This window comes from the organism of the source record quoted next, unplaced genomic scaffold, assembly GCF_019419815.1.
Source record: "Pyrus x bretschneideri cultivar Hongxiangsu unplaced genomic scaffold, Pyrus_bretschneideri_v1 Contig3, whole genome shotgun sequence".
Lineage (NCBI taxonomy): Eukaryota > Viridiplantae > Streptophyta > Magnoliopsida > Rosales > Rosaceae > Pyrus > Pyrus x bretschneideri.
In genome coordinates this window covers 11,268,049-11,824,358 of record NW_025999612.1, presented here as the reverse complement: position 1 = coordinate 11,824,358, position 556,310 = coordinate 11,268,049, and the positions used below count along the sequence as shown (strand labels likewise).

The 556,310-nt window shown below is 36.7% G+C and overlaps 69 protein-coding genes, 4 long non-coding RNA genes, 3 other non-coding genes and 7 pseudogenes across 137 annotated transcripts in view; 48 read left to right on the top strand and 35 right to left on the bottom strand.

Annotated features, from left to right (window-relative positions):
* LOC103937962 (dof zinc finger protein DOF5.4) overlaps window positions 1–468 on the top strand; it is a 1,538-nt gene extending 1,070 nt beyond the window's left edge. Inside the window, exon 1 of the mRNA XM_009347952.3 lies at window positions 1–468. This exon is cut by the window's left edge and continues 1,070 nt beyond it. Within this exon, the coding sequence (XP_009346227.2) occupies window positions 1–134 (134 nt within the window). The 3' untranslated portion in view covers window positions 135–468.
* Window positions 469–4,808: 4,340 nt separating this feature from the next.
* On the bottom strand, window positions 4,809–9,014 carry LOC108866617. Of its 2 annotated transcripts, XM_048589314.1 has the most exons (7): window positions 8,898–9,013; window positions 8,730–8,783; window positions 7,521–7,659; window positions 7,200–7,294; window positions 6,210–6,803; window positions 5,263–5,648; window positions 4,809–5,139 (listed from the first exon to the last, which is right to left on the bottom strand). In XM_048589314.1, the coding sequence occupies exons 4-7, from the start codon at window positions 7,215–7,217 to the stop codon at window positions 5,025–5,027; spliced, it is 1,113 nt and encodes a 370-aa protein (XP_048445271.1). In that variant the 5' UTR covers window positions 7,218–7,294; window positions 7,521–7,659; window positions 8,730–8,783; window positions 8,898–9,013; the 3' UTR covers window positions 4,809–5,024. The 2 variants fall into 2 exon arrangements, with proteins under 2 accessions (XP_048445271.1, XP_018501108.2); XM_018645592.2 differs by having other exon boundaries at window positions 6,210–6,800; window positions 8,730–9,014.
* A 1,183-nt stretch (window positions 9,015–10,197) lies between these two features.
* Window positions 10,198–13,142, top strand: LOC103937980 (protein MICROTUBULE BINDING PROTEIN 2C). 2 transcript variants are annotated; one of them, XM_009347966.3, is made up of 6 exons: window positions 10,198–10,315; window positions 10,385–10,629; window positions 10,881–10,964; window positions 11,599–11,943; window positions 12,349–12,567; window positions 12,862–13,142. In XM_009347966.3, the coding sequence occupies exons 2-6, from the start codon at window positions 10,495–10,497 to the stop codon at window positions 13,015–13,017; spliced, it is 939 nt and encodes a 312-aa protein (XP_009346241.2). In that variant the 5' UTR covers window positions 10,198–10,315; window positions 10,385–10,494; the 3' UTR covers window positions 13,018–13,142. The 2 variants fall into 2 exon arrangements, with proteins under 2 accessions (XP_009346241.2, XP_048445072.1); XM_048589115.1 differs by lacking the exon at window positions 10,198–10,315 and having other exon boundaries at window positions 10,416–10,621; window positions 10,874–10,964.
* A 141-nt stretch (window positions 13,143–13,283) lies between these two features.
* LOC103939644 (protein BREAKING OF ASYMMETRY IN THE STOMATAL LINEAGE) lies at window positions 13,284–14,620 on the bottom strand. The gene is made up of 5 exons (XM_018645586.2): window positions 14,525–14,620; window positions 14,073–14,398; window positions 13,866–13,985; window positions 13,538–13,674; window positions 13,284–13,442 (listed from the first exon to the last, which is right to left on the bottom strand). Exons 1-5 carry the CDS (start codon window positions 14,613–14,615, stop codon window positions 13,328–13,330), a joined length of 789 nt encoding a protein of 262 aa, XP_018501102.2. The 5' UTR covers window positions 14,616–14,620; the 3' UTR covers window positions 13,284–13,327.
* Window positions 14,621–20,599: 5,979 nt separating this feature from the next.
* Window positions 20,600–25,384, top strand: LOC103937989 (isoaspartyl peptidase/L-asparaginase 1). Of its 5 annotated transcripts, XM_048589484.1 has the most exons (5): window positions 22,778–22,965; window positions 23,183–23,226; window positions 23,778–24,008; window positions 24,110–24,196; window positions 24,617–25,384. In XM_048589484.1, the coding sequence occupies exons 3-5, from the start codon at window positions 23,853–23,855 to the stop codon at window positions 25,115–25,117; spliced, it is 744 nt and encodes a 247-aa protein (XP_048445441.1). In that variant the 5' UTR covers window positions 22,778–22,965; window positions 23,183–23,226; window positions 23,778–23,852; the 3' UTR covers window positions 25,118–25,384. The 5 variants fall into 5 exon arrangements, with proteins under 5 accessions (XP_009346253.2, XP_018500654.2, XP_048445441.1 ...); XM_009347978.3 differs by lacking the exons at window positions 22,778–22,965; window positions 23,183–23,226 and adding an exon at window positions 20,600–20,838; XM_018645138.2 differs by lacking the exon at window positions 23,183–23,226 and having other exon boundaries at window positions 22,756–22,896.
* Window positions 20,652–29,763, top strand: LOC103937997 (isoaspartyl peptidase/L-asparaginase 1-like). Of its 3 annotated transcripts, XM_048589487.1 has the most exons (5): window positions 20,652–20,676; window positions 27,287–27,468; window positions 28,304–28,534; window positions 28,633–28,719; window positions 29,094–29,763. In XM_048589487.1, the coding sequence occupies exons 2-5, from the start codon at window positions 27,307–27,309 to the stop codon at window positions 29,577–29,579; spliced, it is 966 nt and encodes a 321-aa protein (XP_048445444.1). In that variant the 5' UTR covers window positions 20,652–20,676; window positions 27,287–27,306; the 3' UTR covers window positions 29,580–29,763. The 3 variants fall into 3 exon arrangements, with proteins under 3 accessions (XP_048445444.1, XP_009346265.2, XP_048445446.1); XM_009347990.2 differs by lacking the exon at window positions 20,652–20,676 and having other exon boundaries at window positions 27,250–27,468; XM_048589489.1 differs by lacking the exon at window positions 20,652–20,676 and having other exon boundaries at window positions 27,336–27,473.
* Window positions 27,012–27,085, bottom strand: TRNAI-AAU. Its single transcript has one exon. It is a non-coding gene; the product is annotated as a tRNA-Ile (tRNA).
* Window positions 29,764–29,783: 20 nt separating the features above from the next.
* On the top strand, window positions 29,784–35,961 carry LOC125479722 (annotated as a pseudogene).
* A 405-nt stretch (window positions 35,962–36,366) lies between these two features.
* Window positions 36,367–37,419, top strand: LOC103939630 (flavonol 4'-sulfotransferase-like). The gene has a single exon (XM_009349735.3). The coding sequence runs from the start codon at window positions 36,367–36,369 to the stop codon at window positions 37,417–37,419; it is 1,053 nt and encodes a 350-aa protein (XP_009348010.3).
* A 565-nt stretch (window positions 37,420–37,984) lies between these two features.
* On the bottom strand, window positions 37,985–38,758 carry LOC125479721 (annotated as a pseudogene).
* Window positions 38,759–39,265: 507 nt separating this feature from the next.
* Window positions 39,266–44,327, bottom strand: LOC103938003 (hexosyltransferase GAUT11). Its single transcript, XM_009347997.3, has 2 exons — window positions 43,634–44,327; window positions 39,266–41,095 (listed from the first exon to the last, which is right to left on the bottom strand). Exons 1-2 carry the CDS (start codon window positions 43,784–43,786, stop codon window positions 39,641–39,643), a joined length of 1,608 nt encoding a protein of 535 aa, XP_009346272.2. The 5' UTR covers window positions 43,787–44,327; the 3' UTR covers window positions 39,266–39,640.
* Window positions 44,328–46,850: 2,523 nt separating this feature from the next.
* Window positions 46,851–49,912, top strand: LOC103938011 (ADP,ATP carrier protein ER-ANT1). 4 transcript variants are annotated; one of them, XM_048589164.1, is made up of 6 exons: window positions 46,851–47,025; window positions 47,273–47,302; window positions 47,348–47,612; window positions 48,167–48,538; window positions 48,685–49,124; window positions 49,201–49,912. In XM_048589164.1, the coding sequence occupies exons 3-5, from the start codon at window positions 47,355–47,357 to the stop codon at window positions 48,994–48,996; spliced, it is 942 nt and encodes a 313-aa protein (XP_048445121.1). In that variant the 5' UTR covers window positions 46,851–47,025; window positions 47,273–47,302; window positions 47,348–47,354; the 3' UTR covers window positions 48,997–49,124; window positions 49,201–49,912. The 4 variants fall into 4 exon arrangements, with proteins under 4 accessions (XP_048445121.1, XP_048445120.1, XP_048445119.1 ...); XM_048589163.1 differs by lacking the exons at window positions 46,851–47,025; window positions 47,273–47,302 and having other exon boundaries at window positions 47,309–47,612; window positions 49,201–49,249; window positions 49,439–49,912; XM_048589162.1 differs by lacking the exons at window positions 46,851–47,025; window positions 47,273–47,302 and having other exon boundaries at window positions 47,309–47,612; window positions 49,201–49,313; window positions 49,439–49,912.
* Window positions 49,913–50,138: 226 nt separating this feature from the next.
* LOC103938025 (universal stress protein PHOS32) lies at window positions 50,139–52,013 on the bottom strand. Of its 2 annotated transcripts, none has more exons than XM_009348024.3 (3): window positions 51,260–52,013; window positions 51,059–51,144; window positions 50,139–50,620 (listed from the first exon to the last, which is right to left on the bottom strand). In XM_009348024.3, the coding sequence occupies exons 1-3, from the start codon at window positions 51,597–51,599 to the stop codon at window positions 50,330–50,332; spliced, it is 717 nt and encodes a 238-aa protein (XP_009346299.2). In that variant the 5' UTR covers window positions 51,600–52,013; the 3' UTR covers window positions 50,139–50,329. The 2 variants fall into 2 exon arrangements, with proteins under 2 accessions (XP_009346299.2, XP_048445125.1); XM_048589168.1 differs by having other exon boundaries at window positions 51,059–51,138.
* A 376-nt stretch (window positions 52,014–52,389) lies between these two features.
* LOC103938035 (agamous-like MADS-box protein AP1) lies at window positions 52,390–58,239 on the bottom strand. 5 transcript variants are annotated; one of them, XM_048589167.1, is made up of 9 exons: window positions 57,849–57,968; window positions 56,841–56,894; window positions 56,506–56,584; window positions 55,908–55,972; window positions 55,693–55,792; window positions 55,494–55,535; window positions 55,199–55,240; window positions 54,987–55,102; window positions 53,832–54,280 (listed from the first exon to the last, which is right to left on the bottom strand). In XM_048589167.1, exons 2-9 carry the CDS (start codon window positions 56,852–56,854, stop codon window positions 54,142–54,144), a joined length of 597 nt encoding a protein of 198 aa, XP_048445124.1. In that variant the 5' UTR covers window positions 56,855–56,894; window positions 57,849–57,968; the 3' UTR covers window positions 53,832–54,141. The 5 variants fall into 5 exon arrangements, with proteins under 5 accessions (XP_048445122.1, XP_048445124.1, XP_009346308.1 ...); XM_048589165.1 differs by lacking the exons at window positions 53,832–54,280; window positions 56,841–56,894 and adding an exon at window positions 52,390–52,757 and having other exon boundaries at window positions 57,849–58,239; XM_009348033.3 differs by lacking the exon at window positions 56,841–56,894 and having other exon boundaries at window positions 57,849–58,238.
* A 16,298-nt stretch (window positions 58,240–74,537) lies between these two features.
* LOC125479887 lies at window positions 74,538–74,652 on the top strand (annotated as a pseudogene).
* Window positions 74,653–74,909: 257 nt separating this feature from the next.
* Window positions 74,910–97,437, bottom strand: LOC103938043 (agamous-like MADS-box protein MADS2). Of its 5 annotated transcripts, XM_048589715.1 has the most exons (9): window positions 97,325–97,343; window positions 97,070–97,288; window positions 93,874–93,952; window positions 93,641–93,702; window positions 93,357–93,456; window positions 93,034–93,075; window positions 92,860–92,901; window positions 92,553–92,701; window positions 91,998–92,297 (listed from the first exon to the last, which is right to left on the bottom strand). In XM_048589715.1, exons 2-9 carry the CDS (start codon window positions 97,252–97,254, stop codon window positions 92,210–92,212), a joined length of 747 nt encoding a protein of 248 aa, XP_048445672.1. In that variant the 5' UTR covers window positions 97,255–97,288; window positions 97,325–97,343; the 3' UTR covers window positions 91,998–92,209. The 5 variants fall into 5 exon arrangements, with proteins under 5 accessions (XP_048445673.1, XP_048445676.1, XP_048445672.1 ...); XM_048589716.1 differs by lacking the exons at window positions 91,998–92,297; window positions 92,553–92,701 and adding exons at window positions 74,910–75,152; window positions 75,406–75,554 and having other exon boundaries at window positions 97,070–97,435; XM_048589714.1 differs by having other exon boundaries at window positions 97,070–97,430.
* Window positions 75,558–80,203, bottom strand: LOC125479777 (MADS-box protein EJ2-like). The gene is made up of 5 exons (XM_048589720.1): window positions 79,861–80,203; window positions 76,451–76,529; window positions 76,218–76,279; window positions 75,932–76,031; window positions 75,558–75,654 (listed from the first exon to the last, which is right to left on the bottom strand). Exons 1-5 carry the CDS (start codon window positions 80,043–80,045, stop codon window positions 75,586–75,588), a joined length of 495 nt encoding a protein of 164 aa, XP_048445677.1. The 5' UTR covers window positions 80,046–80,203; the 3' UTR covers window positions 75,558–75,585.
* LOC125479886 lies at window positions 91,683–91,785 on the top strand. Its single transcript, XR_007260345.1, has one exon. It is a non-coding gene; the product is annotated as a U6 spliceosomal RNA (small nuclear RNA).
* Window positions 97,438–116,231: 18,794 nt separating the features above from the next.
* On the top strand, window positions 116,232–119,675 carry LOC103937943 (squamosa promoter-binding-like protein 6). Of its 3 annotated transcripts, none has more exons than XM_009347931.3 (4): window positions 116,232–116,444; window positions 116,679–117,564; window positions 117,746–117,882; window positions 118,605–119,675. In XM_009347931.3, exons 2-4 carry the CDS (start codon window positions 116,951–116,953, stop codon window positions 119,423–119,425), a joined length of 1,572 nt encoding a protein of 523 aa, XP_009346206.2. In that variant the 5' UTR covers window positions 116,232–116,444; window positions 116,679–116,950; the 3' UTR covers window positions 119,426–119,675. The 3 variants fall into 3 exon arrangements, with proteins under 3 accessions (XP_009346206.2, XP_048445678.1, XP_018500621.2); XM_048589721.1 differs by having other exon boundaries at window positions 116,232–117,564; window positions 118,605–119,473; window positions 119,536–119,675; XM_018645105.2 differs by having other exon boundaries at window positions 116,232–117,564.
* A 2,844-nt stretch (window positions 119,676–122,519) lies between these two features.
* Window positions 122,520–124,916, bottom strand: LOC103937933 (probable UDP-arabinopyranose mutase 1). The gene is made up of 4 exons (XM_009347922.3): window positions 124,558–124,916; window positions 123,509–123,759; window positions 123,251–123,419; window positions 122,520–123,109 (listed from the first exon to the last, which is right to left on the bottom strand). The coding sequence occupies exons 1-4, from the start codon at window positions 124,882–124,884 to the stop codon at window positions 122,711–122,713; spliced, it is 1,146 nt and encodes a 381-aa protein (XP_009346197.2). The 5' UTR covers window positions 124,885–124,916; the 3' UTR covers window positions 122,520–122,710.
* Window positions 124,917–129,579: 4,663 nt separating this feature from the next.
* Window positions 129,580–135,616, top strand: LOC103939608 (annotated as a pseudogene).
* A 1,590-nt stretch (window positions 135,617–137,206) lies between these two features.
* LOC103937916 (COBRA-like protein 4) lies at window positions 137,207–139,337 on the top strand. The gene is made up of 6 exons (XM_009347898.3): window positions 137,207–137,384; window positions 137,487–137,566; window positions 137,766–138,222; window positions 138,314–138,461; window positions 138,546–138,823; window positions 138,919–139,337. Exons 1-6 carry the CDS (start codon window positions 137,267–137,269, stop codon window positions 139,209–139,211), a joined length of 1,374 nt encoding a protein of 457 aa, XP_009346173.2. The 5' UTR covers window positions 137,207–137,266; the 3' UTR covers window positions 139,212–139,337.
* A 93-nt stretch (window positions 139,338–139,430) lies between these two features.
* Window positions 139,431–143,183, bottom strand: LOC103937925 (protein COBRA). Its single transcript, XM_009347911.3, has 6 exons — window positions 142,917–143,183; window positions 141,868–141,947; window positions 141,018–141,474; window positions 140,601–140,760; window positions 140,173–140,450; window positions 139,431–140,076 (listed from the first exon to the last, which is right to left on the bottom strand). The coding sequence occupies exons 1-6, from the start codon at window positions 143,017–143,019 to the stop codon at window positions 139,784–139,786; spliced, it is 1,371 nt and encodes a 456-aa protein (XP_009346186.2). The 5' UTR covers window positions 143,020–143,183; the 3' UTR covers window positions 139,431–139,783.
* Window positions 143,184–146,286: 3,103 nt separating this feature from the next.
* Window positions 146,287–150,925, top strand: LOC103937896 (cleavage stimulation factor subunit 50). Its single transcript, XM_009347876.3, is given in 15 exon segments — window positions 146,287–146,435; window positions 147,095–147,178; window positions 147,279–147,403; window positions 147,582–147,654; window positions 147,788–147,871; window positions 147,953–148,039; window positions 148,349–148,419; window positions 148,647–148,698; window positions 148,780–148,837; window positions 149,243–149,343; window positions 149,453–149,500; window positions 149,502–149,605; window positions 149,924–150,032; window positions 150,295–150,351; window positions 150,460–150,925. Coding segments are annotated over 15 exon segments (1,311 nt in total). The 5' UTR covers window positions 146,287–146,333; the 3' UTR covers window positions 150,616–150,925.
* Window positions 150,926–151,163: 238 nt separating this feature from the next.
* On the bottom strand, window positions 151,164–152,997 carry LOC103937886 (annotated as a pseudogene).
* A 6,133-nt stretch (window positions 152,998–159,130) lies between these two features.
* On the bottom strand, window positions 159,131–161,553 carry LOC103937878 (cytochrome P450 78A5-like). The gene is made up of 2 exons (XM_009347853.3): window positions 160,396–161,553; window positions 159,131–159,873 (listed from the first exon to the last, which is right to left on the bottom strand). The coding sequence occupies exons 1-2, from the start codon at window positions 161,551–161,553 to the stop codon at window positions 159,259–159,261; spliced, it is 1,773 nt and encodes a 590-aa protein (XP_009346128.2). The 3' UTR covers window positions 159,131–159,258.
* Window positions 161,554–173,846: 12,293 nt separating this feature from the next.
* On the top strand, window positions 173,847–175,884 carry LOC103939600. The gene is made up of 2 exons (XM_009349699.2): window positions 173,847–173,976; window positions 175,286–175,884. The coding sequence occupies exons 1-2, from the start codon at window positions 173,847–173,849 to the stop codon at window positions 175,882–175,884; spliced, it is 729 nt and encodes a 242-aa protein (XP_009347974.2).
* A 745-nt stretch (window positions 175,885–176,629) lies between these two features.
* LOC103937863 (tip elongation aberrant protein 1) lies at window positions 176,630–181,875 on the top strand. The gene is given in 12 exon segments (XM_009347843.3): window positions 176,630–176,973; window positions 177,636–177,785; window positions 178,227–178,394; window positions 178,968–179,120; window positions 179,265–179,369; window positions 179,372–179,416; window positions 179,598–179,762; window positions 179,878–180,033; window positions 180,424–180,607; window positions 180,736–180,943; window positions 181,072–181,285; window positions 181,448–181,875. Coding segments are annotated over 12 exon segments (1,803 nt in total). The 5' UTR covers window positions 176,630–176,768; the 3' UTR covers window positions 181,498–181,875.
* A 182-nt stretch (window positions 181,876–182,057) lies between these two features.
* On the bottom strand, window positions 182,058–185,042 carry LOC103937853. The gene is made up of 4 exons (XM_009347828.3): window positions 184,759–185,042; window positions 183,537–183,689; window positions 182,582–182,873; window positions 182,058–182,323 (listed from the first exon to the last, which is right to left on the bottom strand). Exons 1-4 carry the CDS (start codon window positions 185,040–185,042, stop codon window positions 182,237–182,239), a joined length of 816 nt encoding a protein of 271 aa, XP_009346103.3. The 3' UTR covers window positions 182,058–182,236.
* On the top strand, window positions 184,800–190,184 carry LOC103937834. The gene is made up of 7 exons (XM_009347810.3): window positions 184,800–185,010; window positions 185,972–188,421; window positions 188,506–188,587; window positions 188,676–188,742; window positions 188,897–189,082; window positions 189,189–189,249; window positions 189,632–190,184. Exons 2-7 carry the CDS (start codon window positions 186,054–186,056, stop codon window positions 189,799–189,801), a joined length of 2,934 nt encoding a protein of 977 aa, XP_009346085.2. The 5' UTR covers window positions 184,800–185,010; window positions 185,972–186,053; the 3' UTR covers window positions 189,802–190,184.
* A 4,387-nt stretch (window positions 190,185–194,571) lies between these two features.
* Window positions 194,572–194,643, top strand: TRNAT-CGU. Its single transcript has one exon. It is a non-coding gene; the product is annotated as a tRNA-Thr (tRNA).
* A 4,217-nt stretch (window positions 194,644–198,860) lies between these two features.
* On the bottom strand, window positions 198,861–201,348 carry LOC103937808 (transcription factor TCP5-like). Its single transcript, XM_048589834.1, has 3 exons — window positions 201,075–201,348; window positions 199,198–200,450; window positions 198,861–199,114 (listed from the first exon to the last, which is right to left on the bottom strand). Exon 2 carries the CDS (start codon window positions 200,348–200,350, stop codon window positions 199,217–199,219), a length of 1,134 nt encoding a protein of 377 aa, XP_048445791.1. The 5' UTR covers window positions 200,351–200,450; window positions 201,075–201,348; the 3' UTR covers window positions 198,861–199,114; window positions 199,198–199,216.
* An 8,275-nt stretch (window positions 201,349–209,623) lies between these two features.
* Window positions 209,624–212,694, bottom strand: LOC103937798. 2 transcript variants are annotated; one of them, XM_048589081.1, is made up of 2 exons: window positions 212,243–212,694; window positions 209,624–209,912 (listed from the first exon to the last, which is right to left on the bottom strand). In XM_048589081.1, the coding sequence occupies exon 1, from the start codon at window positions 212,641–212,643 to the stop codon at window positions 212,248–212,250; it is 396 nt and encodes a 131-aa protein (XP_048445038.1). In that variant the 5' UTR covers window positions 212,644–212,694; the 3' UTR covers window positions 209,624–209,912; window positions 212,243–212,247. The 2 variants fall into 2 exon arrangements, with proteins under 2 accessions (XP_048445038.1, XP_048445037.1); XM_048589080.1 differs by having other exon boundaries at window positions 209,624–209,902; window positions 212,243–212,693.
* A 5,717-nt stretch (window positions 212,695–218,411) lies between these two features.
* Window positions 218,412–223,142, top strand: LOC103937787 (nuclear transport factor 2). Of its 3 annotated transcripts, none has more exons than XM_048589460.1 (9): window positions 218,412–218,583; window positions 219,706–219,887; window positions 220,588–220,891; window positions 220,975–221,225; window positions 221,313–221,484; window positions 221,720–221,844; window positions 221,930–221,995; window positions 222,427–222,490; window positions 222,576–223,142. In XM_048589460.1, the coding sequence occupies exons 2-9, from the start codon at window positions 219,708–219,710 to the stop codon at window positions 222,824–222,826; spliced, it is 1,413 nt and encodes a 470-aa protein (XP_048445417.1). In that variant the 5' UTR covers window positions 218,412–218,583; window positions 219,706–219,707; the 3' UTR covers window positions 222,827–223,142. The 3 variants fall into 3 exon arrangements, with proteins under 3 accessions (XP_048445417.1, XP_009346023.2, XP_009346030.2); XM_009347748.3 differs by having other exon boundaries at window positions 218,413–218,583; window positions 219,702–219,887; XM_009347755.3 differs by having other exon boundaries at window positions 218,414–218,583; window positions 219,702–219,887; window positions 221,933–221,995.
* Window positions 223,121–224,069, bottom strand: LOC103937779. The gene is made up of 2 exons (XM_009347737.3): window positions 223,845–224,069; window positions 223,121–223,692 (listed from the first exon to the last, which is right to left on the bottom strand). The coding sequence occupies exons 1-2, from the start codon at window positions 224,010–224,012 to the stop codon at window positions 223,324–223,326; spliced, it is 537 nt and encodes a 178-aa protein (XP_009346012.2). The 5' UTR covers window positions 224,013–224,069; the 3' UTR covers window positions 223,121–223,323.
* A 925-nt stretch (window positions 224,070–224,994) lies between these two features.
* On the top strand, window positions 224,995–226,507 carry LOC103937770 (mitochondrial import receptor subunit TOM5 homolog). Its single transcript, XM_009347725.2, has 2 exons — window positions 224,995–225,183; window positions 226,215–226,507. The coding sequence occupies exons 1-2, from the start codon at window positions 225,097–225,099 to the stop codon at window positions 226,290–226,292; spliced, it is 165 nt and encodes a 54-aa protein (XP_009346000.2). The 5' UTR covers window positions 224,995–225,096; the 3' UTR covers window positions 226,293–226,507.
* Window positions 226,508–231,291: 4,784 nt separating this feature from the next.
* LOC103939591 (ninja-family protein AFP3-like) lies at window positions 231,292–234,392 on the top strand. The gene is made up of 2 exons (XM_009349691.2): window positions 231,292–231,814; window positions 234,028–234,392. Exons 1-2 carry the CDS (start codon window positions 231,292–231,294, stop codon window positions 234,390–234,392), a joined length of 888 nt encoding a protein of 295 aa, XP_009347966.2.
* A 2,480-nt stretch (window positions 234,393–236,872) lies between these two features.
* On the top strand, window positions 236,873–239,829 carry LOC103939581 (ninja-family protein AFP3-like). The gene is made up of 2 exons (XM_009349683.2): window positions 236,873–237,389; window positions 239,477–239,829. Exons 1-2 carry the CDS (start codon window positions 236,873–236,875, stop codon window positions 239,827–239,829), a joined length of 870 nt encoding a protein of 289 aa, XP_009347958.2.
* A 1,825-nt stretch (window positions 239,830–241,654) lies between these two features.
* LOC103937763 (glycerophosphodiester phosphodiesterase GDPD6) lies at window positions 241,655–245,712 on the top strand. The gene is given in 9 exon segments (XM_009347718.3): window positions 241,655–241,812; window positions 242,790–242,971; window positions 243,087–243,270; window positions 243,509–243,583; window positions 244,010–244,119; window positions 244,373–244,591; window positions 244,708–244,750; window positions 244,753–244,862; window positions 245,295–245,712. Coding segments are annotated over 9 exon segments (1,170 nt in total). The 5' UTR covers window positions 241,655–241,796; the 3' UTR covers window positions 245,526–245,712.
* Window positions 245,713–246,007: 295 nt separating this feature from the next.
* On the bottom strand, window positions 246,008–249,397 carry LOC103937748 (replication protein A 70 kDa DNA-binding subunit B-like). The gene is made up of 12 exons (XM_009347700.2): window positions 249,171–249,397; window positions 248,814–248,960; window positions 248,466–248,714; window positions 248,191–248,368; window positions 247,805–248,075; window positions 247,624–247,726; window positions 247,410–247,534; window positions 247,226–247,304; window positions 246,971–247,112; window positions 246,718–246,878; window positions 246,505–246,625; window positions 246,008–246,397 (listed from the first exon to the last, which is right to left on the bottom strand). Exons 1-12 carry the CDS (start codon window positions 249,299–249,301, stop codon window positions 246,200–246,202), a joined length of 1,905 nt encoding a protein of 634 aa, XP_009345975.2. The 5' UTR covers window positions 249,302–249,397; the 3' UTR covers window positions 246,008–246,199.
* A 1,984-nt stretch (window positions 249,398–251,381) lies between these two features.
* LOC103939572 lies at window positions 251,382–253,188 on the bottom strand. The gene is made up of 2 exons (XM_018645576.2): window positions 252,087–253,188; window positions 251,382–251,601 (listed from the first exon to the last, which is right to left on the bottom strand). Exons 1-2 carry the CDS (start codon window positions 253,178–253,180, stop codon window positions 251,382–251,384), a joined length of 1,314 nt encoding a protein of 437 aa, XP_018501092.2. The 5' UTR covers window positions 253,181–253,188.
* Window positions 253,189–254,570: 1,382 nt separating this feature from the next.
* LOC103937705 (presenilin-like protein At2g29900) lies at window positions 254,571–256,402 on the bottom strand. Its single transcript, XM_009347660.3, has one exon. It carries the CDS (start codon window positions 256,284–256,286, stop codon window positions 254,964–254,966), a length of 1,323 nt encoding a protein of 440 aa, XP_009345935.2. The 5' UTR covers window positions 256,287–256,402; the 3' UTR covers window positions 254,571–254,963.
* A 916-nt stretch (window positions 256,403–257,318) lies between these two features.
* Window positions 257,319–259,982, top strand: LOC103937722 (glycine-rich RNA-binding protein 4, mitochondrial). The gene is made up of 5 exons (XM_009347671.2): window positions 257,319–257,474; window positions 258,269–258,422; window positions 258,516–258,584; window positions 258,964–259,070; window positions 259,363–259,982. Exons 2-5 carry the CDS (start codon window positions 258,278–258,280, stop codon window positions 259,780–259,782), a joined length of 741 nt encoding a protein of 246 aa, XP_009345946.2. The 5' UTR covers window positions 257,319–257,474; window positions 258,269–258,277; the 3' UTR covers window positions 259,783–259,982.
* Window positions 259,983–260,371: 389 nt separating this feature from the next.
* LOC103937731 lies at window positions 260,372–264,565 on the bottom strand. Its single transcript, XM_009347688.3, is given in 5 exon segments — window positions 260,372–261,473; window positions 261,797–262,218; window positions 262,652–262,931; window positions 262,933–263,818; window positions 264,297–264,565. Coding segments are annotated over 4 exon segments (2,226 nt in total). The 5' UTR covers window positions 263,542–263,818; window positions 264,297–264,565; the 3' UTR covers window positions 260,372–260,558.
* Window positions 264,566–267,359: 2,794 nt separating this feature from the next.
* LOC103937629 (serine/threonine-protein phosphatase 7-like) lies at window positions 267,360–273,613 on the bottom strand. 4 transcript variants are annotated; one of them, XR_007260149.1, is made up of 5 exons: window positions 273,139–273,454; window positions 272,950–273,045; window positions 272,530–272,665; window positions 268,636–268,743; window positions 267,360–267,999 (listed from the first exon to the last, which is right to left on the bottom strand). XR_007260149.1 is itself a non-coding variant. In XM_048589221.1 (5 exons), the coding sequence occupies exons 3-5, from the start codon at window positions 272,644–272,646 to the stop codon at window positions 268,437–268,439; spliced, it is 306 nt and encodes a 101-aa protein (XP_048445178.1). In that variant the 5' UTR covers window positions 272,647–272,665; window positions 272,950–273,040; window positions 273,139–273,613; the 3' UTR covers window positions 268,388–268,436. The 4 variants fall into 4 exon arrangements, 2 of the variants coding, with proteins under 2 accessions (XP_048445178.1, XP_048445177.1); XR_007260148.1 differs by having other exon boundaries at window positions 267,365–267,939; window positions 273,139–273,450; XM_048589221.1 differs by lacking the exon at window positions 267,360–267,999 and adding an exon at window positions 268,388–268,517 and having other exon boundaries at window positions 272,950–273,040; window positions 273,139–273,613.
* Window positions 273,614–275,985: 2,372 nt separating this feature from the next.
* On the top strand, window positions 275,986–276,610 carry LOC125479680. The gene is made up of 2 exons (XR_007260187.1): window positions 275,986–276,113; window positions 276,309–276,610. It is a non-coding gene; the product is annotated as an uncharacterized LOC125479680 (long non-coding RNA).
* Window positions 276,611–278,094: 1,484 nt separating this feature from the next.
* On the top strand, window positions 278,095–314,339 carry LOC103939563 (serine/threonine-protein phosphatase 7 long form homolog). Its single transcript, XM_048589372.1, has 9 exons — window positions 278,095–278,483; window positions 293,922–294,243; window positions 308,649–308,785; window positions 308,868–310,148; window positions 310,230–310,335; window positions 310,941–312,145; window positions 313,022–313,168; window positions 313,782–313,889; window positions 313,980–314,339. Exons 1-9 carry the CDS (start codon window positions 278,280–278,282, stop codon window positions 314,064–314,066), a joined length of 3,597 nt encoding a protein of 1,198 aa, XP_048445329.1. The 5' UTR covers window positions 278,095–278,279; the 3' UTR covers window positions 314,067–314,339.
* LOC125479677 (serine/threonine-protein phosphatase 7 long form homolog) lies at window positions 279,414–280,112 on the top strand. The gene is made up of 2 exons (XM_048589373.1): window positions 279,414–279,845; window positions 279,926–280,112. The coding sequence occupies exons 1-2, from the start codon at window positions 279,483–279,485 to the stop codon at window positions 280,055–280,057; spliced, it is 495 nt and encodes a 164-aa protein (XP_048445330.1). The 5' UTR covers window positions 279,414–279,482; the 3' UTR covers window positions 280,058–280,112.
* LOC103937644 lies at window positions 290,215–291,260 on the top strand. Its single transcript, XR_007260184.1, has 3 exons — window positions 290,215–290,448; window positions 290,818–290,863; window positions 291,206–291,260. It is a non-coding gene; the product is annotated as an uncharacterized LOC103937644 (long non-coding RNA).
* On the top strand, window positions 291,256–292,043 carry LOC103937683. The gene is made up of 3 exons (XR_007260185.1): window positions 291,256–291,285; window positions 291,447–291,518; window positions 291,714–292,043. It is a non-coding gene; the product is annotated as an uncharacterized LOC103937683 (long non-coding RNA).
* On the bottom strand, window positions 292,051–307,504 carry LOC125479679. Its single transcript, XR_007260186.1, has 3 exons — window positions 307,089–307,504; window positions 293,120–293,125; window positions 292,051–292,185 (listed from the first exon to the last, which is right to left on the bottom strand). It is a non-coding gene; the product is annotated as an uncharacterized LOC125479679 (long non-coding RNA).
* Window positions 294,243–295,475, top strand: LOC125479678. The gene is made up of 2 exons (XM_048589374.1): window positions 294,243–295,201; window positions 295,282–295,475. Exons 1-2 carry the CDS (start codon window positions 294,941–294,943, stop codon window positions 295,411–295,413), a joined length of 393 nt encoding a protein of 130 aa, XP_048445331.1. The 5' UTR covers window positions 294,243–294,940; the 3' UTR covers window positions 295,414–295,475.
* Window positions 304,050–307,109, top strand: LOC103937665 (probable S-adenosylmethionine carrier 2, chloroplastic). Of its 16 annotated transcripts, XR_007260177.1 has the most exons (9): window positions 304,066–304,226; window positions 304,460–304,575; window positions 304,756–304,813; window positions 304,959–305,827; window positions 306,055–306,156; window positions 306,252–306,323; window positions 306,519–306,608; window positions 306,813–306,869; window positions 306,968–307,106. XR_007260177.1 is itself a non-coding variant. In XM_048589375.1 (7 exons), the coding sequence occupies exons 1-5, from the start codon at window positions 304,157–304,159 to the stop codon at window positions 306,132–306,134; spliced, it is 354 nt and encodes a 117-aa protein (XP_048445332.1). In that variant the 5' UTR covers window positions 304,050–304,156; the 3' UTR covers window positions 306,135–306,156; window positions 306,252–306,323; window positions 306,519–306,806. The 16 variants fall into 16 exon arrangements, 4 of the variants coding, with proteins under 4 accessions (XP_048445332.1, XP_048445335.1, XP_048445333.1 ...); XR_007260182.1 differs by lacking the exons at window positions 306,813–306,869; window positions 306,968–307,106 and having other exon boundaries at window positions 304,050–304,226; window positions 304,959–305,033; window positions 305,669–305,736; window positions 306,519–306,805; XR_007260181.1 differs by lacking the exons at window positions 306,813–306,869; window positions 306,968–307,106 and having other exon boundaries at window positions 304,050–304,226; window positions 304,959–305,033; window positions 305,669–305,827; window positions 306,519–306,805.
* Window positions 314,340–322,237: 7,898 nt separating the features above from the next.
* On the top strand, window positions 322,238–326,197 carry LOC103937693 (ATP synthase subunit gamma, mitochondrial). Its single transcript, XM_009347638.3, has 9 exons — window positions 322,238–322,425; window positions 323,028–323,071; window positions 323,180–323,332; window positions 323,765–323,878; window positions 323,968–324,095; window positions 325,069–325,191; window positions 325,283–325,402; window positions 325,604–325,725; window positions 325,867–326,197. Exons 1-9 carry the CDS (start codon window positions 322,328–322,330, stop codon window positions 325,934–325,936), a joined length of 972 nt encoding a protein of 323 aa, XP_009345913.1. The 5' UTR covers window positions 322,238–322,327; the 3' UTR covers window positions 325,937–326,197.
* Window positions 326,198–330,415: 4,218 nt separating this feature from the next.
* LOC125479598 (phosphoserine phosphatase, chloroplastic-like) lies at window positions 330,416–333,606 on the top strand. Its single transcript, XM_048589117.1, has 8 exons — window positions 330,416–330,563; window positions 330,671–330,908; window positions 331,247–331,379; window positions 331,460–331,567; window positions 332,408–332,501; window positions 332,648–332,797; window positions 332,872–332,925; window positions 333,201–333,606. Exons 2-8 carry the CDS (start codon window positions 330,677–330,679, stop codon window positions 333,324–333,326), a joined length of 897 nt encoding a protein of 298 aa, XP_048445074.1. The 5' UTR covers window positions 330,416–330,563; window positions 330,671–330,676; the 3' UTR covers window positions 333,327–333,606.
* A 775-nt stretch (window positions 333,607–334,381) lies between these two features.
* On the top strand, window positions 334,382–337,811 carry LOC125479749 (DNAJ protein JJJ1 homolog). 3 transcript variants are annotated; one of them, XR_007260227.1, is made up of 4 exons: window positions 334,382–336,109; window positions 336,467–336,525; window positions 336,664–336,909; window positions 337,594–337,811. XR_007260227.1 is itself a non-coding variant. In XM_048589569.1 (3 exons), the coding sequence occupies exons 1-3, from the start codon at window positions 334,397–334,399 to the stop codon at window positions 336,719–336,721; spliced, it is 1,830 nt and encodes a 609-aa protein (XP_048445526.1). In that variant the 5' UTR covers window positions 334,382–334,396; the 3' UTR covers window positions 336,722–337,080. The 3 variants fall into 3 exon arrangements, 1 of the variants encoding a protein (XP_048445526.1); XR_007260226.1 differs by having other exon boundaries at window positions 337,588–337,811; XM_048589569.1 differs by lacking the exon at window positions 337,594–337,811 and having other exon boundaries at window positions 336,664–337,080.
* A 530-nt stretch (window positions 337,812–338,341) lies between these two features.
* On the bottom strand, window positions 338,342–343,145 carry LOC125479764 (histone deacetylase 5-like). Its single transcript, XM_048589631.1, is given in 15 exon segments — window positions 338,342–338,733; window positions 338,884–338,948; window positions 339,037–339,060; window positions 339,062–339,170; window positions 339,323–339,516; window positions 339,738–339,859; window positions 339,937–340,072; window positions 340,237–340,323; window positions 340,473–340,643; window positions 340,721–340,785; window positions 340,930–341,141; window positions 341,474–341,586; window positions 341,768–341,914; window positions 342,191–342,392; window positions 342,814–343,145. Coding segments are annotated over 15 exon segments (2,004 nt in total). The 5' UTR covers window positions 343,002–343,145; the 3' UTR covers window positions 338,342–338,564.
* A 774-nt stretch (window positions 343,146–343,919) lies between these two features.
* LOC103930711 lies at window positions 343,920–350,262 on the bottom strand. Of its 3 annotated transcripts, none has more exons than XM_048589632.1 (10): window positions 349,910–350,262; window positions 347,870–347,955; window positions 346,627–347,127; window positions 346,341–346,469; window positions 345,835–346,089; window positions 345,528–345,627; window positions 345,075–345,305; window positions 344,851–344,984; window positions 344,498–344,677; window positions 343,920–344,394 (listed from the first exon to the last, which is right to left on the bottom strand). In XM_048589632.1, the coding sequence occupies exons 3-10, from the start codon at window positions 346,682–346,684 to the stop codon at window positions 344,213–344,215; spliced, it is 1,269 nt and encodes a 422-aa protein (XP_048445589.1). In that variant the 5' UTR covers window positions 346,685–347,127; window positions 347,870–347,955; window positions 349,910–350,262; the 3' UTR covers window positions 343,920–344,212. The 3 variants fall into 3 exon arrangements, with proteins under 3 accessions (XP_048445589.1, XP_048445591.1, XP_048445590.1); XM_048589634.1 differs by having other exon boundaries at window positions 344,851–344,981; XM_048589633.1 differs by lacking the exon at window positions 347,870–347,955.
* A 2,032-nt stretch (window positions 350,263–352,294) lies between these two features.
* On the bottom strand, window positions 352,295–356,826 carry LOC125479861. The gene is made up of 8 exons (XM_048589964.1): window positions 356,720–356,826; window positions 354,774–354,859; window positions 354,004–354,539; window positions 353,670–353,750; window positions 353,461–353,584; window positions 353,123–353,353; window positions 352,905–353,030; window positions 352,295–352,766 (listed from the first exon to the last, which is right to left on the bottom strand). Exons 1-7 carry the CDS (start codon window positions 356,720–356,722, stop codon window positions 352,928–352,930), a joined length of 1,164 nt encoding a protein of 387 aa, XP_048445921.1. The 5' UTR covers window positions 356,723–356,826; the 3' UTR covers window positions 352,295–352,766; window positions 352,905–352,927.
* Window positions 356,827–362,390: 5,564 nt separating this feature from the next.
* On the bottom strand, window positions 362,391–366,492 carry LOC125479761 (PLASMODESMATA CALLOSE-BINDING PROTEIN 3-like). Its single transcript, XM_048589616.1, has 4 exons — window positions 366,328–366,492; window positions 365,725–365,961; window positions 365,563–365,596; window positions 362,391–363,117 (listed from the first exon to the last, which is right to left on the bottom strand). Exons 1-4 carry the CDS (start codon window positions 366,380–366,382, stop codon window positions 362,703–362,705), a joined length of 741 nt encoding a protein of 246 aa, XP_048445573.1. The 5' UTR covers window positions 366,383–366,492; the 3' UTR covers window positions 362,391–362,702.
* A 1,733-nt stretch (window positions 366,493–368,225) lies between these two features.
* LOC103960276 (DExH-box ATP-dependent RNA helicase DExH14) lies at window positions 368,226–385,404 on the top strand. Its single transcript, XM_048589026.1, has 49 exons — window positions 368,226–368,414; window positions 368,830–368,891; window positions 368,979–369,147; window positions 369,580–370,027; window positions 370,132–370,197; window positions 370,580–370,684; window positions 370,773–371,072; window positions 371,953–372,069; window positions 372,163–372,222; window positions 372,614–372,685; window positions 372,797–372,913; window positions 373,001–373,162; window positions 374,003–374,068; window positions 374,195–374,347; window positions 374,428–374,511; window positions 375,002–375,076; window positions 375,169–375,300; window positions 375,386–375,451; window positions 375,685–375,750; window positions 375,843–375,965; window positions 376,533–376,682; window positions 376,850–377,062; window positions 377,351–377,506; window positions 377,603–377,827; window positions 377,906–378,007; window positions 378,119–378,199; window positions 378,325–378,405; window positions 378,538–378,741; window positions 378,864–378,980; window positions 379,085–379,207; window positions 379,403–379,492; window positions 379,567–379,692; window positions 379,847–379,909; window positions 380,127–380,215; window positions 380,600–380,690; window positions 381,378–381,527; window positions 381,615–381,806; window positions 381,928–381,993; window positions 382,122–382,277; window positions 382,365–382,508; window positions 382,644–382,711; window positions 382,803–382,968; window positions 383,058–383,120; window positions 383,473–383,568; window positions 383,670–383,837; window positions 384,065–384,235; window positions 384,423–384,566; window positions 384,643–384,774; window positions 384,953–385,404. Exons 1-49 carry the CDS (start codon window positions 368,305–368,307, stop codon window positions 385,034–385,036), a joined length of 6,264 nt encoding a protein of 2,087 aa, XP_048444983.1. The 5' UTR covers window positions 368,226–368,304; the 3' UTR covers window positions 385,037–385,404.
* Window positions 385,405–395,913: 10,509 nt separating this feature from the next.
* Window positions 395,914–400,235, bottom strand: LOC125479682 (flavonoid 3'-monooxygenase-like). The gene is made up of 3 exons (XM_048589381.1): window positions 399,787–400,235; window positions 397,517–397,960; window positions 395,914–396,564 (listed from the first exon to the last, which is right to left on the bottom strand). The coding sequence occupies exons 1-3, from the start codon at window positions 400,225–400,227 to the stop codon at window positions 395,914–395,916; spliced, it is 1,536 nt and encodes a 511-aa protein (XP_048445338.1). The 5' UTR covers window positions 400,228–400,235.
* A 5,809-nt stretch (window positions 400,236–406,044) lies between these two features.
* Window positions 406,045–408,367, bottom strand: LOC125479683 (protein CANDIDATE G-PROTEIN COUPLED RECEPTOR 2-like). Its single transcript, XM_048589382.1, has 6 exons — window positions 407,884–408,367; window positions 407,598–407,789; window positions 406,798–406,960; window positions 406,610–406,712; window positions 406,435–406,516; window positions 406,045–406,330 (listed from the first exon to the last, which is right to left on the bottom strand). Exons 1-6 carry the CDS (start codon window positions 408,178–408,180, stop codon window positions 406,253–406,255), a joined length of 915 nt encoding a protein of 304 aa, XP_048445339.1. The 5' UTR covers window positions 408,181–408,367; the 3' UTR covers window positions 406,045–406,252.
* Window positions 408,368–409,033: 666 nt separating this feature from the next.
* Window positions 409,034–411,843, bottom strand: LOC125479681 (flavonoid 3'-monooxygenase-like). Its single transcript, XM_048589380.1, has 3 exons — window positions 411,388–411,843; window positions 410,075–410,518; window positions 409,034–409,848 (listed from the first exon to the last, which is right to left on the bottom strand). Exons 1-3 carry the CDS (start codon window positions 411,826–411,828, stop codon window positions 409,198–409,200), a joined length of 1,536 nt encoding a protein of 511 aa, XP_048445337.1. The 5' UTR covers window positions 411,829–411,843; the 3' UTR covers window positions 409,034–409,197.
* Window positions 411,844–412,956: 1,113 nt separating this feature from the next.
* LOC125479684 lies at window positions 412,957–414,838 on the top strand. Its single transcript, XM_048589383.1, has 2 exons — window positions 412,957–413,118; window positions 413,621–414,838. Exons 1-2 carry the CDS (start codon window positions 413,106–413,108, stop codon window positions 414,193–414,195), a joined length of 588 nt encoding a protein of 195 aa, XP_048445340.1. The 5' UTR covers window positions 412,957–413,105; the 3' UTR covers window positions 414,196–414,838.
* A 7,965-nt stretch (window positions 414,839–422,803) lies between these two features.
* LOC125479827 (chaperone protein ClpB1-like) lies at window positions 422,804–427,039 on the bottom strand. The gene is made up of 7 exons (XM_048589872.1): window positions 426,864–427,039; window positions 425,200–426,386; window positions 424,885–425,066; window positions 424,136–424,758; window positions 423,769–424,048; window positions 423,488–423,685; window positions 422,804–423,397 (listed from the first exon to the last, which is right to left on the bottom strand). Exons 2-7 carry the CDS (start codon window positions 426,350–426,352, stop codon window positions 423,095–423,097), a joined length of 2,739 nt encoding a protein of 912 aa, XP_048445829.1. The 5' UTR covers window positions 426,353–426,386; window positions 426,864–427,039; the 3' UTR covers window positions 422,804–423,094.
* Window positions 427,040–430,034: 2,995 nt separating this feature from the next.
* LOC103931353 (protein LEO1 homolog) lies at window positions 430,035–435,611 on the bottom strand. 2 transcript variants are annotated; one of them, XM_048589738.1, is made up of 12 exons: window positions 435,454–435,611; window positions 434,440–434,756; window positions 434,032–434,167; window positions 433,744–433,929; window positions 432,909–433,085; window positions 432,258–432,389; window positions 431,892–432,071; window positions 431,672–431,803; window positions 431,300–431,404; window positions 430,985–431,218; window positions 430,403–430,553; window positions 430,035–430,331 (listed from the first exon to the last, which is right to left on the bottom strand). In XM_048589738.1, the coding sequence occupies exons 1-11, from the start codon at window positions 435,562–435,564 to the stop codon at window positions 430,425–430,427; spliced, it is 1,839 nt and encodes a 612-aa protein (XP_048445695.1). In that variant the 5' UTR covers window positions 435,565–435,611; the 3' UTR covers window positions 430,035–430,331; window positions 430,403–430,424. The 2 variants fall into 2 exon arrangements, with proteins under 2 accessions (XP_048445695.1, XP_048445696.1); XM_048589739.1 differs by having other exon boundaries at window positions 430,985–431,212.
* Window positions 435,612–441,973: 6,362 nt separating this feature from the next.
* LOC103931354 lies at window positions 441,974–450,307 on the top strand. Its single transcript, XM_009340820.3, has 10 exons — window positions 441,974–442,236; window positions 443,281–443,341; window positions 443,448–443,695; window positions 443,800–446,420; window positions 446,615–446,739; window positions 446,868–448,760; window positions 448,903–448,951; window positions 449,053–449,306; window positions 449,424–449,531; window positions 449,695–450,307. Exons 3-10 carry the CDS (start codon window positions 443,503–443,505, stop codon window positions 449,915–449,917), a joined length of 5,466 nt encoding a protein of 1,821 aa, XP_009339095.2. The 5' UTR covers window positions 441,974–442,236; window positions 443,281–443,341; window positions 443,448–443,502; the 3' UTR covers window positions 449,918–450,307.
* Window positions 450,308–452,417: 2,110 nt separating this feature from the next.
* LOC103931356 (protein Asterix) lies at window positions 452,418–453,537 on the top strand. Its single transcript, XM_009340821.3, has 3 exons — window positions 452,418–452,578; window positions 452,680–452,780; window positions 453,313–453,537. The coding sequence occupies exons 1-3, from the start codon at window positions 452,438–452,440 to the stop codon at window positions 453,377–453,379; spliced, it is 309 nt and encodes a 102-aa protein (XP_009339096.1). The 5' UTR covers window positions 452,418–452,437; the 3' UTR covers window positions 453,380–453,537.
* A 153-nt stretch (window positions 453,538–453,690) lies between these two features.
* On the top strand, window positions 453,691–456,205 carry LOC103931355 (UDP-glycosyltransferase 83A1-like). Its single transcript, XM_018643540.2, has 2 exons — window positions 453,691–454,992; window positions 455,101–456,205. The coding sequence occupies exons 1-2, from the start codon at window positions 454,464–454,466 to the stop codon at window positions 455,985–455,987; spliced, it is 1,416 nt and encodes a 471-aa protein (XP_018499056.2). The 5' UTR covers window positions 453,691–454,463; the 3' UTR covers window positions 455,988–456,205.
* Window positions 456,206–461,375: 5,170 nt separating this feature from the next.
* Window positions 461,376–464,499, top strand: LOC103931357. Of its 5 annotated transcripts, none has more exons than XM_048589287.1 (6): window positions 461,376–461,529; window positions 461,602–461,660; window positions 462,753–462,848; window positions 463,236–463,286; window positions 463,374–463,495; window positions 464,269–464,499. In XM_048589287.1, exons 1-5 carry the CDS (start codon window positions 461,521–461,523, stop codon window positions 463,471–463,473), a joined length of 315 nt encoding a protein of 104 aa, XP_048445244.1. In that variant the 5' UTR covers window positions 461,376–461,520; the 3' UTR covers window positions 463,474–463,495; window positions 464,269–464,499. The 5 variants fall into 5 exon arrangements, with proteins under 5 accessions (XP_048445244.1, XP_048445243.1, XP_048445242.1 ...); XM_048589286.1 differs by having other exon boundaries at window positions 462,735–462,848; window positions 463,374–463,480; window positions 464,291–464,499; XM_048589285.1 differs by having other exon boundaries at window positions 462,735–462,848; window positions 463,374–463,480.
* Window positions 464,500–466,436: 1,937 nt separating this feature from the next.
* LOC108865873 lies at window positions 466,437–469,383 on the top strand (annotated as a pseudogene).
* Window positions 469,384–475,295: 5,912 nt separating this feature from the next.
* LOC103931358 lies at window positions 475,296–477,351 on the top strand (annotated as a pseudogene).
* A 1,377-nt stretch (window positions 477,352–478,728) lies between these two features.
* LOC103931359 (diacylglycerol kinase 1) lies at window positions 478,729–483,500 on the top strand. 3 transcript variants are annotated; one of them, XM_048589312.1, is made up of 8 exons: window positions 478,729–478,897; window positions 479,499–480,691; window positions 481,114–481,480; window positions 482,009–482,085; window positions 482,379–482,498; window positions 482,650–482,814; window positions 482,977–483,114; window positions 483,224–483,500. In XM_048589312.1, the coding sequence occupies exons 2-8, from the start codon at window positions 479,522–479,524 to the stop codon at window positions 483,371–483,373; spliced, it is 2,187 nt and encodes a 728-aa protein (XP_048445269.1). In that variant the 5' UTR covers window positions 478,729–478,897; window positions 479,499–479,521; the 3' UTR covers window positions 483,374–483,500. The 3 variants fall into 3 exon arrangements, with proteins under 3 accessions (XP_048445269.1, XP_018499052.2, XP_009339100.2); XM_018643536.2 differs by having other exon boundaries at window positions 479,477–480,691; XM_009340825.3 differs by having other exon boundaries at window positions 479,473–480,691.
* A 5,645-nt stretch (window positions 483,501–489,145) lies between these two features.
* LOC103931361 (UDP-glucose 6-dehydrogenase 5) lies at window positions 489,146–491,451 on the top strand. The gene is made up of 2 exons (XM_009340828.3): window positions 489,146–489,302; window positions 489,835–491,451. Exon 2 carries the CDS (start codon window positions 489,843–489,845, stop codon window positions 491,283–491,285), a length of 1,443 nt encoding a protein of 480 aa, XP_009339103.2. The 5' UTR covers window positions 489,146–489,302; window positions 489,835–489,842; the 3' UTR covers window positions 491,286–491,451.
* A 641-nt stretch (window positions 491,452–492,092) lies between these two features.
* On the bottom strand, window positions 492,093–501,630 carry LOC103931362 (pre-mRNA-splicing factor ATP-dependent RNA helicase DEAH1). The gene is made up of 28 exons (XM_009340829.3): window positions 501,245–501,630; window positions 500,919–501,023; window positions 500,663–500,793; window positions 500,348–500,545; window positions 500,195–500,266; window positions 499,699–499,785; window positions 499,518–499,551; window positions 499,330–499,384; window positions 498,550–498,609; window positions 498,374–498,445; window positions 498,133–498,196; window positions 497,821–497,900; window positions 497,643–497,710; window positions 497,490–497,547; window positions 497,263–497,320; window positions 497,108–497,176; window positions 496,727–496,795; window positions 496,423–496,512; window positions 496,038–496,124; window positions 495,656–495,771; window positions 495,511–495,577; window positions 494,108–495,148; window positions 493,746–493,808; window positions 493,446–493,569; window positions 493,236–493,336; window positions 492,883–492,945; window positions 492,719–492,791; window positions 492,093–492,535 (listed from the first exon to the last, which is right to left on the bottom strand). Exons 2-28 carry the CDS (start codon window positions 501,016–501,018, stop codon window positions 492,486–492,488), a joined length of 3,150 nt encoding a protein of 1,049 aa, XP_009339104.2. The 5' UTR covers window positions 501,019–501,023; window positions 501,245–501,630; the 3' UTR covers window positions 492,093–492,485.
* A 1,332-nt stretch (window positions 501,631–502,962) lies between these two features.
* LOC103931363 (plant intracellular Ras-group-related LRR protein 7) lies at window positions 502,963–506,932 on the top strand. Of its 2 annotated transcripts, none has more exons than XM_009340832.3 (10): window positions 502,963–503,296; window positions 503,928–503,997; window positions 504,216–504,262; window positions 504,870–504,978; window positions 505,119–505,204; window positions 505,403–505,493; window positions 505,656–505,741; window positions 505,826–505,912; window positions 506,001–506,138; window positions 506,604–506,932. In XM_009340832.3, the coding sequence occupies exons 1-9, from the start codon at window positions 503,198–503,200 to the stop codon at window positions 506,109–506,111; spliced, it is 786 nt and encodes a 261-aa protein (XP_009339107.2). In that variant the 5' UTR covers window positions 502,963–503,197; the 3' UTR covers window positions 506,112–506,138; window positions 506,604–506,932. The 2 variants fall into 2 exon arrangements, with proteins under 2 accessions (XP_009339107.2, XP_009339106.2); XM_009340831.3 differs by having other exon boundaries at window positions 502,964–503,296; window positions 506,597–506,932.
* Window positions 506,933–515,792: 8,860 nt separating this feature from the next.
* Window positions 515,793–518,239, top strand: LOC103931393 (zinc finger protein ZAT4-like). Its single transcript, XM_009340872.3, has one exon. It carries the CDS (start codon window positions 516,291–516,293, stop codon window positions 517,809–517,811), a length of 1,521 nt encoding a protein of 506 aa, XP_009339147.2. The 5' UTR covers window positions 515,793–516,290; the 3' UTR covers window positions 517,812–518,239.
* Window positions 518,240–525,343: 7,104 nt separating this feature from the next.
* Window positions 525,344–528,296, top strand: LOC103931365 (SNAP25 homologous protein SNAP33). Of its 3 annotated transcripts, XR_007260269.1 has the most exons (7): window positions 525,344–525,571; window positions 526,281–526,790; window positions 527,245–527,338; window positions 527,466–527,590; window positions 527,735–527,832; window positions 527,962–528,136; window positions 528,180–528,296. XR_007260269.1 is itself a non-coding variant. In XM_009340836.3 (6 exons), the coding sequence occupies exons 2-6, from the start codon at window positions 526,386–526,388 to the stop codon at window positions 528,059–528,061; spliced, it is 822 nt and encodes a 273-aa protein (XP_009339111.2). In that variant the 5' UTR covers window positions 525,345–525,571; window positions 526,281–526,385; the 3' UTR covers window positions 528,062–528,296. The 3 variants fall into 3 exon arrangements, 2 of the variants coding, with proteins under 2 accessions (XP_009339111.2, XP_018499049.2); XM_009340836.3 differs by having other exon boundaries at window positions 525,345–525,571; window positions 527,962–528,296; XM_018643533.2 differs by lacking the exon at window positions 525,344–525,571 and adding an exon at window positions 525,713–525,868 and having other exon boundaries at window positions 527,962–528,296.
* A 1,210-nt stretch (window positions 528,297–529,506) lies between these two features.
* On the bottom strand, window positions 529,507–533,561 carry LOC103931364 (heparanase-like protein 1). 2 transcript variants are annotated; one of them, XM_048589566.1, is made up of 10 exons: window positions 533,270–533,561; window positions 532,211–532,511; window positions 532,057–532,093; window positions 531,720–531,903; window positions 531,452–531,600; window positions 531,135–531,368; window positions 530,860–531,049; window positions 530,590–530,715; window positions 530,389–530,488; window positions 529,507–530,287 (listed from the first exon to the last, which is right to left on the bottom strand). In XM_048589566.1, the coding sequence occupies exons 2-10, from the start codon at window positions 532,436–532,438 to the stop codon at window positions 529,895–529,897; spliced, it is 1,641 nt and encodes a 546-aa protein (XP_048445523.1). In that variant the 5' UTR covers window positions 532,439–532,511; window positions 533,270–533,561; the 3' UTR covers window positions 529,507–529,894. The 2 variants fall into 2 exon arrangements, with proteins under 2 accessions (XP_048445523.1, XP_048445522.1); XM_048589565.1 differs by having other exon boundaries at window positions 532,211–532,489; window positions 533,270–533,560.
* A 4,110-nt stretch (window positions 533,562–537,671) lies between these two features.
* On the top strand, window positions 537,672–539,612 carry LOC103931366 (remorin 1.4). 2 transcript variants are annotated; one of them, XM_009340837.3, is made up of 5 exons: window positions 537,672–538,178; window positions 538,377–538,606; window positions 538,680–538,875; window positions 539,076–539,157; window positions 539,246–539,612. In XM_009340837.3, exons 2-5 carry the CDS (start codon window positions 538,414–538,416, stop codon window positions 539,444–539,446), a joined length of 672 nt encoding a protein of 223 aa, XP_009339112.2. In that variant the 5' UTR covers window positions 537,672–538,178; window positions 538,377–538,413; the 3' UTR covers window positions 539,447–539,612. The 2 variants fall into 2 exon arrangements, with proteins under 2 accessions (XP_009339112.2, XP_009339113.2); XM_009340838.3 differs by having other exon boundaries at window positions 537,676–538,178; window positions 538,683–538,875.
* A 2,305-nt stretch (window positions 539,613–541,917) lies between these two features.
* On the top strand, window positions 541,918–544,611 carry LOC103931367 (transcription factor PIF7-like). Of its 2 annotated transcripts, none has more exons than XM_009340841.2 (6): window positions 541,918–542,106; window positions 542,708–543,194; window positions 543,291–543,395; window positions 543,497–543,562; window positions 543,659–544,033; window positions 544,340–544,611. In XM_009340841.2, the coding sequence occupies exons 1-6, from the start codon at window positions 542,063–542,065 to the stop codon at window positions 544,454–544,456; spliced, it is 1,194 nt and encodes a 397-aa protein (XP_009339116.2). In that variant the 5' UTR covers window positions 541,918–542,062; the 3' UTR covers window positions 544,457–544,611. The 2 variants fall into 2 exon arrangements, with proteins under 2 accessions (XP_009339116.2, XP_009339115.2); XM_009340840.2 differs by having other exon boundaries at window positions 543,288–543,395.
* Window positions 544,612–544,944: 333 nt separating this feature from the next.
* Window positions 544,945–550,547, bottom strand: LOC103931368 (serine/arginine repetitive matrix protein 2). 2 transcript variants are annotated; one of them, XM_048589781.1, is made up of 4 exons: window positions 550,251–550,547; window positions 549,362–549,417; window positions 548,686–548,751; window positions 544,945–548,544 (listed from the first exon to the last, which is right to left on the bottom strand). In XM_048589781.1, exon 4 carries the CDS (start codon window positions 548,510–548,512, stop codon window positions 545,273–545,275), a length of 3,240 nt encoding a protein of 1,079 aa, XP_048445738.1. In that variant the 5' UTR covers window positions 548,513–548,544; window positions 548,686–548,751; window positions 549,362–549,417; window positions 550,251–550,547; the 3' UTR covers window positions 544,945–545,272. The 2 variants fall into 2 exon arrangements, with proteins under 2 accessions (XP_048445738.1, XP_048445739.1); XM_048589782.1 differs by having other exon boundaries at window positions 548,686–548,748.
* Between the last annotated feature and the right edge of the window lie 5,763 nt (window positions 550,548–556,310).

The window sequence follows — 556,310 nt, the reverse complement described above, 5'->3', positions numbered from 1 at the left end:
GATTTGGATCGTTGGATTGGCAACCGGGATCAGGTGATCAAGGTTTGTTTGATCTTCCTAACACCGTTGATCAAGCATACTGGAGTCATAGTCAATGGACTGATCAAGACCACCCTACTCTCTACCTCCCGTAAAATCTCTCTCTCTAATTAACCATCCATTAAAAAAAAAAAATTAATCTCAAATTTGGTTAATAGAAATTTAAATTTGAGAGGGTCTTTTTATGAAAATTATGAATATATAATGTAAATTTTTTATATAATTATAATTTTTTTTCTTTGGTGGTTTTTTTGAGGTTTTATTTGATGATTTTGGAATGTTTTTTGGGTTTGCTCTTGCCCCTTGAGGTTCATCTGCAACTAACTTGGTGTTAGTGTTTAATTTTAATTTTGTTTTTTTGGGTTTTGTCTCTCATGTATTTCGATTTGAATTAATCAAATATATAGAGAGAAATATTATAATTGCTTACTGTGATCTTTGTGTTTGGGATCGCTTTCTTCCTTAATTTCAGCTTTTTTGATGAAATGTTGTTTTGAATGTACGAGGAAGAAATTCGAACTTAGGTATGACCAGACGCTTCGATCTTGGTTAAGATGGCGTAATCTAATTCGCGTCCTGCGTCGAGGACCTCAGTTAAGTTATTCATATCTGCAGTATTTATCTAGTTACCGACTACCACTGTTCTAAAAATTCTCACTAGCATTGTTTAGGCGTTACGCGGTTAGCCGGCGTTTGAAAACTAAGAAAGGACGGCTGAACCTGCTGAGACGTCCGCTTAGTCCGTCTAACACCCCGTTTAGACCGTCTAGCTTGTGCAGACTTATCTAGTGTTTCAATAATTCATAATATATATGTTATTTTATTTTATGGTTTATATATATTTTAAGTATAAATTGATATTTATTTACATAAAATATAATAAATTTAGTTAAATTCGCGTACTAAGCATTAGGTTCTAACCTGTCACCGCGCTTAGCTTACTGCAAACTCAAGTACGAGAAGATGAACGGTCCAATTTAATCAGCTTGCTTAACTTCAGTCATGCTTCGTTAATTTCAGTTAATTTACTCATATATGCATAGTCTATTTAGTCACTTCCTAATTATAATTAGTAGCTCTTTATTCAAACAGGCACTTAAGGATTTGCTACGTCATCAAGGATTAACAGTGAAATGGCGGTAACTAGGTTGCATTTAGGTTAATTATTTTTTATTCATTATCATTAAATAAGTTTGAATTTTAAAATTTATGAATATCATCGTATAATTTTGAATAAATTTGTCAAAACTGTTAGGACAAAATAATTTTAATGAGATATTTATTTTTATTTTTAATTTTGGCGGGTGTTGATATTAGTGTACGGAGGAGTGGTGCGGGGGGCAGTGCGCGGGCACTGAGGAGAGTCAGTTGGCAAATTGGTTAGGGGAGTGGGGGCCCACTTGGTTCGGGAACTGGAAGTAGTCCCATGCGCGATTATGACTCCACGTGGCGGAGGGGATGGGGAAGAGGGGAGGTTTGGAAGATAGTGGAAGTGGCCACGTGGGCCTGCGCTATGGGCCAGGGACTGAGGAGGGTCGGTTTGTCCTGGCTCTCTTCTGCTCTCTGTTGTAGAGTCGTATTCACGTATAGTCACTGGCAACTGAGTGCTCAATCGGGAAAAATCTTGAATGCAATCGGAGTATATTATCTATCGTGTGACGTGAGTGATACTGAGAGTTACGACAGCACGAAAATGTAAGAGTGTACTCTTATACTCTAGTTATGTATTAAAACCTATCCATATGTAAACTTGATTTGAAAGAAACTTATCATAACTACTAACTAGAACGTCACAACAGTCATATATTTTACGTTTGATCGAGTACTATCACGTGTGAAAGTTACTTATGGTAGCATTACTAGTGTATTGCTATATAGAAATCTAATTGTAGATAAGTTGTTCCCCCCAAAACTACCTAATTACTCTCTTTAACTAAAGGAACAACTCACATGCTCCTCGTGAAACGCTAGGAAGTCAAACCTGGCGTCTTTAGTCAATAATATACTATTATGCGTAAATGTTTTAATATGTGACATTGTATTACTGATCTATTGCACCACGAAGATATTGGTGTTTTTGTTACATAGAGACAATGTTTGAAACTTCTTCGATACAGTCGATATTTCTGTGGAATATTAGAAAAATTAGAGAAAGATTTGAGAAACTAAATTTCACCTCATATATGAGAAACTCTAAATTTTCTGCTAACCGACAAATTTCGTTGATATTTTCGAATCTTTTAAATATCGAAGAAACTCTTATATTTTGTTTAAACTAGTGTTTGACATTCTTTAAAGTTTTATTTCAAATCTCAACGTTTTTTTTAGCAAATTATCATCATGTTCATTGAAGACAACCAATTCAATATCTATATAATATATCGATATTTTTACAAATTTACACCTCAATATTCTACTAATACTGATATTTTAAACAAAGCTACTTCTCATCAACAAGAAGAGATTCTCTCCGGATCTCTTCCACCAAGGCCACCAGATCAAGTGATCCGGACCTTTGAAATTTCATCCAACGGTCCACCTGTTTTGATTTCTTAAAAATTATAATAATCTTTGAACGTTGGATGAAATTTCGAAAATCTGGATTATTTGATCCGATGACTTTGATCTCTTCTCCTCGTCAACTCTACTTCAACTAACGGATGTGGATTAGCAGGACATACGAACATGTGAATGTTGGAGTGAGCTGTGGAAGATGGTGGAGATGATGACGTGGATACTATGTGGTGATGGACCCATAGTAGGTTAGTTAGGTGGGTTGGTGGGGACTGGTAAGAACGGGTACTACTGAGTGGGAAGGGAGTGGGGTCCAGATGGGCAAGTTCAGAACCGGAAGTGGCCTCTGACTCAGTGACTGACTGACTAGAGCTCTTCTCTCCATGAGTCACGCATTCGGTGTCCGTGTGCCTCATCAGGTTCCTCACAACTTGCAATATACATGCATAAACTATGGACTTCAAATTTTTATGTTTTGATTAGGCTAACCATGCCAATGATATTGATATAAGGGGAAGGTTATGGATGATTTAGGACTCAAGGAATATAATACTTATGTATTCTTGTAAACGAGTGGCAGAGTCAGAATTATATGTGAAGGTACGTTGAGTTTTGAAGTGAGAAGATTTTTGTTTAAAGTTTGATCTTATATCGGATAATTAAAAGATTTTTGCATATATTTATAAACATTTGAGTTACTCATTCAAGCGAGAAATCTTAACTTTCTTCATAGCACAAATAGGTTAAATCACATTTTGAGGCCAACCAACTCCCGTGCTCCCACCTCACGAGCTGTGATGTGATGTGAAAATGCGTGTTAAGAGTGTTAATTCCACTTCATGTTTGGATAATATCATGGTTTGGTGACTCTGCTCTTGTTATCATCAATTATTGGTCATGTTTCAGTTTCCACATCTCCTTAGTGGTTGCACATTCAAATCCTTGACCTTTTCATCGCATCACAATTTCTACATCTTCTTAATAGCAACTCAAAATTAAACTAAACAATCAATGGTATGCTGAAACTTTGCACTTTGGAAGGAAATTAAAACTCTAGTATAAGGAGCAGACACGTTGCTTTGATCATGATTGACTGTCCTAATTCAATCTGCAACGTCCTCGATAAGATATCAATCGACATTGTTTGCGACGCATGTGCAAGCTGCACTGGTCCAAGCAAGCAATGGTCGATGAGCGGGGCACAACAGTACGCTACCATAACTGTAGCCCAGATGATCATGATGTGACCTTTTTGCCCTTTCTTCTTGCCCAAGAGCTGCCATTAATGACGAATAAATAGGCCATGGACCCTGTTGCGGCCAAGCAACAATGTGGCATGGATTGTGACTTCACATTGCAAGTAATTAAAACTTAGAAGAACCTCACACAGTTGGGCAGATAGGCTGTCGTCGGCTTTTCGTTTTCGTGACGTTTATCGATTGACATTCACAGTTTGGGATGTTTGCTATAGGGATGTCTACTTTCAACCAAACATTTGAGCCTTCTGAAAATGGAGCTTGGCTATATAAGAATTTTAAGGTCATCAACTTGAGGAGGAAGTTGGGGGCAAAATTTATGGTTTTGACCCACTGCGGTAAGTATTGCATTTACTTAAAACGGGTTTGTAGCTCGTGTTGTTCCGACTGCTTATCTTTTGCACCTGAAGTTTTGTGTTTGAATTTTCTTCTATTAATATTGCTTGTATCATGTATGGATTAATTTTATTCAGTTATTAATTTCCAACTTCTAAGCTTCTTTTAGTATTGATCTAGCTATGTTAATAAATCAGTTTGGTGACGGTTTTGAAAGTGGGACTATATATATCCCACTCTGATGTGTATTACCAATCAACTTATGTTATAACACATTACGTAGGTTCATGACATATCAACCATGAATTAGTAACACTACGTATATTGTGACCATCACAAGCACTTAAAAGCTTTTCATAAGTCCAAAGATTTACAGAAGCATGCTCATCAATAATCTTAGGTTTCATTTGATGTCTATGACTAAATTAAAATGAATGATTTTTCATTTTAAGGGAATGGGACATGAAAAAAATTTATCCGTCGTAAACTTACCATTTTGTGGGGGACTTTCATGGATAACTTTAATTAACGAGTAATCCATTCTCTATCTTCAAGTTGGATGCAATTTTTCACTCTCCTTCAACATACCGTCAATATAGTGATTGATTTATTCACTCAAATCCAATCCTAGATACCGAACGAGGCCATAAAATTCACTTCATGTAAACAATAGGACATGAAATTAATAAAACTGCATTCAGCAAACCTTGATGTATGCAGAAATCCAAACATTTTCAAATGGACTTATATTATGATGTTATTGTTTACATCAGAGTATGTGTGTATGATCTATAAGGCAAGGCTGCACAAGGCTTAACATCCCGGACGAAAAATTAAAGCAAAGAAAATTAAGTGTGTGTGTGTGTGTGTGTGTGACATTCAGAATTTGCAGCAGAGAAATCGCATCCCCCAGTGCCGGTGTCGGTGCCGGTGTAATTGTCGATGGTCAGCGCTCCCCATTCTCGCCGGGCTGCCATTCCATTCCGAGGATAATCTGCTCGTCATGTCAAAATTCAAATAGAAAAACTACATGAGATTATCCACATATTACAATAACTGAGAAAATATTTAAGAGCAAGCAGTAAAAATTAGGGTTAGTGAAGTTAAGAGAATTTACATGGGAAAAGAGAAAGACCGAGAGCTCGTTGTGCTGCTGCTCGACCGAAAAGAGATGCTGCCCGACCGAAAAGAGACGCTTCCAAAACCCGGTATTCCTCCCGAGTACGAAATCGAGCCCGAAGGAAGTTCGTATGCAGAGGAACTGGATTCTCCGCTGCAATGCTGGTGCCGTTGACTCGATTCTGCTAGGCCATGTGACATCCCATCTTGGGACGAATCATGCCTCAACATGTCTTCCATTTCTGAGGCATGAAACTCTGCGCTTCCGCTTGTATTTTCTAGGTCAACTTTTACAGAAGCATTGCTTGTCCTTCTGTTGTCACCCATTGCCTTAGTTATAGATAATCCCATTGAGTTTGCGCCCAAGACTGCGTTACTTGGACCCTAAACAACGCGAAATCAGAAACGGAATCAATTAAGTATGTATGAGTAGTGTATGGCTAAGATAGTTCCAATATGTATGTGTTCGTATTGCTCGATTTATGCAGTGTTGATCGAGCATTAATTCGTGCTGGAAGTTTGCGAGTCCAGAGAATGACACAAACGTGACAGTGAAGAAACTAAAACCAATCTCTTGACTCTCCATCTTTTATAATGTTCGTATTACCAATTATCACATAAAATTTTTCAGAAAATGACACAAACTTTAATGGTCTCTAAACGCGTAAAATAAAATCCAACTGGTTGGTAGGATTTGCCATCCGATACTGACCCTTAAACCTAATAAATTGTAATGTCGTCGGTGGCATTAATCTCCTCCGGCTGTTTTAAGACATGACAGATGAGCATATTATCCTTCAATACTTGCAACCTAATTTGTAAGCATTTTCATCCTACGTACTCACTCGAAGTGAAGCGTTAGTTGACAGTTTTCCGAAGATGCAACAAATAAGATTTTATGTTCAAGGGGATTCAGTTCGAGCAATGAAATATTTAGCGACTTACCTGTCTAACCAAAAACACTTTTTCAGATATGATCTTCTTGATTGAATGATCATTTGATAGATCATCCTTTTTACAGTCATTCTCATCGGTTGAAGTGGACGACTCCGAGTCCAGAGATTCTCTAATTGACTCGCTCTCGCTGTCCGGATCAGAATCAAGTATCCAAGCAATGCTACTATGATAGAATTCACAGTTTTCTGCGGAACACTTATCTTCGTATCGAACTTCCTTGTCAATGCAGATGTCCTTGAACAACTGGTAGTTGCTGCTCCCTTGAAGGAATGCAACCAACTCTGGCAAGTCATAGTCCATAGCAGCCTTTCTAGCAGAATCCTTCCAAGCTGCGCAATCACTAGCTGTCACGGCGTCCCTTATAGCGCACATATTCTGACTATCATCTGGATGTGGATTCAGAACCACCTCACTGTCTTGACTTTGCAAATCAGAAATGAACAGATTATCATCATCGTTTGAACTAGTACTTTTTTCCACTTTCCATCCCTTCATGGCTTCGGAACTTTTGAACTTGAAGGACTTGTAAACAGGCTGGAAGACCATGGTTGAATGGCCATCCATGGACACCCTATTGAACTGCTAATCAATACGAAAGAAAAGCTAAAACTTATTTTGCTATTAGTAACGAAAAACAACGAGACTGGTATTATGCAACTGATCAAATTAATAGGTCAAATAATTTTCCATGTCAAGAAACAATTAGTGCACACATAGGTTTTTTCGGGCAGTGATATAGAAGGTTTGGAACTACTTTGACACATCCTGCTCAGTAATGCCAACACATATTTTGCAGAAACTTGCATTTGTTTAAACTAACGTTAAAGAAACAAAATTCAGACACAAAATTTTGAGGTATATTTACTTCGGTTAGTATGAAATCGAACCTTTATCCTTCGTAATTTCATTCTGATTTCCCTTTTGTTCGTGAAGATTAAATCTTAAAACTTTTGTAGTGTTGCAACTATTGCTACTCACCTGGCAGGTGCAAAACATTATGAAACAGAAGGCTCCGCCATTTCATCAGAACCTTCTTCAAACAATAATCCAGATTTTAACAATCCTTCCGCGACCTGCATTAGCGAAAATCGTACTTCAGAGGCAGGGTTTTGTTTCAACAGATTAAAACTTATGTTGTTTAATTTAATCCACGTAAATAGAAGTCAAGAATGCAGGTGAAATTGGAAAAAAAAAAGAAATCCCGAGACAGAATTACCACAGGGAAATTAGGAGGAAGCAACATAAGAACTTGCAAAAAAGCACTTTTATATTCAAATAAAAAAGCAGAATCTGGCTTACGAGGTTAGAAGATGTCCAATTCTTCTTGTCTTCTAAAAGCAAACAGATTTTACTGAAAACTCTTCATGATTAAATGAGCAAAGTGTAACCAAATTGGCTGAAGCAGTGTAACTCTCTTCTCGAGAGTTCGATTTTCCTCCTGTAATTTAGATTAGATCAGAATAATACTTCAATACAAAGAATGAATTTAAGAGATAAGCATCCTGAATTTGGACAGTTTTTTACCAGAAGCAAATGCAGAAATTTATAAAACTTCCAAGCTTGTGTAACAAATCCAATGAAAAATTCCCACATAAGCATTGCTTACCTGGTAAAGGGAATTTGTGTATTTGTGCTAACACACATGGTTGGGGTTTTAATCACTTGTATTAGGTGAATTGAACATCACATGTAACACAGATTAAAATTTCTTCTCCCAATTAATTTTCTGGTTTATGTTGCCCTCTTTTTTAGGTTAATACATTAAATAAATTGCCAAAAAGAGAAAACCCATGATTCAACGTTTCTTCTTTCAAAATTTTCTGGTTATTTGATGTACAACATCTGAAAGATGACAAAAGGACACCGCAGGAATTTACACATTCAGCATCCGAGCTCTGTTTTGAGCCCATAATACCTTTTTGCAAAGAGCGCGACGTCCTGGTTCAAAAACACAGTTTTACTATTATTTACGATGGATTTTAGCTATCCAAGGTTGTTTAGACTTCCAAAACCGCATTTTAAAGTTTGTAATAAAACTCAGACTTTTTGTTTAACGTTTGATTAATTTCTTTACATTTCCTAAGACTTCTTTGTACATTTCCTTAGACTCCCCCGAGCTTCCGAATGGTCGGTCTAAGTCTATTTAAGCCTTGTGGCTGCTATTGTAATCATCAATTCAATATTAATCAAATAACCTTTTGGGTGGATTCTATAAAACTTGATTCTTCGATGGTATATGTTTGTATCCCTCTACACTTGCCTCTGTCATTATTATATAGATGAGATGTGGAAGTAAAACCTTTGAGGAGGAGAGAATGAAAATGACACTCTATAATCTCATTGTATATACGTGAATTAGGTCAATTAGTTTGAAAGAAAAACCACCGAAATACGAAAACAACACATATTTGGAAAATAGAATTCTCAATTACTAAATCTTTTCACAACCTGAATTACTCAATAAAAAATCATTTAATTAGATTATAATTGATAAACAAAACTACCTACCTCTCTTATCACTCCAGAACAATCCGAAGCAGATTCTTCAGTGCTGCTCTGCATCTACATATATACTCAATCATAATGCAAGTATTTAGAATCGAGAGAAGAGCTTGCAACTAAAGCCGTTACAATTATTTACATCTGTGCTTGAGGTTTTGTGTTTGATTTTCTCACCCCAAGTATCGCTCGTATAAACGAAAAATGTATCCAAAAGCCAAGATATTGAGGCTGTTGAGTCATATATAAAGCATTTTTAGAGGAAGCTAACCGTTGCAGAAGGAACATGACAATTAAAAGGACAGTTAAAACATTGAATACTTATGAAGGAATGAATAAAGGTATTTATAGTAACTGAACTGTCACTTTAGCCAACACGAAATCTTGTAGATTATGTTTCCTTGGTGACATCTCCCTTTTCTTTTTCTTTTCCTTTTCCTTTTGTTTTTTGGGGATAGTCCCACCTGTCCTGCTAAAGAAGTACAATTATCTGCCGTTTAGTACCATTACAAGCGCAAGTCCTTCAAGAGCAAGTTTTGGAGTTGACCAGAATTTGAGAGAAGAGAAATCTAGCTAGATTAAATTTGTAAAATAAATGACAGGTTATCAATAAGAAATAAGTATTTTAATTGATATTTAAGTAATAATTTAATCATCAATTTTCATGGTATTTAGTTAACAAAATTTAGTTTAGTCTCTCTAGCATTGGGAGCCAACATTACAAAAACATAAACTCAGTCTTGGAAAACAAGAATCTTTGGAATAAACAACAACAATAACCGAACGTTGAACAAAAAGTCTAATTTTTATGACAAAATTTAAAAAGCGTTTTTGAAAGTTTAAACGGTCTCAAATGGTTAAAATTAAAAGAAAATTAATGAAAATGGCTTAAAAACTTTGAATTTTAACGATAAGGACAAAATAAAGGGTAAAGTGAATAGTATCAAGATTGACTTTTTAGTGTAAAAATATGATTTTTCGTTAAAGTGAACAGTACCGGAAGCTTTTCGTTAAAGTTTCCTAAAATCAATTAAGTATCAACAACATAATTATAAAAAAGAGAACTTTAACGAAAAACTCTCGATATTGTTCACTTTAACAAAAAAAATACTGTTTACTTTAACAAAAAAAACCATATTTTTACGCTAAAAAATTAGGAGGCAGATTCTCTGCCCTCCCACTTCCGTGCCCTCCTGTTTTGCGTGGTCACGGTTAAGCCACGTCAACATTTTGTAATATTTTTTTTAGAGATAATAAAACAAAAATGAATAGTAATATAAAATGTTGACATGACTTAACCGTGATCACACAAACAAGAGGGCACGGGAAGTGAGAGGGCAGAGAATCTGCCTTCAAAAAATTAATTCTAATACTATTCGCTTAACTATTTATTTTATCATTTTCGTTAAAATTCAAAATTTTTAAACTAATTTTATTAGTGTTCCTTATAAAAAAAAATTGACGAAACCGAAACAAAATCGACCGCATAGCAAAAAATCTCCAATTCAGAGATTTGAAAAATTGTTATTTTGGCCAAGTTTCCAATTTCATTGAGAAATCGATTGTCCGAAAAGGAAACAGTTTTTGAAAACACGGTCCGCGTCTGTGCCACTCACTCTCTCTCTCTCTCTCTGCAACTTTTGATTTTTGAATTTTATTTTCAGAAAGAAAACAAATTGGGGAAGAAGGAGGAGGATGTACGACCCGCAGCACTTCCTGGAATCGCAAGAGAATTCCAGTAATTTCGGGGACCCAAAATCCTGGCTTTCCGGGGATGCCAACTCGTCCCCGACCCACCGGTCGACTCAGTCCTCACTCGCTCACTCCTCCACCGCCACCAACAGCAATCTCGATCGCGTCCTCTTCAAAGACCTCGTCGAGATCGTCCCTCTCGTCCAGTCCTCTCATCGTAATTCCTCTCTTTCTCTCTCTTGGAATGTGAATTTCAGGGCTTTCTGGGATTTTCTTTCCAGTGTGTTTGGTTGCCGGCCGAGAAATTTGGGAAAGTAGCCGTTACTGGCTGGGTTGGGATGAATTGGGTAGTTTAAAGATTGCTGCTTTACTTGCTTCTGATTGGGTTTTGAAAAAAATGAATGGGGATTTTGAAATTAGTGATTTTTTTGCTTTTTTACTCACAATTTCATTGAAAAAATCTTTCAGGATCGGAAGGCTAGCAGTTCGTTTACGCGGCGGGGTTCGGTGGCCTACACCAAGACACCTTCAAGAGAATCCTTATCCAAAAAAGTATGATGTTTCGGTTTTCTGAAGTTGTGATTGTTAATCTCTATGATGAACAATGGCATTCTTTAATTTGTTACATTTACTATGCACACAAGTAATACTTGCTACTCAGATTGTTTTGATAGCTTTATTAATTTAGGAACAATCAACTGTGATCTATCATGGAAAGTTGTGTGTTTTTTATTAGTGTTCTAGTTGCAGTAAATCCAAATGTAGTAAAAACTATCTCCATTTTACTTTTAGATTGATGGCATGTCCAACTGGTGATGTTGAACTACTGTTTGTTGTCGTTCGAAGAGTTTGATATCTGAGAGTGTTTCAAGGCCTCAAATAATTTGTTTTCCTTTATGGTTTGTTTGTTAAGCATATTCCTTTTATGAGGAAACAAGTAATGCAATAAATATTTGAGTTAATGCAAAATCTAAGAAGTTCGTTCAATTCGGTGGATTATTGATGCCAAATTTCCGTTACCAATCATCCTTGGGATTTCATTTTGATTCTCAAGCTCTTGCTTCATATGTCAATTCTGTTTTTAAGGGTTTTAAAGTCTTCTGTATATCTAACTTCGATCAATTTAATTTCTTTGCATGATTCATCAAATGGGTTCCTAATGTTCCTCTCTTCTTATCTTCTAAAGGTTGAACAAAAAGGGAGGAATGCGGCTCAATCCATTCCTGCAAGACAGAAGAGGGATCATGGAGACAAGGACTCAAGCAAAAATGCTGGCTGCCTTGATGCTGACAGCTTTTCAAGTTTTTCCTCAAGGGCTTCGGCAGCGGAAAAAGAAGAGTTGGATACATTAAGGGTACAAGTTGATGATTTGCAAAAGAAAGTATCAGAGAAGGAGGAACTTTTAAAGTCATCAGAGATCTCAAAGGACCAAATGAACACTGCTCAAACAAAACTGAATGAATATAAGCACCAAGTTGCAGAAAAAGACTCGGTAATAAAGGCTGCTAAGCAACAACTCTCTGATGCAAAGGTATGTATGCATCACTTGGTGCCTTGGCAGTGATTAGAGATTTCTGATCATATTTTATTTCCTTGTGATACCTAATGACATTATTCATTCTGGAATTTTGGACTAGTGAATGTGGTTGTAATGTTAGTTGTGACATTGTTTTTGATCTTTTCCAAATTGGCACTGTTGTTTGAAAAATTACCCTTGGTAATGCAGAAACAGATATCTGTGTTCTTTATTATTTTATTTAATGTTCGGATCTTCTTTTTTACTTTTGGTTTAATCTAGACCACAACATAGCCGCTTGCCTAAAATGGAATATCATCAAGGACTCTCTCTCTCTCTCTCTCTCTCTCTCTCTCTCTGATGCACACAGCAACTCTATTTTGCAAATTTAACGTTATTAACATCTGTCGTTTTTCACAGATTAAGCTTGCAGACAAGCAAGCTGCTTTGGAAAAGTTACATTGGGAAGTGATGACATCCAACAGGAAAGTGGAGAAGCTCCAAGGAGAGCAAGACTCCTTGCAAGGACAGATTTCGTCATTTATGCTACTATTTGAAAGCTTGATGAAAGCTGATCCCATTGTATACGGTGAAGATTATGATATTTCAACGCGTACTACGGATCATCTTCCTCACATTGTAAGTTCACAACCCCATCCCCTGGATATGGTGGTTAATTTCCTTTATATATATTTTTTTGGTTCGTCCTCCTGTCATTTGTTTTATTGTATGCTAACTAATTGCTGAGACACCTCTATTGTTGCAATCAGATTCCTGTATCATTACCGTTAAAATTTCAGAGATCTGTTGTTCATTGCTTGCTTATTATGTGTGGTTAACCAATCGCGTGTGTTGAGAATTGTTTGTTCATGGGTATCTGCTTGTTGGCTGCTGCATTCCTTGCAACTTAAAGATCCTTGCTTTAATGAACAGGATGATTTGGATGAGGCACAGATGAGGAAAATGGAAGAAGCTAGAAGAGCATATATCACTGCTGTTGCTGCCGCAAAAGAAAAGCAAGACGAAGAATCTATTGCCGCTGCAGCCAGTGCCAGGTTACATCTTCAGTCATTAGTTCTCATGATTTAGGTTTAGTGCCACTAGGTATTGACCGGCTTTGCGTTGCGGTAGTTCGCATAATTATTGTATATTTTTACTGTATTTCTTCCCTTTTACTGGGTTATGTGAAATGCGAGTCTTTCTTTTCTTGTTTATCTAGTTTTCGGCATGATAGAGTACGGGATTTTTGTTGATAATCGTACGTGATTTCTCCAAAGTTACAAGCACGAACATATGAACCGTTAATCGCGATTGTTTTATTACTTACACTAGACACAACAATTTGCTTATGCTTAATCTAACCTCATGGGGAAAATATTTGAGAAAAACACATCGAATTTCAGAATCGACGGCACTGAAACCGAAAGCCGATGCAGCGAGCCTTGTGCTTTCTCAAGTCCATAGCTTCTGATATCGGCATTTGCACAGGACTGCCATTCCATTCCCTGCCCAACCTGCAGTCATGATTTTACCAAACATTATCAGGAATTAATCATGTGTTTGTTAATTGTCTAACAATACCATAAAACCAATGTATATTGTAACGTACACCGGAAACGCGAAAGAGCCTGTGCTGCCATCCGATTGACTTGAATCGCTTGATTCAACTGACACGGTCGAACGATCCTTGACATCTCTACTCGGAGGTGGTTCTTGACCCGAGCGGTTTTCCTCTTCTTCCTCGTGCTTTGTAAAATAATTATATTTCAAGAAAAGAAGATATAAGGTAGATTTTTTTTTTTTATGAATACACTTACTTTTACATGAAAATCATCATTCTTTCGTACAGATAAATCGTGGTTTATAAAGAAAATTTAAAGTGCGTATTCTTTTGAAATAAAAAATATAAACTTAGAAACATAAAGAAGGTTCTCTACCTTTTGGTCAAAGATGATACATTTTCCATCATTTGTAGGGTAAATATCATAAGCCTTTTCAGTCAACCTCTTCTCATTGCTACGCCTTTCAACTGCTCTTGTATCCTGCCCATGGCTAAGCTGTTTTGATCAAACAAAAGCAAAAGAAATTAACCAAATAAATTTTTCCCTTTCTCTAAGTAATCAACATCGTCGCAATTCACTAACCTTCCGATTGGCAGGCCTCGGTGAGTTTCTTGACGCGCAATCTATGGTGTTCGATGCTTCCAGTTTGCCGTTTTTCACAACTTCAAATGCTCCATCTTCTTTAAAGCAGAACACTATATACTCCTCATCTGAAAAACGTGGCCTGCAGCTTGTGTCTTTAGCTTGTTTAGTACTGTGTCTTAGTCGTCGCTCTCTGTCACAGTTTTTTTGCCTAGACATCTTTTTCCCCGTCTCATTGCTTCTGCTTTCGCCCAGCATATCGAAAGCCATGTTTCGTATTGGCAATTGCGGCGTTGCTGGGCAACATTTATCAGCTGGTTCATCATCTATATAAACAAAAAAGAAGAAGAAAAACAAAAAAGATTACCCGATCCGAAATAAACTACGATAATTAAGAACAAATATATACTATGGTGTTTTATTTGAATGTTTTATCGATTTGTTGCGCTTACCCAAAAGAAACCTGCAAGCCAAGAAACACGAAGCCCAGTCCTTCACGCGCCATCTCACTAGCCTTGTCATTGTCCATGGTGTGCTGCACATTTTGATTGTCTTAATTTGAGAGAGAGAGAGAGAGAGAGAGAGAGAGGCAAAAAAAAAATGAACTGTTTGAATTTGAAAAAAGGGGATGAATGACCAAGGGAGTTACAGTGTTAATCCATAATTAGTACTTAGTCAGTTATGTTCCCAAACATTGTAAGACGAAAAAGAAAAGAAAATTATTTAATAATTATGGTTGACAAACCATCCCCTAATTAATGCCAAAAACAAATCGTTGTACATTAATACCGGTGTAATCGTCACACCGAAAATTATTACTTTATGATCTAATGTCGGTGACATTGTATCCAATAATCGCGTCCATTTGGTTAGTGGAATGAGTTCTTGCAATGCAAAATCCTCAAGCAACCCTAAACATGCCGGTGCCTCCTGTGACCGGCAACACTAACTGGTGCCTGCATCCAGTTAGTACCTAAGGGGGAAGGAGATTGCATTTGGTCCAATTATAATACAGAGATTGATTTCATATTGGATAACATTAGGTTTGTAGCCATTGATGAGGCCGGCACATGTGTATAAGGGAGCATTGGGGTTGGTTGTCATACTGCTCTAATATAAAGGAGACTTCGCCGGCTTTGCTCAATTGGTAAATCTTTCCCTTGAAGTTGGAAAGCTAAATAGCTGTTTGTTTCTTTACAGTTTATGGAAGTGATCCTTCTTCTGTGTTTTCTACTGCAACTTGAGCAAATCCTTGCGATCATTGCAGGGTAAAGATTTTCAATTAGAATTATAAATTATCATTTATCTCGTTATACAAAGTTCGACGTTCGTGGTTCTTTTCTATTTGGTGACTTGCATCTCGTGCCTCTACCAGTTTGTTCTCAGCAGCACGCAATTAACTTGATTCAATGAGTGAAAGAAACAAGACCGCCGTGGGCGTGGGGTTTAGAAGATAAATCTGGTTTTTCGTTATATAATTTTGTGTCAGCACACCCTAGTTTGTGCGGAAGCTCAACCAGTTTAATTTTGGGGCGTTCAGAAGACGACATTTAAACCAACCACTTGTTTGCATTGCATTGTTAGGTTGCTGATTCTTCAGGAACTTGCAAGCCCATAGCGAATCTACAAAGACAAAACTGTTGGTGTTGTATACGCTGTATCGTTGTGATCAACTCCGATATTAGTTAATTTGTTAAACCCTGATGTTGTTTCTTTACAGACGTCGATGACAACCAATGCTATTACGGATAATGTGTTGAAATTTTTTAAACCGACGAACCCGGGAGCCCCACTTCAACGACACCGATACTGATCCCAACATTACCACCTGTCAATCTATCAGGTGTTGAGTTTTACTACAAAATGCCTTAGTATTAGTTAGAGTGGGGTAATCCTATTTAAAGTCATTGCTTTTCTTTACCCCCACCAATTTAGGACTACTAACACGCACCCTCACGTATAATCCCATTTAGTGGTTCACACATGGAGATCCACACATCGCCTTGGCAATTGAAACTCAGAGGTCGGCTCGATTGGAGTCCAAACTTGTTTTCAATCTTTTTTCAAGAAGTGATTCTTAAGAACTTAGGGGCTAGCTCTATGTTAAGAGTCCAAACTTGTTTCCAAGCCTACACTACCTGGTGACAAGTCTTTGGCTTGCACAGGCCCGTAACCGTGGACTCTGATACCATGTTGAAATTTTTAGAATAATGGGCCCATGGGGCCCCCACTTTAACGACACCGATATTGTCTTCAACTTTACCACTTGCCAAATCCGTCAAGTATGAGGTTTTACCACAAAATGTCTCAGTATTAGTTAGAATGAGGTAATTCTATTTTGAAGTCATTACTTTTCTTTACCACCACCGATGTGGGATTCCAACATAATGTAAATCTGCTGATGAAAATGCTAATTCTTGTACTTGAAGGTAAAAGCAATGAGAGTAACTTGAAAAGTTTTATGCTATGTGGTTTTCTTTCTCTGATAATTTAAGAGGCATGTAATGGTCCCTTAGAAGGTTGATTTGATATCTCCGTACGATAGCTTGAGTGGCCTCAATACCTGATGCAACAATAACAACCAAATCTTATATTCTACTAAGTGGTGTTGGCCTCCCCTCACTGGAAAACATGACTAGAGCGCTGGTTCAACCCCTCCTTGTCTGTCGGGTGATCTGGTTTTGCTGCGCACAGCAGCATATTGCCTTTTTTTTTTTTTTTTTTTTTTTAACGTCTAGACCAAAATGACATTGTTTTGGTCCTGGTATAGGGTGACCGACCCATTCCCTCTCAGTCCCGCTTGTCCCCCTTTCTTTTTCAACCTTTCTCATTTGCCAATCAGAGACAGAGAGCAAAGCTACCCCTCAAAATCCCAGCAGCAATGGAACATAATTTTTTTTTAATCCTGTTTGGCTAATTCCCGTTGGCTTTTTGCTGCCACCACCAGCCACTCTCCAGTTGCTGAGCCGCCGACTTCCAGCCTTCAAAGATAAATTTTTTAATTCCTAAATTTATAATCCCTAACCCTAATTAATTATTTAATAAGAATTTTGTTTAATTGGTATAGAATCATATGGTAATGCACTAACATGGTTATTGGTTATTGATTATTGATATGAAATTATTATTATTTAGGGTGAAAATTAAAATTTGAATTCTTGATTATGGATTAATTAATTGAATTATCACATAATGTATACAATTATTCATATGATTAGTTGAATTTGGTTTTTATTTATTGAATAATTTGTATGCTTATGGTATTGATTAAATGAATTGTTGGTTGGTATTATGCATATTAGTGTAGTCTATTCTAGGATTAATAGTCTAAGAATTTTATTTTCTTTCCATTTTACAGTTATGTAATGGAATGATATTATAAGAAAAAATGCTTAAATCTTCTTTCAAACATTTCAGGTAGTCCTTCTCCTTCAGATATTCCAAGTAGTCTTCCTCCTCCTTCAAATATTCCAAGAAGTCCTCCTTCAAATATTTCGAGTAGTTCAAAACAAAGTGAGGCCATTGAGTTGGATGAAATATTGGCTAATCTTCCTGCAGACTTTGGACATAGACGTCGAATGCTTGATTATTCACCTAATTATCATGAAGCAATTTGTATACACTATCTCCAAAATGATCCTTGTCAACCTAGAGACCACATCATGCCAAGAAAATTAGCAACAAACGATGTTTTTATCACCAATTGGTTTGATAAGTTTAAGTGGTTGGAGTATAGTATATCCAAAGATGCTGCATTTTGCCGTTATTGCTATCTTTTCAAATGTAATTTCGATCAAATGGGTAGCATTGGAAGTGATGTCTTCACTGAGAAAGGGTTTACGAATTGGAAGAAAGGACACAAAAATCTTCGAGTCTATGAGGGAGGTGTTGGAAACCTTCATAATAAAGATGTACAACAAGCTAGAGATTTGATGACACAAAAACAACACATTCAAACATTTGTGATTCAGCAAACCGATGAATTATCATACTTTATTGAGTGCCTCACTTGAGTGCACAAGATGGTTGTTGGGACAATGTTTGCCTTTTCGTGGTCACGATGAATCCTTGAAATCAAGTAATATGGGTCATTATTTGGAGCTTATGCAACTTATTTCCAAGCATAATGAGCAAATTAGGAAACAAAAACTTCCATTACTATCGTGTGGACCTTTATTTTCAAGTTCTTGATATGCAATTAAAGGAATTGAATGATTGCTTCAATGGGGTAAACACCGAGTTGCTTCTTTGTATAACATGTTTGAGTCTGGTGAATAATTTTGCATCTTTTGACAAAGCAAAAATAGTTTGTCTAGCCTAACTTTTTCCTCCAGATTTTGATCGTATGAACCTCATGAATCTTCCAATTCAACTTGACAATTACATTCACGATATGAAGATGCATAGTGAGTTTTCATCATTGAGAGGAATTGGTGATCTTGCAAAGGAGTTGGTGAAGATTGAAAGGTGTGCAAGCTATACGTTAGTGTATAAGCTTCTTATATTGGCTTTGGTGTTACCAGTTGTAACTGCTTCGGTGGAGAGAACTTTTTTTGCTATGAAGATTGTTAAAACACCATTTCATAACATAATGGGAAATCAATGGTTGAGAGAGATGTATTTGCTTTTATTGATAATGATGCTATTTTGCAACGTTTTCGTGATATGAAATCTCGCCGGCAACAATTGTAATTTGTTTGTATTGATAAATTATGGAAGACATTACTATATAAAAGGATTTGGTTGTTGCTATTCTTTTGAACCTTGCAATCTTTTAACTTCGCCCCTCCCCCCATCAATTCTTGGCTTCGCCACTGGTGTTGGCTGTATATATTCTAAAATGTCATTGTGCTTGGTTTTGAACAATGTCTTCTGTTAGCTCCAAGTACTCCATATCTTTTCTTAAAATCTCTTTCCAAGTGTTCCTAGGTCTTCCAGTACCCTTTTTGCCTTAAGCCTCCGTCTCAAAGTCGCATCTTCTGGCCTCAACCATGATGCTTTAATTAATCTTTGTAGCCCAATGATGGATCTTTCATGACAATAGTTTGAATATTCTCTACTTTGGTTAGAAACATGTAGAAACCATTGTAGAAACCATATAAGTGTCTGGCATTAAAGCAAAAAATTATTCTAAAAAAGAAAAGAAAATGTCCATATCATTTTTTAAAATATATTTTCAAGTCTACCTGGTTTTCCAGTATCCCTTTTGCCTTAAGCTTCCGTCTCATAGTTGTATCTTCTAGCCTCAACACCTAATGCTTTAATTAATCTTTGTAGCCTAATGATGGATCTTTCATGACAATAAAAGTGCCCGACATTAAAGTAAAAAATTATTGTAAAAAAAAAATGCTCATATATTTTTAAGTCTTCTAGTAACCCTTTTACCTTAAGTTTCCTTCTCATAGTCGCATCTTCCAGCTTCAACACCTGATGCTTTAATTAATCTATGTAGCCCAATGATGGATCTTTCATGACAACATTGGGTCTTTCATGACAAAAGTTTGATTCTCCACATTGGTTAGAAACACGTAGAAATCATAAAATTGTCCGACATTAAAGCAAAAAATTATTCTAAAAAAAAAAAAATGTCCATATCTTTTAAAAAAAATATATCTTTTCAAGTCTTCTTGGGTCCTCTAGTATCCCTTTTGCCTTAAGCTTTCGTCTTATAGTTGTATCTTCTGGCCTCAACATCTAATGCTTTAATAAATCTTTGTAGCCTAATGATGGATCTTTCATGACAATAGTTTGATTCTCCACTTTGGTTAGAAACATGTAGAAACCATAAAAGTGCCAGACATTAAAGCAAAAAATTATTCTAAAAAAAAAGAAAATGCTCCTATATTTTCAAATCTTTCTAAGTCTTTCAGTACCCCTTTTGCTCTAAGTATCCGTCTCATAATCACATCTTTCAACCTCAACACCTGATGCTTTAATTAATCTTTGTCGCCCAATGTTGGATGTTTCATGACAACATTGGGTCTTTCATGACAATAGCTTGATTCTCCACTTTGGTTAGAAACACGTAGAGATCATAAAGGTGTCCGGCATTAAAGCAAAAAATTATTTAAAAAAAAAAAACCTTATGGCCCATGCAGGTCTCGAACTTGCAAACTTCAAGTTATTAGCACGACGCTCTAGCCAGCTAAGCTAATAGGGCAGTTTTGGATTTTCATTTATCTCTACCGAATATAATACTATCATAATGAACGAGACGTTAGAGTCAAATATTGGAAAAGCTGAGGTCATTGGGAAAGAGATCCTCTTCGGATCTCTTTCATTAAGGTTATCGGATCAAGTGATCTGGGCCCTTAAAATTTGATCAAACGGTTAAAGTTATTATAACTTTTAAAAGGAGCTCCTGTTTTTTAACTGTTGGATTAAAATTCAAGAGCTCCGATTACTTGATCCGATAGTCTTGGTGGAAGAGATCCGGAGAGAATCTCTTTCTAGATCATTGGACCCACAGGAGAAATTTTGAGTATTATATATCACCCTCATGCACCATACAACTGAAGTGCTCCAACTATCTAGGCACAGGACAAAACACACTGACTCACTTCACTTGAGTAACTCAAATCTGAAGAGAGAGAGAGAGAGAGAGATGGGGTGGGCAATAGCACTTCACGGTGGCGCGGGTGGCATCCCGCTCTCTCTTTCACCTGAGCGCCGCCTGCCTTGCGAGGCCGGCATCCGCCACTGCCTCCACATCGGCGTCGAAGCTCTCAAAGCCAACACCTCACCTTTGGACGTCGTTGAGCTTGTGGTAAATTAATGATACTCCCAACTCCTCTTCAAATTATCAAACTTTTTCATTTATTCGGCATAAAGTAAATCACTTTCACTTATAACCCTCTTCCCTTTTATTATTACTGGATCATCTCATTTAATCTTGGACCAAATTATGTTTGGATGATGTTCCACTTTGATCAATTTAACTCGTGTAGTTTACTATTTGCGATTCGAAGTTCTTCTTTGATCTCCGTAGTTTCAATTTTCGTGATTTAACTCGTGTAGTTAACTTGTTGCAATTTGAATTCTACTTTGATTTCTGTAGTTTCAGTTTTCATGATTTAACTCGTGTAGTTAACTAGTTGGATTTCGAAGTTCTACTTTGATCTCCGTAGTTTCAGTTTTCACGATTTAACTCGTTTAGTTAACTAGTTGCAATTCGAAGTTCTTCCTAGAAATCCATGGTTTCAGTTTTCGCGATTTAACTCGTGTAGTAAACTAGTTGCAATTCAAAATTGTACTTCTATTTTTCGCGATTTAACTCTTGTAGTTAACTAATTGCATTTCAAAGTTCTACTTTGATCCTTGTAGTTTCAGTTTTTCGTTTTTTAACTTTGTAGTTAGATACTTGTTGCACAGAAAACAACTAAATTAATTAAGTCATTTTTTTCGTTGATGAAATCACCACCAAATAGCTCAACTTATCCTCACATATATCTCTCTTGTGCTAATTTTGGTGGAAAAAAAAAAAGTTGGAATTAAGGTTATTATCCTTGAATTGCAACAACTAGTAAACTAAGGCTTTGTTTGGTACATCGGATAGGACTATTAATATGGAGTCGAGTGTTTGGCGTTCTCTCGTATTAAATTGGATCAGACTAATTTAATCTGATCCGCTTATTTTACACTGCATACACCTTCTTACCAAAACCGTCCAAAATGGGCGTATTATTAGTCGGGTCCCTTTCCTTCTCTCTCGCATGAACTGGGCTCTGTCTCGAATTCCCTCGCCGTCGCCCTTCTCTTCGTCTCCTTCTCTCACCATATCTTCGTCTTCTTTAGCCGACTCTGTTCTCCCCGTCTCCACATCAGGCTCAAATTCAAGAAGTAGCTGGACAAGGTCAGGCCTACCTTAAGCAACCGCCAAGTGAACGGTGTTCTAAAAATCGGCCTAGGCAGGGCCTAGGTGCTGGGTGGCAGAGCTCCAACCCGATTTAGACCAAAACGTTCAGTTAGGCGGGGATGACTTAGGCGGCCACCTAGGCGTACCTAGGCGTTCATTAGGCGCCTGAGGTGGCAGTCTAGGCGGTTTGAATCTCGCTGCAAATCCCAAACTTCCTGCAATTTTCGCAATGGATCTACAACTTCTAATCGTAGCAGCAGAGCTCCGGCGAATTTCTACAGCACGTCTTTGTGAAGATGAGGGAAAAGAGAGTGCTACCAGTGAATTTTTGCAGCTCGTCTGTGAATATGAGGGAATAGAGAGTGTGAAGAGAGAGAGAGAGAGACTTGAACATTTCAATTATGAAAACCACCCAAGGTGGACGGGTGATGTGAAACCCACCCAAGGTGGACAGGAGACTTAAACATTTCAATTATGAAAGTCATGGACTCTGATGATTTTAATTATGAAAACCACCCAAGGTGGATGAGTGATGTGAAAGAGGTGAGGTGGACAGCTCATGGTTTTAACTTTTAATAAGGAAAACCACTCACTATGTGGGTTTTATATTTTTAAAAGTTTGGAATATATTTTATATATATATATATATAAATGTTATATAAATTATAAATTATTTAGATAATATTTTGTATTTTTTCCCAGGCAAGCATATTATATATGTACATAAAAAATTTACTATGTTCTTCTATAAGAAATAACATATTAGTCAATAATTATTTACATTTGATATAATAAATTTAATTAATTCATAAAATATATAAAAAATTTATCTAAATTCAAGTAGGCCGACAGCGTTTAGACGCTAAGCGCCAGCCCCCATCCTAATAGTGCATATTCATTTTTTAGAACCTTGCAAGTGAATCAAAGATCGGCCCTCAGAATCCACATAATCGGCGGCTCTCCATGAAGGTTCGCTCTTCTCAAGCACTTCTCGAATATCATCCATCAAACCATCGGACACAAGTTGTGCCAAAATAGGTGAACCAACAAACATATTTTCATCGCACCACCACCGCACAATTTTGGAAAGATTCATCTGGGTTTTAGAACCTTGACTGTGAAACGATGATAAGATTTGAAAATTCGAATGGATTTCATCTGGGTTTTACGATTTTGCCTGTTTCCCCTTTTTTGTTTTCTGATAGTAATTTAGTTCCTTCAATTTCTGGTTTTTGAATTAGTTTCCGATGTATAGGGGGAAGCTACGGTGCATTTCAAGCCTCTTTGGGCCAAGAACTGGTAAGGGAGTGAGGGTGTTTGGAGGGGGCGGTGCGGCAGAGAGATCTGGGGAAGAGATGATTTTAATTTTTTATTATTTTTCTTTAAATAATTTGATTTAAATTGAGGACAAATAGGAAATGCAATGTCGAAGTTCAAAATGACAAAAGACTTCGTTTTTTTTTTAATTTTTAATTTGTACCATTTTGTGGTTGTGAATATTAATAACTGTAAAAACAATTTTTTTTTTCCATTAATCAGGAATTTTTACTTAAAATAATAATATTTGAATTCTTTTTATCCGGTATTGTACTAAATACAGTCTAAATAATACGGTCATTAGTTCGATATTACACCAAACACCTAGTCAGTACTATCCGACGACTATTTATCCTATTCGACTGAAATAATCAATACAATCCAAGCTGCCAAACAAGATCTGAAGGGGTTAAATCACGACAATTGAAACTACAGAGCCGAAGTGGAACCTCACTCAAACTACACTGACTACAATAATCGTTTTGCCGTAATTTTATGGATGAGGATTGTGTGTGATCATTGTGTTGGTGTAGGTTAGGGAGCTAGAGAACAATCCACACTTCAATGCTGGAAAGGGGTCAGTGCTAACCACAGATGGCACAGTTGAAATGGAAGCTTGCATCATGGATGACAAAAAGAGATGTGGAGCTGTTTCTGGACTCACCACTGTCGTCAATCCCATCTCTTTAGCAAGATTGGTCATGGAGAAAACTCCTCACATTTATCTTGCTTTTGATGGAGCAGAAGCCTTTGCTAGGGAACAGGTCTCTCTCTCTCTCTCTCTCTCTAACAATTTCACCATTTGATTGCTCTCCTTTGATGCTATATTTTCCTGTAAATTAATGGGGTTTTGTTGAATTCTCAGGGTGTTGAGACTCTAGATTCGAGTCATTTCATTACCCCGGATAACGTAGAAAGGCTCAATAAAGCAAAAGAAGCCAAGAGAGTTCAGGTATTTGTCTCTTGGCCCCTTACCTAGGAGATTCTTGTGTGTAAACGTGTCACGTGATAAGAGAGATACTGATACGGGAATATAACCATGGTTGCAACTTCAAATTTCTCTTTATCTAGGAGTAGGAGAGTAATGTAATTGGAATTGAATTACCCAATAACCAATAGAGTTGCAAAAGGCTTGTAGCTCAAGTATTTAAGATCGTTAACCCCTCGGATAGTAGCAAGGGCCTTGTAGTGTTTACCCTTGCATCCGAGCACCTGTGATTGCTTTCCCCCCACCCCACCAATAGCACTTGTATTTTTTTTGTATAAATCTTAGGTTTGTGACTTGGGAAGTTGAATTACCTCACACATTAGAGTTACAATAACCTATGGCTATTCTTGTTTATAACGTCTTGTAACTTTTTGATGTATATAGATTGATTATACACAACCCCTTCACAAAGATAAGAAGGAAGAAACACCAGACGCTGATGGTGATAGTAAACTTGGGACTGTTGGATGCGTGGCCGTTGATAGTTTCGGAAATTTAGCTTCTGCAACTTCTACTGGCGGATTTGTCAACAAGATGGTTGGCCGGATTGGGGACACGCCCATCATTGGTGCAGGGACATATGCCAACAATCTCTGCGCAGTTTCTGCTACGGGCAAAGGTGAAGCAATTATTCGTGGCACGGTTGCAAGGGATGTGGCAGCTCTTATGGAGTTCAAAGGTGTTTCTCTCAAAGAAGCAGCAGCTTATGTCGTGGAGGAGAGTACTCCAAAAGGCAATGTAGGGCTGATTGCTGTGTCTGCTGCAGGGGAAGTCACGATGCCTTTCAATACCACCGGTATGTTTCGAGCTTGCGCTACTGAGGATGGGTATTCGGAGATTGGAATATGGCCTAATTCTGTGGAAAATGGAGGGGATAATCATTGATTATGTTGGAGCATAAGCATGGCAGCTAGATCAAGCATTCAAGGTTGTTGCAATATGAAAGAAGAAGAAGCTTGAAATGTCTAAGTGTTGTTCTTAGCTAAGTTTATATATTTGTAATAAAGGGTCAAGATTATAACATCTCAATGGTGTATAACTTGATATGTGTCCAGTTTGTTATATGTTAAATGAAACCATGTGAGTTGTACGTGATCATAGTCACGATGCTTTGATGGGTTGGCAATAGATATATAGCTGGTTTGTAGTCAAGTTTTATGGATTGAGTCCAACGTAGATTTGAAGAGCAACGTACTCCTTCTCTCTCAAAAGATCATCTCTGACATTCAATCTTTGAATCCATTTCAATTAATTGTTGAATTGATTACAAATACGTAGAGAAATTTAGCTCAAAAGTAACTCAAACACTAACAGATTATGTGGTTTCATTGCTTGAATTGCAGAATTATTATTTTCCACAACATGATGACTTACTTAAATTGCAACATTGTCTACTTCATGAGGCATAACTAGCAAATTCACCTAATAAAATGTTGTGATTCTTGTGAATAAGGTTAATTAATTACACGATTTTGTGCTGATAAAGAACAAGATCGGGAAAAAAACTTTCGAAGAAATTATCTTAACCCTCCCTAAAGACAAAGGCTGGGAGCTGAGTATTACTACCAATACGAAAACTAGAAAGACTACGATTATTCGTCACATCCATAGCTCACAAAAAGCCCTCACGATATTGTGCCCTACATAGAGTTGCTTGTTCACCATTACAAACCAATTGAGTATCTCGACTCTGGCCTCACCTAGATTGCTTGCAACCCACATCCCACACACATCGTTGCTGAAAGTGTGACCGGTACATGAGATGGTACATCACGTGTCACTAAACAAATAGTGTGATATGTGTGCTAAAAATTTAATAACTTAAAAAATAAAAATTTTCATTATTTCTATTAAAACACGTGGTGTACCACTTGTGTTCTTGTCACAATTAAAAATTTCTCCACATACACGGATTGCACGCGTTGCAAGGAACCCGAAAGATGTTCTCATTTATTTTTGGGGCATTTTCCGAAAAAGTAAGGTCGAATATAAATGGACTACCTCATCTCTCTCTCTCTCTCTCTGTAGAAGGATTTGAGTTGTTTTGCAAAGGAGTTGCACTTGCAGGCCCGTTTTGGGATCATGTACTAGGGGTGCTGGGAAGCGAGCTTGGAAAACCCTAATAAGGTGCTACGTTTAAAGTTTGAGGATTTGAAAGCTCACACAGAAGGCCATTTAAAGAGGTTGGCGGAGGGATCAAGATCCTCTCCTGATCTTTGTATGGGATCCTCATGATCAACAAGTGTGGACCGTTGATTTTTCATCCAACGGTTATAATTATTATAACTTTAAAGAGATCCGCCTATTTGTAACCGTTGGATTTTCATTCGACGGCCCACACTTATTGGTCATGAGGATCCCCATACAAAGATCAGGAGAGGATCCTGATCCTTGGCGGAGTTCATAGGATATCCATTTTCTTCTGAAGAAGAGAAAGAAGGGGGCTTTGCAAGAAATAACAAAGTTTTGCAGTTTTGAGAACTTGAGTAGTTTGGAGGTAAACAAAAGTGGGGTGTATCATATGGAGCCGAAACCGATACAAAATTCGGCAATGATTTCTTCAGGCGGAGGAAGACCATATAAAACTATTCATTGGTAGTCGCATCTTCTAACCTTAATACTTAATACTTTAATTAATCTGTGTAGCCCAATGATGGATCCTTCATGACAACATTGGGTATTTCATAACAATAATTTGATTCTCCACTTTGGTTAAAAACACGTAGAAACTATGAAAGTGCTCAGCATTACAGCAAAAAATTATTCTAAAACAAGAAAATGGCCCATGCAGGTCTCGAACCTGCGACCTTCGCGTTATTAGCACGACGCTCTAACCAGCTGAGCTAATAGGCCGGTTTTGGTTGTGCTTTGGTCGCTACCCAAAATAATACTATCATAATGAACGAGACGTTTCATTGGAGAAGCTGAGGTCATTGGACCCACAAGAGAAATAATGTCGCTCTCAGCCACCAAACAACTGAGGTGCTCCAACTACCTAGGCACAGGACAAAACACGACTCACTTCACTTGAGTATCTCAAATCTGAAGAGAGAGAGAGAGAGAGAGAGAGAGAGATGGGGTGGGCAATAGCACTTCACGGCGGCGCAGGTGACATCCCGCTCTCTCTTCCACCTGAGCGCCGCCTGCCTCGCGAGGCCGGCCTCCGCCACAGCCTCCACATCGGCGTCGTAGCTCTCAAAGCCAACACCCCACCTTTGGACGTCGTTGAGCTTGTGGTAAAGTAATGATACTCCCAACTCCTCTTCAAATCATCAAACTTTTTCATTTGTTCGGCATAAAGTAAATCACTTTCACTTATAACCATCTTCCCTTTTATTATTACTGGATCATCTCATTTAATCTTGGACCAAATTATGTTTGGATGATGTTCCACTTTGGTCGATTTAACTCGTGTAGTTTACCTATTTGCGATTCCAAGTTGTACTTTGATCTCCGTAGTTTCAGTTTTCGCGATTTAAATCGTGTAGTAAACTAGTTGCAATTCAAAGTTTTTCTTTGAAATCCGTAGTTTCAGTTTTCGCGATTTAACTCGTGTAGTTAGCTAGTTGCAATTTGAAGTTCTACTTTGATCTCCGTAGTTTCAGTTTTTCCGATTTAACTCGTGTAGTTGACTAGTTGCAATTCGAACTTCTGCTTTGATCTCCGTAGTTTCAGTTTTCGCGATTTAACTCTTTCAGTTAACTAATTGTCAAAGTTCTACTTTGATCCTTGTATTTTCAGTTTTTCGTGATTTAACTTTGTAGTTAGATACTTGTTGCACAGAAGACAACTAAATTAATTACGTCCTTTTTCTGTTGACGAAATCACCACCAATAGCTCAACGTATCCTCACACATCTCTCTTGTGCTAATATTGGTGGAGAAAAAAATGTTGGAATTAAGGTTATTGTCCTTGAATTGCAACATCTAGTAAACTGAAAGGGTTAAATCATGACAATTGAAACTACAGAGGCCGAAGTGGAACTTCACTCAAACTACACCGACTACAATAATTGTTTGGCCGTAATTTTATGGATGAGGATTGTGTGTGATCATTGTGTTGGTGGTGTAGGTTAGGGAGCTAGAGAACATTCCACACTTCAATGCTGGAAAGGGGTCAGTGCTAACCACAGATGGCACAGTTGAAATGGAAGCTTGCATCATGGATGACAAAAAGAGATGTGGAGCTGTTTCTGGACTCACCACTGTTGTCAATCCCATCTCTTTAGCACGATTGGTCATGGAGAAAACTCCTCACATTTATCTTGCTTTTGATGGAGCAGAAGCCTTTGCTAGGGAACAGGTTACTCTCTCTCTCTCACCAACAATTTCACCATTTGATTGCTTTCCCTTGATGCTATGTATTCCTGTAAATTAATGGGGTTTTGTTGAATTTCTCAGGGTGTTGAGACACTAGATTCGAGTCATTTCATTACCCCGGAGAACGTAGAAAGGCTCAGTCAGGCAAAAGAAGCCAAGAGAGTTCAGGTATTTGTCTCTTGGCCCCTTATCTAGGAGATTCTTGTGTGTAAACGTGTCACGTGATAAGAGAGATACTAATACAGGGATTAACCCCAATTGCAACTTCGAATTTATGTAGGAGTAGGAGAGTAATGTAATTGAAGTTGAAATACCCAATAACCAATAAAGTTGCAAAAGGCTTGTAGCTCAAGTAGTTAAGATCGTTGAACCCTCAGATAGTAGCAAGGGCCTAGTAGTGTCTACCCCCACCCCACCAGTATCACTTGTATTTTTTGTCTAAATCCTAGGCTCGTGAGTTGGGAAGTTGAATTACCTCACACGTTAACCTATAGCTATTCTTGTTTGTAACATCTGGTAATTTTTGTCACAAATGTGTACAGATTGATTATACACAACCCCTTCACAAAGATGAGAAGAAAGAAACACCAGACGCTGATGGTGATAGTAAACTTGGGACTGTTGGATGTGTGGCTGTTGATAGTTTCGGAAATTTAGCTTCTGCAACTTCCACTGGCGGATTAGTCAACAAGATGGTTGGCCGGATTGGGGACACACCCATCATTGGTGCAGGGACATATGCCAACAATCTCTGCGCAGTTTCTGCTACTGGCAAAGGCGAAGCAATTATTCGTGGCACAGTTGCAAGGGATGTGGCAGCTCTTATGGAGTTTAAAGGTGTTTCTCTCAAAGAAGCAGCAGCTTATGTCGTGGAGGAGGGTACTCCAAAAGGCAATGTAGGGCTGGTTGCTGTGTCTGCCGCAGGGGAAGTCACGATGCCTTTCAATACCACCGGTATGTTTCGAGCTTGCGCTACTGAGGATGGGTATTCGGAGATTGCAATATGGCCTAATTCTGTGGAAAATTGAGCGGATAAGCATTGACTATGTGGTCTCATTGCTTGATTTACTGAAATTGTAGAATTGTCGTTTTCCACACCATGATGACTTACTTAAATTGCGACATTGTCTACTTTCATGAGGTATGACTAGCAAATTCACCCTATAAAATGTTGTGATTCTTGTGAATTAGATTAATTAGTTACACGATTAATTGTTTCGTCTCTTTTTATTACATTATGGCTTCTGTCGCTCTTTATGCTGATCAAGAACAAGATCGGGAAAAAAGTTTCCAAGAAATTTTCTCAGCCCTCCCTAAAGATAAAGGCTGGGGAGCTGAGCACTACTACCAATACGAAAACTTCTGGTACGTCCAGGTTTTTCTTGAAGGTGTGACTTGGACACAACCGAATTTTAGGCTAGGGACACTGACATTTTCCTTGCCACCTTTCCGAAGTCTGGTACAACATGGGTGAAGGCCCTCATGATTGCCATAAAAACCGGAAAGACTACGATTATCGTCACATCCATTGCTCACAGAGAACCCTCATGATAGTGTGCCCTACATGGATTTGCTTGTTCACCGAGACAATCCAATTGAGTATCTCGACTCTATGGCCTCACCTAGATTGCTTGCAACCCACATTCCCACACATTGTTGCCAAACTCTACTTTGGATTCACATACACGGATTGTGTGCGTTGCAAGGAACCCGAAAGATGTTCTCATTTCTTTTTGGGCATTTTCCGAAAAAGTAAGGTCGAATAGAAATGGACTACTTCCTCTCTCTCTCTCTCTGGAAGAAGGATGTGAGTTGTTTTGCAAAGGGTTTGCACTTGCAGGCCTGTTTTGGGATCATGTGTTGGGGTACTGGGAAGCAAGGATGGTAAAGAAGTTGTGCAAGAATTGTTAGACAAATAAGGAATATGGTTGGAGTCATTGTGTAATTGTATATAATATTATTCACTATTGGAACTACTAGCCGTCCTACAGCCGTCCTACCTTGTCCTACCTACACACTAGCCGTCCTACAGCCGTCAAGCCGTCCTACAGCCGTCCTACCTTGTCCTACCTATACACTAGCCGTCCTACAGCCGTCAAGTCGTCCTACAGCCGTCCTACATTGTCCTACCTACACACTAGGACGGCTACCTTGTCCTACCTACACACTTGTATCATGTATATATATCCTTGTAATCTTGTAGAGAAAGATAATGAGAAAAAAAGCATTATATTCCATTTTTCCCACATTCACGTATCAATAACAAATATATTTTTTAACCTACATACCTTTTTCTACATGGTATACAGAGCAGGTTTATAACCCTAGCCCTAATTTTTTTTTTTCGGCAGCTTTCTCTGCCGTTCCCATGGCTGACTCTTCTTCTTCCGATGGTGTTTTTTCCCTTCATCATTCCGACGACCCTGATGCTCACGCGGCTTGGTGTCGTTGCAATGACATGATTCTCTCTTGGCTTCTGCATTCCTTGGAACCTGACCTTCAAGAATCTGTGCTTTTTTCCACCTCTGTCCAAGCTGTATGGGATGATCTTCGCGAACGCTTCTCTCAGAGTAATGCTCCACGCATCTTCCAACTCAACTGGGAACTTGCTACAATTTCTCAAGGTTCTTCTTCTATCTCCGCCTATTTTACTCGCCTGAAAGCTTTCTGGGATGAGCTTGCTTCTTATAATGATGGCTGCACGTGCTCTTGCAACGCCAAGCATGACCGTCAACAACTCATGCAATTTTTAATGGGCCTCAACGAATCCTTTGCTGTTGTTCGTGACCAGATTCTTTTAATGAATCCCCTTCCCACTGTTCGTCAGGCCTGTTCCTCGGTGTCTCAAGCTGAAAAACAACGCTCCTTGGGCGTCCTCCGCTCTGTCGATCAACCTGCTGCCATGGCTGTTCGTGGCCTGTCCCGTCCCTCCTCTGCTCGTCCTCCCCTCCAATGCACCTACTGCAATTTTGATTATCATACCCGAGACACCTGCCATAAACTTCATGGCTATCCCGTTGGCCATCCCCTCCATGGCCAACCGTGGCGACCACCGCGCCGTGCCACTGCTTCCAGTTCTTCCCGCAGCCATGCACCTTCCAGTCCTCCCCGGCAGCCACGGTTTTCTGCTTCCCGGCCCCATAATTTCACCCAGGCCCATCACGTGCAAGGCACCCAAGCCCCCGCCTCCTTTTCTACTCCAGCGACCCACCAAGTGCACGGGGCCCAGCCCACTTTGCATGACTTGCAGCTTGCCATGCCTGACTTCTCTGCCGAGCAGCACTCCCGTGTTCTAGCTGCTCTACGTGACACCACCACCCTTCCTTAGGCCAATGCCGTGCTCACTACTGATTTTGCCCAAGGTTTGTTACCTGTCACCTCTCGTCATGGTCAATGGATTCTTGACAGTGGTGCTACGGATCATATTACTTCTTCCGCCTCATGTTTGGTTAATCGTTCTCCTTCACATTTGCCGCCTGTTTCTTTGCCTAGTGGTGCTTCCGCTCCCATTACTTTTACCGGCACTCTTCCTTTAAATTCATCAGTTACTTTGAAGGATGTTTTATGTGTCCCTAATTTCCGAGTGGACCTTTTATCGGTTGGTAAACTTACAGATGGATTATCGTGTTCCATAACCTTCTTTCCTTCTTGGTGTGTTTTGCAGGACTTGGTTTCGAAGGCGATGATTGGTGTGGGTAAACGACGTGGCGATCTGTATTACCTTGTGGCCCTTACCTCTTCTCTCCCCACCCGTCAACCTCTCTGCAACATCATTACCATCCCCTCCTCCCTCTGGCATAGGCGTCTTGGTCACCCCTCCTCCACTCGTTTGCAAGCTTTAGCATCTAGCTCTCTTAATTGTACTTTTGACTCTAGTCATATTTGTGATGTTTGTCCGTTGGCAAAACAAACTCGTCAACCTTTTCTTTTGAGTTCAATTTCATCAACTTTCCCTTTTGCTTTAATTCATTGTGATATTTGGGGCCCGAATCGTCAATCTTCTCTTTCTGGTGCTCATTATTTCTTAACCATTGTGGATGATTTTTCTCGCTTTACGTGGGTCTTCCTCATGAAACATAAATCCGACACTCAACAATTAATTAAGGATTTTTTTGCTTATGTCACTACCCATTTCCGCACTACCATCCAATGCATTCGTACTAACAATGGTGGTGAATTTTTATCTCTTCGTAGTTTTTTCTCTGATCATGGGGTGCTTTTACAAACTTCTTGTGTTTATACCCCCCAACAAAATGGCGTTGTTGAAAGAAAACATCGTCATCTTCTTGAAACCGCTCGCGCCCTTCGTTTTCAATCCCATCTTCCTATCAAGTTTTGGGGGGAATGTGTTCTTACCGCTACTTATCTCATCAATCGTCTCCCTACCCGTCTTCTCCATCATAAATCCCCATTTGAGGTTCTCTTTTCGAAAACCCCATCTTATGACCACTTCCGCGTCTTTGGTTGTCTGGCATATGCCACCTCTGTCACTCCCACCACCAAATTTTCCCCTCAGGCTCATCGTTGCATTTTTCTCGGTTATCCTCATGGACAAAAGGCCTATACCCTTTACGATCTTGACAATCACCGCATTTTCACTAGTCGAGACGTCATTTTTCACGAAACTACTTTCCCTTATGCCGTTTCTCACCCTCCTATCCCATCCTCTTCGCCTACCCTACCCATCCCACCCCCTCTGGACTTTACATATAACCCACCCCTTCCTGCCCCGACGCCTCACCCTCCTCCACCTTCCTCCCCTTCCACGCCTCCCACAGATTCCCTTGCTGCCCCATTACCCGTTCCTCCCCATGCCCCTTTACCCACGGACATCCCTACCCCCCCCCCCCCCACTACCTACCAATCCTCCCCATCCCCGCACCTCTTCCCGTGGCCATAAACCTCCATCCTATTTAAAAGACTACGTTTGCTCACAGGTGATTCTGCCATCCCACCCATCTTCGACTTCGCAACCCGGTTCTACATAAGGTACGCGATATCCACTTTGTAATTTTCTCTCTTATCACCGTTACTCTCCCAGGCATTTTTCTTACATTAACTCTGTCAGTCGGACTGTGGAGCCTTCCTCCTTTGCCGAGACTGCCACTGACCCCAATTGGCAACGTGCTATGACTGAGGAGCTTCAAGCTTTACATGCTAATGGTACTTGGACTTTAACTTCCTTGCCCCCTGGCAAAATTCCCATTGGTTGTAAGTGGGTGTACAAACTCAAGCACAATTCCGACGGCTCTATTGACCGCTACAAAGCTCGTTTGGTTGCTAAAGGCTTCACTCAGGCTGAAGATATTGATTATCATGACATTTTTTCTCCTACTGCTAAGATGATTACGGTGCGTTGTCTTCTTGCTCTTGCTGCTAGTCAGTCTTGGTCTCTTCATCAGCTTGATGTTAATAATGCTTTCTTACATGGTGACTTACATGAAGAAATCTATATGTCTCCTCCTCCTGGTCTTCGGCGACAGGGGGAGAATCTTGTGTGTCGCCTTCATAAGTCACTTTATGGTCTTAAGCAGGCTTCTCGCCAATGGTTTGCCAAATTCACTAGTGCCATCATTTCTGCCGGTTTTCAACAATCCAAAGCTGACTATTCATTGTTCACTAAAAAGTCTGGTATTTCTTTCACAGCTTTGCTCATTTATGTGGATGATATTGTGATTACAGGCAATGATGCTAGTGCCATTAATTCTCTGAAGTCTTTTCTCCGTGATCATTTTCGGATAAAAGACCTTGGTGATTTAAAATATTTTTTGGGTATTGAGGTTTCTCGTTCCAAACAAGGGATTTATATTTCTCAACGCAAGTATGCATTAGAGATTCTCAAGGACTATGGTTTTTTGGGAGCACGACCCATTGCTTTTCCTATGGATGACACAAAATTATCTGATAAAGGAGAACTTCTCAAGGATCCTGAAAAGTATTGACGATTAGTAGGTCGGTTAATATATCTCACTATCACTCGGCCGGATATCACCTATTCTGTGCATGTTCTAAGCCGTTTTATGCACGAGCCAAGGATATCTCATATGAATGCTGCGCTTCGTATTGTTCGTTATTTGAAGGCTACTCCAGGTCAAGGTTTATTATTTCGTTTTGACAACCAGACCAAGTTAACTGCATTTTGTGATTCTGATTGGGCAGGTTGCCCTATCACTCGCCGTTCAACTACTGGGTATTGTGTATTCTTGGGCGGTTCTTTGATTTCTTGGCGGACGAAACGACAGAAAACCGTTTCGCTCTCTTCAGCAGAGGCGGAATATAAGGCCATGGCAGGTGCTTGTTGCGAGATAGTTTGGCTTCGTTTTTTGTTGAAGGATTTGAACATTCCTTTGGATGGTCCTTCCATTTTATTTTGTGATAATCAACCAGCGTTACATATAGCTGCCAATCCTGTTTTTCATGAACGAACTCGTCACATTGAGATGGATTGTCACTTTATACGAGATAAGATTGTAGATGGCACAATAGAGACCAAGCATGTGGGTACGGCACAACAGTTGGCAGACTTGTTTACCAAACCTCTTGGGAAAGAAAAGTTTTCGGGTATGTTACGCAAGTTGGGAGTTCTTGACATCCACTCTCCAACTTGAGGGGGAGTGTTAGACAAATAAGGAATATGGTTGGAGTCCTTGTGTAATTGTATATAATATTATTCACTATTGGAACTACTAGCCGTCCTATAGCGGTCAAGCCGTCCTACAGCCGTCCTACCTTGTCCTACCTACACACTAGCCGTCCTACAGCCGTCAAGCCGTCCTACAGCCGTCCTACTTTGTCCTACCTACACACTAGCCGTCCTACAGCCGTCAAGTCGTCCTACAGCCGTCCTACCTTGTCCTACCTACACACTAGGACGGCTACCTTGTCCTACCTACACACTTGTATCATGTATATATATCCTTGTAATCTTGTAGAGAAAGATAATGAGAAAAAAAGCATTCTCTTCCATTTTTTCCACATTCACGTATCAATAACAAATATATTTTTTAGCCTACATACCTTTTTCTACAAGAATTAATAAAGTTTTGCAGTTTTGAGAACTGGAGCAGTTTGGAGGTGAACAAAAGTGGGACGTATCAGTGGGGCGGAAAACCGATAAAAAATTCGGCCACGATGTCTTCTTTAGAGGAGGGAAGACTGGAGATTCACAGAATCACCTAACGTCTGAGATGCTCGAGCATCTTGACAAAATTACTGAGCAAAAGTTTGGGGCATCCTGTTTGAAGTTTTACAAACTTGACGAGTAAGGGTAACATGTTTTGCCCCTAAATTTTCACCCGATTGAGATTTATTTGTTTATTTTTCTTTTTCCAGCCAATTTGAGCTACAAAACTTATTGAGTAATGGTTGTTGAGCTAATGCGTCTTTTTATCAATTGATATTCAAAATATCCGAAACCGAGCTTATAACTTAAAGTGATTAAATCATTCATACTTGCATTCGAAGTTATGTGCGAAGAAATAAATTCGCACTAATTATACCTCAATCACAGTTCAGACTGTTCAGTTCAAAATCAATTGTTAAGAAACTGACTCAAGGAAATGTTAATTAATGACTATATTGAAACGTTTGCAAATCAATATATTACAACATAAACTCAAATCAAAATTAAAATACCAATTGAAGACACAAACAAACGACTGTGATAGCTATCAATACATGTCTGTTGCAGTTGAAAACGGTACATTAGAAATTATAGCCATGCAGTTACTACGCACCCTACCTTAATTATATATAGCCACGTAGTTCTTACCAGTTCTTCACCTCTTCTTCTCCTTTCCTCGGAATATAGTACAAATGGCTCCAGGTGATCGAGAAGTAGAGGAAAACAAGATGATTGTCCCCGAAAATTTAGAAGAAATGCTATCAACTCTCCCGAAAGAAAAAAGCTGGGGAGCTGGTGGGTGTTTCTACAAATACCAAGGGTTTTGGTATTCCAGCGTTTGGCTTTTAGGTACCATTTGGGCACAACAATGCTTCAAGGCTAGAGAGACTGACTTTCTCTTGGCATCGTCTCCAAAGTCGGGCACAACCTGGATGAAGGCCCTCATGATTGCTATCGTAAACCGAAAGCACCATGGATCACTGTCATCATCATCTCATCCGCTGCTCATCAAAAATCCACATAACTGCGTACCCTTCTTAGAAGTACGCGACCAAGAGCACATGATTGGATCCAATCCGATCACGTACCTAGACTCTCTTCCTGCAGCATCACCTAGGTTGCTTTCAACCCACATTCCATACTCATCGTTACCAAAATCCGTTTTGGCCGGTCGGATTGTGTACATTGCTAGGAACCCTAAAGATGTTTTTGTTTCCTTCTGGAAATTTTCGGAGCAGTTTGCGTCAAAAAATAACCAAAAACTTCAAGAGTCACCAAGTATTTCTATGGAAGAGGCATTTGAGTTGTTTTGCAATGGGGTTTCAACTAATGGCCCCTTCTGGGATCATGTTTTAGGGTACTGGAAAGCGAGCACGGAACGCCCTGATGAGGTGCTGTTTGTGAAGTACGAGGACATGAAGAGGGACACAATGCACCATGTGAAGAAGCTGGCTGAGTTCATGGGGCATCCTTTTTCGTCGGAGGAAGAGAGGGAAGGTGTGCTGCAAGAAGTGATAGAGTTGTGCAGTTTTGAGAATTTGAGTAACTTGGAGGTGAACAAAAGTGGGACATTCCAAGTCCATGTGGCGTCCCAAACCGGGCAAAATCAGTTACAGGTGGACAACAGTGCCTTCTTCCGGCGAGGTGAGGTCGGAGACTCCAAGAACCATCTGACACCTGAGATGCTCGAGCGTCTTGACAAAATCACACAAGAAAAGTTGGGCACTTTTGGTTTGGAACTTTAGAATCAATCTGCTTATCTACCTTTATAACCAGCAAATAACTCAAGCCGTTAGAAAGATTAGCCATTCAGGTAGCTGCTATTGGTATTAATAACGTTGTAGTGGTTCTTCCCTGTTTAATGTATCGTTTTTTTTAAGGTCTAGTATTTTTAGTAATAAGTAATATTTTGCCTAATTCTCTTGATATGTAATTTTTAATCATATCATGCAGTGGTACGAAAAATGAATGACTGAAATTAAAAATAAAGATTTAACAACTATAGAAATCAAATTGAGGCTTAAAATATCCGTAACACTTCGAATTTTGAAGCCACACAATTTTATCATACATGTATTGTAAATCCAGATAGACAATTTGAAATTACTCCATGTGCATGAGCTTGAAATTATACATAATTATTGCATATCGAAAGTAAATTAATAAATGCTCCAACACAAAGTTAATAATATAATGCATTGTTGAGAGGCACATGTAAGACTGTGACTAGGTGATTTTTTATGAGTATGCACTCAGTGTCGACATATATTTGATTGTATGATTTGTTCAATAGCTTAAACTAAGTGATGATTAAGAACTGTTGAATCAAACCCAACGATTAAATATTGTTGACACTAAGTGCTTGTACGTAGGCACAATTGAAACACATACATTTATTAATTAATTGCTATTTGATGCCAAATAATTAGAAATTAGCTTAGCTAAGCAGTGCCGAATGTCAAACGAGAACCATTCAACTTGTCACTTATGATCTGATGTAGACGCTTTCCCATCTCATCTGTGAAATAGTTCTTCCAATCGCCAACCTCTCCCTTATTAAAACTATGCTTGGATAGCTGAACTCTCCTTCTCTTAGTATAAAGTCTATCATTGTACTAAAAAAAAAGAAACATGCTGAGGAAGCTGTTGCTTAGGCCTGCTGGTTTTATTAACTTCCAAACTGCTCAAATTTCAAAGCTTTACAATTTGGTGCACCACCCCTTTGCTCTCTTCCTCCGCCGCGTAAGGTTGGCCGAGGAACTCAGCCAATCTCGTCACATTAACAATGGGATCCTTTATCATTTCCTCATATTTCAAGAACAATATTTTGTCGGGAAATTCCGATCTTGCTTTCCAGTAGCCTAACACATGATCCCAAAAGGGTCCAACGTCGGAAACTCCTCGACAGAAAAGCTCAAACGCTTCTTCTAGCGAGAGGGGTTCAAGTTCCTGAGGCCTCAATTTGTTCATGTACCTCCACTTGGAAATAAGAACATCTTTCCGGTTGCGGCAAGTGTACATCAGGATGCAGCACATAAAGTTTACAGGTTTTGGAAGCCTTCTATATGGTGGAGGAATATCCATGGCACTATATAAACTTCCTTATTGGATTGAGAGATACCATTTTAATGCCTGAAATTAAATATACTTGCAATGACCCCATAGGCTACACTGCCTTATCCACCAATTGTGAAAATATATTTTCATCATGCGAATTGAAACTGTTCCTCTTCTTAATCATCATTGAAAGATTATCTCTACAACAGCTTATTTGAACTGAAGATTGTTTAGTCATATATACGTACTAAATAAATAGAATTCATCATGATATATGTTACTTGGTTCCAACTCTCAATTTTTTCGAATCTCCCATTCTGTAAGGCTGGAAATGAGAGATTTGGAATAAGCTAGACGATGAGCAAACTATAACTAATTAGAATCAAACTCATCAAACCTAACAACTTCAACTTACGAGTGGCGGCAAATGATTAGTTAATTAACAATATTTAACAGAATTCATTTCTTCCTTTCTCAAGTCATTGTAGAAGGAAAAGAATAATAAAAATAATAATAATAATAATCAACTCCACAAAGACAACCAGATGTTGCAGTTTATGTCAATAAACGAACTGCTAAAAAATTGGTTCAGTTGCATAATATAACTTAAATGAGGCTGAAAGATTATTACAAACACCTGCTAAGGAACAAATAATTCTACAGCTTGCAGAGAGGGGGAAAAAGAAAACCCCATCTCAGGCAAAAGTCAATTTAGCTCTCACAACTCTTCAGCTGGTACATGTAAACTTTCTAAATGTATAAGAAACAATGCTCTTTTCCTTTCAGGGAACTATGATGCAGAAAAGAAAAGAAAAAATTATAACTGTCTGGTAAACTTTACTTCAAAATTTTGTACTCCTGACTACAATAACGGGAACCATATTTTCCGGCATTGAGAAGCAGCACATTCTAGCTTGTGACACAATCTTGGAGGTATGGGTGGCTTTGATTTACATACCGCTCCCAGAGAGGCTTATACCTGCCAATGGCCAACTTCAGCCACGGCTTCATGAACCCATTAAAGTGAACCACTGCCGCACTCTCAATCAATCGGTTGTCAATGTTCAGATCATACCCCAGTCCTAATACATGCCATCTCCTATCAAGCGGCTCTGTCAGACCGTAAAACGTTAGAAGGCCAGGCGGAAGAGTGCCCAGCCTCCAAAGTGTCCCATTGGCATTCTGCTCCTGCCAGTAATGATACCGTGCAGTTACATTTGCTTTCTTCCAAGCAATTAAATCAAAGACATTCATACCGAAGGCCCACCCACATGCCTGTGGATCAAACTTGGCGCTGATGATTGGGTTTGAGAAATTCAGATACTTGTAATAACGATGAAATGCTTCAAGACAAGTTTCCACTGCTCCATTCACATTGCCATGCAAATCCAACGAGAAAAGTGGGGTCAGATCCTTCTGGACAACAACATCATCATCAAGAAAAACTACCTTCTCCAGCTGCGGATAGATCTCTGGAATGTAGAATCGAAGGTGATTGAGCAAAGATAGATACTTAGGGCTCCGCAGCTTTGGCACAACATTCATATCTTGATATCCACCAAAATAAAAGTCTCGCGAATCTGCATCAAGGAGCTGTTTCATGATAGGAGAATAAGAAGCATTAAACCAAGAAAATTCCTCAACATTCTGCACTTCTATTGTGGACCCTTTGAAATCATTACTTTGGAACCACGCCTGCATTGTCCCATAGTTGATCCCATTTGTGACAATGTGGAAGACCAGCTGTTTTGGATGGTCAGCATTGGAGACAGTGGAGTTGACAACCACAGAGGTGGCAACCACATTGTCTGAAAATATGCAGAAATGGTAGGTATTGTTGTCCACCAGTATGGGAGAATTCCTCTTCTCATCTGCAAGTCGTTGCAGAGATGGCTTTTTAAGCCAATCAGCTGTCAGCTTAACATTTAGGCAATGGAGGCTTTTGGGTAATGCTTCAGCAGCTAGTTGCCCGAATACTGTGCTTTGAACTGTTGCGGCATTTGCACGCTCTTCAAGGGCTTGGATATGGGATTTCATTGTCATTATTGTGGTTGCAATGTCATAATGTGCATCTTCGGCTCTGAATATCAGGTATGATAGGCTTTTAATTATTGGCTCTGCTTCCTCTAGTGTCACAGGCTCCCCCCTCATGGCAGCTGTTGACAGCAAAAGCTGGCAACTTCGGATCTTTGAACTAAGCTCCCAAGCAAGATGAAGGTTATTGTGTTCTTTGGCAATAATAACATAAGCTTTGGCAAGTGTCATTTGCTCAGCTAGCTGCCTGGAAAACGATCTAGCACTCAATATTTCTTCAGTAAAATTTAAACTCTCATGAGCAACCTGCTCAAGTCTCGTATTTCTCTCCTGCAGAAGGGCAGTCTCATTCAAGTAAGGCACTGAACAAAATGACAAGCCACATCACAAAGTAACAAAAGTCAATTCACATCGACCTAAGAGGAAATACACTTTTTTAAAGATCCAATTACATACTAAGAGAAGGGAGATCTAAGAAAAGCAAAAATGTCTACTTTGCCAACCAGGATAATAAAATTCACAACCTCATTTCCAATTCCAACACTAAAGCAAAAACGTCTACTTTTCTAACCAGGATAACAATATTCAGAACCTCGCTTCCAATTCCTACAGTACAAATCAAACAAAAGATAGTGCATAAATATGACCTACAAAGCATGAAAATATTGCTAACCATAATTGCTGGCTCAATGTGAAAAATGATGAACAGATTATTCATCATATGTTATCAAAAACACACAAATTCCGACAATTTCCTCTTGAGACCATCCAAATTTTGACATTATCTGTCAAATTACTTCTATGAGTACAGGGTCAAGGTTCAGCTGCATATAACACACAGTGTTATATTGTTAATTCAAGTTAGCTTATGACTAGAACTTTCTCAAATTTAAGAAGATGTGAAAAAAGATGGAGGGAATGAAGTATTGTTTAATGACCAACTAAATTTTGTTATCACGAAGGGGAGAATAGCATGGAATGTTTCTGATTCTCATGCCTCACCACAGGCTCAAACACATCAGAGTAATTGAGAGCTAATTGTACAGTATTTTATGATTTAGGACTTGCATTAATTAGAACACAAACACATAATGAATTAGGAATATCAGACCATTGTCTTACGAAAATTCCAAATGCATTGGAAACAGTCAATACGTTCATTAGAAGGGGAACTGAAAGTATATGAATTATGAAGTGCAGAACTTTATAAATGAGGGGCAAAAGTTTCATGTATACTTATAACAATAGGATAACGCATTTCGATGCATATAGCTGTATTTCCACAAATTTGGCTTAGATAAATCATGTGTTTAGAGAGGAAATAAAAAACTTCACATAGCAAAACTAATCATTCGAGAACTCATGAAAAAATTACCGACACATAGATTTCAGGACAAAAAAGTCCAAGAACAATTCGCCTAAGGTGTTTAAGAGCAACACATTGCACAATTCCAATAAGTTCATCTATGGCCTAGTCAAAAGGATCTCCTAGGACAGGACACACAACCATGTGTGATTGTTGAGAAGACAGTATTGTGGAATCATGAAAATCCAGTGACATTCACTTCTTATTGTGCTCTCTCTGTTGCACGTTACAATTGTACAAATAGATTAAACCAATGTCAAATGGTCAATTAGAAGTTCTATCCTCCGAAGGATATAATTTGGCAGGAATTTAAATGTGGGAAACAGTTCGATCTCTAAGTGAAGTAGCACATGGAAGACTTTTCCAATGAGATTCATAAGGTCCTACAAAAGCAACGATAACTACAAACAAACAAATAACAATTCAGTTGACAAAATAAAAACGATAAAAAAAGATGTTTATCAAATAATCCCAAGCCAAATAACGACAATATACATCTGGGTTTGGGTGAACAAAGTGTGTGCTTACCAATCTACTTTATCCACCCCATCGTAAGATTTAAATTGTGTAATGTATTAAGGCCTCAGCCCAAACGAACCACCAGAAAAGGCACACAGGCCAAACTCCAAAATGAAAGCAAGGACTGATCATAGAGGAACAGTCAAGAGATGCAAAAGGAAAAAACAGAAAAATGAGAAGGGAGAACCAGTACAAAAATTCCCCAATGATCAAAATCACACTGTTCGGGGCATGGAAGGCCATCCTGTGGTAAGATATGAACAAGGGATGTTGGGGGTCTATCAATCCATGCCCCGGCACACAACTTCCGTCTAGCAATCGGCGCCAAGCAACTGGCAGCCTGTTTTACTCCTCGTAGAAACCACAACCACTTAGATAATCTACCACCCAACAACAGGAACGGTAAATTAACCCCAACATTGAACTAGTGAGAACGGAAACTCTATTGAACTAGTGAGAATGGAAACTCTATTGAACTCCTAGCATGGACGTTTGTTGTCTGCAATCCGTATATAATCTCTAGCTTGAGAATGGAACTGCTAACTATAAAAATAATCCAGACTTGAAATCAGAAACATAATATTAACAGTAACAGCCAGAAATCAAAAGATCATATCATAACAAAGCGACAATTGATTCAGCCGGAATTGCTACCGCTACAGGACTGTTGAGTTCCTTCCTAAATGCCAGCAACTAGAGATCCACTCACAAAAGGATTATATACACCCTGACTGCATATATCAACACTCCAACCCAACAGAATGTCTAACCAAACAAGAAAAAAACCCAATTTTTGCATTTCGATACTTCATCCGAAATTTCGCCATCGAACAACCTCAAATAGATTTAAACAACAGAGTTCAAGCATACCAAATTTCCATCCACCAACACCAAATTAAAATGTTACTTAAACACGCAGTTTATCTAATCAAGATCAAAGACACACACGCAGAAGCAGCAATGGGAGAGCTGAGCAATCATACCAGCAGGGGTTGTTCGACCCGATGTTCATGCTGGTTATGGTTCACAACTAACAAAACCAGGCCTGCAACGGAGAAGATCCCAAAAAGCGCCCAGATCCAATTCGAAAACCTCCGTCGAACCGGGCGCCGATACTCGGCCGCCCGCCTCCGCATCTTTGACTAATTTCCTCCACAATTCACCACCAAATCACGAATCCGCACCGACACATGTCCCAGATTCGATCAACGAACCACCGCAAACCGCCCTCCAGGCATATCAGCTCGGTTTTTGCTCACTTGGGCATCCGCCAAATGCCGTCTTCAACCCAAAAAATGGATCAAAACGCAACCTTTACGCAGAAATCACACCTTCGAATCAGTTTTTTCCTCCCACTCTTTGGCGGGCAGCTTCGAATCAATCGAAAATTTGAAGAGATGGGCAAGAACAATCAGAGTGTTTAGCTCTTGGGTGAGGGAGCAAAGAGTGATCGAGTTTATGATCTGTCGTCGGCACTGTGTGTGTGGGGGTTTCGGCAAATGCGGAGGATATTAACCAGACAAGAGATTGCAGATGTTGTGTCAAGTTTTTGGGGAGGGAAAATAAAACAGTCACAAAGTCCGCCGCATCAGACCATGTGATTTTTTCCTATAAATTCCCAAATAAGAAGGTTGCTATCATATTAATCTACCATTTTTGCTGATATTAATTTCCATAAATTTTGCCATGCAATTATGCAAATCTACCAATGGTTATGAATTAATGAACAATATATATGATTTGATAGCGGTTTAATTTGTTAACTTCATTTGGTGTTCTGAGATCTATACAGTGATTAAGTGATACAATCAACTCAAAGGCATTATACTCTCTGTCTCAATATATGATTTGAAAATTTGTTCTCATATAATCTCTGTGTAATTTTGCGCTTCTCGATGAATTCGAACGAATGCTTGAAGTTTTCACATTGGTTTGCAATTAATGACGTTTTATTGTAATATTTTTATATTTAATTTGCAATGACCTTTTATAGGCCAAGTGAGAGTACGGTGGTATTGATCTTTGTCCTTGTAATACAGAAAAAAGTTACGAGTTCGAACTTTTTATTCACATTGATTGTTCACATTGTTAAGAAACTAATAGGTTGATACAAATATGTTACGGGTTTCTTTAAAAGTGTTTTTGCAATGATTTTAAGCACTTTTTAGACAATCTTTTTGGCTGGTTAATGCTTTCATAATATTTAAGATCCAATTTTACTGATTTAGAAGTCACTATAAGAAAAGTAGCAAAACTATCCTAATTAGTAATTATTTTGGTAATTGTTGCCAGGTGATAATGACGTTGAAAATGAGAAAATTGTGCCAAAAAGTAGATAATAGGTACACATCAATGGTGACTAATACACTCTCAAGCCAACAAGGTTTTCTACTACTTGTGATGGTCAGGAGGGGAACGTTTACTGTACATAGTAGCGGATCTAGGATTTCAACCTTAGTGGGTCCCAATGTTAAATACAAATTTTTTAGATACAAACAGAGCATGAAGAGCGCAAAAAAAAAAAAAAAAAAATCAATTTATTCATTGAGACATTTCATTGAACATTTGGTGAGCTTGTTGCACACATGTCAACATATATTAGCATATGCCGAGACAATCTAATGAGTGATAGAGAGAGAATTTTGTGAGTGCTGTCAATGCATCTGTCGAGATATGCCTAGTATGCATTACATGAAACATTTAGTATGCAAAAAAAAAAAAAAAGACTCGAACCAACATTAGGAAGCTCCTTGGAAGACCTTCATATGTATATTTTATGGACTAGGGTGGTCCTGGTACCATTTTGGTCCCTATTTCCATCCGTCCTAATCGTACAAAACTTTACCCTTGTTTTAAAAAGATGTTTCCACAACTCAAACTTGTGATTTGATTACAAAGGAGCAAATAGGATAGTTGAATATATATTTGAATTTTTTGTTACAATTTTCTCATTGGCAACATTACTGTTACCCCAGCAACAACTACCAAAATATTTATTAATTATGATAGTTGTTGCTCACTTTTCTTGTAGTGGGTGCTTATGGGTTATAAAAGCACTTGAAAAATTTATGCATAAAAGTGATTGATCAATGTATCTCGAACTTTCAAAAAGTGTTCCAATATAATGATGACGAGTATTTACTCATGTACTCGAATTTTGGGTTCGATTTCCTGCTCCCCTTCTACAATTATGGTTTTCATCTACCCAAAATCTGAAGTAGCGTTTGCATACACAATTGGCATTGTCGGGTAGCTAGGGTGTCTCTAACAACCAGTTATTGCACCTCAAGTGTTAGCTATGGAGTCTCTACCGACAAGCAAAACCTTAAATTTAACTATTAACAAACTAGATAGCAGATTCGAGCAAAGTCACTAGATTTGGACTACCTCGTCACTTTTAGGAGATCCGATGTGCTTCTCTTCGTTGCATGCACTATAAAAAATAAAAAATCTGAGCTACAGTTTGTTTATCCCCTTCAACAATGCAGGTTCCACACGATGAGGATCCGGGGTTACGGTACGGGTTACGCCACTGAAGCAGGTTGGCCGGAGACGAACAGGCAGAGCGCGCGAAGAAGTGTGTTCTTATTAGTGTCCGGCCTCCACTACTCGCAGTCGTAGCACGTAATGTCCTGAGCTGCACAAGGAGTGTAAGTACGGTTGCGGGTTCCGCCACTGAAGCGAGTTGGCCGGAGACGAACAGGGGGAGAAAGAAGTGTGTTCTTAGTGTCCGGCCTGCACTAGTCACAGTCGTAACATGTCATGTCCTGAGCTGCACAAGGAGTGCCAGTGCGGTTGAGGGTTTCGCCATAGTAGAGAGTTGGCCTGTGAAGAACAGAAGACGCGGTTAAATTGTTAAGTGAACGATTACGTGATCATTTTTTAATAGTATTTTTCGACAAATCAATCATTTCACTTAACGAATATATTAATATAGACTAAAGTAATGAGTTATAACAACTCAAAAGGCAATTTAAACTAAAAAGTAGTTCATTTATGAATTCTAATCTTGATAGCTCGATCTTGGTTGTACCACTTCCAGATGTTGCCAATTTTAGTTAAGGCCGTGTTTGACTAAACTGCCCTTTTTCTTATGTTTGAATCTAAAAGAAGTAACAGGGCTACCAAACGCAACTTATTTCTATTTTTTTGGTCTTTCAGTTTTGTTTTTTTCCTACAGAATCCAACGACCCAAAAGTCGTCTCCCAAGCCAGAAGCCGGTTAACCGAGTCATCGACGGCGAATTGCGGTTTCACCAAATTTCCAAACTTTACTTCTGAAAAAAGCCGCTTTTGTAATTCGGGTGGTGGGAGAGCAGCCCATTATCCGTCCCCACCATCTCTCTCCCTTCAATTTCTCTCTATAAATTTTCAAGGTATGTAAAAACCCATCTCTAATTTTTGGTTTATATTCTTCACAGCGGCTTTTGGGATAGAAAGTTTCATGCTTTTTCTTGACTGAAGGGGAGAATTGATTGGAAAGTGTTGGTCTTTGGAAATTTATATGACATTATATGTTTTTTTTTTCTTCATGGGGTGGTGGTTTGATTTCTAAAAGATTTATTTTTATCACCTATTTGATTGGGTTGTTGGTTCATTTCTGCTTTTGCTTGAACTGTTCAGGTCTAGAGAGAGAGAGAGAGAGAGAGAGAGTTTGGCAATGGCGACAAAGTCTGAGAGAGAGAGAGAGAGAGAGAGTTTGGCAATGGCGACAAAGTCTGAGAAGTTTTCTGTGGATTTTGTGATGGGGGGAATGGCAGCGTTGGTGTCAAAGAGTGCAGCAGCACCCATTGAGAGAGTGAAGCTTCTGCTGCAGAATCAGGGAGAGATGATAAAAAGAGGGCAGATTAAGAGACCTTATAAGGGTGTTGGTGATTGCTTTACAAGGGTGTTCAGAGAGGAAGGTGTGTTGTCGTTTTGGCGAGGCAACCAGGCCATTGTCATTCGATATTTTCCTACTCAGGTACTTCATCTGCGTCACTCTCCCACATTGAAATTATTGAATGATCAATTTTTAGTGATTAAATAGTGTTTTTGTATTTGTGTAGTGAAACTTTTGAGTGCTTGCGTATTAGTTTGTATTTGTTTAGTTTTCTATTAAAGCAAGCAAATTTTAGAATGTGTCTTAACTTTTCAAGACGTTTTTCCCTTGGTCGAATTGCTGATTCTTGCACCGAAATGGTTTATTCAGAAATCAGTTCAGTTTAGGAGATGTGACTATCAGAAATGTTTGCTGAATTTCGGATTGTATTCGTGTGTTGTATGAAAAAATAGGATGCTTTACGCATTTGTCTTAGCTATTTGTGTTTTGGATAAAAAGTCTACGAATACCTTACCATCTTTGTTATAGAAAACCACTTATTTTCTTAATAACATCAGTCGGCATTGCATAAGATTGTGGAGAGTTTGCACATTCTACATTTTTCTTGAGACCTGGAAACTTTGGTATGCTGTGTTAAATCAAATGAATGTCATGTTTTGACAGTCCTCGCCGAACATAATTTGGAATGCTTGTAGGCTTTCAACTTTGCATTTAGAGGTTACTTCAAAAGCATCTTTGGCTACTCAAAAGAGAAAGATGGGTACATAATGTGGTTTGCTGGAAATGTGGCTTCAGGAAGTGCTGCTGGAGCAACTACTTCATTATTTCTATATCATCTAGACTATGCCCGTACACGGCTAGGCACCGATGGGAGGGGGTCTGCAGTTAATGGTCAACACCAGTTCAGAGGGATTCTAGATGTTTACTGTAAAACCTTATCAAGTGATGGAATAGTGGGGATCTATCGAGGTTTTGGGGCTTCAATTATTGGAATTACGATGTATCGAGGAATGTACTTTGGGATTTATGACACCATGAAGCCTATTGTTTTGGTTGGTCCTTTGGAGGTGAGCATCTCAATATTACCTGAACAATTCAAAAAGGAATGTATTCGCATTTGTCTAAATCATTGGTTCTTACTACCAATGTGCTTTCCTTGAAAACCCTCAAATGATCCCGTGCCTCAAAGTTTATATCGTTTGAATTTTTACAGGGGAATTTTTTGGCTAGTTTTTTGCATGGCTGGAGTGTTACAACAGTCTCTGGGGTCTGCGCCTATCCATTTGATACCATTCGGCGGAGAATGATGCTAACGTCAGGACAACCGTCAAAGTATCGCAATGCCTTGCATGCATCTCGGGAGATTGTTTACCTTGAGGGTTTCAAAGCACTGTTCCGAGGAGTAACTGCAAATATGCTTCTAGGAGTTGCCGGAGCTGGGGTACTTGCAGGATATGACCAGCTCCAGAGAGTTGCGTATAGAAAGGGTTATTTTATTGAGCCACATCAAAGAGTTCTGAAGTAAGGGCCGGGACGTGGCACATAGATTGACCAGGTTATTCTTTTGAGCTACATCAAAGAGTATTGAAGTGAAAGGCCAGACATGGTGCATAGACATGGGCATTCGTTTGATCCACGACAAACAGTTTTCAAGTAAATGTCACGACATTGGATTTGTATACTAGTGTTACCTCTTCATTTGATTCATTCTTACACAGATTTTAAACAGATTTAAGAAGAAAGAGGCAAAGAGGCAAAGAGGAAAAGGGCATGACAAGGTGAGGAAGGTTGTTGATGAAATTGACACTGCTGCTTCTTGGAATGCCTAAGGAAAATCCTAAGGTGAAGTTGAATAATTATACTCAATTATTTGCATTGCCAGTGGTCGGATTGCGATTTTAACCTACACATACCACATTTTCCATGGAAATCTTTCTGTTTCAATTTCCATGGAGTTTCTTTTTCAGATGGGAATTAGATTTTCACTGCCGAGACGTAATGCTGAGTGAAGATGGAATACAGAGAAGCTGTTCTTGTCTTCCAATTTACGTCTTCGTTCAACTCTCAAAGCATTGTTCTTTTTCTGCTATTCAAAATGTACAGAGAATATGATTTCGCTCCTCCTTCGTATTTGAAGTAACTTGCTTGTGAAGAAAAACTCTTCATCTCAAAATTGCCATGAGATTTGGTTTTGATGATTTGATTGGGAATTACAAGAAGGAAGGAGATTGACTTAAAATTACAATGTGTGGTACAAGAACTTTCAGAGATGGAACTTAGAAGCTGCTATGCAGTTGGTGTCAATCACTTAGGGTTGAGTCCACAACTACAATGCAAAGTCAACCAAATCCCTGTAACTTCTTGTCTTTGATCTTTTTATATGATTTTTAAAATCTCCAACCAGGGCAACTTAAATTCAAACACGTTTCCTTGACATCCAATTTTTACCAGCATTTTTGTAGTCACCACAACCATGTCTTGTATGGGGAGACAGCAGAGGAGTGCTACATTTTTGTCGGCACCGCACCCTATACGCACCACAATATTAAAACCCATTATTCTACATTGCTACTTTGAAAATACTTCCCTTTTTACTTGTGATAGTCATTTCTCATTGAAAATGAACAAGGATTGGAAAATTTTCTTGTTGCACATCCTTGTCTATTCTTGTCTCTCAATTCTCGTTTGACTTATTACATCAAAATGCGAGAAAAAAACAAGAGTGTGCATGGACAAGCAAATAAGTGTGTGGAAATCATTTCCAATCAGAATTTGACATGTATGCAAAAATATTTTCTTGAATTTCAGTATAAAAAAAATTTGTGCACACGTCAAACTGTGATTTGCACACATTTCAATCAAGCTAGAAGCCAGAAATTCTTGTGAAGCTTAGTGGTGATCAAGTAACCTCCCAATTTCTTGCTCTTTCTCCTCACAGCAATCGTCATGCATGCAGAATTTTGAATGCAGTATTCCACAAAAACCTCCCCTGATGATCTGCTCCTTGTCCACCTCTTGATTAGCTGCCACCACGTCGACCTCTTTCTTTTTTGGCCAAGAACAAGTAGGGACACCCTTTGTCTCTTTGCTTCTTCCACTATTATTGGGCCCTTTTCTTTCCCTTCAAGCAATGCTACCTCCACTTCCACCTATTTCAATTTTCAATAGTCAATACAAACGCAATATCAAGGATAATGGTACACCCTTTCACATTTGTTTAATAAAGATCTTTATTTGTGTGTGTGTGTGTGTTTAGTTGGCATCTCTATGATTGATCTACATTGACAAAATTATTGATATGAGTTAAAAAGTATACTATTTTCCACTGCGAAATTTGAACTCAGGACCTTTATAATGGAGATTGGGTGCTATTAGATTAAATGGTTATGCACATAAGAGTAAAATCCAACCACGTCGGGAAAATAAAAGTCCTGTATAAATGTTCAAATAATCATAGAGTTTCTCGTTCACTGCTAACTGATCAGGGTCAGATACTCACATTTTATCACTAAATATATTCATTACTAGTTTTGCTATTATACAAAAACAAAATTGGGGAAAACACAGAATTTGTGAATTAAACTTACCCCAGGCCTTTTCCTTTGGCACACATTTTTCATCGAGCGAAGCAGTTCAAAGTCCCTTAAATTAGTGCTCCCATTTGAGTCTGCACCTGCAAATTAATCAATATTAGTTTAGCACATTAGGCTTATATGTTAATTAACATCAATGCAACAAGATAATTTAAAAAAAAAAAAAAAGAAGAAGATTAATCTCAGTTTTCTGACCTTCTTGTTTGGAGGGTTTAGCTACATGAAGAAGAACAATGGTGTCCTGGGGTTGCACAGTGTGGGATAGTGCCCATTCGAGAGCTCCCTTAGCTTCAAGGCTTGAATCCACAACAACCATTATCTTGTTCCCATTTTTCACATCTTCTGCAGTACTACCCAAGTCGTCATCCCCCCTGCTGCTAATATTCTTCAAGAACTTTGTGCTGTTATAATCAGTAGTAGCTTCGACGGAACCGGAACGCCGTCTAGACTTGCGTTTCGACCTGAGAGACAGTGAAAGGATTGGAAGACAAACAGTCGGCCGGGCACCACACAGTCTTGCATATTTCCTGCTCATTTGTTGATAATATTGGTTTTGCCGGTGGGAAAAATGGCTGGCTATGCATGTATATTATATACAAATAATTAGGCCTAGACTTGGAATTAACCTTTTGTTTTTTCAAGGGCATTTGTTCCTTGTTTTGTTTATTTGTTTTGTTTTTCTATGTGGTAGGCCACTTCTTGAACGTGCTTTCCATGAATTAATTTGTAGGCTTCCTTTCATATATAGTTATTTGGTCCCATACATCCCACGCTAGAAGAAAACCAGTAGCTGGGAGTTTGACTAATTTCCCAAAAAAAAAGGAATGGTACGATATTTATACTTTTTCATACAGGGTGCCCATCACCTAAATTACTAGATACGTATAACATGCATAGATATATAAATCCGAATTTAGTAGAGTACGCTTGTATGACGAGAGAACAAGTCAAGGAGTTTAGAGATGCATCATTTCCCAATATTAAAATCAAATTAAGCATGTCATAATCTCTCAGATTAATAGGGCACACTCCTAGGCCAATCGCGATAGCAAAACACAAATTTTCAACTAGAAAGAAATAAAAACATACAATCCGAACATTTTGTAGACAAAAGGTGTAACATTAATTATGAAGTTTAATGTTACATTAGAAAAATTGAACAATAGCAACCACATAAACTCTCTCACACCTTTTGCGTTATCAAACTAAAATAAATCAAATTAAATTACAATAGCTTTTCGTATATAATTAAGTAAGCTTTCTATACGAAACACTTCAAGTTCAATAATTTAGAAGAAAAATAAATAAATTAGAGATTATTAGAGCATGGTAATTGAATAGACAAATAGTTTCTACTTCAATTGAGTTTTTTTTTTCTTTTGTTTTTTTTTTTTTTTGTAGGGAGGACAACTGGTGGCAAGCCACAATTATCCATCCCTTATGGGGGCCGGAAAAACTCATAGAGACATTTCAGCTTCCTCCTAGCCACAAGTCTGGCTCCCAAACCATCAACTGGTTTTGAATAAATACTTATTTTGATCACTTTTGACCTTGATTGAGTAATGATTGTTTACTGCTCGTACGTAAGAGTTCCAATATGCCTGAGGATAATCTTGTCGTTTTTACCCAAAAATCCACATGTCGCCTCCATATTTTTCTTGATTATTTTTGGCTCCACGTTAGCAATACATCACTAGCCAACAGAAAACACAGATCATTAGGAGATAAAGATCAAACGCATGATTAATTTGTAATATATTCTTGAAGATAATGATACTGCTATATATGGCTAAGTGCAAGGCAGAAGTGGCAGACTGCATGATGATTTTGTTTGTATTAGGAAGTACATATTATCTCTGCTGTCTATGATCAGCCACTCCCTGGTTCACACTACTAGTTTAGTCTTTGGGCAAAGTTTCCATGTGTATATGGTAAAGGAATTCTACCCTCTCTACTCACGTACATATTAGTCTGGAGTCCGATTTCACTCTCCTTTACTAAATAAGAAAGAGAAAGAAAAAAGATAAATGAAAGTCATGAGGGTTGAAACATATAGTTCTACAGTTGCACTTGGGTTCCTGATATATATATATATATATATATATATATATATGTGTGTGTGTGTGTGTGTGTGTGTATGTATGTATGTATGTACACTTCCTCTCTGTACTCTAGAGTGAAGGATTTTACCACATAGAAGATCACGGTAATAGTGTATGTGTACTATGAAAGTTGCTCTGTTCTATTGAGAACTGATAACGTAGGAACGCACACATTGCATTTATTGTACCACTAAAATGATGAGGACCAACTACCCTACAATGTTATATATTTACATTTTGTTTTTAAAATGTGGGGGTCCATAGTACTTTTAAATACTGGGTGTGATATCCACACATCCTATTTTACTTCTCACACACCTTTTTAATTTTCAGCCGTCGGATTAGATGAATTGAAGAAGATCAACGGACAGAAATTATCAATGGGTGTGTGAGAAGTAAAATGAAGTGTGGATAGTACACCCCCAAACATTTAGCTAGCTAGCTCATAGCTAATCTACAGTCACAGGTTCAACTTGTGGCACTAGAACTTCAAGATTGATGTAATCTATGCATAGAGTTTATAGAGTTACTAGATCTATACTTAACTCCTTAAAATACGGTAATATATATAGCTAACTGATATAACCCACATCTATGACGTTAATACTATAAACATTGATATCGCAAGATTCACCTCAATCACACGTGCTGCCAGAAACCAGAAGGAACAGAAAAATTAAGCAGCATATCAAATCCATATTGGACAAAGTGTACATGTACGTTTCCCAAGTTAATTTGAAAAATAGTACCTTAATTACGAGAGGTAGACAACCCCTAACACAGTTTTTGGGCTATTAATTCCAGTAATTGAATTCCAACATACGATACACATTTGGAGCTAGATCGAGGCTAGGGTTTTGATCAAGCACATACCAATTAATTTCTAGGTATACATACATAAGTGTAATATGTTTGCTTGATTAATTGGTGTTTTAATATTATTTGGATATATTATTTCATGGTGATGAAATGCTTCTATTCATTAAGGTGGCGGAGCATCCAAGGGGGCAGCAGCGTGTGAGGTCTATGTGGAGTCGCGGTTTCATCTCCATCCTGCTGATTAACTCCTGATATTCCATCACTTGATCTAATGGCCTGGTGGTAATTGGACCTGCTGCAACAATATAATATGTATATATATATACACACACACATTCATAAACCAATTAATTTAACTTGTATTATAACTATTTTGTCTTTAATTTTGATTTCCATAACACAAGTGTTACAGATGGAGAAAAAGTAGTGGGAGAAAGAAACAATGAAAATCAAGAGTACTGGAGGTTGGACCATGGAAGAAATGTGAAAGGAATGACATACAAAGTGGAAAGTAAAAATAAAAATTTGAGAATCTATTTGATAACCATTTGGTTTTTGGTTTTAAGTTTTAAGTTTTTATGTTTGAGATACGGAGAAAGCATAAAGAAGAAATGACGGAAGAAGAAGGGTGGTGATTGAGAGCCAGCGAGAGAAACAGAATAAAGAAGATTGAATGAAACATCTTGAAGTGAAAACAACTTGAAATAATTTTTTTATTTTTAGTGTTCATTTTGTGTACCATTCCTTATACATTCTCTCTTCCTCTCACCCCTCCTTTCAACCATACTTTCCACATATCTCACAAATACAAAACTAAAAGCTAAAACCAAATGGTTATCAGACGGATCTTGACATGTTTGTTTTCATATAATCTACATTTTTTTTCTCCTCCCTCTCACCACCTTCCAATCATCCTTCATTCCTCGTTTTTCCCATATATTTTCTCTCCATCTCTATTTAAAAATAAAAATAAGCCAAACTAAACACAGGGAAAGGCTAACCTGAAATTCAGGGACTGCAATGCCTGTGGTAGAAGGGTGGAGGAGAAGTCCAAGCTCTGCTTCTGCGCATGATCCAATTGTGCCTGTGGAGCTACTGCTTTCTCCTTCTCCTTTACCTTGTTCAATTAAATACACAATATACACAATGCCAGTACGATGAGAATTACGAAATTAAACATTTTTAAACACACTACATATATATTGTTACGTACATTCTTTGCCAGCAAGTTGTTTTGCTCCTGCAATGCCTTATCCTGTCATGCAAGACACACACAGACAATGTTCTACCATTACTGTTACAGAAGTATGGATTTATATATGCATGTATTTGCATGCATATATAGAATGAAATGAAAATCGCACACTATTCTTCTCCTCTTACACAGTCCAGTTTGGCTTTGGTCATCGAATAAATCAAACGAAAACAGCAAACAAGAATGTGTAGCACTAGGGAAAGGATGTGTTGTTCTCATTCTCCATATAAAATGCCTTCTAGCTCAGGCTTACCTTCTTCTGGAGCTCAGAAATTGATTCGTACATGACTTGGTTCTGTATATGATGAAAAATTCATCATATTCCAATCAGTTAACCTTTTTCGGAAAAATAAAAATGAAAAAGCTTTAAAATAAAAGTAAAAACCCAATATTAATTTAGTCTATGTAACAAAAAACTTTCTGAGGGTTAATTTGTTCATCATTGGTTTTACCTTTCTTGACCTTATGCGCTTTAGTGCAGAATCAAGCTGTTGCTCTAAATTCTGTAGCTCTTGGAGACTTAAGATTTGGAGATCTTCTCCCATATAATGACTGCAAACCAACCAAGATCAGTGAAAAGTGGTATGCTTAGTACTGATTACTTGACCTTTATATCATCAATTATAACGGAATTAAAGAGGGATACTTATACTTGAACTTGGTATACCTTTGATTTCTTTGTAAAACCTCCACCCTAGCCTTGAGCTTTGCATGTTCCAGAGTCCAGCTACCCTATAAAACAAGAATAAATATATGGCATGAAAGATCTGTTTCAAATAAAAAGAACACGAGAAAAGTAACGCTAGCTAAGGACACGTTTGATGACTATTTCTTTTTAGTTTTAATTTTCACTTTTGTTAGGAATAGAGAGGGGGGGGGGGGTTGGAATACAAGGGAGAAAAGAGGGATGCATTCTCCTTCATTTCTCCCTTCTCCTTCCCTCCACCATCCTTTCATTACACATTCCTCCATTACATGCCTTCTCTCCATATCAAGAAAAGGTGAAAATTAAAAGGTACAAACGAAATGATTATCATACAGCCCCTAAGCTAGGAAACTAACACCAACTAAGTAATGGATGCCAAATTTATGGTGTTCCTTTTGGGTTTCAGATAAAACGGAAAGCCAGGCCGGAAGCCACGTTTGGTCAGAACTCAAGTTAGCTTTGTATAGCTTCAAACATGAAAAGAAGATAAAAAACAAAAATCTTCAAAAATTTAGTTTGCCTTTCAATAAATGATAGAGGAGGGTGTGGCGGCATATACAGTGGATTCATTATCATTTGCAAGAAGCTGCCTCTCTGCATGTGAGTATCTTTCGTACCTTTCCAGGATCCTTTCCATGCTGTTAATGTGAAAAATGAAACGAAATTATGTACCGGTAAGTAGTCATAGTATTTAAGACAGACCTTATGCATATAAAAACTATGAAACTAATAAAAATCTCGTGTTTCTTATGTTAAATAACAAGCATGAAAATGCTGAAAAATAAATTTTAGAAGGAAACAGGTAACACGATATTGTCGATGGTGTGATGGCGTAGAAACTTCTTATGGTATAGCTTTCTGAAATAGTTTTAAGTATGGGGTCTTAAAACTTACATGAGCTTCGTCATGCTGATTTGATGCACTATTTGCTCACGGGATATCTTCTAGCTAAGGTAGAAACAAGTGGTTAAGAAAATAATGCCACTCACAAAACAAGTATAACACACAAACCCTTGCGCGAGAGTGTAATCTAAACTCTACTCTCAGACAACAATTAATTAATTACTATTTATATAAAGTCTGAACACAGATAAATGCATATATGTTAACAAACACACATACAAACCTCTACACACACACACACACGTGTGTGTGTGAAAACAAGAAAGAAAAATAGGATACCCTTAAGCGGAAGTCCGTCGTATTTTATTGTTAATTAACATGACTGGTTGGGAGATCCTAATAATTGAATTAGGGATTCCAAACCAGATTAATTTGGGTTAAATAATCTATTCACTCAGTCTGTTTTACAGTAACCTGTCTAGCTAGCCACTTTCTCCCCAAGTAGATCAGCGAAAAGACACCACATGTTATCATTACGAAAAGTATTTTTATTTCCGTTTTTGTTTTATATGGATGAACAGGTTTATCCGACCTTCACATAGATACGGAGGATTATATATTCTCTCTCCCTCTCCATCTCCCACACTATATCCAGTCTCTCTCTCTCCCCCTTTCCAGTGGTACACTGGTACTCAACGAACAGCTGGTCTTTGCATGAAATCAAACAGAGAGAAAATCCCCACAAAAGAAACTCAAGAAAATTTAATATATTTTTTAAAAATCAATTTAATGGAAACACAATTGTGAAGCAAGAAAATTCAACAGCATAAACCAGAAGAAGGGTATCCCATATCAAAAGCACCGCATGTGAAAAAAAATGTAACGTACGGGTAGAAAAATTGCCAAATAATTTAACTCAAGCATATAGCACGCCCTAAAAAACCAGAGTAAAAAAGATAATCGAGAAGAACAATGAACTTCAATCGTACCGCCGAGGTTTCTTTGGGAAAAAATGTATAGTAGCTGAAAGAAAGGGTAGTTGAGAGGGTATATATATACCAGGAATCAGTGGAGTACTCAAAAAGCTTGCCTTTGGTAGAGAAGATAATCAAAGCAACCTCAGCATCACAAAGCACAGAAATCTCATGAGCTTTCTTCAGCAGCCCTGACCTTCTCTTTGAGAAGGTCACCTGCCTGTTGACCTTGTTCTCAATCCTCTTCAGCTGCACCCTTCCCCTCCCCATAATCTCTTGTACAATTATTTATTATTATAAATATATATATATATTAATAACTAATAATGTCCTGGTTATATATAAGGTCCTTCCTGGTGAACTGATCTCTTAATTTAGAGAAACCAGAAGGGCCACCAAGAAACCCTCAAAATGAGAGAGAAAGAACCAGATGGCTTCTTTTCTCTCTCTCTCTCTCTCTCTCTCTCTCTCTCTCTCTCCTCTTTCTTTCTTTTCTTTGTATATATAAAAATAAACTTTATCGAAAAGCTTCCGGTACAATTTATTTTAACGAAAAATCATATTTTTAAATTAAAAAATCAATTTTGGTACTTTCACTTTACTCTTTATTTTATCCTTATCGTTAAAACTCAAAGTTTTTAAATATTTTTATTAATTTTCCTTATATAAAATGAGCTAATAGATAGCAAGGTTGGTGGTTTGGTGTCTCTCTTTCTCTGTCTATATACGAGGACAGATTCCTTCTTGTATTTATATGATATATTTATAGGATATTTTAAAACCGCTGTAAGATGAGATGGGTGGGATTGGAAACCAGAGTGGTTTCGTCAAAAACGTTGTCGATTTGGGATTGGGCAGAGGTACTGTGATTACACGAATGGCTTGAAACCACATATATTTTTCCAATTTCATACCCATAATTAGGTAAAAAAAAGGTTATTTAGCCCAATTTTGGTAGTGTATGTTAGTAAAATTTCAAAAATTGTATATCTTCTTTTTTTTTTTTTTTTTTGGACAATTAAACTTTCCTTATTATCCTAAAGAGAGGAGTTAGACAAAAATTTGAGTGAATGTTTCATTCCTGTTTTACCCCCAATCGGCAGTAGCTAGGCACACAATTTGCTCATTAGTTATTATATGTAACACATTCTGGCGTGTTACCATATTGTTTTTTTTATTTTTTGCCTTTAAAAAATAGATCAGATGGTGAATTTATCCTTTCACAAATGAAGAAGACTCACAAAAGCATTTATGTCTCTCTATGAGCACCATCGTGCTTGTTACCATATTGTTAATGTCAAAAACTATTAACTGGTAACATATACCTGCTTTTTTAAGGAATTAATTTTCAGAGGTGAAGATTCAGTATCATGTAGGAGGTAATTTACCGAAAAGATTAAAAGAATTCTTTTACCTGTGTTGGAGGTATGAATTGAGTTTCTTTCTCTTGCTTTTTATTTTTTAATTTCATTTTCGTTGTCTACGGGTGAGGTAATGAATTAGAGATCGGGCTTAACTGTTGATCGATAGCGTCTCGTATGCGATCGTACACTTAACATTTTTTGTAATTGGTATAATATATTGGTGATTTCCGTTTGTGCCACTTTTGTCGTGATTTCCCCTTTCAAAGTAAAAAATTTATTATAAAAAAACAAAAAAAAAAAAAGGTGAACAGTGCCGTGCTACATTGTTGTGAATAGTAACTTGCTACAGTCCGTGAACAGTGCATTTCTGCTACCATTGCGTACCTTTTGTGCCTTTATTGTTTGTAGTTTAGTTAAATGGATCAATATAATCAAAGTGTTGTTATGCATCTTGGTAGAACAAATATATGAATAATTGATACTGGGGTCACTAATTATAGGGGTGGTTTTGGTACATTACCGTACCAAAACCTCTGTACCAATTACCATACCAAATATTTGGTACGGCAAAATCTATTACCATTACCGTACCAAACTTTCGGTATACCGAATATCAGTATACCAAATAGTTTGGTTGGTATGGTATGCCAATGGTAATTGCCACTTTGTTTTATGCCACTTAGTTTGCCCAAAATCTAATATTTTTTAATTAATGTAGAAGTGTAAAAAATATATAAACGCTCGTAATGACAGGCTTTACAACTTTCGTGAAGAACTTAATTTTGAAATTCGCCATTATAATCATATAAATCATAGATCAAAATTTAACCGTTGATTGTTGTTTACGTTTACGCTTCATTTTTCTCATCAAATTTTGTTTTTTTCAGATTTCCTTTTTTGAAAACATGATCTATTAGAGGATGCAGGAAAAGGAACAGTTTGGATCGTTGATATTATGTTCAGAGTTTTACAATTAGTAAAAATATTGCTTGATGTTTATAAAGTTTCTACAAACTATATGACATTGACTCATATTTCAGTTAACCATAAATATTGAAACGTAATATCAAAGATCTGAACCGTTCATCTTCTTACATCCGCCAGATGATCATGTTTTCAAAAAAGAAAATTTAAAAAATGAAATTCAGTAAGATGAATAAAGTGTAAATGACAATCGATGGTTAAATATAAATTTAAGGTTTATGGATTATAGCGTTGGATTTTGAAGCTGACCTCTTCATGAAAGTTGTAAAGCTTGTCACTATGAGTGATTGTATATTTTTTTCACATTTTTCATATTTCTACAATAATTATTATTAATTTTGCCCTCAAATAATTATATGAATAAATACATAATATAATATTAATAATATTGGTAGGTATGCTATACCACCAGTACTGATTTTGGATACCAGTACTGTACTGAAACAGTATAGTACAGTACAAATACCGTACCATTACCAATTGGTACAAATTTTTGTAATAATTTGGTATGATATGGTTAGTAAGGCGGTTGGTACGATAATTTGGTAAAAATTTCCACCCCTAACTGATTATGTGACTGGTGACCCCAGAGTGTTTGATGAGTTACATGACTATATTTGTGATCCGTATATTACTAGTGCAAATGGAGCACATTCCCCTGTGAAAGGTGAAGGCACTATCTCTCTTACTTTCACCTTGTCACTAGTCCATGCTTTACTTGTTCTTGATGTTAAGTGCAATCTTTTGTCGGTATGAAAACTACTTGATATCTTATATTGTTCCACTCACTTTTACCCACGTATTGTTATTTTTAAGACATTCAAACTCAGAAGATAATTAGTCGTGTTAAAAGACTTGAGGGTTTGCACATTTTGACTATGGAGGGTACTGTTGTTTCAGGTTTAAATAATCATCAAGTTATAAGTACTAAAGTGAATGACAGACATCAAATTTGGCTGTGGCATCAACGTTTGGGGCATCCATCATTCAGTTATATGAAGTAAGTGTGGGCACAGGCCAGGCCTGGCCCAAAATTGAAGAAACCAGACCGATCTATTTATAAATAACATGGGGTAGGGCAGGGCAGGTTTTGGATTTTTCAAAATAAGATCCGGACCTAACCCGGCCCTTTTGAAATTGGCCAGTTCTTACGAGTCCCCACAGGTCCTCACCTTCGGGTCATTCCCTCATTTCTACAACTCTCCCTCATTCATCGCCTACCTCATCAACTCCATCCCTACCCAGATCGCCTTTGTCAACAACGTGTCCGAAGTCCAGCCCATCCTGACTGCTACAACCACTACAACACCACCAACGGCTATGTCTACAACGGCGTTGCTTCCTCATGCCTCTCATACCTCACCTTTCACTCCCTCCCCTCCTTCATCACCTACCTCCTTAACTCCCTCCCCACCCAGATCGCGTCCGCCAAAAATATGTCTGATGTCAACCATATCCCCACCAGCATTCCAATCATCGTCCTCGTCAACTACTCCCGCTTTTCCAACAATAATTACAAAGGCGAGTGCCGGTACCTTCACCCAAAATTATAGAAGCCACATTTTTTGGCTCAGCTGGACGACTCAAACGGGGAGATCCGGTAGAACCCCAACCTGTCATTCAAGCACCTGTACCTGCCAACCAAGACCATTTTCATCCCAGACAATGAGTGCCAAAAGCTAGATATGCGATTGAATATTTCACAACTTTTCACAATTTTGTAAATCAAAATTAAAAAATTGACGAAAATGGAAGAAATGAGGGAAACGAGTTACCTCGGTGTCGAGATCGGATGAGAAGATAGATGAGTTAGTGGGGGAGGAGGGTGGCGACAACATATCATTTCTCGGTGGGGTGTGGGTCTGTGCTCCAGGAAGGAAAGTTGCAGAGATGGGGGGAGAAGAAACAAAGAAGAAGAATGAGGGAGAAGGTTCGAGAGATTTGGGAAGGGGGAAACACGGGGAAGTGGGGTGTGTGTGTGTGTGTGTGTGTGAAGTGTTCTCGAGAATGAGACTCGGAAATGTCATAGGGAAGAACAAAAGGAAGTGGGCCTAGGAAACAATACCCAACACGGGGGTATTTTTGCAAACGGGCCGGTTCGGGTACCCGTTTTTCTATACTTTTGGAACTGGTCCGAACCTGAAATTTCAAAGCCTCGCCCTGCCCCGTTTCTCTTTTTTAAAATTAGGAATCGGCCCGTACCGACCTCGAACCTTGATTACCCGTCCCGACCTGCAGTTCCTATACCCGTTTGCCCACCCCTAATATGAAGCATTTGTTTCCTTTTTTGTTTTGCATTTGTAGTGATTCAAAGTTCAAGTGTGAAACATGTGTCATGGCTAAAAGTCATCGTGCTTCATTTCCCATAAGTGATTCTAAAGCTACTTAGCCATTTGATTTGATACATTTTGATGTGTGGGGTCGTGCGAATGTTACTTCTAATGAATTTCGTTGGTTTGTTACTTTTATTGATGATTGTACTCGATTAACTTAGGTGTTCTTAATGAAGAATAAGAGTGATGTCCCTTTGTTTCTTCAAGAATTTTGTGCAATAGTATCTACTCATTTTCGGACCAAGGTTAAGGTCTTCGGGTCTGGTAACAGAGGAGAATATGTGAATCACACTTTGGTATGTTTTTTTCGTGATTAGGGTATTATTCACCAGATGACTACTCTATTTACACCCCAACAAAATGGTGTGTCCAAACGAAAGAATCATCAAATAATAGAGGTTGCTTGCTCCTTGATGTTGGATAAATATGTTCCTAATCATTTGTGGGGTCATGATGTTTTGACTACTGTGTATTTGACAAATCGTGTTCCAAGTAGGGTTCTTGATTTTTAGACACCGCTTGATATGCTACAAAAACATGTTTATCATGTTTCTGTATCCAAACTTCCTTCAAAGGTGTTTGGGTGTATGACGTGTGTGCATGTCTACTCTGATTAGCGGAGTAAACTTGATACATGTGCTCTCCAATGTGTATTTATTGGGTATGCTAACAATCAGAAATGTTATAAGTGTTATCATTCTCCAACTTAGAAAACTTATATTACCATAAATATCACCTTCCACGAGGAAGTTCTATATTTTGCGAAGCCCCCTTCCAACTCTCCACTTCAGGGGGATAAGGGGAGTAAGTGAAAATTCGAAGATATGGTATGGATGATGTGTTATAGGCAGAGTTGGGGACAAAACCTGTTATGCTGTGTGACACTGGCTAGTCAGCTATAGATAATGATCGGTCAACTGTCATTCCCGAGACTATTTCTACTGACAACCGACCGGATGTGTCCAATGAGTTGCTTGTTGTTTGTATGTTTGACGAATTGCCTTCTGATGACCAGTTGCATACTACTGGTATGTTTAACGAGTTGCCTGATGATGGTTCGTCTAGTGATGATTCTTCTAACGATTTAGTACAAGATGGTGACACACATGATGTAAATTCTAATGATTCTTCTACTTATCAGTTGCCCTCACAAGCTAATTGTAGAAAACTTAAAGTACAATATACGCCTGATATGCATGCCAAAGCCAAGTATCCTATCAATAATTACGTGTCCACTCATTGTTTGTCCAAACCATATGTTTCTTACATATGTCAGCTATCTAGTGTATCAGTTCCAACAAAATTGCAAGATGCTTTATCTGACCCTAAGTGGGTTAATGCCAAGAATGTTGAGATAGAAGGTTTGGAAAATAATTCCACTTGGGATTTGGTTCCTTTGCTAAACGGGAAAAAAGTTGTTGGATGTAGATGGGTGTTCACTATTAAGCATAAAGCAGATGGTTCTATTGACCGGTACAAAGCCAGATTAGTTGCTAAGGGTTATACTTAAACCTATGGGGTAGACTATCAGTAGACTTTTGCTCTTGTTGCCAAACTTAATATTGTGCGTGTTCTTTTGTCCTTAACAACTAACCAGGATTGGCCCTTATTGCAGTTTCATGTTAAGAATGCTTTCCTTCAAGGTGATCTTAAGGAGGAAGAAGTTTATATGGATCTCCCACCTAGTATCAAAATATCTCCTAATAAATGTGTTGTGTGTAGATTGCAAAAGGTTTTGTATGGTTTGAAACAATCTCCTAGAGCGTGGTTTGAGAGGTTTACAAGTTCAATGAAGACGTTTGGATATTTCTAGAGTCATTCAGATCATACTTTGTTTCTAAAGCGACAAAATGGTAACTGCATTGATTAATTATGTTAATGACATAATAGTGACTGGTGATGAGCAAAATGAAATACAACACCTTCAAAAGTTTCTTGCTACTGAATTTGAGATGAAAGAATTGGGTGAATTGAAGTATTTGTTAGCAGAAACACGTATGTTAGATTATAAACCTGTTGATACTCCGATTGAGCAGAATCATCGTGTGTGCTTATTTCCAGATCAAGTTCTTACTCACAAGAACGATATCAGAGGCTTGTGGAGAGATTAATTTATTTGTCTCACATTCGCCCTGACATTGCTTATGCAATTAGTGTGGTTAGTCAGTTTATGCACTCACTTAGTGAAGCTCATATGGATGTAGTAATCCGTATTTTGAGGTACTTGAAGATGGCTCCTGGCAGAGGCTTGGTTTTCTCCAATAATGGTCACTTGAATGTCGAATGGTATATAGATGCAGATTGGCCAGGTTCTATCACTGGCCGGCGATCTACATTTGGATACTTTACTTTTGTGGGTGGTAATCTAGTTACTTGGAGAAGCAAGAAACAAAAAGTGGTGGCTAGGTCAAGTGCTGAAGTTGAGTTTCATGGTATGTCTCATGATGTATGTGAGTTGTTGTGGTTGAAAAAATTGTTAAGAGATCTTGGATTTAAACCGAATGGTGCTATGAAACTCCATTGTGATAACAAGGCTGCTATTGAGATTGTTCATAATCCAGTGCAACATGATAAAACAAAATATATGGAGATTGATCGACATTTCATCAAGAAAAAATTGGATGCGGGAATTATTATGTTTCCGATTGTGGGATCTGAAGATCAACTCTCTAATGTGCTTACTAAGGTTGTGTCTAATAATGTGTTTTCCAACTCGCTTGACAAGTTGGGCATGCGTGACATCTTTGCTCCAATTTGAGAGGGATTGTTGGGAGTTATATATTAGTTAAATTGTAAATAGTAGTATGTTGTCCCACATTGACGAAGTGCATATGTAATACCAATTGTAACTCTTATATATACTCCACTTTGGAGATTAATGAAATACAAGAAATTCGCAAATATTGTCATATATATTTAATTTTACATGGTATCAGAGCCAGGAAGTAGGTCCGTATTGTATTGCCACGTGATGGATGGGTCCCCATGACCTCGCGCGATGATGGTGGGTCCCTTGGCCCCGCGTGTAGGGTGAGTCCCCTTGGATCCACATGGTTGCTGATGTGTGGATCTCCCACATGTGACCCACTAATTGGGTCCCATGTGAGGGGATGTGTTGAATCCCACATCGGCCGTAGTAAAATATAAGTAATGGTTTAAATATCCTCACTCTACTCTAACTAATATTGAGGCCGTTTGTGATAAAACCCCACACCTGACGGATTGTGAATGTGGTAATTACTAAGTTGGGGACAATATCGGTGTTGTTTGAAGTGACCCTTCGGCCCGTCTCTCTGATAATTCTACATATTATATCATGGATTATATTTCCTAGTGTAAGTTGTGTAATTAGGTGGGGTTTTTTTTTCTTTCCACATTTTGTATGACCTCATATTTTTAAATAATATACCTATAGCTCATCCTCTTACTCGAGCACATTTTATCCTTATTTGAAACGCAGTCACGTTATTATTTCATCAAGATATAATAAGAAGAATTTTGTTAATTACTAGTATAGATATATAAATTTATTTGTTACTTAGTGATCTGGTACCTTTTTTTTTTTTTTTGAACAAACGATATTTCTACACTTAAGGATGTCGGTGGGCTAAGCCTCACATGCGTTAGCAATAATGTAGTTCAAATTCCCCTTTGGCGAAAATCAAACCTAAGACCTCTCACTTACAAGTGAAGAGGAATACCACTAGACCTGCAGTACTAAATGACATCTCTGATTCTTTTTAGCATATTCATTTTAGCTCTTAGCTGGAGACGGGCTTTACACGAATTCAGGATGAAAGTAGCATATAGTCCTTTGCCGGAGATAGTCTTAATGTAAAAATAACATTGTATGATATTTTATATAATTATTTATATTAATATATTTTAGAAGATTTTTGTTTTGGTAAAAAATATAGTTTAGAAGATTTTTTTTTTTTTTTTTGTTCAAAAATACACCACTTTCCTCTTGAAACAAACACGTGGCTAGCTAGGCGTGCAATATGAGAAAAGAGAGATAGAGTGTGAGTGATAAGAAGTTTTTATGGTTTTCATAACGTAATGTTTTATTTCACATGTTATAATAAAATAAAAAAATATAATTTTTTAATTTGAAAACAACATTATTAATATGTTCATCTTCCAAGTAAACATATTAATAATTTCGCTTTTAGATGAAAAAAATTATGTTCTTTATTTTTATTACAACACGTGAAACAATACATTAATGTCTCGTTTTGCAGCTCAGATTGTACTAACTATTTCAGTCGAATTTGATAAATAGTACTCGGATGGTACTGACTAAATTAGTCAGACGTTCAGTGCAGTGTCGAATTAATCTGTGCATATAATAGTACCTCGGACTATAATAATTTTTTTTTAATTTTTAACAAAATAATTGGTGTTAAAATGACAAAAAAGGAGAATACTAAACAAGAATTTAAAAAAAAAAAAAAAAAAAAAAAAGGAATAATGTGTGCACCAACAAAATTAAAAAAAAAAAAAAATGAAGGAAGATAAAACAAAACCCAGGTTGTCTTCCTTTCTTCGTCGTCTTTCCCACCTGCAGTAAACCCTGTTGATGAACCTTCCAATGCTGTAAACCCAACCTCTTAATTTCTCATACCACTACAAAAACTAGATTAAAAGCTCGACAATGGTAAAACAAAAGAAAATTAAGATCAAAACTGATGAAGATTTACACTTTGATTAAAACCCTCAACTCAGAAGAACAAAAGGCTCAGATGCACATGAAAAAAAAAAGAGTAAAAGCTTCGCAATGTAATTGGTGTCTGTAGTAAAAAGACCCTAGTTCTTGGTGATGGAGAAAACCCAGAAAACCCAAATGGCAAACAGAATAGAAATTAATCCAAGAAGAAAAGGAAGAAGACGACCACACGACGACTAAGCATTAGCAGCAACAAGATGTGCTCGCAATTTGTAGGTTTCGCAAAAGCAGATTCGCCAACAGATTCACCATATAGGGAACAGAGAAAGAACAAGCGTAAGTTCATGAAGCGGACTAATTATACCGACGTTTTGGGGCGGACAGTTAGTGGGTGTCCACCGTATTATTTAGGTGGGGCTAGATTATAAGTACGGTGAGTATTTATCCGGTAAGATCACCAAACAACCGGCTTCGTATTATTAGTCTATCTGATGTCCTATACAATGTGCCAAACGAGGCCTAAGTTACATTCCAAGACTATAAAAACTTCTTATCCCACATATGGATACATGGATGTGGTTGTGTTTCAGTGATCAGTCAAGGTCTTCAATTAATAAGGAGTTTTAAGGTAAAGAAAAAGGTAATATTGGTGTTACAACCATCTTTATATTTCATCACCATTTAAATTTTCGATAGTCAAGTCGAATGAATTGGAGAAGATAAAAAGATAAAAATTAATAAGAGTGTGTGAGAGATAAAAACAGAATGTGTAATTAGTACTACCCAATAGTTATATATGCCAATCAGTTTTGCTCGAAAGGTTACACGAGTAGTTGTTTGGTGTAGAGGTATACGATTCTCACTTGGAGGTCTTGAGTTCAAATAAAATTGAAGGCATTTTTTAAATCATTTTATTGACCGAAAAACAAAAAATATATATGCCAATGAAATTTATGTTGGCTTAATACAACCATGGATCAATTTTAAAATTGTCAATTACATTAATCTTATTACTTCTTAATTAGTTGAGTTATATGAAGAAAAAAAAATAGTGTGAGTTATTGGAATACAATCGGGCGATTGTTTATGTGTAATAATATTGCAAGATGATGTATTTATACTTAATATTGTATATTATAATATCAACAAATATTCCCATTGTAACACTTATATACTAATTATATAACAAGCCTGGATGATAATTTTATTCGCCATATTCGTTTACTAAGGATATTTGCTTTTTTTTTTTTAATTAAAACAACGACGTCACTTTAATTCTAACATTACTATTATGAGAACTGAAAGATATTTATCCGTTTGAAGACTACTTTGGATATGAGAAAATTTTGAAGAACTTAAAACTTTTTTGCATATATCTGCCACGTTCTATATTTTCTAGTATATGATAAGCTTTTATCCCAAAAAATAACCACCACAAGGTCATCAGGATAATCATTTGTGGTACCACAAGGTCACCATAATGATTTTCTTCTCATCTTTTTTGGAATAGAAATTTCTTCAGATTCTTTTGTGGAGATTCAAAGAATCAATCAATTGTATTTGTTCATTTTATATCGTACGATTATAAATTATTTTTAATTAAATATAAATAATACTTAATAAAAATTGATCTCATGATATACGATAAATGGACACGATTAATTGATCATCGGATTCTCACAAACAGGACCCTTGTCCATCATTTTTAACCACCAGATAACTTAGCTGTCCTAATATGAGTGACCCTATATGTGCTTTAATCTTTAGTACAAGTCATATGCCAGAGTCCTATCATCTCTGCTTAAGCTTTTTCGTACTGATGTTGTATTCAACTATTCACAGTCAATATATCACATCATTTTCATTTTTTAAACAAAAACTAATAAAAAAGATTTGAAAATTTTGAATTTTAATCAAAATGACAAAAATGTGTTGTAATATATCATATCATTTTCATTTTTCTAAACGAAAACTAATAAAAAGGGGTTTGAAAACTTTAAGTTTTAATCAAAATGATAAAAATGTGTTGTAAGTGAATAATACTAGAAGTGACTTTTTTTAGTACAAATGTATTTTTCGTTAAAAGTAAATAGTACCGATAATGTTTCGTTAAAACTTTTTTTTTTTAATACAACCATCTTTGCAAAAATTCAAATTTTAAACCTAGTCTTATTTTGAGTCCTAAAAATGAGGTGGATTTAATCTTTTGGGTTTTTTTTTTTTTTTTATTAATGCAAAAACTCAAATCTTTAAATACTTACACCCTGAAGGAGACAATAATATTGGACTCAAGCTCAAATTTGAGTTTTAGCAATTTGGTTATGCCAATGAAGATGATTAGGCTCAAAACTCAAATCTCATAACTTTGTTGAATAACTTTTTTTCTAATTGGCATGGACTCCACATTTGACTCGAATCTCATATTGAAACCCATATTTGAGTCTCAACTTTCCCGGATACTTATATATAGATTTTAAGTCTCCGATGCATTGGATAATCTTAAACTCATATTTAAACTCAAATATAAAATTTAAATCTAAATTTTCCAATGCATTGAAGATGCACTTAAATATTTATTTTAATTGTGATGAATAGATTTATTTACGATAACAATCACCAAAAGAGTGCACAGAGAGGTCATGTATATGTATTGTAATAGGTTAATCTTGTTCGAATAAAACCAAGTGGAAATAAAAGAAAAGAGCCACTCAAGCCGCAAAACTATTGGAAGTGTTAGGAATCTTTGTATTTAGAACTTTTCACTTATTCAAGTGACGCGCGTTATTTTATTACACAAATAACAATATTTTGGCTATAAATTAATAATGAAAAATAGAAAATATATTTCAAACATTAAATGTCTTGTTTTTGTGTAAAAAAATGACACGTGTTATTTGAAGAAGTGAAAATGTCCAAATGAAAGGATAAGTGTAAGGGTTGCAAAAATTTCTCATCACATTATCAGCGGTCATATTGATAGTGGGTTTAACTCAAAAAATGGATTCTATTTACTAAAATATATGCTATTCTAGCTAGAGTTTTGCACATATTCCAAAATTCAAATGAAATCAAGGGCAGGTAAAATATCTTAAGGCATTAATACTTCTTTTTTGAGGGAAAAATTCGTAACTAGAAAAATTTATAAATCTATTTACCATATTTCTGTCAAGAAAAATATTTTATTTACTATACTTGGTAAACAAGGCGAAGTTAGTTAACAATAATGTTAATTCCTTTTTTTTATATCAAATAATGTTTAACCTATGCGCTTAAAATTTGGACTATGGACTTGCCAATTTTACAACCCATGAATTGACTGGAAAAACAACTCTTTATCCATGACTTGAAAGATGCATGCACGGCTACTTACCATCGTTATCTAAATTACATATTAATAAAATTTTCTTTATCAATAAAAAAATAGTGAAAAGATAATTTAGTCTTCTACTACAAAATAAACATAGGCAGTTAAGTAAAATTCACATAAACTAAATTTTACAATTTTTTTTTTTAAACACAGCCACATATGATCCTAATATCCTCTAATTTGAAAAATAAACTATAAAAATACAAACTTCTCTCTCGCATTCCACATTACTCTTTTTTCTCCCTCTCTCCTTCTGATTTAAAAAATAGATATTATCACACACAAAGTGGGGAATTATGCTAGTAAATTTGATTAGAACTCACCATGTGATATGAAGATATAATTTAAAATTAATAAAATGGTCAAAAATTTGAAAGTGAGAGATTCTCTTGCATAGAAATAAAAAGGAAAAAGTGATAACTGACTGAGAGCTTCTATTCTCTGTACCAACATGCTAACAAAATTTGATAATGAGCTCGTTTAGAAGTACTTTTAAAATAGCTAAAAACGCATTTAGAGAAAATATTTTTGGGTTTCAAAAACACTTGAAGTGCTTTCTGTAAGAAGCACCAGTTATGCTTCTTGCCAAAAGCACTTCAAATGCTTTTCCATAATTCATTTTTTTATTAAGAATTTATTCTAAAAACATTTTTGTTGAAAATATTTTTAATCATTTTAAAAAACACTTCCAAATTAGCCTCATTTCTTTAGCAAAGGTTCAAAATGGATCTGATGACCCATTTGCATACGTTATTGGAGATGCTATTACTACGACATATATTTAAGATGATTGGAAACTAGCTAGCAAGCTTTTACCTTTTGTATTTGTTGCATGTGAGTTTTTAGCAAAGCCTAAACCACATAAATAAAAGAAGAAATTTTTTTGACGCATTTTTTTTGTTTCATTATGCACACTCATATTTATTTTTGTCTATTGATTTTCATTTGATTTGCTTAGTTTAATGATTAAAATAATCAAGGGTGTGTCGATGGGAGAAATGGGGTGTGAAAAGTATTTACCCAAATGGAAGTTCTCAAACTTCATTACTTTCCAAAATAAAAATGAAATATCATGAGGGGGAAGAGACTTCTATTAAACAAAAACGTTAATGTGACAATTTTTCAAACAAACTATGCAATGTGATTTGAGAAACTTAAAATGCATAATGACACATGTTAGATTAACCGTCATTTTTATGTTAGATCAACTGTCATTTTAATGTTAGATTAACTTCTTCATGAGGGGCTTGCAAGAAGGGAAAAAAGGGGTTTGAATCATTTTTTCTATATTATAATCATCAATGTATTTATTTATTGATTTTACATTTTTGGGGATTAAAGTAATAACTAACCTCTCCGAAAGAGGAATCTGTGATACAGTGGTGATTGTTCTGGTGCAATCCTTTTTTCACTGTAAAACACAAACAGAGAGACACACATGCACCACAATGTTACTCTTTTGGTGAACCATTTTCTGCCATGGCAAAAATCGACAACATTTGTATATAAATACGCACATCATCGATATATGTAGTACCTGTTGGCAGTCCCACATCGGTGGAGAAAATCAACAAGGGTGGCTTTAAATATGATTACTTTATTCTAACTAATACCGAGGTATTTTATGGTAAAACCTCACAACGGATTAGACAAGTGATAAAGTTAGGGACAATGTTGGGGTTGTTAGAGTGGGGTGAAAAGAAAATAATGGGGTTTAAATATGATTACCCTCACTCTAACTAATATCGAGGCATTTTGTGATAAAACTTCACACATGACGGATTGGGTAGGTGATAAAGTTGGAGAGCTAGCTTTTGAGTTTCATTGAAAACAAGTTTGGACTCTTAAAATAGAGCCGACCTCTGAGTTTTAATTGCCGATGTGTGGATCTCCACGTGTGAACCACTAAATGAGGTTACACGTGAGGGGGAGTGTTGGAATCCCACATTGGTGGGTGAAAAGAAAAACAATGGGATTTAAATATGATTACCTCGCTCTAACTAATATCGAGAACATTTGTGATAAAACTCTACACCTAACAGATAGAGCATGTGATAAAGTTGAAGATAGTATCGATATTATCAAAATGAGGCCCTGCAGGCCCGTTGTACGTGTGTTTTTATGTGTGTTTCTAGCTTTGTTTTTCTCTCTCTCTCTCTCTCTCTCTCTCTCTCTCTCTGCGCCAACAGTTGATTAATTAAATTAGCTACGGTTTCTTTTTCACGTGGGCTGTAGCCCAACCCATTTTGCACCGCAAGAGTTCGGTATCTTGTGTTTTAGTTTCCATGCTTGACCCTTCTTGATTGACCGAATCAGGTAAGGAGAAGACTCTGACTGAAAAGGAAAGGAAATAAAAAGCAGTCCAACTCCAAAACCTAAAACCTGGTAGCAGCTGCATGTTGCTGCCTTCCAACCACAGTATATCAAAAACTTGTGAAAACCCCTAGAAAAAAACACCACAAGAAAAACTATTTGAAGGCGATGAAATACGATGATCAGGCATAATTTGTTAACTACATTAAAATACCATGTTAACCTATGAATCTATGAAAGCTTGAAAAAAGAAACAATGGCAGAAAGATGAACAAGGAAAGAAGTTGAAGGAAATGCTCTCTGTATTTATCACAATAGTCGAATACAACTCAACAGAAAATGATCTCTACAACTTCCTTTTTTATAGTCATTAGGCCTATTGCAAAAGATCCAAATACCCTCACTAACAACATCTAACTAACTCAATCATATGGTTATTGGATTGATAATATAAGTGAATTGGTTATATTCAAAGTAACAAATAATAGATTTTTCAAATTACATATTCTATTTTAAACGATATTTGCAAATTAATGTGATTGGTGAAGGGAGATTATATTCACACACCCCAAATTACTTCTCCCACACCCTTTCAATTTTTGAATATTTTTCTATCAATGTGTTAGTGGTGTGTAGAAAATATTAAAAAATTAAAAAGGTGTGAGAGAAGTAATTTGGGGTGTGTGAATATAATCTCTCTTGGTGAATCGCATGTGTGGAGAACTGTAAGGAGCCAACCCTAGTGTAAGAGAATTGAATTGAACCCACCTACACTACTATAACGACAGTTATGTGTATGCCAATAGCAAAATCATTTAGACAAGAATAATGATTTTCTACACATATTTATTGTCCTCATGCACACTCATTTATTTACGACTTTTAGATCGAAAAAACAAAGAATATTCAAACGACATAAATAAATACGGGTGTACAAAGGATAAAAATAGTACTATAAAATAATTTCACTTGAGAACATGAAAATTCTTTAAGTTATGGGGGAGATAAATTACCAAAGGAAAAAAGGTATTAGGATAAGAGAGGTGAGAGACAGGGTCAGATCATTATAAGATGATGGATTGATAAATGTCCATTTTTTGATAGGAAGACAAATGCCCGGCCGTTTGATCAACTTTTTGGTTATCATTAGTATGACTAAAGAGACATGCACTTCTGTAAATGAAGGGATCCATGTTAATTTATGTCGATATCGACGGTTGAAGGTTATCGGAATTTTCGAAAAAGAAAATGTCTTGTAATTAAGTAAGACGCTGGACAAATAAGTTGTCTTCTCCTAATTAAGCATGTAACCAAATCGTTACGGTTCCCACCACATGAAAAATAAATAAAAAACTGTGGTTCCCATGCAACATTACAAGTTGGGACTTTGAAATTGGAAAGAAAATATGAGGTTGACTCGTGGATGTTCTTGATATTTTAAGTTATTGATTAGAGCTTATGCAAATGCATGATTAGATCAGTAGCTAGAGCCGTGTACTCCATTGCACACAAAGTCAAATCATTTCTCATTTTTTGTAGGAAACAATCATCTCCATGTTTTTTTTTGTCAATTTAAAATACTTTCACGACAGTTTAGTTTGACCATTGGGTAAAGCTTTCTCAAGGCTTTGGGTTCAGAAGTAAGGCTGGGAGCCCATCATCAAGGTTTCTCATTATTTAGTTTTCTATGTCATTATTTTTTCCTAATATGTCATTGTTTTGATCATCGTGAAACAAAGATTAAGCTGTCCTTTCGGGAACATCCGACAAAATTGAAACGATACAAAGAAGATTAGTATGGCCGTTGCACAAAAATGATACGCATAAATCGAGAAAGAAGGATTTAAAGTTGAGAACTTTTTCATTGTTCTGAAAAATGTACAACTAGACTAATAACTAATTGGTTTATAAATGTGATTACGATATTACGCAAAGTTTCATAAGGAAATTTGGGTACTCAAGGGTTTGTTTTGTGTCAGTAAAATGTAAAAGTAAAAATTTTAAATTCTAGCAATTGACAAATTTAAGATACAAACTGTAATCAAAAGGATATTTGTAAGACTTTATGCAAATAAGTTTCATATATTTCATAGAAGTTTTTCACTGACGTCAATTCAACTTGCAAAACATGTATATATTCTTATTGTTTCAAGTTGCAGAGAAATAACAGATCACAACAAAAAATAAAATAAAAGCTTGATCAACATGATCCCTTGCAAATTTCATTCTCCACATATATATCTCGATGGATATTATTATTAGGCAGAATCAAAGTCAAAGCATCCACCCAGGAATGTATCCATTATCATGCTGGCCCGGATTTCCAACATTCATTCCATTATGTGAACCCAAATGGGTGCATCTGCATACCCAGTGAATTTATGCAAAGTAGTAAGAAAAGGAAAAAGATTAGTGAATTTATTCACTTGTTTTTTCGGAAGCTCAAATTGTGTCTCTTAACTTTTTAAATAACACAATTTGAATTTCAAAAGGTTAGGTGAGACAACGCTTGAGTTGTAAGGACTTTGTCATAATTAATTCTCAAAAGAAAGTGATGTTAATTAATACAAAAATAATTAATGGAGTTTATTTTTTAAAAGGGTGGAATTAGTTACCCAATTTGGTAAGTGGAGTTGTTTCCTCCCAAGGGATGGAAGAAGGCTTCTGAGTTGGAAGGAAGCCAAGTTTGCTGAATATTGTTGTGGCCATGGCCTGCAGCTTCCCATGCCATAAATTGTGGAGCTTGCTCAATTGTTTCTTCCAGCTGTATTGTGAAAATGTATCGATCAATGATGTTAAAAAGAGATTAATTCATGACTTACCCTGTTTTGAAGATCAGAAAGCTGATCAAGCATAAATTGAGTCTGATCAATAACAAGTGGCGACAAAAATTATCAGAAAATCATTTATCTCTTGAAGATGCATCACCATGAACTGTAAGTTGGAATGAACAATTCTAGCTAGTATTCTAAAATCATAGGAAGATACCTATATAATTTATATGCCTCAGGCCCTCAGTCTATCCGCATAAAAGCATATAGCTCAAGGAGTGAAGGCCCAGGTTTGTTAGGGTTAAGCCACCAGTTTTCAAAACGCTTCAGTAGGTGAAACCAACACTCTTTGAGTTAATTAACTAATTACCTTTGTTGACCTAATTTTGTTCAAGGAGGTCTCCAGTTGATGCTCAAGCTCCTCAAGCTCCTTTTTGTTCAGGGTGGCCAAATCTTCCCCAAGAAGGTTTCTGCAATATTAGTTAATTCAGGACGATCATCAATCTACTTAATTTTTTTTTATATAAAACAGAGGATTAGGTAATATTAGCTCGTTGGAGTAGAACGATGTAGGACGCAGAGCGTTCACTCTCAAACCGACGAGTTGGAAGCTGAGAAAGGTTATTAATGAAAATTATGCATGCAAACAGTACTACCTTTGAGATTGTTGGAGGACCTCAACTCTTGTCTCCAGCTGCAAATACTCCTGATAGCCGTTCTGCTTGGGGACAAATTAAAAACAATTTTGTCATTAGGTCACAATTTCTAGCTAGGATTCTCGATCATCAATAAACTCTAATATTATACACGCAAACAAATACTGATTGAATGGATCGGTAAAGTTGGATTGTTTTGGTCCTCATAATAGTACTCCAGCTTAATTAGCTACCTGAGTCTCGTTGGCAGGTCGGTTGGCGTCCAGGGACCTATAACTGCATCTTTGGTACTTTTCAAGCGTTTTCATCATGCTAAAGATGAACGATTGAAAAATACGGTAAGATCACTACATTTTTAATCACAAAAAAAAAAAAAAAAAGGGATTGGAAACTTGTAGAATAATTAATAGATCATTGGATGATCCACGATTAAAACAATGTAGATTCAGAGGAAGAAAACAAAAAAGATTAAATATTAAGCCTTTAGATATGTAAACAACAAACATTATCTTAGAGGAACAATATATTATTAATGCAAAGTCCAAACGGGAAAGGTGATGAAGGATTAGGTGAGCTAAACAATACATAAATTACTCTCTTCCGGCTTATTGTGGTTAGAGAGAACCAAAATTCTTGAGGCTTGGTCTCTTTGACATACCATTGTAGCGTACTTTCTTCTCATAATAATTAGAAGAATCCTAAACGAAATTCCTCAAACAAATCTTCTCAATTTCAAAAAACATACATTTGTTAAATTGAATTAACCAATAATAAACAAAGTTCAACAGCATTTAACACTTCAGATAACATGAATGAGCTACCATCCAGTGCTATGTTGTATGTCAACTAGATATATACCTCGTATATATATTGGCTTAAAGCAACTTGCATTTGTATACTACATAAAAAACGAGAAATTCTAAGTTTTCAGTTTCATGTATGTATATAGTTAGTTGCTTGCTTGGAACCCTAAAATAAGGGTGGCAACTCTTATTACTTGAAAAAGTTTGGAACCCGAAGTTAGCTTGGCATTTTTCTAGTAAAATCTTGCCTTCATTTCCATTTCAAAACAGATACAATAACAAAAAAAAGCTAATACCTATCACTATGAATAGACGATTTAACAAAAGAAGGAATAGACGATTTAACAAAAGAAGGAAATATATGCAATACTTGAGTACTGATGAGAGAAACTACAAGCATCATACAGTGATCATGTAATTTAGAATGTGATCGCAATTAGCTGAATTATGACAATCGAATGCATTAATATTAATTAAGTTATACCTCAATAAAAAAGAAGTAAATTCATCAACCTAATAATTGTAACTGCATTAACATTGAAGAAAATCTGAAGACCGGGTCTTACACTACTAAATTCATTTTTTTTTTACTTTAACAAACTGTGAGAGAATTATATTACATTTGTCTAAACTATAGTCAAGTTTAATAAACATACATTTAGGACTATTAAATTTTAATAACTAATGATGTTAAAAATACATAATCATCGTATTCTTTATAGAACAAGTAGCAATCAGTATAATAAGATTGCTAAAAACAAGACTGCTCAAAGTATCACTAAATTGTAATAAAAACTGTTATTCACACTTTAAAAGAATTATCATCATACTCCAAATTTATTAAAATCTTTCTACAAAGTTTTTGCATAACCTTCCGCAGCTTTGAAACAAAGAGGCAGACCTTTGTCTTTCTTTTACTGAAAATAATATTTTAATTGCAGCACAAAGTACCGCATGCAGAAAAATTAAACATCAAATCAACCTGGCACCGAATCATAACAGTGACCGGTATTATTACTGGTCTCTCCCATTAGCAGAATATTTTTGCTTACTACAAGTGGTATTAATGTTCACTATTTTAAATATTATTCATCGTTATATTAGTTTAAATTTTAAGATTTCTGTAGTTGATAAATACAAATATTAAAATTTAAACTTATCAAATAATAATTAATAAGTTGGTGAGTACTACCACCACTCAATAATGGTGAGAAAAAATGTTAAGAAAATTGAGGTTCCAACATAAAACCAATTGGCAATATGGAGAATTGCTCAGCTTACTTATAACCCCACGCCCCTCACAAGCCTAACACGTGAGATAACCTACTCTGAAACCATGAAGAAAGTTGAGATTCCACCATAAAACCAATTGGCAATATGCGTAGTACTCCAACTTACCTATAAGCACATGCAAGGTTCTTTATCCCATTAATGTGAGACTCATTCTCAACAAAATGCGTCCTAAAATAAAAGTGCTGCTGACGACAATAAAAAAAAAAAAAGAAGAGAAATGCTAAGGGGATCTCTCAAAGAGGGACTCTCCATGGACTTCCTGCCAGTACCTCACAGTTTAATGTTAATTCCTATACAAATATTGTAAAACATATGCCAAAAATATGACATAACAGAAAATCTATGTAGAATCGCACTTCTAAGAGTCTCCTTGGCATTCCTCGTAAAAAAAATGATCAAAGACTCAGTAATTTTCTTGTTAGTTATTTCTGGAAAACACCATCAATCAAAATGTTCATCTTGTTGGTTTTAAAAGAGAAAAAAGAAAACACACACATAAAAATAGTATAAAAAACAATAAATGTGACATCCTACATCGCCTAGGGGAGTGATCCTTATATGTATTGTATATTCTCATCTCTACCTTGCACGAGGCCTTTTGGGAGCTCACTGGCTTCGGGTTCCGTAGGAACTCCGAAGTTAAGCGAGAAGGGGGCTAGAGCAATCCCATGATGAGTGACCCACTGGGAAGTTGCTCGTGAGTTCCCAAAAACAAAACCGTAAGGGAATGGTAAGCCCAAAGCAGGACAATATCGTGCTATGGTGGTGGAACGGGCTCGGGAAGTGATCCGTCCCGGGCCGGGATGTGACAATAAACCAAATATGTCTAAAAAAGTACAAAATGGTTCACAATTCAGCAAAGTTGTTCAGATTAGCTGAAACCTATGTTTTGTAAGTAGCAAATACAAAAAACGAAATCAAAATTTTGCAAAACCTAAAAATTACTTGGGAAACTTTAAGCGTGTCTAATATATCGATAGGTTAACAATTTCACAGCTTAAAAAAAAAAAAAAATTACAGACCAGTAACAAAGATCAATTTAATTAAATATAAAAGATCAAAGATCAATTTAATTAAACTAGTTAGGAAAAGATTGGGAAACACCACTAACAAACCAGTAAATTTGATTCAATTGTTTCAAAACCTAGTAAATTATCTTTTACTATATATAACCTGCATAATCCAAGAGAAAAAAGTGTTCTAAAAAGAAATAAAATTAAGAAAGAAGAGAAATAAAAGAGTTTAGATCTTTAATTATGAGAAAAGCGATAACTAAGAAAGCATCTTCTTGCTTAAAGTGATAACTTGGAACGGATCAACATATCTGAGCTGAATGAATCAAGAAAAAGAAAGAAAATGAGTGAAAAATTAATGCAGCCACTGTTACACAACAGAAAGGCCACTGACATTCATCAAATACGTAAATCCAAAGTAAAATTAATGCATCCTTGATATTAAAAAATGTAAATATTATACATATATACCTAGAGGGGAGAGAGAGGGAATATTATATATATATATATATATAGATAAATAGATAGATATACCTTAAACTGCTAGAGAATTCATAGAGCTTGCCACGGCCAGAGAAAATAATGAGGGCAACCTCAGCATCGCAGAGAACTGAGAGCTCAAAAGCTTTCTTGAGCAGCCCATTTCTTCTCTTGGAAAAAGTCACTTGCCTGTTACTTTTATTTTCTATCCTCTTCATCTCAACTTTACCTCTGCCCATCTCTCTCTCTCTCTCTCTCTCTCTCTCTCTCTCTCTCTCTCTGTAGACTCGGTTAAGATCAGAGGTAGACAATCTTTCTTTCAGGAGACTGTTTATTTAGGGTATATACCAAAAGGGATAAAAAGATTAGTGCAATATGAAGAAAATGGAAACCCCTGAAAAAGGTCTTTGTATTGGTGTTTGGTTTTATCTTTCCTGGTAGCTATTAGCTAGAACTGTTCATTACACAGACATGTATTAAATATTCTTGGGTTGTTTTGTATATCGAATATCCATCTATACATACAAACAAGTGTTTTGCGTGGTTTCACTCTATGGTCCAGCTTTTCCACTGCATCACCCATTTTTTCTTAATTATATTTTCTTTATTTTTAGGGTATGTTTACTTAACAAAATTGAGGAATGAAGGGAAAGAAAACTTAAAGATAGGTAAATGTGGGAACGAGAATTAGATCGACTAGCTCTTTACTTGATTTGATTATTGATTTTTAAGTATTTGATTATGAATTTTTAGAAGAAACTCATCATTTTCTGAATGTAGCTAATCCGATTTTTTGACGTTCAATGTATTTAATTACGACTTTAAGAAAAACTCTTACTTTTCATATTTCATATATGAGTAAACATGAATAAAAATTAAGAAATAAAATACATCTTATACTTATATTTTGTAAACATGCTATTAACAAATAGCAAATACTGTGCAATGTCTAGAGCCTCTAGGTTACCTTGTATTGCCTATCGGACGTCCAACAACAACCTTAACAGTTGCATACTTTTGGAAGCACTTAAATTATGTCAGATATATACATACTGGTATCAGGGTTTCCTTTTTTATATTGTTTTAGGGAGTTCCATTTTCTTTTTTAATGAAGCAATGTTTTCTGCAACCCCTCTAACAGTATAAATATTATTGAATTTACATTAACAGTAGATTCAGTACAACCATGAAACTTAATTTTGACAATTTATTACTAAGGTGGTTAGGCTTTTATTATTTTTTTCAAAGACCAGCAGGTGTGATATATATTTATATGGGTGTTCCTCAAAATTTAGTCCCTTTTTGTGTGTTTGTATGCTAAAAGTTTAGGAGAGGGGATGCTACCCATGTCAAGCCATAACATATTACAAGTCTCTTTGAGGACTTACAGAGGAGATTTTAGAACATTTTTTGGTTTTTACAGTATGCCTACTAAGAATAATTGCCAGCAACGGAATTCGACCTAGGCCTTGACTAACAAAAAGAACAATCATTACCCACTTAATTAACACTCCCTCGTTGGCCTTTCTGTATGTACTTCACAACAATTATGGATTGCAGATGGAGCTAGCTATTAACGTTCTTCTTGCATGTCCTTGGAATTCCTATTGTTGGGTTAATTAGATGAGTCTGAATTTGTCAGTTCTTATATTTCTTAAACCTAGCATTTGAAACAATTTTTTAGCCATTTTCAGTTCATCATCATCATTTTATTATTTACTATGCAACTATGCACCTTTGGCAAGGCCACCAGTTTCCTCAGTTATCTATAAGTGCATCTTCGGTAGACTAGCTAAAAAAACTTTTTAAGTTTTTTTTTAATTTTAAAATTCTTCCATGCTATGTAGCACGAGTTTTGGATGACTTGAATTGAGTTGGATTATTGCTTTTATTGTGGTCCTATGAATTCAGACCATCCAACACTCCTAACATTTAATATTACATAGCACCGAAGTGAAATCCTCCTTTTTCATCCCAAATCCTTTCACATGTGCAACTTTTGAAGTAAAAGTACGTTTTAGTTTTAAAGAAACAACTAAATACTCGAGGTTAATCTAAATTTGAGTAGAATAGCTTAATCGACAAACTTGCATATCTTTATTTCATACCTGTTTTCTTTTCTATCTCATTAAATATGATGAAAGAAAATTAAGAAATAAAAGAGAAACATGGTTTATAAGAGTTTTCCTCTAGTTAGATGATACATTAATTACCGGTTTGATAACTATTTTAGCTTTTAATTTTTAGTGTTTATCCTTTTTAAAATTAAAAATTAAAAATAATTACCAAACGAGTTTTCAGTTAAAAAAAAAATGAAAAAACAAAAATATTATTAAGCAACTCCTAAAAGTACCATATGTGCCATTTGAAGTCAACTTAGCTGGCATCTTTATAAGAGCAACTCCACCCCACTAAGATAATTATTGTCCAGGTTATTGAGCTAAGGAAATTACTACCTTAGTGAATAAAAAAAAAAAAAACATTTTATTTTCTATTTTTTGTGTCTATTGAACCCTCGTTTCATTTGTCCTTCTTCCTCCACATTTTTCCCTCCACATTTTTCAAAATTCTCAACCAATTTCATTTCCCAAATCCAAAATTCCTAGCTGCTGCTTCAAAGCCCAAATTCAAAACACAAGACTCAATTGTCGACAACGTCGGCGCTATGCTCAAAGCCCTTCAATTTAAGTACGACTCTCCTTCCTCCTCCTCCTTCCTCCTCCTCTTCTGCTGCCCCCGTCGCACAAGGTTGGAACACCATCAAGCTCTACCTCCACGTCGGTGGCAACACTCCTAAGGCCAAGTGAATCGTCTCCGAGAAGACCGCCTCCTCCCTCGACCACCGTCTCCTGGTGCTACACCCTGACCTGCAAACGTCTTTTTTCATGTGATGTTGTGATGAGGTCAGCATAACGTCATATCGCCTCAAGCACAGAGGCATGTGGGAATAGCCCAACTACTTAATCTGCGAGAGTTGGGCCCACCGAATAGCCCTACTGATTTTGGTGGGCTGGAGCTATTTTTGTTAGGGAAGGGGATTGAATCAGCCAATTGCAAGGGCAAATGGCAAAGGTGGAGTTGCTCTAACGTTAGTGAGATCCACACATCTATTTTTACTTCTCACACATCAATATTAATTTTTGGCCGTCGGATTGAATGAATTGAAGAAAATCAATGACTAAAAAATAATAAGAATGCGTGAAAGATAAAAATAAGTGTGTGAATAATATTATTCTACTATAATCCTTATGTATCACAACGAATAGCTAGCTAGGTTTTCGTCAATTTTTTTTTTTTTTTTAGAACAAACTATATTATCTACACTAAAGGAGAGATGATGGGCTTATCCTCACAATGGATTATAAATAATGTGGTTCAAAATTTACCTTTGACGAGAATTAAACCTAAGACCTCTCACTTACAAGAAAAACGAATACCACTAGACCGTAATACTAAGTAGCAGCTGGATTTTAGTCTTCAACACAAATAAGGAACCACAATATTACACGTGAGATGATTACACTTTCAACCAAATGTAATTTTTTTAATAGAAAAAATTATTATTATAAAGAGGGGGGAAGTTTGACACTATTACAACAACTTAGAGGAGAGGGAGTTTCGAAGACAAAATGCATGGATAGAAACCAACATCCTACTTACTAAGATATTTGATCACATGCAAATTGCAACCAAGCAAGTGTACTTAATTAAAGATTAACTTTCATCAACATATAATAGAACTTTATTTCTTGATGGAATTATTCACTCTCAATAAAAAGAGCTAATCACTTGTCAAGCAGTTAGATGTCACAGTGCCAAGTGACATGTCAACTTGCTAGTCGTTGTTGTTCAATTTTTGTGCAACTCGCAGGTGACTCTGATATTTGAGAAGAATGACAAGGATCCTCTCCGGATCCTCTTTATGGGGATTCGGGGATTAATCAATCATGTATGTTCATTGTACATCGTGCAGTCAGTTTTCATCAGGTACTATTTATATTTAATTTAAAATTTAAAATAATTTCTGACCGCATGATGTACGATAAACGGATACGATTGATCAATCCTCCAAATGCCCACAAAGAGGATACAGAGAGGATCCTATTCCTGAGAAGAAAGGTATTTTACCAACGCCGTCCTCTATATACGCCTCCAAAACTTGGGTAATATTCGAACAAAGGACAAAACTACCTTATTAACCAACGGTAAAACCATCATCGTACAAATGACCATCACCTGTTTGGGAGAAATTTTTCACTGTTACTGAAACACAGAGTGGAACACTGCTTGTCATTATACAATTGGAGGGATACTGAAAAATAAAATAAAAAAACTTTTCTCGAATTGTATAATGATGTTCTGTCTCGTATTCTGAGTATACTGAAAAATATCTCATTGTATAGGGTACAACATGTTGCCACTTATAACATCTTTAATGGTGTAGACAAATAAAAAAAGGCAAAATTGTACTCTAATGGTTGATTGGGTAAGTTCCCTACTCAATTAACTCATAAAAAGTGTAATGCCAATAAAATAGGCAAATCAAGTAGGCAAAAGTATTAAGGGAGTCTTTTGTGGTGGAGGATGAGAAAGCAACGAAGGAATAGGCAAGTGAGTCCCATTTGTGCCAAATAAGATGGTTTGGCAGATTTTTGGCAGACTTGTACATAAATGGGGCATATTGACAGAGGTAATATTCTTCTGGGGGATTAAGTAAGAAAAAATGAGTTTCAAGGGGCAAAGTAAGAGTGGATATGAGGTTTAGGCAGCGTTGTTGTAAATAAGCCTATTGTATACTAGTAATTAGGGCTGTAAATTGACTTGAAACATGTTGAGCTTGCACCAAGTTTTGCCCGTGTTTGGCTTGTCAAAGCTTGGTTGGTGAAAGAACCAAGTCAAGCCTAGTTTGGCTCGATTAGTAAAGAAGTCAAGCTTGAGCATTGGTATATTTGGCTCGTAGAGCTTGTGAGCAGCTCAAAATTTTTATGAGACAACTTGAGGTAGATCTCTCCTCCTATCAATATAAGGAGTAACATAACTTACTTATAAGTCTATACTAGGTCTCTCATTCTATCAATATGAGATTCATTATTAACATTCATAAGGTTTTGAAAGAATCTTTTTCAATAGAATGGATATTTTGAAGACGATTTTGGCCTCGGACTTGGTCTTATATAGTATGTGTATTGTATCTGACTCAAGTATATAACTTGACACACATAAGACTAATATGACCTAAACAACAAATTCAACAAAAATGCTTTGGGGCGAAAAAGAAGGTTGACGTTTGAACTCTTAGCCAAAGTATTAAGGGGGTTGTAGAGTAACGAGATAGTAGCATACGGAGTCTAGGATTTGATTGACTCTTATGATGTAACAAAAAGAAGGAGATTTTTTTATTATCTGCTTAAATAAGAAAAATATCCTGAATTCCTACCCAACTTCACTAGTTCACTTTCCATTTGAGAGCAGCCAAAATGTAAGCTAGTGAAGGGGCACATCAAATGTGATTGAGATCTCTTTGAATATCAATGTCTGGAACCTAAAAACTCTGAAACTTAGGCCGTTTAAGAGAGATAAAGAGATCTTGACCGTTCAAGTTTTTAGAATTTTATGAGATGAGCTAGTAAAATGAGTTAATGAAGATTGTAAGATTGAAATTGAGTGGTCTAGATTTCGAGATCTTTGAGCTCCGCTTACAAGGATCTGGGGTGAATATCAATCCAATCAAATGAAATGAAAAATTTCCTACCCCAACTTCACTGTATTATGTCGGGCGCAGCATGTCCCCACATAAACTATTCATGGTGTGATTAATGGCTTTGGATGATTGGATCCCTTGAGTGTGTGTTATTCTTTTTTCATATCATTTGTAGATGTTTTTATTTTTCTCTTTTAAAAGTTGTGCTTTACTTACTTCAGCCAAAAGGCCCAATAGAGGTTTGGGTTCCTTTTCAGATGAAGGTTGAAACAAAACTTCCGGTTCTAGGGTATTACAGCCTTTAGAAATTGGGTAGGAGCAACAATGGGAGGTAATTTGAAAGAAAGGGATGTTGGGCCAGTTTTGACCCTACTACATGAGTTTGGGATGTGCCAAGCAATTGCTATATCCACCATCTTAATCCTCTTCTAAGTCTTCCAAGTCTTGATTTGAGTAATAATTTAATTCAATCTAAATTACGGAGAGAATGATTCAAACTTAACGCTAGGCCTACACCTTTAAAACAATGTGCTCCATTCTTTGCAACAATCTCATGCTTGACTGCTCCACGTACGACATCGGCGGCCGGGGGGGGGGGGGGTGGGGGAGGGTTGCTAGAGCAGGATAGGGTATTGAGATTGTGACAAATTGTCAAGTATTTTTATGTACAAGATTCGCTGCTCCAACCGTGACATCAAGGGGGATGCCAGAGTAAAGAATGGATTGCTGAGATTGTGAAAAATTGTTAGTGTTGTTATGTACGAGAGTTATACTCTCTCTCTCTCTCTCTCTCTCTCTCTCTAATTCATTGAATGTTCCCATCAATGAAAAACTTCTTCATCATAGTTTCATTTGATATCTTTACACTAGCCAACTTGGCTACATTCATGTCTTCCAGTATTCATATAGTTCGTTATCCAAAAGATCTAGTAATGGCAGTACTACTACTAGTTTGTCCACTACTTGGCCATGCATGTATTTTTCAGTGTGTTTTGGAAAGAAAAAAGTTGAAACTAATCTACCTGCTGGGTTTGCTTCTATCTGTAAATTTTGAAATATTACTTCCATGAAAAAGTCAAGAGATGATACAAGAAAATAGGTATGAATATATATGATCTTAGCCGTGGCCATTCCATCAATTTTTTTTGGAGGATTATGACTGAGTTGTCTTCTCTTTCAGTCAGTCCGATCTTTTCCCATCAATAATAGAGGGACCATAATTGCCTGAAAGATAGAACAACACAATGCCAAAGTGTATCGGCTCTCCTCTCTTTGACAAGAGAGAAGGGTTGGACACAAAAAATGTGGGGTGGTGGGTTCCTTTCTCCAATGTATATGATCGAATGGCTCCTTTTCTATCGAATGAGGATCATTTTCGGATTCTCTTTGTAAGAATTCTATAAATTTTTCAATCGTGTTCGTTCATCGTTTATCGTGCAATAAGCTTTCGTCAGGTACTATTTATGTTCAATTTTAAATAAAAAAATTAAAATAATTTTTGATTACACGATATACGATGAATAGATATAATTAAATGATGAAGATCCGGAGAGAATCCTCATTCTTTTCTATACCTAGCCACCCACAAATTGACAGCTTTATCGTTTTTCTTAATTTCCTTCATGCAAAGTTGTGTTTGAATTCTTTTGAGAGGACACGTGGAAGAAGAAGGGTGTGTGGTCATTTTCACTTGATAAAAGGTGTAGTGGAATTCTCATTTGTCTTATAGCAAAAGTGTGAATGTGTAGAATTGTATGTATAGCTTCATGATTGGTGGCAACCACCTCGAATATCACATTGAAACCCACATTTGAGTCTCTACTTTGCCAGAGACTTATATATAGATTTTAAGTCTCCAATGAATTGGATAATCTTAAACTCGTATTTAGACTTAAATATAAGATTTAAATTTAAATTTTCCGATGCATTAAAGACGCATTTAAATATTTATTTTAACTGTGATGAATAGATTTATTTACGATAGCAATCACCAAAAGAGTGTATAGAGAGGTCATGTATATGTATTGTAATAGGTTAATCTTGTCCGAGTAAAACCAAGTGGAAATAAAAGAAAAGAGCAACTCAAGCCGCAAAACTATTGGAAGTGCTAGGAACTTTGCACTAATCTTTGTATTTGGAACTTTTCACTTATTCAAGTGACACACGTTATTTTATTACACAAATAACAATATTTTGGCTAGAAATTAACAATGAAAAATACAAAATATATTTTGAACATTAAATGTCTTGTTTTTGTGTTAAAAATGACACGTGTTATTTGAAGAAGTGACAATGTCCAAATGAAAGGTAAATGTAAGGGTTGCTAAAATTTCTCATCACGTTATCAACGGTAATATTGATAATGGGTTTAACTCAAAAAATGGATTTTATTTACTAAAATATATGCTATTCTAGCTAGAGTTTTGCACATTTTCCAAAATTCAAATGAAATCAAGGGCAGGTAAAATATCTTAAGGCATTAATACTTCTTTTTTGAGGAAAATAATTCGTAACTAGAAAAACTTATAAATCTATTTACCATATTTCTGTCAAGAAAATATTTTATTTACTATACTTGGTAAAACAAGGCGAAGTTAGTCAACAATAATGTTAATTCCCTTTTTATGTCAAATAATGTTTAAGCTATGCGCTTAAAATTTGGACTATGGACTTGCCATTTTTACAACCCATGAATTGACCGGAAAAACAACTCTTTATCCATGACTTGGAAGATGCATGCGCGTCTACGTACTATTGTTGTCTAAATTACATATTAATAAAATTCTCTTTATTAACCAAAAATAGTGAAAAGATAATTTAGAATTCTATCATAAAATAAAATCATGGGCAGTTAAGTAAATTCACACAAACTAAATTTTATAGGCTTTTTTTTAAACCTCACCCACAACTAATCTTAATATCCTTTAATTTAAAAAATAAAATATAAAAATACAAACTTCTCTCTCCCATTCCACATTCCCTCATTTTTCTCCCTCTCATTTTAAAAACATATGTTATCACACACAAAGTGTGGGGCATTATGCTGGAAAATTTGATTATAACTCACCATGTGATGTGAATATATTAATTTAAAATTAATAAAATGGTCAAAAATTTGAAAGTGAGAGATTCTCTTACCTAGAAACAAAAAGGTAAAAGTGATAACTGACTGAGAGATTCTATTCTTTGTACCAACATGTTAACGAAATTTGATAATGAGCTTGTTCACACATTTTTTTGTTTTATTATGCACACTCATATTTATTTTTGTCTATTTAGTTTTTATTTGATTTATTTAGTTTAATGATTAAAATAATCAAGGGTGTGTAGATGGGAGAAATGGGGGTGTGAAAACTATTTACCCAAATGGCAGTACTCAAACTTCATTACTTTCCAAAATAAAAATGAAATATCATGAGGGGGGAGAGACTTCTATAAAACAAAAACGACAACGTGGCAATATTTCAAACAAACTATGCAATGTCATTTGAGAAACTTAAAATGCATAATGACATACGTTAGATTCACCGTCATCTTTATGTTGGATTAACTGTCATTTTAATGTTAGATTAACTTCTTCATGAGGGGCTTGCAAGGAGGGAAAAAAGGGTTTGAATCATTTTTTCTATATTATAATCATCAATGTATTTATTTACTAATTTTACTTTTTTGGGGATTAAAGTTATAACTAACCTCTCCGAAAGAGGAATCTGTAATTACAGTGGTGATTGTTCTGGTGCAATCCTTTTTTTCACTGTAAAATACAAACAGAGAGACACACATGCCCCGCAATTTTACTATTTTGGTAAACCATTTTCTGCCATGGCAAAAATCGACAACATTTGTGTATAAATACGCACATACTCGATATATATAGTACCCACGTACTTAAACAATAACCCGAAGAAAAAAGTGAAAATATGATCAGTAGGAAGGTGTTGTACGTGTGTTTTTATGTGTGTGTTTCTAGCTTTGTTTTCGTCTCTGGCCCCTGTGGCCCTCCCTCCCTCCCTCCCTCTCTCTCTCTCTCTCTCTCTCTCTCTCTCTCTCTCTGCGCCGACAGTCGATTAATTAAATTAGCTAGGGTTTCTTTTTCACGTGGGCTGTGCCCAACCCAATTTGCACCGCAAGAGTTAGGTATCTTGTGTTTTCTTTTCCATGCTTGAACCTCCTTGATTGGCCGAATCAGGTAAGGAGAAGACTCTGACTGAAAAGGAAAGGAAATAAACAGCAGTTCAACTCCAAAAACTAAAACCTGATAGCAGCTGCATGTTGCTGCCTTCCAACCACAATATATCAAAAACTAGTGAAAACCCCTAGAAAAAAACACCACAAGAAAAACTATTTGAAGGCGGTGAAACACGATGATCAGGCATAATTGGATTGCTAATATAAGTGAATTGGTTATACTCAAAGTAACAAACAATAGTTTTTCAAATTACGTATTTTTTTAAATGATATTTGCAAATTAATGTGATTGGTGAATCGCATGTGTGGAGAACTGTAAGGAGCCAACCCTAGTGTAAGAGAATTGAATTGAAGCCACCTACAGTACTGTAATGACTATTATGTGTATGCCAATAGCAAAATCATTTAGACAAGGAAAATGATTTTCTACACATATTTATTGTCCTCATGCACACTCATTTATTTACAACTTTTAGATCGAAAAAACAAAGAATATTCAAACGACATAAATAAATATGGGTGTTGTTTGGGCCCAAAATGTTATTGGGCCGAGCGTCGGTTCGGCCCAAAGCTTTTCCAAGTGTACTATGTGGGCTACCTGGTGGCCCCGGGCTATTCAGCAAAGGTGGTCGAGTTCTATTGCAAGAAGGAGTAGTTTGGATGAGTAGAAGGGTCGAAGAAGTCCTAATACGATAAGGGGTCCTAGTGCAATAAGGATTCTCGACCAGCAATGAATATGACCTCAAAAAGGGGTGAGATCAAAGTCCTAATAGGAGTAGGATTGGTCGAGATAGAGTTGGAACAGAATAAGAAGTCCTAATCCAGATGTGGTTTCAGCTCGATCTTAAGGAGGATTTGTTGCTATAAATACAAGGCACCATGCAACAATCGAGGACCCTCCACTTCAACACACAATTGCACTGCCCAAACCTCTCAAACATCTTGAGAATTTTTATTTTCTTTTTCTGCCAACACACCTTCAGTTTAGATAAACAGCACTGTGAAGGCAACCGACGAACATCTTCAGTTTGGATAAACAGCACTGTTGCCGTAAATCAGCCGATCGAGGAGCACCTTCAGTTTGGATAAACAGCATTGCGTCGAGGCCAACTGGTTATCTATCCAAGTCTCGGTCGAGAAGGGTTTCTGAATCCTTATTGACAGAGGTCATCTTATTAGCCTTCTCGGCGAAGTAAGGTGTTACGAATTATGACATTTGGCACATTGAACGCTGAGTGATTTTAACAAAGGAAAAAAGGTATTAGGATGCGAAAGGTGAGAGACAAGGTTAGATCATTATAAGATGATGGATTGATAAATGTCCATTTTTTGATAGGAAGACAAATGCCCGGCCATTTGATCAACTTTTTGGTTAACATTAGTTTCACTAAAGAGACATGCACTTCTGTAAATGAAGGGATCCAAGTTAATTTATGTCGATATCGACGGTTGAAGGTTATCGGAATTTCCGAAAAACGAAAATGTCTTGTAATTAAATAAGACGCTGGACAAATCAGTTGTCTTCTCCTAATTAAGCATGTAACCAAATAGTTATTGTTCCCACCACATGAAAAAAAAAAAAAAAAAAAAAACTGTGGTTCCCATGCACCATTACAAGTTGGGACTTTGAAATTGGAAAGAAAATATGAGGTTGACTCGTGGATGTTCTTGATATTTTAAGTTATTGATTACAGCTTATGCAAATGCATGATTAATCAGTAGCTAGAGCCGTGTACTCTATTGCACACAAAGTCAAATCATTTCTCATTTTTTTGTAGGAAACAATTATCTCCCTGTTTTTTCTTGTCAATTTAAAATACTTTCACGACAGTTTAGTTTGACCATTGGGTAAAGCTTTCTCAAAGGCTTTGGGTTCAGAAGTAAGGCTGGGAGCCCATCATCAAGGTTTCTCATTATTTAGTTTTCTATGTCATTATTTTTTCCTAGTAGGTCATTGTTTTGATCATCGTGAAACAAAGATTAAACTGTCCTTTTGGGAACATCCGACAAAATTGAAACGATACAGAGAAGATTAGTATGGCCGTTGCACAAGAATGATACGCATAAATCAAGAAAGAAAGATTTAAACTTGAGAACTTTTTCATTGTTTTGAAAAATGTACAACTAGACTAATAACTAATTGGTTTATAAATGTGATTACGATATTACGCAAAGTTTCATAAGGAAATTTGGGTACTCAAGGGTTTGTTTTGTGTCACTAAAATGTAAAAGTAAAAATTTTAAATTCTAGCAATTGACAAATTTAAGATACAAACTGTAATCAAAAGGATATTTGTAAGACTTTATGCAAATAAGTTTCATATATTTCATAGAAGTTTTTCAGTGACGTCAATTCAACTTACAAAACATGTATATATTCTTATTGTTTCAAGTTGCAGAGAAATAACAGATCACAACAAAAAATAAAATAAAAGCTTGATCAACATGATCCCTTGCAAATTTCATTCTCCACGTATATATCTCGATGGATATTATTATTAGGCAGAATCAAAGTCAAAGCATCCACCCAGGAATGTATCCATTATCATGCTGGCCCGGATTTCCAACATTCATTCCATTATGTGAACCCAAATGGGTGCATCTGCATACCCAGTGAATTTATGCAAAGTAGTAAGAAAAAGAAAAAGATTAGTGAATTTATTCACTTGTTTTTTGGGAAGCTCAAATTGTGTCTCTTAACTTTTTAAATAACACAATTTGAATTTCAAAAGATTAAGTGAGACAACACTTGAGTTGCAAGGACTTTGTCGTAATTAATTCTCAAAAGAAAGTGATGTTGATTAATACAAAAATAATTAATGGAGTTTATTTTTTTTAAAAGGGTGGGATTAGTTACCCAATTTGGTAAGTGGAGTTGTTTCCTCCCAAGGGATGGAAGAAGGCTTCTGAGTTGGAAGGAAGCCAAGTTTGCTGAATATTGTTGTGGCCATGGCCAGCAGCTTCCCATGCCATAAATTGTGGAGCTTGCTCACTTGTTTCTTCCAGCTGTATGTTCAATTATACATACATTTAAATAATATACTTGGAAGAAAAAAGCTGAATGGTTTCAACCCTAAACAAATTTGATGAATAATTCCTTTAAGTAATGATCAGATATAAACAAATTTAATTTTGTAAAGCATAATCATTAATTTGTTTATTACCTTCCTCCTCAAGGCTTTGTTAGCTTCAACTAGCATTTGTTCCTGCTCAAGAACAATAGGCAAGGCCAGACATTATGTATATACACACACACGTAGAAAGACGAAAACATGCATGCGTATATTGTTAAAGTGTATCGATCAATGATGTTAAAACGAGATTCATTCATGACTTACCCTGTTTTGAAGATCAGAAAGCTGATCAAGCATAAATTGAGTCTGATCAATAACAAGTGACGACAAAAATTATCAGAAAATCATTCATCTCTTGAAGATGCATCACCATGAACTGTAAGTTGGAATGAACAATTCTCGCTAGTATTCTAATATCATAGGAAGATATATACCTATATAATTTATATGCCTCAGGCCCTCAGTCTATCTACATAAAAGCATATAGCTCAAGGAGTGAAGGCCCAGGTTTGTTAGGGTTAAGCCACCAATTTTCAAAACGCTTCAGTAGGTGAAACCAAAACTCTTTGAGTTAATTAACTAATTACCTTTGTTGACCTAATTTTGTTCAAGGAGGTCTCCAGTTGATGCTCAAGCTCCTCAAGCTCCTTTTTGTTCAGGGTGGCCAAATCTTCCCCAAGAAGGTTTCTGCGATATTAGTTAATTCAGGACCGTCATCAATCTACTTGATTTTGTTATACAAAATAGAGGATTAGGTAATATTAGCTCGTTGGAGTAGAACGATGTAGGACGCAGAGCGTTCACTCTCAAACCGACGAGTTGGAAGCTGAGAAAGGTTATTAAGGAAAATTATGCATGTAAACAGTACTACCTTTGAGATTGTTGGAGGACCTCAACTCTTGTCTCCAGCTGCAAATACTCCTGATAGCTGTTCTGCTTGGGGACAAATTAAAAACAACTTTGTCATTAGGTCACAATTTCTAGCTAGGATTCTCGATCATCAATAAACTCTAATATTATACACGCAAACAAATACTGATTGAATGTATCGGTAAGGTTGGATTGTTTTGGTTCTCATAATAGTACTCCAGCTTAATTAATTACCTGACTCCCGTTGGCTGGTCGGTTGGCGTCCACGGAACTATAACTGCATCTTTGGTACTTTTCAAGCGTTTTCATCATGCTAAAGATGAACAATTGAAAAATACAGTAAGATCACTACATTTTTAATCACAAAAAAAAAAAAAAAAAAAAAAATGATTGGAAACTTCTAGAATAATTAATAGATCATTGGATGATCCACAATTAAAAAAATGTAGATTCAGAGGAAGAAAACAAAAAAGATTAAATATTAAGCTTTTAGATATGTAAACAAACACACATTATCTTATAGGAACAATATATTATTAATGCAAAGTCCAAACGAGAAAGGTGATGAAGGATTAGGTGAGCTAAACAATATATAAATTACTCTCTTCTGGCTTATAGTGGTTAGAGAGAACCAAAATTCTTGAGGCTTGGTCTTTGACATACCATTATAGCGTACTTTCTTCTCATAACAATTAGAAGAATCCTAAACGAAATCGGGAGATTCCTCGAACAAATCTTCTCAATTTCAAGAAACAAACATTTGTTAAATTTAATTAACCAATAATAAACAAAGTTCAACAACATTTAACAGTTCAAATAACATGAATGAGCCACCATCCAGTGCTATGTTGTCTGTCAGCTAGATATATACCTCGTATATATATTGGCTTAAAGCGACATGCATTTGTATACTACATAAAAAAAGGAGAAATTCTGAGTTTTCAGTTTCATGTTTGTACATAGTTGGTTGCTTGCTTGGAACCCTAAAATAAGGGTGGCAACTCTTATTACTTGAAAAAGTTTGAAACCCGAAGTTAGCTTGGCATTTTTCTAGTAAAATCTTGCCATCATTTCCATTTCAAAACAGACATAATAACAAAAACTATATATATAAACTTAATGTCTGCAATACACTTTTCAGTATGTTGTTGTAAACAATTAGCCAATACCTATCACTATGAATAGACGATTAAACAAAAGAAGGAAATATATGCAGTACTTGAGTACTGATGAGAGAACCTACAAGCATCATACAGTGATCATGTAATTTAGAATGTGATCGGAATTCGCTGAATTATGACAATCAAATGCATTAATATTAATTAAGTTATACCTCAATAAAAAAAGAAGTAAATTCATCCATCTAATAATTGTAACCGCATTAACATTGTAGAAAATCTGAAGACCAAGTCTTACACTACTAAGTTCTTTTTTTTTCTTTAACAAACAATGAGATAATTACACTACATTTGTCTAAACCACAAAAAAGATTCGAATTTAGATTCAGAAAATGAAGCACACTGCTATAATCAACTTTAATAAACATACATTTGCGACTATTAAATTTTAATAACTAATGATGTTAAAAATACAAAGTCATCGTATTATTTTATAGAACAAGTAGCAATCAGTATAATAAGGGTGCTAAAACAAGACTGCTCAAAGTATCACTAAATTGTAATAAAAACTGTTATTCACACTTTAAAAGAATTATCATCATAGTCCAAATTTATTAAAATCTTTCTCCAAGGTTTTTGCATGACCTTTCGCAGTTTTGAAACAAAGAGGCAGACCTTTGTCCTTCTCTTACTGAAAATAATATTTTAATTGCAGCACAAAGTACTGGATGTATAAAAATTAAACATCAAATCAATCTGGCACCGAATCATAACAGTGACCGGTATTATTACTGGTCTCTCCCATTAGCAGAATATTTTTGCTTACTACAAGTGGTACTGATGCTCGTTAGTCTAATTATTATCGTAATATTAATTTAAATTTTTAAGATTTATGTAGTGAATAAATACAAATATCAAAATTTAAACTCATCAAATAGTAATTAATAAAGTGGTGAGTACTACCTCCACTCAAGAGTGGTGGGTAAAAATGTGAAGAAAGTTGAGATTTTACCATAAAACCAATTGGCAAAATGGGGAATAGCTCAATTTATTTATAAGCCCACGCCCTCTCATGAGCCTAACATGTGGACAACCTACTCTGATATTATGAAAAAAGTTGAGATTTCACCATAAAACCAATCGGCAATATGGGTAGTACTTCAGCTTACTTATAAGCACATGCAAGGTTCTTCCTCCTATCATTGTGGGACTCATTCTCAACAAAATGCATCTGAAAATAAAAGTGCCGCTGGTGACAATAAAAATAGAGAAATGCTAAGGGGATCTCTCAAAGAGGGACTCTCCATGGACTCCATGCCACCTCACAGTTTAATGTTGATTCCTGTACAAATATTGTAAAACATATGCCAAAAATATGAGGTAGCAGAAAGTCTATATAGAATCGCTTTGAGAGTCTCCTTGGCATTCCTCATAAAAAAAATGATCAAAGACTCAGTAATTATCTTGTTAGTTATTTCTGGATCAAATTGTTATTTTTAAAAGATTAAAAGAAAACACACACAGACGCACACATAAAAATAGTATTAAAAACAATAAACCACATGTGTCTAAAAAAAGTACAAAATGGTTCCCAATTCAGCAAAGTTGTTCAAATTAGCAGAATCCTATGTTTAATAAGTAGCAATTACAAAAAGCGAAATCAAAATTTTGCAAAACCTAAAAATTACTTGGGAAACTTTAAGCGTGTCTAATACATCGATAGGTTAACAATTTCAGAGCTTAAAAAAAAAAAAATTAAATTTACAAATTCCATTTCTTTAAATTTGGGTAAATTAGTCTTTAAAACTAATTAAATATAAAAGATCAAAGATCAATTTAATTAAACTATATAGGAAAAGATTGGGAAACACCACTAACAAACCAGTAAATTTGATTCCATTGTTTCAAAACCTAGTAAATTATCTTTTACCATATATAACCTGCATAATCCAAGAGAAAAAAGTGTTCTAAAAAGAAATAAAATTAAGAAAGATGAGAAATAAAAGAGTTTAGATCTTTAATTATAAGAAAAGCGATAACTTCGAAAGCATCTTCTTGCTTAAAGTGATAACTTGGAACGGATCAACATATATCTGAGCTGAATGAATCAAGAAGAAGAAAGAAAATGACGGAAAAATTAATGCAGCCACTGGTACATAACAGAAGGGCCACTGACATTCATCAAATACGTAAATCCAAAGTAAAATTAATGCATCCTTGATATTAAAAAATGTAAATATTATACATATATACCTAGAGGGGAGAGAGAGGGAATATTATATATATATATATAGATAAATAGATAGATATACCTTAAACTGCTTGAGAATTCATAGAGCTTGCCACGGCCAGAGAAAATAATGAGGGCAACCTCAGCATCGCAGAGAACTGAGAGCTCAAAAGCTTTCTTGAGCAGCCCATTTCTTCTCTTGGAAAAAGTCACTTGCCTGTTACTTTTATTCTCTATCCTCTTCAACTCAACTTTACCTCTGCCCATCTCTCTCTCTCTCTCTCTCTCTCTCTCTCTCTCTCTCTCTCTCTCTCTCTCTCTCTCTCTCTCTCTCTCTATAGACTCGGTTAAGATCAGAGGTAGACAAACTTTCTTTCAGGAGGCTGTTTATTTAGGGTATATACGAAAAGGGATAAAAAGATGAGTGCAATATGAAGAAAATGGAAACCCCTGAAAAAGGTCTTTGTATTGGTGTTTGGTTTTATATTTGGAAAATTCTATTCTAGTCCGTGTCTAAGATTACTTTTCGAATAAAACCTTGTCTAAGATTAAAAATTAATTCTAATCCTTGGCATTTAATTGTAATTTAATATTGAATAGGTTGGAATAATTATTGAGTGTTTTGTTTGTAGGCTATATATTGATTCCCATAAATAATAAAAATGTTATTTATCATTGATAGTTATTACTAAGTTCCCGTAACAAGAAAATTCATATATTATGCATATATTTTTCAGTGTGCATGAATTTGTCCTTATATATGTATATGCATATTACGTACATACGTATGTTTAGATACTATAATTACGTACCAATAAATTTGTACCAAAAACAATGTACTGATACATTCGTACCGAAACTTACGAATTGATACTTCTGTACCTATGAGTAAAATAAGGTACTTAAAGTTATTAGTAATGTACTGATATATTCATACCGATACTTCCGTACCTATGAATAAAATACGGTACCGAAAGTTATGTATAAATTGTTTTTGTTGTTGAATTTGTTTTAATAATAAGAATTTGAATTTTGAATAAATTTTTATATATTAATGTGATTGGAGCACCCAAAAAAAAAAACATTAATTATGGATGGGCAAAGAGTTTCAAATGGTAAGTTTAAAAATAAGAAATGTGTTATAATTACTTAAATATGGTAAATTTTAAAAATAGGAACTAATATTGGATTTTAAAAATCATTCAGGTTAAAATCTAAAAACAATCGTATTGAAGCCCTAAAATCTAAAAGCCCCTTTTATCTTTCCTGGTAGCTATTACCTAGAACTGTTCATTACACAAACATGTATTAAATATTCTTGGGTTGTTGTGTGTATCGAATATCCATCCATACATACAAACAAGTGATTTGCCTGGTTTCACCCCATGGTCCAGCTTTTCCACTGCATCACCCATTTTTTCTGACTTATATTTTCTTTATTTTTAGGGTATGTTTACTTAACAAAATTGAAGAATGAAGGGAAAGAAAACTTAAAAATAGGTAAATGTGGGAACGAGAATTAGATCGAGTAGCTCTTTACTTGATTTGATTATTAATTTTGAAGTATTTGATTATGAATTTTTAGAAGAAACTCATCATTTTCAGATTCAACGTAGCTAATCTGATTTTTTGACTTCAACGTATTTAATTACAAATTTAAGATAAACTCTTACTTTTCATATTTCATATGTTAGTAAACAATAAAATACTTCTTTACTCATATTTTGTAAACATGCTATTAACAAATAGCAAACACTGTGCAATGTCTAGAGCCTCTAGGTTACCATGTATTGCCTATCGGATGTCCAACAACAACCGTAACAGTTGCATACTTTTGGATGAACGCTCGTCGACTCCTAACTGGGAAGCACTTAAATTATGTCAGATATATTCGGTATATTGGTAACAAAGTTTCCTTTTTTATATTGTTTTAGGGAGTTTCATTTTCTTTTTTAATGAAGCCATGTTTTCTGCAAAACCCCTAACAGTAAATAATATTGAATTTACATTAACAGTAGTTTCAGTACAACCATGAAACTTAATTTTCACAATTTATTACTAAGGTGCTTAGGCCTTTATTTTTTCTTAAAGACCAGCAGGTGTGATATATATATTTATATGGGTGCTCCTCAAAATTTAGTCCTTTTTTGTTGTTTGCTAAAAGTTTAGGGAAGAGGATGCTGCCCCCATCTCAGGCCATAACATATTACAAGTTTTTTTTAGGACTTACAGAGGGGATTTTAGAATTTTTTTTGGTTTTTACAATATGCCCACCAAAGGGGATTGCCAGTAACGGAATTCGAATCAATGCCTTATCTAACGAAGAGAACGATCTTTATCAACTAGATTAATGCTCCCTCATTGGCCCTTTTTGTATGTATTTCAGAACAATTATGGATTGCAGATGGAGCTAGCTATTAACGTTCTTCTTGCATGTCCTTGGGATTCCTATTGTTGGGTTAATTAGATGAGTCTGAATTTTTTTAGTTCTTATATATCTTAAACCTAGCATTTGAAACAAATTTTTAGCCATTTTCAGTTCATCATCATCATTTTATTATTTACTATGCAACTATGTACCTTTGGCAAGGCCACCAGTTTCTTCAGTTATCTATAAGTGCATCTTCAGTCGACTAGCTAAAACAACTTTTTAAGTTCTTTTTTTTTGAAAATTCTTCCATGTTGTATAGCACGAGTATTAAATGACCTGAATTGAGTTGGATTATTGCTTTTTATTGTGGTCATGTGAATTAAGACCATCCAACACTCCTAACATTTAATGTTACATAGCACCGAAGTGAAACCCTCCTTTTTCACCCCAAATCCTTTCATATATATATATATGTGTGTGTGTGTGTGTGTGTGCACGCGCGCACAACTTTTGAAGTAAAAGTATGTTTTAGTTTTAAAGAAACAACTAAATACTCGAGGTTAATCAAACTTTGAGTAGAATAGTTTAAAAGAGAAACATATATGAAACATGGATTATAAGAGTTTTCCTCTAGTTGGTGTGATGACCTGTCCTAAATTATTATATATATTTTCTCTCCTAGTGTGTAAAGTGACGATATTGCCCTTGTTGGCTTAGTGACATGGATGTACATATGTAGTTTTAAATTATTTCCTCGCCGTCGTAATTAAATCGTATTCGACGTCACGAACGCGTTGACGTGAGTTAGGACCGAATCGGATTCGTAACGAAAATGTTACGATTATTTGAATACATAAATGGGTAAAAATATTTTAGGGTTGAGTACACCATTCACAATAGTTCCAATGTTCTTGAGCCCAATCAGATTTTTGGGTTTCTTTCCTTAGGCCAATTGAGAATCCTATCTCTTTCCCTTTTTCTCACGGCAGCCCAATCAGAAAATGATATTTTTTTATGTTGCCTAATCAGACACACTCACACACACGTGTACTCTCACCCTCTTCTATCTCTCTCTCTATATCAATCCTTCTCCCTTTGCACCGTGACACCCATACACCCAACTATCATCAAATTCACATGGATCGAGTTTTTAGAACCCACCATCACCTTTCTTGTGACTCCTAACCATACATGTAGGTCGTCGAATGGACGTCAGGAACCCGAGAACGCAGAAGCTCTGACGAAGAGCTAGGTTGCTCTGGCATGATCGTGGACATTTCACAAGTTTTAAGCCTCCGAGGGGGGGCCTTCCAAGCAACTTATCTAGGACGCTAGAGTAGCTTTAGAGTGAAGTTGACGTCATAATAGGCGCATTTGAGGGATTCCAGTTTTGGCAGAAACTTTTGAGAGTTTGTCCGACCATTTTCCATTGGTTTTAGGACTTCTAATAGGTACAAATGTGTTTTACTCTTCAAGACCTTCAAATCCATATAAATTTCATGGATTTTGGTTGAGAAATGAAGTAGATATTAAGCTTTGAAATTTTTCCAGAAATCGACGAACCAGACGATGGCCGGCAGCGACGAACGGTGAGGACAGACGAGGTCCACCAGAGAAGAAGAAGAATTTTCCGTCAAAGTTGACGGAATATTCTAACGGTGTCAGGTAACACCATTATATTTTAACAGAATATTCTGCTATTTTGATGGAATATTCCTAACACCGTTAGGGTTTTCTGTCCCGTGTGCTAGGCATTTGCTTATGCGTGGCCGGTGCATGTAGCATTGCCTCAGCCGGCGTGTGAGGGCGCGTCCGACATCCAAAAATATTTCTAAAAACATGAGGGTGTTCGTGTTGTTGAGTAGATCACATTAGTGTATTCAAACATCCCATTTGAGCAAGCTTTGAGAAGTTATTCCTAGGTTTTGTTGTATGTGCTATTGAATTAACATTAAATTAGTTATATCGCATATAGGTGAGATGTACCCTGAGGACAAGCGTGGACAAGCGAAACAAGGGGGCTACGATCCTGCTACTTATCAGTGAGTGGGCATTTGTTTTATATATATATATGCTTTACGATTTTCAGAAGGGAATTGTTATTGGCACTCCAAAAATCTCATTTTGCACTCCAAACTTTCTATAATTAGAAAGAAAAATACACTCGTGAAGAGTGTAGAATGAGATTTTTGGAGTGCTAATAACAATTCCCTTTTCAGAAAACGTTTTTAATTGAATTTATGCCTAGTATGCCATGTCTATACCGCTTATTACTATATTGTTGCATTAATATGAATTGTGAATTATACTATTTGATGTTGCCGAGGCTCAGGTAAGCTTCAGGTGAGTTAGCATGTGATTGGTCTTGTTGCATTGCATATTGCTATGCATTTATGCATTTAGAGCTTATTATGCTGCATCCCGGTGTAAGTGCTCCTGCCCGAGGTCAGGGCACAGCTTTCACGTGATCGTAGAACTTAAGCGTACTTATTTACACCCAGCTTGTCGTACATGTCACATTAGGTGGCTCAGACTTGTGTGCAAACATATGTTGATAAGTTATAGATCTAGTTGTACAGGTCACGTTAGGTGACTCCGACTGGCATGCTACTTTATATTGGTTTCACACCAAGCTTACATCTTTTAGTGCTGAAATATTATGACATGGCATAGTTTAGTTTTCGCTAGCCTTGTGCATTGGTTTTTCGTACCTACGTAGTAGTATTTAAGCGTACTTATTTACACCCAGCTTGTCGTACATGTCACATTAGGTGGCTCAGACTTGTGTGCAAACATATGTTGATAAGTTATAGATCTAGTTGTACAGGTCACGTTAGGTGACTCCGACTGGCATGCTACTTTATATTGGTTTCACACCAAGCTTACATCTTTTAGTGCTGAAATATTATGACATGGCATACTTTAGTTTTCGCTAGCCTTGTGCATTGGTTTTTCGTACCTACGTAGTAGTATTTTCTAGAACTATACGAGGTTTTACGGAGAGGGGTTATTATGTTCATAAAGCTAAATATGTTTTCAAACACTTTGCTTTTGCCCACTCACCCTTCTGTTTTGCGCCCCTCCAGGTTCTAGATAGCTGATCATCTTTAGTGGTCACGAGGACTACACAACAGTTCTGACGTTTCCATAAATAAAAGTAGGGATCTTCTCCCTATTTGTATAATTAGTACTTTGTTAGTTAATTTGACTTCACTTTCGTTTTACCTATGCTTTAATATGTGTGTATCTTATATTTGATCACTTTCACACACTTACATAGTATCTCTAGTTAAATAAGTTTAGTTTTGGTTTTTATTTATTCACATTTTTCTTATCATTATCACTTATGTTGCTTGGCTATGTCACCCTCACGTGACAGCCAGCATGCCTTGACTTCGGTCAGGGTGTGTTAGTTGGATGATAATTAATTACCGGTTTGATAACTATTTTAGCTATCTTTTTAAAAAAAAATTAAAATTAATTACCAAACTAGCTTTCAGTTTAAAAAAATGAAAAAATAAAAATATTATTAGACAACTCCTAAAGTCAACTCCATTCTTATAAGAGCAAATCCATTCCACTAAGACAATTACTGCCTTGGCTATATTGAGCTAAGACAATTACTACCTTAGTGAACAGTAATTGTATGTGTGCATCTCCACCTCAAAAAATAAATAGTACAGCCAATTGGTATTAATTTTTTTTAAATAAAATAAAAGGTAAATAAAAACAAAAACATTTTATTTTTAATTTTCTATTTTTTGTGTCTATAGAACCGTCGTTTCCTTTGTCCTTCTTCCAACAAAATTTTCAAAATTCTCATCCGATTTCTTTTCCCAAATCCAATATTCTCAACTGTTACTTTGAAGCCTAGATTCAAAACCCAAGACTCAACTGTCGACGACGTCGCCACTATGCTCAAAGCCCTTCAACTTAAGTACGACTCTCCTTCCTCTTCCTCTTCTGTTGCCCCTACCACGCAAGGCTGGAACGCCGTCAAGCTCTACCTCCACGTCTGTGGCAACACTCCCAAGGCCAAGTGAATCGTCTCCGAGAAGACCGTTTCCTCCCTCGACCATTGTCTCTTGGTACTGCAACCTGACCTGCAAAATTCTTTTTCTGAAAATTTGATATTACCCCTTGAAACTATATTTTCCTCTACTAAAACCCATCTCCTTTTGTTTTCTTGAATAAAGCCCATTGACTAGCCTCCAACTAAACAAATTCTTTCATTAAGTTTGACTTTTCAAATTGTGTATTTTTCGAATGCCTAAACTACCCCAATTAATACTTGGATGGGGTTTTTGGATCAGTTACTTGTTATATCTATTTAATTAATTTTATATATTTTACAAAATAATTCATGCCATTCATTGTATATTCAATGTATTAACTTTCAAATTGTTATAACGTGCCAATTGAAAAATAATAATACTAATTTCATAATTTTGTGCATTACATATATAAGTTAATTTACCTACCAACAAAACAATAAACCTAAAACAGCTTCAGCTAATATTCCAATCCTTAATACACAAAACAAAAGCCATATGTTCCGCACAATTCTTACCTACAAAATAGTCTAATTTACCTATTACATCAAACCAAAATTTAAAGGGTCTAATTTACTTTCAAAATGGTCTAATTTACCTACATGATTTATGTGCATTAGATTAAAAGTTTATTTAATTGCCCACAAGCACAAACCCACAACATTCGAACATTATCTAATATCACTAATTTTTTTTTTTTTTTTGGGAATAGGTAAATTAATTTAAATGTAGGTAAATTAGTATAATATTAATAAGTAGGTAAATTAATTTAAATGTAGGTAAATTGGTATAATATTTTATAAGTAGGTAAATTAATTTAAATGTAGGTAAATTAGTATAATATTTGTATGTAGGTAATTACATGATTCAAAATGCAGGTTTATTAGTATAATATTTTATAAGTAGGTAAATTAATTTGTATGTAGGTAATTACATAATTCAAACAATATTATTTTTTCCGTACAAGATTGTCTTTCTCTTTTAAATTTGGTAAATTAATTTATATATGTTGCTAATATTTATGATACAAGAAAGGTAAAATATCCATATGGATTTAATTGCTCATCATAATTAGGTTGAGTAATAACATTTATTGACCAAATTAGGATTCTATGGCATAAGTTGTAATTGTATTGTAATAGTTGGTCATATATTTGTCTACATGGTAGGCTATTTGAAATTTGGGTTTTATTTGAATGTTTAAATTTAGATGAGTTTTTATTTGGAAAATAGGAGTTTCAACGGTCTATATCCAAAGAACCCATTGTTTTTTATATGATGTTTTGATGATGTCAGCATGACGTCATAAAGCCTCAGGCATAAAGGCAAGTGAGAGTAGCCTGATTGCTGAGTCTGGGGGAGTTGGGCCCACCAAGTAGCCCCACTGATTTGGTGGGCTGGAGCTGTTTTTGTTAGGGTAGGGCATTGAATTAGCCAATTGCAAGCGCAAGCGGTAGGGGTGGAGTTGCTCTAAGATTAGTGATATCCACGTACCTATTTTTACTTCTCATATATTAATCTCAATTTTTTGCCGTTAGATCAAATGAATTGAAGAATATCAATGACTAAAAATTAACAAGAATGTGTAAAAGATAAAAATAAGTGTGTGAATAGCATTATCCTGCTATAATACTTCATGTACCACAACAAATAGCTAGCTAGGTTTTAGTCTTCAACACAAATAAGGAACCACAATGTTAAACGTAAGATGATTATACTTTCAACCAAATGTATTTTTTTAATAGAAAATGTTATTATTATAAAGAAAGGGAGAAAATTCAACACTATTACAACAAGTTAGGAGAGGAGGAGTTTCGAAGTTTGAATGCATAGATGGAAATCCAACACCCTACTTGCTAGGATGTTTGACCACATGCAAATTGCAACCAATCAAGTGTACTAAATTAACGATTAACTTATTAACCAAAAAAAAAATAAAAAAAATTAACGATTAACTTACATCAACATATAATGGAACTTTATTTGTTGATGGAACTATTCACTCTCAATAAAAAGAGCTAATCACTTGTCAAGCAGTTAGATGCCACAGTGCCAAGTGACTTGTCGACCTGCTGCATTTTACCAGCGCCGTACTCTATCTACGCCTCCAAAACTTTGGGTAATATTCGAACAGAGGACAACACAACCTTATTAACCAACGGTAAAACCATCATCGTACAAGTGCCCATCATCTGTTTGGAAGAAATTTTTCACTATGACCGGAACACAGAGTGGAACACTGTTTATTATTATACAATTGGAGAGATACTAAAAAAAAAAAAAAAAATTCTCTAATTGTATAAAAGGTGTTCTGCCCTGTGTTTTGAGTACACTAAAAAATCTCTCATTGTCTGGGGTACAAGAAGTTGCCACTTATAGCATCTCTAATGGTGTAGACAAATAAAATAGGCAAAATTTTACTCTAATAATTGATTCGACAAGTTCTCTACTCAATTGACTCATAAAAAATGTCACCCCAATAAGATGGGCAAATCAAGTAGGCAAAAGTATTAAGGGAGTCTTTTGTGGTGGAGGAAGAAAAAGCAACGAAAGGAATTTGCAAGTGAGTCCCATTTATGCCAAATAAGATGGTTTGGCAAACTTGGACGAAAAGGGGCATAGTGACAGAGGTAGTATTCTTCTGGGGGGGATTAAGTAAGAAAAAATGAGTTTCAGGGGGCAAAGTGAGAGTTAGTATGAAGTAAGTTTAGGCGGCTCTGTTATAAATAAGCCTATTATATACTAGTAATTAGGGTTGTAAATTGACTTGGAACAGTTTGAGCTTGCAACAAGTTTCGCTCATGTTTGGCTCGTCAAAGCTCAGCTGGTGAAAGAACCGAGTCAAGCCTAGTTTGGCTCGATTAGAAAAGAAGCCAGGCTTGAGCATTGGTATATTCGGCTCGTAAAGATCGTGAGCAGCTTGAAGTTTTTATGAGACAACTCGAGGTAGGTTTGAGGTTTCATCATAAAACAAATTGACAATATAAGGAGTAACATAACTTACTTATAAATCCATGCTAGATCTCTCCTCCTACCAATATGAGATTCATTCTCAACATTCACAAGGTTTCGAAAGAGTCTTTTTCAATAAGATGGATATTTTGAAGGCGATTTTGGCCTTAGACTTGGTCCTATATAGTATGTGTATTGTATCTGACTCAAATATATAACTTGACACACATAAGACTAATATGACCTAAACCATAAATTCAAGACACAAAAATGCTTTGGGGCTAAAAAGAAGGTTGACGTTTGAACTCTTAGCCAAATTATTAAGGGGGTTGTAGACTAACGAGTTAGTAGCATACGGAGTATAGGATTTGATTGACTCTGATGATGAAACAAAACAAAGATATTTTTTTTATTATCTGCCAAAATAAGAAAAATATCCTGAATTCCTACCCAACTTCACTAGTTCACTTTCCATTTGACAGCAGCCAAAATGTAAACTAGTGAAGGGGCACATCAAATGTGATTGAGATCTCTTTGAATCTCAATGTCCGTAGTCTAAAAATTCTGAAACTTGGATCGTTCAAGAGAGATAAAGAGATCCTGACCGTTCAAGATTTTAGAAATTTGTGAGATGAGCTAATAAAATGAGCTAATGAAAACCGTAGAATTGAAATTGAGTGGTCTAGATTTCGAGATCTTTAGCTCTGATTACAAAGATCCAGAATGAATCTCAATCCCAATCAAATGAAATGAAAATTTTCCAACCCCAACTTTACTGTATTATGTCGGGCGCAGCATGTCCCCACATAAACTATTCATGGTATGATTAATGGCTTTGGATGATTGATTCCCTTGATTGTGGTTTTTCTTTTTTCATATCATTTGTAGATGTTTTTTCTTTTTCTCTTTTAAAAGTTGTGCTTTACTTACTTCAGCCAAAAAGCCCAAGAGAGGTTTGGGTTCCTTTTCAGATGAAAGTTGAAACAAAACTTCCGATTTCTAGGGTATTACAGCCTTTAGAAATTGGGTAGGAGCAACAACGGAGTTAATTTGAAAGAAAGGGATGTTGGGCCAATTTTGACCCCACTACATTGAGTTTGGGATGTGCCCAGCAATTGCTATATCCGCCCTCTTCACGTTGTACTTTTTCTGATTGATCCTCTTCTAAGTCTTCCAAGTTTTGATTTGAGTAATAATTTAATTCAATCTAAATTACGAAGAGAATGATTCAAACTTAACGCTAGGCGTACACCTTTAAAACAATGTGCTCCGTTCTTTACAACAATCTCATGCTTGACTACTCCAAGTATGACGTCGAGGGGTGTGCTAGAGTAGGATAGGGTATTGAGATTGTGACAAATTGTCAAGTATTTTTATGTAAGAGATTCGCTGCTCCAACCGTGACATCAAGGGGGATGCTAGTGTATAGAATGGATTGCTGAGATTGTGAAAAATTGTTAGTGTTGTTGTGTACGAGAGTTATACTCCCTCTCTCTAATTCATTGAATGTTCCCATCTCTCTCTCTCTCTCTCTAATTCATTGAATGTTCCCATCAATGAAAAACTTCTTCATCATAGTTTTATTTGATATTTTTACACTAGTCAACTTGGCTACGTTCATGTCTTCCGATATTCATATAGTTCGTTATCCAAAAGATCTAGTAATGGCAGTACTACAAGTTCGTCCACTACTTGGCCATGCATGTATTTTGTAGTGTGTTTTGGAAAGTAAAAAGTTGAAACTAATCTACCTACTGGGTTTGCTTCTATCTGTAAATTTTGAAATATTACTTCCATGAAAAAGTCAAGAGATGATACAAGAAAACAGGCATGAATATATATGATATATATGATCTTAGCCGTGGCCCTTCCATCAAATTTTTTTTGGAGGATTATGACCGAGTTGTCTTCTCTTTCAGTCAGTCCGATCTTTTCCCATCAATAATAGAGGGACCATAATTGCCTGAAAGATAGAACAACACAGTGCCAAAGTGCATCGGCTCTCCTCTCTTTGACAAGAGAGAAGAAGTGGACACAAAAAATGTGGGGTGGTGGGTCCTTTTCTCCAATGTATATGATCGAATGGATCATCTTTGTGAGAATTCTAGATATCTTTTAATCGTGTTCGTTCAACGTACATTGTGCGGCCAATTTTCGTCAGGTACTACTTATGCTCAATTTTAAATAAAAAATAATTAAAATAATTTATAACTGCACGATATACGATAAACATACATGATTGAAGGATTTTTGAGATCCTCACAAAGAGGATCTAGAGAGAATTCTCATTCTTTTCTATCCCTGGCCACCCACAAATTGACAGCTTTATCCTTTTTCTTAATTTCCTTCATGCAAAGTTGTGTTTGAATTATTTTGAGAGGACACATGGAAGAAGAGGGGGGTGTGGTCATTTTCACTTGATAAAAGGTGTAGTGGAATTCTCATTTTTCTTATAGCAAAGCGTGAATGTGTAGAATTGTAGGTATAGCTTCATGAATGGTGGCAACTACCTTGATTGTTCCCTCACAACCCATCCAAACCCAAAAACCAACCTTATTAGATATTCCTTTTACAACAACAAAGTGAGTATGACATTTTGCATTGCTACAACTTTTCCAATTTTCCCACATCAACTATCAAACAACAAAATAAATATTTAAAGACAATTGGTACAGAGTTTTGAAGAAAGTTGAGATGGTTTAATTTTATAATTATTAATTGACGAAAAGTGATTCAACTCATTATAAAGTAATAAGTCCTAACAAGATTTTTAATTTTATGTTTTACTTTGTAAAGTTGATCAATTGTTCGCATCCTCACAAATTTGAAAGGAGTTGAAAGGAAATTGGTACTAATTTGGTGGGAGTCCTTAACTTTTTTTAAGGGTAAATTATCATTTGACCATTTGAGCTATTACTCTAGTTAAAATTGATCCCTGAACTATTTTTTTGGTAAATTAACCCCCTTAACTATTTGAAATCAACCAATTAACCCTTTGTCAGTAGATTTCATCCACAACTTCATCAAATTCAAAGAAAAATTAGTCTTTCCTTCATCAATTCTTACTTGTCAACTATAACCACTAATGAACTTATGGCATTTGAAAACAAATAATGTGTAATGATAATGTGAGATGGTCCGTTATGTAAACATTTGGGTTTTTTTTTTTTTTTAATGTTTTTGAATTATTCTGTGTTTGTGTTAAATTTTTATTGGTGGTTATAGCTGTCAAGTAACAATTGATGATGAAATGATTAATTTGCCCTTGAATTTGACGGAATTGATTACGCAATCTAATGTCAATGGGTTAATTGACTGATTTTAAATAGTTCATGAGATTAATTTACCAAAAAAATAATTTAAGAGGTCAATTTCAACGGTTCAAAGAACCAAACCGTAATTTGCCCTATTTCTAAATGGCGATCCTACCTTTTCTTTCTGCACATCGTCTTTCTTTCTCCTCACCGTCTCCTCTAAACTCCAGCTTGCTATCTCGTGAGGTCGAATCCTTCCCTTGGATGATCAGACAAAATTATCAATGGGAGAAAAGAGTCTACTTCTTCAATTTGTGAGAGAGTACACACAGATGGATCGAGATAGGGTTGGGAACGACAGATCGAGATGGGCATGCCAATGTGGTGGATGCGAGTTGTGAAAGTGAGTTAGGGCCGTTAGGCGAGGGGAGAAGTTGGGCTTGGTGGTGGTTGGGTGGTCTGGTTGCGATGGCGATTTGGATGAGTGGTCCGGCAGTTTGGATGGATGGTCTAGTTGTTGTGGTGGTTCGTGGTTTGGTTGTTTAGATGGGTGATATGGTCGTAGTGGTGGTTTGAATGGGTGGGATGGAGTGCGGTGGGTCTACTTGGAGTTAATTTTAATTTTAATTTCATGTTATAGTTTTTTCTTCTTCATAAAACTAGAAAAGTTAAAAAAAAAATGTTAGTTTTAATGAAAAAAAGACAAATAAAGATGTAATGAATAATACCATAAAAATATGAAAATGAATAATACCGAAAATATTTTATTAAAACTCTTTTTTTTAATACATTTTCAAATTTTATATTAGTTTGACATAACCTATAGTACAATTTATTTGAGCAAAGGGGTCCCAATTTTTCTAAAATAATGGGGATCGCACTTTCAACCGTTGGATCACTTTAAGTAAAATCGTGCGGCTGTAAATTAACCCTGCTGTATTCTTTTTGCGTTCTTTTTCCTTTGTCTTTTACTTCTTGGGTTCTGCCCTTTCTCTGCCTCCCGTCACTTCTTCTTCCCCTTTTCTTTGTTTTTACGTTTTGATTTCTCTTTTGGTCTGTAACAAAATGAGATATCTTTCAAAAAAAAAAAAAAAATTTGAGATATTAATGACTGAGTAATAGGCTAATAGCATAGTTGTTAACATCGGAAAATATGTATTTGCTTTTATTGATAATGAGCCTATTATGCAATATTTTCAAACATGAAATCTCGTCGGTAATAATTATAATTTATTTGTATTAATATATAATGGAAGATCTTAATATCATTTACTATCTAAATAAATTTGGCTATTGACATTTTTTTATTTTATTTTGCATTCTTTTAAATCCACCTCTCATCCGTTAATTCCTAACTTCGTCGCTACTTATGAATAAGTATTTACGTAGATGTAATACCGTCAGCGCTCCAAAGGATGGGGAGCTGCAGGCCACGTTCAAAGGCATCACCTTTGTCGCTTTGTAAGAGGACGACGCCAGCTGCGATTGATTTAACCTACGACATTGATGGTATTTGTTAGTTTATAGTTGGAAATAATTAAACTGTCCCAGCTGCACGCAGCCGGTATACCCATCCTTCATCTGCATAATATTGGGTCGATGCATAATTTTGAGGCCATGCAGCATCCTACCTAGTTATGTTTGACTACATGAGTAAATAGAACTAAATGTCGATCTATCTTGTCATAGGTTGGTCACGACTCTCTCTCTCTCTCTCTCTCTTGGCTGCGTAGGCTTCGCACGGCAGTATGTTAGCAAGAGCACTAACTACCCCTAGCGTTGGTTGCATTCGATTTTGTGAGATAGGGTTACCAACATATATTTTTAGGGGTGAACTGCATTTTACACCACAAGTTTGGGATCATTTATAAAATGAGTTACGAAGTTTTTAATTTTTGCATTTACACCTCGTGGTTCCTGAATTGCACTAACTTCTTCGTCAATTTCATCGGATGATTAGACGTTAGGTGCTAATGTGAAATATATTAGGCCCATATTTTAAGCACATGTGGGGTGCTAATTTCATGAAAGAATTAAAAGAGTAAAGAGTAAAGTACTAAACGTTGAAATTGACAGTCAACTAGTGCTTAAAATGTGAGCCAAATCGATATCACATCAGCACATAACGTCTAATTAGATGATGAAATGTAGAGGTTAAGTTGGTGCAATTCAGAAACCACATGGTTTAAAATGCAAAAATTGAAAACTTGTGGCTCATTCTACAAATAACCCCTAAATCTTGTGGTGTAAAATATAGTTAACCCTAATTTTAATCTCCTAATATAAATCTAAAAGACATTAATGTTTCCTTAATCTTTAGACTATGCTAGCTATTACAGATGGATTTTGCTAAAAGATGTCATCCTTATTGAATTGAATTGTATAAAACATACATCTAACAAGATAACATTGCCTCATGTTCATTCTTTGTAGTTCATGTTTGTGGGTGTAAAATGTCCGTATAATATCACCTTTGCATGTAATTAGTGAGCCAAAGTTATATATATGAACATCTTAAATCCCAATTATCTCCATTTTAGCCAAGAATTTCAGAACTTTCCTATAGTAAATTCGTGTGACGTACAATCTCTTGAAGCTTTCATAAACCTGCAGCAACCAAAGATGAATAACAGGTTGGTGCATGAAGTTGGATGTAGGGTTTTGTCTCTGCCCTAACTCTGAAGGGCTCAATCTACAATCTCTCGAAGACCTTTCATTATAAGCACGTGAACACACAGTGACAACATATACTTTGCATTCACTCTGTTGCCTAAGTTTTGTCAAGATTTTACGCGTGGCATTTTAATGTCGTTATCATATAATAATTTGCCAATCAAATTTGACTTCACACCATAAAATTAATTAGCAATATAAGAAGTAGTCTAATTTACTTATAAACAAATATATTGCCTTTTTTTCCGATATGAGATTAATATTCTCAACACAAACCCTCATGTGTAGCATACGTATACTTTCAAGTCTAATACATAGATCGACAACACAAATTTAGTAACGTAGAGTTGTGTGGTTGTTGGGCTTCCACATGGGACAATCTGCAATAATAACATGAAGCAATTTGAAGTTCTATCATAAAGCTAATTGGCAATATAAAAAATAACTTAATTTCTTTTAAGCACGTACAAATTTTTTTCTAAGATTAATATTTTCAACCGTTACGCTAACTAATATCTAAATCGAATAGACTTCTAAAAACTCAATTTCATAGGAGAATAATACTCACGTCCCTCACTCTGAGAGGAGTCATTCTCCCATTTGACATGGATCAACCCTCCTTTGGTCAAGACTTTCGTCTTCTTAGTTGGAGAAAAACTTGCAAGTCTTCTTTGCCAAAAAAAAAAAAAAAAAAAGGAATTGCAAGTCTTTGTGATTAGTTTTTTGGTCTTTCCTGTATCGTCGGCACAAATAAAATAAAAACAAAACATAATATTTGTGGTCGATATTATATCATACTTTTCTGCGGCTAATTGACTGGAAGGGCTTTTTGTTTCAGAGATGAATTGTCTGTCTTTTCTTTCCATACTTTTTTCATGTCTTCTTGTTTTGTGCGGTCACAGTTAAGTTATTTATATTAATTTTTTTATAAAAATAATAAGATAAGAAATAAATATTAACGTGACTTAATCGTGATCATACAAAACAGGAGGGCATAAGAAGAGAAAGATAGACAAATTCTTCTCTTTTATTTTCAGGTTCTTTCATTAAATGTGATTTATAACAAATGAACTTGCACATGATGGACTAGTACAAGTCACCGATGTCAGTCAACTAATTTAATTGGTTGGACTAAAAAATGTTTGATTGATTGGTTGGAATATTTTTTGCTTTCAAGTGAGTTATGCCAAATTCAAGACATCATATATTACCATTCTTTTTTTTTTAAATGTTATTATTAATTAAAAGGAGAAGGTTCTAAACTTTTACCAAAGGTTAAGAGATAAGTTTCAAACTTAGAACGCATGAGTAAAAATTCAACAATTACTATATTTGGATTGAACAACTTTTTTATTTTGATTTCTAATAGTTAAAGCGTATTTGTTTGAATGAAACTTCTATGCCACAAAGTGAAATTTTATTAAATAAAAACAGAAAAATCAAAGCGTACTTGATCTCTCACATTTATATACAAATTTAACATAAATGACTGCACCAACTAGCTTAATTCAACTACTTGTTATCATCTTTATTTTTTGAACTTCATAGAGATTATGTTAGGTACTGAGAAATTGAGAAAAACATATGCCGATTGCCGTCATTTTTTAAGAATCGTGTCCTTCCTCTTTTTAAATAGTAATTTCGGTTTCCTAAATCATGTTTATGATTCATAGAATCACAATCAACATAATTTTGGTTTTCTAACAAAAAAATACACGATGAATATATATTTAAGCGGTACTAGTATGTGCTATTAAAGAATATTTCATTTTGCAAATTAGCGTAATGAAATTGACGAAAATGATATAATTCTCTTTAGCACTCAAGTCCTGATCACCTTTTTCATAATTTAATTTAAAAGTGATTAAAATATTGCCTGAATAAAAAATAAAAAAAAATTCCTGAGTTCAAATGCAATCACAAATAATAATCATAAAAAAAAAAAAAAATGTGTTTCACGCCGCTTCGAGACACCGAAAAATGGACAAGAATCAAACTAGAACATGTAAATTATGATTTTATAGTGTGTACTTAATCGTTTGAGTGGATGATGTTAGAGCTTGCTTGTCAGATCTTCCTTTTTCAAAAGCCAAAGGACAAAGTCGACTGTTGGGTGGAGGCAGATTGTCTGCCCTCTTCTTTGGATGTTCTTCTCATCTTTTCTTATTTTGTGTGGTCACGATTAAATCATATCAACATTTTATATTGATTTTTTTATAAAAATAATAAGATAAAAAACAATTGAAATATAAAATATTGATATGACTCAATCATGATTACACAAATAAAAAGGAATGAGAATGACATCCAAGAGGGCGGACAACCCGCCTCCCTGTTGGGTTTGGGGCAAACTTCCCACCACCACTATCTACTAGCCACTGGGCACCACCCCAATCAAAGAAAGATCTGCACCCAATATCTCAAAGTTTAAACCCAGCAGATTGAGAGAGATGATCCTGTGAAAGCACCCCATCTCCGTAAGTGAATTGTTCCATCCCCACTCTCCTTCCAGAGCGTTTGCATGTACGCTCCAGCCAGTCGGGGCAGGAGTGATACTGTGATAGAGACTGTTTGGTAAATAAACAACAATTGGAAAGGTGTGGAATTTGCACAAATGACACATTACTTTCTCAGTTTTATCAAATTAGCACATGAACTAGGCATTAAAAAATCCCTCTATTTTCTGTAAAAACTCTCTTCAAATTTATGACGGAGAAGTAGCCACAAGTAGAAGAACAGACTCTATTTGAGTGACACGACTATAATAACGTTAAAAAAATGGTAGGTGTTCTTGTTACACGCTATCATTTGACGGAAGGATGAATGGAACATGGGAATAACCGCATAGTTAAAATTGTATCACAGTTTGATGGTGGTTAATTGTAGATTCATTAACTCTACATGGTAATTGCACAAAACTAGACAAATTTGAGGCCATTTGTGCAAATTTGCTAAATAGATTGACTTGTTGGACATAAAGTATCACAATACAAGTGGTTAAATCCTTAAAAAAAAAAAAAAAAAAAAAAAAAAACTTATAACCACTTGTATTATGACATTTGATTAACCGACAGGTTTACGACACACTGAAAATTTCTCCATTTGCATGGCTTTGGATTGGCTATTAGTGGTGGTGATGGAGAGACTTTTCAGTGTACCCGTCACACGGGTCATTACATAAATAGTGAGATATGTGTGTCAAAATGTTATTAACTTAAAAAATATAAAAATATAATTTTCTACTACTTACATAAAAACACATGAATATCACCCGTGTTCCAATCACAATTAAAAATTTCTCGTGGTGATGCGGCATGCTTTAATTCAAGCCATGTTTTCCTCCCTTCCAAGTATTATTCTTAAACTAATCAAACTCTCTGGTTTTGGTTTCTAATTAAATAAATTTGACTACCTCAGTTCATTCCTTTTGGTTCATTTTAATACTCACGGGTGTATACGAGCTTTCTGTTTTTTTTTATACCCACTTCATTTTATTTTTTTTTTTGGAAAACTACCCACTTCAATTTATATAGTTTAAATTTGTGTTTTCAATCAAACTTTTGTCTGTAAGTTTCACTTCTACCAACAATTTTTTTTCCCTCACTCACACCATATAACACTATAGGCTCAAAGATTTAAAATTTATAGGGTCTTCATCACCTTTTTTATAGGAGAAAAAATTGTAAGTTGATTGTAGGTCAGTGATCGGGAATAATCTTTTTGACTTTCTTTTTTTTACCTCTAAAGAAATAAATTAACATGCTTCTCATTATTGATTAGAATAGTTTAAAATATTACGTCGTAAAGAATAAAGAAATATCTCTATTATTGTAACGAAAAGAAAAAAAATAGGGTAGTTAATTGGAATTGTGGAAATAGCAATGCCTTTGGTCTTCTTCCTACGAAACAAAGTAAAAAGTGGGCAAGCTTCTTTTGCTTTCTAACTTTAGTCTACCAAATTAAATAAAAGTTGCAGTTCTGTTCAATGGTTTCAGTCTCTCTCTCTCTCTCTCTCTCTCTCTCTCTCAAAATAGCAGGTTAGCTACTGCATACTCTTCCATGGAGTTTAAAATTTACTAAATTCTCTTCCAAATTTGGGTGTGTCTGCCTCAACCCCATAATACCACACTATACCTACTCTCCACCTTTACATAGGTAAAGTGAACTCTCTCTTTCTCTCTCTCTCTCTTTTGGGCAACTTTTGGTTATCCTTTCTATCAGGTGCTGATTAGTTTTTCCATTCAGTACCTGAATACTCTGCTGTTTTGTTGGCTTTTGGTTGCTTTTGTTTTCCCACTTTTTCAGTCCTTTGCTTTCCATTGAGCGTGAATAGTTTTTTTTTTACCTCTTCCTTCAATGCTTCTTGATTGAATTCAGTTTGTTTTGCAGTTTGGTTATATTTATCTTAATATAATCCTGATGGGGTTTCCTTTACAATATGTTTGGCTTCCCAGAAAATGATATTCCCGTGAATTTGGATTCCAAGTAGAAAACTTGGTGCAGTTCCCTTTTTTTTTTTTTTGGTATGAAGTTGAGATTTTTTTTTTTGTTTTAAATAATCAGTTGATCGGGTTAAAGGTGTGATAATTTTCTGGCATAATTTGAAGTGGGATTTAGTTAGATCTTTGTAAATTGTGATTTTTTATTTATTTTTACATTCAATGGAATCTTGGAGCTGTATTTCTGAAGGGAAAGGGTTTGTTGTATCCGATGAAACAATTTCACATACTGATTCACTTTCTAGAAGTAGAAATGGTTTGATGGGTTGGGAACTGAAAATCCCATGTACTTTCATGGAAAGTCAAGGTTTTGGGGAGTTGGGTAACTTGGGTTTGCCAGAAATGGTGGGCAAACATTTGCAGAATGATTCAATTAGAGATGTAGTGAGCACAAGTATTTCTACCCCGAATTTGTTTTCGGGTGAAGCCGAATCCTCTTCGAGGATTTCGAGCTCCATTGTGGACTCCAGCAGTAGGGATTCTTCACTCATTGATTTAAAACTAGGGAGATTGGCTGATCACAAAGGTGTTCATAGCTCTAAATTGTCTAAAGGAACTCCCATGTTGTCCTCATCTGAATCATCCACACCTACAAAGAGAATGCGTGTTTCGGGTGTGTATTCTCAGCCTGCCTACTGCCAGGTTTATGGTTGCAACAAGGATCTTAGCTCCTGTAAGGACTACCACAAGAGGCATAAAGTCTGCGAGGTTCACTCGAAGACTGCGAAAGTTATTATCAATGGCATAGAACAAAGGTTTTGTCAACAATGTAGCAGGTTGGTCATGTTTATAACATCTTGATTGAATTCACGTTCTTTGGTTTGCCACAAGCATTTTGCATTCTGATTTTTTGTACACTTTAGTTAAACCCAACAGGCTTTTGAATCGAACTGCTTTTCTAATGATATGGTTCTTATTGCTTGCTGATATAATATGTGCTAGCTTTTGACCGTACAGGTTTCATTTGTTGGGTGAATTTGATGATGGTAAGCGTAGCTGTCGTAAGCGCCTTGCAGGACACAACGAGCGGCGGAGAAAGCCTCAGATTGGGAGTCATTCTGGAAGAGCTGAGAGGTTCCCTCAGTCATTTGATGGTATTAATGAAAATTAATAGTTCATTTCTGATCCTTGATTGTCCTTACATTCGTGGTCCCCCCCCTTCCTTTGTCCTCAACTGCAATAGAAACGTACTGTCAACTCTTGTGCATCCCTGTCCTCTACATATTGTCGACCCTTATCGATGAAAATTTGTTTTCTGATCCAATTTGCTCCCTTGTGATTGAGGCTTTGAGCCACTACCGTGTCGAAAATCAAGCCTTAGTAATGGAGGAATGTGTCTACTGGCTGCATATTGCAGCTGCAACATTGAGCTGAAACCTTTTGCCTCGGCCTAATATACAATTGAAATTTATGCCGGAATACGTAAGAGATAGTTTCTTTAGGGAAGTCAAGCTCGTTGAACACCACTATGGATGAAAAAGCCTTAATAAGAGTCATCTTTTCTGTATGAAGTATGGTCATATGTTTTTGTTACGATTTCTCTAAAATTCAACTCAAAACCTTCTAAAGGACCCAACACACACCCAAATTGACGAAACTTGTGTTTAAGACAAATAATTCTAACTAGTTGGCAACAATTAAATGTTACGTGTTATTCTCACGACTCATGTTTCTTAAGACTCCAATCAAATTGAGGATGAGGATTCTCCTGTACAACTTAATGTTCTTGCAGTGTTTGATGAGAGAATCATTACTCCATCTACTGTTTTAAAGCATTCAGTTTCATTGCTTATTTTAAAGTATGCACATTTTGCAGGTGGCAGATTTGAAGGGAATATGTTAACTACTGCATCTTTTATCTGCCAGGAGATACTGCCTAGTGGCAATTTGAATCCTGAGAAATATGGAACGAGTGACTGGTGCAGGCGCCTAAAAGCTGAAGGCGGGACTCATTATAGGCCTTTTTTGGGGATGCCTGTTGCAAACAGGCATCTGCATTCGAAACCTGTCCTCCCTTCTTACGATATTGGCAAACAGTATCCCCCACTTCATGAAAACAGAACTAATCCTCAAAATGCAAGCATATTTGGTCAGAATGGTAGTCAATATCCACAAGATGCGAGAGGCCTAAGTTCCGGTTCACATTCTATTTTTCATGAGACCGCATTAGGAAGTCAAAACTTAAATGTTTTCGACACAGCTTCAGCAGTTCAAGGATTATTGGGAATCTCAGACTCTGGCTGTGCTCTCTCTCTTCTGTCATCTCAATCACAGAACTCTTCAAGCTATTTCTCAGGAATTCCTATTGCGCGTCCCTTAGTCATACCAGCCAGCCATAACTTCCCTTCTTCAGGAATAAATTCTGGAGCTGGCAATCACCTGAGTCCCATACCGCTATCTAATGGTTGTGATGATACTGACGATTTTGGAATCTCAGATGGGATTTTCCAAGGATCAGGTTTTGTGAACACAAAAGATCGTCTACCCTCTCAAGATGGAGCCACTATCAACTTGCTTCAACTGTCATCGCATCTCCAACGAGTAGAGGATCAACGGCAATCCATGCTGGTGAAGCAGGAAAATGATGCTTTCTGCTTTACTGAGAATCACTTAAAAAGTGATCTGCAAATAAGGTAAGTTGATGTGTACCACAGTAACTTTGAATTCTATCACGGTGGTTAAAAAGCCAAATGGCTGCCTTGCATCATCGATTATATGCCACATTGAACAATGAATATGTCGGAAAAATATATTTGGACTCGACTTGAGAAATATGTGTCATTAGTTTGCACGAACCTGTCACGTTGTAATTTACAATAATCTCTGCTGTATTCTCAGTCCAATTTCTATTTGAATTCATCATATTACTATTTTGGACTTCCTTTGATATCAGAGAGTAAATTATCCCGTCTGTAATTAGACAGGACGCGAAGTGTGAATGCATGTCGCAGTTGGGAACAAATCTACCATGGATCTCCTTGAGAGACATTGATAGTAGCACTTGGAGTGTACAAGAAAAACTACAAACTTTAAGTACACCATTTAGCCTGCCGCGAACTACGTTTGAGTTCTTGTATACGTTCTTGAATGATCGTCTTAATCTCCTCGGTTCTCTTTATTCTCTGCATTCTCAAGAAGTTTTATCGATAATAGACTAGAATACATTGTGAAGAAAGTTGAGGTTTCATCATAAAATCTCATATAAATTCTTGGATGGTTTGGTCCCTCATCAATGTGCTCACATGCTTCCTCACATGTGGCGAATTTTCAAATCTAACACATGAATGACATAAAATGGGTGACGTAGAGCACGTTGGTTGTTGTGCTTCACACGTGGGCCAACCAACTTTGATAACATGAAGAAAGCTGAAGTTTAACCATAAAACCAATTAGCAATAAGGGGAGTAGACCAACCTCTTATAAGCTTTTGCACAATTTCTCCCTTCACCGATATGGAACTTTTTTATCTTCACATCCTTACGCATTGTCTTGTAAATCACATATATATTTGGCTAAAGTTTCAAAGAAATTAACATAGGAACTAATCGCTGGCTCGGTTTACACTACAAGAATTTACTTTTATATTAACTTTGTATTTCTTTGGCAATGAAAGGTGGTGGCGGTTTTATAAACCTATCACGCACCGTCGTTATTTTTTTTAAACTTGATCACATAGTAACACGTGATTGATTTCAAATATCGTATGTTAACATCTTATTTGCATGCAAGTTATTCTCAGCGGTTCAACTGTTTGTGTTGACAAGACTCTTCTCACTGCATGGGTGGATGCCGCGCATATAGGAATATACTTTTCTGATTGTATAGTTATGTATCATTCAGAATCCAGATCTGCTTTTACCTCTGGCAATCCATAATGATTGAGTTCAAATTCAGCACACAAAGCCTGCAGGCAGAAGCAATGAGCAATAATATGGTATTAAACTTCTAATTTTGTCAGAGTTACATGCATTCAACTATAGTTGGTCTCATTTATTTATTAAAATAACTAGAGTCGCTCTACCTTAATTTTCAATCTCCTTTGTGTGGGAGAGAATCGTGGGCAAGATCGCTAAATTGGGCAACTCTCTTAGCAAGATTAGAGTGGGGTTAAATAAGATCAATGAGCCATTCCAAACTAATAAGGCTCTGCGAGGGTTTTTTTTTTTTTTTTTTTTTTTTGGGGTGGTGGGTGGTGGTATCTACCATTTGCTTACCCTTGCTTTCCAAATAAGTTTTCATGACTCGAACCTTTAATCTTGTGATTACAAAATAACATTTCTGTTGCACCAAGGCTCGCCCTCTGGTTAAATGAGACCAAAATATTAAAATTCTGTTTTTTGTGGGGTAGATGAGAGTGATGTTAGTCCTTCCAAGGCAATATTAAAAGTTTTTCTCATTTTATATAGTGTCATTGGCCTTTCTTTGGTCTTTTGCTTGGATCTATTCTGATAAGAAAAAGGATGTCATTTGCTTCTCAGTCAATTTGGTTAGACCCATCATCACAAATTCAAATTAGAGAAACAAATAGCGTTTGTGGTTGAGAAAGCACTTTTGGAGAAGGACTTGCTAGAAAAATGCATTTTTTCCACATTGAGCAAAAGGAATGGAACATAATGCACGTCAAACACAAGAAAGAAAGTGCTTAGTTACTAAGTAGAAAAATGCTTCAAAACTCAACTTTTTCCACAAGTTATCACACACCAAGTTTTGGATCAAATATTTAGGGGTTGGGGCGGGCAACAAGTCATGTGAAAGAGGTCTCATTCTTATGAAGAGAGAAGGGCAGCTCTGATACCAAATGAGACCCACGTGGAGTTTAGTGGGGTCAAAAAAAAAAAAAAAATAGTGCTTATATAATTACAATCCTACAAACATAGACGGAGCCACTATAGGCTCACTGGAGGTAAATGTCCTTTTATTTGAAAAAAATCTACATGTAGTTCTACACAGCTAAGTAATACACCCCAATTAAAATCCTTCAATGAAATAACATAATCTTGTTAATATTGACAATACCCCACCTAGGATTAATGACTGCCCCACATACAATGACCCGAAAGAAATTATAGAAGCGTTGTGAAATCAAATGGGAAGTTAAATATAAATGATAATGGGTTACCTTCAACAATTGAGTAGTCTAATTTTTAACCATATTTATTAATTTAATGTTACTTTATTGCTTGGAGAAGCTCCATTCAACATAATTTTTAACTTCGTTTCTCCCTACGAATAATGTGATCATAATATTCTACTCGTTTTTCTCTTTTGTGAGTGAGCTGTCGCATTGGACAACTTTACTCGAAAACTTTCTCGCACTCAAGGGCATCATGTCCGACATCAATGAAAGTCACACGTATGATGCCCTTAAAACCTTGAAAACCGCCGGTGAAATATTGCAATTTCTACCTCGACACCTTTCAAAGTTCAAACTTTGAAAACAGCTCCACTCGCTTACGAAATTCCGTACTTGATGTTGACTAATGTTCCAAAGATTCAAAACTTCGTTGTGCCAACTCATTCTTTGGCATCCCCACCAAGCTTCCATTATTTTAGATGCCGGGAAAGATGCTCGAAAAGTTGGCAAACGAAAGAAACAAACTTATCTACTTTACGAGAAGGAAGATTCAAATTTGATTGTGCAATAAGACGGACATACTGTCCCGACCAATTACCCTAGATTGAATCGAATATAACGAGAGAGAGAGAAAACAAACAGTATAACAAACAAAACTGTCACTAAGTCATCGTTGAATCGAATAAATAAGCTAACACTTTAAATTGTAATAGAAATACATATTCGTCATCATATTATTGTTCTAAGCTCATAGAACTGAGATAAATAAGAAAACATCTTCTCCGATCCGCCAAATAAATACTCCCGCAGCTCGAAACCAAGAGCTCGGGGAAAAAATGACGATCAGATTACAAACAAGCCCTATGACTGACTATCGAAAGCAATGATAATGTCAACAGAAATAAACCTATTTCGCAAACTTTGTTAGCCTCAACAGCCTTTCCTTCGATTGGGTTCAACTCATCCCATGCTTCGACCCATGTGACCATGGCATCTGCAAGCTTGACGAAGTACTCATCGACCTTGCCGAGTTTGGCCTTGACTTGCTTGGAGAGTTCAAGGTAGCAGCCCTGAACGGTGGTGCAATCCTTTGGGAGGGTCGCGGACTGGAAAAACGGGATCAACTCCTCTTGCCAGTAGATTCCTTTGTATTCCTTCTTAAGGTTCACAAATGGGTTGCTTGCCTTGCTATGCCAGATGTAGGGCAATCCTGTCTTCACTCCCAACCCCAAGTGGTCACAAATAACCTATAAATCCAACAATGACAACTCATGTGAGCCACTAAAATTCGAAAACACAAGGCGTGGTGTTTTGATTACAAAATCATTGCAATGTAATAACAAAGGACAATACAGACGAACAGGCTTTAAAGATATTTTGAGAGATACCTTCATGCACCAGCCAGCCCACATGTCGTCGTAGCGCCCGATTGGTTGACCATCACCCATGAGTCCGAAGTACATAGCAGGTCCAATCAACTCACGGTTGAATGCCAGATTCATGCCGCACATGGGGAAAAGAGTTCCCTTGGGAATGGTCAGGACTGCATCCACAAACCTGAAAACACAGAGACATTATAGTCAGCAAGTACTTTATAAACTCATATACACAATTTCCGATGGATGGAAAAAGGCGGAACAATGTACCTGGTGTTTCTCTCTAGGGGCTTAACAAGCTGGGTGGGAGCATCATAATCCGGAATGTTGAGCCAAAGGCCGTGAGAAACAGCGGTTGGGATACCTTCACGTAGACTGAAGGGGTATCCACGAACGAAATCTGCACCTTCACGGTATGGGTCGTACAGGGTGTTGAAGAAAAATGGAGTTGACGGAGACAGAAGGTTCTTGATATGCTGCTCAAGTGCGTTGATATCTTTGCCAGAAGGATCTTTGGCAACCTGCATTCTCACAAAGAGTACCATACTTAAGTTATAACACCTCAATTTCACAATAAATGAAGGGATATCGATCAAATCATAAACACATTAGCAGCACCATAACATTGCTAATTCCAGCAACAGTTCCAAATACACAACACCAGCTACTCAAACTACGAATACACGAAACCGAAATTAAACGTTTTAATCTTAATCAATATTTACGGGCTGAAACTTTTAAGCGTAAATCTAACAATAATTCGAACAGACTCGAGTGCAAGGTGGAGATCTGTGAATGTAGTAAACAGTATATCAATTAGCTCAGTGCTGAACCTAAGATTTACGCAAACAATACGAATCTTTCAAAAATTTCGCTAACGTAGAATCGCAATTATATAATTCATGCTATCAAACCGGATCAGAAGACAATGACTAACAAACAACATCTCTACACAAGACTTTAAGTACACTAACGGAAAGAGCTCATGGTAAGAAACGGATCAAACCAAAGGCAACTAAGATATTAAAATATGACTCGAAAGAAACACAGATCAAAGCAAGTAAAGTCCATTAACAAAAGTAAACGATGAGGATAAGTCAAACATTAGCAGCAGAAACAGATCTAAACAACAAACGCAACAGAATTTCATCACAAACTAATCAATTCGAGTCGAATCGAAATTCAATTGAACAACAAGATTTCGAAAACCCCAACAAAACCCACCAAGATCCAACCTTTTCAACTCAAAAATCAAATCCCACATCCAAAACCGCCCCAATTAAGATCCCAAGTTTTCGAAACCCGAAAGCGATACTTACAAAGCAATCGTCGTCGATGGTGAAGATGTACTTCTTCTTGGAGACCATGTAGCCGAAGCATCTGCAAGCAGAGTCCTTGAAGGAGATGCAGGACGCCTTGGGACCCAGAATCCGGTTGATGTCGTTGCGGTTGTAGAGCTCGTAGTCGAAGCCCTCCGGGACCTTGATCACCTTCGACGGGTCGCCGTCCTGGACGATGATGAGGTGGTACTGCTGGAAGAAGGGCCTCCACATCTCGAGAAAATCGAGGTTTCGGATGGTGGGGATGACGATGTCGAGCTCGTCTTTCAGCAGAGGGGTCGGGGCGACCTTGCTGTACTGCGCCATGGCTGCAGCTGCTTCTCACCGACGGAGAGCAAGAGAGAGGGAGAGAGAGAGAGATGGGTTGGAGTTTAGAGAGTGTTGGGTTGGAAACGTGGGAGATGTCCCTGTATTTGAAGAGGAATTTGAAGGCTGGTTGGCACGTGCGAAGAGAGGGCGGCACGTGCGAAGAGGGAGGGAGAGATATATTTGAATTTACAATTTGTAATGTGAATTGTTATTAGTATTTCAAAATTTTCATTTTACACTTTTTACAAGTAAATATTTCTAATTATAAAAAGTTTGGAATGCCAAATAAAATTTTTGAAGTGCTAATAACAATTTACTTTGTAATTACAAATTATAATTTTGTAAGGATTTTGATTTGGTTACCATAATTTGAGATTATGTGGGATTTAAAAGTGAACGAAGTACTTGTTTTGCTCTTGTGAAAATTGGAAGGGAATTCAGGTGGGATTTGAAATGTTGTAGAGAAGTAGATTTGGTCAAAGTCTATGAGAAAGCTAAAAAGGTCAAAAGGCAAAAATAATTATCATAGTGCGATTTATTAATGTTTTTAAAAGCTTAATTGGATAAATAGGCTCGTGGTAAGGTATTTAGAAAATAACTTCGTGATCAAAAGTTATAATTTAAATTCATAGTGTAGTTTAGTAGCAAATTTAGCCTAAAAGTGATCTCACTCTTTCTTTCACTTTTTTCTTTAGTCTCTGTTACTCATGTTTGTGATTTGTATCTTCACCTTCTTCATGCCTTTCTCTCTAGGTCCAACCATTTTTGCGGGTTTTCTATCAAAACCAAATTAGTAGGACCACAAAAACAAAAATTGAGTATAGCTAATTCCCCCACCCTCTCCCTCGCCCGGGGAACACCCCCTACCCCTAGCCAAGAACACCCCCCCCCCCCCTCTCTCTCAACCCCCAGTTTTTAATAGAGAACGAAATAGTACAAATCACCACATCCATTTGGGCTCTTTTCGTTTTACAGTGAACCATGAAAATACACACATTTATGTCTGTACAAATCAGAATCACTTTTTACATTTTTAGTATTGCTAGGTAGATTAATTTTGTAGATTAAATTTACAAACTAATTGTTGTGTCACAAGTAAAAAATAAATACATTAATCAACTCTTAAAGTAATATTGTAACTATCTAATCATCAATTTCTACGTCGTTTAGTTTATAAAATTTTGTCTATAAATTTAACCTCTCTAACGCCATTACTCTTACTTTTTCTATCAAACGTTACGAAAACGCTTTCAATCACATTCTATTCTTAAAACACTTTGACGTGCTATAACATCAAAGTAGCTCAAATCACGGCAACATTGGCGAGAAAAGCAAAAAATCTTGCCCAAACCCCAAGCATGGGTTAAATTAGGGGAAAACCCACCGAGCCCTGGTGGCATTCGGCAGGCGACTCCTTCAAAGTCGCCGGTGGCTCTCAGATCTCTGCACTTTTCTGCCCTCTTTTCAAATGTCAAATTCTCATTTGTCCTTGTGGAATCCAACCAAATATCCCACAAAACCGATCAGAAGCCGCCACCTCGCCAGCCCCACGCGTTCGCGACCGACACTTTTACAACCGTGAGTGAGAGGCCCACCGGATCCGAGCCTTTTGCCGTAGATCTCGAATTGGTAACAGTCTTTGAGGCTTGACTGTTGACCCAGTTGTCACTTTCACAAGCTTCTTTCACGTGAATTTGGATCCTCTCCGGATCCCCTTCCTGGGGATCCCGAGGATCAAGACACAAAGACCGTTCATCAAAGATCGTACGATCACAATTAAATATTTTTTATATTTTTTAAATTAAAGCAATCTCGTTTTGCGTAAAAAGTATTTAATTATGACCGTACGATATTTGATGAACGGTCCTTATGTCTTGATTCTCGGAATCCCCAAGAAGGGGATCCGGGGAGGATCCAAATCCCTTTCACGTTTACCCTCTTTGAAGGGGTAGATCCAAAATTTGAAATGTGGAATTTATTTACTAGAGTTTGGTCGTTAGTTGGTCCACTCCTAATTAAGGGTTTAGCAGTTGAATTGGTCTAGTGGTATTTAGTCTCTGTTTAGTCAACGGAGGTTAGGTTTCATGTTTGATTTACGTGCAAAGATGATGTTAATATAGTAGGTTTTGAGACTAGGCGGTATATTCAATTGGAATTTAGAGGAAATTTTATTTTTTTAATAAATTTAGGAATATTCACTTAGGATTTTGCCACTTAGTACTACGATTTTGTAGTATTCATCTTTACTTGGAAGTGAGAGGTCTTAGGTTCGAATCTCGTGGATGCGGATTCGATACTAAATTAGATTGCCCATTGTGTGATTTAGCCAAACTCCCCTCAGTGTAAAAATATCGATGTACTAAAAAAATTTTGAGTGATTCTTTGAAATTCAAAGTGTAGTTAATCTGGATTTTAAGATAGTTTATTAAAATCCTTAAAATTCTAGTATATTCAATTAAGATTTTAAAGAAGGTTATACCAGGTATATTCAATTAGGAATTGATTTTAAAGAATTTCATATAGTTGAGGAATTCGAGAAAATTAGAGAGATTTTATAGTGTATTTTAAGCAATCACAAATCTCACATCTCTTCCTGAGATTTCAAGAAAATTAAATCTAAATTTTATATGAAATCTTTGCAAATCAATTAAACTTCATCAAAATTCATGTATTGAATACACTCTCAAGTTGTGATTCCAGATAAACAAGTTTTATGGCTGTGTTTAGCAGTCTATACATTCATCAAAACTACGCCACTACAATTAAGCTAAGCACAACTAATTAAGCATCAAACTTATAACAATATTGTCATCACCACTTCTGTGAGTTGAACTTAAGACATTTTTCAATTGAGGAAAGACAAGTTAGACAATTGTCTTTAGATTAAGTGCAAGTTCATATTGTCACGTGATATTAACATTTTGCATGCTCTTATATGAACACATGAAGAATTTATACTCTATAGTATTAACATTATACTTGTTATAAACGTTTGTTGATTTTATCGCGTGATAGCATTCAAATATACAAACCTAATAATTTCTCTTGGTTAAGGCCTTGATTTGACTTCCGTTTTAACAGGTAAATAGGTATCGGCGGTACTGGTACGTAGCAAATGCACCATACCAAATTTTACCAAAAAAGCAACACCCCCATGATGACACACGGCGTTTCTAAGTTACAGTCAGATTAAATTGGAACATGATATATACTATCAGGATTTTAAGATAGTTTATTAAAATTGTTAGAAGGTATGTTGTATTCAATTAAAATGTTAAAGAAGTTTATCTAGGTGCACTTAATTAAGCATTGATTTTAAAGAATTTAAAAAGTTAAGGAATTCGAAGGTAATGGAGATTTTGTAGTGTATTTTAAGTAATCAGAAATCTCACATTTCCTCTTGAGATTTAAAGAAAATTGAATCAAAATTTTACATGAAATCTCTATAAATCAATTAAATTCTATCAAAATTCATGGATTTATAAATTCAGTGAAAATCTCTTAAAATCTTAATTGAATACACTGCCCTAAATTGTGACTCATGATGACTTGTTACAAGCTTTGTGGCTGTGTTTAATAGTCTATACATACATCAAGACTACGCCACTACAATTAAGCTAAGCACAACTAATTAAGTATCAAACATATCACAATATTATTATCGAACTTCTGTGAGTTGAACTTGAGCCATTTTCCAATTAGGAAAAGACATGTTAGACAACTGCCCTCGGACCAAATATACAGTCACGCAATATTAACCTTTTGCATGCTCTTATACGAACATGTGGAGAATTTATACTCTAAAGTATAGTATTAACAAATAATGCATGTTATAACACGTATGTTGATCATATCACGTTACAATATTTAGATAAAGAACCCTAAGAACTTCTCTTAGTTATGGCCTTGATTTGACTTCCCTTTAATGGTAAATAGGTATAGGTGGTACGCATGTAGGAAATGCACCATACCAAATTTTACCAAAAAAGCAAGCAAACACCCACATGACGAGGAACCAAAAACCATACCCCGCGATGGCTACACACATCCTTTTCAAATTTCAGATTAAATTGGAGCTTGAGATCTAGAAAGTGATATTCTTTAATAATACAAGCGGTAGTTAACGAGAGGAGTCGAACTTAGTATTTCGAGTATAAAATCACGTTAAATTAAACTCTTGTGATAAAGAGAAGAAAGACTTTTCATGCAACGTGTTTTGAAAAATACGCAACATTGTATTATTGGTACATAACGTTCGTGTCATGCAGACCAAGCCAACTTGGGGGTTGGGGCGAGGGCGCGGATCCCTACTTAGTTTTTTCTGAAACAAATATACATGTTTGTGACATTAGTAAGGTGTATCACTAATTTACTTGTTTGTGACATCAATATTAACTCTTCCAGTTGCTACTATCCACGTTGAAAGAGCCTTTTCAACTATGAAATTTCTGAAGAATGAAATGAGAAATTGGATAGGAGATCAATAGATGAATAATAACATGATTGTTTTTATCGAGAGGTATTTAATGATATTAGTAATAAAATTGTCATACAACGCTTTAATTTTTTAATTTATTATTGTTGTTTAAGGATGTTCTTGTTCATACAGATGTCTGGCTTCATCCTCGTCTCTGGACAAAGTGAGCAGTGTTACAAAACCTAGAAACTATAGACTAAGTTGAAGTGCACGACATGTCGCCAGGAAGGAAGATACTAGAGAAGCAGAAGAATCTTGGGATTGGCGACGTGAGGTGAGCTGGGGTTTGGGCCGTTTGGCTATATGGGAAAGGAAAAGAGCGAGAAACTTTTAATTGTGACGGAAATACAAGTGGTATATTACGTATTTTTATGTAAATTTATGAGAATATTTATTTTTTAAGTTATTAATTTTTTAATACACATATCTTATTATTTATATAGCAATACGTGATGTACCATCCCGTATAACGATAACATTGAAAAATCTTTCGGAAGGAGCAAATGGGGGAGTTTTTAACTTGCTACAACGTGAAAGAACGCGTTGAAAAGGAAGGAGATTTGCCAAAACACCACCGACAGGCCAACTGGCGCCCACTGCCTTCCAACCAAACACAACCCTCTGTCCATTTTTATTAATTTTTTTTTTTAGTTTTGTTTCCAAATAGTATTGATACTACTAAGTTGGGATTAAATAATTTAATACAAATATGAGATTAATTAATGCTATATTATATTGTTACATTGTATACCATGGCATGCATGATTGTTTTTGCTTTTAAACAAATGGGAATATGAGATACTTCCACTAATCTACTTTTGATTCATCATTAGTCTCTCTAACTATACTTGTATATCCCATCGAAAATCGATTTATCAATTTATTCTTTTCATTTGCGATTACTAATAAGTATTGCTGAATCGTAAGTTAGTAGCGACGTGAAATTTGGACTTGTAAACATAAAAAAAAAAATTCTCATTCATTCAATCGTAAAAAAAAAATGTGCGGAAGAGAATAATATCATATCCCTCCTATAAACATCATAAACAATCAAATAGGACTTTATCGTAGGCCTTTCCCACATGTTGAGAAGAGCATATATCCAATCATGAGGCCCATATTAGTCATGATCTTGCAACCCAACCAAGTTACCAAATCATTTTTCCTTGTGTTCTTGAATTTTACCTGTAAATATGGTGTTTGTCGACATTTTCAGACAAGTGCTACAGAACTATATACGCAGACAGAGATGGGAATTATTGGGATATGGCAAAATATGACTACTTAAGAGGGTCCTAGCTGAAGGTAAAATTTTATACTACGACATTTCTATGGTTTGGAAAAAAAACTTAGGTAGGAACGTCTGACCACTTCATCTGTAAACACCTCTTACAAAAGTACATACTTTTAGTACACGGTGTGAGAATTGCCCTTATAAAGCAGGAGACTCTCCTATTTGGTATTTATTGTGGACATAGTTCCTTCCAGTTGGTAATCGTTTATGCCAACTTACCCTACCATTCTAATCACCAAATATTTAGGAAAAGTATAAATTTCATCAACTTAATTCACGATTCATATCTAACTTCAGCTCAGCTGTCATGAATTTTTTTGCGTTTTTTGTTCTAGAGCAGGACGTACACATCCACATTCAAACCCCAAGGCCCACCGCCCGTCCCTCCATTTCAATTCCAAACACTGTTCAAATCTCAAACTATCTGCAGATTTGATGCTATACAAATGTCTTTTAGGCAAAGGACATCATGTTACATGCCACTTAACATGGTTTAGAAACACATGGACAGATGAAAAGAGATGAAAAGCGACCCAAAAAATAGTATGAAAAAGCTGAAGTTAATTAGTTATGCAAGTCACAGTCAGTATAGGCAAGAAGCTTGTGCAATCTATTGCTTTGTCCCCGGAAGTGCTTTTCCAAATGGTCCACTGCAGGTAGGTTGGGAATTAACTGCAATTTTGTGCTTCTGGAAAACTCCTGAATATTATTTAATCCTGGGTCCTAAGGATCTCAGCTGCAGAAACTCATACTTTAGATCCTAAAATGTAAAGAAAATAATGGGACAAAAGGAGAAGTTAAATTATTTGACCAATATTTTTGTGATTTAAGCAATACTCTCAAGTCTCAACAGATGCAGGAAGTTTACTTTTCATGCTTCAAAAACAAAGGAGCTTGGCTGAACTAGTTACACTTGGCATAAATTATGAGCAACTTTCTATCTAATTATAAAATTAATCAGTAGCTTGTCATCTTAAACCTGATTAGATGTCTTAAGTGATTGGTTATAAACTCTGAAAAAATGGGGAGATCACCTCATCGTCTGCGTCCACCTAAGCCGGCCGGCAGGATCAACATTGCTGCAACAAGGAACCTTCCATGCCTTTTCAGTTATTATATATTGCATACGTAGATACATTACTCATCTACATATAATTGTGTCGTAATCAAGTACATGAGAACTTGACATCTGTGAAAACCCTAGTACAAGATATACTATTTGGTTTGAGCTTGGTTGCTTATAAATACTGACATTTCAACAGTCGTATCGTACCAAATACATTGTACAAAAAACCCTAGGCAGCATACGGGAACTTAATCCATGGAGATTAGGAAATGTAAAAGGACAATGTTTGCATCTGTCATGTGTTAATATTTTCTTATTCAGGTGAAATTTTTATCTGTAGTTAGAACTCTAATTAGGAATATGATCCCTTGATTAAGCCTAATTGATTATTCCAACTCCCCTATTTTTTCGTTCTGATCGTATTTTTAGTGGCTTATATCCGTTTGATCCAAAAGGAAGCATAAAATATCAGATGGGATGTTGTTTCTTGGACTCCTCCAAAATTGTCAAAACAAAAAGTATATAGAAATGATTCAAATGAATGCCTTTTTTTATAAGGTAAATCATGCCCTTTTTTTTTTTTTTTGTAAGGGCAACTTTTTATTCTTTTTATTTATTTATTTATTTTGTTACATTTTTTTTTTTTGAACAGAGGATATTATCTATCCTAAGGAGAAGATGGTGGGTTAAGCCTTACAATGAGTTAGTAATAATGTGGTTCAAATTCGCTTTTAGCGAGAATCGAACCTAAAATCTTTCACTTACAAGTGAAAAGGAATATCACTATATTGTAGTACTAAGTAACTATTTTGTTACATATTAATTTGTTTATTTTATCAAAGTTGGTTTTTCAAGTGAGGAGCCTTGTTAGCTTAAGATCGCCTGAAAGATTCATGCATTTAGAATCTCTTCCAAAAGTTCATTAAAACAAATGCTTAATTATTAATAATACCAACTCAGGCTGCAGTGACAATAAGTAACAACCAAATGTACCACCCGGTCGCGAGGCCTGGGTGGGCATGGGCTAAGAAGGAGGTGATCTGATCAATAGCGGGAGCTCAAGCCACAGATCAAGGAGACTGCTCCAAGTTCAAAGGAAATTTTCCACACAGCTGCTCAAAAACTCCTTCAGTTATTGACTTGCTTCCGAAGGCTACATACAACCAAAGATTTTCTGATTGCTGCAAGGGTGGTGTGTTGGAAACTTGGAATCACTTGGACAAAACCACTCAGCTGCTGCCTCAGCGTTTCAACTTACCGTCGGGCGTTCAGGTACCTCGAATAAAATTGTAAGACCACCCAAGAATTTTTTTCTGCTTGGTCCTGGGCCGGGGTACACCTGCAGTGCTGCAACCATTGTGCCACCCTCAGTCTCCTACTCCGCTGATGGTCGTCGTAAAACCCGAGGACTGAGTAAGTCTATAAGCACTAAAATTGGATAATTTCTAGGATGCTTTAGATTTTAGCCCTTACAATTCATTATTTGTAGATAAAAACTCATCTATCTTTAAAAATCCAGTTTAAGCTCAAATTTAAAATTTGCAAATATATAGGAACACTATTGACCTATTAATGCAACTTATTTACACAATTACACTCATGCCACTCATACTTTATGGTCTCTTTTCCAAATTCCTAAATTTATGCCAAATTCAAAGTAGTAGAAAAAGTGAAATAAAATGAAAAAAGTGTTTGCATTAACCGTATCTATTGCAAACTAGAAAAGTAGTTTTTTTTTTTTTTGATATATTTTGTAGCAATTTTATCCATATTAATTGGTAGGTAAATTAGTTTGTTCCAATTATTTAAAAAAAAAATACTACACCTATATTATATATTTTGAATCAAATAACATTCCTCTAACTTGAAGGTAAATTATTTTCTATGTATTTTTATATGTGTTAGACACATTTTGTTGTTGTATAAACATGAGTGGAACATAATATTGTTGATTTTATACATCAAACTGCATTTCTTTTGTTACAGGTAAATTATTTTCCATGTACAAGTACTTATGTTAGGCAAGTTTTGTTGTTGGTACATACAATATTTTGTATCATTGTAAAGAAAGATATTACATTACACCCATGGTATAATTATTGTAGGTAAATTATTGGAAATTAATTTGTAGTTAGGTAATGAACATTTTGCATCATTGGAAATGAACATTTCAAAGAGTAGGTAGGTAAATTAATTTGTTCTAATTATATAAAAAAAAATTACACTACACCTCGTTATATTTAATTTTTCCAATTATTAAAAAAATTTATACTACACCCAACCAAATAACATTTCTCTAACTTGTAGGTAAATTATTTTTCATGTATTGTTAGAAATGTTAGGCACGGTTTATTGTTGTATAAACATGGGTGTAACATAGTATTTTTAATACTATGCATCGAACTACATTTCTTCTTAATATAGGTAAATTATTTTCCATGTATTAGTAAATATGTTAGACAAGTTTTGTTGTTGGTATAAACATTATTTTGCATCATTGTAAAAAAGAGATATTATATTATACCCATGGTATAATTGTTCGTAGGTAAATAAATGTACATGTAGATAATGAAATACAATGTTCTAATATTTTAATAAAAGAAGGATAAATTCAAAAGTATTCAAGAGTAGGGTGAAAAAACTAAATTGAATAGTTTTATGAAAATTCAAAACCTTTCTAAAAGAGTAATATGCAATAAATTTTTAACATTAATGTCTTTTTTTTTTCCTTGTTGCAAAATCATTTACTATTTCCTTACAATTAATTGTCTACATCAAGTATGTAATAGGGGTATTTTAGGCATGTGAAAAATGTAAAATGTGTGAATTAATATGAAGTTAATGAATTTGCTTATGTGGATCCTAGTTATTGGGTTTTCTTTGAGTAAAAAGGTTATGTAGGGTTTTATATGAAGAAAATTGAGTTTGAAGAGTTTCAAGTAGTGCACTTTGATTTCATACGTTTCAGTCTGTGGTATATAAATTACTTCAACAGAAAAATAAGAAACGGTCTCTCTAACAAGTAAACATTATATTTCCTTTTTTGGCAGTGACATGGAGTTTGACATGTAGTTACTCACAAATGCTAGCTTCCCAGAACCCTACTTCTTGTGTCCCTCTGCCATCGTTTTACAACCCGATGATCGCTCCTTCTCCATCTTGTGCTTGCGGTTGTAAGCATAAGGAAAATTGCGCGTAAGTAGTACCCATACAAGCATAATTTTCTTAGCCTGTTCAAATTTTTACACATACAAGTTTATATATATTATCTGCCTCTCTAACATTAGAACATATGCAGATATAATGACCCTAATGATTTAAGTGCGGTAAGCTCAAATACCTCAGTTGAGAAATGCATCAATCTTACTATGCACACATCACATGTGCCCGATATGAGTTCATTGGTATATGAAGGCTAACTACCGGGCGTGTTGACGCATGGGAATTGCAGTCACGAACTTCAACTACCGGATGAATTATACACAGTGGACTCTAGATGCTCAGCATCCAAATCTCGATAAACTTGCCAATGTCTCGAGCTTTCTCTATAAGCCACTCATTCATTACAACTCAAGTAAGTCTACAACAGAACTATAAAGAACAATTTTCGTACATTAGTACTATTTATTTTTCTCAACCCGTTACACTTTGAATATGCAGACGACAGTGACATGTTTTTTGGCATAAAAGATCATAACCACCTACTAACGGAAGCTGGACATGTCGAATCAGAGCTGACTCTCCGAAAGGACACGAAGGTATTCACATTAGAAGTTGGGCATTTCCATTCAAAATTTACTTCAGTGAGAGATGCCCCTTCCTGATATATCCATCCCTACCCAGCTCTGCTGATTCAAACCCAATGTCATCGTCTACACTAGCTACCCTTTAGCTTTCGGCACTACTACTAGTCTATTTCTGCTTCAGCCACTAAGGACGACATGACTCCGAAATCCAAAAGATGGTTTTGAAGATGTTCCGTCTTCATCAATACTAGTGTAAGGATCGGACGAGAAAAGATGGGAAATGTGTGAACTCTGTCACTATGTCTATAGAGTTGTGTAACGATGACTCAGCCTAAAATCAAGGGTAAACATGAAATAACGGTGCAAACTGCAATCAAAAGCGTATAACTGGTACTTGGAATAGTTGTAAACATACACCCTTAAAAATGGGCTGAGTTATCATTATAAATTAGGAATATTACTTAGTTGGATCATAAGTCAATGAATATAAAATGATAAGCAAAATCTCAAAGATTAAATCTAATAATTGACTACATAATTGGTTTTATATTTAATTATCTTTATAAACTACGATTACGGTTTAATGATTATATATTGACTAGTGTCCTTCAAAATTATACTTTAATTAAAAGGTTATGTGACTTCACCAAAGTGAATAGCACAGAGACCACCACACCTTACTTGGCTAGAGAGGATTTTTCTCAAACAACCAATCCTTAATGATCGAATCTTGTAGATGACGAATTCGATACTAAATTAGGCTGTTCATTGTGTGGCTTTGCTGAACTCTCTCTCCCCTTAGTGTAAAAATATCGATGTACTCAAAAAAAAAAAAAAAACCCAACCCTTTAATGTACTGCTTAGTTACAATGCTACTCAACTCAATTAAAATCTTATGATTGCTTATATTTATCTTTGCATGTTTCCATACTATATAAGTAAATTTGAGAGTAATTAGCAATGCATATAAATTATTGAATGAGAGCTGAGGACGAGGGTTGTTTCAGTTGGTAAGGACATGCTTATGGTTAACCTTCAATCCAAGTTCGATTCTGCCTACCAGTAGTTCTTGTTGGTGTGCGAGTTATAAATTCCAATGTAAATTCATATCAGGATCAGCTGGTAGTTAGGTGCCACATGTAAGTTCAGCTTAAAGTTATGGGTATGCTGTAGCACTGGTAGTGAAAGCAGCCATCTCTCCCTAAACTTGTTTCAACAGAAAACAAAAAAGTGCAGGCACGGTGGAAGTGGTTTTGACTGTACAAGTTAGTGAAAAGAAAAAAAGAAAACAGAAAACTTGCAATTGAAGCAATCCAATTGTAAGATGTTTTCTTGGCTAAAATGGGAGGCTTTTGAGCTCATATATATGATATATCACATCACATGCTTTACAAATATAATCTACGAAAAATGGTCTCCCTAGCATTTTTCATGACGTAAAGAAGCAACAGTGTTTGAAAAGAAAGTGACCTTTGGGCTGTTTTCTTCAAAGCATCTCAAAATCTCCCGCCAGCTTTTCACATCATTAGTCTTCACCAAAACTTGCTTCAAGATGCAGGAAACACAACAAAGATAGATAATTTAAATAAGGTAATATATATGTGTATGGAAATATCAAATAAGATGAAATATCACTTGTACCTAACAACCATTAGGTGAGACGTCTGCAGGCATTCACTTTCATTGATACAGTCTCTCCTCTTTTTCTTTTTAACACCCTACACATCTTTGTCTCCTCTTCATTCATCCCGTCCTCGCTGCCTGCCGGAGAGCGTGTGATCCGGTGAATCGAGGCCATGGAATTCAAAAACCAGGCCAACCAAACTCACAACATCCGCCTCACATGTTGTTCTTGGTCTTGGATGAAGTTCACGTTCTTGGCCGTGCTCTATTGCTTGGTATTATCGCCTGCTTGTAAGTTCTTGATGACAAATCCAACTTGAAAAATAGACCTTTTCTGTCGCTGGTTTTATTTGATCATTTGATGACTTTTGGTTTCGATTTGTGTATCTTTAGCGGCATATGATCCGTTGGATCCAACCGGAAACATAACGATCAAATGGGATGTTATGTCTTGGACACCAGATGGTTATGTTGTAAGATATCGTTTTTGAATTACTTTGTTTTTGTCTGTTGATCAAGAGTAATGATTTTCACTCTCCAATTTTACTACTGACGAGTGTAAAAATTACAATACACAAGTTGGAGTGCCAGAAGCTAAACTGAGAGTCTCAAAATCGCGACTCGTTGATTAAACTACAAATCAGATTCTTATCCTTTATTGAATTATGTTAGGCTGCAGTGACGATGAACAACTTCCAAATGTACCGGCAAATCTCAAACCCGGGGTGGACTCTAACATGGTCGTGGGCGAAAAAGGAAGTGATTTGGACAATGGTGGGAGCTCAAACCACAGAGCAAGGAGACTGTTCCAAATTCAAAGCAACCATCCCACATTGCTGCAAGAAAACTCCAACAGTTGTCGACTTGCTTCCCGGAGTTCCCTACAACCAGCAGTTCACTAATTGTTGCAAAGGTGGTGTCCTAGCGTCTTGGGGACAGGATCCCTTAGCTGCAGTCTCCGGCTTCCAGGTCAGTGTCGGGCAAGCCGGCACTTCAAACAAGACAGTGAAACTGCCCAAAAACTTCACCTTGCTTGGTCCCGGACCAGGGTACACTTGCGGCCCTGCAAAGGTTGTGCCGTCCACAGTCTTCCTCACGACTGATCGCCGGCGAAAGACTCAAGCACTCAGTAAGATTCTCACTCTCATGTCTCTGAGATCTTCCTACCTCACATTTTTCAACTATCTTCACAATTTGATTGAATTTACCTTGTAATGCAGTGACATGGAATGTGACGTGCACCTATTCGCAGTTTCTTGCCTCCAAGCATCCGAGCTGTTGTGTTTCCTTTTCGTCCTTCTACAATGAAACCATTGTTCCATGCAAGTCTTGCGCTTGTGGTTGTCACAATAAAAATACTTGTCTCAAGTAAGCCTCCACAACCCTATCCACACTATACAGATTCATCACTTGACCTAATTTTCGGATGCCATTCTTCTGCAATGCATACAGGAGTGACTCAGTGTTAGCACACAAAACAGGAATAAACACACCCAAAAAGGATAATTCGCCATTGCTTCAGTGCACACATCATATGTGCCCTATCCGAGTACACTGGCACGTCAAGCAAAACTATAAGGACTACTGGCGCGTCAAGATGTCTGTCACCAACTTCAACTATCGGATGAACTACACAGAGTGGACGCTCGTTGCACAACATCCTAATCTCAACAACGTCACTCAAGTCTTTAGCTTTGATTACAAGCCCCTCATCCCCTACCAATCTGTCAGTAAGTGTCTTACGATCACAAGCTTCTAAAGCTTCATTCCCTTAGAATTTTGCGTTTTGTACTAATGTTCGAGTGTGATTGACTGTAATCTGCAGATGACACTGGTATGTTCTATGGCATGAAGTTTTACAATGACCTATTAATGGAAGCTGGGCCATTAGGAAATATTCAGTCTGAGGTGCTTATGCGCAAGGACCAGAATACCTTCACGTTCAAACAAGGATGGGCGTTTCCTCGAAGAGTTTACTTCAATGGCGATGAATGCATGCTGCCCCCGCCGGATGCATACCCATCTCTACCTAACTCCGGCCACGTAAATTCTATCTCAATCATGCAAAAGGCAGCCTCTGTGCTTCTAATAATGTTTTCTATATGTTTTTCACTTTGATAAATTTTTAAAGATTGGAGTGATAAATGTGGCCGTGTGTGTGAAAATTCGGTACAGATAGTAACTAGTAAGCTTGTGAAACTGTAAACTATATCTGAGTTCGTATATTGTCACACGATTTTTCCAGTTCTGTTCGTGACACAATTTTATTCTTGTTTTCGATCTGTAGTTTCTGAATTCAACAGGAAAACAAAAATAAATCAAACGCTCATACGAATCTATGACAAAGCTCATTCATCAACTTTTGATTTCTTATGAAATATCATATAGTACTAACAGCATATTCACTTTGGATTGTTCTAAATAATCGTACAACAGTTAAATTTAAACAAAAACAGCGGTGACAAAGAATAAAATGTTAATGCGTGTAACAGATATCGAAACAGAATTTTGTAGTGACAGTCAAGGCGGAGTGCACCTGAACTGCTTGTATAGCTAGAAGTCGCCGCACTAAAACATTTGACCCCATCACTTGGATTTCCATAAGCCACGGGGTAACCAGAACTTGATGCAAAATTCTACCGTGTATTGAAAAAACAGATAGCTTTTGTTGCCTCACCCGAACATGCTCACTATGCATAAGCCAATAAGAATACCAGAGATGCGAGGACGGTCATGACTGGACTAAGTATGCTAATGATTCGTTTGGGACTGGCGTTAGGCAGCCATGGGTAGGAATCTGGAGGTGGCATGACACAGTTGTCTCCGTTGAAATAAATCCTTCGAGGGAAAGCCCAACCCTTTTCAAAAGTAAAAGTTGATGTATCCTTTCGAAATAGGAGCTCTGACTGCACGTTTCCAAGGGGACCAGCTTGCGAGAGGAAATCGTTATAAAACTTTACTCCCCACAACATGGCTGTATCATCTGTGCGCAGAATTTGTATTTCCAAATTTTATGTCAACAAAAGTCGAGAACTGCAGATATATTTCAAAAAATTGATAAGGGGCAAAGAAAACTTACTTAAGCCAACATAAGGAGTTAATGATTTGTAATTGAAACTGAAAATCTTGGTCAAATTATCAAAGTTCGGATGTTGCACGACAAGATTCCACAGTGTGTAGTTCATTCTGTAATTGAAATTTGTAATTGTCACCTTCACCCTCCAGTACTCCTTGTAATTGAGCTTAACATGCCAATGGACTCGGATGGGACACATATGACTGGTACACTGGACAAGAGGTGTATTAGCAGATTTCCCGGAACCAGATACAGCTGAAGCCAAGTATGGATTGTTTGGCCTGAAAATATTTGAGAAGAGAAAAGATTTATGATTTACTGTTACCGCAAACTCTGGCTTTTAGACATGAATAAAGTTCTGAAAAACTCGAGAAATCTTTTAGGAGGCATAACAACAGTATTCAGAAATGTATATGAATTAGAGAACTTACTCTACGCAGCTTCCTGGATCTGTAGCGTTGTTCTGACAGCCACACGCACAAGTGGGACAACTCACGATGGTTTGATTATAGAAGGAAGACAGCGACACACAACACGTGGGTGTCTTTTGAGCTAGGAATTGCGAGTACGTGCAAGTAACGTTCCAGGTCACTGCCACAAGAGGATATAAACGTTAGATAAACCACAAATACTCTTTCCCATGTTTTAAACTATTAAGACCATACTCATCAGTCGAAATGCACCTTTCAACCCTAGGAACATTCTAAACGAAGCTTGAAACTACAAAGTTATATTCTGTCCCTACGCTGAAACTACTCTAAATGACTTGGCATTCAACTCATTCATAAGCCCTAATCGAAAATATTCTTCTTGGTGGTGCCAAGGAAAGAGGGTGATTTTGAACTTACTCATGGCTTGGGTCCATCTCCTTTTGTCCGACGTTAGAAATCTCGTTGGTTTAACGATCTTTGCTATCCCACAAGAATATCCAGGCCCCGGTGCTTTCAATGTGAAGTTTTTCGGCAGTCTGACTGTTTTGTTAGTTGTTCCAGCAGCACCCACACTGATCTGAAACGAACTTATTGCATTGTCTGGGTCCTGGATCCATGATTGCATGACTCCGCCCTTGCAGCAGTTTGCAATCTGCTGATTGTAGGGGGTTCCTGGCAACAAATCCACAATAGTGGGATCCTTCTTACAGCAATGTGGGACGTTCCCCTTGTATTTCGAGCAATCCCCTTGCTCTGTTGCCTGTGCTCCCACCATGCTCCAGATTACTTCCTTTTTTGCCCATGTCCATCCCAATGTCCAACCTGGCACTTGTATATGCCGATACTGCTGGAAATTAAACATTGTAACTACAGCCTGCCATTCAGAAATACATATCGTATCAGAAAATTCACTAGAAAAAGGCAAGTAAAGGATTATATCTCTGGAAAATCAAGCTTCTAGGTGATGGAAATGATCAGTTTGGGAGTACTAAATCAGGTCCTCCATAGTATCGAGCAATGTCAATGAGTTAAACAGATATCTTTTTCTTGATTCGGTTTCAAGCAAACAATAAAAATCCAGGGCAGAATTTAAACAGATTATCCACTGCATCTCTTTAAAACTCAAAAATCTAACTTAAAAACTTCAGATGTATAACCGAAACAACATGTTGAGCCGAATCAAACTCAACGATATCCCGCTTCCAAAGTACCTAGTAAAGATAAAGCATGATCACATAAAAGGAATCCTCTGGCCAGTAATACTTACAACATAACCATCCGGAGTCCAACTGATGACATCCCATTTAATTGTAATATTCCCATTTGGATCAAGAGCATCATAGGCTTCTGCAAAAACATCCAACAAGAGACAGTCCAATTCATCAATAATCTCCAAATCGTTGACTTTAGTCTAAGTACATGATTTATTAGTCAAAATCTTGGTTCTATTCGATTTCTTTCCATGATACGAAAAAAAAAAAAAACAAATAAAATGATCAAGATATTTACGGTTGTTTCACTAAATACCAACAATCCAATTAAATAGGAAATATCAATCACTCAATGCTTCACCACTTCAAATTTAGAAACTAAATGCACAAGACCCTCAAACGTCACTAAGGGCTTGTTTGATACTCTACTAAAATCCAACTTTCTATACTCAAAAACAATTTTCAAGTTTTAGAACTTAAAAACTTGATTGGTATGACTATTTACAAAAACTGAACTCAAAAATATACTCTATTATCTAAAAATGTTTTTAGAGTTTTTAAACTCAAACTCACTCATTTCTTTTATCTCCCTTCTTCCCTGTCACTCCAAATCTCTCTCTTTTTCCCTTTTTCTCTTCTCCTTTTCTTTTACCCCTTTCGTCTCTCCTTCAATCCGCTTTCTTCATTCTCTCGGTTCTTTCTCTCACTCATTCCTCTCTATCTCCTTCGATCCTATATCTTCTTTCTCTTCCCTTCAATCATTTTTTACTTTCTTTCCTCATCTCTTCTCTTTCCTCCTCTCCTGCGACTCCTCTTTATAGATATTATTTAAAAATTTTAAATTGCAAACCAATCAAGTTTTTGAATCTTAAAGAAAATTATTTTCATGAAATGTTCATAAAAAATGTTTTGAGAAATGATAAAAATTTTCAAATACATACCAAACAGGCTCTAAAAGATTCACCTACCCTCCAACGATTTCTTCGAAAGTTCGATTCTTTCGAATCGAAAACAAGTTTTCGGGTAAATTAACCAAACCCCAAAAGCAAAAAACAAGAAAAACACTAAACAGAAGCTAAATTTGGAAACTTGAGCAAGTACTGACCTGTAGAAGTAAAAGTGAAGCAGGAAAGCAAGAAGACGAGCAGAATGGTGAAGCTGGTCAACTTTGCCATGGATCCAACGGCTGAGAAGCACTGAGGCTCCATTTTTTGATGCAGATTTAGTTTGTAACAGTGATGTTTTTGTTCTGATTTAACTCTCAAGATCTGCACATAAAGTTTAGAGAGAGAGAGACGGAGGAGAGAGGGAGAGATGTGGAGGCGGACAACTGGAGGTGGCTTTCTTTTCACATGCTAGTTGGTTTTTAAAGCTCTCACTCTAATCACAGTTTTGAGGAACAAATCGATGCAGTTAATGTTACTCAAAGTTTGGTCGTCTGTGTCACAACACGCATCATTAAATTCCATTTATGCCCTTTTCAGCTACGTCAAAATATGTTCGACACTTGTCCTCAAATTCAAATCTCTTCCCGTTACTCAACTTTTTCTCAATTATTTTGCATGAAAAAAGACTTGCATTAAACTAACATACACATTTCTCTCTATATCTATCTGTTACTCAATGATAAATGGAAGTTCTCCTTCTATCTACAAGAAAAAATTATTGCGTGTCTATGATAATATTAGCGTTCTGTCTCTCTCTTTCTCTCTCGTATCATGTGTTTTAATCATATAATGTGGGAAATAAAAAGAGAAGAACGTGTCATGATCATATGATAGAATATCTGTGTTAGAGTTGTATGACTTTATCTTTGTGTGGAAAAAGACATTACAATCTATCTCGAGAAAAATAAGCATATACCACGTCATATGAATTTCTCCTTTTGTTTGTTAGAGAAAATTGTTCGATTTCATATCCTGGTGTACCACATTATGGTGATTAGGAAATGCTGAAATGCCTCTGAGTTTTCTTAGCCCCCAACAATGTAGATTACCATAACGAAACTACCAGCTAATTCTTTTTTTAAAAGAAACAAATTTGGGCGATGAGAGAGATGATTTTTCAGGGAAATATATATATATCAAGCCTAATATATATTTACCCACACAAAATGGTAAATTGCGTTACTTCCTTTGTAAAATGAGGGGCATTTCGGGAACAATATAAAAACACAGAATACATGTCACTGAAAAACATAAAAAACGACTGTTAAGGCAGACAGCAAGGGGTGTGGGCCCACAAGGCATCCTTTAAGCGTCGGTGGAGAGCAAATTCAATTACTTGTGCATTTTGTCCAAATCATTTTATTTATTTGCTCTAACCACCGGATTACAACATAAATTGGTATTCAATTATTATTGGCAATTATTTAGTCACACTTGCATACTCCACCACATATAGGCCATCATTTCCTATATTTAATTAGTGTGTGATTCAAATGTTTAGTTATTTTTTCCTTTAAACTAGGCCTACAATTATATGGTTGGTTAATTAGTCTACTGTCTGCAAGTCTACCCACATCACGATGTTGAGTGAAGCTGCCAACTGGTTCTGTTTTTAGAAAAAAAAAATAGTCTAGTTTCTCTCCATTTGAATGTTTGAGAACTCTCAATTTTATATTCACTATCTACCCACATTTACTATTAATTACTTTTCAATTTTCAGTCACTTTCGTGTAATTCTTTGAAAATTGTTGTTTTTCTCTTCTTATATCAAGAATCAAACGATTAAAACTTGAGTTTTTGAAGAATCAAATTATTGAAAAAAAATCTTTACTTTATCAACTGTAAATGTTGGAAATAAGAAAAGTATGTGCAATATTAGGGCTGGGTTCGGTTTGAAACGGTTCGATTTTTTGCCAAAATCGAAACCGAACCGAAATTTTTGTTCATTTCAGTTTGATTCTTTTTTTTTTTTTGGTTTTTTTCAATTCGGTTTTTTTTTTCGGTTTGGTTTTGGCCCAGTTCGATTTTTTTTATTTATAAAAGGTAAACTTACATACATAACAAAAGCCCACAACTAAACACAAACAAAAAAATGGGCTAGCACAACAACCCAACCCAAGGGTTGAGCCCGAAAAAGAAAGAACAAAACTAAAAACTCTAGCAGCCGTCAAAGCAAGCTCCAGCAACCATGAACCAGCAACCCAACAAACACTAGAGGTGAAAACCAACCAAGGCCCAACAACAAAAAGAGAAGCAGATGTCTGAAAATTGATAAACAAGTAAATCTGGAAATTGGTAAAGAAATGAATCTGGAAATAAACAAATCTGCAAGTATGCAACACCAAGAGCAACACAAGCACATAATCCATCAAAATACTATCTTAATCCACAACTCACAGCAATAATTACATTCATTCATTTGAAATTCAAATAACTAACAAACCCACAACACAAAAATCGAACAAATATGCAATACGAAGCTACAATACAAATCTGCAATTGAACAAATAATTATTGTCATGGAAATAGATGGTCGTGGAAGTTTGTTCCAGGAAAGGCAAGAAGTTGCTTCTCACAAATATGAAGCTTGGAATAGAAAGGAGGATGCGGGTTATGGAGAAGAATGGAGAAATTGGAAGCATGGACATGGACGGAGTCTTAGAGGCAGGGAACAAGAGAGAGAAGAAGGGAATGAAAAATAGAAAAGGTGCGGCTTCTACTAGGGTTAAAGGGTTTTATTGATATCTCATAAAAATTAGAAAAACATTCTCTGAAATCCTGAAACCAATTTGGCAACACATTATGTTTTGATTGTATGACTAAACTATTTATAAATATTGAAAAAAAAATAATTATATATATATCAGTTCGGTTTTTTTCGTCCTCGGTCCGGTTCGGTTTTCGATTTTTTGAACCTACCCGTATGCAGTATCAATCAGTGATTTGAGTCCTTTTAGTGTCTCTGACTAAAATAAGTTTGAAGGGGATCCTAAAACAAATTCATAAGCAATAGAATAAGTAATGATAGGTAGATTAATATTTTAGACTAAATTTGCAATGGAAATTTTTTTAGTATGTCGGAAACACAGCTCAGTACATCAAGAGTCATAATACAAATGATTGGATATTTGAAAAAAAAATATTCCAACAAGTTATATTATAGCACTTACTGTATTGATATGCATTCCTATCTCATTGAACATCTCTCAAATTATGTGATGCGTCACTAATAGAAAATAAATACGTTAATCAATATTTAAGTAATAATCCAACCATCAACAACCACATCATATAATTTACAAAATTTAGCCTAAGTAATTGGTCTCTTTAGCATTACTCTTATATAAAGCGCTTACTAATTGAGGGTAGTGTGAGTTTGATTTCATGGTTGCAAATAAGAACTTAGTAAAATCGTTTTAAAAGCTGTAATTTAGATTAATTTAACGTGGACGGCTGCTAATATATAACGGACCCAAACGAAAATCAAAATTATGGTTGTACGACACGTCGTTTATTTTGGTGAAAATAAAGGCATAAACTATGGGGACGAAAGGGTTTTAGGAGAGCCAAAAAAAATGGAGAAGAGCAGCTTGGAGCAAATTCTGCAAGATGCCAAGCTCCACAGGCAGCTCAATTCCCTCATCGTCGCTCATCTTCGTGACAGCAATCTTTATCAGGTAAGCAAACCACTTCTTCTTCATTACATATATGTACATGTATATATGTATATGTATGTATGTATGTTCATGTGTGTTTTTTGGTTGCTGAACAGTGTAGGAAAACTAAAGGAATTGAATTTTCAACCTAAAGTTTCAATTTTTTTGGTTTTTGGGGAGAAACGAGTAGTAAAGCTCACTTGGGCATGAAGAACATGCTACAATCTCAATCTGGAAGTGAATTTTTTTGGCTCGCAGATTGATTGGTTTCTGGGAAAATATGGGAAAATCTTCAACTCTGAATTTCAAATTTGTAAACTTGACTCAATTGGGAACTTCATGAGCATTTGGTTCTGCTGAAGTTTCAGTTTTTCTTGGGTTTTGGGGAGAAAATGGTGGATGTTAGTTATGGTAGATGAGGATTAAGATGTAATGAGACTTCGAATATTCTGGTTTTAGGTTTGAAATTCGAATAAAAGAAAGAATTGTAGCGAATTTAGTTGATTGGAGATTGATTTGATTCCGTGTTACCCAATACATCACTACTATTTGATGCTTAATCTGCCTTGTGCCAATTTTTCTGCGGTGACCTATTGCTTTTTACAATCCAAGTTGGGCAAGCAGTTTGATTCAAATGTTATGGTTGATTGTGAATTTTTGGTGATCTTTCTCATTTTCAGGCAGCAAGTGCCGTTGCTTCCGCAACAATGACATCATTGAATGTCGAAGCCCCACGTAATAGGCTTCTTGACCTGGTTGCCAAGGTTTGTTTTTGCTTTACAAGGCTTAATTTTCCCTCTGGTTTCAGTGTATGTTTCATTATTTAAACTCGGAAAGAAAGTTTTGGTTCTAAGGTGATTACAGGGACTTGCAGTGGAGCAAGATGAGATGTCGAGAGGGATTTCTTCATCTGCATATGATTTGGGCACATCAGTAGCTTCTGGATATGGTGGAATCCCAGCATCTCGCACTGTTGCTGTTGATTTTGGGTAGTTATTTGTTTCGGAATAGGTTTCTCGGTCATTTGATTACTGCTTAATGCTTTTTGATTTGCAAATTGCAATGGGTTAATAAAAAAAACTTCCAAACTTTCGGAGGAATAATATTTACAAAAGTTTGTATAATGAACCTTAATAACCTGTTCTTGCACATCTTTTGCGCAAACAGTGCTGTGCAGGAAACAAAAGGCTTGTCGAAGAGTTTTCCAAAGCATGAGACACGCCATCTTTCAGAGCACAAGGTATGCATAATTAGGGAAACAGATATTGTATAACATTTTTTATTTTTTATTTTTCATTAATTCACTAAGTTAGCATGATAAAACTCACTTTCCACTGGGTGCCTTACTTGTTCTGATGCTATAAACTTTCTAGAATATTGCCAGATGTGCAAGGTTTAGTCCTGACGGGAAGTTTGTCGCTACTGGAAGTTCTGACACGTCAATAAAGCTTTTTGAGGTGCTCATTCTTTTAACCATAGGTTTGGTATTTCTTAAATGTGGCCCTGTCTAATTCTCAGGCAGTTGTATTCTGTTTCAGGTTTCAAAAATTAAGCAAATGATGCTTCCAGAGGCTCGAGATGGTCCTGTGAGACCCGTCATACGCACATTCTATGATCACTTACAAGCAAGTCAACATTTGTCCCTAATTCCGACTGATAAATTTGCTTTATGAAAAATTTATCGTGTAAACCAGACGTTGTTAAATTAAACAAGTCGTATAGAATCCTCTTACATTTACTATGCAGTGACTTTGTAGGAACATCTGACAAAGAAAATGCTTGACGTAAACTAATAATATGGGATTTATAAGTTCAAAATTACCTATAAATCCCCCTCAGCTTTCAACTTTTGTAGTGTATAACTTTCGTCTGTGAAATAGACAGAGTCTTTTGGATATCCTCTTATGTCTAATGTTATTCGGATTTATTTGCAGCCTATAAATGACTTGGATTTCCATCCTCAGAACACTGTTCTTATATCTGGGTCAAAAGATCAGACCATAAAGTATGGATTCTTTTACTTTCTTAGATAATATTTGAATTTCCATTGTTTATTTATTGATAAGTTCTTTTAACTTGTAAGGCCAACATATCTACTTGTTCCCCTTCTTCCGTTTTTAGTCATGTTGCTGTTTCCTCTTCTCCAAAGCCCTTGAACATTACCAGCATTAATTGTAAAACGAAACAAGAGTTCACTTTGAACCCTTATGTCAATTTTATTACTGCTTTCAGGTTCTTTGATTTTTCCAAGATGACCGCAAAGAGAGCATTCCGAGTTATCCAGGTTTTGCTTGCCATCTTATTATAGATTGAGGCATAGTATAGAATGGCTCTCCTTTAATAAATTGTCCTTTTAATGACACAGGATACACACAACGTGCGTTCAGTGTCTTTTCATCCTTCTGGAGATTTTGTTTTAGCTGGTAATATTAAGCCCTTTTTTGTTTTTTCTATTTTCTTGGAGTAGCGTAGTCACTTTAGCCAATTTGATGTTCCAAGCAATCTATGAGTTGGTGTTTTCTATAATGTGTACATGTGTCTTGGTTTGTATTCAAAGTGAATTAAATTCTTTACTCTTGCTACAATTTACCCGTAGCTTCATCAAATATTTTAGTTAATATATCTTACTTTTTCGTTTTCTCATAAAAAAATGTTGTAAAGCTGATGTATGCTGAAGTTGATGATGGAGAAATTTCTAAAGCTCTTATGTAATGTCCAAAAGTTTTAGTGTACACTAACATTGGCCTGCAATTAGTGCCAATAGTGTGCTGCAATCCTACCATACAGTGAATTGGCTCCTAATAATGTTTATATCAATAAAATCACAGGGACTGATCATCCAATTCCACACTTGTATGATATCAATACCTTCCAGTGTTACCTATCAGCAAATGCCCCAGAAATCAATGATAACGGAGCAATAAATCAGGTATATGGTTGACTCTGTCTCTTTATTCATGCTTCAAGTTCTGCTATAAATTCTTCACAGACAAGTATAATTCAATGAGGGCAATCAAATCCACACACTCGTGCATCAGGTCAGGTATACAGCTACAGGTGGCATGTATGTTACAGCTTCTAAAGACTGGTGTTCTTCGTTTATGGGATGGTGTAACTGCCAAGTGTGTACGCTCCATACCAGCACATGTCACGGCAGAGGCAACCAGTGCAAACTTTACTAAGGATCAAAGGTATGGATCATAGAATAGGTCTAAGCCCTGAAACATGATGTGTATGAAAGTGCGCCCTGTAAGTGGAAATTTGTGAAAGTACATGTATGGATGGTTGACTTGGTTATGTGAAATGATGTTTCTGCATCTAAGTTGTTTCACAAATGTTGGTTAACATGGATAAGCAATATTTGTCTTATATATCGCCTGTCAAATGTCTGGCTTTAGATGTGTTAAAATATCATTGTAAGATTGATTCACCCCTCAATTCCTTCTAAATCTTCGACTTTGCAACCTATCCTGTTTTCTTTGTGATATGACTCAATGCTGGTTTTCTAGGTTTGTTCTCTCTTCTGGAAAGGATTCTACCGTGAAGCTTTGGGACATTGGCACTGGGAAACTGGTTAAGCAATATCTAGGAGCTACACATACTAAATTGCGGTGTCAGGTATACCAGAAAGGCTTTCTTTTGTCGGTTTTTCTTATGCCAAAGAAAGTGACTACATAATTCCTCTTGTCAACTACGTAAAATCCTCAAGAAGAATTCTTCTCCACTCAGCCTCTGTCTGAGTAATACTTCCACCACACTCTAAATATCCTTCCTCGCCATTATCCTCCCAGATCAAAGTAATCCAAATAAGAAAATATCAAAGTTTGGTGATAAACTGTTCACGTATTAATATCAGATGCTTTTATACGCTTCTGTGCAGGCTGTTTTTAATGATACTGAAGAATTTGTACTGTCCATCGATGAACCGACCAATGAGGTTTGTTCACTCCTACTGTATTTAGACGAGATATTGTGCTGTTCGGTTTCAATTGATAAGAGAACCAAAAAGAAAATGTTTCAATTTATAAATATGGCGTGGTTGCAGATTGTTATCTGGGATGCTATGACGGCGGACAAAGTAGCGAAGTGGCCTTCCAATCATATTGGTGCCTTCCGTTGGCTTGCACACTCACCAACGGAGGCCGCATTTGTTACCTGTGGGACTGACAGATCAATCCGGTTCTGGAAGGAAGGTATGTAAAGCATAGAAATCGGCTGGCGGCTTTCTTGCTGTGAAGATATGTAGATTGATGATCTGACTTAGGATGTTACTCCACTTTTTTAGTCTCTCTCTAATTCGCGAACCCTTCATTGTCCAAGTCTTTTCTAGTAACAAAGTATGATTATTCGTATTCAGATCCACTACAATGTATAAACTTAAAGGATTTGGAATGTTGATTAGTTGGTTACAAGCTAGTTTCAGGTCCGACATCTATGCAAACACTTGCACAGATGTCGGATCTGAAACGAGGTCAATTAGTGAACAAAAGGACATTTGAGCACCGTAAGCACCCCGGTTGGAATGTGACAATGTGAATCAGACTTGCAATTTCCTATGCCAGATGATGGCTAAAACCAGCTGAAATTCTTTGGTCCGGCCAGCAGCCGGTGAATCATGTCATCCGTCTGCATGTATGGCCGATCAGGTGACGTGATCCACCTATCGAACACAAAATTTCGCATAAACAAGAACATCACGTACGCAGATGACCATATTTGAAAGCACGTCGCACAGACTGAAGAATCAAATGAATCAAAGTCTGGTTTATTTCTAGTTTCACCAACTATAAGATCTAAACAACAACTCAAAAGTACGGCAACCGCATTCGACATCGACGATACGGAAAACAGAAGCTTTGATCAGAACTGTCATTCCCCTTTGATAATTTGACAACTCCGACTTCTAATGACGTCTCATCGGTAGGCTCGACGCTGCATTTTCTTTGGCTTCTTTACGAAACTCAATCAAATTTGCTTCAACCGTCTCTTCTTCCTTGCCATCTTCTCAGGGAACGTTTCCCGCTTCTTCTCCTTCTTCACACCCTTCTTCGCGGCCTTTAGCTCCTTGTTCTTCTTCAAGAAATACGGGTCCACTGGATACGCCTTCTGTGTCAAAGGCACCCCTCTCTTTTGAGCCTCATTGAACAGGGCAGTGGCTCTATCGACACGGTTATGAGCATACAGTTTCCCCATCAACAGCTCATAAGTCTTGATTCCAGGCTCACATTTATCCTCCTTCATCTTCTTGAAAACACGCAATGCGTGATCGATCCCCTCAATGCCGCACAAAATCTTCAAGAATCCATAACATTCCTTCTTAATAAGAGCTTCACCGAACCCGGCAGACTTCATCTTATCAATCATTTCATCTCCCTCCCCAATCCTTGCTGCCTGAAACAAGCTCCTGATCAACACAAGAAATGTAGTCTCATTCGGGTAACACCCCCACTCACCCATTCTCTCAAACAGGTTCAGAGCATCCTCTGTCCTCCTAATTTTACACAAATTACTAATCAAAACATTGAAAGTCTCCACATTTCTTGGAACCCCATGAGTGTCCATATCCACCAAGATTTCCTCCACCTCCGAATGCAGGCGAAATGGGTCCTTCTTCCTACAAAGCTTCGAAACACAATCGAGAATCGCATTGTAAGCGGTAGTACCAATCTCAAACCCTCCTCTGTACATCTCCCCAGCCAATCTCCTCGCCTCCTCAAGCTTCCCATCAACACACCAACCCTTGATCAGCAAATCACACATATACCCATCAGGGAAAAACTCATTGGCCAAACCCTTCACCATTTTCTCAGCATTGCTCGCAAAACCGTTTTCGCAGAGCTTTTCGATAACCAATTTCAGCGAATCTTTGTCGCGCTTCAGCCCATAATCCTTCTCCATCTTCTCAAAGAAAGAAACAGCCTGAGCAGGCCTCCCAGCTCTCACCAGCCTATCAATGGCGGAAGTAAAAGTTTTCGCCCCAGCAACTCCACCTGAACTCACAATCACATCGTGGGTCACCTTGAAATCCTTCCTCCTGCCAAAGTAATCCACAAAATACGATAGGGTCTCGTCGGTGTGCTCGAAATTACGGTTCGAGATCAGCCACTGGTTAAACCCAAGAACCGTACGGCCGGCCTCGGGGGACTGATTAAGTACGGAGAGGACCAGGGAAGGGGTTGGAGTGATGTGAGAGAAGCTCAACTGGAGGCGTTGGGTTACGGAGAGGGGGTCGGAGCTGGGGTCCTGGAGAAGCTCGGAGGAGAGAGACTGAGCCAATTCGGATTGATCTGCATCCTGGGTCGATGGGGCGGAGGACGAGAAGGGTTTAGAGAGAGAGAAATGGGGTAGACAGAGAAAGTGGGAGCTTGTTGCGGTGGTTATGGCGGAAATGGTTGGGGTTTTGGGAGAGAACCGGGATGTGGGTTTGGAGTGTTTCGGAAGACGGCGGCGATGAAAAGGAGCTGGAGAGATAGCGGAGGAGAAGCCGCCGGAGTTGCAGAGACTGTAAAGGCCGCATTTTGAGAGAGAGAGAGAGACCCCGCCCCCCCGGGGCGGGGTGTGGTGGGTGGGGAAGTAGAGAGATGCTCACTGTGAGAGCAGGGTTTTTGATTGTTCCTTAGCTACCAAAACGCAGCGTTTGGTTGAGTTTTCTATGAAATGGGTTGCTCCTAATGTGGGCTCAGGATGACTTCTTATTTTTCACCTAAAATTGGTCTTTTGATGTTAATTTTGTTGGGCTTCAAGCCCAAGACAAACAAACCAAAACTTGAAAACTCAATAAAGTAACTTTGCACATATTAATTTTTAGTTTTTAATTTTTTTGAAAAATAAAAGCTGACAGTAGTTACTAAACAAAATTTTCAGTTTTAAAAAAGAAATTGAAAACTAAAACGATAAGAATGCATATGGTACTAAAACAACCGTTTTGATCTTCTCGTATTGGTATTAAAACGATGAAAAGTGAATATGGATCATGGATGTAATCTAGAACCCGGCACACTGCATGGCTATCTAAGCTAGCTAGGAAAGACTAAGGCAAATTACAACAAGCATCGACGTAATTATTAATATGAAATTTGTATTCAGAACTTCGTCCAACCAAATAGCAATTGAGTGTTACTAAACTAAATGATCATGCGCCTAACCAAGAACTTAGTAGTTTAAACAACTGACGTTGCAGAGGCCTAATATCTTTTGGCAGTCAATAATACATAAGCAGTCAAACTTTCTCTCACAAACCATGTTATGCACACCATTATATGTTAGATTTGTCAAAAGTTGCCTCTTGGGCTATAAGCTAGCGCACTCCCCTTAATTTTAATTACATGCCAGTTGAGAAGTATATTAGTACTAATCATATAGACACTTAACTTTTTTTCTCGCGTCAAAAAGGTGAGAAATTGCATATGTGTGTGTGTGTGTATATTCTTTTTACATTGAGATGGATGCACATTGGGACCAAAGTGGTTCCAGGACTATCCAAAGTTTGAGATATATACATGTGAAGGTCTTTTGAGGATCCTTCGAATATTTGGTACGTTTCCTTTTTGTGCACACCAAGTGTCTGGTGAGATATCTCTTGTAAATTGCGTCGACAACATTCGACAAATTTTCTCAATATCACTCATTAGATTGTTTCAGCATATGTCGATATCTTTTGACATGTGCAAAACTTGATTTAGCTAATGACAACAAGCCCACAAGTCTTCAACGAAATGCCTCGGTGAATAAATTGCATTATGTGTCTATTTAAAAAACTTGGACTTTTAACACTGGGAGCTCCCAAGGTTTGAACCCTAGATCTACCACTAGTGGTGCAAAAAGCAATAATACTTATGCACTCTAGTGTGGGTTTAATCCCCATCTTCATTCCCCTAACAGCTAACAATTTAAGCCATTAACGATATTGTTTGAAAAAAAACCATTAAGATGAGATGGTCACTCTCTCCGCGTAATCATCATTAACTATTGTGATTGTCATCATTGTAAATCACATAATGATAGAGATGATGAAGAAGGGAATGCATAATTATAGAAGCATGTAGAAGGACATGTCTTTGCGGATCCCATTTAACACTAATAAAGAATAAACAAATTAAACATCTAAGCTTTCTTAGGACCTACATATAATTGTTAAGATAAACTAAACTACTCATTTCCGTTAATACATGTGTGAAACCATTGACGCAGCAATACAACTTGGATTTCAAAAAATTTATGTACCCTACAGCTGGGTCTGGTTTTTCTTCCTATCTGGGATCACAAAGAAAGTCCCTATTGATCGATCAATTGTCCGGCCGATTGACATCACTAATTATATGTGCATATGTACAATTATACGCAGAGTTGAGCAAAGTGGCCCATGCAAATGGGATGAGGAAGGAGCTAGCACAATTTGCTTTTTCTCAAATTTTTGTTTAATTTAACATGTTAGTTGTTAAAGGGGAAATCTTTTGAAATGTCTTAAGAACTTATACATTTTTTTTAATTTTTCATATGAACATAAAGAAAATCATCCAACTTTATCATTGGATTTTGTTCAAAAAAAAAAAAAAAAAAAAACTTTACTATAGGATCCCCAATGACTTTACATTTTTAAGCCATCTTTACTTTGAAACACAAAGAAGCGAGTGTAGATCATTCCCCTTTTTTGAACGGCAAAACACTTAGATCCTTGTATGCCAGATCAACCTCCTTTTTATATATTTTGAGAAACCCTAGAATTTTTTTTGTCGAATGCAACTTATTATAAAGAGAAGTGTCCAAAATAACCCTGAACACAAGTCATGTGCCTTGCTAATGACTTATTTTGAATAAAGATAAATTACTTTAAATTTTAATTCATATGACAAATAAAAAAAAATAAAAAAAGTGTAGCAGTTCATATGGTATTCAAAATAAATTTGTTTGTTAAAACATATGTTGGAAAAGCATCCAACAAGAGCATATAATGAACCCCTGTACCCACATAATATTTATAAAAAAACAACAATTAGTTGATCCTTGATCATGATCCCAGCCACTTGATTAATACGCATGAAATTATGTAAGGCGACTCTGGTTTTATAGAATATCTTGCCACAATGCATGATACGATATAATTAATGGTAAAAAATAATTTAGTTTAGTAGGAGTTTGTGGTTAGGGTGGTGGACGATGATTTGCCCAGATGTGCTTCTTTAGGGCTTTCGGACTTAGCTAGGGTTTTCCAGTCGACGGAGTAGGCAGCCTGAATTGTACTTACTCATTCTTTATTGAAAACTTGGTTAGCCAAAATCATGATGACCTCTTCTCCTCATGGAAAAACATGAAGATAAGTGTGGGGTTGATCTGTTCCATGCTTGTTGTAATGGTGATTTGGAATTATGATCCGTTTTAAACTCTGTTAGATGGGTTCTGTAGGTGCATGCCATTGATTTTTATGACTTGCACAGGTTTGTCTTTGTAATCCAGCCTACTAATAGCTTGTCTCTTTAAACAATTTTCAACGTTCGATTTTTTATAATCCATCTTAACCGTTCATTCCCGGTCTACTCAGTAGTCCCAAACCATTGAAGAAAAATTGGACTTTGCACATATAACTCTGTCGTTTCAATTTCCACGCATATTAGTAAGGAAACAAAACAGTATTGTTAGATATTCCCTCAATATCTTGATGTTTCCATTGTAATTAAGGAACAAAATTGGGGGCTAGGTTCATTTTTGCGAGTGGAGAGTAGGCATGAGTTGTAGTTATCTCACGATCAAACCCTGATGTGTAGTTACGCTTGACTAATCCAAGAACAAATTAACAATCTAGTTAGAAAGCTTTATATAGAATTAGAGGTTATGGGGAAAAAATAAGAAAAAATGGTTATGAACTATATGCAAGCAAAGGCAGTAGCAATATTCAGTCTTGTAATATTCAGATGCAGAAATATGGAAGGCTTAGAGAAGATGGAAAAACTGGGATTCAAAGCCTGACGTTTATTGGTGGATAAATTAAAGAACGATTCCTTTTACGAGTATTTTTTGCATCAACGCAATAACCTAAATTCGCTTTGCAACCCACAAATTTAGGCTTTGGGATACTGGCTAGCTTTGCTATAGATGCCAAGTAGTGACTCACATAATTCTTTTTCAAACTTTTGGCATCCAATATTTTCTGGTATAGATCCTTGCGTGATCACATGCGGAAATGTTTTGTGATTTTATTGACATGATACCACAAACATACATGTGGCTAGATTGGTAAAAGGGTGACCCCAAGCAAACAAAGTTTTTCACTTGGAAACGTTTATCGTACGTAGCCTTACTTTTACTTTGCAAAGTAACTGTTTCCGCAACTCGAACCCAAGGGAGCAACCTATCACAACTCCTCACTTAATTTGTATTTGGATATCATGAAGTTGTCACAACACTTCCAAAACTGCAACAAATTCAGACATGTTTTTTTTAGAAGCTAATACATCTGTAACGCTTTAGCTAATTTAGAACACATTAGCCTCGTTTGATAGAGAGGTTTTACAAATTTCTTATTTTGTCCAAGTTGAAGGTTACTCATGAACACTAGTTGTCCTTTTTAATCATACCATTTTCAGTGACGAAGCCAAAATTTCGAATTAGGAGGGACCTCTAAAAAATGTTAAAAAAAAAAAAAAAACATTGCAACACTATCAACAACACTAGCACTGCAACAACGTTGCAACACGCTCGCGAATTCATTTCTCAGCCATCGTCTGGTCATCATCTCAGCCACTACTTTGCTACTTTAGATTTTGGTTCGGTTTTGATGTTTGCTAGGTGATGATGGTGTTGATTGTACAATTCAACTCATTTTCATCAATACGTTCTGACCAGTTGGGAGCTATGTAAAATTGGGAAGAAAACAACCTAATAGAAAGGGCTAACGAGAACATGAAAATCACACATGGATGGAAGCAGAATTCAAGCTTGTCAACAACTACCAACACCATGTGAAAAATATTAAACTTTAGAAGGACAAGATCTGTCGCCTACTTCCTCTCTCTCTGGTTGGGATAAATCTAGTTTTTCTTTGGGAAAATAGTGCCAGGGTAGGCCCGGGACCATTCTGGTCCCTTCATGGCCCCGCCCCTGACCATTTTATGGGGAGTAGAGATATCTTTTCTCTCAGCCACTACTTTACTACTTTAGATTTTGGTTTGATTTTGATGTTTGCCAGGTGATGATCGTGTTGATTGTACAATTCAACTCATTTTCATCAGTATGTTCCGACCAATTGGGAGCTGTGTAAAATTGGGAAGAAAACAATCTAATAGAAAGGGCTAACGAGAACATAAAAATCGCATATGGATGGAAGCAGAATTCAAGCTTGTCAACAACCACCAACACCATGTGAACAAAATTAAACTCTAGAAGGACAAGATCTTTCGCCTACTTCCTCTCTCTTTGGTTGGGATAAATCTAGTTTTTCTTTACGAAAATAATACTAGGGTAGGTCCCGGACCATTCTGGTCCCTTCATGGTCTCGCCCCTGACCATTTTTATGGGAATTAGTAGAGATATCTTTTCTTCATGAGTTACTTTCAACTTGAACAAAATAAGAATTTTTTTTATCAATCTCTTCATTTAAAATATCTTCAATATAGTGAATAGTCATACTTAAATCAATTATTTGTATCAAACGAGGCCATTAATTTTGGTCTTTGTATTTGATTTTATAATTTATACGTTGTATGATAACAGGAATTTTGGAATCTCAAGGGTTCCTCTACAGTATTTTTTTTTTTTTTTAAGGACATAAAAAAGATATAAACATGTGGCTGGAGGCATATAATTATCTGAACTATGAGAACCAATACATTACGTGCAATAGATAGTGATATTCATTTCATCATCCTATATTCTTTTTCTTTCATTTTCTCATGTCATTATCGTGTGCATTGTGTGGATCCTTTGCACGGATGCATATGCCATTTGCTGACAGTGTTCACTATCCATAAAATCAGCATATTGCATACAATATATAGACACACACATATATACAAACACAGAAAACGATTAGGGATCCTATCTTAAATGAAGATGAAAGAGTACACTACTCTAACCAACTTGATTAAGCGTGCGGCTATATTTTGCGTTATTTTTCTACTATTGATCGTGAGACTTAAGATTAATAGGGACTAGGAGGAAGGAATATATATATAGGTCGGGATATGGCGGTGTGAGTGACTCAGAATCAGTTTATGGAAGAAGGCCAAAAAAGCAATCTACTTGCATGCAATGATGAAGATAAAAAAAGAAAAAAAATATGTTAGCTTAATTGTATATTCAAATCTGTTTGCATCTTTCTTTCTTTATAGCTGTAAAAAGGGAGCAAGGCTTTTCACAGGCACATCTTTCACCAAAATATATTCTTTAGGAAGGATTTGGACCTCACAAACAAGTGTGAGAGTTGAGCCATATCATTGTTTGGTTCAGCTAGGTTCTTGTTCCTCAATCATTTAAAAGCAATTTTGTATTGAAAAAAGATCAAATTAATAAAAAAAATCTAGGGAAATATTCCTTAATTTTATTGTTTTTTTAACACAGATAGCTAGCCCTTAATTAAGGAATCTTAGCCGTGAATTATTTTCCATCTTTAATTTTCACATTCAAAACATCAAAAAGTCCATGAAGAGTCACACTTTAAGGGAATTTTCTTAGCCTTTCCCTTCTAAAATATACTATATATGATTAGGTACTCTGGATTAAATAATGAACACTCCATTATATCATTTCTTTACTCATGTGATAAATTCACTCGGGTGCAGCTAGTGACCAACTTATCTTATATTGACCACAGGGCTGACCATATTTAACAAAAGTAAATAGAAATTGATCATCAAATCACAACCCTAGGAACAGCTTTGCAGACAAGAGAGTTCTTCATTTCCAAAGAAAGCTTCAAGGTCTCAGATAAATCCACACCTGACTGATCATCACAAGGGACCCACTTGAAGCTCTGAAGCAACTGAGCAAGCCAAAGCTCAACAGTAGCCAATCCCATGGCTTTTCCAGGACAAACCCTTCTTCCAGACCCAAAGGGAGCCAGCCTTAAATCAGACCCCATGATTAGAACCTCTTCACTAACAAATCTTTCTGGTTTGAACTCATTAGGGTTTGACCAGATTTCCTCATCGTGTGTGATTGCAAACATGTTGACCATGGCAGTGGTGCCGGCCGGGATGAAGTGGTGGCCTATGTGAGTGTCATGGATGGCAAGTCTGGCCCAGGACAAGAGGGGTCCTGGTGGATGCATTCTTAGGGTTTCTTTGACTATGGCATGGAGGTAAGGAAGCTTGGGGAGGTCGGAATTGGATACAGATCGTGCCGGAGTGCCTACAATGGCGTCGATCTCCGACTGGGCCTTGGCTTGGACATCTGGGTGGAGAACCATTCTTGCTAGAATCCACTCTAGGAGTATTGCCACTGTATCAGTACCTCTGAAGATCATTTCCTGGAATGATGAAAGAAAAACGTTTGTTATATGATTAATCGTGTTAATTATGTGCTTTTAAATGGATTGAATAAATGAATTGATGGAACATGAGAGTTTTATGATTGGATACACAAAAGAGAAAATTAAATATTTTCAATCTTGAACAAGAATATAAATAAATAAAAACATAAAAGGTCAAGAATAAAAGCTCAAACTAAGGAATTTAGAAAACAATAAATGAATAAAGTTCTCTTACAAAAAAAGAAATGAAGTCGTTATTGTTATTCTGCACTCTAAACTAATAAAAAAAATTGGTGTAGAAAAGAGAGAAGAATAACGTTCTTGGAGTGGCAACAACATAAAGCCTTATAAAAATAATTCCATAAAATTATTTCTACCGTATAGATTCTAAACTTTGTAGATTAGTATCAATGAAAGAGAGTAATTGTTGAAACCAGAAAACCTAATTAATGAGCAAACGTTACAAATAACTAATAAACCTATTGGGTTTTTATTTTCAAAAAAATCAAATTAACTTACCCACAGAACTGCAATCATATCAGAGTCACTGAGTTTGTTCTCCTTCTCCAGATCAAGAAGCACGTCAACAAAATCACCACTTTCACGATCAGCACTCAAAACTCCATTATTTTCATCCCTCTTCACCCTATGCTCCTCTATGATTTTCCCAACAAAAGCATTCACCTTTGCCACCAATTTTTTACACCTCCTCCTCACACCTTGCAAGTCCAAAAACCCCAAAAGAGGAAAGTGATCACTCCAATTGAAAATCCCAAGCAACTCATACCCTTCACTAACCAACCCCTCAAGCTCAAAACCCTCACCATTTCCACACCCTAATTCTCCACCAAACTCATAGCTCCTCCCAAACACACTCATCATCACACTGTTCAAAGACCCAAAATGCAACACTTTCCTAACCTCCACCTCACCACTCCTCTTCATAAAACTCTTCATCTCCCCCACCATTTTTCGCCCGATACTCTCGCGAAACAACCCAAAACTAGCAATTCGCTGCGGGTGGAACAAATGGGTGGAGGAGATTCTCCTCAAGTTCCTCCAATACTCACCAAAAGGGGCAAACCCCATTGCTTTGTGGAACAAAAGCTCGTAAGCCGACTCTTTGATGGGTCGGTCAGCGAAGGCGGAGCTGTTCAAGAGCTCTTTCGCTGTATCAGGGTGACTGGAGATGACAAAGCGAGTAAACCCTACTGAGAACGCCATTAGAGGTTTGGCCTTTGAGGTCTCAGCAAGCTTGGCTAGAACTCTGTGAGTGAGAGAGCCAGTGAAGGACAAGACCAAGCCTAGAAGAGGAAGGCCGGACGGACCGGGAATGGTGGTTTTCGAATGGATTTGACCTTTAAATTTGGACAATGCCCAAGCCAATCCACCGGGTGAGAGCCAAAATTCAAAAACAAAGACGAAGAGGAAGAGACAGATGAACAACTCCAAGCTCAAAAATGATGATAACCCAGTTGGTGGAATCAAGAGAGGGTTGGATTCCATGGTTACTCGGAATATGAACGAGAAAACGAAAAGGCAAAGCTTAGGAAACAAGAAACCCAAGTGGTGGGAAATTAAAAGCTGAGAGGGATGGTAGTGGTGGGAGAAGTGAAATGAGACTGAGTTTATATAGAGAGTGAAGGTGTCTCTTCGATTTGTAATCGCCGTAAACATTTGCTTTTACTGTGGTTTCTTTTGAAAAGGAAATTATCATTCTTCTATAGTTGTATGCTTTTTCATATTTCTTTGCTTGTATTCAATTGAGATTATGAGAGATTTAAATGAATTTATAAATCTATAGATTTTGATAGAGTTTTATTAATTTCTAGATATTATGTACAAAATTTTGAGTGAATTTTCTCAAATTCTCAGGGAGGATGTAAGATTTGAGAATGCTTCTAATACACTAGGAAATTTTTCTAATTTGAATTTTGAGGGATTTAAATGAATTTATAAATTAATAGGTTTTGTTGGAGTTTAATTAATTTCTAGATATTTCATGCAAAATTTTGAGTGAATTTCCTCAAATTCTTAAGGGAAGAGATAAAATTTGAAAATACTTTAAATACGCTACGAAATCTTTCTAATTCTCTTTACTTCTCCAACTAATTCACCAACTTTTTAAAAAATTTTAAAAATTAATTTCTAATTGAATACACGTGGAATGTTATAAACTCTTTTAAAATCCTGGATGAATACGTCTAAACTTTTAAAGAATCACTTAAAATTTTGATTGAATACCCTGAATTTATAAAAATAATTAAGATCTCTAATACTCCTAATTGAATACACCCTCCTTAAATTGCTTTGTGACATTAAATGTAGGGAATTAGGGAATATTGTGTACATTGGAATAATTAAGCTAGTTGACGACATGATGGAGCCCAGATGGCATATGATGAGGTCGGTATGTCAAAATCAATTTGCGATGCCTTATATAACCGTGGAAAGGCTACAGTTGGAGGATATGAGATGAGATGGTACAGTTTGCCCATTACTTTTAAATGATGGTAATGTCTATTGAAATTTGATCCTCTCCGAGGTAATGCCACGGGATTCTACTGACCAAATAACATGGGTCATTAGATTTTGATCCAATGGTTACAAACAGAATGTCTCTCTAAAAGTTATAATAATTATAGTTATTGGATCAAAATCCAACGACTGATGTTGTCCGGTCAGTGGGATCTCGAGGCAGTGCCTCGGAGAGGATCCAATTCCATGTCTATTATCTTATTTAATATTGTTAGATGTATTTAAATTTTCAAATTCATATTTTTTTCTACATATTTTTCAAAATTTAAATTTATTTAACAGTATTAAATAAGGTGGTGAGTATCACCATCACTTGAGGATGGTAAACAAAAATATTCAAAAGGCTTTTTAGCCAAAATGGTCATTGAGATTTGCATAACACATTTTATCCCTGAGATTGAAAATCAATAGAAATGGTCCCTGAGATTATTCACCATCCATTATTTTGGTCATTCCATTAAAAACTCCGTTAAGTGTCTCGGAGCTTTGGCCAGAAATTTGGACAATTTTCAAAGCTTCGTAACTCAATCGTTTCTTAACCAAATTCGACCCATAATATATCAAAATGAAGATAGGAAAGTTTAGAACAAGATTATTTCTATTTGGAAGCCCAATGGTTGCCGGAGATGGCCGTAAAATAGCCTGAAAGGTGACTGGTCCGCGGGAAAACTGGAAAACTCGCCGGAAACTGGGTAAACTTTAAACGTTCATAACTTCTTCAATACTTAACGAAATCGAGTGATTCAAAAATTAAAATCATACTTCTCAATGAGATGAAGAGAATGGTACCTTTTTAGACTGCTAATTCACCGTGATTTGGCCGGAAAACAGCTCGAAAGTGGATAACTCGAGACCAAGACATCCACTTTCGAGCCATTTTCCGGCGAAACCACATAGATTTAGCCATTGATAAAGGTATCATTCTCTTCATCTTGTCAAGAAGTATGATTTTCGTTTTTGAATCACTAGATTTTGTTGAGTATTGAAGAAGTTATAAACGTTTAAAGTTTACCCAGTTTCTGGCGAGTTTTCCAGCTTTCCCACGGACCAGTCACCTTTCAGGCTATTTTCTGGACATCTCCAGTAACCATTGGGCTTTCAAATAGGTATAATCTTGTTCTACACTTTCCTATCTTCATTTTGATATATTATGGGTCGAATTTGGTTAAGAAATAATTGAGTTACGAAGCTTTGAAAATTACCCAAACTTTCGACCAAGAGCTCCGGGACACTTAACGGAGTTTTTAACGGAATGACCAAAATAATGGATGGTGGACAATCTTAGGAAACATTTTGACTAAAAAGCCTATTAAAAAATAAAGTGGAGAACATTGCATTTCATAAGCTAGTGACAATATATTTTTCCGTATTATTAAATATTATGTAGTATCGAAGATTTTTTTTTAATTTTTTATATCATAGTATTGATTCTGATATGTATAACTTGAAGACTCATTTGTATAACTTGAAGAAGGCACTTCTTCTTTACCTCACACGTTAATGTTCAACACTTCTTGCTTAGCGTGGAAAAACATGTGTTATTTTATTATCACTTGCAGCCAACTGTTTTGTGGCGCAAACAGTTTTTCACTAGAGACTACCTACTACTTGGATTCGGATCTCTTTTATCAAATCTTCCTCATCAATTAATCCAGACTCTTAAAATTTGATCTAACGGCTATAAATAAGAGCCCATTTTAAAAGTTATAATAATTTTAGTCATTGGATCAAATTTCAAGAGCCTGAATTGTGCACGTTAATTAACAATTAAATAATAATCCAATCATCAACTTCCATATCATTTTGTTTATAAAATTTAGTATATCAATTTAGTCTCTCTAGCATTACCCATATATAAATAGGATTATGCTAAGGAGACTAAATTTATAGACTAAATTTTGTAAACTAAATGACATAGAAATTGATGATTAGATTATTACTTAAGTATTTATTAGCGTGCTTATTTCTTATTGGCGATACATTATTTTTTTTCACAAATTTAATCTATAAATTTAATTTATCTAGTATTATCCTATATAATATATATATATATATATCACTTTCCACCTACGACACAATACCCCGTTGCATGCATTTGACGGCAAATATATATACTCTGCCACCCCCAAGCCCTATAGCTACTGCATGTCTAATTATTTATAAAAATGCAAAACATATTGTCATTGACTCATATATTGTCGCCTGGCTAGAATTTAGCCAAATTGACACTAACCCCAACTGGTAATTTCCTCTTAATTTATAAAACAAAGAAACTGACTGGTTTAATATATAGATATATATATAGAGAGAGAGAGAGAGAGAGAGAGAGAGAGAGAGAGAGAGAGAGAGAGAGCCACAGCCAGTGATCGTGTCTGCCAAACAAAATTTAGCCAACCATCGCTGCATGCATGCTATGCTTAATTCTTTTAGTTTGACATTGCATGCATATTATATACTAACTGAGTGGACTAACCCTTGGTGGACGGTAATGTGTTTGGTCAATGTGAATGCAATTTCCAAGTCGTATATTGAGATTTGTTTAGTCCTAAATAAATGTGAATAAGGTTTTGCCTCTTTAGTAGTAAGATTGATCCTACGTTGTCGCACAATAACCCTACAAGTGGGGTTTCCTTGCTCTATATAATGTAGCTTATTGGCAGACAACATTTAGACAGAAATGTGAAAGTTTTGAGGCTTTTTACAATTTCAAGAATTGGAGTTTGGGGAATTGGTCAAAATAATCAAATATTTTTAGTTCTATACAGTAGCAAAGCCAGCTTGATTTCAATGACTGCTTATGACTTCAATAGCTTTCTAACCGCATGTATATTTATTGGTAGATTTATCTTTGACTCCAATTAAAGAGAGAGTGAACAAGGTTGAATTGTAACCTTTTATTCCTTCTTCCTTCTCCAATTTTCTTCTTTCTTTCCCATGTCTTCGTCCTCCTTTTTCTTGTGTGCAACCCAGTGGTGCGCACCACATGCTTGATGTAATACTTCACTCACAAAGACAGGTGGATCTTGACAATCTGTTAACTTGGGCACACCTTGATAGATGCAGATGCTAGAACATAGAAGTTGTCAATAGATGTCATCACAAGTTTTCAACGAATGTTGATAGATTTTGATAGGTGTCCATCAGATGCTTGACGAAATAGTGCAATAGTGTATTTTTTTTTTATTGAAACCGTGACCTCATTATTGTAAAATTCTGACTCTGCCATTATAATTCTATATGATCAATTTTTCAGTATGTTATTGATATCTAATCGTTATGTCATTAATGCTTGATTGGTCTAATCATTTTAGCCAGTTTAACGTGGAGTTTTGTGACAGACAAAGTTAACCAAATTGGTAATCCATAATTATATATAATAACCGAAAGCACATCTTCCCCCTAATCTCAGTCTATTAAAATATGGATTTACTAGACTGCAGCTGCGTTATTCTTCCTATGTAAATGTATAGATTCTGTATACAAACAACCTACAGACAGTATGCATATCTGTATGACCAAATGTTGAACAAGGTTGAAAACCGTGTTCATCGATGTGCTACTTTTGGGTCAAATAAGAGGATCTTTACAGCTCGATTTTGGTAGAATCTTCGTGGGGACATTTACTTCCTTTCTAAGTAAAGACCAGGCAAATTGCCTACCTACAAGGTATCATATGCATATCTCAATTTGTTTGTTGGATCTTTATTCTGTTAATTATTAGGGTTTTGATATTTGCATGACGTATATATATATATATATATAACAATGGACAATATTGTAGAGAATCGTCCTATTCTCAGTACAAAAGGGGGAAAAGGAACAATAAATTCAGGGCACACTTGCTCATACTGCATCTTATATTTCAAGTTAATTATACACCAATATATGGAGAAGTTAAACACAGAGTAGTATATGATTGACTTGAAATATTTTCATAATCGTATACATGGTGTGGGTAAGTTTCTATCATTAAACTAAGATTTTAACTATTGAAGCATTTGGTTCAATATCTCAATGGATAGAGTATTGGGTTTCCACACCCATGTGTCCTAGGTCTGAAACTTCTCCATCTTCGTAAATTATTCTAATAATTTTGAATCATCCGCTCTCTATAGTATTTTTTTGAATTAACTATTGAAATAACCTCATAGTTTTCAGCTCGCTACGTGATTTTGATTTTAGTGTTTAGAATTCAAGCTTAAAATTTCCAGCTGATTGTGAAAGGCCTTATGCCTTATAATCCGGTTTATTTTCATTCTTTTTCACCTTCTGCACACTTTTGTTATACTTTGTTAATTTTTGTCCCTTAAATTTCATTTAATTAATTCAATCCAAAAATCAAAATATAGAGAGGAGTGTGCAAGGGCAAAAAAATTTGAGAGTGCAAAAATAATTTTCCTCTTATTATTATCTATTAACTTAGGTTGGAAAATGCTAAGGAGAGCATGTTCTTATACTATATTTGTAGGCCAGATGATGTGACGATTGATGGTTTGATACTTTTTTAACAATTTAAATAAGAAATACAACCATTAACTATCACATCATATCATTTACAAAATATAGTTTAAGTAGATGGTAGCATCTATTTGGGTTTTAGAGAATATCCAATACAAGGCACAGCCGCACAGGCATAGGGCCGGTTCCAGCACTGGGAGACAATGTTGCCTTCAATATACATGTTGAGGCCCATCTTGTGGTAATTTGCCAACAAGATCGCTTGTCTGATCTTTCATATTTAGGTTGATGCAACTGCAAGTCGGTTTACTACATTCTACAGAAGTACAGTTGCAAAATGTGTAATCTTTTCAAAGCAGAAATATAATACAAGAAATGGTCCATAAAAAATCACAGGCATTGATAAAAGTACCAAAGCCAAAGACACACCGAACCGCAGGGCTTGAAACGATTCCATACATTATCAGCATCCATCTGCGGAGGAATCTCGTGGAAATAATAGCCGCATTCAACCATTCCACCAGCAAGTCTGAACATCTGCTTGTCCTTGATGTTGTTTTGTCCATTTCTTCTAAACCCGGCCCCAATTTGCAGCCCTCGCCCGAAACAAGGTTTTCAAGACGTATATTAGACTGAGCATCGCAGCTGTTGGCTGTTGCACAAGTTTCTCTTCCTAATATCTCCTCTAGATTCGTGGAATGTTGGAAGCCAACCACGGTAGCCAAATCCCATAGCGTTGATTGAGCTTGTATAAGTGATCGTTCAGTCTGTTACTTGTATAAACGGACATTCAATTTGATGCTTGAGCCAGCTTCTTCATTATATGTCACCTTGAATGCAAAACAGATGATAAGTAATAGTGTAATATAAGTCGCAGATGAACGCTGCCGAGGTAATGCAATCGATAGGAATCAGAAAAGTTCATGCTGACTCGAAGTTATTTGCAACAAGCAGATATCGGACGCTAGATGCACTTTAAGAAGGGGCTGATGGTTGACTGGTATCAATTCTAGTTTCCACAACACAATCCAAAGAAATCCCTAGCCCTTAAGTTCATCTGTATAACTTACATACACCATGTACAAACTTTTGATAATGCTAGGGAAATTAAATTTTATAAATTAAATGACATGAAAGTTGACAATTAGATTATTACTTAAGTATTGATCAACGTGCTTATTTTCTAAGGAAAACTAATAAAAAGAGTTTGAAAACTTTGAGTTTTAATGATAATGACAAAATAAAGGGTAAAGTGAATAGTACCACGATTGACTTTTTAGTATAAAAATGTGGTTTTTCGTTAAAATGAACAGTATCGAGAGCTTTTCGTTGAAGTTCCTTATTTTCTATTGGTGACATATCATTAAGTTTGTAAATTTTCATTAACCTAAACTTTTTATGAACGTATAACTGTAGAAGTCAACAAAGTGCACATTCGCCACTTAGTACTATGGTCTAGTGGTATTCCTCTTTACTTATGAGTGAGAGGTGTTAGATTTGATTCTCGCCAAAGGCAAATGTGAACCATGTTATTGCTAGCTTATTGTGAGGCTTAGCCTATTTCCCTCCTCCTTAATGTAGATAATATCATTTGTTAAAAAAAATGTCACATTCACAATAAAAATTAATAAATCCTTAGAATTTTGTGAAAAAAAAAAATTGAATTGAAACTTGCACAGAACATACAATGTTTATTTTTTAAAATGCTCCATGTAACTTAACTTTAATCTCACTGTACTCTTGGGACTAAAATATCACCACTTTACTTTCAGAATTCACTCCACTTCGACGAGATTCTATCAAGTTTGGGTTAATCTGCTCGCATGGAAAGAATATTGTTGATGTGGCAAAAAAGAGAGGAGTACTTTCGTATATCAAGTCCCCTTCCTTATTAAAGCACCCATTGTTAATTGTCGGACTTAGACACTTGATCAAACGACCTGACCCAAAATCATCCCAAAATTTTAAAAATGAGAAAATCATGAGTTGAGAAATTGGGGTAATTTTAAGGTGGTCTAGTCACACTCCCAAGTTAGTTTCTTTTTCTTCCTACCACATTGGGTGTCATCGATAACGATTTGACATTGATTTTTAGTCCACCTACCCATGTAATTGTAATTGTAACAGTCAGACCCTCCCTCCTATAGAAACTCATTAATTGACATGGCATATACACCTCATTTGCCACATCACATGATACATGAATGCGGTCAAAAGTCAAAATCTCACTAACATTTTCATTTTGCAATTTTCTCGAGTACTCTAGAGATTCACGTTTTTCTTCAGCTCTGAGTGTCATCAGTGACAATTTTGCATTGACTTTTAGTCTATCTAAGCCTATAACGGTCGGACTCTCCCTCCTATGAAAATGGTGCCCATGTGCAGGTTTTTACCAATCCCTAATATCTGTTACTGAAACATGTTGGGATTATATAGTAATTAGCCCCTCTATTCGAAAACAAACGTATTTAATATTTTACCATAAAAATTATAAAATTCCAAAACAAATGTATTTAGTATTTTACCTAAACATAAAAAATTCCAAAACAAACTTATTTACCATGAAAATTTTAAAGATATTCCAAAAGAAGATTTCAATTTACACTATTTATCTTTAATTTAAAAATAAAAATAATTTTTTTTTTTTTTAACAAACAATATTATTTGCACTAAAGGGAGAGGGGGTGAGTTTAGCCTCACAATAGGCTAGCAATAATGCGGTTCAAATTCGCCTTTGGTGAAAATTGAACCTAACACCACTCACTTACAAGTGAAGAGGAATATCATTAGACCGTAGTCCTAAGTGGCAAAAAAAAAAAAAAAAAAAAAAAAAAACCATATTTTAAACTACCTAATTTAACTTGGCAGGAATAATGCTAAAAGTACACTACACTAAACAATGTGTGACAAATCATATTTGTAGTTTAGAAATGGAAATTGATTAATAATTGTAATAAAAGTTTATAAAGTAGAGAATTTGCTACATTATTTGATGCATAAATATGGTGAATGTAGCACCACCCCTTTGAACTAGTTCTTCATTTATTTATCTCACATTCTCTCAATTTCACACTCTAAATACAGTTACTAATAGTTCAACTAAACCCTACGTCCCTAACTTTAGTACTTCAAAATTCGTATAACAACTCCTCATATGTGAGTTAGGTTTGTTGACTAGGGTAATATGATCATCTTTTTGCATTCATGTTTGAATCCCCTCTTAGTAAATTATAACCATTTAGAACGTAATATCATATTGCCAAATAAATAGAATAACAAGTCCTAGTGGTAAGAAATATAACAAAAGATTCACGATAGAAAAAGCATGTTTGCACGTGTTAGCATGCGTGCAAAATGTTAAAGGAGCACTATTCCTACCCGCATCAGCGCGCAAAATGGTTGCTGTTTTTTTTGTAATATGAATTGAGTTTCTTGCACACGAAGGTGCTTCGTGTACTTATACATTTTTATGAAAATAACGTCATAATTGACATAACAATCTAATGATGATACTGAAGTCCAATTGTAAGGAACACAACTGAAGTAAAAACACGCAACGTGTCATCATATAACCAAACTTGATTCAATCCCGTTCAAAAAAAAAAAAAAACTAATTTTGTATTCATTCAGAACTAACTGTACGGTTAGTTATTGTTTTGTTGATTAAATCACGTTGTTATTTCAGTACAACATATCAATCATACGTAAGTCTAAATCAAAATCATTTAGAGTTCAGGCATGCCAAGTGATATTTTAAACCTTTTTTTTTCACTAAAAGCAAACAAACATTACTTTTATAAATATGAGAAAGCAAATTTGTTGAAGTTTAATGTTGTATATATCATTTATTTTATCTCTTTAACTTTTAAAATAAATCACCTACGTAAACATATTTTCTCTCATTTCCCCTAAACATGGATTACTTGTACAACTCGTAGTAGATGTTCTGAACTCTTCTAAATCCCATCAAATGTGAAAATTCTGATGATTCGAGCACATATGAGGATCTTTCTTGTGAAAAAAAAAAACTACAATACTTGTACAAATTGAATATATTTCTCTATGGTACTATTGGTATGTGAGTTGGAATTTAAATCGGGTTTTGTTGTCTTTGTTAGGTTGGTTGGACTATTCATGTCATCAGATGCTCTGACCTAAGATTTTTCGAAGCTGTGCATTTACATTCTTTATGGTCAATTATTATGAGAACGACAGTACTTACACCTGGTAGCCATATGCGAGTATCCTAAAGCATAATGCACAGAATGCATGGGAATGGGCCTGAGTGAGTTTTTTTGTATGTGGGCCAAGCGATGAGGTCGGCCGAAAGGCCCAATCCCATAACTAATCCATCTTGAAGGTGTCGCATTAATATACCTTTAAATTGGGTGATACTAGATAGACTATCTTTTTTACCATATTTTAGACCATATTTTGTGGACCACATTATGTGACGGTTGATTGTTGGATTTTTCTTTTAAATCATTAAAAAAATAGTCTAATCATCAACCGCCATATAATTTGTTTTATACCATATAGTCTAAAAAGATGGTCTTCCAAGCATTTTCCCGCTAAATAAAACAAATTTGCGATGAGTAATGTTAGAAAAACGACATTTTCTTATCACATTTATGTACCACATGACATGGCGAATGACAAATATAGTCAATATGGCAATATCCAATGAGATAAAGATATATATATATATATATATATCCAATGAGATAAACTGTTTAATTCATATGACATATACTCATCACTTGCCACATCATGTGGTACATGAATGTGGTAAAAATTTGTGATCTCTTTAGCATTTTTTTTTTCCAATTTTTCTCGAGTACTTACATACATTCACAATTTTTTTGGGCTTTGGGTGTCATCAATGACAATTTGGCATTGACTTTTAGTCCACCTAGGCTTGTAACCGTAGCTGTAACAGTCGGACTTTCACTTCTATGGAAACTCATTAATTGACACAATATATACACCTAATTTGCCAATTCACATAGTACATGAATGTGGTCAAAAGTTGAAATCTCCCTAACATTTTAATTTTGAAATTTTTCTCGAGTACTTATATACAGACATTCATGTTTTTTCTTGGGCTTTGGGTGTCATCAGTGACGATCTGGTATTGACTTTTAGTCCACATAGGCCTGTAACTGTAACTATAACGGTCAGACTCTTCCTCCTATGGAAACTCATTAATTGACATACATACACACCTCAGTTGCCACCTCACATGATACATGAATGTGGTCAAAAGTCTAAATATCTCTTAACATTTTCATTCCGCAAATTTTCTCGAATGCATTCAGACATTCACATTTTTCTTGGGCTTTTGGATGTCATTAGCGATAATTTAGCATTGATCTTTAGTCCACCTAAACCTGTAATGGTCAGACTCTATCTCTCTGACGAAAGTGGTGCCCACATGCATGTTTTTACAATCTCTAATATCCGTTACTGAAACAGGATTATATCCCCTCTATTCCAAAACAAACTTATTTAATATTTTACCATAAAAATTAAAAAATACCAAAATATATATTTTACCATAAAAGTTTTAAATACCCAAAAATGTATTTAGTATTTTACCTAAAAATAAAAAATTCCAAACAAACTTATTTACCATAAAATTTTCAAAAATATTAAAAAGAAGATCTCAGTTTACAGTATTTATCCTTCATTTTTTATGAGTTTTATCTTTCATTTAAAAAAAACCATGTTTCAAACTACCTAATTTAACTAGGCTGGAATAATGTTGTGTGCACCGAATTTGTACACTAAATGATATGTCACAAATTAAATTTGTACTTTAATTTAAATTGGAAGTTGACTAATAATTGTAATAAAAATCTATAAAGTATAGAATGTGCCACATCATTTAGTGCATAAATATGATAAATGTAGCATCACCTTTTAAACTAGTTCTTCATTTATTTATCTTGCATTCTCTCCATCGATTACCAATAGTTCAACTAAACCCTACATCCCTAACTTGGTACTTCAAAAATCGTATAACGATTCTCTAGATGTGAGTTAAGTTTATTGACTAGGGCAATGTGCTTATCCTTTTGCATTCATATTTGAATCCCCTCTCAATAAATTATTACAATTTAGAATGTAATATCATATTGCCAAAGAAATTAATTGAATAACAAGTTTTACTGGTAACAAATATAACAAAAGATTCACGATAGAATAAACATGTTTGCACGTGTGTTAGCCTGTGTGCAAAAAGTAAAAGGAATACTATCCATACCCGCGTTAGCGCGCGAAAGGGTTGCTGTTTTTAAATATAAATTGAGTTTCTTGCATGTGAAGGTGCTTTGTGTACTTATACATTTGTACAAAACAACGTACGTAACAATCTAACGATATTGATACTGAAGTCCAACTGTATGAAACACAACTGAAGTGAAAACACACAACGTGTCATCATATAACCAAATTTGTATCAGTGAAACTAATATTGTATTCATTCAAAACTAATTGTACGCTTAGTTATCCTTTTATTGATTAAATCACATTATAACTTCTGTACGACATATCAATCATAAGTACGTCTAAATCAAAATCATGTAGAGTTCTGACATGCGATGTGCTATTTTAAACCTTTTTTTTTCGCTAAAAGAAAACAAAACTTAATTTAATAAACATGAGAAAGCAAATTTTGTTGACGTTTAATGCAGTGTATATCATTTTATTATATTTTTAACTTTTTAAATAAAATCACCTACGTAAACTTATTTTCTCTCTTTCATTAAAAAAAAGTGAAAAAAGCATATTTTCTCTCTCTTATTTGGACCCTTTCTATTAATTTTTTAATTATTCATTGTCCTTATTTGCATGAACTCCAAATATAATATCTGCTCAATCCCAGAACACAATAACCCATTCTCTGTAATTCCCAATCTTTCGATCCCATTTTTCTGCCCCAACTGGGCGTTTCTTCAGAATTGTAGAAAAAAATGCGGTACGAAATTGTGGAGCTGGTGCCCAGACAAGCTGGCTGGCAACAAGAAGAAGAAGAAGCGGCTGCGGCGGAGGCATCTGGGTCCGGGAACTGGCGGGGTGAGACTAGCAATTCTGTCAGAGAAGGTAGGTGCTGTATGTGTTCGGTGGCTATGGCAGAGATAACTACCAGACAGACCAAACAAGTTCACGTCTTTGCAAATTCTGAAAAAAATAAAATAAAATAAAAAACAAATCCCCTGATTTTTTGTTTGATTTTTCTGTTTTTTATTTTCTTCAAGTCGATTTTGTGTAATCTTGGTTTTGCAGGGTTGGTTGTGAGTTTTCTGGGGGAAATGTTTGAATCCTTTTGTGATTATTCATGTTGATTAATTTTCAAGGGAGTTTCTGCGGGCTTGTAAGTAGCTCGGGTGGGTTTAATTTGGTAAAGGGGTGTGCTCTCTATCCACACACCCTTTTTTTTCTCATACACTACTTGTTAATTTCTGTCATTTAATCTTCTTCGATACACTCGATTCGACGGCTATAAATTAAGAAAGTGTTTGAGAAGTAAAAATTGATGTTTGGATGCATACCCCTTTGGTAAACTCATGGTTCATCTTGTTTGGAAAAATTGGAATCAACCGATGTGATGGGTTGATTTTCGAACCGTGCTCTTTTCTTTTTTTTGGTTAAGTTTTTCTTTCGAACAATGATTGGCTAATCAATGATGAGTAGGAACTTTTACTCAAAATTTTTCGTGTTCAATTCACAGAATTTTGTGTTTATGATAAGAACCATTCATTTTATAGATCACTCTATAAATATCATCTTTGACAATTAAAAATGAACTAAAGCTAAGGTCGTTAAGTCAATTTATTGGAGTAAATACAGAAACGGTTCATAATATTTTTACCATTCATTTGTTTTAATTTATATGGATCAATAACTAAACAACCTTAGTTTTAATTGATTTTTTGTAAGGCGATCTAGTAATTTATTATATAAATGGTTTTAATTATAAACACAAAATTTTGTGAATCAGTAACGAACGATTTTAAGTAGGAACTCTTACTTATCCCACGAGTAGCCAAGTATTATTATTAACTTTCTGCAACAATTCTTGTAAATGCTTCATAGGGTAGGGTAAGCTGTTGAATTTTGATTTTAGAGGGTTTCATCGGTTATCATATGACACTTCAACACAGTACCAGAAAACAATCATGCTAGCTTATGCATTATTATGCGCCCGATTTTTTTCGCTTCTAACAACTAAGTAAAGCACTAAGATATCATTCTACTGAAAATTTGTTGTCTGTTATTTGTTTTTGTTATACAATTTCGAACACTGCTTTGAGTGAGTTATTTATTTTTCATGTCTGTGTATTAATGCATGTTATAGAGATTGTTTAATTTTGAGATTGTTAATTTGCTTATTCTGAATTGTTGATTGCAGTTTCATGGAGGCAACCGTCACCCTTTATCAGAGCCAACTTACCAATTCCAAGGGACAATCACAACTGCACCACTGCCGGTGATAATCTCTTCGTAAATCAAACACATTCATTAAGACAGCCGGCGCCTGTGATCAGAGGTTCATGGAGGCAATCGGCGTCAGTGATGAGAGGCACCGTACCAACTCCAGGGGACATCCACAGCAGCACCACTGTTGGTGATAATCTCTTCGTACAACGAACACATTCAAGGAGGCAGTCGGCGCCAGTGATCAGAGGCACCGTACCAGCTGCAAGTTCATGGAGGCAGGCGTCGCCGGTGATCAGAGGGCCCCTACCAACTCCAAGGGATAGCCACAACTGCACCACGGCTGGTGATAATATCTTCGTACAACGACGAACACATTCAAGAAGACAGTCAACGCCGGTGGTAAGAGGCACCGCACCAGTTACGCATTCATGGAGGCAGCCGACGCCGGTGACCGGAGACACCCTTCAAACTCCAAGGGACAACCACAACTACACCACTGGCGGTGATTATCTCTTCGCCTCTAGAGGTACCGATGATGCGAACCCTCTCAAAGATTTGCATATAATTTAATATTATTTTATCATAAAATAAACAATTCCAAACATATGTATTTACCATAAAAATTAGGCCCATGCCACACACAATTGCCCTTCTTATGTTAAGTTAAAAAATATATTAATTTAGAAAATTACTTTTTTTCTAATTTTTTTTTATTAAAAATTCTTTTTATGAATATTAAAAAAATTATTTTGAAAATGAAATGAAGCAACCCATGAAAACAACCATTGCGTGGCATTTTTATTCTTAATTTTAAGATCGTTTAATTTTTTTATTTAATGTTTAGCCCTTATTAATTTAATAAGAAAGGGCAATTCATAGAAGTTTGAATGTTTCATCAAATTGCTCAACTATCTTTACATATGGAAATAAAGTTTTCAAAATATTCTAAAAGAAGATTTCAACTTACATTATTTATCTTTCATTTTAAAAAATTTATCATTTACAAAACATATATTAATAAAGATATGAAATAACTAGTTTTACAAGTGTGTTAATAAAGAAACGAAATAGATTTTTCAATGTAATCGAAACACAGAATGATACATTACGTGTCATTATACAAATGTTGATATGTGTGTTTAAAAAAATTAATAACTTAAAAAATAAATTTTTTATCATATATAAAAACACGTAATTTACTAATCGTATTCCAATCACAATAAATTTTTTTATTATTTGAACCCTTTCTTTTATTGTTTTTAATTATTCAATGTCCTTATTTGCATGAACTCGAATAATAAAATCAGCTCAATTCCGGAACACAAAAACCCAAATTAAAATAAAAAAATAACCCAAAATTAAAATTCTTCTCTGTAATTCAGCATCTTTCACTGCTTTACCCATTTTTCTAACCCAATTGGGTCTCTTCCCAATTTTTTTACCCAGAGAAGATAATGAAGTGGGAGAGGGTGCAGCTGCAGCCCAAGCAAGCGCACCTGCAGCAAGAAAGAGTGGCGGCGGCGGCGGCAGAGGTGCATGGCCCCGGGAAGCGGTGGGGCCACACCTGCAATGCAATCAACGAAGGGCGGTTGCTGTATGTAATCGGTGGCTATGGCAGAGAAAACTGCCCAACCAATGAAGTTCACGTCTTTGACACTGGTGGGTCTTCCCCAAATGCTAAAAATTTACCTAGATTATTCGTTTAATTTTTGTTTTTACCCTTTTTTCCGTGGGTTTGTGTAATGTTGGTTGCTGGTGATTTTTCTGGGACAAAAGTTTGAATCTTTATGTAATTAACCATGTTGATTAATGTTTAAGGGGTTTTGAGTTGGCTTGTAATTAGGGTTTTGTGGGGTTTAATTTCGTAAAATTTGGCCTTGTTTTGGAAAATTGGAATCAAATTTTGTGACGGGTTAATTGTTCTGCAACAATTCTTGAGTAAATGCTTGATAGGGTTATGCTGTTGAATTTTGATTGCTAGAGGTTTCATGGGTTTTACTTTAGGCACACAAGCTATAAGCTTTTTTCTGCTATTACATTTTAAAAGACATTACATTGGGGCAGCTAAAAACCGTCGTTTGATGAGCCTGCGTAGTATTAGGTGGTTGGTAACATCCCAAGGTGGTTTTCCTTGTGTCTTTACTGTTTGTTATTTGTTTTTGTTATAAAATTTCGAATAGTGCTACGATGAGCTCTTTAATTTTGTTTCAAATTTTTCTGTAGGTGTTAACAACTAGTACTCTGCATTTTTCTGTGTGTTGTTGCATTTTATATAGAGATTGTTTTTGAAATTGTTAATTCTCTGATTCTGCTGACTGTAGCTACACATTCATGGAGCCAGCCAGCGATCAAGGGAACCCCGCCAACTCCAAGGGACAGCCACAGCTGCACCACTGTTGGTGATAATCTCTTCGTCTTTGGGGGTACGGATGGGATGAACCCTCTCGGGGATTTGCATATATTAGACACCTGTGAGTGACTTTCTCTCTTATATTTTTGCTTTTTCCCTAGCGATGATATCTTTTCTTGACTATATAGCATGCTCACCCTTATATATGTTATTTTGGGTCAAGTAATTCAATCAGATGGTTCCTTTTTGGAAAATAAATAATTCAATCAGACGATTCTAAGTCCAGGGTGACAATTGACTTATTTCCTTATCCATTTTGGATTGGTATATCGAAGAGTTGAAGCTAGATGTACTCAATTCTCAACATTTACTAACGCTGTTACCGTTTAGGGCTTATATCGAATTCGTTATTATTGATTTTCAAACTATGTAACCAGATTTACTCAATTCTCAACACTTATTGACACCGTGACCTTTTAAGGCTTATATCAAATTCTTTATTTTGATTTCTGAACTATGCATACCACCAATGTGCCCGCTTATGTTCTTAATGTTTGTGTAGCTTTACATACATGGATATCTCCAAGTTTAAGAGGCGAAGGACCAGAGGCACGAGATGGTCATGGTGCTGCCCTTGTTGGGAAACGGCTATTTATATTTGGTGGCTGTGGAAAATACGCTAGTAGTGACAATGAAGTGTACTTCAATGATCTTTACATTTTGAATACAGGTAGGTTTCCGAGTAACGTTAGTACATTCATCACTTAGGTGATGATTGGTTTGAATTACTTTCGTCACTCTTTTTTCTGACAGTAATTGTGCATTTACATCACATGGATCTTACGAGTTTATTTGCTTGATACATCTCACTTTAGCATAGGTTTTTGGATAGCATGTGGGACTTCTTAGGGAATGAAGTTGTTGGCATGCTTTTCAGTAAAGTCTATAACTATTATGTGCATCTTGCTAACAGTTTTGTTGTTAAAATATAATGATTATGCATTTGCATGGTACCACTCACATTGATCTTAAGAGTTAACTTATTTGCATGTCCTCTTTCTCTTGTCGTGCTGTGAGTTTATAGGATTGCACAGGGTCATCTCTGTCACCTTGTTCTTTTTAGAATCTAGAGTGGGAGGAAGAAGAGAGGGAGTGTTCTAGGTGTAGGACATCACATTAAGTTTTTAATTGCCTTGGGGATCTACATTTACCTAGAACCTGACCACTCAACTTAACTAGGTCACTCATCGATACAGATAGCACATAAGACATGTTTAATCCATTTTCTTATCCTATCTTGTAGAGACGTTTGTATGGAAACGTGCTACAACATCAGGCAACCCACCATCTCTGCGTGATAGCCATACTTGTTCATCTTGGAAGAACAAACTAATTGTGATGGGTGGTGAAGATGCACACAATTACTATTTGTCTGATGTCCATATACTTGATACAGGTATCATTATTTTCTGAAATTTCTTTGCCCAATTGCAAGTTTATTAAAGTTTTTACAGTAATTTAGATACCAATAGTACCTAGCTTCTGGATGTTGTATATGATATATACCTTCTGTAACTCTTGTATTATGGTACTTCATTAGATACTCTAATTTGGAGGGAGCTGAAAACTACTGGCCAGTTTATGACACGCCGAGCAGGTCATTGTACTATTGCTTTTGGGAAGAACTTATTTGTTTTTGGGGGATTCACGACTCTCAAAATCTATATGGTGACCTTTACATGCTTGATGTTGGTAAGTTTCAAGAAATTCCTAGAAACATTCACCTTTGGCTATTTACTTTATGGATTGTTTGAAGCTTCTCAACCTTCTTGTCTATCCACCTTCGGTTACATGTACTTTATGTTCTTTCCATTGCTCTAATTTTTATGGAATTGTATCCTTAGATACCCACTCTATCTTAACTGTGGTGTAGATACTGCTGTGTGGACCAAGGTGCTAACTGCTGGTGATGGGCCTTCTGCTAGATTTTCCGTTGCTGGGGACTGTTTGGATCCTGTCAAGGGAGGTGTTCTTGTATTTATTGGTGGTTGCAATAAAGGTCTTGAGGCACTGGATGACATGTTTTACCTAAACACAGGTTAAGTATCATCTTTCCCACCGCCTCCCTGAAGTATCAATATAGTCTAATTAGGGTAAAATTTCATGTGTATGGAATCTGAGTCTTACTGGCCTGATATATTTTCTAATTTTAGGACTTGAAAGGAAGCTAGAGAAATTATCGCTGAGGAAGCAGTTGAAGCTAAAGTGCCAAGAGCAAAATCTCGCCTCTGTTCACGACAGAGCTCTTGGTCTGGTTGGAACTAGTGCTGATATGAGCCAACCCATTCCAGTTCCATATGACCAACCATGTAAGTGATATTTACTAAGATAAAGTGTCCTTTTTCATTTTTTTTTTTTATGCATCAAAATTTACATATATATATTTATTTTCTTTTCAAATTTGCAAACTCCTAAGTTATTTAGAGGCAGGGAAAGCTGTCTAACCCTAGGAAGTTCTTGCTCACTTTTTATTATTTTTTTTTATTTTTTGTCACTATCCAATATTCTTCATGAATACAAATTTCATAATTTTAATGAAAGCAGTCATTGTGACCAAGTTAATGTATTCAGCAAACAGAAAAATGAAAAAAAAAAAAAAAATGTAACCGAAAGAAAAAAGAAAAAAATCACTGGTTGAATATGTACTTTGAGGAGGGATTTTGTTGTCTTTCACAAATGATCTTGTGCTATAGCTGCAGGCAGACAGGATATCCCATCGAATCAATCCGAGCTTGATTCGGGGAAGAAGACATTTGTTGGAAAGGTTACTGACAAACTTGCTGATGGATACGCAATTGAAACTGTTATGGATGGAAAGCTTCTTCGTGGTATAGTGTTTCCCAACCAGCCAGGGTTTAACATTGATATTCCTAGTTCCAGCAGGTAAGAAAATGGTGATCTCTGTGTGTGTTTTGCTGAGGATTATTACTTGTATACTTGAATATCAATCACTATACCGCGTTATCCTAGAATATTTTGATTCAACTTTGATCATGTAAATCCCTTATCAGGAAGCGGGCTGCCGGTGAAGCTGGTGGTTTGATGTCAAATGGTGATTACAGCAGCAAATCAAAAACTTCTAGAGGCATCAGGCAAGAAATAATAGATCTAAGGGATAATGTTCATGGAAAGGCGCCCATATTGAATGAGCAGACAGAAGCCGCTGCAGGTTCCATTTCAAACAATCAAGCATATTCGGCCCCTTCTCATTTGCATAAGGTCTGATCCTTCTTTCCCGTGTCTTGAACAGATAGAGGGCTAGAAATTTGTTTTGTTTGTCCTGTGCACACTGAATGCTATCTGTTGTAGGATATATTTTCGACCTAAACCCCTGGACTCTTATGCAGGTTACTGGAAACCCTGAGCAGTCAGTGGTTCCGTCAGTGGTTCCTTTGAATCTGGGAAAAAATCAGACCAATGATGGTCCAAACTCCAACTCTGAAGTTCTGGGAGACATCAGGACTCATAGGACATCTGATGCGCCAAATTTCAACTCTGAAGTTGCAAAGGAAAGTTTGTCTGCCTCAGCTAATTCCGCTGCTGCTTCATCCCTAAACCAAGGTAGGAATGTAATGAGATTTATGACGTATTTGGTTTGCTACGGGTTCATTAGCATTGTATGCAAATGCTTATGATTACTGTAACAAGTTATGCCAATTGCCAAAGCAACCTGTACCATCGTCTCTTACTGATCTTCTTGGCCGTCTAATGTTCTGCTGGCAGGTGACGGGAAACTAACACCGGATGGACAGAATGACGCAGCATCCATTTGAAAGAATTTGGTTGAGGATTGGCTTCTGAACATAACCAGAAATGAAAAGCCACCGGCTATCTGTACATTCATCATGTGAAGGAGATCATAGATGCCTATGACGGGAGATACAGAATTTTCCTACCGGTGGTATCTGCAAACCTCCTATAACAGTCGTAAGTCAAAAACTCTAGTTTATAGTGCTCATCAAAACTCCGGCGAATTCTCAATTAGGCCCTACTCCCAATTGAAAGGGAAAAAAAGAGGCGGCTTTTGCTTATAAGAAGTTTGGTGACTCTTTTAGGTTTAATCTCCATGAGATGTGAAAATTTAGCTTAAATTTTACTTTTCTTGTTATCGTTTACAGTCTCTGTTAGATGGAAATTAGTTACCTGGATAATTTCTCTGGCTTTATATTTGTACTTTTTCGGGACATGAATTTACCCCATGTAGGGGAGAAAAAAGGTTTGTCCCGGAGGTGTTTTTCAAGAACCCTGTACAAATTTTGAGCACAAAAATGGAGAAACGCTTCTTGTGTGCTTCTTTCCTTCCAAATAGAATCTGAGAAACTCGTATAACATGTAGTGCAATTGGGAACGATTATATTATCGGCCAACTTAACTCAAAAGTTTTAGCAGCATAAAAGCTTAAACCCAACAAATCCCCGCCAGAGGAAGTGCTAGAATGTTACAGGAGAAATCGTCTACAGAGGGTCCAAATCCACGCCAAACTGACGATTCCAACTTCAGCGGCGTGAGGTTTCACTTGCCGCCACCACCAGCTCCAAACAGGTAGTCTAGGGATGATCCACCACCCGGAGCTGCGTGCACTTTTGTTGATGGGCGATCCTGTCAACCAAATTTTGAAACCGTGAATACCAAAACTTAAGGGGTGGCAAAAGTTTAAGAGAAAGAGCATTTAAACTTCCTTCCTAACATCAGAAAGTATGCAAATCTGCGAATTACAGACTGCGAACAACCTATTCACGAGGGAGACAAAAATGTAGGTGAATAAATTTCTACCGAAATGGAGACAGAACAATCTATAAAATTTCATGCATTGATATATGATTTAGAGCAAAACATGACTATGAACAAAGATCATACTGTGATGAAGTTCCCGCAGTTCTGGCCATCAGCTCGGAAATAGTTGTTTGAGGTGTTCCCAGGAACGCCAGCAGGAATCTCCTTATTGACTTCTGCAGGTGGTGCGGAAGCAGTAGGCTTCTGAGCAGGTGATTCAGTGGTTGCAACCGGGGCCTGGTTCTGAGGAGCTGTAACCTTTTTCGGGACAGGAGTCTGAGTTTCTTCTCCACCCCCAAACAGGTAGCCCAAAGAACTCTCCCCACCTCCGCTGCTGACTCCGCGACCCATGTTCCTCGCCTCGAATGAATGGATACTGCACACATTTTCTCAACCAATTAAATAACAACGAATGAAAGTAACACAAAGCAATACCAACCAAAAAGTAATTGGGATCGCATGAATCACAAAGAAAGCAAGAAAATACCGTCTCACGTTACACCGTTCAAATCAATTTCCATTTTCCGGGGATTATCTCCGATACAATTTGTGCTTTTACGCCACAATTCATGTTTCCAGATCTAGAAATTCATATTTTCCATTAAATTAAAAATGATTAAAACCCAACCTTGCTAATAATGCAACTCGGAGATCTCATATCAAACTACTAATTGTACACGAAATTCCATTTCTCGGTCAAATTGAATGCGAAATCTGACCCGAAAACAGTAATGAAAGATCGATTCAAGCTATTGAAAATTTGAAATTAATCAGCTTAATTAAACAAACTCACGCATCTGCAATCTGAAAAGTTGTAGCTAAATCAATAAGAATCGACATTAAGCAAAGGAAATGCACAATGTTCAGAAGATCATAACAGAAAAATAAACAGCACAAATGTAAAATTCCGATACAGATTCACCAAATCAAGAGTAAATTATTCCAATCAGCTAATTTCAGATGATTTCATAGCACATTTTCCTGCATTTTCTCGGGAAACAAACAGTAGGTAGCGAGAGAGAGGGGGAGAGAGAGTTACCTGTGGGTGCGTTGCGTTGTTTGGACTTCAGATCTGAGTCGCAAGAGCACTGAGTAGTAAAGCAAGCGGCAACTTTCTATATTTATACTGAAATTCAAATCGCATGCGCTGGGGCCCACAATGAGAAGATATTTTCGGAATGGATTCGTTTTTCTAAGTTAAGCTATATATTTTACTTTAATTCAAATTACTTAAAAGGAGAAGTTATTGAAATAATGGCTAGTAGACCAGTAGTAAATGACAGATTACGAGATTTTTTTTAAATTAAACACTAGAGATTTCAGGTTCGAAATTCACTGCTGGTGTGGGGAAGTCAGACTTGTGGTCAAGGGATTAACTGTGACTTGCCACCAGTTGTCTCATTTTTTTTTTTTTAATAAAAAAAGGTGAATTTATTGATAAAAATTTTAGTGTGCGGGAAATATGGCTCGGTACAAGTATAATAATACAATTACTTGAAAATTTTAGAAAAATTATTTCCAACCAATTATATTATAACATTTTATGTTCCAAACTGTACTCCTAGCATACTGGAAAAATTTCTCATATTTAGTATCTCACATAATTCTATTAAAAAGATGGCAACCATGCTTACGTGGCAAGTAATATAACGATTTCGTCCTTGTTGGCAGCAAGGACCCACTTGTTGGGAATGAGTTCCAATCCAAATCTCAAGGTGCAGAGTTTGTGTATCGAAAGATCAAGCCCGTTCAAGAGAGAAAAATATATCTGGGCAGTTTAAGACTTTAAGTTTATGTAAAGTGAGTCAGTGTAATAGGCTAATGAGGATACAGAAATCCGGATTGGACCTCGATTCATTTGTTAGGGATTTCTCAAGTCTGGCCAATAATAATCTGCCACATGTAGTACTTTTACACCTATTCAATCTGACTCTCAACACCACGTGTATTACCCTCCATGGTTAGTTTCGGGTTGTATGTAGGGAATATGGAAATTCTTGCCCGCACATTATTCTTCGCTCAATTAATTAAATCTTAACCGTTCACATGTAAAATAAAAATACGGGGGTGAGAAGAAACTCGTGGGAATGTATCTACATTTGGGCCCTTGCCCTAAAAATAACAATTTGGGCCAAATGAGACCTTATCAGCAGCCCATTAGCAGAAAACTAGGCTGAATAGAACAATAAATATGGCCGGTGCAGAAATTAATTCGGCCCCATAAAACCAAAAATTAACTTTGAGTAAAATGACGAAATTACCCACCCATGCGAACAGGACAATAGGTAACCGCGCGTCGAACGAAGCGAAAAGCAGTTAGGAAGTCCAATTGCCAATTGTACCAGCACCTCATCACCCAACTCGCCGCCGCTTCAACTCCCTCCGCCGCCTCATTCATTTTCCTCTCTTCTTCTGCTTCTTCTCTCCGCCGCCAATTCGGTTGCTCCTCCGCGGCTTCCGTTAATTCCGCCGTCAGAGATCTGCTTCGTACTGATACTGCCGATTGAACAGAGGTCGGTGCTCCGTTGACTACTATTTTCTTCATTATTTGAGATGTCTGATAAATGTTTAATTAATTGACGAATTAATTGCGTTTTTGGTTTACTAATCCCAATCCTGTTTTCTTCGGGTCAGATTATCTTGTTTTTATTTCTCTCTGTTGTTGATTTGCTTCTGAATGGTGATTCTGTTATTGCTTTGAAATGAATTTTGAACTGTTGATTTGATTGATTGATTGTTTGTGAATGCATTTTCTTGGGTGCTCAATTCTGGGCATATCAGCTGACTGAATGCGATTTTCGGGTTTTCAATCTGGATCAAATTCTTCATTAGGATAAGAAAAGTACTTAATCCCAATGTTAACATGAAGAAAATTACTTAATCCCATCTCACTCCTGTGTGTATCAGCTGATTGAGTGCAATTTTCAGACTTTTAATGTTACAAAGTTTCAAATTCTTTATTAGAATAAGCAAATTACTTAATCCCTTTGTTAATGCGAAGCAAACACTTAATTCCGTTTTTATGTGAAGCAAATTACTTAATCCCATTGTTATATGACTGCTGAAGAATTAAGTCTCTTAGTAGTAGCGGAGGTTGGTCGTCAGGTAGAAGTTTATCAGCTCCATGGATTCTTTAGTTCAGTTTATTCCTTTTATCATTTGCTATCTTGTTTAATTTATATGACGATAGTGATTTTAACTGAATATGCATATAACAACCTACAGTTACAGGTTTTATGCTTATATGAATATACACTCTGGACTGATTCATTTACTACTTTATTATGACTTTTTAATTGCATTCAATTCGATATGAAATTTGAAATCCAAGCATGCGTTTAATGATATTGGTTTCCGGATGTTATATCTCTATTTTAATGAATTAGCTAATTTTTCTTTATTACTTGTGGAAAATGCATAAATGTCTTACAAATCTGATTTTTTGTTTATGTTGACCATTTTTTTGGGTGTTAGAAAAATTATTGTGAAGACAATTTTAGTTGACAATGCTTGGATCCAAGGAGAAGATTTCCCCAGTCATTAGCTACTGATCAATATGGAAACTGCAGAGTGTAGTGAAAAACCAAATTCACAGTCAGGAAGGGAGGACTCAGAGAAGCTCAGCGAGTCCAGGAACGATCCTCTGTTGGAGGAGCCTTCAGTAAATCTTAGTGCAGATTTGCCTCTAGCTGAAGCCCTGCCTTCTGTACTGCCGAAGAGACAGCGGAATAGAGCTAGGAGTAGTAGTGCTATAGTTATTAATAATTTAGATCTTGATTTAAGTGATAATACAGATTCAGCTCCAGTGCATGCCTTGGAAATTCTGGTAAATCCGGTGGAATCCCTGCATAATGTGCAGAGAAGCCATTCCCCAAGTCCTGATGATTCAGATCTCTGTTGTTTGAAGGGGACACTTTCAGTTGAGAGTATTACTCCTGAAAAAAATTCTTGTGTGCAGTCGTTGGGTAGGGATGCACATCAGGATTCTTCACTTGGGACTGATACACTGTTGGAGGATCCTTCAATGAGTATCGTTTCAGATTTGGTACCAGCTGAGTTACCGCCTCATGGAGACTTGAGTAATAGGAAGAGAAAGAAGAAGGATACGATAAGTGTTGCCCCAGAATCTGAAGATTCATGCCCTGAGTCTTGTGCTGAAATTTGCACGGCAGTTTCAGAAAAGGAAGGACATCAAGAAGATTTGCTTCACAACCAAAAAAAGAAGAGAAATAAGCAGAATAAAAAGCATGAAATCCATGAGAATAATGATAAAAGTTGTGATATTTCTGTTGATACTTCGTTAGGGGAAACTATTATTCCAACAGTAGACCAGTCTGTAGAGCCTTCTGTTGCAGGATTCTCCGAACAAGTGCTACAGGTGGCAATGTCACAACCACCTATGGAGGGAAGTAGCACAGATGAAAACTCAAAAATTGCTGAACCTATTGAAGATTTGAGTTGCTCAATGAAAAAGAAGAAAAGTTGTAAAAGTAAAACCCGTGAGGGTAATGATGAAAATTGTGGTAATGACGAAAGTTGTGAGCTTTCTGTTGGTATTTCTGTAGTGGAAAGTGTTATGCCAGGACTAGATCCGTCTCAACAGCCTCCAGTCTCAGAATCATTGGAACAAAAGCTCGAATTGACCCAACCACTTATGGAAGGAATTAGTATGAAAATTAATTCAGAAAATTCTGAACCTATTGAAGATCTGAGTTCCTCAAGCAAAAAGCAGAAAAAGCTTCGGTGGAAAAAGTCTAATGATGAAAGTTGTGGTAATGACAAAAGTGGTGAGCTTTCAGTTGGTATTTCTTTAGTGGAAAGTATTATGCCAGGAATAGCTCAGCAGCCTCCAGAATCAGAATTCTCAAATGAAAAAGTAGATTTGCCACAAGCATTTGTGGAGGGAAATTGCACGACAGTAAGCTCAGAAGGTCCCAAGTCACCTACTGTGGACTTGAGTTGGTCACAAGAACAGAAGAATAAGAATCGAAAGAGAAGGCATAAAACCAATGAGTGTATTGATGAAAGATGTGATCTTTCTATTGATGCTTCTTTAGTAGGAAATACTATGCCAGGAGTAGATCTGACTGTACGGCCTCCAGTTGCAGTGTTCTCGGAACAAGATCTAGAAGTGGAACAACCACTTGTGGAGGGAATTAGACAGAGAACCAATTCTGAGAGTACCAAACCCTTTGAAGTTTTGAGTTGCTCACAAAAGAGAGAGTGTCGGAAGAAAAGGCTTGAAATGGGTGGGAGTAATGATACAAGTTGTGATCCTTCTGTTGGTACTTTAGTGGAGAAGATTATTCGAGGTGCAGATCCATCTCCACAGCCTCCGCTTACAATAGTATCAGACCCAGAGCTAGATGTGTCTCAATTACTTTTGGAGGAAAAGACTTTACGGGAGCAAAATGAGGACAAGGATCAGAACAAGAGCTGTAATGCCTCAGGAAATAACGACACTAACCACCAAGTTTGCACTGGCTTTCCTGGCCAAGTTGTAAACAATGTTACTGATATAAAAAAATATTCTCCTATCCTCAAGGAACAAAATGGTCTACAAAAGAGTGCAGATGCTGGTTCAAGGAATAAAATTGACATGGAGGTTAGTGGCACTAAATCATATTGTTCAGATGCTTTTCCTGAATCTGACAATATTACTGATACAGAACGCACGGAAACCAAAATTGAAGTTCCTTCCTTGCCATCTTCATCCGTAAAAGCTGATGTTGATTTGGCTGCTGTCGCGAAGGAGGGCAGTCGTTCACAGATATCAAACTCTGCTGTTGAAAGACCTCTTGTTAGTGTTTCTAAGAAAAAGCTTCTCATTCTTGATGTAAACGGCCTTCTTGCTGATATTGTTCAATTGGTTTCCGAGCAATATAAATTATATAGACCAGACACAACAATATCAAGGAAATCAGGTGATGATAATTTACATTTGAATGTATCTGGAGAGATACTTTTCTACCCTTACTGAAATCTAATCCCCACTTGTTTTTTCACAGTTTTTAAGAGGCCGTGTTGTGATTCTTTTCTACAATTCTGCTTTGACAATTTTAACGTGGGTGTTTGGTCTTCAAGAACCGAGTAAACTTCATTCTAGGACTGATACACCTGTTCCTTCTCTCATTTCTTTTTTTGGTTGGGTTATGATCTTTTACACTTGCCTTTTCAGGAAGAACGTGGAAATGGTGGTAGATTATCTTTGGGGAGATTCCAGAAAGAAATTGCTTTTTTGCTGGGTAAAACCATCTTAACCACTTAAGGACTTATTCAGTAAAGTAATTCAGTGTTACTTTAGCAATTTGTAGAACTTGTATTTTGGATGCAATCAATTCATCATTGCATTGAATTTCAGTTCTATTGCTTTATTCTTACGGTGATTGGCGTGTGCAGAATCAATCCCACTGTACTACTACGAAGTACAATACTCTTGACAACGAGGAAAAACCCCTTGTTTTGAAAGAACTTAAAAAGTTATGGGAGAAGCACGATCCTGATCTTCCTTGGGCGAGGGGAGAGTACAACGAGACAAACACATTATTAGTGGATGATTCACCATACAAAGCTTTATGCAATCCAGTTAGTTGATTAACTCGTTCCTCCTTATTTCTTCACTCATGGACATTACTGGTTTTGGTACAACGGTTACAACCTGAAACTAATACTTTTGTTTCTGATTGCTTAGGAGAACACAGCAATATTTCCCTACCCCTTTCGATTCAAGGATCGAAGAGATGGATCACTAGGTGAGATACCATTCAAGTTTTTATTGTATTGGAAATGTAAGATCATTGGATGCACCTATATCACACATTCTAGCCTCATTCACAATTGCATTACACATAGTCGATCTCAGTTAAAATAATTACGTAGGTTATAATTTGATTCAGGTTTGGACCTATTCTTGTCATTATGTCTTTCAAGTATTATGCGCGTTTGTGTGGCTTCACAGCTTTGTGTTTGAGTTCGTAATTTTCAGTTTATCCATCCTCAACCTCGACGTTCTTGTTTACTTCTCTAAGTAGTACTTGCTTGTACTTCTAAGTATTTACAATGTTAGTGGTGTCAAATTTTAGCGTCCAGGTGTTTTATTACGGCTTCTTGTCTTTTGCTCATTTGTCATCACAGGGGAAGGAGGCGATATTCGTTATTATCTGGAAAGATTAGTTGAGGCTCAAAATGTTCAAGAATACGTCAAGCAGCATCCATTTGGTCAACGCCCCATAACAACAAAAAGTCGTTCATGGATATTTTATCGTCAAGTTATAGAGGATCAAGCAGTGTCACCCAAAAATTGATACCATTACTGGCAGGCGGAGTTGCAGTTGGCTAAAGTTACGCAGGAAACGGGTTCGTGGGTCGATTTTTCAGTTCTAATTCACCTCTTTTTGTACCAAAATATGGCAATGAATAATTGTGTATGTTGTTTTGGCAACCCACATGGAACCTTTTTGCTCCCAGCCAAGATAAAATTGTTTGGCAGCTCCATCTTGAGAAGCCTCTCTTGTACCCTGGATCCTTCGATGTTTTTTGCTTCCTAACGGTGCAATTCTAACTTGTAAAAGTATGATTCATTGTTTTGTTTCAGTTTTTGTTTACCAAGCATACAGAGCTAGAAGTATATAGTGTTTTATTCAACTTAGGTAAGAAATACGACATCTTCAAAGAGTTTGCTACTGAATTTTGTTGGCATAATTCTTCGTTCTAGTTATGTACGGGTTTTATATATAAGCGATATTCTTATTGTGTTCGATTAGTTGGTTATATGTTTCATACGACTTAGCAGACTCCTGTTTATAGTGTGCTAATGTGTTGATGTTTCTTCACCGCGTATGTAACTCACACGGTGAAGAACATTTACCTCTCACCCGGGATGGCGAGTTTGAATCTCCTCCTCCCGGAATATGGATCTCTTGTACTATGCAATCATGGACCCAAGGACCTTCATTTGTGTATCAGAATCCGTAGCTTGACTTACTGCCTTGGGTCTCATCAAGATCGCATACTCTTGTCGTTAGATCGCTGTTTGCTACCCTTTTCCGGCTCAAATCTTCCATCGTATTGTTCAACTCTTGTTCCATCTGCACAAAGTCGTCGAACGAGATGTCACCAAAACCCTAGATGATCACAATTGGTTACAGAAATTCACATAAAGTGTTCATATCGTATGTATGGTTTCAAATTTTGATATGACAATTGTTCAATGAAAAACCGTACCTCGTTGCCGTTATATGCATTGAGGAAAGCCCCTTTCATTTGGAGGTTGTTATTCAGTGAGTACGAGAGAGGATGAACGATGAACTCGTAAGAAGATTCAGCGAATCAGTTTGTCCGCAGTCCTCTTTTGGCCCTGGCCAGACCTGAAAATACACCGTTGTTACATGCTTCTCAGATGAGTAACGGTGGGGCTGGCTCGAAGTTGATGGTGGATTCACATCGGGGCCACAGGCTAGAAATCTGCATGAAGAGGACAGTGAGAGTAAGGTAGAAAATATAGCACAACCGCCACCTGAGAGGGTAAGGGATATGCGGGACTGCACAGAGTGCTTCGGCATGAAGATCATGTTGCAAAAAGATAAGCTGTGAGCTGGTCGGATGCTTGAAGGACTAGCAAAAGCTCCAATCTCTCACACACAGCCTCATGGAGAATTGAGTAATAGGAAGAGAAAGAAGAATACGAAAGGTGCTGCTGCCCCGGAATTTGAATTGAATTCATGCCCGGGGTCTAGTGCTGAAATATGCACTCAAAAATTCAGGAAAGGAAAAACAGCAAGAGGATTTGCTTCATGTACAAAAAAAAATGAAGAGAGAGAGATCACTCAATCTTCAGTTTATCCCGTATCATTCCTTCTTCAGAAGCCAATCTTGTGCCTCGGGTCCTTGATGTTTTTACTTCCTTACGGCGCAAGTTTCACTTAACCTGTAATAGTATGATTTGTTTTTTGTTGTTGTTAGGTTTCAGTTTTTGTTTACCAAGCATACAGATAGAGCGTGTGTCGGGTTAGGTAGTGAAATCCTGTATTTTCGTAGAGTTAGCTGATGAATTTTGTAAACCAAATTCTTTATTTGTATCATGTACGTTCATCTGGTTATGTGTTTCATGTGACATACCAGAGTAGAAGAGTATTCTTGTTTACATTGTGTTTAATTCATGTGTTGTTTCATCACCCGCTTGTAGGTGCTCCATTTTATTTTCCCATTGAGGCCGAACCTAAACCTATGCTCAAGAGATAACTGTCCATATCTGAAAATGGATGTATGGAGTCTCAAGAATAGAGGAGCCGTGGTGGTCCCTCCCGAACCGCCTGTATCCCACTAGTGAATAGAAAGTTGGATTTACGTTGGATCTCACCTGAATCGCCCCATCTATCCTCCTGAGTAGAAGTTTGGTTTCAAACCCTGGTTCGAACAGGAGAAGTACGCCATGCTAATGTGCCTTGGATGATCCACATCTCAGGGTCAGGCGCTGATGAGCACATTGAATTATTCATGTGGCTGAGAGCCCTCACAGGCCAGGCACAACAACACAATTATCAGGGATGCGCAAAAAAGTTTAGTACGATCTGATTATTGTGTCTTTGTCTCATTATCTCATTGAACAGATCAAATCCGGAATCCATTTATGTACTCCAATCCATGATTAAGATGATCTCTACCTCTGGATGAGGCGTGCTAGGTTTGAATCTAGTAATGGAGTTAGGGCGGGGTCAATGGATGCAAGTGACCCCAATAAGCTCTTATTTTCCCACACTAACAATAGTCCTGACCCCAGAATCCTAACCCAGCAACCTAAAATTCCTTACCGACCGGCCAATTGCGTAAACCATGTACGAAAATTTCTTGACTGCTGGTTCATGGCACCAGAGTCCATCATTGAAAGCTGCCAAGTATTTGGCTTCTGGTTCAATGCAGCAAGTAGGTGTTTTAAACTTCCGTTTCCACTCATCCTTTTTGAAAAATTTAGTTTGTAACTTTATATATGCATATTATTTTTGTAACATTTCAGAAATCAAGTCCAAGGTTGGAAGAATATGGATCTGTTGCTGAACTTGCTACAGTTGGTCCAGTACATCCTAGTCCGGTGTCTGTTCTTGATGTCTCAGTATATAGAGATGATGCAGCATCTCTCGTAAAGCAGATGCCGAATGCCCTTCAAGGTACAGTTGAACCTTTAGAAGAGAATACGTTATTTTGAACCTCAATCTCACTAGAAAGATTAGATAGAGTTGAATTAGTGGTCATGAAATCCGACTTAAATACTTATTTGGAATACAGGCAATGGTGCCGAAGATTCCAACCACAGCGAAGGTGAAGATCAATGGAATCCTGCAGATAAGCTTGACAGCAAGGGATCTGGTCTTACATCAGAAATCAATCGTATGAAATTGAAGAACTTTGAAAACTTAGTTCAGAAGCTTAGACGATTGAACTATAATCACGATGAAGCAAGAACAGACTATATTGCATCGCTCTGCCAGAACACAAATCCAGACCATAGATACATTTCTGAGATATTGTTAGCTTCAGGCCTCCTACTCAGAGACCTCGGCTCCAGCTTGACAACATTTCAGCTCCATCCCTCAGGCCATCCCCATCAACCCTGTGTTGTTCTATGTTTTGGAGCAAACCAAGGCAAGCAGTTTGCTTGCAAAAGAAGAATGCAGCCCTGATAAGGTAACCCTTGCGAAGCAAGAGAGAGAGAAATCTCATCGAAAACTCATATTTTACGCTGTCAATGAGATTCTTGTTCACAAGTTGGATTCAGCTGGTATCCATCCCGTCAATGGCGGAGCCAGCATAGGGTCATTGGTTGTCCTTGTCTCCAATAACTTCAAAAATCTCATGTATATTTGTTTGTATATTGTATTTGACCCGTATAGACAACAAAAACAAACTAAATCACAACCTTCTTTTCCTGTACTTCTTCTATTTTCTTCTATCACATTTGTCTTTCTTTTTTCTCTTCATGCATGAAATACTTTAGTTAAAAAGCCTTGGCAGTTTTCAACATTACTCCATAATATCCTGCATCTACCCTTCACAAGCTTCTGCAAGTAAGAATAGTTGTCGATATATGTTGGCATAAACTTTCGGCATATGTTAACAGGAATTGGCAGGTACCTACTAGGTGCTTGATGAGATGGCCCAATAAAGCTTTTTGGTTGATATTATGACCCCATTATTTGCTCCCGAGCCATGGTTGAAGACTGACAAGCTCGCAAAGAAGACCCTCAACGCACAAAAGCTTCTGAAGGAACTGTCTAGCGAGATAGAACAATTGCAAGCCAAGAAACCGGAGTGCAGCTTAGAGGACGAGGATGATGGTTTGAAAAACATACTGTGGGAGGATGTGGTGCAAACCGGTCAGAAAGCTGGACAGTTTTTCCATGGTGACACGTCCGGAGTAGTGTTAGATGTTGAACGATTGATCTTCAAGGACCTGGTTAACGAAATCGTTATTGGTGAGGCAGCAGCTAGCTCGCGAGCAAAGCAACATAATAAATTGTGTGTAAGATCTACAGTTCTTAATGCTGGGTTTTGTAAAGAAGTTAACTTGTAAAAGTCCTTAAAAAAAAAAATTGTATTTGAAATCAACATATAAGATCCTGTTTTTTCTTCCCTCTCCACTTTCCACTTCCCTTTCAAACATGTTAAGTGTGGGTTGATCATATCATATTTTCTTATCTGAAGATGAGTTTTCAAGAAACTGCTCGAGTTCTAACTAAAACCAGTCTCTAGGGTTGTATTGATTGGTTGAAAGGTTTGAAAATGAATGTTGTTCTATTAGCCGTTGGTATTGGATTCAAAGGATTATTAGCAAAACATTGCATAGCTTCCATGTTCCAACTAACCTCGCACAAATCAACAATTTTCCAACCACTTGCACTTTTATTTTTATTTTTCTAATACAACCATTTGCACATTAGGTTACCGATTAAATCCGGAAAATTAATTTTGCTAATGGTCAACTAATGATTGCGTAGTTTGGAAGGAAAAAAAAATAGTCATTTGCAAATTAATGATTATGTATTTCATTAATTAATTATAAAGTAAACAATCAACAATCAGCCTCCGTAGCATAGTGGTAGTGCGTTCGCTTCGTAAGCGAAAGGTCGCGAGTTCGATCCTCGCCGGGGGCTTTCTATTTTACAGTTTTAAATTTTTTTCAAATGGGCTGGACTTTTGAGGAACTTTCCTACAATTTGACCCAAATCCAGAATGTTTATGTGTACACTTGAGCATAAGTTGGGCCTAACTGTGAAACTTCATCACCTTTTTTTTTTTTTTTTAATATTTTTGTTTTTTACTTGTTGCCTTATTGGTTCTTGTTTGCAATCAAATATAAAGAAGAAAATGGTGATCAAGGAGGTGGAGCGAGCAATGGAGAAATCTTGAGTTTCGACAGTCGAACCAGGTGGATTGTTATACCTCTAACAAAGAAGTGTGATTTTTGTATTAGAGGTTGTATAATGCGGTTAAGTGATACCTAAATGTAAAAAAATTATTTTGTTTGTAAATGAGTCGAACCATCTATATAATTCGGTTGTCGAATATAAGAGCAATGAGCTAAGAATACAATAAATTTAGAATTCAGTTCTATCAAATGTAACCAAAAAATATTAGTTACACAAAAGAAAAGTTGACAAATATTTTGCTAGGATGGAGCTTAATTTATTTTGAATCTCAGCCGTTCAAATAATACCCAAATTGAAAAGGGAAGGTTAAAAACCAATTTGAGAATGTGAGTAAGAGAGCATATATCAAATATGGTCCTTGACCTAGGGCAGCGTGTAGAACGTTGAGGACCACAAAAAATTCCATAAATCTTAGTAGGAGTACCTATCAGCATGCCTGTACAGTGTACACACATTCCATTCATCTCGATCCTTATGTATTTCCAACAGTAAAAATAATAATTAGAAAGGAAGAAAAGTTTCTTGTGTATTCATGTGCATGCATGCTAGATATATGTACTCCTCGTCTGGTACATTATACGAACTATTTTAGTGGGATGGACTAACCAGATTACTAATTGTCTCTTTTTGATTTTGTATTCATAACCCTAAACCCTATGCGCTAATGAAACCCTGAACACCATCCTATACACCAACATCCGTTGAATCCTTGACTGCTAGACCTTTAGCTACATAGCCAACACTCTATTTATCTGGTGCATACCATACACGGGAACGTAGTAGAATTTTTACTCGTGCTCCACACTTTTAAGCGTAGAGGACCACAACTGGTACTGGGAAAGCCTTTTTGCATGATGGCATGGCACCTACAGTCCTACATAATATAAAAGGCAGGGAACTAGGGTTGGGTGTCCTTTAATGCTTCTTGGATCTTCTAACATGGCTAGCTGCAGCTGCTGCGCTGAGCCTGAGAGACACAGAGTCTGCCTTCTAATTCAGTCCTCTCTGCCAGTGGACTCATGTTCTTTCCTTTTCATTCTCTAAAGAACTGCAGATTTATTTTCGAAACTAATTTGAACAATAATTAATTAACCAGTGTTTTTCTTGTTTCTCCTTTTTCATTTGTGCGGAGTCATCCATGCTTGTTATTATAATCTTTATTGCTTCAAAAGGAGGGAGCAGATATGAAGGGAAACAATTTGACTTGTGGGCTATCCTTGCTAGCTCGGCTCTCGTGTGCCAAAATTAAGACTACACATTCATTCATGCAATTAATTTGAAAAGAAGAAAAGAAAAGAAAAACCACCAATAGTAGGTTATAGGAAATGGATTATATATACTCGTGCAGTTAAGTTGCTAATGTAGTTTGCTAGCTCTGCTTTAGACATGTATATAGTTAATGCATGCATATGGTTAGAGTCTAAAGAAGTAGTTTGGCATGCATTCCAGAATGCCCGAGAGAGAGAGAGAGAGAGAGAGAGAGAGAGAGATCTTTAAGAAGAGCTCGACGTTCATGTGCAACAGAGATGCCTCGATGTTAATTAATCTACTTAATGTCATATTAAAAAGTTTAAACACATAACACATAACAATACATAATATGACTTAAATACCGTCACATGACATTTCCGTTGTAAACAAGTTTCTCTCCTCAATTAGATTATGCATGCCACTTTCCATTCGTTCTAAGTTTACTTTTTCTTCATTTTTGGAAGCATTAATATATGGATAATGCTAGGGAGACTAAATTTGTAGACAAAATATTGTAAACTAAATGACATGAAAGTTGATTGGATTATTACTTAAGCGTTATAAACGTGTTCATTCTTACTGACGACATATTATTTAGTTTACAAATTTAGTTTCTCTAACATTACCCTTAATATATTATTGAGTGCAATACAATTAAACATGCACCCACATGCGTATAGAGGCAAACAGTGGTACATGTTTCTGGCATTATATAATACACTGCATACGTTTATAATATGTTCCTACAGATTAAGTAGATATGTCAGGACTCACAATTAGTAATCAGAATCCTTCAATATTAATGGACGTACGTTGGTCATCATGATTCATGAGGACTGAGCTATAGTTTTAGCAGCAGATCTTAAGAATAGTGATCACACTTTTGGCTCTAGGACTACGTGCTGTTTATATATCATTCCACACCCACATATATAAACATCACAGCATAGCATGTCAGCGCGGCATATATGTACATAAAACATAATACATATATATGACCATGGCCAACATCTCCAAGATTTCCTGTATATAATTAACCAAAATCAGCCAACAAATATGATTCTGCTTTGCTGTATTATATACAAGCACGTATATGATCTTAATTAACGAGCATATGATGCATTACGTAGGGGTAGGGCAGCTGGCATATAGAGTACGTACAAGCTAATTGATCATCCCATCGAACTCAAGATGTGTTACTGTGTATCATCACATTGTACCACCTCTCTAATAAACGTAGCTCTTATTAAACGTGGTCTTTTGTATTAATTGGCTCTTGAAGAGATGTGGATATCATAGTTCATACTCCTGGCCAATATCAAGCTAAAAACACCTCACTTTGACAGATTTACTTATGCAGATCAAGCTTATATAACATGTTTTCTCTCTCCAGGTTTTATAACATACTTGATATATGAATCCTAACACGGATGACAAGGGCAACATTATATTAATATCAATCCCGCAGCTACTTGCTAGTAGCTAAACCATAGATTATCAACTAATAATTTGATACTTTTGGCATTGCATACTTAAAAGAACACATGAAGAATATATAATTAAATTCTTACTCATACGTTGCTTAGATATCCACCAAATTATGTGTGAAATCGGCGGATTTTCTATCACTTTTCTTCCTAAGTTATCAAGTTCTTTAGTAATGTATATATCTGAAAGGAACTACATCTTGAATGTGGATTTTATGTAGTACGTAGTATGAATATTAGTACACAGTAGTGTGTACATATATATATATGTATATATATCTATATATATAGACACACACACACACACACACATACCCATATATATAAAACACCGTTCCACTCTTGGCCAACTTTTTTAAATTTATGTTCACTACTTCTTTCTATTCTTTCATGTCATTATCGGACCAAACATACGCATGTCCAAGACTGGCAAAGGGAAACCTTCTAAATCAACAATATATAACCTTACCACAACCACTGTAATTTACATTACTATAGTTATTATTTGTTGATGATCTAATATATAAAATCCAGGTCTTTCATCAACAGAAAACTAAGAATATAGTAGATTTAGGGCTGGTTTGGTATTGCTGTGCTTTGAAAAAAAAAGCTGATTCTGCTGTACTATGAGAATAAGCAGCTGTGAAATAAAGTAGTAGAGTGTTTGGTAAACTTTTTTTGTAAAAGTGCTTTTGAAAAAAAAAAAAAAAAAAAAAGAGCAATATTATAGTGTTTGATAAACTTTTATGTAAAACAGATGTGAAAAAAAACTGGTTTTTCAAAGCTGGGTTTTGCAGCTTTGTGTTTTTGGCTTTTTTCACCCAAAACTGTGGAAAAAAACTGAAGCTGAATGTTTACCAAACATAAATTATGGCCATTTTTTTCAGAATCACCTCAGTACCAAACTAGGGTCTAATCGTACCAACACACACATATACATATACCCCATTAAATTGAGAAGTTCATGTTCTATATCTCTTTTTTTATTTTTTTTTTCTTACCATGACTTAATTAATAATCATTGCTCATGCATATGATCCCCAGCACTGAGACTATAATTATAATCTCATTGGATCTCTCGCTCGCTCTCTCTCTCTCTCTCTCTCTCACACACACACACAATATATACGAATGCAACACTGTGGATATCTGACCTCACACATATATATCGATGGATTAATGTGTATAGGATAAAGTATAGTATTTAAGATTATAAGCACTCTAATGAATCACTAGTACGCAAATGTCTACATATAACATTGCCATACTTACAAAGTTTTTCACTATTAATTCTTGTCGCCTTTGCAGAGGGAGACGGAGGAAAGTAGTGCAGGAAATACAACCAGAGGAGATTGACTTTTGCTTGTAGCTATAGCTTGTGCCGAAATAATCAATTGCTTTGCTCCTCCAGCCAACACATCCATGCATGTCAATGTTCATCAGTTTCCATCTCCCGTCTGTTGTGAAAATCGATGCATTATATAAAGAGATAGATGTTCCAAGATCACGAGAGATCAACAACTAAGGTATACGAACTTACTTGCAATGAGGCTAATAAGTTATGGAACGTCTTTATTTGGTTGGCTTCCATTGTTATTTTGTGAATTCAAACGGAGCTGCTGCTTGGGATGAACCAATGATGGAAAGGATTTCAAGGATGAGCTAACTGAATGAAGAGGAGGCATGAGAGCATTGTTAGCTAGGAAATTTTGTGAATTACTTGGTGAGCTCAAAAATTGGAAATGGTTGCCTTGTCGAGGCTGATCAGTAGCAGTACTAGTACCCTCCACTATTGGATTGGTAATATATGGAGGATATGAACCGAAAAGCGTCGGTGTTGCTGTAGGTGGACAGAAGAATAATTGAGAAACAGATGGCATTGGAGTTGAAAATGACAAGGCATTAGTACTCATCATGTGACTATGATGCTGATCTATTTGTGGTACTTGTGGAAATTCATGGCTACCAAACTGCGCTAGAGATAGCGTTGAAGGCTCTGAATAGTTGTGATAGTAGTTGTATGCCATTGCATTGTTTAGCAAGCCAGGTATGGAAGAAGGATGATTGCCTATGGGAAATAGCTTTTGAGCTAAGAGTTGTCCACTAACATTTCCTTCGTGATCATGACGATTTTGATCATCTTGTCCGTCGTTTGTCCTGATCGACTTGCCTTTTGCTTGATCATGAACTTCTTGATGATCAACATGGTCTGCCTCCATAAAAGTAGAATTTACATCAAAGAAAGGAGCAACAAGAGAATTACCAGCTTTATGAGGATTTAGCATTGGTTGATGAAATTGATGACCAAATCCATGAGGAACTTGAAGTGGAGGGAGCTTATCGATATCTTGTTCCGTAATGTCAAGCAGCCAGTCTATTACCTTGCTAGGTTGGCTAAGACCAAGCCTATCTTGAAGATCATATAATTGAATGGCTGTTGGTACTGAAAGCCTAATTCTCCTGTCCCTCAATCCCCTCACTGTGGAAACCTTGCTGTGCCTATCTTTCCCACCGAAAGTACGCGAAACACGTACGATCCTTGGATTTCTAAATCCAGACCATTGCCTTGAAGTAGTAGTACTTGATGATGATGCCTTATGAAAACTGCTATTGTTGTTCCCATCATTGTTATTGTTGTTGTTGTGGCCCTCTTGCTTGGCTTCGAAACCCTTGTCCCTTGAATTTGTTATCATTGTAGTATTTCTGATTATGGTAATCTCGCCCTTCTTTCAAGTGCTCCTTTTTTGCGGATATGGAAAGAAATTCTCCGATCGCTCGACTCCAAAGATCCAACTGAAAGAAAAAAAAAGAATAAAAATAAAAGGGGAAAAATAATAAACTGTTATATACTACATGAATTCATATGATTATTCTTAATTTCTTTTGGAATCCATATGGGTTTATATCTTATGGAAAATTGATTCATGAACTAATTAAATTAATCACTGTTCAGTTCCTAATCGATAGATGAGAAAGAAAACATTTTCTCATCAAAGTTTCCAATATTAGTATTTATTTGCATCTATATATATATATATATATGCTCCCCTAATTATTAAGGAGATCCTCCATATGCAAATCTGAAAATTGTGCTGAGAAGTTGAGCAGATGTTGCATTAAAAAGAATGGTCACAAACTACTATAGAAGATAAATATATACACACATATATATATGATTAATGAGTTGAACCATTTTAATCGTCAAAGAAGTTAAAGAACTTATAAATTGTTTAAAATTGAGAGTTAACAGGATGAGCAAAAGCTAGTAGAAAATCAGAGTTTGCAATGAGGTTTTTTTCTTGATCTACTCTCACAAAATCATACAAATTCAAACTACCGGAAACCCTAAATTACCTTTTCCTCTTATCAATCTATTTTGAAAGATATAATTAGGATCATAAGATGAACTGTACTCACATCAGATTGAAAACCGAGGTCGTAGAAGCTGAGATTTAGTTCTTGGATGTCGAAAACTTACTAACAAGAAACAGAAGAAGCGGGACAGACCAACAGGATGCAACAGTGCGATTTGAAACCTCTTGCTAAAGTATATATGATGCTCTCTCTTGAATTTCTTACTAAGCTGTGTACTTCATTTGCCTATCAAATTCAACATCTTAGAGGCTCTTAGCTGCAGAGAGAGATAGAGAGAATATAAACTTTCAGAAATAATAATCGACCATTTGGTAAAGAAAAGATGCTAACTAGAATTTACCACACCATATTGCATGGGAATGAAAAAGGAAAAGGTATGGCACATTTATGGCCACGTGGCATCTGAATATGCTAACACGTTAATTTAGAGCAATCTTTTATGTATCTGAAACAAGACAACATAGCATAATCATCATTCTACTCATATAATATAACACATGAATTTGTTTTTACTAATGTCCTAAATATAGGACATATCAACTTCATTGTCCTCTCTTATTATAACACATAAATTTATACATTACATAACTTGTGTTCACGATACCTATACTTTCTCGTCCATCTGTCAAGCCACAGTATAAAAATTTCATCAATTTGTTCATACCACAGACTGAACAATCACTACTTAATTAATGAATAAGTTTGGTCGTAGTTTACCGTATAATATTATGCAATAGGTTCTCTAGGTATAGATGTTGGATTATTTTGAAGGGGGACCATCTCACACTTATCGGCAACTACAAATAGCTTTTTCCACATAGCATGAATTGAAGAAGGCATGCCTAGCTACCAGTTTAATTAAGAAAGCAGAAGAAAAAAAAAATCTATATATAAATCCCTTGGAGATAATGTTTCTTCGATCTTTTTCCCCTACATGTAAATTTGTAGTGCAATATTCATATAAAAATCATATATATATATATATAAACTAAATAGTACTATAAGTGATTTAGTTATATAAAACATATCAATATTACAAAAAGAATCTTGACAAATCAAAGGATGATACAAGAGAAAAAAAAATTGTAAACGATCTGATTTATTCTACAAACAAAAATAAAAAACACTACAAAATTGTCAAAGTAACTACACAACTTGAAAAGATTTACATTTTGCTAGACGTAATTCTTATAAAATTACAAGATGTGAATTTTAAAAACTTAATCCATGAAACAAACAAGAAAACAAAACTAAACCTTAGCAGCAAGCAAGAAAGCAATCTTAATATACTTTATTCTAATAGAAACCCTAATAAAAATACCAAAATAACCTAACAAAATTACGGATAATAAACCAAATTTACTAACTTGCTAACATTTCCTTCACCAAAAACTATATTTGTAAGTACTCATTGTTTAATATTTAGCAACAGTTTTAGTTTCTTCTTCATTTTGTGTGCAGCAAAATTTAAGATTAAGAAGGGGCATGCATATTTATAATTAGTAAGTCTGAATAGTTAGTAAGATACTAGAGTTTGCTATATATATACTTACATAACAGTAATCTTCAGTCAAGTGGCTCCTAAAATTGTGGTGTATGCAAGCTATCGTCTGTATACAGTATACCAGTTGGGATATATATATATATATATTTATGTATGTATGTATATGTATATGTATGTATGTATGTAATCAGCAGCATATATATATATGTATGTATGTATGTATATGTACAATTTAGAGAGCAAGGATAGAAGGGTTAGACCCTTTAGAGAAGAGTAGAGGAGGGACCAAAGCACAGGTTCTTTAAGGCATCCACTGAATGCATCGAGAGAGAGAGAAGGGACCTGGACCACTACATATCCACAGAGTGCAGTGAGATTTTCACAACCCCAAGTTGCACTAGTTTTCGCTAATATAACGTACATGAATGAAAAATAATATATACATAATTGCACATATATTTACTCTTTGCATCTTTATTTCAAGTAGCAGTTTGATATATGTGTGTGTGTGTGTGTGTGTATAGAGAGAGAGAGAGAGAGAGAGAGAGAGAGAGAGAGAGAGTTCTTCATATATACATGTGTGCATAAGGGCACCTCAATAATCAAGACAAGTAGTGGAATCTTTCAACAAATGTGTGCATAAAAGATAATCAAGAAAAGTAGTGGAATCTTTCAACAAATGTGTGCATAAAAGGGCACCTCAATAATCTTCAACAAAATAATTGAGAACGTACGCTAATATAGATCGAGTACTGTACTAGTTGCAGTTCAAAAGCTGAAGTCCTACTTTTTACAGACGGGAACGGAATCCCTGAACTTAGAAGGCTGAGCCTCGTGAACAAATCACACAAATCGTTAGATTTTGATCAAACGGATACAATTATTATAACTTTTAGAGAGGTTTCCTATTTGTAGTCGTTGGATCAAAATCCAACAATCCGTGTGATTTGATTAGGAGGGGATCCATTCCCTTTACAGACATTCAAGTCAAGAAATAAACCGGCCGACACTCTGACATCTGGCCAAGACAATTAATTTTACTTCTCCATAATAATAAGTAACAATTTGATCATCATTCCATTTTAACTAATTTTTAAGCAATATTTAACATAGCCTTGTATGGTTTAAACCCTCTGAAACTGACATACTTAAAATAAACATATATTTTTGCAGAAACATAAACCCTAGCAAGCCTTCTCTAGCTCCTCATATATGTGTGTGTGATATCAAAGGCTCCTGTCTCCTCAGTACAAGAATAATGATAAGATCTACATAATATTATACTCAAAATTAGTATGCTTTTTATTGTTGCATCAACCCAATTCTGGGGCAGCAGTTATTTAGGGATTTTACCAATTTTAGAGATTGTAGTTGAACAATTTAAGTTATTAAACCGAAAGCTATATTCAGAGTTCATCATACACAGAGAGCAGATAAGTTATCTGAATATCAGCCCTAAAGTAGCAGAAAAAAGAAGAAGTGAGTTAAATAGGGAGTTACAGATTTTTCATCAAGTGAGTTAAATTCAACATTGACATTTTTTCTCCAACCAAGACTGCAGTTTTACTTTGTTCAGGAACCCCTAAATTTCCTGATCACTTTTTGGGTAAAAATTATTTCCTGCTGCTGCCAAATTAATTTGTTTAAATATATATAATATGCAGGCAGCTGCAGATCTGAGCGGAGCGGCAAAAACAAAAGGAATGGACAAAGCCAGTAATACTTGATAAGAATCTAATTGCTTCTTCACAGTGATTAGAATAATAATGATTCGTCATCAGTCAAATGAAGATGAAAATGAAAACTAAAACGAATATTATGATATAGCGAATTATTTCAATCAAAAAGGATGAAACGAATTATTTTCTGTTCTTCAAGAATACTATATCGACTTTTCTTCGTAACAAATGATATTATGCAACATACATGATGTAAATGATTGAATTTTTAATTTATCACTTCATATAATTAATATTATGCAACATAATTAACATGCCTTAATTAAATTAACTGTTATGACTGATGCTTAATATATCATTCAAGAGAAAAATAGGTGTCGCCATCACCAATATGATCTCAGTTATCATGTCATGATGACAACATTAGCATGTGTGTGTGTGAGAGAGAGAGAGAGAGGACGAGTATGGTCCATATATACCCATCCAAAATTCTAATGTCTAATGTGTATATATATTGCATGTGTGTTGGGAGGGGGACTGTGGATAGAAAACCAAGTAGGAGATGGAAGAATCAATAATATATAGTGTTTTATAGTTCAAACATTATAGCCGCTAATGTTTATTTTCTCTAGTGTACGTCATTTAAAGATCATCTTTATAAAATAAAAAAAGAATTATTAGATTTGAAGGCTACTTAATCATTCGTATGAATTTACAAAGATTGACAATTCATCATTTCTTACTATAACCGTCCATCTTATGACACATATGAATGTTTATACCGTCTCCGAATTGAATAAACTTTTCAGATAATTTTTAAATAACGACAAAGAGAATGAACCATTCTAATTGCACTTATTATACCGTAAAATGATATAAATGTTAACGAAAAAGTAGGACTTTCCTCTCATTGTCCTCCTTTCCAATATTATCCTCAAACTATAGTTTGAAATATAAGGGATTATATTTGATCTAATTCGCAAGCATCTTGGTGCTTTCGTTCTGACGCCTGAAAGTGACAGGGCCAAACCCTAGGAAGAAAAAATAAGGTATATAGCGAATGATGGCGGATGGCCCCAAAACAAAAATAAATGCGTGCTCTCTTTTTCTCTCTGCCACTGCATGTCTCTGTAAATAATACAAATCCTGCAATCTCTCAGCCTGCAACAGAAAGTAAACTGAATTTCGCCCTGTGAACTCTCACTGTCGACTCTCTCTCTCTCTCTCTCTCTCTCTCTCTCTCTCTCTCTCTCTCTCTCTCTCTCTCGTGTAATATGCTCCTTCTGCATTAGTTTATAGTTAAGCACTTAGGTGCAGAATAATAGAATTAATCAAGAAAAAAAATCCAAAACCCTAATTACCGTACGTACAGATGAAAATATGTTCCCTTAATTCGTGTAAGATTTTAAGTAGCAGAGTCATGATAACATTAACTCCTAAATGCGTCATTCTAATTGATAAACTCTAATTTAGTGTCCAATTTTCGCTTCTCCTACGTACGTGACGATTGGTAAAGTCCATCAAGGCTTAACTAGGATAGAAATTATGTACAAAATCGATTTACATTGAATGCAATATATTTTGCTATAGTTTCTCATCGGCTATGAGGGCGAACTTGCCTACTTGGTTAACCGTTAGCTCAAGTGGTGAGAGAGAGTGGAAAAATAAGGATTAAGGTAGTTCATGCATCATAATCCATATTTGTGGGAGGGCGGAAGCGAAATACATATACTAAACTCTTATGACAAAAAGTTTAGCATTATATTTGGAATATAACGTCTAAGGGTAATTTTCTTGGTATTTACTGGATAAGTCTTATAGTTCAAGTGATCAAAAAGTAGGAAAATGATCTAATCTACCACTTAAGCAAGTCCTATTCATTTATATTCAATGCAATAATGCTAATTCATTTGTAACAGTAATAGGCGGATGCATTTTCTTAGAAAGTATTTATACGTCCAGCAGTACTGATGTCTTATGTTAAATTTCAATGTATCCTATATCAATTGTATAATAAAATATATAAAAACTTGATCATTAAAAATAGATTAGAGGCACAAGTTCTTGAGGGTGTGCATCGTTGCCATGATTTTATATTCTCCCTTCTGTCATCTCAGACCAAAAGAGAACTGGATCTCTCAGTGAAGTCAAAAGTAGAGCCTCCTTAGACCTTTTGCAGTAAGTGACAACAATATAAACAGTGATCATTGTACACTAAATATTCTTCTTGTTGCTTGATTTATACTTCATAGACATTGCATGGAGCTTTCTTTTTCTCTTACTCGTGCCTAATGCTTTTCCAACAGGCTTATCATCACTGTCTGCCCAACATGAAAACTTCCCTGAAGGTGAAAGTGAAGTAACAAATAATGTCAGTTAGAATATATAGCATGCATGCAAATATATTGCTAATTCTAAGGGTGTTGAAGGGTTTGGTGAAATGGGTTGTAATTTGGATGCAATTCAGATTATTATTCATAGGAACAAAGCCCAATTTTAATACAAGATACATACATGAAACCAGAAAGGGTCGTGTTATCCACAATACTCATTTTTACTTCTCACACACCATTTTTCAATTTTCAACTGACCTTATGCACTTAAAATCCAAGTTTGATTAATTCTCCCTCTTGACAACTATCGCTTGCACAAAAATATAATTACTAGATTTAATTAGCCCACTAAATGTGGGTTAATGAAAGCTAGGCAAGCACCAAAACTTGATAGAGTTGCAACAGCTCGAAACTTGGCTTAGTGCATCCCAAAAGTAAAGGTTTGCGTGAGCAGCTGAGAGGATTATGAAAGAGTTGAATATCATAGTGTGCAACGAATAAGATTATAAAATAATAAGAATATTATTAAACAAACGAAAATGTTGAAATGGCTACAAAATCCTAAGAGGCTATATCGTGACTAACATATTCTCAAATGAATAACAAACATGCTATTTATAATAAACTAACCCTAACCCTAAAAGGTAAGAAACCGAAACCCTAATGCTAATGGGCTAAGCCCAGAAAACCAAACATTAAAATAAACTTAAATACTAATATTTTCCAAAACCCTCGTCAAACTCATGATGGTATACGACATGAGTTTCCAAACAAGTAAATGCGGACTGGCTCTGTTAGGGGGACGGGCAGGCATGCAAACTTGACTAGATTGGACTGGACTTGACTGGTGAACTTGACTAGATTGGTAGATTAGCAAATTGATTCTTGCTGGCAAGCTAATTCTGGCTGGTAAACTGATTCTGATTCAGACCGGCTAGTGTTGAGAGTATGAAAATAACCCGTTACTAAACAGAAGAGATTTCCATATCTCAATTGTAACAACAAATGAACAAACACAAACACAATCACTTGAGTGGTTACAATTCTAAGCACTCGAATGACAATCACAAAACAATCTCAAACGCCAACAACTCCTGTGGGCCTCAAAGACATCAAACCAAAAAATGGCTGGCAAACAGCCGACAACCCATTTTTACTCTTTGCCCGTGTGGGCCGAAACCTCAAACAATTTTTTTTTTATTTTTTTTTTTAACATTTTCCTTTCCCTCCTTCCTTCTTTTTTTTTTTTTTTTTTTCTTGTTCTTCGTTTCTTTCCTTGACTTCAACAAAACACGGGCTGGTTTGCAGAACACGGGTCTGTGGGCCGGAGCACATGCGGATTCTGTGCCTAATGGGACAGCAGCGGCGGTGGGTGCATATCAGAGCGGCGGCGAGGATGCGTGTACAGGGAGTGCAGCAGTGGATGGCAATCTGGGCGATAGGCAGGTATGGTGGGCGTGGCGGCGATGTGGGTACGTTTCCGGGCTTCAGTCAACAGCAGCGGCAGGTTGCAGAAAAACTGGGTACGGCAAGTTTGAAGCGGCGGTTAATGGCTGGGGTTTCGGGTATGCAGGGATATGGGAGTGGTTCCGAGCAATTATATTCAATTTTTTTTTTTTTCAAAACTAATATCAAACAAACATGTCACCTATCAAGAACAGATTAAATCCTGAAAGTTCAAACATGATCTGATACTAAGTTGAATATCAGATTATACACTGAACAAGACTATAAAAGAATAAGAATATTATTAAACAAACGAAAATACTGAAACGGCTACAAAATTCCAAAAAGCTATGTCGTGACTAACATATTCTCAAAGGAATAACAAACATGATATTTATAATAAACTAACTCTAATCTTAAAAGGTAAGAAATTGAAACTTTTATACTAACGGGCTAAATCCAGAAAACCAAATATTAAAGTAAACTTAAATATTAATATTTTCCAGCAGAAGTACATCACTTTCAACTTGCTAATTAAAATTGTTGATTACGCCTATTAACACTTTATGCGGCTGCAAGGAACAGTGATAGGGGATTTTTTGCATGGCTGTTAATTGGCTATTATGGCGCTAATTAGAAATAAACTAGGATTAACTACTAAGTGGCTGGGTAGGGTGGCCCGTGAAGATTTAATCAATCTAATTACCAAAAAGTCGCCCAACTTTGGCAATCACGTAGACTCTTAAATTTAATCAATGACGGTGAACTTTAATTAACATCCGCATTAAGCTCTAGCCTTTAGCTAGCAATCAAGGAGACCTGAAATGTTTCAGGTCGAAATTAAACAATCACAACAATAACCATTTGTTGTGTGAATATTCTATTATGCTCCGGTGCATAGCTGCACCGAGCAATGGAATGCTAGATGCCCCGGGTAACGGAATTACTGGATGTGCGTCCAAAAGTTCAATGACCAAGACTTGACCAGCCAAAGTTCCCGGCGTATGGGAAAACCCTGGTCTTCCAAAATCTGGTAGGGCCTGGAGCTACTACGGAAGAATCACAAACAACAATGCATATTAAGATTTCCACGAGGCCAGGGGGCTCACTTTGTAGATTTAGAACAACAATGGGTGCATAAAATGTTCATCCCCTTGATCCACTCGGGGACATTCGGCTAGACTCCGGCTCACTGTCGTCAAAACTTGCTTAACTACCGTTTATGCCAAATTGCCGGAAACTCAATTGCCTTCCATGTCAATTGCAGTTTCCTCTCTCAAACGTCAGCAGAATACAAAACAAGCTAGAAACAACTAAAGATTAAGGGAAAGAGGGATGAGAAGCGAGATCCCCATGGAACATTCAGAGGTCGGGCAAACCTCGCAATTTAGGTTTAAGGCATTTAACTCTAATAACAACCTTATTCATTTAGTCTTCGAACGAAACTCTCATCAGCGTAGAGTATGCTACACTGACAATGATAAACAGGGTGTGTCATGATCATCCTTTCTAGGCTATCACAAATTAACAGTATAGATAAGAGAAGCTTGCTAATATTCGTTCTAAATCCTAAACCTACGTCTTCATATGGTTGCAATCAGGGAAAGAAAATCACAATGACAGACAAGATATCGCAAAATTATCGCAGGTAGAAATCTTAGAAGTTAAAGAAACGAGCGATAATGTAATCCATCACCCAACTGCGGTTGCATTTGGATTTTATACAGAGACATTCTTGGCCAAACAAAATCGGAAAAAATGGTTGTATCAAGTACCCTTATTCATGTCAAGCACAGCATTTCATTACGTGAGGAGACTAGACAAACATCCATGCTAACATGAACAGCATCTCTTCAGTTCGAGGAGAGGAACAAAATAACACAGATATTGTTCCAGAATCCCGTAAGCCTGCAAGAAGCCAAAACAAGCTAAGAGTCATTGATACAATATAAACACGAAAACAATAAGCAAGCAACGCCAAACATAAGTACATAACCTGAGAAACCAAAGGATATAAAATATGCAAACACAATGACAGGAACCAAGGAGAGGAACAGGGAAAAGAAAAACTAAAAATTAGGAAAGAGCATGTGGAAGCCTCTATCTCTATGTATCTTCAACGGCCCAATCATTTATGGAAACAAATTAGCACATCCAGGATGCAGCCAAATAGCTAAAAAGATATTGAGAACCATCGGTAGAAGAGATGGTATCGGTCAACTTATGGACGTCCATGAAACTAAAGCAATTCCTACAGAGGATTTCAATATCAAATCATTCAAAGGAAAATACCAGCTGTGGAAAGCAGGCATTCCAGTAATAGCATGTTTGGATTCAGATAATTTTTAAAATTACTCTCATATGGGTGGTTCACTATAGATAGAAATGAAGAGATGAGTACAGAATACTTGATTTATCTGCACATTTGAAGAGGAAATAAACTTTGTGGTTTAATTTTCGAATGTCTTCAATTAAAGACTTTTCTCTTTGTCTCTTTCACACCCGTCCAAACAAGAATAAAATAAGCAAAAATATTCTTTTTCTTCTCTAGTCCTCCCCATGGATGTTTCCATGAGTTCTTCCCGAAGGAACTAAAAAAATCCCCATGGATCTTTGTTGAAAAACCACACACTAGACCTTGTTCTTTAATGTAACCAACGGCAATAGACTAAACTAGCAAATATAGAAAACTTAGAAACACACAAGACTTATACTGGTTCGGAAGAACTTTTGCCTACGTCCCGTTGGTAGAGAAATCACCGCTCCTTTGATTAATAATAGAGAATTACAGAACTTTTGCAAAACCCTAGAACTAATCTCTCTCTCTTGTCTTGGCTGTCAACAGTTTTCCTCTCTCTTAAATTTAAGCCTTGCCGCACCCTATTTATAGGCATAGAGTGCAGTTTACATGTCCTTTACAGATTATAATTCCTATTCTAAGTGGAATAGGAAATTAGACTTCCTTTCCAATTCCAAATAGACTTCTAGGATTTCTAATCTAAATTGAATAAGGAAACTAAGATTCTTTCCTAGCCCTTTTAGGAGAAGAATCGGTGCACCCTTTTTTTCCCTAAAACAATCCTAAACAGAAAAGGACACTAATTGACGAGCCAAAACCTAACAACCCTTCCATCAGATCAAAACATAATTCCAAGTGTGATCACTCACCACAGCCAAATATCAAGAGTATGCCTGTAAAACTCCAGCCAAAGCATGGATTGTGGCAGACTTTGTCTGATGCATCGCCGACAAACAAATTGAAGTTTCAACGAGATTGAAGTTATTGGAACACAATATCTTGTCTAATATCCATATAAAGGTTCAGGACGTGCATACACAACAAATTGATGTTAGACTAGCTACGAGAAGTTCAAGGAAGCTAAAGGTCAGATCCCATGGATGCTTTTTATCTACATACAAGGTTATCAGCACTAAGGCCTCCAGCCTGCCTTGCAAGCCATGCAGACAACATGATCCTAAAACCATGGGCAAATGACTCACGGCAATGGACGAAAGATTTTGTACTATGTAAAGAATATATGTTATTTCAATTAACTTTCCCAAAATGGAAGATAAATATAACAGTATACCATTTCAAAGCCAAGCAAAAGATCCATATTTTCAATCCTCGAATCAGGTACTGAGTATGCCTCAAGGTTTAAGGTGTAAACTACAGTGTTTATGGTGCATTTACTATATCAAATTTGTATCGACTAAGACTCATTGGATCGAAGATTTTCAGTCTCCCACGGCAATAAAAGCCACAACAATGGAGCACCCGGAAAGGTCCAGTGAAGCAAAATACAACCTAATTCAGTATTAGAGAAACTGAAATTGCACTAATCCAAAGTTACAGCCAAACTGCCACTGAAAGCAGCAATTCCTAACCAATCGAGCCTCAGAAGACAAACTTCCTGAGCAACTCACAATTAAAACAAGCTCAGCAAACTCAAAACCAACAAAACAACCTTCAATGCGAAAAACCCGAAACATAAAAAACCTTTCTCATTGCTGTCAAGCTATTAACAAAACTAAAGGGATAAACTTCCAGCAAAATTCTATTCCAAAACTCAATAAAGACTCCTACTTTTGCATATATATCACTCCATCAGTACATTTTCACAAAAAGATTCAAGCACAAATAACAAAATTCCACAATTTACACAATGCCCGAAAAATAACCCTAAATTAAATTAATTAAACCCTTAAATTATCAAATTAATGAAAAATTGGAGGAGGAAAACGAACCCAATTCATTTCTGGTAGCCTCCACCCTGAGCATTGTAATCCTCTTCAACGAAATCGGTCAAGTAAACCGGCGGAAATTCCGATACGTCGAAGGTCGTCTTCTCCTTCATCAGCTTCTCCACATCGGCCTTCTTCAATACAGTGCGCTTGATCGGGGGCCGGTTGCGCCGCTGGTCGCGGGCGAAATACTTGATGTCGTATACGGTTTCCGGGTTGGAGGTGGGCACGCATACCTGGACCTTGGTCGTGGCAGGGCACTCGAGCCGGTACTCGAGCGCGCCGGGTACGGCCAATTTGTACTCCGGATCCGCGCACGGACCGGTTATCTCCCACGGTTTCTTGAGGTAGCGCTTTAGGGTTTGGGAGAGGGATGACGCGGCGGTTGAGACCGGTTTCGCCATTGGAGGAATTTGAGATGCAGGTCAGGCGAGATACTGAGACGAAGATTTGGACTTTTTTTCGTTGGAAAATGAAGTTACGCGATGTGCACGTGTCTTCTTTAGAGATAAATTCGTAATATCAGAATTTCCATGCCCATATTTAGTTTTTTTTCTTCTTTTTTTTAGTCCAATTAAGCTATAAAATGGGTAGCCTAATTTGGTATTGAATTTGTCATCTATTGTACTGAGTGGCATCCATATTTAGTTATTAATTTTGCAGATATTTTAATCTCACTAACACTATATTTGGATGAGGGAAATAAACTTGAAATTTGGACAAAAGTAAGAGTTTATAAATTGAAATGCACAAATTCTTTAGTTTGGATTCAAAAATATAAAAATTTAGAATTTTCGCTTGGAAAAATAAACTTGGAATTTATGATCTCTAATTTTTAAGTTTAAAATTCATATAAATAAGTGTCATTTCTCAATTTATGTGAGTGACGAGTGAGAGTTTAAAAATAACAAATTCGTATTCAAATTTCATTGTTCTTTTAAGTTAACCAAACAAAAAAATTCACAAATTCTAAAAAAAAAAAAATTCATCATTTTAAAATTCTTTTAGTAATCTTAAACTTCTTCATCCAAACTTTTGTCCTTAGTTCTTGATTGCTTTATCAGTAAACTTAAAATTTAACGAATTAAAAACTTAAAGAGGAGTTTTGATATAGGTGCATATTTTTTTAATTTCTTGAATTAATAATATGCTGAAAAATTTGATTAAACATTATTCCTACATTTAAGATGCCACTTATTTTATAAGTGACGTCTTTTTAATGCCATATTACACGATTTGCCATATGATGTACCTTTAATTAATTAATAATTATCATGTTAATATCCCAAATTTCCCAAAATGTAGTAGATTAGTTTTAAAAATCTTAACACATCAAACTTGATCTAATTATGCTTCTAACATGCATTTTATTCCTGACTCCACACCATACAAGTAACTAACATGCTATCTTCTTCTACAACCATTAGCAATTTTTTCATGTCATTGCTTTCCTCGATCGACCGATCAAACCCTCTTTCGTTCTCCTTTGTCGATCATATTCATTTCCTTCATATTTCATTTTATGCACACCTCTTGATCTGAGTATCCATATCAAAGGGTATGCTTTTTGTTTTAGCATACTTTTTACCTATCTTTCCATCTTTTTCACGTACCATGGTACATTGGGGAAATAGAATTTAGTGATACATTTTATTTTAAAGGATAGTTGGTATTGGTAGGTTCAATTTAGCATTAGTATACGTTTCAAACCGATATATTGGTACGTTTTAAGTTAGAATTGGTACGTTTCAATTTAGCATCAGTACATTTCAAGTTGTTATTGAACATTTCAAGGTGAAATGGGTACGTTTCAATTTAGCATCAGTATGTTTCAAGTTGTTATTGGTATGTTTCAAATTGATCTGAGTACGTTTCAAGTTGATTTCAATTTAAAATTTGCATTTATATATCTCATACCGAATAGCACTAATCTCAGTCCAAACACTCCAACCTCATCCTTTTTATCAACAACTTTTATATTTCAATAATAATTTTATGATGTGAACGAGCCAACAAAAGGGGTATAAACCCTGACGACAAAAAAAATTTCAAAATTCAAAGTTTATTGATAATATTGGTGATTTAGTTAATAGCCATTAATAATATCCCCAAAAAAAGGTATAAATCCTGACAAGCCAAAAAAATTCCCCTTATCAACTAAAAGGATAAAGTGGAAAATCAACATATAGCATTTTTATTTAAAAAAAAAAAAACCAATGACATGTAAATAAAATAAAATAAAAAATGATTTGGTGGATATTAGTTAAAGCATCTTAATCAAAATTTTAAAAGAAACAAATATTTAATAAAAATTATGTAAAAAAAGAGTGGAGGATTCTAATTTTCTCAAACTTAAATATGATTGAACTATTTAGGTGGTCGTGCCAGTCGAAATAAGATCATTTATGGATCCCTTCCATTCGAATTTTTTAGATCCTTCAATCATGTCCGTTCAATCGAAAATGAAAAGCCAAGAATTAATTAACTTTTTTTTGTTCATCTTCTTTCTTATGCTAGCCACTCTCTTCTCTCCCTATATGGGAGGACTTGATTCCAATTTTGGGCAACTAAAGGTCAGAAAATGACGGTGTGGTTGTGGTGGGTCAGCAGTCGGAGCCAGGACCCATCGAAGAACACAAAAAAATCGAAGAATTCAGAAGATCCGAATGGAAGAGATTAGGAAAGAATCTTGACTTGTGCCACTCTAGCAAAAGAGTGGCAACAGACTACAAGAACTCTAAAAAAATATAGTAAAAATAATAAAAATGACTTGAAAACTTTGAGTTTTAACGATAAGGACAAAATAAAAGGTAAAGTGAATAGTACCAAGATTGACTTTTTAGTGTAAAAATGTGGTTTTTCGTTAAAATGAACAGTACCGGTAGGGCTGGGCAAACGGGTACTGGATCTGCGGGTAGGGGCAGGTAATGCCAATTCGGGGCGGGTACATATATTGTAAATTCACAACAGGGCGGGGCAGGTACAAATTCAGAGAAAACGGGGCTTCGGCCCGAACCTTTTCCACCGTTGATTATAAGGAGATTAAATCTCCACCAGTTTATTTCTAACACAGCCACATAGGTTATATCAAATTCTCCAGAGTCCTCCCAAGTCCCCACTCCTTTCGAGTCCCTGGCTCCTTTCAATCTCAATCTCGACCTCGATCTTGACATTGATCTCTACCTCGACCTCGAATTCTTTGTTTCAACAACCATTTCTAGCCTCCAGAATCTAGATCTCAACGCCTCCAGTCGTTGGGGGTCTGTCGGTCTTCAGATTCCTTTCCTGTGTTCAGCCATGCTTGGGAATGACGACTCTCCTTTGAGAAGGAGAAGAACCTCAAGCTCTTCCTCAAAGTTGGATTGGAGTGCATAGTCAAAAACATCATCGCCAACACCACCAACCTCACTGTCGTCATTCATGAGGTACTCACTTTTGGGGGTGGTGGTGCGGTTGGGTTGAGTGTTTGGGGTGGTTGGTGGAGGCTTGGCTGGGGTTTATGGGGCTAGTGCGACTGTTCTAGGAATTTTGAAGGGATGGGACTGATAGTTATATTTAGGAGTTGCAGGTTAATTTGTTAAAGCAAGGAAAAATTGAAGAAGAAATATGTAGGGCTATTTTAACTACTCAATCGTTGATTTTCTTCTTCTGCTTAATTTTTGAGGTTTTCCGATTTAAATGCATGTGATTCATAATCTTGCGGATGTATACTTTTAGATTTAGTCTACTTATTTTGTTGTTCTTAAATAATTCCAAGCCGTGGTTACTGATGGATCCAGTTTTCTGATTTGTCTTCGGCGGCTCTTCGACTGGGAATCTAGGTGGGATACTGAAAATTAGAGAGAGAGAGAGAAAAAAAAAAAAAAAAAAGGTACCCGTTGGACCCGTAGGAATCGGCCCGTTTTATACGGGCCGGGTTAGGTCTAGTTCTCAGTTTCAAAATAGCCAAACCCGCCCCCGCCTGGCCTGGCCCGTTGTATTTTCAAGTGGGTTCGGTCCGGTCCCTCCAATTTTGGGCCTAGCTCGGCCCTTGCCCACCCCTAATACCGGGAGCTTTTTGTTAAAGTTCCCAAAAAATAGTAATATCCTTCGAATCTACTATCTACCAAAGTTTTGGACTTAGTTCTTAATTACCTTATCATTAAAGATTAGGAAACTTTAACAAAAAGTTTTCGATACTATTCACTTTAACAAAAAATCACATTTTTACACTAAAAAGTTAATCCTGGTACTATACACTTTACCTTTTATTTTGTCATTATCGTTAAAACTCAAAGTTTTCATGCCCTTTTCATTAGTTTTCCTTAAAGATTATGTCTATCTATTATGTCTTTCTTCAAAGATTATGTCTACAAAAAGTTACCAAAATCTGAAACCATATGACTCTTGTATTAAGAGTTTAGGGTTTCTTTGTATAACCGTATTCGTCTATTTTATTCATTACAAATAAATGTCTTAATGATTTTTGAATTGTCTAATTTTTTGCTTAAATGATCTATGAAAATTTAAAAGATAAACAGTTCGGATTTTTAAAATGCATTATAAGATGGACCTCAGGAAAATGTGTGTAAAAAATTATGTAAAAAATATAGTGTAAATACAAAACCAAGCAAACCGAAAATAGAAAGGGGTCAATAGTGTACGTTGTACCATCCCTAAATTTGGTAAATTATCCTACCATCCCTAAATTATAAAAGTTAAAAGTTGACCTACTCAAAATCACAAAGTAAAGGCAAGTGATACTTTCGCACAATGATGGTAAGATGTTGAGTTATTATATAATGATGTGGGTTTAAACTCCATCGGTAATTAATTTAACATCTAATTTAATATAAAGGAAAAATTTGAAATAGGTCCAATTTTATAGACTACATTTTGAAATAGATCCAATTTTTAATGACTTTTAATTTTTGAAATAGGTCCAATTTTTAATTACTTTGAATCTATTTCAAAAAACCCCTTTAATAAAATCTATCGTTTAACAAAAAAAATAAAAATAAAAAACAAATGAAAACAAGCATTAAACAGCCATCCAAACTCCAAGGCAAAACGATGCAAACAACCACGCACCCCAACCACACATCCCGTCGGCGACGCTGCTCCTTGTGGCCAAAAAAGTCATCTTTCGTTTCTCAATTTCTCTCCTCTCTTTTTGCCTCTTCGTCTCTCTTTAAATAAGCGGAGCCAGCCAATTCCCCATAAATTAAATTTAAGAAATACGGGTAGATTGTAATACCAAGTGATATTTTTTTTTTGAAATTAAATGATCCAAAAAATCTTTTTTATAATTTTATTCATGCTGTAATATAATACTAGTATATGGGCACACACAAAGTGTGTGAGAAAATTTTTAATTTTTAATTTTGAAATAGAAGGAGAGAGGAAGAGAATGATAGAGAATGTGGGGGTGGGAAGTTTTTATTTATTTTTTATTTTTATTTTTTATAATTAGATATATGTTAGGATTACATGTAGGTGAGGCTTTGAAAAAAAAAAAGCAAAATTTGATTGTGTGAAATTACATTTTTGCCCCATATTTCTTATTCATGTTCTGTTTTAATTAGAGGGTTAAACTAGTAATTTCATAGAGTTTTGGTTGACAATAAGTGTTTTATTAATTAGTAAAGATTAGTAGAGATGTTGATGGCCCACATAAATGGTTTGTCACTATAAGAAAAATTAGATGATTTATTATTCATATGAAGAAAAACATATGAGTTACTATTCATGCACACTATTTCACTATTCATTTGAGGAAAGTTTGTAAAAAATAGTGTTGCTATAGTAATCTTTTGCTTATAAAATGGAGGAAGGAAGAAGTGAGAAGAAGAAGAAAGAGATGAGAGAAAAACGTACAGGAAAGAAAGAGGAGTTATGGAGGAAAAAGAAGAGAAGAAGAAAGAAGAGAGATGCAGAATAAATTACTTTGAGTCAGGCTAGAGAGAAAAGAAAAAATAGTGAGTGTTATTTTGTATTTTAATTATTTCAGATAATGAAATAAAGTACTACTACTACTCTAATGACATAGACACACTTACCAAATCTTGTAAATATTATGTCTTATTTATTTTATTCCACTTGTATAGTCTACTTTACAACAATTCCAAAATTAAAACAATTTTCCTTATTTATTTGTTTATTTATTCCTGAAGGTACTCTTTCTCTTGTGATCTGACCAAATATGGGCATCTTGACTCTTGAGCATCTTTCTCCCATTTATTCTCTTTTTATTGCCCTCCTGTCTACAAGGACTGCTCTCTCTCTCTCTCTCCGCAGCTTCACTTTGCTTCCTCTCAGCCCACAGATCTCTTTCTCTCTCTAAAGCTCAGATCACATCCGAGCAGGTACTTCAGATTCCTCTCTCGAATCCAACTTTCTTTATGTTTACAGTTTACTGCCCCTGCTGGTTAATTTCATATTTTATTTTATTTGTTTGTCAACATATTATAGTGATTTGATCTGTTAATATCATGTTTTCGCAATTAAATCTCATCATTGCTTTTGATGTTGGCGCTGATAAATTTCTGTGCTGTTCGTATTTTTCTAAATTAGGGTTCATAAGGTTGTAATTAGATATTGTTTTGTTTATCAGTATGGTTATTAAGTTCTGGGCTGCTTCAGTTTTTCAGATGACCCTTTTTGTTGTTTGGTCAAGTTCACTTGGTCTGCTCCATTTGGGTTTTATTGGGATTACCATAACATGAATAAATACTTCTGGGTTTTCGAAATTGCTTGTAATCAGTTTGCGAATTTCCGCAATTTGAGCATGTTTAGTTCCTAATGTGTGGTTTGTGTTATTGTGATGTTACACTTATCATTGAATACTCGTTACTCGATACAAGTTTAGCTCGTAGTACTTGGACCTATAAGCTCAAAGACAAAGCCTTTTGCTATAAGTGCTTGTAGTACTTGGACTTAAAGTGTTCGTGTCGTGCGTACTTATCAGGTTATTAGAGTTTCGTAGTGTAGCTACTACTTTGCTAGTTTCTGATTCTCTTGTTACAAAAACGATATCCCAAATGTGTCATTGGTTATGCCCGTATATTCATTATCAAATCTTACTAGACCTTTTACTGCTTTAATCTGTCTTATGTTTTCAGTGTATTGATTGTTTTATTGGTTGGTTATGATTCTAATGTGTGGTTGTGATATTATACTTGTGATTGAATCTCCAAAACTGTTTTAGGCATTTAGCTCATAGTAATTTAACTTATGAGCTCAAATACAAAGCCTTTGCACTCTAATCTGGCGCTTACAATGCTCCTGTATGCTTATCCGGTTATAAGATTTTCGTATTGTAGTTTTACTTTGCTACTTTGCTGATTCTCTTGTTACATATACGATATTCACAATGTATCTCTTGCTTTTGGTCTCTTCTTGTTGTTGTAATTTTCTTTTAACATCTTAGTAGTTTCGTCAATATGTTCTTTTACTACAAGTACTGATTTTAAACATTCTGTAGATAGTCATGCAGGAAGCGACTCCTGCCCCTGCTCCCAGTGCCCAACTTGTTGGCAATGCCTTCGTAGAGCAATATTACCATATTCTTCACCAATCTCCACAGCTAGTGCATAGGTTTTATCAGGATTCGAGCTCTCTAAGCAGGCCAGATACCAAGGGCAATATGACAACAGTGACGACCATGCAAGTATGTATTCTTTCGTTCATATATGTTCACGACACAGTTTCTACTTCAAGGCCTTAGATACTTTGGAACATGCTCATGGTTCGGTTTTCACAGAAAGATTATTTTCATAACATGTTTCGAGATTTGACTTTTCGTTTTTGTATGGCTTAACATGAATTGGGAAACATTTTTCTTTACATTTCCAATTCAGTTTTTCACTTTAACGCATTAAAGAAGTTTAATTTTTAGCAAGCATGTAGAAAAATATATATTTTACAATGGTTGAACATGAATTTGGCGGCTTTTCCAAATACATTGTTGTATTAAACTTTTCTTTAAGTGTATGTTGAAAAACGTGGACAGGATGTCTATTTGATGCTTCCAAATGTAGACATTTATGGACCAATTATAACCGGCCTAACTGGTAACATTTTTTATATGATTGGGTGGCTGATTCAGATGGCCAGTGCTCTAGTCATGAAATGATGAAAGTTTTGGTATATTGCATGTTGAACATGTTACAGTATAAAAAGTGAGGCATTTAATGAATCAAATTCACGACCTTTTTGGGACCAAACTTTTTGTTTTAAAAATCGAAAAATTATGCATCACTTCTTGGCCTTGATATAAACTGAATTGAGAATCCTGAATTTTTATTGTAAATTATAATTATTGATGATAAATATTACATTTGTTAACATTGCACTATCTATTGGAACAGGCAATAGGTGAAAAAATTCAGTCCTTAAATTATGGAGACTATACAGCAGAAATAAAAACAGCAGACTCTCAAGAGTCTTATGAGAAAGGGGTGATTGTTCTTGTGACTGGATGCTTGACTGGAAAGGACAACGTGGGAAGAAAATTCGCGCAGACATTCTTTCTAGCTCCACAGGAAAAAGGGTACTATGTATTGAATGATGTTTTTAGGTATATTGAGGACAACGAATCATTGCCGACTGATACTGCCTCAGTCAATGGCATCAATGAAAGTGCTCCAGAAGCTATTGTGACAGCAGAACCAGGTTAACATTAGTTTTCTTTCTTCCTATACCTTTTTGTGATTTGCTTTGCCTGTCATTTTCAAATTGCTTTTATGTTTGTCCAGAGCCTATTCACGCTCCCGATCATCTTGTGGTGGACCCTGCTACTCCCTCTGAGGAAGAAGATCTCAATAATGGTGCTGAAGTTTGTGATCCTTCAGATAATGACGAACGATCGGTTGTTGAAGATGAGCTTGTGGAACCCGAGCCCCAAGCTCTTGCAAGTCAGAATAGAGGTCTTGCAGAAGTTGATCCAACCCCTGATCCTGCCCCTGAAACTCAGGAGGATGCTCCAAAGAAATCATATGCATCAATTGTGCGTTAAGGCTCATAGTTGATGTTTTTAGGAGAAAGTATTTTTACTTTTTGTGTCAACTGATTTTGGCGTGCTTTTACTTTTCAGCTATTGGAGAAAAGCACAGCCAGTTCTGTCCGCGTGGTTCCCCGCACTGTGAGGACTGTATCTGCAAACAGTGATCATCAATCCACTGGTCCTGCAAAACCATTTCCTGCGCCAGAGGCATCAGCTCCTATAGGTGATGCTGCCCCTGAAAGCAGCAACACTCACGAGGAAGGTAAATAATACTCAGCTTTCTGCCTTTGTTTACTCTCAAAAAACAAAAATAGTACTCATCTTTCAATGGTTGGGTTGCTCAGTTAACTACCGTAACACTTGCCTGAGTTTTAGACTTGCATTTAGTCTTTCATGAATGATGCATGATCTGTTAGCTATTTATTGTCATGCAAACAGCAAGATCAAACTTATTCGTGTTATGGGTTATTATCTAATCTACAATTTATTCTTTACAGCACCTGAAGGTTACTCCATACATGTACGGAATTTGCCGTATGATGCAACAGTAGGACAACTTGAGAAGGAGTTCAAGAAGTTTGGGCCTATTAAGCGTGATGGGATCCAAGTCAGGAGTAGTAAGGTATTCTTCATTTGTATAATTCACTTCCTGATCCAACTGATAATTTTTTGGTGTAACCTTACAGTTCATATATTTGTCTTTCTAGCAGCAAGGATTCTGTTTTGGCTTTGTTGAATTTGAAAGCTTGAGTTCCATGCAAAGTGCACTTGAGGTAATGTGCTTCACTTTCATATTCCACTTCTCAAATTCCAAGGGCCTGGTTTTTAGCATACAATTAGTGTTACAGTTTGGCTCTTTTAGTTCAAAACTGTAGATATATTATGAGTCATTTATATTGGCTCGAGGACATTTTGTTTTGTCAATAAAAAACAGCATGGACACTTATTTGGAGTCGAAAATGGAGGTATTGTCCCTCGTGAATATCTACTGGTGTCCCTAGAATCCTAGATCTGTTGTTTGAGTGATAGAAAATTATAATCTCCAGTGTGTTTTGTGTTTACAACCTTACTGGGATATAAGTGCAGTTTGATTGGATTCTCATACTGTAACGTGTTTATTCGTAGTTGTGGGAGCCACTGTATGTTTACGTATCTTGTATCATTGTATTTTATTCAATTTTGAACAATTTGAAAATTGTTGCAGGCCTCACCTATCACCATCGGGGATCGCCCAGCAGTGATTGAGGAAAAGAGAACCTCAACTCGAGGTAAGCTGGGGTTTATAGAAGGTTGCTAGGTAAAAGATAACTCCTCTTAAATAATGCTAAGCTAACGAAACTTCTGGTTGTTCAGTTAGCAGTGGTGGGAGAGGGAGGTTCACTTCAGGAAGAGCTGGCTATCGGAATGACAATTTCAGGGGTCGTGGGAACTATGGTGGTGGCGGCCGTAGCTTTGGTAGGAATGAATTCAGAAACCAGGGTGAGTTTTCTGGGCGAGCCAGGGGCTCAGGAGGACGCAGTGCAGATGGTTATCAGCGGGGGAGTTCCGGTGGAAGAGGTGGGCGTCAAGGTGGGGGAAACCGCATTGCCATTCCCCCTACTTAAGTTTTTTTTAGAGAAGGTGGTGGATAGACAATTTTTTGCTCACAAGAGGGTCACTTTTTCTTCCCTTTCTTTTCCTTCAATTGCTATTTGTCGGATAAAAGAGCTGTACTGAGCTATTAGAAACTTAGGTTTTTTGTTAAATTTCGAGTTTCTGCGAAGATTCGTGCTTTTTCCCCTTCCTTTTTTGGATAACCTATGTTTATCTTTAGATTATTTTCGTAGAGCTTACACGGCGTGAGTAAGTTGTGTTAGTTCAATGTACTTCTATGAATCCAGATCTATATATTTATGTTATTTTGGTCATGAAATTTCTCCATCTCCATTTTTGTCATAGATGTATCTAAAGCATTCACAGTTACACTTACACAAAAGGGCCAAAATAATAAGTGCCAAGCTAAAACGCACGATAGTGCATGACTGGCTTAGGACATCGTCACTGTGGCATCTCGGTGCAAGCAAGTTTTCTCTCTCCCGAGATAGACCTAGCTCATCAAATTTCAATTTGATTTCTGCAAGCTGGATACAAGATTTGATGCAGCAAAAGCAGCTGAACCACCAGCTACTGCAGCCAAAGCAACAACAGCTTGTAACCCTATCTCCAAAGGAGAATCCTCCGGCACAAGAAAAACAACAAATGGACCCAAAACCAGCAGTCCTAAGCTTAAACTCAACAACGCACCGGGAGTTCCCGGGTCGGTGGCCGCTGACAGGATTCCGAATTCCTCCGCTTTGGAGAGCAACCCTAGCTTCTCTATCGTCGACAATGAGAGCCCGGACTTCTCTGCCGTGGATAGCAGGCCGGCTTTCTCCGCTTTGGTCAGTAGCTTCAGTTGCTCCACCCTTGTTAGTAGCTTCACAGATGAATTCTGCAATGCAAAAACAGTCCCACGTCGGAATACCAACCAAAGAAATTACGATATTTATAACGAATAATTCTATTCTAATACCACCGATGGCCGAGGCTTTTTGTGATAAAACCCGACAAACATATTTTGAAGAGAAGAAGAAAAGTACCCACCTTCTTGGAGCTAAGTGTTTTGGTAGCTGAAGGCATGGGTTTCTGGGCAGCCATGGATTGGATGAGGAGGGGAGGGGAAGAAGCAAAGTTGCCCCCTTTTGCCGCCGCTGCTGCTCTGAAAGTGAAAGGCACGCTTCCTGCGCTGCTGCAAAATGCTCCGGCCTCCATTTTTCTCCCACGCTCTGTGTCAGTGTCTCTGAGGGCGATGATTGAATCCTTGAGGAAGGCTTTGGTTTGGGCTTAAATTAGTGGACAAGGAAGATCAGGTTCGTTGTATACGTGTCACTATGTGGATCGCTGGATGGAAAGAGAGAGGCTGGTAGACAGTAGCTTTCTACCTTTTTTTTTTCTTCTTTTTTTAATCTTTAAATTGAGTTTTTGTTTTTATATTCGTTATTTGAATCTAATTTCACATGATTTATAGTCCTCTTATAATCAAATTAAATAAATTAAATAAAAACAACGAATAAAATTAAATAATGGCATGTAGAAAGAGGGAAAAATGTATGTTTATTAATTTTTTTGTTATATTACAAAAAGTTAGAACTTGTGTATGACAAATCATTTCTTAACGGATTTAATTACGACAACCTAACATCGAACTTAGATTCCCTAATTTTGTTGTATTAAATTGTTAAATCCAAAACATAGGTACTGAAAAATTGATGAGTTAAAGTTGAGAGAGTTAAACCAAAATTGATCGTATCTTTACAATGTGATATTTTAATTTTAACCACTTTAATTAAATGATAAAAAAGATTTATTCTCGAGTGTAAAATGACATACACACTGACTTGATCAATTGGACGTCTAACCGTCTAGTCAAATTAGGTACCAAACCTTTTTTATATTACCCTATTTATCTATTTATATATTTTTTAGCAGACGATATTATTTACACTAAATAGTGGGGAAGGGGCTAAGCCTCATAATGGGCGAGCTATGATAATGTGGTTCAAATTCGCATTTGGCGAAAATCGAATGCAAAACCTCTCACTTACAAGTGAAATGGGTATCACTAGACTGTAATACTAATAACACTCTATTTATTTATTTTAATTTTGCAACGAGTAACTGAATGAGTGGGGTTGTTTTGGTAATTTCGTCACTTGCCTTCTCCCTTTTAACGGGATTTCGCACGGACTCTATTTTTTCCCATCGAGCACTGTCCCAATCTCAAAACCCCCAAACCTAAACCCTAACTCCCAAACTCCCTCTCCCTCTCCCTCTCCCTCTGCTTCTCCACACATCAATGGCGGACTTCAACGTTTCACTTGAAAAGGCGAAATTTTTCTTGCAGTCGCAGTATCACGACGAGGAGAAGTGGGCTCTTAACATGGTAATCTCTCAAATACTCTCCTACTTTTCAATTTTGATCGAAGCTTCAAGAATTTGTATCTGCAATCTCTTGGTTTTAATTTCTCTTTTGGCTTCAATTTCTGCATAATTTCCTACATATATATGTATATGATTTTGTATGTTTTGTCCATAGGATGTGGGAAAGTTTATATTTGTTTGGATTAGAATTTATAGCTATACAATGACTTGTGATTGCGATTCATGGATGTTCTAGGGACCTCTGTTATGTTGAAATCCTCCTGTGTGTGACTCATCGTGTAATAGTTGCGGGATGCGAGTGGCCGTGCAACCAGCTGTATTGCGTGATTGATTGGCCACTCGCATCCTGCAGCTATCGCACAAGATTTATCCCGCCTTGGAGAAAAAACTTAGTCTGTTATGTGCCTTTTGTTACGAAGTTATTAATGGAAAGCTGGTTTTTCAAGTACAGGGGTTACTAACGGTTCATTTAAAGTGTCCTGTAATCAGACTTTCTTAGGTGTTGTGTATTTGAATTGATATCACTAAATGACTAATCAGTGTTATATGATCGTGTCGTGCATTTTGTTGTTGCATAAGCTTAATATGTTAGTTTTAGGAACTTTAGAAGTGGAAGAAAATGTGCCTTCTATGTTAGATCGGGAAAGACATGAAATTTAGTTAACATTACGGTACATGGATGGGATAATTTACTAATCGATTTATGATGCCTTTTGCCTATAACGATAGATGCGCTTTTAGGTCACGCATGTCCCACCGTCTCTTTTATGTTTGATCTTTGTATGGTGGAAAATTTGTACCTGAGGCCAAACAAAGCTTTTCCTCACATACTTTAGATATGAGGAAAGTTGCCTTATATATTTTTAGCCTTGTTATACTGTAGATAAACCTTTCTATTATTTCGGAACTGCGTTTACTTGCTTTGCGTAGATGCTGGATGGTTATCTCACTTATACAAGTCATAAATTCATCTTTTTTTTGTTTAGAAAATGATAAGGCAAAAGAATTAAAAGTGTGTTCTCTATCTCGCAGAAATTGCTGCGTGCTGCAGGGCTGTTTGCAGGATCGATTCTTCTAATGAGGAGTTATGGTGATCTGATGGCTATTTGAGCTCTACCAATATGTCGTAGGCCATCTTATTTCGCAAGTTCTGTACGGTTCCTTTTGTTGTTTTCGCAGATTTGTTTAGCACTCTATTAAGTTACAGGGTTTCCCTGTTTACTTTTATCGTGTCGATGTTAGTAACCTAAATGTGTTTCCAAAAACATAAGAATGTGGTTCTCTTGGAGAGTTTTTGAGATGAATGAAATTACTCAACTTTCATATACTGGATGGCTGATTATCGATTGCTTATTCATTTGATTTTCCATGCAACTTATTCACCATTAGATGGTGAATAGAATTTTTTTGATACAAGCAATATTTTTTTATTTTTGGAAAATTGGACATTGTATTCCAGGGCCCAAGGCGAAAAAAAGATACAAAGAGGTCCACAAACTATATAAGTACAAAACAAAACAATGGACCTGAATAGTACACACAAAAGAGCCCAAAACAAGTTTTGGGGCCCAAGACAAACACAGACAAAACTACAGAGCTCCTTAGAACCTTGCAATCCCTTTCGTTGCCGGAAATGTCGAGAGCCACCATCACAATCCGTACAACACTCTGACCAACCAGTGCTCCAACATCGCAAAGCATCCACACCAGCGCAAACCCATGCCCCGAACTGCCATCAAGCAACAACCGTCCAGAAACGAAGAATCTGGTGACTCCTACAACCTGCAACAACCCCCGTGCTGATCGCAACCAGTAGACGAAAGAACCTGGTGGAGAAGCCACCGAGTATAGTGCCAATAAAGGCAAACAAACAGAAGGTGGTTGTGTGTACACCCGAGTAAAAACTTTACACACCTTCCAAGGAAAACACAGCCGAGTGTTGTGAAGAAAAGAGGTTGCACATTGGGAAAGAGGAAGCAACAAGGAAGGATGGAGCCCACCTGAATTGGGACTAGAAGGAATAGGGAAAATAGAGTAAGAGGGATAGATGAGAGACATGGAAGTGGAAGGAAAACTAAGGTAAGTGGAAGGAAAACTAAGGTGAGGCTAAAAAGAAATGGAAGAAGGGTGGGTGGAAGAAGGAAGAAGAACAAGATGGTCACCGACCCTTGCTGGAGCTCGGGCCGACGACTAAGGAAAATAAAAAGAAAAAAAAAGAAAAAAGAAAAGAAGCCAACAATGAAAAAGCTCACATAGAGAGGTGAGAAAGACTCTCAGAAGAAAAAAAAGAAAAAAGAAAAGAAGCCAACAATGAAAAAGCTCACACAAAGAGGTGAGAAAGACTTTCAGAAGAGATGGAGAGAACGGCTCTCATAAAATGGGAAAAGCTTGATACAAGCGATATTGGTGGATGAGATTTTGAACACATAATCTCTGGATGTTATAAGATAGTTTCATCTTTGGCTTCGGCTTTAGCTTCAATGGGCTTTAGGGTTCGCATTAGGGGTTTGAGTGGTCCGAGCGCCATTGCAAGTGAGTTAGAAGGTGAAGAACATATAAATTAGGCCCCTTGGGTCATTTATTATGGGGCCAATTTACAAATATGAAAAATAGGTAATCCAAGCGAAATTGAGGGGGAAGAAATTTGTCGCCGTTCAAGGGAGTCAAACTTTGGATATTCCATTTACATGTGTACAAGCGATATTTCTACTTTAAGGGGAGAATGAGGGTTTGGACTGAGTTGAAGATGATGGTCTTAAACACCAAGGCAATTCACTGCTTACCACCAAATCGTATTATTAATTGGTGGGTTTCGTATATGCTCTTAGTATCTCAAAAATACTCACCACCAAATCGTATTGTTAATTGGTGGGTTTCGTGTATGCTCTTAGAATCTCAATTTTTGCAAACATTTTTTAAAATAGGACTCGTTCAAGATTACTTTTCTAAAATGCACTTAAGGCTATAGGCGATAAATCAACTTAATGGGTTAGTTTGATTTCACCTTACACCGTCATCACCACTACCAATCTCACCTATATATTACAGTGATATCAAATTGAATGGATCTTAACGGGTACTCATTAACAACTCAATAAAGTGATTTGCCGTCTTCATGCTATCAAAAAAGTGTTTTCACCCTTCTAAATACAATTCTAAACAAGGCCTTGTTCCCCATTGAGTTTTTTGAGTATGAGTCTCCTCTTTTTTTTTTTTCCTCATTTTTTTTCTACTTCTATTTGAACGGTCACGATTAAACCACGTCCACATTTTATATATTAATTTTCTACGAAAAAAGAAAGACAAAATGAAAAATATGAGGGGACGGGAAAGAATCCTACCCCATCACTTTTTATCTACACTTGGCAGCCATTGGTCCGAGACTCCGTGTGCTCTAGGCGCATGGCACGAGATCTTGGCCCACAGTGCATGTAGCCTGACAGCGAAGCACTGACACAACGGCCCCTATGACGTGGTCCGTTCCCGGGGTGCATTGGCCACTACAACTTGTTGGGGAGTTACGGGACCCGCCTCGCTGACTTGGCACCTTGCTGCCGCATGGCGCACTTGTCACATCGGATCTGAGAAACAGAGTGAGAGAATCCTCTCAATTCCTCGTCACTGGTTTTTAATCTGAAAGTCATCGATCATCGAGTTTTTGGTGTTGTGTTTTCGTTGGACAGTGTTATGATTTATATAATTGTGAATTTTATTTGTTCAAAAAAAATATATATATATAATTGTGAATTTTATTTGTTCAAAAAAAAATATATATATATATATAATTGTGAATTTTAATTAATTAGTAAAATTATTTTAGAGATTTTAGAACTTTTTTCTAATTAGAACTACGCTATTGCGTTTTAACTTGATAATTACTAACATTCCGTGCCTTAATACAAAGTTTTTTCTCTGAATATTGCTACATGAAGAAGAAAAGATGTACGATTTAATTCACAATTTAATATATCAAAGGTATGTTATTGTTGAATGAATAAATGAAACTGGGTTCGATGAAATTTTCAAACTAAAAAGACTTATTAAATGGGTCAAATACAATTTAAAGTTCTCGTCTTGACCATTATGTAGTAAATTTGAATTAGATCAATTGGTCAGACAATTTATTAACACTTTTATACCGTGTTTCAAACCTCTTTTTTGGGTGTAAATTAGAAATTTTTTTTTAATTTTGAAAATTAATTAACTTGTCTAAATCTCTTTTTTTCGACAAGATTAAATTGAATTGAACGAGTTTGAATTAATTTTTTCCTAATGAGGTGCAAAAAGTGTGAACAAATATCTTAAAAAAGAGAAAGGTTATCCACACTCATTTTTATTTCTTACACACCTGGTCCCTCTCAATTTTCGGTCGTCGATCGGATCAAATGAATTAAAGAAGACCAATGATAAAAAACTGATAAGAACGTATGAAAGGTAAAAAAATGTGTGTGAATAACATTATCCCATAAAAAAAATAGTGAAATTTCTAGTGGGGATTGCTTTGCTATAGCATTGGGAATTACGAAATGCGTTACAAGTTCCTCTTACACTTCAGACGTGCCTCATAACAATGCAAACAAAGCCAACGCAGAAACAATATTTCCATACCAACTTCCACTCCTTCCACTCCTCTTAAAGGAAAACGATTACATAAAGCAGATTTATCGTCATGTAAAGTCTCAATAATGAATTGTCATAGATGAATATTTCTCATAACAAAGTATTATTAGGTCGAAACGTCACGGTAATGATGAATTTGTATCATATAAGTTGCTCTCATATGAAGGACAAGAATGATTTACATGGTACAAACAACTATCAACGTAGCGTTATGTGCTAGTGAGAGAAAGTGTGGAAGTTTTGTGTACAAATAGTCGTACATGGTGACGAGTGAACTAGTTTCATATAAGTTGCTCTTAGTTGAAGGACAAGAAAGATTTACATGGCATGTGAAGACTGCCACCATGGCATTATGTGCTAGTAACACAAGGAAAATGCTAGAGAGACATGAATATTTTTTTACCACATTCATGTAATATGATATGGTAAATGATGTGTATATGTCATGTCAATTAATGAGATTATCTCATTGAATGTTGATATATATACGTGTCAATTGCCACATCATATAGTAGATGAAAAAAAATATATATAGTCGCTCTGGCAATAATCCTCTTTTTAAAATTGCACTCAATTTTCCTTACAATTACATGCAAAAGTCCATAAGAGAAAGAGGAAAACGCAGAAACAGCTAAGATGAGTTACAGGTGGTGGGAGAGGAGCAAAGCCATGGAGCTGCAAATTGCAAAGGCTGATGAGAGAGAGAGAGAGAGAGAAAGAGAGAGATGAAAAGAGTAACCGTAGAAAATGCGAACCAGTCTCTATGCAACACTGTGCTATCCTCTTGGAACCACGTGGAGATTGAGAAATGCAGTCACTGTAATACCTTCAAACACCGATTTCCAATATTAATCCCCCCCCTACCCTGCTCCAAATCTCTCACATAAGTTTTGCAGTTCTGTATTTGCAGAGAGAGAGAGAGAGAGAGAGAGAGAGAGAGAGTAGTTGGTTGCAGGAGCACCAGTCTGTCACAAAACCCTTGTAAGCCTGCCTTTCTGGGTTTTTTTTTTCTTTCCATCTCTCTCTCTCTCTATATATATATATATATTTTATTTTTTTTTTCTTTTCTAAAACTTAGGTTAAGATTGAAATCTTAATGGTATTTTCAAAAACCCATGTAATCATATCTGGGTTTGCTTCATCTCTCTCATTTTCTAAAAATTACGGTTAAAGATTGAATTTTTCATGGTAATTTCAAAAATCCATGTAACCGTTTATGGGTTTTAAAAATTGGTCAAAGATCAAATTTTGGGGTTTCTGGGTTTTCTGAATTTCTCACTGTTCTTCATTTTCTTGCTGCATATGCAGTTTCAAAACTTGGGTCAAAAATTACATTTTTCATGGTGTTTTCTTTATCTTTAATTTTCTCCTGCCAAAAACATGCAATCAAAATTTTCATGCCTTGCCCTAACTTTTGCTTTTTCTTGCTGCAGAAGAGGAGGCTTAAACAAATCGTTTTTCAGTCCAATCTGCTCACTTCCTATCTGACATGGCCGCCGCAAACAGAGACAACCTTTCTCAACCCCACAACGCCGCCAAGCTAAATAACATCGCCGATTCCCAGATCCCAGACCTCAACCTGGAATTCTCTCTCGGCGGGATATACACCGAGAATTCCAACCAAAGCCCTCTGGACCGGTCCTCCACGGAGGCTGGAGTCTTGAGGCTTCAAGAACCCCAAACGGCCCCGCAGATGGCTGCTGCTCCAGTTCGTTCCATACGGCGTCCGAGGGCAAGGTCTCTCCCAAAAGAGCCAAGGCTCAGGCGGCCGATCAGGCCCAAGGACGTTCTAGCCTTGAGAAGGCGGGAGACCAAACAGAAGATAGCTCAGAGGCAGATGAGCCAGCAACTAGCTGCTTTGCCGGAGGTGGCTAGGGCTGTAGCAGCTCCGGCAGCTCCAACAGCTCTTGCGGTGTGTAGTGCGTCTTGTGCTTCTATCGGTGCCGGGGCCTCGGATACAGTCTATCATTACAAAGAGGAGGGATATTTCACTGTGTCTCGTGCTGCAGAGGGTAAGCCACGCATCAATATTCAAAGCTAATAATTTGTCTATGTTCATTTTTGTTTACCGTTTTAATGTTTAGCCTGAGATTAAGTTGTGATTGTTTGATCTTGTCATACGATTTTTGCATGTTTTTTGTTGAAGCAAAAAGATAGTATATGTTTGTGTGTGTGTGTTTTTATATGATTTTCTGTTTGGTTCAAAGATATATCCACGGTGTGCTAGGTAGCTAAAGGACGAGCTGGTTAACTAGTTGAACATGAAAGTAGAAAACCCTATTTGTCTTTGGAAGGTCTCGATTGAAAGTATTGGAATTGGTTCATGGAAGAGAATGTTGTGCATGCAATTAATTCGAATCGGTAGTTATAGGGTTATTGATACCATTCGGGCATTAGGTAAAACTGATACGATTTGGTTGTTAGGGTAAAATTGATACGATTCGGTAAGTTAGGGTAATTGTAAGAGTAATGAGTGATGCTATAAAGAGAAAATTTAGACCATTTTTTGTAGACAATATGATTTGGTGGTTGATGTTTGGACTCCTTATCTACACCATTAAAAAAGGAGTCCAAACATCAACCGCCACATTATGTGGTCGACAAAAATGGTCTATAAATTTGGTCTGCCTAGCATTTTTCTAGGGTAATTGATACAGTTCGTTAGGGGAAAATTGATATGATTGGGTAGTTAGGGTAATTGATATGATTCGGTAGTTAGAGTAATTGATAGCATTTGGTCGTTAGGGTAATTGATACGATTCAGTGGTTGGTACATTCAAATCAGTCATGAAACATGTAGCAAAGTGATATAACGACAAGAGAATTTACGGCGTCCACGAGGAAAGATGATCTAGCTAGGTTTCTTTTGCTTAGTCAACGATGTTAAAGATCGCGATGATTGGTGAACACGAGTATTGAATATGGGAAACATTCGAGTGCCGACAAAAATTAGGTTAGACCGTATCCGGCCCACGATGAACCAAATGGAAAAAGAAAACTAATTAATTGCATATTGAAACATATTAAGTAAAAGTCTATCCGACAACGTATAGACAAAATAATATAACAACGTTACATATAAGCCCAATATAGAAACTAATCAAAATCAAAATTTTCATCTTTACAGTCCATTTTAGCAATTAATTCAAGAAAAATTCTAATGTACTGTTGCCTAGTTACGGGTTACATGTATTAGTGCAAGTGACATTCCAAAACTTTACTGTTATGAAACTTACAAATCATACAAAATAATTCATGTTTTGAGTCGGAGTTAGTTGGTCTCTTGACCATAAAGTAATAGTTTTGATCAACAATTTAGGAATTTCTTCCCCTATACATACTTGCTGGTTTTTTAACTTCCTGTTACCTTCCATTCACCATTGTGACTATAACTTTTCTGACCGTACTTGATAAAAGAGTTTTGTTGTTCTGCTCTCTTCATTTTGGAATATTAATTTGTAGCAGTCTCGTCTTAGAAATCTCAAAGTTTCATGGTGCCAAAGCTATTGATATCTTTAGATTCGAATAGATCCAGAAAAATATAGTTTCCATTCCTTCAGTTAAGGCGGGGTTGCGATATAGATCTTAGTCGGTTTATCATCCTAATATGTAAATTTGTTAGAAGTATACATAATTTATCGATCTACACGCACAGTCGCATAAATTGGAGAACCTTGAACCTTGATACCTTGAGAGAACATATAGTTTTTATATTCAAATTCTTGTTCAACTATGTTATCTGCATGTTGTTTCTGTGATCATATGTTGAAGTTCGGTTCTTTCTTGTTTTTGACTTGAAGCGTAAAGGGTAAAGGACGTGTATGATTGATTGATTTCTCTTAATAAAACTTGTATCCACGTCTCATAAATGTTTATCCAATTTCAAATTAACAAATTAAATCTGTGTACAATATCATGATGCATATCGTTCTAGCTTTCCTCAACGTCTGCTAAATAAATTGTTTTTGCAGAGTCAATTCCAAGTACCCTAAAACCACTCGGTAGAATTTGTATCTCAATTGCTTACAATAATGCATTCATGACTTTAGCAAGTATGTCATTTTATATAGCAACAAGAGCAATAACATTTTGAGACCACTTGCTAGTTTCAGATTCAAATGTACAGAGGATTTGACTTTCTTTGACCTGTGATATTCATCTTCGTATGGTTTTCTTCGATTGTACTTTCTTCGTCAAAGATTTGAACTGTGTAAATTCCATGCAGGTGCGATAAGTGTTCAGACGTTGCATTCCCAAAGGGATGTTACACCAATAGCCTCCTCTGCAACACCGACCACTACAAAACAGGCTGGCCCTTCACAAAGTACACCTGAAAATCCCTCAAAGAGGGTCAAACATTCCCCTGGAAGTGTTCCCCAGAATGATGGGGACGAAATGGTTTCAGTGAGAACCGCCGGAGAAGGGGGAAGACAGATAGAAGGAATTCTTTATGCTCGCAATGGCCAGGTCCACATTCTGTGCGCTTGCCATGGCCTTTACCACTCACCTGCCGAATTCATTAAGCATGGCGGTGGAAAGGAAGTGGCGAATCCTTTGAAACATATAATTGTCCGCCCTTCTTCTGATTAGGTTGATGATGGTGGTTGTCACCCCTTAGGAATGTAATTGACATCAATTTTCTATCCAACAGGATGTTAATTAAAATATTAAAAACCCTCATATGAGCAATTAGCTCTAATTTATGATGATGTTTGCTCCGTTACCAGATATATAGTCCTTTGTAATTTGTGTAAGTGTGGATGTTGAAGCTTATGCATTTGAACATGTATATACATAATTAAACTCTTGCCTCTTGATTAGTATAGTTCCGCCAAAGCACTGACAATGGATGTTGAGCAGACTTCTGATCACCTTGTAACTTGTTGATATTGCAATAGCTCCAAAATTCAGCACACCTTAGTTCGTGTGACATTGAATTGATGGATGTCAAGCATATATACCTTCGGTCACTTCTAACTTGTTACAGATTTTCGATCTCTTCATAACCTGTTGGCTTTGTACTATGTCCAACTTGAGTTTTTTTAGATTAGGACTTTCCTTTTTATAGTTGGAATCTCTTCTATTTTTTCTACTCTTCTTTCCTTCAGATCTCATTCATTTAAACTCCTTCAAACAAAATCTCAAGGTTCTATTTCTTCTTGATTGAGTTTTTAATGTTGTGTATCTCGTCTTCCTTTCTTTTTTCTTTCCACTATTGTTTTAAAACTCTCATAATGATACAATTAGGAAACTTTATCATTTTCAGCTGCTTACTCTTAGATTGTCTTACTTTCACGTGTTATTACCAATTCACTCATGTTATAACAACTTGATCTATATCCTAGTTCATAACAAATTAAGCTTATCGACGATAAAACGCAAATTAGTAAACTTACGAAATAATATACAAAGTTTCTCATAATAACAAGGTTAGATCATGTTTGGGATTGCTTCTCTAGAAACAACTTCTGTTCATGAGTGCTTTTCTAGAAGTGCTCTTGTCATAAATTTATAAAACACGTTGAAGTTAAAGTGTTGTCACGAATACTCTAATTTGTGGGAACTGTTATTAGTATATTTAGGTTTCATATCTTACTTATGGGTATAATATACATTCATATATTTGTTACTTGAGTAAGGGTAGAATGATTTGCAAATAGATTTATGTCAATATATTATTTTTTTTGTTATATGATATTAATTATATTTTTTTGGGGTTGAAAATGCATAATATTAGAAGATTTTAATTGATTTTTAATATTTTTAGAAAATATAAAATGAGCACTAAAAAAATAAATATATATAATTAGGTAATTGGACTCACTCCTAAAAATCATGTTTTTGGACCTGGATCTAAAAGCCCCTAAAAAAAAAAGTAGAATTCTCTCCCCTCCTATCTCTCTCCCCTTCTATCCCCTCCTATTTAAACGGTTGCGATTATGTCACGTCTACGTCTTGTTTTAAATTTTTCTTATATAGAGAATAAGACAGAAAGAAGAGTATGAGAGGAGGGGATGGAAGGAGATGGTAAGAGGAGGGGATGGAAGGAGATGGTAATAGGAGGGGAGAAAATCTTACTCCCAAAAACTATAGTCGCCCTGGCAATAATCCTGAACGTTTTCAAAATTGTCCTCATTTTTCCTCACAATTGCAAACAAAAATCCATAAGAGAAAGAGGAAAACGCAGAAACAGCTAAGATGAGTCACAGGTGGTGGGAAAGGAGCAAAGTCATGGAGCTGCAAATTGCAAATGCTGATGAGAGAGAGAGAGAGAGAGAGAGATGAAAAGAGTAACCGTAGAAAATGTGAACCATTCTCCTTAATTACAACACTGTGCTCTCTTGTAACCACGTGGGGATTGAGAAATGCAGCAACTGTAACACCTTCAAACCCTTTTCCTCACCGATTTCCAATATATATCTCCCCTACCCAGCTCCAAATTTCACACATCAGTTTGCATTTCTGTATTTGCACAGAGAGAGAGAGAGAATAGTTGGTTGCAGGAGCATCAGTCTTGTCACAAAACCCTTGTAAGCCTGCCTTTCTGGGTTTTTTTCCCCTCTCTCTCTCTCTCTCTCTCTCTCTCTAGATCTATATATATATATATGTATGTATGTATGTGTGGTTGTCTCTTTTTTCTTTTCTAATTCTTAATGGTATTTTCAAAAACCCATCTAATCCTTTCTGGGTTTGCTTCATCTCCCTCTCTCTCTCTCTCTCTCTCTCTCTCTCATTTTCTAAAACTTCCGGTTAAAGATTGAATTTTTTATGGTAACTTTAAAATCCCATGTAACCGTTTCTGGGTTTTAAAAATTGGGTCAAAGATTAAATTTTGGGGTTACTGGGTTTTTGAATTTCTCATTCTTCTTCATTTTCTTGCTGCATGCAGTTTCAAAAATTGGGTCACAAACTACATTTTTCATTGTGTTTTCTGTACTTATAATTTATCCTGTCAAAAACCATGCAATGAAAATTTTCATGTTTTGCCCTAACTTTAGCTTTTTTTTTCTGCTGCAGAAGAAGCTTATACAAATCGTTTTTCAGTCCAATCTGCTCAGTTCCTGTCTGCAATGGCCGCCGCAAACAAAGACAACCTTTCTCAACCCAACAACGCCAACATTCAAAACAACACCGTCGATTCCCAAATCCCGGACCTCAACCTGGAAATCTCTCTCAGCGGGATTTACACCGATAATTCCAACCAAAACCCTCTCGACCGGTCCTCCACGGAGGCCAGGGTCTTGAGGCTTCAAGAAACCCAAAAGGCGCCGCAGATGGCTGCTGCTCCGATTCGTGCTATACGGCTTCCAAGGGCAAGCTCTCTTCCATCAGAGTCCAGGTTGGCGATCAGGCACAAGGACGTTCTAGCCTTGAGAAGTCCGGAGACCAAACAGAAGATAGCTCAGAGGCAGATGAGCCAGCAACCAGCTGCTTTGCCGGAGGTGGCTAGGGCTTTAGCAGCTCCGGCAGCTCCAGCAGATCTGGTGATGTGTAGTGCGTCTTGTGCTTCTAACGGTGCCGGGGCTTTGGATACAGTCTATCATTACAAAGAGGAGGGATATTTCACTGTGTCTCGTGCTGCAGAGGGTAAGCCACACATCAAACTTCAAATCTGATAATTTGTCTATGCTCGCTTTTGTTTACCGTTTTAATGTTAAGCTTAAGATTAAGGTGCGATTGTTTGATCTTGTCATATGATTTTTGCAGCATGGTGTTTTCTGTTGTAATAAAAAGATAGTATATGTTTGTGTGTGCGTTTTTTTATATAATTTTCTGTTTTAGTTCGTACTTCGTAGATATATGCACGGTGTGTTATATAGCTAATTAAACAGGAACTAGTTAACTAATTGAAAATGAAAGTAGAAAACCCTAATTCTCTGTGGAAGGTCACGATTAAAACTTTTGGAATTGGATCGTGGAAGAGAAAATTAGATAAAATTGTTACGATTTAGTTTTTAGGGTAAAATTGATACGATTTGGTAAGTTAGGGTAATTAATATGATTGGTTGTTAGGTAATCGATACAGTTCGTTATGGACGTAATCCTGGATGTGAAGAATAAAAGATAAAAATTGATATGATTGCGTAGTTAGGGTTATTGATACGATTCGGTAGTTAGGGTAATTGATAAGATTCAGTAGTTGGTACATTCGAATTGATCATGAAACGTGTAGCAAAATGATATAACAACTAGGGAAGCAAAGACGACAATTTACGGCGCCCACGAGGAAAGACAATTTATAGTTTTTTTTTGCTTAGTCAACGATGTTAAAGATGGCAATGATTGGTGAACACGAGTATCGAATATGGGAAACATTCGAGTGCCGACAAAAATTAGGTCAAACTGTATCGCATAATGAATCAAATGGAAAAATAAAACTAATTAATTGCGTATTGATAGAAATGAAAATAAAAGTCTATCCAACAACGTATTGACAACGTTACATATAAGACCAATAGAAGCTAATCAAAATCAAAACTTTCATCTTTACAGTCCATTTTAGTAAGTAAGTCAAAAAATTTCTTATGTGGTGTTGCCTAGTTACGGGTTACGTGTGTTGTTGCGCATAATGTGTAAGTGACATTCCAAAACTTTACTGTTATGGAAACTTGCAAGTCACACAAAATAGTTCATGTTTTGAGTCGGAGTTAGTTGGTCTCTTCACCATAAAGTAATAGTTTTGATCAACAGTTCAGGAATTCCTTCCCCTGTATATATATACTTGCTGGTTTTTTAACTTCCGGTTCAGCATTGTGACTATAACTTTTTTGACCATGCTTGATGAAAGAGTTTTGTTGTTCTTCTCTCTTCATTTTTGGAATATTAGTTTGTAGAAGTCTCGTCTTAGAATTTAGAAATCTCATAGTTTCATTGTGGCAAATCTGTTGATATATATCTTTAGATTCAAATAGATCCAGAAAAATATAGTTTTCCTTCAGTTCAGGTGGGTTTGGGATATAGATCTGAGCCGGTTTATCAACCTAATATGCCAATTTCTGAAGTGGAAACATCGATTTATCAGCCTAATATGTAAATTTCTTAGATGTATACGGAATTTATAGATCTACACGCACAGACACATAATTAAACTGGAGAACTTGAACCTTGATACCTTGAGACAACATATAGGTTTTTATATTCAAATTCTTGCTCAACTATGTTATCTGCATGTTGTTTCTGTGATCATATGTTGGAGTTCGGTTCTTTCTTGTTTTTGACTTGAAACGTAAAGGGTAAAGGACGTGCATGATTGATTGATTTCTCTAAATAAAACTCGTATCCACGTCTCATAAATGTTTATCCAATTTCAAATCAACAAAATCTGTGTACAATATCATGATGCATATCGTTCTAGCTTTCCTCAACATCTGTTAAATAAATTGTTTATGCAGAGTCAATTCCAAGTACTCTAAAACCACTCGTTAGAATTTCTATCCCAATTGCTTACAAGAATGCATTCATGACTTTAGCCAAGTCATGTCATTATATATATATATATATATATATATATATAGCAATAAGAACAATAACATTTTGAGACAACTTGCTAGTTTCAGACTGAAATGAATAGAGGATTTTACTTTCATTGACCTGTGACATTCACCTAATTCGTATGGTTTTCTTCGATTGTACTTTCTTCGTCAAAGATTTGAACTTGTGTAAATTCCATGCAGGTGCGGTAAGTGTTCAGACGTTGAATTCCCAAAGGAATGTTACACCAGTAGCCACGTCTGTAACAGCGGCCACTACAGAAGAGGTTGGCCCTTCACAAAGTACACCAAAGAGGGTCAAACATTCCACTGGAAGTGTTCCCCAGAATGATGGGGACGATATGGTTTCAGTGAGAACCACTGGAGAAGGGGGAAGACAGATAGAAGGAATATTGTATGCCCGTGATGGCGAGGTCCACATTTTGTGTGTCTGTCACGGCCTCTTCCACTCCCCTGCCGAATTCATTAAGCATGGCGGTGGAAAAGAAGTCGCCAATCCTTTGCGGCATATATTTGTCCGGCCTTTTTCTGATTAGGTTGACGGTGGTGGCTCCGTCACCCCTTAGAAATGTAACTAATATCAACTTTTTAATGAGCAGAATGTTAATTAAAATATAAGCACCCTCATTTGAGCAATCAGCTCTAATTTTATGATGATGTTTACTCCGTATATTACAATATATAAAGTCCGCTTATGCATTTGGACATATACATGAACGCTTGCCTCTTGACTAGTATAGTTCCGCCAAAGCACTCGGACAATGGATATCGAGCGGACTTCTGATCACCTTGTAACTTGTCGATTTTGCGATACCTCCAAAGTTCAGCACCTCTTAGTTCATGGGACATTGAATTTATGGATGTGAAGCATATATACCTTCGATCCCTCCTAAATTGTTACAAATTTTCGGTCACTTCATAACTTGTTGGCTTTGTACTATGTCCAACTTGAGTTTGATTGGGTTAGGGCTTTCCTTTTTATAGTTGGATTCTCTTCTATTTTTTCTACTCTCCTTTCCTTTAGATCTCATTCATTTAAACTCCATTAAACAAAATCTCAAGGTTCTATTTCTTCTTTATTGAGTTTTTAATGCTGTGGATCTCTTCTTCATCTCTTTTTGCTTTCCACTAAAGTTCTAAAACTCTCTTAATCTTTACAAGTAGGAAACTTTATCCTTCGATTTTGGTTTGGTTTGACAGTGGGAACCAAAGTAACCGAACCATTTGATTTTGGTTTGGTTCAATTTCAAATGTTTTTTGTTACAGTTTAGACCTAACTTATAGTCCCGTTGAAAAATTGGGCTTACTTTGCAAGCTTGTTTCGGTTTGGGTTTTCAATTTTTGTTATTTTATTTTTAAAAGTTTTTTCAGTTTGTTTTTGGCTCCTAAACGGGAAAGAACAATTTACAGTTTGTAAAACCAAATTGATAACCACCATACAAAATTCAAGGAAATCTCTTGGTTTGTTTCCAAATCAAAGGGGAAACACAAATTCCAGCAACTAATAGCCACTGTACTAAAATTCAAGTATCCAAATCAAAATTCATGTATAAACTCCACCAAATAACCAACTACAACTCCAGCACTTAATTTGCTAATTATTAAATTAAATGTTGTTTTATATTATGCAGTTCGGTTCTAAATATTAGGATCCAAAACTAAACCGTTATTTTAACTTTCGGTCCAATTTGTTTCGGTTTCGGTTTCGGTTTCGGTTTCGATCCCAATTGCCCAAGTCTATTACTGGACCAACCACATGTACTATTCTCCGTTCCCCATTGTCAATTTCCACACGGAAGTATATATCACGACGCATACGACAAGTCACCATTCAGTCAACGCCAACTGGTGTTTTAAGTAAGATAACCGGCAACTATCAAAGACCAAAAAACCCAATCACCACACTCCACGTGTCCATCTAACAAGTCAGCCAGTATTGCCGTCTAATACGTATATATTCATGAAATTGTCAATATTTATGTCTAAAAAATTAAAGATCAATATAAAAGTGGGCGAAATGAAAACTCATCCTATGTCTACGAGATATAAAAAAATAATGAACATCAATAATATTTACCTTACTACCAAAAATTTGTCAAAACTCATTGTAAATTTCGAATTTTAAATTTTTTTTTTTAAATTGATTCTCTAATTTAGACTAAAATCTGAATGAATTAGATACATCCATCAATTATTAATTTCCGTCAAAAGCAATCAATATCGATCCATAAATTTACGACTGAATTTGTCCTCGTACTCCTAAAAAATTTAGTTTATATAAATACATAAATTAATTTTTAAAATCAGTTTCCCGGTGAAATCTCATCTGTTGGAGGGAATATCCTTGGTTTACAGCTAGATCCACGGCGCCAAATTCTCTGGTCCCTCCTTGCTATAAAACTCTCGGTCGCACAGGATTTCACCACCTTAGCAATAAAAAGCTCTGCAGCTTAAGAAGCACACTAGGAACCAGTCAGAGAAAGAGAAGCTCTGGGAAAACGCCATGGCTTCCTCACACTGTAAGCTAACAACCCAACTTTACTCCAAAGATTAATTTTTTGCTCCAGTTTTAGTCTTTTTTCTGGTGATGGTGTGATTTTTTCAATGTTTGTATGTGAATGGTTGCTGGGTTTTTTTTTCTCTTCCAGTTTTGTAGAAATTAAGCTGCAAATTGGCTCCAAAGATTGAAATGTTTGCTCCTGCTTTAGAGTTATAATTGTTGATCGTGTGATTTGTTCAATATCTGTATGTGAATGCATGATTACTGTTTTTTGTTTTTTTTTTTTTGTTCAATTTTGTAGAAATTAAGCTGCAAAAATGGCTCCAAAGATTGAACTTTTTGCTCTTTTTTTAGAGTTTTAATTGTTGACGTGATTTTTTCAATGTTTTTATGTGAATGATTACTGGGTTTTGTTGAATTTTGTAAAAAGTCTGATTCTTAGTTTCCTTGGTGGTGGTTGATGTGCTTCTGATATTGGTTTTCTGTCTTGTTTGCCCCTGGCAATTGCTTATCTGGGTGACCGGGTCTGTTTGATTAGTTTGACTGGCACACCCCGATCCGGATGTCCAGGTGAATACCGGAATTCGAGGAGTGCTGGCCGACACCAAAAGTCGGGTGTCCAGGTGGACTTTCCGCGTCGGGGGAAGCTTGCATTTAATTTGTTTGAAGCAAATTTGGTGATTTTGGAGGATATTTTTCAGTTTTGCAGTTCTGGGAAATTGATATTTTGTTGAAATATGCCTTGAGTGTTTCCTAATTTAGCAAATTTTTTTGATGTAGGGGCAATGTCAGGTTGTTTTTTTAATACTATTTATAAGTAGGCGTTTTTAGTTGAATGAGCCAATTGGTTTCTAAATATGGGAAGGCAGAGGTTAGTTTGTAGCGCAAATGGTGATGATATTATTTCGGTTTGTATGTATGATAATGGTATAGTGTTAAGACTCATAAGTTGGATGCCAATCTAAACTAGTAAGACTCATAAGTTGTATTTGACAGGCTTTGCACCTCTCGTGTTCCTGCTGCTCCTTGTTGGGTGTTCTGGAAGGCCAATCGATCCACTTCCTAGCAAAACAGCCGATGCCACCAACAGACAGCCTCTACAAACTTCTCGTCCATACAACATTGCTCATCGAGGTTCAAGTGGAGAGATTCCTGAAGAAACTGCTGCTGCATACATGGTAATAATTCACTAAATATGGGCATAGTTACATATTGTATGTGTTTCATTAAACTTCATTCACTTGATGAAAAGCTGTTCCCAGTACACGGGTACTAAAACATTCATTCTTGCAGAGAGCTATTGAAGAGGGTGCAGACTTCATTGAAACGGATATCTTATCTTCTAAAGACGGTGTTCTTATATGCTTTCATGATGTGACCCTTGATGATACAACTGATGTTGGCGAACACAAGGACTTTGCAGATCGTAAAAGAACCTATGAAGTTCAAGGGTTCAACACAACCGGTTTTTTTACTGGTATGTGAAGCCCTTCTGCTTGCAACACTTTTTTAAATCGTTAGTCTCACTGAACATTGATCGCATTGTGTTGATGGGTATCTTTGTACATCCCATCTTCTAAGTGACGGTTGAACACCCAAATGATAAGTTTTGTTAGTTTACCACAACTCCCAAAATTCTTATACTTCTATCTTTACTTTTTGTGATGTCTTTATCGCCAACTGCGAAATTAAAAGTTACTTTAACCTGTATGCAGTTGATTTTACACTAAAAGAACTGAAGTCATTACGAGTGAAGCAGAGATACCCATTTCGGGATCAACAATATAATGGTGAGTACCTATCTCGGTAAATAACTCTTAATTTTAGCATGCATCTTTTATTACTTTCTGTTACTGACTATTTGATGATAGAGACCTTATCCCAGTATCAGATTTCTAACCATTAATAGCTTTATCTTGTGGCTTTAAAATCATGCGAGCGCTATATTGTTAGCTTATGTTTTGAGCTTGATCGAGCATTTAGATAGACCATGTGCTTAAGCTTTACTGTGACGCATCTCACCACTTGACTCACAGTGCTAATTCCCTAGGTCGTTGTATAGAACGTGCTATATGTAATGTAATATTGCTACACTTACGTAATTTTTTGCATTAAAAAGCATATGTTTTGTTTCCGAATTCTGAGTAAAAGATATTCATTTATATAGATGGAAATATAAGGATGGTTGAGATATACTTCTCTGATGCATTCCTCAGGAAAATATCCGATTATTACTTTTGAAGAGTACATTTCAATCGCACTGGACGCACCCAGAGTTGTTGGAATATATCCGGAGATTAAAAATCCAGTATTGATCAACCAACATGTAAGTATCCTGAAAGCTACCACAAATAATGGTTTCACAGAATGTGATTCGCATTTTTTTATTTTATTCTAATCTGTCACGGTCTAGTTCTAGAGTTTTTTTATTAACGGATGGAAACAACTCAAGTTTCGCACTTACTAATTGTGTAAGAAAGCATCAGGACATGGAATCTCTGCCACCATTTCGGGTGCTGAATCTGATGGATATCTTTCTCTTTTGTACAACACGTACCTGATGTTTTAATTTATGACAGGTGAAGTGGGCAGATGGTAAGAGGTTTGAGGACAAATTTGTGGAGACACTTAAGAAGTACGGATACAAGGGTTCATACCTATCAAAAGATTGGTTGAAACAACCTGCGTTTATCCAGTCATTTGCTCCAACTTCACTTGTATACGTATCAAATCTGACAGACTTGCCCAAGATCTTCTTAATTGACGATGTTACTAATCTAACGCAAGACACTAATCAGGTTTGTGTTCTTTCTAGCGTTTATCTCCCCGTAGACTACTTACACACTATAGTTCTTCCTTTGACTTTTCAGTATTTGTATTTCTCGCTGACTGACCTCAAATCTCTGATGTGCAGTCCTATTGGGAAATTACTTCGGATCCTTACCTTGACTACATTAAGATTATGTGGTGGGCATTGGACCGTGGAAAGATACTATAGTTCCTGTAGTAAACAATTATTCGCAAACACCTACCGATTTGGTCTCCAGAGCCCATGCACATGACCTACAGGTAGATTTCTTCTCTGCAAACACTTGTCTGTTTGATTTGGGGTAATCGGGTCCTGTTTCGTTGACCACTGGCGTCATTGTTGTCTCTGCTATAATTTGAGAAGCCTAAATATGGTAACATGCTGGACGAGAGCTACTAGTAGAAGGTTGAATGACTGTAGAACAGAACAAAAGATAAATATTTTCTTTTGTAAGAGACTAATTTGTAGCTGTTCAGGCACAAAACCTTGTTATGGATTGTAAGATACGTATAATAATGTAGATGGGGTGAACCAAGGTGTCTCTTAGATACATCGTGTTGAAAACCCACCCTAAAAATATGAGGAACCCACGTTGGTTTTCTGTGATTTATCTTCTGAAATACGAATGCTGCAGATGCATGGACGTAATTCCTGTGAATCGTGTTCTTACATCTCCTTCAATTCCAATGCAGGTGCACCCCTACACATACAGAAACGAGAACTCATTCCTGCACTTGAACTTTCATCAAGATCCATACGCAGAGTACAATTACTGGATTAACGAGATTGGTGTCGATGGACTTTTTACAGACTTCACAGGAAGCCTACATAACTTTCAAGAGTGGACCTCCTTCAATGACAAGAATGCATCAAGTTTATTGCACAAAATAGCATCAATGGTCTCTTCCTACAAGAAGGCGTGAGATCGAAAGTACATTTTAGGTATCATTTAAGCTTGTTAAACTACGTAAGTGCAATTTCTGGAGACTACAACCCTGTAAAATTCATTTAGAGGAGATCGTTTTTCGTTTCGTTTCTCAGTTCAATTAGTATCTTGCCATTAGTCTACTTTCATCCCAAGTTAAAGCAATTTAGTGACGTTCTTGGATATTTCATCTTTAAATTTCGTTCTTGGATATTTCAATCATATTTGTTCAAAATCATCAGATTGCAGAATTTCTAACTTCGGATTTGATTTGGGCGTGCAAAAGTTGAAACCTTTTAGACCATAGTCGAGTGAAACTTACAATTTCTAATCCAAGTGGACGATAAAATCTTCCTCTTCAACCCAATGTCCCATCCCGAGTTCAAACCCTTCATTCTAGTCTAGTTTAAAGTAGTAATATCGCTTTTAGTCAATAAATCATTCATACCAAACTTATCAGCATCCATAAAAAAATGTGAATCACACAAAGGATTATAAAAGAAGTGCATTTATACAACTAGATAAACACTATCAGGCATTTTTCTGGAATGCAACAAAAACCACCTGTACTGATCTGAAAATCACATACAAAACCTAAGCCAGAGAGATTAAAGTTAGATCTGCCTAGATAACATTTTCATTCTTCATCCTTCATCCTTCTAAATCATTAACTTATGACGCCTTCATCTTCGATATGTCTTCAAGCAAAAACCTAGATTCAGCAGCAAAATCAACTGGAGCAACTGCCCTGGCAGTTATCCTCTTCCGCTTCTCGTTATTGTACTCATTCAGAGTAACACTGACCCTAAAAAGATGAGGAACCCAAGTTGCTTCTTTCAGCTTCTGTTGGAATTCATTCTCGTCTCCATCCTGAAACAAAATGTAAAAGTTATAAAAATCAGAAACCAGCTGCTAATATTTCATGGTTGAGTTAATCATGTGTAATAAGCACACTGAATTGAATTGTAAAGATGTACCTTTGATTTCAATTTGTCCAGTTCATCTGCAGAGCACCCAAGGACCCTCTCAGCTTCTTCATTGAAAAGAGAAAGATACGTTTCCCCACTTACATCAGCAACTCTTGCAACTAATATATACCTGGAAAGAGAACAAAATGGATATGAGAAGTTGGGAATCTGTATAAAAACGCCAATAGCATCCTTATCATGAAATATCAAACTGTATTTTACCTTAGACTGCATTCTTCATCGTTTTTCTGGCACCCTTCACACCAATAACCAGACCCAATAGCTTCAGTCACTTTCTTGTTACAAGTTTTGCAAGCACGGTACCACATTGTCTGATCAGGCCTGATCGAACTTATGAACGCTTTAACACTGAAAAACACAGGCTGCATAGGACAAAAAGAAAATATTCAGTACATCAATTCTATTGAAATAAAGATTCTTATGTAATTAAGAGCCATGGATAAAGTGGTTATACCTTATCCTCACCCAAGGACGGGTCTTCGGATATATGAGACAGGGTGACTCTGTCAGAGTACATGGACCTTCCTCCATTCTTGGCTGGGTTCATACCAGAGCCAATGGAGGCCAATGAAGATCCTTTGCCTTCAGAATCATACCTGACAATTAAGGCAATTTGATCATTTTTTTTTCGGTTACAAGAAAACGTAATCACAGATAACACATGGAGATAAAGAAAGAGAAGGTAAAACCCCAATGAAAAATAACTTACCAGGACCTCAACTTCTGTGCTTCAGGCAACTCTGGATTAACTAGTATTGTGCTCCTGCTCAATGTTGACAATGATACACCTGCAACAATATATAAAAGAGTACATTAATATCAGGAACTTTGAGTGTTCATGTTGGTTCAGTAATGCATAATTATTTTAACTGTCATATAAACTTTTAGGCCACCTTGGAAGTCTCCAACTTTGAGGGACTTGATAGCGACTATGGGAGATTGATCAGCAATGTCAAGCAATTCCTGGCCTACACCAGTTGCAAGCTCACCCCATAAAGAAACCACAACTGTCTTCTTTCTGCAGTTCAGATACAAATTGATTCAATGTACAGTATTAACATATGGCAATTGTAGTCAGTTACTGAACAAGAAGTTCCATAAGCGTACGTTTCATCAGCAATGGTGATATCACGCTTCGGAATACTCTCATTGTTGCTCTTCCTTCTAATGCTCATTGTAGGAGACACATTTTGAACAACCCCAATAACATCTGAGATATAAAGCAGATATGAGTAATTGAGAAAGCAGAAAATACACATCAAAACAGATTCGAGGAGTGGCTGCTTACCCACAAGCTCCTTTCCATTAACATGGGGACCCAACATATCGATGGGCACAAAATTGAATTTTATTTCAGGAACAAAAGCTGCTTCATTGCTAGCTTCTTCCACCTCAGAATACTCATTCAAAGTCATTTCATAATCATTTTGCACCGTCTTAAACTGCTTGTTAGCAACCCTCAGAGATCCCTTTGAAATGTAATAAACCTTCCCTAACTCAAACTTCTCAAAGAACTTCTTTGCAGCTTCATTGAACATTGTTGCTTGAATTTGTGTACCCTAAACCAACATAAACAAGTAACACTACATAAGAATCACTACACCGCATACGTTAAGCCATTATTTTTGGGAAACTATAAGAAAGCCAACAAAACCAAATGAGTCTTTGGCTTACATCTTGATCCGTTAACTCCACATTGAAGACGCAACCTTCACCTCTAGCATTATTGTATGTACGCATGGTACCCTTGTTTGTAACACGAACCTTTATGGTCCAATTTCCTTGGTAAGGGTTCAAGGAAACAAGCGGGTGAACCCTTCGTGTCATAGCCATTCTCGCAGACGGAGCCATACTGAAATCAATACATACAAAATCAAACTATCAACAAACACAATCATAAATTCAAATACACAGTCACAACTGATTGGCAGCAAAACCAAAACACTTACTTCCCAGCCTGCTCATGCACAATTTGGGCAGCAGATTTTGAAACCATTTCTTGCTTGGGCTTCAATATAACCCCAACATCTTCCTTTTTTACCTTCCCAGCCTGCTCATGCACAATTTGGGCAGCAGATTCTGAAACTATTTCTTGCTTGGGATTCAATATAATCCCAACATCTTCCCTTTTGACCTCATTTTTCACCTCTGCCTCAAGCGCAGGTGAAACCACCTCACATTTTGTTACAAGCAGATAGCTGAAAACAACAAAACAAAACTTCAACATTCCATTCCCAACATTTCAAAAGAGGGAGAGAGAGAGAGAGAGAGAGAGAGAGAGAGATTGAATCGCTTACTTTTCAGACAAGTTCGAATTGAAATTAACAGAGTAACCCAAAACGCGAATGAGACCCAGATTCTGAATCTCCCCAGAGGTGACCTGGGGGCCCAGCCGCGAGGAGAGCATCCCCTTTAGCTTCGCAGTTCCATCAGTAGCAGTAAACCTAGAACACCAAGTTCCAAAACACAAGAACCTCGATCACACCCAAAATTTTCACAATCCAAACCCATCACAAATCACTTCAGAAAACCCAAAACTTAAATTTCCAAAAATTGAAGAAAGTAACCAGATCCAGATCTAAAGAGGGATCTCTAAAAACCCAGAAACAAATGAAATGAAAAAAGGAAAAACAAAAAGAAAGAGAAAAGCTCACATGAAAGACTTGCCCCTGGGGCTGAGATCGCAGACCTGAACCACGATCTCCGGCAGCTCAACGGACTCGTCCGGCGACTTGTTCGCCAAGATGGTCGAAATCGCATCTGGGGTCGGCCCTAACTTCGCCATTCTCTCTCTCTCTCTCTCTCTCTCTCTCTCTAAAAATGTATGGAGGCGGAGAGATGGTGATATGAGAGCGCCTGCGTGTTGGAGTCGGGGGTTTTTGTACGACTTTATTCCGGCGGGAGACTTTTTGAAATCGTTTTTATTTCCCGCAAGGCTTCCAAAAAATGTTTACGTGTTTTGGCGCCAATTTCGGGTTTCGAGGGTTTTTGGTTTGGATTTTTTGGCGCCCCCGCCGGTTAGATTTCGTTTCGTTCTTTTACCATTTTACCCTCCCGTTGTTTTGCTGCTAACGGGCTTGGGTTACTGAAATATTGTGGGCCTTTCTGGACAACGGGATCCAAAAGATAATTAGAGTTTTATTGAAATTTTGTTAAATGAGTAATGAGACAGATCCGAGGCATCTCTTTTTTTTATATAATATTTTACAAAAAAAATTGGGGTCTAAGTTGTAGTGTATTTCAACGATCTGAATTGTTTACATTTTAAATCTTTTCTCAAATATTATGTCTACTAAAAATCATCCAAATCTGAAATCATATGATTGTTGGACTAAGGGTTTAGAGTTTCTTTGTAGAAACGTATTCGTCTATTTTCTTCATTACCAATAAATGTTTTTAATGGATTTGGATATGTCTAATTTTTTATAAAGATGATCTGTGAATGATGTTCTAAAAAATAGACAGTTCATATCGTTGAACTATATTACAGAGTGGGTCGTATAAAAACTCGTGCCAAAAATTGTATAAAAAAAAATTGTGTAACAGATCCGCCTCCAAAATTGTGAGGAAGGATAAAGCTCCATCTGCGGAGTTTTATTGGAATTGACTAGCTTAAACCTCTAATTTAGTTACAGATACCTGTAGATCTCAAACTTTCATATTTGTTTCACTTTTGTCCATTTTGTTAGTTTTAAGAAATAAATAAGTGATTTTGCCTTGCATGATGAAAATGTTTACAGCATTAAAGTTGTACCGTATATGTTAATGAAATTTTGTTTTGACATGACTCATCTTTTTGTTTTTGGTAAATTACAACATGAATATTGTTAGGAATACTATTTGGCTCCTCATAATTAACGAGTCTTTGCATACATGCTGACACTAAACACATGTACATTAGCCACCACGGGATGTCTTAATGGTAAAATTTCAGGTACATTTTTCACACGGTACGTCTTGAGTTTGATTCTTGATGTTGTGTGAATCACACGAGGTGATTAAGAGAATGGCTGAAATGCCTTTGAGCCTTATCGGCTTCCAAAAATGTGGACTACTGTAACAAAGTCGCTATAAGATCATCTCTTGTTAAACAAAAAAACGCAGGTATGTTAACTATTTTTGCCAAATCAAATGTATGTAATCGTCCATGTGAATTTACAAGAAAATAACACAATAAATTGGAACATGATGAAGTCTTGCATTAACATGGATTAAATATTTACTTTCCCTATTGGAAATACCTAAATAATTAGTTTAATTAATCGCTATTAATGCAAAAAAAACAAGCTAACCTCACATACAACTCCAAGGAGAGAAAATAATAAGTGAATGCGTGTAACCATATATAATGTACAACAACAAGAGATAAACTCCTAATCTAGAATTTTTTTTTTGTCCTTTTTTTTTTCAATTCTTTTTGTTGCAAGTGTTAATAACTTTACCCTCTAAGCAATAGGACGGATGTACATTGGGACCAAAGTGGTATCAGGACCACTTTGAGACCACTTGGATGCTAGAAAATAATCACGTGAAGGTTTTCAGGACACTCCGAATGTATGGTATGAGCCCCTTTTGTGCCCACTAAGTGTTTGATGTAATCCATGCTAGGCATATCTCGATAGCAATCAAGTTACGTCAACAACACTCGATAATTACTCTCGACAGCACTCGTCAATTGCTTTCGCAAATGTCGATATATGTTGGTGTATGTGACACTGCTAGGCAACAAGCCCATCAAATGTTCCATGAAATGCCTCCATGGGTGAACTGAAGTTTGTTTGCGCTCGAGCTATGTTTCTATCTTAAAAAACTTAGACCTTTACCATTGAGACCCCAACATTCAAATTCTGAATTCCCCACTCTCGCTAAGTACAGCATGATGGGCAACAAGATAAGCAAGACAGCCCCCATCTGCACTTGGGTTCAATTGGGGTTGGTTTTGAGGCCTGAGACGATGCTTCCGGTGTTTCTTCTAGCGTCTGCGACCGCGATTGTCGCTGCGACGGTGGCTTTGACCCCGGTTGGTGCTTGTGTTTCGCTCCTTCTCCCCGTAGCGACACATTTATGTCTCCGTCCCCTGCCAATCTTCATGGAACAGAAAAATGTTCAGATGTTTGCTCAACATGCAAATGAGCAAAAATACATAGTTACAATGCAAGTAGGTATTTGTTCGTATGAGATTGTTCAAACGACAGTATTTCAAGCTAATCCCATCATTGTTCGAGACACATTGTTAGTCCTTGTAGTCTGCACAAAGTTCCATTTCTACCAGTATTTCGGATTGCGTCAAACTTGATCCCTATAGTTTGCAATTTGTTCCAACGCGAGGACACTCATCAACTTCTGTTAATTCCTTGTACCAATCCGTCACATACGCGTTACACAGGAAGGTAAATTTGACGGACTTTGGACAAGAAATCAACATGACGAATGTCCTGAAGTCGGAACAGTTTGCAACTACAAGACCTGATTCGACGTAAAATGCAGTGGCAAGTGTAACTTTGTGAACACTTCATAGACTAAAATCATGTTTTAACCTTCAATTTTGCTAACATTTACCAGCAACTTACATTGGGAATGCAAAAGATTTTGTACTTCCATCCGAAACATGAGAGAGGCAAGCCGAATGATACTTGCCGCCCTCGCCCGCGATGGGTGCCTTCTCCTTCTCACGACTTTCTGCATTTTCCCTTATAACTTCTCTCATGGTTTCCACAGCTTTTGCTTCGGTTGCCCTCAGACTCGGCTCCTCCTTCACATTGCCTTTCTTATCGGAAGCATTCTCTGCTGATTGCGCCGTTTGCTTAGCCGGTGGCTGGTTGCTTGTGAAGTCAATGCTGCATGGACCACTAGGCAAGTAACTTACCTCACCAGGTAAGCCCAATTCACCGGATTTACACAGCCAGTTAATCTCGTCTCTGGTAAAACTCATATTTCCCATCTGAATGCTGAACAATGACTCGTTGGAAGCGGGGCTCCATTCCATTGGGGATGTTGATTTGTTCCTAGCAAACACGTAATCCGGAATCCTATACGGTGAGGAGGCAGGGTCGCCTGGCCTCTCCATCACCTGCGTTGGCGGAGATTGTGTTGCTGAACCGCTTGCATCAACTGTTGGTTGAGAATGTGACCCTTCTAGTCCATCATTAGGTTGCACGTCCTGTGCGGGCTCTGTGCCCGCATAGGCGGCAAAATCCTCGTCAGTGGCTGCATTTGCACCCAATTCAAAGGCTTCGGAACAATCAGATACCTGAGAGTAACTTAAATTTTCTCCTACGGTAGAAGTGTTAGCTTCGCCTAGAGCGGTAATTGGATCCGTCCTCAACTCATTCAACTGATTGGACGGGTCTAATCTGCCTGACCCGCTGCTTCCTTTGCCTGCAATATCAACTCCACAGGGAGTTGTAGCTGCAGGGCTTTTCCTCGTATCGCTGTCTCTTGTTCCATCTCCATGTTCCACACCTGGTAATGTTGTCTGATTGAATCCAGGATCCGAAGTTTCCACAACATTGTTGTCCTGATCAGGTTGTTGCAAGGTCGTTGTGGTTTTGGGGGCTGTTTCCGTGGTGGACGCTGGGTGGAGAGTGTCCGAAAATGTTGGTAACGAGGCGGATGGGGAAGAGGAGGAAGGGCTTAACCTTTTTCCCTCATCTGCCGATCCCATAACTAAAAATTGTCTTGGTTCTGCCTCCTGCAGTCCAAAACCATCAGGTTTCTGGGAATAAAAAAACGAAACAGAAACACAAGGACAACAATGTGCGAAAAAAGTAGGCTCGTCCAGTAACCATTTCGTTTTTGGTTTTCATTTTTTTGTTAGAGACATTAAACCTCGAATCCATAGATTCGATATGAACCATAAATCACAATGTGTTCCACGATCGTTGGCCCTAAGATTTGAACACATTCATACATGTGTTCTAAATTGAAAATTCGAATTGCATGCTCAACATGATCCGGAAAGACCTCAGCAATTATCGTTCATGAAATTTGAATTCGAGATTAAAAACAAGGACACGTTAGAAAACTTTAAACTTACATGCAAAACCAAATGCCAATGAACGTGCCCTTAGAGAGACTGCCAACCTTCCGGCCTTTGAAAAATCGACGACGATTCCTTACCGGCCTGAAAATCAGCAGGCTCAGTTTCGCATCGATGCCAACCTACGAGCAATGGTGGGGTAAGACCGAAAATTCAAGAAAACAACAAAATCGAAAACCCGAAAAATGAAACTGACAAGGGGATGAGCGAGAGAAACCAGAGGAGGAGGATTAGAAGGCCGTTGCTTAGACTTGGGGTTTCTTTCTCTCTCTACTTTCTCTCTCTATTTTCCATCTAATGACAAACTTAATTTGCCGAGCGCGTCCTCATCTTAACTAATTTCTTGCAGCCAAGGCTGTATTTGCCCTTTTTGTCCTGGCGGGAGTTGGAGCAAGTAGGCACAACAATCTTCAAATATGTCTCCTTAACGACGTCGTTTAGAGAAATATTTTAGGCGTGACGGTCACCCTAAAGTTGATTTGGCTATGATCTAGTCCTCGTTGAATCTGGATCCTCGCCGGATTCTCTTGTTAGGATTCCAGAGATTCGTGAAACATATCCGTTCACAATGTATGATGAACGGATACAATTGACGATATCCTCACCAAAAGGATTCGGAGAGGATCCTGTTGGGTCCTTGCTAGTATTTCCTATTATATTTTTATGTTTTTAAGTCCAAAAATTCAATAAACAACGCTTATGTGGGAAGATAAATAGCGAGACCGCCTTCAAATAGCGTAAACTATTTTCCGGCAAGAAAAAGGTTTTGGCAAAATCCAACAATCGGGCGTTTTGCGAAAAGAAGTCAAGAAAATTACTCACGGTTTTTAGTCGATTTTTCAAATTGTACCAAAACAATCATAAAACCTAGTTTTCATGAACCCTCGCCGAGCCACGAACGTCTTTGTATTAATGTTCGACATTCCGATGATGTTCTGAATGATCAAACTCCGTTCTGGCTATATTCTTGTACCCGAAGGAGGAATGTGCTCGGTCATTTTAATACGAGGCCGAATTCGTTTTAATTATTTTGTTTATTATGTGCTAGGTACAATGAACATCGATTTCAATATGCAACTGAATCTAGCTGAAACAAACAATCAAACATTTAATGTTATTGGTACAAACATATGTAGGCCTTCCGGCTTCCTCCGATGCTCCGATGCAAACGCCGTCCTCCCGTCTCCCAAACTTGCAGTTGTCGGACTCCAATGGAACTTCAAAATCACAATCTTACCCTATTTGAAATGAACTTTACGAAACAATGTAGATTCCGGACGTGCAACCAGTTCACAGAAAAGAAATACACCGGTTGCAACGAGAAATCATCGGTGTCACATAGTATGCTCCGATGCTTCATATACATTCTGCAGCTGCCTGTCAATCTTCTGCAATAAAACTTCCACTTCTAGAACATAATGAGGTTCAAAGAACATTGTACAACGAAAACTTCGAGTAAGAGCCGTGTCAATACATAAATCAGTACGCCGAGCATTATTGAAACGGGAAGAGCGGGCAGAGCTTTCTGATACAAAGCTAACAGTACCAGAGTAACTCCAAGGCCACCTATGATGGCAAGATAACACGCATACACGGTCATAAAATCATACATTGCTGCCCTCCCGACTAAAACACTGTAGAATATGAAGTCTCCCAATCCCAGCTTGATTGAACCGGAGGACCCCAATCCGATGCCCTCAAGCAACAAACTTTCACTCGCCACATCTTCCTGCCTGCGAGGCGGAACATTTGCTACACGCTCGAGTAATGGGGCAGATAGCTCTTGACCCCTATCTGGAATCCGCCCCTCTTCGGCTCTAACCAAACTCGAATCATTATTAACATTGCCAAACTCACCAAGATTCGAACTTGAATTCAAACCTGAAGTGTGATCGACATTGACATTAGAATTTGACCCGGGATTCTCATTCCCATTACTCGAATTCTCATTTCTCCTATCTCTCCAAACCCTCCTCTCACCCGCATTACCCTGAGAATCATGAGCATTCACGGGCCTGGCCTCGTAAACCAGAGCCGGAATCTCCTCATCCCTAGAGATTGCGAGCTCCACCAACAACTTCAACGGCCCGACGGGTAATAAAACCGCGGCAAGATCATACAATGCCATGGCAACCAACAGCACCCAAGTTGTCCACTCGGGCAACAACGTAAACCAATAAGCAACCAGCATTCCAATCACAACCAAATAGCCCTGCGTCACGAAAATCGCCATTTTCGACATGAACACCGCCAAAACCCCAACAACAGCAAAATTGAACAACACCAAAACAAACGTAATCGAATCGACCGGAACATTAAAGTCCTCGATCAAAAACAAGGCGACTTCTCCGCCCATGAATCCCAGAACAACAAAAGACGAAAAACCCATGTAGATTTTGAGGAACCTGGTGCATCTGAGGTAAAAAAGGAGCACCAAAACGAACGTGACGACCGTGACGACGGCGACAAAAACGAGGGCGTTTAAGAGGGCACCCACGAATTTGTCCCAGGAGGAGTCCGAGGCGGTCTCGTCGTAGGCAATGGTGGCGATTGAGTTCACCGTCTCCGACGAGGATGAAGCGTCGTCGTTTAGGACCGTGACCAGAAGGACCACCAGCAGCATACAGACGGAGACCGGAGTGATTATTCTGATCAGTTCTTCGCCCAGGGATTCGAGAATTGTTGGGGGTCTTGGGTTTTGGGCCATTGGGTGTTCGATAATCGGATCCATTTCGGATCTTGGGGCGGAATTTGGGATTTTTGATTTGAGATTTGGTCGCGGCTCTGAGAGTTCGGCTGAGAAATGCTTCTCGGGTGTTTTGTTGGAAGAGCTGCTTGGACTGGTCGATGGCGTTGGGAAACAATCTTAGCCGCACATCTTTTTGACTTTTTACTGGTTTAACCAAACGATGACATTAGTTTTTTTTTTGCTAATTTTCCTACAATTTACATAATATATTTCACTTTGAATTATAAATCTTCCAAGACATAACAAGTGAACGATAATAATTTAATCAAACCCGTCATCACATGTGTCAAATATAAAACGTTTCATTTACAATTGAAGATAAATACAATTATATCATAAAGCAAAATGACAGACTAATGTCAATAATTTTCAAATAGTTGACGTAAAAAGGTGGGAATCAATTTGACCTAATCGATCATAAGTGACTCGACCAAAGATATTGTGCTACCTCATTGCACCCATGTTTCGAAGAATAGGTGGGTAAGCGATTACATCAAAACCATGGGTTTGAGTTGAGGGGAGCGCTTATCGGTGCATACCTTGCTAATAGTAGCAAATATTTGAATGATAATTTTGAACGTGAAAGAAGGGGAAATATTCATGTAAAAAACAGTTGTAATGGTTTAGTCAATCATACAATACAAATAAAATCGAGTTAAAATTCCTAAAACAAAAAAGTGACAATAATGTTAATTAGTTAAAAACTAAAACAGTTTAAAATAGGATTGTATCACATGCTTAATTACATTTAAACTCCGATTAATTGAAACTCAACTCGTGTTGCACTTTAACGTTAATGTAAATATCCGTCAAAATTATTTACGTGCTAAAAAAATTGAATGGGCTTTAGTTGTTTTGGGCTTCGTCCACAGATATTTTGAGGCTCACTAAAGATAGCTTGCCTGGCCGTCTCAGAAACCATAAAACAACCCAAATACAAACGTCCACGTGGAGGCAGCACCGCTCAATGGACATCCACAAACCCTCAACGTCACGGCTCAAATCCAACGGCTGTAAATTCGGCCCCAACCTCGACGGATCAGATCTCCCAGAGCTCTCCATATAATCCAACTCCCCCCTTTACCTCATAAACCCTATTCGAAATCAGAAAGCTTAGGGTTTTGTAGTCGGTCTCCTGAGAGCAGAGTGACAGAGTGAGAACCGGACAAGGTAAATCTCCGTCGAACACTCGCGCCGATCTTACGTCCGTTGTTGTTATGCTTCCGATGCTTTTGATATTCCGTTTGATTTGGTTTTTGTTTCCATTTTTCGTTGCTTTTTTATTCGGGTTTTTGTTTATTTTGTTTGGAAGGGATTTAGGGTTTTTGATATTTGCATGTGGGGGTTTTGTATACGATTCGTACGTGGATGTATCTCTGTGCGTGTGTGATTGTAGTTTCTAGTGTTTTGAAGGTGAAGTTTTGATTTGTGGGGTTTATGGATGCTGCGGAACGGAAGAACCTGTGTGTGTTTGCGGTGGGAAATCTTTGGGTTGTACTTTTTCGATTTATCGAATATCGGGTGGAAATAAAGTTTTCTGCTTGAGATTCTTCGAAATAGGTTTTTATAATCAACTTCATTTGAAACATTTCCCTACACTTTCTTAAGAACCAAGAAGATTTTATTTTTTTTTGTTTTTTGTGATTTTGTAACCCTTTTGAAGTGCGGAACTGCTTGATCGCATCACGTTCTTATTGGGTTGTTTTGTTTCAGAAGTAGGTGAAGAAATTATTTTCGATGATCGTTGTATAGGTCTCTAATTAATCTTATGTATTAGTTAAGTAATACATAAACACAATTTAGATTAAGGTTTCTTATGCATAGTACATAATCACGACTTTGCGTTAACATGATTATAACATGTTTAGTGTTCTGCCACTTTGCGGTACTTGTGCTAAAGAACAGGATGATTGTTGATGATTTATATTTGTTTATTGAAGCTTGTGTGCTTGTGCTTTCTTTAGGTGATTACGATGGCTTTCTTAAGTAAAATTGGGAGCATACTTAGGCAGACTGCAAACAAGCAGATCAGGTCTGAAGTATCTCCTCTCAAACTGTCCATCCATCAAGCTATAAGATGCATGTCATCCATGGCAAGCTCAAAGCTGTTCATCGGAGGTGATTTCAGGACTTCAATATTTCCAAATATGATATTCCTCCTCTCATGTTGCTTGAATTTGTGTTAAGATGCCTCCCACTTTTGTAATGCAGGTATTTCGTACCAGACAGATGACCAGAGTCTGAGAGAGGCTTTTCAGAAATATGGGGAAGTTGTTGAGGGTATGTAATTAGCTTGCTTGTGTTACTTTTGGGACTTCTAGACAAAATTAGACTTGTGCGACTTTATAAGCTAAGGCCATTACAAAAATGCATTAGATTATACACAGACTTGCAGTGGCCTTTCTTTTAACGGGATTGTCAAATGGGTCAGATGACTGTCAAATGCTTATGAGGCTTGGTGAAGTGTGGATGTGGGCTTCACTTATGTTATGATCCCTTTGATTTTTCTTTATTGTGAACCTCTGTTGTCACGTCATGTTTCTCCATCTTTCCATTTGCATTGTCTGATGATAACTCACATTTTAGTTTCAATACAAGTTTGTTTGTAAAATATGAAAAAAAAAATGATTGATGCTGATTGACCTGATAAATGTTGCAGCAAGAATCATCATGGACCGCGAAAGTGGTAGATCAAGGGGATTTGGATTCATTACCTTCACTTCTAGCGAGGAAGCATCTAGTGCTATCCAGGCCTTGGATGGGCAGGTAGTTTTGTTATTATATTCTTTCTTATTTTCGTTAAATGGTATTGGATAATAGTGGTCTATTGAATTCGTTTGTTTACTATGTACTTTGAGGAGTATTTTTGAGTACTGAATTAGTGTCTGGGATTTAAAACTTTGATACTAGCAGGTTTTCAACATTCAATTTTGCAGAATTAAAATAATACAAAACCTGTTTTGTCACATGAAATTGCATTAGTATAGTCGTCTTATGTATTCTCACTGCTACTTCCTATACCTTGGCAACTGTTAAATTTTGTCTGAAAATTCTGTAGGAGCTTCATGGCCGCCGCGTAAGGGTGAATTATGCTACTGACAGGCCTCGCCCCAGCTATAATAACTACGGTGACGGTCAAAGTAGTTATGGATCTGGTGGTGGAAATAATTATGGTAACTATGGACCCAGCGGAGGTGACAGCTATGGAAGAGGAAACACTGGATATGGTCAAGGAAGCTACAACAGTCCTGGTAATTATCCAAGTGCAAACGCTTATGATGCTCCCGGTGGAGGTTTTGGCAATAGTAACAATTTTGGTGCTGGTACTGCCGATAACTTCAGTGTTGGTGGCGACAACAGCTTTGGCACTGCTAGTGCTCCATTTGGAGAGAACAAAACTGGCTTTGGCCTGGATGATCCACTGGAAGGAAACGATAGGGACGATGATGATGCTGGTGACTTCGCCAAGAGGGCCTGATAATAATTATTAGATTTCAGGGGCTGTTAGCTTCTCCGGCAGTGCTACAAGTAGATTTTTTTTGTTTATGTTACAGCCTTCTCATGTTCCCTTCCCCGTTTCTCCGAACCATTTTATTACATTTTATGCCGTATTTGCCTGTCACAAACTTCACGCACCTTTCTGTGTGCTTTGTTAATGAAGGACCTTGAATTGTGGAATTAACTGTTGACTCGTTCTCTCCCTCATGAAATGTATCCCTTGTTGAAGGACCTTGTCAAATCTATCCAGCAAGTGTTCAAGGAAAGTGAAATTTGCAAGCTCTTGTTTATTTCTGTCCGGGATGTTAACGGTTGGAAAAACGGCGTGCCGAATTCTTGCACTCAAGTTTGAAACTCTCTTTGCCGCCGTCTTGCACTCAAGTTTGAAACTCTCTTTGCCGTGTATTACAGTAGTTTAGAATAGGGCACTGGCTCGTCCAAAAACCCGTAATAAAGGAGGAAACTCCCCTTGCACTTGTTTATGACTTCGCTCATAAAAGTGGGAAAAAGGGACAGAAACAAGGAAGGCGAGGCAGAAATGGGAAGGAGAGTACATAAAACTGAAAATATTGGAGAAAAGTTTCTGATGATTAAATAACGAAAAGCCTCGATAAGCTTCGGAAATCGGTAAACACCAACGACGTTACAAATGAATGGCATATTAGCTTTAGCTACAGAATGAATACCTAACCACTTTCTATATTTTCATATTTTCTATGAATCTATACACTGCAAAACTTCATTCCTGTTTTCGACTCAACTCTCGTTCTCATCAATTGACCGGAACCACCTTTGTGCATTCAGGACTACCGGAGAACCTTTCTTGGCCTTCTCCACAATTTGCCTTATCAACTGTTTCTCCATCTCAGCATCGGAATCATCACTGTTCTCCCCACTGACAGATGATTTATTTGAACGCTGAACCCTGGAAATGCGCTCCTCATCCGATATACTTGCTTTGCTCATGAATGAAAGGAGATCATCACCTACGGTTTCCTCTTTACTGAAATCAAAACGATTCACAGAACCATCTAATTCATCACTTTGAATTTGACCCGGGCTTTGACGCCTGAATGTTTCAAAAACTTGACAAGGTGAATTTTCACCTGCGGTTTCCTCTTTACTGAAAGCAAAATTCCCCACAGAACCATTCACCTCTTCACTTTGAGTTTGACTCTGGTTCTGAGCACTGAATGTTTCAAAAATCGGACAAGGTGAATCTTCCTCGTCTGATTCACTGATCTTCATCAACTCTTCATGAGCCTCGTTGTACGCATCTAAAGCTTCTCCCGATAAGTTCATGACTAGAGGCTCTGCCGTGGTTTTGCAATTTTCTGCAGAATTTGTAATCTCATGGATTCTGGAATGTATGTGATTGTCTGAGAAGTCTCTCCAAGAATCCTTGTGCTTCAACTCTGCGAGTTGGACCTTCCTTTGGCTGTTTTGTAGAGACACCTCAAGCTCCTGGACACGTTCTTCTAGTCTTGATTGGATAACTTCATGCAGACGCAAGCTAAGCTCTCTGGGAGAAACTGCATAGTTTGCACAGTAATAATCCGTAGAGGTACTGCTTGCCTCTTCATTTGACATGGATTGGGCAACAGATAGCCCACCAACCAAGTCAGCTCTCAGCTCGCCTTGAGCAAAATCTGCCATTAAGTCTGGGTCAAGCTGCACAAATTATCATCTCCGTTAGCACTTAAGAATCTGATGAGCTTAAAGAATCTGATGAGATCACTACATAAGCCAAAAAACGCATTTGAATTATAGAAAGCCAGTAATAAACGGGTCCTATGGAATTAGCATTCGTGTTCTAGAAAGACACTATACTAGAACTGAAACTTCAGTGCAGAAAATTATTTACATAATAAGAAAGGGGCCGAATATTTACTAAAGTGAGATACTTGAACCCAGTCAACAAAGAATTCAAAGCTAAACTAAAATGTAAAGATGTGCTGCTTAAACATATGAATACAAAGATAAACATAACTGACCTCAGCAACATCAATTGATCTTCTCTCCGGAATAGAACTGTTCATGTTTAACCCCAACCTCTCAAGTTCAGCTTCAAGCTCTGCTTCTATTTTACTCATCGACTCTGAACTCTCTTCTGCTTTCCAGTTATATGAATTTTTACCATCATATTTGTCCATATTCTGTTCAGTAGAAAAAGAATTTGGTGCCTTATCAAAAACGGAGCTGTAACAAGTATCTTGTGCACCATAATTCTCATTAGCTATTTCCTTCATTGTTACTGAATCTTTCATTTGGAGTTCCTCTGCTAGATCCTGAACCAAGTTCTCGGTCTGCTTCAACAAATCTTTCAACTTGTCAACTTCTCTTTTATTTGCTATCAAAGAAGATATTATGCCAATAGAAATCCCAAGACAGAGAAGAACTGCTCCATCCAGTGAACCTGATGAAGGGAAAAGCATTAGGACATGAAATGAGATAAGTTAGAAATACTGTATAACAAATATGGATATTAGGTGAACAGAATTTTCAGCTTTTACGATTGGAGTCATATATGCATTTGGGACATTGACTTAATAGAGCATTAACATATAAACAAATGACTTTTCCCTTGATTAGCAACCTAACAACTCCAGAGAATACGAATTTTCCCCTCTTTCAATATATACCATGTTTCCTAAGAAATTGAATATGCCAAGGAAAGAACATGACACAAAAAAAAAAAAATTAAGCAAGGAGACAGACTTAAAAAGCCTCTAAAGTCTAAAATAAAGATAGGTTACCCTTATGAAGTGGAACCTAGTTGAGAAAAATCTGGAAAATATTCAGAATTACCCCAAAATAAAATTACCCCTACAATATGAGAAGAGGATTACCTTCAGAATGTAAGTGTTTTCCATTGAACAATTTACTGGCACTGCTCAATTTTCCATGCCGCCCCTTTCCTCTCTTAATTTTCATCTTCTTGGGCAGATCCAAATAACCAAGTTTTGGTTCTGGAGGAACCCCACATGCATTTTCATTAGTTTCCAAGTAGTCTTCCTTATGCAGCTTATTTTCCTCGATTCCAATCTGAGACCTGAAATGATCCCCACTTGCTTTGCTGATAATTCGGTTTCCATCAGTCACAAACAATGGTCTCATACTTGGACTAGACTGGTGATGGAAGGGTAAGCACATGTTCCTCTTCAGCACGCTCTTTATATAACTGAGCCACAAGGCAACTCTCTAAGGAATTTACTGGCTTAATCAAATGCCCATATGAACGCTTAGTTCTAATAGAACTTTTGTTTTTTAGAGGAACATGATAAGAACCCCTTTCTCCACTCGAAGATTTAGGCAATGTGGCACCAGTACTGTCATCAATATCATGACTTATCCAAGCCCCATCCCCATTCTCATTTTCATTTCCCGAGTGTACCGGTGACATGTGTGATAAAGAAAGTACATTGCAATCCTTGTACTTAACCAAGTCTCCCAGCTTTTCACCATCATACCCACTAGTAGAAGCCACGTCTGTCCCACAAGAACTTTCTAACAAGTAAGCATCCGAAGCCTTTTTTCTATCAGTAGAAACATCATCACCCACTTTCTTTCTGTGTCCTAGTCTGTGTAAAGGATGCCTTGAGGATTCAGATTTGTCAAGATTTGCATCCCCAAAAGACAAATTTAACAAGCCATCTTTGTCCCCATTCTTGGATATGTTCTGCCAATACTTAGTCAAATATCCGGCGCCTGCAGCTGCTGCAACAACCCACAAGTCCATATGTTCCCTCTTTCCGAAAGCCAGATTCCACTAAGAAAACTTTCCTCTCTTTCAGTTCTCAGTACCAACAACCCAATACCAAGAATTTGCCAACTTTGCGGGAGGGAAATGTTCCAACTTAAGTATCAAAAACCCTTTATAGTTTTGGCGCAATCGGTTATGAAAATGTATACTTGAACTAACAAGCACAGATTTGTGGAGTTAAAATAGCTGCCGCAAATTCAACAGAACAGAATTCCCAGCATCCAAAATCCGGAAGATAACAAAGATACTACTTCTGAAGAAGAACAAAACAGTGAATAGGCTTAATACGCAAGTCCAAAAACCAAAAAAAAAAAAAAAAAAAACCTCAATTTCTGCAGCAATAAACCGATTGCAGAGCCAAATTCCTCAAAAATCACAAAATATAATCAACCAAGAGCTACAAGAACAACAACATATGAGAAGCAAGAAACCACTTTCGATGAATGCCAAAAATCTAAATCCTACCCAATTACTAACAGCAAGTCAGCAACCTACACTGAGAGCTCATCAAAGAACAAACCTCAATATCTCCAAAAACGCAATAATATCCCAGAAATGGCAAAATATCGAAAATCTGAGCTATACCGAATTGAAAGCAAGTTCTTATAGCCGCAGAAAACCCATTTTACAGACCACCATTGGCAAGAAGGTGAAAACAGCTGGGAGCTCTTGTCTTCTTGGCGATGGAGGAGAGAGAAAATAAAATTAAAAGGAGAGAGAAAGAAGCTTACTTTAACGAAGCAGTGAATTCGTGAGGAAAATCTGAGAGAAACCCAGCTTTTGGTAGAGGGATTTTCTGAATCTTTTGAAGAAGAAATTGGATTCTCCGGAGGAACAATAACCAACCCACCCGTTTGCTCTGTTATCCACGCAGCGATACACCCCACAAACCCAACTTCTTTACATTTTGATAAACCAGGGAATTTTTTTTTTTCTTACCTTTTTTCTAAAAAGAAATTTAAATGCGTCGATTGGTTTATAATCTAATTTTCTGATAATAATATAATATCATCTCTCGCAATTGTTTTGAGCATCGCCAACAATATTGACTAAATTTTTGTTATCTAGCCAAACGACTCAAATGTTTGGCAAGCCAGCACTTCTAACGGTACTAACTATTTTGGCTTAAGTTAAAATATTTTTGTATTACTTCTTGTTAAACTTAACAACTCAAGCCTAAGCGCACAAACTACGTAATTTTATAATTTTAAATCCCTCTCTCCTCCTACTAAATTTTAGCTAGTTAACGTTCACAAAGTCAAGATAGCTTGTTATTTAGTTAGCCTGTTAGGCCATCTTTAACCGACCTGGCTAAAGAGTCATAGGGCTAAAATAACCTGTTTTAACACGAAAACCGTCTCCAACCGAAAGTTAGGCCAAAAGACTTGTGATCCCCACCCGCCCAAAAATGGGAGAACCGGCCAAAGGGTCGGCCAAGAGCAACTAGCCTACCAGCTCTATAGCCCAGCTCTATAAAGCCAGAATGTCAAGTTTGACATTTTGCCAGCCCTTCAGCGTCAGAATGTCAAGCTTGACATTTTGCCAGGGCATCAGCTCAGCACATTTGAATGTCAACGGCTACCTGGCGTCAACATGACACTAGCTAGCAACGGCTAGCTGACGTTATTGTGCCATTAGGTTACCGTTGGAAATTGATTTTTTTTTTGGACAAATTTTTTTTTTCTATAAATACCTAAGTCATTCCTATACCATTTCTCACATACTTTTCACCATTTCATACTATCTTATCTTATTTTATTTCAATTCTTCACGTTCTATTCTCTTACATCTTCCAATAATCTTTCCTTTAATTTTCTCAATAATTTTCAAATGGCCACATCTACAATGAAATGAAGGGATTGGACCCGAAAAGAAGATGAAGTTCTTTGCATAGCTTATAGATAGGTCTCGAAAGATAGTGTGAAGGGTCGTTCTCAAACAAGTGAAGGTGTTTGGAGGTGTGTGAATTCTACCCCAATATGCAGCCAATTTATTAACATTGGAAGCTGAAGATAAGAAGTGTCACGTAAATAAGAATCTTATCTAAAATTTGCACAACTAATTACATTTTGACACGTGGCACTCGAAATTCTATCTAAAAAATTATTAAGATTACGTAAAGATAAGAAATCTGGAAAGTTGCTCAATTTAGCGACACTGGTCACTTGAAATCATATCCGAAAATTTATTGAGATTACATAAAGATAAGAAATTTGAAGAGTTGCTCACGTTAGCGACAAGTGTCACTCGAAATTCTATCCAAAAAAATTATTGAGATTATATAAAGATAAGAAATATAGAAGCTTAAATATTCGAAAACCTTATTTTAATATGGTAGTTTAATTTAAATAACCATATTAATTCAATTAAAATAATAAATTATGTTTGACCCATGATCATTAGGCCCCCTCAGTTTGATATGAGTTTTTGATCCTCCTTTAGTTAGAGATGGCCTTAGAGCTTTTTTATTTATTTTTTATTTTTTAGAAGTAGCCATAAAACCTCATTGGTTAGGTTGTTTGAGATGCTTTAACAAAATTGATATTTTAGAGATTTTTCCTTATGCTTTCTATTTTCATATTATAACATATGGTGCTACAAGTTGGAGAGTTGGTCGTTTTTCATATCGAGCCATTGGAGCAGCGCGTCGGGCTACAATTGGACAATTCAATCATACTATGAGCCGAAGAAATAATATGATATGGTAAGAGTTTTCGAAAATCTCCTTATTAGCGGGAAGCCTACAACAATTAGAAAGAAGGATAATAGGATGTGTGATAGATAGTGATCTATCTTTCTTCTCTATATTTCTCTTTATTGATTTTGGTTTGGAAATGTTTTTAAATGATTAAAACCGTTTTTGGTAAAAATGTTTTTTAAATCACTCCTTAGTAAAAATTCAAGTGAACCCTGAAAAGACATTTTAAGTGCTTCATGCATGAAGCACCTATCTGATACTTCTTTCAAAAAACGCTTAAAGTATTTTTGAAACCGAAAATCAATTTCACCAAAAACAGTTTTAACTATTTTAAAAGCACTTCAAAACGAGCCTAGAAAGATATCCGAATTCCCTCTCTTAATAGTAAATTTCAAGCATGAACTTCTTCATCGTTTGAGAAAAAAAAAAAAAGGTAAAAATAAATTGGTCGGCTTTCCTATCCTTTCTCTTGTATACAACTGCCCTTTTCAACGATAATCAAACCATGCGTTTTGATAGAATTATGAAAATAAATACCAACCATTTTTTTTAGTCTATTGTGTGGTTTAACCGAACTCTCCTTCCCTTAATGTAAAAATATTGATGTACTAAACAAAAACATGTCACACTTGGCTAAAGGTTGTAGGTTGTCAAACTTTCGTTTTGTCGGGGGAAATGCAAGTTTTTTTAAGTGTGTTTTTGCTCATCACCCTTTAGTGACGGTAATAATCATCACCATTTTTATCATTGTTGGATGAATTTAAATTTGAAATTGGTGTCTATTCACTACATATAACTTAAAATTTAAACTTGTTTAATGATAATAAATAAGATGACGAACATCATCATCAACTGAAGTTGGTGAGAAAAGTATTCTCCTTTTATAGGACAACATAGAATTAGATTAGATTATGTCAAAGGAACATAAAAGGTAGACTCTAGTGCTTATATAATCACTGAAACACATTTAGTGAAAATGTTTTTTAAACCAATTCTTAAAAAAAACGTAAGTGAATTCTGAAAATGCATTTAAAATGCTTCCTAACTAGTGTTTGTTTGAGGAAGAACTTCAAGTGCTTTTTAAATTAAAAAACATATTTTTTAAAAACACTTTTAAACAAGCCTTTGCTTCATTAAGATTGGTTTGAGACCAAGCAATCCCACACGGATGGAGCCCTTAGTACAGCACATCACACTTGAAAATTGCTTCACTTTCCACCCTAAAACCAATAAAAATGATAGAAAGCAACTGTTTAAGTAATAACGTTGCCAAATTAAGTGCACTTTGAATATTCAGGTTGTTGTCCTTTGATATCTGAGTTTGAATGGAATTTTAAATATTCTAGGACCAATGCGAACAACTTCCCCGCAATTGGAATGTCACGGTATTTCAAATTCAACCACGCCTTGTTATATAAAAAAATGCGTAATTTGTTTGAATTGTTTTTACCGTGACATCCCACATGTATGTACGGAGATGAGCTTCTGTGGAAATCAAACTTGAGGAAGATGATCAAGGGATGAAGATTGGAAATGGGAATCACACACAAAGGTCAATCCAGCCAGGTTATTGGTGTGGTATTCTCCCAACAAAAGGTCACCTTGCCGTAAAATATTGATCCACACGGACATTAAACACGGTCACCCCCGCGCGCGGACATTAGCTGCGGTCACCCCTGTGCGCGGACATATTTTTGTTCGGGTTCAATTTAGTAGTCAGAACAGTAGCAGCAGTTCTGTGGAAAGAAATTTAAACTCCCTACCCAACCTCAATCAAGCCAGTTAACTTCCATATGTTCATTTGAACTTTGCTTTTACTGATCCAAGATTTCATATCTCCATACTTGTGGCTTCCATTGCAGGCAACCCCCCTTTTATGATTTTGAAGACTTATCTGTTTCTGATCAAGAGTCGGACTCTGGGGCGAGGGAGACTACCCCGTGAAGGCCTCAATCATCAATCGCCAATCGTACGTTCATGATTTTGTTGCGGATCTCCGTCGTAAGTCAAATTTGTGTTCTTTGGGTTAAACATAACTAAGTTTCTGAATCTCATTGATGAACCATGTACATTTTGGAATGGCTTTTGGCAAGGCAAAAGAAAATGCAGTTTCCAAAATAGAGAGACGCAACAAAATCATGAACGTACGATTGGCGATTGATGACCGAGGCCTTCACGGGGTAGTCTCCCTCGCCCCAGAGTCCGACTCTTGATCAGAATCAGATAAGTCTTCAAAATCATAAAAGGGGGTTGCCTGCAATGGAAGCCACAAGTATGGAGATATGAAATCTTGGATCAGTAAAATCCAATACGAAAAGAAAAACTTATCAGGGACTTGTACAATCTCGGATCAGTAAAAACCAGTACAGTACCTGAGGTCTTGGAGTGATTTCTTCGAAGCTACGGATAACAGGATTATCAAAAGTAAGGGGTTCTAGAACGATGTAAGCTCCTTTATTTATGTACCTATCTTCCGTCGCCTGCATGTGCATCAAGAGATTAGTGTCAATTTACAGAACACGAAAAAAAGGTGCACAAACTATATGATAAAATCCGTAAGTCAACAGCTATGCGTTTACACACAAACACATTTCAAGCGCTGCATCTATATACTTTATATTGATTCCATGCTCTTGTTCTATTACACAAACGATTTCTGTACAGAAGTTTCCTTGGTGGAACATCCAATTAAAGAACTTTCAACTAAGCAAGATAACAAAGGTCGTTATTTCTGCTTACAAGAATGTTCCAAACGTATAAAACTTACCAAAGTTAACAATTAAGGTAATTGAGTTACAATTAGGATAACTGAGTTTACGATCTTAGAGGGAAACATGTAAAACCCCATCAACATAACCATACATGCATCAAGCAAACATTGCAGCACAATTTGGCAAAGGCAGACTGTATTACTGCCAACAGCCCATAAATGAATAGTTTCACAAAAATATGCAAGGAATTCACCGAAAATTGTGTTAATGAACACAACGAATGCTAATCTCAAAAGATTGTAAACAAATCTGAAATTGTGGGTAGTCTAGTGCACTAAACAAAGTTATGAGCTTCCCTGACTCCACAACGTGATCTATGATCTATGGTGAACCCGTTATCCATTTGACCAAGACCTGGCCTCTTCTTCCATGCATCAGGGCCCTCATGCTATCTAATAATCAACTGTGGTTTTAACAATATCCAAATCTTAGTATTGTAAATACAACACAAGGAAGTAAACGTAACAAGAGGGTAGAAGGAAATCATCTCAGGCTTAGTGTGATAGAAACATAAGTGCAAAGGCCTTTGTGAAGTTTAGAAACATTACAGCTATAAAGCATCTTAAAAGAATTAAAGTTGGACATTTTTTTTCCTTTACTTGTAAAATTTTAAGGGAAGACATAATCGAACCCCACCCACCTTCACACGGAGGATCTATAACCATTCTTTGAGCCTTGTTTAATTCTTTAAATGTGCCAAGAGATAATGTACTGTGTAATTTAGGATTGAAAGACATTTTCTTCTTTCCCTTCGATTTCTTGAGGTGTGATGCGAAACAACCCACCATGACCTATATATACATATTTCCCGATAATGGATGGCAAAGGGAGACACTTAAAGCACCCACGACATTTTTGGTAAACATCCTCCCCTTTGTCTTCATACTTTGCCAACAGTTTCTCAAGAAATTGAAGGGAAAGAAGAAAAGGAAAATGTCTTTCAATCATGAACTAAGCAGTACTTTGTCTCTTGGCACATTTGAAGAATTAAACAAGGCTTAAAGAATGATTTTGGATCCTCCATGTGAAGGTTCAAATTTGATTCGTGGTGACGTGCTATGGTCATATGCATCAATGGATCCCGATCTTTTTTTTGAATGACTGAGAGGCGTGGTTTGCTTTGGGGTCCTGACTGCACTAAGGAATTTCTCAATAAGTTTCAGCTCAAGGCAATATAAGATGGAATCTGCATTTCGTGTTATTAGGCAATTGAATGTTGTGACTGCGAAACATGACGTGTTTTAATTGTATTCTAGGGACAATGCACATCTATTTTCTAGTATTAAACCTTTGATAAATTTTGGTTCTGGTGTTCAAGTGCGATGATGTTTGGACAGCAATTACCAATAACTATGTTTCCAATTTTGAATTTAGGTAACTTTTATAACAAATGCAGACAGGTCATTCAATAGAATTTTGAAGGAACACAGGTTAACTTCGCATTTACCTTTCATACGAAGTTGGTTAGTTGAAACCAATATGGATGATCAGTTGGCAACCCTAATATAATGTTGACAACAAATAGGTTCTTACAACGGCGTATTTTTATGTCCTAGTTACTTGACGACTGTTAAAGCTTAGTTATGAATGCTTGCATATGAGCATGCAGGTTCTTATGGGTTTGTTGTTGCTTTGATAGTTTTTAATCACCTTGGCATTGGCTCAATAGGAAGATGGTGGGTGGGGTTTGATTATGTCTTCCCTTAGAATTTTACAAGTAAAGGAAAGAAAATGTCGAACTTTAATTCTTTTAAGATGATTTGCAGCTGTAATGTTTCTATCACACTAAGCCTGAGATGATTTCCTTCTATCCTTTTGCTACGCTTACTTCCTTGTGTTGTATTTGCAATACTAAGATTTGGATATTGTTAAAACCACAGTTGATTATTAGATAGCATGAAGGCCCTGATGCATGGAAGAAGAGGCCAGGTCTTGGTCAAATGGATAACGGGTTCACCATACATCATAGATCACGTTGTGGAGTCAGGGAAGCTCATAAATTTGTTTAGTGCAGCAGACTACCCACAATTTCAGGTTTGTTTACAATCTTTTGAGATTAGCATTCGTTTTGTTCATTAACACAATTTTCGATGAATTCCTTGCATAGTTTTGTGAAACTATTCATTTATGGGCTATTGGCAGTAATACAGTCTGTCTTTGCCAAATTGTGATGCAATGTTTGCTTGATGCATGTATGGTTATGTTGATGGGGTTTTGCATGACAACACATGATTTTTTGAGCCGTCCACATAAAGCTGCTTATCCGGAGTTTGCAGCGGAACAAGTTAATGCATTTAATAATTTTCAACGTCAAAGAAATGACCCGTATTCAAATTTTTACAACCTAGGTTGGAGAGATCATTCTAATTTGAAGTGGGATAGAGATCAGCATGCAAAGCCACAATTTCAACAACGGGTACAGCAACCTAGTGCACCTACGGCTACTTGGGAGATTAGTGCCAAATTTGTGATCAGATCATCAACTAACAATCTACCCATAAAAACTCAAAATGTGATTCGTGAGGGTGATAGTAAAGTACAACAGTACAAAGTTCAGCTGGTTGAAGTGCAAAAATAAAAAACAAAACCAACTTTGTTTGACAACTATCCAGGCCACCAGATTGACCAAAACCATCTAAATTTAAAGGGCAAGAATAAAAAGTTGCACGCAATCCAAGTTGTGAGAAAATACAGCCTGGTAAAAATGTGTGGTTGTTAAGTTCAGTTTTCAAGTCTTTTTCAGGGACACAGGAGTCTCGGTGGAAGGGCCCTTTTCTAGTTAATAAAGTTTTTCAGAATGGTAACGTGGACATCAAGGTTGAGAGCAAAGATTTCGCATTTAAGGTTACCAAACATCAACTTAAACCATGCATAGGGAAATTTGGTGCAAGCAAGTCTTGACTATGAAGGAACCAATGATCTAGCCACCGGACCTCTGCCACGTCTAGCTACAGACTTAAAATAAAGCACTTTTTGGGAGGCAACCCAATTTTTCTAAACTATTTCCTTAATTTATTGGGAGGCATTCACATATCTAATTTTATATAACAAAAAAAAAAACAAAAACATATATATATATATATATAGAAAAATTCAAAAAAATTGTTGTTGTCTTTATCTACTCTGTCGATTTTAGTTCTGTTTTTAATTTTCACAATTAGTGGTTAATTGCATGTTGCATACATGGAAAATAAAGAGCATCCTATACTGGAATCATGCAACCAGCAGCAAGTCATCATTAACATAAACCACATCTAAACTATGCTGAAAATTTAAAGCAGTTAACATGAAGCCATTCACCGATGCAAGTTTGGCGGTGATTGTTGCAAATCCAGTACCACGGCATAAATTTTGAGGAGTTATTTTCTGCAGCTCAGTTTTGCGATGCATGGATGCAGAGCACACTTAAATCACATATCCATACACCACAGAACTGAGTACAGCTTTTATTACCAGATCTACAACAATTAAACTTGCAGGGATTCGAAATTTTACCTCCCAGATGCACAGATCTGGGGTTCGTGGAAGCTTTTGCCATGATTCGTCCGCTGCAGTTGCCGTTTGGGATCTGTGATGACCGAACTCATCTTCCTTTGGTTTGCTCTTGTCCATCTTCCAGAATGAAGGTTCCCTGCACAACACAAACAGAATAACCAGATTCATGAGCTAGAGGACCCATGACTATTTTTTAGCAGGCCTGATCCAGGGCTTACTTCATTCTTTTCTGGGAGCAAATATGTTTTAGTCCGCAGTTGTTACCAGTTTAGAGATCCAAGTTCTTCCAGCGCATGTATGTTTTCAGTTGTTACAAAGTCATTTTGGGAGTGTATACACAGTAAATATGGCATCATAAATGAAATGTAGTTGAACCCGTAAATGTTGAGCTTAGCGAAAACAGAAGAACGAGATCTTTACCTTCCTGATTTGCAGAGGCCGAGACATTTGCCGTTTATTTTGCCTTCTGGGACCACTGGACCGGCAGCTTAGGGGTTGTTTTCTCTGGGTTCTACGCTGGATTTGAGTGTTATTTTTCAGTCACAGTAGTGGTTTTATTATTAAAATACCAGATCACAGTCAATCAATCAAATGGGTTACGGTTTTTACCTCAAAAAATTTGCAGATCCGTGAGTTTGGAGACTATTCGAGTCAATCTTTTCAGTCTCTTGGTGAATCTAGGGTACCTAATACAGAAGAACATTAGTGTAAGCTTCCACAGAGACACATCAAGGAAAATAGTTCTCAGACATATTTCGCTGTTTTAACGGGAGGTTCCAACTGATGACTGGGCTTGAGAGTTTTGAAAATGGGAAGAGCTCCGAGAGAGTCTCTTCGTTTTAGAGAGAAATGGGGTCCGAGAGAAAAGAGACACAGAGCTGCGACATGTGGGAGAAAGGGCTTAGGGTTTCTAAAGCCACGGAGCATATTTTAGTCTTTATATTAGAATGCTCCCCACTCGGATGCACGACACGTGTGCAACTCTGGAGCTTCCCTTATCTGCCCGAGGAGGGGGTTTTGAAACGAGGCGGTATGGAGCCGTTTGACTCTGGGCTCGAGGCAAGAGACGGGATCCTATGTCTATTTCCTTCCGGGTAATCTTGTTCCTTTTATTTTTGTTTTGTTATTTATTTATGGAAAAATTTGAAATAGGTCTAATTTTATAGACCATCTTTTGAAATAAGTTTAATTTTTAGTGACTTTTGACTTTTGAAATAGGTTCAATTTTTAGTTACTTTGGACCCATTTCAAAAAACCCATTTATTTATTTATTTCCTTTGTCTACTTTTCGTTGTTTCTTTCAATTAGTTAGTCGTGTTTGTCGATCATTTTTCTTTATTCTTTCTTTTGTTTATTTTTCCACGCCTTGAGGACAAAGTGTGAAATAAGTTTGGGGGTGGGAAATAACATTTTAGGCTTTTAATTTTTGTGTCAAGTTAAAATTTTTATTCTTTTCAAGTTAATATCCATAGAATAATTGTAATTTGATCACAATTATCTTAAAACGTGGTGTTCATCTTAAGTAAAATTACAATTATTAATCACAATAAACCAACGCCAATTTCAGGGCACCTTCTGACCAAAATTGCATTAAATTATTTTTCTAGATATCCTAATGATGATCAGACATTAAGACAATTAGATAGTTTTAATCACGGTGATTAGTAATTCAAAGTGCGCATGCAATCAATCATAAGCAATTAAATAAAAATCACATATTCATGCTAAGGCTCAAGGCTTCGCCCTAGCAAAAGGAATTAGTTACACATATTCATAATTTAAATCATAGAAAATATTATTAAGAAAATGATTGAAAACACCTTAAAGTAAAAAATCTCCAAGAACCCTTGCAATTCTCTCTATCTTGAAAGTTACATAAAAGAAAGCGTAGGAAAAACTAAGAACGGCCGAGCAATATATTTGCTAAGCCATCGCACAAACCCTAAAGCATAGGTCTCTTATTCTAACTAGGAAACTAAATAATAATAAAATATCATATAAAATAAAGTCCTAATTAAACTATGAGAATCTGCGAAGTACTTGTCGAGCCATGTTTTAGCCTCAAATCTTATAAAATAAAGTCCTCATTATTCTGTAATTGTGTGACATCCCACATCGCCCAGGGGAGCGATCCTTATATGTATATTCTCATCCCTACCTAGCACGAGGCCTTTTGGGAGCTCACTGGCTTCGGGTTCCGTAGGAACTCCGAAGTTAAGCGAGAAGGGGGCTAGAGCAATCCCATGATGGGTGACCCGCTGGGAAGTTGCTCGTGAGTTCCCAAAAACAAAACCGTGAGGGAATGGTAAGCCCAAAGCGGACAATATCGTGCTACGGTGGTGGAGCGGGCCCGGGAAGTGGTCCCGCCCGGACCGGGATGTGACAATTTGGTATCAGAGCCTAACCCTGGTCGTGGTGTGCCGACGAGGACGTCGGGCCCCTAAGGGGGGTGGATTGTGACACCCCACATCACCCAGGGGTGTGATCTTTAAATGTATATTCTCATCCTTACCTAGCACGAGACCTTTTGGGAGCTCACTGGCTTCGGGTTCTGTAGGAACTCCGAAGTTAAGCGAGAAGGGGGCTAGAGCACTCCCAGGATGGGTGACCCATCGGGAAGTTCTCGTGTGAGTTCCCAGAAACAAAACCGTGAGGGCGTAGTCGGGGCCCAAAGCGGACAATATCGTGCTACGGTGGTGGATCGGGCTCGGGTTGTGGTGGGGGCCCGGGCCGGGATGTGACATTGGTATCAAAGCCTAACCCTGGTCGTGTGTGTGCCGACGAGGACGTCGGGCCCCTAAGGGGGGTGGATTGTGACATCCCACATCGCCCTGGGGAGTGATCCTTAAATGTATATTCCCATCCTTACCTAGCACGAGGCCTTTTGGGAGCTCACTGGCTTCGGGTTCCGTAGGTACTCCGAAGTTAAGCGAGAAGGGGGCTAGAGCAATCCCATGATGGGTGACCCACTGGGAAGTTGCTCGTGAGTTCCCAAAAACAAAACCGTGAGGGAATGGTAAGCCCAAAGCGGACAATATCGTGTTACGGTGGTGGAGTCGGTCCGGAAAGTGATCCGCCCTGGGCCGGGATGTGACAATTGGTATTAGAGCCTAACCCTGGTCGCGTGTGTGCCGACGAGGACGTCGGGCCCCTAAGGGGGGTGGATTGTGACATCCCACATCGCCCAGGGGAGTGATCCTTATATGTATATTCTCATCTCTACCTAACACGAGGCATTTTGGGAGCTCACTGGCTTCGGGTTCCGTAGGAACTCCGAAGTTAAGTGAGAAGGGGGCTAGAGCAATCCCATGATGGGTGACTCGCTGGGAAGTTGCTCGTGAGTTCCCAAAAACAAAACCGTGAGGGAATGGTAAGCCCAAAGCGGACAATATCGTGCTACGGTGGTGGAGCGGGCCCGAAAAGTGATCCGCCCCGGGCCGGGATGTGACAAATTGAGTCCAATAATTAGTGTTTTTCCGTAGGGTAATTTATCTCGCATTGATTTTTTTAAGCATTAGTGTATATCTTACCACTCCCTTGGATGTGATCAAAACAAGACTGCACGTACAAGGATCAACCTTGAGGTATGAGTTCTGTTTGTGGTTACTTTTATTGGTATTATTTTGAAATTACCTCCCTAATCCGACCTGGTATATGTGATATGTTCCGCACAATATTCATGTTCAAAACTTGTCTATGGTTTTACTCGTCGCATCGAAGTTAGACGGAGAGAGTAAAAGGGTTGTCCAGTTACCATCAAATATTGTATTGAACCTTAGGTACAAAGGCTGGTTGGATGCAATTCGCAGCGTATGGAGGGCCGAAGGGGTTACATGGTATATTCCAGCTTCAGCACTTACGTTTATGGCTGTAGAATTTATGAGAGAACATTTCAACGAAGGATTGATCAACGAGAACACCCCAGAAGTTGCTAGCATGTCAGTGTAGAAATACATGCATAGATTCTTTTGCCCATCATGTAGTTCTGACGAGACTTTCGTCGTGTTTTCGTGTAGTACGTGTACATACACACATATAAATTGCATTTTTTCCAAGGAAAGAAAAGAGATTTAGTTACGTACTCCCCTCCCGTTTTGCCCGTATTTTTGATGCGACTCTAAGCTATTGGGCTTCTATTAGATCAATTAGACCAGCTATTGTTGTTATTAGCTATTAGGCCCATTACATACGTGATACTATTAGGCCCATTTATATCTTAAACCTTAACTATCTTTGGATGTATTTAAATCCCGATGTACAGTGACTATGAATGAGGATATGAATTTCCTTTGATTTCCTTTTCCATTTCCTGCATTTACTTTTCTTGCAATTTCCCCTTTACCATGTCTGATCTTGTCAATTTTCGTTTGGTCATCGACTTTGTAGCCGATGTTAATCCTAACTAGGGTTTTATTCTATCACAAGCAGTCCAAAACCTCCGGCAAGTGGCCTCATTGTGCGAGTTATCTCCTTGAATGGTGATGGTTGGGTAAAAAATTGCTCCCTGAGGACGTTGCTGGCAGTGTAACGGCGGCACCTTCTCTTCCACCACCACCTGCAAGCATCGGGCCAACAGCTTTTAGATAATTTTCTAGAACAGTCAGCTTTTCCATTTTGTAATTTATGTTGTCTCTTGTACTTTGAATGGAGTTTGAAAAAGAAAGATGGATATAATGCGCCAGCAAGTACTCTGCCTACATGTGATTTTTTCATCTTCAAAAAATGAAAACCCTAGAGGTATAATTACTGAATACCAATTTTTAAAAAGGGATTATCTTCGGATCCCTTCCTCCTGTTCGGGGATCTAGACCATTGAATCAGTCATTAGATCAAATTTTAGGGGGCCGGATCCTCGGACTTGGTGGATTAGGAGGAAATTGATCATTCTTGTTTTTTTTAGAGAACTTTAACGAAAAACTTCTGGTACTGTTCACTTTAATAAAAAAAACCACATTTTTATACTAAAAAGTTAATCGTGATACTATTCACTTTACTTTTTATTTTATTTTTATTGTTAAAACTCAAAAATTTCAAATTATTTTCATTAATTTTTTTTTTTTTTAAGGTCTAATGTCCTTTCCATTGTATTGAGTATTGACCAAGAAACAAAATAATATGACCATTTCATTGTACAAAATCTGTCTAAAAGTCTAGAACTTTCCCACTTCACATCTCTTTCTCGACTTCGAAGCGCACCACTTCACTTTGCCGTGCTTTCTCCGTCGCCTAGCCAGTGGCCACCACGCACCACCACCAGACGACTCCTGGCGGAGCCACCGCCAAGTCCACCACCACGTCTCGGTCTGGTATTTCCAACACGCCGTTTGTTCCTTTTTTCTTCGCACCTCAGCCACCACCACCTATCCCTTCCACCACCTCCACACTCCGTCTCCCCCGGCCACCACCTCCGCGGGTCCACGTCTTCTCTCTGGTCATCACTGACTGGATTGGTAAGTCTACTGTCTACAAGCGCTTTCAACAAACATCTTAAGTGATTTTTCATAATTTATTTACATTTTTACTAAGAATTGATTTAAAACACATTATCCCTAATAGCACTTTTAGTCACGCTTATTTTCACCTTAAGGTTTCAATTTTGGAGAAATTAGAAGGGCAGGAGGTTAATTGGCTTGCATCAGAGTTTGTGAATCAGTGAATGAGAATTAGAGAAGGGGATTAATTTTCGGCTTCTTTGTTGTTTGCAGCGTCTGGGTTGTTGCATACGACGGAAGTGCGGGGATACTGTCCATATGGATGCTGAAGGTTCTAGTGGTAAGAGGCCCACTTCCTCGAAAAGGAAACGGAAAACCTCTACAGATGATGCACAGATAGATTCTCAAACGACTCTATGGGGAGACAAGATTTTGAAGGATCCATTTCCGGGAAGTCCGGAGGATCCGAGGGTGCTGAGGAGTTTCCCAAGTCATGTAGCTGCTGCTATTTGGCATAATGTGGTATGATGTTAATCTAATTTTTACTTCATTATATTATGCATATGTTTTGAGGATCATTGGTAATTCATATTTGTACCTGTAGGAATGTGAACCCCTTAGGGTGTTCAATCACACTTGTAAGCTTCAAGCATGGAAATTTGACCCATCCGTTTCTAACTGCAAGTTTTGGAGATATATTGATAGCTCCGGGTTGCGACCGCTTATTGATTGCTCATACAGGACATCTAATAAAATTGTTGTATCCGCATTCTGTGAGAGATGGCAACCCGAGACAAATACTTTCCATCTACCATTTGGTGAGTTGACAATCACATTAGATGATGTGTCCAACATACTAGGAATTCCAGTGGATGGTAACTCTGTATCTGTTTGCGATGATGAATTGGACAACTCCGTCCTAGCTAGTCAGTGCCATGATTTATTTGTCACTGCATTAGGAGTTACCAATGATGAGGCACGAGCTGAGATGGGTCGCTTCAGTGGTAGTGCGGTTACACTTGAATGGTTAAGGCAGAGATTTCACAAAGTATCGGATGATGAGTCACCTGAATTTATAGAGCGTGCAGCAAGGGGTTACCTATTATATCTATTAGGTTGCACACTCTTTGCGGATAAAACAGGGAATAGATATCTCTCATTTACTTGCATTTTCTACAGGACTTGAATAGCGTTGGGGGGTATGCATGGGGCGCAGCAGGATTAGCGTTCTTGTATCGGCAATTAGGACTTGCTTCTAGACTTGGATGTAGGCAAATTTCTGGATATTTGACTTTACTAGAGGCATGGATCTACGAGCATTTTCACAAGATGGCTACTCCCCATGTTAACGTTCATTACTTAGAGGATCAGCCGCGTGTGCACCGTTGGACCCCACGAAGGGATGCAGGGTTGTCATTACAGCATTTGCAGGCAATGCGACAACGACTTGATTTTATGCATGATACTGAGGTTGTCTAGGATCCATATCATGGTCAGAGAGGACATCATTCTTTACCAAAGATGACATTCTATACTGGTCTCCTCAAGTGTGTGGATATCGTGGAGCCTTATTATGTTGATAGGGTTCTACGACAGTTTAGCCTTGTTCAGACAATTCCCCGAATGACATATACCCCTTCTCGAGTTCAACGGAGCACTGATACAAAAATGTACAAGGTTGTGCATACGTACTTTGATGGGATTTGGCAAAGGCGTGAATATCACCTTTTGGGACCAGAAAACCTTAGCAGGGAGGTTATAGCCCCATCAGATTGTGATCCTGGGTACCACTCATGGTATCGTAAAATCACCCATCCATACGTGCATCACCCTGATCGTAGGTCTGCTGCCATACGGCCACATGACATAAATGATCCACATCAGGTGATTACTTAAACGAAACTTTAAAAGTACTTAATTATTAATGTGAATAATAAATATTGATATGCATATTGTTTATGTAGCGCATAGCACGTCTTCTAGCCATCATGGAGCCTATTTCACAGTCTAATCTCCATTGTGCTTGTGGATTTTACGAGGCATTTGAGCAAGTCTGGTCAATTTTGCAAGGTACTCGGGCAGCCCAAAACCTATAACTCGTTCAACCAAGTGTCATTTAAATATTCATGTGCATATAAAATTGATGCTGGAAGAAGACACTCTATGTTACTATGTATGCTGCAAATTCCCAGATGAGTTCATGCATACAAATTTACTTGAAAAGCTTATAACATACTTTCAGAAACTTATACGTATAGAAATGTGGTGATGAAAGAATATTATGTGGAAGCAAGGTTTAAAGCCAAGACAATCTAAGTGCTGCCAAAAGACTTTGAGGCCGGTCGCTTAATAATTTTCAGCAACTAAAACATATCGTACTGATAGTTAAATGAATATATATGCATGATAGAATTAAAATGGAATTGTTGTTTTGCTAGTGTGGAATATAATGGTACATAGTTATATTTAGATAATCTGGTTCTTGATATTTCTTCAAAATCTGAATGATATGAATAGATAATCTGGTTCTTGATACTTAATGATAGAATAGATAATCTGGTTCTTGATATTTCTGAATGATATGATTCAAATATCATATCACTGTAAGATTCAACACCTGTTCCATCTAACAGTTCTTGATATTTCTGAATCAAATATCATATCACTGTTACATTAACCACTGTTAGATTCAACACCCGTTCCATCTAACAGCGATTTTTAGAGTAACCACTGTTAGATTCAAATATCTGCTGGCATGTTGAAAGGAGAGGATCGGTATGACAATAGCGATTTATTATGATGTAGTCGCTAGAAACATAGCGAATTTTTATTCAGGAGTTCGGTACTATTCCACCGATTATATCCTAATCTAATTTATTTATTTTTTCGTTTTTTCTTTGAATTTTTTATCACTAAAACTTATCTTTAAACTTTTCTAATTGAAGACTAACTCAACCAAGCAATGAATGAGAATCCCATCCAATCATGGACACTACAAGATAATCCCAATATATTATTTATCGGAATAATTCTTTCCTTCTTCATGCAATGGATGACACACTTTGATCAACTGAATGACAACACATGATGAACTTTTTCTACTATAAGTTGATGCTTTCATTGAGATCCAGATTTACTTCTCAAAGAAGGCTTTTGCAATTCCCTTTGGATTTTTTCTCTACGTTGAATTTCTCGTACGCTTTTAGCCTATGAATTTTTTTTAAAAGTTTTTTATGTTAGTCCTTGGAAAAAAGGATAGAATGGAAATTTTATTGTATATTAGTCCACTGTTAGATTTAAATATCTCTTGACATTTTGAAAAGATAGGATCGGTATGACAATAGCGATTTTTCTTCTTTCAATCGCTACGAAATAGTGACTTTTTCCATAGTGGTTCGGTCCTAATATACTGATCGTATCATATTCTAATTTATTTATTTATTCGTTTTTTCTTTGAATTTTTTGTCCCACTTTCCTTTATTTGATTAACCACTATTAGATTCAAATATCTTTAGATTTATATTGTTTTCAAATTTTAAGACTGAAAATACATGTAGATGATAGTTTGGTGTTATGGTAAGAGATTAATGAATCTAACAACTGAAAAATAATAATGATTACCTTTGATATAGCATTTGGCAAGGTAAAAGAAAATGTACTTTACAAAATAGAGAACACACAAGCAACCTATATACCTCTCATGAAAATCTTTCACGGTGTTGCTTTTATAGGGAGTCGAACTCGGATATCTTTTCCAAATGGGAAATAAAAATACCCCTTAAATAAGATCTAATGTAAAATATTTACTGGTTATACATAGATATTATATTTTGGTCAATACATAGACATTGTAATGTATGCAAGATAGGTTTAATAAAAAAAAATGTGATAAATTATGAGCTAGATCATTAAATATAAAAAGTCAACGATATAAACCTAAAAATGGTTACTTAAATAAAGTAACGTAAGGAAAAAAAAAATCAAACGGAAAAAGTAAAAAAATATTAAGATAGGGTACGTTCGGTATCATTATACCGAACGATGAGTTAGAGAGTCGCTATTTGCATAGCAACAGTTTTTCATAAATGTCGCTACTATCATACCGATCATTCCTTTTCAATTTAAATTTTTTTTTTTTTTTAAATTTTCTTTACCATAACAACAAATTATCATCTTCATGTTCTTTAAAATATATTTTCCTTGCAAAACCCATTAACTCATGTTTAAATAATTGAACCTTAAGGACATAAAACCTAAATTGGAAGATATATAAATTTATCAGTAGTTACTCAAATAAAATAACATATGAAGAAAGAATCCAAAGAAAAAAACAAATAAAATAAATTGGAATAGGAAAAGATCGGTACCACTCTACCGATCCTCACCTAGTCCTGCCGCTAGTGTCAAAGCGTTCTTCTCCTTGAATATTGATTAACTCCATGCCGATCATTCAGATATCTTTTCCACATTGGAAAGAAAAGTGCCACTAAAGTAAAATCTATCATAAAATATTATTGGCTTCACATAAACATTGGTCAATATTCATAGACGTTGTAATGTATACAAAATAAGTTTATATAATAAAAAATGTGATAAATTATGCGCTAGATCATTAAATAAAAAAATATATCATAATTTTTACATAAACCATACCTTAAAGCTAAAGTATTTAGTATTTTCACACATATTATTTTATAACATAACTCAAAAACAAAATTAGAGACAATAAGATACGGTATAATAGAGTGAAAAATCATTTTTAAAATTAAAATCTTAACGTCTTAAATCGGTTTAAGAAAAAAGGAAAGAAAATGAATTAAAATAATATTAGGAAGAACGAATTTTCATAAGGAAAGGTGTTGAGGTGTAAGGACACATCCCGACCTGGGCTTTACCACATCCCGGGTCCCGTCTCTGTCGTAACCCGATATTGTCCTCTTTGAGTCCCGACCACGCCCTCACATTTTTGTTTCTGGGAACTCACACGAGAACTTTCCAATGGGTCGGCCATTCTGGGATTGCTCTCGCGCGAACTCGCTTAACTTCGGAGTTTCGATGAACTCCGAAGTTAGTGAGCTCCCAAAATGCCTCGTGCTAGGTAGAGATGAGAATATACATATAGGACTTACATGATCCACTCCCCTGGATGATATGGGATATAACATGTAATTATGTGTGCTTCCCTTTCTCAATCTTCATATCATCGAGTCAAGGTTCTCATCCATTGTTGTTGATGGAAATTAACCAACAATTCCACAATGATGGTTACCCAAAGTCAATTAGGTGAAAATTTATTATTGAATTGGAATACTGTTACTGTGGCTTCCCGATTAAAATAGTACTTTGGCATCCTCATTCCAAGGATGCCACCCGAATCACATTATACCATGTGTTTAACTTTTTATTCTGGCATCAAATGATGGGTTTGATATCCTCTACCTTTAGCGTTCAAGTTCATGTAAGCTTGGGGTATTTAATATCTCTACTAATTAATAAAACACTCATTGTTAACCAAAATTCTATGAAATTACTAGTTTAGCCTTCTAATTAAAACAGAACATAGGGCAGAAATGCAATTTCACATAACCAAATTTTGCTGTTTTTTTTTTCAAAGCCTCACCTACATGTAATCCTAACATCTCCAAAATCCACAAAAGCCATCGCTGGATTGCAAAATGCAGCACCAAAATCCACAAAATCATCAATAGGGTTTTCATCTATTGAAAGTTACCATTACTCCTTTCGACCCTGATATTTGAGAGAGAGTTGTAGAGAGATAGAAAGAGGTCGAAGAAGAAAGGGAAAGTCAACAGCGGCAGCCCTGGCTGCCGAATTATTTTCATTTTTTTTAATTTTATTTTGTAAGTCTAAAATAAATATTTATTCCAACTGTAAATAAGTGGTATACATGGCAAATTCTGGGTGGACATACCACCGCTAACGTGGTGATACAATACCACTCTATAATTTTCGCCAAAATGACTTGACAAAAATTATTTTTGTCATTTTATTCTTATTCAACGGAGAGTTTTTACGGAATGACCAAAGTGATTGAGATGGACAAACTCAAGAGTCAGTTCTATTGATTTCAAATCTTAGGAACCAAAATAAGAAGTTATGCCAATCTCAAATACTATTTTAACTAAAATTTATAATATTAACCCGAAATACTGTTACATCTTGTAGAGCATGCAATGTAACTTGCATCATGAGGGCACATATAGAACACAAAATACAACACGTACTAAAAAAGTGGTGTTGCTATTTAGTACTACAATGTAGTGGTATTTCCCTTCATTTGTAAGTGAGAAGTCTTAGGTTCAATTCTTGCCAAATATGAATTTGAACCACATTATTATGACTCACCCATTGAGAGGCTTAGTCAACTTTTACACCCCTTCGTGTAGATAATATCATTTATTATTAAAAAAAAAATGACGTTACACTTTTTGCTTTTACTCGCACATAAGCTGTAGAGGCATTTTTTTACTGACACAAACCTAAGTTGAAATAAAATTTAAGAAATAGGGTGAGTACCAAATTTAAAGGGACAATACTTGGCTTCTAAGAAATCAGCAGCAGCTCTTGTTGCTAGTCAATCACAGATAAATATGTGTCTGATTTGTGATTAAAATCAATTACTTGGACATGTGTCCATCAGTGATTGGCCAGCAACAGGAGTTGCTGCTGATAGTTCTGTTCAATTTTAAATAAAGTGTATACTCCAAGCAATAAAATATTATACTAAAGGTGCATTTATTGCACTGGACTAACTCGGACTAGACTAACTTCTGGAACTAAACTGAATTGGCTTAGATCAATATCGAAAGGCATCTGTATTGTAATTTTCATTGATGAATGATGAACCAAAAGATTAATGAATCTAACAACCAAAAAATAATAACGATTACCTTTGATATAGCATTTGGCAAGGTAAAAGAAAATGTAGTTTACAAAATAGAGAACACACAAACAACCTATATAACTCCCATGAAAATCTTTCATGCTTTTGCTTTAATTTAAGGGAGTGAAACACATATATCTTTTCCAAATGGGAAATAAAAATACCGCTTAAATAAGATCTAACGTAAAATATTTAATGGTTATACATAAATATTATACTGTGGTCAATACATAGATGTTGTAATGTATATAAGATAGGTTTAATAAAAAAATGTGATAAATTATGAGCTAGATCATTAGATATAAAAAAATCAACGATATCAATCTAAAAATGGTTACTCAAATAAAGTAATGTAAGAAAAAAAAAATCAAAGTGAAAAAGTTAAAAAAAATAAAATAAAATAGGATACGTTCGGTCAAAATACGCCGAACGACAACCCAAATAGTCGATATTTTCATAGCAACACTGTCTTAGAAATATCGCTAGATTCATACTGATCATTCCTTTTCAATTTTTTTAATAAAAAATTTTGTTAAAATTTTCTTTACCATAACAACAAACTATCATCCTCATATTCTTTAAAATATATTTTCCATGCAAAACCCGTTGATTCATGTTTAAATAATTGAACTTCAACGATATATGATATATAAATTTATTAGTAGTTACTTAAATAAAATAACATATGAAGAAAGAATCCAAAGGAAAAAAAAACAAAAAAGTAAAAAAGAAATAAAATAAATTGGAATATGAAAAGATCCGTACCACATTACCGATCCTCATCCAGTCCTGCCGCTAGCATCATAACATTCTTCTCTTTGAACATTCAATAACTCTATACCGATCATTCAAATATCTTTTCCACATTGGAAAGAAAAGTGCCACTAAACTAAAATCTATCATAAAATACTATTGGCTATACATAGACATTATATTTTGGTCAATATTCATAGACGTTGTATTGTATACAAGATAAGTTTATATAATAAAAAAAACGTGATAAATTATGAGCCAGATCATTAAATATAAAAAATATCATAATTTTGAGTGGAAGTACCACCCGCTAACGTGGTGATACAATACCACTTTATAATTTTTGTCAAAATGACTTGGTAAAAATTGAGGGTATTTTTGTCATTTTATCTTTATTCAACAGAGTGTTTTCACGAAATGACCAAAATGATTGAGATGGACAAACTCAAGAGTCATTTCTATTGATTTTAAATCTCAATAACCAAAATGAGAAGTTATGACAATCTTAAAGACTATTTTAACTAAAAGCCTATTATAATATTAACCCAAAATATTGTTACATCTTGTAGAGCATGTAATGTCACCTGCATCACATGAGGGCACATATAGAACACAAAATACATCACATACTAAAAAAGTAGTGTTGATGTTTAGTACTACGATGAAGTGGTATTCCTCTTCATTTGTAATTGAGAAATCTTAGGTTCGATTCTCGCCAAATACGAATTTGAACCGCATTATTATGGATCGCCCATTGAGAGACTTAGTCCACTTTCCCACCCCTTAGTGTAGATAATATCATTTGTTAGAAGAAAAAAAAGGTGACGTTACACTTTTTGCTTCTACTCGCACATAAGCGGCGAAGACATTTTTTTACTGACACAAACCAAACTTAAAATGAAATTTAAGAAATAGTGCGAGTAACAAATTTTAAAGGACAATACTCGATTGCTAAAAAATCAACATCAACTCTTGCTGCTATCTAATCACAGATAGATATGTGTCTAATCTGTAATTAAAATCAATTACTTGGACATGTTTATGTATATTGTTTAATAAATATTTAATAAATATTGAAAATACTTTGGTCAATATTTACTGGTTATACATAGATATTATATTTTGGTCAATACATAGACGTTTTAATGTATGCAAGATAAATTATGAGCTAGATCATTAAATATAGAAAATCAACGATATAAATCTAAAAATGGTTACTTAAATAAAGTAACATAAGGAAAAAAAAAATCAAACGGAAAAAGTAAAAAAATATTAAGATAGGGTACGTTCGGTAGCATCAGTGATTGGCCAGCATCAGAGGCATTTTTTTACTGACACAAACCTAAGTTGAAATAAAATTTAAGAAATAGGGTGAGTACCAAATTTAAAGGGACAATACTTGGCTTTTGAGAAATCAGCAGCAGCTCTTGCTGCTAGTCAATCACAGATAAACATGTGTCTGATTTGTGATTAAAATCAATTACTTGGACATGTGTCCATGAGTGATTGGCCAGCAACAGGAGTTGCTACTGATAGTTCTGTTCAATTTTAAATAAAGTGTATACTCCAAGCAATAAAATATTATACTAAGGGTGCGTTTGTTGCACCGGACTAACTCGGACTGGACTAACTTCCGGGACTAAACTGAATTGGCTTAGATCAATATCGAAAGGCATCTGTATTGTAATTTTCATTGATGAATGATGAACCAAAAGATTAATGAATCTAACAACCAAAAAATAATAACGATTACCTTTGATATAGCATTTGGCAAGGTAAAAGAAAATCTAGTTTACAAAATAGAGAACACACAAACAACCTATATAACTCCCATGAAAATCTTTCATGCTTTTGCTTTAATTTAAGGGAGTGAAACACATATATCTTTTCCAAATGGGAAATAAAAATACCGCTTAAATAAGATCTAACGTAAAATATTTAATGGTTATACATAAATATTATACTTTGGTCAATACACAGACGTTGTAATGTATATAAGATAGGTTTAATAAAAAAATATGATAAATTATGAGCTAGATCATTAAATATAAAAAAATCAACGATATCAATCTAAAAATGGTTACTCAAATAAAGTAATGTAAGAAAAAAAAAAGTTAAAAAGTTAAAAAAATAAAATAAAATAGGATACGTTCGGTAAATATGTACCGAACGACAAGGCAAACAGTCGATATCTTTATAGCAACAAGATCGTCAAAATATCGCTAGCTTCCTACTGATCATTCCTTTTCATTTTTTTTTTAAATTTTCTTTACCATAACAACAAACTATCATCCTCATATTCTTTAAAATATATTTTCCATGCAAAACCCGTTGATTCATGTTTAAATAATTGAACTTCAACGATTTAAGATATATAAATTTATTAGTAGTTAAATAAAATAACATATGAAGAAAGAATCCAAAGGAAAAAAACAAAAAAGTAAAAAATAAATAAAATAAATTGGAATATGAAAAGATTGGTACCACATTACCGATCCTCATCCAATCCTGCCGCTAGCATCATAACATTCTTCTCTTTGAACATTCAATAACTCCATACCGATCATTCAAATATCTTTTCCACATTGGAAAGAAAAGTGCCACTAAACTAAAATCTATCATAAAATACTATTGGCTATACATAGACATTATATTTTGGTCAATATTCATAGACGTTGTAATGTATACAAGATAAGTTTATATAATAAAAAAAACGTGATAAATTATGAGCTAGATCATTAAATATAAAAAATATCATAATTTTGAGTGGAAGTACCACCCGCTAACGTGGTGATACAATACCACTTTATAATTTTCGTCAAAATGACTTGACAAAAATTGAGGGTATTTTTGTCATTTTATCTTTATTCAACAGAGAGTTTTCACGAAATGATCAAAATGATTGAGATGGACAAACTCAAAGGTCAATTCTATTGATTTTAAATCTCAATAACCAAAATGAGAAGTTATGACATTCTTAAAGATTATTTTAACTAAAGGCCTATTATAATATTAACCCAAAATACTGTTGCATCTTGTAGAGCATGTAATGTCACCTGCATCACATGAGGTCACATATAGAACACAAAATACAACACATACTTAAAAGGTAGTGTTGATGCTTAGTACTACGATGAAGTGGTATTTCTCTTCATTTGTAATTGAGAAATCTTAGGTTCAATTCTTGCCAAATACGAATTTGAACCGCATTATTATGGCTCGCCCATTGAGAGGTTTAGTCCACTTTCTCACCCCATATTGTAGATAATATCATTTGTTAGAAGAAAAAAAAGGTGACGTTACACTTTTTGCTTCTACTCGCACATAAGTGGCGGAGGCATTTTTTTACTGACACAAACCAAACTTAAAATGAAATTTAAGAAATAGTGCGAGTAACAAATTTTAAAGGACAGTACTCGACTGTTGAAAAATCAGCATCAACTCTTGCTGCTAGCTAATCACAGATAGACATGTGTCTAATCTGTAATTAAAATCAATTACTTGGACATGTGTTCATCTATGATTGGCTAGCAATAGGAGCTGTTGCTGATTTTTCATCAACCGAGTTTTCTTCAATTTTAAATAAAGTGTATACTCAATTTCAAACAATAAAATATTACACTAATTAACTAACAAAGTTTAAATAATCCAGAGACGAAAAGTTCTCATCTATTCTAAATTTTGAGTTCAACCGTGCAACAATAATTAGACTGAAATAATTTAAATCAAGCAAGACAAATAACATGAACTTGGTGAAAAACTAGAGATTTTTCATGTTTTTAAAATACGAACAAATATATCACGTGTTATGATATAATTTGAAATTAAATAAAGTGTATACTCAATTCCAAGCAATAAAATATTACACTAAGGGTGCGTTTGTTGCACCGGACTAACTTGAACTGGACTAACTTCAAGGACTAAGCTGGATTGGCTTAGACTAGACTAAGCTAGATTGACTTAGTGAAACGTTTGGTGCAGTGTTGGACTAAAAAGCATGATAATGAAAAGAAAATATATAAAAAAAAACCCATAATATATAACAAAAAATTCATATTATTTGCTTCAACTTCAATTTCAACCAACATCAAAATTTTCAACCTAAATTTTCAACATCCCATTCCTAAATCCAAAACAAAAGTGGCATAAACCAACCAAAATTAACTAATATGATAATTTTCAACATCCCATTCCTAAATGTGAGGATTTCTACAATCGTCACAAAGTGGATCCGGATGGATCCAATTCCGTTTTTGAGGCTACTCAGTTAAAATTAGAAACCGTTAAAGTTAAAACCCGCCCAATACCCACAAACCGTTGACCCAAAAAGAAGACCCATAAACCTTAACCAGTCAGATTAGAGAGAGCTCAGAGCTATATCCATGGCGACACAGAGCTCGAATTCTAGCGAACGGCATGCCCTACCGGATACGACTCACAAACACTTCTTCGGTGAGCCTTCCTTTTCGATATTTTCCGCTTCGATTATTTTGATTAAACGGATTTCATGGCTTCGGATGCAGCTATGATCATAGTTTTTTTTTTCTTAATTTAAACATTGAAAGAAATAATTCAACCAGCGACGGAAAAAGCATGTATTCCTTCTTTATGTATTTCAGGTGATACACTTGGTTCAGTTGTATATGTTCCATGTGAAGTGATGAAGCAACGCATGCAGGTTCAAGGCACGATGGCCTCTTGGAGTTCTGTTGTCATGAAAGATTATGTCGCCATGAAGCCCGGGTATCCAAATGTATGGTTACTATACTGGGATGTTCCATGCTGGCTGCTCAATATGGAATGAGCAGGGGCTAAGAGGATTATATGCAGGTTATATCTCTAAATCAATCCCTCTTATCTTTCATGGTGTGATATTTTCCATGTGGTGTTCCCTGCTCCTCCTTCCCTCTTTTCTCGTCGACCCCGTCCATCATCCTTGTACCAATTTTTCGTTAATAAACATGTGTTTCTTATAATAAAGCAAATAACAGACTAGCTTAGTTTGAGGTTGTACTAAATGCAATCCAGTTTCACCATGAGTCCAATAGTAATGTTAGCCATTGCCTGCTTACCCCCATCCATGCGTGCACCCGAAGCACAACACAGATAAGCCACACGTCAGGCATGCATATGCACGTACGAATTATGGCCATAATGTTCTTTCCTAATTGTGAATTTTTTTTTTCTTTCATTTGGCAGATACTGGTCTACACTTGCTAGGGATGTGCCTTTTGCTGGTCTAATGGTACGTTGGGCGGAGATCGCTTGTACATCTCACCCTTAACTTTTGGCTGTTGCTTCTTAATATTGGGCAAAATGGGGTCGCAAGTTGCAACTCCTAATAACAAAATTTATTCAAGTATGGTCGCAACTCTTAACATACATTCCCCACCCTGGTTTATTTTTTATTTTGTCTTAAAAATTCAGACATTATCTTTCAATGGTGAATCATATTGTTATGCTTTGGGCCTCTAAATGATTAGTTGTCGTTGTTTCTGCTGTCGCTTTTTTCCTTTAAGAAGTCCTAGTTCTAATTTCCAGTAAAATAATATTGTATCAAAAAATTTATATCGTGTGTGCTATGCAGGTTATGTTTTACAAGGCTTGAAAGATTTGACAGAGTTTGGGAAGCAGAAATACATTTCCATATTAATAGTTCTGTCTAGGGTAATTTATCTTGCTTATCTTTCATTATTCTGTAATTGAGTCCAATAATTAGTGCTTTTCCGTAGGGTAATTTATCTTGCTTATCTTTCATTATTCTGTAATTGAGTCCAATAATTAGTGTTTTTCCGTAGGGTAATTTATCTTGCATTGATTTTTTTAAGCATTGGTGTATATCTTACCACTCCCTTGGATGAGATCAAAACAAGACTACAAGTACAAGGATCAACCTTGAGGTTTGAGTTCTGTTTGTGGTTACTTTTATTGGCATTATTTTGAAATTACCTCCCTAATCTGACCTGGTATATGTGATATGTTCCGCACAATATTCATGTTCAAAACTTGTCTATGGTTTTACTCGTTGCATGGAAGTTAGACGGAGAGAGTAAAAGGGTTGTCCAGTTACCATCAAATATTGTATTGAACCTTAGGTACAAAGGCTGGTTGGATGCAATTCGCAGCGTATGGAGGGCCGAAGGGGTTACATGGTATATTCCAGCTTCAGCACTTACGTTTATGGCTGTAGAATTTCTGAGTGAACATTTCAACGAAGGATTGAGCAACGAGAACACCCGAGAAGTTGCTAGCATGTCAGTGGAGAAAAGTGATCACGTTTACAAGGAACCGCTTGAGAAGTAGAAATATATGCACAGATTCTTTTGCCCATCATGTAGTTCTGACGAGACTTTCGTCGTGTTTTCGTGTAGTACGTGTACATACACACGTATAAATTGCATTTAATCCTAACTAGGGTTTTTTTTTCTATCAAAAGCAGTCCAAAGCCTCCGGCAAGCTGCCTGATTGTGCGAGTTATGTCCTTGAATGGTGATGGTTGGGTAAAAAAATTACTCCCTGAGGACGTTGCTGGCAGTGTAACGGCGGCACCTTCTCTTCCACCACCACCTGCAAGCATCGGGCCAACAGCTTTTAGATAATTTTCTAGAACAGTCAGCTTTTCCATTTTGTAATTTATGTGGTCCCTTGTACCTTGAATGGAGTTTTCATAAGATGCTAAAGAGAGAAAGAAAGATGGATATAATGCGCCAGCAACTAATCTGCCTACATGTGATTTTTTTCATCTTCAAAATGTCGTTTGTATTGGTTACTGAACTTATTACAGTGTGTAGCGTTGAAATTTTTAAATAATTAAGAATTTCCTTAATTTTGTGCCCGCTTAAACTCTTTATTTTGAATAAAATTTGTAACGGTGTTACACAAAAAAGGTCCATTCTTCAATGTTTCAACAACTTCATAAAATAATAGAGTTATAATTACTGAGTACCAATTTTCGGAAAGGGATCATCTCCAGATCCCTTTCTCCTAATTTATCAAGTTCGGGGATCTGGCCCATTGAATTAGTCGTTGGATCAAATTTCAGTGGTCCGGATCCTCGGACTTGGTAGAATAGGAGGAAATTGATCCTTCTTGTTTTTTTTCAGGGAACTTTGACAAAAAGTTCATAATACTGTTCACTTTAACAAAAAATCATATTTTTACATTAAAAAGTCAATCTTGGTATTATTCAGTTTATCTTTTATTTTATTCTTACCGTTAAAATTCAAAATTTTCAAATTTTTTTCATTAATTTTTTTTTTTTTAAGGTCTAATGTCCTTTCCAGTGTATTGAGTATTGACCAAGAAACAAAATAATATGACCTTTTCATTGTACAAAATCTCTGTCTAAAAGTCTAGAACTTTCCCACTTCACATCTCTTTCTCGACTTCGAAGCGCACCACTTCACATCTATTTCTCCGTCGCCTAGCCAGTGGCCACCACGTCTCGGTCTGGTCGTTCCAACACGCCGCTTCTTCCTTTTTTTCTTCGCACCTCGGCCACCACCACCTACCCCTTCCACCACCTCCACACTCCGTCTCCCCCGGCAACCACCTCCGCGGGTCCACGTCTTCTCTCTGGTCATCACTGACTGCATTGGTAAGTCTACTGTCTACAAATGCTAAAATTTCAACGTAGAGTTTTAATTTGTAAAATTGGGGATTTGCGGATTTAGAGCATGTGTGGATGCGCTTTTAAAATGACTAAAAACGCTTTTAGAGCAGCATTAGTTATATGTTTCTTTCAACAAACATTTTAAGTGATTTTTCATAATTTACTTGCATTTTTACTAAGAATTGATTTAAAAAACATTATCCCTAATAGCACTTTCAGTCACGCTTATTTTCACCTTAAGGTTTCAATTTTGGAGAAATTAGAAGGGCAGGAGGTTAATTGGCTTGCATCAGAGTTTGTGAATCAGTGAATGAGAATTAGAGAAGGGAATTAATTTTCGGCTTCTCTGTTGTTTGCAGCGACTGGGTTGTTGCATACGACGGAAGTGCGGGGATACTGTCCATATGGATGCTGAAGGTTCTAGTGGTAAGAGGCCCACTTCCTCGAAAAGGAAACGGAAAACCTCTACAGATGATGCACAGCTAGATTCTCAAACGACTCTATGGGGAGACAAGATTTTGAAGGATCCATTTCCGGGAGGTCCGGAGGATACGAGGGTGCTTAGAAGTTTTCCCAAGTCATGTAGCTGCAGCTATTTGGCATAATGTGGTATGATGTTAATCTAATTTTTACTTCATTATATTATGCATATGTTTTGAGGATCATTGGTAATTCATATTTGTACTTGTAGGAACGTGAACCCCTTAGGGTGTTCAATCACACTTGTAAGCTTCAAGCATGGAAATTTGACCCATCCGTTTCTAACTGCAAGTTTTGGAGATATATTGATAGCTCCGGGTTGCGACCGCTTATTGATTGCTCATACAGGACATCTAATAAAATTGTTGTGTCCGCATTCTGTGAGAGATGGCAACCCGAGACAAATACTTTCCATCTACCATTTGGTGAGTTGACAATCACATTAGATGATGTGTCCAACATACTAGGAATTCCAGTGGATGGTAACTCTGTATCTGTTTGCGATGATGAATTGGACAACTCCGTCCTAGCTAGTCAGTGCCATGATTTATTTGTCACTGCATTAGGAGTTACCGATGATGAGGCACGAGCTGAGATGGGTCGCTTCAGTGGTAGTGCGGTTACACTTGAATGGTTAAGGCAGAGATTTCACAAAGTATCGAATGATGAGTCACCTGAATTTATAGAGCGTGCAGCAAGGGGTTACCTATTATATCTATTAGGTTGCACACTCTTTGCGGATAAAACAGGGAATAGGATATCTCTCATTTACTTGCATTTTCTACGGGACTTGAATAGCGTTGGGGGTATGCATGGGGCGCAGCAGGATTAGCGTTCTTGTATCGGCAATTAGGACTTGCTTCTAGACTTGGATGTAGGCAAATTTCTGGATATTTGACTTTACTAGAGGCATGGATCTTCGAGCATTTTCACAAGATTGCTACTCCCCATGTTAACGTTCATTACTTAGAGGATCAGCCGCGTGTGCGCCGTTGGACCCCACGAAGGGATGCAGGGTTATCATTACAGCATTTGCAGGCAATGCGACAACGACTTGATCTTATGCATGATACTGAGGTTGTCTGGGATCCATATCATGGTCAGACAGGACATCATTCTTTACCAAAGATGACATTCTATACTGGTCTCCTCAAGTGTGTGGATATCGTGGAGCCTTATTATGTTGATAGGGTTCTACGATAGTTTAGCCTTGTTCAGACAATTCCCCGAATGACATATACCCCTTCTCGAGTTCAACGGAGCACTGATACAAAAATGTACAAGGTTGTGCATACGTACTTTGATGGGATTTGGCAAAGGCGTGAATATCACCTTTTGGGACCAGAAAACCTTAGCAGGGAGGTTATAGCCCCATCAGATTGTGATCCTGGGTACCACTCATGGTATCGTAAAATCACCCATCCATACGTGCATCACCCTGATCGTAGGTCTGCTGCCATACGGCCACATGACATAAATGATCCACATCAGGTGATTACTTAAACGAAACTTTAAAAGTACTTAATTATTATTGTGAATAATAAATATTGATATGTATATTGTTTATGCAGCGCATAGCACGTCTTCTAGCCATCATGGAGCCTATTTCACAGTCTAATCTCCATTGTGCTTGTGGATTTTACGAGGCATTTGAGCAAGTCTGGTCAATTTTGCAAGGTACTCGGGCAGCCCAAAACCTATAACTCGTTCAACCAAGTGTCATTTAAATATTCATGTGCATATAAAATTGATGCTGGAAGAAGACACTCTGTGTTACTATGTATGCTGCAAATTCCCAGATGAGTTCATGCATACAAATTTACTTGAAAAGCTTATAACATACTTTCAGAAACTTATACGTATAGAAATGTGGTGATGAAAGAATATTATGTGGAAGCAAGGTTTAAAGCCAAGACAATCTAAGTGCTGCCAAAAGACTTTGAGGCCGGTCGCTTAATAATTTTCAGCAACTAAAACATATCGTACTGATAGTTAAATGAATATATATGCATGATAGAATTAGAATGGAATTGTTGTTTTGCTAGTGTGGAATATAATGGTACATAGTTATATTTAGATAATCTGGTTCTTGATATTTCTTCAAAATCTGAATGATATGAATAGATAATCTGGTTCTTGATACTTAATGATAGAATAGATAATCTGGTTCTTGATATTTCTGAATGATATGATTCAAATATCATATCATTGTAAGATTAACCACGGTTAGATTCAACACATGTTCCATCTAACAGTTCTTGATATTTCTGAATCAAATATCATATCACTGTTAGATTAACCACTGTTAGATTCAATGCCCGTTCCATCTAACAGCGATTTTTAGAGTAACCACTGTTAGATTCAAATATCTGCTGGCATGTTGAAAGGAGAGGATCGGTATGAAAATAGCGATTTATTATTATCTAGTCGCTATAAAAATAGCGAATTTTTGTTCAGGAGTTCGGTACTATTCCACCGATCATATCCTAATCTAATTTATTTATTTTTTCGTTTTTTCTTTGAATTTTTTATCACTAAAACTTATCTTTAAACTTTTCTAATTGAAGACTAACTCAACCAAGCAATGAATGAGAATCCCATCTAATCATGGACACTACAAGATAATCCCAATATATTATTTATCGGAATAATTCTTTCCTTCTTCATGCAATGGATGACACACTTTGATCAACTGGATGACAACACATGATGAACTTTTTCTACTATAAGTTGATGCTTTCATTGAGATCCAGATTTACTTCTCAAAGAAGGCTTTTGCAATTCCCTTTGGATTTTTTCTCTACGTTGAATTTCTCGTACGCTTTTAGCCTATGAATTTTTTTAAAAGTTTTTTATGTTAGTCCTTGGAAAAAAGGATAGAATGGAAATTTTATTGTATATTAGTCCACTGTTAGATTTAAATATCTCTTGACATTTTGAAAAGATAGGATCGGTATGACAATAGCGATTTTTCTTCTTTCAATCGCTACGAAATAGTGACTTTTTCCATAGTGGTTCGGTCCTAATATACTGATCGTATCCTATTCTAATTTATTTATTTATTCGTTTTTTCTTTGAATTTTTTTTCCCACTTTCCTTTATTTGATTAACCACTATTAGATTCAAATATCTTTAGATTTATATTGTTTTCAAATTTTAAACATGGATTATAAGACTGAAAATACATGTAGATGATAGTTTGGTGTTATGGTAAGAGATTAATGAATCTAACAACTGAAAAATAATAATGATTACCTTTGATATAGCATTTGGCAAGGTAAAAGAAAATGTACTTTACAAAATAGAGAACACACAAGCAACCTATATACCTCTCATGAAAATCTTTCACGGTGTTGCTTTTATAGGGAGTGGAACTCGGATATCTTTTCCAAATGGGAAATAAAAATACCCCTTAAATAAGATCTAATGTAAAATATTTACTGGTTATACATAGATATTATATTTTGGTCAATACATAAACATTGTAATGTATGCAAGATAGGTTTAATAAAAAAATGTGATAAATTATGAGCTAGATCATTAAATATAAAAAATCAACGATATAAACCTAAAAATGGTTACTTAAATAAAGTAACGTAAGGAAAAAAAAAATCAAACGGAAAAAGTAAAAAAATATTAAGATAGGGTACGTTCGGTATCATTATACTGAACGATGGGGTAAAGAGTCGCTATTTTCATAGCAACCCTTTTTATTAATGTCGCTACTATGGTACCGATCATTCCTTTTCAATTTAAATTTTTTTTTTTTTTTTTAAATTTTCTTTACCATAACAACAAATTATCATCTTCATGCTCTTTAAAATATATTTTCCTTGCAAAACCCATTAACTCATGTTTAAATAATTGAACGGTTATATTAACTCTGATTTTGATGATTTTTTACAGCTACACTCCTTGACTCTATATGAATACAATGAACTAATTCGATCATCAATTTAAAGTATTTACACAAGTGGATACCACAAAATCTTATGTTATACTCAATGAAAGTATAAATAAATTCCAATTGTTAGTGTATCTAATGTTTTGATCAGATACGCATTGTACAGAAATAGTTTCAACAATCTAACCGTCAAACTTGTTTGTATATGCTTCGAGATCGTGTATGCCAAAAATCCCAAAAAACAAAGATGCAGAGGTCAAGCAATGGGACAAACCTTTTCGACGGTTATAAACGAAAAAGCACGATTTAACGGTTATTTTAACTCCGATTTTGATGATTTTTAAAGCTACACTCCTTGATCCTATATGAATACAATGAACAAAGTCGATCGTCAATTTAAAATATTTACACAAGTGAATACCACAAAATCTTATGTTATACTCAATGAAAGTATAAATAAACTCCAATTGTTAGTGAATCTAATGTTTTGATCAGATATGCATTGTACGAAACTAGTTTCAACAATCCAACCGTCAAACTTGTTTGTATATGCTTCGAGATCGTGTACGCCAAAAATCACAAAAAACAAACATGCAGAAATTAGGTAAGGGGACAAACCTTTTTGACGGCTATAAATGAAAAATCATGATTTAACGGTTATTTTAACTCCGATTTTGATGATTTTTTACAACTACACTCTTTAACCCTATATAAATATAATGAACTAATTCGATCATCAATTTAAAACATTTACACAAGTGGATACCACAAAGAAAAAGGCAATGCAAGAACACCAAAGAAAAAAAAAAAAAAAAAAAGACTTTGCACGACGTACATGCCCCTGCGTCGTGCAAAACGGCTTTGCGCGACGCAGGTGGGCATACGTCGTGCAAAACAGCTTTGCGCGACGCCAGTCTTCGTCACTCAAAGATGTTTTGCGCGACGCATATAATCCTACGTCGCGCAAAGCTGTTTTGCGCGACACATGAGGACCTACGTCGCGCAAAGTCAACGAAAAACGCGGTAAACCTTCTTGGTTTGGCGCCAAAAGTTTGGCGACGAATGACGGCGTCGCGCAAAGCCGTTTTGCACAACTCTTTATTCGTCGCGCAAAGTACCGTCGCGCAAAGTACGTTTGCGCGACGTTTTGTGTTATACGTCGCGCAAACGGACTTTGCACTACAAAATTTTCTTCGTCGCGCAAGATGCCGTCGCGCAAACATGTTTTTCTACTAGTGTTGGAAGATATATAAATTTATCAGTAGTTACTCAAATAAAATAACATATGAAGAAAGAATTCAAAGAAAAAAAAAAATAAAATAAATTGGAATAGGAAAAGATCGGTACCACTCTACCGATCCTCACCTAGTCCTGCCGCTAGTGTCATAGCGTTCTTCTCCTTGAATATTGAATAACTCCATGCCGATCATTCAGATATCTTTTCCACATTGGAAAGAAAAGTGCCACTAAAGTAAAATCTATCATAAAATATTATTGGCTTCACATAAACATTGGTCAATATTCATAGACGTTGTAATGTATACAAAATAAGTTTATATAATAAAAAATGCGATAAATTATGCGCTAGATCATTAAATAAAAAAATATAATTTTTACATAAACCATACCTTAAAGCTGAAGTATTTAGTATTTTCACACATATTATTTTATAACATAACTCAAAAACAAAATTAGAGACAATAAGATACGGTATAATAGAGTGAAAAATCATTTTTTAAATTAAAATCTTAACGTCTTAAATCGGTTTAAGAAAAAAGGAAAGAAAATGAATTAAAATAATATTAGGAAGAACGAATTTTCATAAGGAAAGGTGTTGAGGTGTAAGGACACATCCTGACCTGGGCTTTACCACATCCCGGGTCCCGTCTCTGCCGTAACCCGATATTGTCCTCTTTGGGTCTCGACCACGCCCTCACATTTTTGTTTCTGGGAACTCACACGAGAACTTTCCAGTGGGTCGGCCATTCTGGGATTGCTCTCGCGCGAACTCACTTAACTTCGGAGTTCCGATGAACTCCGAAGTTAGTGAGCTCCCAAAATGTCTCGTGCTAGGTAGAGATGAGAATATACATATAGGACTTACATGATCCACTCCCCTGGATGATATGAGATATAACATGTAATTATGTGTGCTTCCCTTTCTCAATCTTCATATCATCGAGTCAAGGTTCTCATCCATTGTCGTTGATGGAAATTAACCAACAATTCCACAATGATGGTTACCCAAAGTCAATTAGGTGAAAATTTATTATTGAATTGGAATACTGTTACTGTGGCTTCCCGATTAAAATAGTACTTTGACATCCTCATTCCAAAGATGCCACCCGAATCACATTATACCATGTGTTTAACTTTTTATTCTGCCATCAAATGATGGGTTTGATATCCTCTACCTTTAGCGTTCAAGTTCATGTAAGCTTGGGGTATTTAATATCTCTACTAATTAATAAAACACTCATGGTTAACCAAAATCCTATGAAATTACTAGTTTAACCTTCTAATTAAAACAGAACATAGGGCAGAAATGCAATTTCCCATAACCACATTTTGCTTTTTTTTTTTTTCAAAGCCTCACCTACATGTAATCCTAACATCTCCAAAATCCACAAAAGCCATCGTTGGATTGCAAAATGCAGCACCAAAATCCACAAAATCATCAATAAGGTTTTCATCTATTGAAAGTTACCATTACTCCTTTCGACCCTGATATTTGAGAGAGAGTTGTAGAGAGATAGAAAGAGGTCGAAGAAGAAAGGGAAAGTCGACAGCGGCAGCCCTGGCTGCCGAATTATTTTCATTTTTTTAATTTTATTTTGTAAGTCTAAAATAAATATTTATTCCAACTGTAAATAAGTGGTATACATGGCAAATTCTGAGTGGACATACCACCGCTAGCGTGGTGATACAATACCACTCTATAATTTTCGCCAAAATGACTTGACAAAAATTATTTTTGTCATTTTATTCTTATTCAATGGAGAGTTTTTACGGAATGAACAAAGTGATTGAGATGGACAAACTCAAGAGTCAATTCTATTGATTTTAAATCTTAGGAACCAAAATAAGAAGTTATGCCAATCTCAAATACTATTTTAACTAAAATTTATAATATTAACCCGAAATACTGTTACATCTTGTAGAGCATGTAATGTAACCTGCATCATGAGGGCACATATAGAACACAAAATACAACACGTACTAAAAATGTGGTGTTGCTATTTAGTACTACAATGTAGTGGTATTTCCCTTCATTTGTAAGTGAGAAGTCTTAGGTTCAATTCTTGCCAAATATGAATTTGAACCACATTATTATGGCTCACCCATTGAGAGGCTTAGTCAACTTTTACACCCCTTAGTGTAGATAATATCATTTATTATAAAAAAAAAATGACGTTACACTTTTTGCTTTTACTCGCACATAAGCTGCAGAGGCATTTTTTTACTGACACAAACCTAAGTTGAAATAAAATTTAAAAAATAGGGTGAGTACCAAATTTAAAGGAACAATACTTGGCTTCTAAGAAATCAGCAGCAGCTCTTGTTGCTAGTCAATCACAGATAAATATGTGTCTGATTTGTGATTAAAATCAATTACTTGGACATGTATCCATCAGTGATTGGCCAGCAACAGGAGTTGCTGCTGATAGTTCTGTTCAATTTTAAATAAAGTGTATACTCCAAGCAATAAAATATTATACTAAGGGTGCGTTTGTTGCACCGGACTAACTCGGACTAGATTAACTTCCGGAAGTAAACTGAATTGGCTTAGATCAATATCGAAAGACATCTGTATTGTAATTTTCATTGATGAACGATGAACCAAAAGATTAATGAATCTAACAACCAAAAAATAATAACGATTACCTTTGATATAGCATTTGGCAAGGTAAAAGAAAATGTAGTTTACAAAATAGAGAACACACAAACAACCTATATAACTCCCATGAAAATCTTTCATGCTTTTGCTTTAATTTAAGGGAGTGAAACACATATATCTTTTCCAAATGGGAAATAAAAATACCGCGTAAATAAGATCTAACGTAAAATATTTAATGGTTATACATAAATATTATACTTTGGTCAATACATAGACGTTGTAATGTATATAAGACAGGTTTAATAAAAAAATGTGATAAATTATGAGCTAGATCATTAGATATAAAAAAATCAACGATATCAATCTAAAAATGGTTACTCAAATAAAGTAATGTAAGAAAAAAAAAATCAAAGTGAAAAAGTTAAAAAAAATAAAATAAAATAGGATACGTTCGGTCAAAATACGCCGAACGACTACCCAAATAGTCGATATTTTCATAGCAACACTATCTTACAAATATCGCTAAATTCATACTGATCATTCCTTTTCAATTTTTTTAATAAAAAATTTTGTTAAAATTTTCTTTACCATAACAACAAACTATCATCCTCATATTCTTTAAAATATATTTTCCATGCAAAACCCGTTGATTCATGTTTAAATAATTGAACTTCAACGATATATGATATATAAATTTATTAGTAGTTACTTAAATAAAATAACATATGAAGAAAGAATCCAAAGGAAAAAAAAAACAAAAAAGTAAAAAAGAAATAAAATAAATTGGAATATGAAAAGATCGGTACCACATTACCGATCCTCATCCAGTCCTGCCGCTAGCATCATAACATTCTTCTCTTTGAACATTCAATAACTGCATACCGATCATTCAAATATCTTTTCCACATTGGAAAGAAAAGTGCCACTAAACTAAAATCTATCATAAAATACTATTGGCTATACATAGACATTATAGTTTGGTCAATATTCATAGACATTGTAATGTATACAAGATAAGTTTATATAATAAAAAAAAATGTGATAAATTATGAGCCAGATCATTAAATATAAAAAATATCATAATTTTGAGTGGAAGTACCACCCGCTAACGTGGTGATACAATACCACGTTATAATTTTTGTCAAAACGACTTGACAAAAATTGAGGGTATTTTTGTTATTTTATCTGTATTCAACAGAGTGTTTTCACGAAATGACCAAAATGATTGAGATGGACAGACTCAAGGGTCAGTTCTATTGATTTTAAATCTCAATAACCAAAATGAGAAGTTATGACAATCTTAAAGACTATTTTAACTAAAAGCCTATTATAATATTAACCCAAAATACTGTTACATCTTGTAGAGCATGTAATGTCACCTGCATCACATGAGGGCACATATAGAACACAAAATACATCACATACTAAAAAAGTAGTGTTGATGTTTAGTACTACGATGAAGTGGTATTCCTCTTCATTTGTAATTGAGAAATCTTAGGTTCGATTCTCGTCAAATACGAATTTGAACCGCATTATTATGGCTCCCCATTGAGAGGCTTAGTCCACTTTCCCACCCCTTAGTGTAGATAATATCATTTGTTAGAAGAAAAAAAAGGCGACGTTACACTTTTTGCTTCTACTCGCACATAAGCGGCGGAGGCATTTTTTTACTGACACAAACCAAACTTAAAATGAAATTTAAGAAATAGTGCGAGTAACAAATTTTAAAGGACAATACTCGACTACTAAAAAATCAACATCAACTCTTGCTGCTAGCTAATCACAGATAGATATGTGTCTAATCTGTAATTAAAATCAATTACTTGGACATGTGTTCATCTATGATTGGCTAGCAACAAAAGTTGTTGCTGATTTTTCATCAGCCGAGTTCTCTTCAATTTTAAATAAAGTGTATACTCAATTCCAAACAATAAAATATTACACTAATTAACTAACAAAGTTTAAATAATCTAGAGACGAAAAGTTCTCTTCTATTCTAAATTTTGAGTTCAACCGTGCAATAATAATTAGACTGAAATAATTTAAATCAAGCAAGACAAATAACATGAACTTGGTGAAAAAATAGAGATTTTTCATGTTTTTAAAATACGAACAGATATCTCACGTGTTATGATATAATTTGAAATTAAATAAAGTGTATACTCAATTCCAAGCAATAAAATATTACACTAAGGGTGCGTTTGTTGCACCGGACTAACTTGAACTGGACTAACTTCAAGGACTAAGCTGGATTGGCTTAGACTAGACTAAGCTAGATTGACTTAGTGAAACGTTTGGTGCAGGGTTGGACTAAAAAAACAGGATAATGAAAAGAAAATATATAAAAAAAACCCATAATATATAACAAAAAATTCATATTATTTGCTTCAACTTCAATTTCAACCAACATCAAAATTTTCAACCTAAATTTTCAACATCCCATTCCTAAATCCAAAACAAAAGTGGCATAAACCAACCAAAATTAACTAATATGATAATTTTCAACATCCCATTCCTAAATGTGAGGATTTCTACGATCGTCACGAAGTGGATCCGGATGGATCCAATTCTGTTTTTGAGGCTACTCAGTTAAAATTAGAAACCGTTAAAGTTAAAACCCGCCCAATACCCACAAACCGTTGACCCAAAAAGAAGACCCATAAACCTTAACCAGTCAGATTAGAGAGAGCTCAGAGCTATATCCATGGCGACACAGAGCTCGAATTCTAGCGAACGGCATGCCCTACCGGATACGACTCACAAACACTTCTTCGGTGAGCCTTCCTTTTCGATATTTTCCGCTTCGATTATTTTGATTAAACGGATTTCATGGCTTCTGATGTAGCTAAGATCATAGTTTTTTTTTTCTTAATTTAAACATTGAAAGAAATAATTCAACCAGCGACGGAAATCAAAGGAAATGTCTATTTATTTATGAAATTTTTTTATTGGAGGGAAGAACATAAATCAGGATTTGATTTAATTGTCTTTTAATCTGTGAATGTAGTTAAGAGGGAGTTTCTGTGGGGTGCTGTTGCTGGAGCATTTGGGGAAGGAATGAAGCATCCGGTCGACACCGTAAAAACACGCATTCAGAGCCAGGCTATTCTCTCTGCAAGTCAGGTATGATCATAGAGCAATAGATGTAAATTCATGCCCTATTGTGTAAAGCTCAATAGGGCATGAATCTTATGTAAGAAAATAAACATTAAAGTTTTGGGTTGGGCATTTTATTTTCGTGCTAAAATGTTTCATAGCTTAGCTGGAAAATGCAATACTTATTAATTTATTTCGTGTTTGCAGAAACCGAAGAGCATAATGCATATGGTACGAGCAGTCTGGGCAGCCGATGGATTGAGAGGTACATCTTATTCCTCTCTGAAGCAGTTTTTTAGTTTTCACAATTGACGTAGTTTTGTTATCATAAAATATAAACCACCAGGCATTTAATCATAAGTTTTGGACTCCGAACCTAGGGATTCATTTTTCTATTTGTCGTGGTTTAGTGCTAGTGCAGTCTCTGAGTACATGGTTACTCCGAACCTAGGGACGTTGGGCACATTTCATTGCTGGAGCTGTTGGTAAGTTGTTCTGCAGCTCTCAAACTTGAATCTGATTCATGCTGATTCCATTTGAGTTTCTTGCAATGCAATTGCTGTTAATATGCTGAATTAAATGTTAACAGTATTCATCAATTGTCTTCAGAACTTCAGATTATGTGTAACATTATGACATTTGTGTTATTAACCGAGGAATTTGATTTAGCTTGTTGCAAAGATGCTCTTCAGTTTTGTGGAGTGTTGATTTTTTAAGCGACTGGAATCTGATTCAAAGGTTTATGAGTGCCATTTGGATTTATGATCTGCTAAATAGTTCTTGATCATTCATTTTGCTTAAGTTGGCCAAATAGTCTTATATGCTTGACCTTTTTATCCTGAATTTACAAAATCTTTCGACTTGACCATGCGCTGTTGTGTTCTCATACATAGAATTTTGTCCAGTGAACTTGGTATCTGAGTGCTCTTTTCTTATCTGGACGTGAATATTTGTGCTGGTGCTTTATACTCAATGACGTCCACTTGGCTTTCAGCAGCTAATGGTTGTTGCCTGCTTACCGCCATCCACGCATGCACCCGAAGCACAACACAGATAAGCCACACGTCAGGGATGTGCCTTTTGCCCAATTGTGGATTTATTTTTTTCTTTCATTTGGCAGATACTGGTCTATACTTGCCCGGGATGTGCCTTTTGCTGGTCTAATGATAGGTTGGGCGGAGATTGCTTGTATGTCTCACCCTTAACTTTTGGCTGTAGCTTCTTAATATTGGGAAAATGGAGTCGCAAGTTGCAACTCCTAATAACAAAATTTGTTCAAGTACAGTCGCAACTCTTAACCTGCATTCCCCACCCTGTTTTATTTTTTATTTTGTCTAAAAAATTCAGACATTATCTTTCGATGGTTAATCATATTGTTATGCTTTGGGCCTCTAAAATATTAGTTGCCATTGTTTCTGCTGTTGCTCTTTTCATTAAGAAGTCCTGGTTCTAATTTCCAGTAAAATAATATTGTATCAAAAAATTGATTTCGTGTGAGCTATGCAGGTTATGTTTTACGAAGGTTTGAAAGATTTGACAGAGTTTGGGAAGCAGAAATACATACGGGATCCAAATTTCCATATTAATGGTTCGGTCCAGGGGCTGGTGGTATGTACCTTGCTTATCTTTCATTATTCTGTAATTGAGTCCAATAATTAGTGTTTTTCCGTAGGGTAATTTATCTTGCATTGATGTTTTTTAAGCATTAGTGTATATCTTACCACTCCCTTGGATGTGATCAAAACAAGACTGCAAGTACAAGGATCAACCTTGAGGTATGAGTTCTATTTGTGGTCACTTTTATTGGTATTATTTTGAAATTACCTCCCTCATCCGACCTGGTATATGTGATATGTTCCGCACAATATTCATGTTCAAAATTTGTCTATTGTTTTACTCGTTGCATGGAAGTTAGACGGAGAGAGTAAAAGGGTTGTCCAGTTACCATCTAATATTATATTGAACCTTAGGTACAAAGGCTGGTTGGATGCAATTCGCAGCGTATGGAGGGCCGAAGGTGCACAAGGGATGTTCAGAGGCCGCATCCCCAGGGTTACATGGTATATTCCAGCTTCAGCACTTACGTTTATGGCTGTAGAATTTCTCAGAGAACATTTCAACGAGAACACCCCAGAAGTTGCTAGCATGTCAGTGGAGAAAAGGGATCACCTTTACAAGGGGCCGCTAGAGAAGTAGAAATATATGCACAGATTCTTTTGCCCATCATGTAGTTCTGACGAGACTTTCGTCGTGTTTTCGTGTAGTACCTGTACATACACACATATAAATTGCATTTTTTCCAAGGAAAGAAAAGAGATTTAGTTACGTACTCCCCTCCCGATTTGCCCGTATTTTCGTTTGGTCATCGACTTTGTAGCCGATGTTAATCCTAACTAGGATTTTATTCTATCACAAGCAGACCAAAACCTCCGGCAAGCGGCCTCATTGTGCGAGTTATCTCCTTGAATGGTGATGGTTGGGTAAAAAATTACAACCTGAGGACGTTGCTGGCAGTGTAACGGCGGCACCTTCTCTTCCACCACCACCTGCAAGCATCGGGCCAACAGCTTTTAGATAATTTTCTAGAACAGTTAGCTTTTCCATTTTGTAATTTATGTTGTCCCTTGTACCTTGAATGGAGTTTTCATAAGATGCTAAAGAGAGAAAGAAAGATGGATATAATGCGCCAGCAAGTAATCTGCCTACATCTGATTTTTCCATCTTCAAAAAGTCATTTGTATTGGTTACTGAACTTATTACAGTGTGTAGCATTGAAATTTTTAAATAATTAAGAATTTCCTTAACTTTTTGCCTGCTTAAACTCTTTATTTTGAATAAAATTTGTAACGGTGTTACACAAAAAAGGTCCATTCTTTAATGTTTCAACAACTTCATAAAATAATATAGTTATAATTATTGAGTACCAATTTTTGGAAAGGGATCATCTCCGGATCCCTTTCTCTTAATTTATCAAGTTTGGAGATCCGGGCTATTGAATCAGTCGTTGGATCAAATTTCAGTGGTCTGGATCCTCGGACTTGGTGGATTAGGAGGAAATTGATCCTTCTTGTTTTTCTTAGAGAACTTTAACGAAAAGTTTGCGGTATTGTTCACTTTAACAAAAAACCATATTTTTATACTAAAAAGTCAATCGTTGTACTATTCACTTTACTTTTTATTTTATTTTTATTGTTAATGAAATTTTTTTCATTAATTTTTTTTTTTTTTTTTAAGGTCTAATGTCCTTTCCATTGTATTGAGTATTGACCAAGAAACAAAATAATATGACCTTTTCATTGTACAAAATCTCTGTCAAAAAGTCTAGAACTTTCCCACTTCACATCTCTTTCTCGACTTCGAAGCACACCACTTCACCTTTCCGTGCTTTCTCCGTCGCCTAGCCAGTGGCCACCACGCACCACCACCAGACGACTCCTGGCGGAGCCACCGCCAGGTCCACCACCACGTCTCGGTCTGGTATTTCCAACACGCCGCTTGTTCCTTTTTTCTTCGCACATCAGCCACCAGCACCTATCCCTTCCACCACCTCCACACTCCGTCTCCCCCGGCCACCACCTCCGGGGGTCCACGTCTTCTCTCTGGTCATCACTGACTGGATTGGTAAGTCTACTGTCTACAAATGCTAAAATTTCAACGTAGAGTTTTAATTTGTAAAATTGGGGATTTGCGGATTTAGAGCAGATATGCTTTTAAAATGATTAAAATCACTTTTAGAGTAACATTAGTTATCCCTAAAAGTGCTTTTTCAACAAACATTTTAAGTGATTTTTTTTGCATTTTTACTGAGAATTGATTTAAAAAAACATTATACCTAATAGCACTTTCAGTCACGCTTATTTTCATCTTAAGGTTTCAATTTTGGAGAAATTAGAAGGGCAGGAGGTTAATTGGCTTGCATCAGGGTTTGTGAATCAGTGAATGAGAATTAGAGAAGGGGATTAATTTTCGGCTTCTCTGTTGTTTGCAGCGTCTGGGTTGTTGCATACGACGGAAGTGCGGGGATACTGTCCATATGGATGCTGAAGGTTCTAGTGGTAAGAGGCCCACTTCCTCGAAAAGGAAACGGAAAACCTCTACAGATGATGCACAGCTAGATTCTCAAACGACTCTATGGGGAGACAAGATTTTGAAGGATCCATTTCCGGGAGGTCCGGAGGATCCGAGGGTGCTGAGGAGTTTCCCAAGTCATGTAGCTGCTGCTATTTGGCATAATGTGGTATGATGTTAATCTAATTTTTACTTCATTATATTATGCATATGTTTTGAGGATCGTTGGTAATTCATATTTGTACTTGTAGGAACGTGAACCCCTTAGGGTGTTCAATCACACTTGTAAGCTTCAAGCATGGAAATTTGACCCATCCGTTTCTAACTGCAAGTTTTGGAGATATATTGATAGCTCCGGGTTGCGACCGCTTATTGATTGCTCATACAGGACATCTAATAAAATTGTTGTATCCGCATTCTGTGAGAGATGGCAACCCGAGACAAATACTTTCCATCTACCATTTGGTGAGTTGACACTCACATTAGATGATGTGTCCAACATACTAGGAATTCCAGTGGATGGTAACTCTGTATCTGTTTGCGATGATGAATTGGACAACTCCGTCCTAGCTAGTCAGTGCCATGATTTATTTGTCACTGCATTAGGAGTTACCGATGATGAGGCACGAGCTGAGATGGGTCGCTTCAGTGGTAGTGCGGTTACACTTGAATGGTTAAGGCAGAGATTTCACAAAGTATCTGATGATGAGTCTCCTGAATTTATAGAGCGTGCAGCAAGGGGTTACCTATTATATCTATTAGGTTGCACACTCTTTGCGGATAAAACAGGGAATAGGATATCTCTCATTTACTTGCATTTTCTACGGGACTTGAATCGTGTTGGGGGGTATGCATGGGGCGCAGCAGGATTAGCGTTCTTGTACCGGCAATTAGGACTTGCTTCTAGACTTGGATGTAGGCAAATTTCTGGATATTTGACTTTACTAGAGGCATGGATCTACGAGCATTTTCACAAGATTGCTACTCCCCATGTTAACGTTCATTACTCAGAGGATCAGCCGCGTGTGCGCCGTTGGACCCCACGAAGGGATGCAGGGTTATCATTACAGCATTTGCAGGCAATGCGACAACGACTTGATCTTATGCATGATACTGAGGTTGTCTGGGATCCATATCATGGTCAGAGACGACATCATTCTTTACCAAAGATGACATTCTATACTGGTCTCCTCAAGTGTGTGGATATTGTGGAGCCTTATTATGTTGATAGGGTTCTACGACAGTTTAGCCTTGTTCAGACAATTCCCCAAATGACATATACCCCTTCTCGAGTTCAACGGAGCACTGATACAAAAATGTACAAGGTTGTGCATACGTACTTTGATGGGATTTGGCAAAGGCGTGAATATCACCTATTGGGACCAGAAAACCTTAGCAGGAAGGTTATAGCCCCATCAGATTGTGATCCTGCGTACCACACATGGTATCGTAAAATCACCCATCCATACGTGCATCACCCTGATCGTAGGTCTACTGCCATACGGCCACATGACATAAATGATCCACATCAGGTGATTACTTAAACGAAACTTTTAAAAGTACTTAATTATTATTGTGAATAATAAATATTTATATGCATATTGTTTATGTAGCGCATAGCACGTCTTCTAGCCATCATGGAGCCTATTTCACAGTCTAATCTTCATTGTGCTTGTGGATTTTACGAGGCATTTGAGCAAGTCTGGTCAATTTTGCAAGGTAATCGGGCAGCCCAAAACCTATAACGAGTTCAACCAAGCGTCATTTAAATATTCATGTGCGTATAAAATTGATGCTGGAAGAAGACACACTTTGTTACCATGTATGCTGCAAATTCCCAGATGAGTTCATGCATACAAATTTACGTGAAAAGCTTATAACATACTTTTAGAAACTTATATGTGTTTGTACATACGTATAGAAATGTGGTGAAGAAAGAATATTATGTGTAAGCAACGTTTAAAGCCAAGACAATCTAAGTGCTGCCAAAAGACTTTGAGGCCGGTCGCTTAATAATTTTCAGCAACTAAAATATATCGTACTGATAGTTAAATGAATATATGTGCATGATAGAATTAAAATGGAATTTTTGTTTTGCTAGTGTGGAATATAATGGTACATAGTTATATTTAGATAATCTGGTTGTTGATATATCTGAATGATATGAATAGACAAAGTATGTAATTTCAACTCTCTTAAAAATCAAGTGCGACTTGCGCACTATTATTTCTCATCCTTGGATTCGTGAACTATTTGTCTGGCAAGGAGATTTATTTGTATCAACAATATTCATAAAATTCACATTTAATTTGTATTTCGGTTAGGGTCTGAGGCAGAAATTGCAGCAACAGCAGCAGCTGCTCCATCTGCAACTCAAGTTGTTGCAGAACCAGCAGCAGCTCAAGCAGAACCAGCAACACCTGTTCCATCTGCATCTACAACCCAAAACGTTGCAGAACCAGCCGCACCTGTTTCATCTACATCTGCAACTCAAGACGTTGCAGAACGACCAGCAGCTCAAGACGTTGCAGAACCAGCAGCTGCTCAAGACGTTGCAGAACGAGTAGCACTGCCGCTGGTCTTCAGTTCATCGTCTTCTTTTGTCAAAAACTCTGAATCCAAAGACAACCCATTGTCCTTGCCGCCACCACCCGAAACCCCAATTTTCTGGCCGCCCGACGGAACGCTCAGCCTTGAATGGGTTCGGAACCTAATGTCCAGTTTCGATTGGGCTTCTAGAAATCTTGAACCGAACCAATTTCCGAACGTATTTCCTAAGGAGGTTTTTGATAGCTTGGTCCTATGCGCCTTCGATATCCTCCATAAAGAGGCAAATTGCATTGCCGTCGACCGGTTAGGTCTGGAATCCACTGTTGTCGTTGTTGGAGACATTCACGGTCAGCTGCACGATCTCCTTTTCCTTCTAAATGATGCTGGATTTCCTTCAGAAAATCGATTATACGTCTTCAATGGCGATTATGTTGATAGAGGGGCTTGGGGGATCGAAACCTTCTTGATTTTATTGGCTTGGAAGGTGTTTTTGCCCAAGAGCGTTTATCTTCTTAGAGGAAATCACGAATCCAAATACTGCACTTCCGTTTATGGCTTTGAAAAGGAAGTGTTGACAAAGTATGGAGACAAAGGGAAGGATGTGTACCAAAAATGTCTTGAGTGCTTTAAGCGTCTCCCTTTGACATCTATTATTGGGAAATATGTATACACTGCTCATGGTGGGCTGTTTCGCAGCATGTCTGCATACCCCAAGAGATCAAAGGGAAAGAAGAGGAGGAAAATATCTTTCGTTCCTGAACTGAGCAGTAAATTGTCTCTTGGCACGTTTGAAGAATTGAAGAAGGCTCAAAGATCGGTTCTTAATCCTCCGTGGATGGGTTCGAACTTGATTCCTGGTGACGTCCTATGGTCAGATCCCTCCATGGATCCCGGTCTTTCTTTGAATGAAGAGAGAGGCATTGGTTTGCTTTGGGGCCCTGACTGCACTGAGGAGTTTCTCAAGAAGTTTCAACTCAAGGTAATATAAGATGGAATCTTCATTTCTTGGTTTTAGGCTTGAATGTTAGTTTACTTGCACGGTTACATGTTGGAAAAGTATATGTTGTGGGATATTATGTCGTGCTATGATCTTTAACAATATGCCTTTTGTTGTCTAATTTCTGGTGACTTGCTTGTTCTAGTTTGTTAAGTGATGCATTCAATTGATAGCGTACTGTGACTTCGAAACATGGCATGCTTTAATTGTAATCTTGAGGCCATGCACATTTCTTTTCTAGAACTAAACCTTTGATTAATTTTGGTTACCGGTGTTCCAAGTGCTGTAATGGTTGGATAGCAATTAGCCAATAACTATGTTTCCAATTATGAATTTGAATTAGGTAACTTTTATAACTAATGGGGACAAGAGTTGATTGGTCGAAAACAATATTTAACGGATGATCAGTTGTTAATCCTAATGTAATGTTGACAACAGATAGGTTACAACGGCGTATTTTATGTCCTAGTTAAATGATGACTGTTAAAGCTTAGTTATGAAAGTGTGCATAAGAGCATGCAGGTGCTTATGGGTTTGTTATTGCTTTGATAGTTTTTAACCACCGTAGCCTCCGGCTCAATAGGTAGATGGTGGGTGGCGTTCGACTATGTCTTCCGTTATAATTTTGCTAAACGGAAAGAAAATGTCTAACTTTAATTTTTAAATGACTTGCTGCTGTAATGTTTCTAAAGTGCACAGAGGCTGTTGCACGTATGTTTCTCTCTCATACTAAGCATGAGACTATTTCGATCTACTCTCTTCTTACGTTTACTTTCCTTGTTTCATATTTTCATAACTAGTAATCATAATATAGATCCAATACTAAGATTGAGTTATTCCATATTGTCAAAACCACAGTTGATTATTAGATCGCATGAAGGCCCTGATGCACGGGATAAGAGGCCAGGTCTCGGTGGAATGGAGAATGGGTTCACCATAGATCACACTGTGGAGTCAGGGAAGCTCATTACTTTGTTTAGTGCTCCAGACTACCCACAATTTCAGGTTTGTTTAGGATCTTTTGAGATTATTCGTTGTGTTCGTAGTTTTGCCAAATTGCGCTGCAACGTTTGCTTGATGCATGTATGGTTATGTTGATGGGGTTTTGCATGTTTGCTTCTCATATCCGAAATTCAGTTATATTAATTATTAACATTGGTAAGCTCTATAGGTTTGAAAGGTTTGTGATAACAAGATAGTAACAGAAGTAAAACAGAATGAACACTTTCTTTTAGCCTTGTAACCAGAGATATCGAAGATAGTGACTGGATATCAAGATAGTAAGATAGAAAGATGGTGGATGATTTCACCTGTGAAACTTGTGTACAGAAATCGTTTGCTTAATAGAAAAAGAGCATAGATAAGGTAAGGTATTTGAACCCGATGAACAAAGAATCAATATATAAAACTGAAATATATAGATGCAGCACGTGAAATGTAGTTCTTTGTGTCTAAACGTATAGCTATTTGTAACTAGCCCATCTCCCGAGTCATGCTGTGATCCTTTCTTAACTCTTGATTGAGCTTTCAAGTTCATCTAAGTTTGGTTTTACGAAATATTTTATGTGCCTGTTTTTGCATTCTGTAAATTGACACTAATCTGTTGATGCAAATACAGGCAACAGAAGATAGGTACAGAAATAAAGGAGCTTACATCGTTCTGGAACCCCCTAATTTTGACGATCCTGTTATCCATAGCTTTGAAGCAATCACTCCAAGACCTCAGGTATTTTTTTTTTTTTTACTGATCCGAGATTTCATAAAATCCCTGATAAGTTTTTTGTTTCGTTTCATAAAAATATTTTCATACTCGCAGGCAAAACCCTTTTATGACTTTGAAGAAGTGGCTGATTCTGATCAAGAGTTGGACTTTGCATCGCCATCGATGGAGACTAGCCCGTGAAGTCCCCGGTCACCTGTTTTCTGATGGGGTGGTTCATGACTTTTTGATGCGTTTCTCCATTTTTTAAACTGCATTTTCTTTTGCCTTTGCCAAATGCCATTTCAAAATGCAGAGCAGTATCTTCAGACAAGGCAGTATCATGGCAATCTTTTGGTTCATCGTCCCCATCAATGAAAATTAGAATACAGATGCCTTTCTATATTGATCCGATTTGTACGTTAACTTGTGTCGTTGCTTTAGAAACTTACAGCTCACTTAGACGTGCTTTTAAAATGATCGAAAGAGCTTTTGGTGAAAAAAAAAATTAGAACTAATTTTTAGTAAAAATGCAAGTAAATCTTATTAAAGCACTTAAAGTGCTTCTTGGAAGAAGCACATAACTGGTGCTTTTTGCAAAAAGCATTTCAAGTGCTTTTGGAAGCTAAAAACATTTTCTCTAAAAGCGTTTTTAGTTATTTTAAAAGTACATCTAAACGAGCCATTAGTTATGATTAACTCGAATAACACAAATTCGACTTAAGATGAAGATTAGATGTACACTCCATGCGTTGCACATTTTCGAGAATTAATATGAATTTACGGATACCTTGCTAAGCAAGATCAAAGTTTAAATGGACCGCCGGTTAGGTTGTATAAATATAATCGCATAATAAACTAATCAACATTAATATCCGGATGTTCAAATGAACATATGGAAGCTAATTGGCCTGATTGAGGTTGGTTAGGGACTCTAAATTTCTTTCTACATAAGTGTTTGTTACTGTTCCACCACTTAGTACTACTGTTTAGTGATATTCCTCTTCACTTGTAAGTGAGAGGTCTTAGGTTCGATTCTCGTCAATGGCGAATTTGAACCACATTATTGTTAGTCCATTGTGAGGTTAAGCCTACACCCTTATAGATAATATTCAGGGGTGTATTTAATTGAGACTTTGAGATATTTTATTTCTTTTTACAAATTTAGGGGTATTCGATCAGAATTTTAAAGGTGCTTATAACATTCCAAATGTATTCAGTTATAAATTGATTTTAAAGGGTTTTAAAAAGTTAGTGAATTCGAGGAATTAGATTGATTTTGTAGTATATTTTAAGCATTCTCATAAACTCACATCCATCCCTTGAGAATTTGAGCAAGTTCTATCAAAATTTTACATAGAATCTCTAGAAGCCAATTAAACTCTATCAAAATATATGGATTTATATTCCATTAAAATCCCTCAAAATCTCAATTGATATACCCCTTAGGTTTTATTATCGTTGATTTTGAGTGTTTAAACATCAATTATAATTATATTTTGTATCGAAAAATACATTTGGTACAACATGAAGACGTAATTTGGTGTTATGGTAAGAGAAAGAAAAGCAGAGCAAAATAAAAAATAATAATAAAAAACAAAAAAACCAAATAAATAAATAAATAAATAAAATGAAAAGGGAAGGATCAGTACGAACTTACTGAATATTCAAGGACAAGAACACTATGCCGCTAGTGGCACAACTAGGTGAGGATCGGTAGCGTGGTACCAATCTTTTCCTATTCCAATTTATTTAGTTACTTTTTATTTTTTTTCTTTGGGTTTTTTTTATATGTTACTTTATAAATTCAAATACCTTCGTACTAGGTTTTATATAGTTGATTTCAAGTTTTTATTGAATTAATAGATTTTACACGGAAAATATATTTTTAAGAAATTGTTGTTGTTGTAAGGGAAATAAAAGAAAATTTTCTTAAAATAAAAGAATGGAAAGTAAACAAATTTTGAAAAGAGAGGATCGGTATGATGATAGCGATTCTAAATTATTATTTTGCTAAGTATATTCGCTACGTATACAGCGACTCTATTTTGATGGGTTCGGTAATGTTTTACCGATCACATCCTATTCTAATTTATTTATTTATTCGTTTTTTCTTTGAATTTTTTTTTTCTACTTTCCTTTATTTGAGTAACCACTGTTAGATTCAAATTTCTTTAGATTTATATTGTTTTCAAGTTTTAAACGTGGATTATAAGACTAAAAATACAGTTTGTAGAATATGTAGATGATAGTTTGGTGTTATGGTAAGGGAAAAAAATAAAATTTTAACAAAAAAAAAAGTAGAAAATAAATAAAATTGAAAAGGGGGAGGATCTGTATTGTGGAAAAATTGTGGAGCTGACATGTGGACTTCTACCGGCAAATAACGATAATGTCCTCATTAATTGGCAAAACCCACATTTAATCCACGCACAATTCAACACTCTTGAAGACTTAAGTTGTTGACCATAACCTCATCAAGCACTTATGCCCATGACAAGGAGAAATTCAAAGGTATTAAAGATAGAATTCACCACTAAAACTTATCTTTAAACTTTTCTAATTGAAGACTAACTCAACCAAGCAATGAATGAGAATCTAATCCAATCATGGACACTACAAGATAATCCCAATATATTATTTAACTAATAATATCCTCGGAATAATTCATTCCTCCTCCATGCAATGGATGACACACCTTGGTCAATTGGATGACAACACATGATGAACTTTTGCTACTATAAATTGATGTTTTCATTGAGATCCGGATTTACTTCTCAAAGAAGGCTTTTGCAATTCCTTTTGGATTTTTTCTTTACATTGAATTTCTCGTACGCTTTTAGCCTATGAATTTTTTTTTTTTAATTTTTTATATTAGTCCTTGGAAAAAAATGATACAATGGCCGAAAATTTTCAAAACCATGATGAACATAATACTTTACATACCAGGACGTGACCAAGTGCCGCCGCTCCTTGAGGCTCAACACGGCTGCATCTCTTCTTCTACCACCACCGCCACCTGCAAGCATCGGGCCAACAGCTTGTAGATAATTTTCTAGAACCGTCGGCTTTTCCATTTTGTAATTTATGTTGTCCCTTGTACCTTGAATGGAATTTTCATAAGATGCTAAAGGGAATAAGAAAGATGGATATAATGCGCCAGCAAGTGCTCTGCCTACATGTAATTTTTTCATCTTTAAATAGTCGTTCGCATTGGTTATTGAACTTTTTACGGTGTGTAGCATTGAAGTTTTTGAATAATTAAGAATTTCTTTAATTTTTTGCCCGCTTAAACTCTTTATTTTGAAGAAAATTTGTAACGGTGTTACACAAGGTCCATTCTTCAATGTTTCAACTTCGTAAAATAATAGATTTACAATGACTTAGTACCAATTTTCTTGTTTTTTTGGAACTCACTTTAACAACACTTATCACTCGAAATCATATCCGAAAATTTATTGAGATTACATAAAGATAAGAAATCTGAAGAGTTACTCACGTTAACGACAAATGTCACTCGAAATTTTATCCAACAAATTATTGAGATTATATAAAGATAAGTTGGAAGCTTAATCTGTTCGAAAACCTTATTTTAATATGGTAGTTTAATTTAAATAACCATATTAATTCAATTAAAATAATAAATTATGTTTGACCTATGATCCTTTGGCCCCCTCAGTTTGATATGAGTTTTTATCAAAAGGTTATGTTTGGCCTATGACCCTTTGGCCCCCTCGGTTGGAAATAGTATAAAATATGGTCTGACATTGCTCATTAAAATATAATTTTTTGCATAGCTATAAGGATAAATGGAGCTTTTTGGCCTTCATTCGATTAAAGATGGCCTTAGAGTTTTTTTTCCTGCATTTTTTTTAGAAATAGCCATAAAACCTCATTAGATTAGGTTGTTTGAGATGCTTTAACAAAATTGATATTTTCGAGATTTTTCCTCATGCTTTCTATTTTTATATTATAACATATTGCGCTACAAGTTAGAGAGTTGGTCGTTTTTCATATCGAGCCATTGGAGCAGCGCGTCAGGCTACAATTGGACAATTCTATCATACTATGAGCCGAAGAAATAGTATGATATGGTAAGAGTTTTCGCAAATCTACTTATTGGCGGGAAGCCTACAGCAGTTAGAAAGAAGGAAAATAGGGTGCGTGATAGATAGTGATCTATCTTTCTTATCTATTTTTCTCATTATTGATTTTGGTTTGGAAGTATTTTTAAATGATTAAAACCGATTTTGGTGAAAATATTTTTTAAATCACTCCTTAGTAAAAATTCAAGTGAACCCTAAAAAGACATTTTAAGTGCTTCATGCATGAAGCACCTATCTGATGCTTCAAACCGAAAATCGAACTCAACCAGGCCCGTTACCTTCCATATTTTCATTTTAAACTTTGATCTTGCTTAGCAAGGAGTCTATAATTATTATTTTTTTAATTCCCGTAACTATACGATTATTTCGGGTAGATACACATGGAGTATACATCTAATCTTTGTCCTAAGTCTAGTTTGTGTTCTTTTGGTTAACTAAGTTTTTAAAGCAACAACACAAGTTAACGTACAAGTTAGATCAATATCGAAAAGCATATGTATTGTAATTTTCATTCGATGAACCAAAAGATTAATGAATCTAACAACCAAAAAATAATAATGATTACCCTTGATATAGCATTTGGCAAGGCAAAAGAAAATGTAGTTTACAAAATAGAGAACACACAAACAACCTATATAACTCCCATGAAAATCTTTCATGCTTTTGCTTTAATTTACCATTAAGGGAGTGGAACTCGGACATCTTTTCCAAATGGGAAATAAAAATACCCCTTAAATAAGATCTACCGTAAAATACATACTGGTTATACATAGATATTATACTTTGGTCAATACATGGACGTCGTAATGTATACAAAATAGGTTTAACAAAAAAAAATGTGATAAATTATGAGCTAGATCATTAAATATAAAAAATCAACAATATAAATCTAAAAATGGTTACTCAAATAAAGTAACGTAAGAAAAAAAAATCAAAGGGGGAAAAAAAAAAAAAAGGATACGTTCGGTAAAGATGACCGAATGATAAGTCAAACAGTCGCTATCTTCATAACAACAATTACCCATTAAAGTCGCTAACTCCATACCGATCATTCCTTTTCAATTTTTTTTTTTCCATTTTTGCTTTTGTTTTTTAATTTTTTATATTTTCTTTACCATAACAACAAACTATCATCTTCAGGTTCTTTAAAATATATTTTCCTTGCAAAACCCATTAATTCATGTTTAAATATTTGAACTTTAACGATACAAAACCTAAACTGGAAGATATATAAATTTATTAGTAGTTACTCAAATAAAATAACTTAGGAAGAAAGAATCCAAAGGAAAAAAAAACAAAAAAGTAAAAAATAAATAAAATAAATTAGAATAGGAAAAGATCGGTACCGCGCTACCGATCCTCACCTAGTCCTGCCGCTAGCGTCATAGCGTTCTTCTCCTTGAATAGGAAAAAATAAATAAAATAAATTGGAATAGGAAAAGATCGGTACCACGCTACCGATCCTCACCTAGTCCTGCCACTAGCGTCATAGCATTCTTCTCCTTGAATATTCAATAACTCCATATTGATCATTCAGATATCTTTTCCACATTGGAAAGAAAAGTGTCTCTAAACTAAAATCTATTATAAAATATTATTGGCTATACATAGACATTGGTCAATATTCATAGACGTTGTAATGTATACAAGATAAGTTTATATAATAAAAAAAACGTGGTAAATTATGCGCGAGATCATTAAATATAAAAAAATATCATAATTTTTACATAGACCATACCTTAAAGCCAAAGTATTTAGTATTTTCACACATATTATTTCATAACATAACTCAAAAAAAATTTAGAACTAATTTTTAGTAAAAATGCAAGTAAATCTTATAAAAGCACTTAAAGTGCTTCCTGGAAGAAACACATAACTGGTGCTTCTTGCAGAAAGCACTTCAAGTGCTTTTTGCAGAAAGCACTTCAAGTGCTTTTGGAAGCTAAAAATATTTTCTCTAAAAGCAGTTTCAGTTATTTTAAAAGTACATCCAAACGAGTCATTAGTTATGATTAACTTGAAGAACACAAATTCGACTTAGGACGAATATTAGATGTACGCTCCATGCGTCGCACATTTTCGAGAATTACTATGAATTTACGGATTCCTTGCTAAGCAAGATCAAAGTTTAAATAGACCGCCGGTTAGGTTGTATAAATATAATCGCATAATAAACTAATCAACATTAATATCCGGTTGTTCAAATGAACATATGGAAGCTAATTGGCCTGATTAAGGTTGGTTAGGGACTCTAAATTTCTTTCTACATAAGTGTTTGTTACTGTTCCGCCACTTAGTACTATGATGTAATGGTATTTCTCTTCACTTGTAAGTGAGAGGTCTTAGATTCGATTCTCGCCAATGGCAGATTTGAACCACATTATTGCTAACTCATTGTGAAGCTAAGCCTACCCCTCCCTTTTAGTGTAGATAATAAAAAGTGTTGTTACTATTCCAGCTGCTAAATGGAACCCGAACAAAAAAAATTCTATGCTAGAATCGGAGGAGTTTTACCGATCGTCTCGTATTATTATTATTTTTATTGTTGTTGTTGTTGTTGTTTTTTTTTTTTCTTTTTCTCGTTGTTTTTCCTACGTTACTTTATTTGAGTAACCACTGTTCGATTTTAAATATCTTTAGATTTAGGGGTGTATTTAATTGAGATTTTGAGATTTTTTATTTATTTTTACAAATTTAGGAGTATTCAATCAGAATTTTGACCCCTCCCCAATTTTCTTAGTACCTAATCGAAACCTTTATGAAGTATTTTTGCAGTTAAACTTTTATACCAAAACCAAACCTTTTATGGTGTAACAAGTCACCCCCCAACATTCCATCCAAACGAGGCATTTTCCTTAAGACTGTTTGTTCTATACAAGCGATATTTGGTATTATAACAATCTATGAGAAGAAAAATTTGAACGCAAATATAAAAAGGCGAGGACATTGACTTAACTAGCAATACGAATGTAACAAAAAGTAAAAATAGGGTAATTTACACTTTCATACCTCAGGTTTGGGATCTATTTCAATTCCTTACAACATTTTCAAAACATTTCACTTTCGTACCTTAAGTACTATTTTATTTCAAAATAATACCTCTGTTACATTTTCCATTCATTGATCCGTTAATTGCTGACGTGGTTGCCAAATGTATTACACGATATTTTTTTTAAAAAAAAAAACCTTAATCTTCAAAAAAAAAAAAAAAAAATCAAAAGCTGCAACACATTCCTGTAACCCACCCCGCCCATTATTCTTTCCACCCCCCTTCCCGGGCCACGAACGACCCACTCAAACCCACCTTCCTCCATGACCCACCTCACCTAGAAACCCACCCTCCGCACCCACCCTCTTCTACACATCCCATTCCTTAAATCCACACCTATTGGGAGGATCTGGGTTGCAGGAAAAGGAGATGGGTTTTTTTTTTTTTTTTTTTTTTTCCTTTTCTTTTCTGGGTTGCAAGTAGTGCGTGCGGAGGAGGAGGTGGAGGATGGGTGCACAGTAGGTTTGGGGAAGACGGGAGGGAGAAAAAAGGGGTGGTTTTTTTTTTTTTCTTCTTCTGGGTTGCGGATTGGGCTCGGGTTGGGGGGATGGGAAGATGGGTGCAGAGGAGGATGTGGAGGATGGGTGGTTTTGGATTTGGGTTGCAAGGAGGGACAACGAATGGGGATGATGATGAACGGGATGGGGTTTCAGCGGTGCCTGGGAGGGGATTAATGGGTTTTGGTTTTGGGGGGAAGGAAAAATGGGCGAGGTGGGTTGCAGGGATGTGTAGCAACTTTTGAAATTTTTTTTTTTTTGAAGATTAAGGTTTAAAAAAAAAAAATTAAAAATTTTTTTTTTTGCCACGTGTAATACATTTAGCAGCAACGTGACAGCCACGTCAGTACTTAATGGATCAATGGATGAAAATGTAACGGATGTATTATTTTGAAATAAAACAGTACTTAAGGTATGAAAGTAAAATGTTTTGAAGATGTTGTAAGGAATTGAAATAGACTCCAAACCTAAAGTATGAAAGTATAATTTACCCTTAAAAATATGTCACGCATCCTATAAATTTTGAAATCGGACCCTGAGTTTTCAGATTTGAAAGGCCGGGCCTGTTGGGCCAAACTCCGAGTTTTTTCCCTGTTAATTGGGTTAGCGTCAACACTCAGCAATATACAAAATACGACGTCGTTTGAAACCTCAACCTCACACGCGCATCGCCTCCGAGAGATAGTGGAAAGTGAAAACGCACGCCTGAGAGCTCGCGGCTGTATTTGTTAATTGGTATTAGCCAAAGCATTCGGATCCCAACTTCCAGTTTCTAGGGTTTCCAATCTCCGATCACCACCAATCCCGAAATCCATGGCGATGGCTGCTCTCAGACGAGAAGGGAGGCGTTTCGCCCCTTTGATCTCTCCCCATCCGATGGCCGCCGTCCGATCCTCCATCATCCCAGCCGAGTACGCTCTCTATCCAAATCCGCCGTTTTTTATTTACTTTTATTTCTTATCATTTTGCTTGCATTATAGTTTTACATTGCCCTCTGTTTGGATGCCGAGAAAAATTGAGTAATAGATAAAATAAAATTTAATTTAGGATGGATTTTTGGGGGTGTGTGTGTGTGAAGAAATGAAAGCTCAGCTTAAGTTAGGGAGTGATTTAATTTGTTTGTGCAAAGTGAGAACCTTTAAGATTACTGAATTTTTTTCGGCGAATAACAAGTGGATAATTGAATTTGTTAAAAGGATACTACTGCAGATGTTAGGATTGTATGGAAGGCTGAAAGGAATAATTCACACGAATCCGCCAATCTGTTCATTAGAATTTAGTGAGCGAAAATTATTGATGTTGCTTGGGTTTAATTTGTTTGGATAGCGCTGAGCAATATCGTTTACATTAACAAGAGAAATGTAGGAGGGGATATGTTTGGTGCATCTCTGAAAGTCAACTATAGTTCTGGATCATCATGCTCGCTTGATTTCATTTCCATGTTTGGATGTCTCGCTATCGTTTTTTGTTGCTTCCACATTTCGACAACTAAATTACTTGGTTTGGTGCTCAGGGAACAAGTACCTTTGGGAGTGCGCTCAATTTCAACTCAAATTGGTAAGAACAATCATCATGAATTAGTTATTATTTTTTTCCTATTTTATTTCTGTTTTCCCTGTTTTGCAAACGGTGATGTGGTTCATTGGTAATACTTTGTATATTCAGTTAGAAACCGGATGAAGAGTGTGAAGAATATCCAGAAGATCACAAAGGCAATGAAGATGGTTGCAGCCTCAAAGCTCCGAGCAATTCAAGTTAAAGCTGAAAATTCTCGTGGCCTGTGGCAGCCTTTCACAGCACTTCTTGGCGACACTCCCAGTATGTTTAACAGCATAATCTTCATAGGCCAAATTATATAAATTATTTGTTTCTTTACATTTTGCTTATTATTGTTAAAGACGTGGCATCTTTGACAGCATTACTCAATCTAGTTGCATAGGTTAGTTGCAACCAGTATTTCTGAAATTTTTCTTTATTTTAGAATACTTAACAGACTGTTCCGCTTGCCAAGTCCTAGCGCAACTGAGGAACTGAAATTACTCTGCTCCTTTTATTGATAATATGGGTACTTTACGGATATGTATTTTAACTCTTTGTCCCCCAACCCGCCCCATTTTCATTGTTTTGTCCTTGTGCACATTGATATTCTCGTATTTGTCCCCCAGGTCGCACCAGTTTCATTGCTTTCCACATGTGCACATTGATATTCTTGTAAGTTCCCTCATTGTGTATTTTTTTTTTCCATGATAGGCGTCAGCGTTAAGAAGGATGTTATTATTACCATCTCTTCAGACAAAGGTTTATGTGGTGGAATTAACTCTACCTCAGTCAAGATAAGCAAGGCCTTGCACAAGTTGAACGCTGGTATTTCTTGGAAGCTGATTGTTAGTCTGATGTCTGCTAAGTTTATATTTTATGCACATTAATATTTTTTTTCCATGAAACTATTGTAGGTCCTGAAAAACAGACAAAATATGTCATTTTGGGGGAAAAAGCAAAGGCTCAGTTGATTCGTGACTCTAAGAAGGACATTGAGCTATGCATAACTGAGTTGCAGAAGAACCCTTTGAACTACACCCAGGTTAGTATGTTTTGAGTAAAGAGAGCCCATGCGCTTACCTATGCGGTGTTTGCTTAAAGAACCACACACACTTGACCAACCTACGTGGGACATTAGCAACGTATTGGTTTTATTTTGTCTTTCATATTTTCAATATTTACTTGCGTTTTATACATGACATTTAGAGTCATAGGGGATCCAGTAAAAATCGTTTATCATCTCATGGAAACCTTTGGTGTTAAGTTTTTTTGACATTATTTTAATCTTTATTAAGTTTTGTTGACATTATTTTAAGCTTAATGTCTCAATGAGTTATATTTTGTTCAAATTAATTGTTATGCAATGCATTGTCAAATTTGCATTAAAATTTCAATTTGACCTTACGATCATGATTAGTGATCAAATGTTGACTTTTTAGCTGTCAATATTGTAAAAGCAGAGCACCTCCAAGGTCTTTTTAAATGTTGTTTAAATTAGCTAGTAAACAGTATCAAAAAGTTAATTTAGTTACCCAATTGATCTTAACATCTACAACAACACCTTTCTATTCTAACAAACTCCTAATGTTTTATTAATTATTCAAGTTTTGAAAAAGAAAATTATTTATTAATAACCACTATAGAGCTTTTAGGAGGGGGAGTATTGAGTTTTAATGTTTGTTTCATAATTAGGCTTTTGTTAGTTTCTCCATTCTCCTCCCTAAACTTAAAGAGCCACTATTGATTTTGTTAGTTATAGAGCCCTTTAAAGAGTCTCTTGGAGATGAATTTCCTTAGTTTGGCTCTCTAAACTAGCTTTCCAAGAGGTTTAAAGAGCCTCTTGGAGATGAGAGCACACATTTCTTTATACTTGTCGACGCCTATTAAATTCTCTTTGATGAGTTCTCTTGCCAGGTTTATATGAACAAAGTTATTAATGCGGCAGTTATACATTATATTAATTATCAAATGTATGAGTTCTGACCATCAATTGCTTGTACCTTTTGTCCTTTCAGGTATCTGTCATAGCTGATGACATTTTGAAAAATGTTGAGTTTGATGCTTTGAGAATCGTCTTCAACAAGTTTCAGTCAGTCGTCTCATTTCTGCCAACTGTGTCTACAGTATTATCTCCCGAGGTAATAAGAATGCTTCAGTTCAATTACTGAACCTCTTTATCACTCATATTCATGTTCTGTTGTTTGGGTATTTGATACGATGTTCGTATAGATTGTGGAGAGAGAGTCTGAAGCTGGTGGAAAGCTTGGCGACCTAGATTCCTATGAGATTGAAGGTGGTGAGACAAAGTCAGAGATACTTCAGAATTTGGCAGAGTTCCAATTTTCATGTGTAAGTCATTTCGTTGAGGTTAGAGACTTCATATTTTTGTATTTGTTGATCAAACCACTGGCCTGGTTGGACGCTTAACGTCAAATTGCATTCGTTGCGGTATTGTCGTAAGATTGACACTTTTGGTTTTGGAGTAGCATCTATAAGTGAATATATTTTATTACCTTTTATTCACATAGAAGAATTTCATACTTTGGGCAGGTCTTGTTCAATGCGGTATTGGAGAATGCTTGCAGTGAGCAAGGAGCAAGGATGTCTGCCATGGACAGCTCAAGCAGAAATGCTGGAGAGATGCTTGATCGCCTCACACTCACTTATAACAGGTCCCCCTTATCCTCCACCCCCAATTTCTTCGAAGTCCTAGCTAATCCTTTACTGCAGACATTTTTTTTATTTGATGACTTTAATATCGTGGTCCACTATAAACGACTGATCTTTGTTGGTTATGTGGTTATTTGTTACAGAACTCGTCAAGCATCTATTACAACCGAATTGATTGAGATTATATCAGGTGCATCAGCACTGGAGGGTTAAGCTTATCTGATGGTGACGAAATAAAAATGTGTTTTTGAAGTTGAAGATGTTACCTTCGAGAGGTATTTTGCTACTTTTCTAATAATTACTCCAGGTTCAAATTCTGGGATATATCAATGAAGGTTTAAATTGATGGTTCTGGGCTTCCTTTCTTCTTTTTAAGTTCCGCACTGCATGTCAAAAATTCATCTTAAACGAGTGAGGATTGTATACATTGTAACAGTTCATTTTCTTCGAAGTATGTTTCATGCTTTCTCTTCTCGGATACTGTTTTCTTGGATCTCTTTTGCAATAATGTGTTTCTGCAATAGCTTCGCTCGAGTTGTCATGCTCGATTTCATAAACTTATATTCATGTTTCCATTCTCTATCTGATGAAGAAACTGCATTTACACGAGAGAGAATCTGGCTTGTAATCAAGTGTACATTTCAGGGATGGCGAAGGTTCTCTTCTCGATCGAAGCCATGCGTGTTATGTTTCCTAAACGATATTTTGTTCACGATTTTATACTTTGTAAGGCAATTATATTCCTAGGGACCATCCAATTGGTGGATTTGGTACAACGGTTGACATTTCGCCAAAACGTCTATATTCTTTTTGGGTGAAAGTTGCAAAAAAAATTGTACTTATAATAATTCTCCTCCTGACAAGCAAATTTTGTGGAGGTTTTGGTGGAAAATTTGGTGCACATTTTCTCCAACTCTTCTGCTACCGATGATGGGCCGCAGTAGAAAACCCGTCCAAGAGACCAAATTTTCAATCGATGTTTAGTAGTTTTTGGTTTGGAATTCAATTTTCGTCTTTTTTTATGCCGAGAATTTACGTCGTTCTCACCAATCCATTTTTCTTTGTGTCTACTTGCTAATTTTGAGAAGACGTTGAACTAGTGCGGTCAAGCAAAAGGCGTGCGTACCCGAAATATCATAAAAGATATTATTTGTATTTGACATCCGAATACATTTTTTCAACCGTTCATTTAGTGTATGAAACGATTAGGGAAGAAATAGAAGCGTATGAAACGACTAGGGAAGAAAGAGAAGCGTATGAAACGACTAGGAAAGAAAGAAGAGGAAAGCAGAGGCGCTCTTCTACTTCTTCCTCCGTCCATCCCCTCAGTCGAGATTCCCCTCTTGCGCTCGTATCAGCAAAAGATAGAAATGCTTTCCCACACAAACCATTTCCCTCTACATTCCATTTTCAAAGAAAAGAATCCGACCAGAAGAGAAGGAGATGGATAGAAATTGAAAAGAAAGGGTTTAAGACACGCGCTAACCCTCGCATTGTGGCACGTCAAAATGGAAAAGGATCCTCGCTGGATCCTTTTCCTGGGGATCCGGGGGATCCCGTAGTTGCGTCCGTTCATTAGACATCGTGCGATCAGTTTTCGTTAGGTACTATTTATATTTAATTTTAAATTTTAAATTTTAAATGATTTCTGACCGTACGATGTACGATGAATGGACACGATTACGGGATCCTCCGGATCCCCAAGAAAAGGATCTAGCAAGGATCCTTTTCCCGTCAAAATATCGATGTTGGCATGCAATGACATGTCTCATGTCTAAACAAGCCATGATTTGTCTTGATATGCTAACCCTCCAATCGTGGCACGCCATAACAAGCCTCGTGAATTGTCAACATAATGCATGGCATGTCATGACATGCATTCTGCCGATAATTCGCAATGCTTGTCATGTTGGGGCCAACAACGATATTTTGGAGTGGCACGAGGCGAGGGTTAGCATGTCATGTCATGCATTTTTCTAACACTTTGACAAACTAACCCTTGCATCGTGGCACACCAAAACATCGCAATTAGCCCCGTCACTAGCCCCACTTCTAAATTAACCTGAAATAGTAGGCAAAGTGTTGGTAAAATGCATGTGAAAAAAAGATATAGGAAAGAGTTGACCCTGGAGCCTTGAATTATTTTTTTTTTTCGGAAATTACTACAACATATTAGGCAATTATACATGAAGGGTTCTTACCGTTCACTATTGAGCTGAAAATTTACAAAGGTTATTACTGGTAAGAACACTTGTAAATTTTCAACTCTACTAATAAACGTGTTTTTATCAATAAAAACACATGTTAATTTTCAGCTCTACTAATGAACGTGTTCTTACCGGTAAGAACATGTTCATATATGACTAGCGTTCTGTTTTGTACTAATTTCTAACAAAATAATTTTAGGCCCCGAGGTCTACTCTTTCCAAGATCTTTTTTTTTTTAATTATTCTGAAATAGTAGGCAAAGTGTTAGAAAAATGCATGTCATAACAAGCCTCACGAGTTGTTGCCAGAATGCAGGGCATGACATGTCTTGACAAGCCATGAAGTGTCTTGACATGCTAACCCTCTCATCGTCGCATGCTATAACAAGCATCGCAACTTCATATGAAAATGACTTTATTCACCATGCAAGAAAGGGATTAGGAGAACAATTGGTTATATCGAGTCATTCCTTCTACTCCATTAATTTGGACTAGTGCATTGCATGCCTTATACGGGTTATATTATGTGGAGAAAAGACAAAGGGTGTGCTGGTTACATAGGCTTTTTACTTATTTATTTTCAGAATTAGGCAAACGATTAGCAAAAATTACTTGATGAATCAACTATATGAACATGATAGAATTCTACTTTGCAGCATCAAGTTTCCACTTCAACCAACCAGATAGGATTTGCTAATTTTGGTCATTAACTAATTAAAGATTATTTTGTTGTTAAACATAAGATTTGTCGCTCAATTGATTAAGAACATTCATGAATGCACCTAATTGCTGCACTACCTTAGATCATGTATTCGACTCCCCATTTCTCAAAGTAAAACAAGGTGATAGAAATAAAAAATAAAAAATAAAATAAAAATCCTTTGTTATCATGCATTTCCCCTAGAGATACATAATTAGTAGAAATGATCTTCTTCGGATTCCTTCCATCCATATCCTTTGGATCTTCAAGATTGCGTGCAAGTCTTGCCTCCAGTGGGCCGCAAAGCCATCCCGGCTTCTTCTCCTTCTTGAATAGGGTCGCGTGCCGCAAAGCCATCAATCGCAACCTTGCCTCGAACATGACCACGAAGCCATCAATCCCGACGACGCTGTTGTTTCCTCCAACATCCGCGCCCCTCTCAACCCTCCCGCCATCAACACCATCACGGCGGATCTCAATGCAGAGGATCCCATGCCGATGTTGCCATCTTAGCTTCTCATTCCCATGGCATTAGACCATCTCCAACCGAATGAGGGCCAGAAAGCTCGTTTTAGCTCTCTGACCTTTTAAGAAATTAATATTTTAATGAACGCATGACTATATTTCTTACCATATTCAACCGAGGGCCAAAGGGCCATAGAGCTCGTTTTAGCTCTGTCACAAAAAACTGTCTCCAACCAAAAGCCATAGGGCCAAAATAATTTATTATTTAAATTTAAAAACTACAACTTAAATTTATTTAATGTTGTTTCATATTGTTTAATGTTGTTTCATGTTACTTAATTTAATTTAATATTGTTTAATAGCTTAGGAAGTTATAGGGGGAAAAAATAGAATTTAAAAAAAAAATTGTAAAAAAAAATAAAAAATAAAAAATATTTGAATCTGGCCTTGCCCGGGGCCGGGCGGCTGGCTGGCTGCTTTGGGCCGATCGGTTGGCCCTTTGACCCTTTTTTGTCAAGTGCGGCCTACGAGCCCTTTAACCTGGCTCTCGGTTGGAGACCGTTTTCGAGCTATTTTCGGCCCTTTAGCCCTCTAGACCTTTCGGTTGGAGGTCTTAAGGTTGTCTAGTTGTTTTCCAAGCCTATCGATTTTCGATTGAACAAACATGATTGAAGGATCTGGAGGATCCAAATGACAGGGCCATGGAGAGGATCATGTTCCCATATTACCATATATGCTTTCATACGAAACAAAATAAACACAATTAGCCTGGCTATTTTGGACAGCAGATCAGATCAAGATCATGCTCGTATAACTCATGGCCAGATTAGGATGTGAAGAAAAAATAAAAAAAACTTAATTGTAGTTTGTTCATTCAAAATATCTATTTTCTTTTTTTACAGAAAAACTCAAGGAACTGTTATTAACATTCTAAAATTTTCAATTTATACTTCTCACAAATGTATTTTTCTTTCTAATTATATAAAGTTTGGAGTGCAAAATGAAAATTTTAAAATGCTAATAATAATTTTCAAAACGTATTGTAACTTTTCGTTCATATAACCAAAGTGATTTTTCACGAAACACTTTGTCTTCTAATAAAAATTTCGATGTGTGTCTAATGAAAGTACCTCTAGCAAAAACACCCACGAGCAAAAGTACAGAGCAGACTCAAACGAGCCTTTTTTTTATACGAATCATAATCACAAGTTGAGTTGGATTGGGTTGACCCATAAAAAACTTGGTCTAGCTCGGCTGACCCATCTTGTGGACCTAAGTTGGGTTGGGTCTTGACCCACCATCATTGGGCTAAACTCGCAAACACCCCATTCCCAAAAACATAGACAGAAACAACGCCACCACCACCAACAACACGACAGAGATTCCCACCAACCATTGAAAAGGTGGGAAGGAGGGAGCTCCAGAAAAATCAACAGCAAAAGAGGGATCTCAGAAACAAAGCAAGAACGGTAATTTCCAATTACCCTTTCTGTGTTCTTCTCCATTTATGTTTTCAAGTTTTGGTTTTTAAAGGATATTTCTTTATGATTATTGTTTGATGATTTGTTGGGAGCAGATTTCCATGGAGGGATTGGTGGCTGCATCCTCGCGAGTCGTCCCAGTTCGGATTCATTTGAGGCAGAAGCACCTTTCTTTTGTTTCTGCATCTTCAGTGCAATTTACAAGACGCTTGTATCGAAACAGAGGTCAAGTTGGAATGAGACAACATCCCAAATTACGGAACTCGATTGCTGCTTCAGCTCAACCATTAGAAGCCACATTGAGCCCTTCTGGCAACAGGCTACCATCCAAAGGTAATGCGATTGATTGAATCTGGGAACTTGTATTTGCATCCGAGGTGTAATTGGTTTGAGGGAAAAAAAATGCGTATCTAATATGGTAAGTTTGATTTGTGGGAGTGGAAAACTTGTCTTTGTAACGTTACGTTTAGTTGGTAGTATTTCTTGTGGGATCATCGAATCGATACACTGAAAATAAGTATGAAGTTGATGTTCAGACACTGGAGAATAATTGAATATGAGCTTATTGATTGACCGTTGAGATTAAGAAAAATAAAGAGCTAAGTAAAGTTCAAGCCTTGAGACTTCCAGAGCCGGGCCTTGGCTGATGGTTGTTGTTTTAATGTCTATAGAGGTTCTTGATGTATGGAGAAATGCTGATGCGGTGTGCTTCGATGTGGATAGCACGGTTTGCCTGGATGAGGGCATTGATGAACTTGCAGAACATTGTGGAGCTGGAAAGGCTGTTGCAGAATGGACTGCTAGGTTAGAGTTGTTATTGGAATTCCTTTTATTTGTTCCGTACTCTAGGATTTTCGGCTGACCGCAGTTCTCATCCTTGGCAGGGCAATGGGTGGTTCAGTACCTTTTGAGGAGGCTTTGGCTGCTAGACTATCTTTGTTCAAGCCTTCCCTATCTCAAGTTCAAGATTTTCTCGAAAAGAACCCTGCAAAGTATGATGACTCTAAATTGTCTTGACTGCATGCCGGCTTCATTTTAATTGTCTTTAGTTTATGTTGCCTTCTTGTTTGCTTAATTTCGGCATGCCTTTTAGTCTTGTTAAACTTATTGTGCTTTTTATAGACTCTGAAAGCACAAGTTAGGACTAGTTTAGGATGAAAATATTTCAATTATTAACAAAAGATGGATGCAAGATATTCACGTCATATCATATAAAGAATAGGGCTGTAATCCTGGATTATTTTCTTTCGTATCTGCTGCGAGCTGCTGCTTTACAGCAAACAAACACATTATTTGGTTAAGTAGATTCGATTATGTGCTATTAAAGTTTGTCCTCATAGTATGTGCCTGCATTGTAACATTGTCAGCTTGGGACAATGTCGACTTCCATGTCTATCATATCTAAACATGAAAAGTTTTTACTTGAAATCTTCTGTCGCACTGTTTGAAGATTTCTTGTCCACAGAACGAATTCAGGTTTCCGAAAATGGACATAAAAAAGGGGGAATTGGAGGGAGTGACAGAGGGTGGGAGGGGGAGGGAGAGAGTTGTAAGTTGTAACTGTCCTCAACCTGGAATTCTGAAGTTGAGTAAAAGTTTGGGTGTACTTCTTTCAAGCCAAGCCAAATAAAGATGGCTCCTAAACTGTCCTACCGATAACAAAGATTGCTTCTGGATTGTTAAGCCAAATAATGACTTTCTAATAGTTACTTCTAAGGATGTTGGTAAAAGCGTAGAAATAAAGTGGTTTAGGGTCTGCTTATTATTTGTACTTTTGGCAATTTGATGACCAAAAATCTTCTGAATCTAGTCATGGTGTTAATTCTATGTAGGCTTTCTCCTGGCATAGTTGAGTTAGTCAAGAAGCTGAAGGCTAAAGGCACCGACGTTTACCTGGTCTCTGGAGGCTTCCGTCAAATGATCAAAGTATGCTGCTGAATAACTAAACAAGTGTCTTTGTTATATTGCTACTTTGCTTTATCTCATTTATCATGGCAGTATATAGCCTAGTGAATTAACGTGTGATGGAGAATAAACTGACAATGTTTAATACCAAGTAATTTCTTCTGAAGCCTGTAGCGGCAATTCTTGATATACCAACTGAAAACGTGTTTGCTAATCAACTACTGTTTGGAACTTCCGGAGAGTTTCTGGGGTTTGACAAAAATGAGCCCACTTCAAGGAGTGGTGGAAAAGCCACCGCAGTGCAACAAATAAGGAAGGTTGGTTTTACTGGTTTGCTCAATGTTTTCGTTGTCAAGTATGTTGCCAAAGCTGATTAAAACTGGTTTTCCAGGCTCACAATTACAAGGAATTAGTCATGATTGGGGATGGTGCGACTGATCTCGAGGTAATTATTCACTCAAACGTCCAAACTTTAATCCTGAAGCAAATTGTGTTTTTGTTTTCTGCCTCTCGCATACTTTTAAATATAACAGCTAAAACGTAATCATGCTCAACGAGCCTTGAAATATAAGAAGTCTTTACCAGTCTGATATTCTCGGGCATAAGAAAGGAAGGATCGGGATTATTTCATGTACGATCTGTCACTTAAAGCAAACTCTTTCAGGCTGGTTAAGCTTACACATGAAACTCTCATCTAATATCACTTGTCCCTGTATCCAGGCACGCCAGCCCGGAGGTGCTGACTTGTTCATTTGCTATGCTGGTGTTCAACTACGCGAGGCTGTTGCGGCTAAGGCTGATTGGCTTGTTTTCAATTTTCAAGACTTGATACGTTCCTTGGATTAATTCAGCCCGAGATTATACTTTATTTTGTAGTATTGTTTCTTCGTTACGCTGCCTGCGCTGCTGCATTGGTATAGTAACTGTAACATTTTTCTAATTTGTACCGCGTGATATGCTTTCCGGCGTGTAAAACTCGTCGGAAGATGAATAAGGAAGTGTGTGTTTGGGTGTTTGTTAGGAAGCCGTGTGAGAGTGAAAGGATTGTAGTGTGAATTGGAAAATACTACACAAAAGATGCCAAGGTTAAAGTTTATACAAGTGATTGGAGTATTTATACATTGAATTCCTGTAGAATAAATACATCTTATATATAGGAAGAACGAATTACGAAACCCATCTAAGCAAGATGATTTCTAAAATTGAAAATTGACTATAATCCTTGAATATGAGAGCCATAAGTCAATATCGTCATTCCATATAATTCAGTCAAAACTTTTGTTTTGATACTTACTACTACATGCGATTCTTACATGGAGGAGTCAATGTCGTCTTATCGATCCTCTCCTTCTTCAATTTTGTTTTTTGAAATTTCTTATTCTTGCTCAAGCACTTCTCGGACTCAAGTTCGAATCTCCTCATTTTCGTAGTTCAAATGAATTTAATGTAATTATCTTATCGTTTGTCAATAAAAAAAGATCATGAAATATTTCACTCTAGAAATTTGGACTAGGTCACTAATAAACCAATCATAATAATTTTGTATTGATTCACCTCAAAGAAAACGAAGATATTTGAATTTCAAATCTCTCACTTACGAGTATAAATTAAATACACTCCGTGATATGAAAACCATGCTGACGTCGCAGGCCCACAAAATAATATATTTAAAATTTTAACTACGTATATTTATTTCATTAATACATAACGCAAATTAAATATACTTGTGTTATATAAGTTGTCAATTATTTAGTGGTTTGAACCTTTGAATTTGTTGTCCGTTTCATCCAACCCTAATCTCAGCGGGACTTCGTATATAATCCGTGTCCTTGTATACAAAGACATAAGTACCCTTGTTATAACTCAAGACGTGAAGCAGTCAAAATTCCACGATTTGGGCAAACGACTGAAAAAACATGGCGGCGTCGGAGAGGCGGTGCCACTACGAGGTTTTAGGTCTCCCCCGCGACTGCTCCGCCGACGAGATTCGGTCGGCTTACAGGAAGCTCGCTCTCCAGCGCCACCCGGACAAGCTAGTCCAGTCCGGCTTGTCCCAGTCCGAAGCCACGGCCCAGTTCCAGGAGCTGGCACATGCGTACGAGGTCCTCTCCGACCCCAAAGAGCGAGCTTGGTACGACTCTCACCGCTCCCAAATCCTCTTCTCCGACCGTGGATCGGCCGCCTCGGGCTCTGGCTCCGGCATCCCTAATCTTTTCCCCTTCTTCTCCACCACCGTCTTCTCCGGCTACTCCGACTCCGGCCGCGGATTTTATAAGGTATATTCCGATGTCTTCGACAAAATCTACGCCAATGAGCTCAATTTTGCTAGGAAATTAGGGTTAGGGTTGGACACCGTGCGTGAAGCTCCAGCGATGGGGAATTTAGAGAGTCCGTACGTGCAGGTCACCGCGTTTTACAACTACTGGGCAGGATTTTGTACGGTGATGGATTTTTGCTGGGAGGACATGTATGATGTGTTGGCCGGTCCGAACCGGAAGTCGAGAAGGCTGATGGAGGAGGAAAACAAGAAGGTGAGGAAGAAGGCGAAGAGAGAGTTCAACGAAACGGTGCGGGGATTGGCAGATTTTGTGAAGAAGAGGGACAAGAGGGTGATGGATATGATGCTGAAGAAGGAGGAGGAGAGGGTGAGGAAAAGCGAGGAGGAGAGAGAGAGGAAGAAGAAGTTGGAGAAGGAGAAATTGGAGAGGGCTATGGCGTATGAGGAGCCGGAGTGGGCAAAAGTGGAGGAGGAGGAGGAAGGAGGCAATGAGGTTGAGGAATTGGAGGAGGACGAGGAGGAGGAGAGGAGGAGGAAGGAATTGTATTGTGTGGTGTGTGGGAAGAAGTTTAAGAGTGAGAAGCAGTGGAAGAATCACGAGCAGTCGAAGAAGCATCGTGATAAAATTGCAGAGTTTCGAGAGTCAGTTGCGGATGAAGAGCTTGAAGTTGATGATGAAGACGTTTTGGAGGGAGAGGGTGAAGAAAGGGGTGACCTTGACGATGTTGATGAATTAGGTCAGGAGATTAGAGTGGGGTTGAAGATTGGGGAGGAGGAAGATGGGGTAGGAGGGAGTGATCTGGAGGATGAGTTGCGCGAATTTGGTGGTGAAAATGGGAGCGAAAAGGTTGACGAGGCAGTTGGGTTGGATGGTGAGGAAGATGAAGATGAAGATGAAGATGAAATGGGTGTTCTCAAAGCAATGGTGACCGGGCGAAAGAGTAAGAAAAAGGTATCCTTTAGGGTTGAACCTGAGGATATCTTGGTTAATGATATTCGTGTGGAGAATGATGACGATGACGCTGAGTTTATGGAATATAATAACCGGAAGAGCGCAAGAAGGAAAGGAGGAGCCAGGAAAGAGAGGAGTAAGAAGAATGGTGGTGAAGCTAATAATGTTGATAAAAGTGAAAACAACGGTGGTCAGAATGAGGAGAGTAATGAACAAGATAATTCTACTATGAAGGAATCCACATCTCATTCTGTTGTGGAAAATGAGAGTATTGATAAAGGGGATGAACTGTTGGCACAAAAGAAGAAGAGCTCAAGCAAAGCGGTCAATAAGAAAGAGAAGGTGAAGAAAGAGGCAAACGACAAATCAAAGAACTCATCTAAAGGGAAGAAAGCTAAGGTAAAGTTCTTGCTTTCTGAATTCGCTTTTCTGCTTCACCAAATACCATAATGTGTATAATCTACTCGCTTGTTGAGTTCGTAACCTTGAAACTCAGATTGAATGCTTATATCCTTACTGCATGTATTGTATGTTCAAAATGCATTATCGGAAGTTTTTTGTTAGGTATCATATCCGGATGCTTGATTTAACAACCGTTAGGTCTCATTGGTCCACGTAATGTGTGGTACTTTTTATTAATGAGACCTAGCAGTCGTTAAATCAAGCAGGGAGCATCGAAGAATACTGGCAATGTTTTTCTTTGTTGCTCATTCTTGCTTTGTTCCGTTCACTAATTGATGTCATATCCCAAAGCAGGGAGCATCGAAGAATACTGGCAACGTATGTGATACATGTGGAGAGGAGTTCGAATCAAGGTAATAATGTTTCTTCTGATGCATTGTTGCTTCCACCTCTGGTTGATTGGCCTTGACATCTGACTGGCAGTTATGTACTGCAGCTTTACATGATATTAGATATTGATTAGTTGTATTTGGATGGTTTTATGATGACAGAAACAAGTTACATATGCATTTGGGTGACACTGGACATGCGAAGCTGAAATATCGATGAGGGAACAGTTGCTGAATATTAACCGGATGTGATTAAATTGTCAAGCATAGAAAGAGTCTTGCGACATTGGTCGGCAGCGATTCATTCATTTTGATAAGTTACAGAAATAATCAAAAATCTCTGCAGGAAGCATTCCATTCTTTTGGGTAATCAGATACAAGTACAACCACCCTCTTCTGTCATAAAGGGTATGTATCCAAAGCTGTCACCTTGTTTGGTTCATAGCTTTCATGAATTCAACTGTACGTGCTCTCAAAAGGAATTAAATTGCTTAACATTTTATTTCTTGTCAAACTGCAACTTGTATGTTCAGACAATGGCATTTTTTGTTTTCAAATATAAGCGGTTTATCTTGCAAACATGTTATGGTTGGGAAGTTCGAAAATTTTATTGGACTCTTTTTGGAATGTTGTTTAAGCATTTCAGTTGATGATTTCATATGGCACAAAGTGTGCACTCTGCATTGGGTATAACATAAGGTAGAATTAAACGTAGATGTAGAACGTTTAGAAACTAAACTGTATCAAAAAATTTATTGTTCAAGGAGAAGTATTTTGTGCAAGATAATTTGGTGGCAGCCTCCACTTTGTGATGAAGAACTACAACAATATTAATCTGTTTGCTATCGTAGAAGAGAGAGTGAGCGTTGATCTTCATCTCGTTATAAAGTATGTAGCTTTAGTAACGTCTTTGTAAAGCTTGTGTTGACTGTTACTCCAAATTGTTCCGAAAATGCGGGGGAAAATTTATCTAGTGGACGTGGTATTTGCCTTAAATTTGCCTACTGTTCTGTTTCTCATGCAAATGAATGTCTGACTCGATAGCAAACAGCTTTTCGGATTTCCTTCTAATATCGTGAACTTTAGGTACAGCGGCTGGCTGGATGCAGTGCGGAAAGGTGCACAGAGAATGTTCAGCCCGTACGTTTATAAAAGTGAAATTTCTTGGAGAAAACGGATGACGTCTACATGGGGTGGCTTATCGAAAACTTTTTCCCAGTTCATCAAGTGTGTTGTGAGCTTGATATCGTGTAATTTGGTAGTGTTCTAGATATTTTGATTTAATACGCATACGTATGCAGAGTGGAGAACGATTTAGTGGTGAGATTGTCGAAGCCGTTGTGCTAATTTCCACCAGAAAAGTATGCTCCAGCTCTCCTATTTTTAGCGGCGGTCTTTTGGTCGCCGCTAAAACCATTTTTAGGGACAAACACAGAAGCGACGGTTTAAAAATAGTCTCTAAAAGTATTTTTAGCAACAGGTTAAGATATTTAGCGACAAATTCTTACGTCACTAAAACTACTCCCCTTTCTAGGAAATAATTTGGTCACAAAAAATCAATAAACCGCTGCTATATCGCGGAAACCGTCGCAAAAAAAAAATTTCTCCCGTCATTTTTTCAAAAAAAAGACGCTTTTCTTCATGTTTTTAGGCAGACGTTTAGTTTGCCACCCTGAAATACCACTGGCCCACTTCTTTCACACCCCCTGCAATATATTGTATTGCAACTTCGGACCCCAAACCCTACAAAATTAACGAATCAAAAGGCGAAAAGTGATCATATTTTGTGCACTGTATCTTTTGAAGTAAGCGTTGTTGAATAATTAATACTTGTGAACAATAGTAAGAATTGATAATCTTAATTTGATAATCTGCTTAGAGGCAGAGAGACTAATATGATCCATTTCAACTTTTAAGGTGCTAACTACTGTATCAATGTTAACGCCTAGAACATCTCAACTACGCTACACGTTTGGCCTTAAGAAGGCCATAAATCTCCGTTTCCAGCATAAGGAATTATACAAATGAGCTAGATTTACAAATGCTGCGAGGATGAAAAGTTGTCATCCCAATGGTTTAACAGAAGCTTCTTGTAAGTAAGCCATAGCCGCCCCCTGTGTGAGTTGTTTTCCTTCCACCAAGCCCCTCGCAATTGTGTTGACGTAATTTTTGGCCGGAGCACACAATGGAAGCTCTCCGGATTTGTAGCCATCCATTTCTGATTTTGTACACCTGCATAGTATTAAATGAAAGACGACCAAAGGGATTGAGTTCTCACTACTTGTAATGATTTCACAAGTAAATCGACAAGATAACACTAATGACAAAAAAGAAAACAGAAAAATGAAAGAGAAGATGAAAACTGAAATCTTTGACGCATACGTCATTGTTAGTATTGGAATATCATGCTCCTTGCCCAAGTAGACAACATTACTGTACCAACACTCCTGAAACAAAATTGAGCACATCCATAGCGTAAGTGTAACAGTTAAGAATAATCATTCTAAAACGAGGAGGCATATCAAGTTCAGCTACCTTTAGTTGAACCTGTAGAGAATGCAGGCTCCTCACGAGTGACTGAGTCTAAACCAGTCAAGTCAAACAAAGGAGAGTTCGAAGGAAAACTCACAACGTTTTCCTGGACCAATACATCGTTAAACTGCTCAAGCCTGCAAGAGGAAACTGAGTTTAAAATACAGCTACGCCTGATTCAGGCAATTGGAGAATCAATCTTTTTAAGTGTCATGTTTGAAAGAAAATGATTTGTACAAAAAGTAGCAGTTAAAACAATAGGACAGATTTGAGTGACAAGAAAACATACGTAATTCTATACAGGCACATATAAGCCTTATCCAGGATGTTGCTTTCGGGATTAAGGAAAGCAACCCCTCCAGGACCCCATGTAGCTGTAGATTCACGACCAAAGAACAAGCGATGAGGGAAAGTCTTCCACACAATCTCCTTTGGGGGAGTTTTGTCCGCACACCCAAGAAATGGCGTTTTCATACCTTCCATCTGAAAATCATCTTGTGGATGTCAACATTTGTATATGGTGGGAAGAAGATCAGAGACAAGGGAAAACAAGGGCAGTATCACAGTATTGATTATCTAATATCCATGATACTATAAGCTTATAACCAAACCGCTGTCAGCGAAATACTGAAGCTCATAATATGCTTAATATGTTTCATATTCAACAATGATATTAAACAAAAGTTTTTGGGATTGCATATTACCTGTCCACCTTTAATATAGCAGAGAAATCTTTCCAGACACAGATTTGATCCGAAAGAGGCATACCAAATATCGACCTTTGAAAGCTCTGACCTCCAGGTGCAAGAATTACTTGCCACATGATCTGGATTAAGTTAACAGTTCGTAATATGAACTAAAACAAATAGTGAAATCAATTCCTGATCTCAGTTATCAATTTACCTTGAATACTTCCGTCAAGTTTCAAATTCGAGAAGGGCTCTATAACATCTTGAAGAATATCCTCAAGATGTTTAGATATGACATTTGGATCTTCGTTGTCCTCCGCTTCAGAATCAGAGCTTGAGGTCACAATATACTAGAATTGCAAAACAAGTATCTCAACAATGTTTGTGGGGAAGAAAAGAAATAGATGCCAAGTACTGAGACACTTGAGATAATCGAGTGTTCAAATAGAACTATTGACTACCCAACCAGAAGCAATACACAACAAAGTACTGATGAGAGAAAAGGGAAACGTACTGAAGCTGGAGGAGCTGTTTGATTGGTTAGCGTCTCAGGTAATTTATCTGCAAGTGATGGCCAGAAAGCACTTAGTTTCCGGCGAACCTGGAAAAAAAATAACATATGCATCAAAGAAAAAAAGAATTGACTCACAAAAAATAAAATCAGGTAGAATGAGTACAAGGAGAAATGGATAACCCAACAGAAAGTACAGGAAAAACATTAAAACAAAAAGGTACAAAATGTTAATATACCGCCTGTATCACACGCCATGTAGACTCAAATGGGTATGCCTCTGAAGAACCATGAATAGGATTGTCATCCAGCAGAACTTCAACACAAGAAAGAGTTGAACTTGCAATAGATTCGAGATTGTATCCTCCTTCTAAAGCCAACACGATTTTTCCGTTGGCAAAACTCATCAACTGAGAGACAATAAAACTATGTCAAACATACAATAATCAAGGCCACATTAATGAGAAAAGAGACACTGTAAAATGACCTTTTTCAACATAACTGCGTATCCATATGGTGTGACACGACAACCCCCTACAGGATCACCAGCAGCTGTTTCAACAAATTTGAAAATTAAGAATTATGATACTTAAATAGAAATCAAAGATAAGTACTACTGCAAGCAAAACTATCCACACAATAAAATGAAAACTCATTCTGCAACCTGCATTAAACAGAGAAAGTTAGCCCACCAACCTGCATCAAATCCTGCAGAGACCATAATTAAGTCTGGATTAAACACCTTGGCAACAGGAACCAAAATATGGTCCCAAACTGCAAAATAGTCTGCGTCCCCACACTGGCCATTTTCCCAGGGGACATTAATGTTGTATCCTGCTCCTGGTCCTTCTCCAATCATCGTATAGAAGCCGTCACCATTAGCTGGATAAAAACTTCCAAACTCATGCCTGGAAAAAGCACAACACCATACTGTCATCAGAATTAGGAACTTTGATCTTATGCAAGACAAGTCAACCAAACAAGTTACATACTACAAGCTCCAATGTGATAACTTTTGATACAATGATAGAAGTTAGAAATTTGAAAATTACAGAATCCTTGAAAAGTGTAAATAAAAACCTCGTAGGAAACTTAAATTCAAGAAAACAACAAAGGAATCCCAAGCAGCACATCTTAACAAAACACTACATGATGGAATCTAACTTCAACTTTGTTATGTCAAACATAGGCTTAGAAGATCAAGGAAAAGAACAAGTATCAATTCAAAATTCTGGCATACCTATGAACCGAGAAGAATAAAACACGAGGATCCTTCCAGAACATCTTTTGAGTACCGTTACCATGATGCACATCCCAATCAACGATTAAAATTTTGTTGATACCCAATTCTGGCTGTCAATTAGAACGTGTGAATATGATGCCCTTCGGTGACAACTTTATTAATAAATGAGAAAAAAATCAGTTGAATTTTCAAAACAAGTATTCCACATTTTATAAGAAAATAAAATAAAAGGAAACTGCAAGGCTCAAAAGTGAAGTTCTAATTTCTGAATAACTACAAGGCAGGTCATACCTTTTCATTTAAAAGGATACTTGCTGCAATAGCTACATTGTTGTACAGACAAAATCCCATAGCTTTGTTTTGTTCCGCATGATGTCCTGGAGGCCTAATGATAGCCATGGCAGAATCCAGTTCGCCTTTGGCAACTCTTTCCGCCACCTATTTAAGGAACCCGTAGTGAGGTTATACAAATTTGAAATGTAACAGTAACACACAAGTTATTTGCAGGAGACACACTTAGACTGAAACATGTGAAAGTAGTTTCATTTGTAACTGACTTTGAAATTGCAATAAAATTGCAAATCGTGGGTTGAATTCAGAAGAAGACAGGAATCATGGAATTAGCAGAAATCAACAGTTTCACATATTTTCATTGTGTAAGGAAATTCTACTCATCACTTCAAACAAACACAAATTCAGGCCCACAAGAGTTACCTCTATGGCAGAGCCTGCGGCAAGGTAGGCAGCTTCGGATGATCCTTCATTGAGATATATGGAATTGAATTTCGATGCAATCCGATTTCTCCGTGAATTAAACTGTTTGGAGCTTACATTCCTAATCAGATCAACATGTTTTTTGGTGTGAACTGACAAGATATGCTTGTCTTCTGCTTCTTTTGCTTCCAAAACAACACACCTGAAAAAAATACAGATTTTGAAAAATCACCAACCTAGCAAATGTCTTTCATACACAAGACAAAATTTATTTATGCTCAAATCCCATTTTATATTATAGCCCTGTTATTGTAAAGACGAAAACTTTAACCTAGAAAAAACTTTGAGAATCAGTTTCCCTTAAATTCCAAGACAACGTATGATTGCATTTAAGAACCATATACAAGAAATTAAGTTGATTCTATGGAATTCACAGCAGTAAATGCAGCAGCTTATAAAAATTACTGAGCTTTCATAAGCTAAATGAATACTAGTATTACAAAGACATGTAAAGTTTTCTCCTCTCTGTGATTTTCCCTCGATTTTCTTGTTATTTTCTAGCAGCCAAACACTCATGTGTGTGTACACACACACACACACATATATATGTATAATGTGTGTACCTCTGGGCAATGGCAGCTAATTGGAGCTTGTTCCAGATTGCCTTAATTCGATTGGGGTTTTCCGGATGAGGATCGCCGTCGGGTGTGGAGTGCTTACACATCCTCTCGTCGTACAACAATCCTACCCTCCTCGTCCTCTTCTGCTGCTGACTTTTGTTCTCACAGTCAATATCTTCAGCAACCTCCATCCTCTCTCTCTCTCTCTCTCCTCTCTCCCTCTCTCTCTCTCTCGTCTCTGTGAGACCACGAAAGCGGGAAGGGGAAGAGTGAGGCAGCCAATCCGCTGTCTAGAAAACGTCGAAAATAAATTGCTTTGCGTTGCGTATTCCGATTTTTAACTACAAATTAATTAAAAAAAAATTTTGTGAAATTTTCAATTAATTATATTATGACAATTATCGTACCTGAACAAATTTTCAGCATACAAAAAAATGGGGAAGGACTCTCGCCGGAACCTTTTTTGGGATCTTAATAATCCCGTGATCATGATCGTTCATCATATGATCAGCTTTCTTAAGTACTAGTCATATTTAATTTTAAATTTTAAAATTTAACATTTAAAACAATTTATAATCGCACAATGTATGATGAATAATCATAATCACGGAATCCCTAAGATTCCAAAAAAAAGATCCAACAAGGAACCTTTTCCCAAAAAAATCTCTTCTGTTTTTGCATCTTTGCTTTTTTTATTCTCTCCTTTCATTTTTAACTTTTATGAACAACTGAAGATTTGAAATTTCAAAATTTCTTTCTTATTGGAGGAGTGACATACTCCTCACTAGCCCTTTGAGGGTTTCTTAATTTTCCGAGGGTTAGAAATTTTTAACATTGTTACAATTTTGAAAAATTCAATTTGTACGAAGGAATTCTATTAAATGCATTTTCTATGTATCACAAATAATTCAACATATGATGTCAACAATTGAACTTGAATATGTGAGCGTCACGATAATTACATTGCATTGAGTATAATATTCTATACTCATCACGTGACGCACATGTTTAAGTATTATACTAAGCGGAAGATATAACACTGGTAACACGAAAAACTTCCCATCGTTCCGGAGTTCAAGATGTCAACAATTATTTGCACAAACACCAAGTTTAGTTCAACGGAAGTCTATTATAAATTATTCTCAGTCTATTGTAGCCCAAAGAGGAGCTACACAATGACCTTCATTTCACCAAAGCCTAAACAAACTGTAACTCTAATTTCTGAACAATTACTTGCTTTCTTTCTCCATATGCCTAAAAAACACAATGTTCCAAAACAGAGGACTCTGTTTCTTCCCCCTTTCATATATCTATATATCTTTTACCAGATAGCTATATCTGACTCTACTCTGGTTTTCAAAAGTTTGGCTATGCATCAAAATCTAACTCTTTAGCAGCAGATTCAATCTCTGCGTCGAAAAGATGAAGACGGCCCTGCCATTCCCTCAGTTGAACCAGTAGCACTCTGAGGACTGCCCTCACTAAAACCCGGTGGACGTGTCAATTCTTTCTTCTCTGCATCACTGGAGATTTCACCATCTTCATTCCTCGAGTTTGATAGCGGGCCATATCTGGTTTTCACTTCTGAAAACGGTTGAGTATAAGCATCAACAATCAACACGTTCCATTGACAAAGCACAGGAAAGTTCATGTTTAAGGAACAAATATAAAGGTTTGAAAGTAGTACCTGATGATGTTTTGCCTTTTCTAGTAACCTTTGGATCCCTCGGAATCACAACATCAAGTCTTCCCACCATATTTCCACCTTCCATGTCGATTTCCATGTCCACACTCTGATTCTCTGCCATGTTTGCTTCAACTTGATAGTTTTTCGTACAATGAAAGATTCCCCATAAGAAGCTTGTCACTGTTGACATGAACATGTTTGTTAATAGTAGATAAGCTATGTATCTAACACACGTCAATACAGAAGTTTTCTACATAGTAAAAGACCGAAAAAGTAATCCAAATGGCCTTCACAGGCGAAAGAAATCTGAAGTCGGGTGCAAGAGAATAGGATGTTCATAAGGAAAAACTCACACTGCGTGTCTAACTGCAGCTGTTCTGATGTAAATATCAGCAACTCCACGCCCTGGTCATCAAAGCAAATTCTCATCATCGAATCTTCTTTCTCCATCCGCTCAATCAGCCGAGCATGGTTCTCTCTTGATCTACTAATCGGTAGGAAAAGAAAAATGTTCTAAAGTTGCACTGACAGAATAATTCCGATATCAAAAACCATGCAATCAGAAGCCAAAACAAACCTTTCAATATTTTTATCAGGGAAAAAGTAAATTCCAACATCTTGAAGGTCAGGAGGTTGGTCTTGGAAGATATCAGTCCAAAGTTGGGATCGAGGAACAAAATTTGCCTCGAGGACAGGAGGCATTGTTTGTGCAAATCTATAGGCTTTAGGATGGATCTTACATGGAGGTCGTCCCTGGAACCCTTCGATGAATTCATTAGTTGTAGCTGTATCAACAATGAAGCCTCCCCTATAGAAAGAAAAATCAATTAAGGTTTTGGAAGTACTTAATTATTTGAATGACTTTAAAATATCAACTTATACATGCATCTGCAACTTCTTTTCTGATCAACTTACCAAATAAGTATTCACTTAATTATGTTTGGCACTCCATAACTCAAATCAATACACGAGTTAGTAAAATCTTGATAGAATATGAATATGTAACATCTTAAATGGACAAGTTACCCACCTCCAAGTGACTTGTAGAGCAGGAAGACTTGAGTGATTTAGATTGAGACTAGCAAGCTTATTCTCGAGATCTCTTTCTTCAGCATCTGCATGGTTATGTTCTGCAACACAAGAGTTACCAGATAAAGTAAGGTAGGTTCAAAAGTTGTGTAGATCCAATAAATTACCAGCCAGAGTCACAGCTGGGCCACAATTTCAAACCCACAAATTACCATGTAAATATATCATCAATTTTGTGAAACTTACTAGAAAACTTGAAGAAGAACCAATAATGCAATTCCAAAAAAATTGTAAGTTATAATCCTTGCCTGGACTGGACATAGGTGAGGAGTGCCTCATTGTTGAAACTGTGCACGGCTCCTTTTCAATTGCAGTATCCCTCTTCTTCCGAGAAGTTACATCTGGTCTTGGAATTAAGACATCTTGTGGTTGCTTTTCCCAAACATGCTCCTCTCCAGGAGCTACTGGGTTCTTTGTTTCAACGGATGTTGCTGGAACTAAGACATCCTTTGATTGCTTCTCTCGAATATGCTCCTTTCCATAAGCTACTGAAGTCTTTGTTTCTATAAATGGAATCAGAGATCATAAGCATTGCACATACAATAACCATTTATCAAAGTTACAAAAATCTCTAGAGACCATCTTCACATTTTTAGTAACACACACAACTATTTTCAACATAAAACAGGTGAATGGATACAACAAATACAGTCTCAACACTTTAAGTAACGAGAGAAAATTTTAAATTTTCTTCGAGTAAGAAATGTTACAAATTTTCATTCCAACAATGAAAGGAAATTACAAGACATCATACTTGGAATCGTTACACCACCCTGTATACTGAGCTTTGATGATTTGGCTTCATTAACAGGTGAGGTTGCAACTACTTGATGATCACTGGAACCATATTTCTTTGAGTTCTGAGCAAAAGGAGCCTTTGGCTCTGAAGAAGGATCAAAGCAACCAAATGCACCAGTAAGAGTATATCAAAAAGTTTTGACTAATCTACGTATGTACTCAATCATCCATATCTCCATTTCTATATTGCATATCAACGATTATAAAACAAACTTAAGACAAAAGGTTAAAAGATTTGTCACCTTTTGAATCCTTCAATATTGGAGATGTTTGCTGATTTATCTTTGCGATGCTTGACATCTTGACATTCCTGCCACAGCTAGGAAGCTTCACATGTCCTGAAGCCACAATGCTAGGATTTCCGTTGATTGCAGGCAAGTGGAGACCTCGGTATCACACTTTTAGAGCCAAAAGTAGTCCCTTGGGACATAAGTGCTGTAGAATTTGACTGACCAGATTTGAAGCTGAAGGTATTTCGCTGTGATCTCATTATTTCAACTCCTGACGATAGCCTTATGACTTCTCCTTCTGAAATGTACTTAACTTTTCCAGTTCCAACCGGCTTTTGCCTTCTAGAATGAGCTTGCCACCCTGAATTATCAAGAACTCTGCTGTTACCTGATGGATGCATGATACCATGGTGGTTTAAATCAGTGGGGGATGCTAAATTGTTTTCCTCTCCAAGACATTCTTCGCAAACCCAATCCTCCCAAGCTTCCGTATCAAGTTTCTGCATGCAATAACTGAAAACCAAAGAGATCACAAAAAATTATATTCACCAGTCACCTATGGTCCAAAAAGATTACAGTTGCAATCAATACAAATACAAACCATTATAGTAAGCTGTACTATAAAACCGAAATCTACGAAAGAACACAAGTCCATTACTCTATGCAGAATTGCAATAATATGAAATCAAAAGGAAAGAACCAAGAGAACACAAAGTTGTGATTCAAAATACCATGCATGAAGGACATCCAAAGGTGATAAGAGTAATTTAGAATACTCAAGGAAGCTAGCTAGAGACATCGTTTAGAAGGATCTTTTGTGAGAAATATTCGTTTTTGGGAAACTTTGTGAGACTTGATTTCTACTTCATATTCTTCTTTATCCATGTAGATTGCAAGTCAGCTGTTACTTGAGAGATTATTTTCTTGTGATGATGACAGCTAGCAAGTGAATTTACATTTCTAATTAGAATTGCTTGCTAACCTTCATTCAACTTTTATTTATTTGCATTATTAAGTTTTCTCTGTTTTCTTTTTATTTTCAAAGGACAAAAAAAAAAAAAAAAAAAAAAAAAAAGCAAAAACAAGATGCGTCATGATTTTGATAGACTGATATTATTAAGAAGACATACTATTCACTTGTTGATTGACAGTCAAGTAAATTAGCCAAGCCGCATGCACATACAAATACAGATACATATGCTCTTGCACGCGCACACACATTGAGAGAGAGAGAGAGAGAGAGAGAGAGTCATACGGGTGTGCACGAGCTATATTGCATTTACGGCAGGTTGCAATGAGGTTCTCATCGTTACCACCACCACATGTATCACAGGGTTTGACCTGAAATGAAGAATATTTGCTTTGAAAAAAATTAAGTTCAAACTAAAGTTTCTTATGAAAAAACTGTCCAGAATTGTTTTCTTTTAGAGGCTATCATCAACAAGCAGAAGTAGTCACATATCGGAGACTGAGAGCCATGACAAGTATTCTCTAATTTATACAGCAAAGCATCAGTTGCGCAATCTTGTGGATAACTGAGATGCGCTCTACTCTCCCATATATGATCTAGTAGCTCATCAATCTAAGAATAAGAAGGCCTTGAATGTATACAAATACATCAAAATTCTTACTCAGAAATTGAAAAGAATCATAGCAGGGAACAAAAGAGTCATATTTCTTCAAAACCAACAAACCACCTTCCAAAAGAATAGTATCAAATCTTTAGTGCAAACAAATTGGGTCTATTAACAGGGAAGCAAAAGAATCGTATCAAAAACTTCTTATCGGGGAAGAAAAATCTTGAGAATGTGTCACAACTCTTAAAACAGAGTTGACATTACATGAATACCATCACCTGCACATTGATCTTCTACCTATTTGGCATGAGTTTTCCTAATTTACAAAAAATCTATCTAAATCTTTTTCTTAATATACTCTAGATTCTCAGTGTAAAACTTTAAATTGGTTTTTTTTTAAATGGACTTTAAATTAGTTTGAAGTGTGTATAACATGCATTTGGTATGAATATCCAGTACAAGTTTAAGAAGGCATTGCTTTGTTGGAGACCAACCATGGCATGCAACAATAAAAAGGGGTTAGGAGTATCAGAAAGTGGCATAGCCCAACTTCAACCAAACTTTTTGACCAATAAAAAAAACTTGAACCAAAATTCAACCATATTATAATAATTTGTTTCGGACACGACAAGGTCATGGACTTGACAAGGCGATACTTAAACTACAGGAATGAAGATTTGGACAAGTTCGAGGGGGCGAGCACATTGTCCTTGCCAACTGGACCTAACTTGGATTCGGATTCTAGGTTGTAGTACATTGCTTCAAGTCCTTGTAATAAATTTTAAGTCAGATTCACGTTTTCAGTACATTGTTTCAAGTCCTTGTCATAAATTCTTCAGGCTCCCTCAAAAAAAACATGAGCGCGGACATGAGTTGGACAAGTTGGTCCGGGTCATTGTGTTCGCCCCTTTTATCCAAGTTCGAATTTTCCTTCTCATAGTTTAGAAATTAGAATATCGCCCCTCGAAACGAAAATCCTGAAGGGTTTCTAATAGCTGCAAAACCAAAACGTCTGACAGTGGCAAAAACCACTAATCAGTGCAAAATAATTAAATTCATTCGTACGATTGACTTCAACAGATAGGCACAAAAGGAACTCAATCGGAATCATAAATCCATGAAAGAGAAAAACAACGGAGAAAACAATGAAATAATAACAGGAAAAAAAAAATCACACCCAAATTAAAATAATCAGAAAACCATTCAACTTATATCATTTCAACAAAAAAACCAACCAACGCAGCCAAATCATGAAAGATTAAAATTCGCGAACGAGAGTTGGTTGAGTTGGTAAGATCGTTCTTTTTCCTAGAACTGGTTCAGATTCGAATTTCATTGCTGACAAAAAAAAAAATAGGACTAAGTCCTCATCGAGACTTGTGATATGTGAATTATTTGAGATGGAAAAATTTTCAATTACCAAAAGAAAATAATAATAATTCAACTATTTTATTGTACAAATAAACCCATATAAAATATAAAAAAAATTCAAACTTTACAACTAAAAGCACTTAAATAACACAGAAATGCTGCAAATGCACTTATATAATGGAAGATGAAGCATCATTTAACACAGGCAGCAAACAAAAGAGGCAAAAAAAGAAGAGACTTGTACGAGCAGACAGTAAAAAAAAAGGAGAAATAAAGACATGGGTCGTCCCGAAACAACAAGGGAGGAGACAAAGGAAGGAGATTTAGGGTTTGTGGAGGCCTTTTACCATGTGGGTCTTTCTCGGTTCTTGCATTTGGCTTGTGTCTGTGATGGTTGGTCGATTGATTTCTTTAACCTTTTTCTCTGCGTAGCTGTAGCTGGTAGGGTCGGAGGCGACGAGGCTGACGAGTCAGTCACCCACTCACTCACTCAACTCAGACTCACTCACTAGTCACTGCAGAGTCTCTGTTTTTAGAGAGAGAAAGAGAGGAGAGAGAGAGAGAGGGAGAGCAAGGATCCGTTTCGGGGGGTGTCGTGGCGCGCTTTTAGAGGGTGAGGGGGAGAATTGTACAGTGTGTACCTGCAATTGTACAAGCTTTTTCGTGCATGCCATCTGCGTGTGGTTTGTTTCTCGTGTGGAGAAAAGCTTTGGACTTTTAATTTTTGTTGTGTTTGTTTACTGTTTGGGCCATATGTTATTCAATGGGGTCATTTATTTGGGTTACCAAACCATGGTAAAGGGGATGAATATAATTTTTGAGTCAACGTGTCTGATCACGTATTATGTCAAATTATTCAATATCGATGAATTTGCTGAATCGTTATCAACTGTTAACATATTTGTTTGTGGTGAATTTGAATGATGATATGGATGTATGAAAAGACATGTGATTGGATCGTTTGATCTGAGATTTTTCTTAGGTAAGTTAGATTAAGAGAAATAATTTTTTTCAACCGTTTTTTTTCTCTGTAAATTTAGTAATATTGCGTGGTTACGTAGTCATCACGTTTAATTATGCATATATCACTCGCCTTTTTTCACAGATTTCTTCATCATCAAACTTCAAACCTACAACTAACCATAGTAAGTGGTCCAGTGGTAAGGAAGGGGATTCCGGCTCCTAATATACAAAAACTAGGGAGGTCCCAGGTTTAAGGTTCTAAGTTGGTGAGTTTGCTTGACTATGGTCAGGGAGAGGCTTAAATGCCCCTATGAGTCTTTTGTGGTCAGGAGGAGACTGAAATGTCCCTATGAGTCTTCCCGACTTTCGAAAAAAATAAATAATCGTGATTTGCCACCAATTGTCTCTCTTTTTTAAAGAAAAAAAAAAACTTCAAACCCACAACATATATAGGTTCAATGGCCATGTAATTGGGCAGTCTTTTTCTCAAAAAGTAGGAGGAGTCAACTGCAAATATTCAAAATAATGAAATCAAAGTGGGGTTATCAGCCAATCACCATCCGTTGTCCTTCTGGTGGCCCATCGCTTCTTTTCTTTCAGTAACATTGTGGACCTAAAATTTCTACAAGGTTAGCAGGGATAAATTTTTTAATTTGCCGGGAACACAGTCTAGTGTGCTAGATGTCGTAATATAAGTAATTGGAAAATTTTCTTTTTAAGTGTGCAACTACTTATATTATGACAATTAGTGTACTAGACTGTGTTGCCAAGACACTGAAAAATCTCTTGTTGCTAGGACCCAGAACTATGGATGCACTGGTTGAGTTTTGAGAAATGTATAACCTTCGCATTGTTAGGCGGTATTGCTAATCTAACATCATCATGTTATAATGCGTGTATTTATTTTACGTGCTTATACTGATTTATTCATATTATAACATGTATACATATGTTAAATTTATAGGATATGAGATGGATCATTTAGAGCACTTAAATTAACAATATCACGTAATTATGTAACCGTCACCCAAAAAAAAAAAAAAAAAAAAAGATAATCATTCACCACTGTTTAGTTAATCAAAGTGGAATAGTCTTTAAGACTGCAAAATTCATTACATTGAGAAATTTTTTATTGTGATCAAAACACAGGGTAGATGACGTGTTTTTATATAAATTATGAGAAATTTTATGTTTTAAAGTTATTAATTTTTAACACACATATTCTACTATTTACATAATAACACGTGATGTACTATATAATGTACATGTCACACTAAAAAAATCTCTCCATTACATAAGCATCAATAATAATATAAGCAGACAGCAGTCATTCCTAGTAGAATCCACAGCCTCCGTGTCATGTGCATCCCAAAAGATTCTATATAAATATGTTAAGATTTTTCACCAACCACCACCACGTACAAGAAGTGGCGCTAGAGCCGCCACTTATATTATGATGAAAAGAGTAATGGTAAACTACCTATGCAAATTATATGATCTATCACCAATAAGAAATAAATACGTTAGTTAATATTTAAGTAATAATCCAATAATCGACAATCACGTTATTTGGTTTATAAAATTTAGTTTAAAAAATTGGTCTACCTGACATTATCCGAATGAAAAATCATATTAGATTTTAAGTTTCTTCAATCGCTAGGTACCTTCACATTGTTTAAGGTACACTATTGTATGTTTATGCATAGACATGTGTAAAATCATAGTAATGTACCTAATCAAATAAACAAAATCAAAATGCAATCGTTAAAATACATCACAGAGTAATCTCTAAAAAAACGTGTATTAGAAGTTGGGTAAAAAAAGTTGTGCGAAAGATCCCACCACGTTATAACAAGTGATCTCATAGCATACATTATGCAACCCATTTCTCTGTTTTACCCATTTTTCAGTGGCATTTTGTAGTGTAGATGGAAGCATCTCTAGTTCCACTGTTTCACAGGAAGTGTTTCAACTCTTATAAAGGATTTACATAGAACCACACCGACGGCGGATTAGCCATCGAATTTGTTAAATCGTGTCGCGTGCAGCATCACCGGCAGCTTGCTTAGAGAACCCTGGAGGAATGCGACAGTCATTGAACTCTGTTACTTCTGAGAAAGGCTGCTCATTGCTCAACATTTGCCGCATTTGCTTGGGAGTCGTAGTTCAGAAGGGGTGGAGCTGCCAGACGGCCTTTTGTGGGGTAATATGCTCCCCAGAGGAAGGATTCCACGTCCGATCCTAAGAAAACGACGACTCAAATGAATAGATACAATGATACTCGAAGACATATAGTCTTCTTTTGGTGTCTAGCATTGGATTAGATTGAATAACTCCTTAGATTCAATGTACGTTGAAAGAAGATATAATTACACTCACCATAAGAGTCCTTATCTAGCCTTTTAGAAGAGAAAATCAATAGACTGACGCCATTTATAGTTAGTCTGCAGCGCCATATCTTGCGTCTCTAGAAGTTCCAATAGGCTAAAGTACTGCTGTTTAGACCTACATTATGATTTCAGGCTTCCTCAATTAGCATACCATCATCTATTTATCAATTGCATATTAAGCACTAGAGGTTTGGTTCATGAACAGACCTCTCGAAATCGCCAGGGGAGAAAAACAGCGCCATATCATTTACGGTAGGACTGTAATTCTGAAAGATTTCTGCCCAACAGTCGCAACAAGGGAGCAACGTGCACCGGAGCACGTTAGGCATGAGCCTTGAACACTCTAAAGCTTTTGGATGAACTTTTTCCAGGATATGAGCTCGGAATCCATCATAAAATTGACCACAAGAAACCGTACCAAGGATCTCTAGGCTTCCGCTAATCACAATCACCAAACAAGCAATATTTATCAGATCATGGCAGGAACATGGCAATTTCAGAATAGATAAATGAGTGTGCAACTTCATGAAGTATGAGGTACTCACCACCAAGTAGCATCTAAAACTGGGTGAGTTGGCAGATTTATCTCTGGTTTGGGCAAAATGTTCAGCGGATCACATCCTTGAAAGTCAGAGTTCTTCGGTCTAGCATCAGCACGTAAATTACCTCCTGCGCAAACACATGTTCAATGACATAACTTAAGGACCACATTGCACACCAAAACGTTATATAAAGTAAGAGAATTTTCTCTTGCCTGGATCGTTGATGCACGGAGTATCCGGTGACTCTTTCTTTCTAAGAACTTGATTCTTGTACTCGATAGGAATTGCTTTATCTGAAACAGAAATCGGAAGGTCAATCATAAATAGGAAGTACATAAACACCTGCTTGCAACATTTACGGTTAACATAACGCTTAAAGAGAGGATCTGTGACATCTACACACGCATTCAAGAGCCGATTCCCAAGCATACTCGATATGTAATGCGTTAAAGATTTGAGACAACTGCAGCGTTCAACTTTGGCCCGTCTGTATGTCAACAGTTTCGAAAAAATATTGTCTTGCAATTGATGTTTGAGTTATCTTACATTTTAATTCAGTGCATGATTTAGACTCTTGTGCCTGAGTGGTTGAACTGATTCCTTCACTGCCATGTCCGAAAAGCTTGACACGTCCAGCAGGTACCCTTTTGTAAGTTTCCTTCACCTTCTCCGAAGAGGATTTTTTCGGGGCTGATTTAAACTCAGTGGTAGTCCTTCTGGACATTGTCACCCTGGCATCTACTCGGCCAGAGCTTGAGTGCAATTTACGCGGTGAAGAAAGCTCCACTCTTTGTGCTCCAGATGACGACATTCTAATAGCTTCAATAGGAATAAACTTTACTCTGCCAGTTCCTGGTGACATTTGCTTTCTAAGGCGACCTGAGCTGCCGGTCTCTTCAGTAAGCCTTCTGGAGCGCATAGATGGCGACATTTCAGAGCGAACCATCTCAAAGGTGTTTGATCCTGAAGCCATGTGAGAGAGTTCCTTTCTGACAGATTTTTTAGTGGCTATACCTCCATAACTGCATGTTTCACAAACCCAAATTTCTGGAACAAACATAAGGAGAATTTTCATGCAATATCTGGAAATCAAAACAGTAACCGGTTTAGAACAAGTGCCCGAATTGGTTATACAAAAAATGCACAATCTCTTAGTTTTACAAATGAACTTTGACGATATAGATACAGATCAAACGGTCTAAGTTGTACTGGAAGCGGGTGGCAACCAAGCAAACAAGGATCTGATCAAGTCTTTAGAATAATACGATCCTTTAACTGTGACGAGTTTATGGAATGAGTGTAACGATAAATCATACATGTGTTCCCGAGCTTTGTTACATTGAAAGCAAGTAGCAATCAGTTCTGCAGAGCCTATACCGCCACATACCTCACAAGGTTTGTCCTACAGAATAAGAAGATCAAATTATATATTACAGAAAGGTTTCTTCGTAGAAATATTTCCATATGCCTCGTATATATATAAAGAATAGAACATATAGTCGATATAGACATCCAGAACAAATCATTATACAGCGCATATAACCTATGCGGTTTCAAGTGGATTCAGATTCTTTCTGGAAGTACATACTGATCAAACTCATGGCTTCAAAACTAATTAAAAAACAGTTAAGGCGCTTTAAACACCGCAATCTGAGTTAATGTCGCTTGATGCTGGCGATTAACAGGTCGATTTTAATGAGCATTATGAAAAGTATAAGGAGACTGAAAAATTGGGACAACAAAAACTTGCAACAGCAGCAGAAACCATAGCTCTAAGATAGAGCTATTGGAACTTGCAACTGCCTACCTCTTCCAAGGATAGTTTACCAAGTTCTTGTTACGAACTTACGAGCACGATATGTACATACAAACACACACACACACACACATATATATATATATATATATGAATACTGACTCCAGAGAGAGCAAGCAAACATTATGTATAGGAACAATAAAACTCAGATTAACACAGAAATCAAAACTTTTTATGTCCCATCAGGTGCTATTTTTATCCCCAGAGGCAAGGTTATGGAGAACAAGTTACTAGGGAGGATGTTCAAAATGTGCTCCATCTTGGTATTGTAAATAATGAGCCAGAGTTCTTGGGGCAGCCTTCAAGTTATGCTTATTGAGATGGAGGTGTGCTTTATAGTACATATTTTGTACAGTTTCAATGGATTGTCAGAACAGTGTGTTCTTAAATCACCCATTTCAATTTTGAAGACTTCCCAAGAAACGCCATCATATGTTATAAGGGATTTTCTAGGGTGCCCCGGAGTATGGGATACTCCGGGTGTTTTAACCGTAAATCTTTGTTTAAAAACACAAAACCAAGATTTAACGGTTAAAAAGTTTCATATGTTCCGAAACACTATAGAATCTTGTACAAAGTAAATTGTTGGTACAAATACAAAACAAGCAAGTGGCAGTAGACCTCAAAATGATTGAAGGAAAAGCAAGAGCCAAATTGCTTGACACCCGGGATATATTGCTTCTCTCTCTTTTCACCCATCATTTGACTTCCAAGTGACACGTGAGAAAGATAAAGAAGCAATATATCGCTGTGACATGAGAGGTTTTCTACAAATCAAAGCACTTAGAAAGTGTATAAGGAATCATATTTCACCCAAAATACATCATAAACAGCCAAAGTCTCATCTATAATTCGCATATACACACCCACCAACTGTTCAACCGCAAATTCTACTGAAAATTAGAATTTTTCCCCGTTAGATCTTAGTTTTTGAATTTTAATATAAAAAATTAATCGCTAAAAGTTTTGATGTATAAGATAGACCGTAACATACTAAAAATTCATGTTCAACACTAGCTAGTAGCTAAAAAAAATGATTTCCAACCGATTGGCCAGGTCGGGAAGTCTATCTTAAGAAACCTTCATCTTGCTTTACAAATAAGCTATTTCCAACTTGAACCTGTGATCTTTCGATCACAAAGAAACAATTTTTCATTGCGCCAAGACTCCCGCTCTAACTCTATCTAGTCGCTAATCAGCTAATGTTGCAAAATTCAGATTACCAAACATAAGTGATAATTTCAGACGTTACAGTAGAAAAAAAAAATTGAGGGAACGAAGAAACAAACAAACAGCATTGAAGTTCGAACAGTAAAGAGCAGCCATCACAGTCCTTTCCCCCTTAAATAAAGTAAAGCAAAAATACGATGAAAGTAAAGGCAGAAGGACCCAAATGTAAAGAATGTGAAATATTGGCGAAAGAGAAAGGTGTTTTGGGGACTTTACCATGTGGGTTTTTCTAGGAGGTCTCAATTTTGTAGTAAAAAACAATGCTTTCGTTCTTCGTGCGATCTCTAATGGCGTTTAGAGCTGCAAACTCCGATGGAGCTCGAATGGCAGCACAGAAATGTAATGTCGTTTTTACTACTTCTTATATTTTCTTTTTAATTTTTTGTCATTCTTCTTCTTTAATTCATTCGGTTTGACGATTGTAAATTGAGAGAGATATAAAACGTAAAAGAGAACGTGTAAATATCACTGCCTTAAAAAACAGCAGTGACATTATGAATTTTATCATGCTTGGATAACACAAGGAATTTCTCCTCTAAACAGTTCATAATCGAACATAAATCACTGTATTTTTGTTTAAAAAAAAAAAAAAAAGCATTTAAAAATGAGGACGTTTAGTTAAGTAACTTTAGCAAATACATTGACAATCGATTACTAAACAATCTCATATTCATTAACTTTTTGTATAGATAAATAGTTATTTATACTGTGGATAGGCAGCGATGTGTTTTGAGGAGGAATTCCTCCTTATCTTTTGAGGAGCCAAGTTAATTTTTTTTTCAATTGTGTTAGCTAGACGAAAGATAACACGTGAAAAGTTTATTTGACACATGATTTATTTTTTTAAACACGCAACTAATATTCATTGGAGACTGATGTCACTAATATTGTGCATTGATTACGCGAGAAATTTTTTCAAATTAAGCCCTCTAGTTTAGCAAATATTTCAATCCAAAGAAATGTCCTAGGTGCGTTCTCCCAAGACAACATTTATACAGAATCATCCGATTGCTAGTCGAAACAATAAATAGAAAGTGTAATTTGTTATAAGATCAAAAAATGGGACTTGGCATTAGGCCTTAGGCCCAAAGAGAGGTTGGGCCACGATAGCTGTGGCCCAAAAAAACTGATAACATTTAAGACCAATTATCATCATATGGTCAAAGATTTTACAAATAACCGGTGAGTTTGCTTGACTACGGTTACGGATAGTGTGAAATTTCGTATAACCTCTCCGGACCCGAAAAAGGTAAATAATCACGGCTTATCACCAGTTGTCCCTCTTTTTTAAAGGAAAAAAAAAAGATTCTACAAATATCAATTATTGCACTAATCAAAATCAAATAATGACAACTAAGAAATATCTGGAAGTGATCATTTCGGCAATTATAATTTATAATTCATTATTTCATAAGGTCTTCAAAGAGAAATGCCTCTTGGATATCAAATTTACAAAAATAGTATCAAAATAATTATAGTGACATTTGAACAAAAAGCCAAAAAAAGAAGTGATTTATAATTTTTTTTCGACAAATAATAGAATAATCTTTACCAAATGCATTTAAATTAGGGACGATTAGAATCCCTTGCACTTTTCTAATACTCTTTAGATTAAACATTGGTTCTATTTTGAAATTTGATTAAACGTATCAAATATGTGCTAAGAAGAAATCTACATTTCAGAAAGACTTTTTATTAAAATTGAATACTACAATATTTATCTACAAGATTTTAGGAGTTTTGAGATATTATCTAAGAAAATTGAAAGGTATATTAAATATAATGGCAAGTTGCAATCATGGGTATTTTGAAAGACTTTTTATTGGAATTAAATTCTACAATATTTTAGGAGTTTTGATGTATTATCTAGGAATTAAAAGGGTGTATTTATATAATGGCAAGTTGGGTAATTTAAATTATAAAAAAGGCTACTTCTAATCCATGTGGCACCTAAATTGTAGGAAAATGTTTAATCAAAACTTTAAAAGGCATAAATGTTTAATCTCAAAATTTTAAAACCTAGGCAACTGTATCAAACCCCCCTTAGAAAAATTGGTGTACCATGTGGGCAATCTCTCGAATCCCTAAACCCTAATTTTTACTTTTTTTTTTTTTTTTAACGTACGACAATAATGTTTTATCCCACCATCTAGGTCAGCGGTAAGAATATTAGAATATCATCACTCTCGATTTTACCCCAAATATTCCGTTAGGTCACCTACGTCACTCTAGTCGTCACATCATGGCCACAGTAGGATCCAGTCCGGCCCCATAAAGAATTTCATATTTCATTGCGATTTCCGGTTGGGTGTGAATGCTCCATGTATCTGTTGGCGGAAGAATTTGGCAAAAACTAGGTTAAGCTTATTAAGTTTTAGAAATCAAACGTGCAGACGTAAGAACAAATGAGTTCAGTGACACGACGAAAGTGAAAAACATTGCAATATCTTCGACAATTTGTCTTGTATACACTGGCGCATAGTATGAATTATGATTTTGATTTATGTCATGGGCCGATTCATTCTAAAATTTCTCACGTTAGAAAATCCGATAATTAAAATACACAAACAAGACTTGGAAAACTAATATTGCCCTGGCTTTTAGGTGCTTTATCAGGGTAATATTGAAATTGTGATGTGAAAATATCATCTGGCGATGCAGAAAGATGATTCTGCTGACTTAAGGAATTTTAGCCATTTGGTGGAGGTTGGTGAGGGAAATTAATTCTACATTAAAAGCTCTATTTGCTCAAGGCCAGGTTATCATGGACCCCCATGATAATGTGTTTTCCTCAATTTATATAAAGGAAACTGATATTGACACTTCAAAAATTTCATTTACTGTAACATTGCACATCGTTTAGGGGAGTGGATCCTCTAAGCCTTATATGTATATTCCTATCTCTACCTAGCACAAGACCTTTTGGGAACTCACTGACTTTGGAGTTCATCGGAACTCCAAAATTAAGCGAGTTCGCGCAAGAGCAATCCTAGGATAGATGGCCCACTGAGAAGTTTTCGTGTGAGTTTCCAAAAACAAAACCGTGAAGGCGTGGTCGGGGCCCAAAACAGATAATATCGTGCTACGGCGGAGTCGAGCCCGGGATATGACAATTTGGTATCAGAGCCAATCCATGCCTGGAAGTGTGCTGACGAGGACGTCAAACCCCTAAGGGAGGTGGATTGTAACATTCCACATCGTCCAGGGGAGTGCATCATGTAAGCCTTATATGTATATTCCCATCTCTACCTAGCACGAGGTCTTTTAGGAACTCACTAGCTTCGGAGTTTATCGAAACTCCGAAGTTAAGAGAGTTCGCGCGAGAGCAATCCCATGATGGGTGACCCACTGGGAAGTTCTCGTATGAGTTCCCATAAACAAAACCGTGAGAGCGTGGTCGAGACCCAAAACGGACAATATCGTGCTACGGTGGAGTCAAGCTCGAGATGTGGTGGGGGCCCGGGCAGGGATGTGGCAATCACACTCTTCACAAGTTACAAGTGTATTTTTTATTTTAAATATAAAAAATTTCAAGTGTAAAATAAAATTTTTGAAGTGTTGATAACAATTTCTATATAAATATATATATATATATATATAATATGGAAAATTAAGATTCAACTATAACTACAGAAAAAACTCTCTAAAATAATGCTTTATAAAAGTAACTTCATTAACATCATAGAAAATTTTGGCACGATCGAACTTGAGTATATATATTATATTATATATGAATAAACACTACATTGTAATAAGTTATAATTTTTTTAGTCTTACCTTAAAGAAATACACTACCTGTAGTAATAATGGTTAATAATTACAAAATATGCAATATCACAAATAAAACTTTAAGTTGACCTAAAATACTTCTCTACAATTATTTGGGACAATGATTTAGTTTTTAGAATTAATGACACCTCTTTGAGCTTTCAGGTACATGTGCAAGAAATAAAATACTTAGTGCCCTATAAATTTTAAGAAAAACTAATGAAAATAGTTTCAAAATTTTGCATTTTAATAAAAAACCATCCATTAACTTTTTTTTATTATAAGGGACAAAATAAAAAATAAATAAATAACACCAAATGCGCTAGCGCGCATACACCCCACTCCACCCCCCATTTCCACTATGTTTTCTCCCCATTGTCAACTAACATTAAGCCATTATTATTATTATTTTCATAGAATAAGATAAAGACTTCAAATTGAATTACATTTTCCCAGTTTTATTTTTGTGGTGATGTTTCCCAATAGTAGTCAAGATGATGAGAGATTTTTCAATGTGCTTAGAACACGGAGTGATACACCACATCTCTATACAAGTGGTGAGAGTCTTGTGTTAAAAAATAAAATTTCCCAACACTTACATAATAACACGTTGTGTAGAAAGTTAAGATTGTAGGTGGAGGAGAAGTGTGACATCCCACATCGCCCAGGGGTGATCCTTAAATGTATATTCTCATCCCTACCTAACACGAGGCCTTTTGGGAGCTCACTGGCTTCGGGTTCCATGGGAACTCCGAAGTTAAGCGAGTAGCGCGCGAGAGCATTCCCAGGATGGGTGACCCATCGGGAAGTTCTCGTGTGAGTTCCCAAAAACAAAACCGTGAGGGCGTGGTGGGGGCCCAAAGCGGACAATATCGTGCTACGGTGGTGGAGCGGGCCCAGGAAGTCGTCCCACCCGGGCCGGGATGTGACAATTTGGTATCAGAGCCTAACCCTGGTCGCGAGTGTGCCGACGAGGACGTCGGGCCCCTAAGGGGGGTGAATTGTGACATCCCACATCGCACAGGGGTGATCCTTAAATGTATATTCTCATCCCTACCTAACACGAGGCCTTTTGGGAGCTCACTGGCTTCGGGTTCCATGGGAACTCCGAAGTTAAGTGAGTAGCGCGCGAGAGCATTCCCAGGATGGGTGACCCATCGGGAAGTTCTCGTGTGAGTTCCCAAAAACAAAACCGTGAGGGCGTGGTGGGGGCCCAAAGCGGACAATATCGTGCTACGGTGGTGGAGCGGGCCCGGGAAGTCGTCCCACCCGGGGCGGGATGTGACAAGAAGAGGAAGCCGCAGATGGGCGGACAATAGAAGAAAATTAAGTAATTGGTATAGAAAGTTAAGAAACTGAAGAGATATAGAGAAAATTTGATGAGTATTGAAGAAAATTAGAAGAAGAAATGCATTTGGAAGGTGACAATGTGCCAAGAAAATTCAAGAAGAAGAGTGAGAAGAATGTAGTACCATACAATTTCATAAACAATGTAGTACCGTTAAGTTTCATAAACAGTGTAGCACCGTTAAATTTCATAAATAGTGTCGTAATTTTTCATAAACAGTGTAGTAAATTAGTTTCCTAAATAATGTCATAATATTTCATAAACAGTGTAATAAATTTCATAAAAGTGTTGTAAGTTTCATAAACTGTGTAATAAGTTTCATAATAAAATTGTTTTGATCTATACTCCAAAAAAAAAAAAAAAAAAAAAAAATCACTCCTAAACTCGAATAATAATAGTTGCTTCCAACCTCTAATTTGACAGGTTTTGCTGCACCTAATCATTTGTTTTAAACAAACGGTATTATCTACGGTAAGGGAAATATGGTAAGCTTAGCTTCACAATGAGTTAACAAATATGTAGTTCAAATTCGCTTTTGGCTAGAATTGAACCTAAGACCTCTAACTTACAAATGAAGAGGTATTGATTACTCGGATTCACAAAAATGCACCTAAAGGTATGGTTGTTCTTATGACGAACATTGCCTGATTTAGACATGCAACAAGTCATTCTTACTCACAAGCGAACCAATCTAACGCGTGCATGCTTAGTAAACACAAAACAACAAACGCGAGTCAATCTATGATTTGTTTGCAAGGAGAAGTGACTCAGTAAACCAAACCATGAAATACTCATCGAATTAATAGACTAGCTAGTACACTCTCAGATTAGATCTAAATCTATTGTACAAACGAAAAAACAGAGAGCGAGAGACAGCTGCTTCACAAAGACCCAAAAAGGAATCAAAAGCCCATCTGCTTTTCCCCACAGCTGCTTTTTTCCCACATAATACGGTTACTTAATTACTTAGAAGGGCAATGAAGATACAAAAATACAAAAATCTTAGCAAGGATGTTCCCTAAGATGTTCATAATTGCACATCCTACCCCATCTTCCTCCTCCTCGCAGCCTCTAAATTCCTTTTCAGCCCCACCAAAGCATCAAGCCTGAGAAGAATAGGGTTATGAGAGAAGAAAACAAACTAGCAGTGTCAACAGATCTAATCCCACCGCTGTCGTCCGTGTTGATGCCAGCTCCCGATGGCCCTACGCCCGTGCCAATGCCTCCTAGTACTCCAGGAGTCGCTGTGTACGGGGTGGTGCCTGTAGGTGTTGTGCCAGTTGTGGGTGTTGTGCCAGTTGTGGGGGTTGTGCCGGTGATAGGGGTTGTCCCGGTGGTAGGGGTTGTCCCGGTGGTAGGAGTTGTGCCGGTGGTAGGGGTTGTGCCGGTGGACGGGGTTGTGCCGGTGGACGGGGTTGTGCCGGTGGTTGGGGGAGTGCCGGTGGTTGGGGTTGTGCCGGTTCCCGTGGATGGTGTTGTCGGAGTAGTACCGGATGAGCTGAAGGACAAAGAAGAAAAAATATTTAACACACCAAACACAAAACCTAGAAATGCCAGAACGGAAGCTGCAAGCATATGATCACGTGAAGCATACAGAATGAGAACATACAAAACAAAAAATCATGGAAGATAAACAAGTTTATGATTTTACAAGAAAATTTACGCTCCCACATGTTTACGCAGTGGCTGAACAGAGACCGTGCAATCATAAAGCTCATCGTAGGTCCTACACAGCATTCTTCGAGATAAGCTTTATGCTGTGTAGGACCTACGATATTGCAAAAGCAGTCAGCCTTGGAGAGAGATGCTGGAAACGCAAGCTTATTCAAAAAAAAAGTTCAGAAAGATCAATAACTATTCAAAGTTGCCCTTCGAATACGAAGCCAATGAACTATTTGTGCAATGCAACAACGTCACGAAGATTTTTAAAAGTTCCATCCTATAGCCAAGAACAACAGGAATGTTTGCATCTTAACGCGAACACATGTTTTTCGGAGCATATTTAGGCATGTAACATCGTGTAAGCTGATTTAAATTCATGCCGGTTCAAAGTCATTGAATGTATGATACTTGGTGTATCAGGGTCGTATTTCTGGTATACTTAAAATTTTTTCCTTGTTTAGGAGGTGATAATTAATAATTATCTATAGTAGGCCCCATCTCTCAAAATCCACCAATGTATGAGAGGAACGAGCATAACACTTCTTTTAAACAAAAGTAGTTTAAAGTACATTAGCATCTAATCTAAGACCTTTCGGGAAAGCTTTTGAATAAAAAATTAGTTTAACATACTAATTAAAAATTAGAAATCTTTTACAGTTGAATGAGATGCATCAGAGGTAGAAGAAACGATAGGAAGAGTAATGCATGAGTTTTATGACTCTTACCCAAGTGGATAATTACATGCGATTCACATGGCATTGTATTATAAGTGGCGAGAAGGCGCATGTAAGTCCCTCTCGGATAATAGTCATAATACGCATGACACTAGCCCGAGACGCCATAGTGACATCCCGAGAGGTGTATGAAAGTCCTTCGCCACTTATCCGGTAAAGTTATCATAAACGATGTAAAAACAGCAAGAAAAACAAAAACAAAAACAAAAACAAAACCAAAACCAAAACCGAGTTTAGATTAGTGCTACCAAAAAAAACGGTGAAGTGAGATTAAAGTCGAGAAAACAAAACTTCAAAAAAGCTGGCTCAGATCTCAAAAGATTGAGCATCCAAGGCTATGATGTAGCTTTTGAATCCTCAGAATATCTATTGTCCCACCATGGACGTGGTACTATGCTTTTCGTGACGGACAAAATCTGCCCATCACAGATGTGGACAAAAAACTCCTTCACCAAAGTTTTTTGTGGCCGTTACTTTTGAATTCTGACTCTGATCACAGACCATGCATTTGCATTAGGCAGTGTACGGCGCCTAAAGCCAAAAAGATGATGGCTTTGCATAACAAAGGGACAGATGTCATTCTGTGTCTGTGACAACATTTTTTTTACCCTTTTTACTGTTACTTTCAACACAATTTAACCACTTTACCCCCTTTTGGGGTTAAAAAAAACGCATTGGATCCCAATTATTTGGCAAAATTTACGGAAAAGGATTTTTGGAGTTCCGGAAGATTTCGTGATCCTTATCGTTCATCGTATATCGTGCGATCAGAAATTATTTAAAATTTAAAATTTAATATAAATAGTTTGTAACGGAAACTAATCGTTAATATATTATAAACGATCATGATCAAGAGATCTTCCGGATCTTGAGAAAAAGAATTTGGCTAGGATCATTTTCCAAAATTTACTGAGCTCAACTACCAATACATGGGCAAATTTTAACACCATGATGCAAATTTCAACACCAGTCGAAAATATAAAAAGAGCTTATTAGATAATTTAGATTGATCAAAGCAAAAAAGAAAAAGGAGGGTGTTGGATGATACGAGGTACAATGAAGGAAAACGATTTCCCCACACCATTGTTCTTCTTATCCAAACGTTATTTTTATAGTTATATAAAGCAAACGAGAATCTACGGAATGCAGAAGAGGATAAAAAAGTATGAGAAAATCATTTTCCGTATTAAAAATATTCACAAAGAAAACAGTAGACAGCAGAAAACAAAATTAACCAAGTTTTTTACTGCAAAGTTAATATATGGAGTTTGGTAACTCTTTGTCCCTGCAAATCATATTTTTGTCTTTTAAGAAAAGTGCTTTTCCTGCATTTCTACTTAAGCTTTGCCCTAAAGCAGCACTCCCAATTCACTACTTACAGCTTAGCCCTAAAATTTGAAATCCAAAGAGTAAACTCTGTGGACTGTGGAGTGTAACTTGATGGCATTCAAAAGATTCAAGCAGAAATAATTAACCAAAAAGATAATAAAAAACCAAATAAAATCCATGAAAAATGGAAAAAAAAAATTGGTCCAAATTAACCATACCTGGCACTGGCAGGGTAAGTACAACCATTTGAGCCTGTAAAAACACCATGGAATGGTAAAAAAAAAAGTTACCACCTTTAATCTAACTGATCCATACACAAAAAAATCAACCCAAAATTTAACAAAAAAATGAACCCAAAAGAGAAGGATCTGGGGACTTACTGGGATCAGTGGCGGTAGGGGTTGCAGTGCCAGAAAAGTCACAAGTGCCAGTGGATTGGCCCTTCTTCTGGAAATAGCTGTTGACAGCATAGCTGCAGTGAGCTTTGACAGTGTTGGGGTTGTAGCAAACTCCATTGGGTTTTATGGGGTTGCAATCTGCCCCAGCTCCACAGGCATAGTCCAGTGCCCTCTGCAGGGCCGTAGGGTCTCCATCTTTGCAAACACACCAATTTGCACCTATACAAATATAATTCCCACAAACAAATAAATAATCAGAGGCTCAAAATATTAAAAGGGGTGAGTTTATACATGGCAGGAAGATCAAAGATCAGATCTATTTTTCTTTTTCTGAAAAAAAAAAGCCCAAAAATGCAAACTTTAAGAGAAATATGAAATCTTTAACATAAATACAAATTAGAAATTAGAAAAACAAATGAAGGAAAATGAACACTGAACTAGTAAGGAAAAATGGTATTTTTTTTAAATAAAATAAAAAATTTACAGGCTTGATTAGGTAAGTACAGTGTGGAAAATATGGTGTTGAAAAAAATACCCATTTCACTTAAAAAAAATTATATGGAAAATACATAAATGTGTTCTTACTTGACTGGCCAGCCATGGCTAAGAGAAGCAGAGCTGCAAAAGCTAGGGCAGCCATGGTTGAAGAGAGAGAGTAGTGTGTGGTAAGTTAACAATGGAGCTCAAAGCAAGCTAGCTCCAGCTGAATCTAGAGAGAGAGAGAGAGAGAGTGAGAAATGGGATGAGGGTGTGAGAAAACAGGAAATGTGGGTAAATATCTAGATACACAAAAAAAAAAAAAAAAAAAAAAAAAAAATGAAAAAACTTGGTGATGTTGACGGTGCGCGGTGATAGTGGCTCTGTGTGCGTGGTGTCGGCGTCCCTTTTCCTTTTTTTCTTCTCTATCTCGTTATGTGTACAATTTTTAACACTGTTCATTTCTTGGTTTGTACTGAAGGCAATTACCTATCGCGGATTTTACGTCACCATGTCGTTTTGTGTTAATTGTAAAAGTTATGGACTTATTTAGAAGCGTTTTTATAATTATAAGAGCTTTTTGAAAATATAATTTTGAGTTTCAAAAAAAGTTCTTCAAGCAAGAAGTATTAATTATGTTCTTATTATAAGAAGCATTTCAAATTTTTCATACAAGTAGCACCAATCATGCAATAAACATCAATTATGTACTTATTGTGGGAATCACCATATTTGTATTTTTACTAAATATTATAATCTTTCATAAGCTTCATTTCACGATTTTAAAAATATTTTTAAACCAGTCATTGTTAAAAATCAAACTGGTTTCATGTCATGGGGACTAGAACAACGAACATGAATGAGGATTCTCTTCGGATCCTCTTTGTGAGGATTTTAGGAATCCTTATATCGTGTCTGTTTATCTTATATCGTATGGTCAGTTTTCGTCAAATAATGTTTGTGTTTAATTTTAAATAAAAATATTTAAAATGATTTATGACCGCACAATGTACGATAAATGGACACAATGTGAGGATCTGGAGAGGATCATCATTCCCTTTCCAATTGGATTCTCTCCGGATCCTTTTGGTGAGGATCTTGTGGATCTGTAAATCGTGTGCATTGATCCTATATTGTGCTGTTAGTTTTTGTCAGATACTGTTTGTATTTAACTTTAAGTAAAAATATTTAAAATAATTTCTGATCACACGATATGCAATGACCGAATATAATTAACGAATCGCAAGCTAACAACGGCTGTGGTCTTGATCATCAGTTGATACATCATCTTTTTTGTAGTGTAGTAATGTGGTGTGGAACATCTCATGTGTTACGTACGTTGGCAAGAGAACGTGAGAGGGAATGATTGAGATCATTTTTATTATTATTTTAATATAAATATTTTACACTAATTTATATTAAAAAAAGAGAAAGTTGAACTGGATATGCATGTGTCAAAAAGAATTGAGATAAGACAGAGATTTAAATTATGAAAAAAATATACTAGGGTGTTATGAGTTATTTTTTCACTCGAGTTGAGTAAATGATATTTTAAATTACCATACAAGGGAAATTTGAATTCAAGTGCAATAAGACGAGTCCTCTTCCATGGCTGCTGATTTGATTTGGATATGAGCCAACATTTTCAAGTAAGTTAAACAGGTTGACACGATTGCAACACAAATACGATTTCGACACAAAAGTGATTGCGCTCAATTTAATCACATTACCGTCCATATGCTTGTTTGAGTCGTATTAACGTGTCATGTTTGAAATTCCCGTCTACTGTGTTGAACTTTCATGACCGAATGATATGGCCCATACCTACTAGCTTTATGCAATCCGGCCCGTCATTCCAACGGTTCATTCGCTTCGGCCCGTCAAAATTTCACTACGAACCCAATATACGTGATCGCAAACTTAAAATACCAAATACCAGGTCGGACCCGTATACATTCGGGTCACTTAATTTACTTGACCCGAAATCTTTTCGTGCCAAAAAAAACCAGACGCCCTCAAGCTCTCAAGCACCAAAAAGCTTCATTTCGTCAAGCGGAAGAAGAAGAAGAAGAAGAATCCGGAAAGATGTTGGTTCAACTTCCGCGGCTGACCAGCTCTCTTAGAGAGCCCTTTGACGTCGATCAGGCCTATTTGCAGCGGAAGATCCTCCTCCAGAGCCGCCACAAACCGCCCCAGTATTTTCTCTCTACAATTCTCACTTTTTTTTTTTTTTACTGTTATTTTCTGTTTGGTTGCCGAGAAAGTGTAGGAAATGTAAGTAGGATGCTTAGAAAATTGATATGAGTTTGATATGAGATAGGAGCTGGAATGGAATGCCGAAGTTTCCCCGTGGAACGAGCTTGATGCAATTTAGCTTTAGCTTGATCGAAGATTTAATGGAGAAATTAGGACGAATTAAACGAAATTCAATATCTATGTATTTTCTGTGTGTATTAGGATCTTAGTGATTAAATGGAGGAGTAATACGCTGCTCGGGACGTGAATTTTGTGCTAATGTTTACTAGTGAAGCTGTTTACGGTTCCTGATTAGTTGTTCTTGACCAATTAATTCCGAAATAATATTTGGATTTTCGGACTTATCCGGTGTAGGTCTTCGAGCTCAGTTGATGAGTCGGAACTTGCTAGGAAGATAGTTCATAGATGGGAAGAAGGTAATGTTGACAACTTTCCTGTAGTGTGATTGTGGACATAGCACACCGTATTTGATATATTGAATAAACTAGAAATTTGTGGAGCAGCTTCAGTTGAAGTGCGGCAAGCGTACAAGCAGTTTGTCGGAGCAGTGGTTGAATTGATAGATGGAGAAGTTTCCTCCGAAGAGTTTCGTGAGGTGGCACTGGCTATGTACCGCCTTTTCAGCTCGCCAGCGGAGGAAGCCAATGTTGAAACAATTATTGCCAGGAGAAGGTAAGAATTCTGCTTTCCAATCCTTAATGTTCATTTTAATCAGATAGAAGTGAAATTAGTAAATATAGTATTACAAGTGGTTGCTCCCTTGTGTTCTGGCCTCCAGGAACACAACGAACAAGTTATTCATAGTCCATTACTATTTATTAAGTTTCTTTATCTACAAAACTGAACATTCGTAGACCTGATTTACTCATTGACGGATGAAACTAATTTGGAACATATTTATACAAGATTCTCACAAATGCCTTACATTCATATAGAAGCAAATTAAGGAATGCAGGGGACTGTGTCAAATGAGTATCCATCGCAATTTGATTAATTTATCATGCGTAGTTAGAGATTGTATATGAAATTTTAACTATGATTATCGACCAAACGAAAACAAAGTTTCAAGAATTTTGATTTTATCCTCTAATATTTGAAATGCAGGCTGGAAGTGCAAAACTTACTTGGTCAAGCCGTTTCGGATGCTAACATGCGGAAGGTTGTCTCCCTTGCCCAGAGACTTTGTGGGGTGCAGTCTAGTGATGGGGGGACTTCGCTTCCAGAAAACCCTGTAAGTGGGACTGATGACAATGCAGAATTTGGCGCTGACCTTGTTTTCCATGCACCAGCTCGGTTTCTGGTGGATGTTTCTTTGGAGGATGGGGAGCTATTGGGTGAGGAAAGCACTTCTTCTACATCATATTATGAAGGATTATATAGTCGCAATGACTTGAATGATCGTCAACCTACTTCCAATGGACAAAGCTTCAACTTGAGTTGGTTACAAGATGCATGTGATCGGATAATAACAAAAAGTACTTCACAGCTTTCTGGAGATGAATTGGCTATGGCCATCTGTCGGGTTCTTGACTCTGACAAATCTGGTGATGAGGTATTCATTAATAGTTCATCTACTTTTATTGTAACGGGCTTCACTCTTGTGCTTTTGTAGGCAACTAAATTCATACTAATCATGAGATCTTTTTCTTAATGAAGATAGCAGGTGACTTGTTAGATCTTGTTGGGGATAGTGCGTTTGAAACTGTCCAAGACCTCATATCAGTAAGAATATAAACATTCTACTACTTTGTTGAGCTAGTCTTAGATACTCTTTACAGTGTCCTCCTAAAACACTACCAACACACATGCACAGGCAACACAAAAATCCGCTTCCCCAGTACTCTTTCCTAAAATGTGTCATCATGATCTTTGTTTGAAGAAGTGGCACCTTCTTTTATAAATATATTTGTTCTTTAAATACAAATTTGATTCCCCTTTTTTGTAACAGCATATCACGTTTCAGTTGTAGGATACAATTGTTTCTTTGGCCATCTAGTATACATTTTTGATGGATATTTCTTAGAGAAGTCTATTCCAGATTTAATATTTCATGAATTTACAGCTAAAGTTTCTTTTTTGATTTTTGTTTTTATGTTTCCCACAGCATCGAAAGGAACTCGTCGATGCCATCCATCAAGGGCTACTGGGACTGAAATCTGATAAATTATCTTCAAGCTCTCAACCACGTATGCCTAGTTATGGCACACAGGTAGAACTGATTCTGTATAAATTTGTTCTCGTCGACACATAAATCAAAAGGCTAAATATGGCATCAAGCATTCCATTTCTGTTTTCAGGTTACTGTTCAAACAGAATCTGAACGGCAAATTGATAAACTTCGGCGCAAAGAGGAAAAGCGACAAAGACGAGGAACAGAATATGGCGCTGATAGTGATCTGGCTGGTGTAAAATTTTCTTCTCTAGTACAAGCAAGTGAAAGAAAAAAACCTGTTGATGATCTCTTAGGGTATGGTGAAGCTCACTCTTTAGCAGTCAGTGCTCTTCCTCAAGGAACTGTGAGGAAGCATCATAAGGGGTATGAGGAAGTCATTATTCCCCCAACACCAACAGCACAAATGAAACCAGGAGAAAAGCTGGTAACAATTAACTTTTCTGATAATTTTATTTCATGTTTGTCATTTTAAAACTATATACACCGGTTCTCAATTCTTTACATAATTTTGTTAATTGGAGATGACTAATAGGTACCTTTCGGAGGCGCACAAGTGGATAATAAGTTAGGGAGTCTCCTTCTATATTATTTTAGGTACTAGCTGCTCTCGGAGAACTAAGTACTAGACCTGTTTTTTCCCTTTCCCCGATGAATAGGGAATAGGGCTTGGTATGTTTGTCAAACAACACCTGAAGAAAGCACAAACAGAATACATGCTAAAATTAAGAACAGGTTCTTTTTAGAGAACATTGACACTCCCTTCAAGGCAGTCAACTATGAAGGATTTACTTTTATTTATTTTTATAATCTATGATCTTAAAAGATGAAATCAAAGTAAACCTTATGTTGGTATTTGGGCAACCATTATAAATGGACTGACCGAACAGGTGGTAGCTAGCTTATAGATGCATCCCTTATTACCCCTTCCAGGGAAATAAACTTACCGGGAAGCATTCTTCATTTTGCTACATTTATCATATTTCTTTTTTCATATTAAGTGTGAGCAGGGGAAACGATTGGATAGAATGTATGTGACATGTATAAACCTTCGGATATTACTTTCTCTTGGAGAATTATATTGACCATGACATGCTTTGTAGCTATAAGATAATGTATGAATATATTTTTCCATAGGAAGTTTGTGATACTATTGGAGTTCACTGGCAAGCAGGCCATAATATTTGTGCATTTACTGGTGGTTTATCAAACAGGATTGTCGTTACTTTCCATTTCTTTTATCATCTACTGGCCTTGACATCTTTCCTTTTGTATGGAATTTTTTGTTTATTATCATCTGTTCTCAGATTGAGATAACAGAGTTAGATGAATTTGCTCAAGCTGCTTTTCGGGGATACAAATCTTTGAACCGTATTCAGAGCCGCATATTTCATACTGTTTATAACACTAATGAAAATATACTAGTAAGTTGCTATTTCCATTTACTATGTGAATACCAAACCTTTCCTGCGAAAGTGTGTATGATATGCTTGAATGTGATTTCGATTTGCTTGCAGGTTTGTGCTCCAACAGGAGCTGGTAAGACGAACATAGCTATGATTTCTATTCTACATGAGGTATGCCAATGATTGAGAATTCCTGGTTCCCTGTTCCTTTTGGCAATCATACTTATCTCATACTACTTGGAGTTGAGCACAGATTCACACAATTGGTTTTATATTATGTATGAGTTAACTTCAGTTGTAATGTCCTATGACCTAGGAAGTGCTACTTATATTTTTTGTAGGAGGTTAATGTTTTGAAGGATACCACCTTGCAAAACAAAAGCAAGGAAACTAAACTTTTGGCTGTCTTAGTTAATTAACTCCTTTTATGTTATGGTGCTGCTGCTTATAGGATTGAATTCAACCTAAGAAGCTCTTTTTCTGTACTTTTCTTTATTTAGCATTCAGTAGTTATGATCTATTTTGATATTTAGATAGTGACTAGACTAGTCATATGGTGCAGATTGGACAGCACTTCAAAGATGGTTACTTGCATAAAAACGAATTTAAAATAGTTTATGTTGCACCTATGAAGGTATCTATCCTATGTTACTCTCTTCCTTTTTCTTTCCCTTTTTTTTTTTCCTTTTTTTCTCTGATGGGCATTGAACTAGTGGCTTGTTACTTATTACCATTTCTTTTTTAGGCATTAGCTTCAGAAGTCACATCAACTTTTAGCCATCGCTTATCTCCATTGAATATGACTGTGAAAGAGCTTACTGGCGACATGCAACTATCTAAGAATGAACTTGAAGAAACTCAGGTCACTTTTTATCAAATTTTGCATGCTCAGTATGCTGTTGTTGCTCCTATCCTGTTCCCTTAACGTCTCTACTTTCTTTTTATTCAGATGATAGTTACTACACCTGAAAAATGGGATGTCATTACTCGCAAGAGCAGTGACATGGCACTTTCAATGCTCGTGAAGCTTTTAATTATTGATGAAGTGCATCTATTGAATGATGACAGGGGCCCTGTAATTGAGGCACTAGTTGCTCGGACTTTGCGCCAGGTAAACTTTTAGCGAGTCATTAGTGCTCTTGGCTTATTGATGTGAAATAACTCACACTGTTTAGATTAATTGAATAACATCTGTACAGTTTCAATTTAAGCTTATGAAAGCTGGAGAGATCCTCTCTGTTTCTTGTTGCTCTTAGTCTTCATCTTCTTATGGAAAATCGGGTTCCCTTAGTCATTTACCATAATTTGAAATTGAATCCGAACAATATTTTGATGTTTATTGTATATTGTGATAAAGGCAATTTTTTTTTTCCCGCCAACATATTTATGAGTTTACACAACTGTTTCTGATTATACAGTAGGGGAGTTGTTATAGTTAGACAGCTAATGGACCCAAAAGACTTGAGCTAAGGGAATGAGCCAACAATGTACTAAACTTATTCTTAACCTGCAGATTCATTTTTCATGTGAAGATGCAGACAAAGAGATACACCTTGCAAATTAGTAAATAAGTGCGGGCGTGAGGGTGAGAGTTGCTGACCCGACTTTCCTCAACTTTATACAAACCATTGAAAGTCAAAAACTTTAGCTGTTAGGGAATTGGCCAACAATGTTACCAACCCAGTAGTTATAACTTATAAATAGACTTGAAGGCGTATTCATCAACAAGTCTTTCGATAAATTTTCCCTGTTAAAAGGAAGTATCCATCAAAGTCTTATTGAAGGCACTGCTTGCAAAGATGATTATTGTTTTATGTAATAGCAGGATGTTTATTTTTATAAATGTTTATCAGATATTACATGTTACTTAAATGATTATCTGATTGTTGATTTAGTTGCTTATGATTTTTGTTTTTGTCTTTGGGTTTGTTGTTTTTGGTGTGCTTGGCAGGTGGAATCTACACAGACGATGATACGCATTGTTGGCCTTTCAGCCACTCTACCCAACTATTTGGAGGTTTCTTGGCCAGTTTTTTATATTTATGATCTGTATTGAACTATTGATTGGAATTTACATGCCATAATTTAAAGCCTCATATTTATTTCTTAATGTGGATATGGTAATTGTTTTACAATCACTCAGGTTGCACAGTTTCTGAGAGTGAATCCAGATGCAGGACTCTTCTTTTTTGATGCTAGTTATCGTCCTGTGCCCCTTGCACAGCAGTATATTGGTATTAATGAGCAGAACTTTGCAGCCCGAAATGAATTAATGAATGAGATATGCTACAAGAAGGTATTTCTTCTTGATTGGCTGTCCTTTCTGTAATGTGTGCATTGGAATGGTTATTAACTGATTGATACTTTTTCTGCCAGGTTGTTGAATCACTCAGACAAGGGTATCAGGCAATGGTATTCGTTCATTCTCGAAAGGACACAGCAAAAACAGCTCAGAAATTGGTATACCCTCCTTCCATCTGAATTTTGTGGCCCTTCTATTTGGCTTGAAATTCTTTTTGAAGTGTGAATAATAAACTAGTTATGCCAACTTCGCCAATGAGAAAGCTTGGTTGGTTGTTAATGCAATTGCATCAGCTAGACCAGTATGAATCCTTGCAAGCTTCATTTTAGTCATAGGAACTGGCTTGATATTGTGCCATTTGTCCTACATTGTTTGTAGGTTTTGGAGTTAATATTATTGGTCTGGTTCAACAATGAATTAATAAAGGCATGTTGGTATAAGTTGAAAGGATGCAATTGTACATACGCTAATACATATCTAAAAGGATAAAATCTGTTTGTGACATTTAAAGTCTTATAATGCAATAACCAATGTTGTTTATCATAGAAAGATGGACTTGGTTCGAAATTTATAATTCTTTGCTGTCAATTTTATGAGGTGTGTTATGCTCTGGCTTCGCTAATTACCAATTATATTACATTTTTACAGGTTGAACTTGCTCGCAAGTTTGAAGGACTGGATCTTTTCAAGAACGATGAACACCCACAGTTTTCATTGGTTCAGGCAAGAAAAGATTTTTTTTGTTTTCTGAATCTTATTATTAATATCATACCTTTTATTTATTTTTGATAGAGGTACCATTTAATGAATTTCAGAGGGATGTTAAGAAGTCCAGAAACAAAGATCTTGTTGCACTTTTTGAATTTGGAGTTGGAGTTCATCATGCTGGGATGTTACGGTCTGATAGAGGTTTGACCGAGCGCCTTTTCTCTGATGGACTATTGAAGGTAGATATCATCTAGTTATCCTTCATACTGTCGCTTCTATATTTGGCCGCAATTGTTCTTTTAGATATGTTGTTTTCTGTTTTAGGTACTTGTTTGTACAGCAACTTTGGCATGGGGTGTAAATCTACCAGCTCACACTGTTGTGATAAAGGTTTGTGCAGACTTCTGAAAGTATAGTTTATTTGTGCGGCTTAAAACTTGATACTTTAATTTTTTAAAGATAAGATGTGACAGAATGGACGTTAATTAGACAGTTCGATGTTCTTTCTCCTTTATTTTACTTCCTGTTCCCTAAAAAGATTATAATACACACACACACACACACACACACACACACACACACACACACACACACATATATATAAAATGTGGCATTTTCTTCAGGGGACTCAATTGTATGATCCAAAGGCTGGTGGGTGGAAAGACCTGGGCATGCTAGATGTTATGCAGGTTAGATTCAAAGTGTTTCTCTTGTAAATGCATCTCAAGCAAACTTTATCATATGATTTCCATTTTTTTTGTTCTCATGATAATTTCTTTAGATCTTTGGGCGTGCTGGGAGACCTCAATTCGACAAAAGTGGTGAGGGCATTATAATTACGTCTCACGACAAACTGGCCTACTATCTTCGGTTGCTGACAAGTCAACTTCCTATAGAAAGTCAGGTACTAGTGTAGTTTAAGACACTAGAACATTATGATATGTATATATCCAGGTCAGTCAGTGGGTGAGAATTTCTCATGTGTCTTGTGAAGTGTACTGATTTTCTGTAACAAAATAATTTGGATGGGTCTTGAGACAGAATCTTGGTTACACCTTGTGTAAAACATATTCGGATAAGTTTTAGGTGGTTTTGAATCTGTGATTGTTTGATTGTTTACTATAAACATTGCTTATAAGTCAGCTCTAGTAGATCTGAAAGTGAAACTAATTTGTTGGACAAGGTTTTATCAGTCACTTTGGTACATCTGGAACTGCAACTAACTTATGGGACAAGGTATCATTGATTTGGTTGTGCCTTAGGGTACTTCATTATGCATTGACATGCTGAACTTAAGAGTTCTCCACATACTTGAGTTTTACGTTATACAATGACGTAGAATGGCAATATGATGTCCTTGCACGTAATAAATTTTGGGTTTTGCATGTTTTGTGTATTTGAATTTATCCAAGTTATGCTGAGATGATTCACTTTTTCTTATGGCTCTTGTAATTTCCTTCAATGTTTGCAGTTTATTAGTTCCTTGAAAGACAATTTAAATGCAGAGGTGGCACTTGGTACTGTCACCAATGTCAAGGAAGCTTGTGCATGGCTTGGATATACATACCTTTTTATAAGAATGAGGCTGAACCCTTTGGTGTACGGTATCGGGTGGGATGAGGTATTACCCATATGGTTTACCAGTTGATCTTTGTTGAACATTTTCTTGACTGGCAGCCTGACTTTATTGTTTATTCTCGAAAGCCTACTGGACTTTATTGGTGCTTATGGGTTAGATATTTGTATTTGCTTGTTTCGGGTATGGACATTTTCTTCTGCATTTTGCAGGTTGTTGCAGATCCTTCCTTGAGCTTGAAGCAAAGATCTCTTATTGCGGATGCTGCACGTTCCCTGGACAAAGCAAAAATGATGCGATTTGATGAAAAAAGTGGCAACTTTTATTGTACAGAACTTGGTCGAATTGCAAGCCACTTTTATATTCAATACTCAAGTGTTGAAACGTACAATGAATGTTTGAGACGCCACATGAATGAGACTGAGGTTATTGTTTTGTGTACTATTTCATTTGTATTTCCAATTTGCTTCCTATTTGAGACATCCATCTCAACGCAGCCTTGAAATATGTTTCTCGCTTTTTATTTTCTTGTAAGAGAATTGTTAGCAGCACTCAAAAATAGTCATCACGCACTCTTCCATCCATCTTTTTACTATGAAGACTGCAGGATGACTACTTTGGAGTGTCAAATAGCTCCCTTCTCATAACAAGGAGTTTCCTTCTAATAATTATTATTTTTGATTTGGCTGGTGCTGCTTTTTCTGTTCCTTCAGGTAATTGATATGGTAGCCCACTCCTCAGAATTTGAAAATATTGTTGTTCGAGATGAGGAACAGCATGAACTTGAGGCGTTGGTGCGATCATCATGCCCTTTAGAAGTTAAGGGGGGTCCTTCAAATAAACATGGAAAGATTTCCATTCTCATTCAGGTTGCTTTGTGCTCAGCTGCTTTTACCAACTATTACCTAAAATTTTACAAAAAGGGAAATATTTGTTGACTAATTTATGGCTTATGTGTTTTGCAGTTGTACATATCTCGTGGCTCAATCGATACCTTTTCCTTGGTTTCTGATGCTGCATATATAAGTGCAAGCTTGGCACGCATTATGCGGGCTTTATTTGAGATTTGCTTACGAAAGGGCTGGTCTGAGATGTCATTGTTCATGTTGGACTATTGTAAGGCTGTGGATCACCAAGTTTGGCCCCATCAGCATCCTCTCAGACAATTTGACAAGGATCTTTCAGGAGATGTTTGTACATGATACTTTTCTCCTATTAATTTCCTCAAAGTGTAGTGCATTGTTTGACAATATATTTTATTCATACAGATACTGCGAAAGCTTGAAGAACGAGAGGCTGACTTAGATCGCCTATATGAGATGGAGGAAAAAGACATTGGAGCATTGATTCGCTATGGGCCTGGAGGAAGGGTATATTGTCTTTATTGTAGTAATTTAAACTTCACTTTGGTATGGGGTACGTCAAACAATAGGAAATTTGTTTAACCCTTTCTTTCCTTGTTTTCTTTTGGGTGATTGAAGTTGGTCAAGCAATATTTGGGATATTTTCCATGGATCCAGTTGTCAGCAACTGTGAGCCCAATCACCAGAACTGTTTTAAAGGTAACGTACCATGGTGAACCTTAATTTGTTTTATAGTAATTTCTATCTCACTAAATGTTTGTTGTCTGATTAATCATTCAGTAATTTTTTTTTGAACACCTATTTATGTATTTTTTAATTTTCAGGTGGACTTACTTATTACACCACACTTCATATGGAAAGATCGTTTTCATGGCACAGCCCAACGTTGGTGGATTCTTGTTGAGGTGCTGACATGATTTCCAATTTCTTGTTAATTTTCTATGGGTCATAGGCTCTTATACTAGTCATGTTTAAGGACCAAATTTTTTTTTCCCCATATAAAACTATAATTTTCTTGATGTTTGACTATATTAAAGGATTCGGAGAATGACCACATCTACCATTCAGAGCTATTCACTCTGACAAAGCGGATGGCTAAGGGGGAACCTCAAAAGCTTTCTTTTACTGTGCCAATATTTGAGCCACATCCACCACAGTATTATATCCGTGCTGTTTCGGATTCTTGGTTGCGTTCAGAGGCTTTCTACACCATATCTTTCCAGAATCTAGCACTGCCAGAGGTACTTGTTTTCGTTGTTTATTATAAGGGTATATGGTCGAATTTTTATTTTTATTTTCATAAAGGCCAACGAGGTGCTCCTGCCAAAAGCTTTGTCTGATCAGACAAGTCTTGTTTCTTCAGGCTCATACTTCACATACAGAACTGCTAGATTTGAAACCTCTCCCTGTGACTTCACTTGGCAACAATTCATACGAAGCATTGTACAGATTCTCACACTTTAATCCGATACAAACACAGGTTTCAGTGATTTTACACCTTTATTGTGGTTTTTTTCCTCGTCTTTTTCCCGGACAATATCCATCACATTTCAGTGAGTTAATGCTTTTTTTGGAATTGGGCAGACTTTCCATGTCTTGTATCACACAGACAATAATGTTTTGTTAGGAGCTCCCACTGGAAGTGGGAAAACTATATCTGCCGAGCTTGCTATGCTTCGTCTCTTCAATACCCAGCCTGATATGAAGGTATCTCGTTGGCATTTCCTAATCACAGAATAGAAATAGATTTTTCCTGAGAGAAATGCAAAATGAGAAAGGGCAATGGTTTTTTTGTGGAAGGTAGCACCTACGGGTGCTGATCTGGGCAGGATTGCACTTAATAGGTTTGTGTATTTCAATGCTGCTTTTATGCTAAAGTGTACTATGAACTGTTGACTGTAGGTCATTTACATAGCACCTTTGAAGGCTATTGTTCGGGAAAGAATGAATGATTGGAAAGGACGCCTCGTCTCTCAGCTAGGGAAAGAGATGGTGAATTTTTTTCCCTTATAGCTATAAGTAAACCATAATATGTGGTACTGGTAATAACTCTGTGTTGTTGTCAGGTTGAAATGACTGGTGATTATACTCCAGATATGATGGCCATTATGTCAGCGGATATCATAATATCTACTCCTGAGAAGTGGGATGGTATCAGTCGTAATTGGCATAGTCGAGACTATGTTAAGAAGGTGCATTCACTCACGTATATCGATATTTTTCCCCTTCTCCAAGAAGGAACTAGTTTATATAGTTAATTGGATTTCTACTTTATTTGTGTACATAATTTTTCTACACATGTATGTCATTTTGCATGCTATGCATTAATGGATGTTTCATCAGTAGGTTGGGCTTATGATCATGGATGAGATTCACTTGTTGGGAGCTGACCGTGGACCCATCCTTGAGGTATATATAGAAAAATTTTGTGCTCCTGGTTAATTGTGAAAAATACAAAAATTTGACATATAAGAGAAATGAACTTGCTTATTATCATGCTTTGATGGGAACTTGCCAGTATATGTCTTCGTCTGTGTGTGTTGACACTTTTCTTCAGATGACCATATGATTTTTCTTGGGGAAAAGGTAGTTGGACTTGGTTTGAGCTTGCAAATTTATGTTCCAGGTTATTGTGTCAAGGATGAGATACATATCATCACAGACAGAGCGTGAAGTACGATTTGTAGGCCTTTCTACAGCTTTAGCAAATGCAGGGTACGTCTGTGTGCATCTTTGATCCTAGGATCCTGCAGTGGATCTCATATCCAAGTCCTAAAGTTTTTTCTTCTTTTTTTTGCAAGTTTTTACCTGGCATGTATGTGCATTTGGTATCGGGTTAGATCCTTTGATGGAATGTTTGCAGATCACTAGATGCAACCCTCCCTTTTGCATTATTTGTCTGGATATATTTTAAATTGTTGTCATATTATCAGTATTCTCAGGCATGTTTCAGTTGTACTGCTTTTAAACAATTGAGCAAATGTCATACTCTATTATGCTCTTTTTGTGGAAATAGTGCACGTGAATTGCTTTTTTTTCCCTTTCTCCTTGATCAACATATTATGTTTTGAATATTCTTTTGCCGTTTCAATTCTGTAGGGATTTGGCTGATTGGTTGGGTGTTGGGGAAATCGGGCTCTTCAATTTTAAACCAAGCGTGAGACCTGTACCTCTTGAAGTTCATATCCAGGTAGTAAATTTAGTGTTTCAAATGGAGTATGGTTTCATGTTTGATCTTTCGGCTCTATTTTGGAAGTGATTTGTTAGTAACTTTTCCTGGGGAATATTGGAATATGGGCCTCCTTCAATTTGCAAGCGACTTTGTTACAGCATCTCGGTTATCTCTTGTTTTCTTGTACATGATATTAAGTTTATAATACTTATTTGGGTTTTATACAACCGTTAATGATATGGTAGTTGTTTTTAAATGCATAGGTAATTGTGAGATTACTTATCTAGGTCTGCAATCTTCTGCATCAATATTTGCTGTTCGATTTGTATCTCACTGGACCCTTAGTCCTCCTATGTAATTGCATCGTCTCTCAATAGTTTAAATAAAGTATGTTTGTCATTCTTTCTTTCTTTTTTTTTTTTTTTTTTTTTTTTTTTAACAAAAGAGAGAAGGTATTAGATACACCTGTGCTGCTAGAACTACAAGGGTATTTAAAATTGGATATGTAACTACAACTATACTGTTTTCCTTTTGATCTATGTATATTAGCTTATCTTTTATTATGCTAGTGACTATGCGCACTAAATGAGATAGAATGTAGAGCTGTCTCCTTGTTTATGTTTGCATTTTTGTTGTTGAGATGAAAGCAGATAAGGGCCTTATATATGTTTACTTCATAGCACTAATACGTCAGTTTATGAACAGGGATACCCTGGAAAGTTCTATTGCCCAAGGATGAATAGCATGAACAAACCAGCATATGCTGCGATATGCACCCACTCACCTACAAAACCAGTTTTAATATTTGTTTCCTCTCGTCGACAGACAAGGCTTACTGCATTGGACCTCATTCAGGTAGGATCCGAAGTCATGTTGGGAAAATGAAGCATTCCCTAACTGTGACTAATTATTATTGTTTTTATTTCTTTTCTGTAATTGAAGTTTGCAGCTTCAGATGAACATCCAAGGCAGTTTCTTAGCATGCCAGAAGACGACCTGCAGATGGTGCTTTCTCAGGTCACTGATAATAACCTTAGGCACACCTTGCAATTTGGCATTGGATTACATCACGCTGGTCTGAATGACAAGGATAGATCTCTAGTTGAAGAGCTTTTTGCAAACAACAAGATTCAGGCAATTCTCTTTACCTGGCAAATCACGTATCTTTCCTGATAGACACAGTACAGAAAGTGAATATTAGGAAGAAAAATATCTTACTCTTTATACTGATTAGGCATTGTCCATCAAATTATAGGTATTGGTTTGTACAAGCACATTGGCATGGGGTGTAAACCTTCCAGCTCATCTAGTCATCATTAAGGTAAAGGCAAAATTTGTGTGGTAGGCTGTTACATTTGTTTCCTAGAATTAAATTTTTTGCAGGTATCTATTGCATCAGCTATTCTTCCTAAATCTTTCATTTATATAATGCCATTAATTCTCTTGCAGGGAACAGAATATTATGATGGGAAAGCAAAAAGATATGTTGATTTTCCAATCACAGATATCTTGCAAATGATGGGTCGTGCTGGCCGGCCACAATTTGATCAGCATGGGAAAGCAGTCATTCTTGTTCATGAACCCAAAAAGAGCTTCTATAAAAAGGTTAATTTGAAGTCGTGACTTTATGTAGTAAGTTGAATGTTATCCTTCACAGGGTGCTAGAATAATATGTGGTTTAATGAATTGCAGTTCTTATATGAACCATTTCCCGTCGAGAGTAGTCTGAGGGAACAGTTGCATAATCACATCAACGCTGAGATAGTTTCTGGCACAATTTGCCATAAAGAGGATGCGCTGCATTATCTTACCTGGACATATTTATACCGTAGACTGGTATGGTTTTGGTCACATAACTAGAGAGAATAAAAATATAGAAAGAAAGGGAATCGGATTATTTTTTATTTTTGAATATTCTACACCTATCAATTTTTTGACATAAAAGTTGTGAACGCATTGCATTTGCTACAGATGTTTAATCCAGCTTACTATGGCTTGGACAATGCAGAAGCTGAAGTTGTAAATTCTTACTTGTCTAGGTAATAAAATGTCCATTTCTCATCGATTCTTTTTCTTTTATCATTCTCTTCCAGTGCCATTGCTTTCACTACTTACTATTGTTTTTGACAGGCTAGTGCAGAACACATTTGAGGATCTCGAAGACAGTGGATGCATCGAGATGAATGATGACAGTGTGAAGCCAACGATGCTGGGTTCAATAGCATCCCAGTATTACCTTAGCTACATGACTGTATCAATGTTTGGTTCAAACATAAGTTCAGATACGTCGCTTGAAGTAAGATACGGTTCTTGATTCATCTGGTAGTCCTGTTCTCGCTTTTACATTTTTATGCTGTTATGCTTATGGAAGGCTATTTCCTATAGGTGTTCTTGCATATCCTATCGGCTGCTTCTGAATATAACGAACTTCCTGTGCGGCACAATGAGGTAATTAGTCTAAGGTCTTGGGCACTTTCTTTCTTTTTAGATTAGTATAGAGGCACATACTTGACCGACTAAATATACCAGCGGTGGCTATTTGAAAAAAAAATTGAGAAAATTAGCACTGAAAGGAATATTAAAAATTAGCAGTCATATGGAATCCTTCTTTTGTACAAATTTGCTAACATATGATATTCTTCCTATACCACACAGGATATTAAGTTCTGTGTTGGATCCAAAACTTTTGGGGACAATAGTCCTACCCATGTTATTGCGAGTCAGTGCCAATTAAAATTTATTTAGTACAAGAATATGAGATCTTTGTCTTAACTATCTATAATATTTTATATGATAATAGGAGAATTACAATGGAGCGCTGGCTGAGAGAGTTCGATATAAAGTGGATAAGGACCGGTTAGATGATCCACATGTCAAAGCCAATCTTCTGTTTCAGGTCAGAGTTATCTTCAACAATATGTTCATAATAAAAACGTTCTGTCGTTTTCTTGTAGTTCTCTCATTGTTTCTCTTACCATGCATGAATTCTGCATTCAGGCACATTTCTCGCAGTTAGAATTACCAATCAGTGATTACGTCACAGACTTGAAGTCGGTACTGGATCAAAGTATACGGGTCATCCAGGCCATGATAGATATATGTGCCAACAGTGGGTGGCTTTCAAGCTCAGTTACTTGCATGCATCTTCTGCAAATGGTCATGCAGGTAAACTCCTAGTGGTTACCATTCCAACTTTTACTGTAAAACGAAATAAAGTACCTGCCTAGAAAAAGGACCGCAGCTTGTCATTTTACCTGGTTCATATTATGACGTTGTACGGCCAGCATATCAGTCGATTAGTTAAACGTTAACTGATTTGACTCGGATGATTTGTTTCTCAAAAAAGTAAAGTTTGATGCCTAGCCTCTTCTGTTATCTTTGTGTCGTTTCAGGGTTTATGGTTTGATAAGGATTCTTCCTTGTGGATGATGCCATGCATGAATGTTGAACTTGCCGACTCACTAAGCAAAAGAGGAATATTCAGCGTGCAGCAACTACTGAATCTCCCCAAGACAACTTTGCAGACCATGATCGGAAACTTCCCGGCTTCAAAGTTTTATCAGGTATGGACTTCAAAGATAGCTGACACATAGCAAACCCACCCACGGTCAAGATGACATGACCGGATGGCTTTTGGAGTGGGTCGGTTAGGTTATTGAGACACAAGTCGTTTTTTGTTCACTATTATTCGCTGCCAGGCATGCCAACTGATTCCGGTAGCTTAGCATCTGCAATTTTTTGTTGTTCTAGGATCTGCAGCATTTTCCCCACATCGAAATGAAGTTAAGAATTCAGGAAAAGGACAGCGGAAAGTCTCACTCTTTAAACATCAGATTGGTTAAGACCAATTACAGGCAAAACAAATCAAGAGCGTTTACCCCGCGATTTCCTAAGGTAAAACCGTAAAACTGTTCTCCTTGTTCTAATCTGATAACGAGAAACGAAACTAAGCTTCGGATTTCTTTGACAGGTGAAAAACGAAGCGTGGTGGTTGGTCCTTGGGAACACCTCAACATCTGAATTATACGCTCTGAAGAGAGTATCCTTCTCCGATCACTTGGTTACTCACATGGAGTTACCAGCAGCTCCGAATAATATCCAGGTACGCGGATAAATTCTCCCTGTTTTATCGAATATCTGACATTCCATTTGTTATTACGGGTGACTAAACCCGGGTAAATAATTCATCGTTACCGAATATCAAACTGTCGATTTTGATTTCAATTTCGATTTCAATGTCTTGGTTTGCTTGTATAACATTATTTAACCGTATTTTCCAGGGGATGAAATTGATTTTAGTTTCGGATTGTTATTTGGGCTTCGAGCAAGAGCACTCTATCTCAGAACTTATTCAACGGCGGTGATCAAAGCCGGAATATCAGAAAGTACATGAACATATGAGATAAGGATGAAACGTGACGCGAGGAACACATCCCGGCAGCAAAAAAATTTATAAGGTTCGATATTTACCGTCTTTCTGGTGTACGAGTACAATTTTATGTATGAGTAGTGTCTAATAAATTGGAGTTATCGGGAGCTTGTTCCCCGGTGGACCCGAACCCGATACCCAGACGATTATACTTTATTCAAGTCGGGTTTTAGTGAATCTTCACTGAAAACAAAAGGGGTGCGGGATAACTATTTGGGAGTGCAATTATTGTGTTTTTATAAAACAAAATGGCATGTGAAATTAGTATTACCACCCAATTTATGTTGGTTTATTTTTAGTTACCCTTTTGGACTCGATTACGACTTCACTTTGCTCTTTGTAATTTAAAAGTCACTTTACTTTCTAACACTCAAAATTCATTCTATTTTGACATTCAAAAGTTGCCTTTGGAACATATGTGCGACTTACCACTCAATAAGACTACGCCACGTGTTAAAGAATTTAATTATAAATTTTCGTTATGCGTTAACATTCAAGAATAAAATATTGAGTTTAAAAGAAGAAATTCATAATTGGAATTTTTCTGGGTGCCGTGTTTGAGTTGCAGGGATGGAAAAAGATAAAAACTAAATCGATTGGCTTGGTGCATCCAAATCTTACCCACATAACGGGATTAATATAATTAAGGCACTATGGAACTAATTTCGATTTTTATAGAGTAAAATGACGACTTTTAAATTTTACAGGACAAAAATGAGATCAAAATCGAGTTTTACGAGGCAAAGTGAAACGAATTTCGAGTTTTAGAAGGGCAAAGTAAGATATCAGGTTTGAAGAGGTGTAACTAAAAATAAGCCATCATATTACACAGGAACCTCGCAATCTACTTTCACTCACAAAATCCAACATTTATTTGTTCAACTTATTTACAAAGTATACAAAAGGTCCAGCCTTATTTCTACTGAATTTACACGTTCACAAGTTACCGATGGTCCGACGAACTAATCCCAATCGGCATCAAAGAACCCAACATCCTTCATCTCGGAGTAATACACATTCTCCAGGAGAAAACTTTCTTCCTGTAAACATCACAATGTAGATTAGCAACTGCATGAGTATCACTTAGAGAAAAAATTGGAAAACCCGAAAATGCTGTTTAACCATGACTGTGAAGAATGAACTGAAAATGCTGTTTAACGCGATGGACCTCTCGCAGCAGCCCCATGGGCTTGTTGCCATTGCATTGCAACCAGGCATCGGCCTTAGTTGGTTTATGCACGGGCTCGAAGCCCTGCGTCCACTTCCGCTGACCAATAAGCCTTTGTTGGGCTATGTCCTTGTCTTGGAAGCTTGCTGGGCTTTGCCTGCATGAGACCCGGCTCGTCTATAGCAAGCTTTGCTTGCTGGGCTTGCCATCTGTCTTGGCCTGCGATCATCCATCCCAGGCCAACTTCGTGCTGGGCATGCGCACCCGCGTCTTTTGTGGCCCACAAACTAGTAGCTGTGCTGCTGGGCCTATCCCAGACATACGGCTCATGGCCTGCAGCCATGACTGGGCTGCTCCGCTGCGAACTTATGGCCCATTAAACCCCTTTTGGGGCTTTGCCCTGCACAGAACACCCAAGCCCACCGAGAATGGGCTATAATTTTAACCCGAATGTTATTATTATTTTTGCTTTTACAATCAAACTTGAATGGTTACGATCTATGGAATTAATTAAAGTGAACAACAATCCATTAATCTGATAATTAATCCAAAATTATTGACCTGAAGTTCACTTTTTGGCAATTAACGATTCAATAAATTATTTCGTTTCTTTGAACCGCTGACTCCCTTTCATAGTCCCGAAGCACTTATACTTGAGTTCCTGAAGCAATCCAAATCCACTACACTTAGTTGCATATTGTATTCTGTGTTCTTGCATGTACCTTCTTTTATGAACCGAAAGTTCATAACTAAACTCAAACATGTAGTTTCGAATTTGGTACCTTTGAATCCCAAAGTTTTCATAAAACAATACATCCATGAAAACTCAATGTTTTTCATGTAAACCATATCTTAGAACCCCGAATGTTCTAACTTTGATGCTTATGAATATCTGATTTCCATAGCGGCAATCATAATCTTGTTCCCTCCATTCAGTGGATTGTCAAACGTAACAAGTTCGATTTCACTGATTTGGATGTTTCTTGACAGAAACCACTTTATGTGGGGTATAAGATGTGAATCTCCACTTGACTATCAAGAAGCTGAGAAACCATTGAGGCCAATAATGGCATGAACAAGCTGAATAAGCCTCTGCCATTATCTTCACTTGAAGACTTATGTCAGAAGCATTACAAATGGAAATACCTCCCGAACGAGGATACCATGGCTCTTTGGCTCGCTTTTACTACCCGTTTAATCATGAACGACATTGCCTGCAGCACACTATGATTACGATCATAAATGAGTACAATTCTGAAATTTATAAATCCGATCGAATTTTGACTAGAGAATACTTTCGCGTCCTTCCTGATTTCTAACTCGTTCATGAAGCAATAACATAGAAAGTGGAAGTTTACCAAATTCTTGGATCTAATTACTACCATACTTGTGAGAGAAAGGTACCCCAACAATTCGGTTGGGAGGTACCGAACGGTATACACCCAGTTTTTGCTGGAGTCTACCAAATGATGGTGCCCTGCTTCGGCAGGGATGCACCGAAGGGCATACTCTGCTTCAACAAAGGTGCACCGAAAGGTATTCCTCTGCTTCGGTAGAGGCCTTCAGCTGGAGCCTACCGAACCTAAGTTTGGGTCTGTCTCTCTCACGATCCAATTTTGAGTTTGTTTTTACAACCTATGGTAGAATCAGGGCCAGCCAAGGTGTGGGATCATGCCCGAAGCATGATATTTGGCACCTAAGACCTAAAACTTCAAGGATAAGGGATAATATTCCCAAACCTTAATCCTGCAGAATCTAATTCAGTCTCAATGGAATAGATCATTGGTTATGCCCTTGTTCTTGCCCCTACCAATGTCGTTGAGGAGTACCATTCTTGTACTCAATATGTGAGACTAATTTTGACATGGATGGCTTTGTTGGCTGAATCCCCTTAATAAACCATTTACTTTGTGAACATTTTTTTTATGTTCTTGGACTCATATTTGGTGTTTGTTTTAGTTGTGGATAATCTTATTGATATTGCCCTTGCATATGAGTTAATTGAATCATGTTTCTTAAAACATGTGACCGAATTCAATTAAACACGTGATTAGGTACAAATGTGGGAAAGTTAGTTGTTTGGATGAATATGATACTACGCACACTAACTTTATACCTAAATCACATCTCTAACAACGACTTTAGGTCTATCCAACCTGATTAAGAGCATTGGCACGCATCTCGTTGTATAAATGGTACTACATTACCATTTAAGAGACCTTATATTATCCCCATTCCGGAAGAACATCGTTGAGTTTTAAGGATATTCGAGATGACAATGATCATGAATGAAACCACTGAAGAAAATAGAGTAGAATATCTTTGCACCACCTCCAAAAATGAGCCTGAAGCTTCATTTTAGGGCCAATAGGCTACCTCCCGATTGGGATACGCCACATGTGGCCGGCCTAGAGCCTGGTGATTCGAGCAGTTTACTTGCCTTTGCACTACTATTTGGGACACTTAAGTCAAACAATGATGCTACGATGCATCTTCTTACCCGAAGTAAGGATCTTGTGCCTACAAGCACACTTTGCCAAGCTTGCTCGCTGGGGAAATTGATTTTCTACATCATCATTAGCAAAGATACGAAACGACCTTTTTTTCACAGTGGATTCAAAGGAATATATGTGGACTAATCCAACCAAAATACGGACAATATAAATACTTATGGTTTTGGTTGATGAATCGACAAACTGGTCACATATTTGTCCACACATTGTTGCTAAACCTCCTGATCGATTATAAGGGTTCATCACCCTAATTATCCCATAAAGTCTGGAAGACTGGATAATATCGAAGAGTTTATATCAAAGGTTTTCGATAGGTATTGCATGTCTTTTGGGTTTATAATTGGACATTGAATCCCATATTTACCCCCAAAATAACATTGCATAGATCATAAAAAGCAATTTAAATGATCCCGGACCTTGGTACATGCACCAAGCTTTCAGTTTTTACCTTGGTGCTCGTCCCGGATTTTACGAAACAAAAGGGTAATTTTGTAATTCACTTTGGTTGGTATTTTCATTTAAAATTTATCTTATTTGGTATTGTTTAGTGTGCCAAAGTGGCCCACCTCTACTTTTTGCTCCCCGACACTCTCTCTTTTTCCCTCTATTTTCTCATTCATCTCCCCGTGACTCTTCCCTCAGCTTTCTCATTTATGTCTTCCTCCCTCCCTCGAGCACACCCACACGCACGCATGACCACTAACCTTCTCTCTCCCTCTAATCTCCCTCACCCTTCTCGGACTTCCTCACATCTCTCGTCCTTTTTCCTCATATGTAAGTGCAGACACCGAAACCTCCATCACTACCGCCGTATGTCAACAAATCCGACAAGTTCCACTGTCTCCGATTAAGTGAGCCTTGGAGTCACCCTTTTCTGTCTCAAGTTAATGTTTGAGTTTGATTGTTAAGTTGTTTACTCGTGGTTGTGAAGGTTTAACATGAAATCAACTCGAGAATTCTCCCCAGATTCCAACAGAAAACCCATGATATTTGCAGGCATTTTCCAGCCACGACTGAACCAAATAGGGTATATTTCTTTTCCTCTCCTTTGTAGCTTCAAATCCATATATGGCATGCTTGTGGTAGTTGTGAAATGGAGCTAGTCGGACTATATGTTGTTTCTTGACCAATTTTCCAGATTCCGGTCAACCTAAGGCCTGAAACCTGGTCGACTCGACCCGTAACCCAAATACCGAATCCAAACCCAGCACCCGACCCAACTCAGCTACTCAACCCAACCCAACAAACCCGACCTAACCCAATAACCAAGCCCAACCCAGCAACCCAAAAACCCAGGTCCGACCCAACCCAGACTTGATTCTAGATTTCATGGTCGGCGCGTGGGTGCGCGTAGTGGGCTGTCATGGTCGACGTGTGGAGCATATGCGCCTTCGCCGTCCATGGCGACACAGCGACTTTTTCGACCAACGTTCTGACGACTTATCTCGGCACGTGTGGTGGCACGTGAGGAACCCGAAGTCCCTCTTTAGGTTTTTCGACGTCCTGAATTCGATTACGACGTCCGTTTTCCCAAATTGAATCATTTTAGTAGAGTTTTATTAATTGGTCCCTTTATGTGCTTAGGTGCGTTTGTTAGTGGCGATTCAATCTTCTCTGGTTTGCACGGCTCTTCGACAATGGAGCATCTGTGAGTGGACCCCTTCCAAAATGCATGATTTAATTACTAGAAATGCGCATGCATGAAAAGCATGATTTTATGGCTACGTTTTATGAAACGTTTATAAGTAAATCGGATTTACGCTTTATGAAATATCATGCTTTATTGAATTTATGTTTATTGAGATATTTATGAATATGGTTTTTATGATATGATGTTTAAGCTATTGAGCTCCGATGAGATATATTTTGTAAGGATTATGTTCATGATTTTTTGTGCTTACTTAGTGGATATTCATACTATATGCCTACAGGTGAATGATACTTATATATGACCTTTGGACTGGTGATGTAGTGCATTTGGGTGGAAGATATTTATATATGACCTTCGGGCAGGTGATGTAGTGCCTTCGGGCAAAAGATACTTATATATGACCTTCAAGTGGGTGATGTAGAGCCTTCAGGCGATTGACTTATATATGCCTTCGGGCGGGTGATGTAGGGTCTTCGGGCAATTGTGATACCACTACTAAGCACACTATATATGATATATGTTTTATGAAGGCTTTATGGCATGCTAGGGTTTTCGGAAAACCTATTACTTATTATGCTATATGAGTTTTCATAAATTGGGGGTTAGTATGTTGAAGAATAATTGTTTTAGTATTATTTATATGGGTAAATCTCAGTTTACTACCCTCATGTTTCGTGGTTTTCAACATTTGGTACATGAAGTTTTTTTGGTCCCAGAGTCATACCTAAAGTGTTAATTTTGGGATAGTCTCATATATCTGTTAGTTTAGATGTTAAGTCTTTCGTTAACTGATGACGTGGCGCCCATGTGGACAATGATTGGGCGCCACGTGTCATATACTCAAAAGCCAATTTCCCATGGAAGAAAATAGTAGAAAGGTCTAATTTTTCCAATGATTTAGCAGAAACCCATAAATAAATGGAGAAAAAGATAAGAACTTTAGGTCTGGATTTCAATTTTATTTATGTTTACGTGGACCCCTTAATGACTGGCGCCCAATCATTGTCCATATGGGTGCCATATCATCAGTTAATGGGAAACTTAATAGCCAGACTAATGGATGTAGGAAATTGTCCCAAAATTAACACTTTAGGTATGACTCTGGGACGAAAAAAACTTCATGTACCAAATGTTGAAAATCACGAAACTTAAGGGTAGTAAACTAAGATTTACCTTATTTATATATAAACTTGGTCCACTCATATTTTGTTTTGCACCCCTTCATGACTTAGAATTGAGGCGTATAATTTCGCGTCAAGGCACTCCTGCATCGGTATCTTCGAGCCATCTTGGCGTAGGACCCACTCCTTTGTTCGTACCTTTTTATAATATTCATTCTATAGTATTCTTGATTAGTTGTATGCTATGAACACGTTCCCACAATTGCATATTCATTATAGTTAAATTTATGTATTTTATTTATGTTCATTCTTTCTTCATAACTCTCATGTATGATTAGTATGGCTTCGTCACCCTCGGGTGTTGGCTAACACATGCCTACCCTGGCATTTGGAGGATATCGGGGTTGGGCATGTCAATTTGGTACGAGATCATGGTTTGTTCAAAGCATAGTTAGGACCTTCTGTTACTATAGTAATGTGTTGGCCTTGACATCATTTGGATGTCATGGTTTCCGGATTTGGTGCTATTTGGCGCAGTTGTGCAAACTTTTTTTTTATCTGAATTGTCACATTTTGTTTGAAGTACAAAAATTCATGTCGAGATTGTGCCTCATTGGTGACGACCGATACTCTACGAGATGCGTTCCCTAGGAATGGCAGGCAGAGTCGAATCTATATAGGAGTGTTGTGAAATAGAAAAACCTTAATGGGTTAAAGTTTGGATATGACCAGCTGGAGATCTGAAACGGTGATGTTACTTTGCGACTTGCGCTCCTTAGGAATGGCGGGTAGAGTCATATCTATATGGAAATTGTTCGAAACATCCAAAGTTCGTGTTGGAAGAGAGTGAGGAAGCACTAGTTGCTTGTGAAGTATGTCAAGTGTTAGTTTGCTTAGATTGAATCAATGTTCTTGGACTTGTTGTTGCCGCTGAGGGAATTTGTTTGGACCCTTAGAAGATTCTCAGTGATTTTCTTATTATTAACCTTCTTGTCTACTCCAACAACGAGGTTAAGTTCATTAATCATCGACAATTAGCTTTACACCAAATTCTTTAAACGTTGTTTTTGTTTAGATTAGATACTTTTCTTGGGAGACTCTTTTGTAGCAGACGTTATTCTTATCAATTTCCAAAAAGGTTGCAACTATGGAAAAATTGAAAATCCTCATCAGGTGTTGTGAAACACGAATATCTTTGGTCTTGTCAAATTTTATCGGTAGTTCATAACAATTCTCTGAGCATAGCCTTATTCATTTTTGGCTAAGTAGCTAGTCAATTTTGTTTGAGATGCTGAAGATGAACGAAGTTTTTGACAATGGAAGTATTGTCTCACTTGATCATTGTTCTTACATTTTTCAATGACATCAATTAATTTCGAATTCTACGATGACGTTTTATTGAATGTTTGTCTGTATGCTGATGGAGCATGGCCGAGTAACACGTGTGCCTTTTGACGGTTGGAACCATATGAAGTGAACCATCTTATCTACTACCTTGAGCCAATGGTTACTGTTTTACTTGAAAACCTAATGACACATTTTCTTTGTAGAAATTTATATGGGACGAAGATTGGGAACAAAACTTTTTGGAGTTTGGAACATCATCTTACTCATGCTCCCGTCCTTGTTTTTCTTGACGTTAGTGGTGAGTGTTAAAGTCTCTTGTTTTACATCCTTGTCACATTGGGGTTGTTTTCTGATGTAGCATGGGAAGGTCATCGCCTATTTTCCCAAACATCTCGAACCTCACGAAAAGCATTATCCTATTCAGGACCTAGAGCTGGTAACAATCTCTTTTGCTGTTAAATCTGGTGTCGTTTTTTGTATAGTGAGAAATGTTGCATCTTTTTTTACCAAAGAAGTTGAAGTGTGTTTTCACACAGAAGGAGTTGAGTTTGAGACTAAGAGGTGGATGAAACTCATCGGTGATTTTGATTGCACTTTTCAGTACCATCTTAGTCAGGCAATTGTCGTAGCTGATACTCCTTGTCAGAAATCCCATGGACAACTTACCTTCATCCGAGCTATCCATATCCCACTATTATTTTCCCTTCGAGGAATTGGCTTTACTTTGGCATCCGATCCACGGTGAGTATTGTCAGCTCACTTCTAAGTCAAACTTGTATCGGTAGATTTCGGGTAGGAAGCCCAAGAGTTTGATCAATAATGTGCGAGTTTGAAGGAGCAAGTGTCGAATGACATGAGACGGGATTTGAAAGTCTAGGAGTTGGAACTTTGTTGATAAGAAACAAATTGTTCTTGCCTAAGGGTAAGAAAGCTGTGAAAAAGGAAAATTCTTGACGAGGTTCACATTTCAGCGTATGCCATGCATGCTGGCAATACTAAATTGTACCACTATTTTCGTCCATTTTATTACTGGTATTGTATGAATGGGATATCGCTGAATATGTGAGGAAGTGTCTGATTTACTGGTAAGTGAAAGCGGAGAGATGTAAGCCATCAGGCTTATCTCAATTTCTTTCTACTCCTGTTTGGAAGTAAGAAGAAATTTCCTTGGTTGTGCTTTTTGGGTTGTCGGGGACCCACTGGGGATACAAGTGGAAATAGGTGAATGTCACCATAAATTTCCTGTACAAACCGCCTTGTACACATGGAGACTATGATGACGTTTCGGTGATTGTTATCAACTCACTTAGCATATTATCTACCAGTCCATGAGGACTACTTTCGAACGCTTGGCATAATTCTTCATTCTAAACTTCGTTAGACTGACTTCTAGATTAACATCGACTTCAACCATAATCCCAGTTTCACTTCCTGGTACTGGAAGGCATTCTAGTCAACTTAGGGTTCATGTTTACCCTACGACACTTCATATCATTTCTAAAGTAGACAGACTATCCAGGAAGACCACTCGGATTTGAAAGTTTTAGTTGAGACCATCTGTCATTCAATTACCCATTATCACTCTATCAAGCGAATCATTACCACTAGTGATTGAATATCCCTGAGATTATTGTTGTAACAGTTGTTGTGAGTATTTGAATGGGGAAAAAGTCTAAGTTCCCACCTATCAGATTACTTTAGACTACCAATCAAGTCGAGTCCGTGCTTAATCATCTCGACTTGCCACAACAAAAAAATAATAATAATAAAGCTAGGTACTTACACGTGTTCTTGCATCAAAGTTACGCATTCACTCTAGTTATCTTGTACTCTAGATTTGATGGACTTGTTTTGACCCTTAAATTTTTTAGTGTTCTTTTAGCCTTCTCGGCATAGCCGTTCACTAAACTTAAGAGAAATTTTCAATGAATCAGCTCGCTTAGGCTTTGTGAATCACATTGTTCGGCTTTAAGGTATGTCGTCACTATTGTACCTTATGCGCGTTTCACTTCAAAGTCTTGTGAAGTTTTTCTTGAAGGCTATAGGTACTAAGTTGTTCTCAGATTGTTGAACAGTCTGAATGAGCTATCTAGACCTTGGAGGACGTGTTGTGTTCATTTGTTTTGTGGTTTCAGTATGATTAGAATTTGCACCGATCTCTTTTGGAGTTGTTTACCACGACTTTAATTATTTTTGGTTTGGGTATGCCACTATTTGAGACATGGTATGAGAGATTTTACAGGCAACACTGGTTAGACAAAAGAGTATTGTGAACAGGTATTCGGATGATTGAATTTACGATATGGGAAACTGTGTTCTTTAGATGTGTCTCCTTGGAGTTGGATAAAATGGTAATTTTCCATCCTTGGGAAATTACTACTTGCTTATTGAGACAACAATGTGTTGTCGATATTACGGGCTGTAAATTGTAATATCGATGGCTTATTCGTTGGGTTCATTAAGCAAGTGAGCAAGTAGACCTGTCTATGGTAATAGTTACTGATTAGTTATTGTTTGGGCTCGACCCAAAGACACGCACACCTAATTTTGGAGTACGTGACGCTATGAATGCGAGGGTGAGACACATTTTAATTTGCGGTTTTCAATTTCAGTGCAAGTATTTTAACTTACATTATTATAGTTATATATTTGTATTTTTGACGTTACAAATATTTGGGTGAGTCATTTCCATTGTCGGTTTTAAATTCAGTAAAAGTTTTCGACTTCTATGTTAATATATATCTATCCTGACGTCATCTTATTATGCGTACATATTTTTGACCTTACATTATTATATATTTTCGACTTTATATCTTTATATACTATGATACTACTTTTATACTGATAGGGGAAGAAGGTATAAAACATCATACACGACTTTTATATCTTTATATAGTATAAAATATCTTGCAAAATAAAGAAACACTTCTGCTCATAAACGACACATTGAGAATTACCAAAGACAACACATTTTCCATAAAACATCATACAACTCAAAACTCACTCAAGAATTCAAGGTGATGACGCATTATATGCATAAGGGGCTAGCCTGTTACGTGGGTGCACCATTAATGGTATGGCTCTTTGTAGTGAGATCCCAAAAGCCTCATCCATGTTCAATTTCTGAGGGGTGAGCCCATCAGCCAAGGTCCAATCAAAACCATGGACCAGGGTTGCAGTAATTAGAGACACCATCTGCAGCCCAAGGGTCATCCCGGAGCATATTCTCCGCCCGGCCCCAAACGGTATCACCTCGAAATGATTACCCCTGACATCCACATTGGGCTTCTCTCCGCCTGGCAAGAACCGCTCGGGTCTAAATTCGAGCGGTTCGGACCATTGGGCCGGGTCGCGAGATATGGCCCATATGTTGACCAGAAGAGTGGCACCCTTGGGGATGTGGAACTCGTTGATTTCGCAACTCTCGGACCCCATTCGAGGCAGGGAGAGCGGGGTTGACGGGTGTAGCCGAAAGGTTTCCTTGATTACTGCTTTAAGGTAGGTCAAGTTGGTCAGGTCCGACTCGGTTACGAGCCGGTCCCGACCCACTACTTGGTCCAACTCTTGTTGGAGTTGGGCTAGAATCTTAGGGTGGCGAAGGAGTTCTGCTATGCCCCATTCCACAGTGCTTGATGACGTGTCAGTGCCAGCTGTGAACATGTTCTGTGTGCATCAAAATTATTATGGGTGGGTCAGTCTAACAGCTTTTTGTAGTAATTTGACTAAAGATGACGTGGAGGCCACTAGCCAACAAGAAAGGGAAACCGAATCCTTTCCGGACCCAAAGGAACTGAGCCCAAAGATCAAATGATCCATGCCATTGAAATTTAATCCAACGACTACAATTATTATAACTTTTAGAGGGCCTCCTGTTTGTAGCCGTTTGATCAAATTTCAATGGTCTAGATCATTTGATCCTTGAGCTCAGTTCCTTTGGGTCCGGAGGGGATCCGGTTCCCAAGAAAGGTAACTGAAAAATGAGAATAACTTTTCATACCTACCAAACATATCTAAAGAGGGAGTAGAAAAAAGGTAATACTAGGGAGATTAAATTTGGAAACTAAATTTACAAATTAAATGATGTGTACCAATAGGAATAAGCATGCACGTTTACCAATGTTTACGTAGTAAACCAATCATCTACTTCCATGTTACTTAGTTTCTAAAACTTTGTCTACAAATTTAGTCTCCCTAGCATTACCCTTAGGAAAAACTTATAACTTTGGGGAAATTGTAAAAAGTTGTATTTATGTCCTAATATATTTCTGATTTATTTTTATTAACAGAAATATTTTTGACACACTATAAAATAGTTTTACACTTCATATGAACGGCAAACTTTCATTTCTTGCGCACTCATCTTTTCTTTTAATACCTAAACCGAACAAATTGATAAAGAAATGTCAAGCACAAAGATAAAAAAAATAAAAAAAAATAAAAAGTGTACGAAAAGTGAAAATAATTTGAAAAAAATTACTTCACTTATTAAAACAAACAATACTTACTTTTCCAAAATCCTAAAAATCTAACTAATTATAAATCCTTATCGTATGCAAATGCAACGGTCCAAACAAAATAATGAAGGGAGAGAGAGAGAGAGAGAGGGCCTACGTACCAAAAGCAAAGCTTTTATCTCAGTGTCCGTGATCTTGGCGCCCTCACCTTCAGCATTATCCTTGAGCGACAGCAACGTCGTCAGCATGTCCAAGTGCTTCCCTCCGCCGCTCCTCTTGTGGTCTTCAACAATGGCGGTCAAGAAGGCATCGAACCTCTTGTGCAGCTTCTTCATCTTTCCCGCTAGCCCCTGCAAGTCCAGCCACTCGAGGGCCGGGATGAAGTCGCCGATGTTGAAAACGCCAGCCAACGTCATCAACTCCACCACCATGGATTTGAAGTCGTCGGCCTTCTGATCTTCGCCCCCGCTGCCGTCTCCGAAGAGCCTCCGCCCTACCATCACCCGCCCTAGGGTGTTGACTGTACATAAGTTCAGTAGCTGCCCTAAGTTCACTGGCTTTGACCCTGCACTTGCTAATCCATGTGCCAGCACACCTACTTCCTCCTATAATATTATAAAGAACATTACAAAATACAATTATAGTATCTCGAATATCAAATTGACGGAGAGGTTAAATTACTGTAATTAAGAAACGACATGGTGTTATATGTAAAAAATTAAAATTTTGTAGCTTATTGTGCAAACAATCTCCAAACCTTGTGGTGTGAAATATAGTTAATCCTAAAATTTACCAGTCTATTTTATTTTAGGGTAACTTTGGATGCGATCCTTATTTATCAACGTTCTTTTATTGAAATCTTGTTAGTTTTCAGTTTCTGATTGGGGTCCCTGAAATTAATACAATAATACATTTCTATGTAGGTTATTATAATTTTAAATTAAATTTGATACTTGTAGTTACTTATATTAATGAGATATTAAATAAAATTCATGATTTGTTGGGTTGAAAATATTCAAAAAATAAATTATACTTATATAAAAAAAGTATAATTTATATTAATCCATTATTTGTCATTAAGATAAATTATATTTAAATAAAACACATTATTTGTCATTACTTATATTAATGATATTTTATATACAAAAAATTGGTAATTTTTATATGATATTATTTACATACAAAAAGTTGGTACATGTTATACAAAAAAGGTGGTAGGATTTAGATGAAAAAATTGGTACATATTATATACAAAACAATGGGTACATTTTATATAATAAAACAATGGGTACATTTTAGATTTAAAAAATAAATACATCTTACATTAAAAAATAGGTACATTTTACATAAAAAAACATGGTACTTACAAAAACAAGTATATTTTACATATAACAAGGTGGAACATCTTTAAAGAAAAATAGGTACATTATCAATAAATTATTGGTACAAAAAAAAATGTGTAAAAATGTGTAAAAATAAAAGTTTGAAAAATATGAACACAAAAAGAAATTAATATACGGGTACAAACTAAAACTAAAAAGAAAATTTGTACAATTTAAAAAAAAGGCTGAAAATTAAAATGGGTACAAACTAAACATACAAATATATGATACAAAATTTACTCAAAAGTGTGTGTGTGTATCAAATGTAACGTTTCTAACACTAAATGAATATATTTATTAATAAAATTTAATTATTTTGATATGAAAAATATTTTATTATTGAAATAATTAATGATGTTTATTAAAACCAAGGAACCTTGATCAAAAATTGAAAATGAATAAGGTTTTGATCAATGGAGTTGAAAAAAGAGGGATGAGAACCTAATTTCTCCTTTATTTTATTGCAAACAGCATTACTAGGGTTTAGAGAGTATATATATCACTGCTCTAAACTAAATTAGTGAGTAGGGTTTAGAGACGATATTACTAGGGCTTTGATTTCAAAACTCGGTGATTTGAAAAGAAAAATTATATCTCGGTAATTCATCACATGTACTAGTCTACCATTTTAATAGTACTTTCATACACTATATTCTTATGGAAATATTTTTGTTCACCACTCTCAAGCGATAATGATGTTCACCACTCTATTTATCGCCGTTATTTGAGATATGTACAGCAGATGGATATAAATCTTAAAATCAAACTCATCCAACAATGATAAATATAGTAATGAGCATAAAATGCACGCATTTTCTTACATGGAGTAACAACTTCATAATTAAGACCACAATTAATTGTTAATTAACTATGATAATTGATTAAATTTTTTTTAATAAAAGCTAAGTACATGTAATTAAGAAACGTGTAGTCAACCTAGAGATTTAATTTAAGAATAAATCAGTTTTCGATTGCTAGATAATTAATAAAACATGCATTAATGAAGTGTAAAGAAAATCAACGTAAAAAGACCCGGCCGAATTGCTGACCTGGCGAACATGTCTATGATCATCGAGAGCCTTGCCGGAGAACATATGGACGGAGCTGATCTTCCGTAACATCCGCCATCGTGGACCGTACGGCGCGAACACCAAATCCTGGTAGTTGTAAGCGAGATGCTTGGCGCCGGAGTTGGGTGGTCTGTTGGAGAAATTGGCGTCGTGGGTCTTCAAGAACTGTGACGCCACCGAAGCAGAGGCTGCAACAACTACGTCAACGAACCCCAAGCGGAGGTGCATAAGGGGTCCATACTGACGGGCCAACGCTGCCAGAGAGTGATGGGGAAGGGGGCCTAAGTGGGGCAAGTTTCCCACGACAGGCCAGGGTTTTGGCCCTGGCGGAAGAGGCAGAGCGTGGCGGCTCCCGCCGGGGGCGAAGAGCCTGTATAAGAAGAAGGCCAAGACAACGGTGAAGAATATGAGAACAAACATGGTGTTAGGCTGTGAGTGAAGTCAGATGTTTGCTGGTGTTGGATACAATATATAAGAGGAGGACGCGGGGGAGGGGTTGGGGGGGTGGGGGGTGGGGTTAGGGAGAGAGAGGAGGGTTTAAATGGTCCAGATTACTTGGTTCTCGAAATGTGAGAGAGATTTTTCAGTGTGACGGAAATACGAGATGGTACAGTACATCATATATCATTATGCAAATAGTAGGATATGTGTGTTAAAAACTTAATAACTTAAAAAATAAAATTTTCCATCACTTATATAAAAACACGTGATGTACCACTTGTGTTCCGGTCACAATAAAAAATTTCTCAAAATGTGAAATCCAAAATGGATCTTTGTTCATTTCTTTTGGAGGGAGGAAGAAGGGCTAAATAAGCTTTTATATCTTGTGAAATTTAAGGATCTGGAGTTGGAAATTGTTTTATATGATCCTCACGCAATCACTTATTTTTAATTATCACTAGCACACATAAAGTATGTGAGAATTTTTTTTTTTTTTTTTTTTTGAAATGAAGGGAGAGAAGAAGAGAGTGATAGAGAATGTGGGAGTGGGAAGTTTTTATTTTTAATTTTTTTTAATTAGAGATATGTTAGGATTGCATGTAGATGAGGTTTTGAAAAAAAAACAGCAAAATTTGGTTGCGTGAAATTACATTTCTGCCCTATATTTCTTATTCATGTTCTGTTTTAATTAGAGAGTTAATTAAACTGGTAATTTCATAAGGTTTTGGTTGACAATGAGTGTTTTGTTAATTAGTAGAGATATTTCAAAATTTAAACGTTATAATATGGACGGAGGACATAGTTTATATTTTGTTGGATTGAAAGAAAAAAAAAAGAGACTTTGGATCCGGTCCCTAACCACTAATATTTTTTTACTAAAACTTTAATGGTATTCAATTTTTGATTAAAGTCCCTTAACTTTGTACACATTGTTATTGCTATTAATATGTATTTTCATATGTTTGGTATTAATTACTTGACACGTTATGGAATTTAAAATTTCATATTATATGGCATATAAATTAAAAACGATTACAATAAAAAGTAAATACTCAAAAAATTTGATTGAATACAATAGATAAAAACAGGTAACAATATAACCTTGAAATAATAAATGTCAAATGAATGTACTCATAGTGTTCAAAAAAAAAATTACATTATAAAATGGGTACATTTTACATTAAAAAATTATACATTTACAAAAAAAAAAATTTTGTACATTTTACATATAACAAAGTGGTACATTTATGAAGAAAAATGGGTACATTATAAATAAATTATGAGTATAATTTTTTTTTAAATATGGGCACAAAATGAAATTAATATATGGGTACAAATTAAAACTAAAAATAAAATTGGTACAAATTAAAAAAGGGTTGCAAATTAAAAATAGAACAAACTAAAAATAGAAATATATGATACAAAGTTTAACCGTAAATATAAATATACCAAATGTAACGTTTCTAACACTAAATGAATATATTGTAGAAATAAAATTTAATTATGTTGATATGTAAATAATTTACAACTGAAATAAAGACGTTCATTAAAAGTTAGGGACCTTGATAAAAAAAATTAAAAAGAAATATAGTTTTAATCAATGCAATAGAAGAAAGAGGGATAAGAACCTTCTATAATTATTGGACAAACTCCGTGTTCATAATTAATATCACGTCTCTCTAGCTAGGTATCTTTTCAATCACTCGATGTATATAATTTACAAAATTAAGTACTATTGGGTTATATTATTTAGACTCTGACTTTACATCGAGTAGACTTAAGAGTTAACTGTGAGTGTTCAAACATAGGGGACTAGAGAGAACATGAATTTGAAGGAGAGAAAATTTTACTTCTATTACAATATCTCCTCTCACTACGAATTTCATGTAAGACTTTTAACTAATGATGCTTAATTGCATGAAATTAACTTCGTGAACCTCCTCTCGCATGAATGAACAATATAAAAATTTAAATATACACACACAAAATATTTATTTCCACGTTTGTCGACTGGAAAATGGATTGAAGGACTGGACGTGAATAAATACTAAGAAAGACATCGACGGATCAGTGAACAGCGATGACCTTTCAACAATTAAAAAAGGTGGATGGATGCGCTTTGAAATGATGGGAAAATGAACATTCAACAACACTCCATCTGCCATATCTGCATATCAAACAAAAATCGAAGTCGATGCTATATGTTAACTAACTTGTACCATCGATCTGTCCGTCAGTTGCGCTATATATTTGGGATCCGGCTTCTCTGCCCTCCCAGTTGCATACATTCTTTTTCCCTTCTATTTGAACGGTCACAGTTAAACCACGTCAACATCTTATATTAATTTTTTATAGAAAGAGAAAAACAAAATAGAGAATATGAAAGGAGGGGATGAAAGGGGATGGAAAGAGGAGGGGAGAGAATCATAGTCCATAGCTATAAGTAAACCATAATATATGGTATTGGTAATAACTTTGTGTTGTTGTTAGGTTGAAATGACTGGTGATTATACTCCAGATATGATGGCCATTATGCAGGGCTGATCCTAAGTTTTTTGGTGCCCAGTGCGAAAGTTCAAAATGTGCCCTTTTTTAATACGGAAACATATGTTTAAAAAAATATTTAACGAGGGCTAGAAACTAGTCGAAGCTGGGGGGGGGGGCTAGGCCCTCACGTCCAAATTATATTACTTGAGAAAATATACAACCAGGGGGGCATAGTACCTAAACCCCGACAATCAAAAGTACAATCTACAATTATATACAACCACTCCTAGCAAAGCTTCTTGAAATTTCAACCTTTAAGAAATTATATTCTGGCATTTTTTGAAGTCAAATCATCAATTATATTATCATACTCCAAGTCTTCAATCTCATCATTTTCAATGTATAAGATTGCTAATCCATTTAGCCTATCTTGAGTTATAGTATCCGCAAGTAAGATTTTAATAATTTTAATTTTGAAAAACTTATTTCTGTAGACGCCACAATCACAGGTACAGTCAATAGTATACGATAAGCAATCAAGACATTACGACACATGTCAGTTTCTTTTACAAAGTTTGCTATTTCCATGGATGTCCAAGGGTTATTAGAGAGAAATGCTTCTTCAGGTAGCATCATTTGCAAAATCTGTAATTCAAAACATAAGTCAACTCCATGTACTTCCATGGTATTTCCATGTTTCAAATGTGCTTCAAGATTCATACAATTTTCTTTTAACTCTTGATCATCCAATGAAATTAACTTCGGTGCATCAAACAAGAAGCCAAAAATAGATTCAAAAGCCTTTAACTGTTCAAACCTGTGTTTCAGTAAAGAAAGAGCAATATCCACTATAACAAGAAAATAATATGTTCTAAATGATTCTTCAGCAGACTGTTGTTCCCCCTCACTACCATCAACTTCATCATGATGTCTTTTTCTAGGTCTATGACGTTCAGTTTAAAAAATAGGGTCAATTTCCAAATCAAGTGCAATTTCTTTAGCATCACTCATGACAGAAGCGAAGTCAGTTTCTCTGTAGTTTTCGAAAAACGTAACAAATGCTTCCAATGCCTTTACACAACGATATCGAGACACATGTCTTCAGATTGTAATTTTGTGCTCACCATGTTAATCTTCAACAAAATGTCATATCAAATAACCAAACTTAATACAAAATCAAAATTGAAAGTTCTCCTTATGCTAAGCATCATGCATTCCTACTCAATTGGAGATTCTCAATAATTTCCACCAACTTAAATAATTGAGAATCTGTAATTCAAAACATAAGTCAACTCCATGTACTTCCATGGTATTTCCATGTTTCAAATGTGCTTCAAGATTCATACAATTTTCTTTTAACTCTTGATCATCCAATGAAATTAACTTCGGTGCATCAAACAAGAAGCCAAAAATAGATTCAAAAGTCTTTAACTGTTCAAACCTGTGTTTCAGTAAAGAAAGAGCAATATCCACTATAACAAGAAAATAATATGTTCTAAATGATTCTTCAGCAGACTGTTGTTCCCCCTCACTACCATCAACTTCATCATGATGTCTTTTTCTAGGTCTATGACGTTCAGTTTAAAAAATAGGGTCAATTTCCAAATCAAGTGCAATTTCTTAGCATCACTCATGACAGAAGCGAAGTCAGTTTCTCTGTAGTTTTCGAAAAACGTAACAAATGCTTCCAATGCCTTTACACAACGATATCGAGACACATGTCTTCAGATTGTAATTTTGTGCTCACCATGTTAATCTTCAACCCAAATGTCATATCAAATAACCAAACTTAATACAAAATCAAATTGAAGTTCTCCTTATGCTAAGCATCATGCATTCCTACTCAATTGGAGATTCTCAATAATTTCCACCAACTTAAACAAAGCATTTCTAACCCCGGGCTACTTGGGATTTAATTGCTTTAAAACTTTCAATGTAACTTTCCCATCGAGTAGTTGACAATGACTTCAAAGTTCCTCTCCCTAGTTCAAGCAAAATATTACAACGCTTTGTAGAGTTGGAAACACCGTATCTATGCATTGCATGCTCCAAAAAGATTTTGCTTTAAGACATGAACTTGTCATATCACCTATTAAATTAAGACAATGAGAATCCCATGACGTAAAAGGGCTCTGGGCTTTTATCTAGCAATCTTTTCTGAACACCTTGGTGTTTCCCTCTCATGTTAGATCCATTATCATAACCTTGTCCCCTCACATTATCAATATCAAGATCAAGAGACTTTAGGACATCTTGCAACTCATTAAAAAGTCCTTATCCTGATGTATCTTCCACACTTAAAAACTCCATGAAATACTCCCTTATATTTATTGAACTACTTGACAAGTCAACACATCTCAAAATTAAAGTCATCTGTTCTACATAACTTGCATCAAGAGTACAATCAAGAATGATAGAAAAAATTTGGCTTCTTTTAATTTTTTTTAATGATTGCGGTTTTGACTTTTGAAGCTAAAGTAACTATCAACTCATTTTGGATTTTATGACTCAAATAGTGATGATGAATCTCTTTATTCTTAATGAGTCAAAAATGCTTTTGCATTATTGGATCAAACTCCGCGATCATTTCAAGTAAACCTAAGAAGTTGCCATTAGTCTTCAAAAGGTCCTTCAGTTTGTTCTACGAAATGTTAAATTACGTATGGTAAAACATTTCACAACAACAATAATTCTAAGCATCACTTGTTTCCAATGATTTGTCTCTTTATTGATTTGCATTTGAAATTCTTTGTCAATTGTCTGATTTTTTGTCAATCTACTTTTCAACCCAACCCAAGTTCTCAAATTAGTGAGATGCCCTTTACTCTTTTCATGTTGTTCAAACATCTCACCAAGATGTCTCCGATCCCTAATTTCATCTTTTGGTACCTCACTTTTTGAGGCAATTGTCCATAAAATTATAGGTATTGGTTTGTACAAGCACATTGGCATGGGGTGTAAACCTTCCAGCTCATTTGGTTTGTGTGGTAGGCTTTTACATTTGTTTCCTAGAATTAAATTTTTTTGCAGGTATCAATTGCATCACCTGTTCTTCAGAAATCGTTCATTTGTACAATACCATTAATTCTTTTGCAGGGAAGCGAATATTCTGATGGGAAAGCAAAAAGATATGTTGATTTTCCAAATCATAGATATCTTGCAAATGATGGGTCGTGCAGGCCGGCCACAATTTGATCAGCATGGGAAAGCTGTCGTTCTTGTTCATGAACCCAAAAAGAGAAGTCGTGACTTAATGAATTGCAGTTCTTATATGAACCATTTCCCGTCGAGAGTAGTCTGAGGGAACAGTTGCATAATCACATCAACGCTGCATTATCTTACCTGGACATATTTATTGTTTTTAATAGAACAAAATGGCATGTGAAATTACCTCTCTATCTACTTTCACTCACAAACTCCAACATTTATCTGTTCAACTTATTTACAAAGTATACAAAAGGTCCAGCCTTCTTTCTGCTGAATTTACACGTTCACAAGTTACCGATGGTCCGACCGACTAGTCCCAATCGGCATCAAAGAACCCAGCATCCTTCATCTCGGAGTAATACGCATTCTCCAGGAGAAAACTTTCTTCCTGTAAACATCACAATGTAGATTAGCAACTGCATGAGTATCACTTGGAGAAAAAATCGGAAAACCCGAAAATGCTGTTTAACCACGACTGTGAAGAATGATCACCTGGAAAAAATCAGCTAGAAAAATCACGTACAGAAACGGAAGATAGAGAGTGTGGTAGCATATATCCGTCAAATTGTACAACCTGCAGGATGTGCACAAATTCAAATTTATAAATTGCAAGCATTTGAGATAATGAACGTATCATAGTTCTAGTTTTGAGCTTAATTTTGAGTACCAGATTCCAAAACCAGCTCCAATTCCAGCAAGCCCGCAACCAAACGACGCCACAGCACTAAGTACAAACATTATGACGATGTAGTTGTAGAATGCTGGTCTGGCTGCAGAAGATTAGAAGATAACCGCGAGTTAGATTTGTTAGATTTCCAGCAAAAGCAATGATAGCGGAATTGGAAATGTACTCACGAGGTAACTTCTCTCTCCACTTTGAGAAATGCACAAACAATATGAAGCCATAAACTGCAGTAAGCAATAATTTGTGGATGAGCCACAAGCCCCATTTCACTCCATATGTACTTCCAACGCCAACAGTGAACAGCGGTACCCCAAACCCGAATACATAGATGACCTGAAAATGAACAAGGCTTATTACAACCCTACCAACAGATTCAAAAGACGGTCAAGTACTGGTACATAGGTATGCAGTGGAAGACATTATATACATTTATACAAACGGGAATGTGCTCAGAGACATAAAAATACTTCTAAAACTATAAAACAACCAAACACTAAACTTCTTCAACGACCAAATCAACAGAAAATACTTGACAAAAAACAAAAACTGTGAACAGATGATCATCAAAGCTATTATTAACTAGAGGTCTTCAATGTCAAACTGAAAGAAAAAACACTAGACTTTGACGATGACCAAAGCAGCAGGCGATCAGTCAGTTGCTCACTCTACCTCTGCAGGAATAACATTTATGATCAAATGTACCAAATGGGACTTCGCAACGAAATTCTAGCACACTACGAAGTAATCAAATGTAGCAAATGGGATTTCGCAACGAAATTCAATCACACACTACAAAGTAACAACAATTGCATTGCATACATAAGGAAAAATGAAATAGAAATGGTTGATCCCATCTCGACCAACTGAAATTAAAACGAAATATAAGCTGAAATCACAATATGCATACACAATTCAACGGATTCTTCACCAATTTACAAACAAAAAGGCGATTACGCCAATTAGCAATTACCTTAAGCAGTATGTCTACACCAACAACAATCCCAGAGACCAAGAAAGTATGAGCTAAAGCTTCAACCCCACTTGCATAATCCTCCTGGAGCAAGAAACCCACCAAGCTAATCTCCAATCCCAGCATTGCTGAACCCGTAAACAATGACAACACATTCCAAGCAACCTCCTTCCCACCTGAGCACTGCCATGCCTGCATCGAAAAATCGAACACCAAATCGCAATCATATCACAGCACTGTAAAAAACCCACAACCCAAAACCTTGAAAAATTGAAAACCCACGAACCTGAAGAGCGCACCAGGCGAGGTTGAGAAGGCTGGCGACCCAGAGAAGGGCATAATAGGATATCATGATGTATGATCTTCCATTGGAGAGCTTGATGACGTTCTTCTTGGCTTGAAACGCCAAGTACACGACGAAAACGACTGCGGGAACCACCAGAACGGCGTCGTACCAGAATCCATGGCACTCCGGCGAGATGACGACGGAAAATCTCTGATCTTGACCGCCGATTGTAGCTGGGTGGCTCGGGATCGGCGAGTTGACCGACGTGTTGAAGTGTTCTCGAAGGTTCGTCGCCATTGCTGTGGAGGCAGATTGGATTCAGAGACAAAACCCTGAAATGGACGGCTCAGATTCGAATTGGAGAGCTCGCATTTTCAGATGAAACAAAGATCGGAATTTCAGAGAGACAGTTCGTCGTTTGTGCTCGTAGTCGTTGCAGAGAAGATAGCACTCGGATTTTGGTAGTTCTCTCACTACGACAGCGTTTTGGTAGTTATCGTCCCACAAAAAAAAAAAAAAAAAACCGTTCAATTATTCAATCATTATAACCACTATGAGATGATCCGGTAGTTAGAGATAAATTTCAAGCTCGTATTTTATATAACATATTTTAGGTTGGACTCCTGGCATTGGTGATGAATCACACAACAGTAATCAAATGAGCTAAAATGCCTTTGTAAGTCTTCCTAACCCCCGAAATATTACACTACCGTTGCGAAATTACTAACTAATCCCTTTTTTATTCCATCATTGTTATTTTGATAACGATACTCAACCACTTTCTTTTTTGGAAGGAATAATCAACTACTTTTTCCCAATTAAAAAAAGGAAAAAGCATTCATCCTTAATTGTTTTGATCATTTATCCGTTTAAGTATTTTATATTTTTTAAGCGATGTTCTTATGTCATTAATTGTACATAGCGATATTCAAACTTGACTACAACGATATTAACTCGTCAGTGTCTTATGTGATCTTCAACTTAAAACTTTTAAATTTGATTAAATGCATAAATTAGCTTTAAAGTTCAAGAGAATAAGTAAATTAAAAAAAACTAATGACTTGAATTATGTGTGCTTTAGATAATCTCAATTTCATCGAATAGAGAACAAACAAATGATCATTTCAATCCAATTAATCAAATTATCATGTGAATAATGTACGTGATTTTATTATTTTAAAGACGGACACGAAAAGCAGATCATCAGACGTAAAATATAAAAAAACACTTCTGCTCATAAACGACATATCGAGAATTACCAAAGACAACACATTTTTCATAAAGCATCATACAACTCAAAACTCTCTCAAGAATTCAAGGTGATGACGCATTGTATGCATGAGGGGCTAGCCTATTACGTGGGTGCACCATTAATGGTGCGGCTCTTTGTAGTGTGAGCCCATAAGCCTCGTCCATGATCAATTTATCAGGGGTGAGCCCATTAGCCAAGGTCCAATCAAAACCGTGGACCAGGGTCGCAGTCATTAGAGATACCATCCGCAGCCCAAGGGTCATCCCGGCGCATATTCTCCGCCCCGCCCCAAACGGTATCACCTCGAAATCATTACCCCTGACGTCCACATTGGGCTTCTCTCCACCCGGCAAGAATCGTTCGGGTCTAAACTCGAGTGGTTCAGACCATTGGGCCGGGTCGCGAGATATGGCCCATACATTGACCAAAAGAGTGGCACCCTTGGGGATGTGGAACCCATTGATTTCGCAACTCTCTGACGCCATGCGAGGTAGGGAGAGTGGGGTTGACGGGTGTAGCCGAAAGGTTTCCTTGATTACTGCTTGGAGGTAAGTCAAGTTGGGCAGGTCCGACTCGGTTACGAGTCGGTCCCGGCCCACTACTTGGTCCAGTTCTTGTTGGAGTTGGGCTAGAATCTTGGGGTGGCGAAGGAGTTCTGCTATGGTCCATTCCACTGTGCTTGATGACGTGTCAGTGCCAGCTGTGAACATGTTCTGTGTGCATCAAAATTATTATGGGTGGGTCAGTCTAATAGCTTTTTGTAGTAATTTGACTTAAGATGACGTGGACACCATTGGCCAACAAGAAAGTGTTCATTAGTTTTACACTTCATATGAACAACATTAAATCAAACTATACTATAAATCCTTTTGTTATCATATGCAACGGTTCAAACAAAATGATGAAGGGAGAGAGAGAGAGAGAGAGAGAGAGACGTACCAAAAGCAAAGCCTTAATCTCAGTGTCCGTGAGCTTGGCGCCCTCATCGTCAGCATCATCCTTGAGAGACAGCAACGTCGTCAGCATGTCCACGTGCTTCCCTTCGCCGCTCCTCTTGTGGTCTTCAACAATGGCGGTCAAGAAGGCATCGAATCTCTTGTGCAGCTTCTTCATCTTTCCCGCCACCCCCTGCAAGTCCAGCCACTCGAGGGCCGGGATGAAGTCGCCAATGTTGAAAACGCCAGCCAACACCATCATCTCCACCACCATGGATTTGAACTCGTCGGCCTTCTGGTCTTCGCCCCCGCTGCCGTCTCCGAAGAGCCTCCGCCCTACCATCACCCGCCCTAGGGCGTTGACTGTGCACACGTTCAGTAGCTGCCCTAAGTTCACTGGCTTTGACCCTGCACTTGCTAATCCATGTGCCAGCACACCTACTTCCTCCTATAATATTATTAAAAAAATAAATAAACTAATGAAAATGATTTGAAAACTTTAAAAACAAAAAGATATTGTAAGTTAATAGTACCATGAGTGATTTATGCAATTATAGTATCTCGAACATCAAATTGACGGAAAATTTAAATTAGTGTAATTAAAAAATGACGTGGTGTAACATGTAAAAAATTAAAATTTTGTGGCTTATTGTGCAAACGATCTCCAAACCTTGTGACGTAAAATATAGTTAATCCTAAAATTTAGGAGTCTATTTTAATTTTTATCTTGTTGCAAACAATATTACTAAGGTTTAGAGATTATATATATCACTACTCCAAACTAAATTAGTAAGCAGGGTCTAGAGACAATATTACTAGGGCTTTGATTTCAAAACTCAGTGATTTGAAAAGAAAAATTATACCTCGGTAATTCATCACCTGTACCAGTCTACCATTAATCGCACTTTCATTCACTATTTTCTTATGGAAATATTTTTGTTCATCACTCTCAAGCGATAATGATGTTTCACCACCTAATTTATTGCCATCATTTGAGATCAGTGAATGGATACAAATCTTAAAATTGAAACTTATCCAACAATGATAAATATAGTATTGAGCATAAAATGCACTAATTTTCTTACATGGAGTAACAGCTTCATAATTAAGACCACAATTAATTGTTAATTAACGACTATGATCATTGATTAATTTTTTAATAAAAGCTTCTAACTACATGTAATTAAGAAACGTGTGGTCAACATAGTGATTTAATTTAAGAATAAATCAGTTTTCGATTGCTAGATAATTAATAAAACCTGCATTAATGAAGTGTAGAGAAAATCAACGTAAAAAGACGACGGCCGAATTGCTTACCTGGCGAACATGTTTAAGATCATCGAGAGCCTTGCCGGAGAACAAATGGACGGAGCTGATCTTCCGTAACATCCGCCATCGTGGACCGTACGGCGCGAACACCAAATCCTGGTAGTTGTAAGCGAGATGCTTGGCGCCCGAGTTGGGTGGTCTGCTGGAGAAATTGGCGTCATGGGTCTTCAAGAACTGTGACGCCACCGAAGCAGAGGCCGCAACAACCACGTCAACGAACCCCAAGCGGAGGTGCATAAGGGGTCCATACTGACGGGCCAATGCCGCCAGAGAGTGATGGGGAACGGGGCCTAAGTGGGGCAAGTTTCCCACGACAGGCCAGGGTTTCGGCCCTGGCGGAAGAGGCAGAGCGTGGCGGCTCCCGCCGGGGGCGAAGAGCCGGTATAAGAAAAAGGCCAAGACAACGGTGAAGAATATGAGAACAAACATGGTGTTAGACTGTGAGTGAAGTCAGATGTTTGCCGGTGTTGGATAAAATATATAAGAGGAGGAGGGGTAGCTGGGGTGTGTGCGTAGGAGGTTGGGAACGTGTTTGATTTGTTGGCGGGTTACGTTGAATTTTCAATTTAATTTTCAATTTAATTTTATCTATTTTATTTTTGTTTTGGGGTGGAATTTATGAATGGTAGACGCAGATTTTTTGAAGGTTGGATATTAAAGATGAGATGAGAAGGTTGGATACTTTTATTTTGCTTTTGACTATGAATATGCAATGGCCTCAAGTGTTTATTTTATGTTTAATATTTGCTTTTTTTTTATGCTAATGTGACTGAGATGGGCTCGTTTATTTTTGTCATTTCTTTGAATGTGGATCCTCTCCACTCCAGGTCTGGAGTTTATGGATAAAAATTTCCGGCATTTAGTTTATGTGGAAGAGAAATCGGAGCTTTGGTTGGGTCAGCGAGAATAAGTTAGTAGGAACCGTCATATTTAATTTGAGTTATCCATATTACCTGATCCTTGAGTTTCGAAAAGTGAAATCCGGAATGGATCTTTGTTCATTTCTTTTGGAGGGAGGAAGAAGGGCTGAATAAACTTTTATATCTTGTGAATTTTAAGGATCTAGAGTTGGAAAAATTGTTTTATATGATCATCACGCATTCACTTATTTTTAATTATTATAGTTCAAATGTCATATTTTGGTGGATTTAAAAAAACAATGTACTATTTCTTGAGCGTGAAGTAAACGATTACTAAATAAATACATGTACGTTTTAACATTACACTAGTAACTTTTTTCTTTTTGTGTTACCTTGTTAATTACATCTTTAATCACGTTGTTAAGAAAGTTGATAGTTTCGTTAAAAATAGTATTGAATTATCTTTTATTCAATAAAATTATTTTCGACACTTTAACGAACACACTACTACGATAGTTAACTTAACTAACCCGCTTGAGCTTGCAAATTAGCTCATATTGCATATCAGCTGGTTTACAATTACCCACGTAGACAACCCTTCATTACGCCTACCATAAAGATCTGGGAATTTATGAAAAGAAAGATCTTTTCTCTTCAATTTTCTGTAAGTTCTAATGAGAGGCAAAGATTTATGGGAAGAGTCCTTATCAATCATCATCGTATACGGTATAAAAACAAGGGTCCCTGCGCTCACTCAATCACGCAAACAAAAGAAAACTCATATCCCATTCATTGAGCGATTGCATTCAAAGAGGAGAGCTGCAGAAGATCCCTAGTTTCCAAGAGATGTCTTCTTCAGGTTAGTGGTTACTTTTGGTACTGTGATTATTCTATTCCGCTGACTTTGTTCTTATTAATCTAACATTTGGTATCAGAGCTTTCACATACCAATTAACCCTAAGAAGAAAGCATCAAGAATTGTTTTGTGTTGCAGATTAAAGAACTGATATATATATTATACAGAGAAGGTTGTCTGTGTTGACGAAGGTGTTATCAATACCAATATATATATACATCAATAATGGCACTAGGATTCGAAACATTGACACTGATCATCTAAAGAAGTTCAGTTGTTTATGTCTTGGATTCGAAGTGGCATAACACTTCATATATCAACGTGTGAATCCAGTCAGTTTACAAATCATAAAGGTTTTTATTCATGACTACAGAAAACTCATACGTTGGATATGAAGGTGGTATGATTAAGAGAATTACTTGCATGCTTCTCAATACAAAATTGTTAAGTCTGTGAAATAAAGATGGGGATTAAAGATTAATTCTTTCATTCTATATGAATACAGCCATGAACCCAAGTTCCATGAATCTCAACACAGTTGAACCTCTCACGGGTGTCAACTATAAGAAGTGGAAACAGGATTTGGAGATACTTTTGGGTGTCATGGATATGGATTTGGCGCTAAGAACTGAAGAACCACCAACGCCAAATGAAGGATGCACTTCGAGCCAAAGATCCAAGCATGAAAAATGGGAGAAATCAAACAGAATATGCCTCATGATAATCAAAAGGTCCATGACTGATGTAGTTCGTGGAGGCTTCCCAGAGGCAACTAATGCAAAGGAGTTCATGAAATCGATCGAAGAGAAGTACAAAGAATCTGAAAAAACAAAAACTGGGAACTTGATGAACTTGCTGACAACTATCAGATACGATGGTGAAGGGAGTGTCTGTGAATACATTCTCAAGGTTATGGACATTGCTGGGAAGCTTAGAATACTCGAGGTACCTATTTCTGAAACATTTTTGGTCCATGTCATCATGAATTCCTTGCCTAGTTCTTATACTCAGTTGAAAGTATCCTATAATGCACTGCAAGCAAAGTGGGATGTCAATGAATTAATCTATATGTGTGGGTGAGGAAGTGAGGATTAAGAAGGAAAGGGCTGAAAAGGAAAAGGGTGAGTCAGTGAATTTTGTTCAAGGTTATGCAAAGAATACCAATAACAACAACTCGGATACTGCCAAAAGGAATTCTGCCAGAAACATTCCTCCCTCTAAAAAGACCTTCAAAGTTAATAACTCATCAATTTTTAAGTGTTATTTTTGCAAAAAGACAGGCCATATGAAGAGAAATTGTCCTAAGTACAAGTCATGGCTTGCCAAACAAGAGGCAAAGAAAAGTAAAAATAATTTTTCAAATGTTTTTGCTTGTTTTGAATCGAATTTGATTGATACACCTAGCAGTGCTTGGTGGCTTGATTCCGGCTCTTCCATTCACGTTACAAATTCATTGCAGGACTTCATAACAAAGAGAACACCAAATAAGGATGAAGTCAAGGTTTCAGTTGGCAATGGAAGAAGAGTTGAAGTCAAGGCACTAGGGACTGTTAGATTAAAATTAGATTTTGGTTTTTGCTTGGAGCTAGAAAATGTAGTCTATGTACCTTCCATGAGAAGGAAATTAGTTTCCGTTTCTAAGTTAGTATTATTGGGATTTTATTTTACTTTAAATAATATTGGCTTCAATGTTTTTTATAAATCTTCTCATATTGGCACTGGATTTCTATGTGATGGTATGTTTAAATTCAAAACCAATTTGATTGAAAGTGTCTTTAATGTTGAAAAAGAAGTCAAAAATTCGAAAAATTCTTCAAATCTTTGGCATAGGAGGCTTGGCCACATATCAAAACAAAGAATGGAACTTTTGGTTAAAAATAACATCTTGTCTCCATTGAATTTCAATGATTTTGATTTTTGCGTTGAATGTGTTAAGGGGAAAATGGTTAATAAACGTAAAGAGGGTTCAACTAGAAGTAAGCAGCTCCTAGAAATAATCCATACAGACATATGTGGTCCATTCCCTACACAAACAATCGAAGGAAATAAATATTTTATTACTTTCATTGACGATTATTCTAGATACTACTACATATATTTGATCCCAGAAAAATCAAAAGCCTTGGAAGTGTTTAAAATTTATAAAACTGAAGTTGAAAAACAATTGGAAAAGAAAATTAAAATCGTAAGGTCTGATAGGGGTGGAGAATACTATGGCAGATATACACAAAATGGCAGGCATCCAGGGCCATTTGCCTTGTATTTACAAGACAATGGAATAGTGGCTCAATACACCACCCCAAGTACACCCGAGCAAAATGGGGTTGCAGAGAGAAGGAATAGAACCCTAATGGATATGGTAAGAAGCATGATTTGTAGGGTTCACTTGCCTAAATATTTATGGGGAGATGCAGTAAAAACTGCAAATTATTTGTTGAATAGAGTGCCTTCAAAAGCAGTTGAAAACACTCCATTTGAATTATGGACTGGCAGGAGACCGAGCTTGAATCATTTACACGTCTGGGGATGTAAAGCAGAAGCCAAAATTTACAATCCTAGTAGTGTTAAACTTGATCCTAAGACAACTAGTTGTTACTTTATTGGTTATGCCGAGAGATCAAAAGGGTTTAGATTCTACTGTTCTAGCAAACAAGGTCCTAAAATTGTTGAGACGCAGAAAGCAATATTTATGGAGCATAATCTGGACGTTGATTCTGGGACAAATGATAATGATTTTGTGTTTGAAGAGGAAAGAGACACTGACACTACTATAGAACATGCAAAGACTTCTTATCTCGAGGCACCAACAATGGCAAGTGAAATTTCAAGTCGCATGCATAATGACACACCAACAATGGCAAGTGAAATTTCAAGTCGCATGCATAATGACACGGAGGTAATTGAATTTCCAATGCACATGCATGATGACACAAATGAAGTTGAAGGGAACATGAATTCTGAGCAAGGAAATAATGTGGGAGCCACACCACCGATTGATAATGATGTTAATATCAATGGTGTCAATGAGCCTATGGACACCGAAGCACTAAACATGCAAACACAGCAAGGGCAAGACGATGGCATAGTTGAAAATCAACCGGTGGTCCTGAGGAAATCAACTAGGGTAAGGAAATCAATCGCCTTAGAAGATTTTGTGTACATGACTGAAGCAGCAGCCAACGACATTGATTTGTCAGAATTTGATGATCCCAAAGGTTTTAAAGAAGCAGTCTCAAGTATAAATGCTACCAAATGGATAGAAGCAATGGAAAGTGAACTGGGATCGATGAAAAATAACGAAGTCTGGGAGCTTGTAGAGAAAACAGAAGACATGAAGCCAATAAGCTGCAAATGGGTATTCAAGACCAAAAGAGATTCGAAGGGAAACGTAGAGAGGCACAAAGCGAGACTTGTGGCAAAAGGGTTTACTCAGAGAGAGGGAATGGATTATAAGGAGACCTTCAGTCCTGTTTCAACAAAAGATGCATTTAGAGTTATTATGGCTATCGTTGCACATTTTGATCTAATCTTGCACCAAATGGACGTCAAGACGGCATTCTTAAATGGTGACTTGGAAGAATGCATCTACATGAAGCAACTAGAGGGATTTATAGAAGAAGGGAATGAAAATTCAGTTTGTAGATTGAAAAAGTCAATATATGGGTTAAAACAAGCATCGAGACAATGGTATCTCAAATTTCATAGAATTGTTAAAGAGAATGGCTTTGTTGAGAATCCTTCGGATAACTGCATATACTTGAGGATCAGTGGGAGTAGCTTCATAATATTGATCCTTTATGTGGATGACATACTACTTGCAACAAACACAGCTAGCTTATTGGATGAAACCAAGAAATTGCTGCAACAAAACTTTGAAATGAAAGATCTTGGAGAAGCTTCGTATGTTCTTGGTATTGAAATTAAAAGAGATAGGAAGAATGGATTACTGGGGTTATCACAAAAGGGCTACATCGACAAGGTTTTAAAAAGGTTCAACATGGCTTCTTGTGGCACTACTGAAATGCCAATTTCAAAGGGTGACAAATTAAGCAAAGAGCAGTGTCCCAAGAGTGAGTTGGAAAGAAGAAACATGGAAGGCAAACCATATGCCTCTCTTGTTGGAAGTTTGATGTATGCACAAGTGTGCACAAGACCTGATCTTGCTTTCACTATCAGTGTTCTTGGGAGGTTTCAATCAGACGCAGGGGAGGCTCACTGGAATGCAACCAAGAGGGTATTAAGGTACCTTCAAAGAACCAAGGAACATATGCTTATTTACAGGAAAACTGATAAGCTTGTGTTAGAAGGGTATAATGATTCAGATTTTGCCGGATGTCAAGATGACCAAGAATAAGACATTGTAAGAAGGAAGCAAAAACTATGAATAATGACAGAGATCTTAAGAAAATTGGTGTGAGATTTCTGAGGATGGATGGTGGATTATATGGAGGATTTAGAAAGGATTAGGTTGTAGATAATGCCATGTGGCATGTCGTCATTCGTTAAAAATCTGATCGAAATCTATCATCAAAGATTGTAAACAGATCATGACACGTGGCGCGACGTGATTGATTAAAAATCTTATCGGAAATCTATCATCAACGATTCTGAAAAGATAATGACACTTGGTACGACAATATTGGATAAAAATCTTATCGAAATCCATCACCAATAATTGTCCTTTCAGATAATGACATGTGGCTCAACGAGAATGATTAAAAATCTTATCCGAAATTACAAATAAAATTATTTTGTATTATTTTATAAATAAAAAAAAATACTAATATTTTATTATCTATTGCCAAGATTATTAGTGCATGGATGAAGATGTAAAATGCAATTACTGTTCATTAAAGATAATTACTATTCATTAGATGGATTAAATATTGAATAATCTTAAAGAGCCTTTGCAACGATGAAATTGCTCTAATAGAACTTTTCAGCTCGGACATGGTAAGTATAATCAAGGGAAGCTGGTTTACAATCACCCACGTCAAAGAATAGCTCAGTCATGGTGTCCGTTCTTTAGGGGCTCTACCTAACCAAACGATCGGACTGATGTCCCTGCACGGATGCCTACAATGACAGCGTACCTACAAACATAGTGCAAAAGATTCAGAGAGCTACTTTTACAGGACAAAAGTTCTCTTTCGCATGTTTGGAAGTGTGGTTACAGGCTGAACACGTAGATATGGAACATGTGGCTACAACTACAATGTCCCAATGCAACTACATTTGAATTTGCTAAACTTTGGATCACGTTCACGTTGTTCGAAGACAATTTATTTATTTCAAAAGAAAAATAATGATTGGGATTTTAAAATTTAAAATTTTAATAGTTAGAACGAAGCTTAATCTAAATCAGTTCAATCAATATAGTCCAACCAAAATACCCTAATGAATTTTCATACCTGACAATTTTTAATTCTTCTGTTATTTTTTTACAAAAACAAACGATATTATCTACACTAAGAAGAGGGAGTGGGCTTAGCTGTACAATGAGCTAGCAACATTGTGATTCAAATTTACCTTTGTGAGGAAAATCGAACCTAAAACCTTTTACTTGTAAGTGAAAAAAAATATTACTAAATCGTAATACTATATGACTTCTATCTTTAGTTTTCCGTAGGTTAGTCTTCCATTTTTGCTACTGCAGTAATCAGCACCATCTTCCACACAAAGGCCAAAAGGCCAACCCGACTCATATCAAACCCTTATTTTATATTTAAAAGCATAGAATATGAAATGGGGGTTAAAAAAAGATTCAATCATATTATACAATTGTTGCTTGCTACCTGGCATCTCATGAATGGCAAAGGCCAAAGCCATTAGATTATGGGATGTGATATTCACACACCTATTTTTACTTCTCCCACATCATTTTAGTTTTCGGCCGTCAGATCGGATGGATTGAAGAATATCAACGAACATAAATTTATAAAAGTGTGAGAAGTAAAAGGGGTGTGTGGATAGCACACCCCTAGATTATTAGGTTTCCCTTGTTAACCCACTAACATAAAAAATATATAATATATAAATATATATGTATAAATTCAAGACAAAAATTTCATCCAACATGCCCTAACGAAAGTCAATGTGAAGCATGCAACATTTGGTCAACGTTTAATACTAATAAGCTGGATTTTGATCCCTAAAACAACGAGGTTTCAAAATATAAACTCGGGTTCGAAACTTGAAAATTCTTATGATCTTGAACCAAAACACCCTGCCTCACTAATTTGGTATTTGTTTATTCAGAATTCAGTAGATTATAATGAACGAACTTTATATAACCTTAGATTAGACCTACCTACATCTTTTGATTGTGGATCATATGAATTGGTGAAGAAGATCAATGTAATCTTGTTGTACATGTCAGAGTTTTGGAGGATGTACTAGAAAGCAACTTATATAAAATGAGTTCATTTTATCGTAACTTATCACATTGTGGTTCTGTTTGGTTGCTACATTCGATCATTTTTTTTTCGTCTCGTGCATTAACCAATTGGACCTTTCATATTCCAGTATTCTTTAAACAATCAATTTTGTTTTTACTTTGATCTGCATTTATAATTGTGAACTATGATGAGTATAGCTTTTTTTTTCTTAGTAAACGGATGAATATAGCTTGTGTAACTTAAAAAGTTAAGAGATTGATTGGTTTTTTCTTTGGTTGAGACGTGTGCTTTTATTTCATGCATATATACATTGCCCTCAGTTTTTTTTTTTTTTTTTTTAAAAAAAAACAAGTTAGAAATAGTCATACTATTTCTGAAACTGAACCACAATAACCTACACTATTTATGTAACTACAACAAAATTACGCACTATTTCTATAAACTGAACCAAAATAACTCACACTATGTCTGAAACTGAACCCAAATAACCCATACTAATTCTAAAACTACAGCAAAATTACGCACTATTTCTGAAACTGAACCAAAATAACTCACAAATTTGAAATTACTGCAAAATAACTCATACTATTTCTAGAATTATAGCAAAATAACTCATAATATTTCTGAAATTAAACCAAAATAACCTACACTATTTATGAAATGGAATAAAATAAATAGTATTTTTGAAACTATAGCAAAATAACCAACACTATTTTTGAAACTAAACCAAAATAACTCACATTATTTCTAGAACTATAATAATGATAGTACAATGTTCAATTTAAAAAATAGTCATTGCTCAGTTCTACAAAAAGTCAATGTTTAGTTCTAGAAATAGTTGTAGTGTCAGTGCTAAGTTCTAAAAACAGTGGTAATGTTCAGTTCTAGAAATAATGTTCATTTTGAAGGTTTTATATTTTGGAAACTTTTCATGTGTTTATAATTGATAACTTTATTTACTTATAGAAATATTTTAACTATTTGTTTTTTTTTTTTCTTGAAGAATCTCAAAGTGTCAATTTTGTATAGTTAACCTAAGAAAAAATACACATAATTATTCAAGATGATTAAATGGATAATCAACATCACATCTCCCCCACTTGGCCTCTTCCAGAATTTATTTGCGCTATATATATATATATATATATTGAAAGAGAAATAAAATGGAAAAAGGAATCAGAAATAGAGCCAACCATTAACAAGCATCAAATTTGTTGATGCTTTATACTCATGAGGCTTTAATTTTTGTCTTTACCATCTTGTATTTTGTCTTTTTCATTAACTTTCAAGCCTTTTACATTAAATAAAGTTATTAACTTATTAGATGGTTTTTTGTTAAAACAAACTTAAGCCAAGTCTTTTTCATTAAAAATCCCTTCTTTCAATTGGTTATGAGGCTTCAACTACGACGTCTCAATGGAATTGTCTCTCATTCCAAGGCATAATTTGTGTTCATGCGTTTTATATTTGTTTGGAGTTTGTTCGATTTAGTTTGATAAAGTTTTATCGAATCATCATGTAGAGAGTTTGTGCTAAGATTTAACAAACCCATTAAGTTAGGTATTTAGGATGGTCGTATCAATCCTATAAAAAAAATTTGGCTGTGATCATGGTAGCTGCGGTAAAGTAGACATGGGTATCAATGTACAAGCCCACAGTAAATAGATGATGAACCCAAACAAGAAATCCAAGAACACCTGTAATGATCAAATGCTACACTTATCACATATTACATATCTTATTTGTATCATTTCTCTAATAAAAATGGAGCCTACCAACACATCTAGGGGATAAAGCTTTAAAATTTAAGCCAGAAAATTTTAAGAAATAAACCAGAAACTGTTTTTCTCCTCCAACCTGATTTTAGCCCGTGATGATTAAATAATGATTTTAGCCTAACTTTTTGTTTCTAGTAACTTTTTTTAAAAAATAAAATTTATGTAGATTATCTTAATTTATTTTTATGAACATTTTAGTCTAAAAATATTTAAATTCCAATAAGTAATTAAAAATCATACAAATACATAGGTATTTATAAAGTTTTAAGTTAAATTTGATTTAAATTATTTTCTTAAATTATTTTCTTAAATTATTTTTAACGTTAGATTTAATTTTGGATCGTCAAATCTTTTTTTAACTCTTAGATTTGATCTTATTTGATTACAACCGTTAGATTATAAGTAAAAAACAAAAAAATGTTTGAAATATGACAGTTTGGTGGGTCCAAAATAATTTAAGTTGGACTTTAATCCTAGAGGAAATCGAGTCTAGAGATATATTTTCTCCTTAGGACTTTTTTTAGCCCATAATTGGAGATGGTTTTTTTTTTTTTTTTTGGGGGGGGTGGCACAACCAAAATCAAGACGTGCTGGCCATCACGTCACATCCCAGCCCCGGTCCCACCACATCTCAGGCTCGACTTCATCGTAACACGATATTGTCCGCTTTGGGCCCCGACCACGCTCTCATGGTTTTGTTTCTGAAAACTCAGACGAAAACTTCCCAATGGGTCACCCATCTTGGAATTGCTCTCGCGCGAACTCGCTTAACTTCGGAATTCCTACGGAACCCGAAGCCAATGAGCTCCCAAAAGGCCTCATGCTTGATAGAGATGAGAATATACATATAAGGCTTACAGAATCCACTCCCCTGGACGATGTGGAATGTTACAGGGGTGGTGTTGGGGTTAAACTTATATTTTAAGCTTTATCCCATAGGTTGAAAATAATCTTAAAAAGGTGATATAAAAAGTGTAGTAAGAATAACATTTTTGTTTAATACTTAGACGATGTCGAAATGTCGTAAGATGGTATTGACATGTGTTGATATCGTCGATACTTTAGAATCGTCGATGAGCTCAAGTGTGTAGAGAGTTATCTGCATTTTTCATGACAATTTTGATCGAATCTAAAAACTCTAAACAGCGGAATATTGGATATTATGTAGCATTGGCGACTCATCTTCATTCACTTATTTCTTCATGCTGCTCTCGTGGGACCAAATCACTGGACATACAATTGACAAGAAAATAAACAATTCGTTCAATGCTGTAATAGTTGTGCGTATCAATCCGTTCAGTGTTGTAATTAACACGTTAAGTATCCCGCTTGAATAATACTTTCCCAAGAGTGAAAATCAAAAGAATTAATGAAGCCAGCATAAGTGGTGGAGCATTTGTTTAGTAACTTAATTCTGCTACAACGGGGATTAATGAAATTAACTTGCCTCTAATTTTATTAATTTAATCAAATAAGGTCCCTTTGTTGTGTTCAAGTGTGAAGAAATCCAGATAAAAAAAGGTGGACTGCATATAACATAAACTGAATTTTAGTCGTTAAATCTTTGATCGAGTCTAATAACAAAAGACATAACTAAATTTTGTCAAGTCCAATAACAAAAGATATGACTCAAAATTCCGGCCGCATAAGATACACCAAAGCACAAAAAATATTTTTTCGTACAGATTACGAATACAGAGTTTTGATCATACAGAGAAACTCAAAAAAACACTCTTAAAACACTTGATGCCGGAACTGTTCTGTATTTTTCACTATCTTTTCACGAGTTTTAAGACAGAAGGTTTACTCATCCATGTCAACATCTTCATCAATTTCCTCAATCTTCATCTTCTTAACAGCCTGTTCTGCATCAGACCTTGGCCCGTTAGCATTCGAGACCTGGATCAACACATCCGACTTCTGCCCTGTCGCCGCATTGACAAGCCCTCCGTTCTTCTCAACCCGGTACACCAGCCCGGTTCCCGTTGGTGCTACATCTATGAACACGGTCGAGTTTTCATCTATTTCTTCTCGCACAAGCATCCGCGACAACTCCGTCACCACCCTCTTCTCGAGCCATCTCCGGATAGGTCTAGCACCGTAAACCTGGAAAGGGAAAAAGAGTACTTGTTTAGAATTACATATGATACAGGAGTAAAGCAGTAAAGATTTTGGATTCGCGAAACTGATGCTTACGGGATCATAACTCTCGTCTAGTATGTAATCCAACGCTGCGTCTGTAACTGCCATCGCAACGCCCCTCTCAGCCAATCGGACTGCAACATCTTTCATTTGCAATCTGGCAACCTTCCTCAGTTGATCGCGAGAAAGAGGATCGAACACAACAATCTCATCGAGACGATTCAGCAGCTCAGGCCTAAAGTGCTTTCTCACCTATTCAAGAAACAAACTTGTTAAGTATTCAAAGAACCAAGCGAAGCACGATAATTCAGAATTAGGGTAACCAAAGATGATACCTCTTGCATAACTCGATCACGCGCAACCTGCATCGAACACTTGCCCATCAAACCGGAGAGGAGATGTTCTGCTCCCAAATTCGAAGTCATGATGATCACCGTGTTTCTGAAATCAACTGTACGGCCTTGTCCATCAGTTAGTCTTCCATCATCCAAGACTTGGAGGAGAGTGTTGAAAACGGCGGTGTGAGCCTTCTCCACTTCATCAAACAATACAACGCTGTAAGGCCTCCGCCTCACAGCCTCTGTGAGTTGCCCGCCTTCATCGTGACCAACATACCTGTAAAATATGAATGAGTCAGAGTTCATAATGCTGCGGATGAGCTCACAAACATGCTTGTGTGAAGAAAACTACAAATGCACTTACCCAGGGGGAGCACCAATTAAGCGCGAAACGGAATGTTGTTCCATATACTCGGACATGTCAATTCTGATAATCAGATTTTCGTCATCAAAAAGTTGTTCAGCAAGCGCCTTCGCAAGCTCGGTTTTACCAACACCAGTTGGACCCAAGAACAGGAAGGAACCAGTAGGCTGTTGTGGCCTTCCTAGCCCCGCTCTTGACCTTAAAACCGCCTCCGCGACAGCTTCAACTGCCCTGTCTTGCCCCACTACTCTCTTATGCAACCTTTCCCCAAGTCCAATTAACCTTTCTTTGTCATTCTGGCCAAGCCGCGTGACAGGTATGCCAGTCCAACGGCTTACCACCTCTGCAATTTGTTCTGGTCCAACTGTCTCCGTCAAAATCAAGTTCTCGTCGGTACTACCTTCAAGTTTTGCAATGGTGGTTTCCACCTCCTGAATAGCGCCATAACGCAAGTCTGCGGCCCTAGCTAAATCATATCTTCTTTCGGCCTCTGCTAAGGCTACCAAGAGCTCTTCACGCTTCTGCTTAAGCTTTCGAAGCTCATCAACCCTTTCCTTCTCCTTTCTATACTTCATCACCAGCGGCTGTAGCTTGTCTCGCAGTTCATCGAGCTCTTTTCGCACCTGAGAATAAAATGGTAGAACAACCAACGTAAGAACAAAAACCATCAAGAAATTGAATAGGAAAGAATACCTGCGACTTCATCAGACAAATATTCTCAAATCATAAGTTATGGATGAAGTAATCACCTCGACAAGACGAGCTTTGCTAGCTTTGTCCTTCTCTTTTTCAAGTGCGTGAAGCTCAACTTCCAGCTGCATCCTCTTCCTTTCGAGGTTATCAATTTCTTCAGGCTGGCTGTCGAGTTGGACTCTCACATTCGCACAAGCTTCGTCAACTAGATCAATCGCCTTGTCAGGGAGATGTCGCCCTATAAAGCAAAAGGAAAAAGGAAAACTTCAGAACCAAGTAAATTTTACACAAAATTAAATTCAAAATCAAATGCTTCACAATCCCTAAACATAGAAAATTGACCACAATTATTAGCTATTTTTAATTCATACCTGTGATGTACCGGCTAGAAAGCTGTGCAGCAACAACAAGAGCTCTGTCCAGAATTCGAACACCATGGTGACCCTCATACTTCTCTTTCAGTCCTCGAAGGATGCTAATTGTGTCCGGAACAGTAGGCTCTGCCACGAAAACCTGCTGGAACCTTCTCTCAAATGCAGCATCCTTCTCCACATATTTTCTGTACTCCTCAAGAGTTGTTGCGCCAATGCACCGAAGCTGCCCCCGTGCAAGCATTGGCTTGAACAGGTTGGCTGCATCCATAGACCCCTCTGTCCTTCCAGCGCCAAGAACAAGGTGAATTTCATCAATAAACAGAATCACCTTCCCCTCAGCCTCTTCCACTTCCTTCAAAACGGCCTTCAGCCGCTCCTCGAACTCCCCTCGGTACTTAGCCCCGGCCACCAAAGCTCCCATATCCAATGCAATGAGCCTCACATCAGCCAGATTACTAGGGACATCCCCACCCACTATCCTCTGAGCCAGCCCTTCAACCACAGCAGTTTTTCCAACTCCCGGCTCTCCGATCAGAACCGGATTGTTCTTAGTCCTCCTCGAAAGAATCCTCACCACCCTCCTTATCTCCTCATCACGGCCAATAACCGGGTCAAGTTTCCCAGCCTGCTCAACAAGGTCCCGTCCATAAGTCTTCAATGCCTGAAATGTAGTATCCCCTGAAGCACTCTCCACCTTCTTCCCTTCCTTCCCACGAAGCTTTTCAACTTCAGATTTCACTTTGGCCGTAGCAACGCCGGCTTCCTTCAACAAGTCCCCAATCTGGGAATCCTCAAGCAGACCGAGAATCAACTGATCAACGGCCAAGTGTGTGTCCCCTCTTGTCTTCTGTGCCTTCTGTGCTCTCCTAATCACTTTGATGAGGGATGAACTGGCTGGGATTTCGTCCGGCGGAGGTGATTGAGATGGAAGCTTCTTCAGGGCCTGGTTGAACACCCTCTCCACGGACTTTGGAGCATCGGGATTGCCAGCGCCGTTGGCGATGGCTTGGCTGAAAATGCCGCTGGGATCAGATGCCAATACGGTTGCAAGATGGAGCGGCGTGATCTGCGCGTGGCCGGCTTCCATGGCCAGGCCATGAGCTCCGGCCAGAGTCTCATTGGTCTTGTGAGTAAAGCTATCAGGATTCATTTTCCTTAACCAATTAATTGATACCTAACAAACACTGCAAAACATCATATGTGAGAAAATGAAAAAAATCGTCGTAAAAATTAAAACCTTTCATCTGGGTAACTTCCAATTCAAATAAAAATTAAAACTTCCAATCTGGGTTTCTTTCATTTCAACTAAAAATTAAACCATTTTATCTGGTTCTTTTCAATTCAACCCAACAACACATAGAATCATTGTTCATACTTTTCCCAATTTTCGACGTTCAGATTTTCATCTGGGTAACTACGCAGTTCAAATTAAAATTAAAACTCTCTCTCTGGATTCCTTTCAATTCATATTCTTCCCAGTTTACGAAATTCATCAACCTCTTCGTTTCTTTTCACAAAATTTAAGAAACGCAGAGGCTATGCAACTTAACAATTATAAATTCGTTCAAAACCCAAAACCCCATAAGAAAATCAACTCTAACAACTCAAAGCAACTCTAAAACTCAAAGATTCACAGAAAGAAAGAGAAATCTTGGACGTACCTTGTAAGGAGGAAGCTGAAGCTTTTCTGCAACAATGGCGGGTAAATATATACAATTGCGTTTGAAGAATTTGAATTGGTATTTCTTCTGGTTGATTGATTGCTTTGGCCTGTCTGTGTTGGTTGTAGATAAACAGAGACGGGAAGTCGAAACGTTCTGAATTTTCTGAACTTTGGGAGAGTGTGCGAGAGATTTTAAAGGAGGATGAAACGACTGGCTGACACGAAAGCAACTAGAACATACCACCAGAGTCCAGACGAAGCGAGAAGCTTCCAAGGCATTTTTCGTAACTTCCAGAATGTTCTCTATTTCTTTTTTCTTCAAAATGTAAACGTCGGCTTAGGACGTATCCAGTATCATCGAGTAAGTTCCGCGGGACCCAACGTAACTAATTACGCAGCCCCTTTTTTTCAATTTTTATTAATTAATCAATTTTTTTAATTATTTTAATGTCCATATTGATCCAGATTGACACGTGACGTCCAATCATTGTTCATGTTGGCGTTACGTCATAAGTTAATAGCTGTTTTAACAAATTGTTTAATGGATATATGGAAGTGTTCTAGAATTATCACTTTAAGTACTAAACTAAGATGAAAATAACTTTCTGTATGTAATGTTGAAAATCAAGAAATTTTAAGGTATTAAATTGAGAATTACTTTAGTTTTTATTTTTTAACTAGAAGAAGACCACTAAATAAAATAAAAAAAGAGAGAAATTTTTGAAATGTCATATGAACTTGTACACATTTTTCAATTTGTCATATAAATTAATACTTTAAGTAATTTGTCATACCAACGTTTTGAAATTATTAATTTGTCATTTTTCCCTAACTTCGTTAAGTTCTTCATCCAATATAAGTCATATGCCTCGCACATGACTTGTGTTTTGGGTTATTTCAGTCATTTAATACCTTACTTCCCTTTTATTAAGTTGTATTCGACAAAAAAAACTATAGGGTTTTGCAGGCCATGGAACAATATTTTTTATATGACAACAATGAAATGATCATGCAATGCACTCTCTTTTGGCTATTCCAAATATGTAATGATACACAAGTGGAAGTTTGCATTTTAGCATGTCACGAAGAAATAATTTCATATGAGAATTAAGTTGACATTTTGTGTCATAAATAGAGTTGTAGATGCATATGTGCTAAAGAAAAGTAAAAATTTTTAAGTGTTTGTACTAAAGAAAAGTAAAAAAAACTTGAGAAAGTATGTTAAATGACCTAAATAACCCTAAACGCAAGTCATGTGCTCGCACAAAACTTATATTTGATGAAAAACTTAACGAAGTTAGAGTAAGATGACAAACTAATGATTTTGTAAAGTTGATATGACAAATTGTTTAAACTTTTAGTTTATATGACAAATTGAAAAATATGAACAAGTTCATATGACATTTCAAAAAATTTCCCCAAAAAAATAGAGAAATGTGAGTTTTTTATGTTTATTTTTTAATTAGAGATGCTATGATGATATGTGAGTAAGGTTTGAGAGAAAAAAAAACCAATAAAATTTTGTTTGTGCGAGATTACATTCCTACCAATAGTTTTATTTTTGCGATCGAATACCAAATTGCCTTTTCACTCTTTTTTGTTTGCCAAAATTTTTTTATTAATAGGCAATTTAGATTATTTTGTTTCATGTTTTTACTAACTATACTATTAAAGTAAACATACTCTAACGATTAGTGGTTGGAACAAAATAAAGCTATACTAATGGCATGTTTTGTTGTTTACTAACATTACTAAAGCGTTCTATTAAAAAAAAGTGTTTACTAATATAAAATACTTTTAGAGATGTTTAATTCAAATACTAATTTTAAGGAAATTTAGGCTAAATATCATGTTTTTAGTTTAGGTACCAATAAAAAAGTCAACCAGAACAATTCTATACATACTACTATAATTCAAAATATTTACATGATTGACAATCCTATCACGCTTTTTGACCATCCAACTTTTTCTTGCGACCGCTTGAACAAATTTTCTAATGACCGGCCAATCAAAATTTTCGGTCTCAATGTCACTATTCAATAGCAAACTCAAAAAAAAAAAAAAAAAAAAAAGGTGATGTAATGAGATCAAAATGTACAAAATCTTTATGTTTTTTTGTTACGCCACATTACATATGCGTTATAGATGACATAGTCCAAGTGTCCCTTTTTCTCAGGGCGTCTTCAATTGAAGAAGCGACAAAGGGCTCCCTTTAACCCTATAGTTCTGCAATAAATTATATTTTAATGAACAGTGTTATGCCATATTTATTCCATCTCCAACCTAAGGGGTCAAAGGGTCATAGGCCAAACATAGCTTTTTGACAAAAAACATTCTCCAATCGAGGGGGCCAAAGAGCCATAGCCAAACATAATTTATTATTTTAATTAAATTAATATGGTTAATTAAATTAAACTACCATATTAAAATAAGGTTTTCAGATATATTTTGAGTGCCACTTGTCGCCAAATGAATAAGCCTTCGGATTTCTTATCTTTATATAATCTCAATAATTTTTTTGATAGGATTTCGAGTAACACATGTTGCTAATATGAGTAACTCTCCATATTTCTTATCTTTATGTAATCTTAATAATTTTTCAGATATGATTTCAAGTGCCACGTGTCAAGATGTAATTGGTTGTGCAAATTTTAGATGAGATTCTTATTTATGTGACAATTTTTATCTTCAGCTTTCAATGTTGTAGGAATGATGTAGGTATTTATAGGAGAAAAAATAAAAAAAATTAGATTTTTATTTTTAATTCATCCAAAAAAAAAATTTCAAATTCCAACAATAACCTGACGGCAGCATAACGTTAGTTAGCCGTTGGCATTCAAATGGGTTGAGCTGGAAGGCTGGCAAATGTCAAACTTGACATTCTAGGGCTAGAAGGTTGGCTGACTTAAAATGACCAACCCACTTAAAATGACCAACCCACTGGCCTAATTTGGGAGTTTAGGCCCAATGGGACCCACAAATCCTTTGGTCTAATCCTCGGTTACAGACGGTTTTCGTGCCATTCTAAACTTTTAGCCCTATGATCATTTGACTGGGTCGGTTGACGATGGCCTCAATAGGCCTACTTGATGGACAAGACTTAAAGCAAAACACTTAGAAATTTCACGGCCATAATAATTCACCTCTTTTTTTTTCATGAAGCAATTTGTTATATATAATCAGATTATTCATTTCAAAGGGGGAAAAACTGTTCGACAGATCTCCCGAATTCACGTCAATTTTGCCAATTTAGCAAACTACTTGTTGCTATATACACACAGACACAAAACAAAGTTCCAACACCAAAGCAAACATTTGAAGAAACATAAATCCGACCGACTACAAGTTTTGGCTCCGAGACCCATTTTGCGATGAACAATTCACGTCATCTATGAACCTATGGCATTTTGGTTTCAGTCTCTGGATCATCCACCCGGGATGACCAGGCTCAGCCTAGCCGAGTTCTCTGCAAAGTAATGTGAGATGGTTAAAAGAGCAAAAAAAATCATTACATCTTAACGGTGGCGAAGTACTCACTGGAATCATCCAACCGAAGGTTTTATTCCTCATCACTATCATAAACAACAGCCATTCTGCGATGTGGTGCGGCCTTCCTAGGAGGAGAGTCTTCATCTGACTCGACTGCCTTGCGCTTGTGTCCAGAGTCCTTAACCCTTTGCTTGGGTGCCTACAAATATACCGAGAAACAGGTGTAAAAGTAGAAGTATACAGGTTGTAGAAGAGTTGACCAAGACCATAAAATTTGCCCTCATGTCAAACGACATTATAGGCAAACTAATTCCGCACATAGTAACAACTAAAGAACCAAAGAAGCTTTTCCCTCCGTTTGAAGAATTAACAGCAAGTAGATTTCCACTTAAACATACGGAATGGTAATTGTCAAGGGGAAAATCCAACTCAGAAGTAAGATTAATGGTGCCATATTCTTCTATTTTATATCTTAGTGATATATCACTATGATTCCTATCAAAATAAATTGTTGACATATGATAGACCAAACTACGAGAAACAATTGCATCTATGGTAACAAAATAACAGATCCACATGCTCAACAATATATATACAGAAACATTTTTACTAAAAAGAAGAGGGACATACCTCAGCCTCCACCTCCTCTGATGCATCATTAACCTCGGCATCATGATGCTCTTCCTCATCTTCTTCTTCCGAATCTTCATACTCTGGCTCTGAATCCTCAGCCATCTTACGTGGAGGCTCCTCATCTTCCCCATCAGTCTCATACTCAGACTCGTCTGACAAACCCATTGAACGCCGATATGAATTGGCAGTTGGCAAGGATGACTTGCGTGGGATATCTTTAGGTCCCTGTGACTAAAATTCCAGGTGTGAACACTTTTTCCAGAAAAGATACAATAAAATTATGTGTAAAATGTAAGAATTAAGTTGTAGGACCTTCTTAGCATTTAAAATGCGCTTCTCTCTTCGAGCTTCCATTTCGAAATCCTCCTCCATATGGCGGCGAGAACGACGAGAGTCATGATAATTTGGTTCTTCATCCTGAAAATCAGAAGTGATCAGCTAAGACACTTAATACATAGGTAATAAATACAAAATTCCAGCATGTATTAGAAAATGACTATAGAGGCTTCCACACCCATAAAAAGGTGAAAAAGAGATTTTTCTTCAAATGTCATAAACAGGAAAGCTATACGTCTTAGCATTTGATTATGCTGTAAAGGAACAAAACCATGAAAAATAGAGAGAATACAAAGGAAATTCCCACTGTGCCCACCCTCCACTCCTACCCCAATAGCAAGACCATACCTCATCAAGAGCATCTTCCAAGAAACCAGGTGAAAGTTGGCGCCTCCTGTCCCCAGTTGTTGTATACTTTCGGCTCACCTTGTCCTTCTTCCGATTAAGAATCAAATTAGCTCTGATATTTTGACTTTCAGCCTACAGAACCAAACAAAAAATCAATCTACATGGTCCATGAAGATATAATAATAATAAACAGATACAACTAGCTTGTGCAACAACTTACCCTTTCTTTCTCCTCCTTTTCTCTCTCAGGATCGATGTCAGTAACGCAGTTCTTGACCTTGTATACTTTTTTATGTCGAGAATCAACCAAAGCAGTCAGCAAACGATGTGAATTTGATGTCAAGGACGATGGCATAAACCTCATCTTCTTCAGAACCTTTCCTTGTGACTGGAGGATTCCCTGTAAGAACAATGCAAGGTATTTATGAACAATTCTTTGTGAAGACCGAGCTTTTTTAGCTGCTTACTAGACAGTTGAGAATTCTTTTCAACCACCTTTTTTAGCTGTTTTTCCAGATTTATGATGGAAACAGACCATTAGGTATATATTCATGGATTCCACAACGCCAACAATATGGAATTTTACCTTTTCATGCCTGAGAAATAGGTGCGCTTGATCATGCTGTGCTTCTTGCACAGATATATCTAGAACTTCATTCCCAATTAATAGCTGCAAACTGCCATCAGACCATCTCACAAAACGTGCATTGCTTTCACTCTACAATCATAGGAAATAATAGTTGAAGCACTGAGTGCATATATTTGTAAACAATGCAATGTAAAATGGGTATTGTGGTAAACTTAAAACTATATTGCCTTTCAAGATGAAAAGAGAATTGTAAAATCCAACAACAGATATGAGAAAAATCGAAATGTTAAAGTTCCAAGGAACTGCCAGTCCACAGACACAAAGTTTTCCTAATCTTGAAAAAAGAAGCCCCATCTCGAACAAATTACAAGCCATTTATACATGGGAAGTTTTACTTTGGAAAAGTGATACTCAAGTATTCAAATGGATAACCCACTACAACATTGATCCAACTCAGTGTCATAAGTAACACTTTGCAGACGAGGAAAAAAGTACACAAACACAAAGTCCACCCACTGAAATTCAATGACAAATAAATGCAAGCATGGATCTTTGACACAATAATGACACATAAAGTCTGCAGCAATCCATCGCATTGCACACATGCACGAATATATATAACAGAATATAATAAAGATGATGACTTACAGTTGTCGTGCCATCTGGATTTCTAACTCTCCTCCAGCGCACAATGTTGTTCTCCAAACGTATACGCTTCTTAGATCCTGATTCATCCGTCACAAATGTATCCTCTTCCACATATGTCTTTGGATCAAATGGTTTGGGGTCAATGCCCATGATATTTGAAACTTTGATCATGTTCATCTACATCAGGACAAAATTTGAATATTAATATAATTTTTCTTCTAACTATTTCATATCTGATGGTAAACAGACTCAAATCATTCATAAAGTATCCCAATTGATGCCCAAATGAAATAAATGAGGATGGACAAATAGATCATCCCAAGGTATGTAGACGATGCTTCTACTAGGCAGCCATATCATAGCTTACACATCCATTACTTCATTGATGAAAGTATATGTTGGCAAATCCTCCTGTAACCCATCCAACCGTTTGAAGAAATAGCACCAGTGCATTTGCATCGTACTTTTGAGGTCCGTGAAAATAAATGGTACATATTTTGTATTTTATCTGATTGCAGTCAGAAACTTATTTTTTCCATCAATAAAACCGAAAAGCTATTTTCTGGAAGTCATTTGGAACCAAACTACAGTCCATGTTCCCAACAATTAGTGCATTATATCTCTTCAACATAAGCAAATGGGATTATTCTTTAAACCCAAAATTAACTACAATTTGTTACTGTTAATACAACAGCAATCTTAAACTCTATCACCACCAATTTATATGTCATCTTACACAATTGCATCAATTTTATATGGTCTTAGAAGCTGATACACGAAACAAACAAATAATATTTTAAAAAGAAATTCCACCATGTAGAATAAGAACTCAAACCTTTTCTGGACGAGCAGGAGGTGGACGTAGTGGAATCTCTAGCTCCAATGGGGGGCCAACCGGTTTATCTCTAGGTTTAGCCTCAATATTGTCCTCTTCTGAATCATACCTAGCATCTTCATCAGGCATCACATCCTCTAGTCTTGGACTCTTTCCATAGCTGCCTTCCTCCTCCATTGGTGATCTCTAAGACAGGAAACGATGTCACAACATTTTAAACACCATGACCGACTGACAGCATTTACAAAAGAAAGATTTAAGGATATTGCTTTCCAAATTGGTACTAACATTTGATTCATGCTGGATGTCATTCCGAACAGCATAATCTGTCTCCTCCTCTTCTTCTTCTTCATCAGAGTCACCAAATACATTACGAACAGCAGAGTGTGCGATGTTATTATGGTCCTCTTCCTCCTCAGGGGATCTACCGTTGGCAATCAAGAGAATTGTCCTTAAAGTCAAACTAGGTAGTTGATTGCTCTAAACAAGTCTATGTGCAAGAAGCATACAGTCATCTTTATGTTCTTCTCTTTGGATACAAAAATAAAAATGACTGGTGAACAAACCATCATGAACCCCACGCCCATAAAAATCCAATAAGATATACGAGAATAAAAAATGTTGCTTCAGATACTGGACAAGCGTGTGTGTGAGAGAGAGAGATAGAGAGATGGGCAGATGGAGACAGAGATTTACCTTGGACTTCTGGCCTGATTAACCTCATCTTCAATGTCAGGGTAATGGTTTTCCATAGACCTCTCAGACCCACTTTCAATCACATTTCGTCTCCGGCTGGTTAACTCTTCTTTTTCATCAGTATCTGTATATTTTCCTTCACTTTCTTCTCTATGATCACCAATATCTACTTCTTGGGAACTTTGTTCTCTTTCGCCCTCACTTTCTCCGGGATCAGGATCAGCATTACGCTGCTCACCATCACTCTCTGCTTCTACCTCCCCCTGGCCCTCTACTTCACCTTCACCCTCAGCCTCCAAAGCGCCCTCTCCTTCATCCTGGAAACAAAACCATTACATAGTTGTTTAAGCAAATCACTCTGTCAAAAGTACTAAAGGATCATTTCGACATAAGCATAATCACGAGACATTAGAGCTAACTACATGTTTCCCTAATAACTTACTATCACCGCATCATGTATAAGATATACAATTTTTAAACGCTCCCGAGTTCCTTATGATAAAAAATTCCCTCAGGTTCAACCTTCCACACATTTTTGCCTCTAAAGACATAAAAGTTTCAGGATTCCCTTCAGCGCGTAGCTTACATTCCAACCGTCGCGGATTAACAAGTAATACAATACAAAAAATTTCCTCAGGTTCAAACTTCCACACATTTCCGCCTCTAAAGACATCAAAGTTTCGGGATTCCCTTCAGCGCGTAGCTTACATTCCGACTGTCGCGGATTAACAAGTAATACAATACATGTTACAACTATTATCTTCCAGCTTAAATTCTGAATCCTTCATTCTTCCACAACAAATAGCAAACCTACACAATTCCAAACCCTATAAACAACCACAACCAATAAAATCCCCAAGATACATTCTTTCATCCTTATTCCACCGCCATTAACAAAAGCACAAACTATATCTTCCTTCAGCTAAGAACATAGCAAAACTTAAACCCTAAACATTCCCAAAACATGCAATTGGAATCTGAACCAAAAGGAAACGTGAAATTAGAGGATCGTACAGAATTGGGCTGGGGATTGGACTCGTGCTCGGAATCGACCTCTTCTTCCTCCTCTTCGGATTGATCGCCGAACAGGTTCTGCATCATCTGGTGCCGCTTCTCCTCCCCCATCGCTGCTGCTGCGCGTTGCGTCGGAGCTCACGGGGATTTTAACTTGGCCGCGGATCTGGGCCGGTTCTCCTGCACCCACTGATTTTGTTCTCTCGGCGTTTAACCCAAATTCGAATTTATTCACAATTTTATGTATAAAGTAAAATAATAATAATAATAATAATAATAATAATAATAATAATTTTAAATTAAAATACCCCTTTTGTCATAGGGTCAACCAAATTTCTTGATATATTTATCTTCTTTTTTTGAAAAAATAAAAGAAACAAATTCTTATTCACTTGTGACTCACTAGATATTCTTGCTAGTTCAAAGGGGAGAGACCGGATCCGAAAATATGAATTAGATTTAGGGGTGGTTTGGTATGGAATCTTAAATTGAAAATGACATATTGAATTTTAAATTGAAAATTTTTGGGACGGGAATTTGAAGAACATTCACAAACCGAAATTTTGATATTCTCAATTTTTTAAAATTCATGAAATGTTTTCAGTATTTTAGGATGGATTGGGGACTGAATTTTGAGTTATGGGCTTTTGGGTTAAAGTTTTAGATTTTTGAGTTGTGGGTTAAAACTTGGGTTTTTGACCTGAAATTTTGTTGTCCAATTTCATATCAATTAAAATTTACTTTTTTTACCTCTTACCAATTAGAAATTTCATACTAATTCATCCATACCAAGTCAAATTGAAGTTCTAAAGTTCCAAAATATTTAATTTCATATTTTTATTTCTAATATTACTCTACTATTAAATTACTTAAATTCAACATTACAACCAAAAAAAAAAAAAATATATATATATATATATATATATGGTTCAATTCGGGATTCCCAAACCATGAATATGTATTCCCGATTTCCATACCAAAAAGTTGCCGATCGTTCGGATGTGAATCCATAAAATTTCGGTGTTATCGGTTTTAAAAATTTTCGGTATAAGATCGGAATTTTTTTAATATGATCTGAGATTTTCGGAAAAAATTTGGCAGTGGTTTGTCTAGAAACCGACGCTAGACGACAAAGATCTGGCTGGAACCACAACCACCTAATTATATGCGTAATTAACACACTAAATTTACTAGACAAAACGACAACTTCACGGTCGCACTCCAAATAAATCAAATCAAAGTCAAAGAACATATGAACAGGAAGTGCACAGAAAGAAATGAAAATGCAAAAATCTTTTTTTCTTTTTTTTTTTTTTTTTTGTTATAACATTCAATTTTCTTTTACTAACTATGGATGGTAATTTAGATAACCAATATATTTTGCACCATGTTATATATACCTATATTAGAAAAGAGGAGAACACAAATAAGAGAAAGAAGGTAAAATATAGCTACGCATAGTAAAATAATAATAGACTTCGTTTGTTTTTTTTTTTTTTTTTTTTGGTTAAACAACAAATTTTATTATATTATATGTTAGATCAATCATCGACGGGGTTTGAATCCGTGCCGTCATGCAAATAATCAACACTATTACACCACTATAGTAAAGGGCCTCTTGTAGACTTGTTTGGTTGAGTAAATAAGTACTGTTTGGGAAATGACTGAAAGCGATTTAGGATAAAATGTTTTTGAGTTCAAAAACACTTAAAGTGCTTCAAGAAATAAACTCCAGTTACGTGTTTCTTCCAGGAAGCAGTTTGACTACTTTTTTATGATTCAATTGCATTATTATTAATGATTAGTTTCAAAAACATTTTATTACAAAAAACACTATTAATCATTTTAAAAACACTTCAAAACGAGCTATAAATGGATGATGTGGTTGGATGTTTTAGAGTCGAGACAAATGAATAATTGCTTTGATACAAATAAGTGTTTAATTGGCAGATAAAAAGTCAATGTAATTTTCTTTCAAATTTTATTTAATAATTTTGTTTTAATTAGTCTAAGGCATTTCATAGTTAAAAAAAAAAAAAGAAAGAATTTAAAGGAGTTTCGAAGCCATTGGTTACAAGATCCTTTTGCTACATACATAAAAACATCACGTCAAGAATTTATGGTTACTTGTTTAACGATAAATTCATACACATACTTGATTGGTCTATCGTAAGTATTTTCAATACACAAACTCAAGAGAATACATTTTTGCCACCCTCTTGTGAATGTGATTTTTATATCCTTTCGATACTCCTAAGATAAAGAACTTAAAATTAAATTAGGTGTGTAAATAATAGACTATGATATTTTAATTTTTATTTTTTATTTTTTTTGTTTGTGAACAAAAATTGTCTTAATTTACTATATGATGTTTTGAAATCACTTTAAGCATGTTGTAAGCTATTGTCTGCTTGAGTTAATAAGGCGCCTCACCAAAAAAGAGAGATTATTGTAAAGAGGCGATTACACTTTTGTCCACGTTTCAACATTCACAAATCACACTACACATTATTGTAGACTTGGAGTTATACGGAGGATGAAAACAACCTTTTCCATTTCGACAAAACCTATCTCTATCAGTCTATCTCTTCTATTTGATTTTTGTCTCCAAAATGGATTCATTTCTTTCAAGAGATTACGATGCAAAAAACTTCTTTGATGCGATATTTGTGATTTCCGAATAAAATAAAGTTGAGAAAGATAAAGAAAAAGAGACAATTATTGGCAAGTACAATTGTTTGCATTAGGAAAAAAGTAGTTTAATTGGGGTTTTCGTGATGATTCAACATTTGCTGCAACTTACACAGAGCAAGCCCTTGTTAGAGACTTCAATTCTTTTTACTGCTACTTTACTGGTGAAGTGATGTCATATCATATGAGTGAATTATATAAATTGGAGGGAAATAACAAGTGTTCTTTTTGTACTTTCTTTACGGTGAGAGTCTCTCAATACGAGGGAGTGGAGGAGTCAAAGATTGTGCGATGTACCTTCTCATTTGGATTTTTTTACGAGCGAAATTCTCACTTTACCATTTTAAGTACCGTGAAATTCGTATTTTGCTGGGTTTAATTTTTTTTGTCTTACTTTCGTATCTAAAGTTGTGATATACTTTTAAAATCGTACTTCTGTTAGTTTAGGACTTATTTGGATGTGCTTTTAAAATGATTGAAAGTATTTTTAGATAAAATGTTTTTAGGTTCAAAAGCAGTTTAAGTGCATTCTATAAGAAGCATAAATTATGTGCTTTCTATAAAAAGCACATTTCAAGAAGCATTTTAAGTGTTTTTTCAGGATTTACTAACATTTTCACTAAGGATTGTTTCCAAAAATATTTTCACCAAAAACACTTTCAATCATTTTAAAAGCACATCCAAACGAGTTCTTAGTTAATCTCTAGACAAGTTTTCATTTTAAAAGCACATCCAAACGAGTTCTTAGTTAATTTCTAGACAAGTTTTTCGTTAAACAATGACATGGTAGGCCTTTGGCCCACCACAAAAAAATTTTAAAATCATGAAAAAAGTTTGGGCGATAAAAACATCATAAATCTAAAAGAAAACTACAAAATTGAAAAATCTTTGCTTGCACTTTACAATCCCATCCTCTGTCTTTTATGGGTGGGCACAACATCCTCTGTCTTTTATGGGTTTGCTGGGTTTGTTATTCAATTTTATATCAATTGAAATCTATTTTTTTTTACCTCTTACCAATTCGAAATTTCATACCAAGTTACACTAACATTCTAAAGTTCCAAACTATTTAATTTCATACTTTTATTTTTAATATTAAACTACTTAAATTTCAATTGAAATCTACTATCAAACTATTTAAATTCAGCATTCAATATGCATGCAACAAAAAAAATATATATATATTCGGTTCAATTTGGGATTTCCAAACCATGAATATATAATCCTAATTCTCGTACCAAAAAGTTATTGATCGATTCGGATATGTATCCCAAAAATTTATGTATTATCGTTTTAAAAAAATTTCGGTATGAGATCAGAATTTTTGGCTTGGGTTGATATTTTCGGAAAAAAATTTGGTAGTGGTTTGTCTAGAAACTGACGCTAGACGACAAAAGATCTGGCTGAAACCACTACCACCTAATTATATGTGTGTAATTAAGAGACTAAATTTCCTTAACAAAATGACTACTTCACGGTGGCAGTCCAAATAAATCAAATCAAAGTCAAAAGAACATATGAGGAAGTGCACAAAAAGAAATGAAAATGTAAAAATCATTTTACTTCTTTTTTTTTTTTTTTTTTTTGGTTAGAAAAATCAATTTTCTTTTACTAACTATGGATGGTAATTTAGATAACCAATATATTTTAGGAAGTCATAACAAAATACTCTCGGTACAATTTACTTTTAAAGAAAAATTACACTTTTACCTTTTACTGGTACTATTTACTCACATTCATTTGTTATTTTTCATTAAAACTAAAGTTTTTTTAGACTTTTTATTAGTTTTTCTTATATTTTACACCTTGTTATATACATATATATATATATATACCTATACTATAAAAGAGGAGAACACAAATAAGAGAAAGAAGGTAAAATAAGCTACAATTAGTAAAATAATAATAGACTTGTTGGTTTTTTTTTTGGTTAAACAATAGATTTTGTTAGATTAGATGTAAGATTAGCCACTAACGGGGTTCAAACCCACACCGTCATGCAAGGGCTCAACATTATTCCACGACTGTAGTAAAGGGTCACTTGCAGACTTTTTTGGTTGAGTAAATAAGTACTCGTTGGGAAATGACCGAAAGCGATTTAAGAGAACATGTTTTTGAGTTTCAAAAGCACTTGAAGTGCTTCCAGGAAGAAGTTCCAGTTACGTACTTCTTCCAGAAGCTGTTTGAGTACTTTTTTTAGGATTCAATTGCATTTTTATTTAGGATTAGTTTCAAAAACATTTTATCACAAAAAACTGCTATTAATCATTTTAAAAACACTTCAAACGAGCTTTAAAAACACTACAATGATGTATAGTGTGATTTGTGAATATAGATATATCTATCTATATCTAATTTTGCTTTATTTAGGATTCAATTGCTCGAGTTAATAAAGCACCTCACCAAAAAAGATAGATTATTGTAAAGAGACGATTACACTTTTTGTCCACGTTTCAGCATTCACAAATCACACTACACATCATTGTAGACTTGGAGTTATATGGAGGATGAAAACAAACCTTTGCCATTTCTACAAAACCTATCTCTATCAGTCTATCTCTTCCATTTGATTTTTGTCTTCAAAATGGATTCCTTTCTTTCGAGAGACTACAACGCAAAAAACTTATTTGATGCAATATTTGTAATTTCCTAATACACGAAAGTTGAGAAAGATGAAGAAAAAGAGACAATTATTGACAAGTACAATTGTTTGCATTAGGAGAAAAAGTAGTTTAATTGGGGTTTCCGTGATGATTCAACATTTGCTGCAACTTTACACAGAGCAAGCCCTTGGTAGAGACTTCAATTATTTTTAGTGCTACTTTACTGGTGGAGTGATGGCATATCATATGAATTATATAAATTGGAGGGAAATAACAAGTGTTCTTTTTGTACTTCTTTTATGGTGAGAATCTTTCAATACAAGGGAGTGGAGGAGTCAAAGACTCTGCGATGTACCTTCTCATTTGGATTTTATTGCGAGCGTAGTTTTCACTTTACTAATTTAAGTATCGTGACATTCGTATTTTGTTAGGTTTAATTTTTTTTGTTTCACTTTTATACCTAAAATTGTGATTTGCTTTCAAAATCATACTTCTGTTAATTTAGTTAATCTCTAATCAAGTTTTTCATTAAACAATGACCTGATAGGCCTTTAACCCACCACAAAAAAAAAATTTTAAATCATGAAAAAAGTTTGGGCAATAAAAACATCATAAATCTAAAAGAAAACTACAAAATTTAAAAATCTTTGCTTGCACTTTACAATCCCATCCTCCTCCTCCTCCTGTCTTTTATGGGTGGGCACAGCATCTGTTATCGGCCCTTTTTTTTTTTTTTTTTCTTCTTCGAACAAACAATATTATTTATACTAAGTCAGCAATAACGTGGTTTAATTCGCCTTTAGTAAGAATTGAACCTAAGACTTGTCACTTACAAGTGAAGAGGAATACACTAGACCGTAGTACTAAGTGAGTGACATATTTATGTTTCTTTTAGTAACATTTTTTTATATTAACTTTAAATTTTTGGTGAGCCAAAGACTTGCCACATCATTGTTTAACGGAAAACTTAACAACTAAACTGAAGGAAGTATAATTTTGAGAGCAAATCGTAACTTTAAGTATAAAAGTGAGATAAAAAATAAGAACATCAAAGTGTGAATTATACGAATACTTGAACGTAGTAAAATAATAATTATCCTAAAATTTATCATCATGCAGGCGCCACACTCCATAATTCCACGTGGCAGAATATAATTCCAGGAGTACCTAACTCTCCCTCTACCCTCAACAACTCTTCAGAAATACCCACCCGACGCGTTTGCCAAAACGCCTCCCTTTCCCTGCACCCAGCTTCGGATCCGAACCACCCAGCTTCGGCTGCCGAACCTCGGTTTTGTCCCTCAGTTCGTTGAAAATTTTGCAGTATTTCGATCACTCTCTCTCTCTCTCTCGCTCTTCCCTTTCTCTCTCCCTATCTGAAGCTGAAAGACACAGTCCTCTCTCTCTCCGATTCGAACCCTAACGCTTCTCAATCTGACAGTCTCGGAGGATCAGCTTCCAGCTTCAATGGCGGCCGCGCAGCGTCACTGTGAGTTTCCCCATTTTTTTCTATCAAAAAACCCTAATTTGCTCTCCGCACGAACCATCTCTGCTGGTAATTCAAATCTAAGCTAGGGTTTTGGCATGCCATGGCTGAGCAGCTCCGTCTGCTTGTACAGTTGAAGTGTCGGTGCTTTGCTTTCGATCTTATCTGTTTTTGCTATAAATGTGGCTTTAGCATTCCTTTTGGTTGCTCATAAATGGACCGGAAAGGAAAGAATTAACAACTCAAATTTTAAAACTTTCTGTTAGTTTTTAAAATTTAATTTATTACAATGAAGCATTTTGGCTGGATTAGTTTTGTGTGGTTTCGTATGAGAAATTCCGGGAAGTTTCGTTCTTTTGCCTGCTACTTGCATTATAGCCAGCCAATTGGAGCAACAGGTTATAGTGTCAGATTTGGGTTGGGTTGATGGATTTCACATATCTGACTGCCTCCGGTTTTCCCCACTTGACGATTTTTCGAGTGAGGTGCTCAAGAGGGCAGGGAACACTGTCGATTGTATATTCCTTTTCACTTGTTTGTATGACTGTTGTTTCTGTGAAACTGTCTTTGATTTTAGTTAATGCTTTAATGTGTTATCATAGGATACACAGGTTTGTGTTGTTTACATATAGGTTTGAAATCATTGCTGGATAGCAGTCCATTTCCCCACCATTAAATTTACTTGAGAGTGGGTGAACTTTATTGACCTACCTCACGGTGTAGTTTGTTAGATTGACCAATATTTATAGGAGTGTAATGTAATGAGCAAACCATATGAACTCGTCATGGAATTGAAGCCAAGTTTTCTCAATACAAATATACATGCACAAGATAATAGAGTATTCTGAAAAGGGTCCATATATTGCAGTCCTATAGTGCAACTTAATCAAACCATATGAATTAGAGATCTACCAAATATCGGTTCTGGTATTTTGATTGGGAATTTTTTTAACAGGAATTATCGTGATGGATATCTGATAGCTGTTATTTTCCCTCTAATACATGATGTACTTGATGTGTGCCTAACCGTCACATGGTTATATTCAGGATAAGTAGTTTGGGCGGGGAACATGGCAGTTGGATTGGCACTAAATTATATTGGAAAAAGGTGTGTTTCTGAATGGGATTTTGTTTGGTCGAACTTAATATGATTTTCTGGTATCTTAGAATTGTTGGAATATGGTAGCTCTGAACTCTATTCATATTTTTTGTAGGTAGTATTTTTCTTAAAAGAACATTAGCTGCTGCAAATTTGTGGCTGGATTATCTATGCCTGGAAACGAAGTTGGAGACAGGGTCCATAATTTCTTTGGCCAAGAGAACTTGTCACAGGGTCAGCATCATCCTCAGGCTGTTGACGGGAACTGGCCAGGACTTAGCAACAACCTGTGGGTTGGGGGCCAGAGACAAAGTGGAGCTCCTGTTAATTCAAGTTTAAAGAATTATAATGTACTGCAACCAGGTACTAGTCATTTAACTTCTCGATTACTATAAGGTTGTAATGGTTTTTGTGTTGCCTGAGCCATCACCTCTTTCTAAACATCTCTATTCTTTTATTACGAACAGATTCGGAGAGAGGGCATGGGGGTCAGCCGTACCATGTGCCTCATGGTTTGAATTTTATGCAATCAAATGTGAGACCCGAGTTTGGCAGAGCTCAGTATCAAAATCAACAGGCTAACCTGAATGGCTATGCTCATGGGCACCAGATGTTTAGAGCAAGGCAGAATGAAGCTAACTTTTCGGGTGTGGATTCAGAATCTGATCGGCAAAATTTAACATCTAGAGGCTTGCCGGTACATGAATCACAGAGAGGAAGTGGCCCTGAGCATAAGAGTAATTCGGTGAGATTAGAAGCTTCAGAATCTCCAATTGGTTTTGATTTTTTCGGTGGTCAAGAGCACATGAATGGTCCACATCCCGGCATGATGCAGTCTTTGCCTAGGCAGCAATCAGGGATTAGTGACATGCAGCAGTTACAGCGACAGGTTATGTTCACACAAATTCAAGAATTTCAAAGGCAGCAACAACTTCAGCAACTAGAAAGGCAACAGGTTTTTGCAAATCAGGCTTCCTCCATTACAAAACAGGATGCTGGTAACCACTCACCAGCTCTGATCAATGGTGTTCCCATCAATGAGCCATCTAACAATCAATGGCCACCTGATCTTCTGGCTGGTAACACAAACTGGCTACAGCGTGTTGCTTCTCCTGTTATTCAGGGTGCATCTAGTGGACATGCATTGACCCCTGAACAAGCCCACACACTACGCATGATGGGTTTTGTTCCTCAACATGCTGATCAGTCTCTGTATGGGGTTCCAGTTACTAGCACAAGTGGCTCAACAGGCTCATATCCTCATGTTCAAATGGATAGATCGGCAATGCAGCAGATGTCGGCAAGTAATAATTCCTTTCCAGGTAATCAATATTCTGCATTTCCAGATCAGGTTAGCATGCAAGATGGATCTCGGATTTCTAGACAGGATTTTCAAGGCAGGAGTATGCCTGGGCCTATTGCTGCTGAAGGTTTGAATAATGGGTTTAATTTGGAGAACTTGAATCAAGGAAATCCCCATCAAAGAAATGAACCCGTGGAAGAATTCCAAGGGAGGCCACAACTAGTTGGATTTTCAGAACCATTGCAAGAGAAAGCAGTAACACAAGTTGCATCCGCACAGAGCGTGGCTACACTAGATCCAACTGAGGAAAAGATTTTGTTTGGTTCAGATGACAATCTATGGGATGCCTTTGGCAGCAGCACAGATGTGGGAATGGGAGGTTCCACTGTGTTGGATGGCACGGAAAGTTTTGGAGGACTTCCTTCTCTGCAAAGTGGGAGTTGGAGTGCTCTTATGCAATCTGCAGTAGCAGAAACTTCTAGTGCTGATATAGGGCTACAAGAGTGGTGTCCTCCAAGTTTTGGAAATCAAGAACCTCCAATTGTGAATCAGCAGCGCTCAAATGTTGGTAATACTCGCAAACAACAATCTGGTTGGGCTGGTAACAACTTGCACTCTTCCTCCGACTTGAATTCTAGAGCTTCTCCACACTCTGCTGATGCCCATAGGACGAGTACGACTGCTAGTTTTTCTAATGTTCAGGGATTTCAGCAACCAGGACCCAAAACTTCGCATGAACGAGGTGAGGTCTTTCAGAATGATTCTCCTCAGAGATTTGTTCATCAGGTTCCTGAACAAGGAAGTAAATGGTTGGATAACAGTCCTCTACAAAAGCCGCCTGTAGAAGGTAGTCATTCATCAGGTACAGAAATAAATGCAAATAGCATTTCAGGTTCCTGGAACCGTCAACAAAGCATTTCGTCAAATAATGGTGATGGCCAGCCGTTCAATATGTTAAATGGTAGGAAATTTATGGAATCTATGCCAACAGATATGGGTAATAATCTCAAAAGTCATGGGAATCAAATTTTATCACGATCAATACCAGGTGGTGATCGTAAGAGAGGCATCCATGAGGAAATGAGCCATGCTGCTGGTATATGGAAGGCTGATTCTGTTCAGAATTCAAATTCTGAAATGGAGCATGCAAAATATCCCATTGGAAGTCCACAGATGAATAGAGTGGGTTCAGCCACAAACAATATAGGGAAATCAAATTCCAGCAGTGCAAGAGTCAACCACGAAAGCCAGAAACAACTCACAAACAATCATGAATTCTGGAAATCAGTTGATTCTCAAATGAACTCTCAGGGAAATGAGGTTGAGAGGAAAAACCAGCATCATCTGGATAAGAATCATCTAATCTTGGAGTCATCAGGGAACAATGGCTTAGAGAAGAGAGCAGTTGAGATTCATGATATGGAGAATGTGAATAGAAAAGAGAATTCTAATGATACTTTTTTCTCTAATGCACACCACCCTGCTCCAATTGGTGGTTTGAAGGAAACTGTTGCCTCTGATGCTGGTGATTCATTTGCTTTTCCGGGAAGTAAACAAAAATCATCTAGTAATGCTGCTCGAAGACCCCCTGCAACTCGCAAGTTTCAGTATCATCCAATGGGGGATGTGGATGTTGAAGTGGAACCATCTTATGGAAAAAAACATGTGACACATTATTCGCAAGCTATGTCCCAGAATGTACCTCCAGGTTTTAAAAGTTACAACCAAGGGGGGCAGTCAAACTTTATTGGTCACACTGATAGAAGTTCTATGGAAATTGAGAAGGTGATCAATTGTATTTTTTTTTTTTTTTTTTTTATATCTTTGAGATTGATGCCAGAGTTTTTAGTTTTGATTTTCTTGATTCATCTATATGTTTTTGCTTTAGGTCTTCTTATTTGATTTTCTTTCTTTCGTAATCCTAAAATTAAAGTTTAGTTGACATTTTCTACCCACTTGTGCGTTTACCTGGTTGTCAGGGTGATGCAAGACATTTAGATGAGACACCTTCCAAAAATTTGCTTCCAGGTTTTGTACCAAGCACGTCTACTCCCTTTGACAGATTCCCTGGTAGTAATGCCCCAATCAAGGCTGCACCATCAAGGTAATTGAATAATTTTATCTTTGCTACCATTCTTATTTTTGCTTTAGTTGAATACTGCATATGTACAATGCATATATAGATAGATTTGCTTGATGATACGAGGCTTTAATATTTTCAATTCCTTGCAGTCAACATATGCTTGAGCTACTTCACAAGGTGGACCAACCAAGGGAGGGTGGCAATGCCACACACTTCACCTCTTCGGATCACAACACATCATCAGAGATGCCTGAAGTGGAAACTTCTGATGGATCTGTAGGTCAAATACAGAGAAAACAGTCATCTGTTTCTCAAGGTTATGGTTTACAGCTGGCTCCTCCATCTCAACGTACTCCAATTGCAGATCATACCTCATCTTCTCAGTTCTCTTCACAAGCAGTTGTCAGTTCATCCCCTGTCCATTCTGAGATAGGAGAAAAGGGTCGTACATGGTTGGCCTCGGCAGCATCTGCCCAGTCCTTGCCTTCTTCCCGTGAAGCATCTCAAGGTGAATTTAGAAACAATCTCTCTGGTACCTCAGGACAGATAGGGAAAAAGGCTTCACCGTACAATATTCAGGGAAGTTTTCCTACAGCTTTCAAATCTGGTTTTCCTCTTTCAAGAAGTCAACTAGAAAATCAGCACATGATTGGTTCAAGTGGACAAGCAACAGCAAGCCAGTCTGTGAACATACCTTTTGATAGACATGCTTTCCGATCGAAACAAATGGGTGATTCTCGTGACATATCTCAAACTAGCCAATCTGCCCTGCCATCAGTGCCAGATTTGTCTGGAAATACTTCGCAGAATAACCTTGCCTCTGCTTTTGCAGAGGCATCACATCTGAATGTTGCTGATCAATCCGGTTCACATGTTGCTGCCCTGAAAATCCCTGGATCAGATGTTCTGCCAGGCTCTCAGCCTTCTGTTGCATCGGGTATGTCCCATCAAGGTGCCATGTTTCAAGGGTTGACTAATGTATGGACCAGTGTTCCATTTCAGCAACCTTTTGTAAGTGCTGAATCACCAAAGCTCAATGAGCAAGATACCCGGGAAAGAGGGCATGGCTTGTCTGCCTTTGGTGCATATTCTTCGAACATGCAAAGCTTTGTTGGGAAAGAGCAACCATCCAATCTAAGTACTAGGCAACAAGCGTCACCTGAGAACATTCAGAATGCCCAAAATATCAATGTCTCGCAGGCAAAAGAATCCATTGCAAATAATTTGTCAAGCTCTGTTGCTACCCAGAGAGATATTGAAGCTTTCGGTCGCTCTTTAAGACCAAATAACAGTTTGGATCAAAGTTATTCCTTGCTGGACCAAGTGCAGGCTATGAAAAGTAAAGACGTTGATGGAAGTGATCAGAGTGTGAAGAAGTTGAAAGGTGCAGATTCTGGTGTGGAGACTCAGCAGGTGAGTCCCCTGGGAGGATCACAACCACCTTATGGATATAATAGTATGGTAGGAGATTCATCAGCTGATCATACTTTAGTTCCCTCTGGAGATCCTAACATGCTTAGCTTTTCATCCAAGCTTGGGGATACTCGAAATTCAAATGCATCTAGTCACAATATGTTTGCTTTTAATCAGAAGAATTCCCAGAATTTCTCTAGTAGTAATGCATCTTCTCTTAGAGGTGAACAGTCTCAAGTTAGCCCCCAGATGGCACCATCCTGGTTTGAACAGTATGGAACCTTTAAGAATGGGCAAATATTTCCAATGCATGATACACTGAGAACCACTATGAAGGCTATGGGACAACCTTCAGTTGCTGGAAGGGCAGGTGATGATCTGCATCCTTCGGAATCAATGGAGCAAGCAAGTGCTGCTTCTGATGCTAGTAAGCTTGTTACCACCCCGCAGAGTTCAGCTCCCGTACCTATTCCCAGGGAGCAATCACCTTCACCTCATTTATCGCATTCTGATGTAGCTGATCAAAGTTTAATTGTTGAGAGACCAATGAAGCGTAAAAGTGCTACATCTGAACTCTCACCCTGGCATAAAGAGCTGACCGAGCTTCCCCAAAGGCTTCTGAATATCAGGTGGGTTGCTTGACCCTCTGCTCGATAACTAAAGATGCTCCATTTTAACTTTAGTTTGTTTGTTATTTTTATGTTTCAGGGAAAAATATTAATTTTTTTTTCTTTCATGAATTTCTAACATATGGAAGGTTTATACTTACAGTGCAGCTGAAGCAGACTGGGCTCGCTCAACAAACCGACTGGTTGAGAAGGTTCGTTTCAAGTTCACCCACTAAGCTCACAATTAAGCTTTAATGTACTGTAATTCTATTTGAGAGTTCTAATTTCTAATTGCTTCATATTGGGTTGATAGGTGGAAGATGAAACTGAAATAACTGAAGATGGACCGCCAATACTTAGGTCCAAAAGAAGGATAGTCTTGACTACACAGCTTATGCAGCAACTGCTTCGCCCTCCTTCTGCAGCAGTTCTTTCTGCAGATGCTAGCTCATGCTATGGGAGTGTGGCTTACCTTGCATCTAGATTATCCCTGGGTGATGCTTGCAGTGCAATCTCCTGCTCTGGAAGTGATGCTCAAACTCCATCGCCTCTTGACAATATAAACCTGTAAGAGTTGTTTAAAATTTGTGTAAAGTTTTCCATTAAGGCAATGAATTGATGATTGGTGGATTTTGCATTATTCATTGCATTCTAACATTCAGTCTTTCATTATATGGTTTATAGTTTGCCGGAGAAGCTTAGAACACACAAGAAAATCGACAATCAAAACTACTCAAAAGTTGTGGAAGACTTTATTGATAAAGCAAGGAGGCTGGAAAATGATTTGTTGAGGTAGCCTCCACAACCTTTTCCTTTCCTTCACGCCTCTGTATTTTATTACTAGTTTTGACATTGTAGTTAACTTTAATCTCTATGTTAGATACTAAATATTATCATCTTATCGTTCTTATGTATGCTCTCTCTCATACTCTGGTGTAATCTTCCATTCATGCAGACTGGACAAGGGAAGCTCAATCTTAGACTTGAGAGTGGAAAGCCAGGATCTTGAGAAGTTTTCTGTTATCAATCGTTTTGCTAAGTTTCATGGGCGGGCACAAGGTGAGGGGCCGGAGGCCTCATCGTCTTCTGATGCTCAAAAATCCGGTCCCCAGAAATATGTTACCGCACTTCCAGTGCCTAGAAATCTGCCAGACAGGGTACAATGTCTTTCACTTTGATTATTAATTTATTATTTTTCCCTCAGCCATTTGTCTCCACCTCCCTTGTGATCCTCTTGTCAATTATCTTTCAACTTATTTATTGGGACATGGTTCGCAACAGCAGTTGCACAAATTGGAATGTAGGAGAAGAATGAATTCTAGATTGTCTCCTTTAATAGCAAAGGAGACTTTTAGTTCTTTTCACTATGGGCCATTGACGCCATTTTTAAGAAATATAAGATGGTCTCTGTATACTCTGAAAGTTTAGAAAGGAACTGCGATGCCCCATCAATTTTTTGGCTAAGGGGGGGAGGATAGAACCGCAGTCCCATTACTCAAAATTGTACACACTTCTATAATTCATGTAATCATGTATTCTCGTTCATAATCCTAAGCCTGTGAAATCCATTGATTGAGGTCTTACAACTGGGATTTATGAGAAGAGGGACTCTGTGGTCTTAAGTTCTGAAATCAGTTGAGAAATTTTGCCTTGATTTTGGTTCAGTTGTGTAAAAGTCAACGGGCAGTTATTTTTCTTGGTAGTTTATGACGTCCACAGGAGGCTTAGTAAAATGGGGTAGTTGAAATTCTGCTGCACCGCTCTCGTGCTACTAGTTTGAGTGTCAAAAGATTACAATGGTGTCTGGTTGTTATCCTTTGATCAGTTGTATCATGAAATTCACTTCTAACGGTGAAACAACTCCAGAAGAAAGTTTGAAGCGCCGTTTAAGCTCTTTATTAATATGTTAGCTTTGTGTACTGCATACATTATGTTGGTTTCTTCTTTTGTTTTACTTTCACGGCTGATTTTCGCACTCCCATTTTCTTCGAGTGCACTCCTCCCTACATTTCTACCCTTTGGATTGAATAAATGAAATGAGAATCAGGGGACAAAAACAAGGGGAGGAGTGCAGTTGGAGAAAATGGAAGTGTGAAAATCGCCACCCTTTGGAAACGTGGCCTTTCTTTACTAGATGTTTTGCTTCCTTTATCCTTTCATGTGTGTTTTAGCACTTTTAGAGATTTCAGCACACTCAACGTCCGCCATTTTTGAAAATACTGTGAGCAAAGTATCGTGCTTGCTGAGTTGAAGCTGGTCCATTTTGTACTTGTTCTATTAGTTTGTGTGTTAAGCATTTGTTATTGCATAATGTTGAAACCCTCGAGGGGACCTCGAGGGAACTGTGCATGTGTGGAGTGTGACTCATTGCTAGGCGAGCGTTGGCCTGAAAGGATTCTTGCTTGTATCGTTGAATGGTATGCTATGTGACATTCAGTGTACCGTGAGTATATTATTGAAGTTTGTAGGATAATTCTAGCTGAATTTTAAGATTTGGATGAATATTTTGATATTTTTCGAAGGATATATGTGTTCGAACATGCATCTGGAAATGTGTCTTGTTATGGTGTATCAAACTTAAACTTTACCAAATATATGTTATTTTGACTCACTGCTTGGAGAAGAAAAGGATGCATATTGCTTGGAGGCTTGGAGCATGTTTCAGGAGTGCTTCGTCCCCCGTGGGTTGACGGGTTGTTGGAGCTCCGAAGCATGACCAATAAGAAAATACTTCTTTCACTATGAACTAACAGTTATATTTACCAAATTCCTTCACCTTTGACGGCCATTAGCCGGAAAAAAGAGGCTACACTCGACTGAAAATTGCAGTCCGGCATTCCAAGCACCGGTTCTCAGGCAATTCCGAGTGAAAAGACCGAGACCAAACCAGTGAAGTTGCAAAAACTGTTACGCCAAGGATCGGTATTGCAATCGACCTGCACTGAATTTCATCCTGTAGCCCTTTCTGCCCTTACTCGCAAAATCGAGCGTATGCGTTTTTCTTCATTTGCAAGTAACGACGGATACTTCGGAGGAGCATCAAAACTTAACCCTAGCAGTTCAAGAGAGCTTGACATGCACTCCCTTCTCAACTTCCGCAAATATATCAACCAAGCATATTACTTGGTTGGGGAAAATTGTGTTTTTCTTGTCACATTAAAGGTTCCAAAACTTATACACTTACCATCTCAATTCCGATTTATGTAAATTCACAAACATCTCATATGAACCACCACAAGGTGAGCAGTTGTTGGAAACGAATTATAGGTTCATATTTCACATACCATGTCTTTGGTTCGATTCATGGCGCAAGTAATCATACGATGATGGTCAATGGGCTAAAATGCCTATATGTATCTTCCCAAACCTTGAAAATGGTGGATTGGTTGAATTCTACTCGAATTCTATATAACGAACAACTTTGATGAGAATTCCTCCTGAGTCAAAATTCTTTTCAAATCCAACTCCTCGTGAAATCAATTATAAAATGTCAATTTTGGTTGATCTTCCCAACAAAAATTTTGTTTAGGCTCTGTTTGAGTGAACCGTGTTTTCCTTTTAGTTTGGGTCCGTATACATTAACAGAAAAACCAAACACGACCTAATAATTTCTCTGTTTTCCTCTTCACATCCAACGTTCCAAAACTCGCGCGAGAGCCAGAGATCCATCAGATCACTCGCCGATAGAGAAAAGAGAGATGTCATCGACGGTGAACGACCCGCGCCAGCCCTCCGCGGCGAAGCGCTACGTGCCGTCCGCCGTGCCGCCGCAAGATCTTCCAGTGGATTACTCCGGTCTCATCGCCGTCGTCTTCGGCATCGCCGGCGTCATGTTCCGCGTCCGTACTCTCTTTTTCTCTCGATTGCAATTTTGCTACTTTTGATTGGAATTTGCTGATTTTTGAGGTGTGATTAATTATTTGAATGTATCAATTTGCAGTACAAGTTGTGTTCTTGGGTTGCGATTATATTCTGTGCTCAATCGCTGGTGAACATGAAGAACTTGGAGAACGACCTCAAACAGATCTCCATGGCCATGATGTAAGTTCACAATTTACTTTTTACTTAATTACTTAAAATTTCCTTGTAATTTCTGCATGATTACCGATTTACCAAAGCATTTGAAATTTGGAAGTTGTAAATTTCAGCTTTAGCTGAAAAATAATGACTCTCAGCATGTTTGGAAGTGCTAAATCGCTTTTCAGATATACAGAAGCGCTTCTGACAACGTTTTACTGTAAAAGTTAAATGCTTTTGAGTTAGAAGAACCCTGGAACTGCTTTCTAGAAAACCACCTACTTCATGAAGCACTGGGATTTTTATTAAATTTTTTTACTTGCATTGCATCTAATAGAAGTGTTTTCAGTAAAAGCGCTTATGGTCGGAAGTGCTTTCGAAAGAAGTAATCCCAAATGGGTGTTGTGTTAGGCTTAAGACTTAAGTGCTACTTGTATTCACCATAATTTATGGGCTGATTTTATTATTCTTGAATGGACGTGATGCGATTGTGAATTTTGTCATGTGTTTTGTTCTAAGATCTTTCCTGTTTCATATGTTTTGTCTGACATACCAGGTTTGCTATTATGGGATTGGTAACCAACTACTTCGGACCTGCTCGACCGGGGACACAAAAGAGTTGAAACTTCTTGAAAGAGAATTGAGATGTAATGCTAAGCAGTTTTGCTTTATCCGATTATCGTTTTGTTTTTCCTAGATGGAAACTGTCGTTTAAGTTTGATGCCATCAATTTTAAGGGATAGTGTGCTTCTTATATCAATTCAATTGAAGTTTTTAGTTATTTCTTGATCTGCAGTCAATCTCTCTTTTGTTGCTTTTTCATGCTAATGTTCCTTTCGATCTCAATGAGCTGGGCTTTATATAGGCTAAGAGCCGTACTATGGTGAAACTGGTTCTGACGGGGCTCCTAATAGCAGATGAATTATGTAAAACTAACTGGCAGTTTATGTTTTGGGAATGCATTACATTGTAGCAGAATTGGCTTAGGGATGCATATTCGTCAAACCATTCTATTGTTTGGAATTGTCTGCATATTTTCAATGCTATATCATCATATACCTTGGGATTATAAAGATATGTAGAATCATGATTCCAATCTCTGGACGTATTTTGTTTATTTTTTTTACAATATGTATCAGGTGACAGTGATAAGTTCCTCAACTGTTATAAAACGTGGTTGTCACAAATCTTATAGCAGTGGAAGGTGTGGCTGGCCTTCTGTTATATAGTTCTTGTTTTTTTGTTTTTGTTTTTTTTTTTTTTGCACTTTATTGAATGATAGTTTATAGCCAATCATTCTTGTACTATAAAACAGTTCTCTTCCTTTTGTGCCAAATCTTGCATTTGATTCAACATGGAATGTTATGGCCATCTCTCTTCGTGCTGGTCCCATGAATTTTGAGCTTTCAACATATTTTTCTGCAGAAAATCTGGAAGAGAAAATCTTCATCAAAGATGAATGACTGCTATTAAGTATTATTTATGTTCTTTCATGCAAAGATGATGTTGGTTTTTCGCATAACCAACGCCGAAAATGGATGAATGCTACTTTGAAAACTAATATATATTCCTGAAAATATTGCAATGCTTAGTGGAGCAGTCTTTCACTTTGAGGTTGTATACATAGAGGAATGAAATATTTTCTTCGTCCTCGCTTTTACTTGTGAGTTACTTTTCTGGGAAGAATTTTAGAGAGAGTGTGTGGAGATGGAACACAGACAGCTAACTTCCTCCAATCTGGAAAGACCAGATCAAGAAAAGGCTACCCATGTTGTACTTGTTTCATACCCTATACAGGGACATGTTGCACCATTCATAAAGTTGTCGTATCAACTTGCCAGTCGTGGAATAAAGGTCACACTTGTGGTAACAGAGTTTTTACATGCACGTCTGATGGCTTCCCAGCCGGAGTTGGATGGCGAGCAGTGTGATCAGGTCAGGCTTGTCGCTGTCCCTGATGGGTTACCAGAAGAAGATCCGCGAAGTGATGAACGCAAAGTGGGTGAGAGTATATTCAAAGTCATGCCTGGCCATCTGGAGAATTTGTTAAACAAGGCCAACCTGGAGGGTAATCAGGTGACCTGTATCATAGCTGATGCAATTTTCGGTTGGGCTTTAGAGTTTGCTGAGAAAAGGGAGATTAAGTTGGCGATGTTCTGGCCATCTACACCTGGAGGTTTGGCCTTGGCACTCAGCATTCCGAAGCTGATTGAGGCCGGGATTATAGACTCCAACGGTATGTAATTAAGTCTTTCAAAGCTTGAACTACATATATTTTAGCCTTTCTACTGTTGGCTAAAGTAGAGAACTAATTTTGTGATATATTTGAAAATTGACTTCACAGGAACTCCAACACCAACAATGAAGGGGAATAAGGTTCAACTGTCACCAGACCTGCCACCACTGACTGATGGTGATTTGGTGTGGAGCTATCCTGGAAACCAGATTGCGCAGAAGATGATATTCCAGAGCTTATTTTCCATTCAACAGAACTTAGAAAAATGCTGCTGGATTCTGTGTAACTGGTTTCATGAGCTCAACCCCCTTGTTGGTGATACAATCCCAAACATTCTCCCACTTGGTCCATTGCTTGCAAATGGAAAACCTGCCGGGACCTTCTGGCCGGAGGACTCTACTTGCTTAAGCTGGCTGGACAGACAACCTCCCAGATCAGTTGTTTATGTTGCATTTGGCAGCATTGCCAAACACAGCCAGCACCAAATTGATGAATTAGCTCTAGGCCTTGAACTTCTTGGCCGGCCATTCTTATGGGTTAACCGATCAGCGCTCACCAGCGGCTCTTCTTCCAAATTCCCAGACGGGTATGAAAAGAGATTACCGGCGAGTCATGGAAAGATGGTTCCCTGGGCGCCTCAGGAGAAGGTTTTGGCTCACCCATCTGTTGCTTGTTTCTTAAGTCATTGTGGGTGGAACTCGACCATGGATGGCATCAGCACGGGCGTCCCAATCCTGTGTTGGCCGAATTTTGCGGATCAGTTTTACAACCGGAGTTGCATCTGCGACGGCTACAAAGTCGGATTATGTTTGAACCCGGATGAGTATGGGATTATTACAAGGCATGAAATCGGAAGAAAATTGGAAAATTTGATTGCTGACGAGGGCATAAGAGGAAATTCAATGAGGCTCAAGGAAATGGCTGAAGAGAGTTTGAGGAAGGGAGGGTCTTCTGCAAAGAATTTGGAAAGCTTCATTGAACAAATCAAACAATGAGGCATATTAACATATTATCCCAATGTTAGAGCATAGAACATCTGCATCTAACGTCTTGAGTTCGATTCTCCCCCTTCTTCAATACCGATGGTATAAAAATAAAATAAAAAATAAAACAAAACCTAATCTTGGTCTCTGTTTAAAATGCATCCTTCAGCCTTACTTGGCTGCCTTTATTATTAAAAAATAAATTATCAAATGGGATATTGTTTTAGACACACAAAATTAATGTCATTGTTAACGCGCTCTCAAATTTCACATATAAAGGTCCGGCGTAATTGTATTAGTGTAAGCAAGATATTAGTTTTGTGTATCTGAATGGTGTTCGCATGTTGTGGTGCTAATAAGATATTTTGTGTATCTAGAGAGTACAATTTGTATTGTATGACATTGGTACACTACAGCGGTGATGTCAGGTGTCAATAATGCATGACATTGGCACGTGCTAATAATATAAGGACATGTAAAGAAAAATTAACACATGTTCTTATATTATTGGCATGAAACGGTTCCGCAACGGTGTACTGGGGATGTTAGTCAAAAGAGCACGGTTGATTATCGTGGCTTTTGGAGATTTAATGTGCGATTTGACCATAACTTACGTGTTTTCCTCATAATTTCAATGTCCCTTCATAGGTAGAAGACTCTCTTCACTTATTCAATCTTTTTTTCATCTTTGATTTTGGTAAAAAAGAAATCATTAGGGTTCTACAAAGAAAAAAATCAACTGCATACACATGTTGTTTTTAAATTTTTCTTTATGTGTAGTTGTTATCATTATTATTATTTTTAAAATATGATCAATTGGTGGCTTAAACACAACAATCCACTCTTCTGAGAGTTGCGAATATTCATATAGGCATTTCAGCCTCCCTTTGACCATCATCATGTGAATCACACGCGACATGAATTGATCCCTGAACAAGCCGCATAAAATACATGCCTGGAATTCATCTCCAACCACTTCTTTATGTGTAGTTAATAATTAATGCATGAAGTGCTTTTTGAATGAATATTTTATGACCAGTGGTCCATGAAATGTCCATCTCCAATTTTCAATGCCAAAATCATGAATTTGTGTACATTTATATCCTATAACATTGAAAACAAAAATTGTATGTCATTTCAACCTTTTATCTCGTCAAATGTTGGGTCAGATGAAAAATACATCATGTCTAAGTTTTTATCAATTAAATTATTGAAAAAAATTTAGACAATAATGTCATATAAAATATAAAAAAATTTCAGTTCACTTGCTATTATATTTATGTTAAAATATTGGAAGAAACTAAAAAAATTAAGGTATAATACAAAGCAAAACCCACCGTGAGAATACTAGCTTACACTTAATGAATTTTTTTTATTTTATCGTTAAGTTCTAGTCAAATAATCTTTACTTTTTTGACATATGCAGGTTTTCAATAACTCCTTCACCTAGAGAAACTTACCTAATCGGTGAGAATTCAGAAGCCTTTGGTTTTAGATGCAAACGTTGAGTTTATACATCTTGAAAAATACGTTTTCGATAACTCCTGTTTGCCTTATGACGTAATCATGCGCCCTTCATATTTGCTTATATTTGTTGTGACAGTTTTCTCAACTAAAAAAAAATCTAAAAATAAAATTGATGTCCTTTTTGGTGGTTTTAAAAAATAATTAGTATTTCTCCAATTGTTTGTTTTTAATTTCTTTTTGGTGTATGAAATTTTCTGGGTAAATTACATTTTACCTCCCAATGCAATTGCAATCTCATAGAGTATGTTTAAATATTTCAATTCTGCACACAAACTTATATTTAATTACAATTTTATATATTCGTCTTATTTTCTACCAATTCTTAATTGCCTACATAAGGTCCCACTCTATTTCCAACTAGACTTCCACAGACTCACAACCCAAATAAAAAACACACCCTTGTCAATAACCAATTTAAAAATTAAATTAACATAATTTTTTTGAGTTCTTGTTCTTGGGCTGATGAACGCCGAAACTTTATGGGTTCTCTCTTCTTGTTCCCGTCATCTTATGCACATGCCACAAATTCTGTCTTGAATTATAAAATTACTTCAATCCAATATTCATTCATCGCTTGCAGATGGTAGCAATGGTGTGGCAGTGCTAATGAGTCCTAGCAAGAACATGGTGCTCGTTCAGGATCAGTGTGAGAGCAGAAGAAGGCTGGTTCGACAACGGAAGGGGACTTGAGCATCATTTTCCTGTGCTTCTCCATTTGTCTATCTTCCTTTGCTTCCCCATTTTCCTATCAACATCAATCGTGACTCAAAGTAGATACAGAAGTTTGAGGGCGATCAGAATGTGAATCTATATTTGCATAATAAGAAAGAAGAAGGTGGTCAATTTGTCTAGGCTCTCCTCATCCCCAAATCTCCAATTTCGTAAAAAAACCAAAATCCTATAATTTCTCAGCAAGCAAACCACTCCAAATTTATCGTCGTCTAATCATTTAATAAATGCAGTTTCCGTAACATCGAAAACATGTGGAAGGCGGGATAGAAGTTTTGGCAGATTAATTAACTAACAATTGTATGAAATTACAACTAAATACAATTATACAAGTTTTGGTATGAAGTTAAAATGTTTTGAAGATGTTGTATGAGATTAAAATTACACCCAAACTCGAGGGTGCAAAATATAATTTACCCAAATTTCTTTGTCATCTATGTCCATTTGGTGTGCAAATTTTTTGTATTATAGGTGGGGTGTCTCATTACTTGTCATTATTCTTTCATTTGATGTTCCACTTCCTGTCAATCTACTGATCCAATTTCTTATGGAAAACGAACGAAAATTGTATGTATCATATATTAGTGTGTATTTTGTTGTCGCAATAAAGATTGTTGTTATTGTTTAAAAAAGAAAAATAAAATAAAAGTACAAATAAAATGAAGATTAGGAAGGGACTTTCGCAGGGCGCTGTAATAAAGAGAAAATCTTTATACATGACCAAATATAAAAAGAAAATGTAAAACAAACTTTTCGCATGCGCTCATCGCTTGTAGAAAGGCCAGTAAGAATTATATATGAGATAGGGAAAGCAACATTGATTTATATATAAGGATTACAGGAGATAGGGTTGGGCATAACCACCCGAACAACATCGGCAACTTGGTTTGGTTTGATTTGATTTGATTTGATTTTTATTATTTTCAGTGGTTAAACCGAATCGCACCGCCCTTAATCAGTTTGGTAATCTGTTCCCAAAATTCTTAAGGTGCAATTAATCGAACCGACCCGCATACATTTAATTTATTTTTTTAATCATAATTAATATGTATAGTAATATAAATGGTTAATTATTTATGAGTTACCGTGTTTTTGCCACATGAAAACAAAACCTAATTAGTTTAAGAGTCCCTTTGCAGAAGGACAGGGAGACCATTTGGAGAAGGCAACAACTACTACTTTGGTGCTCTTCTTGGGCTGCTTCATTTGTGCTTTCCTTTGAGCAATCACTCATATCGGTTTATATCTTTTGAGAGAAATTTGTCATGTATTTTTGTCTTCACACAAACCGAGAACTGATCTAAACCAACCTGCCAATGTCAGTTAACGGACCAGATCGGTTTTAGACGCAGCTTGGTCGATTTCAGTTTGTAATTTTGCCCAACCAACTAGATCGGTTTGGTTTTGATTTTGGCCCAAAATCAACCCATGACCATCCCTTGGAGGGCAATCAGAGTCGCGTGGGCAGGTGTTCATCATCTATAGAAAACGATATCTAATGCAAAACTTCCATGGTTAGCTTGGATTCCAAGGGTACATAACCTGCAAATGTGATTATGTCCAAACAGTTGGGCCTAATACGTACAACCCTTTACTTTCATTAAAAACACAAAAATACAAACCCCCATTCGGAAAATGATAAAAACATACTAAAGACGAAAAGTGATTCCTTGTTCTTGCGTTTACCTCTTTTTCAAACAAAAAAGTATCCCTCATTTTTAGAATTTAGTAGGCAACATAATTCCTAACTATATTGAGTTGGATGAGCAAAAATTGAAATTTATATGTGTTGTTTTCCACTTAATTTTTTTTTTAACAACGATTTTATCTACACTAAAGGGGACGAGAGTAGACTTAGCCTCACAATGGACTAGCAATAATGTGGTTCAAATTCTCATTTGGCGAGAATCCACCTTAAGACCTCTCACTTACAAGTGAAGAGAAATACCACTAGACCGTAGTACTTAGTAGCACCTAGGGATGACAATTTAACCCGTCAAATCCAATCCCTGCAAGTAACCGATCCAAATGGTTCGATTTCGGGTATAAAATTTCAAGTATTTTATGGTTATGGGTAACCGTTTGGTAAATTTTTCGGTTTCGGGTTCGATTATGGTTATTAGGGTATCCGTCCCAAACCCATACTTGAAACCGAACCATTTCATCTATGAATAAAAATATACAAATATTTATTATATGAAAAGGGGTTGTTAATAATCATGCATTATTAAATATGAAATTAATTATTTACTTTTATATCATTAATAATAGGAATTATATGCTTATAATTTTTAAGAGTGTAAATGTTTTCTTAGTAATATAAATTTTTAATATTACTTATTAGATGCATTGTATCAATTGTATTAATAATAGCAATTTAATATCATTTTTTAATATTCTTCATTTAGTTAATAATATAAATAAATATATAAATATCATAATGGGGAAAACCGTTCCCCGATCAAAAATCCGTCACTTGACGGGTTCGGCTATGAGGAAAACCCGTTCGAGGATTCTACGGGTTTGGGTTCGGGAAAAATATACAAATTCGGGTATAGGGATGACACATTCAAACCCAATCCGACCCATTGCCATCCCTAATGTCACCTCCTCTTTAACTATGCCAATTTTATTCCTAGTGCGTTAGCAAATGTAATATACTCAGCTTGAAACAATTTTACTGTAAATTATACTAAGTTAGGGCACATATTGCATTTATTGACACACAATGAAGGAATTTTTTTTTAGAGGAACGAAATCTTATAACACGTGTATATGAAAATAACCCTCAATTTGGACGAATTATTTTTAGAATCAGTGACGAGATTACATTGACATGAATTGAATTTGCTAAAAGAGTATTGAAAGAAAAGAAAATAAACTTTCATAATATAGACTGATTTTCTGTTGTAGAAAAAAGTATTTTATTCACGAAAATAATGTATTACAAGATCAAAACAATTCACAGTTAAAACGGTTCATCCAAAACTCAAACGTGAAAATTAAAAAGCGCCAGGTCCGCAATAAGAAAAAAAAATCGGTTTTACTCATCCTACGGCCACAAATAACAGGAGAAACACAGACCCACTTGATCCACCGTCCACGATAGGAATTAGAATTTCGGCAGAGAAATCCCCAAATTTTCCTTTCTTTTTCCTTTCTACTTTCCCAACGGCCAGACAGAAAAAATAGTAACGTGCAACTGACAAAAACTGTGGGGGACGGATGAGGAAGCCGAGCACGAAAACTGAGAAATTTGCGGGACGACGACCTCTCTCTCACCCCATGGATGCTCAAGGTCTCTCTCTGCAACTGGTAAAATTTTTGAATTTTTATTCCAATTTCGCTCAGTGGGTTGTCGAATTTACAGAGAAAGAGTTGGTTCGTGAATTCGAGAAGAGTCAAGCTCAACAGTATCGTTTATGGAGGGTATAGTTTCTCTCTAACTAAAAACAAGTTTACATTTTATTACGTTTTGGTTTCTTACAAAGTATGAAGTAATTTTCTTGCCGATTCTGATTTACCATTGAAATTTACCATTTTTGTACAGCACAGGCATGAAAGTGGGCTTTTTTTTTTCTTTTTTTTTTTTGTTTTCCGATTACGTTTCGATTAATCCTTTGGGATCCATTGGATTTCAATTAGGATGTGTTTTTTGCAATATTTATTATTAACAACGAGACTTAATACAACTAGTTATTGTGTGGTATCTTCAATCGGTAATAGTAAGGATAGCGGTTCTAAGATCAAGTTGGAAAATTTCACCGGGTAGAGCTTGTTTTTGTTGAAAGGATTAGATATAAGTTGTGGGTTGAGTGCATTTTTGTTGTTGAAAGGATTAGATTAGCCGACCCCACTTAGTGGGAAAAGACTTTGTTGTTGTTGTTGTTGTTGTATGAAACCGCGGACATTTGACTCGAGGCATGTCGTATTTTCTTGTCTTTCTTAAAGGATGAATCTGTTATTTTCATTTTGGATCGCTCTAATATCGATAATGACATTGTTTAACGCCATGGAGTCAGGTGGGCAACTACTGGCAAAGTTGGTAGCTATGTTTTTGAAAAATATATTTACTTACTCCATGAACTGTCATATTTTGTTGTTGATCAACGGCGTTTTGATGCTTACTTCATGGATGAGATGTGTTCATGGTTGATAATATTTGCAGGTGATTTTCCAATACTATCATTAGTAGAGTCGTGCCATCAGTCATGATATGGTTGTAGCGTTATAGTTTAATTGCTCAACCAACTTAGAATAATATATTTCTTATTGTTGGTTCTTTCGGAATTCTGTATACGAGATATACCTGACTTGTTTCATGTGGGAATAGGCAATACAGTATGTGTGTTATATACTCCATGTATATTTTTCGGGTTCTGAACCTAATCTTGTGATTATTCACTGTTGAGGAAGTAAGCTTAGCATAATGTGTCTATGCTTAGATGGCTGTCTTCTACATTATTTTGATATGAGATAATTAACTATTTAAAAATTTAACAGATTGGGTAGTTGTTGTAGCATGTTCACTAGCAATCGTAGGATTACTTCCATTCAAAGCATCACCGGCGATGGACTTGGTTGCACTTACACTTTTCTGATTGAATACATGCTGAGGTATGTTTACTTCTCAAACTCACACATTCTAACATGAGTTATTTATCTTTTAATCTTGACATTTTTTCTTTATCACCATAACAAGTCTTCGAAACTGAGTACGATGAAAATTTGAGTGGAAGGTAGCTAAATAGAAAGAAATATAACTATTACATTAAAATAAGATCTTATTTCCTTATATGTCTTTCATTCATCCCTTGAGACAGTGGCCATTTATTCATTTGACTGGTGCGAAACTTGACATAATGTGCAATTCATTTTTTGTGTTGTAACATGGGTACACTTGCATTTTTAGTTTCTGATTTGTGTTCAATTTGTTTTCATCTTGCATTGCTCAGTTTCTCTTGAGGTACAAATTAATTTTCAACAAATATGATACTTGTGCAGATTGTCAAGGGTTCGCTCGGATGTAATATGGCTTCCATTTGGACCTCTAAGGTATGTTAAATCTGATTCATGTGTTCTTGTCCATAAGTTGCCCATGCAACTTTTAAATTTATTCATGACCCATATCTGGAATTGCAGCGGAGTTGGACTGACTGTGTACGTTGACCATCTGCTAACTAATTCATCAGAAGAGATAAGAAAACTTCGAGGCTATGTTTATGCTTACAAAGCTATCTGAACCTTGTGTATGTTTATCTATGGTAATTCTCTTTAATCACATTTTATAAAACTAATTTTGAATCAACCAATTGTATTTTGTGAGCTCCGTTTGTGTCCTTGGTAATTGGTTTTGGTTCAAACATCAATCCTATTGCTAGATTATTATTTTAGTAATTCAATTCAATGAAGTAGAATTGGAAAATTAAAGCTGGAGGTTCTGAAAAAAGTTATTGAAAGAGTAAACACTTTGGTTGTACTTGTGTGTTTTTCTTGGAAGTCACTTCTTGCTGGAAGGTAGGGTGCATAGATAGATACCAAAGTGGCTAATTAGATGATAAGTAAACGCCTTTTTATTTTGGTCCAACAGAAGCATACAAGAAGGTAGGGGAAAAAATTAGAATTAATACAGGGAAGTGGGATTTTGGTCCCTATGAACGACTAAATATTAGAGATTGTATTGCACCAAAATAAAATTTAAAAAATTAGTGATTGTATTAGAGTCGAACACTTTAATCTATCCTCTGTGAATTTAGTCTTAGAGGCCTTTGATTCTGCCCTCCTTTAAAGTTCCCTCCTTCAAGAATGAATGACCTTTCACACCACATGGAAACATTCACATATTAATGGAGTTTCATAATGTTTTCGGGTTCCTATTCACATGGTGTTCTGGTCGTTGTCCTCATCTGTTGTAGCGGTTCATGTAAACGGAGTTAATTCAATGAGTTTCCAGTGACCTGGTTCCTCTTTGCCGCTGTTTCTGAATGAAGTTTGCTTTATTAATTCAGTTAGCTTTATTAATTTGCTTTTAATGCAGCTTGGGCTGTATGAATTTGCAGGCTTCAAACAATGGGGATGTGCAGGCTTCATGTCACCAGGATTTCATAAAAGATCACAAAGATTACTTAAGAGAGTAGTTTTAAACGATATTTCTTTGTAATGTCTATAAACATAGACAATTAGAGAGATAGTGATGAGGGGATATCTGTAAAGATACATTTTATAGTGAAAAAGCAATGTCTAAAAAAGGGGAGGAGAAGTTAAACTTTCTCTTCGACTTTTAGCGGCGATTTATTTAACCGCTGCCTAAAACACCTTTTGCCGCGGTTAGTGACGGAAAAAATCGTTGCTAATTCTGTTAGATACGATGGAAGCCCTGAAATGGTTATTAAAAGTAGGAAAAACGGTCGCTAAACACTGGAAATCGTCGCTAAAGATGAAAAACTGTCATTTAAACTCAAAAACTGACTACTTTCTGCTGATTGATGTGTTTTTCCTCCGTTCTTCAGTAGAAAACTTATTTTCCTTTCCATAAAATACTATAAGAAATTCAGTAAGCCAAAATCTAATAATATTTATTAGTTATTTCCTCAAGATTATATTTACAATTAACAAGGAAGACAATAAACATGTATTATCTCAATAATATCATGTGTAATAAACATGAAGCCTCCATCTAAATGGGTTCTCTTCGAGACGCTTGTCTAGTAGCCTTCATTGCTTGAGTTCGAATCCCACCAACTCCATTTTTCAGTCATTCATTTTCACCTTAGGGAAAAAAAAAATTAGACAAGCTATGACTCGATGAGATTGGCAACATAAAAACGAGACCAATGCCAAGAAAGAAAAGGGAAACACCATCAACATCATGCAGAAATGGATTAAAGCGTATTTTCTTGAATTAATTACTTTCTTAAAGCCACTGAAATGATCACTCAACGTTACTGTACTTACGCCACAAGGCATGAGATGAGAAGAAAATTGGGGAGCTTGCTTGCTGGTAAAGGCACGGAAGTGAGTGCAATAAAGCACAAAAAAAAAAAAAAAAAAAAAAAAAAGGCTGAGAGGGTTTGAGTGAAGATGGATCTTCTGCAAAAATTTGAAAAGCTTGATTGAACAATGAAGACACAAATATCTCACAAAATTGTAGATAAACATCAAATTAATGTTCTTATTACAACAACAACCACCACCAAGTCTCATTCCACTATGTGGAGTTGGCTTTTTTTAATATGAATTATGGAACGTTATCATGGTCGGTTTTGCACTAAGTCTTTCGTTTAATAAAATTCTTCATGCACCAAACTTTTATAGAAGAAATGATGAAATATTTAATCTTGGAGGCTGCCTCTGTTATTAAATAGTAACTTATATAAAAAATTCCAAAAATTTGCAAAATCCTCAAAAACCTGTGTAATCCGTTCCTCTTATCATTCGGCACAATACCCATTCGCTTCTCTGCACTGCATCCAAAAGTGGTCCGTAGAATTAGAAAGTACTTTTAAAATAAGCAACTTATTTTCCTACAACAAAAAAACCATGTATTTCTTTGAAAATAAAATGATGGAAACTAAATATAATAAAATAAATAAATAGGCTTTATTTTATTTTACCAAAATAAGGCATACAATCGTTGCAGTCCCCATGTAAGTAAAGTATGGTTATATTTCATATTGTCAACTACAAATCATAACTGTGTAATTCGTTTCAAAATTCCGTAAAAATTATAAAACCGTTAATGTGGCCCGTATGTGGCAGAAAATTAGAAGAGTCGCGCATGAGCCGCAACGATAATGACAAACTTTACATGGGGGAAATAATGTGCTATAAGATCAAAACAACGCATAGTTAGAACGGTTTATTTAAAACTCAAACATAAATATTAAAAAGAAAGACGTCATCTTAAGAAGAAGGGAGTATTGACGAAAAATTCACGGTACTGTTTATTTTAACGAAAAATCATATTTTTACATTAAAAAGTCAATCTTAATACTATTCATTTTACTATTTATTTTACACTTATCGTTAAAACTTAAAGTTTTCAAATCATTTCCATTAGTTTTGTTGAAAAGAATCAGTTGCTGGAATAACGAAAAGCACCAGGTCCACTTTCCCAATGGCCAAACAGGAAATTTAGAAACCTTCAACTGAGAAGAACTGGGAGGGATCGATGCCGACCACAAAAACTGAGAAATTCGCAGGACGATGACCTCTCTCTCCGCATGGATGCTCAAGGTCTCTCTCTTCCCCCTCTCTCTCTACAATTGGTAAAAAATTTGAATTTTTATTCCAATTTCGCTTACTGGGTTGTCGAATTTACAGAGAAAGAAGAGTTGGTTCGTCAATTCGAGAAGATTCAAGCTCAACAGAATCGTTTATGAAGGATAAATTTTCTTTCCAAATAAGGTTACATTTTTTTACTTTTTGGTTTCTTACGAAGTATGAAGTAATTATCTTGCTAATCCTGATTTTACCTTTGAAATTTACCATTTTTATTGGTTTACAGTTACAGCACACGCATGACAATGGGTTTTTTTTTTTTCCCGATTACGTTTCGATTAATCCTTTGGGAGTCATTGTTTCATTCGGATGGGTTTTTAAATTTTAGTTAATTATGTAATGAGGACTTAAATGCAAGTGATTATATGTTATCTTCAATCACTAATAGTGAGGATAGCGGTTTGAAGATCAAGTTTGTTGAAAGGATTTAGAAATAAGTTGTGGGTTGAGTGCATTTTTGTTGTTTATGAAACCTGGGACATTTGAGGCGTGTCGTATTTTCTTGTCATTCGTACAGTATGCATCTTTTCTTTCTTTGGCGCTCTAATATCGATAATCAGATTGTTTAACGCCATGGAGTAGGTGGCAAATGTCTTTTTTTTATTATATGTGATTTCGTGGATATGTTTTTCTCAAAAATATTTTTACTCCACGAAGTGATATGTTCTGTTTTTGACCAGGATGTCAACTACTTGTTCTATGCGAAATTCATAGCTATGTTTTTGAAAAATGTATTTACTCACTCCATGAACTGTCATATTTTGTTGTTGATCAACAGCGTTTTCATTCATACTTCATGGTGGAGATGTATTCATGGTCGACAATATCTGCAGGTGATTTTCAAATACTTATCATTAGTAGAGTCATGTGCCATCAGTCATGATATGGTTGTAGCAGTATAGTTTAGTTGCTCAACCAACAAACAATAATATATTTCTTATGGTTTCTTCTTTCGGAATTGTTTCATGTGGGAACAGGCAATACAGTATATGTATTATACTCCATGTATATTTTTTCGGGTTTTGAAACCGAATCTTTAATTATTCACTGTTGAGGAAGTAAGCTTAGCGTGATGTGTCTATATGCTTAGATGGCTATCTTTTACATTATTTTGATATGAGATAATTAACTATTTAAAAATTTAACAGACTGGGTAGCTGTCGTAGCATGTTCGCTCAGCAATCATAGGATTACTTCCTGATTCAAAGCATCACCGCCATTGGACTTGGCTTGCAGTTTTCTGGTTGTCTTACATGCTGAGGTATGTTTACTTCTCAAAGACTCAAACTCGCACATTCTAACATGAGTTATTTATCTTTTAATCTTGACATTTTTTCTTTATCACCATAACAAGTCTTCGAAACTGAATACGATGAGAATTTGAGTGGGAGGTAAATAAATAGAAAGAAATATAACTATTTCATTAAAGTAAGATCTTATTTCCTTGTGTATCTTTCATTCGTCCCTTGAGACAGTGGGCCTTCATTCATTTGACTGGTGCAGAAACTTGACATAATGTGCAATTCATTTTTTTGTGTTGTAACATGGGTACATCTGCATTTTGGTTTCATATTTGTGTTCAATTTGTTGTCATCTTGCATTGCTCTTAAGTTTCTCGAGGTATAAATTAATTTTCAACAAATACGATACTTGTGCAGATTGTCAAGGGTTCGCTGGGATGCAATATGGCTTCCATTTGGACCTCTAAGGTATGTTAAATCTGATTCATGTGTTCTTGTCCATAAGTTGTCCATGCAATAATTTATTCATGAACTGATATCTGGAATTGCAGCGGAGTTGGACTGACTGTGTACGTTAACCATCTGCTAACTAATTCATCAGAAGAGATAAGAAAACTTCGAGGCTATATGTATGCTTACAAAGCTATCTGAACCTTGTGTTTGTTTATCTGTGGTAATTCTCTTCATTCACATTTTATAAAATTATAAAACTAATTTTGAATCAATCAATTGTATTTTGTGAGCTTCGTTTGTGTCCTTGATATTGGTTTTGGTTCAAACATCAATCTTATTGTTAGATTATTTTAGGAATTCAATCAATGAAGTGGAATTGAAAAATGAAAGTTGGAGGTTCTGAAAAAAATTATTGAAGAGTAAACACTTTGGTTGTAATTGTGTGTTTTTCTTGGAAGTCACTTCTTGCTGGAAGGTAGGGTGCATAGATAGATACTAAAGTGGCTAATTAGATGATTAGTAAATGCCATTTTATTTTGGTCCAACAGAAGCATACAATAAGGTAGGGGAAAAAATTAGAATTAATACAGGGAAGTGGGATTTTGGTCCCTATGAACGACTAAATATTAGAGTCGAACACTTTAATCTATCCTCTGTGAATTTAGTCTTAGAGGCCTTTGATTCTGCCCTCCTTTAAAGTTCCCTCCTTCAAGAATGAATGACCTTTCACACCACATGGAAACATTCACATATTAATGGAGTTTCATAATGTTTTCGGGTTCCTATTCACATGGTGTTCTGGTGGTTGTCCTCATCTATTGTAGCGGTTCATGTAAACGGAGTTAATTCAATGAGTTTCCAGTGACCTGGTTCCTCTTTACCGCTGTTTCTGAATGAAGTTTGCTTTATTAATTCAGTTAGCTTTATTAATTTGCTTTTAATGCAGCTTGGGCTGTATGAATTTGCAGGCTTCAAACAATGGGGATGTGCAGGCTTCATGTCACCAAGATTTCATAAAAGATCACAAAGATTACTATAGAGAGTAGTTTTAAACGATATTTCTTTGTAATGTCTATAAACATAGACAATTGGAGAGATAGTGATGAGGGGATATCTGTAAAGATACATTTTATAGTGAAAAAGCAATGTCTAAAGAAGGGGAGGAGAAGTTAAACTTTCTCTTCGACTTTTAGCGGCGATTTATTTAACCGCTGCCTAAAACACCTTTTGCCGCGGTTAGTGACGGAAAAAATCGTTGCTAATTCTATTAGATACGATGGAAGCCCTGAAATGGTCATTAAAAGTAGGAAAACTGTCGCTAAACACTGGAAATCGTCGCTAAAGACGGAAAACTGTCATTTAAACTTAAAAACTGACTACTTTCTGCTGATTGAAGTGTTTCCCCCCCGTTTTTCAGTAGAAAACTTATTTTCCTTTCCATAAAATACTACAAGAAATTCAGTAAACCAAAATCTAATAATATTTATTAGTTATTTCCTCAAGATTTTATTTACAATTAACAAGGAAGACAATAAACATGTATTATCTCAATAATATCATGTGTAATAAACATGAAGCCTCCGTCTAAATGGTTTTTCTTCGAATAATTATGTCTTTTCTAGACTAGACTTGTCATTTCGATTACGAATCTAATGTTGTCTTCTATTGATTTAGAAACGATTGTGATTATACTTTGTAGTCTGCAAAGTTTTTTGATTAAATACACTAATGACTTGTATAGTCGAGACGCTTGTCTAGTAGTCTCCATTGCTTGAGTTCAAATCCCACCGACTCCATTTTTCCGTCTTTCGTTTTCTCCTTAGGGTAAAAAATAGACCAGCTATGCCTCAATGAGACTGGCAACATAAAAACGAGACCAATGCCAATAAAGAATAGGGAAACACCATCAAAATCATGTAGAAATTGATCCGAGCAAATTATCTTCAATTAATTACTTTCTTAAATCAACAGAAAATGATCACGCGACGTTACTGTATTCACGCCACAGGGCATGAGATAAGAATAAAAATTGAGAGCTTGCTTGCTGGTGAAGGCATAGAAGTTAAAGCAATAAAGAACCAAAAAAAAAAAAAAAAAAAGAAAGGCTGAAGAGAGTTTGGGTGAAGGAGGATCTTCTGCAAAAAATTGGAAAGCTTGGTTTAACAAATGAAGCAAAAAATATCTCACAAAATTGCAGATAAATAAAATAGGACCTTGATGAAAGGAGAGATAAATAAATGTTTTTATTACAACAACAACCACTGAGTCTCATTTCACTAAGTAGAGTCAGCTGTATGAATTATGAAACGTCATCACACTTAGTATTGCGCAAGTCTTTTGTTTACATTAATAAAATGTTTCATGCAACAACATTTTATAGAAAAATTGGTGAAATTTAATCCTGGAGGCTGCCTTTGTTATTTAAAGAATAAATTATATAAAAAAATTCCAAGAATTTGCAAAATCCTCAAAAACCAGCGTAATCCGTTCCTCTTAACATTCGGCACAATACCAATTCTCTTCTCTGCACTGCATCCAAAAGTAGTATGTAGAATTAGAAAGTACTTCTGAAATAAGTAACTTATGTTCTAACGGCTAAAAAACCATGTACTTCTTTGAAAATAAAATGATGGAAACTAAATATAGTAAAATAAAATAAAATAAATAGGCTTTATTTTTTTACCAAAATAAGGCATATAATCGTTGCACTCCCCATGAAAGTAAAGTATGGTTATATTTCATTTTGTATTAGAAGAGTCACGCCTGAGCCACATTGATTTTGACGAACTTAAGATGGGGGCAAGTTAGACAAAAAACGTCAATTAACAAATTTCATCTATATTTCTGACATACGGATTAAATATGACAAATTGTCACATAACATCCTTAGAGTTTTATTTTAAATTTTCATGTTTTTGAGTGAATTTCTATCAGTTCCATCAAATAGAACCAATATTGATATCGATATATCCATTGATATTTCTACAAATTTGTATATCGATATTTTAAACACTGCTCAACATGCAACTTAACCGTAGTTTCGGCAAGCACTATGATTAAAGAAAGAAAACAAGTATTTTTATGTTTTACCTTGGTACTTTTCTTCTGTGTTAGACTCGACGTGATCATGTTCATGTAAATAGTACTCCACCATTTTCCAATGTGTTCTCTTTGCACGCGAAAGACTACTTGTTCTCGAGAAGTAAGTGAGAGAGATCTTGGAGGCAAAGGCATTGCCATCCTCATCGCAGATGGGATCTCCTGATCCGTTCGGTTTCCAAAACCCTAATCCATTTCCAACTACTCGGATTGATCTTCTTTGGGATGCATGACTACTTTCACTTTGATGGATGAAGAAAAACCATTCTCTCTCCCCACAGGAGAACGTCACTGCATTCAAGGAAATTATAGGGTAATACAAAATTATATAATGGTTAATAAATTGGGATTGAGATCCACTTCGGACTTAAGTGTCCGGAGTTTGCGGACTATGCCGACCGCTTAATTTCAATCATACGGAGCTCATTAGCCCATCACATTAGCCAACTTCACAAAAAAAATTCAAAAACTTGAACGGTCCGGATCTCTTTCACTCTAACTTGAATGGTTTGGATTTCTTGGTCTGTGGGCTCTAGACACTAAAATCCAGAGGAGATCTCATTCCAATAAATAATACTCATATAAAGAAAGGGTAAATGCCAGGAGCTCAAATTACTAAATCAAATGATGTGGATGTTGATGATTGAATTATTGTTTAAGTGTTGACTAACGTGCTTATTTCTTATTTGTGACACATCATTTAGTTTAAATATTTGGTCACCTTAACATTATCCTAAAATAAAATGCTAGATATACATATAGATATATTCGTGTGTATGTGTGTGTGTGTGTGTATATATATATTCATACAAGACTTTTGGTCGAAATATACAGTGCCATGCATGTACGCAACGACTTAAGTTTTTATTTGCTTTCGTTCTGTTTGTGATTTTTTTGACTCAGAAAATATGTGTGTTGTGTGGTGCTACATATTCATATATGTGTGTGTGTGTGTGTATCACTAAGTTGTACGCCTTTCACTTTCATAAAATATGTGTGTGTGTATTTCACTAAGTTGTACGCCTTTCACTTTCAGATACGTTAACTTTTCTTGCAGTTTCTATTTGAATTTTTTTTTAAATTTTTTAAACTTTATGTTTAAAGCATTAAGTGGTATATGAGAATTTGTATTTTCCAAAAACTAGTCATTACCTATATTTTTTTTATTTGTTAACAACGTCTAATCTCTTTTGTATTTTTGTTGGGACAAAGTACACAGCAGCTAATTAGTTTCACTATTTTTCTGATTGAAAATTTCCTTTAGAAAATATGATTGTATTTACGTATACATTTCCTCCTCAATCTCTATGTATTTTAGTTAGACCTAATTACTATTACCAAGTACACTTTGTGCTTCATCAGGGCAAATTTTCTCCCCTCTACATTTTGTGACACATGCGTATCACGTGATAAGAGAGATACTAACTAGAGATAGTGCTCTAGTAGTACCCAAGAATCCGGTCCTCCAAGCAACATGAAAAAGACATGGAAGACTTAGAAATAGACTCTAAAAGACATTGAGTACTTGAAGCTAACGGAAGACTTGACGCAAAACCGAGCGTAGTGGTGCTCTAGAATTCATTACTGTTATTGTTGTATATAAGCAAATTTTACCTGAAATGTACAATCGATCGATCATCATATAACACATGGATCTAATCGGATCATATAACAGATTTTAAAGTGTTAATTATGTCATACATATATACATACATCATGTATAGACACTGAGCAAACAAAATAACCATACGAAAATATTTATTCTAAAAGAACCAAATATAAATCATCACAAATATATATACCTAGATTCTTAGGATGTCCGCCATAGAATCCAGCCGCATCGATCTCTCGAATTTCTTGTGCAGCTGGTACAGGCCGATGAAATACCTTGCTCATTAGATAATGAGTGACCAACTCTTCATCCGTTGGCATAAACCTAAAGCCGACCGGCAGCTGGTCTGAGTTGATGATCATTTCCGAGTCCGATTGGCCGATGACGGATCAAATTAATCTGTGATCTAGCTTGGAAGAAATGATCTCGGAGTTGTGGTGGCACAGAGAACTCAAGTAAGTTTAAGCTGGAATGGTGCATATATATAGAGAGATGGTAGCTTGTGTAGGTGGCAGGTTTGGAGTTAGTGAAGGTAATTGAATCCGAGTAGAACTTTGATTACAAAGACATAACCAAATACACCTTTTTTCTCTTAATTTTGTTGTCATTTTCTTGTGACTCATCTCCGAATCTCAAACTCCAGGGTAGACAGACTCAATAATCCGGATCATTCAAAAGAGAGAGAAATGAGGGTGTGATTTTTGTGTGAGTTGAGCAAGTGAAATTAGGTTAATGAGGACCGCATGATTTGAGAATCGGAGATGATCTCAATACGTATATACTTGGAAGCCTTTGAGCTTAAAGTGGTGTTTAGTTTTTTACATTATTTTTCTGTGGGATGGATATATCTTGAGAAAAGAGACCTAGTCAATCAACCCTTTGTTTTACGTACATTATCAACCCAGGAAAAAAGAAATCCTACCAATATACAACCAAGCAGAAACTTTCAAAATTTAAATACATATTTTTCTTAAGAGTGTTTCTTCTTATTCAATCACATTTTAACCTGATAAATTTTTTATTTTTTTTTAATTTTAATTTTTTTTTTTTAATAAGCGTTCTAATATAATTAAGTCCCATGTACAAGTAACTTGCATTATTCGATTAGGGCTTGGGGCTCAATGGTGGAGCTAGACAATTTTCATCAGGGTGAGCTAGCTTAAAGATTAAAACTTTATAAACAAAGAAACTTAATACTGTATTTTTCACAATATCAGCTAGCTTAATAAAATTTTCACAAGGTGAGTTAAGAATTTTCGTTATTCAAACAAATTCAAACTTGTACATGTACTAAGAAGAGATGAGAAACAAGCTGTGAGAAAAAAGAGATGGTTTGTAAACTGTATTATATAATTAAACCGAGATAATTCGAATTAGTAACTAAATATATGGTGGGCTACATTAAAAAATCAGTAAAAATTACTGTAAAATTTTATTTTCTACCGAAAGCTACCTAGGCTACAGCCCAGGGTAGCCTTTAATGTGGCTCGCTGGTGTTGGGGCTAAATGACAAGGCCCTCCTTTTCATTTGGTCAACCCAATATAACTGTGTCGAGGTTGAGTATGATAACAAACAACGTTTGGATGTAGTTTTAAATGGCGAAAAATGCTTTTGATGAAAATGTTTTTGGAACCAATCATTTGTAAAAATGAAAGTGAATTATGGAAAAACACTTGAAGTGCTTCTTGCAAAAAGCACCAGTTGGAAGCACATAACTGGTACTTCTTGTAGGAAACACTTTAACAGTTTTTGAAACCCAAATTATTTTCTCTAAAAGCACTTTTAACCATTCTAAAAGCACTTCCAAACGAGCCATATAATTCGTGACTTCATAGGCCAATATGAGATTTGATTTTAATTCTAAGGACGCTAGTATAATTACATAAGGGTAGAGCTATCCATACACCTCTTTTTACCTCCTACACACTTTTCTTAATTTTTGCTTGTTGGATTGATGAATTGAAGAAGATCAAAGAATATAAATTAACATGGGGCGTGTGGGGAGGTAAAAAAATATGTGTGAATAACACCATCCTTACAAAAATGTTCTTTTGGTCACTACGTGATGAATGAATGCAAGGCCACTCTCCATTAAATTGGATATTATGGTGAAAAATAAATTAATATTGTTTATTTTAATCTCAATCCCTAATATCAAATTCAAATATAGGTGACCAAAAAAACCTCGATTACCAGATGACCAAGAGACCGAGCCTTGGACTCATAATATGTAAGCCTATGTTTTTGACCCACAATACTTGGGCTTGAGGCTACCGTAGTCCCAAAAACCCAAAACTGATTTAGTTGGGCCCAAATATGGAAAATGTGAAAGAAGCCCAATCTGAGATTCGAAGAAAAAATAACGAACGGGTTTCGTATTTTCCAATTGGGATCAATATGCTTCAACAGCCGAACCGCATAAAACCCTAATCCCAAACCTTGGTTACACTCCTCCCATACGCACAAGCCAGAAGAAGACTCGGACGTGCTCCGCCGCCGCAGCAAGCAGGAGAAGGAGAAGGAGAAGGTGAAGCAGAGCTTTACGTAATCGGAAGATGGAGGCGGCGAGAACAGTGAAGGACGTGTCCCCCCATGAATTCGTCAAGGCCTACGCCGCTCACCTGAAGCGCTCCGGCCGAGTCAGTCTCTATCTCTCATTTGTGTGTGTGTGCATATATCTGTGTTGTGTGGCTATGAGTTGGTTTGGAAGTGCTTTTAAAATGACTGAAAACGTTACTGGTGAAAATATTTTTGGAACTAATCTTCCGTAAAAATACAGGTGAATCCTCAAAATGCACTTTGCGGGAAGCACTTTAAATGCTTTTATAATCCAAAAACATTTTCGCCAAAATCACTGTCAGTTATTTTAAAAGCACGAGCCCTATATATTTTAGGATCGATACACTTATTGTTATATGCACAGATTGCAAGCTTAGATAATCGCAACATTTGGTTTCAATTTTTGGTTCTCCAGCATTCGAGTTTGTTATAGTTTGTATGCTGAAACTAGTGTAAATTTGTGAAAAATGGGAGGCTGCGTTTGTTGTGGGTTTTGTTGGATCTCTTACATTGGTCAATTTGTGCGATTTTAAGAGAGGAAACTGAATTTTGGCTCGTAAAGGGAAAAGGAAATTGCTGAACTATAATGCTTCGGAAAAACACCGGATTGGATATGCCATTTTCGCTATTGAGTGGCGCTGAGGGAATGCGAGTGTTCAATTATTATGAAAACATAGTAGATCCTTTGAAATTGCTTTTATTTCTGCGTTGTGTTGTTTTGGTCTCTGAAAGGTTCATTAGCAATTAAGCATGTTATGGTCGTTTGTCTCACTTTCTTCGAGTGAACAAAAATTGCATACAATGTGTGTAAACTACCGTTACGTTAGGCCCTTTAGTTGTGGCCATCAGTAATGGATGCTGGATTTTGTATCTTGTACCCGCTCTGGCTGCAAGTTCTTTAGTTTTGTTACGAAAGAAATCTTATTTAGCTGGTGTTTCGTTCCTTATTTTCTTCTTTACATAGACAAAAAACAGAAGTTCTTATAGTCACGTGATATCCTTGAAGGTAGAAACGTAATTGCCAGTAGGTTTACTTTGTTTAATGATTTTTTGTATATGATATCTCTTCACTCGCTAGTAGGTTTACTTTGTTGCCCCTCTTCAATGAGGAGTCTCTTCTCATTTCGCATGATAGATTGAGCTTCCTGACTGGACCGACATTGTGAAGACCTGCTACATTCAAGGAGCTTGCACCGTACGACCCTGATTGGTACTACATCAGATCTGGTATGTGGAATTCTCTATCCCTTTCTCCACATATGCACAAAACCTTCCACTAGTTTTGGTGTGATAAAACTGTTTACTGTGCGTATCTTAATCCGAATTTAATTATCTTTGCAGCATCCATGGCAAGGAAAGTCTACTTGAGGGGTGGTCTTGGTGTAGGTGCCTTCCGTAGGATTTATGGAGGAAGCAAGAGGAACGGCAGTCGCCCGCCTCATTTCTGTAAAAGCAGTGGCGCAATTGCTCGTCACATCCTTCAACAATTGCAGAGGATAAACATCATTGACGTTGACGCCAAAGGGTGAGTTCCTTTCACATAACTCTTGGTTTCATTATGACAAACGACAACATGAATCGAAGTTTTTGGCGACTAAACTACTTGTATTCCTGTGTTTAGTGGAAGGAAAATCTCATCTAGTGGCCAGAGGGATCTCGACCAAGTTGCTGGACGGATCGCTGTCGCAATCTAAGCGGGTTACGTGAAAGTCTTTATTATGGATGCAAAACAAGTTAGAAAACTTTTTGCAGTTTTGCTTGAATGAGTAGATATAGGAAGGATTTTGATGTGTTGTGTCTTGGCACTTTTATGATCATGAACATCGCTTCCTTTGTTATTCGGTTTAATTTTGAAGTTGAAATTGGCTTTCTCAATTTTAAGTTTTGTTACATGAACCCTTCTTACTCACCCACACAGTTTGGAGATGCATCTCTATAAAGTGCTTTTGCTAAGAAGTGCTTTTATTGGAAGTGTCTTTTACTTTCAGGCACGAGAAGTTTTTAATAAGCGACTTGGAAATTGAAATTGGAAGTATTATTTGGAGCGTCTTTTTTAGAACATTTTTGCTCATAAGCATATCTAGTAAAAGCGCTTCCATTAGAAGTATATTGAAATTTTTAGTAAAAATGCAAGTGCTTCTTCAAAAAGCACTTTCAGTCTTTGAAAGAAGCACTTGTGTGCTGCTTCTTAAAAGTTTTGGGGCTATTTTAAAAGCATTTTTAAGCATTGGAAGTGCTTTGAAAATAACACTTTCAAATCAGCACAAGCAGTCCTAATAATGTTTGCAAAAAAAAAAAAAAAAAAAAAAATTACAAAGTGATTATGTGTTGAAGAAACACCTGAAATGCTTTTTGAAAGAAATATCCGTCGTGTGTTTTTTACATGAAGTAATTACAAATGCTTTTCCAGGAATATTGAATGTACTCCAAATATAAGCACCTGAAATTCTTTCTAAAATTTTCGTTATACTCCAAATATAAGAGCTTACTGTGAAACAACTTATGAGCAAAAGTGTTTTTTTAGATAAGCGGATTCCCCTAAAATATCTTTTCGTTATACTCTTAAGTACAAGAGCTTACTATGAAACTGTTTCTGAGCAAAAGTGTTTCTTTTTTATATAAGAGCTTAGTGTGAAACTGCTTTTGGGCAGAAGTGTTTTTAAAAGAAGTGTATTCTCCTAAAATATCTTTGATGTCGATTGAAGTGTCTAAATTTTTTGGAATTAGTGAAACAATCAAATTTCACGAGTAACTAAAATCCAATTTAAAGTTCAATCCTAATTTAGGTCGGTAGTTTAGGAAATGATTTTTTTGCATCCCTTTTATCTAATCCTTCTTATCAAACAATCTGAATCCGTGAAATTTGATCCAATGGTTAAAGTTATTATAACTTTTAGAGTGTGCCATTATTTGTAGCCGCTAGATCAAATTTTAAGAACTTAAATTATTTGATGAAAAGAATTAAGTGAAAAGGATCTGGAAATGATCATTTTCCGGTGGTTTAATCCTAATTATTTCTATATTTTTGCTGTAAATGAAAAATTACACCGATGTCGGCCCGAAAGGGACCGGAGCCCGAAGGGAGCCGTCAAGTGTCAAGTATTCGAACAGCCAGGGAGAACGGAGGTTCCGGGTCCCACAAAAAGCGCTCCACGTCATGCCCTCTCCGTCCGCCACGTAGCCTACGCGCCATCTACACTACACCAGCCGACCACTTCACCTCATAATCTTACAACTATAAATAAACAAAAATTAATTAATTAGCGCTCAAGAAAAACAAAAAATCGAATTCGAAATGCCATTTGCTTTTCCTTGGATATGGGTTTTAGCTTCTGATTCCTACACTCTCCAAAGCTTTGCCTCCCGGCGTGGATCAAGCTAGATCGGCGGATCGCACCTCCGTCCTCCGCCGTCCGTCACTGTAAGTCCTTTTTCGTTTTCCAGTTTCAATCCTTTCATGCTTCATTTTCTGAAATCTTCATGTTTCCGTGCGTATATAATGTGTGTGTATATATAGTTAGATATTGGAATGTATGTATGTTAATTTGTATTGTATTAGATTTTCTGTTTGGTTGCCGAGAAATTGGAATAGAAAATGAAGTATTATAGGAGGTTAGGTTGGGTTGTTTGCTTGGTCTGAAAATATGGAAGTTTATTGGTTTGACTGGACTATCATCTATGTTTAAAATGTTTAGATATATATTTTTTTTTCAATAAGCTGCCAATTTTTCTGTTTTAGTTTCATGATAGAACTATGTGTTGAACAATCCAATGTTAGCAAGTACCAAGTGCTCTGTGGAAACATTTGGAAAATTGGAATAATATTCGTTTTATGTGTTGAACAATTTTTCTTATTTTTATGAACTAGGGTGTATGAATTAAGTAGGATGATGAGTTGGGTGTTGGAATGAGTTTGAGGGTTTTGATAGTGTTAGCGAATGATAAAATCGTATTGGAGGATTTATGACTTTGATTTCTAATTAAATTGGGTTTTAGGCAGTTTACTGGGTGCGTCTATGTAGATTCGAAGAGGTTGTCACTGAGGATGGATTACGATGGAGACTTTGATATGTTTTTGCCCTATTGGAACAACAAGAATCCAACCGATCGCCTTTTCATAGTCTCTTGCTTTATTGCAGCCCTAGTTGGAATTTTTACCATAGCCTACTCCGCCTTCCAATGGAGGAGAAATATCAATTTAAGTTGGATGAAAGCCATAGCCAGGTCAAAGGAAAACCCGAAGGCACGTCAGAAGGTTCCTATAGCTCCTCATACTTGGGTTATAGAATCTATATCTCGTGGAAAGAACTTGAATTGCTGTGTTTGCCTAAAATCCATGAGCCCTTCTCAAACTCTTGGGCCTATGACAGCTTCAGATAGTTTTAGTCACCATTGCAACATTTGTGGTGCTGTGGCTCATCTGAGCTGCTCTTCTAGTGCGCATAAGGATTGCAAGTGTGTTTTCATGATGGGGTTTGAGCACGTGATGCACCAGTGGGCTGTCCGTTGGAGAGAGGCAGCAGATCTACCTGATGAAACTTCTTTCTGCAGCTATTGTGAAGAACCATGTAGTGGGTCTTTTCTTGGTGGATCCCCAATATGGTACTGCTTGTGGTGTCAAACAGTGGTACATGTTGATTGCCACAGTAGCATGTCCAATGAAACAGGCGATATTTGTGATCTAGGTCCATTCAGAAGGTTGATTCTGTCACCCCTTCATGTAAAGGAATTGAACCAGACTTCCGCAGGTGGTTTTTTGAGCACCATTACTCATGGAGCCAATGAAATAGCATCTTCAGTACGTGCAACTATTAGGAGCCAGAGCAAGAAGTCAAAGCATGGAAATGAAAACTCTGTTGTCACGGGAAATAGTGGTAGTACTGGGGATATGTCTACAGAAAGCATAGCTGGTACTTTTCAAGCTGTTAATGGTTCTCATGAAGTTGAGGAAAACCGCAATGGTACTGTGAATGTGGATTTGCAGCACCAAGATGATGATGTAGATAACAAGTTGGATTCTAAGCCCAGTTTCAAGAGGAGCACGTCAAACAAAAAGAAGGACGAGTCTCAGGTTTTACGGATGAAACAAAGATATAAGTTGATTGATTTATCACCAGATGCAAGACCCTTGTTAGTTTTTATCAACAAGAAGAGTGGGGCTCAGCGTGGGAATTCATTGAGGCAACGTTTGAATATTCTTCTCAACCCTGTTCAGGTTTGATTTCTCTACTATCTTGAATGGTTGGAAAAAACAATTATTTGCCATTGTTGATATTTGAATGAGTCAAGAAAGGTTATTGCATACCATGGTGGAAAAAAAAAACTATTTCTTTTCGTTTCTATTTATGTGGGTTAAGTAATGTTCTTACTAAGGTTTGAGGTTTGAATTTTGTGGGAAATACCACTGCACAAATGGGATCTAATGGGAGCAACAAAAAAAAGACCTGCCAGTTTAGCTCCTTAATGTAATAGGAAGCCCTAAAAGCAATATTCTAACCGCTACATTTTATCAACATTACATGGAGGGCTGTCTCCTCAATTGATGTCTATGAAGTTTGATCAACCGGTTCGTTATTAGTAGTTGTGGTATCTCATATATTTTTGTTTAATTCTTGCATGTACTTGTGTTTCATATAGGTTTTTGAGCTGAGCTCAACACAGGGACCAGAGGTGGGTCTTTATTTGTTCAGAAAGGTGCAGCACTTCAGAGTTCTTGTGTGTGGGGGAGATGGTACCGTTGGTTGGGTTTTGGATGCCATAGAAGAGCAAAATTTTGTTTCTCCTCCTCCAGTTGCTATTCTTCCTGCTGGAACGGGGAATGATCTTGCTAGAGTTTTGTCATGGGGAGGAGGTCTGGGCTCAGTGGAGAGACAAGGAGGCCTTTGCACAGTTTTGCACCACATAGAGCATGCTGCAGTAACCATCCTTGATCGTTGGAAGGTAGCAATTGTAAATCAACAGGGGAAGCAGCTCCAGTCGCCAAAGTTTTTAAACAACTATCTCGGTATGTAATCATAGTAGCTTGTGATTATCTGGTTTATAAATGAGATACACCTAGAGTAGTTGGATGGAATACTGTTATTTTGGCTTGATCTTTCTTGTTCTCGTGCTGTTTGTATGTCTCATAGTTATTGACATGAGTTTTAACTCAGATCAGTTCTCAAACTATATACTCAGCTCACATTAGCTTGTGAAGTCTCGGTCCCCAGTCTTACTCTGTTGTATTGGGCCAGTTATCAATTTGTTGGCTTTTACATCTTTACCTTCATCTTTTCTTTCAGTCTGTTTATAGCTCACTGTCACTATATATCATATGTATGAGGTGAAATGGAATATTTTCTGTAAGGAGAAAAGAAAAACTTATGAAATTTATCCCAAATCTGGTGAAACAATGTCAATATGGTCGGTTGATGAGTTAGTTCTGAGTATTCTGGCTAACTTCTACGCCTTTTTGCGTGAGATTTTCATCACATTGAATGAGATCTCACCAGACTTACCATTTATCACCAACTCTGGCCCGCTTCATTTGCAGGAATTGGGTGTGATGCTAAGGTTGCTTTGGACATTCATAATCTACGAGAGGAGAATCCAGAGAAGTTTTATAACCAGGTAATATCAATACTTAACTAAAATGGAATTCAAATTATTTAGAGTCAATCTCCCTTGTGCTATATTAGGCATTAGACTGATGGATTGTGGTGCTATATTGCATCTTCGAGTCTGAGATCACATGTCGTTAACTATAATTTAGAAAGCAATTAAATACAATCATACCTCACCCTGGGTGGATCACATCACATTTTAAATTGGTTCCTGTTGTAATAGTTGTTTGTTAGTAGTTTTATTCAGATTTTACTTTCACGCGTCCTGCTTAAGATACGGAGATTGTTATCTACGTGCAGTTCATGAATAAAGTTCTTTATGCAAGAGAAGGTGCGAAGGGTATAATAGATAGAACATTTGAAGATTTTCCGTGGCAAGTTCAAGTTGAAGTGGATGGCGTTGAGGTAGATGTCCCCGACGTGAGTATGAAAAGATTTTAACCATAAATACACAGCACAATCATTACTGATTCAGAAATCATCATATTGCTTCAAAGTTGGCTGTCTGGATATAATTATGATTGACTAATTTTGAGATTATCAGTGCTTGACAATTTGCCCACATTTTCAGGACGCGGAAGGTGTGCTTGTAGCGAACATTGGGAGCTACATGGGTGGTGTAGATCTGTGGCAAAATGAAGACGAAAATTATGATAATTTTGATCCACAATCTATGCATGATAAAATACTTGAGGTTGTGAGCATTTCTGGAACATGGCACCTTGGGAAACTTCAGGTACTCTACCTCACTATACGTGTGATGCATATATTACATATCGGAATGATGTCTTGCTAGTTAGTTTCAATTCAAAAACGGATCATGGTTTTCCATATCCAGCGTGAACGCTAGATTTCGATAGCGTGCTATTTTTCCGATCTGCTGTTTTGTTTGGTACAGGTTGGGCTTTCCCGTGCTCGAAGGCTGGCACAGGGCCAGTCAATTAAGATACAGCTCTTTGCGGCATTGCCTGTTCAGGTCGACGGGGAGCCTTGGTTTCAACAACCTTGTACGTTGGCTATATCCCATCACGGCCAGGTCTCTCTCTCTCTCTCTCTCTCTCTCTCTCTCTCAAAATTCTCATCAGATGACAATCTAATTTATAGCTAAACCCCTCACTAAGTTTGCCATATTATGTCGTGCGCAGGCCTTCATGTTGAGGCGGGCAGCCGAGGAGCCACTGGGTCACGCAGCCGCCATCGTCACCGATGTTCTTGAGAATGCCGAAACCAACAACGTGATAAACGCTGTGCAGAAGCGAGCTCTTCTTCAAGAAATGGCGCTGAAGATGACTTAAAAACCCACCACACATAATTTTATTCCTTTTTTTGTTTTTTTTTGGGTGTGCTTTTAATAGCATGCTTCTTGTGGAAGCGTTGTTGTACATGAAACTTCATCATCAATGGAAATAGGAAATTTTACAATTTTTCGACACCGGCCAAAAGACCAACGGTGTATCCTACTATACGAGGACTCAACACCTATACTCTCTGGTAAGTTAGTAATGTTACTGTGGCGCCTCAAATCAATAATATAACGGTGGGATACCAAGCGGCGGATGGAAGTCTCTCGTACTATACATAACTGAAAGTACATTGAAATTAAGAAAATCATATATTACCAGGAGATTAAACCCGATTGAAGTTGGGATGCATGACTACTGAACTGCAACAGAAATGTGCTCTGGGAATAGCTACCGGCTGACCCCTTCGGTTTCTCCGAAGGACGAAAGATTTGAGCGTGCCGGAGTTCTAACCGGAGAAGATTCGTGTCAGCCTAGAATGCTATACATAAATAGTTTACAACCTCCAAAGGCTTATTGAAACTGCTCATAACTTCAGGAGGAGACCTGCAAGCAGTGTAGTAGTAATCAACCCTCATTCTTTTGCTTGTTCTTCAAAAATCCTTGCTTCAATTTTCTCCACGCCCTTGCCACAAACCCCTTCGTCACCGCCCCTGCCGGCCTTGCGCTTGGCTTTTGGTCCCCGGTAGCCACACAAGACAACCGCGGCGGGCACAATTTTATCTTCGGTTTCTTGGCACGCACTTTGACAATGCGACTTAACCCTTGTCTGTACATGGGCGAGTTGAAGCAGTACATATAACGACTCGACGAAGAAGCTTTCGAAGCTTGCATGGCCTTGTTGAGTTGGTGAGTCACAGCTCGAAACTCATATGAGTCATATAGCGTGCTGCCGTTGTGACTCGGGCTCAGCCGCCATACGGGGGTTATCATGCGGGGGTGAGCATGTGTCGCGGTGGCTATTTGTGGCTTTTTGTCTGCCGGGATTTCCAGGAAAGTTGCTAGGTCTATGGGCGTTGAAGCCTCTCCCATGTTTTTTTGAGAGAGTTGAGAGAGCTTGAGGAAGTGGGTTAAGGTTTGAATATTTAGGTTTTGGGGGTGTTCATGGGTGGATGGGTAGTTTGCCTTGTAAGTAACGTTGGTTAAGTGAATGTTACCAAGTGACTTGCATTGTTTTATACGTCCTCGATGGACATTCTTTTTCCACATTGAGATCATAAGTTTTTCAGAAATGTCACGTGGTTACGTAGTGTGGTAATTGGATCATTCTTTAATGTTTTTATTAATATTATATCATAAGTTTATAAACATCAATTATACCGTCAAAGATCAACTAAGATTATACCATTTGTAAATTAATAATGTCACATGACGATCTGACTGTCAAATGCGAAAAATTAATGAATGGTGTTAGACATGAAAGCATCAAGTTATTTATTTTTATTTATAGTTTTATGTCGTGTGTGTGTGTGTAAATTGGGAAATGATTTTCACATCTTTTTTATCTTCTTATACACTCCTATTTAGTATGGGCCGTTGACTGACCATAAATAAAAAGAGATGTGTAAGAAGCTAAAATGCTTTCCCCCAAATTATGTTTTTTTTTTGTTGTCTTTTTAAAGGTTTTTGACAGTGTGGAGGTTGGGAAAGTGGCATTTTTCTTTCTCATCATATGTTTGCACATGCTTTACTTGCTTCCAAATCTTAAATTAAGTGATTAATTAGCAAAATAATCTTAAGTGAAGGAATGTATTAGTGGAGTAAATTCCACACTCAACTCTAATCTTCTAATATCCAAGTATTGACTTTTGACAATTGTAATATAAAGTATTTGAGGTACATGCATGCATATAATCTTATAAATCAAGTAAAACTTACAAGTTAGATCTACTTTTGTTTATTTATAAAAAGATACTTTTGTTTCTTTAAGATACTCTTTATTTACATTTTTTATTAATTCAAATTAAAAGGAAAAATATCACAAAATCAGTAGTTAGTTGTGATTCAAATTAAAAAGAAAAATATCACAAATTCAGTAAACAAAAACATGTAAATTAAAATCAGTCATAAAACCTTTCATTTATAAAACTCAATGATACTTATAGCATTTATACTTGAAATTATCCACTACAAATTTATTCAATACATGTTAATTTATTTGAATTTCTTAATTATCTTTACGAACTTTCAAGCAATGCTTCCATAAGACAAATCATATTCATATCTCATGATTGTTTAAAACTGAAAAAAGAAGAAGAAGAAATAACGTACATTCCCTAATAAAAAACTCTCCATAAGGTAATATTGGTTTGGCCAAAAAAATAAGAGAGTATACCACATCTATGGCATTCTGGTATGCTAAACTTAATGTGTGCGCCTCATCTCATACAAAATATGTGAACCTATTTAGAAGAGATTAGTGTTATTTAGACACAAAACTAATAAATTTGTTGTCACACGCTGCGCAATTTCACTCAATTTGCTAAGAGTGCATTTGTTCGTCATCACTAGCCTTCATTGGACTCGGTGGCGGAACTATAATTTTAACTCAGGAGGGACCCAAAAGTCTCACCCTAAAACGCTTCTCTAATCTAAGAAAAATAAAGATATGTCATGTCCTGAGCTATCGACCACCATCATTTGGGTTTGGTATGACGTCGTTCTTGTCATTCTCTTCCTCAACTTAACTACCATGTCTAGTATCACGAGTCAAATTCAAAATAAAAGTCATTTTACGCGAAATAATGAAGAAATCACTCTCCCCTACTTTCTTTTTCTCCCTCTCTGATCACCTGAGTCCACCAAAACTCACAATGATGTTGGTTAACCGCATAACAACCATCATCCTTAAATCGAACCTAGTATTCTAGTCAGGACCCTAATACCCTGAAAAATCTTTGGAAATCAGAAGCATAATCATTTTTTTTTTTGGTGTGAAGAAAGTGTCAGAGTAGATCTGGGCCCATTCTGATCCCTATATAGCTTCGCCAATGAACTGAACTGGACTAAGAATTAATATAATCTTGTGTTTATCACCCACAAGAACTAGTTTTAATGGAATTAGAAGCACTGGCCACGACTGAAGACCTCCCTAGACGGTCTTAGCGAGATACCTCGAAAAGAATAGGACTGCTAAGACCTTCGCTTCGTCTACTTCGTCTTCTCTTCTCTCCCTCTCCCTTGCTCTATCTCTTTGCACCGACAACCCCACCCACCGCCTAAATCTCAAAATCTGATTACACGGCTCGATCCGAGGCTTCGATCGATGTCAACGCCACCCCACTCATCTTCTCTGATAATTTTAGCCTTAACGTGGGATGTGTCTCACAGGAATTCGTGGCACATTCTACATCGGTGAATTGCCTCAAGATTGGTAGAAAATCATCTAGAGTTCTTGTCAATGGTGGAGAAGATCACAAGGTCAATCCGTAAGCCACTGGGAAATTAGGCATGAGGTACAATTAAATTAAGCTCTCCTTGTGAGGTTAATATTGATGATGCTGCAAATTATCCAGAGATTAGGCATGTGGGACATTTAAGCTCTAGCGGTTGATAGCTAAGAGAAGGCAAATTTGGAGGTGGGCTTCAAAGATCTTGTAGGTTTAAACGAGGCAAAAGGTGAGAGAAAGAAGTAAAAGGTTCAAACGAGAAGGAGATTTTGTCGGCGGCGACAAGAGGGGTTGCCGCTGACTGGGGCGTCGACGAGAGCATATGTGGACGGTGCGAAGAAGAGAAAGGAAAGAAAAAAAGAAAAAAAAAAAAAAAAAGGAAGGAAAAAGTAATGCTATTCATATCTCTATTTATATCATATTTTTATACCACTTTAAATAGAATTTGACTTAGACCGCTACATCATTTGAAATTTGCAAAACCCAAGGAAATCATCATTTAATTAACAAGTTTTTTTTAATTATTAATTTATTAAATAATGAACTAATTTAAAAATATGATTAATTCAAATGATCTTGCTGTTCATATTAGATACCATTAAAGTAATATGAAAATATGATATAAAAACATAGTATAAATAATATTATTCGGAAGAAAATGAAAGATAGAGAGTGGGGGAGAGAGAGTAACTTAGAAAAAAATAATGTGGATTAATAATAATAAAATATTATTTAGATGAATTAAAAAATGATAAAAAATATATGGATCTCAAAAATAATTTAGTCTATGATTTAGTTCGATATTGGACCAAACGTTTCATTATTCTTATACTACTTAGTTCATGCCAAACCAATCCAACATAGTTTTTAAAGTGATTCTAATATGAGACAATCCGGTACAATAAACGCCCTCTAAAATTATTATAAAGTCAAAGCTTATAACTACCGCATTTATGACATTCTAGTAAATTATAATTATTTTGTGAGCGTCATTTTATAAAAATAGAGTATTTATCTATGGCATTCATGTATCTACCAAATAGGAAAGAAAATTTAACATGTCAGAAATACGACTCTGTACATTAAGTGTCATAATACAATTAGTTATAAATTTGAAGAAGAAAAAAAATTCAATTAATTATATTATGACACTTATTAAATCGTCCGCGTTAATACGCAAATCCTGTTAAGTAACTAAATAAATATGCAAATACCGCTGCCTATATAACACATTTTATTGCGATAACTGATATCTGCCTCGGGTTGCATAAACTTTGCAGACTCTAAAGCAAAAGCTCCCTGCCCTTTCCAAAATTATATATTTAATATATATATAATCCTTGTGTAGTTTACTTCACGCTTTGCCATCAACCTTTGGTTTCTTGTTTGTGCTGATTTGTGGGCATCTTCTGAGGTACGAACACGTTAATCTCATTTGTTAATTGTCTTCTGAGGTACCATCGCCATGGCTTTCATCTTACTCAAACATTCTCTCAGCCCCACCACACCAGTCACCAGCACATCCTTTCCTTTCTGCACTTTGAAGCTTCCTCTATTAACTAGCTATGGTGATTAGTAAAATTCTGGTGTTTAATTTTTGGTTAATGCGCAGAAATAGAACCGATTATAAAATTTTAAATAAAAAAAATTTAAGGGTTAATAAACTAACAATAAATCGTGTATAAACTATGATTTTGCACCTTTTTATTGTTTGATTCGTGTCCATATCCTGTAGACCTCTTTTCTCTTTCTACACGCTTCTGTGGTCCTATGATTTACTCACTCAATCAAACGTCATAAATAAAAGAAAACAAAGGTCAAAGAGAAAAAATATGTGCGGAAATCACATTCTCTCGATAAAAATCACGTCCCTTCATTTAAAAGTTTGTAACCGAATCTATTTGTGCATATTTCTCGATAAAAATCACATCCCTTCATTTAAAAGGTTGTAACCGATCTTGTTTGTGCACATTTCTCGCCCATGAGGTGTTTAATGATCGCATAGTGGCACATGAACCAAAAACGCGTACAGTCCAGCTTTTACCCTGATCACCCATTTGTAATGCAATTGCTGTTCTATCGGTTATGTTTGGCCGGACTCTTTGATTCGAACCCTTGTTTTTATGCCAAAAAACTGTTTTTTCTTCAATTGACTTCAATTTTATCTGTGTTTTAGTGACATGGGTACCCTTGGAAATCTGCTTTTCTCGTAAGCAGTTTTCATTCTTTGACTTGAAAGGAAATAAAAAACAAAGTGGGTGGCTGTATTTCCCTTGTTTGTTACTGAAAGCGAAAGGTGGTGTTTGGAAACGTGTTGAATGCTCCATTCCCGCTTTTCTATTAATCTGACTTTGCTTTGGTTTGTGAAAGTAACATAATTGATGTAAATCTCACAAGTGCTTTTGGGTATTTAAGCACCTCTTTCCTCTCTTTCTTCCCTGCAGTAGTTTGTGCTCTCTCCTCTCGCGCTCTCTAACCTACTTTACCTTCTATTTCTTTCTTCCATTTTTGAAGCCTACAGAAATTTTATCAAGGTACTGCCATGGTTTCTTGTGTAAAATTAGGTTAAAGAATTTCACCATTTTCTTGCATGTTTAGATGCTCTACTTATGAGTTATGACGATTTTCTTGCATGGTAGAAAGTTTTGAGCAAGTTAGTCACGTTAAAATTGTGGACACTTGGTTCATCGTCTAGATTTAGTCAAGTTTTGTCAAATTAAAGGTCGGATCTTCTAGATGTGTGTTAGGCCAGTTAGTTCCCGCCTGTGCACCCAAATTCGAATCTCCTTCCATAAATTAGAATAGTCCACCTTTAAGTTTTGAGCAAGTAGGCATCTTTTAATTGTGGACACCATTTTTTCACTTCCTAGATTTAGTCAAATTTTACCATATCAAAGATTAAATCTTGCTGACGTAGGTTAGGCCAATTGACCAACGCAGTGCGTCCCATCCCACCGAACCCAAGTTCGAATCTCCTCTTAGAGTAGCTTATAGTTTGGTGTTTTTATAGAGGAAGCTGCATTTTATTTTCTCTTGACAGATTGCTTTGTTTCATGTTTTCAACAGAAGAAAAAATGGTGAAGATCTGCTGCATTGGAGCTGGCTATGTTGGGGGTCCAACCATGGCAGTGATTGCCCTGAAGTGCCCTGGCATCGAAGTAGCAGTGGTAGACATCTCCGTGCCCCGAATCGCGGCCTGGAACAGCGACCAGCTCCCCATTTACGAGCCAGGTCTTGACGAGATTGTGAAGCAATGCAGAGGAAAGAACCTCTTCTTCAGCACTGCTGTCGAAAAGCATGTCGCGGAGGCGGACATTATCTTTGTTTCGGTTAACACCCCAACGAAAACCCGGGGACTTGGAGCCGGCAAGGCTGCAGACTTGACATACTGGGAAAGCGCAGCTCGAATGATCGCTGATGTTTCAAAATCCGACAAGATTGTTGTTGAGAAATCAACCGTCCCAGTGAAAACCGCTGAGGCGATCGAAAAGATTTTGACACACAACAGCAAGGGAATCAAGTACCAGATTCTCTCGAACCCGGAGTTTCTTGCCGAGGGGACAGCAATTGAGGATCTTTTCAAGCCCGACCGCGTGTTGATCGGAGGGAGGGAAACACCGGATGGCCAGAAGGCAATCCAGGCATTGAAGGCAGTGTATGCAAATTGGGTTCCGGAAGACAGGATCATAACAACCAATCTGTGGTCAGCCGAGCTGTCAAAGCTCGCAGCGAATGCCTTCCTGGCGCAGAGGATCTCGTCAGTGAATGCAATGTCAGCTCTCTGCGAGGCCACCGGAGCGAATATCTCAGAAGTTTCCCATGCTGTTGGCAAGGACACCAGAATTGGATCGAAGTTTCTCAATGCCAGCGTTGGATTCGGGGGGTCTTGTTTTCAGAAGGACATTCTGAACCTGGTCTATATCTGCGAGTGCAATGGCCTCCCTGAAGTTGCAGACTATTGGAAACAAGTGATCAAGGTGAATGACTACCAAAAGAGCCGCTTCGTGAACAGGGTTGTCTCTTCGATGTTCAACACTGTTTCGGGCAAAAAGATTGCGATACTTGGATTCGCATTCAAGAAAGACACCGGGGACACGAGGGAGACCCCTGCCATTGATGTTTGCAACGGGCTGTTGGGGGACAAGGCGCACTTGAGCATATATGATCTGCAGGTTACTGAGGAGCAGATTCGGAGGGATCTTTCGATGAAAAAGTTTGATTGGGACCATCCGGTTCATCTGCAGCCAATGAGCCCTGCCGCGGTCAAGGAAGTGAGTGTAGTGTGGGATGCTTATGAGGCAACAAAGGGTGCTCATGGCATATGCATTCTGACTGAGTGGGACGAGTTCAAGACGCTCGATTACAAGAAGATTTACGACAACATGCAGAAGCCTGCGTTCTTGTTCGATGGGAGGAACGTCGTCGATGTTGAGAAGCTGAGAGAGATCGGATTCATCGTGTACTCGATCGGGAAGCCGTTGGATTCTTGGCTCAAGGACATGCCTGCTGTGGCATAAGATGTGTGGATTTTTTCTTTCAGCTGAAAGAGCAGAAGTGATTCTTTGAACTTCTACTTTTCACCTCATGTTTTTACTTTCATGTTATCTCAGACAGTGTGACATTTTTACCTTTTTTTTTGTATCCATTGGTCCTTATGAGATAATAAACAACAAATTTTATTAATGCTTGCTTACTGCTAACAGAGTGACGAATGACTCGTTTGGAAGTACTTTTAAAATGAAAACGTTTTTAGGTTCTAAAAGCATTTTAAATGCTTTTTAAGATTCACTTGCACTTTTACTAAGAATTAGGTATAAATTTTATTTTACCAGAAACGCTTTCAACTATTTTAAAAGTATTTCTAAACGAACTCAAATTAGGCATTCTAATTTTGAAGTTTAGCAATTTACACTGTTCTGATGGTTGATTAGAACGATTAAATCAATCATTAAGTGAACAATAATCCATACTTCTGCAAGGGACGGTTGACTGACAACATATTTGACAAATGCTAACGTCAATCGTGTATACGAGTAATTTGCAAATGCATATGCAAAGTTGACATGTGCAATCTTTCCGGCGAATAACCACTATTTATTTGAAAAACTGGTCCAATCCCAAGAGCCTACTTGTAGCCTTCAGCCCTAGTCCCCCGTAAAAGAAAGAACTGAAGTGACGATACATCAACCAATCACATAATATCATGCCGAAAAATTAAATCATGATGGCGTATAATAGACTTGGGACTTGAGATACTGCCACTTGTAGGTAAGTTTCTCTCCTCGCGAGGAGCTCCTAACCGGAAAAAAACAAAACCTACCATCTTGAGTGAAATAAAAATCAATCAATGGATAATATTCCTTACACAAATGTTTGATACAGAATACAACTCAGCTGCCTAACTCCCCATTAAGACATCATCACTACCTCATAAACCTGCTATTACACAAGATTAACCTGTATTTAGTGTTCCTGAGAGTTTGTACATGTGATCAAAACATCCTCGTCTACCTCGAACAAAATCGTAACCTGACAGTAAGAGTATCCTCCGATTCTCTTGTAGAAACAGTACCGTGACTACGAAAGGATCCATCTCCAGAAATGCCCGCGTCGTTAGTCTGTCAACTACTTGATAAAGTACACAGTTTAATACACAAAATTGTACTTGCAGGCTTCAACAAGCCACCAGTGATGTATATACAATTATCTTCAAATTCTCAGCCTTCTTGCGCACGCCCTTCTCCACGAGGCATTTTCTTTGATAACGCTGCCATTGATAAAAATAGTTCAGCAATTTGATCAATCAAATGATACAAGAAATCTTTTTACTAGAGAAATCAACAGTTATATGATTGACGATAGAGGTAATCGTACATTAAAGTAGCAGAATAACAATACATAATAGAGAGAGAGAGAGAGAGAGAGAGAGAGAGAGAGAGAGAGATCATACCATCTTCAACATCCTTCAGCTGGTAATAATGCGGAGCTATTTCCACTAACCACTCTGGCTTTAATTCTGTCACCTGCAATTTAATTTGTAGGCTTTAGCTGTAATGCAAATAACGTATACGAAATATTGATCATGGAAAATGAAAGGTACAAGGGAGCAGATACCTGTCTCATATATTCCTTGGTCGTAAGTACCAATTCATGGTATATAACCCATCTTGGAAGCACCTGAAGAGAAATAAAAAGAAATACACAATTGAGCAATCCATCAGATGAAATCTGTCATCAAATTACTATATGATACACAAATGTGTTCAGATGCATTAAATCTCCCTTAATGGTTATCCAAATTGTACAAAAGCCTGAATTTTTTATAATTGGTATCATGTATATGTGTTCATATGCGATATAATGAGTTAGAAATAAAGCACAGCATGAGCGAGATCAGTTTAGATTGTGAACCAAAAGACTAAACTCATATGGAAAGTAGCAACAAGGATAATGCAATTCTTCTTTACCTGTGACAGCCCTGAGCTCGGATGTATATGGACAGTCTGCGGATGTTTGACTGTTCTATAAGATCCATTCTTTTGAAGCTTTGCGGAATGAGGGAAGAAGCCTGATAGAAATAGCAACCATTACAGTTTAATTCAACAATGAACAAGAGTAAAAGGAAGAAGGATTTCACTTTTAAATCATTATGGTTATAACGGTGATGGTATATTTACCAGATGTAATGGCCTTCTTTATAGTCTCGTTATCACTCATATTTGAAACCAGCTCAATCTCCACCCTCTCCAAGAGTCCCTCGAGCTGGTCTCTAATATCTCTAGCACGCTTCATGCTTCTCACCTGTAAGAGAGTGTTGATAAATATTCAAGAGTCAATATAGTGTAAATTGATATGGTAAAAGCAAGATGTTAATCAGTACCTACATGAAAACGGAAACACCTAAACTATTATCAATGTTTCAAATAAAAAATACATCAAGATTTTAACAAGCATCGGTCTCAAATATCAAAATGTACCTGTATATAATTCTCGTAACACCACTGGGTTGAATAATTGGTCTCTTTCCATGAATTATAAACCTATGAAAAAACAGAAACATATGGGGTCAATAACAACTGAAATGTTACTTGACACAGTTAGTAATTTATCTTAATTAACTTGTTTCTGATTCAACGGTTGTTATATCTTTTATAATAGAATCAGTACCAACCTCATTCAATTCATTATAAGTTTATAACTACTTAACGTTAAAATATGAACTTTACCATTTTCTCATCCCCCAGTCCCAAAGTCATGGTTTAAAGCCCTAAACATCAGACATGTTCGCTAAAGGGAATATGGAAACAAAACTATACAGTAAAGGAAGGCAAAAGTATACCTTGAGCAATGCAATGTGATCTCCGACGTTTCCCATGTGAAAATTCAATCGTGCATTGTCTGCATGGACTTGCTTGTCCTTTGGACGGTAAAAGATTGAATTACCAATGGAAAGCATGGCAGCAATGGAAATAATCTCATCTGAACACTTGTACTTATCAGACGCAACTATCATCTTAGATAGCATGGGGTCAAGTGGAAACTCTGCCATCCTTCGACCAACTTTAGTCAACTCACCCACCTTATTTAATGCACTTAGTGCAAATAAAAGTTCCAGGGCTTTTAGTAATGCTTCAGATGGTGGAGGGTCCATAAAATCAAAATGTAACAAGTCATGAATACCAAGGCTCTTCAATGAAAGCACAACATTTGCGAGATTAGTCCTCTGCACTTCTGGTACTGTGTTATCGTCCAAATCATTGTAATAATTGTAGGCAGTATATAAGCGGTAGCACTTTCCAGGACCCGTTCTACCAGATCGACCTGCCCTCTGCATTGCTGATGCCTTTGAGATGGGAGTGATTAGCAACGACTCCATCCCAGTCCTTGGATTATAAGACTTCATCTTGCAGAAACCAGGATCAATAACATATTTGATCCCATCAATAGTAAGCGAAGTTTCTGCAATATTTGTGGCAAGGACAACCTTCCTTGCCCCTTCAGGTGTGGGCTCAAAAATTTTTGATTGCAGCTCAGTTGGTAGGTTTGCATATATGGGACAAATAATCAGCTCAGCAATTTTTGTCCCTAGACCCCTTGTTCTGTGCTTCATTATTTCTTCTGCTGTCTCGATTTCTTCTTGACCAGTGAGGAACACCAATATATCTCCAGGCGGTTGCGTCACATGGATTTGAAGTGAAGTTACGATTGCTGCATCTAAGTAATCAGCTTCTGGTGCTTTCGTGTAATGTATTTCAACAGGATACCGCCTCCCCGGAATTTTGAAAATTGGAGCAGAATCAAAATAATCACTGAACTTCTCAGCATCAAGCGTTGCACTTGAGATAAGCAGTTTAAGATCGGGTCTAAACCGAGCAATATCCTATTACAAAAACCACTACCCATCAGATATTCGAAGAAACCAGAGGTATCCATGAGTCTATTATTAAGTGCTTCCAGCAGGGTGGTCATTATAAATCATTTCCAAAATCATCAGCTCAAATTCCGGCACACATAACCAGAGTTATTCCATAAAGCATGCACAGTACTTTCACTAAAAAGAAGAAATTATGAAAAAGCCAAGAAAACTAAATCTTCAACCGGGGTCAACTAATCAGTTATCGCCCAAAAGGTCACTTAAAAATTGGAAGCACTGATGGTTTGGTCCAACCATTAACGAATAATGCTGTTCACAAAAATCTCTCTAAAGAAATGACTAGAAAACATGAAAGAGTTACTGCTTACCTTTACTAATCCAAATAGAATATCAGTTGACAGTGTTCGCTCATGGGCCTCGTCCACCATCACCACACTGAAACAGTTTCAGACAGACAGTGAGACAAAGCCAAAAAACCAATATTCAATCATTATGCCACTAAGTTAGCTTTACCTGTAGCTAGCCAGATCTGGTTCACCAAGGAATTCTCGCAACAGCATTCCATCTGTCATATATTTCAAAACAGTCTTTTCGGATGTGCAATCCTCAAAACGAATGGAATAACCAACCTGTATATGGCATAAAAAGCACTCACTACCTCTATTGCTTTTTCTAGTTTTGGGTACATTTTCAGAACAGATAAGAAACCAGAAAAACATTTCAAAATGGTAAACAAAGAATAATGCATATCATCAGTAAGTACCATCAGAACATCAGATCAGATCAGAGTATCACGTCTTTGCAGGTCATTAATTTGTCTTTTAATCCATTCAGGTTATTAACTTATTAGTTATTAGCATAATGAACAAAGACCAATTCAACGAAATTGGGATACCTCATGCCCAAGTTTGACCCCCATTTCTTGAGAAACCCTTGCAGCAACACTCATAGCAGCAACTCTCCGTGGTTGTGTGCATCCAATCTGAAAGAAAAATGAATAAGGTCGTATAACTTCAACTACCATCAGACAATTATAGTATAATCATGAGTCCATCTTTTTTATTGGTCTAATAATTTTAAAACCTTTCAGGTAGTTTGAGAAAGTTACTAGATTGTTAGTCTCCATAAGTGAAAAATAGGCAAAAAGTTTATGACAATGAGCTATCCCGTATTACTGTCCATTTCAATTAAAATATCATACTAGAGTCGAATGGTTGCATGATAAATATAGACAGATTTCTATCGCACAGCCATAATATTACAAGAAACAAAGTTTACACCTTTCCACGCTTTGTGTATCCAGCCTCGTGAAGATATTGGGGTATCTGTGTAGTTTTTCCAGAACCAGTTTCACCAACAATAACAAGGACCTAGAAAACCAAAAGATGAAGGCATGTAATACAAGAAAACGCTTAGAGATTTGTTAATATCATAATATGATATTTATTAGAATTCTCTATGGCTTCTATTGTGAAAGTAAAACATAACCATTTCGCGCAAGATAATCATCTGCTACAGTGCATTTGAATGAATGCATTTCTAGTAAAAAATAATAAATTTGTAACAGAAAACATTAACAAAAACCTGATGTTTTTCAACAGCATCGAGCAATAAGTCACGGTATGTGTAGATGGGTAATGTTTTTCTATCCTCCTGAATGAGCAAAAAGTAACGTATATGATTAGTAAAACACAACAATATAATCTCCTATGATTTAATACCATTAAAGGTTAATTATATAGTTAACTAATAAATGACAGGCACAAATTAAATTGACACTGCAAGAATCTCTACTGCTTCAAAGTGTACCAACAGAAAACAACCAACAGCCTGAAAAAACAAAGCCAGACTAGCAAAGAGCCCCCTTCAAATCAAGTACGTCATACCAAACACAGTTAAACATCTTAGCAAAAAGCCAAGGAAAATATAGAAGGAAAAAAAAAAGAAAATGAAATTATCAGCAACCTGGAGCTTCTCTAAGGCTGATTTTGCCCTCGACTCAAGTAACTCAGAGGGTTCCCCATCATCATCAAACTGCACCCACAAAATAAGCAATGAGAAGTGTAGTGTGATACCAGAGGAATGTGTCAAGTCAAAACTGGTACTGTTAATAGAAATACCTTATCACCATCCATCACCGATGCCTTGATAAAGTCAATCTGGTCCTCAAATACAAATCTGAACATCAAAAGACATCGGTTAATAAACTTAGCATGCTTATGCAGAAACAAAAGAAGCTATCAGAGCGTGCCTCTGCTATAAATTTGGTTCATTACACACTGCAACTTCAGATGGTAATAACAAGCAGGTAAAACAGAAGCAAAAGGATGAAACTTTGTAAACTTACTGATAATCATCTGACATTTGCTTTTTATTTTTAGAACCAAATTTCAGCGTTGCCTTTCCTGCAAGATGATGACATCAAGATGAAAATTTCTGACATTTGTCTAAAATTATATAAGAAGGTTCACCTAGATGCTAAACTTCACCATGAACTCACCAATTTGGTGATCCTCCCAAGCTTCCTGTTCTGCAAATGGATTCATTTTATCCCCAGCACTCTGGTCCCTATACAACAAAATAGGTATTAGAAAAATTTCAAGAAGACAGAACAAGACCAGTTAAGAATATGTTTGGGTATAATAGTTGTAGTTATTCTTCATTTCCAAACTAATTACCTGTAGCGTTGCACAGCCACAGAAAATCTCTTCTCCTGATTAACACCATTCTCGTCATCATAGGCGTCCGGCATCCTGTACTGCATTACCAAAAAAATGAAAGTATAGCGCATAATCAGATGATAACATTGATGTGTAAGGAGATTAAGTAAACCCACAATATAATAAAATAATGATATGCCGAAGCATTTCAATCACTTGATCACTCCAAAGTGAACAGGAAGGAAAAATTCTCAGTAGAAAAATCTTCTCGAAACAGCTCATGTAGGTAACCTAGCCAACCGTGGTTAGCTATCAAAAACCCCTAATTACCTCATTCGCATCCTCAGGCTCATCTGACCTCTTCTTCACAATTTCGTATATTTGTTTCTTGTAACTGTACAGCACAAAATTGATGAATAGACAAAATTAGACTCTGGATATAGAAATGGCTGCTGATAAAATAACTGACCATTTTTTTTTATTTATAGTTGGTTCATTGAAGTTACTAAATGCTAGGCAATAACCCGAGACTGAGCAGAACAAAAAAAATCAGCAGCTGCTTTTTCATTACCTTAATTCACGATATTCTGCTTCAGTGAGTTTCACGCCATCAAATAAGTATTGCTCATCCTCTAAATCGTCTCTGAGATACATTTCAAAACAATAATTAACATTGATTGTGGGAGGAGGGGAAGGGAGTGGTGTGAGCTAACTTTAGAAGAAGGCAAAAGGTATTTCTCTTCAAACCTGATTTCCTCCAACTTCTTTTGCTCCCTTTTCTTTAGATATTCTTGTCTTGAAACTTTTCTGAAGCAGAGAATAAAAAATATCAGACCAGCTGCTTATCAATACATAAACTAAGAACCCTGTTTGGTGTCATACAGAAAACACACACACGTTTATATATTTTTTATTAGTACTTTGCTTTCTAGGGTGAACCTAAATAGCTCCAGCATACAAGCCATCTAACCAGACTATCGGTGTACAAAACAATTCGGAGACAGGGACACATTTTCTATGCGTAAATCACAGAGGTTTCAACAGGAGTCACTTACACAACGATACCAAAGCGTCAACTCAAAAATTGGGTAGGGCAAAATCTAGAAAGCAAATGAAAGTGCACACAACCAGTCAAACAAAAAAGAGTGAAGACCCTCTTTCCTAAGGTTAAAATGAAACACCAAGTTCTTTTGCAACTAGAAAACACAGTTTGGAATCCTAACATAACTTGAACAGACAGTACAACACATACATGATAGTGGATATTATAGTGCAAAAACTTAAAGGCTTTAACGAAATAAGAAAGAAAGGCAAATATGTTCTCTTGCCCAAAAGTTTTAATCAAAATGCTAACTGCTGAATGGGTAGAATAAAAATGAATAAGCATATTTTAACTATTTAAAAAACAGGTATTTTAAGTTTACTTTTGCCTACCAAAAGAATAGAACTTTACCTGTAAGAACGAACCCAAATAAATAAGCAGGACTTCAGAGTTAGTAAATTCATGATATATAGATAATGACATACCTTAAATCTTCAATTTCATTTTTCTCAAAAGCATTTGTTCTCCGAATAGCCTCATCTGTTCAATAGTACAATGCATCATAATGAGAACTTAAATCCTGAATATGCATCTAGATGTATAATCGCAAGCACAGAATATGCAATTCTTGACAAATATGTGTCGATGTAATTATATCCTCAAGTTGTCGTACCTTCTTCCTTTTTTGACAACTTTCTCTCTGTTAACTGTTGGAAGGGCCAAAAAAAAGATGTTAGTGACGAGAAAGGAAACAAGCAGCGTCAGAAGTAGCTCGAAGCAAGATGACAATCCAAGCTGATTTGATACCAAAGAAAAAGTAGAAAATGAAAATCAGCTCAAAACTAAATTTGTACCTTTCGTGTTGCTGTTGTGTCCCGCTCCCTTATATTCCGCTCCAATTGCTCCCTCTCTCTTTGATCACGCAATCTTTCTTCTTCTGACTGCATGCCATTATAAATAGAGGACATGTTAAAAACTGGTAGAGAAGAACAAGGAAAAATCTATAACTGGAAAATGAATATAAAATTGCTACTCAATGTACTGAGCTTTATTATGAGAGAGAGAGAGAGAGAGAGAGAGAGAGAGAGAGCAATAAAAAATTGTAACTATAGTGCCCATTGTGAACGATGCAGATAATACCATTGGGTAAAAAGATGTCAAAATAATCATCCACACTACAAAGTGAGTCTGGACAAGTATTGAAGAACTATATCAATTCAATCAAATTTATCTCTGCTTCCTTCATGCATTATTACTTAACTTTGTTTTTCAATTAAAACAGCGACAAATTATGAGAAACTGAACCTATGCATAAATTTAAAAAAAAATATATATATATATGAAGAAAACCTCTGAACCATCATCTTCATCTGGCGAAGTTCGTCTTTTTACCCTTCTCTTTTCTTCCTCTTGTGCAATCCCCTGCAGCATTGCACTAAGTTAAAACAACAATTACCCTGACAAACAAAAACAGAATATTATATTACAAAAGTTTAAAGGAACCTCATCGTCTTCATCTTCTTGACTCAAACCCTTCTTCCTAAACCGCTTCTTATGGGAATCTGGTTTCCTTGACTCTGAAACAACAGGGACAGATGATCTACCTCCATCATCGTCGTCGTCATCATCTGCATCCAAAAGAGCATATGTCTGCTGCTTCCTGACCAACATTGCAGCTTCCCTCTCTTGTTTCTGATATTGCTGATTTACATAACAAACAATAGTAACAATCAGGAAAGGCATGATTTCATAGATGGATAAAACTGGGGTCGAAAATCCTGAGTCTATACATTCATTTGATTTAGAATAAGAACTCACGTTCAAACCAGATTCTTTACGAGGCACTCTAGAAAAAATGTCTTCAGCAAATGCACTTGTTTCAGCTGACGAAGAAAACCCATATTCTACAAGCTTGCCTACAACACCAGCCGGTGATTTTGCTTGTTTAGCTGCAAGAAATGTCAATTTTCCATTAGTCAAATCAAATTGCATACAATGCTGCTATCATCCGTTTGAAGTTCACAAAATCGAAAGCAAATAACTGGTAAAGTGGCAAGGACGAAGAACAACTAACTTATTCCGATAATGTACTGAACAACAGTGGCATTAGAGTATCCGAGCAACGTCATTAGCTTATCGGATACCCACGTCTTCAGAGTGCTCTCGCTCCCCATTTTTACTGCATTGAACAACACAACGGCAAAACATTAAATTCGGAAAAAATAGAAAAATAGAGCATGGAAATTTGGTGCCAATTCAATTTAACACTAATTCAAGCTGCCTAAGCTAAAAAGCAACTAAATTTCAATGGAATTATCGCAAATTGAAACAAAAAGGATCACACTGGAATCCTAAGTAGTGTTTTTTGTTAGGGATTTTGAATCAATCGAGAGAACTTACCTTAGGGCAACAAATAATTTCTGAAGCCGGAATCAGTTTTTTGTACCCAATATAACCTTATCTCCTTCCCCTCCCAGCCCTTTCAATGGTGTCGTCTCCGGTAGCACAGCACCCAGCACCTTCAGGTTTCAAATCAAAACCCAGTGAAGAAGCGGGCGTAAGAGAGAGACAGAGACAGAGGACCAATATAATAAATAAATAAATATTTGGAATTAATTAGTTATTTGGAAGAAGAAAAGAATCAAAGGGGAATCAGAAGACGAAGGAGTAATCAGAAGAGAAGAAGAAGATTCAGAAGGGAAGAAGATGGGGATTTTTAGAGCGCGGGGAGAGGACGGGAGGGCCTGCGTTAATCTCGTTGTTTTTAAACGAAGGCGTTCATAGAATCAGGGAATTTTGAGGGATTTTAATTTTTTAACAAAGGTAAGGATATTCAATTAGAATTTTAATTGATTATCTGAAATTTAAAATGTATTTAATTAGAATTTTAAGATAGTTTATTAAAATTCTTAGAAATCTGAATGTATTCAATTAGGATTTTAAAAAGTTTATAACATTTCAAGTGTATTTAATTAGAAATTGATTTTAAAGAATTTAATAAAGTTGAGGAATTAGAGGAAATTTAAGAAATTTTGTAGTGTATTTTAAGTATCCATAAATCTTACCTCTTCCCATGAGATTTTGAGGGAATTGAATCAAAATTTTATATGTAATCTCTACAAATCAATTAAACTCCATAAAAATCTATGAATTTATAAATCTATTAAAGTTTCTCAAATTCTCAATTGAATACATCATCCTTAATAAACAATTTCAACATAAATCCGATTTGATTCCGCCTTATTCCAATTCCTCACAAGGCGATAGAGGATGAAGAGTTTGTAAGTTTTAGTGAAGAGAATGTGAGTTTTAACGAAAAATCTACGGTACTTTTTACTTTAACGAAAAACTATATTTTTACACTAAAAAGTCAATTATGGTACTATTCACTTTACCTTTTATTTTATTCTTATTATTAAAATTCAAAATTTTCAAACATTTTTCATTAGTTTTCTCAAAAAAAATGTTATAAAAGAGCAAATATCATGGATAGCCTTTCAATGGGAATTGGAATCGGGCCGCCTGCTGTTTATCCCGTCTGGAAGTGGAAGTGTTCCAAGACCATCACCTTTTTTTTTAATTGATTTTTTTTTTAGTTTTTAATTATTCAAAAATAAAATTATTATTTTTATTTAAATATTTTTAATTCACAGATAATATTTAATTAGATTTGTGGAACCTAATTATGTATTACATAACAAAATTTTTAACGAAATTGTGACGAAAATACCACTTTGATTTGTAACGCTTATTTTCAATAACTACATTAATGAATTTGTAATTTCAAATATCTTCTGAATGGGATGAGTCAATTTTAAAAAGTATTTGTTATAAAAATCCTAAATTTTTTAAAACTCTAAGCCCAATCCGATATCCAAAGCCCAGAACTCCAAATTCGTTTGATCTAAAAAGTCCGATCCAACGTCGGTTCAAAAAACTCGCGCGAAGTCCGCCCCAAAAGCGCCAAACATTCCAAGGAGCAAAAGTCATGATCCCCTGCAGTAAAAACCGCACTAACCAATCGAACCCCCAATCAGCGTAAGCCACGTAGGAAAAAGACGCGGTTTTCGGGACCCAGAAAAATTGCAAAACCAGTCGTTGAAAACGACGACTGGACTGCTTCGTCTTCTTGGTCTCCATAGCTTCGAGCTTGACCCCCGACTAAACCTCTGCACAAATCTCATTTCTCTCACTCCCTCTGAATTTCGGAGACGAAATTCTCCGCGCAGAGAGGAAAATTCAGAGAATTTATATACATACGTATATATAAAGAAATAAATAAATAAATTTTTTTTCGAATTTTGTTGCTTTTTGTTTGGGGAAATTTTGTGAAATCAATTTGGTGGCCACGAGATGGGTTGCGCTACCAGCAAAAACGCGGATTCGAAAGCGAGCCGGACCGCTCGGTGGCGATCCACCGGCATTGTTGGCCTCCGCGACTCCAAATTGAAGGCAATTTCTCTCTCAATCTCTGTCTCCCAAAGCTTATATATGTGTGTGTATGTATATATCTTCGTGTGTGTATTGGTTGTATTTATTAGGGTGGTTGATTGAAAATTTGGTTATTTTTTGGATGATTGTTGTGGAGTTGAATAATTGGGTGTGAGATATTGGGGAGGTGGGTGGAATAAATTGATTAGTTTTGATTGTTTCATTTGGTAGCTGCTCATAATTTACATTTTCCCTGTGTCTTGTGATTACAAATTAAATACGAGAATCGTGATAAAGTTCAAATCTTTTTTTTTAAGGGTGCTGTTGATTGAGATGTTTTGGATGTGTTCTGGTTCAAATTTTAATTGAAGTCGAAAGAGAGCTTTGAGTTTATATGGAGATGTTTTCAGTTTTTGTTGTTGGTGTATTCGGTTCAAGCATCTGACACGGTTTCTCTCTAGTTCTTTGGTTTTGCGAGTGAAACAGTTATTTGACATTGTGATACATTCTGTATCGTGCATAGACACCTAGCTTCGGGTTCCATCTATGCCTTTTAGATAAACGCAAAGCACTACAAAGCTGGTGCTTTGCCTCATTTCATGTGTGTGTGTGTTCGATGCTATGTATTGATTGGTTGCTTTCTCTGGAACAGACATTTCCTGCTGAAGTTCTCGACCTGGACAGGTCCATACGTACTATTGATCTAACAAACAATAAAATAGGTAATGTTCTGTTCTCTGTGAGGCATATTATTCACAATTTAACAATGCAGTTTAATTTTTGGAAGGCATCTGATTTCCACTTAACCTTCTTTAACAAAAAGATTCAATGGGTTAACGTAAAGATAAAGGTTTTTTCATGGCTTGGTGTTCAAGGTTTCGATATTTTTAGAACTTAAGCATAAACATCTAGTAGTTTACTTCTGTATTTCTGCATGCAGTTGAAATTCCTATGGATATCAGCAAATTAGTAAACCTGCAGAAACTGGTAAGATTATGTATTTGTTTCTTGTACATGTACTATTTTTCTCATTTCTAAATTTATGATCTACAAGCAATTTGTCATACACAACGTTTTTAAGACTTTGACATTCGCCAGCTCTGTTGAACAAAAAACGATAAATAAATAGTGGCACAATTTTTGTAATGAAAATGGTGGTCCTCTTATTGAAGGTTGTAATCATGAGTGGACTGTTGGATGGGATTCAGTTCTTTCTAAATCTGATAATGAATTGCATAAGAGTATTCGGTTCAAAATATATGAACAAGAAATAGTATTCGATTCAAAAGTTTTTGTTTTATTTTTATAAACAACAAGAAGAAGAAAGCCTTATCCCACTAAGTGGGGTCGGCTATATGAATCCTAGAACTCCACTGCGCTTGATTTTGTGCTATGTCTTCCGTTAGATCCAAGTTTTTTCTTAGAGTCTCTTTCCAAATCATCCTATTTTATTTTCATAAACAAACAGCTAAAATAGTTCACATGAATTAAGTAATCTCTACATAAGGCAATTTGTTGATATAAGTGTACAATTATTCTTTCATACGTTTGGATGATCAGTTGACAGTTGAATTTGATTGCTCTATTTTTTCAGATATTAGCTCATAACCTCATTGACCGACTACCGATAAATTTGGCAAAACTAGAGTCCCTAAAAGTTATGACATTTGATGGAAATCGAGTTACGTCCTTGCCTGATGAATGTAATTCTCTTCTCTAAGTAAGATAATGTATGGGACCATTGTTTGTTCAACTGCATGGGACCATTGTTTCTTTCAAAGACTTAATCATGAGATGTCTCATGGGATGTCTAACTAACAAGATCTATGTTTCCGATTTCTAGTGGGACAGTTGGTCAGACTTGAGCAGTTATCCATCTCCGGAAATTCATTAGAGTCTTTGCCTGCGACTATTGGAAGCTTGCGGAATGTAAGTGCATTGGCATTTTCCACCTGCTTTTCTGTTTTGCTGTTCCTGCTTTAGGAATTTTATGTCCGAGTTAAATTTGCCAAAACATTGGAAAATGCATTAATGAGTATCTGAATTTCACTTTTACATTTTTTGAATATCAAATATTTAGCATTCCTTGTGAAAATCCAGGATCTAATAATGGATTATTTGATGCAGTTAAAGCTTTTAAATGTATCGAAGAACAAGTTAAAGTCTCTTCCGGAATCCATCGGAAGTTGCTTCTCTCTGGAAGAATTACAAGCTGATGGTATGTTTAAATTGTTGCGTTAGTCAGCTAATTGATGTCGGTTGTATGTGTTTTTTTTTTGTTCAATCTAAATAGGTTGATTGTTTCCTTCTCTATGTGGTTCTATGGTCGTAATTCTTTGATTTACCACTGACAGCTTCATGATTCTGCGTTGCGTTTCAGATAATTCAATAGACGAACTTCCTGAGTCAGTCTGCAACCTTATCCACGTAAAGTCGTTTTGCTTGGACAATAATAATGTGAAAAAGGTATAGTTTTTACCACTCACAAGTTTCGTTTTACTTACTTAACCACATAAAGAATGGCAAATTGATGTACTCCTTGTTTGACAGATACCCACTAATCTGTTGAAAGACTGTAAAGCGCTGCAGAATATTTCCCTCCATGGAAACCCTATTTCCATGGATCAGTTTCAGCAGGTATGCCACATTTTCCTATGTAGTGTTTTACTTCTATCCCTTTTTTCCCGCAATATATTTGAACATTTACCCTGTGATAAAAATCTAGATGGAAGGATTTCAAGAGTTTGAAGCGAGAAGGAAGAAGAAGTTTGACAAACAAATTCACTCAAATGTGATGATCAGTTCCAAAGGCCTTGATGAGGGTATCGATCTTTGAGAGTATGGCATTGACATTCCTGAAACAGTAAGTTCTGCACCAAAATATCATTGGAGTTCTAGTATCTGTACTAGCACAAAGATAGGAGTTGTTGGACGAGTTCTGATTCTTGGTTGTGGCCCTCTCATTACTGCTCCTCTGGTTTTGCCTACTATGCTGATATTTTTCAAACAAAATAAGCTTATTCAAGCTAAATTGTTCACCGTTCCCCCATACACATTAAGCTTTTACTGTCCTCATCGTGTTGTTCATGTGCTAGTTATCAGTATGACTAATTGACTGGAAAAGCTAAGTATCTGGTGCTATCTTAAAACAAATTGATAGTTACGTGCTAAGAAATGAGATTTGCATGTCTGTTAGTCTTCGAATTCCCCAACTTCAAGACCTCTTTTCGTGTAGTTTTTCGCTTATAATAGCATGTCCATTCGACATATTTCTTCTTGCTTATAACGACTTGCATTTAACTTGTTTTTGTAACGGATCAGATGACAGATTCTAACGAGAGCCAAAGCCATTCCAATGCAAATGAGGGGGGGTTTCTTCGCTGCTGCAAATTCGTACGAGCGTTCTTGTAGCTTCGGATGGCCATCGTTGGGACGCCCTTGTTTTTTGTGATCAGTCTTGTCAGATACAAAATAAAACGTATCTAAACTCGATTCTGTTGGATTGTACACTTTGATGCTGTTTTCTTTAGTACTTGCCAGACTTTGGAAAACTTGTATATGAAAGGGTTTGATTACATGTACACATTTGAACTGTAAAATGTTTCATCTGTTGATACAACATGGGGAAAGTGAATATAATGAGAACATTGAATCCAATCTATTTTTCTTTTCTTTTCTTAATATAATGTTATTCTACATTACGGATTTATCATTTATTTGACGTAACATTTTTGAGTCCTAGAGACTCCGATCATACCATCAAATAAATGAATTCCAATCTATTCAAGTGGATTATCAAAATAATGGTACTTAAGATTCATATTATAACTCCAATTAGCAAGGTCGTCCACCACAAAGTTCTTCTCCTGGTTGACGTGAACCAACTCTCAATCTGCTATGCCGACCATAATTTTTTGCACTGATCAATAATGTTAGCAAGAGAATAAAAGTTGGTATTAGTTACACTGTTAATTAAATTAACCACTATAACCGCTTCCATCTCTACACAAAGGCTTAAAATACTTTTGTCTACTGCAAGCTGTAGACCAAAATAAAGCTCCCAAATTTCAGCATCACCTGTAATTTGCCCAAGTTGACCGAAAGCTTGATATCAAATCCACTGTAATCATCTCAATATCGGTGTGAGTTGAATTTTAGACATTCTCAAACAAAGTGAAGATCGTGTGCTGCTAGACCTACCTTAACATGTGTATCTAAAATAAATCATTAATAACAACGATTTCACTTGTCTTTACCGAAATTTTTCTCTCATGTAAATTTAATGAGTTATGTTTACACATTCGTCAACTTATTATTTAAACGTATTTTCATTTCTGAACCCAATTCAATATGAAAACATTTGAGAGAATGGTAACAAGAAATCCACAATTAATCAAATCAAAATCCCAAACTAAATCGTCTAATTAAATGGCAAAAATCCTCGTTTCTAAAAGACAAAATGACAAAACATTCATTACCATTTCGTCATTGTCTGAATTGTCATCCTATCCACCGATAAAATCCACCCAATATGCAACCGAAAAAGAGAATAAAACATTTTTTATTGTACCAAAAACACGATTTGGTATACTAAATATTATAATATAAGTGTTGAATACATAGAAAAAACATATCAATCATTCGTATCATGACATTTATGTAACAGACCGTGTTCTGATACTAAAAGTTTTCTCGAAGCCAAGAGACAAATATCAAGCACAGCTGTTCAGAAGCCACTTTCCTCTAACAACACGCCATGTGTCAATCACTAGTCTCTTCCCACACTACGAGCGGTTTTCTCCGTAATTACGATCCCATACGTGTCTTTTTTTGTTATTTTCGTTCTTGGACAAGCCACTTACAAAAAAGCCCCCTTTTCTCCAATCGCCGCCCCTTTTATCGACCTCGACCATTTCTTCCGCCCGATTCCATCTCCATTTTTTGTCTCGATCCAGAAATTGATCTCAGATTCGATCAATTCGTTTTCTCCTTTGTCAATCGATCCCAATTTTATCTTGATCCGTGTTCCCTATCTAATTCTAGGGTTAGGGTTTCAAGAAATGTTTGATCTTCTTCTTCATTTGTAGATCTGACTAAACTTTTATCGGATTAGTGTTTTTTCACTTCCCGCTGTAATATTTTTTCCAATTTTTTTAAATTTGGTCGAATTCTTTTCGTTGTTTAGGTTTTCTGATTTTTGGGTTTCGATCCATAGATCTATAATTCTATGAGGTTTTTTTTATAGCCCATCAACTGTATTTGTCTACAGAGCTGGATACAATTTTGGGGATTTCATAAAGAATTCAAGATCTAGGGTTAGGGTTTTTAATTTGGGGCTTTTCTTGATTTTGTGAAATTAGGTTGAGGAAAAGTTAGATTGATTCGATTAAGCTCAGTTTTCCCTTTGGGTGCATATCAATCAAAGCTCCTATCTTCCAATTCAGCGATTTGCTTTATTTCTCGAAGATTTTTTCCTGAGGTATAAACCGAGCTCTTTTGTTAATTTATGATGAAATTATTAATTTTTGCATGAAAAATAAATATAATAAATAAGTAAGAGAAGTGTTATTAACATTTCAAAAATCTCATTTTACACTCCTCACAAATGTATTTTTCTTTACAAATATAGAAAGTTTAAAATATAGAATAAGACTTTTAGAATGTTAATAACAATTCCGACAAGTAAAATCATTTCTTGCTAAATTATGTGATGCGATATGGACACCTTGTTTCTAGCTAAAAGGAGCACCTGTTTTTAACTAAAAGAGGCACCTTGATTTTTAGCTAAAAAGGGCACCCTTTGATTAGAAATAAAGCGGCATGTCATATTTACCAAATTGCCCTCCTGTACTATTAGTGATGTCTGTCCCTTTTATGTGGAGGGTGCTCAAATAATTGGCCCCACAACACCCGATATCAATTATAATTGTAATTTTCTTATGGAAAAAAAAAAATTTGATGGACTTGTAGTTATATGATGTAATGTTGTGATTAAGACGTTAACTAACATGGGGAACTATAGTGTCATTGATTGGGGAAACAAATGACTTTCAGAAGTAACCATTCTTAGCAGGAAAATTTACACGTTTGAGGTATTTATGTATGTTTGTTGCATTCAGTATTGTTTAATTTACGTACGTTGTTGCTTTGAACTATTAAAGTTGTGTTTATGCGAGTCGAAGCAAGTTGATATAACGTGGACTTGTGATTGTGATGGTATTTGATATGTTTTGGATGTGTAAGAAGGTGTAAAATTCTTTTAGGCATTTCATTTGCATTTTATCTGAACGTTTCTTGTCTCGTTCCTGCAGTTTAATATGGTACAGAAACGATCACATGATGATGATGAGGAAATATTTGTTTCTTTCAAGCACCCAAGACAAGTGGGACATCATAAGGACCTTGACTCAATCCGAGGATATTTGTTCTGTACTTTTGGATCACCCTCCTCGGAAGTCTGCCGCCATTGGACCAGAGCATCAAGCTGATGTTCCAGTGTGGGGTGCATAAGGAATCCATAATCGTTCTCTCGAGGATGAGAAACGACTAATGGGGACTTGTGTAATTCCAATGGAGTAGGATTCTCTTCCTTCTTATTTTCATTCCTTTCTCTTCCCTCCTCTCACATATTGTTTTTTATCTTATTGTCTCTATAAAAATATTAATCAATATAAGATGTTGACGTGACTTAACATAACTGTTCAAATAGAAGGGGAGAAAGATTAGAAAGGGAGATAATCCTCTGCCGATTCGAATGCCTGATTCTGATTTATTGGGAGATGAAAGCTCGCCGTCCCTGTAACATAGTGAAATAGAAGGTAATTTGTTGTTTAGGTCTCTATTTTATTAGCTGGTGTGGAAATGGAAAATTCCCTTCATACCTTCATTAGGAGATCCAGAATTGTCATCTTTGTAGGGTTGTCCTGAAAATATACCGATAATGTAAGCGTAACGGTGGTCTTCATAGTAAGATAACGCGATGTAGTTTTGAATTATCTTCGTAAATTGACTGTTGTAGTAGTTTTGAAGATGAAAAGCAACACCTTAAAGCTGTAGTTTAAATTAGTTGGTCAAGGCAATGTATTCATCCCATTTGACACGAACTCAAACCCTACTCTACGACTACATAGATTAAAGTGGTTTGTAACGTGATAACATTGTCTGGAAAAAGTTAACAGTGGATGCGATCAGTCAAAATGATTTATGACTGCTGGCAGCAGAACAGTGCTGCACTATGGAACATGAATATGTTCTCGGATAAAAGCATAGAATGTTTCAATTTCTTGTGCTAATTATTTGAAAATTTGACAACTCCTTAAATCCGTTCATACCTCAGATTTATGAAGGCTGGTTATAAATTTTACTTACTGGCCAAGACCATCTAAAGAAGTAAAGTTATCTCGTTGATTATCGATTGCGAATACGATCGCTACTTAGAAATTCTTTGTGCAACACACAGTCGCTATTTAAAAAGATGAATTTTGCATTGACACCTTAAATCCCAGATCAATTTATGGTGGAATGGTAAGCAATTTTTGTCAAAATCTAACAAGCAAAGCTATTATGACTTGTGAGAAATGCTATGGAATAGACTCTCCGTCATCTCATTTTTTTTACTCAATATTTTATAACATTGACACAATTCTCGTGCCAAAAAAATAAGACAGATAGAATTCTAATTTTGAGAATCTTCTTAACATTTCTTATGTCTTATTATATGAGCTAATCTTTGATTCCATAACCCACATGGCTTTGGATAAGGACGGAATATGCGGTGCAGCAATTAAATACTCTGCAGTACACTAAACCAGTAGACCCATTGCTTAGTGAGCTGAAAAGCAACAAATAAAAATGGTTAAGAACTTAACACTGAATAGGTGCTAAACCCAAAGCAGAAAGAAACCTCTTCCAACCAGAAGATTTAGCAAGGTACGAGGAGGGTCCCACAAGACAATTTTAATTTTTCGCTGACACCTTTCTGTTATAAATAACGGAAAATATCAGTAAATTATAATATTAATGTAAATACAGAATTCTTACGTAGTTTAGATATAAGTTTTTTAAATTCATCGAAGACTTCTGTATAGGGTATAGGTCTCAAGCTTTCACCTTACTGTTTGCTACAACTTTCTTTGCTTTATGTTTGCCATAGCCGTAAGATTATAGTTGTTGTCTATGTCACTTTTGTCTATACAAATGAGTTATATTGTAATTATGAAGAGACGTAGAAATACTGACTTTGTTTTCTTTACAAACAACAAACAAGATCAGAAATAGAAATTAATAGTACAAGTTTCCATCGTTTCTCTTCTTCAACATTCACAGTCTAACACAATTAAAAAAAAAAAAATAGTATAACACATTACTCCCATTTTACCATGATTCCTTAAATGTTGTTATATATTCTATCTCGTTTTAAAGTCAAATATTTGACTGATTTGAGTATTCCTTAAGCATTGCTGGTGAGTGCTTTCTCACTAACACATGCAGCATTATTACTCTTGAAGAAACATATGCATCTTTATGCATTGGTCCATGAATATATCTATATCTATCTATCTATCTATCTATCTATACACACACACACACACACACATACACACACACAAACAAGCTAGTGGATTTTGTAGTTGCTTCATAATATACACTCACACACTCATATATCACTACGTAAAATATATATAAGAAAAAAAAGATAAAACAAATCTGGTTGAGATTGCAGACTTTTTTTTAGCAGATGCACTCAATTTTAGTTTAATCTGTCACCGTGAAGCTAATTAATCTGTTAATAATTGTGATTAATTAATAGCATTCGAGTGAACAAGCCCCAACTGCTAAGACTACTAGCTTAATTATGACTTAGTTAAAGCTTAATATGCTTATAACTAATGCAACTTTTGGACCATTTTATATCCATGGCTATGATGACTTCTAATCTTTTTCATTTTAGAGATTCCAACTGTGAACCTATTGCAATTCAAACCGTCTTTCTTACTGTAAATAAGTTTGTGATTGTCAAGTTCTGGTTGACGTAAAACGTTGTGATGAATGATTCAGCACCTTTTGGTTCAATTTAGCACAAAAGAGTTAATTGTAGTAATGGAAACTGAAATATATCCCAAGTTGAATTTTCATCCTTAGGGCCGGTATCCAACTACAAATATTTGTCATTTAACTATGTGGAGTTCATGTGAATAAAGTGGGCAGTTCAACAACTAGTGGCGACTGGACTTAAATTACAAGCCTCCTAAGAACAAAAATCAAGATGTGGCTGCCAGAAGAGATACAACTCCATGCACTTTTTCTATCATAACTCATCAAAAGTCCCTAGTGAAATCCTCCAAGCGCATAACCACAATAGCAACATGTCATGTTTAGTTTATTAGGTGAGGTAGACCGGAATTCCAAAGCATTGCAACATCCCACCTAGCTAGATGTTGGGTTGAGATCACCAAACTTGTGTATGGATATCCCGACCACGCACTATTCGTAAATAAGCTCATACGAAAGCATGAGATTCTCTGTATTTTGGGTTGATCCGACCCCACAATGTTCCACCTGGTGAACTGCCCTAGCTAGCCAAACATTATCGTTAAAGTTTTTCTTTGAATAGTGAGGAGTGTATATGATTTTTAGAATAGAATACAAGTGGGTAATGTGTCAAAAAATGAAAGTAACTCAATGTGCAGTCTCTCCCATGATGGTTTAAAAGATTTGGTGTTGGATGGTGAGGAAATAGGGGATGGAAAGAAGGAAGGAAGCTTAAGAAAAGCATAAAGAGCCAAAGTGGGGGTATCTTCTTATCTTATTAGCCTCTTACAACACATTACAAGGCATGGCAGAAAACAAGGAGTGGCCTGTGGCCATCCTTTCATTTGAAGAAGTCATGCTAGTCAAGTTGAGCATCACTTTTGGAGGGCCATCTCTCTTGACTCTCAAGTGAAGTTTTTTGTGGGCTACCATACATATCTCACATACATTTTTACGCATACATGTTGTACCTAAACGCGTGCATGTATATGTACACTTGCACGTAAAAGATACGGTATGATCTCCATACTTGTTCGTATATGTCTATAATACGACATCTCGTGGATCCTTTAAAATACAATTGGAGAGAAAAGAAATGTAGGGTTTACAGCTAAACATTGTACTAAATACTAATTAAAGAGCTGGCAAAACGGGCACAAGGGAAGGGGAGTTATGCAGTTAACTGTGGTTAAGGGTTTGCTAATAAGACATTCAAATTACGATTAGAGCAATGAAAGCCGGCTGACTCCTCCATCACCAATAGAGGCCGGCCAGCACCGGTAGTTTGGCCATGCTAGCTGCCCCATTTCTGACTTTGATGTAGGGCTGCACCTACAACCCTAGACATGCAGCATGTATCATGGGGTTAGGTTCTTTTAACTGATTAATCAAGAAGATCGACGTCTGTTAACAATCAAAACATGGCCCTTAAGCTAGTTACTTTTGTTTCGTTAAAATTTAAATTCGATACTGTTTAGGGATGATCGTTTCTTTCTAATCATCGCTACGAGAGATTGGAACGTGGGACCTTTTTTGACATTGAAAACAGAGTTACCATTAAATTATACTAAAAATTAGTTGGTTAGGTTAGTAAGCTAAAAACTAAGTGGTTAGGTTAGCATGTACATTATACATTATATATCTGATATTATATGTTGGATTGTTCTTCTAATACTGTACATATTCACAGATCTTTATAGCCTATTTGACCTCTAAATATAAGTAATATATATTTTGATCAAGTGGCATGTGAGCAGGACATCCAAATATATCCACTTAATTAAGTTTTCACAAAAAGGACATACTATATTTGGTACTGGAACAGTATAAGATTCTAGCTGCTCCCATTCTTTATACTTAGTGTTCAAAATTTAGTGCATGCATGTATCAAAGGAGAAATATTTCAATGTGCCAGAAACACGACTTGGTATACTAAGTGTCATAATATAAGTGATTGGATTTTTTTTTTTTTCACGTATCCAACCACTTGTATCATAACACTTGGTGTGCCTGTTTATTGAAATTGTTGATGGAATAATTTAAATTAAAACCTTTCCTCTGCATTAAAGGAACTGAATCTTAGAGGCACTTGCATTTCATATTCTATGGAAAATTAAGTGATTTCTTATGTAGTTTTTCATTTGTTTAAAAGATATATAGCTTCCAGTAGAAAGAAATCTGATATGGTTTTATGCATATACGAAAAGTGTTGGTGCCAGATATGCTTGTGGTGCAAGTTATATGGTAAAATATGATCAGAATTACCTCAGTTATCAGAGATCACGGTTAACAAACTCTTGTGGTTTTCCAGAAATATTTCCAGAAATATTTCATAGGTTACCTAAAAAATAAAAAATTGCTGCATCCATGGTAAGACTAACTAAGGTTAATCATTTGATCATTTCTGGCCATTGGGATAAAGTTGGTAACCGAACAATATTATTAATATTGTTGATACTTTAATTTTACAATTACCGATATGTGGCCGATCTAGCTATATCAATACTTCCCCGACAAATTCGACGGAACTCTTAAACAACTGCAATTAACCATTGCAAAGATGAACTGAATTATAGTATATAACCATCTTATCAAACTCACATAAAGAGTAGGGAGTGTGGAATGCTATGCTTTGTTTGAAACTGAAGGAAACTGGATAGATGGGACCGACCATGAAAATTAAATCTTGAAGTTATTTAAAGTTTATAATTAAAAATGCTATTCATACCATGTTTTTGTGCTACATTTTCATACCATCTTAGTGACATCTGATGTGGACAACCACATTATTTGAAAGATTAGCAAAACCCAAGGAAATGAAGGAGAAAAACTCCTCGTATATCATAATCATTATTTAATTAACTAGTTTTTCTTAATTATTAGTTTATTAAATAATGAACTAAGTTTAAAATCTGATTAATTTAAATGATGTAACTGTCCACATCAAATGTCACCTAAGATAGTATGAAATTGTGATACAAAAATATGGTATGAATAACATTACTCTTAATTAATTAAGCAAGATGAGGAAAAATAGAGAAAGAAGAGAGTCCAAAAGAATAACGGCCCGAGAGTGGGGCCCCATTACTTGGTAGGTAACAAAGGAAAGAATAGTTAAGGAAGAGGGCAGTTAATTTTAAGTAGGGCAACCGTTTGTAAAATGTCAATTTATTTTATGCATATGAATATCTAAACAATTTTTGATGCAATTGGTTTCTATTAAAAACGGATTTTAAAGATAATTAAAATCATCAATTGTTTCAAGTTATGCAATTTAAATGTTAAGATTATACTAATTACAATTAATAGAAGAATCGGCTGCATGTACGAAATATGTATTTTTCTTTTTAAGTAGAGGTTCTTGAACCATAGGATGCTCACATGGGAATCTCGGCCGTCGGATTTCGAGTTGGCGTAGGATCCTCAGTTGAGTACACGTGCTACTATCTTTCCTCTCTATTACCTCACTTTAATCTTTGCTTCCGTGCATGGATTTCTCCTCCAAAAATAGTCAAGTTCACAGGTAGAGAGAGAGAGAGAAAAACTAGAGAGAGAAAGCGAAAGAGAAACAAACGCTCGCTCGCTCACTCACTCTCTCACTTTTCATTTTTCCTCTCTTTGTGCTTGTTCGTCGCCATCGTCACCACCAACAAAGAAAACAGCGGAGCAGAAGAGCAAAGCTACTGATATATGTTTTTTCTTTTTTTAATTTTTAACCTTTTTCTAGTTCATAATTCATGAAATCTGAGATTTTTTCTCTGGGGTAGTTCAAAAAGCAGCAACAAAGCTTGATCTGATGCAATTCTCACTCCAAGTTTGAGTTTTCGCGTCGATTTTCTGATCCGGGTTGTCTTCTGTTTCATTACATTTATCCTGTTTTAGTGTAATGAGATCAAGAATCTCGGAGCTTTACCAAGTTTCGTGATCAGATTCGAAGCTTTTCTGATCTGAATTTCCGTATTTGGTTGAGTTTTGATTCAAAACGATGGAAGAAGATCAAGAGTTGAAGTATGTATGCAAGTTTTGCAGCAAGAGCTTCCCCTGTGGCAGATCATTGGGAGCTCACATGAGGTGTCACTTAATCAACAATTCGCTGGAAACAGAGGAAAAGCTCAATACCGGCAGAGTTAAGCTCTCGTCCTCCAACAATGGCGGTTCTGATTTCGAAGGCGGAACTCATCAGCAACCCGGTTATGGTCTGAGGGAGAATCCCAAGAAAACATGGAGGCTCACGGACTCGAGTGAGGACACTTCGTTTCATCCGGACAGGTTTTGTAGAGAATGTGGCAAAGGGTTTCAGTCTTGGAAATCTCTTTTCGGTCACATGAAGTTCCACTCGGAAAAAGAAAAAGTTTCGATTGAGAGCCTCGAGGAAGAACACGAAGATTCTTGGACTAGCCAATCGGAGAACAAAACTACTGCTGCTCCTCCCAATCGGGGAAGAAGATCGGGAAGAAAAACAAGGTACATGGGAGCAACAACTTCATCTTCTAGCTTTTCAATTGTTGCTGCTGCTGCTACTACTTCCTCTGTTTCCGAGATTGAGCAAGAACAAGAAGAGGTTGCTATGTGTTTGATGATGCTTTCGAGGGATTCGGGTCACTGGGGCGGCTTAAAATTAGTAGCTCGTGACTCTTTCGATGGAAATTCAGGGTTCTCGGATCCTCCATCATCAGTTGGAACAACTCGGGTTGCGGATATTAAGAGTAAGATTGCTACAACTTTGAAACTGAAGAACAAACTCAATAAAAAGGTGTTGGAGCCTCGAAACTTCGAGTCCCTAGCAGTACTTGAAGGTAGAAAATCCAAGTTTTGTTCTTCTGCTGGTGGGTTTTCGAATAATGATAAATTGGGTTCCAACAAGTACAATTCAAGCAAGAGGAAGATCAAAGAGACTTGTGATTTTGAATTGAGGTCAGATCAGTCCCCAAAAAATTTGAGTACTAGTAGAGCTGATATTTTGGATTCTGAAGTAGTAGTTTGCAAGAGTTCACAAAAGAGAAGCAAATTCGAATGTACTACTTGCAACAAGGTTTTTCGATCGTACCAAGCTCTCGGAGGCCATAGGGCAAGTCACAAGAAGACCAAAGGGTGCTTCGCTTCGAAGATTGAAAGCGGTGAAAACACCATGGAAACTGACATCTCCCCCGGGTCTTGCTGCAACAATGACAACCCCATTGAGCAAGAAATAGCAGAGAGCGGTGCAAAAAGTACTAAAGGGCATTCCTGTCCAATTTGCTACAGAGTTTTCTCCTCAGGGCAAGCATTGGGAGGGCACAAAAGATCCCATTTGATTGGTGAGGCTAAAATTACCAGCCAAACCCTAGTGATTCAGAAGCCTGCAGCTCCTGAAGTGAGAAACTTTCTTGATCTCAATCTTCCTGCTCCTGTGGAGGAAGAAAGCAGTAGCAACCATGATGCAGCCGCAGTAGCATTTAAGCCATGGTGGGTCGGGAGCAGCAGCCATAAGCATGAGGCTGCCCTTGTAGGGCTCATCTCCAACTGAGTTTCAAGTCCTTTGGCCATGGATTTTCGATAGGAAAGTGATCTCGGCACTCTCGGTTTCTCCTCCTGCACTCCTCCTTTTTTCTTCTAACTCTTTGATTGAATAAGTCAAATGAGAGTCAAGCGAAGAAGAAGAATAGTGCGCAAGGAGAAAAATGAAATGCGGAAATTACTATCCTTCCAATAAAGGTTCAAGAGGTACAAATACATATTTTCTGGACATCATAATTCATTGATTCTTTACAGATTTTAGGGCTTGCTGAGGCAGTATTGCTGCTAATTTGCCTTCCAAGTTAGGCCTTACCAAATCCTTTTTTTGTTTTGTTATACCAACAATGTCATTTCCTTTAAGATTCAGGCTCATTGATTTTGTTTGACCTCAAAAATTCAATGCTGTAATTACATTTCATATATAAGTCTTTGGAGTAATTATATTGGCTAGTGATATTAACTCTTGGTTAAGAAGTTTGAGATCTTGAGAAGGATTGCTCTTTGGAGAGTACAATACGATAAAAGTTGTAAGTTGTGTTAGAGGAAGTTATTGTCTCATTCGTCTCTGTAGTAGGAGTCGGGACCGAAGAGGCGATAGTTTACCATATAGCGGATATCAACGTTTGAGTCCGCTTATCTCCAACTTGCAAATTTTATTAATGCAAAAATGTATGATAGCACTCATCTATAAGTATATAAAAATTTTAAAATATTCGGTTTAGAATGCAGATGGCTAAAAAAAGAATGCTGGAATCACTATATGAGTGAGTAAGGGATTGAAAAAAGAAAAATAAGAATGGTATGTGAAGTGATGAAGACATGAAGAGATAAAAAAGCAAATTTAAAATGTACACAAAGAGGTCATGTGAGCTAGTTGAAGGTGGTTGTTTAGTCACCTACCATTAGACATGACACCCCATCTCATCTCACTTCTTTCTCTACTCTTAACTGCTACTAAGCTCACTATTCACTCATAAAATAAAATAGTAATAACTTTTTATATTATTACGAGCAATATTACTACTCTAATAGATTAAGGAAATGAATATTTTCAACCTGTGATGCAATCAATTTAAGAGGAATATCCTATCCACCAAGGCAATTTGTCCTTGCAGTAATAATTTACACATACATCTCTGTGTGTGTGTGTGTGTGTGGGTGTGTATAATTTTATAAAATATTTGGACCACTACAACTAGAAGTGTGTATACAAGCAGGTATAAAGTCAGTTCAGCACACTTTTACTTTTCTTCCATCAAATGAACTGCAAATGGGTTTTGATTTGGGTGGGTAAGGCTGAAAAAGCACATAATATTTTTTCTCTAATTTATCAAATTCTATATACTAGTTTTTGGCTTTTAGCCATCGGGTTTTGGTTACCCCTTAGTTAGAGCTAAACATCTAAATTCTGCTCAACTTTTAATGCAGTTAACATCTGAAAACTACATCTTAATAACACTTAGAGCACCATTTGATTTTCAACTCAACTGTTATCGCGCCTGATTATTTTTGTAGCCAATATTATCAGCAAAGTCATGATTTTTTTTTTTCACTTTAATTTGATTTTAAATGCATATTTATTATGATTGACAGTTGTGAGAGGAGGAGTGTATTTTTCTTTTTAAAAAAGGGAATTGGCTGGTAGGTTTGCCATGCCAGTCCATCATTCCTGAACCCGGAAAGACTCAAAGAAGCATTTCAACTTTTCTAACCACCATCGTACGATTCACTAATTATGTATTTAACTTTAACTTCTTTTTTTTTTTTTTTTTTTTTAATCAATTTTGTGTGGCAATATATGTAGAACTCAGAAGTGGTTGTTTCACTTTCACTTGCTCTGATAGCTGGCAGTTGGTAGTGCGTTGTCAAGAAAGCAGACACACATAATGATAATATTACGAGAAGTGATTTACGCTCTTAAGACAAAAAAGCGGTATTAAGTTTTTTTTTTTTATTGAAAAGGATAATGCATAAATAAAGTGATTACAATCACAACCAGTTCCAGTTCAATCAAAGAGATAAACTTTTTCTGCCGTAGAAGGCAAAGACCTATTCCAAACATGAAAATCGGTTTGTTGAAGGAGAGATTTTTTCAGCATGCAAGAACACTTCCAACTGTTTGTATTATAACTCTGAGTGTACCAAACTGTATTTTTAACACATTAAAAAATTTCATGTGTCCAATGAGAAAAATGTGTAAGAAAATAATATAATAGAGAGATTGTATTGGCCTATCAACCACCTTAATTGGGAAACTACCCACGTGTCAACACCTAGTTGTCCTAACATGAAAGAGATCATCTCCGGATCTCTTTCTCCAAAACCACTAAATCAAAGACTTGAATCACTTAATTTGATGGTTTTGGAAGAAGAGATCCGAAGAGGATCTCTTTCCGTCCTAACAGTCCTAATTATAGATGTAAGAGCTAAGTCATCACTCACACTCATCATATTAGTGGGCTTTCTCAAATCCAAGCAAGAATATTACCTTTTGTCTTGGTCAGCACGTTTGAGTCAACTTTTATACAAAGTCAATTGGATTTTTTTTGGGTCAAACGATAAATTTTGTTATATTAGTCATCGACGAGATTTGAACTCATGGCGTCATGTAAGGACTCAACACCTACACTAGGTTTTAAAAGGTTGATTTAAATGTGGACCAGGCCTAATGAGATTATTACATAATTTAATACGATAATCTTTGGTTCAAAGCATCAAATGACGAGAGATATATTAGTAAAATGATATATCTCAGTTATATTGAATAATTCTCTCTTATTATGGCTAATGGGAAAATAAATTTGAATTAGTTTGTTTTTTTTGGGCACAAAGGTAAAATTTCATTACTAATAAAGCAAATGTTTATAAATGGGATCCAATTACAAATAAAACCCAAAACCAAAATATGGACCCCAAAGCGAAAAGATCCAACCCAAAGTTTGAGCCAATGCAAACAAACATAAAGCTGAGAAAAAAAAACCCTAGCAGATACACAGAAGACGTCAACACCGTCACCACGAACCATCGCTTCTTGCAGTCTCCGATAATCCCACCAAACAAAGCTTCCAAATCGGAAAAGATGAAGATTACACCCTCCTCCATCAAGCCACAAAACTCAATTCCGCAACCACCAAGTAAATGAAACCGTGGGAAAAACATCCCACGAGTAACAATGCCGACAACAGCACATAGATGGAAAGTGGTGGTGTGACCACCGAGTTGGAGCTTTATATGCCTTCCTAGAAAGCCCCGACACGCGGTAAAAAGCAAAAAGTTGCAGATTTGGGAATTTGTGAGATCGAGAGAGGTTGGAACCATTAGGGAGAGGTAGAAAATGGGTTGAAAAGTGTCATGGAAGTGGAAAACCAGCAAGGGAAGAGAAAAAAAGATGGTTGGAGTTGAGAATTTTCGGATGGAGGACTAAGATCAGATAGATCAGAGGCAAGAAGAAGAGAAAAAAGGCCGGAAACAGACTGTAGGGGAGGAAAAGAAGAAAGAAGAAAAGAAGGAAAGAAGAAGAACAAGGGGTTGCCGCCGACCCTGACCACTGCTAGGGCCGGCGGCTGAACGAAGCAAGCAAGGAGGGGCACACAAAGTGAGAAGCACTCTCACCACGAGAGAAAAACTCTCACCGAAAGGGAGAGAAGCTTTGTGTCTTGAATCGGTTTGTTTCTAGGAGTACTTAGAAATACCTTCTTCTTCTTCTAAGAGTTCTTGAGGCAAATGGAAATCAAACCAGAGATATTAACTTACCATTATGCCCAGCTCAACTATTTTTAAAGGAATTCAAAAGACTATGGAATTCACAACTTACGAAGCTTATAATCAAGTAATTAAGAACGTATACTCCTACATTCGAGACTTTATATTTGAATTCCTCTGTTGAAACTAGGATTTTATTTGGAAAATTATAGTCCCTCAAAATTTACATTTAAATTTTATTTCGATTTTCCCACCTCAGTCACGCTTTGTATAAAATAAATAAATAAATAAATAACCAAATTATTCTTTGTCAACCTTAACCCAATACTTAGCTAATTCAAGATGTGAAATAGAGAGTATGAAGAGATATCGGCGTTGGAGCATATAGCTGCTTTGAAGCTAAGAAAATACAGGAAGAAGAAACTGCTGAAGAAAATACTAGGATGAGTTTGTTAATTCAAGATCTTGAGCTGTTCAATGTTTGGGATGGAAAGAAAACTACTGAATTTTTCGAAATGGAAAATAAGGAACTTAGGAGGAAGCTTGATACACATCGGAGACAAATACTAGGATATTCTGTCAGAGAGTTGAAAAAATTAGCTTGAGACGAACAGTGATCAACTCGACTCTGGGTGAACTAGAGGGAAAGCTCGCCTTGTCAGACGAAATGGGGTATCTTGTTACAATTACTTCATTCTTTACTGATTAAGGACTCGTTTCAAAGTATTTTTAAAATGATTAAAAGCATTATGCTTTTTGCAGGAAGTACTTCAAATACTTTTTGCAGGAAGCACTTCAAATGCTTTTCTAAGTTTCACTTACATTTTCACTAAGGATTGGTCTCAAACCCTAACTTATACACCTCATTTGGTCAAGTATAATAACGAATATTATCACCGTAAAACACAGTTCATCTTTCCAAATTCATCTAAAAAGAACTTTTTCTTCGCACTGATGTGGTAATATTTTGATGAGCTTTCTAAAGCACGTATGGAGAAGATTGGCCCCCCCCCCCCCCTCTCTTTTTTTCCAAACTGGCAATGGTACGTAGTCACACCAGATGCAGATTTAATAAAGAAGGTAGAGAAGATATCGCGGCAGATAGAAGATTACGAAGTTCTTGTGAAGCAATTAAAGGTATGTATTCCCAGGGAGGCATCATTAAGACGATTTTGACAGCCTTTATTAGAAAATCTATCTGACTGGTTGCATAAATTGTACTTCAAGCTTTCGGGTGCGAATTCAATCCGTACTGTTTTTCCGAGTTTTGAGGTTATATAAGTTAATCATACTTCTAAATCTTACATTACTTACGGTTGTTAGGAAGAACTGAAAGAGGAAAAGTTGAAGGCAAACGAAGAAGCGGAGGATCTAGCTCAAGAAATGGCTGAGTTCAGTCTGTTCAGATATACCGAATGACAGGTTTGCTTGAAGAAGAGTGTAAGCGCCGTGCTTGCATCGAGCAAGCATCGTTACACATAATTGCTGAGTTAGAAGCACAGGTATTGATGTTTAGATTTGTAATGTATGTTTCAGTTACCCGTGAGAGAACACATCTGAAACGTATAATCTTGTTTCTGTGATACAAGAGAAGGGACCAAATCCATTGCTGCTCTCCGACATCTTGATGAACGCCAAGGTAGTAGCAATTCCCCGTATTACATGGTTAATATTCCAGCGTCAGCTCTCACTGCTCTCTCTCTTATGGCTTTGTTTGGGGGGGGGGGGGGGGTGTGGTGGGTGGTGGGTGGTGTGGGGGAACCGAGGGGTGTTGGGAGGTATGGTCTAAAAACATGGTCTTTTTAGCCTTTTTTTCTCTTCTCTATGTACCGAAATTATTATGTAGCTCCAAGAAAATAGGCTGCCATGAAAGGTCTACTGAGTTTTAGCAGCGGTTGGTGATAACCGGTCGCTGAAGTGCTCTTATTGTTTTACCCTTGTTTGCCGTGGACAATATGGAACCCTCATTGTGTCTAAAGTACAAAAATCTTAAGGCTTAAGAATTTAATTTGTAGATGTTGACATTGAAGTCTTCCGCGAAGTTGCTTCATAAATTATTGATTTGAAAGTCTAAAAAAATTGTCCACTGTTTGGTTGCTGAGAAAATGGACTTTGGGAAATGAGTAAGGTCAAGCCAACCGAACCGAGCCAAAATGCATGATGAAAAGATTTTCTAGAAGGTGATTTTTTCCTTGGTCAAAATATTATATAATATATATATAAGATTTTCTAGAATGTGATTTTTTCCTTGGATTCAAAATATTATATATATATATATATATAAATAGAAATATATAGATATATTTCTTTATCAAAAAAGCCGGCCCTTCTCATATGGTACAAGGGAAAGGGATATAACGGATGGTGACTTTTCTCCTAATTAATTAGAAGGTTTTTATGGGGCCAAAAACTAAAATATAAAAGTTGTACAAGTATTCTGAAAGTCGACAATTGGAAGTAGAAGTCCTTCTATCTTTCTTATGGTAATGGAATTAAATATCCTGCGCATTGGCTCCATTTCTTGCCTCCATTATTTTTCCATTTTTCTTCTTGTGGTACATCCTTGCCCAAATGAATATTAACAGATGAATGGTGAAGATTATTTATAATTGAATGATGTAGATTAGTCTAGCTGATAAAAGTTATTAGAAGAGTTGTTAGAAGGATATAGAGTTAGTTGTGTTTGTAAACTCTCTCTCATTTTTTATTTTTTTTTGTAATCTGTTCAACTTAGAAGATATCAATTCAAGCTTTCATTTCTTTCTAAACCTTCATCTTCTTCTTCTATGTTCTTCTGTAACTTGGATAGTTGCATGCCTCTTCCAATTTTGTTAATAATGAAAAGGTTAGCAAGAACACAAATGGCGGTTTAGTGTGGTAACATAAAGTAATTATGTCTATACACCATGATGCATGTTCTATCCTCACCGATCCCCTCCCCCCCTAATAACTAACAATTTAATCCACTAAAACTATCGCTTGCAAGAAAAAAAAAGTTAACAAAAACAAAATATAAGCATAAATTATGAAAGGCCTCCATGCAAAAAAGGATAAATATTATGTGAAGCAAAGTTATTAGTTAATAACACCACAAATAATCTTTGTCTATGCATGAAATTATTGTTTTCAATTAAATAGTTTTCTTTATACAATAATATTGGGAGAAATAAATGTGTATTGCTACACAATGTATCAATCATAATTGGACATCAAATTTATTAGAAAAAAAAAAAAATTTGAATCTAAGACCTTCTACTTGTATATGGAGATAAATACCACCAAATCACTATACTAGTGAAACGCTACAAAGTATGCGTTAGTGGTACTAGTTGTTGTTACTTCATAACAAGGATGAACTCATTTTATGAAAATTACATTGATGTTAAGGAAACATTCTAAATCACGAAGGAAAAAAAAATTAATTTGAATGTAAAGGAGTGGACACACTAACAAACATATGGACATATCTTAAAAGACTATTAGTATGGGTCATGTTATCCATACACTTTCTATTAATTTAGATACTTTGATTTTCTTCAATTTATTTAACTCAGGGGTCAAAAACTGAAAAATATGTAAAAAGTACAAGTGTGTGAATATCACCATCCTTGCAGTAATTGCAAAGGATAGTACCACCTTGCCAAAGGGGATTTAATTACAAAAACTCAAAGAAGTGGTCCAAGTCATCCATTTAAGAATAATTTGATTTGTTCAACTTGCACCATCTAGAAAATATAATTGAGATGCAAAAGTAATTAATTAAAAGAGGATAGTAAGAAAAAAAAAAAAACACACACACACACACACACACACAAAAATCACCAAAACACTGCGTTTTACATCCCCAGATCACCGGAAATTACAGTTTCTCGCCAGTTTCCATCTTCAAAGCCTACGATTTGCGACTCCGCGTCTTACCAAGTCTTTACCTTTGAATACTTCCCTCTCCCTCTTTCCCCACTCTTTAAAATCTCTCTCTCTCTCTCTCTCTCTCTCTCAAAAGATCTGGCCTTTCGTGCGGAGCGTCAAACTTTTCTTTTCTGCGAGACAGTTGCCGCGATTTCTCAGGTACCCAAATCCTTCACCTTCAAACGATTTCTTGGATTCTGCTTCTGCTTTTCGATTATTTTCTGCTTTTTTTTTCACATGGGTTGCCCTGTAGCTTCTCTGTTTTTGTCCCCTTTCTTGTCGTTATCTAACGGTCGACTTCTCTACTTTTAATTTCAAATTCCCAGTTCTGATATTATCTACATGAGTTTTGTGATTTTCTTGTTTGGTTGCTGAGAAATGGAGGAAAACGCAACGAAAATGGAATTTTGTGTTCTTTTGTTTGTGAAGTTTGGGGTTGTTTGAGTAATGAACAAGGTCAAGTCAACCAGAAATTGTTTATTTTTCTGGGATACCCATATGATGAAGTTGGAATTTGATTCTTTCTCTTGTATTTTCTTGGCAACCAAATTAAGCAAATGGAGTTGTTGGATTTGTGATTGAATATTGTAGATGCTATTGTTTTAGGTCTGATCTCGTTTTATTTTTCCGATTTTTCATATTGAAAGATTGTATGAATTTAGGAATTGGGCAACCTTTTCAATTTCTGTATGTTTTCTGTACAAGTTTGTGTTGCTTGATTTGGTCCTCATCATTCAATTGTGTTGTTTCTTCTCTGTGAAGTTTTGCAATGATAATGCTCTAGTGTATTTCTTCGAAATTGACCCCTTCTCTGTTTGAGCACCGATGCTTTTGTTATCTCACATATTGTTCTTGTTTGCTTTTCCAGGATTGCTGTTGATCTCTGTGTAGATTTCTAATTACCATATTTTTTTAGTTCTTCTAAGATCTTCAACGCGGCCCAAGTAAAGTGTGCACATTTTTTCCACCGAAAATGTTTGGTTTAAAGAAGTCTCCTTTGAAGGCTGCTAAACATATCACACTGAATCCTGTACATCCGGCGTCCTCTGACTCAAACCCTTTTGAAGATGCACCAGTTGGACAGCGAGGACAGGAGAAGTCTTCTTCCTATGCATACAAGACTATTTTGACTGAGAGGAACAAATACAAGAATGATTTCCGTGACACAGGAGGAGTAGAGAATCAATCAGTGGAAGAGTTGGAGAACTATGCAGTGTACAAGGCTGAGGAGACTACAAAAGCAGTCCACGGCTGCTTGAAGATTGCTGAAGAAATGAGGGAGGATGCTACCAAGACTTTGGTCATGTTGCATCAGCAAGGCGAACAAATCACTAGGACCCACATGGTTGCTGCAGACATCGATCAGGATCTTACTCGGGTATGTTATCAAATTAAAAATATGTACTTGATACATCAAGAATAAGTGCATATAAAAGGATTGGACGTGAAAGTATTATGTCCTTATAGTTTTATGGTGAACCATTGGAGTTCATCGTTTTTGTATTCTATGAAATTTTGTTATTGCAAGTGACCTTGTTCATACATGTATTGTCTGTTTTGTGTTTGTAATATGTCTGTTTGTCCTTTTGGTCTTGATTTCTGTCAGAACTTCTCCATTCCAAACCCCTGGCTCCTCCTGGAGAGAGTTTGATTATATCTTATGCGCCTTCTTTGTGAACAATCGCTTCCTTTTCCCTCATCTTCACTAAGAATTATGCTTCTTTTAGATTTGCAGTCGGCTTTCAACAACTCCTATCGTTTTGTTACTGTTTCTTTTGGGATATACGATGATCTTCTTCAGCAAACTGAACAATTGAACTTGCTAATTTCAGGGTGAAAAGCTTCTGGGAAGTCTTGGGGGCATCTTCTCTAAGACTTGGAAGCCAAAGAGGACTCGCCCAATACGTGGCCCTCTCATTACAGGAGGTTAATTTTCTTTCTTTTCTGTCCATGACTTATATGCTCCATCTTTGTGTCCGTGGAAAAAGTAATAATGTCGTCAGTTTGCATTGGAAAATAATAAAATTTTCATTTCAAAAATTGGAAAATGCAGACCATGCAGTCAGAATGGGCAGCCAGGAGGAGAGGGAGAAGTTGGGACTGAGACCAGAACCCAAGGGAAGATCTAATCCACGAACATTACCTGATGGACCAACCAGCACCCTTCAGAAAGTTGAGGTTTGTATTTTGTTATTAACTTGTTACTAATAATTGTATCTGTAGAAAACAAGAGAGGATATTAGCTGGTTTTGTTTGCTTGCCATATGAAATGCTTTGTTCTTCCTCGAATCTTCTGGATGTCTAACCTTTTGTCTTAAACAGGTTGAGAAGTCGAAGCAAGATGATGGATTGTCCGATTTAAGTGATCTGTTGGGAGAGCTGAAGGGTATGGCCATTGATATGGGGTCTGAAATTGAGAGGTAAGTTATAATGATTCCGATACACGGGCGTGCCAGCATTTTTCCAATCATTCTATACCTTTAACGTTTATTTGCTCATGATGCTGATGTAGAACTATGTGTAACTAATTACTTCTGTAATACGTGCAGGCAAAGCAGATCTATTGACCATCTCTACGATGATGCTGATGTGTTAAACAGCCGCATTGGAGATGCAAATCTACGTGGTCGTCGCTTGCTCGGAAAGTAAAATGCAGGGTTGTAGATGCTTTCCTGGACAGACCGGATTGTATTTGCGTCTCCCTCCCCGTACTCCTCATTCTTTCGGATTGTATTTGCGGCTCCGTCTCATACCCCTCATTCTTTTCTCCCCCCATTCATTGATCTGGATGTACACACTTTCAAGTATCTGGATTTTGTATAAAACTTTGTTCGTCGAACGCGAGTTGGAAGATTAATTGATAAAACGAGACATTTTCCTTTAAGATGCCTTTATCTTGCTTTCTGCATATAATTCAAGAGCTACACAAAGTAATGACCTTGCAAAATAAAACAAACAAAAGTTAAAGAGCTACACCAAGCAAGCAAATATGACGTTACTGTAGTGGTATTCCAAGCTAATTTGACATCGATACAACAAATTTCTAAGCTAATTATGAATTAATACGATGTTATTGTAGTAGTATTTCAAGCTAATTTTACATCAATACAACGGTTTTCTAGCTAATTATGAATTAATAAGATGTTATTGTAATGGTATTCTAAATAAAGAGAAATTTTTATTGTGACTGAAACATAAATGATATACCACGTGTTTTCATATATTACTCGTGTTCCGGTAACACTAAAAAAATCTCTTGCGAGTAAATTATGTAACTTTACACGTGTCACGAGTTGGTGGGTTTGAGTTTGAGGTCATGATGCTGGTCATCTTTGTGGGGTAGAGCTTGTACACGACGGCTTGCCTTTTAGCTACGTCCGGCTGGGTCTTGCCGTCGCAAAAGGCTGAAGAGAGACGAGACGGCTCGGAGAGGGACTTCTTGTCGTTTCGGTCGTTTATGGTAATTTCGATTTTAGAGTAATTTGAATGAGATCTTTTTCGGATCTTCTTTGTGAGGATCTTAGGAATTTTCTAATTATGTCCATTTATCATATATTGTGTTATCAGAAATTATTTTAAATTTTATATTTAAAATTGAACACAAATAATACCTTATGAAAACTGACTGCATGATTTATGATAAACAGATACGATTAAAGGTTCCCTTGGATCCTCACAAAGAGGATCCGGAGAGGATCCTCATTCGAGTAATTTAGACTAAGCTTTTAGCTAAAATGATTTCTGAGATTGACATAACTTTTCACTTTGGTCATTGAGATTGAAAATTGATAGAAGTGATACCTAAGTTAGTTAACCGTCAATCATTTTGGTCATTTCGTGAAAATCTCCGTTAATTGAAGGACCAAAATGAATAACGGTGGACCCACTTCTATCAACTTTCAAAATCTTAATGACCAAAGTGAATAGTTACACCAATTTCAAACACAATTTTAGCTAAAATACCCTTAGACTATCACCCTGAGTTATTCGGTACAACTATTCACCCGCCTTTTGCACTAGGTTCGAATTCCACTTCTCATGAATTAGAGTATTCCAATGATGCAACAATAATAAAACATAATTAAAACAGAACATTATAAACACAGGTAACTTATTATAAACTCACGAATTGAATAGGAAAGAATACAAGATTAAGAATACAAAACATCACTTTTTACAAAGACTTTATTTCCCTTATTCTTCCACATGAAATACGTGCTGAGAATATGAACTCTTTGGCGGGTTTTACCTTCCGCTCACTCCTCACAATCTTCGTCCTCCGGATCAAATGAATTGCAGATTATCACAGGGCAAAAATTGACAGGAGGTGCGTGAAAGGTAAACATGGGTGGGTCGATAACACCGCCCCTGTTTTATTGCACAAAATTTACAATTTCCATTGGCCCCCAAATTCCTGCAATTTTTAGGTGTATGCTACCTAACAACCAAATATAAGTAATGGTTTGGTTGAGTACACAAAAATCATAGACATGCTTGCGCATCAAAGAAAGGCAACACCACGAACTTGATGGACAACGGGGAGATTCTTAACGGAGCTTTCATGTCAACACGAGAGGGTTCCATTTCTGGGATGTTTCCGTCCTTGGTAATCTCCAATGGAGCTCCGTTGTGAACCATGGTTTTGCTTTTGACGTCCCCATCTTTCGGTGTCAAATGGTATTCTTCTCTGTAAATTGCTTCGTCTAATGCTTTGCGTCCAACCCATGACACCGTTCTCTTCAGGCCGCGCTTGAAATTACTCTCTTTGCCAGCGTTTCTTGCTTGAGCACCCAAATCGGTGTCCAAAACATTTTCAATATTGACAATGAAATTAGTCTCATTGCTTAGATTGATAAGGAGCAGAGTTATACCCGCCTGCAACAATACCGTGAAAATAATCATAAACTACGAAGAGTAAGATCAATGTATTCACTTGTTATGTATTATGTTGAAGTTGAAGTGCTGCTAGGACTTACTCTTCCTCTTGTACAATGGGCATAAGTGCGTAAATCTGCTGAACCATTGTTGTCGGCACTAAGAACTCCTCGTCCCATAAGCCGATGCCATAGAAGTGCACTATTCAGTATTCAGAAAACAAATCAGAGAAAATAAAATTCAGGGCTCTATTGTATCAAGTAAAAGAAAATCCTTCTTCAATACTCCCGCCGATGCTTTACCTGTAGTAATCTGGGTTAGGAACAAATGAGGTTCTGTTGAGAAGACCGTAGTTCCCGCCAACTAGAGACTGCCTGCAATATACTCTGGTATTGTACTTTGCTGACATTCCGAGCTGATCCAAGTACCTAAAGTTCATATGTAATATTTATTCTGGTTAGTTGATTAAACAAAATTACAGTCACCAAAGGCGAATAGCTCCTTTCTGCAATCAAAAGCTTGCAATGGCAAAGACACGATGTTGCAACTAATGTGGCAATCAAGATTATTACCAAAAGCTGTTCACATATGTGTCAGACACATTACGACCACCGCTGTTATAAGCCCCTCCAGATTCACCAACCCATATAGAAGCCCAAGGACCGTTCTTTTTCACAGTTTGTTCAAGATCATGGAATGACCCATATGCACGGTCCAGGTAATGGGGATCCAATATTTTTTTCACCAACATGGGATCAACACCTGACAATAGAACAAAATATAGTCTAAGCATATATTATACAATTATAAACTGCGCATTTATTAAAAGTTTAACACACTAATTTACCTGCACCCAAATTGTAGAGATGCTGAGAGATGATATCGACTGTGCCAGAACCAGAAACCTGAAGAAGCCTGGCAAACCACGATTGGTCAAAGAATCCTCCGGGCGCCATAAGTGCAGGTTTAGCAACGGACTCATTGTACAGATGGTTGATGATGCGTTTAAGCTTGATCAAATCTCTTCCGTATTGTCCAGCTCCAACACTAGCTTCAACACCACTACCACTGAGCTCATTTCCTACGGCAAAATAAACAAAAGCTTAAGTGAAGCAAAACACCGAACGATGGGGAAGAAAACAAGATTTGTCTATAGTTTCATACCAAATTCCCATGAATCTATCTGGTATCTCTTTGAGACGGTGTACTTAATAAAATCATAAGCATTGCTAGAGTCCCAGTCTCCTACCCAAACTCCCCCGCCTTTGTGGTGCCTCCCCAACAGTGCATTCAAGCTAAATGTGACGATGGACCTAAAAAGGCAAGATAAAAATCACAGATAAGACCACAAGTAAGCACGGAAGAAGACCCGGCTTTTCTTGTCTTCAAATATTTGCCTGGTTGTGGTGGAGGTTGATAACTTGAATCTTACCTTGTTTTGCTGAAAAATTGGTTCAGCTCATCCCATCTACTCATGGATAAACATCCTCTAGAAAAACCGAACAAGCCACCTTTCATCTTTCTGAAAGGATGGCAAGGATATTTCAAATTTCCAACATCGTACAACAGTTGGTCTTCCAAGGAACCTCCAATTCTGATTCTCAACTGATTGAAAGCTATCAAACGACCAGTATAGAAGAGTAATTCAACAAAATGTTATTCTAACAAATATAACTAAAAGACTCTATCTGTTCTAACTGACGTGAAAGTCTAATTCAAAAACTAGTATTCTGTCAAGGATGCGAACTTATTAACACGAACAGACAAACCTTGGATTGACTTGGCTAGCAAAGGATGAGATAAGTTCTGGAGAAAAGCAAACAACATTAAGTTTTAGTTTAACTTCAAACTGCCTTTCTTACTATTTGACATGCAGGGAAAATAGAAAAAAAAAACCATACAGAGGTATCTCCGACTGTTTACCAAATTTAATGCGGATGCATTTCCCCATGGACACTGGCCGTAGTCACACTTTTCATGGTTCCACCAATCAATAGTGGCACAGACAAAGTTATTGTCAATTCGTGCAACAGCTAAAATGCCGTTAACCACAACCTTAACATTTTCAACATTGTTAGTTTTCCCAAAATCTTGAGCTAAAATTGCAGGGAGAGAAACCAGAAAGAGGACCAATGAGAGACGGAATTCCATTGGAAATTCAGTCGCAGCAGTCTCGCCACCAGCTCAGCCAATTTAAATTAACTGCAACAGGAGAAAGATAAACCTTTGAGAAGCAGAGATTGTGTCATGCCACCACTTGACATGTTCCTAAAATACATGATTCTCCGCTGCTATATATCTTAAAAATTCCAGAAGCAAAAACTTCTGATAGAAAAATATCATTGTAAGCAAAAAAGTATCATCGAAAACTGCAAAAGAGAAAGAAAGGCATCATCTTTCGGACGAGAAAGTAAAGGTAGTTTATACATTCCTGTTTTCTCGTAAAAAGAGATTTCGGGTTCTGAGGAAGATCCAGTGACAGTTAGTTCACTGGTAGTTCCAATTTCTTGTGTATATACATTAATTTGTGAATCAGAACACTACCAAAGCCAATTCAAACTAGTGGATGGTAAATATATGCTTGACAATGGTTGCATTGCCATAAATGAACTTTTATTCGGATTAATTGTTGTTAACTGCTGCAAAAGCAACGCACCAACATTTGAAAGTTGCATTAGGTGAGGAGAAGGGAATCGATTACCAAATTCAGATCTCAAATTCAAGCTATTACATCAAGGCACTGATATATATACACATACACACACACACACACACACACATATGAAGAAGAAGGGCATTTCATCGACAAAATTCAACACAAATATACACAACCCTATTGAGAATTATCACAAACAAAACCAAAAAAAGCAGCTTTTCCTTGGAGAGTTCAGATTTCAAGGACAACCAACATGTGAAGAACTAATATTTGATCATAACAAGGCAAACCCTTGTCAAAATCAAGCTCAAAGATTGAAAATTTACCATCAACGACGCCATTGATGAAGCTGGAGCTGGAAGCAAAAGCACATCAATTCTGTGATGCTTTGCAGCTAATCAAACAAGCTATCTCTGTCCCCACTCGGAGTTGTTGGCAGCCGATTCAAGGACATGGAAACTTCGTTGGGTGAGATGGGTCCGTCTTGGATAATTGGAATTCAGCTAAAAGTCTTTAGACTATGCTACATACGAACTGTTCATATCATGTGATGCCAAGGCATACTGTTGCTGTGTACTGTCGGCAAAGAGACAAAGAATACAGAGATTAGATGATGGGAGTAGATCAAGAGTTACGTATAATTTTAGAGGAAAGGTTATGATCGTACAGAGTTAACGATAATTAATTACTAAATACTAATTAGAGGTGAAAGTGAGAGTTTTGGATGGATTTGCGTGCAATTTTTATTGGCAGATACTCCTCTCAGTCTGTTGAGCTTATCTTTGTCTATTAGCAGATATTCTGGAAGGTAGTTTTTCTTTTTCCTTTTTAATTTTTTAATTTTTTTAATTTTTCTTCAGAAGCGTAAACTTTACCCGTAAGTAATGCCACCACAAAATGTTCTTCTCCTAGAATAAAGGTTTTTGCTTTTGTTTTACGGAATGTTTTTAAGTTTTTATGATTTTGATGTGTTTGATCCGAGTTAAGTTATTTTGGGTCTGTTGATGCATAAAATTAGTGAGATTTTGAAACAGCGTAAAATTTTAAATTTGTGACATTCACGAGGTTACTCTGGTCACCTAATGAAAATGATATGTAAGAGATAGCGATAGAAAACAAACGCAAGGGTAGATGAGTTCTCATTAATAGTGAAGGGTTTACATAATACAATGGTTTAAGTATAATCTCATTGGTGAGTTCTAATTGTAGGAGAATGATCTCCTTTATAGTTGAGGAGAGTTTCTGGCTTCTGTCCGCGGTCGATGTAAGACTCTAAGAGCCTTCTTCTGATGTTGACACGTGTCTTGTTATAATTAGCCTTTTGGTTGGAGAGAAACTCTTGTGCTTCAGCAAGGATACCTCAATACGACTTCTCCAGTAGGTCCCTGAACGTGTGAAGTTGACCGATGCTCGGTAATTTCGAAATTAAGCATTTTAGTAGAAAGCACGTTGAAAATTTTTAATAAATATCTAAGCGCTTCTTCGAAAAGTGCTCGAGAGTGCTTTGTGAGGGTTAAGCATTTGACACGTACTTTTCTAGAAGCGTTTTTATGCTAAACATAATTAAAAACGCTCTACCTTTATGTTGATTTAAGAAAATGATAAACACATACGCGTTTTAATTTCTCACACGTCTATTTCATCATGCCTACTGTTTTTTGTTTGAGAAGGTAAAAGAAGCGTGTCAAAATAACCTGCCGTTGATTTAATATTTGATATGCTCTTTTTATTTATTTTTTATCAGAAGCCATAATCAAAACTAACCTATACTATAAAGTTATAAACGCTTGGATTGAACTCATTTTCTTATGTAGGTAGTTTGAATTCCATTAAATTAGGGACAATGAATTTGATTTTACTTTTCCCGGTTCTCCAAGTCAAATAAATCCAAAGATATTGTGATGTCTGTTGGAGTCAAAGTTGAAGCTGCAGCCCAACTAGACATTGTGATATTGTGGTCATGCGATGCGAACGTCAGGAAAGGCGGCGGTGGCGGCGATATTTCTTCTTCTTCACCACCACCACGACGACGACCATCAACCGCCACTAGTCGTCTTGTTGGTCCTCCACAACTCGAGAATTGCCGCCATTGAAATGGCCAAGTGCGAGTTTGTGAGCGGTTTGGACTCCGGGGAAGCTTGTGAGGACGAGTTTAATGATCTTGAGAAAGAGTTTGATTTGATTCCGGAAGTAGCCGTGAACGAGAATTTGAAGCCAGAGCAGATGATCAAGGTGTTTGTGCTTACTCCACACCAAAATACTCCGGCAACCATAAGCGTTGCTGGGAGAGTGATTGCGAGGCAATACATACAGAAAGTTTAAGGACAAAGGGTGCGGCGAGCTCGACAAAACAAGGCGGGGTCATGTTGCAGGGCAGCAGCAACAACTTAGTCAAGTGTTTCTTGGACAATGACGGAGATATTGGCCGGGAACATGTCATCGAAACAGCCATCTCCGACGAAAGTATCAAAATCCAGTTGTGGTGGATTGAACGAGTAGCATTGAAGAATGACCACATATGGTTTCGATTGACCAATTTTAAATTTATTTGTTTTCTTTCGATAGTGAAACTATCGGTGATAAATTGTTTACTGATTTTGTTCTATCGTTTTGTTTTGACTTTCAAGTTAATCTCCCGATGGGTAAGAGGGTGACCCGAATTATAGGCTGTCACACGACCTGGATACGAAAGGAAGAAGCAGAACAAGCCGTCTGATTTCACTGATGAGCCTGATGACGATGACGAGGATGCTGATCGGTTTGTAACCAATGCTGCAGAGTGTCGCACTCCCAAACACTATGAGGACAAACACCACGCCAGCCCCATTTTTCTCCGCGGAAGCATTGCGAGGAGGCTTTGCTCATAGTGAATCTTCTGTTCTACTTCTTGAATATGATTCAGTTCGTATCATGTAAAATGTATTATTTGAAATTTTTGTATGTCTTTGGATTTGGATGATTTATGGGCTAATTTAAATTAAAAAAGTATGGTATAGTAGTAAATTTGATTTCAAAACTTTAGGAAGGAAAAGGAAAACTCCTTGGTGCTCAAGCAAATTTGATTTCAAGGAAACCTTCTTGTCGGAGATGAAGAAACCAGTGTCATTACTGCAAATGTGTCTCAGGAGGAACTTGAACCTGAACTGCATCCAACTGATCATGGTCGCATCATCGTCGTCGTCATCGTCTCCTTTTTATTTTCCCTTATAAGTTGCAGATTATGAGCTTCTTAGTCATTAATTTAATCACTTTTGGTCATTGAATCTTTATTAGTGGTGCAACTAATGCAAGATGTGTCACATTTGCACTGTGTTTCATCCAAAAAACGGAAATAATGATGCATATTAATTAAAATTACAACAATATAATCAGCTTCGTCTTCCCTTTGCACCACTGCTCTTCTCATCGGTTTTCATGGGCGCGAGCGGAAACTGACTGAACCAACGCTTCAGCAAACGGGCAAACGGGCTGCAACCGAGAAGGCTTCCCTTGTTTCCACGACAGTTTGACAATACCAAACTACAAAGTACAATATAATTACATCAAGCTTTATTAACACTAATCTATTAGTCACTAATTACATAAGATTTAGAAACCTCAGTTGACATCTGCAGCCGACGAAGAAGAGACATATTTCAATATGATCGGTACACGAGATATCATTATACAAATAGTGGGATACGTGTGTTAAAAAGTTAATAACTTAAAAAATAAAATTTTCCACCATTTATATAAAACCAGTGTACCATTCCCGTCACAATGAAAATTTTCTCGACAAAAAAAATATGAAACTTTTAATAACAGGATGCACAGGTTTGGTCTCAACCCCATGATAACCTCGTCCAACAAAATGCCCCGCCACTTCCACACCCTTTCCCTCCAACATCTTCACCATCTCCATCTGACGGTCAACCAGTAAGTCCCCATCACATCCAGTCAACAAAACCCTAAATCCAACCGCCTTCAATTGATCCAACTTCTTAATCAAACCATCCCCACCATCGGATCGCAATACTCGTGGTCACGGTCAACCCCAACAGGCAACCACAGCTCCCACATTATACCGCTACCACTCAGCGGCAACTTGGGTTACTGATAGGTTTCGAGCTAGGATTGACACAAACAGGACCAATTCTAATGGATTCAACCGTTATCAAAGCAGCTGTTAAGATTTATCCTGAATACTAAATTTTCGTACGTACTGTCAGGTCCTTCATAATTGAAGGTTTACGCTAGAATTACCAAGTGCTTGAAAAGTTGAAAACCCCAAAAACAAGCAAACACAGATGCTCTCAATGTTTGAGAATGAAGTAACCCTAAACCCAATAACACACATCTACTACTTCTCCAATTAACTTCCAACCTTTGATTCATAGATTTAATTATATTTTAAGCTGTTGTTGCTTGGTTAGTCTGGTGGGCCAGCAGAATTCATTGTTGTTGTTATACCATTCTCATCCAATTAAGATTTTTCAGTGTGCCGGGAATAAGGTCTGGTACATTAAGTGTCATAATACAAGTGGTTGGATATCTTATATACTTGAAAAAAAATCTCTAACCACTTGTGTTATGACACTTGGTGTATCGTGGCACACTAAAAACCTTCTCCATCCAATGGAATAAGGACAGCTAGCTGCATGGAATGAGAATATGCTGTGATTGGTGAGTCCATTCTTGGGTTTCCATTCCATTTCCATTCATCAAACTTCAAGATCACTACTGCATCTTCAATATAGAAAAGTGATTTCCGCGTACCCTTTTACTTCACCACGCGTTTATGTTCATTATTAGTATTCAAACTGAAGAAATGAAAAGATATAAATAAAGAAGGATGTGCAGAAGAAGAAAAAGGGAATGAGGAAATCACTTTTCTGAATATGATATAACATTATGAAGGAAAAAGAAGACCATATAAATGAAAATGGAAGAAACTTGCTAGTTTAGGTTTTTATGCAAGTGCTTTTGTGTTGTATTCGGGTAATATCCTTTGCTTCCTTGTCCATGGATTCATGCAAACTGCAAAGCATAACTTTTTCTTTGCTTTGCTTCCATGTCTCTCCCTGTTGGTGACCAAAATTCTGATATAAGTAATAGTATCACAGCCTTTGCTTCTAGTTTTCTTGGCAACCAAACAGTAATCTACTCGTAAACCAGGAAGTTCGAGAGCGAGGAATCAACGACAGAGGTTTCTACAGAAAGAAAGCGGCCGCCAACAAACGGAATCTGTATAGCTAGGTACTAATTTGCATACTCTTCTACTATATTTCCTTATATGTATGCAGTTAAACTTGACATATATTTGTCGAAAATATATTTCATGTAACTGAAAGCAGAACGTTTGTTCAATTATGTGGCTGTTTATTGGAACACAGAAAACTAAAGTTACATGAATACTAAAGAAACTCTTAATGACATTTTTTTGGTGGATAACAGGGGCAAAACTGGTTCCCGGGCCTGTTTCCCTGAGAAAATGAGTCATTATTCTGATGCACAAGATATCGAGCTTGTAACTGCCGTTGCATCAGCTGCGTTCGCCATTCACTCCAATGAAGAACCTAAATTACAGTATCGAAAAGGGACGAGGGAAAGCATTCCGATCCCAAGGACCAAGAGTTTGCAGGACATGAGGACTGGGCGACCAAACAAGGAAACAAGGAATAATGGTACTTGACTGCATACATCATTAATTTTTTTTGTGATAATATGTTTCAGAGAATTAACAGGTTGTATACATAGTAGATGAAGTTTCAAGGAAAAAGTCAATGGATCAAAGAGAACTTCCATCTAGTTACCCTAATCGGGCATCCTCTTCAAGACCTTCGACTCCGGGAAATGGATACCAGAACCAAAGTGGAAGTTCAGTCGGACGTAATGTTGTGGAAACAAAACCAGATGCTTGGGAGAGTGCCCAGATGAAGAAGATTCAGAAGCGGTAAAGACTAATTGCTTTATCTTTATGTTAAGGAAACGATTTCTGCACACCCCTTTCCCCCTTTTACACGTCCTTACTATTTATAACCCTTGATTCTGAGGGGAAAAGGCATGTGCGGAAGTCACTAGTCCAAAATAGTCGTTGTTGATAGAAGACGAATTCAGTTTCTTTCTTTTGAAATGGTAAATTATACTATTCAGGTATGAGAAAGTGAAGGCTACAATTGTTGCTTGGGAAAACGAGAAGAAAATGCAAGCAAAAGCTAAGATGGAGAGGAGAAAGGTACGTTGCAATGATTGTTGTTTTTTTTTAATTCAAAGTTTGAGGAACGCCAATGAAGAAGATCGCTGAAATAATGTGTTGATTGCAGAATGAAATTGAGCAAAGAAGAGCAAGAAACATGCAGCATTACCAAATTAAGCAAGCAAGAATTGACCAGATAGCAGGAGGAGCAAGGGCACAAGCGGAAGAGAAACGAAGAAATGAAGAGTCGAAGGTGAAAGAAAAGGCGAAAAGGATTAGGTCAACAGGCAAGGCTCCTGCTACATGTTTCTGCTTCACTTGTAACTAGAAAGTTAATCAGCCACTTGATCTTCTGTTCTGCTGATAATTTGTGTATATTAACTACAATACGGGCATCGATCCTAACTTATTTTAATTTGTACATGATGTATAACATTAGTTGTTTGTTGAATCTGTTCATCCAATAAAACTATATATGGCTCTTTCGATTCAAAGACTCGGCACAAAGAAGTAGGTACCGGTTCAACCATAAAGCTGCTACTTCCTCTCAAATGCTCAAACATTATATAGAAATGTTTGTTACAATTTTGCCTCTATAGGTATGGAAAGTACTAAGACAAACTCAGTGTGAATAAAGAGGAAAGAATAAGGTCCAAGATTTTGATTTGGATCGATGCAAGTCATGCGACATGGAAGTAACGCTTCCCTCATTTTGAGGGCAAGGGCACGACAGCTGGTCCATCTTATTGATGGATGAAATTACCCTAAACTCTAAACCAGAAACCCAAAAATTACCTCGACCGCAAGATTGCTGCAGCCGCCAAAACGACATTGTTTCCAACAGCTACCTCCTCGTCACACCTTCCCCTCATACTTTGGACAGTTATTTTGTGAGCCCCTAATATGTTCATCAAGTACTGCAGCAAAAGTAATTTGTTAGTAATCTGGTCCGGAAATCATTTCAATAATTTATACGACACAACATTAGCTTCAGTCTGTCTATCTGTGCATCACATGCTAGCTGCGGCCTCTTCACGCGGAGCATTGTTGTGAACTTAAGCCAGACTTGTCAAGAGGCTGGAAGCCAACCAATTTCGAGTTTTCGAGTTTTCGCCACCCTAGCTAGCGTCGCCCCTTCATGTAAGTCTCTCTCATGGTTAAGCATGACTAACTTTAAGTGGACCTGAATGTGAAATCAAATCACCATCACAAGGCAAGCTCTGTCTGCTAATAGAGCTTAATGATTCAGGAAATTCAAGAGGATAAAGAGAAGGTGTTCCTGGAGATGGAGCAAAGTGTCCCCAGTTGCCATGGTTATGTTAGACATAAAACAAAATGTGGCCTTATTTGTCAAGCTAATCACTCATCTAGGCTACTCTAGCTAGCTAGTAGAGTGTCAGAAACCAGATCATCGATGAGATGGAGAGAAAATGAAAGACGTTGCTTGTCCAAATTCGACCAGTTAATGGCCCTAAGTCCGAATCCCCGTACACATTGATTATCTGTAGTTTAAAATATCGTCTTGTAAAAAAAAGTGAATTTTAGTTGCCATGAATTTAGGTCAAATCTGAATAAATCATGTGCAAGGCTCCTATGTTTTAGCCCACATATATAACTCTAGAAAAATATGCACCAAATTCTTCAGCCAGCTCATTATTATTTTTAAACAACATCTGATCTTTTCTTGTAACAAAAACGCATAGCAGTTTTATGACATGTAATCGTCTTACCAACTAACTCTTAGCCTGATAAATTAAAAAATAAAATTTATAGTCAAGTCCACTATTAAATTATGGACATAGATAACTGGTTACTCAATCACCAATATAACATCAAAAGGCCATGGACCCGTCAGTGGCCGATGAATAAGGCCACGGATGACGCACACATTCATGTATAAACACACACACACACACACACACACATAATATAGTCGTGTAAATTATTTTTGGTCTCAAGTTTTGCAGGACAAGATGGACAAAGAGAGGAGTGAAATTGTCAATTTTCAACCAAAACGGATCTGTCAAATTTAATGTGTTCATAACTTGCATAACATATATGATTTAAATCAACCAAACAAGCTAGAGGTTGTCTTGAACTTTGAGGCACTGCAATGTGCAGATTGCCAACTTACCAGGGACTAATATGATTAAGGGATATACTATATTTTCACCAATTTTAGTTTCCTCTCTCTTTTAAGATTTCAAGAAATTGTGATTGAATTACGAAATTTGTGTGGAGAGTATTCGTGGTCAAAGGATGAAAAGCATAGCATGATAATTAACTTGGTATTAGAGTAGACTGTCCATGTAAAATTAGTCATGTAGTAAACGTAAAAGACCGTGTAGGTGACTTGAGGTTGAGAGTATCCTACACGAAAGTAAAGTCACATGAAATGACTTGAAGGCCCTTTATCTATATCGGTCCAGGGCGATTGACATGAAATTAGCGTTGATGAAAATTTAGAGCGGACTATTCACGTGAACTATCATGTGTTGAGCGTATTAGATTCCATGCGTAAGTAAGTTTAAGAGCATCCTAATTATTTGTGAAAGTATAAAACGTCACACGAAAAAAACACCAAGTGACTTTAAGACCCTAGATCTAAATTGGTCCAGGGGGGGGGCAACCATATCTGGTTTTCTTCTCCATTCTTCTTTTAGCTACCACATGTTTTGTGTAATATCTCCATCACAGCAATGTGAGTTTGACACAAAAAAAGGACCAGAAAGACAACGAAATAATAGAAAGAGTCCAAACTCACATCTCCAACTCATTCATTTTTCGATCGAGAGAGAGAGAGAGAGAGAGAGAACTATATAGAGTAGTAGTGTAGAGTTCTAATTAGGAATACTATTACTATATTCGAAGGAAAGGCCAAGAAAAGAACAAGTCGAAGGAGAAGAGAGAAAGTGCAGATATCCTCCTCACGTGTGCATGCATCATGCAACAGCAGAACCAACCCAACGCCAGTCTTCTTGTCCCTTTGTAAGCACCACCGTTCATATTTTTTTCATAAACCTTTGAATTTTTTGTTAATTATTAATGCAATTTTCTCTTAATTTCTGCTTTTTTATATGGACTTTTAAAAAAAAAATATTTAATTAATGCGTAATTGTGTAGGTATAATTAACCCAAGTTTTTTGACAAAAAAAAAACCCAAGTTTGGTGTTTTTATTCTTGTTCAATGCCATTTACACCACTAGATTTTAGAATAGTTTATATGCTTTTTTGTTGCTCTATCCCTTGACTAAAATCTCGGTGCACTTAAAATCTTTGAGTTGGAAGCTATAATTAATCTTTCTTTTTCATATCAATTATCGTTCATGAGATTTTAATTTTGAAGCTCATCTAACAAAATAAAGAATGAATATTGCTAGATCAAATGATCATGCATATATTCAATTAATTTATTCGGTCTTCCTTCCCACCAACAAAGCTTACCTTGATTTGATAACTTATTTTAGTCTCAAACATTGAATTTTTGGTCAATTAACTTATGTTTAGACATTATTAAATATTCTTTTGTTTTTAATCAAAATATTTCATCTTATTATTAGGATTTGCTTGCTGATTAACACATATACAGGTCTAATTATGACGTCATAGAGCTAAAATTGGAAAATAGCCAGTTGGCCATGCATGGGCTTGGTGGGCTTCCTCCCACATCCCAATCAAAGCCCGCATGGGGTAGGAGCATGGCTTGTGACACATTAGAATCAATTGTCGATCAAGCTACATGCCACAAACGTGACCCAAATATCATCCGCCATGACCAGACACCGGCCAACATAAGCTCAATGGTTGCATCCTCCGGCGGAACATGGACTGACAGCTCTGTCCAAGTACCGCCGGCACAGGGGTGGATAAGAAAACACACTCAGTCAGATTCCGGCTTCTTTGAGAATAATTTTAGTAGTAAGACTAATAGCATTCATGAAGAACATGCAGATCCCAGTAGTGTTAGATTGTGCAGGGACAATGATACAACTATGTCCACATTGGTTTCTTTTGAGTCTCCTCCCAGTTTGAAGACCAAAAGCATCGAAGAGGATTCGGCCTGTCACGGAGGACTGGTAAGATGCATGTACATATATATTCTTTGAGTGTCGTGCTACATGTATCACATATACTCATCATATCTCTCGCAACTTGTATCTCACATCTAGCAGAAAAACCGAGATGATGGCCGGGAAACCACCAAAGGTGGAAAACCAAGCCGTTCACACTCAACAAGACCAAGGCGAGCTGCTGCTGTTCATAATCAATCAGAGCGGGTAACAATTTAATTTTGGTCACCCCAAAAGGAAAAGAATCCCTATCGTCTAATAATTCGTGTGCGAGAATCACTTCCCTAATTGAGACTAAATCCGTGTAGAAACGAAGAGACCGGATTAACCAGAAGATGAAAGCTCTGCAAAGGTTGGTGCCAAATGCAAGTAAGGTGAGAAAATTTGCTGAGTGCTTAATTATGATCATCACTAATTAATTTAATTTGGTGACAACATTATTTTTTGAATTGTAATGTGATTAATTACAGACTAATAAAGCTTCAATGCTTGATGAGGTGATCAAATACTTGCAACAACTTCAAGCTCAAGTCCAAATGATGCATAGTATGAGAAATTTCATGCCTAATGGCCATATGAACATGAATATGATGATGCCTTTAGAAATTCAGCAGCAACATCTTCATCAAATGTCACTCCTCGCTCATATGGGAATGGGAACGGGAACAGGAACGCGCATTCATCCTACACCGGTTGTGGCTGCCGCTCCTCCTTCTTTCATGCCGCCCTTTATGATGCCACCGTTGATGCCACCGCACCCTCCTCCTCAAGCAAAGCCTGAACCAACCGGCACTAACGATGGTTCAGACCCTCTACCTGATCCATATTGTTCCCTCCTAGCACAGGTACGTGCATGTATTCACATAAACGTGTGAGGAAATGATAGCAAGAAGCTCATGTTTGGAAGTACTTCTATAGCTAAAACTATTTTCAGATAACCTAAAGTATTTATAACAAAATGCTTGGAAGTGCTTCTATGGAAGAGCGTCTGCTATGTGCTTCTAAAATCACTTTGAGTGACTTCTCACTCAGCACTTGAATTTTTATTATAATAAAAGCAAGCATATGTGCTTTATAGAAAAGCATTTCTGTACGGTCATTAATCTTTTATTTTTTACTTGTTGAACTAATTTGAATGAATGGATTTGCAGCAATCAATGAATATGGACCTGTTCAACAGGATGGCAGCTCTCTATCGCCTACAAGTCACTCCGGCGACAGCAGCGTCAAGCAGCCCGTCACAGTCAAGCCAGGTTCGAAGGAACTAGTAAGGACCCACCTAGCTCCCGGATATTATAGTTCACGTGATAAGAGAAATACTAATAGTACGAGCTAGCCCTTGTAAAATGTGACTAATTCAAACGTTATCTCTCTTAATTACTAATGATCTTGTATGATGGACTTATCAATTAAGTCTTGTAAATTATTTCTTCTTACATAATTTTGAATCCGGATAGATCGAAAGTCAACATCACAATATCCTGGAAAATGGATGCATGACTCTGTTAAAACCACAAGAATTTTTGCCCCACACAACATTTTCTGATGTGAGTTTTGAACCATAACAATTAATTTGGTCTCAAGATATCAACGTACGTTTTCATGTTACCGACATTCTCATCATGTCACGCGACAACGACATAACCATCTATGGGGACACATTAGTTTCCAACTCTTGAACACCGGACCGCCATGGGCGGTGCTGGTCGGAATGGCAAGCACGCCATGGTTCCTGAGTGTTCTTTGCAAGCTTAAATACGTAATTTTTGATAAGCAGTAACTAATAAATCAACAACACGCACGGGGCAGAAATGTACAACAGAAAAATAATAGCCATAATACACAACTCCTTCAGCAAATCAATCGGTATAGCAGTACACACAAGAAAAATGTTTCACATTCTCAGAGAGCCTTCTCACCTTGATTCGGTTTTCTCTTCATTTATGCCTCCGCAACTTCACAAACTTGCACAACTTCAATCCCACGCGACCTCCAATCAACTGCATTCATGTCTTTTTTCTTTCGTTTTTTGTATGTTTCTTCTCAAATATGTACATAAATCATAGCTATATGTATTTGGTATATCAGACTGCATCTTCCGTGTCTGTTTCCGAAGCCATGGATTTGGTATCCTGACGCGAAATCACGGTCTCAAAAGCACCAACCAAGGCCTTGACTTTACTCTTCCTGGACACAACAAGCCTACTGGCAGTCTCTTCGATCACATTATTTAACAACTTCTGCACATCCTTCCTTCCTTTCACATCTTGATGTCTCAACACAACCCTCTCAGGTTCCGTTCTAGTACTACCATTCAACCCGCTATCACTAGCCGTTTTCCTCCTCAAGCTCTTCCTTCGTGAACCTTCCACATCTCGTTCGAAGCTTCTCAGAACAACTTTCTCACTTTTGAATTTACCACCATTTGACTGGCTGCCATCAGCTTCTTTTGTTCCGGGGCTATGCCTTTTGATGAAAGCACCATTTGAGTGACTGTGATCAGCTACTTTCCTCCCGGGGCTTAACTGTTTTAATACATCACCAACTGAATGGTTGTCACAAACTTCTTTCCTCCCGGCGCTCCCAACTGTGACACCACCTTTACCATTTTGGATCTCCCCTGCCAATCTTACTCGCCTGAATTTGAGTCTCCTTGTAGTACTGATCTCAGGCTTTATGTCAAGCACCCTTCCTCTCTTAAATGTCAGCTTTCGGGCTGAGCTATTTTTACTTTCAGAGCGATGTGTCTCAGACTTTCGAGGCCTAGTACTCTTCTCCACCTTCAAATTTTCTCTTTGATTACCAGTTTTCATTGCTCTGCGTTGAGAGGTGGCGCCATTTTCTCTTTTATGAGTGGACTGGGCTGGGGATGCGGATGCGGATGATGATGATGATGACGACAACGATGAAGATAAAGGTCTTTGAGTACTCCGCCTCAAACCTTTGTTTTCAGGGGGTGGAGCAGTAGGTGAACGACCATAACCTCCATTTACAGTGCGTTTGAAGTTTTTCTTCTTAGAGGATGTAGGTGATCGAGTGGTACCAACTCCCTTCCTTGCTTGCCTCGAGCTTTTGACATCAGACGATAGATGTGATGATGATGATAACTCAGGGGCATCAGCACCATTTGGAGTTGGTTTGACAGTACTATTCCCAGTATTAGATTCGACGACATACAAAATCTTTTCCGGAACATCCTTATTGCAGGTTCCCTCAGGTTCAACTTTTCGGGGACACTTTTGATCTTTCATATGGGACAGCCCTTTAAGGTTCTTAGAGCTTCCAGCATTTGCATAGGAGACTCTCTTGACAGGGTGTTTGGAAGTCAAACAAACAGTTTTAGGCTCTAACATCTTTTTCTCAACCAATACAGGAGTCCTTCGCAGCTTGCTTCTGATTTTTCTATTTACACTACTGCCCGAACCTTCTTGTATTTCCTTGCCCTTTCTAGTTCCACTCTTTCCTTGATTACTTGAACCTTGTCCTGTGCGAGAAGATGGCTCTAGTTGCTCAGGCTTCACCTTTGAACAGGCGGCATCACCTTCCGTAGAAACATCAATCTCCTTAATGGGAGTCAAAACTGTTTTTGAAGAGACATTTTCTTTCCTTTTCGATGATAAAACTCTTTTGTCCGTGCCACCAGAATGATTAAGTTCCTGTGCTTCAGAATCTGGAGAAGGATTAGGACTGACTGTTGATATCACCTTTGAATCAGTGGAATCTTCAGCAGAAACATCTATATCCTTATAGGGAGGTGAAACTCTTTTCTCCGTGGCAGTAGAACTCTGGGACTCAGAATCTGGAGAAGGGTTAGGATTGATTGTTGATGTAACCTCCGAATTTCTCAAGCTTGGGTCTGATCCTGGGAGAGAAGATTGATCTAATTGCTTATCCTTCATCTTCGAATCAATCAACTCTTCCATACAAACAGCTATTTCCTTGGGAGATGAAACTTTCTTTGAAGAAGTTTCTTTCGTCGACGATGAAACTATTTTCTCCGTGACAACATAATTATTAAGTTTCCGGGTTTGGGAAGGTGGAACAGACCTCGGTCCAGTTGTGGATATCACCTTTGAATTTCTAAGGCTTAAGGCCGCTTCAGGGAGAGAAGATGGCTCTGATTGCACACGTTTCACCTTCAAACCGGCGGAATCTTCCGTAGAAACATCAATGTCCTTGGAAGAAGATGGAACTTTTTCTGCAGAAACAATTTCTTTATTTGTCAATGACAATACTTTTTTCTCTGTGACGACAGAACTGTCAAGCTTCTGGGTGTCTGAATCTGGAGAAGGCTTTTGACTGGTTGTGGATATCCGTTTCCTCTCTGTAGCTGATTTTCGCAGTGCAGCAGTTGCATTTTCTTCAGAGGCATTTCTCACTCCATATTTGCAATAATCATGGCAGGAACTTATTGGAGCTCTAAGATATCGGGACTGAATCCATCTACCACCCTTTGGTTCCACTTCATGCGGGATCCAGAGAACAGAGTTCCTGCTGGTATCGCCAGCCTTTGGTTCCATTTTCTGTGGGACCTCTGGCATAGAGTTCCTTCTGATACCACTGCCACTGTGCTCTAATTCCTGTGGGATCACACCAATAGAGTTCCTTCTAACATCGCCAGCATTAGGCTTTATTTCCTGTGGGATCACTGGGATAGAGTTCCTTTTGATATCAGCAGGAGGATCTACTTTCTCTATGGAGTTTCTTCTGATATCACCGGCATTAGACTCTATTTCCTGTGGCCTCACTAGGATAGGCTTCCTTCCGATATCACCACCCTCGTGCTCCATTTTCTGTGGGATTGCTAGGATAGATTTCTGTTTGATATCACTGCCATCGGGTTCTATATCCTGTGGGACAGCTGCAAAGAAGTTCTTATCATCATCACTGAGATCCATGTCCTGCAGGACCACTGGGATAGAGTTCCTCTCGGTAGAAGGAGGATCAAGATTTCCGATAGAGCTCCTTCTGATGTCACCTCTATTGGGCTCTATGTCCTGTGGAATCCCCATGACCGGATTACCTCCGACATCACCACCCTTGGGATCCATCTCCTGTGGGATCACTGGGATAGAGCTCCTTCTGCTATCCCCGCCATTGGGCTCTATGTCCTGTGAAACCCCTGGATCAGAGTTACCCCTGACATCACCACCCTTGGGATCCATTTCCAGTGGGATCTCCGTGACAGAATCCCTTCTGATATCACTGCCAACATCACCACCATTGGACTCCGCTTCCTGTGGGATCGAATTCTTTCTGGCCTTTTCACCAAGAAGGTCCAGGCCTCGTAGGATCACTGGGATACCGATGTTCTCTGCTTCCATTACGAAGAAGACGACATAGCAAATTGACAACCCTGTAAAATATTATAATTTCCCAAGAAAGGGAGAGTGAGATAGAGTACATAAAAAAACAACAGTCACTTCCAAAATAAAATTTTAATTCCCTTTTTTCTCATATTTCAAGTTAAAGAATAAAATTGACGTGGAGTGCATACCAAGAATCTGATGTCCTATAATGTAGGGAGAACCTTGAGGCCTCAAAACTTCACAAGGATGTTCTGCTGCATTCAACACGAATCAAAAGATTCTACTAAGATAACACTCACAACAGTTTCAGAAAAACAAATGCAGATTTCATATTATATCATGAACGGAAAAAGGAAAGCTTGCAAAAGCATTTAGAGATCATTTGTTATCGAAATAGATTCACTACTTCTCGAAGCTTTAACATTTATGGTGCGCCTTTTAACTTTTACAGCAGTCCCTAATTCTTTCTTTCAGTCAAAACTCTTGGATTAGGGTTTTATCCTTCTTAGTACTCCTAAGAACTTGTCACCTCCACTTCACCTAATATTTATCAAACACCAGATGATCAAACATTCAATCTCCTAATTCAGATGGGATGCCCTTCAGATACCTCATGCATCAACTCAACGTACCATTTGTGTACCCAAATTCTAAGTCTGTAAAATACTTGTCGCTACTTGTTAGGATCAAAGCAGCAGCCTCGCACACTCTCTAAGAAGATTAATTCAACTTTCATTGCACAAAATACTTAACACAACCTTATGGGAACATTTTAAAAGATTTTAAATCACCCTATTAAATTGTTAAACAAAGTAAACACACCACCTAGCAGCTGATACAAAGAGAAAGGTCTAATGCAGATACCATGATAGGTCTCCTGGGAGAATTAGTATCGATTATTGAGCTCGTTGTTTCAAAACCTGAAAAACCATTACAAAAAAAGGTGCAATCAAGATGAATGCAAAAACATCTATAATCTACATTTGTAAACACCAATTCGAAAACAAGAACAGTGTATCGCATAAATCAGGAAACTGTATAAACTTGTAATTCCATTAATCGACAATAGAGAAAAGAATCATTCACTTACAGGTCCAAAAGGCCAAGGAAAATCCTATCAAATATTTGTTCATCCATCACAACGGTAACCGCAACAAATTCAATAAAATAAAAAAATTCTTTTAGGAGCAGAAACTCCTTCAATCCCATCTGTCTCACTCGAGGAAGAAGGTTCAACATCCGGATCCTACTAGCGATATTCTACACTAATTCATGTAACTACGGAGATGGAGATTCAAACTTGGGTGCATACATGGATTCAAAATGTTCTTATTACACTTGCAGGTCCAAAAGGCCAAGGAAAATCCTATAAAATATTTGTTCATCTATCATAACGGTAACCGCAGCCAATTCAAAAGAAAGTTTCTTTCTACAAGCGATATTCTACACTAATTCATCTAACTAACGAGATGGGGATTCGAACTTGCGTGATGGATTCAAAATTTTCTTATTAAATATGTAAAAAAGGCAAATTTGTGATGAAATATCAAACATTTAGGAAAACAGAGACTAGCCCATCTGCAGTTTTCACACAATCATTCATTTCATCCAAAAACAAACATAAAAAGTCCATATTTTCACATCAACCATGAAATTAAAATCGCAAAACAGACAAAACCCATCTGCAATCCGTCACTAAAAATCACATCCCGGGAAAAAATCCAAAACTTGAAAAAAGCATCAAAGATCGAACCTTTTCTTGTGCATCTTCCTATTCTTCTCAATCATGAGAGGAGAAAAGACCCCAAAAGGGGACGCGGCTGCACAAATTGGTCACCCCTTACAAAAAGTGGCGATTTATTCATCGTCGTTGGCTCTGTGAGGATGAGAATGCGCGTTTGTTTTTGTTGCAAATAAAAAAAAAAAAAATTTTAAAATATACCCAAAAAGCCATTTTTTGCCTTTTGGGTTTTTGGTGGCGGGTCTGCTGCTATGTTTGGCTGGAAAGAGAGAGAGCAGAGGTGGAGGAGAGAGAAAGTTCTAGAGGGAAAAAAAGGGCGGGTACTAACGGTCTTATTCTGGAAATACTTTTATCGGCCTGGGATAATACGATTGAGTTACCTGACTGTGACTCTGGGTTTAACGACAAACACGCGCCAACGACCCTTTTTCCCTTCCGGTGTCGGTTAGGACCGTTACTCTTCTATTTTTAGTTTTTCTTTTCTTAATTTTTAGCCTGCGTGTCGATTGAATATAATTTTCGAAAAATATTATTCTTATCATTTATTTATACCATCATTTGTATCATTTTCGTAATAGAGATAAAATGTAACATCCCACATCGTCCAGGGGTGTGATCCTTAAATGTATATTCTCATCCCTACCTAGCACGAGGCCTTTTGGGAACTCACTGGCTTCGGGTTCCGTCGGAACTCCGAAGTTAAGCGAGAAGGGGGCTAGAGCACTTCCATGATGGGTGACCCACTGGGAAGTTGCTCGTGAGTTCCCAAAAACAAAACCGTGAGGGAATGGTAAGCCCAAAGCGGACAATATCGTGCTACGGTGGTGGAACGGGCCCGGGAAGTGGTCCCCCCCGGGCCGGGATGTGACATAAAACCTACATATATTGATGAGCCCAACCTCTGTTAAAGAAATGTTACAAAAATAATTTTTTTTTATAATTGAAGCTTGAATTGAATACAACTTAATAAAAAGAGGACAATTGACCAATGATTATGATTTTTTTGGTCAAAAGTAAGTTTTATTACCAACAAAGCTACACAAGCAAAGACCCAATTACAGTATAAGCACAATACAAAAAATAGACCACCAAAACAAAACAAAACAGATACAGAAAAAAAAAACCAAAAAAAAACAAAAAAACAAAATAACAAAACACAAACCCTAGCAGCTTGCAAGATCCAACCAAGGATTATGATTTTGACACTCCAAAATCAACCCCTTATTCATAAGGCTTAATTACTCGATATTAATTTTAAACTACTATATATAACTACTTATGGTCATTTAAAGGACATCTTCGAACATTAAAAATATAAGTATGATTAAAACAATAACACAATAGAGTAATGTTGCATTAATCATGTTTTTCAAACCACATTTGTACTATCTCTGTAATAGAGGCAGATTTCACTAATACATTGTAATAGTTTCGAATTATCTCAGTTCCCTTAATAATAATAATTAAAAAAAAAAAAACATTACTGGGTCCATCCATTTAAACTGATGAAGATTTTTATCTACTATTAATTATTAATTATTATTGACCCTTTGATGTTAATTGAATCATGGAGAAAAATTGGAGCTTGAAAGTGAGATCAAGTAGGTTGGTGTTTTGTCATCATTCATAATTATATCTAACCTTATCTTGAAACTGCTTTTGCCAGACTCTATTGACATCAGGTGATACGAAAGTGGTGAAGATTGTTGGGAAAGAGGATAGGATTATTCTTAATTAAGTTTTCGATTTCTTCCATTATTTTCTTTTGTCAACCGTAAACCCTAAACCCTAAGCTGCATTATTTGAAAAGAAGAAAATCATGGGGCATCAATCATTCTCAATATACGTGTTATAGAATATCAACAGTTGTGTGGTATAGGATAACCTGTTATCGAAAAACCTACTTCCATTTCTTTAAATCTCCCTTCTAATTCAAAATCGTAATGTAACGTGTATCCTAGTGCCAGCATACCATCGACCAAGGCAGGCTTGGAATTATTGATCATATTTGTTCATTTGTTGGACTAAAGTGTAGTTCTTGCAAGAGATTGATCCAGCAGCCATTTCAAAAACTAATTCATGCTTCTTTAAAATTAAGACACAAGTACCTCATCAATCCTTAGTTTTATGTTGGAGGTGCATGTATGCAGATGAAATTTCAAAGTCGAACACTCCCAGTTGATATATATTTGTTCATATTGGAATTATTTCGGTTCCTAACTTAATTTTCTCGTGTTCTGGAGGTTGGTTTTGTTTATGGATTGAATGTGACTCATCATTGATTGTTCACTTTCTTTCTTCTTCAAGTTTATTGTTGGCATTGCGTCTTAGGGTTAGTTTGTCAGATTGTCTAGCTCTTGGCTAAAAAGTGTTCTCGTTTTTCTCATATTTTTCAAGAGGACAATCAGATTGCTGATACCTTAGCTAATTATGAGGTTGATCATGTCCACTCTCATTGATGGGATCATGTCCCTTCTTGGCATCTTAGGGTTAGTTGGTTGCTAAAACACATTCTCGTTTTTCTCATATTTTCTGAGAAGACAATCAGATTGCTAATTCTTTAGTTAATTATGGGATTGATCATGTTGGCTCTCATTGATGGAATCATGTTCTTTCTTTTGCGAATGTAGTTTATTTTAGGGATTTCAGGATTCCGATATGCTATTTTTTTCATGACTTTGTTGGCATAGTTTATTTTGCCCTTTTTTTGCCTTTTGGGTTTTGGTGGCGGGTCTGCCGCTATGTTTGGCTGGAAAGAGAGAGAAGAGGTGCAGGAGAGAGGAAGTTCTAGAGGGAGAAAAAGGGCGGTTCCTAACGGTCTTATTCTGGAAATACTTCTATCCGCCTAGGATAATAAGATTGAGTTACCTCACTGTGACTCTGGGTTTAACGACAAACACGCGCCAACGACCTTTCTCCCTTCCGGTATCCGTTGGGACCGTTACTCTTCTATTTTTAGTTTTTCTTTTCCTAATTTTTAGCCTGGGTATCTATTGAATATAATTTTCGAAAAATGTTATTTTTATCATTTATTTGTATTATTTTCGTAATAGAAATGAAGTCCACATGTATTGGTGAGCCCAACCTCTGTTCAAAAAATATTACAAATGATGATACAAAAACAAATTTTTTATAATTGAAGCTTGAATTGAATACAAGTTAATAAAAAGAGGATAATTTGCCAATGATTATGATTTTTTTGGTCAAAAGTAAATTTTTTACCAACAGAGACCCAATTACATTATAAGCACAATACAAAAAATAGACCACCAAAACAAAACAAAACAGATACAGAAAAAAAAAAAAACAAAACACAAACCCTAGCAGCTTGCAAGATCCAACCAAGGATTATGATTTTGACACTCCAAAATCAACCCCTTATTCATAAGGCTTAATTACTCGATATTAATTTTAAACTACTATAGTTACTTATGATCATTTAAATTTTGGACATCTTTGAACATTAAAAATATAAGTATGACTAAAACAATAACACAATAGAGTAATGTTGCATTTATCATGTTTTTCAAACCACATTTGTACTATCTCTGTAATAGAGGTAGAATTCACTATTACATTGTAATAGTTTCGAATTATCCCAGTTCCCTTCATAATAATAATTATAATAAAAAAAATAAAAACATTACTGGGTCCATCCATTTTAAACTGATGAAGATTTTTATCTACTATTAATTATTAATTATTATTGATCCTTTGGTGTTAATTGAATCATGAAGAAAATTGGAGCTTGAAAGTGAGATCAAGTAGCAGTTTGGTGTTCTGTCATCATTAATTATATCTAACCTTATCTTGAAACTGCTTTTGCCAGACTCTATTGACATCAGGTGATACGAAAGTGGTGAATATTGTTGGGAAAGAGGTTAGGATTATTCTTAATTAAGTTTTCGATTTCTTCCATTATTTTCTTTTGTCAACCGTAAACCCTAAACCCTGAGCTGCTTTATTTGAAAAGAAGAAAATCATGGGGTATCAATCATTCTCAATACGTGTTATAGAATATCAATAGTTGTATGGTATAGGATAACCTGTTATCGAAAAACCTACTTCCATTTCTTTAAATTTCCCTTTTGATTCAAAAATCGTGATGCAACGTGTATCTTAGTGCCAGCATACCATCGACCAAGGCAGGCTTGGAATTATTGATCATATTTGTTCATTTGTTGGACTAAAGTGTAGTTCTTGCAAGAGATTGATCCAGCAGCCATTTCAAAAAATAATTCATGCTTCTTTAAAATTAAGACACAAGTACCTCATCAATCCTTAGTTTTATGTTGGAGGTGCACGTATGCAGATGAAATTTCATAGTCGAACACTCCCAGTTGATATATATTTGTTCATATTGGAATTATTTCGGTTCCTAACTTAATTTTCTCGTGTTCTGGAGGTTGGTTTTATTTATGGATTGAATGTGACTCGTCATTGATTGTTCACTTTCTTTCTTCTTCAACTTTATTGTTGGCATTTCGTCTTAGGGTTAGTTTGTCAGATTGTCTAGCTCTTAGCTAAAAAGCGTTCTCGTTTTTCTCATATTTTTCAAGAGGACAATCAGATTGCTGATTCCTTAGCTAATTATGAGGTTGATCATGTCAACTCTCATTGGTGGGATCATGTCCCTTCTTGGCATCTCAGGGTTAGTTGGTTGCTAAAACACATTCTCGTTTTTCTCATATTTTCTGAGAAGACAATCAGATTGCTAATTCCTTAGTTAATTATGGGATTGATCATGTTGGCTTTCATTGGTGGAATCATGTCCTTTCTTTTGCGAATGCAGTTTATTTTAGGGATTTTTTCAGGATTCCGATGTTATTTTTTTCATGACTTTGTTGGCATAGTTTATTTTGCGCACCCACCCCCCAACATCCCGATTTCTCCTCCCATCAATGTGAGATTTATTCTCATCACTCTCTCTCATGTATGGCAAATTTTCAAGCTTAACACATGGACAATACAAATGTGATGACGTGGACTGTGTATGACCATTAGGCTTCACATGCGGGACAACTTGCTCTAATACCATAAAAAAAAATTGAGGTTCCAACATAAAACCACTTGGTAATATGTTGAGTAGCCCAATCCAAAACGCAAATGCTTATGGTCTTGGTTCGTGGTATGGTAGCACTGGTTGGTTGTCGTAGTTGCTTTCAAAAATACTATAATCTTCAAGGAGGAGAGAATCAAATGCTTACGTATAATTTTCTTACTTAGGCAATGCGAGACATTTAGATTCGAGAATACTCCTACCAATCGTTATCGCCTTATTTCTTTTCTTTTCATATAATGAAATAAATCAAAAACTTCTGACATCCTAATACTAATCAACCCTCGATCAGCTTGATGATTTTAACAGTCTAGCAAAAGCAATTTCAAATACATATTATGATGACAAAAACTATAAGTGAAAATGACATTAACAAGGGTAGGTAAATATTTCCCAAATGAATGACCTACTCAACCTCACTTTCAAGCCCCAATTTTCATTCCTTTGAAGTTTTTTCTCCATGATTCAATTCAAAAGTAAGTAAATATTTCAGCAAAAACAACTGACTTTGCTTGAATTAGGTGAGGACATTGCAATTACAGAAGGGCAGTGCTATCCACACACTAATTTTTACTTTTCACATACTCATCTTAATTTTCGATCATCGAATCAAATGAATCAAAACAAAGAATTAGTAAGGGTGTGTGAATAATATTTTCCATTACATAATACAGAATGCCCAAATTTATTGGTACATATAAAACACTTTCGCTTTCAGTCAATTTTGGTGTATGAAAATTTGTGGAAGCATTTGTTTGGTAAAAACATGATTTCGAAAGCAAGCTTGGTAGTCCATGAGTATGATTCAAGAGCTTGTCTTCATGGCAAAGGTTAGATTAGATTACAGAACCCAGCTAAAAGCAATCTTATTTCGTGGGCCAACAACAGTAAAAAAAACTATACAATTTCCAAAGTTGTAATTACAGAACCCACTTAATTCATGGTACAGGTTAGTAGTTTGCATAACTAATTAAGGCCTTGCTATAATTAGTGCTTAAACCTCATTTACTAAA

Excerpts from the sequence above, each read along its gene's own strand:
- LOC103937989 (XM_009347978.3), top strand. The coding sequence starts at position 20,677 with ATGGGGTGGGCAATAGCACTTCACGGTGGCGCGGGTGGCATCCCGCTC. Across the intron at positions 24,009-24,109 it reads AAGCCTTTGCTAGGGAACAG|GGTGTTGAGACTCTAGATTC; the intron begins GTCTCTCTCTCT and ends TTGAATTCTCAG. Across the intron at positions 24,197-24,616 it reads AAGAAGCCAAGAGAGTTCAG|ATTGATTATACACAACCCCT; the intron begins GTATTTGTCTCT and ends TGATGTATATAG.
- LOC125479827 (XM_048589872.1), bottom strand. The coding sequence starts at position 426,352 with ATGAATCCTGATAGCTTTACTCACAAGACCAATGAGACTCTGGCCGGA. Across the intron at positions 423,686-423,768 it reads GTGATCGAGTTATGCAAGAG|GTGAGAAAGCACTTTAGGCC; the intron begins GTATCATCTTTG and ends TTTCTTGAATAG. Across the intron at positions 423,398-423,487 it reads TAGACGAGAGTTATGATCCC|GTTTACGGTGCTAGACCTAT; the intron begins GTAAGCATCAGT and ends TTCCCTTTCCAG.
- LOC125479681 (XM_048589380.1), bottom strand. The coding sequence starts at position 411,828 with ATGTTTGTTCTCATATTCTTCACCGTTGTCTTGGCCTTTTTCTTATAC. Across the intron at positions 410,519-411,387 it reads ATCTTAAACATGTTCGCCAG|GAGGAAGTAGGTGTGCTGGC; the intron begins GTAAGCAATTCG and ends ATAATATTATAG. Across the intron at positions 409,849-410,074 it reads AGATTAAGGCTTTGCTTTTG|AACATGTTCACAGCTGGCAC; the intron begins GTACGTCTCTCT and ends TGATGCACACAG.
- LOC103960276 (XM_048589026.1), top strand. The coding sequence starts at position 368,305 with ATGTTGGTTCAACTTCCGCGGCTGACCAGCTCTCTTAGAGAGCCCTTT. Across the intron at positions 372,686-372,796 it reads TTTATGTTGCACCTATGAAG|GCATTAGCTTCAGAAGTCAC; the intron begins GTATCTATCCTA and ends TTTCTTTTTTAG. Across the intron at positions 379,910-380,126 it reads ACCGTGGACCCATCCTTGAG|GTTATTGTGTCAAGGATGAG; the intron begins GTATATATAGAA and ends TTTATGTTCCAG.
- LOC103931365 (XM_009340836.3), top strand. The coding sequence starts at position 526,386 with ATGTTTGGTTTAAAGAAGTCTCCTTTGAAGGCTGCTAAACATATCACA. Across the intron at positions 526,791-527,244 it reads TCGATCAGGATCTTACTCGG|GGTGAAAAGCTTCTGGGAAG; the intron begins GTATGTTATCAA and ends TGCTAATTTCAG. Across the intron at positions 527,591-527,734 it reads GCACCCTTCAGAAAGTTGAG|GTTGAGAAGTCGAAGCAAGA; the intron begins GTTTGTATTTTG and ends TGTCTTAAACAG.
- LOC103938035 (XM_009348033.3), bottom strand. The coding sequence starts at position 58,033 with ATGGGGAGGGGAAGGGTGCAGCTGAAGAGGATTGAGAACAAGGTCAAC. Across the intron at positions 56,585-57,848 it reads GAGTACTCCACTGATTCCTG|CATGGAAAGGATCCTGGAAA; the intron begins GTATATATATAC and ends TCACATTAACAG. Across the intron at positions 55,973-56,505 it reads CAAATGATAATGAATCCACT|GGTAGCTGGACTCTGGAACA; the intron begins GTATATGCCGCC and ends CTTGTTTTATAG.
- LOC103939630 (XM_009349735.3), top strand. The coding sequence starts at position 36,367 with ATGGCTCCAGGTGATCGAGAAGTAGAGGAAAACAAGATGATTGTCCCC.
- LOC103938003 (XM_009347997.3), bottom strand. The coding sequence starts at position 43,786 with ATGCGGAGGCGGGCGGCCGAGTATCGGCGCCCGGTTCGACGGAGGTTT. Across the intron at positions 41,096-43,633 it reads GGGTCGAACAACCCCTGCTG|GAGAGAAATACGAGACTTGA; the intron begins GTATGATTGCTC and ends GCCCTTCTGCAG.
- LOC103937808 (XM_048589834.1), bottom strand. The coding sequence starts at position 200,350 with ATGATAACAAATTCAAGGGACAAGGGTTTCGAAGCCAAGCAAGAGGGC.
- LOC125479777 (XM_048589720.1), bottom strand. The coding sequence starts at position 80,045 with ATGGGCAGAGGTAAAGTTGAGATGAAGAGGATAGAAAATAAAAGTAAC. Across the intron at positions 76,280-76,450 it reads GACCTGCCAACGAGACTCAG|AACGGCTATCAGGAGTATTT; the intron begins GTAGCTAATTAA and ends GTCCCCAAGCAG. Across the intron at positions 76,032-76,217 it reads GTCCTCCAACAATCTCAAAG|AAACCTTCTTGGGGAAGATT; the intron begins GTAGTACTGTTT and ends CTAATATTGCAG.
- LOC103938025 (XM_009348024.3), bottom strand. The coding sequence starts at position 51,599 with ATGAGCAGGAAATATGCAAGACTGTGTGGTGCCCGGCCGACTGTTTGT. Across the intron at positions 51,145-51,259 it reads TAAACCCTCCAAACAAGAAG|GTGCAGACTCAAATGGGAGC; the intron begins GTCAGAAAACTG and ends ATTAATTTGCAG. Across the intron at positions 50,621-51,058 it reads GCCAAAGGAAAAGGCCTGGG|GTGGAAGTGGAGGTAGCATT; the intron begins GTAAGTTTAATT and ends AAATTGAAATAG.
- LOC103937787 (XM_048589460.1), top strand. The coding sequence starts at position 219,708 with ATGCAGGAAGCGACTCCTGCCCCTGCTCCCAGTGCCCAACTTGTTGGC. Across the intron at positions 221,226-221,312 it reads AGAAATCATATGCATCAATT|CTATTGGAGAAAAGCACAGC; the intron begins GTGCGTTAAGGC and ends TTTACTTTTCAG. Across the intron at positions 222,491-222,575 it reads AAAGAGAACCTCAACTCGAG|TTAGCAGTGGTGGGAGAGGG; the intron begins GTAAGCTGGGGT and ends CTGGTTGTTCAG.
- LOC125479598 (XM_048589117.1), top strand. The coding sequence starts at position 330,677 with ATGGAGGGATTGGTGGCTGCATCCTCGCGAGTCGTCCCAGTTCGGATT. Across the intron at positions 331,380-331,459 it reads GTTGCAGAATGGACTGCTAG|GGCAATGGGTGGTTCAGTAC; the intron begins GTTAGAGTTGTT and ends CATCCTTGGCAG. Across the intron at positions 332,798-332,871 it reads CAGTGCAACAAATAAGGAAG|GCTCACAATTACAAGGAATT; the intron begins GTTGGTTTTACT and ends CTGGTTTTCCAG.
- LOC103937943 (XM_009347931.3), top strand. The coding sequence starts at position 116,951 with ATGGAATCTTGGAGCTGTATTTCTGAAGGGAAAGGGTTTGTTGTATCC. Across the intron at positions 117,565-117,745 it reads TTTTGTCAACAATGTAGCAG|GTTTCATTTGTTGGGTGAAT; the intron begins GTTGGTCATGTT and ends TTGACCGTACAG. Across the intron at positions 117,883-118,604 it reads GTTCCCTCAGTCATTTGATG|GTGGCAGATTTGAAGGGAAT; the intron begins GTATTAATGAAA and ends CACATTTTGCAG.
- LOC103937916 (XM_009347898.3), top strand. The coding sequence starts at position 137,267 with ATGGAATTCAAAAACCAGGCCAACCAAACTCACAACATCCGCCTCACA. Across the intron at positions 137,385-137,486 it reads CTTGGTATTATCGCCTGCTT|CGGCATATGATCCGTTGGAT; the intron begins GTAAGTTCTTGA and ends GTGTATCTTTAG. Across the intron at positions 138,824-138,918 it reads CATCCCCTACCAATCTGTCA|ATGACACTGGTATGTTCTAT; the intron begins GTAAGTGTCTTA and ends TGTAATCTGCAG.
- LOC125479677 (XM_048589373.1), top strand. The coding sequence starts at position 279,483 with ATGACATTCTATACTGGTCTCCTCAAGTGTGTGGATATCGTGGAGCCT. Across the intron at positions 279,846-279,925 it reads ACATAAATGATCCACATCAG|CGCATAGCACGTCTTCTAGC; the intron begins GTGATTACTTAA and ends TTGTTTATGTAG.
- LOC108866617 (XM_048589314.1), bottom strand. Across the intron at positions 5,649-6,209 it reads AAGTGTTTTTGGTTAGACAG|GGTCCAAGTAACGCAGTCTT; the intron begins GTAAGTCGCTAA and ends CGCGTTGTTTAG. Across the intron at positions 5,140-5,262 it reads CGGTCTTTCTCTTTTCCCAT|ATTATCCTCGGAATGGAATG; the intron begins GTAAATTCTCTT and ends CATGACGAGCAG.
- LOC103931367 (XM_009340840.2), top strand. The coding sequence starts at position 542,063 with ATGCAACAGCAGAACCAACCCAACGCCAGTCTTCTTGTCCCTTT. Across the intron at positions 543,195-543,287 it reads CGGCCTGTCACGGAGGACTG|CAGAAAAACCGAGATGATGG; the intron begins GTAAGATGCATG and ends TCTCACATCTAG. Across the intron at positions 543,396-543,496 it reads TTCATAATCAATCAGAGCGG|AAACGAAGAGACCGGATTAA; the intron begins GTAACAATTTAA and ends AAATCCGTGTAG.
- LOC125479761 (XM_048589616.1), bottom strand. The coding sequence starts at position 366,382 with ATGGCTGCCCTAGCTTTTGCAGCTCTGCTTCTCTTAGCCATGGCTGGC. Across the intron at positions 365,962-366,327 it reads AGCCATGGCTGGCCAGTCAA|GTGCAAATTGGTGTGTTTGC; the intron begins GTAAGAACACAT and ends ATATTTGTATAG. Across the intron at positions 365,597-365,724 it reads CCCTACCGCCACTGATCCCA|GCTCAAATGGTTGTACTTAC; the intron begins GTAAGTCCCCAG and ends GTGTTTTTACAG.
- LOC125479683 (XM_048589382.1), bottom strand. The coding sequence starts at position 408,180 with ATGGCGACGAACCTTCGAGAACACTTCAACACGTCGGTCAACTCGCCG. Across the intron at positions 406,713-406,797 it reads GTGGAGAGAGAAGTTACCTC|CCAGACCAGCATTCTACAAC; the intron begins GTGAGTACATTT and ends AATCTTCTGCAG. Across the intron at positions 406,331-406,434 it reads TTCTAGCTGATTTTTTCCAG|GAAGAAAGTTTTCTCCTGGA; the intron begins GTGATCATTCTT and ends TGATGTTTACAG.
- LOC103939581 (XM_009349683.2), top strand. The coding sequence starts at position 236,873 with ATGGCCGCCGCAAACAAAGACAACCTTTCTCAACCCAACAACGCCAAC. Across the intron at positions 237,390-239,476 it reads TGTGTCTCGTGCTGCAGAGG|GTGCGGTAAGTGTTCAGACG; the intron begins GTAAGCCACACA and ends AATTCCATGCAG.
- LOC125479682 (XM_048589381.1), bottom strand. The coding sequence starts at position 400,227 with ATGTTTGTTCTCATATTCTTCACCGTTGTCTTGGCCTTCTTCTTATAC. Across the intron at positions 397,961-399,786 it reads ATCATAGACATGTTCGCCAG|GAGGAAGTAGGTGTGCTGGC; the intron begins GTCAGCAATTCG and ends ATAATATTATAG. Across the intron at positions 396,565-397,516 it reads AGATAAAAGCTTTGCTTTTG|AACATGTTCACAGCTGGCAC; the intron begins GTACGTAGGCCC and ends TGATGCACACAG.
- LOC103931359 (XM_048589312.1), top strand. The coding sequence starts at position 479,522 with ATGGATTACGATGGAGACTTTGATATGTTTTTGCCCTATTGGAACAAC. Across the intron at positions 482,499-482,649 it reads TTGAGGTAGATGTCCCCGAC|GACGCGGAAGGTGTGCTTGT; the intron begins GTGAGTATGAAA and ends CCACATTTTCAG. Across the intron at positions 482,815-482,976 it reads GGCACCTTGGGAAACTTCAG|GTTGGGCTTTCCCGTGCTCG; the intron begins GTACTCTACCTC and ends TGTTTGGTACAG.
- LOC103937722 (XM_009347671.2), top strand. The coding sequence starts at position 258,278 with ATGGCTTTCTTAAGTAAAATTGGGAGCATACTTAGGCAGACTGCAAAC. Across the intron at positions 258,423-258,515 it reads CTCAAAGCTGTTCATCGGAG|GTATTTCGTACCAGACAGAT; the intron begins GTGATTTCAGGA and ends TTTGTAATGCAG. Across the intron at positions 259,071-259,362 it reads TCCAGGCCTTGGATGGGCAG|GAGCTTCATGGCCGCCGCGT; the intron begins GTAGTTTTGTTA and ends AAAATTCTGTAG.
- LOC103931354 (XM_009340820.3), top strand. The coding sequence starts at position 443,503 with ATGCCTGGAAACGAAGTTGGAGACAGGGTCCATAATTTCTTTGGCCAA. Across the intron at positions 446,421-446,614 it reads GTTCTATGGAAATTGAGAAG|GGTGATGCAAGACATTTAGA; the intron begins GTGATCAATTGT and ends CCTGGTTGTCAG. Across the intron at positions 448,952-449,052 it reads CAAACCGACTGGTTGAGAAG|GTGGAAGATGAAACTGAAAT; the intron begins GTTCGTTTCAAG and ends TTGGGTTGATAG.
- LOC103937629 (XM_048589221.1), bottom strand. The coding sequence starts at position 272,646 with ATGGACAAGAGCAAACCAAAGGAAGATGAGTTCGGTCATCACAGATCC. Across the intron at positions 268,744-272,529 it reads CAGATCTGTGCATCTGGGAG|GCGACGGAAGATAGGTACAT; the intron begins GTAAAATTTCGA and ends ATGCACATGCAG. Across the intron at positions 268,518-268,635 it reads AAATCACTCCAAGACCTCAG|GCAACCCCCTTTTATGATTT; the intron begins GTACTGTACTGG and ends CTTCCATTGCAG.
- LOC103931368 (XM_048589781.1), bottom strand. The coding sequence starts at position 548,512 with ATGGAAGCAGAGAACATCGGTATCCCAGTGATCCTACGAGGCCTGGAC.
- LOC103931362 (XM_009340829.3), bottom strand. The coding sequence starts at position 501,018 with ATGGGGAGCGAGAGCACTCTGAAGACGTGGGTATCCGATAAGCTAATG. Across the intron at positions 497,321-497,489 it reads CAAATGTCAGATGATTATCA|ATTTGTATTTGAGGACCAGA; the intron begins GTAAGTTTACAA and ends TTTGATGTTCAG. Across the intron at positions 496,125-496,422 it reads GATACACAAAGCGTGGAAAG|ATTGGATGCACACAACCACG; the intron begins GTGTAAACTTTG and ends TTTTTCTTTCAG.
- LOC103931357 (XM_048589286.1), top strand. Across the intron at positions 462,849-463,235 it reads CTGATTGAATACATGCTGAG|ATTGTCAAGGGTTCGCTCGG; the intron begins GTATGTTTACTT and ends ATACTTGTGCAG. Across the intron at positions 463,287-463,373 it reads CTTCCATTTGGACCTCTAAG|CGGAGTTGGACTGACTGTGT; the intron begins GTATGTTAAATC and ends CTGGAATTGCAG.
- LOC125479678 (XM_048589374.1), top strand. The coding sequence starts at position 294,941 with ATGACATATACCCCTTCTCGAGTTCAACGGAGCACTGATACAAAAATG. Across the intron at positions 295,202-295,281 it reads ACATAAATGATCCACATCAG|CGCATAGCACGTCTTCTAGC; the intron begins GTGATTACTTAA and ends TTGTTTATGCAG.
- LOC103937834 (XM_009347810.3), top strand. The coding sequence starts at position 186,054 with ATGGAAACTGCAGAGTGTAGTGAAAAACCAAATTCACAGTCAGGAAGG. Across the intron at positions 188,422-188,505 it reads AACAATATCAAGGAAATCAG|TTTTTAAGAGGCCGTGTTGT; the intron begins GTGATGATAATT and ends GTTTTTTCACAG. Across the intron at positions 188,588-188,675 it reads GTTTGGTCTTCAAGAACCGA|GAAGAACGTGGAAATGGTGG; the intron begins GTAAACTTCATT and ends TTGCCTTTTCAG.
- LOC103931355 (XM_018643540.2), top strand. The coding sequence starts at position 454,464 with ATGGAACACAGACAGCTAACTTCCTCCAATCTGGAAAGACCAGATCAA. Across the intron at positions 454,993-455,100 it reads CGGGATTATAGACTCCAACG|GAACTCCAACACCAACAATG; the intron begins GTATGTAATTAA and ends TTGACTTCACAG.
- LOC103931364 (XM_048589566.1), bottom strand. The coding sequence starts at position 532,438 with ATGGAATTCCGTCTCTCATTGGTCCTCTTTCTGGTTTCTCTCCCTGCA. Across the intron at positions 532,094-532,210 it reads ATGCATCCGCATTAAATTTG|AACTTATCTCATCCTTTGCT; the intron begins GTAAACAGTCGG and ends GCTTTTCTCCAG. Across the intron at positions 531,050-531,134 it reads TCTCTACAATTTGGGTGCAG|GTGTTGATCCCATGTTGGTG; the intron begins GTAAATTAGTGT and ends TTCTATTGTCAG.
- LOC103931393 (XM_009340872.3), top strand. The coding sequence starts at position 516,291 with ATGGAAGAAGATCAAGAGTTGAAGTATGTATGCAAGTTTTGCAGCAAG.
- LOC103937980 (XM_048589115.1), top strand. The coding sequence starts at position 10,416 with ATGTACGACCCGCAGCACTTCCTGGAATCGCAAGAGAATTCCAGTAAT. Across the intron at positions 10,622-10,873 it reads ATCGTCCCTCTCGTCCAGTC|CTTTCAGGATCGGAAGGCTA; the intron begins CTCTCATCGTAA and ends CATTGAAAAAAT. Across the intron at positions 11,944-12,348 it reads AACAACTCTCTGATGCAAAG|ATTAAGCTTGCAGACAAGCA; the intron begins GTATGTATGCAT and ends CGTTTTTCACAG.
- LOC103939563 (XM_048589372.1), top strand. The coding sequence starts at position 278,280 with ATGGATGCTGAAGGTTCTAGTGGTAAGAGGCCCACTTCCTCGAAAAGG. Across the intron at positions 310,336-310,940 it reads AGTCTGGTCAATTTTGCAAG|GGTCTGAGGCAGAAATTGCA; the intron begins GTAATCGGGCAG and ends TATTTCGGTTAG. Across the intron at positions 313,169-313,781 it reads CAGACTACCCACAATTTCAG|GCAACAGAAGATAGGTACAG; the intron begins GTTTGTTTAGGA and ends ATGCAAATACAG.
- LOC103939644 (XM_018645586.2), bottom strand. The coding sequence starts at position 14,615 with ATGTGCAGCACACCATGGACAATGACAAGGCTAGTGAGATGGCGCGTG. Across the intron at positions 13,675-13,865 it reads GTATCATCTTTGACCAAAAG|CACGAGGAAGAAGAGGAAAA; the intron begins GTAGAGAACCTT and ends TATTTTACAAAG. Across the intron at positions 13,443-13,537 it reads GGCTCTTTCGCGTTTCCGGT|GTTGGGCAGGGAATGGAATG; the intron begins GTACGTTACAAT and ends TCATGACTGCAG.
- LOC103938011 (XM_048589163.1), top strand. The coding sequence starts at position 47,310 with ATGGCGACAAAGTCTGAGAGAGAGAGAGAGAGAGAGAGTTTGGCAATG. Across the intron at positions 47,613-48,166 it reads TTCGATATTTTCCTACTCAG|GCTTTCAACTTTGCATTTAG; the intron begins GTACTTCATCTG and ends GAATGCTTGTAG. Across the intron at positions 48,539-48,684 it reads TTTTGGTTGGTCCTTTGGAG|GGGAATTTTTTGGCTAGTTT; the intron begins GTGAGCATCTCA and ends GAATTTTTACAG.
- LOC103931356 (XM_009340821.3), top strand. The coding sequence starts at position 452,438 with ATGTCATCGACGGTGAACGACCCGCGCCAGCCCTCCGCGGCGAAGCGC. Across the intron at positions 452,579-452,679 it reads TCGCCGGCGTCATGTTCCGC|TACAAGTTGTGTTCTTGGGT; the intron begins GTCCGTACTCTC and ends ATCAATTTGCAG. Across the intron at positions 452,781-453,312 it reads CAGATCTCCATGGCCATGAT|GTTTGCTATTATGGGATTGG; the intron begins GTAAGTTCACAA and ends CTGACATACCAG.
- LOC103937997 (XM_048589487.1), top strand. The coding sequence starts at position 27,307 with ATGGGGTGGGCAATAGCACTTCACGGCGGCGCAGGTGACATCCCGCTC. Across the intron at positions 27,469-28,303 it reads TGGACGTCGTTGAGCTTGTG|GTTAGGGAGCTAGAGAACAT; the intron begins GTAAAGTAATGA and ends TTGGTGGTGTAG. Across the intron at positions 28,720-29,093 it reads AAGAAGCCAAGAGAGTTCAG|ATTGATTATACACAACCCCT; the intron begins GTATTTGTCTCT and ends AAATGTGTACAG.
- LOC103937925 (XM_009347911.3), bottom strand. The coding sequence starts at position 143,019 with ATGGAGCCTCAGTGCTTCTCAGCCGTTGGATCCATGGCAAAGTTGACC. Across the intron at positions 141,475-141,867 it reads GGACTCCGGATGGTTATGTT|GCTGTAGTTACAATGTTTAA; the intron begins GTAAGTATTACT and ends TCTGAATGGCAG. Across the intron at positions 140,077-140,172 it reads AACTCCTTATGTTGGCTTAA|ATGATACAGCCATGTTGTGG; the intron begins GTAAGTTTTCTT and ends TTCTGCGCACAG.
- LOC103937933 (XM_009347922.3), bottom strand. The coding sequence starts at position 124,884 with ATGGCGCAGTACAGCAAGGTCGCCCCGACCCCTCTGCTGAAAGACGAG. Across the intron at positions 123,420-123,508 it reads CCCCTAGAGAGAAACACCAG|GTTTGTGGATGCAGTCCTGA; the intron begins GTACATTGTTCC and ends CTGTGTTTTCAG. Across the intron at positions 123,110-123,250 it reads GGGCTGGCTGGTGCATGAAG|GTTATTTGTGACCACTTGGG; the intron begins GTATCTCTCAAA and ends TTGGATTTATAG.
- LOC103939600 (XM_009349699.2), top strand. The coding sequence starts at position 173,847 with ATGCGGTACGAAATTGTGGAGCTGGTGCCCAGACAAGCTGGCTGGCAA. Across the intron at positions 173,977-175,285 it reads TAGCAATTCTGTCAGAGAAG|TTTCATGGAGGCAACCGTCA; the intron begins GTAGGTGCTGTA and ends TGTTGATTGCAG.
- LOC103937878 (XM_009347853.3), bottom strand. The coding sequence starts at position 161,553 with ATGTTTACGGCGATTACAAATCGAAGAGACACCTTCACTCTCTATATA. Across the intron at positions 159,874-160,395 it reads ATATGATTGCAGTTCTGTGG|GAAATGATCTTCAGAGGTAC; the intron begins GTAAGTTAATTT and ends TCATCATTCCAG.
- LOC103931363 (XM_009340832.3), top strand. The coding sequence starts at position 503,198 with ATGGGTTGCGCTACCAGCAAAAACGCGGATTCGAAAGCGAGCCGGACC. Across the intron at positions 503,998-504,215 it reads TCTAACAAACAATAAAATAG|TTGAAATTCCTATGGATATC; the intron begins GTAATGTTCTGT and ends TTCTGCATGCAG. Across the intron at positions 505,205-505,402 it reads CTATTGGAAGCTTGCGGAAT|TTAAAGCTTTTAAATGTATC; the intron begins GTAAGTGCATTG and ends TATTTGATGCAG.
- LOC103931353 (XM_048589738.1), bottom strand. The coding sequence starts at position 435,564 with ATGGGGGAGGAGAAGCGGCACCAGATGATGCAGAACCTGTTCGGCGAT. Across the intron at positions 434,757-435,453 it reads CCAATCCCCAGCCCAATTCT|GATGAAGGAGAGGGCGCTTT; the intron begins GTACGATCCTCT and ends TTTTGTTTCCAG. Across the intron at positions 430,554-430,984 it reads CAGAGGAGGTGGAGGCTGAG|GCACCCAAGCAAAGGGTTAA; the intron begins GTATGTCCCTCT and ends GTATATTTGTAG.
- LOC103937779 (XM_009347737.3), bottom strand. The coding sequence starts at position 224,012 with ATGGAGGCCGGAGCATTTTGCAGCAGCGCAGGAAGCGTGCCTTTCACT. Across the intron at positions 223,693-223,844 it reads AAACACTTAGCTCCAAGAAG|AATTCATCTGTGAAGCTACT; the intron begins GTGGGTACTTTT and ends TTTGCATTGCAG.
- LOC125479861 (XM_048589964.1), bottom strand. Across the intron at positions 353,354-353,460 it reads GTTTTAGATGCTACTTGGTG|CGGAAGCCTAGAGATCCTTG; the intron begins GTGAGTACCTCA and ends GATTGTGATTAG. Across the intron at positions 353,031-353,122 it reads TCCCCTGGCGATTTCGAGAG|GTCTAAACAGCAGTACTTTA; the intron begins GTCTGTTCATGA and ends ATCATAATGTAG.
- LOC103937770 (XM_009347725.2), top strand. The coding sequence starts at position 225,097 with ATGGCGGACTTCAACGTTTCACTTGAAAAGGCGAAATTTTTCTTGCAG. Across the intron at positions 225,184-226,214 it reads AGAAGTGGGCTCTTAACATG|AAATTGCTGCGTGCTGCAGG; the intron begins GTAATCTCTCAA and ends TCTATCTCGCAG.
- LOC103937853 (XM_009347828.3), bottom strand. The coding sequence starts at position 185,042 with ATGAAGAAAATAGTAGTCAACGGAGCACCGACCTCTGTTCAATCGGCA. Across the intron at positions 182,874-183,536 it reads ACAACGCAACGCACCCACAG|TATCCATTCATTCGAGGCGA; the intron begins GTAACTCTCTCT and ends AAATGTGTGCAG. Across the intron at positions 182,324-182,581 it reads ACTGCGGGAACTTCATCACA|GATCGCCCATCAACAAAAGT; the intron begins GTATGATCTTTG and ends TTTGGTTGACAG.
- LOC103937798 (XM_048589081.1), bottom strand. The coding sequence starts at position 212,643 with ATGGCGAAACCGGTCTCAACCGCCGCGTCATCCCTCTCCCAAACCCTA.
- LOC103939591 (XM_009349691.2), top strand. The coding sequence starts at position 231,292 with ATGGCCGCCGCAAACAGAGACAACCTTTCTCAACCCCACAACGCCGCC. Across the intron at positions 231,815-234,027 it reads TGTGTCTCGTGCTGCAGAGG|GTGCGATAAGTGTTCAGACG; the intron begins GTAAGCCACGCA and ends AATTCCATGCAG.
- LOC103938043 (XM_048589716.1), bottom strand. The coding sequence starts at position 97,254 with ATGGGCAGAGGTAAAGTTGAGTTGAAGAGGATAGAGAATAAAAGTAAC. Across the intron at positions 93,953-97,069 it reads GAATTCTCAAGCAGTTTAAG|CATGATGAAAACGCTTGAAA; the intron begins GTATATCTATCT and ends GTTCATCTTTAG. Across the intron at positions 93,457-93,640 it reads GTCCTCCAACAATCTCAAAG|AAACCTTCTTGGGGAAGATT; the intron begins GTAGTACTGTTT and ends CTAATATCGCAG.
- LOC103937748 (XM_009347700.2), bottom strand. The coding sequence starts at position 249,301 with ATGGCGAAGTTAGGGCCGACCCCAGATGCGATTTCGACCATCTTGGCG. Across the intron at positions 246,879-246,970 it reads CGTCCTTGGGTGAGGATAAG|CCTGTGTTTTTCAGTGTTAA; the intron begins GTATAACCACTT and ends TGTCCTATGCAG. Across the intron at positions 246,626-246,717 it reads GATGAAGAATGCAGTCTAAG|GTATATATTAGTTGCAAGAG; the intron begins GTAAAATACAGT and ends TTCTCTTTCCAG.
- LOC103937693 (XM_009347638.3), top strand. The coding sequence starts at position 322,328 with ATGGCGATGGCTGCTCTCAGACGAGAAGGGAGGCGTTTCGCCCCTTTG. Across the intron at positions 324,096-325,068 it reads ACCCTTTGAACTACACCCAG|GTATCTGTCATAGCTGATGA; the intron begins GTTAGTATGTTT and ends TTGTCCTTTCAG. Across the intron at positions 325,192-325,282 it reads CTACAGTATTATCTCCCGAG|ATTGTGGAGAGAGAGTCTGA; the intron begins GTAATAAGAATG and ends ATGTTCGTATAG.
- LOC103939572 (XM_018645576.2), bottom strand. The coding sequence starts at position 253,180 with ATGGGATCGGCAGATGAGGGAAAAAGGTTAAGCCCTTCCTCCTCTTCC. Across the intron at positions 251,602-252,086 it reads AAATCTTTTGCATTCCCAAT|ATTGGCAGGGGACGGAGACA; the intron begins GTAAGTTGCTGG and ends TGTTCCATGAAG.
- LOC103937705 (XM_009347660.3), bottom strand. The coding sequence starts at position 256,286 with ATGGATCCGATTATCGAACACCCAATGGCCCAAAACCCAAGACCCCCA.
- LOC103931361 (XM_009340828.3), top strand. The coding sequence starts at position 489,843 with ATGGTGAAGATCTGCTGCATTGGAGCTGGCTATGTTGGGGGTCCAACC.
- LOC103937665 (XM_048589375.1), top strand. The coding sequence starts at position 304,157 with ATGGCGACACAGAGCTCGAATTCTAGCGAACGGCATGCCCTACCGGAT. Across the intron at positions 304,227-304,339 it reads GACTCACAAACACTTCTTCG|AAATAATTCAACCAGCGACG; the intron begins GTGAGCCTTCCT and ends AAACATTGAAAG. Across the intron at positions 304,576-304,755 it reads CTATTCTCTCTGCAAGTCAG|AAACCGAAGAGCATAATGCA; the intron begins GTATGATCATAG and ends TCGTGTTTGCAG.
- LOC125479749 (XM_048589569.1), top strand. The coding sequence starts at position 334,397 with ATGGCGGCGTCGGAGAGGCGGTGCCACTACGAGGTTTTAGGTCTCCCC. Across the intron at positions 336,110-336,466 it reads CTAAAGGGAAGAAAGCTAAG|GGAGCATCGAAGAATACTGG; the intron begins GTAAAGTTCTTG and ends ATCCCAAAGCAG. Across the intron at positions 336,526-336,663 it reads GGAGAGGAGTTCGAATCAAG|AAACAAGTTACATATGCATT; the intron begins GTAATAATGTTT and ends TTATGATGACAG.
- LOC103930711 (XM_048589632.1), bottom strand. The coding sequence starts at position 346,684 with ATGTCAAGCATCGCAAAGATAAATCAGCAAACATCTCCAATATTGAAG. Across the intron at positions 344,678-344,850 it reads GCTGCAGTTAGACACGCAGT|TGACAAGCTTCTTATGGGGA; the intron begins GTGAGTTTTTCC and ends TCATGTCAACAG. Across the intron at positions 344,395-344,497 it reads AAAAGGCAAAACATCATCAG|AAGTGAAAACCAGATATGGC; the intron begins GTACTACTTTCA and ends AACCGTTTTCAG.
- LOC103931366 (XM_009340837.3), top strand. The coding sequence starts at position 538,414 with ATGAGTCATTATTCTGATGCACAAGATATCGAGCTTGTAACTGCCGTT. Across the intron at positions 538,607-538,679 it reads CAAGGAAACAAGGAATAATG|TAGATGAAGTTTCAAGGAAA; the intron begins GTACTTGACTGC and ends TTGTATACATAG. Across the intron at positions 538,876-539,075 it reads ATGAAGAAGATTCAGAAGCG|GTATGAGAAAGTGAAGGCTA; the intron begins GTAAAGACTAAT and ends TATACTATTCAG.